The sequence below is a fragment of the Rhinatrema bivittatum genome, chromosome 2, assembly GCF_901001135.1.
Source record: "Rhinatrema bivittatum chromosome 2, aRhiBiv1.1, whole genome shotgun sequence".
NCBI lineage: Eukaryota > Metazoa > Chordata > Amphibia > Gymnophiona > Rhinatrematidae > Rhinatrema > Rhinatrema bivittatum.
Genome location: NC_042616.1, coordinates 193681332 through 194258047, shown reverse-complemented (window position 1 = coordinate 194258047; position 576716 = coordinate 193681332). Strand labels below are relative to the sequence as shown.

The 576716-nt window shown below is 43.4% G+C and overlaps 1 protein-coding gene across 1 annotated transcript; it reads left to right on the top strand.

Moving 5' to 3' along the window:
• The first annotated feature begins 180002 nt into the window (after positions 1-180002).
• On the top strand, positions 180003-496292 carry LOC115083247 (diacylglycerol kinase beta-like). The gene is made up of 5 exons (XM_029587056.1): positions 180003-180092; positions 233906-234101; positions 402108-402228; positions 406852-406912; positions 495647-496292. The coding sequence occupies exons 1-5, from the start codon at positions 180003-180005 to the stop codon at positions 495752-495754; spliced, it is 576 nt and encodes a 191-aa protein (XP_029442916.1). The 3' UTR covers positions 495755-496292.
• The last annotated feature ends 80424 nt before the right edge of the window (positions 496293-576716 follow it).

The window sequence follows — 576716 nt, the reverse complement described above, 5'->3', positions numbered from 1 at the left end:
ATTTAACTAAGTAAACTGGCTGTCTAAAATTGCCCTATCTAAGCATCTTAAAGTATGTGCATTGTTTCATAATACAGGCATTCTTAGCTGCATTTAGAGGAGGGATTCAATGGCGTGTATTTTGGGCAGGATCGGAAAATAATGTGCTTAGATTGTATTTTTAAATCTAAGCATTTTATTTTCCATTGGAATATTACCTCCACAAAAAGCAGGTTCAAAGTCTGTGAGTACTTTGTACCTGTGACATGTATTTTACTTTTAAAAATTAAGTACAAGGTCTGTGGGTACCCCTTTTGAACATCATACCATGATTTCTTGTTCTGGAGCATTCTTTTGTCTGGAAAAGGATTGCATTTTGTGCATTATCTATATATTTTTAAACTCTTTATTTATTAACAATTTCAAGGCATACATCAAGAAAAATAGACAAATACATTTCCCCGACAGCACAAGAAAAAATATGTTACCCACAGACAGAATACACATCATAAAAACCATACAAAAAAGGACAGCCGAAGTCACCCCACCGTACAGTTTAAGAGATCACTTAGGATAAAGGTGTATATGTTCATTCCTAAGATCAAAGCATAACAGTTCAATGTCTGCAATGTTTCTGACCTGTGCTCTCCAGTATGCAATGGTAGGACCGGTCTTCCAGAAAGTGGCTTCTGTGAATCTAGCAGCTACAAAGAGCTGTCCTACTAAATCCCTGTATTTACCTGGAATGAAACAGTCCAGCGACCAATAGCCCTAATTCAGGCGTTAAGTGGACAAGTACCCCTAAAATATGAGCAATTTCCTGAGCAACCTGTTTCCAGATGTTACAAATAATTGGGCAGAACCACCCCATATGAATAAAAGAATCCATCTGGTCACACCCCCTCCACAAAGTGCTCCAACACTCTGAAAACACTTGGAGTAAAAAACAGGGGTGCGATAAATTCTATTCAGCAGCTTTATCATCAGCTCATTCCACATAGCCCATATGGAAATGTGATGTGTGGATTTCTATATACACTTCCAGGCCCTCTGATCAAGCATCAAATGTAAGTCAGAGTTCCACACATTGACCAAAGAATGTGGTGTTTCCGTCCCATGTATACTAAGAAGAATTCCCAAGTATAGGAGAGAGATACCCTCCCTGCCAGCATTAGGATCACTCATAAAGGACTCTAACCTATTCAAAGAATGTAACGCCTTGGTTAAATCAGATTTTTTCCCCAATACCTCTTATAGCTGAAGGTAAGAAGCGTGTGAGTAGGGAGGGAGATCATAGTCATCACAGAGATCTATAAGTGAGGAACCACTCTTCATCCCATAATTAAGCTATATAGATAAGACCATTGTCTCGCCAATCCTTAAAGATAAGAGAAAACATGTAAGCCAACAGAGTTGGATCCCAAGAACTTAAGCACCGGATGCCAGACTTGGAGAGTGTGAGCAGGCATGGGACTCTTCCTACAAATCTTTCTGCTATGGGATTCACACAGTAAAAAGGGCAAAATCCCTAAATTAAGTGCTTCAGCCTGAAGCTTCTCCCTCTGAATTCAAGACTCCTCCCCAACCCCTGATCAAGCTTTCATAAAAAGTCTGGATGCCAAATAGTATATCTGGAAGTTAGGTAATGCCATACCACCCTGCTCCTTGGGCATCCTTTGGCCTCTCAGTCCTATCCTGGCCTGTTTACCATGCCAGATAAATTTCGAGATACATTTATTCAGGTCGATAAAAACAATTCCAGGTATCGAGCAGGAAACATGCTGAGATAAATACAGAAGTTTAGGAAGCAAGATCATTTTAAAAAGGTCTATTCTGCCCATCCAAGAGATGGTCAGATGCTCCCAACTCTGCAATGTTTCCTTAATTTGGGTTATTAAGGGGGCATAGTTCTTTGCACAGAGATCTTTAAAAGCCCTGGGAACAAAATGTTCAACCACTCTAAAACCCCAGAGGGATTCTGGGACCACCACCTTCAAGCCCAACAGAAACCGTTTGGACTTATTGAAATTGAGTTTGTAGCCCGCCAAGGAGCCATACTTCGATAAGAGATCCAACAGGAAGGGGCCAGAAGTTTTCGGGGATGTCAGATAAATCAATACATCATCTGCGTAAAGATAAAGTTTATCAGCCTTACCCCCAACCTAAACCCTGAAATAGGAGGGTGCTGTCTGATGGCAGTAGCCAGAGGCTCTATAGCTAAGTCAAAGAGCAGGGGAGAAAATCAGTCAAGTTTAGATTTGTATCCACCTGATTAGCCTACTGTGAAGTAATTTCTTCTGAGGATGCTTGTTGAGGCAAATAATACATTTTTTATATGGCTGGCATAGCTTTCTCTGGATATTTTAGAATATTTAAAAGGTAACTTTTGAATAAGTCGATTGCTGGTAACATTTTCGTTTGGGGAAAATTTAGTATTCTTAGATTTTCTGGAGAAATCCTTTGATATAGATATAAATACAAGATCAACTCTGCTTGTCCAGTTTGCATTCATCACGGAGACACTGTTTTGAGATCTTATTTCAGATTTCAAAAGTTTAATTTCTATGGTCATCCGATACAAATATTTCTGGATATTGCAAGAATTACACAGATAAGAAGAAAAAGGTTCATAGCAATGAGAGGGGAGGTAATTGCTGGAGGGGCAAAATTTATATTGCGTTTCCCTGCATCCTCTCCTGTTTATTATGGCTGGCAAAACTAATAAGTTTACCTCTAAAGAAGGCCTTAAAAGTTTCCCAGTGCAGGATCAGCATATAATCTCCCTCTGGATTGTGGGGATCAAATTCTGCTACCACCTCTTTAACTAAATCAGGGAAATGTTTATCCCCCAACAAGGAAGTGTTAATCCTCCAGGTGAAAAGCTTAGATTGAATAACTTCAAAAGTGAAACAAAGTTCCACTGGGGTATGATCGGAGTGAGTGCAGGACAGTATTTGACTACTATCTAGATGTGATAATATATTTGGGGTGCAGAGAAAAAAATCTTTCTACTATAGGAGCCATGCCTAGTAGAGTAAAATGTGAAGTTCTTGTCACTGGGATGAAAATGGTGCCAGGTGAAAAGTGGTAATAAGGTCCTGGAATCCCAAGTAGTTAGTGGGAATGTGAGATGTGGTCTGAGATGTCCTATCAATCAACGGATCAGGACTAAAATTCCAATCACCGCCTATACATAATTGGTCAAACCCAAATATTTCTATCTTATCTGTGAGATCATGAAAAAATTCTGATTGGTCAGGCACATATACATTAACCAGCATGAAAGAAAAAGAATGCAGTAAGCCATCAATCATAATAAATCTACCATCCTCATCTGCTAATGTGCGGTGGACAGTGAAAGGCAGTCCCTTGTGAAGAATTATACAGACCCCTCTACTTCTGGAGTTATATGAAGAGAGACCTATCCAGTCAACCCTGACCTACCCAGCCAACACTAAGCTTTTAATGCTCTTGATCAGTAAGATGGGTCTCTTGGAGCATCAGAATTTGAGCTTTATACCGATTAGCCAGGTTGAGAATACACTTCTGCTTTATAGGAGAGGATGCTAGAGATGTGAATCGTGTCCTCGATCATCTTAACGATCGATTTCGGCTGGGAGGGGGAGGGAATCGTATTGTCGCCGTTTGGGTGTTTAGAGTATCGTGAAAATTGTTAAAATCGTGAACCGGCACACTAAAACCCCCTAAAACCCACCCCCGACCCTTTAAATTAAATCCCCCACCCTCCCGAACCCCCCCCCCCAAATGCCTTAAATTACCTGAGGGTCCAGCGGCGGTCCATAGCTAAATCGGGGGAAGGGGGAGGGCAGGAAAACCGGCACACTAAAACCCCCTAAAACCCACCCCCGCCCCTTTAAATTAAATCCCCCCCCCCCCCGAACCCCCCCCCCCCAAATGCCTTAAATTACCTGGGGGTCCAGAGGCAGTCCGGAATGGCCTCCTGCAATTGAATCGTGTTGTCTTCAACCGGCGCCATTCTGCGCCGCCATTTTGCAAAATGGCGGCGCAAAATGGCGGCGGCCATAGACCAACACGATTCGACTGCAGGAGGTCGTTCCGGACCCCCGCTGGAATTTTAGCAAGTCTTGTGGGGGTCAGGAGGCCCCCCCAAGCTGGTCAAAAGTCCCTGGGCGTCCAGCGGTGGTCCGCGAGCGATCTCCTGCCGCAAATCGTTTTCCGTACGGAAAATGGCGCCGGCAGGAGATCGACTGCAGGAGGTCGTTCAGCCGGGGTCCGGAACCCCCGCTGAACGACCTCCTGCAGTCGATCTCCTGCCGGCGCCATTTTCCGTACGGAAACGATTCGCGGCAGGAAATCACTCCTGGACCCCCGCTGGACCCCCAGGGACTTTTGGCCAGCTTGGGGGGGCCTCCTGACCCCCACAAGACTTGCCAAAAGTCCAGCGGGGGTCCGGAACGACCTCCTGCAGTCGAATCGTGTTGGTCTATGGCCACCGCCATTTTGCGCCGCCATTTTGCAAAATGGGGGCGCAGAATGGCGCCGGCTGAAGACAACACGATTCAATTGCAGGAGACCGTTCTGGACCGCCGCTGGACCCCCAGGTAATTTAAGGCATTTGGGGGGGGGGGTTCGGGAGGGTGGGGGATTTAATTTAAAGGGTCAGGGGTGGGTTTTAGGGTGTTTTAGTGTGCCGCTTTTCCTGCCCTCCCCCTTCCCCTGATTTACGATTTTTTTGACGATAAATCGGGGGAATTGGTATTGTATCGTGGCCCTAACGATTTTTGACGATTTAAAATATATCGGACGATATTTTAAATCGTAAAACAACGATTCACATCCCTAGAGGATGCTCCTCCTAACATTTAGAGAGAGACAATGTATCATCATAATTCCAGACAATGGGCAATCATCTGGAGGAGAATTTGATTCTGTGGATGCTGCACCTGAACATAAAGACCAGGATACTACAAGCTAGCCTGATAGGGTAACCTGAGCAATCCCAACAATAAGAAAGAATGATGGAAATGAGATAGTCCAGCTGTTGACAACCTCATCTCCTGCATTTGGATAATAAATAGGGTTGTATGCCTTGTAATTACCCCCCCCCCCCCATTGAGGTATCCACAACCAAACAACAATCAGCACCCACCCACAAGCCTGTACACCATCAGAATAGTTGACAAGCCCAACCCCTATCCCCCCACAAAACCAACCACAAAAACCACCCTGCACTAACCCTATAGTCCTAATCCCTGACACTGAACCCAAGGCCCTACCCAGAACAACCCTCAAATCCCCAAGAATAAACTGTATGGCCTCTCAGTGGTAAGAAAATCGAGACCAAGAAGACAATCCACTCACCTTTTCAACTTCCACTGCCCTAAAACAACCCCCACCCTTAAGACTCAACCCACAAATTCCCGTAGAAGCAATAATTGGAAAATATACAAGCATCCAAACCATTGCTGAGCCACCCAGCCAAACATGGAAATATACCTGGGCTATGTCACTAGCAAAGACCCTGATAGCATTTAACACCCCCCCCCCCCCATTTAGTGACAAATAAAAATCAATATATTAGAAACAGAGCAAACAGGAAACCAGTCAGCAAGTACCAATACAGAGGCAAGGAGGCAATACCACCATCTTACAAGGAAAGGTCCCCTGCTATAGATTAAAGCCAGTGCAGAAAACATCACACATTGCAGGGACTGCGCCATGATCAAAAAGTCCCAAATACAGGCAAAAATCAAAAAGAGGCCTGAGCAGGCTTTGAAAGATCCAACCAGGATCCATTGCATTAATCGGCAATCAGTATTTAGGGCAAAAATAATCCACCATCGTCAGCAGCATAAGCAGGCCCCTCCGTATAAACAAGCCCTGAGGCACCCCTGCTGACCTGACCGAGGCTCCATTCATAACACAGAAACTTTCCCAGGATAAGGAGATACAAAATATAGCAAAGAAACAAATAAAAGAAAAAACCTAATGTCCCAGGGTGACTCAGCAACTGAGGAATAGGAAAAAAGGGTCCATTATCAGGTTGATCTCCGTGGTGGGAAAAAACAGTATCCAGAGAAAGAGAAAACACTTTTCTAAACAACCCTTTGGGTGTGCACTGCATGAGTGGCAAAGCATTCACAGGCCCCCTTTTATCACACCATCGAGCCTGAGCACTCGACCTTCTGAATCCAGTTCTCTGCTGCATCAACCGTATCCAGGTTGACTGGTCGGCGGTTCCTGATGACCTGGAGGTGAGCAGGGTACATCATGGTGTACTTGTAGTTCACCACGAACTGAGAGTGAGACTGATGCCATTTTGAGAGTTCTTTTATAAAACTAGGTAAACTAGACAGGTAAAAGTGTTGGGGTTTTAATGGAGACAAGGAAGTCATAAAAGGATTATCAGGAACAACTATAAAATTGATGAGAAGACCCCCTGATGCAGAATATGCTCAAAACATGGCCATGTCGGGGTGATGTACAGATCGTGACATAAAGCTAAGTACTGTGTATTGTTTAACTCCTGGATTGGGATAAAGAATTGTTTATGAGAACCTCCTTACCCAGTTGGACCCCATTGGATTTAATATGACTTTTTAAAGAAAACGGTTCAAAAAAAGAAAAAAATATTTGACTCCGAGTGAGCACTATAGTTAAATTAAAATAAAGTTGGACCAAAGGTCTATGCAGCTTGTTAGGACTGACAAGTTGCGGTCATAAAGGTCCTACAAATCACCTGTCAGATAATTTAGAAAGATATTACTGAGGGCTTTTTTTGATTTATATAGTATTTACTTGTCCTCAGAATTTCGAGGTATTTTGGGCTAGTTGTTTGTACTTGTAGTTCAAACATTGCAGGTGCTTTTTAACCTCGCCAAAAACCTGCATTCATCACTGCAATTCTGCAGAGAAGTCCTGAAAGATCATTATGCACAATTTTTTAAATGTAATGTCCCGAAGTTCTCTGGCCACATTCATAATTATCTTCTTGTCACAGAAATTAAGTAATTTGATGATGACCACCCAAGGCCAGCCTCCCACTGCTGGCCTGGTGCCAGAGTCTGATGTGCACGGTCAATTTTAAAGTGAGGCCGCTTACCTTCTAGCTTGAGAACTCGGGGGAGCCACATTTCAAAGAACCCCACTGCGTTGCTGCCCTCCGCCTTTTCAGGGACTCCGAGCACTCGGATATTGCACCCACATGAGTGATTTTCGAGATTGTCGATCTTTTCCAAAACAGAGGTATAGTGACGCTCTAGCCAGTCTATTTTGGCGCTTGCCATGGTATGTGACATTTCGAGGTCCATCATTTTCCTGTCCTGATCATTGAATTTAGTGGCGTTGTCTTGTACCACTTTCAGTAGTTGGGCCATTTTGTCCACCACTATGGCGAGGTGGTCATCTAACTTAGTGGAGATCTTTTCAGCAAATTCTTCCATCCATGCATGGATAGAGGCCGCCTCGTTGCTTACCTCAGATAGTAGGCCCACCATTTTTTCTTGGAGGCAAAAATCTCTGGCCTGTTCTGGCCTGACAGCTACGGGCTTCTTTGTTGATTTTTTGACCACTACAGCCCGATCTGCCCACAGCAATGGCAAGGATCATTTGCTAGCATCTTTACTCAATGACATTTCCAAAAATAAAGCTTTCTGCATAGCAGGATGGAAATAGAAAAGATAAATGTGATAGGAGCTCTGTTAGGTTGCTGTCTCCCCTCCTATGGCATAACCAGAAGTCCATTAACTATAATTTTGAAGAATTTAACATAAGAACATAAGATATTCCTTTCTGGTTCAAACCAAGGGTCCATCAAGCCCAGCATCCTGTTTCCAACAGTGGCCAATCCAAGTCACAAGTACCTGGCAAGTACCCAAACATTAAATAGATCCCAAGCTACTATTCCTTATTGATTAATAACAGTTTATGGATTTTTCCTCTAGGATCTTATCCAAACCTTTTTTAATGGCAGTTACACTAACTACTATAACACATCCTCGGGCATTGAATTCCAGAGATGAACTATGCGGTGAATGAAAAATAATTTTCTTCAATTTGTTTTAAATGAGCTACTTGCTAACTTCATGGTGTACCCCATAGTCCTTCTATTATCTGAGAGAGTAAATAACTGATTTACATTAACCAGTTCAAGTCCTTTCATGATTTTGTAGACCTCTATCATATCCCCTCTCAATCATCTCTTCTCCAAACTCAACAGCCCTAACCTCTTTAGCCTTTCCTCATAGGGGAGCCATTCAATGCCCCTTATCATTTTGGTTGCTCTTCTCTGCATTTTCTCCAGTGCAACTATAACTTTTTTGAGATATGGCAACCATAATTGCACATATTATTCAAGGTGTGGTCTCAGCATGGAGCAATACAGAGGCATTATGACATCCACCGGTTTAGTTGCAATTCCCTTCCTAATAATTCCTAACATTCTGTTTGCTTTTCTGACTACCAAAGCACACTGAGCAAACATTTTTAATGTATTATCCACTATGACTCCTAGATCTCTCTCCTGGGTGGTAACTCCTAAGGTAGAACCTAATATTTGTAACTACAGTAAGGGTTATTTTTCCCTATATGCATCACCTTGCACTTGTCCACATTAAATTTCATCTTCCATTTGGATGCCCAATCTTCCAGTCTCACAAGTTTATCCAGCAATTTATCACAAACTGCTTTAGATTTAACTACTCTGTATAAATATCTCTAGCATACCTCTTCTTGGGTATAAATATTTAGATCCTTAAGTCTCATATTTAGATCCTTAAGCCTCATATTTTTGTATAGACCCTACAACATTTTTGCAGACATTTTCTGATCTGCTTCTATACTTTTTGAATAATTTTGGCAGTATGGACTTCAGCTATGGCCACAGTATTCTTGATGAGATCTTAACAGTTACATGTACATAAGCAAATTAGGCATAATAACCTTTTTTTCTATTGGGATGTGCATTTGGTTTGTTACTTTACCGGCATACATTTTTTATCATGTAAAATAATATCCTTACCCTTCCCCCTTCCCCCTCCCCCTTTCACCTTTTTCCCTCTTCCTATTTCTTTTCCCAGTCTCCTGTTCTTATCTTGTATTTATCTTAGATTATTTGTATTTATACTCCAGTTCTTCCTAATATCTATTATTTAGTATATGTAGCTTCTGTACATAATGTATATAAGTTCGCAAATTCCCTCCTGTTCTTCCTAACTCCGTTTAGTTTGTATAAGTAGTTTTTCCTCTCCCCAGTTTTAAACGAGTTCCATAATAAAGCTCCTATGCTGCAGTTTTATTCTCTGGAAACCGATGTGATGTTTCTAACGAAAGTCAGTATACAAAAATGTTAAATAAATAAATTAAATATTTAGATGAATAAAATTGATTTTATGCACATATGTGAATAAGTGTTTGTAAAAACATGAAGGAAAACAATATTGAAAAGCAAAACAGAAAGACAATCAAGAAAAACTTTTTTTTACCATTACCCTCTTTATGCCTCTCTCTATGTTTTTTTCTTTTCTTTATGCAATTTCAAATTATATACATCAAGAAAACTTTGAAAAAAAAATCACAAGCTGATACCAAAGAAAAAAACATAGGCAATAAAAATAACAAGGAAAATATAGATTTCAGCTGAAGATAAAGTCCATAATAGTGGGTAATCCAAGATCTCAATCTTAAAGTAACAAGAGAAGTTAACATATATCCAAAGCAAGAAACATGTGAAGGAGTCAGTTGGACCATTAGATGACCGAGGGGTTAAAGGGGCTCTTAGGGAATTTAAGGCCATTGCAGAAAGACTTTGCTTCCATGTTTACTAATGAGGATGTTGGGGAGATACCAGTTCCAGAGATGGTTTTCAAGGGTAATGAGTCAGATGAACTGAACCAAATCACTGTGATCCTGGAAGATGTAGTAGGCCAGATTGACAAACTAAAGAGTAGAAAATCACCTGGACCAGATGGTTGCATCCTATGGTACTGAAGGAACTAAAAAATGAAATTTCTGATCTATTAGTTAAAATTTGTAACCAATCGTTAAAATCATCCATTGTACCTGAAGACTAGAGGGTAGCTCACTGGTCTATAGTTTCCCAGATTGCCCCTCTGGGGCAATCTGGGAAACTATAGACCAGTGAGCCCGACTTCAGTGCCAGGAAAAATAGTGGAAACTATTATTAAGATCAAAATTGTAGAGTATATAGAAAGACATGGTTTAATGGAACCCAGTCAACATGGATTTACCCAAGGGAAGTCTTGCCTAACAAATCTGCTATAGTTTTTTGAAGGGATTAATAAACATTTGGATAAAGGTGAACCGGTAGATGTAGTGTATTTGGATTTTCAGAAGGCGTTTGACAAAGTCCCTCATGAAAAGCTTCAAAGAAAACTAAAAAGTCATGGGATAGGAGGCAATGTCCTTTTGTGGATTACAAAATGGTTAAAAGACAGGAAACAGAGGGTATGATAAAATGGTTAATGTTCTCAGTGGATAAGGGTAAACAGTGGAGTGCCTCAGAGATCTGTACTTGAACCAGTGCTTTTCAATATATATATATATAAATGATCTGGAGAGGAATCCAATGAGTGAGACTATCAAATTTGCGATTGATACAAAATTATTCAGAGTAGCTAAATCACAAGCATATTGTGCTACATTACAGGAGGACCTTGCAAGACTAGAAGATTGGGCATCCAAATGGCAGATGAAATTTAATATGGACAAGTGCAAGGTGTTGCATATAGGGAAAAATAACCCTTTCTGTAGTTACACGATGTTAGGTTCCATATTAGGAAAAAGATCTAGGCATCATAGTGGATAATACTTTGAAATTGTCGGCTCAGTGTGCTGCAGCAGTCAAAAAAGCACAGAATGTTAGGAATTATTAGGAAGGGAATGGTTAATAAAACAGAAAATATCATTATGCCTCTGTATTGTTCCATGGTGAGACCGCACCTTGAATACTGTGTATAATTCTGGTTGCCGCATCTCAAAAAAGATATAGTTGCGATGGAAAAGGTACAGAGAAGGGCAACCAAAATGATAAAGGGGATGGAACAGCTCCCCTATGAGGAAACGCTGAAGAGGTTAGGGCTGTTCAGCTTGGAAAAGAGACGGCTGAGGGGGGATATGAAAGAGGTCTTTAAGATCATGAGAGGTCTTGAATGAGTAGATGTGAATCAGTTATTTACACTTTCAGATAATAGAAGGACTAGGGGGCATTCCATGAAGTTAACAAGTAGCACATTTAAGACTAATTGGAGAAGGCTGAATAGCAAAAGATTTAAGAACAATGTTATACGGCAAGGGTCAAGAAAAATTCAGCATGTGTGATAACATATTCCAAATATCATGCCAGAAAGCATTAGTAAACAGGAGATATGACAATGCAGCCTTAAGAGCTCTGCAGGAACAACAAGGGTGAAAAGCAGATAATCCTATTTTGTGCATAGTCCAAAGACTCCAAGTAGAAAAATGAGCCAAGAAAAACAAATATTGAGTGAGGTGAGAAGAGAAACTCATAATGATTTATCCCATTAGAACATCCAAGGTAAATAATCAGGTATCGACAGCTCATGTGTCCAAATTTGTTCTAGGCCAATGCAATGTTTAAAAATAGATTCTTGAAGTGCTTATAGATATGCGAAGTATTATGAATCTGGGAAGACAGAGAACAAAGCAAAGTATCCACTTGTGGTAGTTAGGATGTTAAATTGAAATCTAAGCAGGGAGTCCAAAAGCAAGATACCAAATGAGCCCAACTAAAAAACTGAGAGGAGGGGAGTGGAAAACTGCCCTGATAACTGTTATCCCATCTCCCTCCTCCCTTTTGCTTCCAAATTTCTTGAACATGCTGTCACCATCTTTTGACCTATCAACTGCTTTTGACACTGTTGTTATCATCTTAGCTCTATCATCACACTTTTAGTATGTCCTTTGGTGGATTCTCCTTTACTGCCAAGCTGCTATCAATTGGTGTGCTTCAGGGCTCTCTCCTGGGCCTGCTTCTCTTCTGTCTCTAAACTAATCATCTTAGTGTGCTGATCTCTTCCCATGGATTTAAATAGTATCTTTATGCTGATAGCTCCCAGATCTATCCTTCTACACCAGAAATGTCAACAGGAATCCAATCCCAAATCTCAGCCTGCATGATTAACATTGCTACCTGGATGTCCCACTGCCACCTTAAGTTCAATATGGACAAGACAGAACTCCTTATCTTTTTCTCCAAACCCACTTCCCCTCTACCCACTTTCTCCATTTCTTCAGATAATACTTAGGGATGTGCAGAGGGACGCCATACGTTGCATTCGGGATTCATATTCGTCGGAGGGCAGATACGTTGCATTTGGCAAGGGGGGCCCCCGATATGTTCATGTGTTAATTCTTATTTGTTTCCCAGCTAAAATTGAATTAACTACAACCCCCCACCTTCCTGCCCCCCCCCCCAAGACTTACCAAAACTCCCTGGTGGTCCAGCGGGGGGGTCCGGGAGCCATCTCCTGCACTCTCGCCCTCGGCTGCTGGCATTCAAAATGGCGCTGATAGCCTTTGACCTTACTATGTCACAGGGGCTACCGGTGCCATTGGTCGGCCCCCTGTCACATGGTAGGAGCAATGGATAGCCGTGCCGGCCATGGAACTTCTAAAATGGATGGCCAGCGCCGGTCATCCATTGCTCCTACCATGTGACAGAGGACCAACCAATGGCACCGGTAGCCTCTGTGACATAGTAAGGTCAAAGGCTATCGGCGCCACTTTGAATGCCGGCAGCCGAGGGCGTGAGTGCAGGAGATGGCTCCTGGACCCCCCGCTGGACCACCAGGGAGTTTTGGTAAGTCTTGGGGTGGTCAGGAGGGTGGGGGGTTTGTTTAAATTTGCTCCTTTAGCCGGCCAAATAATTTGGTGAAGATTTGTTGTATTTGTGGGGAATCGCGATACGTTTCACTTCCCCACGAATACAATGAATATGGCCCTATACGTTGCGGATTACCAATATGTAGGAAACAAATGCACACCCCTAATAATACTATCAACCTTCCACTTCCCTCAGACTGAAACCTCGGGGTTTTCTTTGACTTGCATCTCCTTCGCTACACATATCCTAAACACTACTAAAAGGTATTGTTTCTTTCCCTATATCTACAAAGACCATAGCCTTTTCAGTAGTATTACATGTTATGGAAAGGGAGAGGAAAGGCAGTGCCATATAGATGACTTAAATAACTGACACAAAACTTGGTGTAAAGAAGATGATTTAAGATATAAAGAGGGCTGGGGACATTTAAGAAATAGTAAAAGTCTATATGGTAAAGATGGCTTACATCATTATGTGGCAGGAAAATAGACTCTACATGCGAAATTAAGATCATATAATGATAGATATTTAAACTAGAAGATGGGGATGGCAGAGGTGAATTGAATAGGGATGTCACCCCCTCCCCCCATTAAGCACATATAGACAGAAGAGAAAATAACATGAAAAACCATTGAGTTGAAGATGTAATAGGGTCAAGAAAGGAGACAAAAAGACATTTTAAAAAAACATACAAAAAAGTACCTGCATCCCCTGTGTCTATGAGAGTTATTTGGTAGCATGGAAGAGAGAGGGCTTTGATGGACTTGTGTCACTCTCATGCCAGTGTGCCAGGGTAGGGAGATTGTCCTTATTTTAGGGGGATTTGTTGAAACTCAGATTTTGCAGCTGGACCCTAGAGGTGGAAGGAAAATAGCATTGTGCTGCTGAAGAAAGGTGCTGGCAGCCGAGGGTGTATTACTCTCTCCTTTGGTTTTGCAAAGAGAGAGAGTGTCCTCTGAGTGCCCTGAGGAGGATGGTTCACTGCCTCCCTGTAGAAAGTGAGACAGTGTCATGGGAAGGCTGCAGGATGGTGAGGTGACTTCCATGACCCCTGCTCATTTCTCTCTTCCAGTGATGGGGAGGCTCTGTTGCTGCCCCTGCTTTCAGTTACGGCGGCAGCATGGAACTACTGTGGAAGAGTGCACGGGAGATGAGGGAGGCATCCAAGGGCCTTGTTGTGGTGCTGCAGTGAGGTTGTGAGTGTATCTGGTGGCTTTAGAGAAGCCCCAGCATTAAATGGATGTGCAACCCATGTCTGAAAGTGACATCATAGGGACATCAATTCTGGGTATCAATACTGTTACAAGAGAACAAACCATTACAATAAAATGAATACAAATAAAATGTAAGTGGGGAAAGCATCTCAAAAGGGATCGGGGGCTTTAAATAAACCTTCACCACTGAGAAAATTGAAAGGGAAGGACAAAATTAGCATCCCCAATATAGCTAGATTTTTAGGACAAAATAAAGAATAGACTACCCCTATTAAATCCATGGCACTTCTAAAATGCCCAAATAATGTTCTCTGTTATCCAGAAGCCTTTATGAAGAATATTTTATTTTTAAAAACTCTATTCCAGAAAAAAAAAATTAGTCCAGTCCAGGTTTTCCTCACCAGTACAGCATGGCTCAATCTGTTTTCAAAGCCGTTGCTAAGGAGATCTAGCCTGCCTCATAGCAGAGAGATGGCAAACAACAGAGTGATTGACCCATTGAAGGACACTAGGAGAAGTGATTCAACTAGGAACCTTGAGGATTTCAAAATGATTTGTGAATTTAGGACATTAAAATTAAGGACATTTCAAAATTTAGGACATTAACATTATTTAAAAATTGTTCTCACCTGTAGCAGGGGGTTGTCTTCTTTGGCAATGGTTTATTTAGGGAAAACTCAGAAACATGTTTTGCATTAAGTTTGATGTGACATCATCCGAGCATGGATACAGTAGCAATTAACAGATGTTACAGTTTAGATTCTTAGCAGAGTGATGCTGGAAGTTGCCAAGGGCAGACATACAGAGCTGATAACTCAGTGACAGAGAGAGCTTAGTGTACAATTAAAGTAACAGACATTGAGTGAACAGTTGGGAATAAATTTGTACAAGTGTGTTATGAGTGCATGAGGTTTTTAAAGTAGAAAATTCTTCACATTGATGAAAGAGGAAAGGATCAGAAAAGTTAAAATTATGAGCTATCAACATTGAGGTGTGGTTTTTATCTTTCAGCTTTTGTAGATTCAGTTAAGAATGACTGGAAAGAGAATTTAAAAACAAAAGGGACTGTTAAATGCTAAATTAACTTCACTTGCAAACATTGAATTATAAATTGTACTAACCCTTTAGTAATTTCATTTAAAGGTGAGGCCAAGTGAAAAAAAAAGTAATCCTCAATCATATAGGGAAATAGTCTAGATATTCTCAGAGATTATTTTTCTGATAGCGAAGCTACATAATCATTATGAGTCAGATTGCTGTGAAGGAATTGTTGGAATATAAGGTCCAAGAAGAGTCTGCCAAACCCAGCCAGCAGCCAAAGTGTGTCAGGTGGTCTGCCTGTAATTGGCTGTAATTGACTCTGAGCAAATGCAAATGAGTGACTAAATTACTAGGCATCAGAGCTAAGTGTTCCTTCAGTTTTCTAAAATAGGGGCTAATAATTATGGGGTAGATTTTAAAAGAAGCATGCGGGCATACATGTGCACGAGCTACGCAGCGCGCACACATGGATTCCCGATTTTATAACATGCGTGCGCAGGTGAACGCATGTTATAAAATCGGGGGGTGGGCGTGCACAAGGAGGTGCACAATTCTGCACCTGCATGTGCCGACGCCTGCAGCCTTCTCCCGTTCTGTTCCCCCTACTCTATCCTTCCCACCCCTTCCCCTAACCTTCCCCCTGTGCTGGAGGCCTCTGGCCCCGCCCCACCCCACCCCACCCTGCCCCTGCCCCTGGACCACCCCTTTTTTGAAGCCCTGGGACTTAGATGCATCCCAGGGCTTTATGAGCGTCGCCGGGCCTTTATAAAATAGGCCCGGCACGCATAACCACCTCTACGCTCGTAAATCCTTGAAAATCTGGCCCAATCTGTTTATTTGATATTGGCTAGTGAACAGTTCATTTAGCTGATGAGACACACAATAGGGAAAACTATAGATTAATGGAAGATATTCAGGGAAAAAGTAGTTTTTCTCCTCTAAAGAGTAGCATTGTAGGTTCTAAGATGGCTGACTAAAGAAGGAAGGAATGAAATTGAAAAGACCATACACTAAAACAACAAAGGAGAAGAAACAGGAAACAAAACAATGAGACCTCACACTCAAGCAGATGTACCCTAGTGACAAACATACTGAGGTCCATATACAGATACAGTTTGACTAGCAAAGTTACAGGGTCATTTATCAAAATGTGTTATAGTGTGGCAGGAATGCAAATATTTTTAATTGATTCAAAAGGGTGAGCTTGGGGAGGGGTTTGGACTGGATCAATGAAAATGAGGGGCATTATCACAGCGTAAAGCACACTATCACAAGCTTTTAACTCAAGAAATGACTACACCTTTTTTCCTGGCATCAAGCTGTGCAATATGCCCAAAACGGAATTTGTGATAACGCAAATTCCATTTTGGAAATTTTTGAGAGGGAGAGAGGTTAGAAGAATGGAGAGAGATAGAGAGACTCTAGGGTGGCACACATATTAGTCAACTATTTATACCACTATAGGAGTGCCAGCTAGTAACTCAGGTGAGGTTTTGGGGGTGGTCTAGGGTTTGGGGGCCAGTTTTACATGAACAATGAGACATACGAACAGCACAGTACACATCAGTGAAGATTTGACATGATTTGGAGTGAGGAAAGTCACAAGATGAAATTTCTACAATGTTCTCTTGACCTAGCTTGATAGACTCTCTACCAGGGTAGTATCAAGCTAGGGTGAGAGAAAATTGTAGAATTCTCATCTTTGTGTGATTTTCCTCACTCCAAATCTCATCAAATCTTCACTAATGTGTACTGTGCTGTTCGTACATTTCACTGTGCATGTAAAACTGGCCCTAAAACCCTAGACCACTCTGAACCTCAGCTTGAATTACTAGCTGGCCCTCTAATAGTGGTACAAATAATTAACTAGTATGAAAGCCTTATAACAAATCTCTCTCTCTCTCTTTCCTACTAACTGAGGAGGTATATTCAATAGTGAAACTGCACTATTGAATATAGTTGTCTATCTTAAAGTTAGCCATCTAACTTTAGGACAGCTCTTTGGCCTGATCAGACTTACAGGATCATTTATCAATCTGTGATGTGGTCTTATCACGTGCATTAAGGTTTATCACAGGCGATAACACCCTATCGCACATGACAAGTACCACCTCGCAGCAGTAATATTTAAATTTGGGAAAGGGGAGGGTTTTGGGCGGAATAAAAACATTTTCATTCTGGTACCAGTGCGGGCAATAATGTTTTACATATTATCACCAGCAGTAGCACCAGAATTAACACCACCTTTTACATTGGTGGTAAGGGGTGATACAGTGTAACGTGGCAGCAACTGCAGCGGGCAAAAACACAAGAGAAACACAGGGAAACACAAAAAGAGAATTGACGGCCTGTAATACAAGAAGTTTCATACTAATTCATAGTAGAATCCTGCACAAAAGCTGAAACCCTTGTAAAAGATGAGAGATACCTAAAGGATCAAAATCTTTTAAGAAACATTGTTAGCTTAATATCTTTAACAATTTTTCTGGAGACAAAATATAAAATACTTATCAGATAAAATCAAACCTTTGGGTCAAAAAACCAATTCTAAAAACAATGGGATTTTTGTTAGTTTAATTACTAACAATGTTTAATATGTTTGTTTTAAACAATATTTACTTGTTAGCAAATCTGTTGTTAATAGTGAAATTGAAAGCTATGAATGTAATAAAATAAATACGTTTTCATACCATCTGATTTCTTTATTTTATCCCTGTTTTCCCTCCCTATGTCCAAGAGATTAGACTGAGTAGACTGGGTACTCTAAACCATTGGCTGCATTCAGCCTGTGGAGGAGTTTATTTTAATTATGCAGTGGCTGCATGGTGAAGAGGCCCTTGAACCTGCCCTGATGAATGACAGCACTGTGAGGGAGGCAGGTGCTGCCAGCAAGAGTAGAGACCCTCCCTGATAAATGACACTGATGGTTTGGGGGGCTAGATCCTGCCTGTGGGAGAAGAGGTGCCTGGACTCCCCCAATGATTGACACCATTGGTAGGGAGGTCAGACCCCATCAATGGAAGAAGATAACCTGGTACCTATTCCAATGAACAGTGATGCTAGTGGGGAGGCCAAGCCCTACCAGTGGGACAAGAAAGCTCTGGGACCTTGCCCACTGAATAATGCCACTGGCAGGGAGGCTAGGCAGTGAGCGAGTAAGTGAATGAGTGTGAAGAGGGAATGAGAGAGGAGAGAGAGTGAGGTGAAAGGAGAGTGGGGTGAGTGAAGGAAGGGGGTAATAGAAAAGAGAAAGTGGAGAGAAGGAAATGGAGTAGGAGGAGAGATGAGTGGGATGAGTGAGGGGAGGGAGTAGGATGAAAGGCAGGGTACTAGGTTGAGAAGAGAGTGGGTAGGGAAGGAGAAGAGAGAGAATTAGAAGGGAGGTGGTAAGGACAGAGGACAATGGGTGAATGAAGGGAGGAGTTAAATTGGGATGGAAAGAAAGGGGTGGAATGGGAAGAAGTAGGTTGAGAGGAGAAGGGTGCATGAGGAGGGGAAAGAAGTAGGATGAGAGGGAGGGGGTAGAATCAGAAGAGAGTGAGATGATGGGAGGAGGTGAGTGGTTTAGGGTGATAGGAGAGTGGGATGAGAAGGGGATCGATGAAAGAGAGAGTGGAGGAAAATAGGATGGAAGGGAAGGGAGGAAAGAGCTGAGTTTGTAAGTGAAGGAAGCGGGGTGCACCACCCACTAGAGATGTGAATCGGAACCGGAATCGGTTCCGATTCCGGTTCCGATTCACATGTGGGTTTTTTTGCATCGGGCCCGATCGTGATTTTGTTTATCGGCTGCACCCGAGCCGATAAACAAAAAACCCACCCGACCCTTTAAAACTAACCCCTTAGCTTCCCCCACCTTCCCGACCCCCCAAAAAAACTTTTTACAGGTACCTGGTGGTCCAGTGGGGGTCCCGGAAGCAATCTCCCGCTCCGGGCCGTCCTCCCGCTCCCGGGCCGTCGGCTGCCACTAATCAAAATGGCGCCGATGGCCCTTTGCCCTTACCATGTGACAGGGTATCCGTGCCATTGGCCGGACTCTGTCACATGGTAGGAGCACTGGATGGCCGGCACCATCTTGTGCTCCTACCATGTGACAGGGGCTGACCAATGGCACCGGTAGCCCCTTTGACATAGTAAGGGCAAAGGCTATTGGCACCGTTTTGAATACTGGCAGCCGACGGTCCGAGTGCAGGAGGGAAAACAGAGCAAGCCAAACTGCTATAGATAGATACCCACTTAAAAATTATTATAAAACTATACTAATAAATGAACAGAATAACATCCAACAATTAAAAACTCATAAAAATTATTAAAAATTGTCTAAATATCAATAAAATATTTCAAAACAGCAGACACATCACATAATACCCAATAATTAAAATGGCAGTCAATCAAGAAAAATAAACTTAAAAAGCCACCTTTACTTACCCTCTTCAGCAACTCTTCTACTCCTTTCCCTTGCAGGCCAATAGCACTCACCAGAAGCAGCAGTGGCTGCTGAAGCTGTCCTCCCAGTCCTCTTCCTTAGGGCCCACAACCAGTCACAATCAGTCTCTGTCTCACACAGACCAGTAACTTTCCTAACTAGTATCTCTTCCTCACATACACACACACCAGTCACCTCCATGACCAGTCTCTCTCTATCAAACACATGCTGTCACTTACATACAAGCTCATACATACTCTGTCACTTACAACCACACACACTGCCACTCATGAACCCATTGTACCACGCACACACAAGCTCTCACTCATGCACCCAGGCACCCATTATACTACACACACACACACACACAGCCACTCATGCACCCATTGTATCACACACACAAGCTCTCACTCATGCACCCAGACACCCATTCTACCACACACACACAAAGCTGCCACTCACCACCCAGGCACCCATTCTACCGCAGGCACACAAGCTCTCACTCATGCACCCAAGCACACATTCTAGCACACAGACACACACACAAAGCTGCCACTCACGCACCCAGGCACCTATTCTACCACACACACACACACACACACAAAGCTGCTACTCATGCACCCAGGCACCCATTCTACCACACACACACACACACACACATACAAAGCTGCCACTCATGCACCCAGGCACCCATTCTCCCACACACACACACACACACACACACGCACAAAGCTGCCACTCACTCACCCATTTTACCACACACACACAAAGCTGCCACTCACGCACCCCGCACCCATTCTACCGCAGGCACACAAGCTCTCACTCATGCACCCAGGCAAGCATTCTAACACACAGACACACACACAAAGCTGCCACTCACGTACCCAGGCACCCATTCTACCACACACACACACACACACACAAAGCTGCTACTCATGCACCCAGGCACCCATTCTACCACACACACACACACACACACACACATACAAAGCTGCCACTCACGCACCCAGGCACCCATTCTCCCACACACACACACACACACACACACACACACGCACAAAGCTGCCACTCACGCACCCAGGCACCCATTTTACCACACACACACAAAGCTGCCACTCACGCACCCAGGCACCCATTCTACCATACACACACAAAGCTGCCACTCATGCTCCCAGGCACCCATTCTACCACAATCACACACACAAAGCTGCCATTCATGCACCCATGCACCCATTCTACCACACACACACACACACACACACACACACAAGCTCTCACTCATGCACCAAGGCACCCATTCTACCACACACACACACACACAAACACACACAAGCTCTCATTCATGCACCCAGGCACCCATGCTACAACATACACACACACACACAAGCTCTCAGTCATGCACCCAGGCACCCATTCTACCACACACACACAAAAGAGCTCTCAGTCATGCACCCAGGCACCCATTCTACCACACACACACACACACACACAAGCTCTCATTCATGCACCCAGGCAACCATTCTACCACACACACACACATACACACAAGCTCTCACTCATGCACCCAGGTACCCATTCTACCACACACACACACACACAAGCTCTCACTCATGCACCCAGGCACCCATTCTACCACACACACACACAAGCTCTCACTCATGCACCCAGGCACCCATTCTACAACATACACACACACACACACACACACACACACACAAGCTCTCAGTCATGCAGCAATCCAAATCCGTCTACCAGCAATCCACTCTCCAACTCACCTTCCCACTTGAATTACATACTTCCGCAAGACCGATCAGAACTGCCTACAAAGGTTCGCTCAAGGCCACCCCCAACAAATCATCGGTCCACAACACTATTCACAAGCGAGCTCTTTCAACAGCAGGTCCACTACATTGGAATTCACTTCCACAAGACTTACGCCAAGAACAATGCCATTCAACTTTCAGAAAGAAATTGAAAACCTGGCTGTTCGCAGAAGCCTACCGCTGAAGGATCTCCTCAACCATCACTGACTCTCACTCCCCCACCCCTCCCCAATCCCTACCCCCCCCCTCTTTTCCCTCTCCCGTTCCCCCCCACCCAACCTCACCCTTTCCTTCTCCCTCTGGACATACCATGCTAATAACTGCCTAGGATAAACCTATGTTTTTGTATCTTACAGTTTTTGTTGATTTATATATTTATCTCTCTCTAATTGTTTCTTAGTTTAAACTCTGTACTGTCTTCCATTGCCCAGGTTTTATGCTCCCTGTTTAATGTAACTTTACTTTCTACCTTGATGTTAATTGGTTTCCCCTCAGTTACATTGTAAACCGGTACGATAAGACCTAGTCTTGAGCATCGGTATAGTAAAAGAAATTAAATAAATAAATAAAATAAATGCACCCAGGCACCCATTCTACCACACACACAGAAAAGAGCTCTCATTCATGCACCCAGGCACCCATTCTACCACACACACACAGACACACACACACACAAGCTCTCATTCATGCACCCAGGCAACCATTCTACCACACACACACACATACACACAAGCTCTCACTCATGCACCCAGGTACCCATTCTACCACACACACACACAAGCTCTCACTCATGCACCCAGGCACCCATTCTACCACACACACACACAAGCTCTCACTCATGCACCCAGGCACCCATTCTACCACACACACACACAAGCTCTCACTCATGCACCCAGGCACCCATTCTACCACACACACACACAAGCTCTCACTCATGCACCCAGGCACCCATTCTACCACAGGCACACAAGCTCACATGGAGCCTCTTCTCATTGTTTGGCCCAATAAACCTGGCTTCCGCTTCTCAGCCACCTCTAGCCTGACCTCCGGCGGCGTGCAACATCTCTCCAGCCACCTTCCGCAGTGTGCAACGTCTCTCCAGCTGTCTCCTGCGGTACGCAGGATCTCTCCACTCTTCAGCCGCCAGCAGCGGCGTGCAAGTCTTTCCACTCTTCAGCCGCCGGCAGCAGCACGCAGCGTCTCTTCGTTCTTCAGCCACCGGCAGTGGTGCGCGTCTCTTCGTTCTTCGGCCCCGCCAGCAATGGTGCGCAGGTCTCTCTGCTCTTCAGCCGCCGGCAGCGGCGCGCAGGTCTCTCCGCTCTTCAGCCACCGGCAGCGGTGCGCAAGTCTCTCCGCTCTTCAGCCGCTGGCAGTGGCGCGCAGGTCTCTCCACTCTTCAGCCCCGCCCCTAGGGAGAAGGGAAGCACAAGCGGGGCAGTGGAACACCGGGAGCCGCGACACACCTGCCGGTGCTTGGTGACATACTGGTGTGTTGCGACACACCGGTTGAGAACCATTGTGTTAGAGTACATGAAGAGAGTTTGTCTTTAGTGGTTTCATTATTTTACACAAATTAATGTCCATACATTTATCAACATTAATTTATGTGCCTTACTGTAAATCGCTGTGATGGTACTTAACTTAACGATGGTATCAAATATTTTAAATAATTAAATAAGCTATAAAGAGGGCAGTTTTGAAAACTAATAGGCAGAGTTTCCTTTGAAATTTTGGGTGGCTTGAACAACATAGGTACTTCTGTATCCACATGCATTGCACCTATCTTGGAGCAAGTATTAAAAAGGCGAAAATTTTCAAAGGTCCACGCAGGGCGTCCATGTGCACACGCTACTGGGTGCGCGCCCATGGATGCCCGATTTTATAACATGCGCGTGCATGTGCGCTTATGTTATAAAATCGGGAGTTGGCGCGCACAAGGGGGTACACACTAGTGCATCTTGTACGCACCAATGCCCTCGGCCTTCCCCTGTTCCCTTCCCCCTAATCTAATCTACCCCTTCCCCTAACCCTTCCGCCCCCTAGCCCTATCCTAACCCCCCCCCCCCCAATTCCTTTAACTTACCTTTTGCGCCTGCTCTGGGCAGGCGCAAGTTTCACGCGCTGGCAGCCTGCCGGCATGCGATCCTCTGATACAGCAGCAAATGGCCGCTGTGCCGGAGGCCTCTGGCCCCACCCTACACTGCTTCTGCATATGGACCTCCTCATTTTAGGTACCCAAATTTAGTTGAATATTCTTTCAAAAATGTAGCCTCCTATGTTTGATCAAAAATCAGTCCCTAACTTAGGAGTCTAAAATTAGTCACTCAGTTTTTGAATATCAGCCTCTAAGTGTTTATTTTTCACAAAATTATGTTAATAAACTCATTTTAAAAATAGAAATAATTATCAAAAGCCAGAGAAGGTCTGGCCCATATGCAACTCATTTACTGAATTATAGCCATTAGGTAAAATGAATGCAAATTCCTATTAAATTTTACACACCATATCTATTTCTCAACCTCTAAGAGAATAAGTATTTGAATATTGTGAAAGTGATGTGAAAACTTGAATTATTCCTATGTTTAGTTGAAGTTTAAATTTAATTCAGAGTGTATATTGTTGTTTTAGGATTTTAGAAAAGTAATTATGAGAGTTTTCAAAAATCACTTCCTTACTCTGAGGATGTGAGAACTAGTTACTGGACTAGTAATCATTGGTATCTGATTCCCACCTACCACATTTCTTAATAGGTTGTTACTCTTTTAGGAAATAGATTTTCCAAATAAATGTAAGGCCCTGATTCATCAAGGCATTTTCCCATAGACACAGAATGGGAAAAAAGCCTTAATGAGCCTGGCCCTAAATTAGGAATTTTCAACAACATGCAATTAACCTGATTTTAGTAGTTGACTAATTTGTGTGTTATTGCAGATTTTTGACGAACTAACATAAAACGCAACTAATAAATTTAAGGATTTATAAATTTAGGGATACTGTCAACTCCCTAATAGAATTAGACAGAAGGTACTATTAGTGTGGGGAGGAGACAGAACAATAATGTGGGTGTTTAGTTTCTCCTTGTGGAAGAAAGTTACTGGAAGATTCCCCTGGTATATAAAGCCAGATTCCTTAGCTACTTTTGCAGAGGCTGTTCTCTAATTTTAGCAATCTGTTCTGGGTTAAACTGCGGAGTTAGCATTCTGCTCTGGATTTGCTAGGTAGTTAGCAATCTGTTGGAAATCTGATGCTTGATGGGAGGAGCAGTCAGATAGGAGGAGCAATCTGTAGAGAATGCTCTGTATAGCGGGCTCCTGGAGAGGGAGGGGTCAGCAATCTTGTAGTGTCTCAGATATCATCTTGCCAAGGAGTAGCAATCTGTAATGAATCTGATATAGTTGTGGGTGGATCCCTGGGCCAATGGCAGATGACTACGCCCTCGGAAGGATACCCCGAGAGGGACCACTGGCTAGGCTAGAGTATGGAGACAGACACACATTAGTTCTTTTATTAAACAGGTTATTAGAAACCACCAGAGGTGGCAGTAGTGAGCTGATATGCCGGGCAGGTCTGTAGTCCGTCAGGTACTGGAACAACGATCCCAGGATGGCTGAGCTGTTCAGAAACTGTAGAAAGTGAGTAGGCAGAGTAGGCAGAGTTCATGAACAGAACTAGATGACAAAACTCACGAAAAGTCTCAAGTAAGCTCAGGAGATGGAAAGGATTAGGCCCTCGAGGAGCGAGTACCTAGTTCCAGGGAAAGCTCTGAGAGAGCGATGGTAACTCACAATTGTTTGTAGCGGCGATAGCTTCCAGGCAGTAGAGAATCTTCAGAGTGTCGAGGAACATGGGCCCTCGAGGAGCGAGTACCGGTTCCTATCTGTAATCTGAAAATAAAGAAAAGAGTGAGGCCCCCGAGGAGCGGGTACCTCTGGTAAGTCCGAGGAGCCAGAATAGCTTGGAACGAATCCCTTCCGTATCCTTGCTAACTATGGGGGTCATTTACCAGACGGATCGCACACGATACCAAGATGGGGGCGGAGTTGGCTCCAGAAGAGGAGGAGTCGGGGCGTTACCTGGGCTGACTCCGCGAAGACGCAGCGGACGACAAAAAGGTAAGGGCATTTTTGCGTCCTATTTCGCGCCCAATAGCTACACCTTCTATGGTGGCGCTATTGGGTGCGAAACCGGCAGCGATCGCACCGCGGCCGTGCGATCGCTGCCAGCTAGCGCAGGACCGCCCCCCGTTTCGGCCCCCTGAACCTCATTACCTAAAATATCACAGGCCTGAAGATGTGTGTTGTTTAGTACCTGAAAAACTGCCAGTGCTCAATAAAAAACATTTCCTTTAAATGATTGTAAAGTCTATTGAAGTCCACATAGCCAATCAGCTCTTTCTTTACCCACATACTGTAAATGTGATACACACTCATGGAAATCTGCATTTGTAGGTCTTTGAATATAATGCAACCTCTGGTGAGTTGTTTATAATTGAACTAATACTTCAAAATTCTGTTATGTAGCACTTTACTGATGATATATTTAACTACTTATTCTACATGTGCCTCTGCTGCTTATGCTTAGTATTATCCCTTCTCTGTGCTTTTGAAAAATTTTAGCTTCAATTATGTTTGAATATCATGCATAATTTAGAGTCTATTGCAAAATGCCAAATTCTGAACATATTAGTGAGAATAGGTCAAAATTCATCAACCCGCTTAGATCAAGCTAACTAATTAAGAAGTCTTTGATCACATATGCTGAATGATACTAGTTTTAATCTGTAACTTGGAAGGGACATTATTTCAGTCACATGCAAAGCCAGAATGACATTGCTTATCACTAATTATTAGGGATGTGCTTTTATTTCATGTTGCTTTGAAAATGAAACAAAAGAAAAAATGTAATTTGGTTTCATTCTGGAAAAATATCTTCTCCCAGCATGTCTACTGTTGCCCCCATACCTCCAGAGCAGCCAGCCCTATCCTCCTACCTTCCCCCAGCCACTTATGTTGTCTGCGAGTTCAAGGGCCTGGAGAGATCCCCAGTTCTTCCTGCTTCACCAGGTTTCTGTTTCAAAATGGTGCTAGCTGGCCTTGAAGCTGCTGCAATTTTGTTGTATAGCCACATAATAAAATAGCACTGGCCTCAGATCCAGCAGTCACCATTGTGAAATAGAGACAATGTGGAGCAGTAGCAACTGGGAGGTTTTTTAATCCTTGGATCCTTGAACAGTTTAAAAGATTTGGAGGATTCATGGCTGTAATTTGAGGGTCAGCAAACCAGAGGTGCATATTTTATGGTGGCAGAGATAATGGGCCTGAGCCACCACTACAAATTGTAGCACTAGTCTTAAAATAAATGTCAAAATATATAGAGCCAGATTTTATAACATACATGCGGGCATAGGTGGGCTCCACCTTAACCAGGGTGGAACCAGACTGCTGGTGCTAACCTTTAAAAAAGGAAATAGAACAGCTTTTAAACTAGAACAAAGGGGAAAGCCAACAGTCGCTCAGCAGCGCATGGTTCGGAGAGAGGTATCTTTAAAGGATACTAATGATGCAATAGAATTAGGGCATCCCGACAGTGAGGTTCCAATAATTAGAAAAGTAGTCCAAGTGCCGGTAACTAAAAACTCACCTGAGCTAAAAAAATTCTAACTTATCCCTATCAATTAAAAAGCAGAATGAAAATACAAACAAACACAAATTTTGAAATGTTTGTATGCTAATGCCAGAAGTCTAAGAAGTAAGATGGGAGAATTAGAATGTATAGCAGTGAATGATGACATAGACTTAATTGGCATCTCAGAGACATGGTGGAAAGAGGATAACCAATGGGACAGTGCTATACCGGGGTACAAATTATATCGCAATGACAGAGAGGAGCACTCGGGAGGAGGTGTGGCGCTTTATGTCCGGGATGGCATAGAGTCCAACAGGATAAACATCCTGAATGAGACTAAATACAAAATTGAATCTCTATGGGTAGAAATCCCTTGTGTGTCGGGGAAGACTATAGTAATAGGGGTATTCTACCATCCACCTGGTCAAGATGGTGAGACGGACAGTGAAATGCTAAGATAAATTAGGGAAGCTAACCAAATTGGTTGTGCAGTAATAATGGGAGACTTCAATTACCTCACAAAATAAACGTCGCATAGATTATAATTTTTTAGATTTTTTTATGTGCATAGAATTTATCTGGAACAGTGGACCATCATAACACCCTTGGTTTTTTAGGCAGTAAGCCACACTTTCAACCTTACAGGGTCATGTTTAATCATCGGTCCATTAAATGTCTTTTGTCTTCTTTATTCAAATGTTCTCTTTCTCCTTCTTTTTTATCTTTTTTATAATTAGTAAAATCCTTTGTAATAAATTCAAAGACAGAATTGCCTTACTTGTGCGGAGCGCCGCTGCGCTTCCGACCTTTATCTCCTGTGCCGCCGCGCTATTATCTCCAGCGCTGTCGTGCTTTACTTTGCAATAAATTTAAGACGGAATTGCCTTACTTGTGCAATAAATTTAAGACGGAATTGCCTTACTTGCGCTCCGCACAAGTAAGGCAATTCCGTCTTAAATTTATTGCAAAGTAAAGCACGACAGCGCTGGAGATAATAGTGCGGCGGTACAGGAGATAAAGGTCGGAAGCGCAGCGGCGCTCCGCACAAGTAAGGCAATTCTGTCTTTGAATTTATTACAAAGGATTTTACTAATTATAAAAAAGATAAAAAAGAAGGAGAAAGAGAACATTTGAATAAAGAAGACAAAAGACATTTAATGGACCGATGATTAAACATGACCCTGTAAGGTTGAAAGTGTGGCTTACTGCCTAAAAAACCAAGGGTGTTATGATGGTCCACTGTTCCAGATAAATTCTATGCACATAAAAAAATCTAAAAAATTATAATCTATGCGACGTTTATTTTGTGAGACAAGTGTAGTTCGTTGCACTTAATAATTAACTGTTCTTATATAGTGGTAGACTTCAATTACCCCAATATTGACTGGGTAAATGTATCATCGGGTCACGCTAGAGAGATAACGTTCCTGGATGGAATAAATGATAGCTTTATGGAGCAATTAGTTCAGGAACCGACGAGAGAGGGAGCAATTTTAGATCTAATTCTCAGTGGAGCACAGGACTTGGTGAGAGAGGTAACGGTGGTGGGGCCGCTTGGCAATAGTGATCATAATATGATCAAATTTGATTTAATGACTGGAAGAGGAACAGTGTGCAAATCCAAGGTTCTCGTGCTAAACTTTCAAAAGGGAAACTTTGATAAAATGAGAAAAATTGTTAGAAAAAAACTGAAAGGAGCAGCTACAAAAGTAAAAAATGTCCAAGAGGTGTGGTCATTGTTAAAAAATACCATTCTAGAAGCACAGTCCAGATGTATTCCACACATTAAGAAAGGTGGAAAGAAGGCAAAACAATTACCGGCATGGTTAAAAGGGAAGGTGAAAGAAGCTATTTTAGCCAAAAGATCTTCATTCAAAAATTGGAAGAAGGATCCAACAGAAGAAAATAGGATAAAGCATAAACATTGGCAAGTTAAATGTAAGACATTGATAAGACAGGCTAAGAGAGAATTTGAAAAGAAGTTGGCTGTAGAGGCAAAAACTCACAGTAAAAACTTTTTAAAATATATCCGAAGCAGAAATCCTGTGAGGGAGTCAGTTGGACCGTTAGATGATCGAGGGGGTTAAAGGAGCACTTAGAGAAGATAAGGCCATCGCGGAAAGATTAAATGATTTCTTTGCTTCGGTGTTTACTGAAGAGGATGTTGGGGAGGTACCCGTAATGGAGAAGGTTTTCATGGGTAATGATTCAGATGGACTGAATCAAATCACGGTGAACCTAGAAGATGTGGTAGGCCTGATTGACAAACTGAAGAGTAGTAAATCACTGGACCGGATGGTATACACCCCAGAGTTCTGAAGGAACTAAAAAATTAAATTTCAGACCTATTAGTAAAAATTTGTAACATCATTAAAATCATCCATTGTACCTGAAGACTGGAGGATAGCAAATGTAACCCCAATATTTAAAAAGGGCTCCAAGGGCAATCCAGGAAACTACAGACCAGTTAGCCTGACTTCAGTGCCATGAAAAATAGTGGAAAGTGTTCTAAACATCAAAATCACAGAACATATAGAAAGACATGGTTTAATGGAACAAAGTCAGCATGGCTTTACCCAGGGCAAGTCTTGCCTCACAAATCTGCTTCACTTTTTTGAAGGAGTTAATAAACATGTGGATAAAGGTGAACCGGTAGATATAGTGTACTTGGATTTTCAGAAGGTGTTTGACAAAGTTCCTCATGAGAGGCTTCTAGGAAAAGTAAAAAGTCATGGGATAGGTGGCGATGTCCTTTCGTGGATTGCAAACTGGCTAAAAGACAGGAAACAGAGACTAGGATTAAATGGGCAATTTTCTCAGTGGAAGGGAGTAGACAGTGGAGTGCCTCAGGGATCTGTATTGGGACCCTTACTTTTCAATATATTTATAAATGATCTGGAAAGAAATACGACGAGTGAGATAATCAAATTTGCAGATGACACAAAATTGTTCAGAGTAGTTAAATCACAAGCAGATTGTGATAAATTGCAGGAAGACCTTGTGAGACTGGAAAATTGGGCATCCAAATGGCAGATGAAATTTAATGTGGATAATTGCAAGCAGGCGTAACTTGCACAACAAAGGTAGGGGGGGGATTTAGGTAGAGCTGGGGGGTGGGGTAGATAGGGGAAGGTGGAGGGACGCGGAAGGAACGTTCCCTCTGAGGCCGTTCCGATTTTGGAGCGGCCTCGGAGGGAACCGAGGCAGGCTGCGCGGCTCGGCACACACAGGCTGCCTATTTTGCGCAGCCTTGCGCGCGCCAACCCTGTATTTTATAAGCGTAGCTACGCGCGTTTCTTATAAAATCTGGCAATGGACGTGCTCCTACCATGTGACAGGGGCCGACTAATGGCACCAGTAGCCCCTGTGACATAGTAAGGGCAAAGGGCCATCAGCGCCATTTTGATTGCTGGCAGCCGACCGCCCAAGTGCAGGAAATTGCTCCTAGACCCCCGCTGGACCACCAGGGACTTTTGGCAGGTCTTGGGGGGGGGGGGGGGGTCAGGAGGGTGGGGGGTTGTAGTTAATTAAATCTAAAGTGTTGGGATGGGGTTTTTTGGGGGGGTTTTCCCACAGAAAGAGAACGATAAAAGTTTTCTGATCTGGGGAGTGGACCGAAATGGCCCTCCCGAGACCCGAAAACGAAATGGGGACAAAAAAAAATTGTATGCACTCCCCTAATTTGCTGCATAAGACTCACAGATGCCCAGGAACAGAGCCGGTTTAGCACACCATTTTTTTTTTTAATTTTCCCCCTCTGAATCCTAGGTGCGTCTTGTGGTCAGGTGCGTCTTATGGAACGAAAAATATGGTAGTTGCATTGGAGAAAGTGCAGAAAAGGGTGACCAATATGATAAGGAGCATGGAACGGCTCCCCTTTGAGGAAAGGCTAAAGAAGTTAGGATTGTTAGTTTGGAGAAGAGTGACTGAGGGGGATATAATAGAGGTCTAAAAATCATGAAAGGACTTGAAAAGGTTAATGTAAATCAGTTATTTATTTTCTCAAATAATAGAAGGACTAGAAGGCATGCCATAAAATGAGCAAGTAGCTTATTTAAAGCAAATCAAATAAGATTCTTTTTCACTCAGCCCATATTTAAGCTCTGAATTCATTGCCAGAGGATGGGGTTAGGGCATTTGGAATAGTAGCTTGAGATCTATTAAATGTTTGGGTACTTGCCAGGTACTTGTGACTTGAATTGTCCACTGTTGGAAACAGGATGCTGGGCTTGATGGATCCTTGGTCTGACCCAATATGATATATCTTATGCTCTTATATTAGTGACAGCTTGGCCACCCATCACTAATAAAACTGTCATTTTTTAGGTAATTTTCGAAGCTATTAATGTGCATAAAGCACGGTTTTATATTTATAAATGGCAATTCTAGAATATGCCAGGGCTCCGTGAGCATCAAAGTATATGCATAAATCAGTAACTGAGGTATCCAGGAACAGACTGCCCCACACTTCCTTGTACAGTCACCTTTGCTATAGGATAACACCAGATGCTGACAGTTTCACTTTGGATAACTGGTCACAGTTTGTTAGGATGAATAACAAGAAATGTAATTCAGGAGGTTTGCACTTGTCGTCAAGCCTCTGTCCCTAGCTTCCATCCAAGGCTATTGATAACATTATGGTCAGACCATATATTTCAGGTATTTCTGAAATATAAAAAAGTTATTATTTAACTATAATTTCTTGCATGAGCTAATATAAATTAAAATTACATGCAATGTATGTCTCCAGCTACCAGATGGCAGTAGGTTAAAAAAGATTTCAAGGAACAGGTTTATTTATTTTAAATTAAGGTTTTATTTATAGAACGCTATAGGTTAAATGTTCTGTTAGCAGTTTCCTGTAACAATCACTTTGACAATTTTAATTATCACAATTTTTATAAGAGGAACAGTTTTACTGCTTATTCTAAATACCTCCAACTTTGTTTTCTGAATCTTTTAGGGAAAATATGCTAATGAGAAAAATATTTTCTTTTTATAATAAATTGATTTTGATTGTAAACTTACTAATATCAGAAATTCTTCTGTGTTGTGAGGTCTCTACTCCTTTATGATCTGTGGTTCCTCTCTGCTGCTCTTACTTTCTGTCTGTGTGCATCTACAGGCCTCAGGTTTCTGTCTGCACTGGTCTCTGGATCTTGCTGGTTGGTTCTTCTCTCTGGGTCTTTATGTGAAGTTTAATCAATCTGCATCGTCTCTTCTCTGCATACCATTGTCTCTGCATCAACTGATCTCTGTGTTTTTGTGGGTGTGAATCTTCTGCACATCTCTGACTTCATTCTGTTCTTAATGTATTCTTCAAGGACTGCAGGAATGCAGTTCATAGACTATGTAGTGGCCTAATCACATAGCAGGGAGAGATAAGACCAGCTTTCTCTGGTTTTTGAAATGGATGAGAGGGTGGAAAACTAGAACTAGTCTGCCCTGGCTCATGTTGGTCATTAGTTTCTTTTCAGGTGAGCGGTCACCATTGTGTCATGTCCAGAAACCTCTTAATGATTACATGAAAGGTTATCAGTACTTGATCCTTAGTTGAAGGCTACTGTCAGGAAATATGCATAGCACAGCAGGGAAACTGGTCTATCCTGATGAATGCACAGGCTTTTTTTTTTGTTTGGTGATCTTTTGTCTTGCTTGGATCTTCCATTGATGATTCTTTTTCCAGATACTAATTTTTCAGTATTCAGTTCTCCTTATATCAATATAATTAATACTTCAACACAAAATACATCACTCATCTTACTCCAGCCACTCAAGTGGCACCTTACCAGGTCCCATCTCTACTGCTGGGGCCTGCTTTTGCCTGAAGACTGCATCTCCAAGGTCTGCCATGTATCACAAGGTCTTATCTGTAAGATACCTGAGCCAGAGGCCATCCTTGTTTGTAACCTTGGGCCACCTCCCAAACTGCAGCTCACCATATGTTGATCTATCAGACTCTTCCCATCTAGTTCAGAGACTTGAATACCCTCTGCAACAGCATATCAATTATAAATTGTCCCTATCTATGCATTCTGGATTTTCAAATGCATCCTAACACTAGACAATTACATAGCTATGCTAAATTAACAGGCTAAAACAGAGGAAGCAGCGAGTCAAATTAGGAGAGAAATGGACTCCCCTCCTCTTTATTCCTCTGCAAGTGACCTCCCCTTTTTGGCATCTGGTCAAACACCTTGCTCAGAGGCTACAGCCCCAGAATGCTATCCCTGGGGGCCGCACGACATGCCAGAATAAATCTGGAAGTCCCGCTGCACATCCGTGCGGCTCACCTCATCATGCAGCCTGGGAGAAGAGGGATCTGCTACTTTTTATCCATGTGGCTTGTTCCAGGACCAGTCACACATTTCACTACCTTCCCCTACTCCGCCTGACCATCAGAGCCCTCTGGAGTGAGGACCTCCCCACCCAGAGCAGTATGCAATGTGCCTCCTCAACATGAAAAGGGGAGAGTTTGGGGGTCATGCCAGCTGGCAGGATCCGTGTGTAGGGGAAAGGTAACCCCAAGCACCATATTACTGGTTGCAATCTACACAATTTAGGGAGTGGGGATACAGATAAATTGTCCGCTTATTAAACTAGTAAATATTGACTTTATATTGGTTTTAATTACAACTTTCCCAGTTTTATCCTAACCTTCTTTTGCATGGAGTTTCATTAGTTACCTCAATGCATCTTCACTTGGAGTTTCATTAGAAAGTCCATAAAGTTATAATTCATATGCTCCAGTTGTAAGAGAAAGAGTCATGCATCCTTTTCCAATTATTTTGTCTAGTTAAAAAAACATAACGCGTGCCTTTGTGCTGTATTGTTTACTCATTATTACCTGGCTGACTGGGATCCACTGCCTATTTCTTTTGAGAAAAACCTTATCTGAACATTGAACTATTCTGTAAACATTTTCCTGGTAGCTATCTTTCATCCTCCTGCAACTGGGTCCTAGTGTGTGGATTCAAGTCCCATCACTGACTATAGATTCTTAAATAGTATCTGGACCTCCCAAGGTGGAAAGAGCTGACTATTTAAATAAATAAATAAATAAATAAATAAGTGTATCACCAATTCCTGAAATCTTCTTTGTATAGTTTCACAAAATGTAGCTTTTAGTACAGTCCATATAAAACTGTGGGCACATGTATGCCTGTAGAACCCATATGTTATAAAATGGCCACGTTTCTGGACGCAAGCCATCATACACACGTACATGTATGCCTGTGTGGGTGTTTTGAAAGTTACTGTAAGCTTTTGGGGTAGGTACTTATTGTACCCAAATATTAAAAATGCTATAAACTACCTTGAGCATCATTTTGAAAGGGAGGCTAAAAATAAAATAAAAAAAAAAAGATTATTATAGCAGAGATGGGTTTATTTAATACAAGGAACATTTTTACACTCAATTGAAAGGAATTCTGTTTATCTCCAATTCGCGTTTATCATGTAGTAGGATATATTTATTCTTAGGTCTAAAGAATATTTTGAATAAATTTACCAAGATTGGGATACTGACAACTACTATTTCTGATCATGCTTTGCCTGAGTTGGATTTGATATTGGAAACAATAGTAGGAGTGAAAAGCTGGAGGCTTAATTGTTCTATTCTTAACAGTGAATGTTTTAAAGAGTAGGTATACTAAGATAAGGAGGAGTACTTACTGTATAATTGTACACCTTGACATTATAAGAACAGTTGTAAAGCTGTGATTAAAGGTAGAATTGTAACCTCCACATCATATGGAAAGAAGCAATATAATGAGAAAGTCAAGTGCGTGTTGGAAGACATAAGGTAATTAGATATTGCATAAATGAACAAGTAGTAAGAGGAATTACTGGGATAGACAAAGCTGAATTTAACCCTGCAGGAGAAAATAGAAATCTGAAATATCTGAAGCAAAAGCTTTATGAATATGATAATCGGACACGTAAACTACTTGTATTCCAGTTTAAGAGGCAAAAGGTAAAATAGTGCTACACCAAGTGCATGGGTGCTACATGCAACTGGACACCCATGCTGTGCTGGCCTGACCTGCACCTCGTCTGGGGTGCAGGTTGGGGTAAACACCAGCATCATGCCCTGAGTCTTGTGATGCATGTGCAGGCAATTAGTGGCTGTGTCTGTGCCATGTTAACATATCCTCCCCATGGATGTTATTGGCGCGAAGGAGTCACATAGTGTCAGCGTCATCAGGCTGCATAGCCCACATGGGCAGGCTCGACCAATCATGGCCACTGTTCCTGGCACACATCATGCCAGCCAATGGCCCAGGCAGAGGGCAGTCCCTGTTCTACCAACCCTCTCTGTTGGCGGTCACAGTCCCATTGGTTTGGTAGCCTGGAGGACGAGGGTAAAAGCAGGGGGTCAGTTCTACCCCCAGCCTCTTCTCCTGCCTCCCACCACCAGGACCAGCTGTACTGAGCACTTTTAAAATATGTAAACCCTTAGCAAGCTAAGCTGGCCACCAAAAAATAAATAAAATAAGTGTCTTTGATGCTCCAGCTTCCCTAGGATCTTCATCTCCCTGATCCTTTGCTGCAGCTGTTCTACCGATGAGTCCTTTAACTTCTGGGGTGAATTCAAATTAGAAGTCCAGGGATCATGGGGCACTATACCTGCAGATGTCCATCGCTCTAGAATGGAAGTTCCAGCCCACCCAGTGTCGAATTGTACACCTAGGGAGTTACGGAGCTCACTGCTGAGGCAACTCACACAACAGCTGGCAAGATGGGCACTCAGGGCAGGCCAAGGGACCATCGATGAGGAGGTAGGGCAGGACCCAGAGTTCCTAGGTTCACTAGTGTTAGGTGCAGGACTTAAGTCAAGGAAAATATGGAGGATGGGGTCAAGGATGTATGGATACAAGGCTCCTGGCAAGGTAGGCTGGATCAGAACACTATAAGCTCATCTTGAAACAGGCCAGGAGAAGGGGTAGGTCTGATGGTCGGGGCAACAGTTCTCCCCCTTACACAAATGGGTTCTGAGTATCCTTGACTTCCAAAGAGGCAGAGCAATTAGTAATGATTATTTCAGGGCATGTGGAGGTACTTTTCTGATTTTGCCATGGCTAGAATACCCATGCCAGTGCAGACAGTCATATCCCTCATGATGGTGTGACCATGGCTTTTGGGTATGGGACAGCAGCCAATCCTGTGATGACTCTGCTCCAAGTCATGACAACAAATTCAAAGATTCCATGCCAGGCTGTTCCAGCAACTCCCAAGTCCTTGTCCTTCCACTGGTGAAGTCAGCATGAGCTGTCTCTTCAGTTCCAGTTCCTGCCTTTGCACCTGTGAACTCTGTGTCAGCTATCTCTTCAGTTCCTGTCTGTGCACCAGTGAAGGTTGTGTCAGCTACCCCTTTAGCTCCAGTTCCTGTCCTCCAGCAATATCCACAGCCCCAGTGCCTGCTTTTGCACTGGCTGCATCTTTAACTCCAGTTCCTGTCCTTGTCCTGGTGAAGTCAATGCCAGCCTTCTTTACAGCCCCAGTGCCTGCTTTTGCACTGGTTATCTGTACGTCAGCTGCATCTATAACTCCAGTTCCTGTCCTTCCATCAGTGAAGTCAGTGCTAGCTGTCTCTACAGCTCCAGTGCCTGCTTTTGCCCTGGTGAATCCAGCACCATCTATCGGTACAGTTCCTGTGCCTGCTTTTGCACCAGTGTGCTCTATTTCACCTGCATCTGTAACTCCATTTCTTGTCCTTGCACTGGTAATGTCTTGCTCTATGTGCCTGCTTTTGAATCGATAAAGTCTGCGTCAACTGGTTGCTCAATTCCAGTTCCCCTTTCTTGCACCAGTGAAGATTGCACCAGCTGTCTTTATAACTCCAGTGCCTGTCACTGCATCAGCAAAATCGGCACTGCTGTCTGTCCAGCTTCAGCTCCATTTCCTGCATCAATTAATTCAGTTTGTTGTTTCCAGCTTCATCTCCAGTTCCTGTGTCCATGAGTCCTGCTCCAGTTACTGCATCCAAGAGTCTAGAGCAAGTTGTTTATAGGACTCTAGCTCCAGTTCTTGTCCTGGTAAATCCAGTGCCAGCTGTTAATACAGCTCCAGTGCCTGCATCTGCACCAGTGAATCTAGTGCCACTAAAGTTGACCCAGAGACTGCAATGGATTGTGGCCATGTTCTTGGTCCCTCAAAGACAGCAACTGCTTCTGGACCCAATCCAGCTAGAGATCACAGACCAGGCTTTGATCCCAGTCTGGCAAGATCTGGATCCATGTCTCTTCAGGTCTGTACTTCCTCGGGTTGGGTCTGGGATTGTGGACATCTTTGGGGGTTGTCCAGAGCCACCCATCAGAGGGGGAGGGGGGCATTCTGTTAGGACTGACAGGTTTTGAACCTATGGCCCTCGGACTTACAGGCCATGAATTTGCCATGGGCTGCAGAGGCTGCTGCTTTCCTGGGAGTCCTAGCATTTTTGACTTGCATTTTAACATGGTTCTGTACCATTCTGACTGGACCAGAACTGGGTATGCCCCAAACTGACATCATCATATAAGGCATACCCAGAAGGCACATAGTTTCTGCTCTTCTAACAGATTTCTTGGCATCCACCCCACAGAAGCTGTATTCATCCGGCCTATGTGCCTGACCTTGTAACTTTGTTCCAGCATTCCTGCCCAGTAAACTTGTTCCAGTACTCCTGCCTTGTAATTGTTCTCCTGTCTTATAAACTTATTCCTGCCTCTTCATCCAGTTCCAGTGTCCTGCTTTGTATCAAGTTCCTGTGCTCCAGGCTCCTTATCAAACCCTGGACTCCATACCATGCCCCAGCCTTGCCTTTCAAGGTATGTACTTTCCCTTCAGGGTGATCCCGCTTGCTGAGTCCTGCTATTACTCAGAGTGCCACATGATATCTCAAATAGGAATACTGGCACTTGTGTGTAGGTTCATCCAGATGGGGCGACCATTCTTGGGCAGGTTGACATTAGCATTAGTCAGAGTGAAACAGAGCCACTACAGGATCCATGTTTCCACACACATACAGCAGAACTTGGCCATTTGGGAAAATGTTCTCTTGCCCTAGCTTGATGGACTCTATAACAGGGTACCATCAAGCTAGGGTGAGATAACATAGTAGAAATCTCATCCTTGTGAGACTTTCCTCATTCCAAATGACATCAAATTTTCACCTCAGTGTACTGTGCTGTTCATACATCTCATTTTGCATCTAAAATTGGCCCCTAAACCTCCACCAACACCTCACCTCGAGCAATTAGCTGGCCCTCCTCTAGAGATATAAATAGTTGAATCTTGTGAAGGCCTCCCCAGAGGCGCTTTCTCTCTCTCTCTCTACTTCATGTCTCTCCTGTCCATGCTACTCTACTCCCCTCCCCAAGCCCAGAAAAGGCCAAAGTATTGCAAATTGCATTACTGCCATTTCAGGCATATTGCACAGCATAACACCAGGAAAAGGTGTAGTTATTTCCAGTATTAAAACCGTGCAATAGCTTGCATTAGCTATCGCACGGCGCAATATTGCCCCTCATTTTAATTAATCATGCCCAAACCCCTCCCCAATCTCACCTCTATGAAAATTTTGCATTCGCGCCATGCGGTAACACAATTATCACATTTATTATGGCTTTAACGCATGTGTTAACGCCTTATTGCATGCATTAATGCAGTAGCACATTTTGATGAATGACCCTGTTTGTTTCCCTACCCTAACTCCATCTCCATACCCAGCTACTTTTAGGTACCCTAAATTTAGGTACCTAAAGAAACTAGGAGCCTAAATTTAGCACCCAGCCCTAGTAAATTTTCAAAAGGACTAATTTAGGATCCTAACTCCAAAAGTTATTATCCTAATCTCTTTGAAAATTGGCCCCTGGTCTTTACTGCATATTCTCACTATAGTTACAATCATGTGATGTTTGTCTGTTTGTGAACTTTGAGTCCACTAAAAGCCTAACCTCTAAATACAACCTCAGCCAGAGTGGTCAGAAATAATTCCTTTACAAGGTCTTCCTGATAGAGATGGCCCTACATGTTTGGTTGCCCTACTTGAGCAACAGAAGTGTGATATTTCAGTATGACAATAAAGTAGACATGATCAACCAACAATCAGCCACATGTCAACTTGTAATTGAGCTCCTGACAGAGTTTGTTTTGATATATCTGTTGGTGCAGTCGGACACTGCTGGCGAGGTAGTGGACCCTTGGGCCGGCCTACCTAGGGTGACAGGGTAAGCTGGGAGGCGGAGACACAGGCAGGAGGTGTTCACCCGGGAACCAGGAACCCCCCGGGAGGAGCCCATAGGGCCCTGGGACCTCAGGACTTGGAGTAAAGTCAGAGAGTCCAGAGGCGGAGATAGGCTTAGGCCGGGACCAGAGCAAACAGGAAGGATAGGAAGTCCAAGGTACCCGGGAAGCAGGGGACCGGCTGTACAGGCCCGAGGGCCGGCTGAAGACAGGGCAGCGGGCAGCAGCGGAGTCTGTAGCAAACCAGAGGCTGAAGCAGGCTGTAGGCTGAAGCGGAGTATGTAGCAACCCGGAGGCTGAAGCAGGCTGTAGGCTGAAGCGGAAGCAGGCCGGGGTCAGAGGCTGGCTGCAGGCTGAAGCAGAGTCAGAAGCAAACCGGAGTCAGAGGCAGGCAGCAGGCTGAAGCGGAGTCAGAAGCAAACCGGAGTCAGAGGCAGGCAGCAGGCTGAAGCGGAGTCAGAAGCAAACCGGGGTCAGAAGCAGGAAACGCAATGAGAGAGAGTTTGAGCACCGGTTATATCGGGGCTTGGGCATGACGTCAGCAGCACGGGTGGGGCCAGGCTTCCGGGAGTTGAGCGCTCAAGACGGGCGTCCTCGCTCGCGCGCGAGACGGACGACAAGCAGGCACGTAATGGCGGCCGCCACGTGGAGTGAGAGAAGCCCCCGGGGTCCAGAGCGGGCGGAATGCGGTGATTCCTGAAGCGGAGGTAGGCAGGGTTGAGCCCTAAGCAGAGGGAAGCGGTAGAGACCGCAACATCTGTGACTCAGTTTCACTGATATATGCAAAATATATCCCAGGCCTGCAAGATGAGATTATTGACTTTCTCTCGTAAGTGGTCCCTATTCAGAAAGTTGGTGGCTGGCGAGATGCCATATGATAAATATATAGACATAGTCAGAACTAGTCTACATCAATTGAGGAATCCACAGAACTCCTTTCTTGTTTTGCTAGATTTTTCTGGGAGTGAAATTCAAAGCTCTGTAAGCAAGTAGACAGCTGGGGATGAACATTCACTTTGAACTTGGTTAGGCCCTTGCAGGATATTAACTTCATGCTATAGGCTATGGACCCATGTCTGTATTGTTTGAATAGCATTATTAAGTCCTTCAAAGCATCAGGCATCCCAGCCTAATCTCTGCTTTTGGACTGGTACAAGGTGTCAGAGTATGTCTGGTTGCTAGAAAATGGTACATTAGGAAGAGACATATCTGAAGAGGCTGGATGGCCAGATGTAATTTCCTTTCTCAGTTACCTGTAAACCGACATGATGTGTTTTACGAATGCCGGTATATAAAAGCTATAAATAAATAAATAACTAAATAAAATGAAAGTAGATCTATAGCCAATAAAACCAGGTCATATTTCAGAGGCATCTTGGCATTCAGTTGTAACATTGAAGCAGCCTTAGTATCAGGAACTTAGGAGAGAAGCATGGAGTAGGATTACTAGAGTAGGAGTGCAGGCATGGATGCAGAGCAGGACAACAGAGCTGAATGCAGAGCAGGGACAATGGAAAAGACTGCAGAACTGAATGTAATGCAGGAACAAGACCATATGAGCAGAGGTTTCAGAGAATGTATCCTGGGAGTTTACTGTATCAGCAAAGGTGTGCCTCTGCTGTTCTCCTTATATACTGTTACCAATCAAGTCATGCCCTATGCCTAATCAATGGGACCTTCTGTAGGCAAGTCTAACCTCTTGGCAGCTAGGTGGTAATTATCTTCTGACCTATCCCTGCCTCTTTATCTCCCATAAGTCCTCTGCTGCTTCCTGGCCTCTGCCCTCTAGGATTGCTGGACCAAGCCATGTTGACCTTGATATTAAAACATTATGAGGCACGAGTTGCAACTCCACATCAACTCAACCCTCTGGAACCCTACTTCTCAGTCCACATGAAAGTAGGCATGTAACCCAGTTTTGCATGTATTTTTATGGGCACTGAGCCAGGGTCAATTTTAGAACAGCCATTTACATGCATAAAACTAGATTTACAAATATCTTTGAAAATTATTACAAAATGATAAAACCATTAATTTAAATGCATTAATTAAAAAAATATAGACCAGCAGTAATAAAGCCTCAGTTATTCTATAAAAGCTCTATCAAATAACCCCATTTTATTGATGCACTGAAATGATGCTAATTTTTGTACCAGTCTAGCTTACAAACAGATAACTTTCCATAGCCCTGATATCAAGCTGGTACATGTCCCCTTACATGTTTCCCTATCTCACAGAAGATAAATATAGGGCCTGCGGTCTCACTTCATTTGCACAATGCAATGATCTAGATGTAATATAATAATGCAGTCAAATCATAATGTAAAATGGGACTTATCCATGAAGTTCCATAAAGGCTATACTTACAATTTTAAATTGAATTAAATAAGCCAACAGTAACTGATGTAAAGCTTTCACAATGGTAGTAAATCTCTCTCCATTTTCTGCCTGTAACTAGCTGAGAGGCCATATTCTGAATAATTTAATTTTTTTTGTAGGCTCCTAATTGGTAATATCATATATAGCATATTACAATAAACAGTCTCGATCTGATAGATCAAAGGCATGCAAAACAACTTTAAAATTATTCTTTTTCTGAAAATGTGGCACATAAAATAAAGCTTTGTACAGTAAATGCTTTGAGATCTTATCAATCTGCGTATCCATTGTGAGTATGTAGTTTAAATGAATCCAAAACTAGTAACTTAACTCTTCAAAGGGATAGAAACATTTTAAAATAATATCCCAGAGTCAATTTCCTGCCTACATATCCTGCTAACACTGATTGATTCTGACTTATTTGGATCAACATTTAAATTATTAGTTAACATCTATCTCTCAATTGCTTGTAAGCAATTATTTAATCTATTTCCCAATAATTTGTTCTACCTGAAGGTAAAGTTGTAAGCTGTATGTGACATGCAACTAAATAATATGACACAACAAATTAGGAAATAAGTTTCCTTAATGGGTCTGTTAAGAAGCCAGTATTTAGTAAGCCAACAAGCGGATGAGTTATCCAGCTAAAGTTAGACAGACAGATTGTCATGGATATTCAACTGGATAAACATCCTGCTCAATCTTTAGCTGGATAACTTTAACCTAACTGGCTATGTTTGAATTTAGCCAATAAGATTAAAAGTTATCCAGTTGAATGTGGCAGAGGTTCAAAAAAAAAGATATAAATCCCGCATGGGCCTGTGACCTGATTCCCTGACCCCCAGCTGAAATGTTCAAACTGCCCTCCCTGTCCAAGCCCCCCAAACCATGTCAATTGAAATTAAAAAAATAAAAGTAAGCGTAGTCAGCACTGGCCTCCTCCCCTCCCCCCCCCCCCACGCCTTCCTGGGAATGCAGTACCCCTCCCTCCCTTCTATCCTTACCCCAAACCTAACTCTCCCACTCACAGGATACCTTAGTAAAGGCCAGTCTGGCTCTGGGATCGCAGTATGCAAGTACCTTACAGCTTCCAACGTAGCTGGGAAGGCAAAGATGAAAGCTTTCACGTCCAACATTTTTATTTATTTTATTTATTTAGATTTTTTATATACCGGCATTCGAGACAGCAGTCACATCGTGCTGGTTCACATAAAACAGGGGTGCAAAGTAAACATAACAATAACAATGGTGCTGAAAAGGCAGTTACATATAACAAGGTGATAAGAACTTGGCTTAGAGGAAGAGAAAGGACAGGTTATTAATTTACACAAGTAAACGATAGGAGATAAGGTCGACCATAGTGTAGATGGAGATTAGGGGTGGCTTGGAAGTATTAGATCAATTGACGTCTGGGAAGGCATTGTTCTCTGAGCAACGTTGGAAGCTATGGGGATCTTGCTACTAAAATACTGTGATCCCAGAATCTGATCAACCTTTGGAAAGGTTCCACGGGTGGGAGGATTAGGGGTGGGGAGGGATGGGGAAAGAAGTAGAGGTAGGAGTACTGGATTTTACATTCTGCATAATTGGGCAAGGGGAGAGAGGAAGGCCAGTATTGGTTGGGCATACTTTTGTTTTTAAATTTCAGTTGGAGTGGTTTAGAGAGTCTGAGGCAGGCAGAGCTGCATACTGTGAATATTTCAACTGGAGATCAGGAAATTGGACCACAGGTCTGCATGGGACATATTTTTTAAACCTCTGCCACTTTCCCGGCTCTATTATTTTACATAGAGCCAGTTAAAATGAAAGTCCTCCAGGCATAGGCAGCCTTCAAGTCAGGGCTAAGGTTATCCCCGCTAACTTAACCAGATTGTACTGAAAATCAGCCAAGTTACCTGGATAACTTAGGACATCCCCCAGAATGCCTCTTTTTATCTGGCTAGATTTGGACAGGTAATGATTTATCCAGCTAGAAGTTCATATTCAGACACAGTCCAAATAGCGAGATTAGCCGGATAAACTTATCCGGCTAACTTTGCAGGCATCTTCAATAGTGCAGCCTCCTCTATTAAATATAGCTGGCTTGCTTAAAGTCAGCTAACTTTAGGACAGCTCCTTGGCCCAACTGGGCTTAGCTGGCAAACTCATCCTGCTATCTCTGAATGGAGTTAGCCAGTTAACTTAGCCGATTAACTCAACTCCTCCCAGTTATGCCCCGGGAATGCCCCTAACTTATCTGGCTAAATTCCAGCCTCCTAACTTATTAGCCAGCTAGAATTTAGCCAGATATGTGCCCAACTAGCCAGCTAAAGTCTGAGGTAGTCAGCTAAATGCTTTTGAATATTCAAACAGTCCCCATTTAGCCAGATAATTTGTGAGTTATCCAGCTTAATGGTTTGGAAAATTGATCTCCAAGAGGGTAAATTTATGACAGCCCACAAAAATTTTTAATTTACGAGCTGTTATAGACATAAGTTACACCAATTTTCAAAGTGGACCTTCACATGTAAGTTCACTTAGAAAGTTTATCCCATGAAAACTATTTGCACAAAGTTATAACTGTTATTTTTGGGGGACATTCTTCGGGAAAATTTATGTGCATACTTTTCAAAATCAAAAAGTATGCACATAAATGCAAACCTTGGCCATCCTACAACCCTTGAAATGCCTCTTGCTGTTGCTCTCAAAATTATGTAGTATCACTGAGAGACACCTTAGTTTTATAAATTTTTGCCCGTTCAGCACTGGGAATAAATACAGCCTGGTAGCCACATGAGCTTTACAGTGTTGGAAGACCCTTTTTTGCTGAAAAATATGCTTTCTGTAGGCAAATGTATATCTACTTGTTTTTTTAGGATTAAAAAGTGAGTAACTATGGTTTGAATATTATGTTGCAAATATCTCACAAAATTATTTTGTACTGGGTGGTAAGCAGATTTATTATTTATAAAATTTATATACTGCATACTCAGTAAAAACAATAAAAGTAGAAATACAGCTCTCATAGGATCATTCATTAAAATGCATTATGGCGTTAAAGCCATAACACATGCATTAACGCCACAATGCATGTGATAGTAATGGTATCGCATTGTTCTAATTCAAATTTTTTATAGGGGCGGGATTGGGGAGGTGTTTGGGCAGGATTAATGAAAATGAAGGGCATTTTTCCATTGTGCGATAGTATACGGGATGCTATTGCATGCTTTTAGCGCTGGAAATAACTACATCTTTTTTTCCTGGCATTAACCTGTGCAAAATACCCGAAATGGCAGTAGCAAAATTTGCGATAAAGATTGCAAATTGCATTTCAGGCATTTTTGAGCTTATGGAGAGGGGAGAGGGAAAGGAGAGGTGGAGTGGAGTAGAGAGAGAGAGTCTGAGGAGGCCTTCACAGTATTCAACTATTTATATCACTATAGGAGGGCCAGCTAAAAACTCGAGAGAACATTGTAGAAATCTCATCTTTGTGAGACTTTCCGCACTCCAAATAATGTCAAATCTTCACTGAGGTGCACTGTGCTGTTTGTACATCTCACTCTGCATGTAAAACTGGCCCCCAAACCCTAAACAATAACTAAAACCTCACCTCAATTTTATAGCTGGCCCTCCTATAGTAATATAAATAGTTGAATACTATGAAGGCTTTATAAAGAGGTTCTCTCTTTCTCTCTCTCTCTCTCAGCAAATATTACGGGGTGCAAAAACATTAACCTGCCCTATGTGGAGCGGTAATACAACAATGATCATAAACACACTCCTTTTTCTTATTGCAGGCATTATCCATGCAGAATTATAGCATTTTGATGAATCTAGGAGTCAGACCCCAATCATTTTAATACACAAGACCCACCTAGCTACCCAGGGAGCCCAATCAGGCCATTCTACAAAACCTCTACAGGGAAACAAATGGGCTTTAACCAGCTTCTGAAACTAGTTAAAAATACCTTGCAGCAAAAGGGTTAATATTGTCATTGTTATTTCAAAAGATGACACTATGAAGGTTTATTAAGCTAGTAAAGGTTCTGGTAAGTAACAGGGTGTAGGAGGTTTTTGTACAAGATAGCTTAAAACAATTTTACGTGCAATGATGATGATCATTTAATAATATGACAAACTGTACTACTGCTAGGATACATTAATTTGCTTCTAAAGCTGTTCCATGTACTTTATAAGAAGGTGATAATTAGGTTTGCAGATTAGAATATAATCAGACCACTTGTGTGGATGCTTGTTAAAATATACTTTCCTCTTCATGTAAGCCTCAAAATAATTAAAATAAGTAGCAAAAACTTAGCTTTTTCTGCAGTTTTTAATTGAAAGCTAATAATGCACTGAGATCATTCGAATATAATGCAACCCATTAATAGGTTAAAGTTTAAAAATGAATTAGGAGCATAATTATCAGATGAATTTAAGCATTTTCACTAGATATAGCTAGAACAGTTATAAAACAGCACTCATTCATATCCTGATTTAATTTTATCTATTGTCATAACTGATTATTTCTTTTAATCTTTTATAGGTCATATATCGATATCTTGTGTATGTTACTTAATACTCTGGGATTGCAGATGCTGTGAATTTCAAATTTAATATTAAATAAATGATAGGCTTGATTCACATAAATTCAGGTGCTTGAATAATTTCTAGAAGAAACATATTTGCTGCCTTAAGCAAAATAAATAAATAAATAAATAAATAAAATCACATTTTACTTTCAAAAACACTAGTACCTAGGAGAATTGCATCCTTTCTACATGTATACCATTTCTTCAGGGTTTTGGAAAACACACATAACGCCTTAATCAATGAGAATTCTTTTCCATAGGCACAGAATATATTTTTCTTTTCACTGTCTTTCCCCTCCTTTATCCCTTTTCAGATATGTGCCCCACCTGGATAACATCAAATACATCTGGAGAATAATGATGAAATAAACATAATGGGAATGTTCAAACCATGGGTTTAGTCTGGAGAAAAAGCATGAAGCCAAAATCAGACACCCACACTTAATTCAAAAACACTCCCTATTCATTTTTTTTTTCTAAAAACATGTTTAGTCATATAATGCAAAAAAAAAAAAAAAAAATCAATAAGGGTGGGGAGGGGGAGTTATCTTGTAAAACACAATGAAATACCAGAATTTTCAAGAGCTAAATATGTTCTCAGACTAATTTTGGTAAAATGTATTTTAAAAACTGCAGTTGAAGACAAAAATTGACAGTACAAATAGTTATATCCTATGATAGAAAATATGATTGCAAAGAAAATGAGATATATTATTGGCAAATTAACTCATTTAGGGGCCTATTCAGGAAGCTGCATTAAAGTCAGGGTCAAAGGTTCAATGTGCACAAATTTTGCCATACCAAATCACAAGCATTATGTTAGGTACCATGCAATGCATATTAGAACATATATGTGCAACTTTAAAGTAATCATTTAAATAAATTAAGGGTGCCTTTGTGCTGGAAGTTTAAAGGCCTCATCTGACAGTTTGGCTAAATGCTCTATTTTCCAATATCGATAGAATCTTTAGTAGCAGGCATTATTGAATAAATTCCCTTACCATATTGCAAGATATTCATGCAATCAGTTGAAGACAGCTGTCACCTCTTTGCCCTTGCCTGTGAATGTTCTTGTTATCTTTAAGTACACTATTGAGTAAATTTTCAAGCATATGTGTAGTAAATGAGCATATTATCCACATGTAAGTAGCTTGTATTTGTGCACATGCTATTTTATGAATATTGAAGTTTGCATATATTTTCTGTTTCATGCACAAATTTACCTGTACAAAATAGGCGTGGTCTAGGGATACATGCATAAGTTGCTATTTTATAACAGATTTATGTGAATACATTAGGCAACTTATTCATGTAATTTTACACCTGCTAATTAACTAATGCAATTGATATCAGACTCATCTTGTCTGCTATTTTTGGGTGGGAAATCTGGGGGGATGAACTGGGGGGATTTCAGGGTAAAGTACTAGGAGGGTCCTGGTGAACTGGACTGAGTGAACTAGTGGAGGTTAGGGATGTGAATCGTTTTCCATATCGTCTTAACGATAGAAATCGTGTGGCAGGGCAAGAAAATCGTCTTAGGCACGATTTTTTAGTTAAAAAATCGTTAAAAATCGTTTTTTCCGATTAGTGCGCACTAACTGGGAGTTAGTGCGCACTAACTGAAAATGATACAATTTGACACTTTTCAGGTCAGTTAAGGTCAGTTTAGGAATGAATATGTATTCCTATTGGCTGCCCTCTTATTTATTCATGTTACCAAGTTTCCTACTGACAGTATATGGGGGATGGGAAATGGAAACAGTTGGTAGCTTGACAAAACAAGTAATGTGATCAGTCAATGTGACTAGAACTTGTGCCCTAACCCTGATACCAGGGGTATTGTGATCTTCCTGCACACAGTGCCCTATCCCTATTAATACTAGGAGTGTTGTGATCTTCCTGCACACAGTGCCCTATCCCTAATACCAGGGGTGTTGTGATCTTCCTGCACACAGTGCCCTATTCCTGATACTGGGGGTGTTGTGATCTTCCTGCACACAGTGCCCTATTCCTGATACCGGGGGTGTTGTGATCTTCTTGCACACATCCCGATATCAGGGATAGGGCACTGCATGCAGGAAGATCACAACACTCCTGGTATTAATAGGGATAGGGCACTGCATGCAGGAAGATCACAACACTCCTGGTATTAATAGGGATAGGGCACTGCATGCAGGAAGATCACAACACCCCTGGTATCAGGGATAGGGCACTGTGTGCAGGAAGATCACAATACCCCGGAGGAGTGAGGGTCAGGCAGCTCCCCCCTGTCTGTGAAGCCAGCCTCTCACTAGTAATGCAGGGAGGGAGCTGTCTCAGACTTCACCATCCTCCCCCCCCCCCCTCACCCACACACCATTCACTAGCTGGGACATGGGGGAAGTCAGGAGTGAGGGTCAGGCAGCTCCCCCCTGTCTGTGAAGCCAGCCTCTCACTAGTAATGCAGGGAGGGAGCTGTCTCAGACTTCACCATCCACCCCCCCCCCCCCCTCACCCACACACCATTCACTAGCTGGGACATGGGGGAAGTCAGGAGTGAGGGACAGGCAGCTCCCCCCTGTCTGTGAAGCCAGCCTCTCACTAGTAATGCAGGGAGGGAGCTGTCTCAGACTTCACCATCCTCCCCCCCCCCCCTCACCCACACACCATTCACTAGCTGGGACATGGGGGAAGTCAGGAGTGAGGGTCAGGCAGCTCCCCCCTGTCTGCGAAGCCAGCCTCTCACTAGTAATGCAGGGAGGGAGCTGTCTCAGACTTCACCATCCACCCCCCCCCCCCTCACCCACACACCATTCACTAGCTGGGACATGGGGGAAGTCAGGAGTGAGGGTCAGGCAGCTCCCCCCTGTCTGTGAAGCCAGCCTCTCACTAGTAATGCAGGGAGGGAGCTTGTCTCAGACTTCACCATCCTCCCCCCCCCCCCTCACCCACACACCATTCACTAGCTGGGACATGGGGGAAGTCAGGAGTGAGGGTCAGGCAGCTCCCCCCTGTCTGTGAAGCCAGCCTCTCACTAGTAATGCAGGGAGGGAGCTGTCTCAGACTGGTATCAGGGTTAGGGCACTGTGTGCAGGAAGATCACAACACTCCTGGTATTAATAGGGATAGGGCACTGTAAGAGATGACTGTAGTAGATTGAATAAAGATCTGATGTTCTGCTCTCCTCACACCAAACAAAAACAACACACAAGCAGAGAAGCCCTTCTTACAAAGCTGAGCTAGTGAGTTAAGTAGGAGGAAAAGTAAACATACTGGTGCCAGTGTGGCTACTTAAAAAATACACTTACCAACAATCAATTACATATATTTGAACTGTGTACAGTTCCAGCCAGGACCACCTTTCTAAAATGCACAGTGATTGGCAAATTCAACATGCACTAGCATTTCAGGTGCCTGCTAACAAAAATAATAAACAAACAAGTTCTAGTCACGTGAGTGCTGATCATTACATTACTTTTTTTGTCAAGCTTCCAACTGTTTCCATTTCACATCCCCCCAACCATATTGGTAACATCAATAGATAAGAGCACAGCCAGCCAATAGGAATACATACATACATATTCATTCCTAAGTGACCTTTACTGACCTGGGAAGTGTGAACACTTTGTTTCATTTTCTGTTGGTGTTCGTTAGTTTCCAGTTCCATTTCCCATCCCCCAACCATCACCTCAGTGGTAACCTTGGTAATATCAATAGATAAGAGGGCAGCCAGCCAATAGGAACACATATTCATTCCTAACTGACCTTCAGTGACCTGGAAAGTGTTTATTTGTATCATTTTCAGTTAGTGCGCACTAAATCGAGTTAGTGCGCACTAACGGGGAGTTAGTGCGCACTAACTCGATTTAACGATTTTTAACGATAAATCGTTAGAATTTCTATTGTATCGTGTTCTATAACGATTTAAGACGATATAAACATTATCGGACGATAATTTTAATCGTTGAAAAACGATTCACATCCCTAGTGGAGGTATCAGCAAACTGGTGATTTCAAGTATGCATGCATATTTTAAAATATACCTGCCTCCATTTATTTATTTGATTTTATTCCACCTTTCAGATATAAATCAGAATTGTACGCCTACATGTTATATTTTTTGCATGTAAAATATACATGTATATGTTTATAAAATTCATAGAGAAGTATGTGCTTTTCTCACATTGCAAATCTTTACACGTAATAAGGCATACACATGTACATTCAAAGCAAAACTACACATTATTTTATAAAACTGTGCACTGGTGTTGCACAGTTTATAAAACACTAGGGTAAATCTCTGCATGTCCACTTTTGCGTATTAATGCACTACTGCATATAGGTTTGAAAGTTATCCTCCCTATGTATGTGTATACTATATGTCACTGTAAAGTATTTTAGGCTATATTTGCATGAATAGTGCTACATAAAATAAAATCATATATTTCATGAAGAAGAATTTTCTATGGAGAAATGGAGAAGGTGTGAAAGTAGCCCACTGAAAAGCATTATAGGATAGGTACTGTTTACTTAGTTTTTTGTTTTTTTTTTCTGATAATTGACATCCCCTGTGACAGATAGTTGACAACTATATATTGCAGAGGGTTTTTTTTAAAAACGTATTGTTTATTAGCATTTAACTGTTGTCTATGCATACAAAGCATAACATACAGATGTTTACAATAAACTCCAAACTCTCTTGAGCCAATGAATCAAAATAACCACCACAAACACATCCCCAACCATCCCATTCCCAAATACCCAAATCAGACATTTATTTCTTTATATTCTACTTTCCAGGCACTTTCAAAGCAGATTACATTCAGGTGTTTCCCTATCCCCAGATGGCTCACAATCTTAAGTTTTTAGCTGAGGCAATGGCTGGTAAAATGACTTGCCCAGGGACCAGCAGGCCACTCCACTACTGCCTAAGCAGCTTCACCAGAAATAGCACATATCCAACACCAACAGTTATGAATTATTCAGGAATTTTTTCATAGGATCTCATAGAGTCAAAACTTGCCCTGGCTTCCCCCAAGCTTTAGCCGTAAGTATCTCCATTTCCATTATCCATCCCAAACGTTTCAAGCACTCTGGAAGTGTTGGGGGATCTTTGGATTTCCACTTCCCCAGAAACACTCTTCTACCCACCAACAGCAATTTTTTTAACAAGGTCTCTAGCAGACAAGGGCTGAATATCTTCTGGCAGGTACATAAAAATATACACATTCAGGTCCAGCATGGCAATTTCTTATGTTCTTATGTTCTTATGTCCTCTGGTAGGGCAATATTCATTACCTTCTCCACAAGCTCCTTCACTGCCTTCCGCTGAGAGATAATCACAAGACAAAAGAATACAATCTGAGAAATTTTTCCAAGCTGCCTACCCTCTCACCTATGACACTCAGAATAAGAAACACAAGTTGCAAAAATTGCACTGGGGTAAGATAAGCCCAAAGAAGAAGACAGTACTGCTGCACAATATTTCCCAAAATTATGCTCTTCCATACTTCTAATATCACCTGATCCCAAACCTCCTCATTGCAGGATTTTCCCAGCTCTCTTTCCTACTTAGCATTGCCAGGAAGGCCCTTACTACCCCCATCCCAACTAAGGACCTAATTTTCTAAAGTATCGCAGGCCTGCGATACTTTAGGGAATGAGGGGCGGGAGGCCGAAACGGGGGGCGGGCCTGCGCTAGCCGGCAGCGATCGCACCATCACGGTGCGATCGCTGCCGGTTTCACACCCAATAGCGCCACCATAGGAGGTGTAGCTATTGGGAGCGAAATAGGACTTGAAAAGGGCCTCACCTTTTCGCTGTCCGCGGCATCGGCACAGAGTCGGCCCCGGTGACGCCCCGACTCCTCCTCTTCCGGGGCCGACTCCGCCCCCATCCTGGTATTGCATGCGAGCCGCTTAGAAAATGAGGCCCTAAGAGACCTATTGATGCAACTTACCCTTCCCGTCATTGCTCCTTCACCAAAAATCACTTTCTTCAACATGGAGAGTGATTACAATAACAAACTTTTAGGACCTTTGAAAAGGAAAAAAACCTCTTAATTGCAAATAACCAAAGAAGGGAAAGTGTATCAAACCAAATTTTTCTTTAAACCCTTCCCATGAATAAAACTGACCTTCAGTGAATAATTGAGGAAAAAATCCCTGGGCCAGTAACTTTTAAACTAGCACACGGGTACACAAGCTTTTAAAATTTACCTTTAAGTGAACAGTGGTAAAGCATCTTCAATATCTTAGGATGCCATAATTCTCTTATTTTATCACAGGCTAAAATAGTCATATTGCCAGTCAGTCTATCCCTCCCCTTACACCGTCAGAGGAGCCACCATTTCTTAATTAATTAATTTATTTAAAATATATTAATTTAAAAGGACTTATTGCCTGCATCCTTAAACATTCGGGGGGGGGGGGGGGGGTTACACTAAAACAATCATAATAAAATGAACATAAAAATAAAGATGTGAATAATACAAATTAACAGTGCAAAGCCTGGACATTAAAGCCTGAATAAAGATAAGGTTAGAGAAGGCATGTACTGGGTAGCAATGCAAAAGTTTGGAAGGTTATTTAAGATTCTTAGAAACATAGAAATGATGGCAGAAAAGGACCAAATTGTCCATCCAGTCTGCCACTACGTACGTAACCGCGAAAACCCGCTCCTGCGCACACAGAGTCTATTTTGCATAGGCCCGGCGATGCTCGCAAGCCCCGGGACACACGTATGTCCCGGGGCTTGAAAAAAGGGAAATGGGCGGGGTGGGGTGGGGTGGTCTAGGAGTGGGGCAGGGGTGAGGCCGGAGCCTCCAGGCACAGCGGCGATTGGCCGGCGCACGTAACCTACACCTGCCCGGAGGTAGGCGCAACGTATAAGAAAAAGGTAAGGGGGGTTTAGGTAGGGCTGGGGGGCGGGTTAGGTAGGGGAAGGGAGGGGAAGGTGGGGGGGGCAGAAGAAAAGTTCCCTCTGAGGCCGCTTCGATTTCGGAGTGGCCTCAGAGGGAATGGAGGAAGGCTGTGTGGCTCAGCACGCCCAAGTTGCAAAATTGTGCAACCCCTTGCCTGCGCCGACCCTAGATTTTATAACATGCGCGTGGCTGCGCGCACATGTTATAAAATCGGGTGTACATTTGCGCGCACCGGGTTGCACGCACAAATGTACGCCCGCGCATACCTCTTAAAATCCGGACAATAATGAACAGAACCGGTCACAACACTGAAACCTGTGGCACTCCAATTAGCACGGTTTTCTCTTCAGAGTATGTTCCATTTACCATTATACTCTGATTCCTTTCAGTCAAACAGGTTGTAATTCATGCCACCTTCTTGGCACTCACTCCCAAGTTTCTCATTTTATTCACAAGCCTCCTATGTGGGACAATATCAAAAGCTTTGCTGAAATCCAGGTAGATCACATCGAGCACTCTCTTTTTTGATCCAATTCTCAAGGCACCCAATCAAAAAAATCAATTAGATTTGTCTGACAGGACCTTCCCATGGTGATTCTATGCTTCCTCAGGTTCAGCAACCCTCCAGATTGTAGATAGTTAAGAACATAAGAACACAAGAAATTGCCATATTGGGTTAGACCAAGGGTCCATCAAGCCCAACATCCTGTTTCCAATAGTAGCCAAACCAGGCTACAAGAACCTGGCAAGTACCCAAACACTAAGAAGAGCCCATGCTACTGATGCCACTAGTGGCAGAGACCATTCCCTTAGTCAACTTGATTAATAGCAGTTAATGGAATTCTCCTCCTAGAACCTTTTTTAAATCCAGCTACACTAACATATATAGAAACATTGAAACATAGAAATGACGGCAGAAGAAAACCAAAAGGCCCATCCAGTCTGCCCAGCAAGCTTTTGCACTTTTTTTTCTCTCACATACTTATCTGTTTCTCTTGGCTCTTAGTAACCTTTTTTACTCTATTTCCCTTCCACCCCCGCCATTAATGTAGAGAGCAGTACAGCAACTGCATCTAAGTGAAATAGCTTAATTAGTTAGAGGTATTAACCACCGCAATAAGCAAGCTACACCCATGCTTATCTTTTTATCCAGACTATGTAATTCAGTCCTTGTTGGTTGTTGCCTGAATATAGATCCACCTTTCTTCATTTCCCCCCTGCCGTTGAAGCAGAGAGCCATGCTGGCTATGCATTGAAAGTGAAGTATCAGTCTTGCTCCCCTGCCGTTGAAGCAGAGAGCTATGCTGGATATGCGTGAAGTGTCAAAATTTCTCCCCTGCCTTTGAAGCAGAGAGCTATGCTGGCTTTGCATTGAAAGTGAATTATCAGTCTTGCTCCCCTGCCATTGAAGCAGAGGACTATGCTGGATATGTGTGAAGTGTCAAACTTTCTCCCCTGCTGTTGAAGAAGAGAGCTATGCTGGATATTAGGGATGTGAATCGTTTTAGGACGATTAAAATTATCGTCCGATAATTTTAATATCGTCTTAAACCGTTATGGAACACAATACAATAGAGATTCTAACGATTTATCGTTATAAATCGTTAGAATCGTGAGCCGGCACACTAAAACCCCCTAAAACCCACCCCCGACCCTTTAAATTAAATCCCCCACCCTCCCGAACCCCCCCCAAATGACTTAAATAACCTGCGGGTCCAGCGGCGGTCCGGAACGGCAGCGGTCCGGAACGGGCTCCTGCTCCTGAATCTTGTTGTCTTCAGCCGGCGCCATTTTCCAAAATGGCGCCGAAAAATGGCGGCGGCCATAGACGAACACGATTGGACGGCAGGAGGTCCTTCCGGTCCCCCGCTGGACTTTTGGCAAGTCTCGTGGGGGTCAGGAGGCCCCCCACAAGCTGGCCAAAAGTTCCTGGAGGTCCAGCGGGGGTCAGGGAGCGATTTCCCGCCGCGAATCGTTTTCGTACAGAAAATGGCGCCGGCCATACGCGTATGGCCGGCGCCATTTTCCCTCGCTGAACCCTCGCTGAACGACCTCCTGCAGTCGATCTCCTGCCGGCGCCATTTTCCGTACGAAAACGATTCGCGGCGGGAAATCGCTCCCTGACCCCCGCTGGACCTCCAGGAACTTTTGGCCAGCTTGTGGGGGGCCTCCTGACCCCCACGAGACTTGCCAAAAGTCCAGCGGGGGTCCGGAAGGACCTCCTGCCGTCCAATCATGTTCGTCTATGGCCGCCGCCATTTTTCGGCGCCATTTTGGAAAATGGCGCCGGCTGAAGACAACAAGATTCAGGAGCAGGAGCCCGTTCCGGACCGCTGCCGTTCCGGACCGCCGCTGGACCCGCAGGTTATTTAAGTCATTTGGGGGAGGGTGGGGGATTTAATTTCAAGGGTCGGGGGTGGGTTTTAGGGGGTTTTAATGTGCCGGTTTTGCGATTTTTCGATTTTTCACGATTTTTCACGATTTTTCACGATATTTACCCCCCCAAACGGCAACAATACGATTCCCTCCCCCTCCCAGCCGAAATCGATCGTTAAGACGATCGAGGACACGATTCACATCCCTACTGGATAATAGTGAAGTGTCAGACTTTCTCCCCTGCCTTTGAAGCAGAGAGCTATGCTGGATATGCATTGAAAGTGAAGTATCAAGCTTATTTGGTTTGGGGTAGTAATCACCGTAACAAGCAAGCTACCCCCGCTTTTTTGTGAATGCAAATCCTTTTTTCCACATTTCCTCATTGCCGCTGAAGCTTAGAGCAATGTTGGAGTTGCATTAACCGTGTGTATGTTTATTGAATAAGGGTATTATCACCAGGTAGTAGCTGTCGTTCCCGTGAGCCACCCACTCATCATTCACATCCTCTAGACTTTATGGATCCACAGTGTTTATCCCATGCCCCTTTGAAGTTCTTTACAGTTTTGGTCTTCACCACTTCCTCCGGAATGACCTTCCGGAGGAAGTGGTCTTCACCACTTCCTCTGGAATGACCTTCCGGAGGAAGTGGTCTTCACCACTTCCTCCAGAAGGTCATTCCAGGCATCAACCACCCTCTCCGTGAAGAAATGCTTCCTGACATTGGTTCTGAGTCTTCCTCCCTGGAGTTTTAAACTGTGACCCCTGGTTCTGCTGATTTTTTTCCAACGGAAAAGGCTTGTCGTTATCTTTGGATCATTAAAACCTTTCAAGTATCTGAAAGTCTGTATCCTATCACCTCTGCTCCTTCTTTCCTCCAGGGTGTACATATTTAGATTCTTCAATCTCTCTTCATAAGTCATTCGATGAAGACCATCCACCTTTTTGGTGGCCCTTCTCTGGACCGCCTCCATCCTGTCTCTATCTCTTTGGACATACGGTTTCCAGAACTGAGCGCAGTACTCCAGGTGAGGCCTCACCAAGGACCTGTACAAGGGGATCATCACTTCCCTTTTCTTACTCAATATTCCTCTCTATGCAGCCCAGCATTCTTCTGGCTTTAGCTATCACCTTGTCACTTAACCACATCCTCTGGCAACAAATTCCAGAGCTTAATTGTGCATTGAGTGAAAAAGTATTTTCTCCGATTAGTTTTAAATGTGCTACTTGCTAACTTCATGGAGTGCGTCCTAGTCCTTTTATTATCCAAAAGTGTAAATAACCGATTTACATCTACCCATTCTAGCCCTCTCATGATTTTAATAACCTTTATCATATCCCCCCCTCAGCCATCTCTTCTCCAAGCTGAACATCCCTAACCTCTACACCGTTTCCTCATAGGGGAGCTGTTCCATCCCCTTTATCATTTTGGTCGCCCTTCTCTGTACCTTCTCCAGTGAAACTATATCTTTTTTGAGATGCAGTGACCAGAACTATACACAATACTCAAGGTCTGGTCTCACCATGGAGCGATACAGAGGTATTATGACATTTTACGTTTTATTCACCATTCCCTTTCTAATAATTTCTAACATTCTGTTTGCTTTTTTGACTGCTGCAGCATACTGAGCTGACAATTTCAATGTATTCTCCACTATGATGCCTAGATCTTTTTTCTAGATGGTAGCTCCTAATATGGAACCTAACATCATGTATCTACAGCATGGATTATTTTTCCCTATATGCATCACCTTGCACTTGTCCACATTAAATTTCATCTGCCTTTGGATACCCAATCTTCCAGTCTTCCTAGGTCCTCCTGCAATTTATCACAATTAGCTTGTGATTTAACTACTCTGAATAATTTTGTATCATCTGCAAATTTGATAACCTCTCTCCTTGTATTCCTTTCCAGATCATTTATAAATATATTGAAAAGCACCAGTCCAAGTACAGATCCCTGAGGCACTCCACTGTTTACTCTTTTCCACTGAGAAAATTGACCATTTAATCCTACTCTCTATTTCCTGTCTTTTAACCAGTTTGTAATCCTCAAAAGGACATCACCTCCTATCCCATGACATTTTAGTTTCCTTAGAAGCCTCTCATGAGGAACTTTGTCAAACACTTTCTGAAAATCCAAGTACACTACATCTACCAATTCACCTTTATCCACATGTTTATTATCTCCTTCAAAAAAATGAAGCAAATTTGTAAAGCAAGACTTCCCATGGGTAAATCCATGTTGACTGTGTTCTATTAAACCATGTCTTTCTATATGCTCTATGATTTTGATCTTTAGAATAGTTTCCACTATTTTTCCCGATACTGAAGTCAGGCTCACTGGTCTATAGTTTCCCAGATCACCCCTAGAGCCCTTTTTAAATATTGGGGTTTCATTGGCCACCCTCCAGTCTTCAGGTACAATGGATGATTTTAATGATAGGTTACAAATTTTAACTAATAGATCTGAAATTTCATGTTTGAGTTCCTTTAGAACCCTGGGATGTGTACCATGCAGTCCAGGCGATTTGCTACTCTTTAGTTTGTCAATCTGGCCTATTACATCTTCCAGGTTCACAGTGATTTGGTACAGTTCATCTGACTCATCACCCTTGAAAGCCATCTCCGGAACTGGTATCTCCCCAACATTCTCATTAGTAAACACAGAAGCAAAGAATTAATTTAGCCTTTCTGCAATGGCCTTATCTTTCCTAAAAGCCCCTTTAACCCCTTGGTAATCTAACAGTCCATCTGACCCCTCACAGGCTTCTTGCTTCTGATATATTTAAAAAGGTTTTTATTATGAGTTTTTTGCCTCTACAGCCTTTTCAAATTCTCTCTTTGCCTGTCTTATCAATGTTTTATACTTAACTTGACAATGCTTATGTTTTTCACTATTTTCACAATTTTTTCCTTAAGCAGAGTCTCCATTAATTTTCAAGCACCAAAGAGAGGCTAACCGGCCTGTAGTTTCCGGTCTCCTTTCTGCTACCATTCTTGTAAAGCAGGACCACCACTGCTCTTCTCCAATCCCGCAGCACCACTCCTGTTTCCAGAGATCCATTGAACAGGTCCTTCAGCTGACCCGCCAGAACATCTCTGAGCTCTCTCAGTATCCTGGGGAGTATCTCATCAGGCCCATGGCTTTGTCCATTTTTAGTTTGCCTAGCTCATCCCATATATTCTCTTCTATAAATGGAGTTTCGTCTACTCCATCCCCATCTATAGTCTTGTTAATCAACAACAATCTTTTTCTAGTGTCTTCTTTAGTGAATACCAAACTGAAATATTTGTTTAAATATTTCTTCCATTTCTTTGTTACTCTTTACAAATTGCTCCTTCTCACCTTTTAATTTCACTATAGCACTTCTGACCTATCTTCTTTTACTGATATATCTGAAAAATGTTTTGTCTCCTCACTTTACCTCTTTGGACAGCCTTTCTTCAGCCTGACCTTCTGCTTTACTTATTTCTTTCTTCATCTCCCTCAGTTTTAACAAATGTTCTTCCCTGTGTTCCCTTTTTATGATCCTTTATACTTCTTGAATGCTATTCTTTTTGCCTTTATTTTTTCACCCACCTCCTTAGAGAACCAGATAGGATTATTTTTCTTCTTACTCTAGTTTACTTTTCTAACATATAGATTTGTTGCCTTTGTAATAGATACTTTTGACTTGGCCCACAGTTGTTCCACTTCACCCATGTTCTCCTAGTCTTCCAGATCTTCCTCCAGGTACATCCCCCATTTCCACAAAGTCCGTATTTTTTAAATTCATAATTTGGGTCTTCGTGTGTCTTCTCTGTAGCCTATTCGCAAAATTGAACCACACCATATGACGATGACTGGTGCTTTTGTGAGCCCCTACCCAAACATTAGATACATTATCACCATTAGATCTTAGAACCCACAAGAGAGGGTGTGATACTTGCTCTGATCACCATTAGATCTTAGAACCCACAAGGGAGAGTGTGATACTTGCTCCTATCACCATTAGATCTTAGAACCACAAGGGAGGGTGTGATACTTGCTCTGATCACCATTAGATCTTAGAACCACAAGGGAGGGTGTGATACTTGCTCTGATCACCATTAGATCTTAGAACCACAAGGGAGGGTGTGATACTTGCTCTGATCACCATTAGATCTTAGAACCACAAGGCAGGGTGTGATACTTGATCCAGTGCTCATTCATGGTGATAATGCCTCTAATGTTTTAGTAGGGGTTAACATGAGCACCAGTGATCTTCATATAGTGTGGTTCAATTTTGCGAACACTATACAGAGAAGTCGCATGAAGACCTGGGCTATGAATTTCAAAAATACGGTCCTTGTCAAAATGGAGACATGCCTGGAAGAAGGCTTGACTGAATAGATGATGTTTTAGGCCTTATCTAAACTCTTTTGAATTGGTAAGGGATCTCAAATGAAGTGGGATAGAATTCCATATTATTGGAACAGCGATAGAAAATGCACATTCACAAATTACTGCAAGCCTAGTGATTCTAGGAGAGGGTACTTCAAGAAGGAATTAATTTTTTAACCTTAAGCAATGTGAGAGAACATAGAAATGCAAAGTGGCAAGTAGCCATGGATTTTTGACATTATATATCAAGCTATGTATTGTGGATAATTTTTTGTATAATATTCTCCATTGGACTGGTTGCCTTTGGACCATATGGCTTATTTTTTTCCATCAGAGCTCCAAGGATACTAAGTCCGATTAAATCGTATCTCCATGCATTCAAAGTCTAGCGAATATTAAATTGGCAAAGGCATATAAAGCTGAACCAATAAATTAAATAAAGATTCCCATTAATGCAGCTTAAAATCTGGCAGACCTGCACTACCTTCCCATCTACATTGTTGCAAAATCTGTAAACTAATTCTAGCCTTCATATGCAGCCAAATAAAACAAACCACCATACATTCAGCACATGAAAAAAAGGGCCCGGAATGGCTGTTGGTGGCATCATAAAAATCTATAAAACAGTGGATTCCAGTTCATATGTATTGCATTTATCCTACCCAGCCAACTAATACAGAAGCCGCCCCACCTGCAGGCCTCATGTGTTTCATAGGTTTTTAATTCAATGCAGAAGTTATACTTTGGAGATTTGTTTTAACGGCACTGCATATGACTAGTTTAAAAGCAGGTGTTAAAACTATCTTGTGCAAGGATTAAAAAAGGACATACGTTTTAAAAATACTGTTTTTCTTAAATGAAGAAAATGTACATTTGCAAATATAAAGGAAGTACAAATCATAGAGAAGGTTTTTGTAATAAAATTTCTAGCTTTTGAAAGTAATTGCACTGCTGTAAAATAGAGAGTTATATGACCTATAGTATGCTATGCTGAGTCTTCATATTGCTATCATGATAGGTATAACCTTTTCCAATTATCTAGAAAATGGTTTAAAAAAATTAAAATTTCAGGTTAGTAAGATTATAGTTTGCCTCTAAATGTTAAATATAGCTTACCAAATGCTAAAGGTTATAGAGCTTTAGTAAAGCATCCATTTTTATCCTTATTACTTAGGTTTTAAAACATGCAAGTGTTAACCTTTCCAAAAGCTATAGCAAAGCAAGGAGATTAAGATATTCTTAATTATCTGTGTCTTCAAAGAAATGATTGTCAGGCCCAACATCATTCAGCTACTTGCACATCCATGGTGTTGTAGATTATTCTACTATCTACTCAGCTTCTTATCTCTAATTTAAGATAAAGCATCTAAGAATGCTATCATCTATAATGTATAGCCCTTTAAGAGTATAATTCATTAAAATCTCACCTTTGGTCCAATCTGCCATTCTAGAAACCTGAATTCATAGCATTTTTCTTTCTAGTTTGTATACAAATCATTGCTCTAACAGGGAGTATTGACAATAAATCATACACAACAAACACAACACTAGCATGATGATGCACTCGCAGTACTATTAGCTAAGGTTCATGTTTATTCTTCATTTCTGTTTTTAGAATTGGGAAAATAAAAAATTCAAAGTCTGTTTGGTCATTTGGATTAAACCTTTCTTTATATGTCAGAGTGGTTCTGTGTGTGGGTGTGTATGTGTGTTTAAGAGTATGTGGTTAGCTAACTCATAGGTAAATGAATAGAAGTTTTAATAAGAAAACCCTCTTAAGAGGATAAAATATAAAAATATATAAGAAAGAGGGACAAAATACAATACAAGTTTTTATTAGTGTTATATACTATTTTAACAAGATATAATAAATGTATAGGGCCAATACACTTAAGGCCCGATTTTAAAATTTTGGGTTTATGCATGTGGCCAGGCCTTGTGTGCACTGGGCACATTTTACAAAGGGCCCAGCCATATGCATAACCCCTGTTACCCGCTGAAGTGCAGTCCTGCTGAAAGGGGAAGTCCGGGAGGGGCGTGTTCTGGGCAGGGAGGGGCAGGCAGGGGGCAGGCTAGGACAGTGCCATTAGTCATTGTCCCAGGGAAGCGCATACTAGCAGCTGGCCAGCACATGGAAGATACTTCTGCTCCGGAGGAGCAGTAAGTATTAAAATAAAAAATTAGGGGCTAGGTAGGGTTAGGTTAGGTATAGGGGAGGAGAGGAGAGGGGAAAAAGTAGGAAGGGTAATGTTAGGGAAGTTCCCTCCCAGTCCGCTTTTTAATTGGAGCACGCACGGATGTTAAAATCCAGTGCTCACGTCCATGCGGATATTCTATTTTATTTCTTTTGCCTGTTGATGCACGCATGTTCTAAAATTGCCATGTCCATGTGCACAGGTTTGGAACCTTGCGCACATGGATGTGTGCACATGACTTTGAAAATCTACCTTTGCACAAAATAATCAATAATTCCTCTTTTTAACAATAAAACCACAAATAATAATTACAAGACTATCACTCACATATCACTCATAACTCACACCTACAACATATAGAAACACCAGAACCCCGACACAGGCCCCCGTTTCACTATTAACTAACTTCCTCAGGGGGATATTTTAAATAACTATAAAGATATTATTTGAAGTTATATTATATGAACCTAAATTTTTACAGCAATTTCTGCAAACAAATGTTTAAAAAGTCATATTAGATACAATTAATGAGTTCTTCACATAAAGTATTGTCATTCTTTCAAGGAGTTTACAAGGCATTTTATGAACTTATTGCTTAGATCAAATGATCTGGTTGTATCCAATAGGATCTGGCAGTGCCGCTTTCAATCTGATTCCAGCTCTCAATGAAGGTGTTATAGTATGTAAATTTCAGATGTTAAAGCATTTGAAAGCTAGCCCATTGAGATTGTGTTAGAAGTGTCAGATCCATGTGATTCCTTTAACCTGATAGTATTCTGGAATCTTCTTTAAATGAAAGAACTGGCAGCTCATGCATTTGACTAATGAGGAAGACACCTTTAGTGTTTCCTTAGAATTTATTTAAGGAAAAATACTTCAGTGAAGAACTCATTAATTGTGTCTAATATGACTTTATAAAAATGTGTTTGCAGAAATCGCTATAAAAATGTAGGTTCATATAACATATCTTCAAATATTTTATTGTAATTTAAAATAAACCCCCTGAGGAAGCTAGTTAATTGTGAAATGGGGGTCCTCTGTCAGGGTTCTGGTGTTTCTATATGTTGTAGGTGTGAGTTATGAGTGATGTGTGAGTGATAGTTATTAGGGATGTGAATCGTTTTAGGACGATTAAAATTATCGTCCGATAATTTTAATATCGTCTTAAACCGTTATGGAACACAATACAATACAGATTCTAACGATTTATCGTTATAAATCGTTAGAATCGTGAGCCGGCACACTAAAACCCCCTAAAACCCACCCCCGACTCTTTAAATTAAATCCCCCCCCCTCCCGAACCCCCCCCCCCAATAACTTAAATAACCTGCGGGTCCAGCGGCGGTCCGGAACGGCAGCGGTCCGGAACGGGCTCCTGCTCCTGAATCTTGTCGTCTTCAGCCGGCGCCATTTTCCAAAATGGCGCCGAAAAATGGTGGCGGCCATAGACGAAAAAGATTGGACGGCAGGAGGTCCTTCCGGACCCCCGCTGGACTTTTGGCAAGTCTCGTGGGGGTCAGGAGGCCCCCCACAAGCTGGCCAAAAGTTCCTGGAGGTCCAGCGGGGGTCAGGGAGCGATTTCCCGCCGCGAATCGTTTTCGTACGGAAAATGGCGCCGGCAGGAGATCGACTGCAGGAGGTCGTTCAGCGAGGGTTCCGGCGCCTCGCTGAACGACCTCCTGCAGTCGATCTCCTGCCGGCGCCATTTTCCGTACGAAAACGATTCGCGGCGGGAAATCGCTCCCTGACCCCCGCTGGACCTCCAGGAACTTTTGGCCAGCTTGTGGGGGGCCTCCTGACCCCCACGAGACTTGCCAAAAGTCCAGCGGGGGTCCGGAAGGACCTCCTGCCGTCCAATCTTTTTCGTCTATGGCCGCCGCCATTTTTCGGCGCCATTTTGGAAAATGGCGCCGGCTGAAGACGACAAGATTCAGGAGCAGGAGCCCGTTCCGGACCGCTGCCGTTCCGGACCGCCGCTGGACCCGCAGGTTATTTAAGTTATTGGGGGGGGGGGGTTCGGGAGGGTGGGGGATTTAATTTAAAGGGTCGGGGGTGGGTTTTAGGGGGTTTTAATGTGCCGGTTTTTCGATTTTTCGATTTTTCGATTTTAACGATTTTTAACGATTTTTCACGATATTTTACCCCCCCAAACGGCAACAATACGATTCCCTCCCCCTCCCAGCCGAAATCGATCGTTAAGACGATCGAGGACACGATTCACATCCCTAATAGTTATTATTTGTGGTTTCATTGTTAAAAAGAGGAATTATTGATTATTTACCTAAATGTATTGAACCAATACATTTATTATATATTCTTAAAATAGTATGTAACACTAATAAAAAACTTGTATTTTGTCCCTCTTTCTTATATATTTTTACAAGTTAACTAACATGCCATTCTGACTTAGAGAATTAATAAAGATAAGTATCAGTTCATTGAGATATATATATATTGGGGTAGATCTTTAAAAAATATGCGATCGCGTACTTTTGTTCGCGCACCAGGCGCGAACAAAAGTACACTGGATTTTATAAGATACGCGCGTAGCCGCGCATATCTTATAAAATCCGGGGTCGGCGCGCAAGAGGGTGCACATTTGTGCAACCTGCGTGCGCCGAGCCCAGCACGCGCTGCCTGTTCCCTCCCCCTCCCCCCACCTTCCCCTCCATTCCCCTACCTAACCCACCCCCCCGGCCCTATCTAAACCCCCCCCTACCTTTGTCGGCAAATTTACGCCTGCTTTCAGCAGGCGTAACTTTGCGCGCGCCAGCCAGCAGCCCCGCTCCGTCCTCCGGTCCTGGGGGCTGGTCCGGAGGCCTCGACCACGTCCCCGGGCCGGCGCCACACCCCCGGGCCCGCCCCCGAAACGCCACGGTACGCCCCCGAAACGCCGCGTCATTTCGGGAATGTCCCCGGACACGCCCCCTCCCGCCCCTTTTCGAAAGCCCCGGGACTTACGCACGTCCCGGGGCTTTAAGCGCGCCGGCGGCCTATGCAAAATAGGCGTGCCAACGCGCGAGGGCCCTGCGCGTGTAAATCCGGAAGGATTTACGCGTGCAGGCCTTTAAAAATCCGCCCCATACTGTACACTGATAACATTTTTTATCTATATTCTTAATCTTAGCTGTAATATCTGCGCTTTGAAATCTGCTGACCCAAAATAGGTACACATTTGAAAGACTACGGGTGTCTTTATAAGTTTTCATATGCATCAGCAAATGGTTATAGTGTGAGATTTGAAATTATATAGATACCTTCTGCAGATAGGTATACAATTGGAGTACAATAGTATCACCTGTTTAAAAAAACATATCTACATATTGTGCTCCTTTCCTTAGTAGAGATTGCAATTGGCATTTTTTTTTCCTGCTGTATGTTTATTTGTTGTTAAGTTGCTTTGAATCTAAGCCTTTGGATCACCAAACTTGCACCTAACTTACCTCCTCTGTGTCAGTGCCAGGATGTTTCCAAAATACAGCTCTCTTAGTATGTTCAATGTTGTTACCTCTGCATTTTACAGCAGAAAGCATTGCCAGTGTTAGCAATTGTGTACAAGCAAGTCTGCTTCTTATCATGGCATTTCACAGTGAGTTTGGCAGAAGTGATTATGTGTAGGAACAATGGGCCTTATTTGAATATGCAGCTTCTCCTACAGGAAAATTGGTAGATGATTAGCAGCACTGAGATAGCCAGTGCAATAATAGCACATCATGAAATAATCCAACAAGACCTGCACACATTTAGTCAAAATAATTCATGTGGCTTACACTAACAAAATATATAATGGTCACTCTCAAATCACCATAGCAGCCAGAGTAATACTAATGGCATAGAAAACACTGTCCTATCGACGTTTCATTTTAACTAAGCTTTCTCCAGGGCTTAGTGCTTAAAGATATAACAAATGCCTATATATTAAGGGCTGGATTTTCAAAGCTCTATGCACATAAATTGGGTTACACATGCCGGGCCTATTTTATAAAGGCCCGGTGATGCGCGTAAACCCCCGAGACGTGTCTAAGTCCTGGGGCTTCGAAAAAGGGGTGGAGCGGGGCGGGTCAGAGGCTCCCGGCACAGCGGCCATTTGCCGCTGTGCCGGGGGATTCCATGCTGGCAGGCTGCCAGCAGACGCAGAAGGTAAAATAAAAGTTGGGGGGGGGGGGTTAGGATAGGGCTGGGGGGATAGGTTAGGGGAAGGGGTGGGAAGGTTAGATTAGGGGGAAAGGAATGGATGAAGTCCACGGGCGTCAGCACGCGCAGTGTGCACAATTGTGCACCCCCTTGCGCGCACCAACCCCCGATTTTATAACATACACGCAACGGCGCGCACATGTTATAAAATCATGAGTCCTTGTGTGTCAACCGGGGTAGCGCTCGCACATGTATGCCCGCGAGCTTCTTTGAAAATCTATCCCAAAGTAATCAACAATTAAAACTTAGTTAGGTCAAGAAATAAATCTTGTTAAATACAGATGCCAAAAAATGCAATGGATGTAATAAATGATTGCTTCATGGAGCAATTGGTTCAGGAACCAAAAGAGCAGGAGCTATTTTAGTTGTAATTCTTAGTGGAACGCAGGATTTGGTGAGAGAGGTAACGGCGGTGGGGCCACTTGGCAACAGTGATCATAACATGATCAAATTTAAGCTAATAACTGGAAGGGGGACAATAAGTAAATCTGCACCTCTAACACTAAACTTTCAAAAGGGAAACTTTGATAAAATGAGGAAAATAGTTAGAAAAAAACTGAAAGGTGCAGCTGCAAAAGTTAAAAGTGTTCAACAGGCTTGGACATTGTTTAAAAATAAAATCTTAGAGGTGCAGTCGATATGTATTCAACGCATTAAGAAAGGTGGAAGGAAGGCAAAATGATTACCGTCATGGTTAAGAGGTGAGGTGAAAGAGGCTATTTTAGCCAAAAAAAAAAATCCTTCAAAAATTGGAAGAAGGATCCATCTGAAGAAAATAAGATAAAACATAAGCATTTTCAAGTTAAGTGTAAAACATTGATAAGACAGGCGAAGAGAGAATTTGAAATGAATTTGGCCATAGAGGCAAAAACTCATAATAAAAACGTTTTTAAATATATCCAAAGCAAGAAATCTGTGAGGGAGTTGGTTGGACCATTAGATGACCAAGGGGTTAAAGGGGCTCTTAGGGAAGATAAGGTCATTGCAGAAAGACTAAATTAATTCTCTGCTTCCGTGTTTACTAATGAGGATGTTGGGGAGATACCAGTTCTGGAGATGGTTTTCAGCGGTGATGAGTCAGATGAACTGAACAAAATCACTGTAAACCTGGAAGATGTAGTAGGCCATATTGACAAAGTAAAGAGTAGCAAATCACCTGGACCAGATGGTATGCATCCTAGGGTACTGAAGGAACTCAAAAATGAACTTTCTGATCTATTAGTTAAAATTTGTAACCTATCATTAAAATCATCCATTGTACCTGAAGACTGGAGGGTGGCCAATGTAACCCCAATATTTAAAAAAGGCTCCAAAGGTGATCCGGGTAACTATAGACCAGTGAGCCTGACTTCAGTGCCGGGAAAAATAGTGGAAACTATTCTGAAGATCAAAATCGTAGAGCAGATAAAAAGACATGATTTAATGGAACACAGTCAACATGGATTTACCCAAGGGAAGTCTTGCCTAACAAATCTGCTTCATTTTTTTGAAGGAGTTAATAAACATGTGGATAAAGGTGAACTGGTAGATGTAGTGTATTTGGATTTTCAGAAGGCGTTTGACAAAGTCCCTCATGAGAGGCTTCTACGAAAACCAAAAAGTCATGGGATAGGAGGTGATGTCCTTTCGTGGATTACAAACTGGTTAAAAGACAGGAAATAGAGAGTAGGATTCAATGGTCAATTTTCTCAGTGGAAAAGGGTAAACAGTGGAGTGCCTCAGGGATCTGTACTTGGACCGGTGCTTTTCAATATATATATCAATGATCTGGAAAGGAATACGACGAGTGAGGTTATCAAATTTGCGGATGATACAAAATTATTCAGAGTAGTTAAATCACAAGCAGACTGTGATACCTCACAGGAGGACCTTGCAAGACTGGAAGACTGGGCATCCAAATGGCAGATGAAATTTAATGTGGACAAGTGCAAGGTGTTGCATATAGGGAAAATAACCCTTGCTGTAGTTACATGATGTTAGGTTCCATATTGGGAACTACCACCCAGGAAAAAGATCTAGACATCATAGTGGATAATACTTTAAAATCGTCAGCTCAGTGTGCTGCAGCAGTCAAAAAACCAAACAGAATGTTAGGAATTATTAGGAAGGGAATGGTTAATAAAATGGAAAATGTCATAATGCTTCTATATCGCTCCATGGTGAGACCTCACCTTGAATACTGTGTAAAATTCTGGTCGCCGCATCTCAAAAAAGATATAGTTGCAATGGAGAATGTACAGAGAAGGGCAACCAAAATGATAAAGGGGATAGAACAACTCCCCTATGAGGAAAGGCTGAAGAGGTTAGGGCTGTTCAGCTTGGAGAAGAGACGGCTGAGTGGGGGGGGGATATGATAGAGCTCTTTAAGATCATGAGAGGTCTTGAATGAGTAGATGTGAATCGGTTATTTACACTTTCGAATAATAGAAGGACTAGGGGGCATTCCATGAAGTTAGCAAGTAGCACATTTAAGACTAATCGGAGAAAATTCTTTTTCACTCAACGCATAATAAAGCTCTGGAATTTGTTGTCAGAGGATGTGTTTAGTGCAGTTAGTGTAGCTGGGTTCAAAAAAGGTTTGGATAAGTTCTTGGAGGAGAAGTCCATTAACGGCTATTAATCAAGTTTACTTAGGGAATATCAACTGCTTTTAATTGCATCAGTAGCATGGGATCTTCGAGATCCAGATAGACAATTAGGCAACCATGTTTTAAGTAAACAAGCAAAGAGGAACTGACTTGTATGGTCTTTGTGAAGAGAACCTCTAAGTCTGGTCCTTTCCAGGCTTCCTAGTTACCGGGAGTCCAGCATGTCTTAGTAGACCATCTCAGCAGAGTTCTGCAAACTGCATAAGTAGTCCTTGGAATAAGAGGTTGAAAATAATTTGTTTAGTAATTGAGGAACACCAGTGATTAACCTGTTTGCCTCCTAGGTCAACAGGAAGGTAGAGAATTTATGTTCAATACATCAGAACGATTACAGATTAGTTCCAAATGCCTTTTTATTTAAGAATTTTATAACCCACCTATCTACCATTTTAGGTGGGTAACAAATAAAAAAATTCATAAAACATTTGACAAAAATAAACTCAATAACATAAAATTCTGCTCTTCTAATTACATTAAGTTGAACAGAAACAGAAGAGGATGTTGGTCTATTCTATATACTCAACATTCCTTCTCATTGCCAGAACTGTCCAAAAGATCCTTCTGTACAGGGTGAGGGTGAGCCTTATAGCAATGGCTTGGCCTTGGCAAGTGTGGTATCCACATCTCATCTGTCTGTCCAGTCAGTCTCCAATTTGTTTGGGGATGACTTAGACTCTCATCACATGGGAAGGTAACAAGCTTTGCTATCCAAACTTTCTATCACTGTCTCTCACAGCATGGATGTTGAGCATGCAATAGTCTCCTCTTTACCCTATCCTAAAGAGGAGGAGGATGTGCTTAGCTCAGCCAGAAATCCTTCAACCAGAAAATCCTATAATTCAAAATGTGAAAAGTCCTTGGTGTGGTGTGGATTCAACCATCTCAATCCCTTTTTCCAAAGAACTTGCTCTAATAACTGTTCTTCCTCTCATCTTCAAGCCTCAGCACTTCTTCAGACATGGTCCATCTCAGCACCATTGCTGAATATCTCTTTCCATCCTTTATTATCTAAGTTTATGAAATGTCTGTGGCATTCTATGCCTCTGATCAGTAAATCTCTGGTGCATTAAGACTTCAATTTCATCCTAGCAACTCATGAAACCTCCTTTCAAACCCCTCAAGCCAATTGATTTGAACTTTCTCACCTGGAAGATGATGTTTCTTGTTGCCATCACTTTATCACAAAGAGTAAGCAAATAACAGGCTCTGGATTCTTATCCTCCATACCTGCAGTTTTTTCATATCAGAGTTTTCTATGAACTTGCCCCAAGTTCCTTCCAAAAGTGGTATCTTAATTCCACATTAACGAAACTATTGTGATGCCTACATTCTTTCAATACTTAATGCACAGAAAGGAGAACAGACTCTTCATTCCTTGGACTGCAGAAGAGTTCTTGCTAAAGAGTACTCAACCTCACTATCAGGCTTTTCAGCTGTCTATGTTTAATCCCAATCATTTTGGAAGAGTAGTTGCCAAACAAACTCTGTCTAATTGGCACAGACTGTCTACAATGCTGGCTGGCTTATGGATTACATCGAGTGAGAGCCATGGCAACTTCAGTGGCTCTTCTCAAGGCCAATTATATTAAAGACACATGCAAAGATGCTACCTGGTCATGTATCACCACCTTTTCATCCCATTACTGTCTAAATAACATGGCACAAACTTTAGACAAGCAGTTCTGTGCGGTCTATACAGTAATCCATTCTCCACTGGTGGGGTCAAAGTTGTCTATTTAATAGTTGCTCTCCTTTGCAACTCTCAGCTTGGGACTCCCAATCCATTATGGCTGATTCATGCTTACTTGTCAATGGAGAAAGCAGTTTGATAATTTGTAACAGGGTTTTCTGTAGACTTCTTGGTCCAGATATGAGCAGAGGAATTATTAATATTTTCTCCTGATGCAGGTCTTGTTGAGACTGACGTCTGGATGTATGTTTATGAGCAGGACAGTTTATTTTGCCAGAGTGGCTGACACATTATTTGATTTTATTTGCATAGAAAGTTTCAAACAAAAAGTTTCCGGTTACTATTTTGGGTAAATGCTGGACACTGAAATATGCTTTTTGGATGAATGATTGAGTAGCCTGAGTTGTCCAACTAAGACTGATTCAGACCCTTTATTAGATCTTAAAAGTTCCTGGCTTGCTGACATCTCTTTTATGATCTCTAGAAAACTGATGCCATTGCCTATAAGTTATTTGTTTAACAAGCTCTATTTTTTTATTGTTGCCTTCGCTTACTCAGATAGCAGATTCACTCTTTTTAGATTTTGATGAACATTGTACTGACATGTTTTAAACATTATAATGAGCATGCCTCTTATGCAATAACAGGCGAATTTGCAAATTGTTAAATGTGTAAAGTATAGCAAATATCTGCATAAGTAGCCTATACTTGCATATTCTGTATTTTATAAAAGTAAAAAATACATGTGTATGTTCACTTTAGTGAGCACATATACTCATTAACATAGGGACCCGAGACCATCGTTCCGGCAGTCGCTTCCTCCTCCCTTTGTAAATAATACACATGACAACTATATGGTATAACAAAAAGGCCGCAGTTTATTGAACATAACCCGAGCCAACATCATAACATCACAACAAATAACGTCCCTTTCTCCACCTCCTCCGCCGCCTCCCACTCTTCGCTTACACCGCGGCCCGGTGATAAGCAGGCATTTGACCCCCCTTTTTCCCCTACTCACCCCGCCGCGTCACAGCGAGGGTAAGCTTGCGGCCTGAGCATCGGCCCCCCCCTTGCTCTTCAGGCCTTCCCATGCAGCAGCTCCAAGCTGCACGGGCATTCCTCCCCCCCCTCTGAACATTCTATTACAATATAAGAATACAATCCACATATGGCTCGGGTTTTCCGCCAGCACTGCGACATGAACACAGGAGCACCATCAAGAAACCTCAAAACAAAGGGAGGGAGGGCGGGCAGAAAATGCTCTGCTTGCTACGCTGCCTGGATCGCAACTGACCACCTCCCTGCTCTTTCCCCTTACTATCTCGCCTTACCACCAATGGGAGCGCAGCATTCAAAAGATGCTGCCTCCCATTGGTGCCCCGCCAGCTCAATCCTTCCCCCCTTCCCCCCCCCCCTCCCCCAGCTCCCCCCTGCGCTTCCGTCCCTCGCTCGTGCCCATGTTATGGGCGGCGATTCCGGACGGGCCCGGATCGCCTCCTCTAACATAGGGACCCGAGACCATCGTTCCGGCAGTCGCTTCCTCCTCCCTTTGTAAATAATACACATGACAACTATATGGTATAACAAAAAGGCCGCAGTTTATTGAACATAACCCGAGCCAACATCATAACATCACAACAAATAACGTCCCTTTCTCCACCTCCTCCGCCGCCTCCCACTCTTCGCTTACACCGCGGCCCGGTGATAAGCAGGCATTTGACCCCCCTTTTTCCCCTACTCACCCCGCCGCGTCACAGCGAGGGTAAGCTTGCGGCCTGAGCATCGGCCCCCCCCCTTGCTCTTCAGGCCTTCCCATGCAGCAGCTCCAAGCTGCACGGGCATTCCTCCCCCCCCCCTCTGAACATTCTATTACAATATAAGAATACAATCCACATATGGCTCGGGTTTTCCGCCACAAACAAAGATCTGACTACAGTCTTTGTACCCCCACTGCGGCCCTAGAAGCCAGCTGCCGACGCAGTCCATCTTCCAAGGCATTATTGAACAGGTCAATACCAACGTCAGAAAGATGGACCCCGTCACCCAGGAAATAACCCCCTAAAAGGTCCCAAGACCACTGATGCCGAATCCAAAAACCACCCTCGCGAACCAACCATTTACCAACTTGACGGTTTAACTTTTTGACGCCATGGCGCCACAAAGGCTCCCCTTGGTGGCGTAGGCGAATAATCATATCGGACCAACCCAAGTGAGTGTGGGGCAATCGATTAAGAAGAGAGGCCAAATCCTTGCGCATAAGTTGGAGCAATGCCCTACAGGTCATACGACCGATATCATTGCCACCCAAATGAATGATGACCCATCGAGGGACACCCCAGCGATCAATATTGCCTTGTAAAACGTCACAGAGCTCCCCCCATCTCATCCCTCCTTTTCCGATCCAACGCACGGTGACGTGTCGGCGATCAAGGTTCAAGTTCTCGCCATTCGGCCGCTTCTTAGCTCGGCGATAGGCACGATGAATAAAGGAATGGCCCACAATCCAAGCACATTCCCCGCTGTATGCTCCCCTGACCCGATCTGCAAGACAAAAAGTCTGGTTACTAAGTAGCGATGGGGAGGAACCACCCGCTACCGCCGCACATACGCTCGAAACGCTGCCGACTTCCACCTCCCCAACGCCTGTATCCCCGCAGCTGACCAGCCCAGTTCCGCCGCTGTGGTAGCTGCACCGATGCGAAAGGAATGGGACGTATACCGGCTAACCTCCCACCCAAGGCTGCCCACCACGGTACGCAAGACAGCGATGAACTGATACCGGGTGAGGGGGGAGCCGTCCGCATGCACGAAAAAATGACCCCCAACCTCCGGCCGCAGCGCTACATACGCTCGCGCCAACCGCACCGGACACACCACCCCGCACGCCGCTGGGAGTAAAGATATCACGGCGCCCTTGCCCATTTGGTCAGTTTTGGACCGCCGAATGCGAAGCGTGACGCGTTCCCCATAAACGGATACGTCCCCAATCAGGAATCCAGCCTGATCGCCGGCCGTCTTGGACCGTGCAACCAATTCCCCAATGCGAAGAGCACCAAAAAAGGCCCACGAAAAAGCCAATCGAAACAACAACAGCTCGTAAGGGGAGCCACAAATCGCCTGCAGACCGGAGGCAATGGCGACCAAATCCCCATACCGAATAGGCCGCCGTCCATCCACCCGTACTCCCGACCCCCTACCCCAACCGGCTAACAGCTTCGTAACAAGGAAACTGCGCAAAGGAGGGACGTGACCCTCCAACTTGCGAAAAAACGCAAAACCCGCTAATTGACCCCGAACGGCCGCCAGGGAGAAACCCGCGTTCTTAGCCCACAAGATGAACTGGACCATCGCCGCATCGGGCACCCGGCCTCCAGACCAGCCCTGTGATAAGAGAAAGCGATGGACGGCAGCGTTCCCCGCCACATAGGATCTCCACGTCGTCGGAGCCACGGAACACCGGATCAAGTCCCGGATGTCGTCAGGCCAAGGGTCCACAAGTGTGCCGGGACCGGCTGTCCCAGCCGTTCCGCCTGAGGCGCCGCAGCCCGGAAGGAGTCCCACTTAAAACGAGAGAGAGCATCAGCTATGCGGTTCAAGGACCCTGGTACATGATGCGCTCGCAAATGAACATTCAACTGTAAGCATAATAATACCATAACTCGTAAAAGAGCAGACACCTTAGGGCACTTAGCCGACTGCTTGTTTACCACCTGGACGACTGCACAATTGTCGCACCACCAGACAAGTTGCCGATTTGCCAGGTGCTGCCCCCATATAGCCAAGGCCACCACAATCGGGAAAAGTTCGAGGAAGGTAATGTTCCTCACGATACCCTCGGCAAACCAAGAAGCAGGCCAGGGCTCAGCACACCACCGACCGCCAAAGTAGAGGCCCAAACCGGACGCCCCCGCGGCATCAGAATACAACTCGAGCTCGTCCGTGGATACTTCCGGCGCCCTGATCAGGCAAACACCATTGAACGAGTGCAAAAATTCCTCCCAGATCGCCAATTCGTCCTTTACCGGCTTGGACACGCGAATGAAGTGATGACCCATCCGAACCCCGACCGTGCGGGAGGACAATCGACGAATGAATGCCCGCCCCATGGGGATGACACGACACGCAAAATTCAAGGAGCCAATCAACGATTGTAACTGACGCAAGGTGACCTTGACCGCCCCTTTCACCATGTGGACCAAGGTCCGCAGCTGATGTACTTTATCTAACGGTAAACGACAAACCATGGCCACGGTATCCAGCTCGATACCCAGGAACGTGAGGCGGGTGACAGGACCCTCCGTCTTGTCCTGCGCTATCGGGACGCCAAAACGTGCAGCCGTGTGGAGAAAACCACGTAACTGCTGCAGACATGCATCCGAATCGCCAGGACCAACAAAGAAAAAGTCATCGAGGTAATGCAGCGAGTCAGCGCACCCATTATGCCGGATCGTAGCCCAGTGAATGAACGTGCTGAACGCCTCAAAAAAAGCACACGACACCGCGCAGCCCATTGGCAAACAACGATCAATGAAGTACCCACCCTCAAAGGAGAAGCCCAACAACGGGAAACAAGACGGGTGAATGGGCAGCAACCGAAATGCCGATTCAATGTCGGCCTTCGCCATCAAGGCTCCCGGCCCAGCTTTACGCACCAACCCCACCGCGTCGTCAAAGGATGCGTACTTCACCGCGCACGCCTCCTTCGGAATAAAATCATTAACTGACCCCCCTGCCGGATGGGATAAATTCAGAATCAGACGAAATTTACCAGGTACTTTTTTAGGAATGACAGCCAATGGGGATAAGTGCATCCGCTCGTATGGGCGAGCCGCAAAAGGGCCGATCATACGCCCCAGATCAAGTTCCTCCTGCAATTTGGCCTTGGCCACCGGGGCCAGGGTAAGGACTGACTTAGAATTTCTCATCCTGCCCCCATGCCCCGGACCCGTATATGGGATACGAAAACCGTCCCTAAACCCATCCCGCAAGAGAGCGGCAGCTACGCTATCCGGATATGCACGCAAACCCGCGATCAACTCGGGAACGAAAATAGGGGAGGCCGCCTTGTTAAGTAAAAGGGACCTATTTGGGTCCCTTGGGGACCCCGATTCCCGCCCCTTGCGAACACTTGAGGGCAGAGTGCGCGCCGCCGCAGGTTGCGCAAGCATGTCGGAACTTACACTGAGGAAACAGGCACATGAGTTTGTTGTAGCGCCAACAAACGTCCGCTGCCCCCCCCGTACCCTTGGAGCCAGCCCCGCCTGGTCGCGGCCCCCCAGCACGAAAGGAATACCCACCAGCCCCGGGGGCCGGCACCGCACCAACCGGGACGGAAGCTCCGGTACCCAGTTGACTGGTGCGCACAGACCCTGCGCTCTTATTAGTCATCTGTGTTAGCCACAGATGAATATCCTGGGAGCCCCAGGACGTATACGTGTTCCCTGCCATCTTGTCCCGGAATTTCTCGTCGTAGTTGAGCCAGGCCCAACCATCATAGTCCCGGAATGCGCCCAAGATGCTGTCCGCGTAGGACAGCAAAGCACCATACTGAGAGGGCTCAAAGTGACTAACTACACTGGCTAACCGTAAAAAACCCCGCATCCAATTGACGATGTTTTTAGCAATGCGCGGGGCCGAACCAGATTTCCTGAGACGCTTTTTGGCTTTCTTAGATAACTTCTTCCCACCCCGTCTGCCTTCTAGGAGCTTGAAAATGTTAACGAACTTGCGCTTACGAATACGCTTAACCAACCGAGTCGGGACCTCCTCCCATAATTCAGATAAGGGCGCCACGGCCGGATGACCCGCCTCACATTTAGGACCATCCCCCAGCAAAACCTGCCGGCTGTGTGGAGCCGTGCTAATACTCGAAGCCGAGGAGGAAGAGCTAACACTGGACTCGGCCCGAGAACGCCGCCTCTTCCCTTTAATGCGACCCCCCCGGCGCAACGACCCATCCTTACCCACATCCTCGTGATCACGGAGAGCGCCCTCCGTCTGCTGTTCCGTGGCCTCAGTCCGCTGCTCGCCTGCACCATCAGCCAGAGTCGTGGCACCTTGGGCCTCCCAGTTCCTCCATGCTTCCCGGCTGGACGGGCCAGGGAGATCATCGTCGGCAGCATCTGGGAAAAAACTCCTCCCGCCATGTTCCCTCGGGACCCCCGCGCGCCGCGCTGCGCTCGCGGGCAAAGGCTGCTCCAAGTGCCGCGGCACTCCCGAAGAGTCAGCAGCGGGGCCAGTGGCAGCAGGGAAAATCGGGGCGCCCATCGGGACCCCTGACAGGGGCGGCCACCCACCAACGCCCGCGCCTCCGCCCATGCTAACATCACCTGGGCCGTAAACAAAGTGGTACCCGGACCTAGCCAAGTGATTCAAAACTTCGGCTATAAGCTCCGCCGTAACAGCCGGAGCGGGCGTGCCGGGGGGGCAAGGCAGCGGAGGAACAGGGGCAGGGGGGGTAGGGCAAACAAAAGGGGTGCGGCGCCTACCCCGAGGAGAGGACACGGGGGGTTGGCCCGGGAAAGGCCGCCGAGGTGCGCTGCGATGGCGAACTGCATGTTCCGCTCGTGCGGGGGACCGGCCTACTCGGGACCGGCCTGAGCGTGTGCGTGCCCTGGCAAGGACGGGACCTGGCGTAACGGGAGGAGCTACCGCCCGGCCAGAGGGTGGCCGCTCTGCCGGGGAAGATGAAACAGGCAAAGGCCCCGGAGCCAAGGAGGGAAGCAGTGGCGCTGGGAGGGCCGGGGGGGCGGCAGCAGCTGAAGGGGGGGGGCCAGCCGGCCACGCGGGCAAGGCAGGCAAGACCTGAGCCCCACAAACAGCAGAAAGCAGCGCCGGAGGAGCGGGGGGGGCCGAGAAAAGGCCGAAATGAGAGCCCGGGCTGACCGCAGGGGGGGGGGTGTCCGGCTCCGGTCCGCTCTCTCCAGAGTCCGCAGCAACGAAGGCGGAAGGGGGGGGGGGGGCAGGCGGGGGCAGGAGTAGGAACGAGCGAGGAAGGAGGGGGGTAAGGAGCAGGGGGGGCTGCGGGACTCACCGCCAGATGCAGGTCCGGAGCCGGCGAAGGGCAAGTTGGAGCTGTGGAGGAACGCCGCCGCGAAACTGCCGCCGAAGAAGACGCGCGGGAGGACCGGGCCCGCGATTTAGGCGCCGCCTGCGCTCGGGAACGCCTCATCGTGAAGGTGGGGGGCGCCGAAAGTCGCTGGTAGCAAGCGCACAAGTCAGCCGGGACCCAGACACGCAGCAAACAGAAAATGCTCTGCTTGCTACGCTGCCTGGATCGCAACTGACCACCTCCCTGCTCTTTCCCCTTACTATCTCGCCTTACCACCAATGGGAGCGCAGCATTCAAAAGATGCTGCCTCCCATTGGTGCCCCGCCAGCTCAATCCTTCCCCCCTTCCCCCCCCCCTCCCCCAGCTCCCCCCTGCGCTTCCGTCCCTCGCTCGTGCCCATGTTATGGGCGGCGATTCCGGACGGGCCCGGATCGCCTCCTCATAAAAAGGGGACAGTGTAAGGGCATTCCAGGGCAGGGCAATTACGCATGTAAGCTGCTAATTTAAAAGACATTTACACATATACATTTTCCAAATTACTCACATATTTTTACGCCTGCTAATTATCTGGTTTAAGTGATATTAAAATAAAAAAAGACTGACTCAGAAGTATACCAACAACACACTGTTACAAAATCAAATACTTCCCCCACTTGTCTATGCAAAAAACATTTTTTGAGATTTTAATTTTTATCTTCAAATATTACAAATAAACATAACAGAAATCAACTACCAAGCCCTGTTTTTTAAGCAATGGTAAAAAAAAAAAGGGGGGAAAACCTCAGTCAGCGTACCCATTGAATGTCAAAATGAAAATTGTTAATGGTGCATTTAGCCACTTAGAGCTGCCATCACCAGGAAAACAAAAACCCTTATATACTTGTCCACTTCAATGTAACCATTGCTTTGTCCAAGCTCAGCAACTCCTGTATCTGCTTGTATTAACTTTTAAATTAAAAAAAAAAGGCTTCCTCTTCTTTTAGTTGCAATGCAGACTCTCTATATCAGAGCTTTCCAAACTTTTCATGTTGGTGACACACTTTTTAGACAAACATAATTTCACGACACGGTAATTCAGTCTACTAGTAAACCAGAGGTTAAAGGTTAAACGAACGAAACATATTTCGACAATTTATGTATGTTTCCTTAAATATATACATTAATAAAATGTTTCACGACACAACCTATCTCATGAAAACCTTAAATTTATATTAAAAATATATATTCCAAGATTCATGTTATTGTTATAATTTATGAGAAACAATAATAAAACAAATTGTCTGTCCCCCACACACTCATCTCTCCTCCCCCCAGCACATGTCTGGCCCCCACACACTCATATCTCTCCCTCTCAAGCACATGTCTGTCCCCCCAGCACGTTTGCCCCCCACTCACTCATCTCTCTCCCCCCAGCACATGTCTGGCCCCCACACTCATGTACCTCATCTTTTTGATTGTTGCCAGTTAAGTGCTTCACTCCCTTCCATGATCACCAGACACTGCTGCTTGCAGTCAGTACTCCTCATGGCCAGGCCTCATCGGCAGCAGCAGCCAATGCAAGGATGGCTGGGCTCGTTCCACCCACCAAGCCCCCCCAAAAAACGCGATTGACAGCAAAAATCACCCAATAATAAGCAACCCATAAACTGAAAAAAAAAATGAATCTCTAGAAAAAAAAAAGCCCAAACTCGCATCAGAGTTGACCGGGCTTGCGTGACACACCTGCACACTGCAGGCGACACACTAACGTGTCCCGACACACAGTTTGGAAAGCTCTGCTCTATATAATATAGTTCTTTTAAACACAGTATGGTTCAGTCTTGTATAACCAACATCATTTAAACACCAGTACTTATCCAGGCTTATATAGACTTCCAAAGAACAAACAATGCCAACATGGCCATGTTTTGCAACTTAAACTGTGCCTCAGGGCATTCTGTTCGCTTACTTCCTTTCCAGCCACTCAAAAGAATCTGAAAAAGAGACTTCACAAGCTGATCTTTTAGCCAATCGGGAATCCCCAGAGGCAATTAAAACTTTTGCTGATGTTTAAAGCCCACTCAAATGTACTGCCCATTTATTTACTTCATATGAACAGTTATTTAATGTAATCTTATTTAATACACAATATAAAAAATGATAAAAGCTTCAGAAGCACCGCTAAACTCAGTCTTTATTTAAAATGATGCCACTCAATAGATGCGTTTAACCCAGAGGGGGTTACTGAACCTAACTGGAAAATCCAATATTGCTCTTGATGTAAGAGCCCAAGAATCCAATCCCCTTCCAGTGGATGAATTGTAGCAATTTCTAGTACACAAACTTTTTTTTTTAATTTTATTTTTATCATTTTGAACTTTACAGCAAGTCACAAACTTACAGAAAATGAAAATGCAGTGGGGTAGATTTTTTTAAAAAGCGCGATCGCGTACTTTTGTTTATGCAGCAGGCGCAAACAAAAGTACGCTGGATTTTATAAGATACGCGCATAGCTGCGCGTATCCTCTAAAATCCTGGATCGGCGCGCGCAAGGCTGCCGATTTTGGGCAGCCTGCGTGCACCGAGCCGCTCAGCCTGCCTCCGTTCCCTCCCCTCACCTTCCCCTCCCTTCCCATACCTAACCCACCCCCCCCCCGGCCCTATCTAAACCCCCCCCTTACCTTTGTCCATAGATTTACGCCTGCGAGAAGCAGACATAAATCTACGCGCGCCGTCTTCCGACCTGGGGGCTGGTCTGGAGGCCTGGACCATGCCCCCAGGCCGGCGCCACGCCCCCGGTCCCACCCCCGAAATGCCGCGTCATCCGGTCCCGCCCCCGACACGCCCCCTTCGAAAAACCCTGGGACCTACGCGCGTCCCGGGGCTCTGCGCGCGCCGGCAGCCTATGCAAAATAGGCGCTCCGGCGCGCAAGGCCCTGCTCGCGTAAATCCGGGCGGATTTACGCGAGCAGGGCTTTTAAAATCTGCCCGAGTATGTATACATTAATTAAAGAACATTTAACACACTTTATATTTGACTCAACTCAAACATATTGCATTCCCCTTTAAAGAAACTTGTACAAAGGGGGCAGAAAAAGGAAGAGTTAAAAAATGAAACAGAAATGCAAGTATCTGGCTTAGTGTAGGATAAAGACGTTCATTTATAATATGATCCTATCTCTAAGGCTTTGCACTGGAGGTAACAATTACCCTCCTAGCATTTAGGAAAGATTTTAACTGCTCGGGATAGTAAAAAATAAAGCATTCCTTTGGAGATTTTACGACACATTTGCAGGGATATTTTAACACATATGAAAACCCTAATGCAAGCACTTGTGATCTCATTGCAAGAAATTCACGTCTCCTGTCTTGAGTGACAGGAGCGAAATCTGGAAATGCACGTATCTGCGATCCCCGAAATTGGAGATCTATATTTCTAAAATATCTTTTCATAATTTCAGTTAGGTCTCTTTCAGTTATAAAGGAAACAATTAGTGTGGCACATTCGTAATATTCACTTAGCAGAGTCCTCCAAAAACTTGGTCAAGTTCCCTTTATTCATGTTGGTTTGTAGCATTTATTCCTTGTAGACACAGGCAAACTCAATTAAGCTGTTATATTGTATCATGTCATTATAAGGCTCTCCTTAGACATCTTGTTATATGTAAACCGATGTGATATGTCAAATCGAATGTCGGTATAGAAAAATAAATAAATATATAATTTATTCACTGAAGGAATTTCAGAACTTCAATAAAGTACTTCTTAAGGGTAATATAAGGAAGTTCACCAATGATTTTGGGGAAATTTAAAAATCTCAAATTTAGATGTTGTGAGTGATTCTCTAAATGCTCCAACCTTCTTGATACCACATTTATGTCTTTTATAATTTTAACATTGCATTCTCGGGATTTCATCATATCAGCCTCCACTGTTTCCAGTCTTGGCTTAATTTCTTGTAACTGAGTATCAAAAACTTCCAGCTTAAGTTTCACACCTTCCAAATTATCCTGAAACTCCCCGATCGATTTCACTAATGCTGCCATTATGTCCCAAATAGCTTCCAAAGTTATTCTTTCTGGCTTACAAGGCATCTGAAAATGGGGTTTAGAAAATGACTCACCTGCTTTCACCACCGGAGATATTCCAGCCAGTGAGACTTCCCCTCCTGGAGTAGTCGTCGCTCCTTTGAACTCCTCAGTTTCCCGCTCCCAGGTCGGAGTAGATGCGGGAGGTGCAGGATTCAGAAATTCAACTCCTGAAATTTTCAGGCATTCTGAGGGTTGCAGCGGAGTTTCGGCGTCCTCCGCCCTCTGACCTCCTCCTGCTGGTGTCGCACTTACCGCGTCATGGGTCTGCGACCCAGCTGCCTGAGGACACTCGGGAAGTGGAACAATTTCAGGCTTGCGAGGATCCAGAGGAGTTAGTGTGACTTCTCCTGGTGAGGCCAGCGCTTCCTCAATGGTTCCCACAACGGAGCTCTCTCCTCCTGTCTCGACAGTCTTTCCAAGTACATATGATGTTATCAATCGCTGGGTGGCCATAACCTCCGAATCCAAAGGAAAGACTCAGAGTTTGCCTTTCTTTTTTGTGGGCATTTCTCCAAAAAAATTTTGCAAGTATCAGAGCTCAGCTCATTCGTGCCTGGCTATGCCGCCATCTTGCCCCTGTGATTACAATCTCCTAGTACACAAACTTTAATCTCTTCAAAGGTGTGACTTTTTTTCTGCAATGCTGGACCAATGGGACTTCTTTCCTTTGGTTTGTCAAACCACTTTTATGTTCTGCCACTTTGTTTTATAGTGAAATCCCTATAAAAGTGCCTCTTCCGTTAAAGATTTAATCTGCCATTGTACCTCTACAGTTGGATTTTGTAATGGTGGAAGATAGCATGCTCTATCACTAAGCTGTCCACAGCATTCTTGTTGGTGATTCTCTCATGTCTGAATTATAATCCTGCCCCCTTTGTCAGTTGGTTTAAAGATGAGGGAAGTGTCCATTTGAAAAGATATCAAAGTTGCACGTTGACTTTTAGTTAAATTAACATAAAAATGTCAAATGTTCAATTCAAACGCTGATACATCTCTTAATACTAACTCTTTAAAGGTGGATAAAATGGAGTCAGTTGGTCCAGGAGGAACCCACAAAAAATGATTAGCAACTCTTGGTGTATACTGTTGTTCATAAGGATGCAATAAAAATAGCGTCTTCATTGTAAATTCCAAAAAAAACCTTTCAAAATCAACCTGAAACTATTGCTGGCACATGCAACATACTTCAACTTGGGGCTTGAAGTAAGTTAAAACAATCAAAAAAGAGATAGCTACGATAGATTTAGGGTTCAGGGTTGGAGGGGAAGAGGTAGGAAGGGTAGGATTAGGGATAGGAAAGCTCCCTCCCAGTCCGTTCCTTAATTGGAGTGGACTGGGAGGGAACTGGGAAGAAGTCCTATTGCATCACTGCACGTAATTGAAAAAATCCCCTCCTGCATGTAGAGGAGGCGATCCTCCCGTAAATGCATGCACAGACATTAAAATCTGTGCACATGTACACACAGGAAACATATTTTATAACATGCTTGCGCCAATGCGCGTATATTATAAAATCGGCACGTCCATATACTCGTGCCGGGAAACGTGCGCACAACACATGGATGCACACGCACAGATCTTAAAATTGACCATTTAGTATACTGTTTTACCTGCAGAAGTCACTTTGAAAATTGCCCTTTTCTCTCTTGGTCATGCTAATTTCATGTATAACAGAAGATTATCTACAAACTAGTGAAAGAACCTGACAGATATCACAGGCAAAAAAGGAAGATCCTCATACATTCACTGCTCTAAAATTCCTTCCCATCTACAAGAATCCACCGTGGTTTATTTTAATAGACGCATACCTTTCACAATGGGTAAAAGTTGATGCATGGTTACACAGAGTGTGTACTTTTAATTACAGGGAGGCTTTATTACATTCTGAAGTGAGAGGTGTATGTGTGTACTGATTTTCACTCCCATATAAAAGCCCAAACTCACTGGGCCGGATTTTCAAAACATTTCGCACATAAATGGACGTACACGTCCCAGGGCTTCCAAAAAGGAGCGGGGAGGGGGCGGGGCGGGGTCAGAGGCTCCCAGCACTGCATCCATTTGCTGCTGTGCTGGGGGATCGCGAGTCGGCAGTTGGCCGGCATGCACAACAGGGTAGGACACATTTTTTTGGGGGGGTTTAGCTTAGGGCTGGGGGGTGGAGGAGTTAGGGGAAGGGAAGGGAAGGGAAGGTGGGGTGGGGGGGGGCAGGGAATGGGGGAAGGCAGCACGGCTCAGTGCGGACTCGGCACACGCAAGGTGCACAATTGTGCACCCCCTTGCACGCGCCAACCCCCTATTTTCTAACATGCATGCGCCTGTGCGCTTCTTATAAAATCACGTGTTCATGTGTGTACGCCGGGTAGCATGTGCACATGGACATGCGCATGCAGGTCTTAAAATCTACCCCACTATATTTATATTTATCCTCTACATACTACTTTGTAACCATGGCAATAACAAAGCAAAACTACACACATAATTTTGCTTTGAGTATTGGTACAAATCCTGTGGGTGAAGAGTAGAGATGTGAATCGGAACATTCACATGCGGTTTTGTTTATCGGCTGCGCCCGAGCCGATAAACAAAAAACCCACCCCGACCCTTTAAAACTAATACCTTACCTTCCCCCACCCTCCTGACCCCCCAAAAAACTTTTTACAGGTACCTGGTGGTCCAATGGGGGTCCCTGGAGTGATCTCCCGCTCCCGGGCCATCGGCTGCCACTAATCAAAATGGCGTCGATGGCCCTTTGCCCTTACCATGTTACAGGGTATCCGTGCCATTGGCTGGACCCTGTCACATGGTAGGAGCACTGGATGGCCCACGCCATCTTCTGCTCCTACCATGTGACAGGGGCTGACCAATGGCACCAGTAGCCCCTGTGACATAGTAAGGGCAAAGGCTATCGGTGCCATTTTGATTACTGGCAGCCGATGGCCCGAGTGCAGGAGATCGCTCCCGAACCACCGCTGGACCACCAGGGGCTTTTGGCAAGTCTTGGGGGACCCTCCTGACCCCCACAAGACTTGCCAAAAGTCCAGCGGGGGTCCGGGAGGGACCTCCTGCACTCGGACCGTCGGCTGCCAGTATTCAAAATGGCGCCGATAGCCTTTGCCCTTACTATGTCACAGGGGCTACCAGTGCCATTGGTCAGCCCCTGTCACATGGTAGGAGCACAAGATGGCGCCAGTCATCCAGTGCTCCTACCATGTGACAGGGTCCGGCCAATGGTACAGATACCCTGTCACATGGTAAGGGCAAAGGGCCATCGGCACCATTTTTATTAGTGGCAGCCGACGGCCCGGGAGCGGGAGATCACTCCAGGGACCCCCAATGGACCACCAGGTACCTGTAAAAGGTTTTTTGGGGGGTTGGGAGGGTGGGGGAAGCTAAGGTATTAGTTTTAAAGGGTGGGGGTGGGTTTAGGGGTTATTTTTGTGTGCCCGTTTTTCCCGCCCTCCCCCAAAACGATAAGAGAACCTCCACGATCAATATCGTGGGGTTTTCCTATCGTTTTGGGGAGCCCCCAATTTCTGACGATTTTGAAAATATCGTCCGATATTTTCAATCGTCGTTAGCCCGATTCACATCCCTAGTGAAGAGTACCCACTGTATTTGTACCAGTGCAGGCAGTTTCATTATTGGCACAAGCATAGCAGTGGACTTTATTCTACAATTGTTTTTTGGAGTACTAAAAAACCTTCTTTACCATTTTAGAAGCTGATGGGCCCTAAGGAGAAGGAGATCTAGCCTTCCCATATTAAAAATGATATAATATGGAATGTCTTATTAGACATTTCAGAGATTTGCTATTAGATAAATAATCTTATACTGCTTTAAATACTGAAAAATATCTAGCATATCCATTAAGTTTTAAGTTTATTTTACGTGCTCACTGTGAAAACTTACCAATTCAGATAAACGACTAGCTTGGAAAAGGTTGAAATCTATTATGCCAGTTTCTTTTACTATATCCACTTACTTTTAGGTGGGAATCCACATTTTGTTCTTGTGTGCTTGTAGCCAGTGTACAATTGCTTGGATGATACAAGGTGCAAGGTGTTGCATATAGGGAAAAATAATCTTTGCAGTAGTTACACGATGTTAGGTTCCATATTAGGAGCTACCACCCAGGAAAAAGATCTAGGCATCATAGTGGATAATACTTTAAAATCGTCAGCTCAGTGTGCTGCAGCAGTCAAAAAAGCAAACAGAATGTTGGGAATTATTAGGAAGGGAATGGTTAATAAAACGGAAAATGTCATAATGCCTCTATATCGCTCCATGGTGAGACCGCACCTTGAATACTGTGTACAATTCTGGTTGCCGCATCTCAAAAAAGATGTAGTTGCAATGGAGAAGGTACAGAGAAGGGCAGCCAAAATAATAAAGGGGATGGAACATCTCCCCTTTGAGGAAAGGCTGAAGAGGTTAGGGCTGTTCAGCTTGGAGAAGAGATGGCTGAGGGGGGATATGATAGAGGTCTTTAAGATCATGAGAGGTCTTGAACGAGTAGATGTGAATTGGTTATTTACACTTTCAGATAATAGAAGGACTGGGGGCATTCCATGAAGTTAGCAAGTAGCACATTTAAGACTAATCAGAGAAAATTATTTTTCACTCAATGCACAATAAAGCTCTGGAATTTGTTGCCAGAGGATGTGGTTAGTGCAGTTAGTATAGCTGCTTTCAAAAAAGGTTTGGATAAGTTCTTGGAGGAGAAGTCCATTAATGGCTATTAATCAAGTTTGCTTAGGGAATAGCCACTGCTATTAATTGCATCAGTAGCATGGGATCTTCTTAGTGTTTGGGTAATTGCCAGGGTTTTGTGGCCTGGTTTGGCCTCTGTTGGAAACAGAATGTTGGGCTTGATGGACCCTTGGTCTGACCCAGCATGGTAATTTCTTATGTTCTTATATTCTTATGCATGTAATGTTAGAACACTTGAGAGCAGATTTTAAATGCCCTGCGTGCGTAAATCCCAGTCTTTACGTACGTGGCCGGGCCTTACATGCGCCAGGCAAATCTTCCAAGAGGCCCGGCCATGCGTGAAAAGGCTGGGACATGCTCGTGCTGGGCCTCTTGGAAGGTTCCAGAGCATCACTCACCGGCAGGCTGCTAGCGCATGCAAGTTACTTCAGGTCAGGCCCTGAAGTAATTTGCAAAAAAAAAAAAAAGGTACAAAAATTTTAAATAGCTTTTTAGAGGGTAGGGAGGAGAGGGGAAGGGAGATTAGGGTATGGGGTAGGAAAGTTACCTCCCACTCAACACCTAAATTGGAGCAGACTGGGAGAGAACTGGGGAAGACCCCGATGTGTCGCCGCTCAAATGTGTACAAAAACGACCCGCCCCCTTGCATGCGCTGCTGCCAGTTTTATAACATGTGCTACCCAGCATGCACATTGATGCCCGCGTATAGTTTTTAAAAATCTACGACTTGGGCTATTGTTGGGGGGTAATTTTGTAACAGCCCACATGAGAAAGTCAGCTTGCAAAAGTTGTACCAGTTTTCAAAGCAAACTTATATGCATATTTTGATTTGAAAATCACCCCTGTAAAACTACCTGCTTACAATTACACCTGTTAATTTACACTATGAAATTTTTCTGGAAAATGTGTGCACATACTTTTGAAATTTGCATAATTCCAAACTTTTCCACAACTCTACCCCAGGAATGCCTCACTCAGTCTAGGTCGACTTACGCTCATACAAGAAATGCATAAATATGTTTACCAACATACCAGGTGGACAATTTTATATTAAGACTTTGCCCTGAGTAAATTCCTACCTGTGGAAATGGCTTTGAAAATTACCCTCTTAGTATGCAAAGTTTCAGCTTCCTTACTGATTTAGAAGTTGGTTTGAATGTAGAGATATACATATAATACTAAAAAGCCTACGTGCATGCTTTGTCGTTTGTACCTAAAATACAATATAATCCCATTAGTACTGTTCTATCTAATATGTATAAGAAGCAGCTATTTATATTAGACATAAAGTCATGCCATTAGTACTGTTCTATTTTAGCAGGTACAAATGACAAAACATGCATGCAAGCTTTCTGGTTAGTCATTTATAATTAAGAAACCTTTGCATGAAAATGTCTACTAAGATCTGTTAGAGGAAACACAAATTACTTGGAAACAGTCCTTAATGGTTCAAGTGTCCTCATAGTATTTCAATGTATATTTTTCTGATGGATGTTGCAGAGGTGAATTATCATGCATATCACTCTTAGCTTCTTATGAGATTTCTGAAATGCCCAGTAAGTTGAAAAAAGGAAGTTTTTGCAATATTTATTGTGACAACTTTACCTGATGTGAGATGATGAATAATGCAATATTAAGTAGGTTCTAACAAAAGCAAAAAGAAAGCAATCAAGGCCTTTCATTAATTGATTATAGAGACAATGTTCTCAAAAAACTTGTTTATCAATTATACTTGTTAGGGCCAACTTTTTCATGGCTAAACAAGGACACTACATGTATATATGATACAGAAGAGAACAGTCAAATCCAGTTCTTGTATCTATCTAAAATAAACTTTAAATGGATAACTTGGTGGTGGGGTGTGTGTGTGTGTGTGTGTGTGGGGGGGGTGATATTGGATAGATTTGCATTTTTCAAATTCTTGTGCAAGTAGCATAAACATGGTTCTAAGAGTAAAATTAGATTTCAGCTGACAATAGCACCTTATCACCATTCCAAATTCATAGCCAAGTACTACTGAGAAGAAGCTCGCAGTAACAAAACAGCACGACTGCTACCTGCTGTGGTCACACATCCAGCTGCAATACTGGATAAGGGAGGAAGAGTAAATGAGAGAAGAAAATTAGTTACGTTAAAAACAATCAGCAAATTGTGTCTGCAAAACTTCTATGAATATAATAGATATGTTCTGTACCTGTTTGGGATCTATTACAATACATGAGACTGTTAAAGTATTTTACAACACACATTTTTTGACAATATTTTGATGAGAAGTAGCGAGATTATTGTTACACTTTGTCCTGATTGGAGAGATTAGGTTAGTAGCTTTGTATAATTTGCACTAGGTGTACATTTGATTGGAATCCTCGTTAGCCCCTATTCAGTCTCCTAATATATCTCTGCTGAAACTTCCCATCCCATTTTGTTTTATTTGCCCTGCCTTCTCAAATACTAGTAACTAACTATGGCCTCCTTTGCATTCTCAAACTGGGTGAATCAACCACTGTTAACAGTTGAGTCAGGTAGGCTAAAGTGCACCTTTTTCAGTAATAAATACATTTCTCGGATTTTCTGTTAAGTAATAGCAGCTTATTTTGTACTTGATTACTCAGAATAGAATAAGAACTCCTATACGTGATTTTCACAGTGGGATTAAACTGCTCTTTCTTAATTTCTTTTGTGCTATATGTTTCTGTTCTGCGGAATATAACAAACTCTCCCACACTGGCTTTCTTTCTGACTCTGCCTGTCTTTTAGGAAGAGAGAGTAGACTGGTTAACTGCAGCACTGGCTTAGCAATATTATATCAATTATGGGAAAATGTTTAAAATGTAGCCTAATGCAGAACATTAAATTTAGAGTTAATGAAACAATGATTCCTGTAATATAGCTGAGTGAAGGTAAGGCAGATCCTATGACAATAAAAATCTCATCAGGTGATGGCCTTGACAGAGCATCCCAGTGTTCCTGTCACCCAGAGCTGTCATAAACAAACCACTGATGAGACAATGACAATAATTAACGCAGCATTGATGGGACAGAGAGGCTCACAGTTATTTTTCAGCTACAGTGAACTGAATGAATGCCAAGTGGTGCACATGGCATACACAGAACCATCGCTTGCTTCTGTATCTCTTCCTGCAGTTACTGTTGGCTATATTAGTTTCATGACTGATATAGTAGTACCTTCTCTTGCATTCCATATGCCTGAAAAATACCTCAAGTAATTAGGCATAAAATAACAATGCTTGCAATCATGCTTCAGAGAAAATGACAGATTTCAAATGCAGGGGCTGAACTGAAAACTGCCTATCTGAGTGGAATAATTTGCCTTTTACTTTCTGGACTCTGATTAGAATTATGAGAAATTATTTAAAATAGCAGTAAGCATGGCTAGATGAGGAATTTAACTCTATCATGGCCTGTTAGAAATTTGGAGAAGGAAAACTGTGCACCTTTCTCTACTTTGAAAAACAGAACATTCTTCAAACAAAATACTTCTACTGTAAATTTAAGTATGCATACATGCCAGCAGAAAATACATGTCTTTAAGACCCTCCAAAAATTTCAGAACTTTACTGAGATTAAAATGAACTGCAGTGTAATATTTGTTAATTTCAGATGCATTGGTCTAGAGCAAGGCCAAGAGGTGTCTGAATGCTGTTCCTGTTTTAAACATTGGCTGTGGAGTGAAAGGACTTGGTAGGTGGGTAAGGAATGAACAGGGAAGAAGGGATGAGTTATTGGAACTGAAAAGAGCATGGAGGAAAGCAGGATAGAAAGGTTGACATGAACTAAGAGGGAAGGGGATGAATGTGTCTCGTCTATCTGTCTTGACCAGGATATAAGCTGAAAGAAGCAGCAAGAGATAGATTTTAAAAGCATTGCTCGCGCAAAAACAGCCACATATGTGCAACACAAATTTTAAGAAGCTGGGAAGGATGCATGTTCGTGCAAGTGTATGTGCATTCAGAATAAGGAGGCGGGAAAGGGGCAGGGCCAAGACTAACAAACATAACCACAAATTTTGCAAAGGCAATGGGGTGATGTAATAAGGTGCGCTGAAAGTGCCGCGGGTTTGTGTGCGCATGTACGTGGGTTTTCCAGCGCAGAGCCCTATACGGGGATGTAATAAGGGTTTTGTGCATGGGAAAATAGCTTGTATAGACACACTTACAGACCTGTGGTTTTTCCTGCACAAATGCATGCTAACAGCATAAAAAGGAGTTGATTAGCTAATCATAGGCAATGCAGGGAGCCACGCTAATGCTAGTGTGGGATTTTTAATGTGGGTTTTTTACTGCCATGGTCAGGGCACAAGTTAAGTGTCAGCTCCAGCTGGGAGGGCATATGTCGGCATCTGAGCGTCCTGAACACCACCTAGCTGAGCGCCTATCTTGGCGTCCGAGTGGCCAGCTTAGCTAGGCACCTTTCTGGGTGCCTGATGCCATACATTCGCCACTAAGTAAAGTGCCTAGCTACTATTGCTGCTCGGGAGCTGAGCTAGGTAATTACTTGGTTGCAAATGTATGCCGTCGGGCGCCCAGAAAGGCTCCTAGCTACCATTGCTGCTCAGGCGATGAGCTAGGCGCTTTACTTGGTCACGAATGTATGGCATCGGGCGCCAAGAAAGACTCCTAGCTACTATTGCCACTCAGGCTTTGAGATGGGCACTTTGGTCATGCCCGAATGGCAGTAGTAGCTAGGCACCTTTCTGGGCACCCGATGGCATACATTCGTGAACAAGTAAGCGCCTAGCTCAGCGCCCAAATGGGAAGGTAAGCTAGGCGCTGAGGTAAGCGCTTCCCTGAGCGGACAGACACACGACCAGAAGAGCAGCAAGATTGTTCTGAATTATCACCCATGAAAATATTTGCCCTGTTTTCTGCAGTACAGTTAATTGTATTATTAGAAATACTTTCCAGGGTCATACTTTCACTTAATAGGGAGATCCATTCGCTCACTCACTGGCTTTTATGCACGGATTATTGGCACGGGTTTTGAACGTGAATGCGGCTGCTTATTACATAGGCCATGTACCACGCTTAGGTACGCGCATTTTTCTGTACATGTGTGGATTTGTGCGTGCAAATCATTTGCATAATTATTTTTTTTTACATCCCATGGAAATGGCAGCTTCAGCCGCTTGCATTAATCAAAACCCATGCACATAACGAGCGCCTGTTTTGCCGCAGGTCTTATTACATCATCCCCAATGTGCTTTTGTTGCCTGTGTAACTTTGCTATTGCTCCTCATGAGGCACAAGAGCCTGGGGAGAGAGAGAGTCAAAGAGTCTGACTCTGTATAGGGTTAGACATACTCTAGGCGATGAAAAGAAGTAGATTTGTACAATGCAGTTAGCATTTTAGACTGTTAGATGTTTTATCACATATAAAGACTATAATTCTTTACTGAAATCAATTTTACAATGAATACCTCTGACTATGTCTGTAACAACACCCCTCTAACCCCAATGCACCTTCTGAAAATCCACCCCGATTCAAAGTGTCCCTCTAGAGCAGCGATTCTCAACCGGTGTGTTGTGACACACCAGTGTGGGCAGGGAGGTAACTGGGGTGTGTGAGAGACACAGAGACTGGTTAGGGAGGTGACTGGAGTGTGTGTGAGAGACAGAGACTGGTCATAGGATTTAATTGGTGTGTGTGTGTGTATGTGTTTGTGAGTGACTTGTGGGCCCTAAAGAAGAGGACTGTAAGGACAGAGCTTCAGCAGCCACTGCTGTTCCTGGTATGTGCTTTCAAGGGAAAGGAGTAGGAGAGTTGCTGGAGAGGATAAGTAAAGGTGGCATTTTAATTATTGAGTATTATGTGATATGTCTGCTGCTTTGAAATATTTTATTGATATTTGGACAATTTTTAAAATTTTTTATGAGTTTTAATTGTTTGATGTTATTCTGTTCATCAGCTGTTTTGAAACATTTATTAATATATGTTTACAGTTATTTCTGTGTGGGGATCTATAGCAGCTTGGCTTGTTCTGTTTTCCTAATAGGAGGTGAATTACTGTTCAGGACCTGATTTAATATTTGTAGTGTTGCCTTTTTATAGATAGGGTTGTTATATGTTCCATAATGCAAGTGTAACTTTGTGCAGATTAGTTTCTGTGCATTATTGCATATCCTGGGACTGTGTTAGGTGCTATATTTCTCTTTCCATTTCTCCAGGTTTACACTGCATGCAGAGTGGCTTTTTTTTTGTTTTCCATTCCAGTTTGTCTCAATATTTATAATGTGTGGTCTTTCTGTACTTGGTGAAGGTCAGTTCTGGGTGTGAGACCAAGGTGAGGTATTTTACTAGCATGTAGGCATTTGTATCAATCTTATTTGTTGTGTTTTCTCAATAGGATATGCATTAGTGGTAAATTATTGCCTTTTCATAAGGAGGGCTATTGTGCCTGGTAGTAAAGGGAGTTTGTTTTGCTTTTACTGAGATGTCATCAGAACCAGAATATCTTTTTTTTTGCATGGTGAGTTCTATGGGTAGTGCCCTAGTTCTGCTCTGCATCCATTGTTAGGGGTCAAGGGGGTTCCCGTGGATGCAGAGTGCATGTTTACATATAGCCCCGTGACGGTCACATGTTCAGTGTGTCACGCATGAGAGAACAATCTGTCAGGTGTGTCCTGGCTGAAAAAAGGTTGAGAACCACTGCTCTAGAGTGGTACCTATATAGAGAGAATCAGACTGACCTTATACAGAGTCTCTCCCTCTCTCTCCACATGAAAAGGCTGTAGAAGTATGTGTGGCACAGTATTTTAAATGCTATGCTTGTACTTTATAAAATGAGGTCTATTTTTGCTCGTGTGTTTATGGGTTCATGCGTGTTCCTTTTAAAATGTACCAGTAACTGTTTCCTATATATCTCTGTACTGCACTGCATAAACCTAGTAGCACTATAGAAATAAAAATAATTTGAAAGGAAAGTGAAGGAGATGAAATAGAGAGAATAGAGAGGAGTTGGGAGGGATGAAGGAAGGTTAGAATTCAAGGAAAAAGAATAAGAAATAGAGGGTGAATGGGGATAAGTGAAGGAAAGAACGAGGATTCTCTATAAGGCAAAATAAACAAATTGATCAGAGAAGAGGGGAGAGGCAGAACTGTGGCACTAACTATGCTGGGGAAAGCTAAGGAGAGAGAAGAACATCAGAATAGGTGAAAAGATGAGTGCATGTATTTTTATGTAATTCTATTTATTAGTTTTCAAAGAATATTAATAATCAAATTACTGTTTTTGAGCACAATCCCAAATATAAGCAGTATGTGATTAAAAATAAATTAAATGTTAGTAATTTAAATCCATTAAAATAGGGAAATCAAAATAACACACTATTTATTAGCCCAAATAATGTTAGTGCAGAGTGAACAACAATGAGATTTTGTTTAGGAAAAAACATCTCAATACTTATTTTTCCAGCGTATTAATTTGGTCAGGGTTGTCTGGATGTTTGTTTTATTATACTGTACTTCAGCAAACTTCCTGAAGAATAGGGAGGCAGTACATAAATTAATGAAATGAAATTGCTTTCTGTTAAAACAAAAATCAAATCAAATTCAGACCATGAAACAAAAAATATGTATATGTCATCAATGCATCAATCAAAATATGATGGTTATTTATGCATCCACATGCTGAATAAACTATCCAATTGCTAAAGACCTGTTTCTAAGACTATGTAACCATATTTAGTTGTTCTAAATCTGGTTTGGAAGAAAATGGCACCCTTTTCAAGAAAAGACTATAATGATGTGTTTCCTAAAATTCAGTCAATTAATCCAGATAAAAATAAACATAATAGGGATGATTTTAAAACCCCTGAGCGCATAAATCCCGGGGTTTATGCACGTGGCCAGGCCTTAGGTGCACCGGGCAAATTTTCAAACAGGCCTGGCCATCACATAAACCCTGGTGTGCAAATAAGTGCCAAGTTCTGAGAAGGGGGAGGGGTGGGATACAGCAGGACGGAGGCTGATTGGGACAGTGGCCATTAGCTGCTTTCCCAACGTGCACATGTTATAAAATCGGCACGTCCATTAAAATCTACACCATTGCTTCCTCGACGGTCATATTTCACATTTAGAGAGATAAAAGGACAAAATACACTTCTAAGATGCAAAAACTCCTATTTCAGTAATTCACAATGGAGAGAGAGAGAGAGAGAGAGAGAGAGAGAGAGAGAGAGAGAGAGAGAGAGAGAGAGAGAGAGAGAGAGAGAGAGAGAGAGAGAGAGAGAGAGAGAGAGCTCCTTGCTATAGTGTCTCCTCCCTAGACAGGTATTTATATCCCTATGAGAGGCCCACCTAGTAACTCGAGGTGGGGATTAGGTATTAGTGTAGGGGGTTGGGGGCCACTTTCACATTCAACATGAGACGTACGAACAGAACAGTGGTCTCTTGTGAAGATTTGATGGCCTTCGGAGAGAGGCCATCAAATGTTCTCTCCACCTAGCTTGAGGTGGAGAGAACATTGCCCATATCTCATCTTGGAGTGGGTTTCCTCACTCCGAAGGCCATCAAATCTTCACAAGAGACCACTGTTCTGTTCGTACGACTCATGTTGAATGTGAAAGTGGCCCCCAACCCCCTACACTAATACCTAATCCCCACCTCGAGTTACTAGGTGGGCCTCTCATAGGGATACAAATACCTGTCTAGGGAGGAGACACTATAGCAAGGAGCGCTCTCTCTCTCTCTCTCTCTCTCTCTCTCTCTCTCTCTCTCTCTCTCTCTCTCTCTCTCTCTCTCTCTCTCTCTCTCTCTCTCTCTCTCTCTCTCTCTCTCTCAACATTGGGAACTGTGATATATGCTTCCAAATTGGATAAATAGCTGTTATCACAATTTGTGATACAAATGCTTATTAGCATAAGGTAACACCCCTTTTTGGTATTGCATGCGATACCGTGCGAAAATGAGGCCCAAAGTCTCTTTGATAATTCTTTTTTATTCTCCTTATCCTAAAGCCTTTCCAGTCTTATTAATTTATTTTTCATTTTGTTAAAGCTATGGTTCTTTCTTATTTACTAGGAAAAGTGAAAGCTTTTGCAATTGGAGGACAAGTTAACGGCTCTATTACACGTCCCATGTTAAAATAATTACTATAAACAAGCTCTTTTAAGTTGACTATGACATCTGGAGCCTTTGGAAAGTACAAAAACCATAATATTTATTGTTATTTTCTAGATTCTAAATTTGACTAGAGATTTACTAAGAATGTGTGCAGAAAAAAAATTCTGATTCAGTTTTTGTCATGTGCTTTGTATGCTCCAACATTCATTTCAAATGAAAAAAAAAATTTTGTTTCATTTGTTCATTTGTTTCTCATTAAAGTCAATGTGGGAAGCAAAGCATCATATTTGGGCTCCGGAATTGGAGTTTTCTAATTAATTCTAATGAAACTTGTGGTTAGACATCATAAAAAAGGAAAGGAGCACTCCAAGACACCAAGACTGTAGCAAAATGGCTCCAAACGTGGACTGAATACAACATGGCATCATGGTAGGTCAAATTAGACCAAAGAGAAGAAGCCATATCCCAAGGCAATGTGAAAGAAGTAAAGCAGTAGCAAGAGTGGAGAGAACACCCCTAACACTCCAAAATATGGGCAAAAGGCACCAACAACAGTGGAATGAAGACCACATTGCACTAAAAAGTTGAAAAACAGAACCAAGAGTGGCATAAACAGCCCAAGGCATCATGAAGGGGGAACAAAGCACCCAAATGCACTGCTGGAGGGTCAAACAGTGTCATGAAGACCACAAAGCCACGAGAGGATAAAGCAACCAAACCCACAATGGCATGAACACCAAAAAACAGCACCTACAGAGAGGAACAAAGTTCACTGAAAATGGTGGCACCGACAATGGTGGCATGAACACTATAAGGCACCTGAAGAGGAGCACAGGATGCTAACAGTAGTAGCAAGTACACCACAAGGCAGCTAAAGAGCAACATAAGGCACTAACAGTCATGGCAACTGCACCAGAAGGCACCTAAATAGGAATAAAGACACCAACAATAGTGGCATGAGCACTGCAAGACACAGTGAGAAGGCCAAACAGCAGCAACAGTGCAATTGTATGTCAAGGCTCAGTGAAAGCATTGAAGAACATAAGAACATAAGAAATTGCCATGCTAGGTCAGACCAAGGGTCCATCAAGCCCAGCATCCTGTTTCAAACAGAGGCCAAAAACCAGGCCACAAGAACCTGGTAATTACCCAAACACTAAGAAGATCCCATGCTACTGATGCACTTAATAGCAGTGACTATTCCCTAAGTCAACTTGATTAATAGCAGTTAATGGACTTCTCCTCCAAGAACTTATCCAAACCTTTTTTGAAACCAGCTACACTAACTGCACTAACCACATCCTCTGGCAACAAATTCCAGAGCTTTATTGTGCGTTGAGTGAAAATAATTGTCTCCGATTAGTCTTAAATGTGCTACTTGCTAACTTCATGGAATGCCCCCTTGTCCTTCTATTATTTGAAAGTGTAAATAACCGAGTCACATCTACTCATTCAAGACCTCTCATGATCTTAAAGACCTCTATCATATCCCCCCTCAGCCATCTCTTCTCCAAGCTGAACAGCCCTAATCTCTTCAGCCTTTCCTCATAGGGAGCTGTTCCATCCCCTTTATCATTTTGGTTGCCCATCTCTGTACCTTCTCCATCGCAACTATATCTTTTTTGAGATGCAGCGACCAGAATTGTACATAGTATCCAAGGTGCAGTCTCACCATGGAGCGATATTAGGGGTGTGCATTCGGATTGACCGCATTAGTAAAACGCAACTCATATTTTTTTTTTACTTAAAAAATTGATTCGACATAAACGATCGGATTTCCCACATATCGAACATAGATATGTTCGATATGTGGGAAATCGCGATTGTTGAGCCAAAATAAAAATATAAACCCCCTCACCCTCCTTAATCCCCCCCCCCCCCCGACTTACCACAACTCCCTGGTGATGGAGCGAGGAGTGAGGACGCCATTTCTGCAATCCTTGGCGAGAAGCATGTGACGTCGGCGGCACGTCGAGTGACGCCGGCGTCACGTGATTCCCGGCTCGTTCGCGCCGGACGGCTCGTTCGGCCCAAAAAGAACTTTTGGCCAGCTTGGGGGGGCCTCCTGACACCCTCAAGCTGGCCAAAAGTTCTTTTTGGGCCGAACGAGCCGTCCGGCGCGAACGAGCCGGGAATCACGTGGCGCCGCGTCACTCAGACGCGACGTCACGTGATTCCCGGCAAGTTCGCGCCGGACGGCTCGTTCAGCGCGAACAAGCCGGGAATCACGTGACGCCGACGTCACGTGATTCCCGGCAAGTTCGCGCCGGACGGCTCGTTCGGCCCAAAAAGAACTTTTGGCCAGCTTGAGGGGGTCAGGAGGCACCCCCAAGCTGGCCAAAAGTTCTTTTTGGGCCGAACGAGCCGTCAGGCGCGAACGAGCCGGGAATCACGTGACGCCGCGTCACTCGACGTGCCACCGACGTCACATGCTTCTCGCCAAGGATTGCAGAAATGACGTCCTCACTCCTCGCTCGATCACCAGGGAGTTGTGGTAAGTCTGGGGGGGGGGGATTAAGGAGGGTGAGGGGGTTTAATTTTTTTTTTTGCACATATGTACATATACCCAACTCATTGGATTTTTTTTATGTCCATATTGGCCGCAAGTGGGACCCCCTTTCGGACATAAAAAATATGAACATAAAATTTTGCTCTGCACATCCCTAAGCGATATAGAGGTATTATGACATTTTATTTTTTATTAACCATTCCCTTCCTAATAATTCCTAACATTCTGTTTGCTTTTTTTGACTGCTGCAGCACACTGAGCCGACGATTTTAAGGTATTATCCACTATGATGCCTAGATCTTTTTCCTGGCTGGTAGCTCCTAATTTGGAACCTAACATCGTGTAGCTACAGCATGGGTTATTTTTAGAGATGTGAATTGTGTGATCAATCGTCTTAACGATCGATTTCGGCTGGGAGGGGGAGGGAATCGGATCGTCGCAGTTTGGGTTTTTTAAATATCGTGTAAATCGTGTAAATCGAAAACCGGCACACTAAAACATCCCTAAAACCCACCCCGACCCTTTCAAATAAATCCCCCACCCTCCCGAACCCCCCCAAAATGCCTTAAATTACCTGGGGTCCAGTGGGGGGGGGGAGGGGAAGGGGAAGGGGAAGGGGAAGGGGAAGGGCGGGAAAACCGGCACACTAAAACAACCCTAAAACCCACCCCGACCCTTTAAAATAAATCCCCCACCCTCCCGAACCCCTCCAAAATGCCTTAAATTACCTGGGGTCCAGAGGAAGGGTCCCGGTGTGATCTTTTACTCTCGGACCTCCGTGCGTTGTAGAAATGGCGCCGGCGCTACCTTTGACCTGTCATATGACAGGTCAAAGGTAGCGCCGGCGCCATTTTGTTTTTTTGTCCCCCGACGTCAGGAGCGTAGGAGATCGCTCCCGGACCCCCGCTGGACCCCCAGGGACTTTTGGCCAGCTTGGGGGGGCCTCCTGACCCCCACAAGACTTGCCAAAAGTCCAGCGGGGGTCCGGGAGTGATCTCCTACCGCGAATCGTTTTTCCGTACGGAAAATGGCGCCGGCCATACGCTGTATGGCCGGCGCCATTTTCCATACGGAAAAACGATTCGACTGCAGGAGGTCGTTCTGGACCCCTGCTTCACCCCCAGGGACTTTTGGCCAGCTTGGGGGGGCCTCCTGACCCCCACAAGACTTGCCAAAAGTCCAGCGGGGGTCCGGCAGCATATTTAAAACAAATTGGAGAAAATTACTTGTTTCTCAATGCACACAAAAGCTCTGGAATTCATTGCTAGAGGATGCGTTTAAGGCAGTTAGCATAGCTGGGTTTAAAAAAGTTTTGGATAAGTTCCTGGAGGAGAAGTACATAAACTGCTATTTAAAAAAAATGACTAAGAGAATAGCCACTGCTTATTCCTGGCATTAGTAGCATGGGATTTTTTTTTACTGTTTGAGTATTTGCCAGATACTTGTATCCTGGATTCAGCATTGTTGGAAACAGGATGCTGGGCTTGATAGACCTTTGGTTTGACCCAGTATGGCAACTTCTTATGTTCTTATGTTCTTCATAATTGTGCTTCTTAATATCCTGTTTTATTTTGATCATGCAGAAGGGGTTTGTTCCTCTTGGCTGAGTGGACCTTTCACTTTGGGCCAATTAGCTTGGGTGGATAAATATATTTAAGTACAGAAAAATTCAGCTAATTGATTTGAATCAAAATAAATATATTGCTTCCCTCATGTACATATTCACCTATTTTAACTGACCCAAAGTGAAATGGCCAGTTAACCTGTGGTACTGGTAATGACCCATAGTAAATTTACCACAAGTATTTAAATATCATTGTAATGAGCAATGATGTCCTGTTATAGATGTGACACATCCAAGGCTCTTTTTCAAAAGTGATGTTTTCCTATAATAGCAGCCAAGACTCCCCAACCCACCTCCATATTCCCTCTTGGGCCCATCAAGACAAACCAAGCCACTAATGGGATAGTGAAGCTTGCAGCTTTATGGATAAAATAATATACATCTCTATTCCCAAGCCAGTACTAGAATGTTTCATCTATCCTCTAAAACCTCATTTAGCCAGTCATGGAATTCCATTTTTATCTTGTCCACTGTATTTTCAGCTTGTCAAGATCATTGCCACTATTGTATTTGCAAAGTATGTCAAGTCAAAAAAGGGTAGGAATCAACTGCCCTCATATCATGCTATACTTGCCCATTCATCAGATGTGTGTGCCTCATGCTCCTAGATCTAGATGACTCTGATAAACCTTAAAACCACATGCCTACCTGCCCAAAGAAAGGAGTGCCTGAAGATCCAGATTGTCTTTAGCCATTTGGGCAAGTTCCATCAGTGTCAATGGTAGCACTGATCAAATTAGTTCCCATGAAAATGTGGTCTAAATTTATGCAGCTCTTCCAGTACCTCTTCTCCCAGGTTATCTGCTTTCTGAGCCAACTCCATGAAAAGAGGTCACTTGGAATAGGTTAGAGAGTTTGTCATATCATTCTGAACCCCTGGGATATGTTTTACCCATACTATAATGTTAAATTGCAGAAATAACAAGACAAATTTCTTTAACAGTTCTATTACTGTACATGTGCATGCTTGGCTAATTACTCCTAACAATGAAGTAAAAACTTTAGGAATTAATTTGCACTCACATTTGACATTTCAAACTTAAATAGAGAATGCTATGAAGGCCTGGTTTTTTTTTTTTTTTTGTTTTGTTTTTTCATTTATAGCACTTATCCATATGGATGACATGATTAGCCTATACCTTGATTTTAACAAGACTGAGCTTTTGTAATTCCTTATGCAGTACATACAGGCTTACCTATTATTCAACTCTTTCATTTTCAGTTAGTTTGAAATACAACAGCTCGTCTGCTTCTGGATGTTAAGAGCTACACTCATATAACTTCTGCATTGAAGTCTTTACATTGCCTGCCTGTTATATTTTGAATTAGTCCAGAGAAGGGTGACCAGAATGGTGTGGGTTCTATACTGGAAGACCTGGTGTGACTGAAGCATCTAAATATGCATGCCCTGGAGGAGTGGGGGTATTGGAAGTTATGATACAGACCTACCGATACCTGAAAGGTGTTAATGATGCACGAACATCAAACCTTTTCCATTAGAAAGCAAACAGTAGAACTAGGGGTCATGAAATGAAACTCCAGGGGGAACGACTCAGAACCAACATCGGGAAATATTTCTTCACAGAGAGGGTAGTGGATGCCTGGAATGCCCTCCTGGAAGAGGTGCTGAGGACAGAAACAGTAAACAAATTCAAAAAGGCAAGGGATAAACACTGTGGATCCCTAAAGGCTAGTGCATGGAAATGAAGAAAAGAGTGCATGGGGGTAACCTGCATGGAGCGGCAGTTACTATCCTTAACCAATTAGTTTTCATGATTTTGATGCAATTGCAACATTGCTTTCTGCTTCAACAGTAGGGGTGAAAAAATAATTGGATTCAGGCATTCAGCACTGGGCCTTAACTTTTACGGTCTGGAGTATTGATACCCAGACATTAGGGAAAAAGCGCAAGACTGCTTCTATGTCCAAGTCCAAAAACTAAGCACGTTCAAGTAGCATTTCTGAATTATCAAGGCTTATCACCCTGTAAAAATGTTGCTAGTAGTATTACAACCCTTAACAGAAGCATGGGGTAACCTGCATGGAGTGTTTAGTTACTACCATAAGAAACTTGCTGAGCAGACTGTGTGAAGCATTTGGTCTTTTTCCGCCATCATCACAGGGACGGTAACTTTCAAAGCAGCGCAAGGGCGCACATGTGTTTGTTGGCCCGCACCCAGGGATGCAGCCTTTTATAACATACGTGCATATATGCATATATGCACGTATGTTATAAAAGGCTGATCATAAATTGGAGTGGCCTGGGAGGGAAGGGGGGAAGACTGCGGGTGTCAGCTTGCTCAAGTTGCACTAATGTGCACCCCCTTGTGTGCGCTGAACTCCCATTTTATAACATGCGTGCACCTGCATGCGCATCTTATAAAATCGGGCATCCATGTGTGCGCGTCAGGTAGCGTGCGCACATGGATGCTCGTGCACAGCCTTTTAAAATCTACCCCAATGGGGTACATTTTAAAAAACAGCGCGTGCGCGTACTTTTGTTCGCTCAACCGGCGCGAACAAAAGTACGCTGGATTTTAAAAGATATGCGTGAATCTTTTAAAATCCGGGGTCGGCGCTCGGAAGGCTGTGCAAAATTGGCAGCCTGCGCACGCCGAGCTGCACAGCCTGCCTCCGTTCCCTCCCACCTTTCCCTCCCTTCCCCTATCTAACCCACCCCCCTCCCCCAGCCCTACCTGAATCCCCCCTACCTTGTTCGATGGAGTTCCGCCTGCCTCTCGCAGGCGTAACTTATGCGTGCCATCTGGCTAGGTCCCAACACAGACCGCTGTGTCAGGGCACTCGGCCATGCCCCCAGACCGCCCCGGACCGCAGACACGCCCCCCGGACTGCCCATTTTAGCAAGCCCTGGGACATGTGTGCCACCGAGCCTATGCAAAATAGGCTCGGCGTGCGCAGGGGCAGATTTCCTCAGGTTACTTGCGTATGTTACGCACGTAGCCTTTGAAAATTTGCCCCATATTGTCCAGCAAGACTACTTTGTTCCTCTGATAAATTGCTATTAGATGTTTCTTCTAAAATTAGTTGATACAGCTAAGAAATATTTTTCTTGTAGTGCTCCAGTGCTTTGTAACTTGTTATCTCTAAAATTTAGAGAAATTGACACAATTGAGGAAGCGCTGCAAGGCATGGTTGTTTAACCAGGAATTTGATACTAATTTTTAGGCTCTATGAGATTGGTAGCCTATTCTATTTGTTTATTTGATTACTATTTTTTATTGTTTATTTTATTTTGCATAAACTCCTTCTAAATAAATCAAGACATTTGTTTAAGCAGGCTTTCAATGTGATCTAGTTGGTAAGTCTTCTGGTAAGCCAATTTTAAGGTTAAGTTAATAATTTCCCCACAGCATTTTACTTTTATTTTTATTTCTCTTTATTTTTATTGCTCTTTTAATCTTTATTTTATTGTATTGCTATATTATTTTATTTAATTTTTTGTGATTTAGTATGTGCAGTTTTTTGGACTTAATGATTTTTTTATTTTTGGTAAAAATGTTATTTATATTGGTATGTTAAGTCAGAATTGTCTATATTATGATTAGTATGTAATTTAATGCTATCATTTTTATGACTATTTATATACACCATCTAGGCATGGCTGATAGACAATTTATACATTTCTGAAATAAATGAATAATTTAGATTTGTTTTGTTTTAAATGATATGCTGTTTGCTCTGTTTTACAATGTTAAATGTATTTGAAATTGTACATTGCCTGGGATAGGGTTATTCATAGTGGGGTAGATTTACAAACACGGCACATTCGTGTACTTTTGTTGGCGCTCCAGGCGCAAACAAAAGTACGCGGGATATTAGAGGATACGCGCGTAGCCGCGTGTATCCACTAAAATCCGGGATCGGCGCGCGCAAGGCTATCGATTCCGTATAGCCGGCGCGCGCCAAGCCGTGCAGCCTACCTCCGTTCCCTCCGAGGCCGCTCCAAAATCGAAGCGGCCTCGGAGGGAACTTTCTTTTACCCTCCCCTCACTTTCCCCTCCCTTCCCCTACCTATCCCACCCGCCCGGCCCTGTCTAAACCCCCCCTTACCTTTGTCGGGGAATTTACGCCTCCCGGAGGGAGACGTAAATCCCCGTGCACCAGCGGGCCGCTAGCGCGCCGGGACGCGACCTGGGGGCGGGTCTGGAGGGCGCGGCCACGCCCCCGGGCCTGCCCCCGAAACGCTCCTGACATGCCCCGAAAACGCCGCGCGGATCGGGCCCGCCCCCGACATGCCCCCCTCTGAAAACCCCGGGACTTACGCGAGTCCCGAGGCTCTGCGCGCGCCGGTAGGCCTATGTAAAATAGGTGCACCGGCGCGCAGGGCCCTGCTCGCCTAAATCCGCCCGGATTTAGGCGAGCAAGGCTCTTAAAATCCGCCCCAAATGTAAGAAATAGGAGAGGAGTACAATCAAGGTCAAGCACTTTTTCAACCTGTCCATTCCAGTTGGAAGCTGCATTGATTGACAATGGTTTCCTCATTTGTTAAACCTGAAACTGAAAGCATCTTTGAGCACATCTTTGCCTAACACAATCCAAAGAGGTGTAGTTAAATTTGGCATTATGGCTGTGCAATAGCTCTTCACAAACAGGCTAACCCAGCCCACTCTCCACCCCTAACTCCTCCTATTTTCTGAATTTGCATCGCACCATTCAATATGGTGCGATCGAATGCGTTAAAGGCCTTTCGCATGCGAAAACGCCTTATCACATTTTGATAAATGACCCCCTTAGTTACTTGCATGACTAGCTTAAAATATCTACCCCATTATTTCTAAGTAATAACCAGTCAACATCATTAAAAGCAAGGTATAAAATAATGTTTCTTCACTTGTGTTCAACAATTCAATGGTCAGAAAGGGTCCTCACAGAATCATGGAGGGAGTTCCATAAGGGGAATCTAACAACAGAGAACATATGTGTTCTAGATTCTTGCACATAGATAGTTTTAGCAGTAAGAATGGACAACCAGTGACTACCTTGGGATCCCAGAGGACAAGAAGCATTGTCTTATAAAACTTTAAAGGCCAGAATGAGGATTTTAAAATCTGAACCATTAGAAATCCACTCTACACTGGATGGATCAAACTGCACTTCTGGAGAAAAGGCATCAAACCATATGTTATGCACTGACAATCTTCACATATTCTCACATTATGAACTGGCAAACTTCTCATGTTAAAGTTAAATTTAACACTCGTGGCAACGACGTCAAATAAGAGAATGGATCTCAGCTGGCAAAGTATCAACAAAAGGGTTCCAGACATTTCTGAAGGTCTTTAAGAAGGATTATGATTTTAGCTGAATCAATGGTGATTCCAAACACAATAATTCCACCAGTTTTTTATGAGAGATTTCCTCAGTAGGTGAGCCAGAATCCAGCCATTTCAATAAAATGCACTGCTTCCCAGCAAGACAACATTTATATAGAAACTCCTTCCCACTTTTCCACATATCCAAATTATTTCCTTGTATGTCCAGCAAACATATCTCTGCTGAACATTGAAGAGTAGTCTTGGAAAGGGAGGGAGTTTTGTAAAAAAAACAATCACTGTCATATTTGCAATATTTGGCCTGTGTTGGAAGATGGATATGTTTAATGTATATGTTCTATGGCCATCGATTGTGTGTTAAACATTAATAAAGAATTTATGAAAAATAAATCTGAACAGTAAGGAACAGGGAAGCTCTTTTAACTTTGGTGATATATGGTCTTTAACATGACAAGATGATAACATGATAAGAACATAAAAAACAAAAGAAAATGCCATACTGGGTCAGACCAAGGGTCCATCAAGCCCAGCATCCTGTTTCCAACAGTGGCCAATCCAGGCCATAAGATCCTGGCAAGTACCCAAAAACTAAGTCTATTCCAGGTTACCATTGCTAATGGCAGTGGCTATTCTCTAAGTGAACTTAATAGCAGGTAATGGACTTCTCCTCCAAGAACTTATCCAATCCTTTTTTAAACACCGCTATACTAACTGCACTAACCACATCCTCTGGCAACAAATTCCAGAGTTTAATTGTGCGTTGAGTTAAAAAGAACTTTCTCCGATTAGTTTTAAATGTGTCCCATGCTAACTTCATGGAGTGCCCCCTAGTCTTTCTACTATCCGAAAGAGTAAATAACCAATTCACATCTACCCGTTCTAGACCTCTCATAATTTTAAACTTCTCTATCATATCCCCCCTCAGCTGTCTCTTCTCCAAGCTGAAAAGTCCTAACCTCTTTAGTCTTTCCTCATAGGGGAGCTGTTCTATTCCCCTTATCATTTTTGTAGCCCTTCTCTGTACCTTCTCCGTCGCAATTATATCTTTTTTGAGATGGGGCGACCAGAATTGTACACAGTATTCAAGGTGCGGTCTCACCATGGAGCGATACAGAGGCATTATGACATTTTCCGTTTTATTCACCATTCCCTTTCTAATAATTCCCAACATTCTGTTTGCTTTTTTGACTGCCGCAGCACACTGAACCGACGATTTCAATGTGTTATCCACTATGATGCCTAGATCTCTTTCTTGGGTTGTAGCACCTAATATGGAACCCAACATTGTGTAATTATAGCATGGGTTATTTTTCCCTATATGCATCACCTTGCACTTATCCACATTAAATTTCATCTGCCATTTGGATGCCCAATTTTCCAGACTCACAAGGTCTTCCTGCAATTTATCACAATCTGCTTGTGATTTAACTACTCTGAACAATTTTGTGTCATCTGCAAATTTGATTATCTCACTCGTCGTATTTCTTTCCAGATCATTTATAAATATGTTGAAAAGTAAGGGTCCCAATACAGATCCCTGAGGCACTCCACTGTCCACTCTCTTCCACTGAGAAAATTGTCCATTTAATCCTACTCTCTGTTTCCTGTCTTTTAGCCAGTTTGCAATCCACAAAAGGACATTGCCACCTATCCCATGACTTTTTACTTTTCCTAGAAGCCTCTCATGAGGAACTTTGTCAAACGCCTTCTGAAACTCCAAGTATACTACGTCTACCAGTTCACCTTTATCCACGTGTTTATAAACTCCTTCAAAAAAGTGAAGCAGATTTGTGAGGCAAGACTTGCCCTGGGTAAAGCCATGCTGACTTTGTTCCATTAAACCATGTCTTTCTATATGTTCTGTGATTTTTATGTTTAGAACACTTTCCACTATTTTTCCTGGCACTGAAGTCAGGCTAACCGTTCTGTAGTTTCCTGGATCGCCCCTGGAGCCCTTTTTAAATATTGGGGTTACATTTGCTATCCTCCAGTCTTCAGGTACAATGGATGATTTTAATGACAGGTTACAAATTTTTACTAATAGGTCTGAAATTTCATTTTTTAGTTCCTTCAGAACTCTGGGGTGTATACCATCTGGTCCAGGTGATTTACTACTCTTCAGTTTGTCAATCAGGCCTACCACATCTTCAAGGTTCACCGTGATTTGATTCAGTCCATCTGAATCATTACCCATGAAAACCTTCTCCATTACGGGTACCTCCCCAACATCCTCTTCAGTAATCAAACACGTGGCAGAATTCTGAAGAATCTGAAGGCAAGGTGTTTGATTCTTAGGGAGAGCAACATAGTGGGGCGGATTTTAAATGTCCTTCGCGCGTAAATCCAGCCGGATTTACACGCGCAGGGCCCTCGCATGCCGGCGCGCCTATTTTGCATAGGCCGCCGGTGCACGCAGAGCCCCGGGATGCGCGTAAGTCCCGGGGCTTTCTAAAAGGGGCGTGTCGGGGGTGCATCTAAAATGACGCAGCGTTTCGGGGGCGTGATGCGGCGTTGCGGGGGCGGGGCCGGGGGTGTGGCGCCGGCCCCGGGGCATGGTCGAGGCCTCCAGACCAGCCCCCAGGTCGGGTAATGGCGCGCCAGCAGCCCGCTGGCACGCGCAGATTTACATCTGCTTTTAGCAGGCGTAAATCATGGAACAAAGGTAAGGGGGGGGGTTAGATAGGGCCGGGGGGTGGGTTAGGTAGGGGAAGGGAGGGGAGGGGAAGGTGGGGGGAGGGCGAAGGAAAGTTCCCTCCGAGGCTGCTCCGAAATCGGAGCGTCCTCGGAGGGAACAGGCAGCGCGCGTTAGGCTCGGCTCGCGCAGGTTGCACAAATGTGCACCCCCTTGCGCACACCGACCCCGGATTTTATAAGATACTCTTATAAAATCCAGCGCGAACAAAAGTAAGCGATCACGCAAATTTAGAAAATCTACCCCAGTGAGCATTATAATCGTCAATTCTTTCTAATACCTGAGATTGCACAATAGTTCTAAAATCATTTTTTTTTCAACCAGGTCTCTGATTCACCAAATTAGTATCAATTTATAAAAGGAGAGATTTAACACTGTGCTAATTTGATTCTACTTCTCCCATTGACTTCAATAGAAAGTGAATGACCGAATGAAATGAATAAAATTTGGCCCTGAACCAAATGAAATGAATCACTGAGCCAAGTGAACCAATTTAAAAATATTTTTTATGCACATCCCTACTGGAAAGGGTAGCAGATGATGAATAAAAGTATTTTAGAATATACAGGACAAATAATTATGTTTGTTTTTTCATTTCATTGGATTTATTTTTTGTGGGGTTTAGGTTGTTTAACATTTATTTCTGTTTGGTGTATTCCCTGAAAGGAAATAATTTAAATAAAACCTCCCTAACACACAAAAAATAAAACATAATAGGCCTCCCTGAGGCCATATAAATCCCCTTCCCACCTCCCCAAGAAAGCCGCAGCACTTGGACCAAGCCCAACCAGGGCATGCCTGACAAATGTATAGTTGTACAGCATAATAGTACTGGCTGCACCTGAGATATGCACTGAAGTGACATTACTTCTGCGCCAACCACAGGGTGTCTAGTGCCATTTTTAAAAGGAATTGATCAAGACTGGAGCAAATAGCTATCACTCCTGCCCCTTTCTTCACCATTCATCCCCACAGAAAGGGTAAGGGGAAACCGTGGAGGTCCATGTACCTGGCAAGCTTTAAGAGGGGGAAGTCATAGGGGCTTAGGAAGACTTATCTAGGATTGGTCCAGGTGCCAACATTTATTTTGTGAGCAAGAGAGGTTTTGAGGGGCCCAGTAAAGTCTTTTTTTAACAAAATGAAAATACTTGAAAACTTTTGGATATTTTCATGCAAGGCCATTTTAAATTCTGATATGCCATTCATTTAAAACAAATGTATATCCCTAATATATCATTTATGTGTTATACGATAAATCCCCAAGTGCTAACTTTAAGCTTTCCTTCTGTAAGGGTGTTGAGCCGGAGGTGGACCCTTGGGCCGAGGTGGGGTTGATGCTACCCGTAGGAGGGATCCTATGGGTCCCCACCATCGGCAGGTAGAGTGGGCTGACAGATGGTACCGGCTGGCGCTTCACCAATACCAGCCCTCGTTCCCCGCAGATTGAACCTTTGGGTACTGAGGCCGGCTGGGCTTAGGTGGGCCTCCGTATGTCGTCTTCGGTGGAAAGGTAGAGAGGTCAGCCCAGAAGCAGCAACAGGAACATGGAGAAGTCTGTACTGAACGAGGCGGAGACCCGGAGAACCGGGCACCAATAGAACCAAAGTCAGACAGGGAGCAGCCGAGCAATAACAGGCCAAAACCTGAATAGGCCAAGTCCAGGACATAGAGTGAAGAGGCATCACAGAGCAAACTGAAGTCAGGGCCGGTGGCAAGGCAAGGCTGAGGTCTGGGTGAGAAGAAGATCAATAACGTGGTCAGGCGATGCAAAGGTCTGGGCTTGGAGAGAGTCAATAGCATAGTCAGGCAATGCAGAGGTCTGGGCTTGGAGAGAGTCAATGGCGTAGTCAGGCAATGCAGAGGTCTGGGCTTGGAGAGAGTCAATGGTGTAGTCAGGCAATGCAGAGGTCTGGGCTTGGATATCAGGAATGCAGGAACGAAGGAGAACTGGAACTGAAACTAGCAGGGACCAGGAACCAGGAACACAGGGGAATCACCAGGAGGCAATGAGTACATGACCAGCATGGAGACCTGTTGCAAAGGCGATCACTGGAAGCCGAGCCCGGCTTTAAATACCGGAGCTTCGGTGACATCATCATCTGGGGCCGCGGCCAAGTTCCCACCACAGGCCCTTCTTAAGTGACACTGAAACATGCACACACGCCTAGGGAGGGGTGCAGCACTGGGCGGCAGCGTCTCTCCACAGGCCATGCGGAAAGGCCCGACATGGACCACGGAGGTCTGTAGCTGAAGTTGAGGCAACGGGGGTGGCCCGAGGACAGAGACGGCAGCCCACTGCCACCAGAGACGAGGAACTAGGCCCTGGAATCACCAGAGAGAGGTGAGGGGGCCGAGCCGTGAGGCTGCTGCGGAGGGCACACACCACAAAGGGTTTCTATGGTTTGACCTTGCAACCCTTGGATCCTGAGCATAGGGATCAATCCGTTCAGCTATAAACTTCCACTAATGCCAGCAAAACACAAAATAGTTCTGACTATTAACATCCCCGCCAAGATTCCTTTGGTAGACTCTTTCTGGAGCTTTTCCCAACAAGACACAAATTACTGCAAGTCCAAGGGGGATGAATGCTGTGAATACAAAGAATTGGGTTGAGGCACTGGCAGCACCTGCACCATGTTAAGCTGCAGCTCCCAGTCACTCTGTTCAGGGTCCTCCTCCTCTTTTCCTGATGGAAAAGGTATTTATTGAAGAAAGGTCCTAGACTAATTTTTCTGAATTCATAGTTTGGTATTTGCCCAGTCAAACCAGTTTCCAGTTATCTTGTTGTTATATGTGGCATGGAGATTATTTAAGATCTGTCATGTATAACACATCATTTTTAACTTTTATAATCTTTATTTACCGGTAATTAATTTAAAGTGCTTATAATAAAACCCATCAGGAAATGATAGCAGGCAGCTCAGTTTCACAGTTTTTTTTAGAGAGAGAGAGAAGGGTTTTACATTTTAAGATTACTAAAAGTACCATCTATGCTTTAAAACAGGGGTCGGGAACCTTTTCGGCTGAGAGAGCCATGAACGCCACATATTTTAAAATGTAATTCCGTGAGAGCCATACTAACTACAACCCCCACCCTCCTGACTCCTCCAAGACCTACCAAATTAATTTACTGCAACCCCCTACTCTCCTGACATCCCCAAGACCTGCCAAATTAATTTACTACAACCCCCCATCCTCCTAACCCCCCCCCCCATGACCTGCCAAAAGTCCCTGGTGATCCAGTGGGGGTCCAGGGCTCGCAGACAAATCTTTAATAAAAAAGTAAAAATCTAACAAAACCCCCCACCCTCCTGACGCCCCCCCAAGACCTCCAAAATTAATTTATTACAACCCCCCACCCTCCTGACACCCCCCAAGACCTCCAAAATTAATTTACTACAACCCCCACTCTCCTGACCCCCCCCCAAGACCTGCCAAAAGTCCCTGGTGGTCCAGCGGGGGTCCAGGAGCGATCTCCTGGACTTGGGCTGTCGGCTGCCAGTAGTCAAAATGGCGCCGACGGCCCTTTGCCCTCACTATGTCACTGGGGTCGACCAATGGCGGCGGTAGCCCCTGTGACATAGTAAAGGCAAAGGGCCGTTGACGCCATTTTGATTACTGACAGCCGACGGCCCTTTGCCCTTACTATGTCACAGGGGCTACTGTCGCCATTGGTCGACCCCAGTGACATAGTGAGGGCAAAAGGCCGTCGGCGCCATTTTGACTACTGGCAGCCGACAGCCCAAGTCCAGGAGATCGCTCCCGGACCGCTCCTGGACCCCCGCTGGACCACCAGGGACTTTTGGCAGGTCTTGGGGGGGGTCAAGAGGGTGGGGGTTGTAGTAAATTAATTTTGGAGGTCTTGGGGGGCGTCAGGAGGGTGGGGGATTTTGTTAGATTTTTACTTTTTTATTAAAGATTTGTCTGCGAGCCAGATGCAGCCATCAAAAGAGCCATATCTGGCTCTCGAGCCATAGGTTCCTGACCCCTGCTTTAAAATCTAATAACAAAAGCTTAACACCTAAATAATGATTCATGAATTTCAATTTAATGTTATATTTGGTTAGAAGCCAAAAACAGTCTCTATATATGTCAAAACTTTCATATTCAATTATTTAGATAAATAATATAAAATCATTATTTCATTGTAGGCTGCATGTGTATGTCATAAAATAATACCTTTCAAACATGTCCTGTGGCCTTCTGAATCTATTAGTGCTCTGCTTTATATGCATTGCATTTGGTTTTCTTTTTATTTAAAAATAAGCAAGTCCAAGTGCTTCCTATAATATAAAAATGAGTGCTTTAAAAAAAGCTCACTTTCTATGAAGAAAACCAATATTTTGTTTAACTAAAATAATATATTTACTCAGTGCTGCATACAGTTTATTTGTCATTTACTGACTCTGAAGTATTTCTTTTGGCTACATTTTCTTTTATTTGGATGATATGCCCACAAGTAAATTAAATACATATTTCTCATTCTGTTTGATTAGGCATTGTTGAATTTGATTTGTTCAATTGAATAACAGTCATCTGTTCATTAGAATCCCTTTCCTATGTCAGTATTTGTTTGTAGTGGATCCAAATTATGTCTCAGACCTGTAATGCAACCTTGGGAGTCTGAAAATTGCCCCCAAAATGTTCACTTATTTACCTTAAACCTATATCCATACTCACAACTTGTGATGTGTCTATAATGAATTTCTCCCATTTTTCCCTCTGTGGAAATGCCTTGAGTTTTCTTTACATTGAGGGAATAATTTTCAAAGTTATATGGGTACTTGCAAGATCCACAGATACTGACTGTACTTTTACCTTTGCACAAGTTCTCAAAAGCAAAGTATGCATTTACTTCCCTTTGAAAATTGCTTTGGGAAACAGTACCCATAGAGATTCACACCTGCTTTTCTGTGATACTTTTAGCGCGAGCAATACTTTTAAAATCTGGCCCTAAGAAGGTAACTTTCAGACAAGCACATGCATGCCCGTATGCACACACATGTGGGCAGGAGCGCACATAGGCTTGAATTTTGTATTATCCATGAAAGTGCGTGCACATTTTAGGAAATGCACCCCAGCGCACACTTGTGTACCTCATTTTAAGCACTTGCACGAGCATTAGGTAATTGTGCATTTACAAATTAGTCCACTAGTTTGCCCGGTTAATCTTTAAGTCATCAAATCCCCCCCCCCCCCCCCCCCCCCCCGGTTATTCAGCCTGTATCCCCCATTTAGCCAGACTCTTCACCCAGTCTGTAATGCCTATAAAGAGTTTTATTGTGACTTACACCTGATAAATATCAGAAGTAAATGGGCATAGGTAACAGCCTTATGTGTGCCTCTTGCGTGCTCGTAACTGCTGTCCCTGCCCAACCCCATCCCACCTCTTTTTTTTTAAGCACGTTAATTTGTTTGTGCACTGGTATTTGAGCTCATATGCATGAGGTTTATAAAAGAAGATGAACATGTGCATGTGCTAGAGGTGCGTGGCTTTGCGCTTTTTGGCACACACATCTTTTTTAAAATTAACCCTTAACTGCAGGTTCATCATAAGGACATAAGAAAATGCCATACTGGGTCAGACCAAGGGTCCATCAAGCCCAGCATCCTGTTTCCAACAGAGGCCAAAACCAGGCCATAAGAACCTGGCAAGTACCCAACAACTATCTATGTCCATAGTACCCAACAATTTCCAACTATTTGTAGATTAATAAAAACAACTTCTACTTGCCTCTTCTGGACGATTAGATAACAGTGATATACTTGGGTCTCACTATCTGTCTCTGAGGCAGGCCTCTGGCATTCAGTAGGGGTGTGCATTCGTTTTGAACGCATATGTAAAACGCAACGTAATTTTTTTTTTAACTTAAAAAAGTGATGAGGCGAAAACGATCGGATTTCCAACTTATTCAACATAGCTATGTTGAATACGTTGGAAATCGCGATTGTTGATCCTAAATAAAAATTTAAACCCCTCACCCTCCTTAATCCCCCCCCAAGACTTACCAAAACTCCCTGGTGGTCGAGCGGGGAGTCAGGACACCATTTCTGTATTCCTTTGCGAGGAGCACGTGATGTCGGCGTCACGTCGGAGTGACGCGGACGTCACGTGATTCCCCGCGCGTTCACTCCGGGACCCTCGTTGGACACAACCGGAACTTTTGGCCAGCTTGGGGGGGTCAGGATGCCCCCCCAAGCTGGCCAAAAGTTCGGTGCACGTACGGACATAGACTCAACTTATGGAATTCTCCATATGTCCATATTGACCGAAATTGACCCCCCCTTTCGACTTATGGACTTATGAACATAAACCTTTTGTCTGCACATCCCTAGCATTCAGTGTTCACTTAGTATGTCATTTTCAATCAAAACAGAGTTTGTGGGTTTTTTACACTTGCAGTGAATCACTGTGCAAATTATTAATCATTTATTTTATCTGTTATCTTTCTTTAGAATTTGGCTTTTCCACCTTTTTGGAAGATTCTGGACTAATCAGTTTTTTTTTACTCTTAGGCTCTTGATCTAGAAAGTTTAGCTGACTATCAGAAAACTAACTGTACTTTCTTGAAGATATTTACATGGTTCAAGAAAGGCTAGGTAAAAGATTGAGAAAAATGAGTGGGATGTAGGTGATAACTGCACATTATTAGAAAGGGTAAGGCATCTGTGATCAAATGTGAGGTCTTAAAGTTTTGTTTCTTTTTCTCTCAAGCTTTTCTCTTCAGTATATTCAATAATGTGTTTCATTTGTTTCGGCAGTACACGTGTCTCATGAATGGTTACTTTGCACACAAAGGGTAGATTTTAAAAGGAGCAAGCGAGCAAACATGGGCGCACTGATTTTATAACATGTGGCACACGCAGGGGGGTGAATTTTAGTAAATTATGTGCAGTGACGCAATCAGGCCTTTCCCGGTTCCCTACCTCCCTGCCTAACCTTCCTTTCCTTCCCCCTCTCCACCATGACCCCTAACCCCTCTCAACTACCTAAAAATATTTTATTTTGCGACTTACTCCTCCTCCCGAGCAGAAATAGTTTGTGCGTGCTTCCCAGGGACAGCAGCTAATGGCTACTGTCATGGCAGGCCTCTGCCCTTCCCCGCCCCTTCCTGTCCGGACTATGCCCCCGTCCCACCCCTTTTTCAGGGTCTGGCACTTGTGCATCTATCGGGACTTACACTCGTGGCTGGCCCTTTTGAAAATGCGCGTGGCACGCACAGGGTCCAGCCACGCATGTAAGTCCTGATTTTTACATGCGTGGCCTTTTGAAAATTCGGCCTTAAATGGGTAGAGTGTGCATACATCTATTGCTGATTTACATACATGTACACATCTGTTTTGCACGCATACTATCCATTTGTGAGATACATGCATACTGCCAAAACAAATGAAACAAATCAACCAATTAATGCACATCTCTAGTATTCAACTTACTTTTTAGTCTCCTGCAATGGCACATTTGAAAGTTTGTTGCTTTTTAAAGATGTGGCACAATTAACATATTTGTTCAAATATCATAATGTTGTAATTACACCTCCATTCATTAAAATCTATCTACTGCATAATAGAATTAGATGTGTTATACTTTTAACAAGCTGTATCACAAATAGTAGTGTATATGACAATTGTGCCCTACATATTCATCTCTTAGCAGTTTGTCTTCTGTATGCTTTAACTCTCTGTCTTATCTCTCATGTTAACAGCTCAGGTTCTAACACAAGTATAAGCAACTGTTCAAGTTAATATACACTATTTATTACATTATCATTGCTATGCCTTATCAAATACATCTCATGCTGTCATTAAAAGATACATAATATTGGTATTTAAGAATGAATATATTTCATAAAACAATTACTGACTTTTTGTCATCTTTTCTAAATTCTAAAGTGATTGGCCATCACTATTTAGAAAACATTTAATTTGATACTAACATGCTTTAAATCTTTGTTTTAAGGCGATTCTTCTCAATCCAGTTTTGAATTTAGAAAAGATGACAAAAAAGCAATAGATTGCTTTATGAAATATATTTATTCTTAAATACCAATATTATGTATCTTTTAATGACAGTATGAGATGTATCTGATAAGACATAGCAATGATAATGTAATAAAATAGTGTATATTAACTTGAACAGTTGCTTATACTTGTGCTAGAACCTGAGCTGTTAACATGATGTCACTCTTATATGTAGGTTGTGGGTTTAAACAGACTATTTAATGGCAGGTATTTTTTTTATGTGCTAATGCTCTCTGTAACTCTGAAGAGAGTTCTGCTAGGGAGCAAAACATTGGTGGACATGTAATTAGAAAAGCTTCACCACTTTAAAATAATTCATTGGCTTGCCAGTTTTTTTTTTCTTACTACCACTATTCAATAGAGATGTGAATCGTGTGCCCAATTGTCTTAATGATCGGGTTCGGCTGGAGGGAGAAAAAAATCTGATCGCTGGAGATGTGAATTGGAATCGGTTCCGATTCATATCGTTAATCTTTAAAGATGGCACCAGCCAGCCAGTGCTCCTACCATGTGACAGGGGCCGGCCAATGGCACGGATACCCTGTCACATGGTAAGGGCAAAGGGCCATCGATGCCATCTTTATGATTGGCAGCCGACGGCCCGAGAACGGGAGATCGCTCCCGGGACCACCACTAGAGCACCAGGTAATTTAAAAATGTTTTGGGGGGATCGGGAGGGTGGGAGAAGCTAAGGGGTCATCTTTAAAGGGTCGGGTGGGTTTTTTTTAATCGGGCCATCGGTGCCATTTTTGAGTGGCAGCCAAAATGGCGCCGATGGCCCGAGAGCGGGAGATCGGTCCCCGCGCTCCCACTGGACCACCGGGTACTCGTAAAAAGTTTTTGGGGGGTGAGGGGAGGTGAGGGAAGGTAAGGGATTAGTTTTATAGGGTCAGGGTGGGTTTAGGGGTTGTTTTGGTGTGCCGGTTTTCCCGCCCTCCCCCCAAATAATAATAATCATGAAAATTTCTATTGTATCACGCACTGAACCGATTTTTGACGATTTAAAAAATATCGGACGATTTTTTTAAATCATCAAAAAACGATTCACATCCCAACTATTCAATAAGTCTGATGGAATCTAGGACTTGAGACTGAACATCCAAGGCTCTTATAAGTTAAGTACTTGTCTTTAACAAGATTGTGATTTATTTTACATTGACTATACTATTATTATTCTAAAATGATAGGAAATGGAATAGAAGATGGAATTTTGCAGTAACTGATAACTGGGCTTTGGAATATAATTTTTTTAATTTCAGAGTCTCCATATGTTAAATTTGAATATCATCCAGTGTTTTTGAAAATCACAAATATTCATAGCAAATCACTGAGGTTTTCTAGATGTGACATTATATTAACACCCAGAAACTTCAAAACATTGTCATCAACACTGTGGCTGGGCTGCGTGCATGCCACAGGTGTTTTTAAAGCACCTTGGCAATGCGTGTATCTTCTGGTATGCGCAGAAGAGGAGGCAAAATAAAAAGGGGCATGCTCTACCTAGCTGCTATCAAGCTAGGTCAAGAGTACAATGTACTAGAGATGTGAATCAGAACCGGAATCGGTTCGGTTCTGGTTCCGATTCAAATCTTATAATTTTTATCGTCGGGCCCGATTGGTTTTTTGTTTATCGGCTGCGCCCGATCCAATAAACAAAACACCCACCCTGACCCTTTAAAACTGACCCCTTAGCCTCCCCCACCCTCCCGACCCCCCCCCAAAAAATGTTTTAAAATTACCTGGTGGTCCAGTGGGGGCGCGGTGAGCGATCTCCCGCTCTCAGGCCGTCGGCTGCGCTAATAAAAATGGCGCCGATGGCCCTTTGCCCTTACCATGTGACAGGGTATCCGTGCCATTGGCCGGCCCCTGTCACATGGTAGGAGCACTGGATGGCCGGAGCCATCTTTAAAAATGTTTTAAAGGGTTTTAAAGTTTTAAAGCTTCAGTTTTAAAGGGTCGGGGTGGGTTTTTTTTTTATCGGGCCATCGGCGCCATTTTTATTAGTGGCAGCCGACGGCCCGAGAGCGGGCGATCAGTCCCGGGGCTTCCACTGGACCACCAGGTGATTTTAAAACGTTTTGGGGGGGTTTGGGAGGGTGGGGGAAGGTAAGGGATTAGTTTTAAAGGGTCGGGGTGGGTTTAGGGTTTGTTTTGGTGTGCCAATAAAATATTTCAAAACAGCACATATATCAAATAACACCCAATAATTAAAACTAATAACGATTTTAAAAAGCCCCTGCTGTCCATACATGGGAGCTCTTGATTTCCAGTCACCCTGATATTGTCCAGGATTAGGAGGTTATCCTCTCTCTCTCACACATACTCACATGTCCATTCTCTCTCACACATACACTGTCACATACATACACATTCATGCTCTTATTCCCACCATAACCTCTCGCTCTCACAGACACTGACACACTCTCAAGCTCTAAGATACTCTCTCTCCCTCAACACACCCCCCCCCCCCACACAAACTCTTACTCCCCTGGATTTTCTCATACACACTCTCTCTGGCTTCCTCACATACACACAAACACACACACCCAGGCAAGTTCCCAAACATTCTCAAACACACACACCCAGGCAAGCTCCCAGTCATTCTCACACACTGAAACTGACCCCCAGGCAGGCTTCCATTCATTTTCACACCACTCCCTCACCATCCCCCAGGCATGCACACATTCATTCTCACACACACAGACCCCAGGCAGGCACCAATTCATTCTCACACACACATACACCACACACAGTCCGGCACCTATTCTCACACATACAAACCCCAGGAAGACACCCATACATTCTCATACACAGACACACCCTCAGGCAGGCACACACTAAAGGCAAACACCCTCTCTTTCTTTTGCCAGCAACCTCGGAGCCTCTCTCATTCCTCTGCTGCCACTGTCACTGATGCCGCATGGCTATTGGGGAGGCGCTGATTGCGCTATTGGCACTGAAGCACATTCTGCTGCTTCCTCTGTGCAGGCCCCGTGGGTTTCCACTTCCTCCATGTTGATCTCGTACATTGTGAAATCAGTATAGAGAAAGTGCTACTCTTGCACATTACCAAAGATTACATGTGCCAATCAGTAAAAAGTAATGTATTTCTTTTTTTTTACCTTTGCTGTCTGATCTTAGTTTTCTAATCGGTTGGTCACAGGCTTTTTTGTTCCACCTCCCCTTTCTTATTTTTTTGCCAATTCCTTTCATATTGTCTTTTTTTCTATTTCTTTTCTCTCCATCTATCTTCTTCCCTCAAACATTCAGTCAGGTTCTCATTCTCACATGCTTTCTCTCTCTCACACACACACAGGCTCTCACTATCACAGGCTCTCTCTCTCATACAGTCATTCATACAGTCTCTCTCTTGCACATGCTGTCTGACTCTCACACACCCAGGCTCTCTCTCTCACACCCACATGCTGTCTTGCTCAAGCACAGGTTCTCACTGTCACATGCTCTCTCTCATACAATCATTCATACACAGTCTCTCTCTTGCACATGCTGTCTGACTCTCACACAACCAGGCTCTCTCTCACTCCCACAATAGTAATAAATAACAAAATAGGACCAAATTCACCAGGTATACAATCTTCTGCTTAAGAAAATCTATTATCATTAGAAATTTATAAATGCTAATATGAAAAGAAAGAATAATAAACTACCCCCCCCCCAACCCTGAAAATAAGTCAGTCATTAATTCATTATACCATCTCAGGTTCTATACAAAAATAAGGTAATAACAAAAATATTAGGGGTGTGCATTCATTTTTGCCGTATTGGCGATCCGCAACGTATGTTGCACTATTCGTTGTATTTGTGGGGAAAGCGAAACGTATAGCGATTCCCCACGAATACAACGAATTTTCACTGAATTGCTCGGATGCCAATTTAAACACCCCCCCCACCCTCCTGACCCCCCCCCCCAAGACTTACCAAAACTCCCTGGTGGTCCAGCGGGGGTCCGGGAACCATACCCTGCACTCACATACCCTCGGTACCAGTATCAAAATGGCACCGATAGCCTTTGACCTACTATGTCACAGGGGCTACCAGTGACATTGGTCAGCCCCTGTCACATGGCCATCGGCGCCATCTTGTGCTCCTACCATGTGACAGGGGCTGACCAATGGCACCGGTAGCCCCTGTGACATAGTAAGGGCAAGGCTATCGGCACCATTTTGAATCCTGGCATCCGACATCACGAGTGCAGGAAATCGCTCCCAGACCCCCGCTGGACCCCCAGGGACTTTTGGCCAGCTTGGGGGGGCCTCATGACCCCCACAAGACTTGCCAAAAGTCCAGCGGGGGTCCGGGAGCGACCTCCTGCACTTGGGCCGTCTTGCCAGTATTCAAAATGGCATCTGCGCTACCTTTGCCCTCACTATGTCACAGGGGTCGACCATCAATTTAATGGCACCGACAGCCCTGTGACATAGTAAGGGCAAAGGTAGCGCTGGCACCATTTTGAATACTGGCAATATGGCCCGAGTGCAGGAGGTTGCTCCCGGACCCCCGCTGGACTTTTGGCAAGACTTGTGGGGGTCATGAGGCCCCCCAAGCTGGCCAAAAGTCCCTGGGGGTCCAGCGGGGGTCCGGGAGCGATTTCCTGCACTCGTGACGTCAGATGCCAGGAATCAAAATGGCGCCGATAGCCTTGCCCTTACTATGTCACAGGGGCTACCGGTGCCACTGGTCAGCTCCTGTCACATGGTAGGAGCACAAGATGGCGCCGATGGCCATGTGACAGGGGCTGACCAATGGCACCAGTAGCCCCTGTGACATAGTAGGGCAAAGGCTATCGGCGCCATTTTGATACTGGTACCGAGGGTGTGTGAGTGCAAGGTATGGTTCCCGGACCCCCCGCTGGACCACCAGGGAGTTTTGGTACGTCTTGGGGGGGGGGGTCGGGGGGGGTTGGAGTAAATTTAATTTTAGCCGGGTAACGAATAGATTAATACATATAACCGCGTCGGGGCACCATATGGACGTATGCAACGTATCTGCCCCATGACGAATATGTATCCCGAATGCAACGTATGGCGTCCCTCTGCACATCCCTAAGAAATATAAAGATTAACCATATGCATCTGTCACATTTTCAACTTGCCAAAGAATTTCAGAAAGGGTTTGACTGATAGGTTTGCCAGTTTAAAAATCAGACCAGATCAGTCGACATAATTAAAGAAAGTGGCCTAACTATTCCAATAATTATCCAGTTGTCCCCTCAGATCCCAAGTCAGCTACTCCATAGCAACTGTATCCCATAGTTTGTATTGTGGGTCATATTTTATATGAAATTGAATAACTTATTTTCACCTTTAGTCTGGCTAAAACAGAAAACATTTAGGGCTGAATTTTCAAAAATATTTATGTGCTTAAAATCCAATTTAATGCACATAAATCAGCTTTTGAAAACTGTCTCAGAGTTTGTGACCATAAAAATACACAAAGAAGGGATGCCATATATATTTTATGCACAAAGACATTCTGGCTTTGTGCATAAAATATATATGATTTTTGAAATTATGCATGAAAATGTACACATACACATTGAAATCTTCTCCCAGAGATTGACATTTAAGGTGATATCATAAGAGGGTGAGAACTACAGTATCAAGAAAGACGAGGGTTTAATTTGAAACATTAGGAACAAAATGTAACAAGAGAGCGAGGGAATTTCAATATTAAGAATGATGAAAGCTCTTTGAACTGCTGCTGATGTTATATTATTTTCTTGTATCATCTGTGGTTTTTAGTAAGCAGATTAATTTGTATTGGAATATTTCACTCTATTTGTTCTAAAATTATGAATGTAAATGTTGTATACCATTGTCATCTTGATATGGAACAATGGGATTTAAAACATTTAAATAAATAAAAAGTTTTTAAACTATTGAGAGATGAAAGTCCTCTAAATTTGTTGAATGTGTTACACAGCTATTGTCCTGACCAAACGATAACAGAGAAGCATGTATTCAAGAAATGTGCACCATGCATTCTCTATAAGTGGTTTAACGAGCTCTCTAGCAGATCATGAAATATTCCGTAAACAATTTAATCCTGTCTGTGGCTTTCGAACGGTCAAGGACTTGGATACAGCCAGAGGAATCACAGTCATACTCAGCTGTAACTTCAGTGCATTTATTTACAGTACCACAGTTAAGAGTCAAGATTGTCAAAAACAGTTGGAAGCACAAAGACTACTCTCCAGTCTCAGTTTAACTAGGCACTTCCCAGAAGTCTGCCCACCTTCACAGTATCTCTTAAGCACTTCCCAGAAGTCTGCCTACCCTCTCCCAGAGAGAGGTCTGGAGTTTCTGATCCCAGACCCATGGGCCTCATCCTCTCCCCTCTGGCTCAGGAACTTATCCTCTACTGTACTGGGCACACTCTTCAAGCACCTCCCGCCCAGCAGGGTCCTGCCCAATGCCCATATCCATTCTCCCTCTAGGGGATTTAAAGGGGACTAGGCTCTCAGCCTGGTCCTGCACGTGCTCACAAGGGGACAATAGTAGTGCTGCCTCACACTATCTTTTTTGGTATGCATTCGAAACTGTTGAATTTTATGTTAATATTCAGAGTTTTGCTGTAATTATTTAAACAATATGTTGTATGTGAATGAAAATGCTTATGTTAAATTGTAATCTGCTTAGAACAACAATGATTGAGAAAGGCATAACATAAGAAATAGCAAATAAATAAATAAATAAATAAATAAATAAATGTGGGCACCTGTGGATACCCACTAATTTTTTAAAGTCAATTTACGAGTCTAAGTCCACTTTGATAATTCAGGCTAATGTCAGTATGAACTTTCAACACACAGACTTTGCTTTAAAAATCTGGTCTAAGATAAGTCATCATAAACAGCGTCAGCTGGACTCTGATTTGTTTTTTTTTAATTTCTGCTGTCCTTCTTTTTCAATATCTGTTTCTCTCCCCATGTTGTTTGTGTCTGGTTTGTGTTATTTATGTCTTCCTATGTCTCTATTTGTATTCTCCTTTGCCTTCACTTTTTCCTTTGGTTTCTCAGTTTATTTTCTTCATTTCATTACTGAAATATTTTGCACTATATATATATATAGTGCAAAATATTCAGTAAGCCAGTGAGCAGACAGGTTTTCCGACTACAATTAGCTAGATAACTTGTTCTGGATATTCAGTGGAATAAAAATCCCACTGAATGTCCCCAATTAAAGTTATCCAGCTAACTGTAGCTGGATAAGTTTAAACTTAATCAATCAACAGAAGCTAAATATCCTCACCTACCAATTCACTCAATACAAAAAAGGAGGATGTATTATATTCTTTTTTATAATTTTTAAAGTGCTAAATAGGTATTCGTTCCTATGTAATTAGTTTATAAGGATAATCTATTTAGCACTTTAAAAATTATAAAAAAGAATATAATACATCCTCCTTTTTTGTATTGAGTGAATAAGTTTAAACTTAACCAGCAATTTTTTGAATATCGCCGGTTATAAAGTTATTCGGCTATAGTTTGCTGGATAACTTTACTCTTAACTAGCTATGTACAACATAATATAGCTTGTTAACTGGCACAGTGAGGCTTTGAAAAAAACAGATTGCAGGCCTGCTGGTCCTAACAACCGCTCCTTTTCCTTTCCACCCGAGGTCCAAATGCTTGGATCTACCCCCAAACCACCTCCTTCTAATATGTTGAAAAATATAAGTGCTGGGGCCAGTCCCATTCTCTCCACCTTCCCCTCAACTCACAGGTCCCATTGACATTTAAAAAAAATTGTAAGCTCCAGGGTACCCCAACTTCATCCCCACCCTAACCCTTCCACCCTCCCAAAACCTGAATTTCCTTTAATTCTCACTCTGGATCACAGTAACAGCCTACAGCCTGGGCCTGGAGCTTCTCCCGTATTAGGCAGCTATGCTGGAAGCCAGATAAGAAAGGGGAATATTCCACACTAGCCATTGAGACAGATTATTGTTAATTATCCATCTAAATAGCTCTGAATATTGACCTCATAAAGCTTAAGAATTGAAGATTTGTTACTTCTGCACATATAGCTTTTTTGCTTATATACTTGAAGCCCTATCTCACACTGGTGATAAAGTGGACATGCCATAGCCAAATACTGTGATAGGTGGGCTTACTCTACTTTTCTAGTCAACAGCATTCTAGAGGATCCCTTTATCTCAAAACTAGTTTCTTGGAATGTCTAATGCTGTTAATTGAAATTAATGCATTCTCTGCCAATTATGGGACAGGAGCAGCTACAGACTTCCACAATATATTCAATTGTCAACTGACATATGGTTGTTCATATACGCAGGTTCAAGAACCTTTGTATAAAGGTTAAATTCTTCTAAAGGGACATCAATATATCAAGGAATTATATCAGAATTGTCATTGGTGTGACAAAAAAAAAAGAGCTATACGAGGGATCAAATATTGGCTGTATGCTGTGTCCTTACTTACCAACTTCATCCCCCCTACCCATTCAGGAGAGGAGAGGAGTGGAAGAGGAAGCAATAGAAAGGAGGAAAATGGATAATGGAGCAGAGTGATTTGGCTCTTGTCTGCTCCAGCCTCAGACTCACCCCATCCATCCATCCTGTTCCCTAAGCAGCCTGGGAAAGGAGGGGCTGCAGCATGAAGGAGAGATATTTGTTGTAGAATCAGTCCTTCCATCAGAAAACTAAATTTACTTCGGGGAACTTCTGATTTGTTGATTGTGCAGAGCTCATAAATTATGCAACAGCAGGCTAATTATGTGGTTTCTTCTGTGGCTGCAGAATCACCAGAGCCTGGTGACACTGACTATACCAATTTGAATGTTTTTTTGGCTATTTTGGAATGCACTAAAATGTCCAGTATGGGGTAGGGATGTGAATCGTTTTAGGACGATTAAAATTATCGTCCGATAATTTTAATATCGTCTTAAACCGTTATGGAACACAATACAATAGAGATTCTAACGATTTATCGTTATAAATCGTTAGAATCGTGAGCCGGCACACTAAAACCCCCTAAAACCCACCCCCAACCCTTTAAATTAAATCCCCCACCCTCCCGAACCCCCCCCCAAATGACTTAAATAACCTGCGGGTCCAGCGGCGGTCCGGAACGGCAGCGGTCTGGAACGGGCTCCTGCTACTGAATCTTGTTGTCTTCGGCCGGCGCCATTTTCCAAAATGGCGCTGAAAAATGGCGGCGGCCATAGACGAACACGATTGGACGGCAGGAGGTCCTTCCGGACCCCCGCTGGACTTTTGGCAAGTCTTGTGGGGGTCAGGAGGCCCCCCACAAGCTGGCCAAAAGTTCCTGGAGGTCCAGCGGGGGTCAGGGAGCGATTTCCCGCAGCGAATCGTTTTCGTACGGAAAATGGCGCCGGCAGGAGATCGACTGCAGGAGGTCGTTCAGCGAGGCGCCGGAACCCTCGCTGAACGACCTCCTGCAGTCGATCTCCTGCCGGCGCCATTTTCCGTACGAAAACGATTCGCGGCGGGAAATCGCTCCCTGACCCCCGCTGGACCTCCAGGAACTTTTGGCCAGCTTGGGGGGGGCCTCCTGACCCCCACAAGACTTGCCAAAAGTCCAGCGGGGGTCCGGAAGGACCTCCTGCTGTCCAATCGTGTTCGTCTATGGCCGCCGCCATTTTTCGGCGCCATTTTGGAAAATGGCGCCGGCCGAAGACAACAAGATTCAGTAGCAGGAGCCCGTTCCGGACCGCTGCCGTTCCAGACCGCCGCTGGACCCGCAGGTTATTTAAGTCATTTGGGGGGGGGGTTCGGGAGGGTGGGGGATTTAATTTAAAGGGTCGGGGGTGGGTTTTAGGGGGTTTTAATGTGCCGGTTTTGCGATTTTACGTTTTTTCGATTTTTTACGATTTTTCACGATTTTTCACGATATTTTACCCCACCAAACGGCAACAATACGATTCCCTCCCCCTCCCAGCCGAAATCGATCGTTAAGACGATCGAGGACACGATTCACATCTCTAGTATGGGGTTGATTAATCTTTGCTGGCAATTCCTTTGCTCGTGATCATGATTAATGATAACCATAGTCAAACGAGAACAATCTACTATATATTCATGACAAAACCGTGTGGCCCAGTTTTTAAATTCTTGCATACCCTATACTAAGAATAAGTAAGATAAATGTACTTCTGAATATCAGTAGGATAAGGAGTTCATTATTAACTATGATTTTCTAATACTTTTTCCCCTTGATGATGTTACCATTTAAAGATCTCTAAAAAAAAAAATATTTTAGAAATAATAATCAAATGGATCAGGTAGATCAAAACAGCAAAAGTAAGCAGCTCTACTGTTTGAAACTATTAAAAAAAAAAAAAAAAAAAAGTATTGTTCAGTGAGCAGACTCTAATATCATCCAGACTTAAAAGTAAGATGCTAATGGGACAATATTTTCAGTATTCAAACAAAACCTGCAGATATTTGTTTCGGGGGTTGAGGGGGCAAAGAGCAGTAGCAGTCATAGGGAAAGAGATTCTGAAAGCCACACAAATGCAAAGGACCATCAGTGCTTTTATGGGATAATTTTCTTATTTTTAAGATCAACATTTTTAAAGTTATTTCAATTTCAGTATTTTCAGTAATGCAGCAAAAACACATATCATAAAAACAAGATTTATGGGGCAATTTTCACCTCCTAATGCAGCTTATGCCCTAATGCCTGATCTTGGTTAAGATCGGACAGTTTTCTAATCTTCCTTTTACCTGTCTGAATCAGTATTTTTCTAGGTAAACTGGTTTTGAAAATTCTCTTTTCCATCAATTTGTCTTTACATCTGTCATGTGTACAAATAAACAGCTGCTCAAAGTATTGCTTTTTCACAAGGTTTTGTTTCTCTTTGTAATTTAAGGGTTTTTTTTTTTTCAAGTGGTTTGATTTGTTTTATGTCTATATCTTTGTCAGGACTAGAGTTTTACTATTCCCAGGGCTTAGAGAGAAACAGGAAGTTCCTCCTGGAAAGATAAAGTTAAAAAATATTAAACGGCTAATTCATGAGCTTTCCTTCTTTTCTGCACTTTGCCTGTCACAGTCATTGGATAAGAAAGTGTTTAACAAATTGTAGCACTTCTCATTTTAGTCTCTGCTTTCTGCTTTAAGCACCAAAAATTGGGAACATAAGAAGTTTCATGCTGGGTGAGACCAGAGGTCCATCCAGCCCAGCATCTTGTATCTGACAGTGGTCAATCCCTCAGAAGATAAGTGCCGAGAGAAAAGTAGGGAATCAAAACTTAAATAAAGAGAGAGCATGTGCAAAACCACATAAACTAGGTGCACATGGATGAACAGAGACAGTGTGTGCAGCCCTATAGTCAAAGCTGTGGGTGCAGCACAGCCGTGGCATGAGCTTCAGAAGACAGTATCAATGCCTTTATGGCATAAGGAAAATTCTGGGGTAGTGGTGCTGGGCAGTGAGCAGCCAAGGCTATAGCTTTTAGCATTAAAGCGTCATTTCCTGTGACCAGCTGAGCTGGGGGTGGGGGTGGGGTAGAGGAAAGCTAACAGCATAAATAGATGTCAGAAAGGAAGTGAAGAGCCACTGTTAGGATGGGTCAAGGGTTAGCAGGCATGTATTTATTTTATTTATTTAAAAATCTTTTGTATATCAGCTATACAAAAATTTTGGGAGATCTAAGCGGAAAGAAACATATCATTGTGAATGTTGCTGAACATGCATCATTCAGCTAAACATTTTATTCAAACTTCTATTCTGTAAAGATTGAAAACCACACAAACAGGCCGATACAGTACAGTGCGCTCCGACGGAGCGCACTGTACTGTATCGGCCGACGGAGCGCACTGTATCGGCCGACGGAGCGCACTGTTAGCTGGCTTTTGGACGCGCTATTACCCCTTATTCAGTAAGGAGTAATAGCGCGTCCAAAATGTGCGTCCAACCACCCCGAACCTAATAGCGCCCACAACATGCAAATATATGTTGATGGCCCTATTAGATATTCCCACGAGATTCAGAAAGCAAAATGTGCAGCCAAGCCGCACATTTTGCTTTCAGAAATTAGCGCCTATCCAAAGGTAGGCGCTAATTTCTCCAGGCTATCGTAAGCAAGTAAAAACTGCTTTTCTGTGCACCCTCCGACTTAATATCATGCGATATTAAGTTGGAGGTCCTGAAAGTTTAAAAAAGTAAAAAATAAAAAAATAATAAAAATGTAAAATGGGCCCGCAGCTGGTGGGTCGAAAACTGAATGCTCAATTTTGCCGGCGTCCGGTTTCCGAACCCATGGCTGTGAACGGGATCGAGAACCGATGCCGGCAAAATTGAGCATCGGCTGTCAAACCCGCTGACAGCCGTCGCTTCCATCAAAAAAGAGGCGCTAGGGACAAGCTAGTGTCCCTAGCGCCTCTTTTTACCGCCGGGCCTAATTTTAATAAATTAAAATACTGCATCACGCGCACAGGAGAGCGGGCACTCGCCCGCTCTCCCGCGTTTTTACTGTATTGACCCGAAAGAAAGCCTGAAAGCTAAGCTACCTGGAAGGGACATGGCTGGAGCAGCTATATGCCAGGCAGAAACAGGCTGGAGATAAGTTCACATAATGCCCGTCTGGGAGGTGTCAACATAGTATTTCAATTTGCAGCTTCCATTATATACTCCATGACTGCCCTGCCAGCCAACTGTCACAGCCAGCAGCATGAAGTATTCCTCCCATTCATAAACTGCTGTCCATCTAGAGCCCATAGGGGTCTGTCCAGAAGAACTGTGGTGAAATCACAACTCCAGCGTCATGACTTGCAATGTCATGTGGCAGTACTCTTAACAGGAGTCACAGGTCATCTATATCTATATCTATATCTATATATATATATATATATATATATATATATATATGTAACCTGACCACCCTGTCGGTTACCATTAAGCCCTGGGAGATACTAGAATAGGTAGTGAATGGGGGAGGATCTATTCAAATTCCAATCCCTCTCTTTCAGGGGCCTGGGAATGGCCGTCTCCCTAGGAGGCTTTATAACAGCTCTCTCCTGAGAGTTTGGAGACAATCTTGTATAATTTTTGGAGACATAGGAGGTGGTAGGCACTTACCTTTGTTGTATTTTCAGGCCCAATCAGAGGGTACAGATTAACCCAGCCCGGGATTCCTGAGCAGAGTCAGGAGGGTGTTCCTGCCAGTCTACTCCCTAGCTGGTCCTGATACCTCTCCGAGTTATTTTTGGGATTTTGACCTTTTTGTAGTAGGAACCTTGCTGGACCCTTGGGCCTTTCCTGGATTCAGGGAATGGAGAACCCTGTGTTTAGGACACCTAGAGATAGGGAAGACCTGCCCATCCGAGATGATGATCCACTATAAGGGATAACTCCGGTTATATCTTCAGTTAAGGAAAAAACTATTAAGTTAGACATCCAGGAGGAAGATTGTTTGACTGCCTCTTCCTGCCTGTAGAGGAGCAGGGTAAGAAAACCTGCATCTGGGGATCCCCCGCCCCCCCCCCCCCTCCTCCCCATTGGGCTGAAGGGAGTTTGATACTAAAATAAACCTTAATAAGTGCAAGACCCTGCTAACTGTGAGTAACAGAACTGTAAAGATTCTAGAGGATGCCCATCAGGAGTCTTCAGCCCCTAGAGAGAGGGAAAGGTTTACTCTCTGTGCGAAGACAGGATTTTTGGCCATCCACGGAAGGGATTTTCCTAACCAGCTGAAAGGTTACCCTGCCCATCGGGACCTCCATCTCACCTAATCCAGAAGGGTTGTAGGATCCCTTGCCCACTGAAAGATTCCTGCACAGATAGAGGTGAATACTGTAATCAAGAAAAGAGAGACTGTGGTGCTGGAAGCATATTTATTGTGCCACCTACAATTATTTTATTCAGTAAACTTACATTTGGACACTAATCCAGTGGGTCTAGTGCATTCATTTAGCACACAGCACACAAGAAGAGAAGTGACCCCCCTCTCCCAGGAAATACCAAAAGTATGTCAGCAACTCCTGCACGGAGACCCAAAAGGAATCCTTTCCCCCATAGCCAAAGGATCCACACCCTGGGAAAAGGGGCACAGAAAAGAGATAGTCAGGGTTCCTTCCCCCAAGAGCTTACAAATACTTTTATGGCCCCCCCAGTGCACCCTGGGGTTACCTGTATTTGGATGTTAATGAGAACTATCCAGACCTAAACTAGGGAACATCAATGCCTCCCTTCCTTCAAGATTCTTTTGACTGCATCATGACTGCAGTGCTGTTAGAATTCAAGGCAGGTAACAGAAAAACCAGGCTTGCCACAGGGCCTACCACTGGGCTGCTATCGCTAACTAATCACCATGCTGTTCAGTACACACCTCTTGAGAAACCTCTGTTTCTGTTAGAACCCACATATGGCCTTACAACCACAGACAGCGCATGGGGATCCCATAACTAGAACCACTTTGCATTGCCTCCACCCCTCCTATAATTGGAATGTACTTTAATAGTTGCTATGGTGCTCCACATCACTCCCCTGGGCACACCAGCTGACAGCTTGCCACACAATTTTTTTCTTTCTTCCTCTGACAACACCAGCAGTTCCTCAGACAAGAAGGAAGATGAGGAGATGGTCCAGGCCCCCCGCCCCATCAATGCAGCTTGAGAGCCAGCTGCATTTGACCATCCACCACTACTACCACCAGCATGTGCAGTGGCAAATCAGCCCAACCCCCCCAACATATATGAAAGCCCTGGTCCTCCTGTTAATCTGCCACCCCTGCATGCTCTCCTTGGATCTGCCCCTGACTACTAGCCCTCCCTTCCTGTCTCCCCTCAAGAACTTCAGGAGGCAGGTTTTTAGGGTGCCCTGCTATTGCTGGGGGAGGGAGGTGAGCATGTTAGTGGACAGCGTCCCCTTGAATCAGGCAGAACCCCATGGCTTCAGAGGCTGGCTCTGCAGCAAGAGCACCTGCTCTTAGCCCAGAGGCCCAATCTCTTGTGGCTACGGGTGCCACTGTTCAGAAGATGGGGGAAGCGGTCAATGACATGAGAGCTGACCTCTGGAGACTGGTGGCAGAGTTGGCACACCTTTTTCATGCTCAGTAGTACCTCACAGCTGCTTTTGTGCTTGATGGCATTCACCAAACAATTTTGACACCAGCCCTCTAAGCCTATCAAGAACTATCCTCCTGGGGTTCCTGGGGTCTTTTTTGTTATATAACTAGTCATGTCTGTGGGCTTTCCCTTCCCTTCTCTTTGGAATATTTTATATAAATATTGTTTTAAAGAGTTGATACAATGCAACCTTTCATGAGTGGCTTCTTCTTTTTCATCCTAGGTGCCAATTCACCCCAGTGGCAAGTCACTTTTAGAAGAGTCTACACTCTCACACCCACATACTGCCCTGCATGTAGCTATGCATCTAGCTCATTCCAATATCCTCTCTCTGTCCTCCACCCTCCTATGCTATCAGCTGCCTCAGCTCAGCTCCTCAATATAAGGGTGTCAGGTCTAGGTAAAGCTCCCCTGAGTATCCTTGCTATAATGGCCACAACCCTACAAAGCTACATGTTACTACTAAGGTCTTACCTCTTCTGAGTGCCAGAAATGTGTGTGAAGCTAATTCATGAACATAAGGATAGCCTTTAGAGGGTTACTTCTTGGCTGCAGCATCACAATTGCCATCACACAGTGGAGAGACAAGGTGCTGAACAATAGTGGCCTTTTTTCCAACAGGAAACCTTCCAGTGGAGAAGAGGCATTATATAGATGTGCAGCTATGAGCTCTTTTCAACAGAAGCTGCCTGCATCAAGTTGTAATCATCAACCTCTATCTCTCAAATGCTAATAATATAAAGGAAATTAATAGGGCCCAAATCAAGTCTTGCCCCCTGGTGGCTATAGCTAACCAGGAGTTAAACAGATGGTTCAAATAAGTAGAGGCCCAAACCTAACCTTTTGTCTGCTTACACTGGCTCCCCACTCAGGTTGGGATCAGCTTTCTACTGCAAGGGTCTCAGCCTATAGCTACAACTCCCTTTATCACCTTTCTAATGTAAACCTCATAGGAAACTTCATATACCAATGGAAGTCCGTAAATCCTTACAACATTTCCTGCAGAGCCCCTGTCTTCTACCTATTATGTAGGCAAAAGCAGTATTTGAAGGGATTGTCCAAAAAGCACACAACTATGAGCTATCAGGGACTTCTAGATGTAATCATTATCTCATCACTTCATCCAACTGCCCTCCTATAGCAGAGAAGGCTCACACAAACTCTTTAGAGTCTGAGTAAAATCACCTGAAGTAAGGTCAGAAGTGGTAGTACCTATAACTGTTTATATATATATATATATATATATATATATATATATATATATATATATATATATATATATATATATATATATATATATTAATGACGATGGTAAATATTGGCTAACATTTAGCAAAGGGAACCCTCTGGACAAAAATACCCTGAAGTTTCTAATTCATAGAGGCCATAAGAGTACACAGATGAGTCTATTAAGGTGAATGATGGGCCTCACCATCTCCACTGAAATACCAGCTATAGAGATGAAGAACTATGGCCAATGTCATATTAGGAAAGCCTTCAGATAATGATGTTATCATCTACACATGCCTAGGATTCCTAACACCAAATATTTAGCATATTGGCCAACTCTATACTCATGTAAAAGAAAGTATTATGCATATATGTCACCCTGTGCAATATTTTAAGTATGTTATACAGATGTAGGGATTTTAGTTTATTATTATTTTTTATTTTGAATGCCCCAGGCAATATTTTGTAGGTAGCGGTATATAAGACTTTTAAATAAAAAAATAATAAAGTGTAACCTAAGAAAGGGAATCTATTCATACATATATCTGATAAAAGTATGCATATACCTAGCCCATGCTAATTATTACTTTCTATTTTATTTATTTATTTATTTATTTATTTCGGATTTTTATATACCGACATTCTCAATACAAGTATCGAATCAGGTCGGTTTACATATAACAAAACTTTCGCACAAAAGGCGTTACATGGAACAGCGTTTCTAAACATATAACGTATAACATATTGCATTTAGCATATAACCTATAACATATGGATATTAATAATAGATTAAATTAAATATTACATAGATAATAATAATAATAATAATAGTAACTCGTCAACAGGACGTAGGTGAATGCTCGGCATGATTATAGCGAGAATAAATATCTAGAAAAAAAATTAAAGGGTAGACTAAAAGTATATATATATATATAAAAGTATTCACGTAAATTTTATGTGTGTAAAGCAGCCCCATATACGTATAACTATGTTCCCATTAGACTTGTGTGAGGGTATTTAAATTCAGGACTGGTTGCCTATCTTCTAAGCAGCACCATGCCTAGAGGCAAAAAACCCTTGCTTAGGAGCCTAATTTTCAGCCATGGGAGGTGTACATTCTTGACAGCGAGGTGATAAAAGTTCAGAACATTCTGTATGGGAAAGAGGCAAGGAATGTAGATTTTATAGAAAGAGGTAGACATGGAAGAAAATCTGCCAATTTGAGAATGCCTGATAGCAAAAGCCTGTTGTGACAGATGAGGAGATACACCATGACGCAGATGGGCCTAGCCCCAGTGGTCTTGGAAGACCTAGGCATTATCCTAGAGTACTAGATGAAAGTCCAGAGATAGAGAACAAGTCAGAAGAGGAGAGGTCCCAGGATTCTGTAGATGCTAGACGTGAGCAGGAAATGGACAAGGAAAAAGATGAGGGGCAGAACAAGGCATTGTTGGAGGATGAGCCTTCGCCACCCATAGTGAGCCACAGTCTCCTGATCTCTTCAGACATGAAGGCAAAGAGGGAATATGTAGTGGAAGAGAAGAGCCAAGCTATTTGCCAAGAGCAGATGAGTAGTTGCTTCAACAAAATGGTAGACTAGCAGACCTTGCTGGCTTATGTTGACATATAGGGTATAAGGAAAGCACTGAAAGAATAGCTGTAGAGAATTAAACAAGTGCTGTGGGAGGAAATGAATGCATGTGTTCAGTTTTGAGGGAGATGTTTCAGCTCAAGCCTCCATGCCAGCCGCCTCCAGCATGAACTGTACTCTGGCACAGGGCCCTCAGATGCTGTGCTGCCTCCCCCTGCACTTACGCTACCACCATGGTTTCATCTTCTACCACCTGCTGTTCCTCCAGTTGGAAACTACCCTTGCATGTCCAACACAACCACCTACAGTACCACCACCACCACCACCACAGAGGATGCCGCCTCCACCTATGAATCCATCACATCACAGGATACCTTTGTGTTCATCTCTGGACGTACAGGTTTTGCTACCTGACTTTGATGCTAAGGAAATGTCCTCATCCTTCACACCTTCTGATAAGGTGCACAATACCAGAGCTACCAGTCCCCTTCCTCTGGCCCCCCAAATTTCAGATCTCAGAAGCCTCTGTAGCTCCTACTGCAGTTCTCATCCCTTGTTACTGACTTCTGTGTCCATGGTCTCTACGGACACCCTCAGTATAAATCAGATGCCCCTGTGCAAAAGCTTCACACTAGGTTTGTCCAAACCACATGAGGCCCCCTCTTCCCCCAAGAGGAGAGGATGTCCCAGGAAAAGTAGCATCTCCTATGGACATTTATCAGCTTTCACCTATTAATAAATGCACAAAAATGTCTTTGTACCAGAGTATTCCTCTCATATACAACCTGCCAGTGAGTCTGCTGTTGTATCGCCTGCCATTCCTCCTCTCTTATATCATTTACCTCCTCCTCATCTTCATCACTGAACATTGCAAGATGAGCATTGTACTCTACTGCAGGAGGTAGGCCTCACATTTGGGCCTGGTTATGGAGTATTCCAAAGGCTAAAATGATGTCACCGATCTTCCTTGGGTTGTAGAGAAGACATTCCTCTGATCTGTTCAAGCATCAGAAATGTGTTTTGAGTAGTCAAACGTTCTCTCAGTCACAGCCCTAGTCTAGGCGTTCACCTGCTGCAGTCTGTGGATGTGCCAGGGGAATCATGAGCCAGGTTTTGAGTGGATAACCTCTGTCATTGTTGGGGTGAAGCCAAAGAAGAAGAGAGTGAGATATTCTAAGCAGGTTTGCTGTGAGGCTAGTCCATGGTAGAGGCTGGAGTGGCCTTCTAATGCAAAGTATTAAGACCAGCTAGAGACAGAGTGAGAGGAAAGGGCAGAGGTTATTTGCAGAGTTGTAGTGAGAGCAGCATATATAACTAGAAGCTAACTCCCAGTGATTTGACCATCCCAGAAGAGTTCATATATTCCTGATTGTGAGCGGATGTAAGTATCCTGACAGGTCCCTGAAAACCTGGGCACTGTGACTATGATGACATCCTTGGTATTGCAGACTACCTGCATGTTGAGGGAGTGGAAGTTATTGTGGTTATGAAAGGTGGCCTTGTTGCTTGTAGGTAGCCTTATATAGCATGTGTGTGCAAATCAATAGCCCTCCTCTCCCCGAAAAAAAAAGAAACATGCAATTTGGTAGAAATCAGTTATAATTTGATGGTGTTGCTGTCTGCTACATGGGAAAAGTTATATACTGATGTGTTTTCCTGAGAAATGCAGCCAGAAACTGATCAATACATAGGGAGGTGGCTAAAAGGCTTATTCCAGCTGTGACTCCTAAAAATGTCTTGAAAGTGCCTGTGGGCAAAAAGGCCAGGGCTGTAGTGGCCTTGAGGTGTATTGGCAAGACATGGCTTCTCTAAGTGGAAGGACACAGGTCCTGTTCTAACTGCTGGAATAGATATAGTATGGTTTCCTTGTTGAACTTGAACCTGTGCAAGACATGCTTCTCAGAGAGAGGATACTTCCTCCTCCTCCTCCTCCGCTGTTCTTTCTATCTCCTCAAATGTTGCTTCCTGAGTATCCACTAGTTTATACTATTCATTTTGTCTGTCACTTCACCATCACTCAGCTACGCCCCAGTCAGCCCCAGTTACATATAGACATACACCCACAGTGACATCCCCCTCCATTATTCCCCAGTCACCAGGCAGACACACTCAGATATTTTGTGGCATCCACTGAAAGCCCCACCCACGGCAAAAAAAAAAAAAAAAATGGAAGCAAATTTGGATTAGGCATAAGAACAGACCTAAAAAATCATAAACATAATATGCAAAACAAACTTATGGGTAAGAACAAGGATTTCCATTGAGCACACCAGATACTCTCCTTCTCCTAGTAAGCTGCTCTTTCAACTTACCATGAGAAATCAGCAGAGCAAACACCATATCCAAAAAGACGATAAAAGTTTGAATTTGGCATGTTAAGTAGCAGGTGTAAAATCTTTCATGCATTCTTGAAGATGTACAGATGTATGTTCAGTATCAACTAGCAAAGTATGTGCAAACATTCAAACCATTCCCTAACACATCCCAAAACACACCCATGCCCACTTCATATGCGCTTACTTTCCTATGCGATTACTTGAGATTGCATCTTCTGTTTTTAAAATTGCTTTTTCGCATGTACGTACGTACAAGGTATTAAAAATGTACTGCTTTGATTTTAACGTGCAACATAAGCTCCCCTTGGTGTTTTATTAGATTTGCTGGTTGTATGTGTGTCATGGGATGGGGTGAGGAGCAGTCTGAGGAAGAGCTCATTTATTGTTGTATATTTTCTATTGTTCTAATCATGATTCTTGTAATCATCATCATAAATCAAATACACCACAAGATTTACCTTTTTGTTTGGAATAATCAGGTTTTATTTTATTGACTGTCTTCCATAATTAATAGCATTTTACTGAATACATCAAATTTGGTTAGTTTTCTATTATAAAGCTTAGTGTAAGGTCATTTTTTAAAAGACAAAATGACCTTGATTAAAGAGAAATATCGATAATGTGATGATTAGCTGACTGTTTATTGTAATGTGGATGTTTTTCCTTGTCAAGGGGTTTTCTCTTGCAGTATTAGTAAAAGCTGATGATCACTTTTATCTTCTGGTAATACTGTTTTGTATAAACATATACGTTTGATCCTATGTATTACAGTACTGATGGATTTTCTTATTTTTATGAATTTCCAAGTATTTGTATAACTCTATTCCTTGTTTGGAATTCACGACTATCAGGTAGAGATATATATAACTTCACTATTAATATAAAGTAATATTCATAATTTCTTAGCATTGCTAATATGTTATGAACACTGATATATATCACTTTCATATAAATAAAATTATACATCTAATAAAGCATGCAAAAATGGAATATTGACTAATATGCTAACATAGGCCTGGATTTTCCATTCTCGCAGAGAATGGTGAATCCAGCGGAAACGGTGGGGGGGGGGGGGGCCTGCGAAAGCTGGCAGTGATCGCACCTCCGCGGTATTATCACTGCCAGCTTTCGCACCCAATAGCACCATCGTAAAAGGTGGCGCTATTGGGCGTGCTACTGGTGACGATAACATAACTTACCTTATTGCCGCCAGCGAAGATACCGCCGCGTCTGCCTCCTCGCTGCCCCGATTCCTCTCCTCCCTGCCCCGACTCTGCCCTGACTCCAGCCCGGAAAGCTATCGCATGCAAAAAGGGACATTTCATGTGTGAAAAGTCCCTTTTCACGTGCGATAGGCTTAGAAAATGACCCCCATAGTTTTATCTCCATTTGGCATATCTTAAGAAAGGAAATGTACAAAGAAATAAAAATATGAATGTCCTTAGAGGCCTAAGTAATAAAGTTTAACAGTGCATATTTAGGGTTTTATCTGCATGCTAAAAATAGTGTGCTTTGGTGAAAGATGCTGATATTCAAAAGATCTAGGTGCCTAACTTAAGCCACAGTTCTTAAATTGTTGTTATCTGGATCTGTACAACCCTGGCCTTTGAAGTTTCTTCAGAGAAGGAGATAACACGTGAGGACTTTCTACCTTCTCGGGCCTGAACACCCACGGCTAAACTGTGCTGTACTCTGTTCCAGGTTGCCTGATGCCTTAATAGTGATTACCATCTCTTCAACAGTAGTGGCCATTTCTACAGCTTTGGCATACAAAAGGCCTCCTCTATGCTCTGTGCAGAATATACTAATAAGCACAGAAGAGGGGACAGGCTTGGAAAGGCTGAGTTACACCTCCTTGTTGGAGCCAAAAAAGGGGTCTTTGTGCACTTCACAATCCACTCAAGGGCTACTCTGAGCGTTCTCTGCCAGAAACCTGAACCACAACAAATTTGTCCATGGAACCTGTAGCTAGTAACCCAGATGCTGAAGACTAAGTTCTGAACAAGCCTTTTCAGTTGCCCATAGCAAACATGTCCATGCACAGACAGAATAAAGAAAAGCGATGGCTGTCTAGCTGTCCACCATCTTTGGACCCTGACAACCTGAAGGGAACTTTTCAGAACGATTAACCCGAGTAAATAGATATTTACCCAGGTAGATTTCCCTTTTTGAAAATGTGTCCACCTCAACGCAGCTGAAAATACAATGTGCATACTTTCAAATGTATGTGCGCTATTTTACCCCCAATCATCCACCCACAGAAACAGTAGGTGCAAATGTAGATGTACATTTTCTATGCATGTATCTCATATGCAGTTTTTCAAATTGAAACTGCCCTGCAGCACTACAGACTTTTCAGATTTTCCACTTTTCTGTATGTAGGAAAAATGGTTAATACATAGGGCCCCTTAATATTTGTTTTGTTTTTCTTGACACTTAGGAATTCCGGGTTCCTCTGGAATTGTCTGTAGTGGGTTTACATCACCTTCAGTTACAGCTATTTAGGGAATTTCTCTGATATTAATCTTTACCCTTCTTCTAAGCTTGCAGCAACAGATTTTGACTCTTTCTGGAATCCATCACATGTGCACTCTGAGCCTGGCCAGTAGGGGCTTCCGTTTTACAATATCCGGTACTCTCTCCATCATAGAAGCTGTGAAGGCTGTACCCAAGCATCTACAACACCTGCTGGCCTAAGGAGCAAGATTCAGTCTCAGGAATCAAACCCATGTACACAGTGACCCCGATATTCAAAATGGCATTTAGCCAGCTAAGTGGCACTGCTGCATATCTGGCTATAGTTAGCGGGCTCCACTTAGCCAGATAAGTAGTTTAGCCAACTAAGGCCTAGATTTTCTAAGACACCGCGGCGTCATGAATCACGCAGTACAGGGGGGCGGAGGGCGAAGCGGGGGCCGGCTTTCACACCCAATAGCACAATCATAAAAGGTGGTGCTGTTGGGCGCGAAATGGGCAGCAAAAAGGGTTCTTACCTTTTTGCTGTCCGCGATGTCCTTGCGGCGTCTGCCCAAATGCCGCCCCGACTCCTCCCGTTCCAGTCTTGAAGCCGCCCCTTTTTAGGGACGCTTTGGTGCAATCGCTTTGAAAAATGATCCCCTAAGTTTTAGTCAGCTAAGACGGACAGAAATGGGCAGATCGGGGAGGAGTCAAGTTGCCTGCTTAATATTAACCGGTTAACTCGATATTCTGAGTTAGCTGGCTGATTTATCCGGCCAGCCCTTTGGTTTGGCCAAAGGGCTGCCCTAAAGTTAGCCAGTTATTCATATCCAGCTAACTTTAAGATAACTGGGTATATTCAGAAGTGCGGCTGCATCACTTCATTTGCACCATTAATTAGCCAGTTAAGTATAACTAGCTAACTAGCAGAGCCAAGCAGTGGCTGAATATGAGCCTCAATGTATTTTTAGTCACTTCATTTTTTTTATTAATTGCACTTTTCATATTGAGTTACTACTATAATGTGCTGTAACTTACAAAAGGATCTCACTTCTTTTGATCGTATTGTAAAATGATCTCTGAAATGAACTCTTACTGATTACTATTTGAATGAAGGTTTCAGTCAGTTTTTCACTGGGGGTTTTCAAAGATTCCATGAGGTAGATTTTAAAAGCTTGGTGTGTGTCCATTGAATTTTAAAGCCACCCAGATGTACACGGATATCCCACTGCATGCATATCTTAAAAGTTTTCAAAAAGGGGTGGGGGGTATCCTGGGTGGGACATGGGGTTTTTTTGGGACATGGTCAAGAGCTGTGCATGTAAATACTTACATGCCTGGGTGCACAGTGCATGTCCAGATCCCCTGCCATGTAAGTTTACTTCTGCTAGGGATGAGGTGTAGTTAAAAAAAAAAAATAGTCATACCTGAGGGGTTTTAAGGGACTGGAGTATCTGGGGAGAATGTAAGCTTTTGAACCAGTGGAGTTTGGAGGACCTACCTGTTAACTGATGGAATTGGTGGCTGAATTGGTGAAACTGGCAATGGCATGGACTCACACCCCTTATAAAATTCCTCGATTTACGTGGTAGAAGCGGGATTTGCATACCTAGACGCACATCTATTTAAAATTAGGTGCACATGTGCATGCATCTAGGCTACTTTATAACATATGTGTACAAGTTATAAAATGTTCGTGTCCCTGGGTGTGCCTGTGCGCCAGTATGAAAAATTACCATCCCTGTGTCCAATCTCTGAAGTTTAATTACGATTATATTCTTTTTATTAAGGACTTTAGTTTTAATTTTATTAGAATCATTCTCTGTCTTTGAAATTGATTTAATTTACTTGTTCTTCATTTTGGTCTTCAGTGGCTCTTGTAGATTGGAGAAATAAAACACATCCAAAATCAGGTTTACTAATGCCTTAATTATATTTGGTTATTACTACTATTTGAAATAGAATAACATCAAACCTACAATTTCAGATTTGTTAAAAATTAAAAAATGTAGGCATTTTAGTTTGAGTCTCTGCATAAGGGGGAGCTAGCTGGCATATATTTTTCTTTGTTAAAAAGGTATAGGTGATGACTGGTTTTGATCATAATAACTCATCCTGCCCTTTATTTCTCTTCCCATTTTTTTCATTGTTATTTCCAATGATTTCATTGATGAAAATATTACTCAAGTTTTATTTTTAATCATTTAATTCAGCAGGAAACTTCAAAGAACTAGAACATGCATCTATCAAAGGACTAGAACATGCATATTTTCTATAAGCCAAAAAAAATATATCTATATAAAAATATATTCCAGAAGCAGTAGAATAGGCTATAATTTAATATTATTTACTTTCTCCAAGTTTTCTTTCTATTTAGATTATCTCTATATTCTAATTTTAACAATCTGCCACAGAAGGCATTTCTTAACAATACTATTGGCAATTTTTATGAAGAGAAGAAAGGTGTGGCATAAAAATAATTTAAATAGCAGAGTAATTCTTTAACTATTGGTACAGCTATTTAGCGGTCACTTTTGAAAACTATGCATTTTGATGCAAGGTCCGCTGTAGTTTACCTGTGGGCTTGGCACCAGTTTTCAAAGTATTACATACTTTCCCTTTGAAAACTGCCAAAGGAAAATGTATCCACAGAGATGGCCAGCTCCTTATTCTGCTGGTACTCTATTCTGGCCCAAACTGTGTAATATGTAAATACAAAATTATGTGCATTGTTGCCTCACCTGACCCAATTCTACGCTTGAGAAACTTCCAGGAATATGCGAGGAACAACATGAATACTTTTACCCATATTTAAGCTGGTCAACTTTCAGACTGCCCCATGATAAAGGCTTCTAAAAATTGTTTTTCCTATACAACATTCAAATTTACAGATCTCAGCTTTTTATTTTTTTCTTGAGGTGTTATATTGCTCTAGACCTTTTGAGTTGGCTGAGGAAGGTGAAGTCCATTTAACTTCAAGTAGTCTTGTTTCCAGAAAGAGCCCTTGCAGCTTTCATAAACACACGTTTGAAATTAGATGTGAGTTTTAGGTTAGACTGGAGGAACAGGTACTGATTGTTGTTGACTGTTGACAGTTTCACAACTAGGGATGTGAATCATTTTTGAACGATTAAAATTATCGTCAGATAATTTTAAAATCATCCAAAATCGTTAGAGTGCACGATACAATACAAATGCCCACGATTTATCGTCAGGGGCATTTGTATTGTATCGCTAAATAGGGGGTGGGAAAACCGGCACACCAAAAAAACCCTAACACCCACCCCGAACCTTTAAAACAAACCCCCACCCTCCCGAACCCCCCCAAAATGTTTTAAATGACCTGGGGACCCGGCGCGATGATCCCAGCGCGATGTCCCGCTCTCTGCCCACGGCTGCTGTGAAGAGAAATGGCGCCAGTGGCCCTTTGCCCTTATCATGTGACAGGGCAAAGGTAGCGCCGGCGCCATTTTGAACGACCTCCTAAACTCGAATCGTTTTGCCGTACAGCAAAATGGCACCGACCGTACGGCATGGTCGGCGCCATTTTGCTGTACGGCAAAACGATTCAAGTTTAGGAGGTTGTTCCCGGAACCCCGCTGGACTTTTGGCAAGTCTTGTGGGGGTCAGGAGGCCCCCCCAAGCTGGCCAAAAGTCCCTGGGGGTCCAGCGGGGGTCCGGGTGCGATCTCCTACGCTCCTGACGTCGGGGGACAAAAAAACAAAATGGCACCGGCGCTACCTTTGCCCTGCTGTCATATGACAGGGCATAGGTAGCGCCGGCGCCATTTCTACAATGCACCGGTGGTCCGAGAGTAAAAGATCACACCGGGACCCTCCCTCTGGACCCCAGGTAATTTAAGGCATTTTGGGGGGGTTTGGGAGGGTGGGGGATTTATTTTAAAGGGTCGGGGTGGGTTTTAGGGATGTTTTAGTGTGCTGGTTTTCCCGCCCTCCCCCGATTTACGATTTACATGATATTTTAAAAAACAAAACCGCAACGATAAGATTCCCTCCCCCCCCAGCCGAAATCGATCGTTAAGACGATCGATCACACGATTCACATCTCTATTCACAACAGTGTTAAACAGGAAATAAGTTGAAACAGATTGATATGAATAATGAAAGGCTATGCTATGTATATGTGCAAAATAACCCCTTCCATATTTAAATTCATAGTTCAGTCAAAGGGGACTAGCTTTTGCAAATCAGAAATCAAGGTTTGAGGAACAGTTAATATATTTGTACCTCCTTAGGTACTTTAAAATAATTTCAAACCTGAAATATCTATAAACATCTGTAAATATTATAGAGCAACTGTTTTATAGTAAAATAAGTTGAATTGAAGATCAGCTTCCTTTAACATTAACATGGATATGGTTCATTTAAATGTGCTACAGAGAGCTGAAGTAAATAACAAACTTATCATTACTCCCTGAGGATTATAGTTTCATCCCAAAGGAGAGCAGTAAACCAGAAAAAAATCCATAATCTACTGCCTAAACAATAGCCAGAAGGCTGACTGAAGATATTGATTTGCTTTCTAGGCCATTTAGGCCTTAATGGTGGAGAAAAGCTGAAGTGCTGTATACTTTTCTGCCAGAATCGACCAAACAACCAGTCTGTTTTTTACAGGTTTTTGATTGATTTTGCTTAGAGGAATTAGAGGTGATTTATTTTTAAGTTGAAAGCAACTCATAAATATCTTCAACAGCACAAGTTCAGCTCAGAGCAAATGCTAACTGAAAATTCTTATTGAGAAAATGCTTTGTTGGAAATCAATGCAAGCGGGTAACGCACAACACAAGGAACAGTCAAGATCCAGACACCTTTTCATAGACTGGATTGTAGGAAGTATCTATTTCATTGTGGAGCAATGCATTTCATAGGTCTCTGATTTTACAAATTATAAACCTTACCATCTTTTAGCCAGCTAACCAATTGCACCCTCCTGACTTAGTTGTATCCAGTACTTTAGTTTTAAGAATAAGTATGTACAAAATTACAAATATCTTAGTCAGAGGTACTATGCATGTTTCCCAAAGACACAAAATAAGAAAAATTGTTTACTACATCTGACATAATTTATAATGCTTTTTAGATTTCTCTTATCCCTGTCAGAGTGGTTAACACCTACTTATTCAGCTCAAGGTGTATGTTGTTCCTTAAAGGCTAAAACGGGGCAAATCAAAACAATATGAACATATTGAACTTATTTAAAAAAGAGATATGATGAAGAAGGGTAGAAAGGAAGAGGATACACTTGTACTGAGGCCCAAGTTCTGAAAGTCAAAAAACTACAAGAATATGATTGGAAAAATAAAAGATAAATGGTAAAATAATAGCTAACAATGCTTGTTCAAAGAAAATTAGTCAGGCTACCTTCAGAAATTGATTTCAAAATGATATAAACTCAATAATTGAAACCCCTGGGCTGGTATGCCCTCTCAGAACCCTAAATGCCAACTTCAAACGCAGTTTTAACTGTTACTGTCCTCTCCTGATGTTACTCCCTTTTGAGTATCCAAAATTCCCCTGACTTGGGGCGGCGTGGAGATTACTTTTCTAGGCTCTGTGAATTATGTAAGTTTTTAGTGAAACATTATAGACAATGGTAAACAGGACTAATGATTACACTGCAAGCTTTAGTGGTTTCCAATTTAAGCTTCTACTGATTAAGGATGGAATGGTTGACAGACAGGTTTCTTACAGCTCTTGATATTTACATCCTTCTTACAACTTCAGATCTTCAATAAATTTGTAACATTATGCTTCCTGTAAGGTTATTCAGGGTTTTAAATCCAATTTCATTTAATAATTTAGTTCTCTCTCTATGCCAATCATTGTGGTAGGGTGGGTTTTTTTTTTTTTTTGTTATTATATTTATTGGAGTTTTTGTGAAATATGCATAACAATACAAGTTCAAATGTTTGTACAGTACTTCATGACCCATGTCAAAACAGTGAAATTAACAACTAATCGTTGAATCTGCAACCATAGTCTTCAGTATACAACAAAGTCGCAAAATAATACAAAACCCTTAATATTAATCTTCCGGCATGGTTGTAATTCCGCTGCACACTGCCGCCATTAACCCAGGTGAGGTAGTTGTGAAGCTTGAAGCTGTACATTGAATAAAGCTGGTGTTCCCTATCAAACCCTCCCTCCCTCCCTCCATCTCCCCTCCCCCCTCCCGCTGAGTGTGTGCATGGTTATCTGTCATTCAAAAAGCGCATTTGGTGATAATAGGCATCACTCTGTATCCATAAGCAGGTGTGTGTGGTCAAGGATAGAGACTAGCCCCAGGGGTAACCCCTCCAATCTTGTGGGCAAGTGGGCTAGTATGAGAGAATCTGGGAAGAAGAAATCCTCACCCACCTTCACTTGGCTTGTGTAGAAGGGCGCAAGTAGGATAGAAAAGGGCTAAAACTTTGTCCTCTGCTGCCGGTAACAGTTCTTGTTGATGTTTCAAGATATAAAGCTCGGGTGTACAAAGCCTTAACATCTGTTTAAACCACTGGTCTGTATCCGGAGCCTCCCTGTCTAGCCATTTGGTTAATATAGCTTTTTTTTTCCCAATTACTGCTGCCTTAGCAAGGAACTGTGATAGGTTAGCGGTTCTGGGCTATGTCAGCGAAAGAGTGGACCCAAGCAACCACAGTTGTGGGTCTAAGGGAATTGCACATTGCCAAAGAGATGTGCAGAATCGCTGCACCCCCTGCCAGAACCTTTGAATATGAGGACATTCCCAAAATACAGGGCAATAAGAGCCCATTTGCCCACATATCCTACAGTTAGGGGATTCACCAAGGCCAAACTGAAAGGCTTGCTCAGGTACATAAGAATTTAAACTGGGTTTCCCATAGGTCCTCGTTAGCTGTAATCTTTTGAATCTGGGAAAAAAACACATATGAAGTCCTGGTATGACAGGGTAAATGCCGGCCACAGACTCCATTTTGCAAATAGTGACCACAGGCTACTGTTGTCAGAGCATTTGGTCTTCAGCCCAACATAATATGTAGAGATAGTTGGGAGTTTAGTAGTTGTATCGGAAAAAAATTCTTTGAATGTGCTAATTCTCTGCATATCCTGCCAATGTGTGGGGTGCTTTTGCATAAAGTGTCAATTTGCAAAAAAGTGTAAAATTCCTCGCTCAGGATAGATTATTGAAGCTGGAGGTTCGAAAATGTGTATAGCACCCCAGTTAATGGATGGATTAATTGGTGAAGATATCTAAGACCTTTCTTTTGCCACCGTGACAAAGGGGACATGCCCTTGCCCGGGAGAAAAAACGGATTGTTGACTATGTGGGACAAAGGGGTTATTCCCTGTGACTGCTGAAGCATTCGGCATAGGTAGGTCCACATATCTCTGCATGTCTTAACCAGGAGGTGGCTCTTTAAATAGGGTGGAAACTGCTTTGACGACATATGGAGGAGGCTATTCAAAGAGGAAACCCGATACTATGCAGTGAAGAGTTGAGTGGGTAAAAAATCAGAGGTATTAAAAATCCAGTCACATATGATCTGTAAAGTGCATGCTATGTTGTAATGAACTAAATTAGGGCATCGTAAAGGGATTCAGGCTTTGCGCCACCCACCCACCCCCCAATAAAAAGTGTTGGAGGGACTTATGGAGAATATTGACATCTTGGGTAGATAATCGGATGGGCAACATTTGCAAGATATATAACCATTTAGGTAAAATTACCATTTGGTAAAGGTGAATCCATCCTTTCAGTGATAAAGGCAGATTATGCCAACGTTCAATGTGTCCTGGGTATATTGAAGTTTAGTTGATATATTTAGTCAGTAGATAGCATCTAAAGAAGCTGGGATTCAGACCCCCAGATATTTAAGTTCTTTAGGAGCCCATCGCAATGGGAAGCCCCCTCCCAGTTCTGTTGGACATTATTCATGACATCTAGGGCTTCAGATTTATTCCTATTAATTTTTAGTCCCACAAAGATTCCTGCAGGGACAGTAATGGGGTCAGGGAGGTGCAAGGGCGAGTTACAAACATTAGGACATCATCAGCAAATGCCGCCACTTTAAACGAGTGCCCTGCTCTCTCGAACCCCTGAATCTCCTCATTAGCCTGAATTTTCTGAATTAGTGGATCAATCGTGAGTATATATAGAAGTGGAGACACAGGGCAATCCTGGTGCACCCCCCATTGGATAAAGACCTTTTCCGAACATGTACCATTAGCAATGATTTGTGAAATAGGCGTATCATATAACAGTTGAATATAGTGCAAATAATCACCACCAAATCCATATCTGTTCAGTACTGAAAACATATATGACTATGATACCCTGTCAAAAGCCTTTTCAGAATGGAAGCCTATGGCCACTGCCGGTGTGTCCTATTGTTGGCAAAATCGCATGGCAGTGAGCAGTTTCAGAATATGGCTGGTGGCTTTACGACCCTTGACAAATTGGGGGAGAACCAGATTTACCCTTTCCGCCATTACCCTGGCTAGAATTTTTAGATCACTATTCAAAAGGGATATGGGTCTTTAAGATTCCGGTTTTTCCATGTCCTTCCCTGCTTTAGGGAGGACTATAATATGAGCACTGTTAAATTAGTTTGTAAAAGATTTTGTGGCCAGACCCATGGTGTAAAAATCTGTCAAGGCAGCGGCTACATGAACTCTCAACATCTTATAGAAATCATAAGAGAATCCATCGGGCCCCCGGGATTTGCCAGAGGGCATGGAGTTTATGATTTGGGCTACCTCATATGATTGAACAGGGCGGTTTAAAAAATCCCGTTGAGACGAGGTAAGGCGAGGTAGAGAAATATCAGAGAAGAACTCTTGCTCACTACCCAAAGGGGGATCCGAATCAGCTTTATATAAGGTATCATAAAAGACACAAAACACCTCACAAATGTCAGAAACATTGGACACAAGTTGTCCCTGTCTGGTACGCATTTGAGAAACCACCATCTGGGGTTTTTGCGCCTGGATAAGATTAGCCAAGTTTCTTCCCACTTTATTACCAAATTTAAAATAATTTTGTTGAGCCACTTGTAATGCTTTACTCGCCCTTATATGAAGGACAGTATTCAGTTGGTTAAGGGCACTAAAGTAGGCTTTTTTGATATCCTCTGATGGGGTTTGGAGCAACTTGCGCCTGGTCTGTTTATACCTTTCCCCCGTATAACTTATGATCTCCCCCCTTAGAACCGCCTTGCCGGCCTTCCAGTACAAAAGGGGGTTCCCCACATGTTGTGCATTGTTAGCTTTGTAATCCAACTATTGGTCCCATAAGAAGTTTTGAAAATCTTTATCCCCTTTAAGGTCCTGGGGGAACTGCCAGAGGGCTGTACCATGTCATCTAAGTCCCAAAGTGAGAGAGAGAGAAATAGGCGAATGATCTGAAATCACCTGCATTTCTATATCTGCCTTGATAACCCTAGGAAAGCCTTCCTCTGCGAGGAGGCTGTAGTCTATCCTAGAAAAGGAATCATGTGGGTGAGAGTAAAAGGTGTAGTCCCTCTCTATTGGGTGAAGAGTCCTCCACACATCTAAGAGCCTTAATGACATAGTGAGAGAGTCTACTCCTTTCTCCTGCGTCCCTCCGCGAACTCCCCTTGTAACAGATCTGTCTAATGTGTTATCAACCACATAGTTTAGGTCCCCTGCTACAAGAAGCAGGCCTGTTCGGTGAGTTAGCACCACATTCTGGAACTGAGTAAGATATTGTTGTGTGCTTGTGGTGGGAGTATAAACATTGCACATAGTAACTTGTGTTCCCTGCCACTTTCCTATCGCTAATGCGTACCTACCATCCTGGTCTTTCACGGATCTCTCCAGGACAAAGTCAGCGGTTTTACTAATGAGGATCGCTACCCCCGCTTTCCGGTTATGGGCCTCTGCAAATATATATTCCCCCACCCAATCTCGCTTTAGCTTGAGGTTTTCTTTCTCATTTAAGTGGGTTTCTTGCAGGCACACTATGGCACTTTTTAACCTCTTTAAGTGAGTTAAGATCTTTTTTCATTTGATAGGCGAACCTAGCCCATGGACATTCCATGACACTAGCTTAGACATTAAGGGGCGGATTTTAAAAGGGTTACACACACCAAGCCTATTTTGCATAGGCTCGGTGACGCACGCAACCCCAGGATGCGCGTATGTCCCCGGGCTCGAAAAAAGAGGCGGGGCTTGGGCGGTCCGGGATGGGGCAGGGGCGTGGCCAGAGGCCTCTGAAGGCCCGCTAGGCCAGGGGATCATGTGCTGGCATTTGGCTGGCGCACACAACCTATGCCTGCCTGAGGCAGGCACAACTGAAATAATAAAGGTGGGGGGGGATTTAGGTAGGGCTGGGGTGTGTTAGATAGAGGAAGGGAGGGGAAGGTGGGGGGGCGAAAGGAAAGTTCCCTCCAAGGCCGCTCCGATTTCGGAGCGGCCTCGGAGGGAACGGGGAAAGCCATCGGGGCTCCCCTAAGGCTCGGTGTGCGCAAGGTGCACAAGTGTGCACCCCCTTGTGCGCGCCGACCCCGGATTTTATAACATGCTCACGGCTGCGCGCATATGTTATTAAATCCCGCGCACAATTCTTAAAATCCGGCGCTAAGAGAATGAATAAAGGCATGCCTGCCAGATATTAAACTGAGATATCCCAGAGGGGGGAGGTCCCAGCTGCCCCCCCCCCCCCCTTCAGCTGCCTGTGCAATTCCATCACCAGAAAAAAACAGAAGCTCAAACATCCAGCCTTCACTCTTCCCCTTACACTCAGTACCCCATGCACCCACACACACCAGAACACACTCATCATCCTTAGCCCAGAGCCATATACACACCCATCAAAGTCATACCCGTACCCCCTCGCCCCCGCCCCCCCCCCACCACACACACAACTCAGAGATGCATATTAAGAATTACAACTCCTCGATAGAAGAAGTAAAGTTACACTTCAGTGGACCTGGGTGTGTGCCTAGGCGCATATGTACTTATGCGAACATCTCTTGTCCCTGCTCTGAAACACCCATGCCCTTCCCACACCATGCCCACATTCTGCCTCTTTTTTATCTGAAGTGAGGTATTTAAGCATCGGGACTTGTGTGCACATGTGGGTGGCTTTTAAAATTGAGTGGATATGCGCATATATCTCCTAATTTTGGCATGCACCCGACTTTTAAAATTCACCTTGGTTTGTTTTATCATGGTCAGCAATGCATGCGCATTACTGCAGCTAGAAATACATTCTGTGTTACCTGCTATTGCAAACACCAGTGAGGGTTCTATTTCTTTCCACCCAAGTCTGCTTCTAAAGGGCCCCCATTACCCACTGCCCCCCCCCCCTTTCTGGAGGCTACAATTAAAGTAATCTCAGTGAAATGTCATTTATCTCAGTGGCACAATGCTCCATCTTCCATCCAGGAGCTGCTGAATGGGCTTCCTTTTGTCAGGGTATGTCTTGCTAAATGTGAATGGAACCTTAGGAAAAGGCATAACTGAAGAGGTTAGATGGCTGGATGAAGGTTGTGGAACAAGCTGGGAATTGCGAAGGTAAGAAAAGGGTCCAATGGCAACTCCAGCAAAGCAGATAGTAAAAACTACAAAACACACCAAGTAACCTCAATGAACTTGCCCCTCCTCAAATAGATATTACAATATGCACAATGGGCTAGATTGCCTGACCGGCAGTCTTTGGTATCATATAATGTGGTTTTTGCCACCAAAATGGCCATGACCATCCAGATATAATCATATATCAGAGTGATAGTGCTATCTTATATTTCAGCACTTTTTCAGCACCTTTTGGGGGGATTTTTGTTATTGCATATAAAATTGTGTAAAACATTTTTCTTTTCCTATTCAAAATAACAGCAGTGATTGATTGCATAAATTTACCTTAAACTTTTTGATAGTTGAGCATATCCTCATTTCATTTTAATTTTTCCATAATCTGCCCTTGCTGCATATATCTCCCAGCACTATCAGTGTTTTCATGTATATTTGTCTGCTCCACAAAATGGAGTCTATTTCTAAATGAGATATACACTGAGATTGACTCTCCGTAATCCCTGAAGCAGTCATATATATATGTTGAAACGCTGGAAGTTTTGGGTGCATTATGCAGCAAGGGCAGATTATGGCAAAATTAAAACAATAAAAGGATTTACACTGATATAGCAAAACCAGGCCTGGCTTGAAAGGTATGTAGGCAAGCAACCATAGCACTGGAGTTGGCTCAGGATTAGGAAGCCAGGAGACAGATATAGAACTTGAACAATGGAGCAGGACTGCATGGCAAGAAGTGGAGTTGAAACACTAGAGCAGGACTTTAGGGCTGAATATAGTACAGAAGAAGACCAGATGAACAAAGGTTCCACGGGACAAGACCCAGAAGTCTGTTTACCAGCAAAGGTGTGTCTCTGTTGCTACAGTGGTTGCCAGCATAAGACATTAATCTACCACAGCAGAAGAGACCCCAGCACAAATTTCAGTCATACACTATCTCACAGAGCTCATCGATTACATGGTATCAGATGCATTGGCATATTGGGCACACAATTTTGCAATCTGTTTAGACCTTGCCTAGATAGCTCAGCATTTCCTCCACTGCACACTAACCAGTAGGGATATACAGGGATAAAAAATGTTTTTGTTTTTCAATTTGATTTCAAGAGGGTTTTTCCTCCATGAATTTAAGTTCATGAAATGCTTAATTCATTTCGTTGGTGTAAAAAAACAAAAATCAAACATTAAAAAACAACAACAACAAGCAACAAAAAAAAGAAAATGGGGCCTCCCAAGGCCTCCTGTCCCATCCCCAATACCCATTACTCCCACCTGGAAAAATACAGGGGGCCAGGATCCCCCCAGCCCCCACTTACCTGGTCTGATAGGGATCTGCCAGTGATGCCTAGGCCTTGGCCAAAGCCTCGGCATCACGTAGGCTGAGGCTATAGTATGTTTCCATAATCTTGGCCTACTCAAGGCTTATGTCTCGGCCTTGGCCAAAAAATGCTGATGCCATGGCCTGGCCTGGAGGTTGGGTCCTAATGTCGGGGCCCAGCCCAGAGGCCAGATCCCAATGCCTGATCTTGCCTAGGCCAAAGCCTGGGCCCAGGTCCGATGCTGCAGTCCGACCCTACATCCAGCACCCAATGCTGGTGCCTCAGCCTGGTCCCTGACCCAATACTGGGGCCCAGCCAGAGGCTGAAGCCTGGGGTCCAGGCATAATGCCATGACCTGGCAAGGTGACTGAGTCCAGACACTAGGGCCTTGTCCTGGATGCAAGCCCAATGCCGACACCTAGCACAGAGGCTGGATATCGACACCTGGACCTTGGTATAGGCTGGAGCCAAGGTCTCAGCCTGATGCAGATGTCTTGGCCTGGACCCAGGCCTGAAGCCAGGACCAGATCTGGAGGCTGGGTCTCAATTTCTGGGCCTTGGCCTAGGCCAGAGCATGGACCCAGGCCCGCACACCAGGTCCCAACACCAGGGCATCAGCCCAGACCCTGGAGGCCTGGTCCTGATGCCTGGACCTCAGCCTAGGGTCAGGCCCAGGGATGGATCCCAGGCCTTACAGCTCCATTGATTCCATCCTCTTCTTTAAACTGACAGTGTGTGCTGGGGTCGTGCCAGAGTTAATTAACTCCATCACATTCACCCCAGTGGACAGTGCTATTTCGATGTATGGCAATTCCATACAATGTTGTATATCAAAATGCTGCAGTCTGCTGGGGTGAATAAGTCGGAGTTAACTTCAGCATGACCCCAGCGCATGGCATCAGTCTAAAGAAGAAAGAAGAGGATGGCATCAATGGAACTGTGAGACCTGTGCTCTGAGCCTGAGCCTGACCCTAGGCTAAGGCCCAGGCATCAGGCCTGGGTGCAGGCCGAGGCTCCAGTGTCGGGATCCAGTCTTGGGGCAGGCTGCAGCATTGTGCCTGGGCCCAGTCTCTGAACTGGGCCACAGTGTGAAGAAGCCCGAGCTCAGGCCCTGGCTTAGGCTGAAGTTACAATGTCAGGCCTTGGTCTGCTTTCCATATTAGGCCAAGGCCCTGGCATCAGGACCTGGTCTCTGGTCTAGGTCTCATTATCAGGCCTGGGCCTAGGATGAGGCCCAAGCGTTTTGATCCAGCCTGGCCCTCGGATATAGAATGGATTACGTAAGTGACTGATTGGGGAGCTTGAGTCTCGGCTGAGGTCCTGGTATTAACCCGGGCCTAGCCCAAGATCCTGGGATCATACTCATGCTTAGGCCATGGCCCCTGCTTTGAGCTTCAGCCTATGCCCTAGGTGAGATCCCATCTTTGGGCTTAGGCCTAGGCCCAATGTATTAATTTTAAACAAATGCAACGAATAAGGTTCATTTCATTTGGGGGCCCTCAGTTTGTTTCAGGGTCCCCTGAATGAAACAAATTGCCCTATTTTGTCATGTTTTTGAAATTCATTTAAAACGAATGCACATCCCTACTAACCAGCATACCTAGTGAACTGGTATTCTCAATGGCAGGAGACAGTGTGAATCTACATCATTCATAGCTTGTGCTTGAGTTGGTGGAAAATTTAGTCTTCTTTAAAGTAAACCTTCCTCTGTTGGGTTTCTCAGATTTTCCTTGTGAGTGGAATAATTAATGAGTGCACAGCTGCAGTGATACAATGCCCACAATACTGACCCTTAGAACCTTGCTATGTTGGTGCCAATTGCCACTCCTGTCACTGCTTCCCAGCCTGTTCCTTGTGCCCTGCTTCTCTCCTTGTTCAGCTCCTTAATGTGTTGATCTGCCACTTTTACTGTTCAGCCTGCTCCTTCCCCTCTCATGGCCTCTTTCACAACTTCTGGCATTACCGGTATCGCTTTGTACCTCTCATGGTGCCCTGGGGTATTTATACTCCTTTACTCATTGCTTTATGCATCATTAGAACATAAGAACATAAGAAATTGCCATGCTGGGTCAGACCAAGGGTCCATCTAGCCCAGCATCCTGTTTCCAACAGAGGCCAAACCAGGCCACAAGAACCTGGCCCTATGGACCATCATGTTACAAGACTGATGGGAACGCCGAATGAGGACTCTGTGGAAGCTGTATCTTTGGCTTCCTTAAGTTCTGGCGAAGGACCGACATCTCCACCTCAGCCAAACAGAGAACTGGTAGGAGCTGTTCATGGGGATTTGAGCTTGGGGACACAAGCAATAACCCCACGAACTGATATTATTGATAATATTAATTATGTTCAAATGAAAGGTTTGATTGAAGTTAAGCTCCCAGTTGAATTAGAGAGTAATATTAGTCCAGTTGTAATACCTGACAATGTTACTCTGTTAGATCTAGGGCGAATGATAGCTAGATTGGATAGTAATATAATGATGATGAATAAATCTTTGTCGACTGTAATTAATAGTAATACTGTATCAATTGAGGATCAAGGAAAGAGAATATCTAACTGTGAGAAGGAAGTAGATACTTTAACTACAAAATTGCAGTTAATACAAAATTCAGAAAATGATTTTATTAGATAGTCTAGTAATGCATAAAGAGATCAAATATATTGAAAATTTATATAGATTGAAAAATCTTAGGATTTTAAACTTTCCTCAAACGCGTTTACTATCACCTCTAGAGATGTTCAAAAAATTTTTGAAAGAAGTTTTTTTATATGGGGAAAAGGAAATACCTAGTGTGTCAAATATATTATTTTCCTAGGAAAGTTGTAAAAAATATGGAAGAACAGAGAAATGCTGAAGCTACTAGCCACAGTATAGGTATCTCAACTTTCTTAGAAGAATCAGTTGATGTGATTAATAATAGGGCAATCCTTTTTGTATCATTTATGGCTGAACAGGACAAAGATATATTATTTTTAAAAATCTTTAGAAATAAGGATGCTTTATTTTGTGGTCATAAAGTCCAAATATTCCCGGATGTGGCACGTGCCACTCAAGCAAGGAGGAAGTTTTTCTTATCTTTAAAAAGTTGAGTGTTAGCACTCGGGGCAACATTCTTCTTAAAGTTTCCATGTTCTTGTTATGTGACCTACCAAGGGAAAAAATGTGGATTTACTGACCCTACTCATTTGGAAACATTTTTGATTGATAAAAATCCAGTCCAGATATCAGAGAGCGACGTTATTTCATTAAAAATGAAATAACTTCCTCTCTCTGATATTAAATTTTGTTTCCCAGTATTGCCCATAAGTTTATAATAGGGCATTACATGGGGAAAGTATATATGTATGGAGGATAATCCATATAGGGGTAGATTTTCAAAGGGTTACCTGTGTAACTCCAAAAACCTGCCCCTGCATGCGCCATGCCTATTTTGCACAGGCTCGCTGGCGCACTCAAGCCCCGGGACGCGCGTATGTCCCAGGGCTTTGAAAAAGGAGCGGGAAGGGGGCGGGGTCATGGGCATGGCGCCGATCTGGGGGCGGTCCCGAGTCCTCCGGCACAGTGGCCGTGCCAGAGGTTCATGCGCCAGCAGCTGGCTGGTGCGCGCAAGATACACTTGCAAAAGGCAGGCTTAAAAAATAAAATAAGGTAAGGGGGAGATTTAGGTTGGGCTGGGGGGTGGGTTAGATAGGGGAAGGGAGGGGAAGGTGGGGGGGAGCGAAAGAAAAGTTCCCTCCAAGGCTGCATGTTAGGCGCATGTTATAAAATCAGGTGTACATTTGTGCGCGCCAGGTAGCGCGCACAAATGTACCCCGCACGCGTAGGATTACAAATCTGCCCCATATTGTATTTCTTTTTTTCCCCCACTTTATGGGATATGTGCTACAAATAAATGTGATTGCTATTTTTGATTGGTATTTGTAAAAATTTAATTTGATTTGTATCAAATCTTTTCTTATATTTTCATAATGTTAACTACTGAAGAAAATAATAAAGTTTAAATTTAAAAAAAAAAGAACCTGGCAAGTACCCAAACACCAAGAAGATCCCATGCTACTGATACAATGAATAGCCGTTGATATTCCCTAAGTCAACTTGATAAACAGCAGTTAATGGACTTCTCCTCCAAAAACTTAACCAAACCTTTTTTGAACCAAGCTACACTAACTGTACTAACCACATCATCTGGCAACAAATTCCAGAGCTTAATTGTGAATTGAGTAAAAAATAATTTTCTCCGATAAGTCTTCAATGTATTACTTGCTTACTTCATGGAATGCCCCCTAGCCCTTCTATTATCTGAAAGTGTAAATAACCGATTCACATCTACTCATTCAAGACCTCTCATGATCTTAAAGACCTCTATCATATCACCCCTCAGCCTTCTCTTCTCCAAGTTGAACAGCCCTAACCTCTTCAGCCTTTCCTCATAGGGGAGTTGTTCCATCCCCTTTATAATTTTGGTTGCCCTTCTCTGTATCTTCTCCATCGCAACTATATCTTTTTTGAGAAGCAGTGACCAGAATTGTACACAGAATTCAAGGTGCGGTCTAACCATGGAGCGATATAGAAGCATTATGACATTTCCCATTTTATTAACCATTCCCTTCCTAATAATTCCTAACATTCTGTTTGCTTTTTTGACTGCTGAAGCACCCTGAGCCAAAGATTTCAAAGTATTATCCACTAGGAATGTGCATTCTTTTGCAATGAAATAGGAAATAGAGATGATATTTCCTATTTCGTCACGTTTCGGGGGACCGACGAAATGATAAGAAAACCCACAAAATTATGTGTGGTTTTCTTATCGTTTTTTGGGGGGAAGAAAAGGCACATTAAAAAAAAATGCAAACCCACCCCAACCCTTCAAATTTAATTAATTACAACCCCCCCCTCCCGACACCCCCCCCAAAAAAAAAAACTTGCCGAAAGTCTCTGGTGGTCTAGTGGGGTCCTGGGAGCAATCGCCCCCTCTCGGGCCATCGGCTGCCACTAATCAAAATGGCACCAATGGCACTTTGCCCTTTCCATGTGACAGGGGCTATCGCTGCCATTGGTTGGCCCCTGTCACAAAGTAGGAGCAATGAATGGCCCACACTATTTTTGAAGATGGTGCCAGCTATCCATTGCTCCTACCATGTGACAGAGTCTGGCCAATGGCAGCGATAGCCCCTGTCACATGGTAAGCGCAAAGGGCCATCGGTGCCATTTTGATTACTGGTAGCCGACGGCCTGAGAGCGGGAGATCACTCCTGGGACCCCCGCTGGACCACCAGGGACTTTCGACAAGTTTTTTTGGGGGGGGGGGTCGGGAGAGTGGGGGTTATAATTAATTAAATTTGTAGGGTTGGGGCGGGTTTAAGTTTTCGTTTCTGGGGCAGCCATAATAAAATTGGCCCAAACCGCAGGAAAATAAAATTTTCCTAGGCGGGCCGATAACAAAGGCTGAACCAAAAGGCTCGGCCTAATCACATCTCTATTATCCACTGTGATGCCTAGATCTTTCTCCTGGGTGGTAGCTCCTAATATGGAACCTAAGATTGTGTAACTACAGCAAGGATTATTTTTTCCTATATGAAACATCTTACACTTATCCACATTAAATTTCATCTGCTATTTGGATGCCCAGTCTTCCAGTCTTGCAAGGTCCTCCTGTAATGTATCCCAATCCGCTTGTGATTTAACTACTCTGACTAATTTTGTATCATCCGCAAATTTGATAACCTCACTCATCGTATTCCTTTCCAGATAATTTATAAATATATTGAAAAGCACCGGTCCAAGTACAGATCCCTGAGGCACTCCACTGTTTACACTTTTCCACTGAGAAAATTGACCATTTAATCCTACTCTCTGTTTTCTGTCTTTTAACCAGTTTGTAAACCACGAAAGGACATCTCCTCATATCCAATGACTTTTTAGTTTTCTTAGAAGCCTCTCATGAGGGACTTTGTCAAATGCCTTCTGAAAATCCAAATACACTACATCTATTGCTTCACCTTTATCCACATGTTTATTAACCTCTTCAAAAAAATGAAGCAGATTTGTTAGGCAAAACTTCCCTTCAGTAATTCCATGTTGACTGTATTCCATTAAACCATGTCTTTCTATATGCGCTAGGATTTTGATCTTTAGAATAGTTTCCACTATTTTTCCAGGCACAAGTCAGGCTCACTGGTCTATAGTTTCCCGGATCACCCCTGGAGCCTTTTTTAAATATTGGGGTTACATTGGCCACCTTCCAGTCTTCAGGTACAATGGATGATTTTAATGATAGTTTACAAATTTTAACTAATAGATCAGAAATTTCATTTTTTAGTTTATTTATTTATTTATTTGCAGTTTTATATACCGACATTTGTTTAGTAACTTCACATTGGTTTACAATCAACAGAAACATTGCAGCCGTGGATGCATACCATCCAGTCCAGGTGGTTTGCTACTCTTTAGTTTGTCAATCTGGCCTACTACATCTTCCATGTTCACAGTGATTTCGTTCAGTTCATCTGACTCATCACCCCTGAAAACTAGCTTCGGAACTGGTATCTCCCCAACTTCCTCATTAGTAAACAAGGAAGCAAATAATTCATTTAGTCTTTCTGCAATGGCCTTATCTTCCCTAAGAATACCTTTAACCTCTTGGTCATCTAACAGTCCAACCAACTCCCTCACAGGTTTCTTGCTTCGGATATATTTAAAAAAGTTTTTATTAGGAGTTTTTGCCTCTATGGCCAACTTCATTTCAAATTCTTTCTTTGCCTGTCTTATCAATGTTTTACACTTAACTTGAAAATGCTTATGCTTTATCCTATTTTCTTCAGATGGATCCTTCTTCCAATTTTTGAAGGATTTTTTTTTACTAAAATAGCCTCTTTTACCTCACCTTTTAACCATGCTGGTAATTAGGGATGTGAATCGTTTTCCATATCGTCTTAACGATAGAAATCGTGTGGCAGGGCAAGAAAATCGTCTTAGGCACGATTTTTTAGTTAAAAAATCGTTAAAAATCGTTTTTTCCGATTAGTGCGCACTAACTCGAGTTAGTGCGCACTAACGGGAGTTAGTGCGCACTAACTGGGAGTTAGTGCGCACTAACTGAAAATGATACAATTTGACACTTTTCAGGTCAGTTAAGGTCAGTTTAGGAATGAATATGTATTCCTATTGGCTGCCCTCTTATTTATTCATGTTACCAAGTTTCCTACTGACAGTATATGGGGGATGGGAAATGGAAACAGTTGGTAGCTTGACAAAACAAGTAATGTGATCAGTCAATGTGACTAGAACTTGTGCCCTAACCCTGATACCAGGGGTATTGTGATCTTCCTGCACACAGTGCCCTATCCCTATTAATACCAGGAGTGTTGTGATCTTCCTGCACACAGTGCCCTATCCCTAATACCAGGGGTGTTGTGATCTTCCTGCACACAGTGCCCTATTCCTGATACTGGGGGTGTTGTGATCTTCCTGCACACAGTGCCCTATTCCTGATACCGGGGGTGTTGTGATCTTCTTGCACACATCCCGGTATCAGGGATAGGGCACTGCATGCAGGAAGATCACAACACTCCTGGTATTAATAGGGATAGGGCACTGCATGCAGGAAGATCACAACACCCCTGGTATCAGGGATAGGGCACTGTGTGCAGGAAGATCACAATACCCCGGAGGAGTGAGGGTCAGGCAGCTCCCCCCTGTCTGTGAAGCCAGCCTCTCACTAGTAATGCAGGGAGGGAGCTGTCTCAGACTTCACCATCCTCCCCCCCCCCTCACCCACACACCATTCACTAGCTGGGACATGGGGGAAGTCAGGAGTGAGGGTCAGGCAGCTCCCCCCTGTCTGCGAAGCCAGCCTCTCACTAGTAATGCAGGGAGGGAGCTGTCTCAGACTTCACCATCCTCCCCCCCCCCCCCCTCACCCACACACCATTCACTAGCTGGGACATGGGGGAAGTCAGGAGTGAGGGTCAGGCAGCTCCCCTCTGTCTGTGAAGCCAGCCTCTCACTAGTAATGCAGGGAGGGCGCTGTCTCAGACTTCACCATCCTCCCCCCCCCCCCCCTCACCCACACACCATTCACTAGCTGGGACATGGGGGAAGTCAGGAGTGAGGGTCAGGCAGCTCCCCCCTGTCTGTGAAGCCAGCCTCTCACTAGTAATGCAGGGAGGGAGCTGTCTCAGACTTCACCATCCTCCCCCCCCCCCTCACCCACACACCATTCACCAGCTGGGACATGGGGGAAGTCAGGAGTGAGGGTCAGGCAGCTCCCCCCCTGTCTGTGAAGCCAGCCTCTCACTAGTAATGCAGGGAGGGAGCTGTCTCAGACTTCACCATCCTCGCCCCCCCCCTCACCCACACACCATTCACTAGCTGGGACATGGGGGAAGTCAGGAGTGAGGGTCAGGCAGCTCCCCCCATGTCTGTGAAGCCAGCCTCTCACTAGTAATGCAGGGAGGGAGCTGTCTCAGACTTCACCATCCTCCCCCCCCCCTCACCCACACACCATTCACTAGCTGGGACATGGGGGAAGTCAGGAGTGAGGGTCAGGCAGCTCCCCCCCTGTCTGTGAAGCCAGCCTCTCACTAGTAATGCAGGGAGGGAGCTGTCTCAGACTTCACCATCCTCCCCCCCCCCTCACCCACACACCATTCACTAGCTGGGACATGGGGGAAGTCAGGAGTGAGGGTCAGGCAGCTCCCCCCCTGTCTGTGAAGCCAGCCTCTCACTAGTAATGCAGGGAGGGAGCTGTCTCAGACTTCACCATCCTCCCCCCCCCCCTCACCCACACACCATTCACTAGCTGGGACATGGGGGAAGTCAGGAGTGAGGGTCAGGCAGCTCCCCCCCTGTCTGTGAAGCCAGCCTCTCACTAGTAATGCAGGGAGGGAGCTGTCTCAGACTTCACCATCCTCCCCCCCCCCTCACCCACACACCATTCACTAGCTGGGACATGGGGGAAGTCAGGAGTGAGGGTCAGGCAGCTCCCCCCCTGTCTGTGAAGCCAGCCTCTCACTAGTAATGCAGGGAGGGAGCTGTCTCAGACTTCACCATCCTCCCCCCCCCCCCTCACCCACACACCATTCACTAGCTGGGACATGGGGGAAGTCAGGAGTGAGGGTCAGGCAGCTCCCCCCTGTCTGTGAAGCCAGCCTCTCACTAGTAATGCAGGGAGGGAGCTGTCTCAGACTTCACCATCCTCCCCCCCACCTCACCCACACACCATTCACTAGCTGGGACATGGGGGAAGTCAGGAGTGAGGGTCAGGTAGCTCCCCCCCTGTCTGTGAAGCCAGCCTCTCACTAGTAATGCAGGGAGGGAGCTGTCTCAGACTTCACCATCCTCCCCCCCCCCCCCTCACCCACGCACCATTCACTAGCTGGGACATGGGGGAAGTCAGGAGTGAGGGTCAGGCAGCTCCCCCCTGTCTGTGAAGCCAGCCTCTCACTAGTAATGCAGGGAGGGAGCTGTCTCAGACTGGTATCAGGGTTAGGGCACTGTGTGCAGGAAGATCACAACACTCCTGGTATTAATAGGGATAGGGCACTGTAAGAGATGACTGTAGTAGATTGAATAAAGATCTGATGTTTCTGCTCTCCTCACACCAAACAAAAACAACACACAAGCAGAGAAGCCCTTCTTACAAAGCTGAGCTAGTGAGTTAAGTAGGAGGAAAAGTAAACATACTGGTGCCAGTGTGGCTACTTAAAAAATACACTTACCAACAATCAATTACATATATTTGAACTGTGTACAGTTCCAGCCAGGACCACCTTTCTAAAATGCACAGTGATTGGCAAATTCAACATGCACTAGCATTTCAGGTGCCTGCTAACAAAAATAATAAACAAACAAGTTCTAGTCAGGTGAGTGCTGATCATTACATTACTTTTTTTGTCAAGCTTCCAACTATTTCCATTTCACATCCCCCCAACCATATTGGTAACATCAATAGATAAGAGCACAGCCAGCCAATAGGAATACATACATACATATTCATTCCTAAGTGACCTTTACTGACCTGGGAAGTGTGAACACTTTGTTTCATTTTCTGTTGGTGTTCGTTAGTTTCCAGTTCCATTTCCCATCCCCCCAACCATCACCTCAGTGGTAACCTTGGTAACATCAATAGATAAGAGGGCAGCCAGCCAATAGGAACACATATTCATTCCTAACTGACCTTCAGTGACCTGGAAAGTGTTTATTTGTATCATTTTCAGTTAGTGCGCACTAAATCGAGTTAGTGCGCACTAACGGGGAGTTAGTGCGCACTAACTCGAGTTAGTGCGCACTAACACGATTTAACGATTTTTAACGATAAATCGTTAGAATTTCTATTGTATCGTGTTCTATAACGATTTAAGACGATATAAACATTATCGGACGATAATTTTAATCGTTGAAAAACGATTCACATCCCTACTGGTAATCATTTTGCCTTCCTTCCACGTTTCTTAATGTGTGGAATACATCTGGACTGCGCGTCTAGGATTGTATTTTTAAACTGCCCATGCCTGTTGAATACTTTTAACCTTTGCAGCTGCACCTTTCAGTTTTTTTCTAATTATTTTCCTCATTTTATCAAAGTTTCCCTTTTGAAAATTTAGTGTTAGAGCTATAGATTTACTTATGGTCCTCCTTCCAGTTATTAGTTTAAATTTGATCGTGTTATGATCACTATTGCCAAGCAGCCCCACCACCCTTTACTTCTCTCACCAAATCCTGTGTTCCACTAAGAATTAAATCTAAAATAGCTTCCTCTCTTATTGGTTCCTGAACCAATTGCTGCATGAAGCAGTCATTTATTACATCCATTAACTTTATGTCTCTAACAAGACCTGATGTTACATTTACCCAGTCAATATTGGGGTAATTGAAATCTCACATTATTATTGCACTGCCAAATTTGTTAGCTTCCCTGATTTCTCTTAGCATTTCATCATCTGTCTGACCATTTTGTCCAGGTGGACGACAGTATACTCCTATCACTATACTCTTACCCAACACACATGGGATTTCTACCTATATAGATCTACTGATCATTTAGTCTCTTGATGATCTTTATCCTGTTGGACTCTGTACCCTCACGGACATAAAGTGCCACACCCCCACCAAGTTGATCCTCCCTATCATTGCGATATAATTTGTACCCTGATACAGCACAATCCCATTGGTTATCCTCCTTCCACCAAGTTTCTGTGATGCCAATTATGTCAATCTCATCATTTGCTGCTATACACTCTAACTCTCCCATCTTACTTCTTAGACTTCTGGCATTGGCATACAGACATTTCAAAGTGTGTTTTTTGTTTGTATTAACAACCTGCTTTTCAGTACTTAGGGATAATTTGGAAATCTTTGGCTCAGGTGATTTTTTACGTATAGGCACATGGACTACATTTGTTTTTATTGGAACCTCTCTGTTGGGATGCCCTAACTCTCCTGTTTCATTAGTATCCTTCAAGGATACATTTCTCCGAACCATGTACTGCTGAGTGTCTGTCGGCTTTCCCCCTTGTTCTAGTTTAAAAGCTGCTCTATATCCTTTTTGAAAGTTAGTGCCAGCAGCTTGGTTCCACTCTGGTTAAGGTGGAGCCCATCCTTTCGGAAAAGTCTCCCCCTTCCCCAAAAGTATCCCCAGTTCCTTACAAAATTCTATGCCTTGGAGTTTCTTATGCCACTATGATTACTACTTTAACCCTTACCTTATTCCTGAGTTTTTTTTGCCACTCTATTATTTGCCTTACTTACTCCTCACTTTGAGCCTTGGTGTATTTTTGCCACTGTTAATGCTGATTTGCCCCCTCACATGCTTTGGGGTAGTCATGACTCTTTTGCCTACTTTACCTCCCTTTACTGTCTTGGCATTCCTTGGAAAGTTCATGTACTGTTGGTAGCATATTGCCCCTCTTATGATGTTTTAAGGTATATATGCCACTAGATAGAGCTTTTTGACCCCTCTTCAGGTGCCACTATTTACTGTTTCTGCTGCTTTGCTCCTCTCTCACAGAGCCTTGGGGTGTTGATACTATCTTGCTCTGCATTTGTGATTTGAAGTTTTTGACTCTGGTGCTCCTGCTGCTGTAAGCCTCTTTTAGTGGTACAATAAATGCACTTTATTTGGGTGTTTTTGCTTCTGATCCTGCTGTCTCCAGACTTCATTTCAAATTCTCTTATAGTACATTCTGATTATTGATCTTCTCATCCAATGCTTTGTACACTTGCTGCAGCTTTCATGGTCCCTTGGGGTATTTATGCCACTGTTAGTTCTGCTTTGCCTCTTTTGATGCCTTGAGATTTGATGCCACTGTTCTTCTTGCCTTACCCCTCTTTTAATATCACCATGTTCTTGTTTTTTTCTATCAAAACTGACTGCTATGGATATGTGTATGTGCCCACTCTAAGTGCATTTATTGTACCACTAAAAATCCCTAGTTTGCTACTTTCTCCTCACAGTAAGCCTTGGGGAGTTAACGTCACTTTTCTTGCAACCTTACTCTGCACCTATGGTTTAAGATTGTAACACCAGTATGCCTTATGGTTTGCCCTCTTCTCGTACCTTGCAATATGTTTATCTCCACTTCTACTGCTTGGCCTTTTACTCAATGCAGAATTGGTTGTACATGGCATGGGCTTTGGTGATGCGCCATCCGGATCCAACCAATCGTACCTTTGTTTTGACTCCTTCAGGCATACTTCAAGGTCCTTACCCAGTTATCTTTAATGGCTTCATGCCCTCTTGGATTCTTTATTCAATCTTCTTTTCAGGTTCCCATATGGTTCTTACTAATTATTGGTGTCATCCAGTGTTCAGCCTTTGATTGATTGTATCACCCATTTTTAGCTGTATTTCCAAGCAAACCCACTATGAGAAGCCTGAATCCTGTAAACTGTGGGCGACTACCAGGCAAACACCCTCCAAGGTCTGAAGGACTTGGACACCCGCATGGCATTCAGGAGGCAGTCTTCTGTATGCTACATTTCCTCCACCTAACCTATGGGAGGGAATCTGGTGCTGGGCTGCCTTATTTATTTATTTATTTATTTATTTATTTATTTGTTCATTTATTTAAACAATTTAATAACCACTTAGATTGAGTTTAAAGAGGTATACAACAATGCAGCCATAAAATCATATTACAAACTAAATAATCTCATTAAAAACTTTACAACTGACTGACATGTATAACTTTCAAAAGCCTAAGACATCAGTAAATGTTAATTGAAATAAGTAGGTTTTCAGTAATTTCTTAATGCTCGCAGTATAGAAAGTTAGCCTCAAAAGCTCAGGTAGACTATTCCAATATGCTGGCCCTGCTAACGAAAGCACTCTCTCATGGGTTTCATTCAGTGGTGTAGCCAGAATTGATTTTTTGGGTGGGTACACGGTTAATATGTGTGAGCTGTAGACATGCAGGTCTGAGACCTACTACTTGTATTCTTATTGATAAATAAAGCCATATTCTGCACCCTACAATGTTTTTCTAAATAGTTTGGAACAGCCATTATGCATCATGCATGAAACTTTAAACCATTTTACCTCAATTATTTCAAGCACTTATCAGCATTAAAAATTCCTTATTAGTCTGTATTAATTTATTTTGTATTTATTTCAGATTATAAGTGCACAAGTATATCATGTAAAAAACAAAGAAAACAAACAATCAGATCCAATCAATCATGTAATAAAACAAAAATTAATATATTCTTTCATGAATCCTCTTTGCAGAAAGCCAGAAATCTTTATAACTACAATAAAATATCATTAATCATCAGAACAGGTGCAGAGTAGAGCTAGGACAATTCACATTACATCTAACATGAAAAAAATATTCAAGTTCTGGTGTCACCTCAGCAAAAAATATCCCTCCAGTGCTATTTTGTGAAGTGACACAAACTCCTGCAAACAAAGAGACATTTATAACTTTGCAATACCATGCAATCACAGCACTGACTCTCAGGATTCAAGTAACAGCAACCTTCTGAAAAAGCAGCAATGCAAATACTAGACCAGGCCCTAGAACATTAATACATTACTTACTGGAATAACAAAACAAGATAGACTACTACAGAGATACTATGTGCGAGCAGAATTCAGTCACACTCACACAGACAAAACAGAGACTGACCTTTCCCTAATAAAGAAATTTAAGACTACAAATTAAAACAGAAACATGTAGACAAAACCAAAATAGAAAGCCTGAGAAACTAGACTCTGAACAGTGGAATACTACTGTAAAATACAAAATTATAAGAAATGCACATTCCCAAACATGGCATTTTCAAATTGCTAAAATCTCAATATATATATATATATTTTTTTTTTTTTACCTCTGTTGTCTGATTTTGTATTTTTCTAATCATTTGGTCCTGGTCTCTTTTTCCCAATGTTCCCTTGTTGCTCATTTCCTAATTCATTTTCATTGTCTCTCTTCTCCTACTGTCTTCTTCCCTTCCTCCCTCACACACACAGACACACACACATGCACACACACTTTCTCTCACAGACTCCCTCACACACATAGCTCTAACCCCTTCCCACCCGACTCTCATTCTTATGCATACACAGACCCCACAACCAGGCTCCCATTGTTATACACACAGATGCACACCCAGGCTCCCATTCTCACCCACATACACACATTCAAGCTCACATTCTCACCCACATATAGACGTGTCCAAGCTCCATTCTCACCCATATACACACATTCAAGTTCCCATTCTCTCCCACATACACACATTCAAGCTACCATTCTCACCCATATACTCACATTCAAGCTGCCATTCTTACCCACATATACACACATTCAAGCTCCAATTCTAACCCATGTACACACATTCAAGCTTCCATTCTCACTCACACATACACACATTCAAGCTCCCATTCTCACCCACACATACACACATTCAAGTTCCTATTCTAACCCACATACACACATTCAAACTTCCATTCTCACCCACAAAAACACATTCAAGCTTCCATTCTCACTCACACATACACATTTTAAAGCTCCCATTCTCACCCACACATACACACATTCATGCTCCTATTCTAACCCACATACACACATTCAAGCTTTCATTCTCATCCACATACACACATTCAATTTTCCATTTTCACCCTCAAGCACTCAGGGCATTTTCATTAGGCACAAGACACACAACCAAAGTCCTACTTCTGCCACCACAAGGATGGGGTCCCGCATCACCCTTGCAGCTCTTCCTTCTTCTTCACCATTGTAGGGATGGGATCCCATGGCAGCCTTGCAGCTTCGGCTCTCCTCTTTCCCGCCGTGGTCATGGGATCCCATTGTGGCATTACAGCTCCGGCCCTCATCTTCACCACCACTGGATGGGATCTCACACTGACCTTGCAGCTCTGGCCTTCTTATTCGCCACCGCGGGGATGGGATCTCGCGATGGCCTTGCAGCTCCGGCCTTCCTCTTCGCTGTTGTGGGGATGGGATCCCATGACAGCATCGCCCCAACATGCCTCTTCCAGTTGGATGGGCCATGGTCCAAATTGGATGGACCCCTGCCCACCCAGGCCCACCCGTGGCTATGCCACTGATTTCATCAAGATGTGCAGTTTAATAAAGGGAACCACCAATAACTTGGCCTGGGATGACCATAAAGAATGTGGAGGGTTATAAATCTTGCACAAAGGTACTGATCCATCATGAATCAGCACTATCCTAAAACTTGTGAATTAGTGCAGCTGTTTTATACTTAATTCTAGCTACAATTGAGAACCAATCTAATTTGCTCAGAACTGGAGTATTGTGGTTATATATTGCTTAAATGGAGTACAACTGAGAGTGACAAATCCATCTCACATAACCATCCAAGACAATTGCTGTAGAGATAGTATCCAAACAAAATTAAAAAGCATGTAAACATTCAATGAACAATTAGATAAAGGAATGTCAGCAAGCTGAGAACTTTTAAGTCCTACTCCATAGCCAAGCATGGTCTGAAGTGAACAACCAAGACTACTCAATCTTCATCCCATTGGACTCCAATGTCTGCTAGCTCACACTTTTTTTATACTGATTTTTCTTTTGCAAATAAACGGACTTATCAATCAGTAGTCATTAAAGAGTCAGGGATGTAATTATATCACTGCATAAAGAAAGCTCTGTCCCATGTTTTCAAAGAAATAGAAACAGCCTGACATCAGCTGATTTTTTGGTGAATTCCTGCATCAGGAGGCAATATAAAAAAGGCACATCTGAAAAACATGCTTCTGTCCAGACTCAAACATCTCATCCATTAATTGAATGGAGTCCACTTCCCAAGATTTAAAGGATGACAACCCTAGGACTTCTGTGATAAGCACTTCTAACTAATGAAAAAAGCATTTAAAATCACCTTTATTTTCGAAAATGTTATAAGAGCGCAGATAAATCTTGCTCCTTTTTCAATCCTTTCAGAATCACAGTATGTAGATAATGAATCCAGCATTATTCTTTCTGCAATAATAATTTAGAAATGTTACCAACCAATAACCAAAAGCATTATTAAAAATATGTTGGTATTCATATGGCCCTAGCATGCTTAATTCGGCTTCTGTGTTCTTTCTTCCTAGTCCATATAATTTTGGAAGTCTTCCCTATATAAAATATGTCACAAGGACACATGTGATGTAGATCACATGGAAAGTTTGGCAGGTAGAAAAATACTGCAGTCTGATTTTAAACTGAGATGAAGGGACAAACACTGAGTATGTGTGCATGGATATGTCAAATATGGAACAATTCCCACATGGTTGATGACCCTATGTGTCTATTGTGGGTAAAAGGCCTTGCTTAACAAAATCTGCTCGTGGTCAAGGTCCAGTCCAAAGTCAAAGCCAAAAGCAGTCTGAGAAACGAAGGAAGACGAGGAATATGGAAGGCAGGAAGGAACTCAGGAACAGACAATCCATGTCTCAGAAGAGAGAAGACCTATTGTCAAGGCAAAGGCTGGAGACAGGATCCAACCGTAAGTAGTCCTGGGTTGATGATGTCATTGGCAAGGGCTGTGGAGATTTTCTCGCCACAGGCCCTTTAAATCCTGCAGAAAGGCGTGCGCATATGCCTAAACAGTCGGGTATAGGGGCAGGATGAGGGCAGCATTCCTCAGTCATGAAGAAAGGCAGCGGCAGTGGGGACAACATCCAGAGACATGTGGGAGTTTAAATATCAGAGTTGAGTGACATCATCTGATGGGGGATGCCCCCGAGGTTCCCACCATGATGTGGTTAAAGCAGGTCAGGGAGCGCACGTGCACGCCTAGGGAACCCCAAGGTTAAGATGGTGGTCAGCAGCGTCCACGCTGCTCAGGTAGGCCCGGGAATGGAGGCTGGAAGGCCGGTGGCAGTTGGCAGAGGCCGTGAGTTTGCCGAATGGAGCCAAAGTAGTAAGAAGAGAGGTGAGCAGCAGCGGTGGCAGCCATCTGCAGCCACAGAACATAACAACTATATGTCAATTATATTACTGTAATTATGAATATATTCCTGTAAACTGCTAATAAATTCTGATTTGCAATATATAAATGTTGTTGAAATAAATATGTTGACATTCTCTGCTCAGTGAGTGACTGAAGCCAAGAAAGCAAATAGAATGTTAAGAATTATTAGGAAGGGAATGGAAATAAAACAGAGAATATCATACTGTTTCTCTATCGTTCCACATGGCAACCACATCTGAAATATTGTGTACAATTCTGGTCACCATACCTTAAAAAAGATATAGCACAATTAGAAAAGGTACAGGCAAGGGTGAATGAAATGATAAAAGGGATGGAGCATGTCTCCTATAAGGAAAGGCTAAAGAGGTTAGGGTTCTTTAGCTTGGAGAAGAGACTGCTGAGAGGAGATATGATAGAGGTCTATAGAATAATGTGCAGAATGGTATGGGTAAATGTAAATTGGTTGTTACTCTTTCAAAAAATACAAACACTAGGGGATATGCAATGAAGTTACTAAGTAGTACATTTAAAACAAATAGGAGAAAATATTTTTTTCCTCAATGCACAATTAAGCTCCAGAATTCAGAGATTGTGGTGAAAGCTGTTAGTGTAGCTGGGTTATAAAAAGGTCTGGAACACTTCTGGGAGGAAATGTCCTTTCATGATTATTAATGTGGACTTGGGAAAATCTGCTGCGTATCTCTGGAATAAGCAGTATGGAATCTGTTTACCTTTTGGTATCTTGCCAGGTACTTGTGACCTGGATTAACCACTGTTGGAAACAGGATACTGGGCTTGATAGACTTTTAGTCTGACCCAGTATGACAAATCTTATATTCTTATGTTCTAATATCTTTTGAATCAGGTAATCCAATAAAAGATTGTTCTTCAGAATCAGTTCATGCAAATGCTGCCTTCACTGCCTCAGCAATAATAACTAAAGAAGAACAAGCTGCTGGTTTGGGGTAGTCTACTTCTGCTACACATGCTGCCCTGCTTCAGTGTGCCCTTGATGGGTGTCTCCTCTTTTTCCCTTTGCTTCAAAACAAAGAGAGAGGAAAATGTGGTGATGGCACATCCTCTCCAAATTTCAATATCTTCTGGCTGGGGCGGTCTTCCTCTCCTGCTATTCTGGACTTGAAAAAGTCCCTTTTCATTTTAGGTACGGGACTGTCTTTGTATTGCTGCCCCTGACAACCTGCCAGCATTCCCTCTTCTGTCTTTCTATGACATGATGGAATTTGTTCAGGTGAGATTAGTGCACTGCCTACTGGAGGGTTGGATATTACAAAGAATGTATTATTTATTAGTACTGTATCTATATCCCTACTCACAGTACCACTCAACTTTATGTGTGGAGAACTGTCTGTCATACAGACACACATAAGCAGATAGTGCGGTACCATGCAGTGCACTATAGTGTGTATGTGAAAGACTCTACACAAAAGAAACTAGAAGCATGATTATAGACTCTTTGCTTCAGTCTCTCTGCATTCATCTTACTGGTTCTCAGACAAGCAGAGAAAAAAAATCACTCGTACTTCTGCAGTTCTCTACACTGTCTCCCACCCACACCAAACCATCCCCTAGGAAGAGAAAAATCAGAAGCAAGTGCTATATTGCCTATCTTTCTTGGGTGACTGGCACAATGAGCAAGACAAGTACAGCACAGAGTAAATTAAAAGCAGCCAAAACATTTTTTTTTTACTCTGAGGGAGTTGAAGCAGCTAGCCCCTCTCTGACCAAAGCTTGAAAGGAAATATGGTGTTTCTCATACATGCTCATATTTTCTGTTGGGAGTGGATCAGCATCACTTGATCCAGATAGCAGCAATAGGTAAGATTAGAAAAATGCATCAGTTTGATTTGTTGTGTGTGTGGCTTCCTTAGGAACATGCCCTGGCTCAGCTCTGATAAGGCAGTGACGTCACATAGAGAAGGGTTGTTTCCTATATAATTATTTGTACCAGTTGCAGAGCCATAGATTAAAATGGGCCATAAAAATGATTGGGAAACATAAACAAATGTCACAAATGATATTCATTTCATTCATGGGACCTCTCCATTCATTTTGAGGGAGCTGAAAATGAAACAAATAGGATCCCATTCATTATGTTTTACCCATTTGTTTCAAATGAATGCACATCCCCAATGGTTATGAATCCTCTCTCAATTCTGTGGAATCTGAGACTTCTTAATATATTTTTCCCAGTTCCACTGATTTCCAGGATAATCCAAAAACTAAGAAAAGGAGGAAAAATGATTTTGCTATCCCCTTTCTCACCTTATCAATATTCAAATCTGATTTCCCTGGTGTCAATGCTTAGATCTTTAACAACCTATAAGATTGAGGATATTTATATCTCTAATTACATAGAGCAATGGGAATCTCCTGTTGTAAGTCAACTAGTATCATCTCTTTAATTGCAATATTTACAGAGGTGATTAGAGTTTTAGCTTCAAGGAAGTACTCAAACATTGTACAGTTTTAAAATGGAAAAGATTTACATCCTGGTGCTCATGTTTTAATTGGGATTCTTTTCATTGCCCTATCTCTTTTTTTACTTCAATATCTACTAACTCTTTCTAACTCAGGTCTGAAAACTAACTCTGTCAGAGTTTACCTCAGTGCTATACCAGTATATCACAATGCCAGTATGGTGTACCTATTTCTCATCAATCTAAGGTGGCCAGATTCATGAAAGACCTTACACTTCAGAAACCTCTAGTAAAGGACCCTGTGTTCCTTGAGATCTAAATGTAGTTCTTGTTCAGAACATGAAACTTCCATTTGAATCACTGGCAACTACTGATCTAAGATTTATTTCTTGGAAAATGTTCTTTTGATAGTTATTTTTGCTTGAAAAGTAAATGAAATGCAAGCCCTAGTATCTTACTCATGGTGAGGCAGATATTCAGACTTATCCGGGTATGTAAGTTAGCTGAATAAGATTTATCAAGCTAACTTACATGGGATATTCAGAAGCATGCTATTGTCTACGCTGCTAAATATCCATGAACACAACATTATGTAGCTGGATAAGTCTTACCTAACTAAGTTAGACCTTCTGTATGGCAGGTCTAACTTACCCGGTTAACTTGTCTTAACCAGATAAGTCAGAATATATCAGCTCTTATCCAGTTAAGTAGCACAGCCCCAATATTCCCATTGCCCGACCCTTATTAACTGACTATCTGTTTAACCAGATAAGTGGCTTATCTGGCTAAGTGGTGACAGATAAGCATAGCCAGATATTCAGCAGCTGTCACTTAGCCAGATATGTCACTATTTATCTGGCTAAGTAGCTTTGAATATCCTGCTCTTTATAGTTAAGTTTTTCACAATAGTGTAGTTTTCAAAACTCATCCAAAATTTCTTCCAAAAGTACTCTCTCAATTTCATTTAAATCAGTCTATTATATTACAAATATATTTTCCAAGACTCTATGCCCATAAAGGCAAGTAGGCTTGCCACACATTGGACTGTAAAATAGCTTTATCATACTATTTATTAAGAACAAAATCCTACAAAAAATCCTCACATTTTATTTTTTTCAACCCAGTAAAACAAGGTTCAGTTACAAAGAGGATTCTTTCTTCTTGGATAGCTGATTGCATCACTTATTTCTACAATCAGAACTACATCTTCAAGACAAAGTAACGGCCTATCAGTTTATGATTAAGGCAGCTTTCTTGGCACATTTTAAATCTGATCTATTCCTTAGCACATCTACCATCTCTTTCCATAGACAATATCTGCAAAGCTGCTACTTGGTCTTCCAGTCATACTTTTACTGCCCATTATTACCTAGAAAATGCTTTGTGAAAGATGCCAAGAAAGCAGCTTTAGTCAAGCAGTTTGTGAAAGGTTTTAAACTAATTACTTTAACTCTACCCTCCATCCTCATGCAAAAAATATGGATTGCAATCATATACTAAAACTCTCAAGTTATTAAATAATCATATGCATCCCTCAGCTTCGGTGACCCCACTTGTTTGTCCATGTAAAAAGCTGAGATTCTTTTCTGTACCAGGTGTTCTCCATAGACAGAAGGATAAATCAGCCACACAGTCTTTCCCATTTCCTTTTGAGAGTTGAAACTTCGATGCTCATTCACTAAACTGTGTTAGGTCGTTTACCACACAGTAAATATTATTAACTGTGTGGTAAAGGGCCTAACGCAGGAATAACGTGAGTTATTTCAAATATCTCACATTATTCTGACACTGTCACCATGCATATTTAAATGAGCTGATTATTATTCAAATGTATGCTAATCACTTCATAAATACCTTAAATGATGTAAATCAAATAATGTAACTTGTCAGAAAAATTGCAAGCCATGTTATGTGATGTGAAGTTACCTACTAAAAATCCTTATGGTAGATCCAAGGATTGGATCCTCCTTGAAGCACTTTGGGGGATGAATACAAGGTAGCATTCAAAGGACGGAAAAAGTGATTCAAGCATCTAGGGTATCCCTAAAACAGGCATACTAAAGGGTGGGTGAAGGGGGAGGTCCGCCCTGGGTGGCAACAGGAGGAGGGGTGCCATTGCCGCCGGCAGGAAGGTCCTGCAGTGGTGCGGAACAGAGAGAGACTGGCATATCTGGTGGGGTTGCGTCGGAAGCAGGGAGAAGCCTGCGAGGCCACCTGTGGACTTATCTCATCAGCGGCCTGGGAGAGGAATCGGCCCATGAGGCTGCCAGTGGACCCCATCACACCCACAGCCCAGAAGAGGAAGAGGCCTGTGAGGCCGCTGGTGGACTCCATCTCACCAGCAGCTGGGAAGAGGAATCGGTCCGTGAGGTCACCAGTGGACCCCATCTCACTGGTGGCAGGAGAAAAAAGAAGGAGCCCGTTTCCTACTCCTCGGTGCCAGGGTTAACTTTCCAAAACACATGCAGCTAGCACATTTTATATGCTAATCTTGAGATGCACGAGATCAGCATAGAGAAATTGCTAGACTCAGATGGTTTGATTAGCACATGGGCTGGCACACGAAGAGGAGCAGCAGTATGGCTCCCAGTGGTATGTGTGTGTGTGTGTGTGTGTGTGTGTGAATGAATGAATGAATGAGAGTCTTATTGAGGTATGGGGATGTGGTGTGTGTGAATGAGAGCCTGACCTGGGGGTGTAGTATGTATGAATGGGAACCTGACTGGGGTGAATCAGAGCTTGACTGGAGGAGGGGGGGTATGTGAATGGGAGCCTGACTGGAGGGGGAGGGGGGTATGTGAATGGGAGCCTGACTGGAGGGGGATATGTAAATGGGAGCCTGACTGGAGGGTTGTGTGTATGCGACCAGGAACCTTTCTGGTGTGTGTTTGTGTGTGTGTGTGTGTGTGTATGTTTCCTTTTGTGTGAGAACCTGACTGGGATGTGTGTGTGTGTGTGGGGGGGGGGGTAGGAATCTGTCTGGTGTGTGTGGGTGTGTGTGTGAATGGGAACCTGTCTGGTGTGTGTGTGTGTGTGTGTGAGTGTGTGAATGGGAACCCGTCTGGTGTGTGTGTATGTGTGTGAGTATGTGTGTATGGGAACCTGTCTGGGATGTGTATGTATGGGAACCTGTCTGGTGTGTATGTGTGTGTGTGTATAGGAACCTTTCTGGAAGGTGTGTGTAATGTAGGTGTGTGTATGGGAGCCTGCCTGGGTGGGTATATGTGTGTGAGTAGAAAATTTATGCTGTCTCACTAATCCATGCCTTATTCAGGATGACTGGAAATAAAATGTTTTAGATATAGAGAGCGGTGAATTTTCCATCTTTATTAGTTTAAATTATTGGATGTCTGTGTCTGCCATTTTGAAATAATTTATTGTTGTTTGGGAAATTTTTTAAATTTTATATGAGCTCTTATTGGATATTATTCTATTCCTTAGATCAGTGGTTCTCAATCTTTTTTCCATCGTGACACACCTGACAGACCACGCTCACATGTATGACACACTGCTCATTACAATTCATGGCGGAAATAAAAACTAAAGGTCCAGTATTTTATTATTAAGAATGACACAAGGAAAAGATACGTATTCTGTCTGAACAGAAATTGCATAAATAGTAAACATCCCACACCAAAACAGCACCAATTTCCAGCACTTAAAAAACCTAAACCTATTTCGAAAATGGACCAAGTCAGGCTGCTATAGAGCCCTACACAGAAACTACTTGCCAGCAAAAAACCTCACCTGAATCATATGTGTTGACCCTCACCTAACAAAGAATAAAGAGACCAAAACGCATAACTAGAAGCATGCAGACAAAAACTGAATTGGAAACCGCAACAAGCCAGAGTCTCTGTATATAGTGTAACAAAGGAAAAAAAGAAACATCACCCATCCTTATAAAACAAATCAAGAAATATAAAATCAGTAGCAGTAAAACCATACTAACAAAAAAACAGATTATTTCAAAACAGCTGATGAATGGAATATCCAATAATTAAAAACTCATATAAAAAAATTTCTAGATACCAATAAAATATTTAAAAATAGCAGTCAAAAAGACCCAGTAATGAAAAATAAGGATACAAGCAATTTTGTGCTCTGCATACCTGGGAACATTTGATATCCAGTTGCCCTGAGATTGTTTTGAATTAGCAGGAGAAGGGATGCTTTGCTTGCAACTTTCTCCTCTCTCTCTCTCTCTCTCTCTCTCTCTCTCTCTCACACACACTGGCTCTCAGTCGCTCACATATACACATGCTTTTTCTCTTTCACTTATATAGGCTCTTAATTACACATGTTGTCTATCTTTTCATGCTTACACACACAGGCTTTCAATCACACCCATACATGCTGACTTTTTCTCTCACACACAGACTCTCAGTTTTTGGGTACTTGCCAGGTTCTTATGGCCTGGATTGACCACTGTTGGAAACAGGATGCTGGGCTTGATGGACCCTTGGTCTGACGCAGTATGGCATTTTCTTATGTTCTTTCTTACAATCATGCTCTCTCTTTTTCTCTCATTTACACACAGGTTCTCAATCACATACTCACTCTTCCATCTAGCCAACACAGGAACTCTGTATTCAGGATGGGCCCAGCAGGCATCTTCCATCTAGCCGGCAATACAACTCTGTACAGAGGAGCAGTCTGGCTTGTTTGGGCAAGTCATCTTTGAGTGAATTTATTTGCCGTTTACAACTTGGGTTTCATGGGCCTTTTCCTCGACTGGGCTTTTGGCTGGTTGGGGATGGCATGTCTTTGACCAGCCTCCCTCCTCCTCTTCTCCCTCCTGCCTTGCTCCTCCTCCTTCCTCCTCCTCTCCTCACGCCTCTCCTCTCTCGCCATGCCTTCCAAACTCTATCCTCTCCACCACTCTGCACTCCTCCTCACTCCGCACTCCTCCACCACCACCAAAGACAAACGGGCAAGCTTGACAAACACACAGAAACTTCCACATACACATAAAGACTAGAGACAAAGGTAAAAGTAAACAGATGAGAATACAAAACAGGACAACTTACACAGAAATCACTATGAACCTCCATTAAACTCCAACCAAGAACTCACCTCCTTTCCTCTCTCTCCTATGACTGACAAAGATACAGCTGCAGGAAGTTGATATATATAAACAAAGAAAATAATGTACCAGATGTAAAATGACACGTGGCACGCTAACACATTACACAACGCGATACTGTATAACATGACATACTAAATTATGACGAGTTGTGAAACTTTCTTATGTGATACGGTATATCAAACATTTCCCTCACCACATCCATTTTTTTTTTATCGTGGATGCTAACGCGCCATATTTTTGCTTTATTTATAGTATTTCGATGAGTCTAGGCCTTAGATTTTGAGCTCTCTGGAGACAGGGAAATACCCATAGTACCTGAATGTAATCCACTTTGAAGTGCCTGAAAAGCAGAATATAAATCAAAAATAAATATTATTGATTTTTTACTAATTCTCTTTGCGTCTATTTATGGTGTTTGTAACTATCTATGCCTATTTAATATTATTTATGATTGCTACCTGCTTAAATGGCTAGTTACTGTAATAGGCGGGGCTACAAGGCTTTCTAAATAAATAAATACTTCCTTAATTTAGAATACAACAGCTTGAATGACAGACATATAGACTATAGACAGCTAAATATTTCCAGTAGACAAAGGGATAGCGTCAATGAATAGTTGGGAGATGTTTCCATCATAAGACATCCATCCACCAAATATTGCACTAATGGGTATCTGTGTTGACTGCCTCATCACCAAAGAAGATAATTAAATTAGTAGGCGAGCACAGTTGGCCTTTTGTACCCTGTGGTAGATTATTATGTAAAAAATTCCAAAGTTAGTTTAAATCCTACCTGTCCAATAGACAATTTTCTGTCAAAATAGGCAATGCTGAATACTCATTTCCCCCTCGCCCAAGTTCCACAAGGTTCCTCCCTCTCCTCTACCCTATTCAATATATACCTCACCCCCCTCTGCCAGCTCCTATCTGACCTTGGCCTCAAATTCTACCTATATGCTGATGATGTCCAAATCATCATACCAATTCATGACTCTATCGCTGAATCTCTAAAATTCTGGGATCAATGTCTCGCTTCTATTAACACCCTACTCACTAATCTCCACCTCACCCTAAACACCACAAAAACCGAACTACTCTTCATATCCCAACACCAAATCCCCAAACCCACCCTTACAAGCGACCCGGCATATAGTTCCATCTCCTCCCTGCCCTTTGTACGAGATTTTGGTGTCCTGATTGACCAGCAACTGAACATGAAAAAATATATCAACACTATCCTCAAGGAAGGCTTCTATAAGCTTAATGTTCTAAAAAAACTAAAACCTTTACTTCATACCCATGATTTATGTACCATCGTTCAGGCCACCCTCCCATCCAAAATGGACTACTGTAACTCCCTACTCCTAGGCTTCCCCCACTCTACCATAAAACCGCTTCAAATGCTCCAGAATGCTGCCGCGAGAACTATCACAAATGCTCGTAAATCTGACCATATTACCCCTATCCCGAAAGACCTTCATTGGCTCCCGATCCCCTCACGTATCCTCTATAAAATCCTTACTATCATTCACAAATCCATCTACAGACACAACTCCAACTGGCTTGATGAGCCATTCCATCCCACACCCTCTAACCGCCCTACCAGAGCAACCAATAAAGGAACCCTCCACATCCCTTCCCTCAAGAAGGCACACCTCACTTCCACGAGGAACAGAACCATCTCCATTGCTGGTCCAACCCGCTGGAATTCACTACCCACAGACCTCCGACTTGAGCCTTGTACCATCAAATTAAAAAAAAAAATTAAAGACCTGGCTTTTCAAACAGGCTTATCCGGATTAGATCCCCTACGTCTTAACCCCCATTGCTGCTTCAATATGTTGCTTAGATATTAGCCTGTTGAGTTACACAGTCTGAATTCTTGTTTGCCAGTTTCCTCCCTTTTTCCTCCCCTGTTCTCTTTAGCCCCTCCCCCGCCCCTGTTCAATGTATTTTCCTCCTTTCAGTTTGATGTAAACTGGTATGATGTTTCCACGAATACCGGTTTAAAAAAAGCCTTAAATAAATAAATACCACACATTTCAAAGCATCACAGGAACAAGTTAATTTTATATTTATTTATTTATTTATTATTTTTATATACCGATGTTCCTGTATATGAAAGGTATATGTTTTGGGGTGAATTTTTATAGCGTTGCTCACATTAAAAGGCCTGTATACATGAGTATATGGGCAGCGCATACTCGAGTAACCACATAAAATTAGAAGCACACATATGCATGTTAGGCATATTTTAAATCATATGCAGGCAACTGCGTGCATGATTTAACATTCCAGCGTATGAGTGCTCGAATGCCCACATGCCTGTGTATGGGTGCCCATGCGCTCATTTAAAAGTTACCATCCCTGTGTTGTTTACTGCTGTCACCAGGGCTATGAAAAACTTGTTATGAAAAATTCTTACAGCGTTAATTCTGTCCCCTATTTACTACTTTGACGTGACTGCTGTTTTTATTCTCAATCCCACATGGAAGTATTGAAAGAGGAATAAATCATAGCAAAAAAAGGGGATATTTTTGCATTCTCTTGGTTGATGTTATACCGAATTGATTGCACCATATAGTTTCAGGTAGGCAGCCCAGCTAGCAGCATAGCATGCTTGGAAAGTATCTCTCTGCTGTTGGGTTTTTTTTCAAAGTAAAACAGAAACTTTCTAAGCATTTACAGATATTGCACAAGCACTTTTCTTATGTAGCCAATTAGTTAATATCTTGTCACCATTTTATTTTCTGTTGACTTTAGAGAATTCTGGATAGGTATTTTTCTTATTTCAAATAACAGTACTACTTGTGTAATAAACTTTCATAACCCCCTCCCTGCATGTGATGTGCTAAAGAGTCTATGAAATAATGCAGTTAAAATAAGTGTGCCAAATCTGAAGAACTCTAGTTGTAACACATATTTAGAGCATCTCCAAAAGATTTGCCAAAATTATACTGGCACACTTGAAACACTGGTTGACACCTGTACGGGATGTTATGCAACTTGATAACAATATTAAAGTCCTTGAAATTATGAGGTCATACGTTTGATATCTGATGTTATATCTTCCTTAATACTTTTCATAATTTGTTCTTGAAGACAGGAATAACACGTTTTAAATATACCTATTGACCTTTGCTTTCAGCTTTTTATTTTATTTTCCCCAAAAATTTATCAGTGTTTATTATAACCAATAAAAACAAGAGAATATCAATGTGGAAAATGAGGGGGTTTTTTCCCTCTGATTTTCTGTCTTTTGGTTGATTATAAAAAACAGTGTTAAATTCCCAGAGAAAATAAAAAATAAACTGAAAATGAAGGACTCTAAATATACTATTCATGAGGCTAGAAATTTATACAGCTGTCTGAGCACAGCCTATCTTTCTCAGTTTTTAAGATGGCCATAAACTACTACAGGAGGCTCTCTCCTGGCTGATCCTGCCTTCTATGATTTTATTTCCCTTCTTTTAAGGAGAGAGACTAGGGGTGAGTTTGTGGTGCTTCCCTACTACCCTATCCCTCACCTATCCACCCCGTTCTCTGGTTTTCTTATGTAGATTGACTGGTTTGTGGCCCAATAACATTTCTGGCAGTTTTGCCCAATTAAATTAAATGGTCCCTGCACTCAATTAAACCTGACCTATTAATTCTCATTTGAGACCTCACACTTTAACCTTTGTTCTCTTGTCTCTATTAGATTGTTCAGAATTGCAAAGAATTGTATTAAACTAACTTTAAATGTTAATCAATCTAGGTGTCAGTTTGGGGTCTCTGAACATAGCATTAACTTGACTAGTCTGTAAGCTGTAAGGAGCACAGTTCATCTCTTACATGTCTCTGTAAAATGCTGTGTTTGCCTGTTAATGCTATACAAAATAAATAATAATATTAATTAGGATGTTAATGTTACTAAAATCTGTTTCTTTCCTGTTTCAGGATGAAGAACAAATTTTGGTATTTTGAGTTTGGCACTTCTGAGACTTTCTCAGCCACATGCAAGAAACTGCATGAATCAGTAGAATTAGAGGTAAGAATATATTGCATTTCATTACCTTCACTTTTGTAATTCTGTTTCAGTTCGTGTGGATACTGCATATTACATTAAACTAACATGCAACACAGTAATTCTCTTATGGCCTGAAATATAAGCTTTTCACATGGGATTCAAAAATATTGGTAATGTGGTTTTTCTGACTTCTAGTACTAGTGAATTATAGCTAGCTATTAGGATTTCCTGAATGCTGTAGTAAAGGTCACTGTATTTGGTCAATAGTTGTTGAATTTAGAATACGCCAAAATGTATTCGGAGTGAGGAGGAGGAGGCAGATCCAGCCTATAATTTCCATTTTCAGATTTCTCTCTGCCTCTGATCCCATCCATAAAAGGGTTATTCACCCACCTTGATATATGTCTTTTATTCAGCAGCCAGAGATGCTATTTTGAAAACATTTACTCCTGCACCAAACAAAGGATAATCCAGCCAGCCTCCCTTTTGCTCACCTAGCTCTCATTGCTTCCTATGGGAGATAAAATTAATTTTTTGTTTTCTTTTTGTCCCATGGAAAATCATGGGATTTGCCCAATGCCACCTGATTTCCTTTTACTCTTTCCAGTTCCAATATAATCAGAAACAAGTAGGGAAAGCAAAAGCATGACTTTCGGAATGCTTTCCCACATAGCATTTCAGAAGGACATCCTTGCATTTAGTGCTCTTGGAATGTTGGTGAACATTTTATTTCAGAACAACCCCTCCCTGCCTCACATTTCACAGCCAACTTTTCCCACAACAGGACATAGGGACTAGGGCAGTGGGAAATGTAAAATTCCATCCAAGTTCCCTAATCCCATCTTGAATATGGGAAAGGATTCTCCTGGCCCCCCACTTACCCGGTTTGGTGGGAATCCACTGGCAAGGTCTAGGCTGAAGCCTCGGACTTGTGTAGGTTGAGGCCTTGGCCTACTCAAGGCCTTGGCTTTGGCCTAGGTCGGAGCCTCGGCCCAGGCCTGATGCTGTGACCCAACTTGGAAGCCAGGTCCCAGCACCTGGGCCTAGGCTGGAGCCTGTGCCCAGGCCCAATACTATTACCCGACCCAGAGGGCAGGTCCCGATGCCAGGGCCTAGGCCTGGAGACCAGATCCCGATGCCAGGGCCTAGGCCTGGAGACCATGTCCTTTTGCCTGGGCTTTGGCCCAGGCCTGGAAGCTCCTCTTCTGTCATCTTGAAATACATCAAAATGGTGAATGCGCTGGAGTTAGTTAACTCTGGCACGACCCCAGTGGATGAGATCGTTTGGCATTGTAGAGTCAAAGAGGACAGAGGAGGAGCTCCCAGGCCTGGGTCTGACCCTGGGTCAAGGCCCAGACATCGGGACCCAGCCTCCTGGCTGAGGCCTTGACGTCGGGACCCGGCCTCCTGGCTAAGGCCCCGGCGTCAGCTGGGTCCAGGCCTAGGCCCCGGTGTTGGGACCCAGCCTCCAGGATGGGTTGTGCTGTCAGAATGGGTCTGTACCTAGGCCCCAGCGCTGGGTCCCAGCCTTCAACGGATATCCGACGGATAAAGTAAGATTTGATTTTTTCTGTTAAATTTTCAGGGGTATCAGCCAAGGCACCAACATTGGCTTGTGCCTCCTCTGAGACCCCGATATCACGCTTGGGCCTAGGCCATGGTCCCTGCCTTGGGTCTTGTCCTAGGCCTAGGGTATGTGTGTGTTTAGCAGTATGGAGTAGGGATGGTTGGGGGTTTGTATGTGGGGATATTGTATGCAGTGTTGCGCTTGGAGGTGGAGCCTTGTCCTGAAGCAGTGTCTGAAGGTTCACTGGTCAGACCCAGGAAGCTCCTGCCACCAGGAGATGGAGCACAGGAGGAGACAGAGGCTAGCTGGAGCTTCACAACTGGAAGCCCGCAGTCCCCCCGGGTGGAGCCCTTGGGGACCCAGGCCGCTTGGACTTGGGTGGGCCTCGCGGGGTCTCCCTGAAAGGAAGTTCAACATTGTGTCCACCAGGATCAAGGGTGCACGGTCGATGTCAGAGGTGGAGGTCTGTGGAATCAGAGAAGTCCAGAGTAGAGTCTGAGATGACAAGGCTAGGAGCAAGGCCAGAATCAAGGAAGCAAGGTCAGTAGTAGCAGAGGGCAAGTTCCAAAGGTCAGTCCGAGGGTAATCAGCCAAAGCAGAGGTCAAGTTCCAAAGGTCAGTCCGAGAGTAGTCAGCCAAAGCAGAGGTCAGGTTCCAGAGGTCAGACGTGGTCGGGTAGACAGGCAGGGTCAGTATCTGGACAGCGATCAAACCTAGTCAAGAGCATGCAGAGGTCAGTACCAGAGAGTCAGTCCAAGAGGTACTACCTGAGGGAACATAGAACCAGACGAACACTGGAACAGAAGGACACCAGAACAGGACTGGAACAAGGCTGGAACAATGATGAGACACGGAGGCAAATTAGAACACTCACAGTGTCGACCTGATTGCCAAGGCAAGGATGTGTAGGCAGGCACTTCCTTATGTACTGCATTCAATCAGGGCACGCCGCAGAGCTAGGACCTGCCCCTGGCCCTATAAGGGGCCAGGTAGTCCGCGCGCGCATGCCTAGGGGCGGGGCTGATGCCACGGAGGACGCCGAGCTCCACCATGAGGCCTAGTGCGCAGAGGAAGGCCTGGCAACCACCGCCATGGGACTCCAAGGCCTTGAGGAGCTTGCGCTGCTGCTGGGGAGGCCAACCCAGGATCTGCAGTAGAGTTGGAGAGGTGAGGAGGCCCGAGAGCCAGTTTCCCACGGTGAGGTGGACGGATGCTGTTCGATGGATGATGAGTCCTGGGAGATGTTCCCATTGGATGGACACGATGCTGGGAGACTGGGAGTAGAAGTTGGGGGCCGGTGACAGTAGCGCCCAAGCCTGGGACCCCCGCCGGGTTCAGGCATTGCAGTTTCCTGGTCGAACCAGGCAGGACTGCCGAAGTTGTCCGGAGGCACCACAGTAAAGGCAGAGACCTTCCTTTCTCCGCTGAAGGCGTGCGGTCAGAGATAGTCACCCACGGTTGACCTGCATAGGTTCTTCAGCAGGAGGTGGTGGTGCCGGTGAAGCCTTAGAGGGCTTTCAGCACGTGCAGGGCGTGGAGTAGGAGATTGAGAAGCCTTTACTTCTAGGCGCCGTTGCCGGAATCGGTGATCGATCTTCCCGGTCAGGGAGATCAGGTCCTCTAGAGACGTGGGAGTCTCACAGACTGCGAGTTCATCTTTGAGAGCTCTGGAGGGACCATCTAGGAAGATGGCTTGCAGACAATCTTCTTGCCACCTGAGCTCAGTAGCCAGGTTCCTGAATACTACTGCGTTCTCGGAGAGGGTTTTCGACCCTTGACGGAGGTGAAGGAGGTTATGGCTGGTTATTGCTTGACGTTCCGGGTCTCCACTTGAATACAGTGATGAACTATGACAGCTGGGAGAGCATGGGGTCAGAGCATTCCCATAATGGAGAGGCCCTTGCTAAAGCCTTTCCCTCAAGGCAAGAAAGGATGAAAGTCACTTTCGTGGCCACCTTCAGGAATAAGGAGGGTTGCAGTGCAAATTGCATGAAGCACTGATTGAGGAAGCCTCGACAGAGGCGTTGATCCCCATTGAAGTGAGGAGGTGCTGGGAGAGCCAATGATTTTCTGGGTAGCAGGTTAGCTGATAGGCCCACTGGGTTGGCCAGTGCTGTGCCTCATAGCTGAGAACGTAGTTCTTCAACTGAAGAAGCCAGTGATTCCAAGGCTCGTCGATGCTCTTGGACAGTTGCGGCTAGACCTGGTAGGGCCCGGGAGGCGGGAGACTCCGCCATGTCTATGGCCTTAGCAACCTGTTGTGCTTGGAGGTGGACCCTTGTCCTCAAGCAGTGTCTGAAGGCTCCCTGGTCGGACCCAGGAAGCTTCTGCCACCAGGAGGTGGAGTACAGGAGGAGACAGAGGCTAGCTGGAGCTTCAACACTGGAAGACCGCAGTCCTCCTGGGTGGAGCCCTTGGGGTCCCGAGCCACTTGGACTTAGGTGGGCCTCACAGGGTCTCCCTGAAAGGAAGTTCAACATTGTGCCCACACGGATCAAGGGTGTGCGGTCGACGTCAGAGGTGGAGGTCTGTGGAATCAGAGAAGGCCAGAACAGAGTCTGAGATGACAAGGCTAGGAGCAAGGCCAGAATCAAGAAAGCAAGGTCAGTAGTAGCAGAGGTCAAATTCCAAAGGTCAGTCCAAGAGTAGTCAGCCAAAGCAGAGGTCAGGTTCCAGAGGTCAGATGTGGTTGAGTAGACAGGCAGGGTCAGTGTCTGGGCAGTGATCAAACGTAGTCAAGAGCAGGCAGAGGTCAGTACCAGAGAGTCAGTCCAAGAGGTACTTCCTGGGGTAATGTAGAACAGATGGACACTGGAACAGAGGGATGCTGGAACAGAAGGCCGCTGGAACAGAAGGACACTGAAACAGAACTGGAACAAGACTGGAACAAAGCTGGAACAATGATGAGATGAGGAGGCAAACTAGAATACTCACGGTGTCGACTTGATTGCCAAGGCAAGGAAGTGCAGGCAGGCACTTCCTTATGTATTGCGTTCAATCAGGGTGTGCCGCGGAGCTAGGATCCATTCCTGGCCCTATAAGGGAGCGGGCAGTCTGCACATGTGTGCCTAGGGGCGGGGCCGACACCACGGAGGATGCCAAGCCCCGCCGTGAGGCCTGGCACAGAGGAAGGCCCGGCGACCGCCGCCACAGGACGCCGAGGCCTTGAGGAGCTTGCGGCTGCTGCTGGGGAGGCCAACCCGGGACCTGCAGAGAAGTTGGAGAGGTGACCAGGCCCAAGTGCGGCCTGAGCGTGGGCGGGGCGTGCAACATGCAGAGTGTGTATGGACATAGTTATGTCTGTGGAAGAGTATATAGGAAGGGTGTTGGGGTAGATATGAGTATGATATGGGGTGTAGATGCATGTGTGCATTTGTGTGTGAATATTTGGAGGTATAGTAGTAAGGGTGTGGGGGACTTTATACATGAGGCAGAAAATGGTTTTGAAAGTATTTTTCGGTGCCATCCTTCACCAGTTGCTTCATTTATTTTTCCCTATCTCTGTCTGTCTATGTTGCTCTGGTTCAAATGCTGCAGGGTGAGAGGAACTTTTGAAATGGAGCACTCATCCACATTTTACAACCAGTATCTGTTTCCCATAGAATGCAATGGGGATATTTCTCTGAAAATACTAATGTGACAGGATGAACAAATTCTGCCCCTGTCTACAAATTGTTATTTCAAGGAATTTTAGGTGGGGGAGATTCGAGGTGTCCTGGATGTTGAGTTTGGAAAAAATAAGTTTTAGCATGGGGCCTGCAGTATCACTGAGCTGCCACAGGATGGCATCAAGTACAGTGGTGGACCTAGCTTTCTTGTGCTTTAATGGAATTATTCAGTGACAGTTGCAGTTCTTTTAAGGATTGTAGTGTGGGTTCCTCCTTAAGAGAACTGAAAGATAATCCTTTCTAGACGTGGCCTATAGGAGGGCAAATTTTGTCTGGCGTATTCTGAGGGAGTCTTTAGAACTGAGAGGATCCTCCAGGTTGTAAGAGGATTGAGGGCGACCTCCATGTTGAAGGGGCCTTGCAGGGTCTCTTCCTCTCTAAGAGAGAGGCCTGAGGCTTGAAGTGGATGGTGTTTCCTCCCCCAAATGAAATGGGTGGAGAAGAAAAAGATTTTCAAGAAGAGGAATGCTCCCAAGGCATATTGGAGTATGAAGGATGCCGCAGAAGTTCTTCACACTGGTGGAGAAAAGTGCCCAGGACCGGGATGGTGATGGTGCCTGGGGGCCTATTGTGTGAGTGCCTCGGTCAGAAGTACTCTGAAGAATGTGTGAGTAGAAGGGGATGAAATGTACCACTGAGGGGATGAGTTAGAAGACCCAAGGGTGGTAAAATAATTTGGGGATGTGTGAGCTACATGTGTTTCTGAAAAGGTGCCTGAAGAAGCTGATGTGAAGGAATTTTGGGATGTGCACCCCCCATTCCTGCTGGGAGTAGTTAAAAGAGTAGATGATGAGTAATATAAAAATCTAAGAAGTGTTGGGATTGCTACTTTAAAATGGTAGCGGTTTTTAACTGAGTTTGTTAACCACCATATCTTCGCTGAGAATTCTGTTGAATTCTGGGTTATTTGGTAATCTTGTTATGCCTTCAGCATTATTGTATGTAACCCCCTTTCTGGTTTAGGGGCCAGGAAGGCAGAGGCACACGAGGGTCCCGGGGCCAATCCTTCACCTTTCTCCTGCTCCGACATAGTCGAAGGGCCTGGGACAGGGTTCTTTTTCCAACTGGGGGAAGGACTAAATCCTCCAGGGCCCAAGATGGCTGGGGGGACTCCCAAGTTGTTGCTCATGGTGGAGTATCAGGTCTCTATTTACATTAAGGTAAATGCGAGTGCCACAAAAGATTCTGGAGGCTCAGATTGAGTATCCAAAATTAAATGTTTATTGTCAGAGTTCTTCCTCCTTGGAACTTAGAAAACATCTTCACACAAAAGCAGAAAAATCTGGACTCTTCCTGCAGCAGGTCCCTATTGGGAATCTTCTCTACCTCCTGATGTAACCTAGCTGGCAGATACCTTGAATTCCTCCAGCCAGGGGTACCAAGCCTCTCACAAGAGAAAACCCCAAAAGTCAAAAACATCCAAAAATCTTAATCAAAAACAGAATCAGCACCAAGACAGGCATTGATCTCTTTCCACTAAGGTATTAGCCCAGGCTATGTAAGCCAGTACCCAAGCAGGAGTACAGCTCAAGGAAAACACTCCTACTCTCTCACTCTAACTCATAAACAAAATGCTACACCTAGAACTGCTGCAGCCTTTAATCTAGCCATTCCAGCAATCTCAGTGGAGAAGCTGCTCAGAAATGGAACACTCCTCTCTCCACTACCTTTCCTATCCTAGGTTACAGGGTTCAAGACTAGGGTCTTATCATAATGATCCCAAAGGGTCATCATATGTATATAGTTGCTGGTTAGTAACCCCAGAAAATAGAGTTCATGGTTTGCATTATACTTTGGTGTGGACTCGGGATTTTGTAACACACCTTGGGCTGCCAGCAATGAGGATCCAGAGACATATGGAGGGGCTACGGTTCACAATGGGGAGATCCAAGGAGAGGCCTCCCTGTCCAGCTCAAGAAGAGCCACCTACTCCATTGCCTCTAGCCCGGGTCCGTTTCATCATCTTTATGACCCAACGTGCTGAAACCTAAAAATCTGAGAGACTGACACATAGTGCTGAAACGGTGCTAGGTTCCTCACATTTGTTTGTGTTCATCATGGATTAAATTGACTTGATGTTTCTAGTTTTCATATTCATATCTGTGTGCCAAGTTTGTGAATTGTCATCCTTTTTGGAGAGTAATTCTGCTGATAGACAGACATTGATCCCTTTAACATCATTTTTTCTAACATTCTCTATATTGGAAACCGTTAAAAGTCTCAGGAAAGAGTTGAAAAACAATTATTTTGGAGCCACTTTAACCATTTTTTAAAGAGAAAGTTCCACAATGAGTGCAACACATTGTGGCATTTGTTTTTTGAAAATGTCCCACAATTCCATTTTTAAATGGTACAAATGAAGACTATTAATTTATGTTGCGTTTCTTTCAAAGACTTTTGAAAATTGCTACAATATATGCTACTGAATTGTCAATAGGTTTTACCCATGTTATATGCACTTAACATGGGTAACTGGACTTTTGAAAATTACTTCAATAATGTTATATTTACATTTTCCTTTGAAAATTAACCTGATAGTGATTTGTGAAATAGTGATTTGTAATGTGCCTATTTACTGCTAAACATTATCTATCTTTTACCTAAAGTATGCTAACCATCCAACCCAAAATACCTATTGTGCATCCTGCAACACAGTTTTGATGACAAAACAGATGACTCATCACTTCTAATTAGCAACAATCTTATCCTCAGAAAAGAGATAACTTGAGCATGCTAACAGCATGGACGACCACATGGCTTCGATATCGCTGTGAGATCAATATTCAGTGCCACTTAAATGGATATGTTTGGACTTCTCTATCTTAGTTGTACTGTATGAATATGTGGCCACATTCAGAAGTTTACACTTATCAAGATGAGGCCTCTAATCCAGCTAATTTAATGGGAGATTTACTAAACCATGGTAGTTTTTTGCAGGATGGGCCAGATATTACCAGGGAGGGACATCCCCACATTTTTCCCCTCCCAGACAAAACTATTGCAGCCTTCCCGCATGATGGTGGCCCACCTTGGCCGAGGCAACCATCACTTAAAGGGCTGATGCCTAAACATTCCCCATCCCAATTAGTAAAAAGCCACCCCGAGGGTCTTTGGTACCCTTTTCTGTCCCCCCCTGCCACCTTCCAAGATGGCCCCAGCCCCCAATTCCCCCAAAAATGGCCATGGTGGTCGGGGGGGGGGGGGAGGGGGAGCAGGCTCCTAGCCCATTGATACCACATGTGATGACATTATAGGGGCAAGGTCAGGTTAATGCCATTTTGAAAAACGGCAAAAAAATGCTCCAGCTCGCCACTGACTACCAATGACTTAATTTACAGGTAGGGTAGAGGTTTGAAAGAATTGGGGACTCTACCTGCCCCCTCCTCCCCAGACCACCAGGGTCATTTTTTTGGGTTGAAGGATGGGGATTAACCCTAGATCCCAGGGATATTAATTTATTTGGAGCAGGGTGCATAACATAGACCTTACCAACGCTGACACAGCGCTAATATCCTGGCATGATATTACCAACACTATCGCTAACATAACATGTCCTCTCCAATCTAGACTAATCGGTCCACAACACAATAAAAGAAAGAACCCATGGTATACACAAGAGCTAAAAAACTTAAAGCAACACCTTAGGAAAACCGAAAAGGTCTGGCGCAACGTCCCATCCTCTGTGCACCGGGCACAGTTTAAATCTTCCCTACACCACTACAGTGAAAAGCTAAATAAGACGAAGAGAGATTTCTACGCCTCCAAAATACACCAATTCCAATTCAACCCTAAAGCCTTATATGACTATGTGGCCACTCTCACTAAGTCAGCACCCCCCGACATTCCCGAAGAAGTAGCCAAAACTAAATGCGAAGAACTCGCTATATTCTTCCAAAACAAAATCAACAAGCTGCTGACTCACTTCACCACCCCCTTCTCCCCCTACTCCACCACTCCAAGAACTTAACCAAACCAGCTCTAACAACCGCCCAAAGGGTCTCTTTTCCCTAGACTGCACCTCAACCCTAGAAATAGAAACCTTTATCAAGAAAGCCAAACCTTCCTCCCACCCCACAGACACAATCCCTACTAAACACCTCCTATCCATCCCGACTCTTATCGCAAAACCCATAGCCAACATTATTAACTTGTCCATTAGCTCAGGACATGTACCTGTCCCCCTCAAGCAAGCAATTGTCAAACCAATCTTAAAGAAGCCAAAACTTGACCCCACCAATCTCTCTAATTACCGTCCCATTTCCAATCTTCCATTCATTGCCAAACTCCTTGAAAAAACTATGAACATGCAACTTACAGAATACCTTGAGGTTAATCAAATCCTTGCCCCCTCGCAGTATGGCTTCCAGAAATTCCATAGCACGGAGACTCTTATGCTCACCCTCTCCGACCAAATTATCAAAGGCTTTGATAAAGGGCAATCATATATCCTAGACTTCCTAGACATATCCTCAGCATTCGACACCATCAGCCATAGTATTTTCCTCCAACGTCTAGCCAAAATTGGCATAATCGATGTTGCCCTCAACTGGTTCAACTCCTACCTCAGTAATAGAAACTTCAGAATTAAAAAGGAAACCATGAGTCCAAAGACATTCCCCTTAATTAAGGAGTCCCACAAGGCTCCTCCCTTTCCTCTACCCTCTTCAATATTTACATCCTTCCCCTCTGTCATCTCCTTTCCAGTCTCAAGCTTCCTCATTAAGTCTATGCTGATGATGTACAGATCATCATTCCCATCACTGACTCACTCCCAAATGCAATGAACATCTGGAATGCAACTCTTCTATCAATCAACAAGCTCCTTTCCTCCATCCATCTTGCTTTGAACACTGCCAAGACCGAAATCATGCTTGTTATACCCCAAAATCACTCCAACCCCCTCCCTCTTCCTTATCCTCACACATCCCTCTCCCAACATGTTCGAGATGTAGGGGTCACCCTTGACAATCACTTCAACCTGAAGAAATTCATCAGCAACATCCTAAGAGATGGTTTCTTCAAATTACATACTCTCAAAAAATTGAAACCCTTACTCCACCCCCCTGATTTCCGTACAGTTCTACAAACAACAATTCTATCCATACTTGACTATTGTAACTCTCTCCTTCTAGGTTTACCTAAAAGCTCCATCCATCCTCTACAAATCCTGCAAAATACAACAGCCCGGATCCTTTCCAACACTCTCAGAAACGACCATACAACACCCGTTTTAAAGGACTTGCATTGGCTCCCAATTGCATCCCGCATTCAATACAAGACCCTCTCCCTCATACACAAGGCCCTGTACAACCCTGAAATGAACTAGTTTAACGATTCCATGCGCCTTCACCAATCTAATAAGCCTACCAGACACCAACATCTTGCTACCATGTTTACGCCATCTCCCAAACTCTCCAAACTGGCTTCCATCAGAGCACGTGCCTTCTCAGTAGCAGGCCCTGCCCTATGGAACACAATGCCAGTCGAGTTACGCCAGGAAGAATGTCAAAAAACTTTCAAACGGAAACTTAAGAGATGGCTTTTCACAAAAGCATACAACTAGGTCCTCGATCCCAATGCTCCAGCCCTATTCTTCCTAACTCAGTTCCCTCCCCTTCACCGTATCAACTTCCCCATCTGTAAGAACTTAACTGTTTATAACATTGCTTTGTATATAGTTCATAATGTATATAATTGATTATAATGCATAGATTTGTTCAAGTCTGCACTTCTTATCCCTCTATATACTCCCACCCCTCGCAGTACTTACCTCGTGTTTTTCCTTATTACTATACTCTCTTTAATGTAAAACGCTCTTCAAGCGTATGTTTTCTCGTTACACTGTAAACCGATGTGATGTCTTTGACGATTGGCGGTATATAAAAAACATAAATAAAATAATAAATAAGGGATGGATATATTGTGGGGGAGGGACTAAAGCCAAAGGGTGGCACTTTGTTTTAATAAGAGGGAGGGCTTGGGGAAGGGACTGGACTTTCGCCACATGATTTCATATATTTTTTCTTCTTTAAAGGACCAGGACCACCTTGGAAGGATGTGTGTGTGTGGGGGGGGGGGGGGGTGAGAAGGGGCTGGCAGGCGTCCCTCTGCACATCCCTGTTTACTAGGGATGTGCAGAGGGACGCCTTACATTGCATTCGGTATTCGTATTCGTCACATACCTTTTACCAAAGCAGGTAAAAGGTGTGTGGGAGGTGAGGGGAAGGAGAGGTTCTTCTCATCCGTAAGTCAAATATTTTCTTTTGCAATCCCCATGTACTTCACTCCCAACTCCAGGCAGACCCCTCCTTTTTTCTCCATTTTGCTATTTAGACTGGAAGTTGCTAGCCTCCTTGCATACATACATGAGACTATTACCAGCACAATCACAAATGCCCTGAACACTTGGAATGCAGCTTTATTAGAAATTAAAACAATTCTCACGGAAAATCAATTGGCTATCAACACCAATAAAACTGAGCTGATCATTATTTCACCTCCAAAAAATGCAACACTGAGCAACAATGGTCTTACACAAGACATCTCCACTATGACTCAGCAAGTAAGCAGCCTTGGCATCATCATTGACAGCAATCTCACGTTTAAAAAATTCATTGCTGAAACGGTTAAAAATGGATTATTTAAGTTCCACACACTAAAACAAATTAATCCTCTATTATACCAATTTGACTTCCGCACAGTCTTGCAAGCAACTATTTTTTCAAAGATTGATTACTGCAATGCACTGCTACTAGGTTTACCTAAAACTACAATTCAACCTTTGCAAATGTTACAAAATGCAGCTGCCCGCATCATCACAGACACAAGCCGCCATGAGCACATCACTCCAGCACTTCAGTCTTTGCACTGGCTACCCTTGGCTTCCAGGATAATATATAAATCCATGACGCTTATACATAAAGCCATTCACAACAGAGATATGCTCTGGTTCACCGATCATCTACAATCCGATCATCTACAATCCGCCCAACTAGATTCCAGCATTTAGCTAAACCGAAGATCCCCGCGCCTAATCTGACCAATCTTTCTTCTACGAAAGAACGTTCATTCATCAATTGCTGGATCCACAATATGGAACACCATGCCCTCCGAATTACGCCAAGAACTTTGCCACACAATATTTAAACAAAACTTAAAAACCCGGTTATTTAAAAAAGCCTACTATTAATGAACTGAGTCCTCTTCTATTCATCCTAGTTTATTTCCACAGACACTCATACATTGATTTTATTCTCTTAATACAAAGTTATACATGGTATTGTATTCTTTCAGTTATGATGTTATATTGTAAAGCGCTATGCTGATTTAATGTTTGAATGTAATCCGAGGTGATGTTACCTACGTGCCCCGGTATATAAAAATCTGTAAAATAAATAAAAAATAAATACAATAGGAGGAGGTCTCATGCTCTCACACTCTTTGCCCCTCATTTGGTTGCTGGGATGAAGGGAATCAAAATCACTAGCACCAATCACTAGCACCATCCTGATGATAACCAAAAAAAACAGAAGCCGTTGGCAGATCTCATCCTAACAGCGGCATAAAGAAAAAGAGAGACCCAGGGAGGGGGCTGTCGGCAGATCCCATCCTGCTGGCAACCAGAGAAACAGAGGCCTGTCTTGATTGAGAGTATATGTATGTGGGAGAGAGCATGTGTGTGTGTGTGTATGTGTGTGTGTGCATGTGAGAGCTTGGGTTTATACTCTATGATCATTTTATTCTGTATCGCTCCATGGTGAGACCGCACCTTGAATACTGTGTACAATTCTGGTCGCCACATCTCAAAAAAGATATAATTGCAATGGAGAAGGTACAGAGAAGGGCTACCAAAATGATAAGGGGAATGGAACAACTCCCCTATGAGGAAAGACTAAAGAGGTTAGGACTTTTCAGCTTGGAGAAGAGACGACTGAGGGGGGATATGATAGAGGTGTTTAAAATCATGAGAGGTCTAGAACGGGTAGATGTGAATTGGTTATTTACTCTTTCGGATAGTAGAAAGACTAGGGGGCACTCCATGAAGTTAGCATGGGGCACATTTAAAACTAATCGGAGAAAGTTCTTTTTTACTCAACGCACAATTAAACTCTGGAATTTGTTGCCAGAGGATGTGGTTAGTGCAGTTAGTATAGCTGTGTTTAAAAAAGGATTGGATAAGTTCTTGGAGGAAAAGTCCATTACCTGCTATTAAGTTCACCTAGAGAATAGCCACTGCCATTAGCAATGGTAACATGGAATAGACTTAGTTTTTGGGTACTTACCAGGTTCTTGTGGCCTGGATTGGCCACTGCTGGAAGCAGGATGCTGGGCTTGATGGACCATTGGTCTGACCCAGTATGGCATTTTCTTATGTTCTTATGTTCTTATTTGGTGAGGGTCTGCTGTCTTCTGCATGTTTGATTGAGGTGATGTAGTCTATTAGCATGTAGCTTCTATGTAGGATCATTAGCAGCCTAACTTGTTCTGTTTTCTAGATATTGGAAATATTGGAATATTGGTGTTTTGGGGCCTGTATAATATTTTCAGTGTTGTGCTTTTATAGATATGTTTGTTACTGTTTGACTGCTGACAATTAGTGGGAGGTTTACTATATGTTAATTGTATTTATTTATGGCTTTCTGAAGGCCAAGGCCAGGGCTAAGCCCCCACCCAACACACGTTATAATAGGCTTAATGCCATATGGATTCATATGTCCTTTTTGCTTTTTTGCAGGATTTTCTCATTGGCACCACAGGAGTGCATGTAAAGATAGTCTAAATATTATTGTAAGGTATATTTTTAACTCAGAAGATTGTACTTTGAATGCCTGTTTTCATGTAGACTCTGTTGTGAATACATAGTTTTTCATTGTTTGTAGAGAGAGCTAACGTGGGGGAGAGTGCCAGGCTGTAAAGTTTACCTAGGAAGTCCTATACAGTTCCACTAGCTCTAGTTGAGTCCCATTCACAAAAAGTGCACATTGAGAGAAAGTGGAGGCCATAGCTAAGACCGCAGTCACACAAACATAGAAAGAGGAAACTGAGACAGCAGGAGTCTGGTTGCTGGGAGGGAAATCCGTGATATGTTCCCTAAATTGCTGAGCATAGCAGAGCCCAACTGTTTACTGACAGGGAGAATGATATTTGCCTCCCAAAAGACAGGGCATAGCCCACAGATGGTTCAGTAGAGTCCAGATTTATATCCTATAACACCGCCTGAAAAATCTCACTCTTTGGCCTTCAGTCTCACTCAATGGGGTAGTAATTCTCACTTATTGTGCTGGACGACCCTTGATGTCTTTGATTTTCCCTTTCTGGCTGTATTATGCATTTGTTGATAGTAATTGAAAAATGAGAGCTAAGTCATGTATGTTTTCTGGACTTAAAGAGGTCCATATTCAGCCGCTATCCAAATGAACAAGTTAGCTGGATACACATATGTGAATTCCAGATAAAGACTGAAGGATCAGTATTGCTGTGGTCTCAGAAGATAAGACATTTAGCAGCCTGATTAGATTTCAGCTCCATTGGAAACTGATAATTTCAATCTGGGGGTACAGGCATCCATGTTACCTACATTAGACTATTGTAATGCTATTTATGTAGGGCTTCCAGCATCTTCATTGAAACCTCTACAACTAATTTTCAGTTCTACAGCTTGTTTGATTAGTGGCAAAAAACAAACTGACCACATTACACTGATCTTATTTCAATTTCAGTGGTTGTCTACTTATTTCCAAGTACAATTTAAAGTACTACTCATAAATCACAAACTCCTCAGTACTAGTTTCTTTTCATGGACAAACCTTTTGCTACAAATGTATCAGCCAACATGCAACCTTAGATCCCAGCAAAAAGAGACCCTTGAGATACTTTAAATGACTATCTATGACAAGAGACTGTGCCTTTTTCTGTGGCTGCACCTTCTATTTGAACATAATACCTGAAGCCTTAAGACTGATGGAATGTAGAAAAACTTTCAAATCACTCCTGAAATCTTTCTTGTTGGGACTAACCTTTGCTTGATCTGGCATGCTTAAAACATCTTTGAAAATGCAGCATATTTGATCATGATTTGGCGATAATCAACCTTGCTTCAAACTATAAATTGTCTTAGCTATGTAATCTTGTCTTAGCTATGTAATCTTAGCTGTGTTAGGTTCCATATTAGGAGTTATCACTCAGGAAAAAGATCTAGGTGTCATAGTGTATAAGTCATAAATATCGTCAGTTCAATGTGATACAACAGTCAAAAAAACCCAAACAATGTTAGGAATTATTAGGAAGGGAATGGTGAATAAAACAGATAATATCTTAATGCTTCTGTATCACTCCATGGTGAGACTGCATCTCGAATACTGTGTGCAATTCTGGTTACCGGATCTCAAAAAAGATATAGATGCCCTGGAGATGGTACAGAGAAGGGCGACCTAAATGATAAAGTTGATGGAATATATCTCCTATGAGGAAAAGCTAGGGCAATTAGGGCTGTTCAGTTTTTAGAAGAGATGGCTGAGAGCAGATATGATAGAAGTCTATAAAATCATGAAAGGTCTTTAATGGGTAAATGTGAATTGGTTAGTTATTCTTTCAGATAATACAAGACTAGGGGGCACTCCATGAAGTTAGCAAGTAGCACATTTAAAATAAATTGTAGAAAATTCTTTTTCACTCAATGCACATTTAGGCTCTGGAATTCCTTGCTAGAGGATGTGGTTAAGGAAGTTAGTGTAGCTGGGTTTAAAAAAGGTTTGGACAAGTTCCTGGAGGAGAAGTCCATAAACTGCTATTAGTCAAGTTGTCTTAGGGAATAGCTGCTGCTTATTACTGGCTTTAGTAGCATGGTATCTGTTTAATGTTTGGGTACTTGTCAGGTACTTGTAACCTAGATTGGCCACTATTGGAAACAGGATGCTGGGCTTGATGGACCTTCGGTCTGACCCAGTATGGCAACTTATTATGTTCTTATACCACTCAAAACAAGTTTCTGATAACACAAAATGAATCAGAATACTATAATTTGGTGTCAGAACTCACAAACCAAAAATATACCCGATATTCAACTGGCATCCAGTGAAGACTTTTGAATGCTAGAATAATGTGGACAGATTTAATAAGTCCAGTTAAAACACGAACTGAGGTATGCTGAACCAGTTGAAGAATTCTCAATAATGTCAGGTAAGCCTACATAAAGACTATTACAATAGTCCAACTTAGTTATTATAAGGGACTGAAGCACCATCCTAAACATATCTAAAGATAGTATAATATTTAAGGGCTTCAGTAATTTCAACATATAAAATGCAGTCTGGGCTGCATAACTTATGTGAGGACACATGGTTGATTGAGAGTCTAAAAGTACGCCCAGACTTCTAGCATCCAATACTAAAGGCAGCGACTACCCTTCCACAAATACAGAAAACATCATAGTTATCAGGAGGATTTCTTCCAACCCAATGCAGTCTGATTTTTCAGATATTTATTGCCAAGCCATTATTGGCAAGCCATACTTTGATTCTAGATAAGCATATCTGAAGGCATTTGACAGGAGAACCACCTATCTCGTATGGGATGAACATCTGCATGTCGTCCGTGTTCATAAAATATATTTAACCCAAGTTTTTTTTAACTCTATTTATGAAAAACTAACAGACATACAATATGTCTTGAAAAAGAAGAACAATCACATTTGTGGTATCAACTATGGTGCAAAATTGACAAATCATAATATCAAGGATAAAAACACAACCTTATAGTATCTGGAGGGTTCTGTTCAATAAACCTGCAGGGCTAACTGCAGGTTACCATACAGCAAGCCTGCCCACATAATGCTAATATTTACCCCAGATTATTAAGATCCTGCTTGTGGGATAGGCCCACAAGCAGTCCCTAACCTCTCCGCTGCTAACACTGATTTCTGGGCCTTCTCCTCATGGCCAGGAGGCCACCACCATTACCGCCAACATCGCGGTCCCCTCACTGCCATCAACCTGGTCTCCCGTGGCCCAGGGTTGTTGTCAGCACCATCCCTTCGCGGTCTGGGATGCCGCTGCTATCCTTCTTCGCAGCCTGGAGGCCTGAACCTGATGCTCTCTTGCAGCCTGGGTGCCACCTCCTTCATCTCCAGATGTCCAGACGTCTCCCTATCTTTAGATGTTCTGAAGTCCCCTTGTCTCCCAATGTCCAGATGTCTCCCTATCTCCGGATGTCCTGACGTCCCCTTGTCTTTGGATGTCCAGACGTCTCTGTCCTCTGATGTCTTCATCCGTCATGTTCCAGATGTCCTTGAGATCCTCCTCTCTAGAGGTCCCTGATGTCCAGATGCCATAGATGTCCAGACACCTAGATGTCCTGATGTCCCGAGATACCAATGTCCTTTCGTATCTGATGTCCTACATTCCAGCCTGATGTTCCGAGTCCTGATCCTGAAGTACCGTCAGTTCCTAGTTCCGGGTTCAGCTTCGCCTCGCCCTGGACCTCATCTCCAGCTGACCTTTCCTGGGAGTAAATCCTTATTGATTGGGTGCCCGTTTCTGGTGGCTGGAGTCCTCTTCCAGTTGGATCTGTCTTCGAGCACTGCCCAGATTCCTCCTTCGTCCTGAGTCTCAGTCCTGTGCTTGTTCCGTTCTCTGTGTGGTCTGCGACCAGCCTTGTCAGGTTGTGTAGGGCATGCAGTGGGACAGGGTGGTCTGCAACCAGCCAACGTCGGCTGTGTAGAGCGCCATGAGGGGCAGTGTCTATCTCAGTCTCTGAGTATCCTGAGTCCTTGTCCTCATCCCTTCCAAATTCCCAGTGTCTCGTCCAAGTTCCAAGAATCCTCGTCTCATCTCATCCGAGTTCCAAGTTCTTGTCTGAAGTCCTTCCAAGTTCTAAGTCCTCGTGTGAGCCTTTCCAAGTCCTTATCCAAGTCCTTGTCCAAGTCCTTCCAAGTCCCAAGAGTTCTTGTCTGAGTAACCGGAATCCTCTCCTCAGTCTACGTGTGATTTCCTGCCATGTCTGAGCATCTTGTGTCTGAATTCCAAGTTCCAAGTCCCAAGCGTCCTCGTCTCGTCTGAGTTCCAAGTATCCTCGTCTCATCCGAGTTCCAAGTCCCAAGCATCCTTGTCTCGTCTGAGTTCCAAGTTCCAAGTAACCTCGCCTTGTTCAAGTCTTCAAGCCTAGTCCAAGTTCAAGGCCCTGTCTTGTTCCTAGTTCCAGTACTATCGTCTGTCCTCGACCTCTGTCCTTCCTGCCGTATCTGCTGCTCCCTGGTGGCAGGTCTGAAAGGGCTATCGAGTGGCCAGAGGGCTACCCCAGAGACCAGAATTGCTTTGCTGGGTCTCTACCAGTGTGTGCAGGTTCGGCAGCGGTGGGGAGCCTGCTCCTCCCATGTTTGGACACATCTTGCCTGCCACGGCGCTTCCACGGAGCTCCTCTCTGCAGTCGCATTGTGGTCCAAGAGCACAATTTCCCTGGAATCGGGAGCACTCCCTAGTGCTCCCTCAACAGTTTGCGAAGGCCATGTGTCCGGTGAGCGTGTTCCAGTGTTGGACCCACGCTTTGTTCCAGAGTTCCTGATTCAAGTATTTTTTCTGAACTTTTCATGTCCTGAACTTTATGTATCCTTGTCCTGCTAGCGTGCCAGCTTTCTAGAAAAAAAATGTAACCAGTGGCAGGAGGCACTAGCATCTGTTTATCACCAGAAAATTTTCTCAAGAATTTTTTGGTTCCAATTTTTCAAAAAGAATTTTTGTGCTTTGGTTACCAGCATGTTTATTCCCAGTTTCCTGGAAATTTGATATCTTACTTCTAATCAAAATTTTTTCTCATTCCTCTGTTTGGTTTTTCCTCAGCTGTCTGGATTCTATGATCCGCAGGATGTGCCTGCATCCAGAACTTCTCCAAGTCCAGTCCATCCTGTATTCAGATCTTCAAGTCCAGTCCAGTCCTGGAACCTTTTTTGATATGCAGGAGGCATCTGCTACCATTCCAGGGACCATCTCCATTCTTCCCACTGTGATGTTGGTTCTACTCCTGGATTCCAAACGATCTGCAGGATGCGCCTGCGCCCAAGTTTCCACATCTAGTGCCACTTCCGACTTCATCATCAAGTATCTTCAAGCTTCTGGGAGTATATCATCAATCTGAGTGTACTCCACAGCAACTCCAGGTAGTTGGGTTCATACAACCTGCAGGAGGCACCTGCACCCTAGACCTGGCTCCATCTCGGCATTTCCAGCTTAATTCCTGCTTGCCTGTTCCGACTCCTGCCTGGGACCATCTTCAGCCAAGACCTTGTCGTTGCCTGTGCAAGCGGTGATTCCAGCCCTGGATTCCACTCCAGGCCTTCTGAGACGTCATCTAGCTGTCCTTCCTGTTCCGTGACTTTAACATGGCAAGTCATCTCAGGATAAAATTTGACCCTCTGGGCCATAATATCAGAAATTAAGAGCTCCACCTTATCCCAGAATGTTTTGACAAAAACACAGGACCACCATATATGAATGACAAACCCTCCTCACCACACCCCCTTCAACAGAGTTTAGAAGAGGAAAGTGCAAACCTAGCAAAGCAAAGAGTGTATCTGTATTAAGGATGTGAATCGTTTTTTGACGATTTAAAATATCGTCCGATATATTTTAAATCGTCAAAAAATCGTTAGGGCCACGATACAATACCAATTCCCCCGATTTATCGTTAAAAAATTGTAAATCGGGGGAAGGGGGAGGGCAGGAAAACTGGCACACTAAAACCCCCTAAAACCCACCCCCGACCCTTTAAATTAAACCCCCCACCCCCCCGAACCCCCCCCCCCCCAATGCTTTAAATTACCTGGGGATCCGGCGGTGGTCCAGAACGGCGGCGGTCCGGAACGGCCCCCTCAATAGAATCGTGTTGTCTTCAGCCGGCACCATTTTTCAAAATGGCCGCCGCAAAATGGCGGCGGCCATAGACAAAAACGATTCGACGGAGGAGGTCGTTCCGGACCCCCGCTGGACTTTTGGCAAGTCTTGTGGGGGTCAGGAGGCCCCCCCAAGCTGGCCAAAAGTTTCCTGGGAGTCCAGCGGGGTTCCGGGAGCGATTTCTTGCCGTGAATCGTTTTCGTACGGAAAATGGCGCCGGCAGGAGATCAAGTGCAGGAGGTCGTTGAGCGGCGGTCCGGAACCCCCGCTGAACGAACTCCTGCAGTCGATCTCCTGCCGGCGCCATTTTCCGTACGAAAACGATTCGCGGCAAGAAATCGCTCCCGGAACCCCGCTGGACTCCCAGGAAACTTTTGGCCAGCTTGGGGGGGCCTCGTGACCCCCACAAGACTTGCTAAAAGTCCAGCAGGGGTCCGGAACGACCTCCGTCGAATCGTTTTTGTCTATGGCCGCCGCCATTTTGCGGCGGCCATTTTGAAAAATGGCGCCGGCTGAAGACAACACGATTCTATTGAGGGGACCGTTCCGGACCGCCGCCGTTCTGGACCACCGCCGGATCCCCAGGTAATTTAAAGCATTTGGGGGGGGGGGGGGGTTCGGGGGGGGGGGGGATTTAATTTAAAGGGTCGGGGTGGGTTTTAGGGGGGTTTAGTGTGCCGGCTCACGATTTTAACGATTTTTCACGATAGTTTACACACCCAAACGGCAACAATACGATTCCCTCCCCCTCCCAGCCAAAATCGATCATTAAGACGATCGAGGACACGATTCACATCTCTAATCTGTATGTCCTGTTTACAAGTTTGTATATTAGATCCTCTCGTCTACTATATATTGAGATCTTATGTGTGGCTTTCCAATTTCGCCTCCAGTCCTCATCATCAAGGTTTAATTGGAGATCTGCATTCCATTGTGTCATAAGAGGTGTCAGAGGCTGTCTCTACTAATGCATCACAATAATAGCCCTATAGAAAGCAGAAATAATTTTAGAGCTCTCTTCAGCCAACAACATCACTTGTTCCATCAGTAGAACTTTCTTCTAATCGTAAACACTCCCTCCTTTCTAAACAATCTGTCAATCTTATTATAAACCTCCCTAGACTCCTGTCACAGGCCAAATTCACTCTTCAATGAGGCAAAAGAAGGCCAACCCTCATCTTCCCATAGCTGTCCCAGAAATGGCAGACCCGCATCCCACCAGTCTTTGGATTCAGAATGAAAGGTAGTGATGGGCAGATCCAGGTTATCCTTTAACAGAGCTAATGATGACAAATATCCCATTGGAATATTGAAATGCTTAGTAAGCACTTTCCATGTCTTTATTGTGTGGCAATATTGGGAAAAGCACATAGAACCCTTCTCACTTGCAGCGAAGTGGATGGGAAAAAAAGAATTAGAGGCAAATCAACCTCCTGTACTGCCCTAACTTCCAAAAGCCAGGGCTGTCCATAATCCCTATATAGCCAAGCCCTGAGACAAATTAATTTAGAAGCTCAAGAATATCCCAAAAAATTAGGTAAAGCCATGTCTCCCCTCACCTTAGTCCGTCACAGTATGCCCAGCTTTATTATTGGGGTCCGTTTATGCCAAATGGATCGTGAAATTGCTCTGTTGAGGTTAGCAAAAAAATTTCTAGGGGAGTGTAACTGGAAGATGCTGAAACAAATAAATTAATCTGGGTAAAATGTTCATTTTCAAGACTACTATTCTTCCCACCAAGGAGAGTAATAAGTCTTCCCATTTCTGCATTTCCCCCAATATATCATGGAACATTTGGATATAATTTGTTTTATGTAAATTAGCCCAATTTTTTGATAGGGTAATCCCTAAATATCTAAATCTGTCAAGTGCTACTTTAAAATGAGGCAGGCAATCAGGGATACCATCAGATTGAACACCCCCTCAGTATAGAGTAACTCAGATTTTTAGTAAATAACCTTATACCCAGACTTTCTTCCATATTTCTCCAATACTTGCAAGAGTATAGGTATTGATTTCCTAGGATTAGTAATAGAAATGCTAGGTGAAAGAAGCTATTTTAGCCAAAAGATCTTCATTCAAAAATTGGAAGAAAGATCCAACAGAAGAAAATAGGATAATGCATAAGCATTGGCAAGTTAAAAGCAATACATTCATAAGACAGGCTAAGAGAGAGTTTGAAAAGAAGTTGGCCGTAGAGTCAAAAACTCACAGTAAAACCCTTTTAAAATATATCTGAAGCAGAAAGCCTGTGAGGGAGTCAGTTGGACCGTTAGATGATTGAGGGGTTAAAGGGGCACTTAGAGAAGATAAGGCCATCACGGAAAGATTAAATGATTTCTTTGCTTCGGTGTTTACTGACGAGGATGTTGGGGAGGTACCCATACTGGAGAAGGTTTTCATGGGTAATGATTCAGATGAACTGAACCAAATCACAGAGAACCTAGAAGATGTGGTAGGCCTTATTGCCAAACTGAAGAGTAGTAAATCACCTGGGCCAGATGGTATACACCTCAGAGTTCTGAAGGAACTAAAAAATGAAATTTCAGACCTATTAGTAAAAATTTTTAACCCATCATTGAAATCATCCATTGTACCTGAAGACTGGAGGATAGCTAATGTAATCCCAATATTTAAAAAGGGCTCCAGGGGCGATCCAAGAAACTACAGACCGGTTAGCCTGACTTCAGTTCCAGGAAACATAGTGGAAAGTGTTCTAAACATCAAAATCACAGAACATATAGAAAGACATGGTTTAATGGAACAAAGTCAGCATGGCTTTACCCAAGGCAAGTCTTGCCTCACAAATCTGCTTCACTTTTTTGAAGGAGTTAATAAATATGTGGATAAAGTTGAACCGGAAGATGTAGTGTACTTGGATTTTCAGAACGCGTTTCACAAAGTTCCTCATGAGAGGCTTCTAGGAAAAGTAAAAAGTCATGGGATAGGTGGCGATGTCCTTTCGTGGATTACAAACTGGCTAAAAGACAGGAAACAGAGGGTAGGATTAAATGGACAATGTTCTCAGTGGAAGGGAGTGGGCAGTGGCGTGCCTCAGGGATCTGTATTGGGACCCTTACTTTTCAATATATTTATAAATGATCTGGAAAGAAATACGACGAGTGAGGTAATCAAATTTGCAGATGATACAAAATTGTTCAGAGTAGTTAAATCACAAGCAGATTGTGATAAATTGCAGGAAGACCTCGTGATACTGGAAAATTGGGCATCGAAATGGCAGATGAAATTTAATGTGGATGTATATAGGGAATATACATAAAGGTATGTATAAAGGTGATGTATATAGGGAAAAATAACCCATGCTATAGTTACACAATGTTAAGTTCCTCCTTCGCCCTTCCAGCTGTAATTATGTAATTATGTTTCATCTTTCATGACCACGAGCAATGTTTGTAAATATGTTTTGTTTCTGTTTTTATCTCCCTTTCCCCCCCTCCCCCTCGCTTTACCTCTCAGGCTCCCCCTAGAGCCTATACTCTCTCACTCATAATCTCCTGGTTCTTCCCTTCCCCTGTTCTATGTAATTTCATCCTTTCGTTGCAATGTAAACCGATATGATGTGTATTTTAATGTCGGTATAATAAGATGTTAAATAAATAAAATAAATATTAGGTACTACCACCCAAGAAAGAGATCTAGGCATCATAGTGGATAACACATTGAAATCGTCGGCTCAGTGTGCTGCGGCAGTCAAAAAAGCAAACAGAATGTTGGGTATTATTAGAAAGGGAATGGTGAATAAAACGGAAAATGTCATAATGCCTCTGTATTGCTCCATGGTGAGACCGCACCTTGCATATTGTGTACAATTCTGGTCACCGCATCTCAAAAAGATATAATTGCAATGGAGAAGGAACAGAGAAGGGTGACCAAAATGATAAGGAGAATGGAACAGCTCCCCTATGAGGAAAGACTAAAGAGGTTAGGATGTTGCAGCTTGGAGAATAGATGGCTGAGGGGGGTTATGATAGAGGTGTTTAAAATCATGAGAGGTCTAGAACGGGTAGATGTGAATCAGTTATTTACTCTTTCAGATAATAGAAAGACTAGGGGTTACTCCATGAAGTTAGCATGTGGCACATTTAAAACTAATCAGAGAAAGTTCTTTTTCACTCAATGCACAATTAAACTCTGGAATATGTTGCCAGAGGATGTGGTTAGTGCAGTTAGTATAGCTGTGTTTAAAAAAGGATTGGATAAGTTCTTGGAGAAGTCTATTACCTGCTATTAATTAAGTAGACTTAGAAAATAGCCACTGCTCTTACTAGCAACTGTAACATGGAATAGACTTAGTTTTTGGGTACTTGCCAGGTTCTTATATCCTGGATTGGCCACTGTTGGAAACAGAATGCTGGACTTGATGGACCCTTGGTCTGACCCAGCATGGCATGTTCTTATGGTTGTGTAAAATATGATGTAGTGTTGCTATTCAATACAGAGGGAACATCATAAATTATCGCTGTTAATTGGATCGTGATACCTCATAGTAGGTAAGGCCTCTCGATTTTTTCAGAGAGCGCTCTTAAAGAAACATGTCACATTTCAAGCGTTCACCACCAATTGGTTTTACGCTAAAAGAGACTTGTTATTATCATTGTAATCATAGGTATCATCAATCGGAAAACTTAAGAATTTTTTTTACAAAAAGATTTTTGTTAAACTTTTTAAGTAAACTTTTTTTAGTGAGGTTAGATGCGAACAGATTACTTATCATTGTATGCTTGGCGTGCTGTGATGACCGCTTTTCTGAAACACCGGTGAGAACCCTGATTGACTCAAATTCCTCACTCAACTAGATCCTTACATCCTAGGCACCATGTGGGACCAATAGGTCAAAGGAAGTATCGCCATGCTATCTGGCATGCTGGTGCATCGTAAGGACAAGCTTCTGTCTAATGTTAAATGATGGGATCACCAGAGACAGAGAGGTAGTTGGAATTTAGTAGAGGAAAGAGTCTGCTCCCCATTCAGCACTGTCACCATCAGTAGCACTCTAAAAGATACCACTTTTTCTTCCATCTTTATTCACCACTCTCCCCATTCCCCATGGCCACAACATAACAGGCTGTCTTGCTACAGCCTATAGCTTAAGTGATTGGCAACAGAAACCAGTTGCCCCCCCCCCCCCCCCCCCCCCCCCACCAGCAAAGGAGACCCCTGTACAAATTGCAGTTGGGTGAAACCTTGAAGAAACAATTAAGATCATGGACACAGACATGTTGGCAAAACAGGCACACCAGGTCAATGTCTGGTCAGATCTTGTCAAAATCAGCCAGCTATTCCTTTCCTGCCCACCAACCAGTGAGCCCAGTGAATGGGTGTTTTCAATGGCAGGGGATCTTGTGATTCAACATCATTCACGACTGATGCCAGAATTGGGGGAAAATTGAAAATTGATAAGCCTCTCTTTATTGGGTTTCCCTGAATTTTCCTGTGAGTGGTAGAAAGACTGCATTTATAGCTTCATCAAACTTTATATCTTCAGCAACTTGATGTGGTGTTGCCATTTGCCTTTCTTGATGCCGCTGCCTGGACTGGTCATGCCTTGCCTTTCTTCAGATTCAGTGCCTTACAGTTGCTTTACTAAATAAACAACTTCCATCTATGTAATCCAGTGGATTAATACTGCATACACTTGTATTTTCAATTCAACACTTTCCTTTGATTCTTTACATTATCTTAGTTGCTAGTAATTAGGGATGTGAATCGTGTCCTCGATCGTCTTAACGATCGATTTCGGCTGGGAGGGGGAGGGAATTGTATTGTTGCCGTTTGGGGGGGTAAAATATCGTGAAAAATCGTGAAAAATCGTTAAAAAATCGAAAAATCGAAAAATCGAAAAACCGGAACATTAAAACCCCCTAAAACCCACCCCCGACCCTTTAAATTAAATCCCCCACCCCCAAATAACTTAAATAACCTGCGGGTCCAGCGGCGGTCCGGAACGGCAGCGGTCCGGAACGGGCTCCTGCTCCTGCATCTTGTCGTCTTCGGCCGGCGCCATTTTCCAAAATGGCACCGAAAAATGGCGGCGGCCATAGACGAAAAAGATTGGACGGCAGGAGGTCCTTCCGGACCCCCGCTGGACTTTTGGCAAGTCTCGTGGGGGTCAGGAGGCCCCCCACAAGCTGGCCAAAAGTTCCTGGAGGTCCAGCGGAGGTCAGGGAGCGATTTCCCGCTGCGAATCGTTTTCGTACGGAAAATGGCGCCGGCCATACGCGTATGGCCGGCGCCATTTTCCGTACGGAAAATGGCGCCGGCAGGAGATCGACTGCAGGAGGTCGTTCAGCGAGGCGCCGGAACCCTCGCTGAACGACCTCCTGCAGTCGATCTCCTGCCGGCGCCATTTTCCGTACGAAAACGATTCGCGGCGGGAAATCGCTCCCTGACCCCCGCTGGACCTCCAGGAACTTTTGGCCAGCTTGTGGGGGGCCTCCTGACCCCCACGAGACTTGCCAAAAGTCCAGCGGGGGTCCGGAAGGACCTCCTGCCGTCCAATCTTTTTCGTCTATGGCCGCCGCCATTTTTCGGCGCCATTTTGGAAAATGGCGCCGGCCGAAGACGACAAGATGCAGGAGCAGGAGCCCGTTCCGGACCGCTGCCGTTCCGGACCGCCGCTGGACCCGCAGGTTATTTAAGTTATTTGGGGGGGGTTCGGGAGGGTGGGGGATTTAATTTAAAGGGTCGGGGGTGGGTTTTAGGGGGTTTTAGTGTGCCGGCTCACGATTCTAACGATTTATAACGATAAATCGTTAGAATCTGTATTGTATTGTGTTCCATAACGGTTTAAGACGATATTAAAATTATCAGACGATAATTTTAATCGTCCTAAAACGATTCACATCCCTACTAGTAATACACAGGTCTTTAACAGAAACTGTTCTCTGATCAGTGATGTGGAATTGCTCACATTTTCAAATTTGTGGGCAAAGACGTCTAATATCATATTCAACAAATATACTACACAGGGCATGTGAATGACATCATGGAACATAACAAACACATATTCAAATACTTTCTTTAATAGATAAGACATTATCTGACAACACTGCCAGCATGCATTCAAAATCTATACTTTTCTCAAGCAATAAGATTGCTACAGCGTCCAGAGCTAATTATATTCTGATCAGTTTGCTACATATAAAAGCAAGAATGGAAAAATATTTTGAAAACTTGGGTATCAGTGAAAACTTTTAGAAGCCAGTGAAGTTTTCTTTTTGCTTATAATTTATTTATTTTTATTTGTGTATTGCTTTGTTTGGTTTTCTTTTGTTTTTTATAGGGTTTTTTTGGTCAGTTTTGAGAGAGGCTGCTTTTTAGGGGGGGATTTAATTTTTTGCTCTTTTTCCTTTTCTTTTTTTCTCTCCCCCTCCCCCTAGTCTTTTTCTCATACTTCATCTCCCTTCAGGTTTTTATTTTTAATTGTTTAATTTGACAGGCAATACAACTTATAATTTTACTTTTCCTGTCTGTATGTGATATTAGGAAATGATACACATACTAGTACATTAAGTTTCTAATAAGACATACAAGTTTCAGTTCTATTAAAATAAGACAAATATTTACACTGGATCTTAGTGTAGATAATGATATCAAGTTTACCATTAAGGGTGAAAATTAATTTCTTAATTAATGCAATTTTGAACACCTGTTTTCTCCAACATAAAATATTGGGAGTTTCTTTCCTTATTATAAGTTTTATAAATAAATAAAATAGCAATGGTGAATCTAGTTTCATGGCTTAAATGATAAGCTTTTGTCCCTCTTACAGTCTTTCCTCCTGCCTGCATTCTCCCCACCCCCAATGTCTCTTTCCTAGATTCTCAAATATGGCCTGTCATGCTGTCTGTGGAGGACTGGCACAGGAGATGCTTCAGGCCATAGAGACCTCACATTTTATGCAGGCCAGTGGTAAAAGCAAGAGTCAGCAATTAAAATTTGGGCATGCAGATCCCTGGGACTTTTATATTCAAGCGTAAAAGAAAATATAGGATAATGGTTGGGAGAAAATATCATCTACTCAAGTTCTTTATATAGTTTAGCATGTGGTTTATTTTATTAAATGTGTTTATTTATACTATAGCTAACAGTGAATTAAATGTTACTTAGTTGATTGACAATGTCTTAAAACTATGTGTAAATGCTGCAAAATTTATAGTTTAATTTTCCTTCTGAGTATGTTGGTGCAATGAATATATTTTTTCTGTGTACTCTTAAAATGAGGCCCCTATACTAATTCTGAAAGTAACAAGTCACAGTGGGGTTCTGAGGCCTAGTCAAATAATTGCCTTATTGTACTACCTGCTGTGTTCAATATTGAGTGAAAATGGAAGCCAAGCCTCACACCATCTTACTCCACAATTCTTCTCTTATTTAAATAATTCCAGTTGGTCTAGGGGACTCCAGGCCTTTATAAATTAACAGCAGGGAAATACCAAAGGTGTCAGATTGCATATTTATCATCTTTTTTGTGTAATACTTAAATATGTATTAAGAAGTGACTGACATAAATTAGGCAGATTTCAGAAGCCACAGGCCGTGGCTTGTAGAGGACCCCCCTCTGTTTGACATTTCATCCTTGTCAAAGATCAAATTATTTTAATTTGGGCTGTAAATTATAAGGAATGAAGATTTCTTTGTGGGAATTCCCTGTGGTAATCTGACTTTTGTTGTTACTGCTGCTTGTCAGTGTGCAAAAGATATAATATGCATGCAAATAAGGTTAAAAAATGTGTACTATCTAATTATCCAGCCAGTACATTCCACTTGAAGACAGTGGGAGGCCTGACACACAGTATGTGTTTGATTCATTGAGGCCTGCAGGGTATTTACACAAGATTACTTTTAATTATGAAATTAATATCTTTTTATCTGGAATGTATAGCAGTAAGTGCGCACATACATGAGTAGAATATTTAAGCAAAATAAATCATCTTGATTTTAATAACATAAAAGAAAATTCAGCTTTACCAATAAAATGATTGTTTCTTTTTTTAAATAAACATAATGAAAGTCATGTGCTACCTGAGTTATTTTTAGCAGCAATTTCAGTATCTAAAAATATCAAGCTATAATATATCAAATCTTTTAATTTTCAATTTAGCTTTGAGTAATAGTTATTTTCTTTTAACATAGACCCAGTTTAAGAATACATAACTAATTTACTAATAAAATAACACTATTGATTCAGTATGTTCCTTAAATCTGTAACACACTTCATTCTAAAACAGACAAAGTTATGAGAAGAAATGCAACTGAAATATGTTGTGATATTTATTTCTTTAGCATTCCTGTTCACTTTGTGCTCTGTTTACTAAGAATTCAGTCTAGGAAAAAATTCTGGGGCTTTATAGTCAGAGTGAAAAAGTAAATAATTATAATTGATTTAGCTCTCCTGAATATTGATAGTAGACTGTCCAAATAAGATGGCCAGTTATGAATATTTGTAATAGAATCACATCCCTCATATCAGAAGACAGGAAAAAAAAACAGGGGTTAGTCCTAACAACATTGCATTGATTGTAGTATTCTAGCCCTAGTGAGGAGAAAAGCACATAAAGGCAACATGTTGTTTGAATCCAGATTCTAAAAGTAAAAAGGGTTCCTGGGGTGAAATTCTAGGAGAAGCACAGATCAGAACTACTCATACATTTTTACAGGTATGCCAGAATGGAAGGGCCTGAAGATGACTTGGAAAGGCCCAGAAGGCAGAGAGAGAGAAAAGAAGTCGACAGCTAGAGACGGAGAGTAGTAGAATGAGTACACCATTCGTCAAACTAATTGACAAGTAAAATAAAGATGATGTCTTCCAATCAACATTCATTTCTGGTCTAGGTCATACTGATGCCCTGCCTTTAACTCCATCCATACCCTGTACACTCCTATAGAAGTTATTGCACAGAACCCCACCCATTCCCCCACACCCCAACCCACACCCCTGCCTACCCCAATCCATGACCTCTATGATTTCATTAGAAATGGTCCTGATTGCTTTTTGATGAAATCAACAAAAGTTCAACCGAACTATGCCCCCAACCTGCCCCCAAATATGACCCCTAAAATGTCTGCAGAAATGGTTGTGTTGCTTTTGATGACAACTGAATTAATGGATCCTGACCATTTTTTTATGACATCACCAAAAATCCAAATAGCCGCTACCAGAATGATGTCACAGCCAGAAACAGGAGTTCCTGACCCCAGAATTCCTAGTTACTGCTACAAGATGACTTGTGACATAACAGGAAGTAGGGATATGCATTTGTTTTCAACAAATGTGCAATCTGCAATGCGTAAGTCCCTGTTCTTTTGATTCGTGGGTTCAGAAAATACATGGCAATCCCCCACAAATAAAACATATCATATTAGTTTCAGTCTTTTGGTTCGCAGTGATTTCTTAGCAGCCATTTGAAATAGGAGAAGGCCATGTGGGAGTATCCATAAGAAAAACCAGCCCTATCCTTTGAGTCATAAGTGACCTCACAGCCCTGTCATAGAGTGGGTCAGACAAGTTGGCAAGGAGACGAGAATACAACCTGTCAGAGCTAAGCATTTTTCTAATGCAGCCAATCGCCGCTCTCACTCAATGCTCTGTGACGCTGTTCCTGATGACTCTGTACTATTTATACCTTAAGCACGAGGCATGCCAAGCTCTATCTTTGCGGGGGTTGTCCGAGGACGTGGCTTTACTCAGAGCTAGTCTGAGTTAGAGGTGAGCTTCGTTTTTTTCTACAGGGTCATTTTTTGAGTTGGACGCTTCGGGGTAAAGTTCGTTTCTCCCCGGTTAGTTTTTTGGAAAAACTAAACAGGGAAAAACAAAACTGGCCCAAAAAACGACGTGGGAAAATGAAGCTAAAAAAACACCACCCCAAGCATTAAAATTCACTTTAATACATTAAATACACCCCCCCCCCCACCATCCCGATCCCTCCCCAAAACTTACTAACATTCCTGGTGGTCCAGCGGGGTCTCATGAGGGATTTCTCCCTCCATGCTATCCTGCTGTCTGGCCTGCCTCGATCAAAATGGCGCCGATAGCCTTTGGCCTACTATGTCACAGGGGCTACCGGTGCCATTGGTCAGCCCCTGTCACATGGCCATCAGCACCATCTTATGCTCCTACCATGTGACAGGGACTGACCAATGGCACCGGTAGTCCCTGTAACATAGTATGGGCAAAGGCTATCGGCGCCATTTTGATTACTGGCAGCCAACAGTCTGAGTGCAGGAGGTCACTCCCGAACCCCCGTTGGACCACCAGGGACTTTTGGCAATTCTTGGGGGACCCTCCTGACCCCCACAAGACTTGCCAAAAGTCCAACGGGGGTCCGGGAGAGACCTCCTGCACTCGGGCCGTCGGTTGCTAGTATTCAAGATGGCGCCGATCACCTTTGCCCTCACTATGTCACAGGGCCGACCAGGGATGTTAATAAGTCTTGGGAAGGGATCGGGATGGTGGTGGGGGGTTGTATTACAGTGAATTTTAATGCTTGGGGTGGTTTTTTATTTAAAAAAATAAAATGTGCCCCTCTCCCTGTACAAACCCAAAAAACTAATTTTCCTCGTAGTTCGGGGCCCCCGACCCACGATGAATTAGGCAATTTCATTGAAATTGCCTAATTCGTGATAAACAAATGCACATCTCTAGTCTGAGTGTCTCAAATCTGTCTCAAATCTGTATTCAATTGCTAGCTACTTTGATAGAATTTTCCATTTAAAAAGATATTTGTTTGTTTTGCTGCTGTGCCTGCTGTGCCAGCCAGGATTTTTTTGACTGCACATTTTTTTTATTGAACTCAGACTGTCTCTTTATCTCTCCCACTGAGACAAGCTGCCAGCAGTGGCATTTTGCTGCTGATCTTACCCCCCTGGGATAGGTTGGTGCAGGCACAGGCAGGGTTTGGGTGGTGTGGGTGGGAGATAGTGTGAGTTGGTATTTTCAAACAAGAAGAAGCATCACTAGGAATTGTGCTTGCTCAGGCTTCCAGTCAAGTCTTTTCTCTGCTGTTTCATTTTTTTGTGCACACAGAGCAGTCTAAGTTGTAGTGTACATCAAAGCACTGCACAGCATCTGTGGGCAGTTTTGCAGACTCACATATATTAGGACAGCAGTGCTCTTTTAAGCCAAATCCCCAGTAGGCCTCTTTTGTAGTTACAAGTTTGGTGTGTGCAGATACAGTGGGCTCAGTTATAGTGTACATCAAGGCACTGCATCGTGCATCTGTGGGCAGTTTTTCAGACTCACATATATTGGGACAGCAATGCTCTTTTAAGCCAAATCCCCAGTAGGCCTCTTTTGTAGTTACAAGTTTGGTGAGTGCAGTTACAGCGGTCTCAGTTGTAGTGTACATCAAGGCACTGCATCGTGTATCTGTGGGCAGTTTTACAGACTCACATATATTGGGACAGTAGTGCTCTTTTAAGCCAAATCCCCAGTAGGCCTCTTTTGTAGTTACAAGTTTGGTGCGTGCACATACAGCAGTCTCAGTTGCAGTGTACATCAAGGCACTGCACTGCATCTGTGGGATGTTTTGCAGACTCACATATATTGGAACAGAGGTGTTCATTCACCAATAAAAAAAAATAATTATTTTAATTGAAATCCCTAGTAGGCAGTGGCATTAAATCTATGATGTCAGGGAAAGATAGACGTGGTCGAGTGATTGCGACTAGCAAAGGAGGCACTTCAAAAGGCAGTGCCAATCCCCCATTAAAGTTAAAAAGGGAACTGTTCTAATCTAAAATCTCTGAAGGGGCAGGCAGTTCCATCTGGAAAAAAACTGAAATTTAAAGATGATGCACCGCCACCACCTGTTTCTGACCCTGTAGTTTTGGAGATGAGGGAAGGGGAGGCTGAGTCATGCAAGACAAAAGGGCAAGACCCAAAAGCAGCAGTGCGACAGCAGACTCGACTTAGCATTGAAAATGTAGTGCAGGAACTGTTTGCTTCTGATTCCGATGAAGAACCATCTTGTGTGGGATTCTCATCATCAGATATGGAAGAAGTAATAGCTGAAGAAGGTTTAGGAGGATTAGTTAGTTCTGTCTTAGCCTCCACTTCAGTGCTGCAGTGGAGAGATGAAACTGATGATGATGAAAAAGAAGAACAGTCAGCGCAGGCACAGAGGGTGACTGATGCCCCTGGCATTGCTTCTCAGAGTGCACCCACTACTTCAACTCCAGTGCCAGCATCCACTCCCAAGGCTATAGAGAAGGGATCACGAAATAAATATGTGATCTTGAGCCACTTTAAAGTGACGGAGGACCCGCGTTTTGCTCAGTGTAATTACTGTGCCAGGGCTATTAGCAGAGGCAAGCAAATGGGACATATAAATAATTTTGGCATGATGCATCATATGCAGAAGCAACACCCAACAGTACTGCCATCCAGGGAATGTGGTAGTACCAGTCAGGGGACCCCTTTTTCCAGGCAATATAAAGAATCACCCCATGCCCTCAGCCCCTTCTAGCAGTCAGTTAGCAGGCCAACAGCCCCCTGCCAATTGTCAGAAGCGACAACCCACCATGGAGGAAATGGGGTGGTGTTCGGTAATGCTATCCTGGGGAAAGAGGCAGGCAGCCTCAAAACTTGAAACCAGGAGCATCAGGGAAATGATTGCCCTTGATGACCAGCCCTTGCAGGTAGTGGAGAATGTGGGTTTCAAGCATTTGCTAAGGTGTTAGTTCCAAATTACAAAGTCCCCTCCAGAACCACATTTAGCAGAAAGGTCATCCCCAGCCTGTACAACCAGTGTTGAAGTCACATCCAAGCACTGCTAGCTAAGGCAGAGGGGAGTGTGCATTTCACCTACGATATCTGGATCACCATGAATGCTGCACATTCTTACCTCTCCCTGACAGCACACTGGTAGGACTTGGCTGCGGCAGGGGCAGGCAGCAGCTCTATTAGTGAACAAGTATCAGGGTGGAGGTGGGCTTTACTGCACACCCACCTGACACATGACGCCCATACTTCAGCCAATATTCTAGCATGCATCAGACAGATGCTGGAGGGCTGGCAGCTACACCAGTGAGACAGGAATCTTCAGGCAGGGTTCTTTGTCTCAGACAATGGTGCAACCATGTTAAAGGCAATATCTGATAGGGGCTTTCAGAAAATCCTATGTTTTCACACACTCTGCACCTGGTAGTGAAGTCAGCTCTGGGGTTGGAGTCCAATTACCAAGAGAATGAATATCTGCATACGTTAATACACAAGTGCAGCAATATAGCGGTGCACTTCCACAGAAGTGTGAAGGCGGGGCAGCTTCTCTGTAAAAAGCAGACTGATTTGAGGATGCCTCACAAGCGTCTCATTCAAGACAATGTCACCCGGTAGAATTCCATCTATATGATGCTGCAGAGGTTAGTGGAGCAACAGACACCCCTTCATGAACTTTCTGCAGAAATGGAGATAGGTGTGCAGAGTCCCCTAAAGTATCATGATTGGTTAGTCATGAGTCAGCTGGTAAAATTCCTGCAGCCCAGCAAGGATGCCATGGAGGAGCTGAGTTCCAGAAGTGCTACCTTGGCTGACATCATGCCTATAGTTAATTTTCTGGAGGAAAATTTGGAGGGCTTAAAACAGGAAGAGGGAATGACAGCAGAGATGTTGCATTGTCTGGACTTGTTGCAGAATCAGAGAGATTATGACCTTTCACAAAAGACCACAGATCCCTGTGTGAAAGGAAAACTCGCCCTACAGTCTGATTGTCTCACATTTGTGAAGGACCTGCTGTTAGGAAACGTCCGTGAACAGGAGCGCCATAGGCAGAGACAGATTAGGCATGAAGCAGAAGAGGAAACAGCGGGCACTTCAGAGAGTAGTGAAAGCCCAAACAGGAGCAGCACTCTGTCAGCGACAGCTAGTACTTCCTCCTCCACTTCAGTAGTCCAAAGCCATGTTGGCCCTAAAAAAAGCATCATTTCTGAAACGGGCTAGAGCAAAAGCAGCTGGCAAGAAGGAATCTCAGCCCACCCAAGGAAAGGAGACACCAGTACAAATGTCAGTAACACGGTATCTCCAAGAGCCCATAGAGGACATGCAGACAGATCCTTTGGCCTATTGGGCACACAAGTCCACTGTCTGGCCACACCTAGCCAAAGTGGCTCAGCGATATCTGTCATGTCTACCAACCAGTGTGCCCAGTAAAAGTGTATTTTCAATGCCAGGGGATATCATGAGCCCTCATCGCTCAAGGCTGGCACCAGAGTTGATGGAAATGCTATGGTTTTTGAAAATAAACATGCCTTTGCTTGGATTTCCAGATTTTCCCTGTGAATGGCAAGATGAAAAAAAGCAATTGAAAGCCTTCCAGCAGCTCCAACTGCCTCCTATGCTCCAGATAATAACAGCACATGTACCTGACCTCAAAAGCTGTGACAGTCTATCCACTGTCCAGGCCGTACGTCCCTACAAAGACCTGTCCTCAAACACTGTGCCTGTCCATCCAGGCCGTACATCCCTACAAGGGCCTGACCTGAAACGCTGTGCCAGTCTGTCCACTGTCCAGGCCTTACATCCCTACAAGGGCCTGACCTCAAACGCTGTGCCTGTCCATCCAGGCGTTACATCCCTAAGAGGGGTTGACCTCAAACGCTGTGCCTGTCCATCCAGGCGTTACATCCCTAAGAGGGGTTGACCTCAAATGCTGTGCCTGTCCGTCCAGGCCTTACATCCCAACAAGGGCCTGATCTGAAACGCTGTGCCAGTCTGTCCACTGTCGAGGTCTTACGTCCCTACAAGGGCTTGACCTCAATTGCTGTGCCTGTCCGTCCAAGACTTATATCCCTACAAGGGTCTGACCTGAAATGCTGTGCCAGTCTGTCCACTGTACAGGCCATACATCCCTACCAGAGCTTGACATCAAACGCTGTGCCTATATGTCCAGGCCTTTCGTCCCTACAAGGGCCTCACCTGAAATGCTGTGCCAGTCTGTCCACTGTCCAGGCCTTACGTCCCTACAAGGCCTGACCTGAAATGCTGTGCCAGTCTGTCCACTGTCCAGGCCTTATGTCCCTACAAGAGCTTGACTTCAAACCCTTTGCCTGTCCGTCCAGGCCTTATATCCCTACAAGGGTCTGACCTGAAATGCTGTGCCAGTCTGTCCACTGTACAGGCCATACATCCCTACCAGAGCTTGACATCAAACGCTGTGCCTGTATGTCCAGGCCTTTCGTCCCTACAAGGGCCTCACCTGAAATGCTGTGCCAGTCTGTCCACTGTCCAGGCCTTATGTCCCTACAAGGGCTTGATGTCAAACGCTGTGCCTGTCCATCCAGGCCTTACGTCCCTAAAAGGGCCTGACCTGAAATGCTGTGCCAGTTTACCCACTGTCCAGGCCTTATGTCCCTACAAGGGCTTGACCTCAAATGCTGTGCGTGTATGTCGAGGCCTTACATGCCTACAAGGACCTGACCTGAAATGCTGTGCCATTCTGTGCACTGTCCAGGCCTTACATCCCTACAAGGCTTGACTTCACATGCTGTGCCTGTCTGTCCAGGCCTCACGTCCCTAAAAGGACCTGACCTCAAATGCTGTGCCTGTCCGTCCAAGCCTTACGTCCCTACAAGGGCCTGACCTCAAACACTGTGCCTGTCCATCCAGGCCTTAGTCCCTACAAGGCCTTACCTGAAATGCTGTGCCAGTCTGTCCACTGTCCAGGCCTTACGTCCCTACAAGGGCTTGACCTCAAAAGTTGTGCCTGTCCATCCAGGCCTTACGTCCCTACAAGGCCTGACCTGAAATGCTGTGCCAGTCTGTCCACTGTCCAGGTCTTATGTCCCTACAAGAGCTTGACTTCAAATGTTTTGCCTGTCCGTCCAGACCTTATATCCCTACAAGGGTCTGACCCGAAATGCTGTGCCAGTCTGTCCACTGTACAGGCCATATATCCCTACCAGAGCTTGACATCAAACTCTGTGCCTGTATGTCCTGGCCTTATGTCCCTACAAGGGCTTGACTTCAAACACTGTGCCTGACTGTCCAGGCCTTATGTCCCTACAAGGGCTTGACCTCAAACGCTGTGCCTGTCCATCCAGGCCTTACATCCCTACCAGGGCCTGATCTGAAATGCTGTGACTGTCTGTCCACTGTCCAGGCTTTACATCCCTACAAGGGCCTGACCTGAAATGCTGTGGCAGTCTGTCCACTGTCCAGGCCTTATGTCTCTACAAGGACCTGACCTCAAACACTGTGCCTGTCCATCCAGGCCTTACATCCCTACAAGGGCCTGATCTGAAACACTGGGACTGTCTGTCCAGCTTGGAGCTTGGATATTTCATATGCTCAATAGTTTTCATGACCTTCATAATATGGGCCATTTTCCCTAAATCTTTCTTAGGTGCCAACATTGATGTTTCTAGTAGTATAGAAAACTGGTGGTAGTTGTACTGTAGTTCATCCTCTGTGTTCCCATAGTTTACAGAGGCACTGTAGGTTGCAAAATCAACATAGGTTGATATTGTAGATTTGGACCTGAGTAGCAGTTTCTGAGAGTCCTTTCAAGTTCCTTTGTCATCAGCTGAAGTGCATAAGTACAGTTAATAGTTTCTGGGTATTAACTAGATGGGAACAGAACCACTACATCTTCGGGGCCAACCTTTTCCAGGGAGCCCTTTCCTGCACGAAGCCAGCATATCTCTTAACGCCCGCCGACCCATGTTGAACTGCTGTTCACATGGAAACCTCCTCCACGTCGACTCATCATGCTTTGAAGGCTCGTACTCCACTCTAGGTGTGAACCCATTCTAGGGAGCCCTTTCCTGCACAAAGGAAAGGGAACTTTCCCTGGGGCCAGCCTGTCTTGCCCCTATCAAAACCACAGGGACCAGACTGCCTCCGCTCTGCCAGCGTGTCTTGCCCCTATCAACTTTCTGCCACTCTGCCTTGCTGCCATACACCAGATGACTCACTCTACTCCTTGTGGTGTTCTTGCCACTATCATGGTTCCTCAGTGTGTTGGTGCTAGTCTTTCTGCTGCTTTGTCCCTTTATCGGTGCCTTGTGGTTTTTTCTGACACTCTTTCTGCTTGCTATGTTCCCCCTTCATTGTGTTGTAGGATGTTGATGCCACTTGTCTTGCCATTCTGCATGTCAGGCTGCCTTTGAGAGTTCATGTACTGTTATTGGTGCTCTCTTTTGAAGCTGTGGTGTGTTTTTGACACTCTCGCTGCTGCTTTGCACCTCTATTAAAGCACTCTTGCCACTCCTAGTACGCCTTTGCCCCTTTACTGTGCCTTAGGCTATTCATATCACTTTGGTGCCACTTTGCCACAGTCTAAGTTCCTTGGAGCTCTTTTCTCATTCTGATGATTGCTCCCCAGAAGTTTCATCAGAATTGATAAGAAAACCCCAATTCTGCATCCAAAAATAGGCTGCAAATACTTCCCCCATTGACTTTAATGGGAAAATGAAAAACAAATGAAACTAATAAATGAATTGTTTTTTTCCCCCTATGAAACTAATGAAAAGAATTTTGGTTCTGGTGAAACGAAAAACGAAACGAAACAAATGTTTTCCTTCTGCACAGCCCTAATAGGAAGCTCTATCATTCTGTACACAGTGACAAGGGAAATTCCCCTTTCTTTCCTCACCTCTCGCTCTGATCAGAAGGTTTCAGTGAAAAATGTGCATTCCTGTTGGACATTCAGAGTGAAGTTTGAGCAGCTCCATTGTAGTTCACAAAAAGAATGATTAATAGCAGGTTGGGGACTAGAAATTCACACAAGTGAATAAAATAAGCCTTGAGTTTTAAAATACAAATCACTGTGTTTACAGTTGCACAAAAACACGCTTGAGTAGCTGTTAAAGAAAATTTATTATGACTCGGGTGCAATGTAAATTTTGGTGAGATAAATCCTCTTTTTCAGGTTGCTAAAAAATGTAATGAAAGAGTGACCAAAAAAACAAGTAACTTGAATGGCTTACAGACCAAGATGATTATTCCTTACACAGAGCTGCTAGGATATGTTTTAAAAGAAACAAAACAATTGTATAATGTGTGCATGCACAATGGCAGGCTGATTTAGTTGACATATATATCTTGTCCAATTATAACAGTGGCTATAAATACATCTTGACAATGATAGATATGTTGTGAAAATATGCATGAGTTGTGAGCGTAAAAATAAGTACAGGCCATGAAGTGACCAGGGCATTTGAAAATATATTAAACAGCAGCCATATTCCCAATAAAATACAAACCAATAAGGGTAAAGTTTTTAAATTTCTCTGAAGAATTTGATAAAACACAGAAATGTTCAGCATTTTTTGACCAATAATGATAATAAAGCAGCACTGGTGGAGAGTTTTAAGAGGACCATAAAATCCAAAATGTGCTGATACTTTACATTGCACAAGATTTTTCAGTATCAAGATGAGTTGCAAGCTTTTGTACATTGCTTTAATCATAGCTTTCATAGAACAATACAGACTAGACCCATCAGTGTAACATACTCAAACTTCCTGTGTATCTGGAGAGCAGTCTGCATGTATAATAACAACCGTGAATCTGTTAAGCACTTTCTAAAAAAGAGGATCTTGTTAGATTGTCAAAAATTAAAGAGAAATTTGAAAAAGGTTACAAACAAATATGGACTGATGAGAAATTTATAATAATAGATAGAGATGTGAATCGGAACCGGTATCGGTTCGGATTCTGGTTCTGATTCACATCGTGAAATTTTTATCTTGCAGTCCGATCGGGTTTTTTTTATTGGCTGCGCCCGAGCTGATAACCAAAAAATACAGCCGACTCTTTAAAATTAGTTTGTTAGTATCCCCCACCCTCCGGACCCCCCAAAACATTTTTAAATACCTGGTGGTCCAGCGGGGTCCCGGGAGCATTCTCCCGTGCTCGGGCCATCGGCTGCCAGTAAACAAAATGGCGCCGATGGCCCTTTGCCCTTAGCATGTGACAGGGGCTATCAGTGCCATTGGCCGGTCCCTGTCACATGGTAGGAGCAATGGACGGCCAGTACCATCTTTAAAAATGGCGCGGGCCATCCAGTGCACCTACCATGTGACAGGGGCCGACCAATGGCACTGATAGCCCCTGTCACATGGTAAGAGCAAAGGGCCATTGGTGCCATTTTGATTAGTGGCAGCCGACATCCCGAGCAAGGGAGAATGCTCCTGGGACCCCTGCTGGACTACCAGGTATTTAAACATTTTTTGGGGGGTCTGGAGGGTGGGGGGATACTAACAAACTCATTTTAAAGGGTCAGGTTGTGTTTTTAGGTTGTGTTCTTTCTTCCCGCCCCCCCCCCCCCCATACCAATTAATTAATTGTAGGGTTTCCTATCACTATCGGGGACCCCCCCCCCCCCCCCCCCCCCCCCCCCCGGATATCTGACGATATTGAAAATATCGGACAATATTTTCAATCATCAAATAAACAATTCACATCCCTAATAATAGATGTTTTAAACAGAGGGCAGAAACAATATACAAGACACAAGATTATGGTGAGGAAGCTTTTCAAGGTTCTTTTTATTCTGAAGAATAACTAAACGTCAGCCCTCAACAAGATAGAATATACCCATTGATAAAGTTCAAAAGATAAAAGGAAGAGGTAGGAACAAGCAGTGATTCCTGAAATAGAGGGGATGGCCTGAAAAATGTAAGACCTGGTTAAAGGCATCAGAGATTCAAGACATTTTATTTGAAAAAGTCCTTTTATCATAAAAAATAAAAAATAAATGAAGATGTGGTAGCTTGAGTGGTAGGCAGCTTGATAACAGCCAGAGGACACAGGAGACAGATTCTGGCTGTTCCTTAAGTGCACTTAATTTACAGTGAAACAAAGATGAAACTAATGTGGCAGCACACTTTTGTGATCACGGGGTATGGTCGCTTGCTCGAGAGAGATTGAGCTTCTGGTTCATGGAACAACTTTAGAGCAAGACTCCACAGTAGGCACCATAGAAGGCGAGTGTATCCAGGCAAGGGCAGGGCTTGGAACTTAGCTCACTCAGACCTCCACTGAACCTGTACACACCGAGTGAGACCCAACAATGCAAGGCTGGTCTCAGGGGTAGCCCTCTGGCCACTTGATAGCCCTTTCAGACCTGCTTCTTGTAACAGCAAGTGCGTCAAGACAGACAAAGGCTGAGGACAGGCAGGACGTGGCATGACAAGGAACTTGGATGAAGACTTGGAACTTGGAAGAAGGCTCTGGGGACAAGGAACAAGGGCAAAGATTCTGGAGAAGAGGACCATGGATGAAGGCTCTAGTTCAGGCTAGAGTTCATCTTACATGGACACTGGACTGCAGTGTGCCCTACACAGTCTGTCATGGGCTGGTAACGAACCACGCTGTACCACCCTACACAACCTGCCACAGGTTGGTTGCGGATGAAGCCAGGAGCAAGACAGGCTCTGGACTAAGGCTCAGATGAGGACAGGAACTAAGACATCCCTTGGTACGAGGAACATGGCTTGGAATGAAGAACATGGAGATTGGCTTGGCTGGACAAGCTCCACGAGCCCTGGAACTAGGAACATGACTAGGAATTCAAAACTTGACTTGGAACTTAACTTGGAACTCTAAAAGCAAGGATGAACTCTAAAGACTTGATTCATTAAAGATGGACTTAGAGACAGGCCTTATGCTAGGAAGAAGCTTACTCAGCCCCCATGGGCTGGTCGCAAACCATGACACTGGCATGCCTGGAGGAGGGATGAGAGAGGATCTAGAAGGCAGACCTTGGAATGAAGACATGGACATCAGGAACTTGATTGAAGACTTGGACGAGGCAAAGATTCAGAAGACTTGGATGAGGCACCAACAAAAGACCAGGAACATGAAACGTAGAACATGGAGTAGTTCCCACAAAGAACAAGGTGACCAGGAACATCCAACGAGGTACATGAAGAACATCAAGGCACAAGCATGACAATGGAAGACCTTTCAGGACAAAGACACCATGAATGACCATGAGGATTCATTGTGAAGGAGGAACTAGCAGAGAGCTCTTTTATGGGACTGCTGGACTGACGAGGCAGAGATATCATCAAAGAAGGCCACAGGGTTTTTCCTGCCACAGTCCCTTTAAATTGAATGCAGAGGTATACATGCCTAGAAGACACTGGCAGAAGATGAATTGGCAGTAGCAATCCAGGTCATAAAGATGAGAAGTGGCAGCGGCAGCTCCCAGCTGCAAAGGAAGACAGTGGCAGTGATGGCTCCCAGCCATGAAGATGACAAGGGTGACAGCAGGCATTGGCAGCCCCATTGGGCTGCCAGTCAATGTTGGTGCCGCTCCTTGCTGCTTAGAGTGGAAGACATGCAGCAAAAGAGGCCCCAGGTGGTAGTATTGCTGGTACTTGGGCCACAGCTTCAATGGTGGCATTGAGAATGGTGGCTCCCAGCCACAGGGAGAGCACAGGACTGGCATCAGCCGGCAGAATGGTGAGAGGCTGCTCGTGGGCTTGTCCTCAAGCCTCCTTTCTTCAGCTTTAGAAGAGATGAAGGTATATCTCTTATACCATCAGGGGGGAAATGAAGGTTCATAGATAGGAGCTGGTAATTCCTAGATTCGGGACCTAAACAAAGAAGTATTCAAAGCTGGAGACAGAAACATATACAGAAACATAACCAAGTGCTTGGACAAAACATGAATAAAACTTTAATCAAAATTAGGACTGGAGGCACGGATTTCTTATCATCCAGGAGGACTAGTCCAAGTCTTTAGGCTCTCACTTGATTGGATGTGGATCACATTAGAGTTATTGTCCTCCTGCTATTCTAGCAAAGGTGGTGGTTAGTTAACTGGAACATCCTTGTTTGATCTTTTGTAGCTGGAAGTGTTGTACCAGGATGAATAAGTAAACTATACTGCAAGATTACATACAGGTTGGCTCTAGAGTAGCAGATGGTATTGGAAAGAGAGACTGATCTGAAGAACTTCGGTGAGCAATTGTAGATCTGGACCTCTCCTTTAAAGCAGGAATACTCCCAAGGACCCCAGAGGTCTTAGCTGTGGTGGTCTGTATTCATTGATACATCTATCATGAGCAGAAGGTACGAGATCCAGTAGCTCAGGCTTGTGGTAAAACAGATGGTATTGCAGGTTTTCCACTGAAAAGAGATAAGGGCAGCCACAGGACAGGAAACAGGATTAGTTGACTATAGCTCAAAAAGAATTTAATCTGTAATTCACAGCCTGAAGATGACTTATAACTGTAGTGAGTTCAGTTCTTGTAGTTGAAACTTTAGAAAAAGTTGAAGTTGGTTTTGCCTCGCTTTTATTGCACATATTAGAATTTACCGGAACAGAGCTAGTTATTCTCAGGTTGCTGCAGCATAGAATCACAACCAGCAATGGACTTATCTTAAAGTCTCTTTAACAGTTCCAGCTGCCACTTGATGGAATTGAACAGAACTTACAAGGATAGAGTTCCCCAAGAAATATGGAATTGGGACACTAGAAATCAGTCATAGTCTTGTGTTCTAATAGTGGCTTGCTGTCTTGCAATGCAATCTTGAAGCAAAGAGTTCAAAGTCAGTAGTTGCTCTTATGATGTTTACTGGCAAAACTGGGATCCAAATATTTATTTAGATAGCATGACTTCATGATTGGTGGTAAAGACCATCTAACAGAAATAACAATCATGATAAAATGTAGGATCTCAGCAGACAGTTGAATACAATGCCGAAGACAGTCATGCAGTAAGATGCTCATCTTCAAAGTAATCAAGAGGCACAAGAAGGAGAAAAAGACATCCTTTGATTGAACCCGTAGATAGGACTGGCAATGGATAGCAATGGATGGCCCGCACCATTTTTTAAGATGGCACCGGCCATCCATTGCTCCTGACAGGGGCTGGCCAATGGCACCAATAGCCCCTGTCAGATGGTAAGGGCAAAGGGCCACCGGCGCCATTTTGTTTACTGGCAGTCGACAGCCCGAGAGTGGGAAATCACTCCTGGGACCCCCACTGGACCATCAGGTACTTTAGGAAAGTTTGGGGGAGGGGGTCAGGAGGGGAGGATTCTAAATAATTAGTTTTAAAGGGTCGGGGTGGGGGGGGGGGGGTTTCAGCTCAGGACAGCTGAAAACAAAAACCGTCCGGACCCGCAGGAAACGGAATTTCCCACGGGTCCACAATCCTGAAACCAGAACCAATTCTGTCACCCGATTCACATCTCTAATAGAAGTTGAAAACCTTGGTGCAGGTGTCTCCTTCAGGTCATAAGAAACCCAGGAACAAACGCAGGTGCTTCCTGCATTTCATTAAAAAAAAAATTCAGAAGCAAACATGGCTCGGGTGGAATTCTTGGCTTGGAACAAGATGCAAAAAGTCTAGAAAACATGAGCTCATAGCAGGCACATGCTCACTGAGCTCATGGCTTTCACAAACTGTTGCGAGCATGAGGTGTGGTTGCTTGCTTGAGAGAGAGTGAGCCCCTGTTTCATGGCACCACTTCAGGACACGGTTCCAAGGTAGGCACCATGGGAGGCAAGCGTATCCAGACAAGGACTGGGCTTGGAATGTAGACTGGACTTGGAACATAGCTCGGACATGGAACTTGGGTCACTCAGACCTCTGCTGAACCTGTATGTACTGAGTGAGACCCAACAATGCAATGTTGGTCTCAGGGGGTAGCCCTCCGGTCACTCAATAGTTCTTTTGGACCTGCTGCTTGGAACGGTGAGTACGTCAGGACAGATGAAGGCTGAGGACAGGACATGGCATGACGAGGAACTTGGACGAAGACTCTGAAGGCTTGGAACTTGGATGAAGACTTGGAACAAAGATGAAGACTCTGGGGACGAGGAACAAGGACGAAGACTCTGGAGATGAGGAACAAGAATGAAGGCTCTAGTTCAGGCTAGAGTTCAGCTTCCAAGGGCACTGCACCACAGCATGCCCTACACAGCCAACAGTAGGATGGTCATGGACCACGTTGTCCTACTGCGTGCCCTACACAACCTGTTACAGGTTAGTCATGGACCACGTCGGGAGCGAAACAGACTCTGAACTGAGATTCGGACAAGGACAAGAGTCAAGACATCCCTTGGAAAGCGGAACATGGTTTGGAATGTGGAACATGGATCTCTGCTGGCTGGACAAGCTCCACGAGCCCTAGAATTAGGAGCATGACTAGGAACTTGAAACTTGACTTGGAACTTGGAACTCTAAAAACAAGGATGGACTCCGAGAACTTGGTCCAGCGAAGATGGACTTGGAGACAGGCCTTGTGCCATGAAACACCCTACTCAGCCCCCCATGGGCTAGTTGTGGATCATGTAACTGGCACACCTGGAGGAAGGATGAGAGAGGATCTAGAAGGCAGACTTTGGAATTAAGACATGGGCATCAGGAACTTGATTGAAGACTTGGACGAGGCACTGACAAAAGACCAGGAACATGGAACATGGAAATGGAAGAGCTTCCACAAAGAACAAGGAGACCAGAAACGTCCAATGAGGAATGTGAAGACCATCAAGAGAGAAGCATGACCATGGAAGACTTGCAGGCTGAGGACACCATGGACGACCATGAGGATCCATTGTGAAGGCCCCAAGGAACTGGCAGAGAGGCCTTTTATAGGGCTGCTGGACTGTTGAGGCAGTTACATCATCAAAGAGGACTTCAGGCTTTTCCCGCTGCAGAGGCTTGCACGTGTACTTAGAGGATGCCAGTAGAAGATGAACTGGCAGTAGCAATCCAGGCTATGATGATGAGAAGTGGCGGTGGCGGATCCTGGCCGCAAAGGAAGACAGTGGCGGCAGTGGCTCCCAGCCACAAAGATGGCAGGGGCGACACCAGGCATCGGTGGCCCCACTGGGCTGCAAGAACAACATCAGCAGTGCTCCTGGCCACTTAGAGTGGTAGCATTGGCCAAGGCCCTGCCACAAAGGAGGACCCAGGTAGCGGCATCGGCAGCACTCGGGCCACAAAAAGGCAGTCGATGGAAGCACTTGGGCTGCAGCTTCAATGGTGGCATTAGGAATGGCAGCTTCCAGCTGTAGCGAAAGCATAGGACCTGCATCAGATGGCAGAAAGATGGGTTTGTCCCGCGGCGGCATCGCAACACACACCTTCACTTCAGGAGCCAGAAAAATGATACGGTTCACCTTACTTCGTGTTTTGAATTGTCCTTTTAAACTTAGGAGGACCTTTCATGCAGTATCTCTCTTTCTGCTTCCTGGGACCCCTGATTCCTCTCAACCCTGCCAACTTAATCTAGGCTAGAGGGAACTCCCCTAGACAAGTATCCATTGTGGGTTGGTCCTTAAGGAGGATCGAGCCAGATACCCGTGACGATTCTTTAAGGTGGTCTGAAGGAGTTTATTATAGATTCCCTCACATAACTACCTTGTCAGGTTGAGCATCCAGCTGTCTCTGGGCTAAATCCTGGCTCCTCCTCAAGGACATCCCCCCTCTGAGCAGACTGCCCCGGTTATCTATGAGCTGGCCCTACAGGGTTGAAAACTGGGCAGAATCATGTCCCAGAATTATTGAATACAGGAGTTCGGGAAAGACTTCTGCTTCCATTAAGGCTTGCCCTGCTAGGATTATTAAGAGGACCTGATTAGTTGGCCATCTCTGTTTATCCCTGTGTATACAGGCAAGTGTCTCTTTCCTCTTATGGTTAAAAATGTGTTCTTCCTGAAGCAAGTGCTCATGAACTAGAGTCTTGCCACACTCTCAAACCAGCAATGCTTGGGTGGGAACTCCATCTAATTTGACCTTGGTTACAAAGTTCTTGAGTTCTGACTGAATAATGTCCACAGAGTTGCAGTTTTGGAGTTTTAATAAAGTATGGTCCCATTCACCCTCCCAATCATCCTTCTGGGGCTCTATCCCCACCTCTGGTTCCCTTTTGGATTGTTCTGCCAATTTGCGTTACCAATCCAGATCTTTATGCAAGAGACATTTTTCCTCCATATGTTCTTCCAACATACAGAAAGAGCGGGTCAGTGGGACAGGTCACCTTTTTGTATTGCCCATTTCTTCTAAGGGCTCTTCATTTTCTCTCTTTTGATACGGACAGTGCTCTTCATCATGACCGTTTCCTGCACAAAAGGAACAGGTATTCACACCAACATTCCTGAGTTGTTCCAGCCTCTCCAAGGTTCCTTTTTTTATTCAACTTGAGGGTTGCCCCAGTTTTGGAGATTTGCTTTTCTCCATGTGTATTTTACTTCACTTCCTTCATATCGGCAGCTCCTTGCCAAATGACCTCTCTGACCACAGTTAAAGCATGTAGAAAAGCCTGTGGCCTAGGTTCTGGGAACAGAAGAAGAGCTAACCGTCTCTGAGGGATGCTGCTGGGGACTTCTATTCTCTGCAATTCACCAGGGGGGTTGTGTGGGCTGATTTTCTAGCCTTTTACGCCATCAGGCATTAATTGCATTTGGTGGAAGGCTTCTGCCACTTCTAGGGCTCTTTCCAATGCGAGGCCTGTGTGTTGGCAGACTTAATTCCATATGGGTCAGTCAAGCCCTTCTAGGAATTGTTCTAGCAGCACTTGGGCTACTTCAAGTCCAGTTTTTGCCTCTGGCTTCAACTACTTCCAGGCAGCATCCTTCAGGTGATGAAACAGTTTTCGGGGACTCTCCCCAGGCTGCAAGGAACCCCACAGGAACTGGGGTACCCAGCTGTCTCCAGGATAGCGGCCTTGACTTCTGCATAAGTAGCTCTGCCTTCCAGGTTGGCTGTTGTAAAGCTGCTTGAATTCTGCCAGTGAGCAGGTTAGCCAAGTAGGTCATGCAGCTGGCTTTGGGCCAAGCTGACAGGCAGGCAGTCCTTTTAACGTTTTTCAGGAAGACCTCCAAATCCTTGCCAGCCTTAATTTTAAATAGGATGTGAGGGAATGAAAAAACCTGCCAGTATCCTGGTCAGAGCAGTCTGCACAGCCTCTGCTAGCTGACAGCACTGTACTTTGCTTCATTAACTTTTCTTGCAAAGCTGCTGCCTATCAATTTGCGATTGCATAGTGTTCTGTAATTGCTGCTGCCCTATAGACAGGATCTGGATAATTTGCTCCATCTTCTTTGTTCCCTGCGTCACTCCAGATTGTGTTCCTCTATAGAGGAGAGAGAAAAAAAAATGATGCTGGCCTGTCCGGAGTTAGCCACTTAACCTATGCTGCTAACTCTGCTCGGGCTGTAGGGCTGTCCTAACGTTAGCCAGTTAGACATAATAGGCTAACTTTAAGAAAGCTGAATATATTCAGCGGTGCAACCATGCAGATATGTTTATCTGACTAACTAGCTGAGCCGTACAGCGGCTGAAAATGGACTCCATTTGACTCCATTATATTCCTGTGAACAACAGCACCTCAACACCATCACATTTGAAATAAAGACAGATCAGAACCAACATCTCATTTAGTATTGGGAACATGATCCTTAAGCTTCATCTGCAAACCCGGAAGGCTTTTTTAAAAAAATGGTAGTGGTTAAAGACTATGGTGACCCCATTGTATACAGAAATTATTATGCCGCGCAGGTCGGGCATGGGATTTCTGGGTATTATGGAGCTTTAGTCATGTGTGGTGCAAGGATAGGTGGTGTGTTTCATAGTCTCTTTATTAAAGCAATACCACTTTTGAGAAGGAGTTTTGAGATTGTTAATCAACACATGAAAATTGCAACAAGAAACTTCGCCAAAGATGTTATGGGCCATGTCTCTACAGTCAATCTGAATAAAATGAATGACAATACAGAGCAGACAGGGTTAGGACTAATGCTTAGAAGAACTGTTAAAATAAAGAGAGCAGGGGCCTCCTGAACCTTTTAAAGGAAAGAAGCATAGATATGGCAAGTCTCAGATGCCTAACCATAAGAATAAGAAGTAAAACCTCTCCACCAGGAAGCAAGATAGATTCTAAAGTACCATGGTGTTTGTACACCATGGGTCTGAATAATGCATGAAATTGGAACTGGATATGTTTCATCTAGCCCCCATCCAAAACAGAATCAAAACAAGTATTTATGTGGAAATTCCATCATTATCTACTTTGTCAGAAACAGTCCCTTTAGAGTTTTATATAGGAGGACATGGTGAGGATTGCCTCGAGTTAAACATGCTGCTGTACCTGACCTGTAAAATTGTGAAAGAAGATAGGTCAGACCTTGACGTGGGAGCCAAATTAGCACTCATGAACTATCTTTGTGGCTTCTGTTTTTAGCCAGCTGGTTGCACTCTAGGAGATCGACTCAGTCAGAGCAACAACTGCTATCCAACGTAGCCCTAATACAGTTCCTTCTTAGTTTACAAGCAGCTTGTTTTATAAAGACACAGCTGAAAACCATGAAGTGAGAGAGGCATGACTCCGCAATGTCAGTATTGCCCCAGGAGTGTATTTGGGGCATACAGAAGCACTACTGAAAGCTAATGCCAAGCATGTGGGTGGATCGCATGGGGCAAAATGTCTTTAGCATACCTGCTGGAATCTGTGTGACTAATCATGAAGTTTGCAAGTAGCTCATTTAAAACAAATCAAAGAAAATTGTTTTTCACTCAGTGCATAAATAAGCTCTGGAATTAATTGCCAGAGGATGTGGTTACAGCAGTTAGTGAAACTGGGTTTAAATAAGGTTTGGATAAGTTCCTAGAGGAAAAATCTATAAACTGCTATTAATTAATAAGCAATAGTAGCTTGAGATTTATTTAATGTTTGGGTACTTGCCAGGTACTTGTGACTTGAATTGGCTATGGCTGGAAACAGGATATTGGGCTTGGTGGACCCCTGGTCTGACCCAGTATGGCAATTCTTATGTTCTTATGTTCTTATATCCCCCCTCAGCCATTTTCTCTCCAAGCTGAAGACTCCTAACATCTTTAGCCTTTCTCCATAGGGGAATTGTTTCATCCCTTTTATAATTTTGGTCACCCTTCTCTGTACCTTTTCTAATTCTGCTATGGTGACCATAACTACACACAATAGTCAAGATGAGATCACGGAGCGATTTAGAGGCATTATGATATTCTCTGTTTTATTCTACATTCCTTTCCTAATAATCCTTAGCATTATATTTGCTTTCTTGGCTGCTGCTGCACACTGAGCAGAACATTTCAGTGTATTTTCAATGATGACACCTAGATGCTTTTTGTTGCATGTGCCGGCCACAGCAGGCCCGCAGCCAGGTCCTCTTACCCCCGTTTGCCTGCTCTAGCGCCTGGTTCTGCATCTCTTGTGGCTGTGGGCTGCCACCTCCGAGTCCAGGCCGCTCCCCATGCTCCCAGCTCTACAGCAGATGTCTCAGCTCCGCGGCAGGCCTCCCCACGTGGTCTGCGGGGAGACGCCACCGTCTTGCGCCACATCCCTCCCTAGGCGAGCACGCATCGGCTTTACCTTTAAAGGGGCCTGTCGTCACTGGGTCCCGGTACTTAAGGCTGGGTCCAGCCAGTGCTTCCTTGCCTTGGCAACAGGTCTCCATGCTAGTCGTGTGCTTAGTTGCTTGTTCCTGCGTTTCCTCCGTGTTCCTGGTTCCTGATTCGTCTGTGTTCCTGTTCCTGATCCTGGTATCCGTTCCTGCTCCTGTGTTCCATGTCTACCCTGTTTGTCGCTACTGATTGACTCCTGGCTTTGACCCCTGCTTTGTCTGACCACGCTACTGATTGACTCCTGGCTTTGAATTCTGCTCCATCTGACTACATTCCTGCCCATCTCCTGGTTTGACCTTTGCCTTGCCTGACCATTCTCCAGCTGACTTCCGGTTTTGACCCTTGCTTGTCTTGCCACTCTTCCTTGCCTGCCACCTGCCCTGACTTCAGCCTGTTCTACGATGCTCTGCTTGAACTCACTCTGGACTTGGCCTCCTGCCTCCTGTTCTCATTGGCACCCAGGTCTCCGGGTCTCTGCCTCATCCAGATCAGACAACCTACTCCTACTACCGCTGCTGGCCCCTGGGTGACCTTCTCGCTATCCCTGAGAAGACCTCGGATGGAGGCCCACCTAAGTCCAGCCGGCCCCGGTACCCAAGGGCTCAACCTGCAGGGAACGAGGGCTGGTATCGGTGAAGCTCCAGCCAGTCTCCATCAGTTAGCCAGCTCCGCCTGCCGATGGTGGGGACCCGTAGGGTTTGCTTTGCGGGTAGCATGAACCCCACCTCGGCCGAAGGGTTCACCTCCTGCGCAACACTTTTCCTGAGTGGTGACTCCTAATGTAGAACCTTGCATTATTTGGGCTACTCTTCCTAAGTTCATCACTTTACATTTGTCCACATTCAATTTAATTTGCCATTTGTATGCCCAGTCTCCCAGTTTTGCAATGTCTTCTTGTAATTTCTCACAATCTTCTTCTGATTTAACAACTTTGAATAATTTTGTGATTCTTCTCTGAAGTTCCTTTGTCATATATTTTCAGTAGCATATCTCTAACAGTCATGGTTGATGTCATCCCTGTCAATCCTAGGTCATATTGCAATATACACTCTGGACAAAGTCACTGTAACTTTCCATCTAGGATGTGTTTTAGCTTCATGAAACATAGTAACATTGTAATGATGGCAATAAAGGTCCAAATGGTCCGTCCAGTCTGCCCAGCAAGCTTCTTATGGTAGTATCTGCCACACCATGCAGATTACCCCCATGTTTCTCTTAAGGGTAGTAACTGTGTTTCATGAAGTTATCCTCAAGCCTTATGATAATCCATAAAAAAAAATCTCTACCAACATTTTTATTGGGTGATGAACTTTCTTGAAAATTCAGACAGTGCTGCTTGACATGCTTTGTTTATGGGCTTGGTCATAGAAGCAGTCCTGTGCTTTTTACCTTATGTCAGTGTATCAGGGCCCATGTTAGCTATTGACTGAATCCAATTCCTCTTCCCCCCCCCCCGTGAAAATGGAGAGTTATGTTGCAGTTGCGTGTAAAGCATCATGGTTAAGGATAGTAATCCCATGCCTTCCGTTAAGGGTAGTAACTGCTGCTCCATGCAGGTTACCCTGGTGCTTCTCAGTTGCCCAGACTGTAAAGGTTAGGCCCTTGTTGGTTGTTATCTAAATCATTTCCCCTTTTCTATCCCATTGTTTTCAGAAAACAGCAGTGTGGCCATAGGAACTATATAGGTAGAGATGTGCTTCAGACTTAAATTTTGCATCTGGCTTCGTTTCAGGGCCCCCTCCCCCCCATGGGAATTTTGTTTTTCTCGTGGTTTGGGGTTTTTTTTGGGGGGGGGGCTGATTTTCGGGTTAGTGTGCGCTAACTCCCATTAGCGCGCACTAACCCAAAAATACATTTTTTACAACATTTCGGAAAAAATTAAATTGTTTTTCGGTTCTCCCAAACCATTCCAAATTAGGCAATTTTGTTGAAATTTTGTTGAATTTGTTGAAATTGCCTAATTCGGGAAAAACGATTGCACATCCCTAATAGACAGTTATCAGCAGTCTCAGCAAATATGTGAATCTTAAGCTTTTTTTTATTAGCATCACATTTTGCGGTATTCCATCTTGGTTTACAGCAATTAGCATGAGTTGTCACAGAAGTTAGCATCTTCAGCCTGTAGAACTGAACCTGGAACCTTATCCCTTGTATTACATGCAAATCACAGTTGTCACAGAACTAAGCTAACCACTGCTTTCCCCATGCAGCTTTCAAACTGAGGAGCCATCCCACAAACTCTGTCTCTGAAGCTGGCTGTGGCTGTCAAATCCTCTCTTCAGAGAACTACTAGTACTCATGTCTACATCCGCTTGCCAAACCCCGGGACAGAAACCTTATTTACACTTCTCCCCTGCATAGGCTGTGCAGGCCCTGGCTATCAGAATACAAGAGGGCTAGTGGCATATTGGAGCTTTATCAAAATTTCTTCTAGAGGTTTTCTTCCATTATTTCTTGACTCTTAATGATAACAGCAATAATATCATAACTTATGCTTACTATCAAGATAATTAAGATAATTAAAACAAGTGGAAGCTGGACATTTTCTATGGGTATCAATATACTTTTCTTCTGTGGTTCTTACCTCTTTGGTTCCCATGTCTCAGTCTCCCCCGTTGCTTCTCAGTTATTTTCCTACTGGTTTCTATTCTCTCTCTCTCCTCCTGCTCTCTAAACTCAACAACATAAATTAAACACTCATAAGTTATGCCCTGCATAGAGCAAGTGTAACTGTATTTTTTCAGTTTTTGCATACTGTATAATGTTCAAATTGAACTTATACATATGTCTGTTTTTAAAACTGATGTAAGTTCCTAGTGTTTTTTCTGACTTCTTTATGTGGGCTGTTTGATAATTATCCTCTTTAAATTTAAAAATTGTGTGCATAACTGAATACATTGCAGAAAACCCTACCCCAGGAATGCCTCCACAAATTCCAGGAAAATGTATATGTGAACATGACCTGTGTGTAAGTTTACCCACACATCAGTAGGTCATTTTATAAATTCACATTTCTGTGCATAAAATAGTATTTTACATGTAGACCTGCATTTTAAAAATGACCCCCCCCCCCTCCCCCTTAATGCCTATTTGAGGTTGAATCTGATTATCTGTCATCAGTGTTCGGTCTTCAATTAAGATATTACTGAAAAAGGTCTAAAGCTTAATTGCTGTAGTTAAAACAAGATTTTGCATAGAAAGGGCTATGCCAAGATATCTTTTTTTTTTCAAAGTGAATGCATTTCAGTTTTCAGAACTGCCACAGTTGCTGCTGGTTCTTAAGTAAAATGATATTGAAGCTGTCTGAAATCATAATCCCTTTCCCATTCTTCCTTGTTTCTTCTTTTCATTAAGTGTGATGGAATTCAGCTGGACTTAAACAATATTTCTTTGGAAGGGATTGCCATTTTGAACATCCCAAGCATGCATGGTGGATCAAATCTTTGGGGAGAGACCAAGAAAAGACGTAGCCACCGTCGAACTGAGAAGAAAAACTCAAACAAAAAAATCACTGTTACAGATGCCAAGGAGTTGACATTCGCAGCTCAAGGTAAATCTTCAAAATACATTGAGTTGCTAGTTGAAAGAATTTCATTTGATCGTAGATCCATAATCACAGTGGCAGTGTTTTTCATTTTTTTTTAGGAATCAAATAATATGTGTAGAAATAGTAAATGCTATTAACATTTTCAAGACATTTCACACATTTTCCTTCTCCTCAAGGACACTATTTAACATATCTTTTTTGCACATTGATTTTCGCCAGCTCCTATCTCCATTAATTTTGGTCTGATCTATCCATTCATATTAGTTTGAGATCTTATATCAAAAAGAGTATTCATGCCAATATTTAGAGAACTTTCAGCTTTATAAGCACCTATTACATTCCTGGGGTTTTAAAATACACAGAATCTTTTGGTTAGATCAGGAGCAAAGCTTAAAGTTTTTAATGATCAAAGTACATGTCCTCCTCAGACCACCGTTCTGACTTCTTACATATTGTGTGCTTTGGTCATATTTTTCGTAAGAACAGGTCTTTTCTGTTATTGCTTAAACATATTACAGTTGCCTAAAATAAAATAAATGTATGTATTTGTGGTTTTGAAGTGAAGGCCAAGTGTAATAAATGTTCAGATTGAATACTGAAATCATTTCTTCTATGATAAGTACAAAGCTAAATACACAGCAACACATTAAATATATATGTATTTAGAATGAGTAATTGTAATTTATTTTGGATCATAATATTTCAAATGCACTGCACTCCATATTAACCTGTTAGCTAACAGAAGGGACTAAGGTTATTAAAATCTTTTAATTATAGTTTGTGATTGATAATAACGAAACCCATATGTATAAATAAGCAGTAACATTAAGGGCTGATTCAGCCAGATATTTTTGCATAGACAGAGAATGGGAGAAAAGTCTGAGCAAATAAAGTCCTAATTAGAGTAGTTATGCAGTGTATTTGGACCCTATGTTCAAAAGCTTTTTTCAAAAGTTGTACTTCTAACACAACTCTTAACAAGTTGGGAGAAGTACACATTGCCTGTGTGGCACAAATTAAGCACATTTCAGTTAACACTAGATACACAAATTCTGCTTTTAAGTGTTCTGCAGTTCCTCCACTGCCACTGAAGTTTAGCCTCCTGTTCAGGCTGTTAGGTAGTGAGAAGAGCCTCTCCATCTCCAGCATGTCCAAGCAAATTGAAGAGAGTTGCTCTCCTGCACCAAACTGCCTACCCTCTTGCCCCACGGTTTGCATACCACACCAACTCCAGCTGGGAGCTCCTGTCTCAGAACCCCATTGTGCATCTTCCCCACCCCCTTCTCTCCCCTCCCTATTCTGCCACTGCCTCTGCTCAGCAAATCTCCGCTGGGGGGAAGGTGAGAGAAACAAGCACAGGGTGACGAGAGAGGCACTGGGGAAAGCGGGATCTTGGTCCCCTTTAGCAGGTATGTCCCCCATTCTCAGCCTAGTTATCAGTGACCACACGGACAGCCTCCCAGCTCTTCTTTAGCAGTAAGTAGCATTGAACCCCAGTGCCTGTATTTCACTGTCCATGCCTGATACATGGATACAGACAGATGGACAGACATGATGAACACTATAGTTGTATATCCTTCATTCTGAGGCACCTATTAATTAAAGGATATATGATATCTAGCAGATAAAACAATCTGAAACATAGCTGTCTGAAAAGCAAAATATGTAAAACATTTTTTTAAAAAAGCAACATCTTATAAATTAACATCCTTTTAATGGTTAAGCTGAATCTTGTTTATAGGTGGCATGCAATTAAAATACGAAAGGGATTATTTAAAAGAAAATAACATCCTGCAAGCAATCCTGTTTTTTAATTTAATTTTGGCAGAGTGTCAAGGAACTTTGAATGCAAAGCTGTGAAATCAAGAAACTCATGTCGATTTCTCTATACTCTGTTTAATATGTGACCCTGACTAAGAATCCCAGAACCTATCTGTGCTATAACTTAAGTCACAGATACTAAGCCACATTATTTTTCCCAGAGAAGAAAATACTGTAAGGTTTACCAAGTACTGCAGCTTAGTAAATACCATAGATATTTCAAATATCGCACATTATCGCTGCTTAGGGTCATTTATTTCATGGTCAATGCCTAACACAACTTTGAAAATAGACCCCTTAGAATATTGGTCCTTATGGGGTTAAAGCTTGCAACCTCTATCACAAACTTTTTTGAGTATCTTAACTTTAAAATTATAGAGTTCCTTTGTTGAAATGCTTGGTCATTTGGTTTTTGACTCAGAATTTTTAAAGACTATTTGCCCTTTTTATATTATATCTCTGGATTCACGAGTCAAGGCCAACTTGGTAACTGTATCTCATCAGCATCAGAAAAAGATCTAATTCTCTTGGAATATAAATGTCTCTTGTCCATCTTTGTCATTTACAGTTTTCGAATGTCAACTTGCACCTTATAGTCCAGTAAATATTATTGAGGTTCATGAAATGGCTGAGAGCCTCCACTATAGCTGCTTCCACTAGTTGGAAAAGTATTGCAAAGACCAATCAACTCACAAATATATGTGTGGGGCAATTATGAAACTGTCCTAATTGCTTCAAAGTGTATGGGTACATTATATTTGCCGACCGCATTGAATTTCAAAGGGAAAGCATGCAAGTAGTTTTCTACTGAAACTTGTTATGAGTACAAATTACCCACTAACCTTTTCTCCTGCATTTTGTTCATGTAGATTTTTTTTTTTAATCTTGCCCAATGCCTCCCCTAAATGCACACATACTTTTATCCATATGGAGGAAGGGCAATTTTCAGACAATTAATTTATGTGGGTAAATTGCCATGGCTTTGAAACTGGTCCTCCCTGTGTACCTGAAAGTTATACTGAGAGTGATCCAGTATGGGTATTTTTTTTCTTTTAGAAATCATTAGGTTCTTGTTAAATCTGAGTATACAGCTCCAGAAGAGAGACAACTACAAGTTACTCAGTGCGCCATCTAGCATATAAGCCAATACCAAAGTTCAAGGAGGAGATAAATATGCACATATAAATAAAACAATGAAAAACTCCTCTCTAATATATATATAGAACATTGTTGCAAACAAAAAAATAAATATTAAATCAATTTATAAATGTTGATGAACCTTCAGACATGCTGTAGGTAATAATACACCTTTAGATTGCCAATCTCATCTTTTGCTTATGCTCCAATCTAATCATTGGTTCCATGTTTTTAAAACCTTAAAAACATCAGTGTTTTCTTTCTTGTTGGACATAAAATATGAATTTACCTCAAATATCCACAACAAATATATTTTAAAGTCTGCTTTCACAAGCATCCACGGCAAAAATATTTTTAAGTCATCTTTCACAAAATTTATCTTAAAAATGGATATAGATTCCTTCTTGAAAATTGATTCCCCATTCCCCTTACACCAGTGAAACAGATGGTACCAGTTTACCCACAATAAGGTTATCTCATTCCTGTCTAACTGATTATTTTTTATTTATGAAGAGCTATTCACATTTTGTGTGCTTCAGGAAGGAAAAGACAGCAAAGTAGTCAGTCAGTATATCATGCAGTATAGATACATATATACCAATGATATAGGCAGTGTGAGCCTGGAGTGTCTCCAATGAGACCATCACAATTATACAAGACAACTTTTCCTTTATTTCTCTGAACTGGTATGGTTGAAGAAGAAAGTGTTGGTACCAGATTGTTAGCAAGTACTTATAACAGCAATACTGGCTATTGGCAAAATGAGAACTGGAAGTAGTAAATAGAAAAATAAAACATATGGGAAATTATATGACTCAGATGACCAAAAGTACATTTTAAAAAGAGAAAAATCCAAGTTCTTAGTAATTGTGAAATCTGGAGCCTTTGCACCTGACTTTTCCTTGTGGATTAATGGAAATGCTCTTCTATTAAAGACAGACGTCAGGAATTTGGGTATACATTTGCAGGCTGACCTCTTTCTGTTTGCATACTGCCAGGGACTCTAGCAGTGCGTCCTATCACCTGTAGCTAGCTAAAAAAAATGAAGTCCTGTTTTTGTAGTAGGGATCTGGCTACATTAATATACACCAGGGGTAGTATCCAAAAAATGTTTGTTTTGTTTAATCATTGTTTCAGGAGTTGTGGTTGTTCAGATCCTCCACTGGATTGTTTTGGGTTTTTTTGTTTTATTTAAAAAAAAAAAAAAAATAGAACCCGTTTATTAAAATATTGAGCCCCCTCCAACCAGCTGACCTTCCTCAGCCACCCTAGCCCAACCACCCAATCCCCCTACCCCCCAGGAGTTACCAAAATTGCAACTGTGGTCTAGCAGGGGCCCAGGAGTGACTTCCCACTCCTGGGCCCAGCAGCTGCAATTGTTCAAAGTGGCACCAGACGCCTTTTGCCCCTATCTTGTAGCACTCCATATTTTCTTTCAGGAACCTATCCCTAGACCCCCAATAGCTGTTAGACTATCCTTCCTTTAGCAGCCCATTCCATATATCCACCACCCTTTCAGTTGCCATAGTTACATAATCCATAGTAGATGGAAGCAGAAAAGGACCTTCCTGTCCCTTCAGTCTAGCCAGGTTTACTGTTACCACTGCTCTGTGTGACGGGGCTATGCCAGTCACTGAATTTAGCACTATGTGATTTTTGCTATCTAGGGGAAGTAGGAGGGGTTTTGATATTTTTTATTCCTCCCATTGTCTTAACCCCACCTTTATTTGGGGGTAGGCTTTTTGGGGTATAAAGACCTATGGAGCATGCCCAGTGCTTCAGTGGCTTGGAGAGTGGAAAGGAGATGGAAGAAGAGGGAGGAGCTGAAACTGTCCCTGGGTTTCAGTAGAGAGTGAATTGGAGAGCTGGAGATTGCAAAAGGAACTCACCGAAGGCAATTCAAGCATTTGGCAAGGAGGTTTTGAAGAAGAGAAGTTTTGAGAAGACTTTTCTTGGATTTTTATTGGCCAGTGCCTGAGGGAAGCACATACCCCTGGTCTTTAACAGATGGGGTAAAGAGAAGGATGTAGCCTTTTGAACCAATAACTCATGAGACTTGTATTTTTGAGTTTGGATTACAGTTGAAGAGTTTGACGTTTTTGAAACCCAGTTTGGTATTTTTACTGGGGATACTTTTTTTTCCAGCCCAGTTCATGCCAGAACTAGAACTATTTATTTATTTAAAGTTTTTATATACTGCATTATGGGCAGGATCTGGCCATCAAGGCAGTTTACAATAAAACATACATAGTTAAAACAATACTATTCATTCATACTATACCCTAGTTATCCCACTGTCACTGGTGAGGATATTTTCAGTCAGGATGAAGGTACAAGGGCAGGAAGGGAAATGAACAGAAGCAGGATGGACAGAGAAACAATTTGTTTTTTTATTGATCATTGGATATTGTTAATTCTTATATTTATCATCTTGACCTGGATCCTTTCCTTTAAGTTACAGTAAAGACCATATTTTCTTTGATCACCAACAGCAGACTCCAGTGCTTGTTTCTTTGAGTGAACCCCAGAGTGAACTTACTAGGGTATGGATGGCCCCTTTTGTGACTCCTGGCTTCTTCCTGTGGTGTTAATTTTTGCTTCCCTGTTCTTATTTTTTCACTATCTGGCACCTCCTGGAAATGTATGATCTAGAGTGTGAAGTGGCCATGGAGATTGTGGTCAGCAGTGCCAGGGGCCCAGAAGAGAAATCTTCCTCCCTGTCCGGATCTGAACTCAGACCCGTATCACCCCTAGTTGAGGATAAAACAACGGAATGGGGGCCTGGCTACATAAGGATATCTCAGAACTGCCTGCCAGTGTGAACACCTGCCAGATAGGTCCTTATCCCAGACTGCCTTTTTATTTACCTTCTGGGTACTCTACCATGTTCAGAAAAAGAACATCCAAATTGCCCACTCGGTTGCCACCAATGCCCATCCTTCCCATGCCTACACAGTGTAGCTTCTGCATCTACTTCCCTGAAGGCTCTTACCTCATGTAGTTAAAGACTCTCCAGAGGGCTGTCCAGGCTCTGAACATCCATCTCTGGTTCCTTCTGACACTACGGATGACCAGGGGGTGAGGTCGGTGCACATCCTCATCATGAAGCTTGGCTTCTTGGCTCACAGAGCCCTATTGCCAATGTCAGCACACTTCTGAAAGCAGAAATGCTACACTTTGAAAGTACATGCATAATTTTTCCTCACATAAAAATTATGGGCCCAATTTTAAAAAGGCCTGGCGACGCGCATAAAGCCCCGGGACGCATGTAAGTCCCGGGGCTTGCAAAGGGGCGGGGCCATATGCCCCAGGGCTGAAGTAAGTGTTGCAGTAAAAAAAAAGAAATCATCACAGGCAGGGGGGAAAGGGCGGGGGAAGTAGGGAAGTTCCCTCCGAGGGAATGGGGGAAGGCAGCACAGCTCGGAGCGGGCTCGGCACATGCAAGGTGCACAATTGTGCACCCCCTTGCACAACCCTGGATTTTATAACATGCGCGCGCCTGTGTAAGTCATGCGCGCTCCTTTTAAAATCTACCCCACTGTGGGGCAGATTTTCAAAGGGTTACGCATGTAACCCCCGAATGGCTGCCCCAAGCTGCCCCTGCGCGCGCTGAGCCTATCTTGCATAGGCTCGGGGGCGCGCGCAAGCCCCAGGATGCGCATATGTCCTGGGGCTTTCCAAAACAGGTGGTCTGGGGACATGGCCGGGGGCATGGCAGCGGGCCAGGGGCAGTCCGGGGGCGTGGTCGAGTGCTCCGGCACGCCGGCAGCCGGTCGGCACGCACAAGTTATGCCTTCCTTGGGCAGGCGTAACTTTTGGAGCAAAGGTAGGGGGGGATTTAGTTAGGGATGGGGGTGGGTGGGCAGGAAAAAAGTTCCCTCCAAGGCTGCTCCGATTTTGGAGCAGCCTTGGAGGGAATGGGAAATGACATCGGGGCTCCCCTCAGGCTCGGCGCGCGCAAGGTGCACATGTGTGGACCCCCTTGCGCGCGCCGAGCCCGGATTTTATAATATGCTTGCGGCAGCACGCGCATGTTATAAAACATGGCATTGATTTGTTTGCGACGGTTTGCGCGAACAAATCTACGCCAGTGCGTATCTTTTAAGATCTGGCACTGTGTGTTCTTTTGAACATACACATTTTAAATTTGGGAGCGGAAATGTGCGTATTTTATAAAATGTGTGACTGGTGCCAGATATAATTTTATAAAATATATAATATAACTTTATGTGCACTCGTTTATGCACACTACTGAAAAAATCCCCTCCCTATATAAAATAAGAAGCACAACCCATCCCTTTTATCTCCTTTCAGTTTGTCCTTCCTTCTGCAGTCCATCTCATAAATACTCTGGCGGATTTTCCCTGCTCCCAGACCAGTGTACTGGACCCTCTCAACTTCTGTGGTCCCATTTGCCTTTGGTCAATTGCCCTAGGAGAGCAGGGCGTTGATGGAGCCCCAGCCTCTCTCCCTCTCTTCACTAAAAGACTTTACCCCAAGGGCCCTTCTGAATTCCTCATTCTCATCTGTTTTCTGTCCTCTCCCAGACTTTTCCATGGGAGCTGCTCTCTGCTGCTTCTTATGGCTGTATCCGCTTGGCCCTTTATCATTCTTCCATGGTGGTTCTCTGTGTGAGGTGTTAGCTACTTTAAAAAAAAAAAAAAACCAAGGATAAAAAGAAGGAAGTCTGGGAAACTTACACCTTAAAAAACACTTGCCAGCCTAATAAATCTAACCTTGCTAAACAAGTGTTCTTTTGTTAAAAATGTCCTTTAATTATGATAGTTCTTTAAACATTGAAATGGTATACAAGACAAGAGATCTACATTGTCTGCAAAAATACATAGGATCCTTCCTAGACCATATACATCACCTTAAGACCACTTTATGACTGCAGTCATATTTCAAGTGCACAAAATAATTTCTATTCTTTTTGAATCTGCCCCGTAGAAAGGAATGCAGCTATTAGAGAGGAATTAGATGATAGTGATGAATGTGAATAACAAATTTGCCCACTTATCATGATTAGACTATAGTTTTGCCTAATTATCCCTGCCTTTCAGCCTATTCTTTTCTGAATACTTCTGATCCTTTTCCAAAGCAAGTGAAAGAAGTTATCTGCTTCTAATCAAAGAGATTAACTAAAAATAGTTATATTTCAAAGCTATATCTTATTGTTGTAATAATTAAAGTTGACAAAATTGCATAAAGACAACCCTACTCTGTCACATAAGAGTCTATGTAGAGTTATTTGCCTACTGATCATTTGGCACATCTAACTAGGCTCTGTGTAACATACACAGTTTTTGATGGAAATGGACAGTCCTGCAATTTTCTATCCATTATCACCAATTTTATTAGACCTCTTTATAGGCTATATTGTGTAATTTAGAAGAGACTGTTCTAAATTGGCTAAATATATCCAGAGTTTATTTTAGTATTATAGATGATGTTGCTGCTGTTGAGATTCTGGCAAGCACACACATTTCCAAATGACTAAATTCAGTCATTAAAAGAATTAAATGAAGGCTGAGAAAAAGAATTGCATACTGCTATCAGTTGATATAAAAATTATGAAAAAAAGATTATTCAGATAGGGATGTTTAAAGTTCAAAGGCAAGTGATGTGCATGGATTCTTTTGCCAAATCAGGTTTATGAGTTCAACATGGGGTGACCACCACATTAGTTTACTCAGTCCAGTAAAGACAGGTCATCAACAAGTATAATGTATATCACTTCTACTCTCTTCCCTAATATAAACCGCTGATGAATTCAGAATGTTGTATAATAGAAGAAGAATACATATATAAAAATATACAAATATAAATATGTAAAAACAGAACTAGCTTTGGTGGGGCCCAAAGTTAACCTGGGGGGCACTAAGCACACAGGTCTGAGCATGGGTGGGTACTAGAAATGCAGGTAATTATATCCATATTGATAAATAATGCCTTAAGTGTTTACTCTAATACTGGCGCGCAGGTGCACATGTGCGCACATTTGCCGGCTCATGTCAGAGACAAGTCCATTTTATAATTTTACGCACGTATATGGGCGTATGTTATAAAATAGCCTGGATGTGCATACATGTGTGCTCAATTTTAAATGTTGAGCTGCTAACGCGAAAGTGGGGGAATGTTATAAAGGGCTCGCTTTGCCCAGAGAAGGGATAGGACTTCCCAACTCCTACTAGTTAAATAGCTTCCCTTCTCTCCTTTTAGCACTGACCTTGAAAACCCTGTAGATCTGTTTATTATTTTTTAGTTCTATGACTTACATGCCATCCATAGCAGTAGTAAAGTTACATGGTGGGGGATCCCTGCACGCACCTTTGAGCAAATTATTTATGTGTATATCTCTTGGACTTCCCTCATCATGCCCAGACCCTGCCCATGCCCATGCCCACCCCAATTTTCACTTGTGCATACAGCAGGGGATATGCACATTCTAAACCGATATGATATGATTGGTATCATGAATGTCGGTATAAAAAAAAGCCCTAAATAAATAAATTCATGGCGGGCTTATAAAATCTGCTTGGCATGCGCTAGCCCAACTTGTGCATGTATCTCCCAGTTTTGGCATGCCCAGGGCTTTTACAATTCACTTTTTAGAGTGCACCTGACAACAGATTCCTAACTAGTCTGCAACTGCTGTCATCCATCTTTGGCAACATTTTAAATATTTCAGACTCAGTGACTTCAATCATGCATATAAGATTTGGTGTGTTAGCAGTTAACACGCCTTTTTGGTTGATTTTCAAAGGCTTGCATGTGCCAAAGCTGGGAGATACGTGTGTGACTCGGACCTGCACGTGCTGCGTGGATTTTAAAAGGCCCGTGGCCATGCACGTATCTCCCGGTACGCTCATAAAACGTTTTCTGAAAAAGGGGTGGGCGTGGGCATGGTCTGGGCGGGGTGTGGGTGAGACACAGGCAGGCCGGGCCTTCACCAAGAAGTCAGCGCAAAAGTAGTTATGCGTAGAAGTGCGCGCCGGGGTCCCCCTATGGCGTAACTTTACTTCTGCTATGGACGGTATGTAAGTCGTGTAACAAAAAAATGAAGCTAGTCAGCAGGGTTTTAAGGCTCAGGACTATAACAGGGTAAAAGGGAGGCAAGTTAGCTAAGGGCTTTAGGAAGTCTTCTTCTTTACTGGGATAAAGGACTATTGTGTCGCCGAGTGTACCTACTAAAATTCCCCCCACTTAATCAATCAAGACAGCATTTGCATGTACATGCACGTGTCAATATAAAATGCATGCATATATGCGTGGATAGCCAGTTTTATAACAAGCACGCATATACACGCGCATGTTATAAAATCGGCGCATCCATGTGCGTATGCCGGCAAACAGGCGCACAAGTGTGCACGTGCATGGCTCTTAAATTTGTACTTCTTTGTGAATAGGAGCTATAGTATTTGCAGTGAATTATGAATTTTTGTGATCTTAGGCGTACACAACACATGAGCACACAACTCTTGAACACGGTGGAAAAAAGTTTGTCCAGACATGGAAGATGTTCCTGGATACCTTGTCATCTTGACTTCGGAGTGACATCTTGAACTCACTATGCTTGTGATTGGTGGACTGTTTTGAAGGGCTAGGGCAGGAATGGGCTGAATGTGTGTGTGTGTGTGGGGGGGGGATCTTCAGGGGAACAGGAAGAATGTTGTATTAGAATACGTTTGGGATGGACTGGTACTAAATGTACTAATACTGATCTTGTTTTGAGAATTTATGCATATGAGAATAACAGTAAAAAGATTGTTCCATAAAACTCTTGAAAGGGGCTCAGCATTAGACTGAGAACCACTGCTCTAGAACCTAATAAGCCTTCCTATTGGAAAACAGAACAAACTAGGCTGCTAGAGATCTCTTCAGAGAAACTACACGTTAGAAGACTAACTCATCCATCACCTATGCAAAACACAGATAGATCACACCAGATACAGAATAAGCGACAACAAATTAGAACTATGCAGACAAAAGCTGAATTGTAAATCCCAAAGTGTCAGACTCTGCCTGAAGTGCAACACTATTGAAATAGGTGCAGAAATGCATTTCCTCCTGTACTGTGCAAAATTCAAAATATAGCAGAGGTTCCTATTTCACAAAACTGATGGGGAATGAGCAACACTCATAAAAGAATGAGTAGGCAAAACTCCTAGGAGAACATAAAAGTCAGTTTGCAACAAGAATATACATACAAGGGTTGGGGGGGCATATTCTTTATTGATTACAGGGTTCTGGAGGCAGAGACGGATTTAGGATTGTGGCACCCCCTATAGGCACTGTTGGTGCTGTCACCCCCCCCCCCCCCTCCATCCTCTTCCAGGTTGAACAACAAGAAGCAGAAGACCTAAGGCACAGCCCCTTAGTTTCCTGTGGCAGCTCAAGGGCAGATCCTATGGCATAAATTTAAAAAATTCTGAAGCAAACTGGAAAATATTTCCACCTTTTATATTACATTATAAAAATAAAGTAGTTTAACACTATAACTATTATTATACTTTATTTTATTTTTATTGTGTGAAGAAACCTGATCTCAAGCTTCAATACAGGGAGGAAACCTCATGGAAAGGGAAAGGAAGAGAGGAGATTAAGGAATGGGGGAGGAGAAAGGTGTGAGAAGGAAAGAGAACTAGGACTGAGGAAATGGGAGATCAGGAAGATTAGGAATCTTGGATGCAGACAAGGAGAGAGAGAGACAGAGAGAGAGAGAAAGAGAGGGAGATTCTTGACTTGTGGAGAGGAAGGAGGGATTAGGTAGAGTTGGGGAGTGGGTTCCATGATCTGGGGAGAAGGGAGGTTCTAGGATCTGGGAGTGAGAGAATCCAAGATCAAAGGAGGGAGGATTTGAATTGCAGTGTGTAGAGAGGGGAGGAGGGAGTTGTCCCTGCCATGCACTGGTCTTGCTCCTCCTTGCATCCCCTCTCTAACATCCTAACCAATATCACATACACATGCACACACACACACACAAACACACACACACTTGGCATCAATTCCTTCTCTCTCTCACACACACAAAATCACTGCCCCCTACCCATGGTCCCCAACAAGGCCTAGGATTCTATTCCCAGTACTTTCTAATCACCAAAAAATCAGGCGGCGTTCGTCCAATTCTGGATCTACGTGCCCTCAACAAGTACCTTCAATGAGAAAAGTTCAAGATGGTAACCTTGGGTTCCCTCCTTCCTCTTCTGCAAAGAGGAGACTGGCTCTGCTCTCTCGATCTCCAAGACACGTACACACACATTGCGATAACTCCATCTCATCGCAGGTTCCTGAGATTTCTGGTAGGCCCCAAGCACTATCAATACCGAGTGCTACCATTCGGCCTGACATCTGCACCACGGGTCTTCAAGTGCCTCATAGTAGTAGCAGCCTTCCTCAGGACTCAAGGTGTTCACGTCTTCCCCTATCTAGATGATTGGTTGATCAGGGCTCCCACTCAGCAAGCTGCTCTGTCGTCCCTACGTCTTACTTTACACATTCTGATTTCGCTAGGATTTCTCGTCAACTACACAAAATCCTGCTTAGTCCCATCTCAAACGTTATCATTCATAGGGGCAGACTTGGACACCTTGCAGGCAAAGGTACTTCTGCCTCGACAGTGAGCTCTCACTCTCATCTCTCTCGCACACCAGCTACAGTCTCAGCGCCGCACGACTGCACGCCACTTCCTCATCCTACTGGGACACATGGTGTCCTCAGTACAGGTTACCCCAATGGCCCACTCGGCCATGAGAGTCATACAGTGGACTCTAAGGTCACAATGGACTCAATCCATCCAACCTCTATTGACCACTGTCCACATCACTGACTCACTTCGTCAGTCTTTAGCCTGATTGAAAAATCAGATCAATCTCCACCGATGCTTCCAACCTCGGCTGGGGGGCCCATGTCGCTGATTTGCAGACACAAGGAACTTGGTCTCAAGAGGAAGCCAAACACCAAATCAATTTCCTAGAGCTGCGAGCAATCAGATATGCTCTCAGGGTGTTTCAGGATCACCTTTCCAATCAGGACATCCTGATTCAGAAGGACAACCAGGTGGCCATGTGGTACATTAACAAACAGGGAGGGACGGGCTCCTACCTACTGTGTCAGGAAGCTGCACAGATATGGGAGGAGGCCCTCTCCCACTTGATGTACCTCAGGGCCACCTACTTGCCAGAAGTGGACAATGTGTTGGCGGACAACCTAAGTCGTGCACCTATCCGCACGAGTGGTCCCTCAACCCCACAGTAGCGGACTCAATTTTCCAACGCTGGGGTTATCCTCGCATAGACCTCTTTACGTTACCTCACAACCACAAAGTAGAGAACTTTTGCTCTCTCACTCGCAGCCAACACTCTCAGCCAAGAGATGCATTCTCCCTCTCATGGGCAACCAGTCTCCTATGTGCATTCCCTCCACTTCCACTTCTTTCAAAGGCTCTCGTGAAGTTATGTCAGGACAAGGGATGCATGATCCTGATAGCACCTCACTGGCCTCGCCAAGTGTGGTTTCCAATACTTCAGAATCTCTCCATTCACAGGCACATTCCCTTGGGAAAGGACCCACTTCTGATGACTCAGAACAACGGGTGCCTACACCACCCCAATCTTCAAGCTTTGTCCCTGATGGCCTGGATGTTGAAAGGTTAATTCTTCAGCCACTTAACCTTTCGGAGCCAGTTTCCCGTGTCCTGATTGCTTCACGGAAGCCTTCCACGAGAATGTCTTACCTCTACAAATGGAACAGGTTTGAGTCATGGTGTTCTTCTCAATCCCTTTACCTGTTCCACCTCAAAGTTTCTAGACTATCTATGGCAATTGTCAGAGTCAGGTCTAAAAACTTCCTCCATTAGAATGCATGTCAGTGCAGTGGCCACCTTCCATAAAGTTATCGGGGACGTTCCTATTTCAGTACAACCTCTCGTGATACATTTTCTGAAAGGCTTGCTTCACCTCAAGCCTCCACTGCGTCCTCCGGCCCCTTCTTGGGACCTTAATCTGGTTTTGGGGAGGCTCATGAAACCACCATTCGAGCCTCTCCAATCCTGTGATCTTCGCTTTCTCATATGGAAAGTGATTTTTCTTTTGGCAATTATATCAACAAGCAGGCATTCCATTTCAAGACCATGTTAAAGCACACTCTGTGAGCGCCATGGCGACTTCAGTAGTACACCTATGCTCGGTGCCGCTTCCTGACATTTGCAGGGCTGCTACTTGGAGTTCTCTCCATACCTTTACAGCCCATTATAGCTTAGACAAGGCCGGAAGACAAGATTCCATCTTTGGCCAGTCTGTTTTGTGCAACCTTTTTACAACTTAATGTACCAACACCCTTCTGCCTGCCTGTTAGGGTTCAGGATGCCCTCTACCAAATTCCACCCCAGTCCTTGTGCCTATTGCACATCTTGGGTACATTTGGTGCATTTCTCGGACATCCTCAGCTCGATACTCACCCATATATGAGGACTAGGGATGTGAATCGTGTCCTCGATCGTCTTAACGATCGATTTCGGCTGGGAGGGGGAGGGAATCGTATTGTTGCCGTTTGGGGGGGTAAAATATCGTGAAAAATCGTGAAAAATCGTGAAAAATCTAAAAATCTAAAAATCGCAAAACCGGCACATTAAAACCCCCTAAAACCCACCCCCGACCCTTTAAATTAAATCCCCCACCCTCCCGAACCCCCCCCAAATGAGTTAAATAACCTGCGGGTCCAGCGGCGGTCCGGAACGGCAGCGGTCCGGAACGGGCTCCTGCTCCTGAATTTTGTTGTCTTCAGCCGGCGCCATTTTCCAAAATGGCGCCGAAAAATGGCGGCGGCCATAGACGAACACGATTGGACGGCAGGAGGTCCTTCCGGACCCCCGCTGGACTTTTGGCAAGTCTCGTGGGGGTCAGGAGGCCCCCCACAAGCTGGCCAAAAGTTCCTGGAGGTCCAGCGGGGGTCAGGGAGCGATTTCCCGCCGCGAATCGTTTTCGTACGGAAAATGGCGCCGGCAGGAGATCGACTGCAGGAGGTCGTTCAGCGAGGCGCCGGAACCCTCGCTGAACGACCTCCTGCAGTCGATCTCCTGCCGGCGCCATTTTCCGTACGAAAACGATTCGCGGCGGGAAATCGCTCCCTGACCCCCGCTGGACCTCCAGGAACTTTTGGCCAGCTTGTGGGGGGCCTCCTGACCCCCACGAGACTTGCCAAAAGTCCAGCGGGGGTCCGGAAGGACCTCCTGCCGTCCAATCGTGTTCGTCTATGGCCGCCGCTATTTTTCGGCGCCATTTTGGAAAATGGCGCCGGCTGAAGACAACAAGATTCAGGAGCAGGAGCCCGTTCCGGACCGCTGCCGTTCCGGACCGCCGCTGGACCCGCAGGTTATTTAACTCATTTGGGGGGGGTTCGGGAGGGTGGGGGATTTAATTTAAAGGGTCGGGGGTGGGTTTTAGGGGGTTTTAGTGTGCCGGCTCACGATTCTAACGATTTATAACGATAAATCGTTAGAATCTCTATTGTATTGTGTTCCATAACGGTTTAAGACGATATTAAAATTATCGGACGATAATTTTAATCGTCCTAAAACGATTCACATCCCTAATGAGGACTACCATCCTGCTTGTCCTGTGAGAAAGGAAATGTTGCTTACCTGTAACAGGTGTTCTCACAGGACAGCGGGATGTTAGTCCTCATGAAACCCACCCACCGCCCCACGGTGTTGGGTTCGTTATGTTTTCTTATTTTATTTTTCGGCCTTCCTGTATCTTTAAACAAAAATGAAGGGGGACCCCTGCTGGCTGCAGGTTTAGTGCCATGCTGGGCATGCCCAGTAGGTGCCAGTCAAAGTTCTAGAAACTTTGACTGGCACCTGTTACAGGTAAGCAACATTTGCTTTCTCATGGCTTTATAAGGGCCAAGCCCATGCCCATGGAACATAATAGTAGGTCTAAAAAGGGTTCCAAATGAAGAAAACAGGAAACAGCATAAGCACTAGCAAATTAGAAGCAAAGCATTGATAAGGAAGGCAAAAAGAGAATTTGAAAAAAAAAAAAGCTTGCCGTGAAAGCAAAAACTTATAATAAAAACTTTTTCAGGTACATCTGAAGTAGAAAGCCAGTGAGGGGGTCAGTTGGACCATTAGATAATCAAGGGGAAAATAAGGCACTTAGGGATGCAAAACCATAGCAGAGAAACTAAATTAATTCTTTGCTTCAGTTTTCATGAGTAAGATATGAGAGATATCCATTTCAGAAATGATATTCAAAGGTGAACTGAATCAAATCTCAATTGTACTTGGAGGATGTAATAGGGCTACTAAAGAGTATCAAATCACCCACACCAGATGATATATATTCTAGAGCAGTGGTTATCAACCTTTTTTCATCCGGGACACACCTGACAGATGGTTCTCACATGCATGACACACTAAACATGTGAACATAATGGGGCTAAATGTAAACATAAATTATACATCCTCAGGAACCCCCTTGACTCACAACAATGGGTGCAGAGCAGATCTAGGGCATTACCCATACAACTTACCATACAAAAAATATATTTTGGTTCTGATGATATCTCAGTAAAAGCAAACCAAACTCCCTTTACTGGCAGGCACAATACCCCTCCTTAGGAAAAGAGAGCAATTTACCACTAATGCTTATAAGGGACGTGTAGTGATCCCTTATAAGCGTCTCACCGATAAGGGACGCTTATAAAGGATCACTACACGTCCCCCCGAATAAAGTGGTACACAGATTAAACTTCAGAGAGCGGGCATTTTCAACAGCAGGTCCCTCCATCTGGAATGCCTTGCCCCCGGACCTCCGACAGGAAACCTGCCTTCTGACCTTTAAAAAGAAACTCAAGGCATGGTTGTTCAGTCGAGCCTTTCCGTGCGCCTAGACCAAATTTACATCACTGAACTTTATTGTACTGTTTCGTTACGCTTCACTTAATCAATCATCAAGTCACATAGATGTCATAATTTTCAGAAGTAACCTTAGAGATAGGCTATACTAGCTAGAGATGTGAATCGTGTCCTCGATCATCTTAACGATCGATTTCGGCTGGGAGGGGGAGGGAATCGTATTGTTGCCGTTTGGGGGGGTAAAATATCGTGAAAAATCGTGAAAAATCGTGAAAAATCGAAAAAACGTAAAATCGCAAAACCGGCACATTAAAACCCCCTAAAACCCACCCCCGACCCTTTAAATTAAATCCCCCACCCTCCCGAACCCCCCCCCCCCCAATGACTTAAATAACCTGCGGGTCCAGCGGCGGTCCGGAACGGCAGCGGTCCGGAACGGGCTCCTGCTACTGAATCTTGTTGTCTTCAGCCGGCGCCATTTTCCAAAATGGTGCCGAAAAATGGCGGCGGCCATAGACGAACACGATTGGACGGCAGGAGGTCCTTCCGGACCCCCGCTGGACTTTTGGCAAGTCTTGTGGGGGTCAGGAGGCCCCCCCCAAGCTGGCCAAAAGTTCCTGGAGGTCCAGCGGGGGTCAGGGAGCGATTTCCCGCAGCGAATCGTTTTCGTATGGAAAATGGCGCCGGCAGGAGATCGACTGCAGGAGGTCGTTCAGCGAGGGTTCCGGCGCCTCGCTGAACGACCTCCTGCAGTCGATCTCCTGCCGGCGCCATTTTCCGTACGAAAACGATTTGCGGCGGGAAATCGCTCCCTGACCCCCGCTGGACCTCCAGGAACTTTTGGCCAGCTTGGGGGGGGCCTCCTGACCCCCACAAGACTTGCCAAAAGTCCAGCGGGGGTCCGGAAGGACCTCCTGCCGTCCAATCGTGTTCGTCTATGGCCGCCGCCATTTTTCGGCGCCATTTTGGAAAATGGCGCCGGCTGAAGACAACAAGATTCAGTAGCAGGAGCCCGTTCCGGACCGCTGCCGTTCCGGACCACCGCTGGACCCGCAGGTTATTTAAGTAATTTGGTGGGGGGGGGTTCGGGAGGGTGGGGGATTTAATTTAAAGGGTCGGGGGTGGGTTTTAGGGGGTTTTAGTGTGCCGGCTCACGATTCTAACGATTTATAACGATAAATCGTTAGAATCTCTATTGTATTGTGTTCCAAAACGGTTTAAGACGATATTAAAATTATCGGACGATAATTTTAATCATCCTAAAACGATTCACATCCCTAATACTAGCCACCCTCACTCTCTGTATATAATATCCTATTTGTTTGTATAATATTGTTTCTCCCCAGTTGCTCACCCTTGTTTCAATGTAACTTTTGACTCTGCCAATATCTGTCTCATATTAATATGTTTATTGGCTATGTTATTGTTAAAACTTTGTTCGATGTAAACCGAGTTGATATGATCTGTATCAAGAAACTCGGTATAGAAGAGCCTTAAATAATTAAATAAATAAAATAAATAATGCATGTCCTATTGAGAAAACACAACAAATAAGATTGATACAAATGCCTACATGCTAGTAAAATACCTCACCTTGGTCACACACACAGAACCGACCTTCACCAAGTACAGAAAGACCACAAATTATAAATATTGAGACAAAATGGAATGGAAAACCAAAAAAGCCACTCTGCATGCAGTGCAAATCTGGAGAAATGGAAAGAGAAATATAGCACCTAACATAGTCCCAGGATCTGCAATAATGCATACAAACTAATCCGCACAGTTACACCTGTATTATGGAACACAATCAAACAGTAACAATCCTATCTATGAAAAGGCAACACTATAAATATTTAACTAGGCCCTAAACACTAATACACCTCCTATTAGGAAAACAGAGTAAGCCAAGCTGCTATAGATTCCCACACAGAAATAATTGTAAAACTATACTAATAAATGTTACAAAACAGCTGATAAACAGAATAACATCCAACAATTAAAAACTTATAACAATTATTAAAAATTGTCCAAATATCAATAAAATATTTCAAAACAGCAGATATATCACCTAATACCCAAAAATTAAAATGGCAGTCAATCAAGAAAAATAAACTTAAAAAGCCACCTTTACTTACCCTCTCTAGCAACTCTTGTACTCCTTTTACTTGCAGGCAAATAGCACTCACCAGAAGCAGTAGTGGCTCTGAAGCTCTGTCCACACAGTCCTCTTCCTTAGGGCCCACAACCAGTCACTCACACACAGTCTCTGTCTCACACAGACCGTAACCTCCATAACTAGTCTCTCTTTCTCACACACATACCAGGCACCTCCCTAACCTGTCTCTCTTCCTCACATAAACAGACCAATCACCTCACTAACCAGTCTGTCTCTCACACACACACCAGTCACTTCCCTGACCAGTCTCTGTCTCTCACACATAACCAGTAATCTCCCTGACCATTCTTTCTTTCTCACATACACACACCAGTCACCTTATTGACCAGTCTGTCTCTCACACACAGACACCAGTAACCTCCTTGTCCAGAGTCTGTCTCTCTCACACACACACCAGTCACCTCCCTGACCAGTCTCTGTCTCTCACACATACCCATCACCTCCCTGACCAGTCTCTGTCTCTCTCACACACACACACACACACACACCAGTCACACCCCTAACCATCCTTTCTTCCTCAGACACAGACCAGTCATCTCGCTGACCAGTCTGTCTCTCTCACACAGACACCAGTCTTCTCCTTGACCAGTCTGTCTCTCGCACATACACACCTTCCTGACTATTCTCTATCTCTCTCATACACACACACCAGTCACCTCCCTAACCAGCCTCTCTTCCTCACACACATACCAGTCACCTCCCTGACCACTCTGTCTCTGTCTCTCTCTCTCACACACACACACACATACACACACACACACACACACACACCTTCCTGACCAGTCTCTATCTCTCTCTCACACACACACTCACCAGTCATCTTCCTGACCAGTCTCTCTTTCTCTATCTCTCACAGAAACACATCACCTCCCTGAGCAGTCTCTCTTTCTCTCTCACAAAAACACATCACCTTCGACCAGTCTCTCTCTCAATCACATACATGCTCTCTTACTTACATACAAGCTCTCAATCACACACAAATGCTCTTGCTCCCATTCTACCACGCACACACAGAGCTGCCACTCATGCACCCAGGTACTCATTCTAGCACACACACAAGTTCACACTCATGCACCCATTCCACCACACACACAAGCTCTCACTTACGCACCAAGGCACCCATTCTACCATACACACACACACACAAAAAGCTGCCACTCACACACCCAGGCATCCATTCTACCACACATACACAAAGCTGCTACTCATGCACCCAGGCACCCAGTCTACTACACGCACACAAAGCTGCCAGTCACATACCCAGGAACCCATTCTACCACACAAACACAAAGCTGCCACTCTCACACATGCACAAGCTGCCACTCAGATACACACACAAGCAAGTTTTCTTTTTCATGTGGAGCCTCTTCTCATTGTTTGGCCCAATAAGCCTGGCCTCCACTGGCAGTACACAGCGTCTCTGCTCGTCAGCCCCCACCGGCCTGGCCTCCGGCGGCAGCATCTCTCCACTCTTCAGCCACCACTGCCCTGGACTCTTGTGGCAGCAAGCAGCATCTCACCATTCATCAGCTGCTGCTGGCCTGACCTCTGGCAGCGGCACTGCACTACCAACTGCATCGGCCCACTGGGGGATGATCGATCCCCTGATAAGCCAATCCACCCCTGGGGAGAAGGGAAGCACAAATGAGGTAATAGGACATCTGGAACCATGACACACCTGCCGATGCTTGGCGACACCCTGGTGTGTCACAACACACAGGTTGAGCATCGCTGTCCTAGAATGCTAAAAGAACTGAAAAATAAAATTGCAGACATGAAATTAGTAATTTGAAAACTATCATTAAAATAATCTATGATACCTGAAGACTGGAGGGTTGCAAATGTAATACCAATTTTTAAAAAGGGATCCAGGGGTGATCCAGGAACTGACAAACCAGTGAGTCTGACATCTGTGCTAGGTAAACTAGTAGAAACTATCATAAAGAACAAAATTGAACATATGGATAGGCATAATTTAATGGGACAAAGTCAATATGGATATAGCAGAGGGAAGTCTTGCCTCACCAATCTGCTACAATTTTTTAAGGGTGGAAATGAACATGTAAATAAAGGAGAACCATTTGAATTTCCTGAAAGCATTTGCAAAGTACCTCATGAGAGACTTCTTAGGACATTAAAAAGTCATGGAATAGGGGACAGTGTCTTATTGTGGATTGAGAACTGGCTAAAAAATAAAAAACTGAGAATAGAGCTAAACGGTAAATTTTCCCAGTGGAGAAAGGTAAATAGTGGAGTACCTCAGGGTTCATTTCTGGGACCACTGCTTTTTAATATAGTTATAAATGACCTGGCAATGGGAACAACAAGTTAGGTGATCAAATTTGCCAATGACACCAAATTATTCAAAGCTGTTAAATTACATGAGAATTGTGAGAAATTGCAAGAAGACATTACAAAACTGGGAGACTGGGCATGCAAATGAAATTTAATGTGGACAAGTGATGCACTTAGGGAAGAGTAACCCAAATTATAGCTATACAAGGCAAGGTTCCACATTAGTAATCACAATTAAGGAAAAGGATCTAGGCATCATAATTGATAATGCATGGAAACCTTCTGAGTAGTGTGCAGCAGCAACCAAGAAAGCATATAGAATTCTAGCAATTATTAGGAAAGGAATAGAGAATAAAGCAGAGAATATCATAATGCCTCTATCGCTCCATGGTGTGACCTCATCCTGTGTATTGTGTACAATTCTGATCACCACATCTCAAAAAAGATATAGTAGAATTAAAAGAGGTACAGAAAAAGGCATCCAAAATAATAAAGAGGATGGAACGAGTCCCCTACGAGGAAAGGCTAAAGATGTTAGGACTCTTCAGCTTGGAAAAGAGATGGCTGATGGGAGATTTAGAGGTCTATAAAATAATGAGTGGGTGGAACAAGTAAAAGTTAATCAGTTATTTACTCTTTCAAAAAATATAAAGGCTAGGGGACACACAATGAAGTTACTAGGTGATACACTTAAAACTAATAAGAGAAAATATTTTTTTACTCAATGCATAATTAAACCCTGGATTTCATTGCCAGGGAATGTAGTGAAATCTGTTAGTGTAGCTACATTTATAAAAGGTTTGGATAAGTTCCTAGAGAAAAGACTATAGTTGCAGAAATCCACTTCTTATTCCAGGGATAAGCAGCACGGTATCTATCTACCCCTTGGGATTCTGCCAGGTACTTGTGACCTGGATTGGCCACTGTTGGAAACAAAATACTAGGCTTGTTTGACCATTGGTCTGAGCCAGTCTGCCAAGTCTTATGTGCATATGTTGCTTTCTTGCAGGGTTTTCTGGCGGCATCACAGCAGTGCCTGCAAGGGAGGAGGAATAGCCTAGTGGTTAGAGCAGTGGGCTATGAACCAGGAGACCAGGGTTTGAGTCCTGCTGTTCCTCCTTGTGACCTTGTGCAAGTCACTTTACCCTTCATTGCCTCAGGTACAAAACTTAGGGCCTCATTTTCTAAAATATTGCAGGCCTGCGATAAGGGGGTGGTCCTGCGCTAGTGATTCGGCAGGCGCAGGCCGAATCACTAACGCTATCTGAATGTCTCAACATATTCAGATAGGGCCTCAGATTTTATCAGATACGTGCGGCTACCCCCCTACCTTTTTTTTTCCTTTTAATCCAAAACTTACTTCAGCCCTGGGGCTGAAGTAACTTACGCGCAGCGGCCAACTGCCGGCGCGCGATCCCTGGCACAGCAGCAAATGGACACTGAGCCGGGAGCTTCTGACCCCACCCCACACCCCAGACCACCCTGCCCCGCTCCTCCCCACCCCTTTTTGCAACACCCGGAACTTGCACGCGTCCCGGGACTTTATGCGCGTCGCTGGGCCTTTTGAAAATAGGCCCGGCGCACGTAACCTTTTGAAAATCTGGCCCATAAGTTTTTATTGTGTGTAGGCGGGGATGAGTGAGGTGGCATCAGAAGACTGGGGGAAGATGAGTGAGGTGCCTCCTGATGTTTTTCTTCTCTTCTACTCTGCCCTTCTCTGTTAAAAGAATGGTTCACAATTCTGGTCTGTTGTAATCCTCTCTAAAGAAAATTAAATGGTTTTTTTGGGGGAGGAATTTCTAAGTATTCATATTGTATCTTTTGTAACTTTTTGGGTTTGGAGTGTTGTTTTGGGGGGGTGCTAAATTACTGAGGGGAGTACTTACTAACCTCCCCTCTGTGCCAACATGTTTCAGTCTGGCCCTGCTGACAATCCACACATGAGGGCTCAACCCAAGGGGAAGGAGGCCAGTACAGGCAGATATATATATATATCATCAAAGAATAACAAGAAAAAATTCCCACGAAAGATCTCTAGAAATCAACTCATGCACTTCTTGCTGAAAAAGAGAAAAAGACATCAAAATCTGGCAAGTTTCAAATGTGCCTCAGATATTTTAATCACAGGTCAAAAGCCTCCAATGCCAATCTATATTTTATTTACTGTAAAAATATTTTTATAAATTGTAATTTTTTGATATTTGTAAAAATAGTCAAAAAGACTTATCTCATGATATATTCATGAATTCAAAAATAATTCTATTTTTTAATTCATGAATATTATTTTTATCGGCTTAACCACCACACCGCCGATGACCAGCATTTTGCATTACCTGAAATTAATATAATGTAGGCAGATTAATTAACGTAATTCAGAAAGTTCATTTTTTCGGAGCCACTTGCTCTTTCAATCAGAGTGAGTGGCTCCAAAAAAAGAACTGTGCTGAATTATGTTAATGATGTAGTTATTTCCAATGTCTTCCTCTGTTAAAAAAAAAAAAGAAATCCATTAGCTCTAGAAACTAAACAGTAAGTGTTTATGTTTGTATATTACCTAGAATTTCTTGTGCTGAAGGCTGTAATTACTATCTGTATCCCTTGCTTTCTTTGGCAAAATATGAGATGCCAGTAGGAAGTCAAGCTTGGGTCTGCCCTAATTGTCTATTGGACTGGTTACATTAAATAGTTTTTTTTTTTACCCAGATACTAACATTAATCTGATGAAAAATATCAGTAAGGTGTCTAAGATGGAATGCTTAGCTCCTGAACCTGTCTTTTTCTTTTATATTTCTTTCCTCCTTTTTCCTCATGAGTACAGAGAGGAAAGACCATGAACCTTCTCTCAAGAGTCCACTTTTCTGTCTCAACATATTCAGATAGACAAATTTATGACCCAAGATATTCTGAAATGTACTTTTGAAGGACCTCCTGCTGAAGTGCCTTTGGAGTGCCTGCTCAACTTGCGTCTGATGTTACCCTAAGCCCCTAAGCTAGAGAGGCACCACCTGCATATGGGGGATCAAGGAGGCCACTGCACCAGAAATGTTGCTAGTGATAGGATTAATGCAGGTGCCAAAAGGCTCTGTGGGGGTTGAAACTGCACTGGAAGGGGGTCTCTCTCCCTTCACTCCATGTTATCCTGGAGCCAACCACAGCACGAGCTTCAGCTCTGTGAGGGAATGTGAAGATTGCCAGTGGGCTATTTATTTTTTTTTTATTTCTACAATGTGTATTCTGCTCATCCACCAATCTCAGCAGATTACAGTCAACATACACAGTAAAGCATAACAACACCTTAAGCAGCACAAAACAAAAACATGCCAACACAATTAAAACACAACATTGCTATACATCTCTTGTGAAGACAAACCAAAAAACATAGCTTAACAAGATCAAGCAATATTCAATCTGGGAAGGCTAGAGAAAAGAGATATATCTTTAAATTCTTCATAAACCGAGAAAGATAACTCTCTGCTCTAATAGCTGCCGGAAGGCTGTTCCAGAGAGTAGGTCTTGCAATACAAAAGATCAGCTTGTGAGAGACTGCTGATTGGGCAAGGGAGAGATATGGAATCTCAACTAAATGCTGTGATGAGGAGCGGAGGCAGCAGGTGGGGTGGTGTCTGCTTATAGAAGACACAATGGCTGGAGGGGCCAGCCATTGGAGAGCTTTAAACATCAAAAGGAGGATTTTAAACTTCACCCGCCAGGCTATCAGACACCAGTGAAGGCTAGCTAGAATTGGACAAATATGGTCATGCATTCTGGTACCAGAAATGAGACATGCTGCAGAATTCTGTATAAGTTGGAGTACACATAATTAGATATCAGGGAACCCCAAGAATAGAACATTGCAGAAGTCCAGTGAAGAAAGAAAAACTGATTGAGTTACAGTACAAAAATATGAATGACATAAGGAGGGCTGTAGAGAACGCAGTAGCTGCAGCTTGTAGTAAGATGTCTAAGGAATCAGTATAGGATTGCATGGAAAGAGAGGAGTCTATTAATATCCCCAGGTCACAAGCCTTTGATAGAATAGGTATAACATGCCAATCCAACAGAATCTCTACAGGGCCATTAACCATTTCAGTCCTGGATAAAAAGACTATTTCAGTTTTTATTTTATTCAGGGCAAGCATGTTACAGGACAGCTATTCCTTAATCCTAAATAAGCAGGTCACTAATTTCTCTAATGCAGATTCCAATGTGGGGGAACCCGGAAAAAAGAACTGGATGTCATCTGTGATACAACGAGACATCCAAACAGGAAAGAACAGAGCATAAAGGGGCCGGATAGATATTGAACAAGGAAGGAGATAGTGTGGAGCTTTGTGGGATGCCTGTAGCTAAAGGGTATAAGGCAGAAAAAACATTACCAAACATGACCCTAAAGGATCGATCTGAGAGGAAAGAGGAAAACCAACACAGAACAGTAGAAGAATTACCTACCCCAGTCGCTCACGTAAACTCTTATGGTTGAATATGTTAAAAGCTGATGACAGGTGTAACAAGACCAAGCAATATTTAAACTCCACATCGGATCCCAGATGAATGCTATCAAAGGTTATAAGCAGCAATGATTCTGTGCTATGAAGAGCCTGGAACCCAAATTGGACCTCATCTAGAAACTTGCTGTCCTCTAGCTATTCTTATAGCTGACCTAAGACAATTTTCTCAATGACCTTAGTTAAGAGTGATAAGGTAGAAATAGGGTAATAGTTTAGCAAATCTGGAGTCTAGATTAGCTTTTTTAAGTAGAGGATATACTGCACCCATTTTCAGTGGAGCTGGCAGTTAGCCTTCACTAAGGGAGGCATTGACAAACTTAGGCCTGGATTTTCTAAGGTCACAGACCTTAGAAAATCCGGCGGTAACGGGGGGCAGGAGGATGAAGCGGGCCTGCGAAAGCTGGCAGCCATCGCAGTACTGTGGTGCGCTGGCTGCTGGCTTTCGAACCAAATAACTACACCATAAATGGTGTAGTTTATTCGGCACGAAACTGGCAGCGATAAGGGTCCTTACCTTTTGCCGCCAGCGATGTCTCTGCAGAGTCGGCCCCGGTGCCGCCCCGACTCCTCCTCTTCCATGGCCAACTCCACCCCGAATCTTCCCCCGTTTAGTGATCGCGAGCGAAAAGGAACTTTTCACATGTGATCGCTTTTGAAAATGACCCCCTTAGTATCAAAAGGACCAATGTCTGCACATTTAACCATCATTAATGCTGAAGAACAAGAATTAGAAACACAGAAATTATCTATTTATTTATTTTAAATTATTTATATACCTTCTAACAATAAAATATTGATCAAAATGGTGTACAATGTTCATAAGCAAACAAAAATGAAAAATATAGAAAAAATACAATCTTGAATTATAATAAAGATTAAAAGTTATAAAACAAAATTTTAAAATAACTAACTTTAAACTTTACAAATGAGATAAAAAAGATCAGTTCCACAAGACTTTGGAGTACAAACTGAAAAATGATGGCTGTGTTAAGGTTACAATAGATCTGTATCTGGGATGGCAAATGCTTTTGAGAAAAGATAGGTGTTTAATGATTTTTTTAATATAAATTCTAAAGGAGCAACAGCAGGAGTCAAACACTGGTCTGTAGTCCACTGCTCTAACCACTAGGCTATTTCTTTTGGGTTTGAAATGTGATGAAGTGGTGTAGGTAATGAGTTCCATATTTGTGGGCCAGCTACTGAGAATGCTCTGTTTCTTGTAATATTTAAACGTGCTAGGCATTCTGATGGAATATCTAATAGATTTTTGTTCAGAGACCTTAAATGTCTGGTTGGTTTGTAAATTCGAAGAATAGTGCAAAGCCAGATTGAGGATGGATTATGTAATAGTGAATGTACAATGGTCAGGATTTTACACTGTATTCGAAATTTGATAGGCAGCCAATGTAAAGTGTATAATGTGGGAGAAATGTGGTTTTTGACAGGTGAGCCAGTTAGGATACGGACAGCTGAGTTTTGTGTTAGTTGTAACAGCTTGATTGCCAAGTTCGGTAGTCCCAAGTAAAGGCCATTACAGTAGCCAAGTCCTGAAAAAATTAAAGAGTGAAGGACAGAGCAGAAATCCCGATAGAATAGAAGTGGACGTAGGCATTTTAAGAGATATAATTTGTAAAAAGAATTTCTAACTGTTAAAGAAATGTGCTGAGACAATAACAAGTTGGAGTTTAATAAAACTCCTAAATTACAGGCTTTTGTAAGGATCGGTATAGAAATACCATTTAATATTAGATGTGAGGGGGTACCATTAGACGGGTCAGTAATTGAGCTGAGGAATAGAATTTCCGTTTTTTTGGGATTTAATTTTAAGCGGCTATGAGATAGCCACTTGTCTATAATATTTATGTATAAGGCTACAGTGGATAAAGTTTCTGACCAAGAGTTTTTATAAGGAACGAAAAATTATATAGCGTCATAAACCGATCTTTCAACTTGCTCAGAATAGAGACTACTTCACTACGTGTGAGACGGTGAATGCTTGCCAAACATGAGAGACAGGGTATGGAGGGAAAGAGATACTAGCCAAACCTGGCAAAAGAGACTTGACTGCAGAGGATGTCTTTTTCAAGATAGAAGATGCAAAGGAGTCGCACAAGCCCTTTGAGGCCATTAAAGGATTATTAGCTGAAGTCACTATCAAAGCATGAACTATCCTAAACAGCTCTCGAGGGAAAGAAGCTGCTGAAGCAATCAGGTTAGAGAACCACAAACATTTGGTTTGATCAATAGACTCTGTAGTTTTTTAGCTTAGACTGATAGCTAGCAAAATTATCCTCAGATTTGTTCCTGTGCCACCAGCATTCAGCAGCTTGAAGACCATGCTTTAAAGTCCTGAGTACCAAAGAATACCAAGGAGTAGATTTCTGGCACCTCACAAGGAATGGCTTTACTGGGCCAAGAGAGTCCAGGGAAGAATGCAGAACCCTCTGCTAGCACTCCACCAAACCATTAGCATCATGCATTGAAACCTTGGCCAAAACAAGAAGCCACATAGAGCATAACTGGTCAGCCTCCTGAGGATTGTACAGGGAGGAGAACAGCTTTATGAAAGGAAAGTTTGGGTTGCCATTCAAGCAGTCAATTAGACAGTGATCCAACCAAGGTACTTCAATGCATGAGAGAGGACATGAATTTACAGAAAGTCAATTACTATGAATAAAAACTAGGTCCAGACTATGCCCTTTCATGTGTGGGGTGAGTGAATGAGCTGGGACCACCCGAGAGACTGCATCACACATAGAAACTCTCTACAAATAGCAGAAAGTGAAGCATCAACCTGTAGATTAAAATTCCTGAGGATAATAGGATCAACTTTAGATAGCAAGAGGCTGTCCACAAAAACAGATAGATGCAAAGACATACATCCAGGAGGGGCATAAACTAAACATAGGCCCCATTCCAGCGAGAATACTAAGGAGAAAAGTTCTAATGGGACAGAATCCTCCGTCTGTACCATGATCAACCACTGGGAAGATCTGGCAACCACAAGCAGCCTCCTCCCAGATTTTTTCCTCTAGGTTTGGAGAAGACAACATAGTCCACAATGCAAAGTTTGTTTAACAGAACAGTGTCACTTGGTAACAGCCATGATTCAGTAATGCATATCACATCAGGAGCTTTATTATTCAGAAGGTCAGTGAGTACTGGTATCTTTTTCCAAATAGCCTGCAACACTAGTAACAGAGAGATATGGCCTGGACAGGAATTAGAGTTATGAAAAAAGTGGGATACATGGGATCTCAGGCTTGTTGTGGGCAATAGACCCTCTATGACAGACAGGTCAAATATGTCCTAGCTGGCCATATTTACCTTGTTTGATGACAAGAATAATTCCTTCTGAGAAGGCAGCCAACCCACCCATCCCACAGAAATAGAAATCACTTTTAACTTGGCAACAAGGCCCAAGACTGGCTCCCAGAAAAAAAGAAGCACCAAAAATAAAAACCCACAATAGGCAGCTGCACTAGCAAAAACTCATAACCATGAGAAAACACTCCAAGACCAAATTTGGATCTGGTTCAAACCTTCACCCAAAATGCACCCAAAGCGTGTATGAAGGAGTGCACAAAGGAGCATGCTCCTTAGTCACGCTCCTTTGTCCATGCGACTGAGGCGACTCCAGCGTCACAGTGGGTTTCATAAACGGCACCACGTGATGTTACTCAAGGGATGGGACTATCACCAGCAACTAGCAGAAACAGTAGGGGGAAGCAGGAAACCTGAGAAAATATAAAACAGTAAGTCCAGCAGCTTGACAAATGAGAACTCAATCGCAGCTAAGCAGCAATAACAGCTAACAAATGCTTAAGAGCAAGCAACAAAGCAAATGAACACCCTGGGATCCTGAGGTTAGCTTGCAGCTGATTAGCGAGTGAAAATGCATGCTGGTAAGGTTGGCTGTCATCACACTGGACTCTATATGGGCTGCTCTGACCATGCTTGAAAGATCCTTATTTAATCTTTCACAAGAAGTTGTCTCTTCTACAAATTTTTGATAGCCATAAACTGCTGACCCGTCACATGAAGATGCTATCTGCAGTGGAGAGCAAGGTAGAATTTATGCAACTAGTTAATCTCTTTTTACTACAAGATAAGTAATTAACACACTGAAAGCCTGAGGCTTGAAAAGCAGGCCAGAGAACTGAATCTAAGACTCTTATACTTCCTATATTCTCCTGTGATTTCAGCAAGAGATATGTTTGAGAAATATCTGGTAGAGGTTCCAGACCTTGCTCCAGAGGCATCCCCCTCCCCAAAGTGAATACCATCTATTACCTTTCCTTTGGGAAGAAAAAAATCAAGAATGGAGTTAACAATGAGTGTGGTATCCCCCAGCTATCAATTGATAGCATGGCTCTTATTGGTTTTCTTGAAAGATCTACCAGTGAGGAGGTAAAACCTACAATAAGTGACTTTGGTATTTTACCAAGATAAGTCCCTCATTTTGTGGTTATATTCTCACCATCAGCAAAAGATTTTTCTTGTTCAAAGATAAGCATTTTCCCTGATGTTTCTAGAAATATTCAAGATTGTCATAGGAAATATATTGCTTTATGTCTTAGATTGAGCTTCTTTGTATGTCAGATGTTATTAAGATATCATGTAAATGTTTAATAAGATATCAAAACAGTAGATAGATATTATTTAATACTGATAATTTCAGATTTATTGAATCTAGGAGGCCTTCAAGGAGACACAGCAGGGGGGAATATGTGTGATGTATGTATTCTGGAAGATTGATGTGGGATGTCTGAGTACGCTGGGCTTTTAGGTTTGCCCTATATTAGATTTTTTTTGTTTCTTGATAAATGCTCCTGATTTTCTTCTTGGATCTCCCTAAGCATTGAGGGAGGGTTAATATAGAGAGGCGCTACAGTTTATTAGAATACAGTTGTGTTGTATTGGTTTTTCTTGTATTAGTTTTATGAACTGATTGTTCAACTCTAATATGAAAATAAAATTCAGCAAATTCTTTTGTCTTTTCAGTTTTTAAGTTAAAAATGAAATGGTCTCTTTTTTTGAGATAGCACATTGGTGCACCAGAATCATCTAATTTCCTTGACTCCTCTGTTTCTGAATTTCAGAAAGATGCATTATCTTTGTTAACATTACTCTTTCTTCAGAATGCTTTCAGAAAAGTCAGCAGCCAATACTAAACTATAGCAGGTGTTTCCCTTCTTGGGGAAAATGAATACCATGCTTATTGTGAACACTGTAATTAAGCTTCCTTTGTAAGTCAAGGGATCATTCTGTTATTCCAAAAATTGCAAGCAAACAAAAAAATCTAAGGCAACTTTTAAAAGGATGAATTGAATTGGAATTCAAATTGGAACATTCTATGTTAACCCTTTCATTTTATTAAGTAATTGATAAATGAGACTTAATCAGTGTAGTATTTTATCTATGAACTTGGGGCAGTAAAATTATTAAGTACTAACTTTTAGCCTTAAATTCTCACTTAAAGGACTACTTTCCACCTTTGAGCAAAAGTGTAAAGTCTGTGGGTACTTTTTTAGCCACAAACTTTATGTCAGTTTTAATGAGTCAGAAAATGCACATGCACAAACCTGCACCTTCTATTTCTGTGGGTGTTTTTTTCCAGCAAAACTATACGTGTACATGTATGCATTTACTTGTGCTCATATATGCAGGAAGGATACCTATCATTAGGGATGTGAATCATTTTTGAACGATTAAAATTATCGTCAGATAATTTTAAAATCGTCCTAAATCGTTAGAGTGCACGATACAATACAAATGCCCCCGATTTAGCGTCAGGGGCATTTGTATTGTATCGTTAAATAGGGCACGGGAATTATTTGGGGGAGGGCGGAAAAACCGGCACACCAAAACAACCCCTAAACCCACTCCGACCCTTTAAAACCAATTGCTTACCCTCCCCCACCCTCCCGAACCCCCCCAAAATGTTAAATTACCTGGTGGTGGTCCAGTGGGGGGGGGGGGGTGTCCCGGCACGATCTCCCGCTCTCGGGCCATCGGCACCATTTTGACTGCCACTAATTAAAATGGCGCCGATGGCCCGATAAAAAAAAAACCCACCCGACCCTTTAAATTGACCCTCCTTAGCCTCCCCCACCCTCCCGACCCTTTTTTTTTTAGGGAGGCCCACGCCGCTAAAAACAAAAAAACCCACTCGACCCTTTAAATCGACCCCACCCTCCTGACCCCCCCCAAAACCTTTTAAAATTTACCTGGTGGTCCAGGGGGGCCTCGGGGAGAGATCCAGGGGGGCCTTGGGGAGAGGAGGGATCCAGGGGGGCCTCGGGGAGAGATTTCCCATTCCCAGGCATCACCTGTTCTAAAAAAAAATGGCGCCGATGCCCCTTTGCCCTTACCATGTGACAGGTATCCGTGCCATTGGCCGGCCCCTGTCACATGGTAGGAGCACTGGATGGCCGGCGCCATCTTTACTCTTCAGCCCCTATTATAGAGTATAGTATAATAGGGGCTAATGAGTAAAGATGGTCGGCGCCATCTTTAAAGATGGCGCCGACCATCCAGTGCTATCTTTCTAACTTCAACATGTCTGGAGGAAGGGAAAAACCCTGTTTTGCATGTTTAGCCATGGGAGGTGGATCTTGTCAATTATGTCATGAAGGTCCCAAACTTCTCATATGAGAAGGCGTCCAGCAAGATGGAATCCTACACCTGGGGAGAAAATACACTATAGACTGAATGCTTTCTTCCACAATAACAGAACTGTACAAGACCTCAGTCACAGGTGGCGAGACCTTAGATGCAAGATAAAAGTCCAAAACTCTGAGAGGGGCTGCAGTTATGAGCAACCTAGCTGTTAGTCATTTTGTTTAAAAAAAAAACCATGCATAAGAGTAGCCTTGATATCCAAAGGAGTGCTAGACCAGACATTTATGGAGTAGATGGCGGCCATAGAGTGTGGCTCATTTAGCTTAGAAACATAGAAACAAGTTAGTTTCCTAAACAGTATTAAAATACCCCATTTTCTACTTGCATTCATAATTTTTTGCAACTTCAGAAAAGGAAAATAATCCACTAAGATTATAGCACAAGCAAAGGTTTCTTTAAAAAAAAAAAAAAAAAAAGCCAATATGAGAATTCTACTCAGTGGTACAATATTTAAGAATCAGCAAAGCGTCACAGAGCTTTTTGAAAAGGTTTTGGCTTGCACATTTATTTTTGTGGAATTTGTTCCCATTTTCGAAGTTGCTGGAAATTAAATCCTTGGCCAAAGATTGCATTGTTGCCCTATTTTTGATCGAAACTCTTTTCCTACAGCTGAAATTTAAAGATCATAACCTTCATTGCAATCCCCTATTCTTGTGCATGCTGTTATCACCAGAATGACAACAGAGGTGGTTCATGCACTTACCTAAAAATAGCATCACCTCTTAACATCTTATGCTCCTCACTGAATTTGTTTTGGCATTCAGAGACACTAATGCACTTGCAGAGAGACAAAACAGTCAAATCGCAGTAGATGCAATAAAGACTCTGACATTGGTTAGAGTCAATCTTTTTGACAACTGCTATGAAGACTATGAACAAAGACTGAACAGCAGCTGGAAACTGACATCGTCTTAAAGAAATCTGAAATAAGGTTAATGAAAATATGACTTTAAATTACATATACTCGGTCTGTTTTTTGGAAATATGAAACATTAGTTAGGGGTTTTTTTTTGTCAGAAACACAGAGACATAAGAAATGATAGCAGAAAAGACATAGGAAGTGATGGCAGATAAGGACTGTAAGGTCCATCTATGCCCATTCCTAATATATGTAATGCAACACTGTAGAGCCGTGGCTGCACTCAGGCTTTACCCTCATATTCTCAAATCTAGAGATCCTCTGTGCTTATCCCATGTTTTCCTAAATTCAATTCAATTGTAACCTCAACCCAGTGTGCAGGTCCAGCACAGGCGGGGACATAAAATTATTTTTAGACTCTTCAGGGCAGGGACCCTGATAGCTTTTCTTCTTCCCTAAAGTCCCAGTGTGTAGGTTTTTTCCAACTGGGGGCAGAAAGGGGTCCTCTAAGGTGCCGGTGCGGGGTGACTGACTTTCTGCCTTAAATTCCCTGGGTGAGGTGACGTTTTACACTCTGTTTGCTGTCTTCCAAAATAAGATGCAGGGACCACTGGACCGGTGTGCAAAATAATAATTTTACTGAAGACAATGGTGACTTGATGGCACAATAAATATGAATGTCCAGCACCACAGTTTGCTCTGTTTCTCTCTCTTTAATTGCAATTCTGTGTCCTCTGTCCGTGCAGGAATCTTTTATCAGGGTCGGAAATCCAGCCACTCTCCTGGCTTAGGCTGAGCAGTGGTCCTCTTTGGTTAGGGCCCCTTTAGTGGATAGGAGACTCTTCCTAGAATGCCAAAATCTATCTCAGCACAGAGAGTGAATTTCTTACATTCCCCTGGGGTTGTGAAGACTCCGATTGGGTGTCCTACAATTACAATTCTCACAGTTAGATGTCCTTGATCTCGATGGGGATCCCTGATGGAAAGAATCCCTGTAAGAAACTGCAGGTCTCACAGTTCCACTGATGGAAAGAAAGAAGGGTAGAAAAAGCCCTTCCTCCCAGGTCTTTGAAATTCATTTTTATTTCTGCTCCCAAAAGCAAATAACTCCAGAAATACCTTGCAATAAGTCACCACCACTCTAGGGGCAGGTTTTCCCTGTGTCCTGGAAAGGCCTAGGTACTCAGCAAGCTCTCCTACCAAGCGAAATGTAAAAAAAAAAAATCCAAATTAATGCCTGAGCAGCCACTCTGCACCTCAGCTGGAAAGAACAGCAGTGGAGTCCTGGAGGATCTTGGATGGCTTCCAAGGCTCCAGATAGGCCCAACATATAAATCCGGTAAATCTCCTTCCTCTCAAACTTCCAACTAAGACTGCCCCCAGAACCCTTTGCCGAGCTCTGCTATAAAACCTCCTGCAGGGGATATCCATTACTAGGGATGTGAATCGTTTTTTGACGATTTAAAATATCGTCCGATATATTTTAAATCATCAAAAATCGTTAGGGCCACGATACAATACCAATTCCCCCGATTTATCATCAAAAAATCGTAAATCGGGGGAAGGGGGAGGGCAGGAAAACCAGCACACTAAAACCCCCTAAAACCCACCCCCGACCCTTTAAATTAAATCCCCCACCCTCCCGAACCCCCCCCCAAATGCCTTAAATTACCTTGGGATCCAGCGGCGGTCCATAGCTAAATCGGGGGAAGGGGGAGGGCAGGAAAACCGGCACACTAAATCCCCCTAAAACCCACCCCCGACCCATTAAATGAAATCGGGGGAAGGGGGAGGGCAGGAAAACCGGCACACTAAATCCCCCTAAAACCCACCCCCGACCCTTTAAATTAAATCCCCCCAAATGCCTTAAAGTACCCTGGGGTCCAGCGGCGGTCCGAAACGGGCTCCTGCTGTTGAAGCGTGTTGTCTTCAGCCGGCGCCATTTTGCAAAATGGCTGCCGCAAAATGGCGGCGGCCATAGACCAACACGATTCGACTGCAGGAGGTCGCTTCCGGACCCCTGCTGGACTTTTGGCAAGTCTTGTGGGGGTCAGGAGGCCCCCCAAAGCTGGCCAAAAGTCTCTGGGGGTCCAGCGGGCATCCGGGAGCGATCTCCTGCCGCGAATCGTTTTCCGTACGGATAATGGCGCCGGCCATACGCGTATGGCCGGCGCCATTTTCCGTACGGAAAATGGCGCTGGCAGGAGATCGACTGCAGGAGGTCGTTCAGCGGAGGTCCGGAACCCTCGCTGAACGACCTCCTGCAGTCGATCTCCTGCCGGCGCCATTTTCCGTACGGAAAATGGCGCCGGCCATACGCGTATGACCGGCACCATTATCCGTACGGAAAACGATTCGCGGCAGGAGATCGCTCCCGGACGCCCGCTGGACCCCCAGAGACTTTGGCCAGCTTGGGGGGGCCTCCTGACCCCCACAAGACTTGCCAAAAGTCCAGCGGGGGTCCGGAAGCGACCTCCTGCGGTCGAATCGTGTTGGTCTATGGCCGCCGCCATTTTGCGGCGGCCATTTTGCAAAATGGCGCCGGCTGAAGACAACACGCTTCAACAGCAGGAGCCCGTTTCGGACCGCCGCTGGACCCCAGGGTACTTTAAAGCATTTGGGGGGGGTTCGGGAGGGGGGGATTTAATTTAAAGGGTCGGGGGTGGGTTTTAGGGGGATTTAGTGTGCCGGTTTTCCTGCCCTCCCCCTTCCCCCGATTTAGCTATGGACCGCCGCTGGATCCCAGGGTAATTTAAGGCATTTGGGGGTGGGGGATTTAATTTAAAGGGTCGGGGGTGGGTTTTAGGGGGTTTTAGTGTGCCGGTTCACGATTTTAACGATTTTCACGATATTCTAAACACCCAAACGGCAACGATACGATTCCCTCCCCCTCCCAGCCGAAATCGATCGTTAAGACGATCGAGGACACGATTCACATCTCTATCCATTACAGCACCTGCAATGGGATGGGCTGCCAATGAATGGTTTCCCCCCCTAATTATCTCTCTAACTGCACTAACACATATACTCCTAAGGCTTACTGATAACTCAGAAAGGTGCCTGGGTTACACTGTGCAAGAAAATTTGCCACAGGGAGGGTAATTAAAAAGCATTTCCTCAGATAAAGCAGTGCTTTCCTGACAGAAATGTTCTCTTATAAAATTGCCTACCCTAATCTGCAGGTAAAAGAGGATGCATAAGACCTGGGTCCCAACACTTTTACCCACATTCAGGAGAGGCATTACAAGGGGGCAGGGTCTGCTTGGAGTTCTCATTTGCATGCATACTTTTTGATTGTAAATTTTCATGACAAAACTTCCAGCACTAAACAGCAGGTATAATTGTGTGTGGATAACTTGGCTGTGGTAATTTTAAAATCAAACTCATGAGCATAAATTTGCTATGAAAATAGATATAACCTATCTTTGAAATGTATGTGGACTGTTACAAACTTACCCCCATAGTATATCAATGAATGCTTACAAAAATAAATAAATGTCTGTTCTAAAATAAATCAGGACTAGTCTGTACACATGAAAGTATCCGCTTTATCTTTTATGCACACTGGGGAGATACGTTCTGGGGGGTGGAGTCGGATCATGCAAACATTTTTATTTTAAAATGTATGCTTGTAACTTATCCCACACAAGTCATGCCCTCGATACAGCAAAAATAATTTTTTGTATGTGAGTTTGTGCACATACCATGGCCTTTACTTGGAAATATTCTTAGAAAATGTATGCAACATATGTTTGCTTTCAAAATGTACAACTCTGAATGTAAAAGTTTCGGACAGATTTTACCTCTCCCTGCACAGTAATAAATTACCCTCTTATTTATTAAGAAGACACTTTTCCAGTAGCTTGCATGAGTGCAAAATCTGCAGGTACTTTGAACCTGAGAATCTTGTAGTTAATTTTCAAAGCTAGCTAGGGATTTGTGTGCTGTGCAAGCCTGCATGCACTTTTAGCCTAGTGGAAGAGTACAATTTTCAACAAAGCCAATGTACCTTTGTAACTGACTGAAAATTGTCCTATTTGTGTGAAATCTAAAGGAATTTATTTTTACTTTTGAAAAGTCAATATAAAAAAGTAGGTGCATGCTGCCAACATTTTTTTTTTTGTTTTGGGAGGGAGGTGTTTGTTTTATGTTATTTTGTTTTAGCAAAGCACTAAAATGTTTTATAGCGCATTAAAACCAATTTAGTGCTCATTAAAATCATTTAACATGCACTGAATGGATTTTATGTTCACTAATTTGATTTAGTGCATGTTTACTTTTGCTAAACAAAATGAAACAAATCACAGTGCATCACTAAAAAAAAAAAAAAAAAAAAAAGCTAGATTATTAACAAATAGCAGTAAATTGTATAGACCACTAAGGAAAATCAGCATCAAAGCATTTAAGCCTGTTTCTTTATTAAAAATTATAAAGCAATATTGCAAACATTGTAGATGGCAGGCATCTGTGACATTTAGCAGTTTTGTATTTGTTAGTTTTGTGCTCCAGAAATGCCCTGCTGAGTCCGATCTTCCATTAGGGTACAGCCTCCCTCCTCCCCCCCCTACAGTGGGTTGATGCAAACACAGATCCAGAGAGCCATTAGCAAAAGAAGCATGTGTCTTACCTACAAGCCAATCATCACCGTAGAGGCCGTCTTCAAAGAGGTCCAATTGCCTAAATATAAAGGAATCATGTGCAGATTCTAGGTACCTGGCCATAGTGTTGAGGATGCACAATCGTGCGTCACAGACCACTTGCATGTTGATGGAGTAGAAGAGCTTTCTGTTGCGGTAGACCTCTTCCCTGTTATGGCTATGATGGCTAAGTGAGTGCAGTCGATAGCTACCACAACATTTGGAAAATGTGCAATAGCATAAAAGGTTCTCTTGATATCCATCAAGTGTTGCCTGTCCTGAGGGAGTACTGTGTAGTGATCAAGGCAGTCAGATACAGCTGCTATGACCTGGCCTAGACAGCGGGAAAAAGTGCTTTGAGACATCCCCCCAACTATCCCTACTGTTGTTTGAAAAGAGCCAGATGCCAGGGTGAGCCGATGTATAGCGTGAGACCGTTCCATGAGCGGATCCAGATCCCCTCTGATTTCATCATATAATTGCATTAAAGCCCAAGAGGTGAGCAATACCTGCTTACCACATATTCTTCTGGCATGCCCAGCAAAGAGATTTGTGGAGGGAAGATCCCTGTATGTCCTGTACTGTGGCCGCCTGTGTGGCAAACGCTGTCGTGGGCCCCAATGCTCTCCCTGCGAGGCCAGTGGCTCATGCTTGGATGCTGGGACTTCCCAAGGAGGGGCTGGATAATATTCCCTTTCTTGTCCTGGTTGTTGTTGTTGGTCTTCTTCTTCTTCCTCTTCTTGTTGTTGTCTGTGGCGATCCCCCTCAAGCATCCAGTATCCCCTCACAAATACACTTGCCTCAAACATAATGGTTGCAGGAAGGCAGGCCAGGTAAGAACAGCTGCTTTTATTGGCCCAGGAGGTGTGTTTTCAATAAGGCTCAAAATTATCACACGCGGTAATAGCTGTGAGTCGCAGTATAGCGAACGCGCGATAAAAACTTTTTTCCCCTATACTGTCCAAAAAAATAGGTGTAATTACTTCTGATGGTAATCCCTGCGATACTATGCATTAATTGGATGCGGGAAGCGGTAGAAGACCCACTTTTGTATTTACTCCTCCCACTCTCCTCTCACTTGCATACTCAAGTGTATATTTGCAAACGCAATTGCATTGCGGTATTTACCACATACATTAGAGCTTTATCAGGTGCGTTAGGCCGTTTTCGCGCCCGTTAGGGCCCTATCGCGAAATGATAAATGACCTGGTTAGTTAGTAGTTGTGTATCTGACTTCTTTTATAGATTCTTCATGACTTACCATTTCTTCATCAATTTGGTTGTAAACTAGAGCTGACCTACATTTTCTCTCTTAAGTGTCTTATTTTCTGGTCCATGAAATCCCCAGTTCGAGAACCTTGTGCAGGTTCTGTATGAATGGCTAATGATTTCTGCAGGAGGGTCGACCTTGAGACATCTCTTTTTACTGCCTGCTGGGACCTGTGCATTACTTAGTTACTGTCTATATTGTTGGCCCCCCAGTCTGAGTGCTACGGGGTACTTGCATATTGACTATTAGCATCTGGTCTTGCTGATGTTTTGACTGTTAACATCAGATTGCCAATTCTATTTGATGGGCTTGGTCTCCTGTCATTTTATCTGGGAGCTGCCAGGTGCCTCTCAGTATTTCTTGGAGAAATGGGGACAGCACACCAAAGCTATTTAAGGGGATCACATCTGCTTCTGTACACTTGACACAGTACACAGTTCAAAGACATGCTGTCCTAATTTCTTACAGTTAACAGCAGTCTCTTAATATAAGGATCAGGAAGAGTCTGATGCTTTCTTTTTCATTTTGTCTGTCTAACATACAGTAGATAGACACTTTTTGTGACTGTAAGAATACATTTAATCTTTTATTTATATTGTAGGAATACAAAATCTCAGTTACAACTGATTAGTACCAGTGTTACAGTGATAGTACCAGCACAATTTTACAACCAAAACTAATGCTGCTAGTAAAGCAAATAGCAATGTCTATAAGAAGTTGCAAATTGTGACCTAATAAAGCATATCATAATGGTGCACCTTTCTTTTAATATTTAAATGAAGATACTCTAAGCAGGGAGGCTGAATAAGTAGATTTACAAAAAGAACTATTCCAGTCTAGCATTCTTTGAGCTTCAGTTTTATTGCTGTTGAAAGGCAGGGGAAATTTGATTACAAAGGTGTAAAAAATGTCTTCCATTTTGAGAAAAGAATGCCAATTTATTTCTGTGGTTATAGATTAAGCAGAGTTGCTTACCTGTAACAGGTATTCTCCGAGTACAGCAGGATGTTATTCCTTACAAATAGGTGACATCATCAGATGGAGCCCCAATGTGGAAAACTTATGTCAACATTTCTAGAACTTTGACTAGGCACACTGAGCTTGCCGAGCATGCCCTATACCTTGCATCTTCACAGGCTCTCTCTTCACTCTCTTCTTTTCCCTGGAGCTGTAAGCCTCATGGTCTGATTGTGCTAACTTTGGCTTTTTTGGCCTAATGTAAAACTTTTTTTTCATTGTGGTTTTTCAAGGTTTTCGGTATTGTTCCATTGCCGGGTCACTGTCAGTGCCTACCCATAGTATCACAGGGTTTTCAGTGTTTCTGGTAAGGTTTCTTTCACAGTCCATTCCCTCCATGCCAAGGGTGCCCTAGTGCCCACTGGCCATCGATAACCACCACCTTCATTTTGTGTCTGCGGCCCCTTTTTTCTTTCATTCCGTCATGGCCACGTCCAGTTTTCAGCTTTACCCCCCTCACAAGATATGCGTCATCTGATTATGGGCATCGCATAACATCTGGGGTTCTCGCTTGTGTGCCCAAAAGATCCCTAAGGAATGTCGCCTTTGACTTGACAAGATGGATCAACTCTTCGGGTCAAGGAAGTCTGAGCCATTGGCACCGATGGACCATGGAGCTACACTGATTGGCACCACACTATCAACATCGGCGGGACCTTCGGTTCTGTCGGTGCAGATGACAGATAGGGGTATTGGAGATCGACTGTTGTTGATCTTCAGGCTTAGGATGCTCAGTTCATCATCTTCAGACTCGGCACCAGGGAAAGACTGGGCCGAGCATTGAGAGAAGCCTAAGAAGCATTGGCACTGCTCCCCGTTGATGCACAATGCCGGGTAGAGATGTGTATCATACCAATTTCATTTTCGTAGACCCGCGGGAAATTTCGTTTCCCACGGTTCTGATCGTTTTTTTTTTCGGCTGTCCTGATCCAAAAAAAAACCCAACCACCCCGATCCTTCAGATTTAATTATTTACAATCCCCCACCCTCATGACCCCCCAAAAACTTGCCTAAAGTCCCTGGTGGTCCAGCAGGGGTCCCAGGAGCGATCTCCCGCTCTCGGACTGTCGGCTGCCAGTAAACAAAATGGCTCCGTGGCCCTTTGCCCTTCCCATTTGACAGGGCTATCGGTGCCATTGCCCAGCCCCTGTCACATGGTGGGAGCAATGGATGGCAGGCACCATCTTAAAAAATGGTGTGGGCCATCCATTGCTCCTACTATGTGACAGAGCCCCTGTCACATGGTAAGGGCAAAGGGCCATCGGTGCCATTTTGATTAGTGGCAGCCGACGGCCCGAGAGGGGGACATCACTCCCGGGAACCCTGCTGGACCATCAGGGACTTTAGGCAAGTTTTGGGGGGTCGGGAGGGTGGGGATTGTAAATAATTAGATCTGAAGGGTTGGGGTGGGTTTGGGGTTTTTTTCTGTGTACCCTTTCTCCCCCCCCCTCCAAAACGATAAGAAAACCATATGAAATTTTGTGTGTTTTCCTATCATTTCAGGCCCCCCCGAAATGTGACTAAATAGGAAATATTGTCTATATTTCCTATTTCATTTAAAACAAATGCACATCCCTAATGCCAGGCGTGGGGGTGCAGCAGCTTTTGCCATAATGCCCCCAGAAGCAACCCCACAGAGAGGAGGGCCTGTCCTCTGTCGATTCCAGGGGTCTGTGACGGTCTCCACCAGTCCTGGTGCCAGTCGCCGATCTACCTTGAAGATCTGGCCACCTCTCCTTCCTCCCAGTCAGTATTGACATTGTCCAGATGGACAATCAAGTTGCAATGTGCTACATCAACAAGCAGAGAGGTGCGGGTTCATGTCTCCTGTGCCAAGTCCAGCTGTGGGTCTGGGCTGTGAGATGGTTCCCGGGGCCACATACCTGGCAAGTGTAGTGACTGCCCTTGTGACAGACTGAGCCAATCCTTGGAACCCCTACAAGTGGTCCCTGAACCGGGGGGTAGTGAATAAGATTTTCCATCACTGGAGTACACTAGTGGTGGATCTGTTTGCATCCCCTCAGATAGGAATGTCCAATTCTTCTTTTCCAGAAAGAGGTCATGTGGCAGACTAGCCTCTATTGCCTTTGCCCTAGATTAAGGCACAGGATTGCTGTACACATTAGAGATGTGAATCGTGTGATCGATCGTCTTAACAATCGATTTCGGCTGGGGGGGGAGGGAATCTTATCGTCGCGGTTTTGTTTTTTAAAATATCGTGTAAATCGTAAATCGGGGGAGGGCGGGAAAACCGGCACACTAAAACATCCCTAAAACCCACCCGACCCTTTAAAATAAATCCCCCACCCTCCCCCACCCTCCCGAACCCCCCCCCCCAAAATGCCTTAAATTACCTGGGGTCCAGAGGGAGGGTCCCAGTGTGATCTTTTACTCTCGGACCTCCGGTGCGTTGTAGAAATGGTGCCGGCACTACCTTTGCCCTGTCATATGACAGCAGGGCAAAGGTAGCGCCGGCGCCATTTTTTTTTTTTGTCCCCCGACGTCAGGAGCATAGGAGATCGCTCCCGGACCCCCGCTGGACCCCCAGGGACTTTTGGCCAGCGTGGGGGGGCCTCCTGACCCCCACAAGACTTGCCAAAAGTCCAGCGGGGGTCCAGGAAAGACCTCCTAAACTCGAATCGTTTTGCCGTACAGCAAAATGGCGCCGACCATGCCGTACGGTCGATGCCATTTTGCTGTACGGCAAAACGATTCGAGTTTAGGAGGTCGTTCCCGGACCCCCGCTGGACTTTTGGCAAGTCTTGTGGGGGTCAGGAGGCCCCCCCAAGCTGGCCAAAAGTCCCTGGGGGTCCAGCGGGGGTCCGGGAGCGATCTCCTGGACGCGTGACGTCGGGAGCTAGGAATCAAAATGGCGCCGGCGCTACTTTTGCCCTGTCACATGATAAGGGCAAAGGGCCACCGGCGCCATTTCTCTTCACAGCAGCCGTGGGCAGAGAGCGGGACATCGCGTCAGGATCATCGCGCCGGGACCCCAGGTCATTTAAAACATTTTGGGGGGGTTCGGGAGGGTGGGGGTTTGTTTTAAAGGTTCGGGGTGGGTGTTAGGGTTTTTTTGGTGTGTCGGTTTTCCCACCCCCTATTTAACGATACAATACAAATGCCCCTGACGATAAATCGTGGGCATTTGTATTGTATCGTGCACTCTAACGATTTTGGACGATTTTAAAATTATCTGACGATAATTTTAATCGTTCAAAAACGATTCACATCCCTAGTACACATATCCTCCAATTCAACTAGTTGTGAAAACTCTGTTGAAGCTCAAAGAAGACAGGGAAACCTTGATACTCATAGCCCACTTTTGGCTGAGTCAGATCTGGTTCCCTCTCCTTCAGAAGATGTCCATCAGGGAACTGATCAGACTGGGGACTTCCCCAGATCTCATCATTCTAGATCAGAACAGGTTGTGCCATAGATGTTAAGAGGTTGACTTATAACCCCTTGAGTTATCTGATTATGATGTTTTGAGGTGTTTTTAACTTCAAGAAAGGATTCCACTAGAATATCCTATGGATTTAAGTGGCGGTTTGCCATCTGGTGTGAGCAAAAAACCCTTGATCCTTTCTCCTGCTCCACACTAAAACTGCTTGATTATCTTCTACATTTATATGAATCTGGTATCAAGATCAACTCCTGAAAATTTCATCTTAGTGCAACTGGTGTTTATCATCACCATGTAAGAAGTAAATCCATCTCTGTGCAGTCTTTAATTGCCCAGGTTATGCAGGACCTGCTTCATTTGAAGCCTCCCACTATGTCTTCAGATCTCAATATGCTTCTGTCAGAGTTCATGAAAGCTCTCTATGAGCTTCTGAATGCCTGTGACCTGAAATACCCGACCTAGAATGTCATGTTTTTTGTGATAGTCACTTCAGTGCACAGAGTTGGTATGCTCCAGATGCTAGTAACATCCATCTTATACAAGATGTCATCATAATAGGGGTGGTCTTATGCACCTATCCTCAGTTTCTGCCTAAAGTGATGTTGGAATTCCATCTTACCAAGTCAATTGTTCTTCCAGCATTTTTTTCCCAGACTACACGTCCACCAATGTGAACAAGCATTGCACAATTTGGACTGCAAAAGAGCCTTAGCCTTCTAATTGGAGTGGACTGCAGCCCACAGAGATTGCACACAACTTTTCTTTTGATACAAACAGACTGGGGATCGCCGTTGCCAAACAAACTTAAGCATCAACTTTCTAGTTGTATTTATACCAAAAAACTTGAAGCATCTTTAGTGCAACACTGGCAGTAATATAACCATAAGGTTAACAATGAAAGTTTTTTGTTATCCAGCAGGTTATTCTCATCAGAGGAGGTAACATCTCCCTCCAATTAGAACGCAGAGAACAACGCTACATTTTTCAATGTGATATGATTTACCCTAAGGGCCTGAACAAGGCAATGGAATAGGATGCTTTCTATTAGCTACATTCTGTTTAAGTGGCTCTCTGTTTGATTTATGTTAAATGCCAATAAAGTTTCTGTTGTTGATTTAGCAGTTTAAACCGAGCTTCTGGCCACTGGGACGGATGTATTTCTTTCATAACATGCGGAGATTAACTGCACTGTCTATTGAAAGGTATAACATTTATTTCTTTCAGGGCTATGCAGCATATAAGTTTGTTTAAACATGAGATATTAAAGTTAGGTCATAATGATTTATTGTTTATATAATATATGATATGTTTTCTCATTAGAGGCAATGTTAGAGGCGTTTTAAGGATTAAGATGACTGCATTAAGTATACTTAATATGCTTCAAGAGGAATTATAATGAAAACAAGTTACCACCCTTTTGAGCTTTCTAAACTAAAGGTTTGGTTAAATGATACCATTCAGATGTTTAGATTTGATACAACTGTAGTAAGGTTTTAATTCATAGCTTTTCATATTTATTTACAGCATGACAATGTGTTTGTGATTTCTTGCAAATAGAAATAATGAATTAGCAATGACAGAAGAAAGATCTACTTAAGCATCAGATGATAAAGCAATGACAGAGGAGAGGTCTACTTAACCATCAGTGGTCAAGCACTCACTGTGACATCCTCTTCCTTAGAAATTAAGTCCCTGATGAAGCTGAAAATCAGGTGAAACAAAGATCTTTGTTAGGTCTGAAATGAAGGAACTGAAATCAAGTGGGTATAACTTTGGCAACTGAAATTAAGAGGTTGAAACTTATGTGAGCATAATTGTATGGATTTTTGTCACTCACAATCATTGCTTAAGCATCTTTCCATACAGTATATGTAGTAGGGATGTGAATTGGGCTTCAGACGATTGAAAATATCGTCGATATTTTCAAAATCGTCAGAAATCGGGGGCTCCCCCGAAACGATAGGAAAACCCCATGATATTGATTGTGGAGGTTCTCTTATCGTTTTGGGGGAGGGCGGGAAAAACGGCACACAAAAATAACCCCTAAACCCACCCCGACCCTTTAAAACTAATCCCTTTGCTTCCCCCACCCTCCCGACCCCCCCAAAAAAACATTTTACAGGTACCTGGTGGTCCAGTGGGGGTCCCGGGAGTGATCTCCCGCTCTCGGGCCGTCGGCTGCCACTAGTCAAAATGGCGCCGATGGCCTTTGCCCTTACCATGTGACAGGGTATCTGTGCCATTGGCTGGCCCCTGTCACATGGAGGGAGCACTGGATGGCTGGCGCCATCTTTAAAAATTTTATAAAACATTTTATAGGTACCTGGACCACCAGGTACCTATAAAATGTTTTGGGGGGGTCAGGAGGGTGGGGGAAGAAAGGGATTAGTTTTAAAGGGTCGGGGTGGGTTTTTTGTTTATCGGCTCGGGCGCAGCCTATAAACTTCTCTGTATCTTTTTCAAAAGTGTTTTCTGTACTTAGCAGTGGTTTTAATTTGTATCAAGTGGTAAAAAGTTGCTGATTTTGTTGGTTCTTTAGATCAGGTTTAGTTGGCACATTCAGCACTTTCTACATGTATGTACTTGACACTACGGCTGCTTACTCAGCAGATTTTACAAATAAGCAATTCATGTGTGTGGGTATGTGTGTGTGGGTATGTGTGTGTTGAGCTCAAGGGTATGAACAAACACAATCAATTGATTGGTCATCAATTGTGACTATTAGTAACAATATGCTACCTGAGTGGTAACTTTTTGTATAAAAAAATAATTTTTGATAAATTAAAATGTTTATATAAAGATTTATGGTAGTTCTCATTGTTACACTTTTTGTGCTTCTTGACAGCTGCTGCTGCTGTTTGTTTCCCCCTTTTTTTTTCATTAAGGGCAGGCTGTAGCTAGGAATTCTCCACCTGCGAGAACCATCATTCTGCTTGTCCTAAGAGCAACAGAGTTGCTTACTTGTAACAGGTGTTCTCACAGGACAAGCAGGATGGTAGTCCTCACATATGGGTGACATCACAGAATGGAGTCCAATCACGGAACATTTTTGTCAAAGTTTCTAGAACTTTAACTGGCCCCTACTGGGCATGCCCAGCATGGCACTAACCCTGCAGCCAGCAGGGGTCCCCCTTCAGTCTTCTTTTTTCCGCGCAGCAGTAGCCACGCGGTTAAGGAGCTCTGCAAGTATTCCTGACAGGAATTTTCCTCATTGAATTATTAAAAGTTAAATTGCCCTACAGGGGTCCCTCCATTAACTTTTTCAGTCCGCGGTACTCCGGTAAGTTTTTACCCGATTTCCATCGATTACCGTTGAGTTTGGCCCTCGCGGCCTACTGGCCATCGACCGTACTGTGGCTCAATTTTTTTCTATGGCCATGGCATCGGGGTTCCGTTGGTGCCCGGACAGTTTTCGTACCATGTCCATTACAGACCCTCATAAAGTCTGTGTAATGTGTCTTGGACGAGAGCACAATGTCTTGACCTGCACCAAATGTGCCCTAATGACACCAAAAGGTCGCAAGGCCAGAATGGAGAAGATGGGACTTCTCTTCCGTGCTCAAACCCCGATTCCGTCCATTGCATCGACGTCATCTGAACCGGCACCGTCAACGTCATTCCAGCATCGACCACCGATCGGTGACTGTCCGGCATCGACAACTTCTCGGCCTTCGACACCCTCTTCTCCCCCTCAGGACCGAGGGGATCATAAAAAGAAACCGCCACCAGCATCGAAAGTCTCGGACCATTGAGGGAGCAAAACCATCGACCTCGCCATTGTCTGAGCCGCCGTCGAAGAAACCCCATCCAGAAAAGGCACCGACCTTTTTGGCGACTGAGTCACCAAGGCACTCATCGCCTGACAGGGCATCGGGAGCCGCGACTCCGCCCTTATCGGTGGTCCCTCAGGCTATGCCTCTGCCTCCTTCTTCTGTTCTGGAGCCGGGGCTGCTTGCTCCTTGAGAAGAACTGGACTGAATGGTTCAGAAGGCCATCGACAAGGCAATGTACCGACTCCATGTTCCCCTGGTACCGACATCGGTACCGATAGTGGAACTGGCTACTGACCCGATTCCAGCAGCCTTGGCACTGCTACTATCGAGAATGGAAGCGCTTATAGCCGCTTTTCCACCGATGGACCCCAGGTCACCGATGGCTCTGGTGCCTTCCCCGCTTACTTTATCATCGGGAGGAGAAACACCATTCCGCATTCCTCCATCAGGAGTTCTGCCTCAGCCATCGAGATCGGTGCTGATACCTCCATCGGCGCCATCGAGTCATCTACTGATGCCCTCGATGCCTGCGCCAGGGCCTTTATTGCTTTCATCGGTGCCTCCGGTTATTCCTTTGATGCCTTCAGAGTCTGGACCGGGACCTTCAGCTATCCAACTCCCCCATGCCTCTCCAGTTCCTAGAGGGACAGGGGCTGACCCTTATGATAACTGGACTGATGATTCCTCACCAGACACCGATGACTTGCCATCACCTCCTTCACCCACTGAGAGTAGGAAGCATTCTCCTCCAGAGGACCTTTCTTTCATAAATTTTGTGAAGGAAATGTCTGAATTGGTCCCCTTCCAATTATTAATGGAATAGGATGACAGACATCAAATGATAGAGTTGCTTCAATTCTTGGATGTACCCAAGGAAATCACCTCCATCCCTATCCACCAAGTTCTTCTAGATCTCCTCAAGAAGAACTGGGAACATCCTGGCTCCATTGCACGAGTCCACAGGAAAACTGACTCTACCTATTTGGTGCAGTCAGCTCTAGGCTTTCAAAATACTCAGTTGGATCACCAATCTGTGGCGGTTGAATCTGCGCAAAAGAGAGCAAAAAGGTTGAAACCTCACACTTCCTTTCCCCCTGGCAAGGAACAGAAGTTTTTAGATTCCATTGGTCACCGAGTCTTTCAAGGATCAATGTTGATCCTCCGAATTTCCACTTACCAACTCTATATGACCCAATATAACAGGTTCATTTTTAAGAAGATGCAGGAGTTGACAACCTCCATGTCTCAGTCACTTCCAGAACAACTCCACACCCTAATTAATAAGGGTTTGGAGGCAGGAAAACATGAGATCAGATCATGTTATAACATCTTCGACACTGCAACCAGAGTATCTGCAGCAGCTATTTCAGCGAGACGATGGGCTAGGCTCAAGTCTTCAGACCTTCGACTGGAAGTCCAAGATAGGTTGTCTGACCTTCCCTGTAAAGGAGACAATCTCTTTGGCGAGCAGATTCAAAAGACAGTGGCTGAATTAAAGGACCATCATGAGACTCTCAAACAGCTCACTCTGATACCTTCGGATTATCCTTCCAAACAGCCCTTCTGGAAGGACTCTTAAAAAGTCTTTCTACAGACCAAATAAGTCCTACCCGCCAGCAGCCAGATGTCGTTCTGCGAGACCATTCCTCAAAACACGGTTTCGTCACACCCGAAAACAAAAGCCACAGACAGCCCCCCAGCCGGGCCCTGCTTCTGGCTTTTGACTCTCGCGTAGAGAGCAGCAGCCAGATTCCATTACCACACCATATCAGTGGGAGGATGGTTATGCCATTTCAACAACATATGGCAATCAATCACCTCGGACCACTGGGTCCTAGCAATAATTGCTCAGGGCTATCATGTCAATTTTCTCTCCATCCCACCAGATTCCCCGCCTCTAATGGCGTGGAAAACATCTGACCATTCATTGCTCCTGGAGCAGGAAGTCTCCCTCCTACGCCAATCCAGAGCAATAGAACCAGTACCATTCCCTCAGCAAGGTCTCGGGTTCTATTCCCGGTACTTTCTAATACCCAAACGATCGGGAGGCATTCGTCCAATTCTGGATCTATGAGCCCTCAACAAGTACCTCCAGAGAGAAAAGTTCAAGATGGTAACCTTGAGCTCGCTTCTTCCTCTTCTACAAAGAGGAGACTAGCTCTGCTCTATCGACCTCCAGGACGCATACACTCATATTGCGATAACTCCATCTCATCGCAAATACCTGAGGTTTCTCGTAGGGCCCAAGCACTATCAGTATCGCGTGCTTCCATTCGGCCTAGCGTCTGCACCATGAGTCTTTACAAAATGCCTCGTCATGGTTGCCGCCTTCCTCAGGACTCAAGGTGTTCACGTCTACCCTTATCTGGACGATTGGTTAATCAGGGCTCTGACTCAGCAAACCACTTTGTCATCCCTGCATCTCACTTTAACCACTCTAATTTCACTCGGTTTTCTAGTCAGCTACGACAAATCCTGTTTAGTCCCATCTCAAACCTTATCGTTCATTGGGGCAGACTTGAACATCTTACAAGCAAAGGCTTTCCTGCCTCGACAACGAGCCCTCACTCTCGTGTCTCTGGTGCATCAGCTGCAGTCTCAACGCTCGACGACTGCTCATCATTTTCTCATCTTCCTAGGACACATGGCGTCCTCAGTTCAGGTCACCCCAATGGCTCGCCTGGCCATGAGAGTCATGCAGTGGACCCTAAGGTTGCAATGGACTCAATCCCTTCAGCCCCTGTCAACCATTGTCCACGTCACCGACTCACTCCGTCTCTCACCTGGTGGATGAATCAAATCAATCTTCTACAGGGCTCGCCATTTCAGGCGCCAAACCTTCACATAACTCTAACCACCGATGCTTCCAACTTCGGGTGGAGAGCCCATGTGGCCGATCTCCAGACACAAGGTTATTGGTCTCCAGAGGAAGCCAAACACCAGATAAATTTCCTGGAACTACAAGTAATTCGATACGCTCTCAGAGTATTTCAGGATCGTCTGTCCAATCAAGTCATTCTGATCCAGACGGACAACCAGGTGTCCATGTGGTACATCAACAAACAGGGAGACACAGGATCCTACCTTCTGTGTCAGGAAGCTGCACAGATTTGGGTGGAGGCCCTTTTCCACTCGATGTACCTCAGGGCCACCTATTTACCGGGAGTGGACAATGTGTTGGCAGACAAGTTGAGTCGCACCTTCCAACACCACGAGTGGTCTCTAAACCCCTCAATAGCGAACTCCATCTTTCAAAAATGGGGTTATGCTCAAATAGACCTCTTTGCGTCACCCCAGAATCGCAAAGTAGGCAATTTCTGCTCTCTCACTTGCAGCCAACATTATCCACCGAGAGACGCGTTCTCCCTCTCATGGGTAACCGGTCTCCTATATGCATTCCCTCCACTTCCACTTCTCTCGAAGACTCTTGTGAAGTTACGTCAGGACAAGGGAACCATGATCCTAATAGCACCCCACTGGCCCCGCCAGATGTGGTTTCCAATACTTCAGGATCTCTCCATTCACAGGCACATTCCCCTGGGAACAGACCCGCTTCTAATCACTGAAAACAACCGGTGCCTCTGCCACCCCAATCTACAAGTCCTGTCCCTGATGGCATGGATGTTGAAAGGTTAATCTTTCAGCCGCTTAACCTTTCTGATCCAGTCTCCCGTGTCTTGATTGCTTCACGGAAGCCTTCCACGAGAAAATCGTATTCTTACAAATGGAACAAGTTTTTAAGTCATGGTGCTCTTCTCAGGCCCTTGATCCCTTTACCTGTCCAGCCCACTATTGCCTAGACAAAGCCGGAAGACAAGATTCCATCTTCAGCCAGTCTGTCTTGCATAACTTATTTACGACGTGACGTACCAACACCCTTCCACCTGCCCGGTGGGGTTCAGGATACCTTCCCCCAAATTCTACCCCAATTGTTGTGCCCGTTGCATGTCTTGGGTACATTTGGTGCATGTCTGGACATCCTCAGCTTGGTACTCACCCATATGTGAGGACTACCATCCTGCTTGTCCTGTGAGAAAGCAAATGTTGCTTACCTGTAACAGGTGTTCTCACAGGACAGCAGGATGTTAGTCCACACGAGGGGGGACGGAGAGAGTCAGGGGAAGGGGGCACTGTGATGTTTATAATCCTTGCAGGTGGGTTGGAGGGAAGGAAGGAGGGGGAACAGACTATTTGATTTTATAAAATGTCGGGAGGAGTTCCCTGTACAATTTAAAAGGTTATGAGGGGTGAGAAGAGCATGGCCTGACAGGGCTTTTATAAGATATTTTGGGGGGGAGGGAGGGGATTGGCCTGCTCGCCCATTTATTTGTTTTTTATTCTTTAATGACAGCACCACTTAGCTGGATATCTTTTAAAAATATCCCCTGAAACTTCCCTTTTAATCTGCTAAATTATAGCCAGATAACTACTTATATGACTATAATTTAGCTTAATAAGTGGCTGAATATGCAACTATTGCCATTTCGATGGATGACTTGTGAGTTATCCATCTGAATGGCTTTTGAATATCTACCTCTTTATTTATGTCTTTCCATGACTGAAATGAAATGAAGGTCAACAAATGATGTTTCACTGGGCTAGCAATACATTTCTGTCTAACTTTTCAGAGCTTGATGTTACCCAGGTTGAGAGTTCATCAAGCTAGGTTGAGAGAACATTGAACAAATCTCATCTTTGATGACCTCACTCTGAAGGTCATCAAATTTTTACAAGAGTGTATTGTTCTGTTCGTATGTCTCACTCAGCATGTCTAAGTGGCCCCTAACCCCAACACCACTAAACCTCACCTTGAGTTACTAGGTAGGCCTCCTGTAGAGGTATAAATACCTAACTACTAGAAGGGCCTTATAGCTAGTCTCTGTCTGTCTGTCTGTCTCTCTCTCTCTCTCCTTAGCGCCATTAAAATTGTGTGATATGGCTTTACAAACTGCGAAGCCAGCTCACTTTGACAGACATCCCGCCCCTACTCCTCCCCCTTTTCCAAATTAGCATCACACCATGCATTGTGGTGCTTTGCGCATGTGTTAAGGTGTTTTTCGCATGCAAAAACGCCTTAACGTGTGCGAAAAGGCCATAAAGCGAATTGGAAAATAACCCCCTTAGCCAGTCAGAACTTATTCAGCTAAGTTACTATGTATATGCAGCAACACGGCTGTGCCACTGAATATGTGCGTATAACGGAGCATTTAGTCATATAATTCTAACCAGCTAAGTTTAGACTTGCTCTATGGCATGCCTGGTTTAGCCGTACAACTTATGCGGCTAAAACTACTTAGCTGCATAAGTCCCACTTATCCAGTTAAATAGTGCTGAACATGCTTTGAATATTGGGCCCTACATGTCTAACTAGAATAGCACAGAAACTGCATCATGTTATGCTAAAAATAGGGAAGTAAGAATTACTAAAAGCTCAAAGTACTGAGCTCTCTTTAGAAATGAAATACAAACCAAATGAAACAGGAGCATGCTAATTACTGCATATGTTCTTGCTGCCTAATTAATCATAGAAATAATATCTGTATTTGTTACTGGGCTGTTCAGGTGTGTTAGGCTTGACCTGCTTAGATTTCTTTATAGTCACAGTTGAGCAAATGTCATGAACCTGTGGGGTGAATACTTCACTATTTCACTACTTCACTGGAGAAGATTTGACTAGAACTGTCTGTAAATGTTGCAGCTCCTTTGTTTCAGACATAGAAATTTACTTTAAGGGACATCAGTATACCCTCTTCACTGAGGGATCAACTCAAAGATAATTAATTCGGGCTGACATCAGAGGCAGTGGATTCTAAAAAGTGTCCAATTTATTTGCTGGAGTAAAAATATTTACATTGTCCACATCACCGGGTATATTACAGTGAAGTTAGTGCAAACCTTGTACTGGAAAAGAACTGCAGGAAAAATGTCTTCCAAAAATATGTCTCCAAAGGAGAACAGCAAACTGATTAAAAAAAAACAAACCACACTCACAACAAAGTTAGAGGAAATCACAGCTGGTTGGATTGAAATGCCTTTCCTAATTTATGAAAAGTATTTAACTTTTTTCCTATGGTCCTCCCAATCAAATCGTATCAATTTGTGTAGCAGTTCTGAACTTAGTCCTTCATGTATGATGTCTGCTGAACCTCCCTGAAGCGAGTGGTTTCTTAGAAAGCAGTCTGCCTCATTCTCCTGGAGCATTGTAGCTGGTACTGTCCATGCTGAACACAGGCGCTCAGCATAACAGGTGCATACTCTTCCACTCCCTCCTACAAAGTATGCCCAGTAACAATGTTTTACCATCTCTGGAGATCTTACGACCTATTCACAATCAGGGGTCTCACAAGATGACTGGCAAGGGCTTAAGATAAAAGTATGTGGCTCCTATGCCACAAGAGTGTATGGAAGTTAACAGTGCTAACAGGTTTTATGATGAGATTGAGGTTTTCCCCTTATGAGAACCCTCAATGGTCTCAAACAGTGTGTAACATCTGCTGGACATGCTCAGGATGTTGAAAGGGAAAGATGTTATCCTGGAGCCAGTGTAGGACTATTCCAGAGCTCTGAGTCATCTGTGTGCCAGAAGGTATTATTTGCCTTTCTTGACAGACAAGAGGGTACATCCAGTAGAATCTCTGTCATTGAGCAGAAGTGCTAAAAACCCTGAATCGATTGAATCTGGGGCTGCTTCAGATTGCAAGGGAAAGAGACAAGTTGGAGTTGTGATCCTCTCTGTAGGCAAAGTGGACCCTTGGGCTGAGGGGGAGTTGGTGCCACCTGCAGGAAGGAGCCCCACAGGTCCCCACTGTCAGCAGGCGGAGCTGGCTGAGGCAAAGGCCCAACTGGAGCTTCGCCAATACCAGCCCATGTTCCCCTTAGGTTGAGCCCAAGGGTGTCGGGGCTGGCTAGTATTAGGTGCAGGCCTCTGTGATGAGTGGAAGCAAAGATACAATTATAGGCTAGATCAAGAGAAGACACCGAGCAGGCAGATATCAGGTCAGGCTGGGAACTGAAGGTATGAGCAGTGAGCAAACAGCGTACCGAGGCAAGGAGAGATACTCAGGGACAGGATCCAGATAGAGGTCCATGGCAGGCATAGAGAGGCAGAGTCATGTCCCAGGCAGTGTTCAATGGCAGGCAGAAATCCTCAGAGTAGTGCAGCATCAGGTCCAGAGCCAGGGGCCAAACCAAGAATCCAGCAGGAGATTGAGGACCACAAGAAGACACAAATGGAGACAAGGAGGGACCAGAGAAGAAGACTGACCACAAGGAAGATGACGACCACACTGACCAACGAGGAGAACAGGAGCACTGGGACTGGAACTTTGGAACAAGCTGTGGCAACTAGCTTTACCCAGAAGGTAGTTGATCTATTGTCCAGGCACTGAAGCATTGTAAGCATTGTCTGCAGTAGCCTTTTATAGCCCGGAGTGGATGACATAATCAGAAGACACCGCTCCCGGGTTCCCGCCATTGGCCCTTTAAAAGGTGGAGGAACAGGCACGTGAGCACCTAGGGAGGGCCCTGAGAGATAGCAGCATTGGAGCAGAGAGAACATGGCAGCCAGTCAAGCTGAGCCAGGAGAAAGCCATACAGATGCTCATCGCGGGAGAGGATGCAGGCAAGCAGAACACGGCAGATTGCCGCAGGTTGTCTCAGGGGTCTTCCCCAGCGTCGGGATCCCAGGTGAGAGCGGTGGTCTGCATCCCTGTCACTAGGGCCGCCAAACCTAACACTACACAAGGATTACAGAAAGGGAGTAGCAGGAGTGCAGCTGGGATTTTCCTCTAAAAACCCCCAGAGGCCTGAGGAGAAGAAGCAGAGAATGGCAATAATGCCTGGAAGTTTAAAAACTAAAATTTGTGTGTAACTGGGGCAAGAACTTATCTGAACCAGGAATCCAAACTGTACCAGAGGGAACTTGTTTTTGGGCTCGGAGGATCCTGATGCTGCACCAGAAGGATTTTTCCTTGAGCTAAACAGGACATTCTTGTGAGTGATTATTTTGCTAACTGATGAAATTAAAGAGAGGACCAGACTAGGTTGTGCAAAAGATTGAGGAAAGAGAAGAAACTCTATATCCAGAGACCCTGTGTTGCTGTTAAGAAGGAACTGTTATTTTAGAAAAGGAACTGTAAGGAGAAAAGTTAAAGATTTTCTGGAACTGTAATTTTGCTTAATTCCTGCATCTACCTGAACTGTCATTATGTTTCATTCAGAAGATTCCTCAGTAAACTATTTATTTTTTGAAGCACAGCTAAAGACTGGAGAGTAGTTTGTATGTGTGGAGTGTTCTCAGCCTGGGACTGGCCCTGCAGGTTAACCTGCCCCCAGCTTGTGGCCCTTGGAGACTTAATTCCGCACCACGGGATATTAACCCCAGTGCTCCCTGAGGCTGGGAAGGTGACCCCAGGTATACAGAGGGTTACAAGTAGGAACCCTAAAACACTTTAGAGCACCCAGCAATGCTGCAACAAGGTTATTCATGCTTGCTCATATGCTTTATTGAAACATAGAAACATAGAAATGACAGAAGAAAAGGACCAAATGATCCATCCAGTCTGCCCAGCAAGTTTAAGGTAGTATCTGCCATGCTGTGCAGGTTACCCCCATGCTTATTTGCTTCCACACTATAAAACCCATGCCCTCATTGGTTGTTGTGTGAATCCAATTCCCTGTTCCCCCCTGCAATTGTGGGGTTCAGTTCCAGAGCAGTACAGTGCAGACAAGAGCCCCAACATCAGAGGGCGATAGCAAGATTTCACAAGGGAAGGATGGGTTTTAGATAGGGTTTTATGCTTTACTACCCTAGGATTGCCAAGTCTGTTCAGTTTTCAAACAGAATTACTTTTATTTGCCCTAACAATTACTGTTCAGAGAAAGCATATTGAAAACTAAAGATGTGTTCCCCTGCTGACAGTACCAGTCAATGGGCTAGTGGCCATTGTCTTCTGAGATTTTGCAGAGTGTACAGCCTGAACTGAAAAAAATCATTTCTTGCTGTGCAGTAACTGAGGGCAAAAACAAAATGTTTGTAATATGAAAATTGTGTATATGAATCATGAAAATCATAGAGTGAAACCCTAAGCATCTCATTTTATCACAGTGATCAAGTTGTTTTGTTTTTTTCTCCAATTCTATTTTTGTCTGCCTGAATTGGGAAGGAAGATGTTTCTGCCACCCCCCCCCCCTTCCTTCCCCAGAGCTGAAAGTTTGAAAAACTGATTTCCAGCAATTCCCCCCCTGGGAACACATGATATGGCCAGGTTGAAGTTATGGAATAGCCTTGGACCTCAGGTACTCTGGAGAAGAGGATACTCCAGCCACATTGAGACAATTATCATTCCACCCCATGGAGGGTAGGAGAGTCTCAAGATGCTACACTGAGGGACACCTCCACCAAGCTAGAAGGATTCTTAATCTGCACTCTTAGACAACAGTAAAAACTAGATGTATCTGGACATTCTATTATTTATGCATCTTAATTATTTTGCAACGAATCACAGTAAACTTTTATTTGAACCCCCATCCAGTAAGTCCAGCTTGGTCTGTCAGTGTACCTGCCCCGAAGAACCATAATAACACACATGGAAGGGATTCTATCCTTCCCATCAAGAGACAAGAACCCATAGCCCAGTGATACTGAGAGAGCTCAGAGATGTGCTGGCGGGTCCTGTTCAATAGATCCCTAGATCTATTGAACAGGCGGGACCTGTTCAATAGATCCCTAGAAATGGGAGTGGTGCCGACTGATTGGAGAAGAGCAGTGGTGGTCCCGCATCACAAGAGTGGGAACAGAGAAGAGGTTGGTAACTACAGACCGGTTAGCCTCACTTCGGTGGTGGGAAAAGTAATGGAGTCACAGTTGAAAGAGAGAATAGTGAACTATCTACAGTCGGGAGAATTGCTGGACCAGAGGCAGCATGGATTCACCAGGGGAAGATCCTGTCAGACAAATCTGATTGACTTTTTTGACTGGGTAACCTAGGAATTGGATCAAGGAAGGGCACTCGATGTCATCTACTTGGATTTCAGAAAAGCTTTTGATACGGCCCCGCACAGGAGACTGGTGAATAAAATGAGAAGCTTAGGAGTGAGTGTCGAGGTGGTGGCCTGGATTGCAAACTGGTTGAAGGACAGAAAACAATGTGTGTTGGTAAATGGAATTCTCTCTGAAGAGAGAGCGGTGTTAAGCGGGGTACCGCAAGGATCGGTATTGGGACCAGTCCTGTTCAATATCTTTGTGAGCAACATTGCGGATGGGATAGAAGGTAAGGTTTGTCTTTTTGTGGACAACACTAAGATCTGCAACAGAGTGGACACGCCGGAAGGAGTGGAGAGAATGAGACGGGATTTAAAGAAGCTGGAAGAGTGGTCGAAGATATGGCAGTTGAGATTCAATGCCAAGAAGTGCAGAGTCATGCATATGGGGAGTGGAAATCCGAATGAACTGTATTCGATGGGGGGAGAAAGGCTGATGTGCATGGAGCAGGAGAGAGACCTTGGGGTGATAATGTCTAACGATCTGAAGTCGGCAAAACAATGTGACAAGGCGATAGCTAAAGCCAGAAGAATGCTGGGCTGCATAGAAAGAGGAATATCGAGTAGGAAAAGGTAAGTGATTATCCCCTTGTACAGGTGCTTGGTGAGGCCTCACCTGGAGTACTGTGTTCAGTTCTGGAGACCGTATCTCCGAAAAGACAGAGACAAGATGGAGGCGGTCCAGAGAAGGGTGACCAAAAAGGTAGAAGGTCTTCATCGAATGACTTATGAGGAGAGATTGAAGATTCTAAATATGTACACCCTGGAGGAAAGGAGGAGCAGAGGTGATATGATACAGACTTTCAGATACTTGAAAGGTTTTAATGATCCAAAGACAACGACAAACCTTTTCCGTCGGAAAAAAATCAGCAGAACCAGGGGTCACGATTTGAAGCTCCAGGGAGGAAGATTCAGAACCAATGTCAGGAAGTATTTCTTCACAGAGAGGGTGGTGGATGCTTGGAATGCCCTTCCAGAGGAAGTGGTGAAGACCAGAAGTGTGAAGGACTTCAAAGGGGTGTGGGATAAACACTGTGGATCCATAAAGTCTAGAGGACGTGAATGAATGTGGAAAAAAGGATTTGCATTCACAAAAAAGCAGGGAGTAGCTTGCTTGTTACGGCGGTTACTACCCCAAACCAAATAAGCCTGATACTTCACTTTCAATGCATATCCAGCATAGCTCTCTGCTTCAACGGCAAGGGAGAAAGACTGATACTTCACACACATCCAGCATAACTCTCTGTTTCAACGGTAGGGGAGAAAAACTGATACTTTACGCATATCCAGCATAGCTCTCTGCGTTAACGGCAGGGGAGAAAGTCTGATACTTTACGCATATCCAGCATAGCTCTCTGCTTCAACGGCAGGGGGAATGAAGAAAAGAGGATCTAGATACATACAACAACCAAAAAGAACTGAATTACATAGTCTGGGAAAACAATTAAGCATGGGTAGCTTGCTTATTGCGGCGGTTACTACACCTAACTAATTAAGCTAAATATTTCACATAGATGCAGTTCCAACACTGCTCTCTGCATTAATGGAGGGGGTGGAAGGGATATAGAAACAAAAGGTTACTAAGAGCCAAGAATAACAGAAGTATGATAAAAAGAAATGTGCAAAGCTTGCTGGGCAGACTGGATGGGCCGTTTGGTCTTCTTCTGCCGTCATTTCTATGTTTCTATTAGAGATGTGAATCGGAACCGGAATCAGTTCGGATTCCGGTTCCGATTCACATGTGGGGGTTTTTCAATATCGTGGGGTTTTCCTATCGTTTTGGGGGAGCCCCCGATTTCTGACTATTTTGAAAATATCGACAATATTTTCAATCGTCCGAAGCCCGATTCACATCCCTAGTTTCTATGTTTCTATGTTTCTATGAAACAAGGACTAGTGACTTTGACATTAAGACTCTGCCTTGCTTTTTTTTATAGCCCTGCAAGCATTCAGTCCATAGACTAAATTGGGGTTACCTGAATGTGTCTTGCAATTTTTATTTTTTTTTAATGAAACGAGTCATGTCATTGTCTGCCGTGGATCCTCTTCTAGCTGCAAAGCAGAGCTTTGCTGTTTCAAGACATGTACCCGATGTTAGTCAATTTTGGCTTGGTGCTAAAATATACATTTCACAACCTATATAATTCTAAAAATACCGCTAGTGATTTGAAGTAACTCTGTTGTTTTCCTCCTCCTCCTCTGTGAAAATCCATTACAGCAGATATAATAGTAGAACTACCTAGCTTGGGCAGTGTTATAACATGCAATAGAATCAAGTATTCCTGCTTAAAATTTTAGTAACTGATTAATACTATTCCATAACTGAGAATGATTTGTTCATATCCTCCTTATCTCACAAAGCTCAGAATTTAATATTTAATCTAGATGGTCAATTAATCCTTGCAGCGTTATTTATAGTTCAGCAGTCAAACCAGTCCTTACTTTAATCTCTCTGATGTTTCAACAGTTACTTAAAAAAAAAAATGAAACAGTTTCTAAATCAGAGGAGAGGTTTCTCACATAAAGCAGCACTATAGAGAAGTAGATGACTGACTCACTCTTTCCATGCTGGGTCCCTTAGTATTTTGACCTGCTGAGGTCTCAAGCTTTCAGAACATGAGTCTGCATTCTGACAGGATTATATAGAAAATCAGGTGTTAGACCAAGGTTAGAGTAGTGAGAGAACCAAAGACTAGCCACTGATACAACATTTCCTTTAGAAAGGTTTCGGAGAACTCACAAAAGGCAACAGCAGTCAAATCTGGAGTAATTACTTTTTTCTAACACACTTATCAGTGTGCCGTCTGAAAACCTTTTCACTATGTAAACCTTTAGGTCTGTCTCATGTAGATACATAGCTAAGAAGTTCTTTCTCATATGTCAATATTGATATTCAGGTGACTGTTTCCCTGCCAGAGATGCCAAATAAAATTGCTCATCTACCAGCTGTTCTCAATAATATTTCATGCATCATTTCACAGCATGCAAGATGATGCAATCAAGGTAAAGTATATTTAGTTAAATCCAGATAATTTCAGCATATTTCCTTGAAAATGATGACTTGTTAGCTAATTGTCTAACAATCAGGAATCTAAACAGTAGAATGTGCATAGTTTTTACTGAATTGGTAGACTTTTTATTCCTAATTGTGTCTCATATTACATGTACCTGAAAAATAAATACCCTCTACTCAGCTGTGGTTGCAGTAAGGAACATTTGAAGTCTGAATTCTAATCCTCAGTCAATGCTGCTTGTGTGAACGTTTAACAAAATAATGCATAGACTGAGCTTAACTTTCAAACTTATTTATGTGGATTTGCATGAATAAGCAGATACATGGAGATTTTGCCTAATATTTTATAAAATGTGCATTTGTCCAGTCTGTAACCTCATCCAGCCCTTCAACATTGAATGCAACCTTTTTGCAGATGACATCCAAATCTAAACAAAATTAGATCCAGCCCAAACTTCTTCAGATTCTAATTTCAACTAATGTCTAACAGCAATAGCACAAAGGCTCAGTAACCACCTACTTAAACTTAAGTCCCACTAAATCTGAACTCCTCTGGCTAAACAAACAAAACCACCCCTTATAATTACTGCTCTTCCTCTTAGAAACTCCCTCAAAAACCCAAAATCCCAGTATGAAGCCTAGGGTTTCACTTTGACCACATCCCTGCCATGGAATCTTATATGTCAAAGTGTTGAGAACTTCTCTCATATGCCTGTGCCAAATTTGGCAACTGTATAACTTCTTCGAGAAAGAAAACCATGCAAAGATTATGCAAGCATTGATCACCAATCATGTCGACTTCTGCAAATCCCTCATCACTGGCCATTCACAGCACAACCTCAACTGCCTCCACAAAGCACATCATCCAGAAGTGTGTTCAGAACCAAAGCAACAGACTATAGAAGGCCAATCCTGAAGAAGCTGCACTCTCTTCCAGTTTGAATGCAGCCTAGTCAATAAATGTGTAAAACTAGCCCCTGAATGTCTCTCCCAGAATATATCCTCCTACTTGCCCACAAAGAAACTTTAATCTTCCCTAAAAGGCCTCCTTGCTTCCCCTCCTTTGGCAACTGCTAAACTTACTTATACAAGACTTCGGGCATTCAGCTGCCATGCCCTGAGATCATGGAACAAACTGCCACCACCACATCACCATGAAACAGGCTACCTTAATTTTGGAAAAAAAAGTCAAGGCATGGCTATTAACCCAGGCCATTACAGAACCCACTTAACAGAGGCTTCCTCATTGCATCCTATCATAGAAACATAGAAACATAGAAATGATGGCAGAAGAAGACCAAACGGCCCATCCAGTCTGCCCAGCAAGCTTCACACTTTTTTTTTCTCATACTTATCTGTTACTCTTGGCTCTTAGTAAACTTTTGGTTCTATTTCCCTTCCACCCCCACCATTAATATAGAGAGCAGTGTTGGAACTGCATCTAAGTTAGCTTAATTAGTAAGGGGTAGTAATTAGTAAGGGGTAGTAACCGCCGCAATAAGCAAGCTACACCCATACTTATTTGTTTACCCAGACAATGTAATTCAGTCCTTGTTGGTTGTTGTCTGTATATAGATCCACTTTTCTTCATTCCCCCTGCTGTTGAAGCAGAGAGTTATGCTGGATATGCATTGAAAGTGAAGTATCAGACTTTCTCCCCTGCTGTTGAAGCAGAGAGCTATGCTGGATATGCGTGAAGTATCAGTCTTTCTCCCCTGCCATTGAAGCAGAGAGCTATGCTGTTGAAAGTGAAGTATCAGGTTTATTTGGTTTGGGGTAGTCACCACCGTAACAAGCAAGCTACTCCCTGCTTTTTTGTGAATGCAAATCCTTTTTTCCACATTTCCTCTTGCCGTTGAAGCTTAGAGCAATGTTGGAGTCGCATTAACCCTGTGTATGTTTATTGAATAAGGGTATTATCTCCAGGCAGTAGCTGTCATTCCCACGAGCCACCCACTCTTCATTCACGTCCTCTAGATTTTATGGATCCACAGTGTTTATCCCATGCCCCTTTGAAGTCCTTCACAGTTCTGGTCTTCACCACTTCCTCCAGAAGGGCATTCCAGGCATCTACTACCCTCTCCATGAAGAAATACTTCCTGACATTGGTTCTGAGTCTTCTTCCCTGGAGCTTCAAATCGTGACCCCTGGTTCTGCTGATTTTTTTCCGATGGAAAAGGTTTGTCTTTGATCATTAAAACCTTTCAAGTATCTGAAAGTCTGTATCATATCACCTCTACTCCTCCTTTCCTCCAAGGTGTACATATTTAGATTCTTCAATCTCTCCTCATAAGTTATTCGATGAAGACCATCCACCTTTCTGGTCGCCCTTCTCTGGACTGCCTCCATCTTGTTTCTGTCTCTTTGGAGATACGGTCTCCCAGAAATGAACACAGTACTTTAGGTGAGGCCACACCAAGGACCTGTGCAAGGGGATAATTACTTCCCTTTTCTTACTCGATATTCCTCTCTCTATGCAGCCCAGTATTCTTCTGGCTTTAGCTATCGCTTTCTCACATTGTTTCGCCGACATCAGATCATTAGACACTATCACCCCAAGGTCTCTCTCCTGCTCTGTGAATATCAGCCTCCCCCCCCCCCCCCCCATCGAATACAGTTCATTCGGATTTCCACTCCCCATATGCATGCATCTGCACTTCTTGGCATTGAATCTCAGCTGCCATATCTTTGACCATTCTTCCAGCTTCCTTAAATCCTGTCTAATTCTCTATACTCCTTCCGGTGTGTCCACTCTGTTGCAGATCTTAGTGTCGTCCACAAAAAGACAAATCTTACCTTCTATCCTGTCCGCAATGTCGCTCACAAAGATATTGAACAGGACCAGTCCCAACACCAATCCTTGCGGTACACTGCTTAAAACTGCTCTCTCTTCAGAGAGAGTTCCATTTATCATCACACATTGTCTTCTGTCCATCAACCATTTTGCAATCCAGGCCACCACATCGGCACTCATTCCTAAGCTTCTCATTTTATTCACCAGTCTCCTGTGCGGGACTGTATCAAAAGCTTTGCTAAAGGATAAGTTACATTTATAGAATGAGTCCTAGACTCAAAACTGCTATAGAATTGACCTGGACATGATAGTGTTCACACTCATTTAACAACTAACATTGATTAAAAACTATGTTACCGAACCTTATGGCACCTGTGTAAACTGATTTTAATAACATTACTTTTTGTGCCTTACTGTAAACCGTTGTGACGGTACCCACCTTAACGACGGTATAGAAAAAGATTTAAATAAAATAAATACATAAATACATCCAAGTAAATGACATTGAGTGTTCTTCCTTGATCCAATTCCTTGGTTACCCAGTCAAAAAAGTCAATCAGATTTGTCTGACAGGATCTTCCCCTGGTGAATCCATGCTGTCTCTGGTCCAGCAATTCTCCCAACTGTAGATATTTCACTATTCTGTCTTTCAACAGTGATTCCATTACTTTTCCCACCACCGAAGTGAGGCTAACTGGTCCGTAGTTACCAGCCTCTTCTCTGTTCCCACTCTTGTGAAGCGGGACCAACCCCGCTCTTCTCCAATCACTCAGTACCACTCCCGTTTCTAGGGATCTATTGAACAGGTCACACAGCGGACCCGCCAGCACATCTCTGAGCTCCCTCAGTATCCTGGGATGAACCTCATCAGGCCCCATGGCTTTGTCCACTTTCAGTTTCTTCAGCTCTTCCCATACATTTTCTACTGTAAATGGAGTTACATCTACTCCACTCCCCTCCAGTTTCTTGTTAACTAGCGACGGTCCTTCTCCAAGGTCCTCTTTAGTGAACACAGACCTGAAGTATTCATTTAATATTTCTGCCATTTCTTCGTGTCTCTCCACACATTGATCATTTCCACCTTTCAATTTCACTATACCACTTTGAACTTTTCTCTTTTCACTGATGTATCTGAAAAATGTTTTGTCACCTCTCTTTATCTCCTTGGCAATCCTCTCTTCCGCTTGACTTTTTGCTGTTTTGATTAATTTCTTCATCTCCCTCAGTTGTACCAGATATTCCTCTTTGTGCTCCTCCCTTTGGGATCTTTTATATTTCTTGAACGCTGTTCTTTTAGCCTTTATTTTGTCAGCCACCTCCTTAGAGAACCAGATAGGTTTCATTTTTCTTTTGCTTTTCTTTACTTTTCTAACAAATAGATTAGTTGCCTTGGTAATTGCTCCTTTTAGATTGGTCCACTGTTGATCCACATCTCTCTCATTCTCCCAGCCTTTTAGTTCTTCCTCCAGGTACTTCCCCATTTCATCAAAGTCCGTGTTTTTGAACTGCAAAACTTGGGTCTTTGTGCTTCTTTTCCATATCCTTTTTGTGATATTAAACCATACCGTTTGATGATCACTGGTGCTGAGGTGGGCGTCCACCTGGATATCAGAGACATTATCTTCATTAGTGAGCACTAAGTCGAGTATAGCTCCTTCTCTCGTGGGTTCCATTACCATTTGTTTGAACAAAGCTACTTGCAGGGCATCCACTATTTCTCTACTATTATTAGATTCTGCAGATGGGATTCTCCAGTCTACATCTGGCATATTAAAGTCTCCAATGATCACCACTTCTCCCTTCTTTCCTATCTTTTGGATGTCTTCAACCATATCTCTGTCCAGCTCTTCCTTTTGGTTTGGAGGCCTGTAAACCACTCCAATATAAATGGATGCCCCATCATCTTTTTTTAGGTTGGCCTATAGTGCTTCTTCATTGCCCCATCTTCCTTGCAGCTCAGATGCTTGGATATTGTTTCTGACATAAAGAGCTTCACCTCCCCCTTTCCTATCCACCCTGTTCTTCCTTAACAAGTTATAGCCTAGAATCATAAGATTCTGTGAACCATGTCTCTGTGATAGCAACAACATCCAAGTCTGCCTCCACCATTAGGGCTTGCAGATCTGGGATTTTATTGCCCAAACTATGAGCATTTGTGGTCATAGCTTTCCAGCTTTTCTCGTTAAGGTTACTGCTTTTCCTGGACTCTTTTTGAGACTTTAGTTGAGTTTTGTTATTCACTTCACTCTTTCCCTTTGCAGTTGTGCCACTGATGACAGAGTCATCCATCACAATGTGCTTTTTCCTTTGTTTACTGATCTGGAATTTCTGTATGCATTGGGTTTCTTCTCTTTTTTCAGGTAACACTTCAATCTTTTTCTCAAGAACTTCTTCAGTGTTTAATATAGAGAAGGCTTTTTGTACTTGTTGCACTTGATACAGTGTGTGTCTCTGCATCATAGGTCTAATTCTACCAGAGCCCACTGTAATCCTAGTTTTTATTAAGTTCCTTAATGCCCTGTGTGAGTGGGGGGATATACTTGTGGGCTGCCCAGCTGTCAAGCATGGGTGTCTGTGGGTCACATGTCTTATCCTACCTGAGCCCACTGTATCTCTCTTTTTTCTTGACTCCTGGTTTTTCTGTGGTAATGGGGAATTAATTCCTGAGTAATGTAACGTGGGTGAAATTCTCTTTATTGAAGCTAATTCAGCTTTAACTTCAGCCAGCTCCTTTTTCAAGGAAGAGAGTTCTGCACAATGGGGCAAGCTCTAAGTTTCCAGATGCTTTCCCTCAGAATAAAGGCTCCACAATAGTTACATTGAATAGTCCTCATTTTGGTAAATTATTTGATTGTTAACACCTAAGGAAATACCAATTTACTAATTTCTCTTGCTGCCCATTTGAAGTTAGGCAGACTACATTAGAAAAACAAACCTAGGGGTGGGTGGGCAGATCATTGATATCAAGTATCAATGATCTACCCTACTTCTTATAGAAATACTTTATTTATTTTTATTTATTTATTAAGGCTTTTATATACCGACTTTCTTGATACAAATCAAATCAATTCGGTTTACAATGAACTAAGCAGAATATACAATTAACCAATCAACAAGAGATACGGAGCATACAGTTACATTATAACAAGGAAGCCTTAACTTGGAGTAGGAAAATAAAGAAGGGGTGAACGGAGCAATAAATATATAAATAAAATTAAATAAAATAGAATAAATACTATATACAGAAGAGGGGGCAAGGGGCCAACCTCTCTTTAATGGATATTATGCATGAAAAATTTGGAGAGTTTTGTTTACAGAGATGTGTGGTGTACAATTCTAGATCAGGCAATGGAGTTTGTAGTGGGGAAGGCTTGGCTGAACAGCCATGTCTTTAGTTTCTTTTTAAAAGTTGTTAGACAAGTCTCCAGTCTGAGGTCCGGAGGCATGGCGTTCCACATGGAAGGGCCTGCGGTAGAAAAAGACCGGTCTCTGAGGTTTGCGTGGTGCACTAATTTGATTGTAGGAACGTGTAAAGATCCCTTGTAAGCGTCCCTTAAAGGCCTGGCTGTCGAGTGCAGTCTGAGAGGATGAGACAGGTCAAGCGGGGTTTGATGGTGGATATTTTTATGAATGATTGTGAGAGATTTATGGAGGATCCGGAAATTTACTGGGAGCCAGTGGAGATCTTTTAGAATAGGAGAAATATGCTCTCTCCGATTGGTATTTGTCAAAATCCTTGCCGCTGCATTTTGTAGCAGCTGGAGCGGTTAATGGTAGAGGCTGGAAGACCATGCAGAATGGAGTTACAATAGTCGATCTTGGAGAACAGAATGGCTTGGAGGACGGATCTGAAATCGTAGTGGAATAGGAGCGGTTGAGTTTTTTGAGTACTTGTAACTTGTAAAAGCACTCCTTAGTAGTGTGTTTTATAAAATGCTTTAGGTTCAGGTGACTGTCGATTAAGACTCCAAGATCTCTGGCGTGTGATATATGTGGAATATTTTGTGATTGGAGAAGTATGGGACTACCTTCTGGAGTAATTAGCAAGAGTTCGGTTTTAGAAGTGTTGAGCACAAGGTTGAGGCTGGATAAGTAGTGGTTTATAGTTTGTAGATGAGAGTTCCATAACCTGAGTGTTGAGTCCAATGATTTGGATATAGGGATTAAAATTTGAAGGTCATCTGCGTAAATATAAAATTTGAGTTTGAGGTTTGAAAGTAGGTGGCAGAGGGGGAGAATGTAGATATTAAACAGGGTGGGTGATAGGGAGGAGCCCTGGGGGACGCCAAAAGGAGCATTAGTATGAGGTGATTCCATGTTTTTAATTTTACCTTATAGCCTCTATTACTGAGGAAAGATTCGAACCATCTGAGGGCTGAACCTGTAATTCCTATGTCTGAGAGTCGGTTTAGGAGGATGTTGTGATTTACCGTATCAAAAGCCGCAGAGATGTCGAGGAGAGCTAAGAGAAATGACTGTCCTTTATCAAAACCAATATATAGTTGATCCAGGAGGGAGGTGAGGAGGGTTTCCGTATTGTGTTCTTTTCGGAAACCATATTGTGACGTGTGAAGTATATTGTGGTCTTCTAGGTAATTTGAAAGTTGCTTATTTACAATTTTCTCCATGATCTTAGATACAAATGGGAGATTTGATATGGGACGGTAATTGTTGAGGTCTTCCGGGTCCAGGTTGGATTTTTTGAGTATGGGTTTGAGCGTGGCCAATTTGAGCGCGTCCGGGAATGTTCCTTGTGTAAGGGAACAATTGATGATATCAGCTAGATATTTGGATATGTATTCTGGAATGAGAATCAGTAACTTGGAGGGTATTTGGTCCAGCGGGTGGGTCAAAGGTTTCATTCTTTTTATCAGCGATTCTACCTCTAAAGTGTGGGTCGAATCAAAGGAGTCCAATCTTATGTCTAAGTTTGGTAGGAGAACTGTGTCCGGAAGAGTAGGATTTGTGTTGACAGGTAATCTAGCCAGGGTATTGGTGATTTTATTTTGAAAGAATAAGGCCAGGTCATTGGCCTTTGATTGAGCTGTATCATCAGGGATATTAGGAAGAGCCGTTTTGGTAAGTTCCGAAACATAGGAGAAGAGGGCCCTCGCATCATATAGCATATCGTGGATGCGGTGAGCATAGAAATCTCTTTTTGTTCTTTATCCTTCTTTATCCTTCTTCTACTCATGTCGGCATTGTTTTCTCTTCACTCTTTCTCTTCCACTCTGCTGTCCGTCTATCATACATGTCTGGCCACAAACCTAACCATCTCAAATACTCTGCTTCTTTCCCCCTTTGTACTCTGCCTTACAATTATTAGTTCTGTGATTGTAAAATAAGATCCAATTATAATTGTGATTAACTTTATTTGTCATCCACCTTGGAACCATTTGATAAAAACCTGGAATATCAAATGTCTATAAATAAATAAAGGAGTGTTCTCTATATCCTTCATTGTATTCTAGACATTGCTGATGTGCAAAAAGGGATAAGAGGGCTCATGTATATTGTAATGATGGTGATAATATATTGAACATTGGAGAGTGGGCCTAGCCTAGAAAATCACATGTAGGGGATGTATTTGGCTTCTTGGAGATGGGGGGTAAACATTACAACCTTTCCCAAACATAGGGTACAAATCTTTTTATTCATCTAATGTGAATAATATTTGTTTGAAATCTTTCGAATCACAAATGAGGGTGAATCAAAGCGCAAGCCCAATATAAGCAAAATTAAAGCCACATTCTTATAAATTATGTTTTTATTAAATGATTATAATTTCACTAATGGCATAAAAATGAATACAGTACTTGAACATCTCTAATAAAATGGATTGTGTGTGTGTTAATAATATTCCATAATGTAATGTGAACAAAAATTTTCCTCAATTAACACCATAACTTTAATATGCTTTTCAAGGAATTTTCCTGTCAAAGGTCATAGTTAAAATAGTGATTCCATACTGTATAAATCAAATCAAGATACTGTACTAAAATCAGTAGGTCTATGTATTTAAATCCTTATTATGTTATTGTTGTAATTTGTTGTGAAATTGAATGTCAATCTGAAATTTAATGACACTGACACAATGCAAAACAACAACAACAACTATGCACTCTAAAAACATTCCTGTGCAATTTAGGAAGATCTCTCTTGTTTACTGTAATAAAATTTTATAGCTATATAGAGAAGCCAAATTAGCTACAGGAAGCTTAACATTAATACATATCTATTTAAGTATGCAAGAAAGAATATTTTCCGGGAGTGGGAAAAACAGAATTAGACATACATACATAATCCATTTCTTCCATCCAGTAATATATTTTCAGGCCATTATCTCCCTGATTTGGTTGTAAGTGGTGATTGTTCATGTTTTGATAAAGCCCAGGTCAGACTTCTGCTTCTTCAGCTAGGTATTCTTATAAAGGGAAACAGAATTGTGTTGTAGAAAATTTGTGGGCTGCATTGAAAATCTTTACAGTTGCGTGTGTGTGTGTGGGGGGGGGGGGGGGGGGGAGGAGTCTGTTGAGAGAAGGGTTTGTTACTTCGGAAAATAAAACACTACCAATCTGATAGTATTAGCCATGCTAGTACCACACACAAACACACACACACACAATATAATACTCTTGGTGTTGTCTGTTGAAAACTGGTGAGGTGCAAATTCACATGTTAGCATGCATGTGCTCTCCACAAGCCACTAATAACCAGAAAGAGCATGTTTTTATAAAGTAAAAAACTCCAGGTCCAGCCTGCAGAGTCTCATTCATGGATAGTCTCCCTGGACTACCTGTAGACTGGCAAATGGGAGGGTGCATATGCGTACCCCACCAGCACTGACCACTATCTTAAAAAAGTAGACAGTCTGGGTCCTAGCCCTCCCCCTTCCCAAACTCACCAGCTTTCTTCATCGAAAGCTACCCAACCTCCAGGAACCCATGGTCCTTTCCCCACGGTGGGCTTTACTAAGCCATGGTTTGGCACAGCTTCATGGGAAAGAAGATATCCCCAGCACTTCTGTTCCTCCTTCTGCTTTCCAAAATGGCCATCAGTAAACCTGAGGGCTGGTTTCATAATATTATATGACAGAATCTGCTATGTAACATCATGCTGCTAGCCCTAGATTCACCAGCAGCCATTTTGCAAAGCTGGAGCCCTGGAACAACAGCAACAGGGAATGACTCGCCCCCAGAAGCTGTGCCAAGTATGATTTTGTAAAACCTGTGGTGGGAATGCTAAGTGTGATGGTCTCATAGTGGAGAGGGTGTTGACAAGTGAGCTGGTGTCCAGCTGGGAAGAAGGTGATGCTGAGTGTTCTAGGATCAAGCTGAGGAGGGCGGACCAAGTGTGGTTGGGATAAGCTGGGGAAGGGAAGTCCAGTGTGCTGAGGTCTGGCTGAGCAGGTAAGAAGGATTACTGACAATGGGCAAGGGACCAGGATATACTTGGTGTTGCGTTTACGGGCCGCGGTAGGCCCTCAGCTGGCTCCACTCACTCCTGACGCCTGGGTCTCGGACCTGGCCCTTTCTCCTTAGCAGTGATAGGCAGTCGCCTACACGCTCGCGCTCCTGCCACACTCCCAGGCTCCTCTGGCAGCTCCGTGGACTCCTCCGGTCACAGTCGGGTCTCCCTATGTGCATCGAGGGGAGACGCCGCCATCTCCTAGTTCCAGCCTGTCTGCCTTAGGCGCGCACGCACGTGCGTACCTTCGCTGACTTTAAAGGGGCCGTGGCGGGAAACCGTACCTATTGGATGGATTCCTTGGCTTTGATCCTTGCTTGTACCTGACTACTCTCTGGACAGATTCCTTGGCTTTGACCCAGCTTGAACCTGACCTTGTCTTCAGCCGCCTGCCCTGACTTCAGCTTGAACCTGACCTTGTCTTCAGCCACCTGCCCTGACTTTGGCTTGAACATGACCTCATCTTCAGCTGCCTGCCCTGACTCCAGCTTGAACCTGATCTCATCTCTAGCTGATTGTATTAGGACTTGGCCTTCTTTTAGGCACCTGCCTACTCACAAGCCCGAATTCACTTTGGGGTAGATTTTCAGACGAGCGCGAACAGCCTACTTTTGTTTGCGCTCCAGGCGCAAACAAAAGTACGCTGGATTTTAGTAGATACGCGCGTAGTCGCGCGTATCTACTAAAATCCTGGATCGGCGCGCGCAAGGCTATCGATTTTGTATAGCCTGCGCGCGCCGAGCCGCGCTGCCTCCCCCCGTTCCCTCCAAGGCCGCTCCGAAATCGGAGCGGCCTTGGAGGGAACTTTCCTTTGCCCTCCCCTCACCTTCCCCTCCCTTCCCCTACCTAACCCACCCGCCCGGCCCTGTCTACACCCCCCCCTTACCTTTGTTGGGGGATTTACGCCTCCCGGAGGGAGACGTAAATCCCCGCGCGCCAGCGGGCCTGCTGCGCGCCGGGCCGCGACCTGGGGGCGGGTACGGAGGGCGCGGCCACGCCCCCGGGCCGTAGCCACGCCCCGTACCCCCCCCCAAAACGCTGCCGACACGCCCCCGGAACGCCGCGACGACCGGGCCCGCCCCCGACACGCCCCCCTCCGAGAACCCCGGGACTTACGCGAGTCCCGGGGCTCTGCGCGCGCCGGGAGGCCTATGTAAAATAGGCTTCCCGGCGCGCAGGGCCCTGCTCGCCTAAATCCGCCCGGTTTTGGGCGGATTTAGGCGAGCAGGGCTCTGAAAATCTACCCCTTTGTTCCTAATAGCTTGCCTGCTTCTGTCTGTCTGGGCTTCTGGAACCTGGCCTTGTCTTCGACTTTGCTCCTTCAGACCCTGCATCTCCACTGCTTCCTGGCACCCTGCTTTAGACCCTGTCTCTGGGATCAACCACACGGGGGCCCACCTTAGATCAGCCAGCCCCAGTACCCAAGAGCTCAACCTGCAGGGAACTAGGGCTGGTATGGGTGAATCTCCAGTTGGCCTCCCATTTGGCCCCACCTCCCGATGGTGGGGACCCATGAGGGTTTCCCCACGGGTAGTGCCGACACCACCTTGGGCCAAGGGTCCACCTCCGCAACAGATTGCCCAGGCCATGGACCCAGTGGAGCCCTCCGCTCTCCAGGCCATCCCAGGCTTGGCCTTTAAGATCCAGGAGCAGCAGCGGTTCTTGGAGCCATTGGCTACCTCCATCGAATGCCTCAACACCTGTCTGGACTCTCATTCTGGTTCTGCGGCTTCCTTGACTGCACCACTCAGTTCTCAGGCATCGGCTACTTCGGCTAGAGCTCTGCTTGCCCTGCCTGCTCCACCCCATTTCAGTGGGGACCTGAAGCTCTGCAGAGGCTTCACCAACCAATGCTACATGCAGTTTGCTCTGCAACCCACCATCTTCCAGGACGACCTCACGAACGTGACCTTCATCCTGTCATGCCTAGAGCGCAAGGCTTTAGCATGGGCTTCTCCCTTATGGGAGTGTGCAGACTCTCTTCTCCAGGAATTATCACACTTTGTGACTACCTTTCATCGGAGCTTTGATGATCCAGGGAGGCAGGCTAAGGCTAGTTTGTTGCAATTTCTTTATTAATATGTTTTATAAGCATATACAGCAGATATATCCAACAAAATGTTTGTACAACAAATTAACTAAGAAAATTACATATCAATATGTTCGTTCTTTTAAAATGGGTACATCACAAAATATGAATATAACCTGTACCAAGACTTGGAAACTAGCTTAAACGAAAAACAGTATTGTTGCTATCAACCATTAGAAATACATAAAGAAAGAATCCAAGATGGAGAAGAGAGAAGAAGAAATCAAATAGACATAAGAAGAAATAGATAGGTGAGCTTTCGAATCCTTAGGTACCTCAAGGGCGATATTCGATGAAAGAACTTGTAAATAGTTTAGGGAGTATGGCAATCTAAGGGTTTCCACATCAAATCCCATTTAGCCAATCGTTTATATTTTATTGCAATAGCTCTCTCATATTTGCTATATAAACAAACAGTATTCCACCATCAGTGTTCGGAGAGTCTGTCACTGTGTTTCCAGTTAGAGGTAATATTATGTAGTGCAATGCTGATAAAGAAATCTAATAATCTCCTATGAGGGAGCGGGAGAGTAATATCAGGATGGGTACTCCTTAAAATAATCACCCCATAAGATAAGATAATTTGAGTGTTTAGTATCAATGTGATTTTGGCCCATATCTGTTTCCAGAACTCTTGAATTATAGGGCAGAAAAATAATAGGTGATCTAATGTGGCTTTTTGAGCTAGACAGGACCAGTATGCGTGTGAGGATATTAGATTTGCTCTATGAAGTTTCCATGGTGTCCAGAGTGCTCTGTGAAGAATAAATAAGGATGTCTGTGTTATGCTTGTAGATAATGATGTTCGGGTTATGGACTGCCACACTCTTGACCATAAGTCCTTAGGGTGATATTGAGTTCAGATGACCATATACTCTTTAAAGGAGAGGTACGTGAGGAGAACCTAAATGCTTTAATAATTTTATATAATCTAGAAGCCATGTGACCTAGTAAGCCAAATTCCTCAAATATCGAAAGAAGGCTAAGGCTAGTTTGAATCTTCTGCATCTGCGGCAAGGTCAATGAATATACTATAGAATTCTGGACCCTCGCAATGGAGTTGGGCTGGCAGGAGGATTGCCTCCGAGCCATTTACTTTAATGGCCTGTCACCCCAACTGAAGGATGAGTTTGCAGCCCGTGAACTAGCCTCTTCTCTCGAGGATCTCATCAGCCTTGCGGGTTGCATAGACCATCGCCTCCAGGAGCACCACTGGGAAGCTTGGGTACCCTGGTGCCCTGCTGCAGAACATTCTCGCTCTCCACCTGTGGTGAGCACCACAACCAGCAGAGCCTTGCTGCCTGCTAAGCTCGAGGAACCCATGCAGCTGGGGCATGGATGCCTCACCCCCAAGGAGTGCCTTAGGCAGAGGCATTTGGGTCTGTGCTTGTACTGGGTTTTGGGGAGCCTGAACCAGGACGAATTAGGCAATTTCATTGAAATTGCCAAATTCATCCTGAACGAATGCACATCCCTATGGGCAACTCTCCCAAATTGAGGAATTTATTCTCACTTGGTGTTATGGTTAAGCGGTGTTTGGGTGGATCCTTGGGTACTGTGGCAGATGACCATGCCCACGGGAAGGAGGAAGTGCTAGTGGTTGCCGCTAGGGAGGCCGACCTGGGACCTGCCGAGGAACCATGAAGGTGAGCAGGCCCATGCGCAGGATGGGCGCGGACGGGGCCCATAACAGTACCCCCCTCTTCTATGCCTCCCCCTATGCATCCGTGGCTTGTCAGGATGAGCCCTATGAAAGGCTTTCAGGAGCTCCTTATCAAGGATATTATGGGAAGGTTCCCATGAATTCTCCTTGGCCCCATAACTCTCCTAGGCTAAGAGATATTCCCATTTTCCTCGACGTCACCGAACGTCAAGGACCTCTCTTACCTGGAGGGAAGAATTAGGTTTAGCAGAGACCCGTGGAGGAGAGGGAACTCTGTGTGAGGGCCAGGAGAGGACCAACGGTTTCAACAAGGACACGTGTTATGGATGCCCATGGCACGGGGTAGCTGGAGTTGGTATGATACCGCTCCCACTCTTCGGATTACAGGAACTGGTCCTATGTACTTCAGAGCCAAGCGATGAGAGGGAAGTCTCAGTCGTTTGTGTCGAGCTCTTAGCCACACCTTTTGACCAGGATGGAAGAGTGGAGCAGGACATCTATGGATATCAGAGTCACGCTTGGAGCATTCAGTGCTTGAGAAAGATGCTCTTTTACTCGCTTCCATACCTGACGAATGGTGTGAGCCATGGATTGTGCCGCTCTAGACGGAACTGTCAAGGGAACAGGAAGAGGCAGGAGGGGCTGCCCTCTGAATACCACAGAAAATGGGGAAACATCGGTGGCTGCAGCATCATGCGTATTGTGCGACAGCTCAGCCCAAGGAAGAAGATAAGATCAATTATCTTGCTGATCATTTACATAGGAACAGAGGAACATCTTCAGGGTCTGATTGGTCCTTTCAGCTTGGCCATTGACCTGTGGATAATAGGCCAATGTGTAGCTCAAGGAGATGTTGAACTTCTTACATAGAGAACGCCAATACTTGGCAGCAAACTGTGGTCCCCGATCGGAGATGATCTCCTTGGGAAGTCCATGAAGGCAAAAGATGTTTTTCAAGAACAGATTTCCTAGATCCGGGGCTGAAGGGAGTCCCAGCAGAGGAATAAAATGATCCATCTTTGAAAAACGGTCGATGATGACCCAAATCACCGTGTTGTTCTGGGAAGGAGGCAGGTCCGTAATAAAGTCCGTCGAGATGCTCGACCATGATTCGGTAGGCGCCGAGAGTAGTTGCAGTAAGCCCCAGGGCTTTACAGTAGGTGGCTTCTGCTGGGCACAGATGGGACACGAGTCCACATAGTTTCAGGATTCTTGCACCATATTGGGCCACCAATAGTGTCTTCGCAACATCTCTAAAGTTCTAGCACAGACCGGATGGCCTGCCAACTTGGAGTCATGAGCTCATTTCAGAATTTGTTCACATAATCTCTTAGCAACAACAGTTTTTCCAGTAGGAACTGTAGTGGTCACAGCAAGGGAAATACAGGCAGGATCAATAATGAAGCTAGGAACTTCAGGGACATCTTCAGGTTCAAATGATCGGGATAGCGCATCAGCACAAAGGTTCTTGGAACCAGGACGGAAACAAAACGTGAAGTTGAATCGTTCGAAGAAGAGTGCCCATCGGGCTTGATGAGGGTTCATGAGTTGAGCCTCTTTCAGATGCTCAAGATTCTTATGGTCAGTGAAGATGGTAAACTTGTGCTGCACCCCTTCCAACCAGGGGCGCCACTCTTGGAGTGCCAATTTGACTGTGAGAAGTTCATGGTCACCAACGGTGTAATGCTGTTCCGTGGGGGAAAACTTGTGTGAATAGATAGAGCAGGGAATCAGTTTGCCCTTGGGGGAAAACTAGCTCAAGATGGCTCCAGTGTGATTGCTGAGGCATCAACCTCCACAGCGAAGGGACGTAGGGGGTCCGGGTGCTGCAAACAAGGGCTGGAGCAAAATGCTTCCTTGATAGTCTGGAAGGCGGCAAGTGCTTTGGGTGTCCACACCCTGGTGTTGGCCCTTTCCTAGTCATAGCACAAGATGGTGCCAGCCGTCCATTGCTCCTACCATGTGACAGGGGCCGACCAATGGCACCGGTAGCCCCTGTGACATAGTAAGGTCAAAGGCTATCTGCGCCATTTTGAATACCAGCTGCCGACAGAGTGAGTGCAGTAGATGGCTCCTGGATCCCCGCTGGACCACCAGGGAGTTTCAGCAAGTCTTGGGGGGTCAGGAGGGTGGGGGGTTGTAGTTAATTAAATTTTAGATGGGAAACGAATAAGAATGGACGCATGAACGGATCGGGGCCCCCCCTTGCTGAACGTAACGTATCTGCCCCCCATGAATATGAATACAGAATGTAACATATGCAGTCCCTCTGCACATCCCTAGCGGAGACTGACCTCCAATGGCTGGAGAGGGATGTTCAAGAGCTTGATGATATCGTCCATAATGAAGCTGCCACTGGCTCCAGTGTCAACAAGAGTGGTGGTAGCGAAGGTGTGGGCCTTGATGCCCAGGTAGCAAGGAAGAAAAAGTTGAGGGCCTGTAACAGTTGCGCCCAAGCTCAGGACCCCTGCCAGGCTCAGGCGTTGCACTTTCCCTGTCAAATCGGGCAGGACTGCAGACGATGTCCAGAAGTGCCACAGTAAAGGCAAAGACCCTCCTTCTGCTGATGTAGCTGTTCGGTCAGAGACAAGCGCCCACCTAGGAATTGGATCAAGGAAGGGCACTCGATGTCATCTACTTGGATTTCAGAAAAGCTTTTGATACGGCCCCGCACAGGAGACTGGTGAATAAAATGAGAAGCTTAGGAGTGAGTGTCGAGGTGGTGGCCTGGATTGCAAACTGGTTGAAGGACAGAAAACAATGTGTGTTGGTAAATGGAATTCTCTCTGAAGAGAGAGTGGTGTTAAGCGGGGTACCGCAAGGATCGGTAACAAGTGATTTTACTCAACTTTTTTACCGCATCGGGTCATTTTTAATCAATGGTCCAAAATATCCACACGTAATATAGAAACATTTTGACATGATCATGTTTCACTGCCTGTTTCATCAGGAATACCTCTGGTATGACTAATTCTATTTGGGGATTTTTTCTTCTTTAAAGATCGTGCCTAGAGCCGTGATCGAGTGTTAGGACGGCCATGGGAGGGATTATCTGTAAAGAAGAAAAAAATCCCCAAATGGAATTAGTCATACCAGAGGTGTTCCTGATGAAACGGGCAGCGAAACATGAACATGTCAAAATGTTTCTATATTACGTGTGGATATTTTGGACCGGCAGGGTGTTATGAAGTCCTTTAAATAAGGAAAAAGAAAATGAAAAATGTAAAATTGTAAATACTCACACAATAATTTTTGGGGGCAAACCATAAATGAGTTGTATTTAGATTAAAGTTTATTAATCAATGTTTTGTTTGAAAAAATATTGGACTCGTTGATTATCAAGAGGAGCGCAATTTTCTGGTTCTATCTGTAACATATGTATTCATTCCTCCTATAGCATTAGTCTATGTAATCTGTTGTGTTGCACCATACAGAACAGGTCTATCTGTAAAAGCTGGAAAAGCATGTAAAAAATAAAAAGTGATGATGTGGCCAGGGGAAGTCTACTGGCCAAGCACATAAACCATTTTTAATGCTTTAGCTGCATAAACCTGTGGCAGTGCGGCTGGGGAGGGGAGTGGGAGAGAGAATCTCAATAAATATCTACAGATTTTGACACTCTGCTTTCGGGGCAGGGGAGGGGAAGGAGCTCTGCTGAGCATCAAGATATGTATTCATGTCACTATTATGTTCCCAGTGAATGTTAGCTACAACTTATGAGGAGTAGTTAACTTTTAATCAAATGGCCCTGCTTACGAATTTTGAGATGAGCCACAGTGTTAGATTTGCATCAGTTTTACTAGTAATGAGCTGATTTGCATGCATTTGCATGAAGATCCACTTACTTTATTGTATGCATTGTACAAGTTACTTTTTAGATGGTGGATAATATGTAGTACTTGAAATAACCAGTTAAGGTATTTATCATGGGGTATATACTGCTTACCATGCGGTAAAGCCCTAAGATAGCTTAATTGACCTCTTAAGACAATAGCTCCATTCTGGCTTTTTTAACAAATTTAGATGCAGTAGAATCAAAACAACCAGAAGTTGCTTTAATATTATGAATACATTTTTCCATAGATGCTACTAAGATACAAATTGCAAACTTCATGAAGGTATTGAAAAAACATATGTAATATAACTTCACTATTACCTTTCTCCTGAGTGGGAGGGACAATGGTTGATAATTATTCCCCTACCCCTTGGAGAAGGTGAGGGGTCAGGGATAGGAAAATGAATAGGGTTCTGTTGTGTTATTTTATTATGTGGAGGGATCTTCATTTTTGGTTTTATTTTTCCCAGGAATATATCAGGGTTATTTATTTATTTATTCAAAGGCTTATATTCTGCTCCTTCCACTTCACAGAGTGTTCAATGCAGATTACAGCAATACCAAATTAATACAGCGTATCACATATGTAACATCTCCAAATTATACAAAAATAAAAACGTGGCCACCACTCAAATGCTTCCCTGAACAATACTGACTTCAATGCTTCCTGAAGTCCTTTATATAGGTTTGGGATCTAAGTTAATCGGGAAGAGAATTCTTCATCACACTTATAACATATGAGCAAGCCCTGGCTTTGGGTCTTTGTAGATGATAATCATTATTTTCTGGTACCTTCAACAATGTTTTATTAGCTGATCATAAATTATGGCCAGGTCTGTATCATTCCAGCTTCTTTTGTAAAAAGCACATCTCATCTGAGGTCTAAAGCTTATGAGCTATAGTGATAATGTTAAATTTGATTCTTGACCTTGCCAGCAGCAAATGCAGTTCTCTTAGGGGTAGATTTTTTAAAAAAGCGCGTTCGCGTACTTTTGTTTGCGCAGCAGGCGCAAACAAAAGTACACTGGATTTTATAAGATACGCGCGTAGCCGCGCGTATCTTCTAAAATCCTGGATCGGCGTGCGCAAGGCTGCCGATTTTGGGCAGCCGGCGCATGCCGAGCCACGCAGCCTGTCTCCGTTCCCTCCGAGGCCGCTCCGAAATCGAAGCGACCTCGGAGGGAACTTTCTTTCGCCCTCCCCTCACCTTCCCCTCGCTTCCCCTACCTAACCCACCCCACCGGCCCTATCTAAACCCCCCCCCCCTTACTTTATCCACGGATTTACGCATCCCGGAGGGAGATGTAAATCCACGCACGCCAGCGGGCTGCTGGCGCGCCGAGACCCGACCCGGGGGCGGTTCCGGAGGGCGTGGCCACGCCCCCGGAACGCCCCGAGCCGGCGCCATGCCCCCGGTCCCGCCCCCGATATACCTCGCCCCACCCCCAAAACGCCACGTCGATCGGCCCCGCCCCCGACACACACCCTTCCAAAAACCCCGAGACCTACGCGCGTCCCGGGGTTCTGCGCGCGCCGGCGGCCTATGGAAAATAGGCGCGCCAGCGCGCAAGGCCCTGCTCGCATAAATCCGGGCGGATTTACGCGAGCAGGGCTTTTAAAATCTGCCCCTTAATGTGAGTTGAATAGGATCACTCTGGCGTAATCCAATAAGGATAAGTGCAGCAGCATGTTGGATCAACTTCAGTACATGCAACAATATTTTAGGTTATGACAAGAACAAAAACAGTAGAAAATCTATGGAAAAAAAATGACTAATTTTTCTGAGTAAAGATCACAGTTTATTTTGGTAGATAGAAACCAGGACAGTAACATAATATTAACAGATTATCCCACCTACCCACTCAGCAGTATCACCCTCTCTTCCCCCATCCCCTGTCTAGCATGTCCTCTTTCTCCATGCACCTCCCCACCAAGTACTTTTATTGAACTTGAATTACATAATGGAGCAGATTTTTAATGTTACGCGCGCTAGGTACATTTGTGTGCGCTACCTGGAGCGCACAAATGTACACCTGATTTTATAACATGCGAGCGCTACCACGCGCATGGTATAAAATCCGGTGTCGGCGCGCGCAAGGGGTGCACACTTGTGCATCTTGCACACGCCGAGCCCTAGGGGAGCCTCAATGGCTTTCCCCATTCCCTCCAAGTCCGCTCCAAAATCGGAGTGTCCTTGGAGGGAACTTTTTTTCGCCTCCCCCCACCTTTCCCTCCCTTCCCCTATCTAACCCACCCCCCAGCCCTAACTAAATCCCCCTCCCTACCTTTTTTTCAGGAGTTACACCTGCCCGAGGCATGCGTAACTTGCATGCACCGGCTGAGGCCGCTGTGCTGGAGCACTCGGGACCGCCCCGGACCACCGCCACGCGCACAGGGGTAGGTTTCCGGGGGTTACGCGCAAATCTTGTGCGTGTATCCCTTTGAAAATCTACCCCAATGCATTTTGGGCCAAACTGGTGGGAGTCCTTGAAATACTGCATCTGTTGCTCTTGCACTGCTCTTTAATCAGTCTAAAATTAGGGTGAAAAATGGTTGAAACAGATTGTCATCTTTGAAAAATGAAAGGCCCTAATTATATGATGCTGTTAATTTTTCCTGTGATTTGTATTTTATTTATTATTGTGAACTACTCTGGGTCCTTAGGAAGGCGAGTGGTATATACATGTAAAACTGAATTGAATTGATAAGGGGGTAAAACCCAACTGAATCTAGACAATCGAATGGTAAAAATATTTGGCAAAATGTTAACATTTTAAATCATCCAATTAACTATCATGATATAATGAATAAGACCTGGATAGCCCCTTTACAATATTCTTGGCTAAAATTTTGGACAGTGCTTATTGCTCCAAAAGATAATCTTGCTTGGCACACTAACCGCCACTTTACATTAGAATTAGGCCATCCCGACAATGAGGTTCCAATAATTAGAAAAATAGTCCAAATGCCTGTAACTAAAAACTCACCTGAGCTAAAAAATTCTAACTTATCCCTATCAATTAAAAAGCAGAATGAAAATACAAACAAAAAATAAACTTTGAAATGTTTGTATGCTAATGCCAGAAGTCTAAGAAGTAAGATGGGAGAATTAGAATGTATAGCAGTGAATGATGACATAGACTTAATTGGCATCTCAGAGACATGGTGGAAAGAGGATAACCAATGGGACAGTGCTATACCGGGATACAAATTATATCACAATGACAGAGAGGAGCACCCGGGAGGAGGTGTGGTGCTTTATGTCCGGGATAGCATAGAGTCCAACAGGATAAACATCCTGCATGAGACTAAATACAAAATTGAATCTTTATGGGTAGAAATCCCTTGTGTGTCAGGGAAGACTATAGTGATAGGGGTATACTACCGTCCACCTGGTCAAGATGGTGAGACGGACAGTGAAATGCTAAGAGAAATTAGGGAAGCTAACCAAATTGGTAGTGCAGTAATAATGGGAGACTTCAATTACCCCAATATTGACTGAGTAAATGTATCATTGGGACACGCTAGAGAGATAACGTTACTGGATGGAATAAATGATAGCTTTATGGAGCAATTGGTTCAAGAACCAACGAGAGAGGGAGCAAATTTAGATCTAATTCTCAGTGGAGCCCAGGACTTGGTGAGAGAGGTAACGATGGTGGGGCCGCTTGGCAATAGTGATCATAATATGATCAAATTTGATTTAATGACTGGAAGAGGAACAGTGTCCAAATCCAAGGATCTCGTGCTAAACTTTCAAAAGGGAAACTTTGAAAAATTAGAAAAATTGTTAGGAAAAAACTGAAAGGAGCAGCTACAAAAGTAAAAAATGTCCAAGAGGCGTGGTCATTGTTAAAAAATACCATTCTAGAAGCACAGTCTAGATGTATTCCGCACATTAAGAAAGGTGGAAAGAAGGCAAAACGATTACTGGCATGGTTAAAAGGGGAGGTGTAAGAAGCTATTTTAGCCAAAAGATCTTCATTCAAAAATTGGAAGAAGGATCCAAAAGAAGAAAATAGGATAAAGCATAAACGTTGGCAAGTTAAATGTAAGACATTGATAAGACAGGCTAAGAGAGAATTTGAAAAGAAGTTGGCGGTAGAGGCAAAAACTCACAGTAAAACTTTTAAAAATATATCCGAAGCAGAAAGCCTGTGAGGGAGTCAGTTGGGCCATAAGATGATCAAGGGGTTAAAGGGGCACTTAGAGAAGATAAGGCCATCGCAGAAAGATTAAATAATTTCTTTGCTTCGGTGTTTAGTGAAGAGGATGTTGGGGAGGTACCCATAATGGAGAAGGTTTTCATGGGTAATGATTCAGATGGACTGAATCAAATCACGGTGAACCTAGAAGATGTGGTAGGCCTGATTGACAAACTGAAGAGTAATAAATCACCTGGACCGGATGATATACACCCCAGAGTTCTGAAGGAACTAAAAAATGAAATTTCAGACCTATTAGTAAAAATGTGTAACTTATCATTAAAATCATCCATTGTACCTGAAGACTGGAGGATAGCAAATGTAACCCCAATATTTAAAAAGGGCTCCAGGGGCGATCCGGGAAACTACAGACCGGTTAGCCTGACTTCAGTGCCAGGAAAAATAGTGGAAAGTGTTCTAAACATCAAAATCACAGAGCATATAGAAAGACATGGTTTAATGGAACAAAGTCAGCATGGCTTTACCCAGGGCAAGTCCTGACTCACAAATCTGCTTCACTTTTTTGAAGGAGTTAATAAACATGTGGATAAAGGTGAACTGGTAGATGTAGTATACTTGGATTTTCAGAAGGCGTTTGACAAAGTTCCTCATGAGAGGCTTCTAGGAAAAGTAAAAAGTCATGGGATAGGTGGCGATGTTCTTTTGTGGATTGCAAACTGGCTAAAAGACAGGAAACAGAGAGTAGGATTAAATGCACAATTTTCTCAGTGGAAGGGAGTGGACAGAGGAGTGCCTCAGGGATCTGTATTGGGACCCTTACTTTTCAATATATTTATAAATGATCTGGAAAGAAATACAACGAGTGAGATAATCAAATTTGCAGATTACACAAAATTGTTCAGAGTAGTTAAATCACAAGCAGATTGTGATAAATTGCAAGAAGACCTTGTGAGACTGGAAAATTGGGCATCCAAATGGCAGATGAAATTTAATGTGGATAAGTGCAAGGTGATGCATATAGGGAAAATAACTATAATTGTGCTATAATTATAACTATAACTATAATTGTGCTATAATTACACAATGTTGGGTTCCATATTAGGTGCTACAAACCAAGAAAGATATCTAGGCGTCATAGTGGATAACACATTGAAATCGTCGGTTCAGTGTGCTGCAGCAGTCAAAAAAGCAAACAGAATGTTGGGAATTATCAGAAAGGGAATGGTGAATAAAACGGAAAATGTCATAATGCCTCTGTATCGCTCCATGGTGAGACCGCACCTTGAATAATGTGTACAATTCTGGTCACCGCATCTCAAAAAAGATATAATTGCGATGGAGAAGGTACAGAGAAGGGCTACCAAAATGATAAGGGGAATGGAACAGCTCCCCTATGAGGAAAGACTAAAGAGGTAAGGACTTTTCAGCTTGGAGAAGAGATGGCTGAGGGGGGATATGATAGAGATGTTTCAAATTTTGAGAGGTCTAGAATGGGTAGATGTGAATTGGTTATTTACTCTTTCGGATAGTAGAAAGACTAGGGGGCACTCCATGAAGTTAGCATTGGGCACATTTAAAACTGATCAGAGAAAGTTCTTTTTTACTCAATGCACAATTAAACTCTGGAATTTGTTGCCAGAGGATGTGGTTAGTGCAGTTAGTATAGCGGTGTTTAAAAAAGGATTGGATACGTTCTTGGAGGAGAAGTCCATTACCTGCTATTAAGTTCACTTAGAGAATAGCCACTGCCATTAGCAATGGTAACATGGAATAGACTTAGTTTTTGGGTACTTGCCAGGTTCTTATGGCCTGGATTGGCCACTGTTGGAAACAGGATGCTGTGCTTGATGGACCCTTGGTCTGACCCAGTATGGCATTTTCTTATGTTCTTATGTTCTTAAAAGGACCAAATGGACCATCCAGCCTGCCCAGCAAGCTTAAGGTCGCATCAGCTGTACCATACAGGTCTCTCCTATAATGGTAGCATCAGGGGGTGGCATCTGCTATGACATACAATTTACCCCGATAGTTTCCCCAGCCATTAAAGTCAGGGTCCTTATTGGTTATCATCTGAGTCCAATTCCCCATTATCTCTTATTTCTTGCCATTGAACCAGAGAGCAATGTTGGAGTTACATCACAAGTTTAATGCTTATTGGTTAAGGGTAGTAACAGTCGCATCAGCAAGTTACCCCCATGCTTATTTGTTTTCCCAGACCATAAAACTCAATGTCCTTATTGGTTGCTGTCCGAAACGAATTCCCCTTTTCCTCTTTTCCCCTTGTTATTAAAGCAGAGAGCAATGATGGAGTTGCATCAACAGTATGAAAGCTTATTGGTTAAGGATAGTAACCGCCACATCAGCAAGTTACCCCATGCTCTCTTTTCCTCATTTCCATCCTCTAGCCTTTAGGATATAGTATACAGATTTTTAGAAATCATCTGCTTCAGTGATAAAATTTACCAATTATTATTGATGCTGATGTGCCTCCTGTGCATTGATAACTTGAAGCTATTCAAATGTTTCTATTATATCTCCCCTATCCTATCTTTTCTCTAGGGTACTATGGATATACATATTTAGATCTTTAAATCTGTTCCCATATGCTTTATAACTAAGACCACTGAACATTTTAGTAGCCATGCTGTGGACTGACTCCATCTAATTTTTAATCTATTTGAAGTTGTGGTCTCCAGATTTGTACACAATATCCCAAATGATATTTCACCAAGGACTTAAAGAGGGGCAATATCACCTCCCTTTTCCTACTGACCATTAATCTACCTATGCATTCAAGCATCATTCTAGATTTACCATTGCCTTATTCACCTGTTTGTCCATCTTCAGATCATCAGATACAATCACCCCCAGATCCAATTTTTGTTTCGTGCATAGAAGAATTTCACGCCTGTATTATACTGCTGCCTTGAGTTTTTGCATCCCAAATGCATGACTCTGCATGTTTTAGCATTAAATCTTATTGCCAGACTCTAGACCATTCCTCAGTCTTTGCTAAAGCCTTCCTCATGCCTTCCATACCTTCATGGGTGTGTAGCCTGTTTCAGATTTTGGTATCATCCACAAAAAGACAAACTGACTGAATAGTATTCAAATGGTATTGTCTGTTTCTTAATCTGTTGTAATCTGCCTTTAGGTCATTCTTGGTAAAAAGCAGAATAACAAGTGTCCATAAATAAATAAGCCTATCATGATAGTCCTTCCACAATATCACTTAGGAAAATGTTGAAAAGAAACATATCAAGGACTGATCCCTGCAGTGCACCACTGGTAACGTCCTTCTCCTTGGACTTAACTCTATTTACCACTATCCTTTGTCACCTCCCATTCAACCAGTTTTTAACCCATTCCATCACTTTAAATCCCATATCAAGGGTGTTCAGTTTATTTATGTTACCTATGCAGAACCATGTCAAAGGCCTACCTGAAATCTATGTACACTACTTCTAGTGCTCTCTATTGATCCAATTCTCTAGTCACCCAGTCATAAAGTTAATAAAATTCATCTGATTAGACTTACCTCTGGTGAAACCATTCTGCCTCATATCTTGTAATTCATTGGATTCCAGAAATTACGCCATTCTTTCTTTTAGCAGTGATTCTATTACTTTGCTCACCACAGAGGTCAGACTAACCACCCTGTAATTCCTTGCCTCCTATTTACTTCTACTTTTATGAAAAGGAACTACTTCTGCCTGTCTCCAGTCCTCCAGATTTATTCCTGACTCTAAAGAAGCATTGAAAATGGATTGCCAGAACTTCTCAAAGTTCCATTAATACCCTTGTACATATCCCATCTGGCCCCATTACTTTATCTACTTTTAGTTTAGCTAGCTCTACATGAACATAGTCTTCTGAAAATTGTTTGATGTTTACCTCATTTCCAATCATGTGTGTGTCCATTTTCTGTGGTCTTACTCCTGGCCTATTCTTAGTGAGCACAGAACAGAAATATTGGTTAAGCATTCTGCTTTTTCCTCGTTAGCCTCTACATATTCCTCCCCCTTCACCTCTTGAGTCTCACAATGCCAGTTCTGCACTTCCTCCTATTATTAACATATCCACAAAAAAAGTCTTGTTCCTCCATTTTACCGAGTTAGCTACTTTTTCTTCCATTTGCATTTTCATTCCCTTGACTATATTCCCAGCTTCTCTTAGCTTGTCTAGATGCTGTTACCTATCTTCCTGTTTCTCACTCTCTTTTAGTTTATGAACCTTCCTCACATTTTCAGCTATTTCTTCAAAAAATCATAGTGGTCTTTTTATCCTCTTAACTTTATTTGCCTTCCTAATAAAAAGTTTAATTGCCATTATAATATCTCCTTTTTGTTTTGCTTGCTGCTCTTCTGCTTCCCCTAGATTTTCATTTCCAGCTAGAAACTCCATGAGGTACTCCCCAATTTTAACAAAATTAGTTTTCTTGAAGGCTGAAACCCTGGCCTTTAACACTGAATCACACCATTCAATGATCACCAGATCCCAGATGATTACCACAATGACATCAGAAAGTGAAACACTATCTTCATTGGTAAGTGCTAAATCCAGTATCACCCCCTTCCTGTGTGTGTTCCATTACTAGTTGATGGAATTGTTCCCCCTGCAAAGAATCTAGGATCTATCTTATTCTAGATGATTCTGCAGCTGAGATGTCCTAATCAGCATCTGGCAAATTGAAATCATCTAACACCTCCCTTTTCATAACAATTTTATGAATATCATCCTGTAGGATTGATGAGCAAATCCTCACATGCTGGAGCAGGAACCACACTAACTCCAGTCATTCTTCATGCAACTTAAACTTTATTATCACATTCAAACACAGACATCAGTATAGTGCCTACCTCCTTAGCAGTGTAGTTTAAAATAACTTCTTCCAGAGAAGGTCAAGAGTTCCTATTTTAGGAGAAACAGGGCCTCCTGATCCCAACTGGGCTCATAAAGTTGTCCTTCCTCAGCAGGGTCCCACCCACAGAACTCGCTTTCCCAGTAGGATTTAAGGTTGACCAGGCTAGATGCCTGGTTTAGCACAGGTTAAGGAGGGGAAGTATGGCCACTCCTTCACATACCCACCCCCCTCAGCTTGGACCTGTTATTCTGAGCATTTTTGCTCCCCCTGGATCCTTTCCAGGGAAGTACCTCAAATCCCCACTCCCCTTCATCTGACCTTCCACCAGCTAGGCTTGGGGTTGGGGTTCTAGGTTCACACTCACCCCCACTCATTAGGGTTACCCCAGATAGCATTATCACTACCACTCACTGCAGCCCTTGCCCAGTATGCACCCCCAATCTATTAAATGAGCCCGATATGGTTCTGGGTTCCATTCCCTCCCCAGCTAGACTCCCTGGACTCCATATGGGTGTTCTCGGAGAGGCCCCCTCAGTAGTGCCTCTCACTGGCTCTTCTGCAGTGCCACCTTCTGGCTATACTGCAGTATCACTTACTGACTCCTCGGCAGCATTTTCCTTTGGCCCTTCTGCGGTACCTCTGTCTAGCCAGTCCCTTGCAGGCTTCTCTGACATGCCTCTCTCTGGCTCCTGCATGCTGCCTTCCATAGGCCAATTGGTGCTGTATCCCACAGGACATTCTGTACTGCCCCTTCCTGGGTATTCTGTGTTGCTTCTTCCAGGCAAGGCTATTAAGTTCCACCATGAGTTTCCTGGTATCTCAGATTCAGTCACTGCTGGATCAGTCCTCTGGCATTCCTCCTGCTCAGTTTCATTTTTCACTGCAAGCTCTTGCCACTCAGGGTCTTTTTTGGCTTCAGCCCAGTTGCTGCTTTTACCTTCCTCTGCAACCTTGTCTCTCTGTAGGGCTATGTGCCAGTCATGTGATTCAAATGACTTCTGTGCTTCCTCAGCTTCCAGGAGCCCAGAGCCTTTACCTGGCTTCACTTCTGGCAGGCTGGCAGTTTGTTCATTAACATAGTGTTCTCTCTGGTGAGTTGCCTTAGTTCATTCTCCATTTGGATCATCTCTGTTGCAATCTCGTGTATTTCATCCATCAGCTGTAGCCATTTAGTTTTCTGTGCAGCCTGGACTTCGTGGAGTGGGTTCTCTGGTTCCACATTTTCTGGATCCAGTTCTCACTTTACTTTCTGCAGGTAGGGATTTAGGAGCATTGCTTTTGCTTTCCAATCCTTTCAAGCATGTGCTGAAGCAGCCTGGTCTTTCAAGACACTTTCTTGCAGCTGCCTCAGCCCCTCCAGGAGGCTCTGAATCAATCCTTGCATAAATCTTTCAGTCATGCTACCACTCAGCTGAATTATTGTGCTTAATGCAGAGCCACAGCTTGCTGCTAGAAGCCACACTCCAGGAACACACACACACACACACACACACATACACACACTGGCAACTGCACTCTCTGTAGGGACCATGCTTCTACACAGTTTCTCTCTGCTCTTTTTTTTTTTTTTTAGAAAAGGTTTTTAAAAAAGAATACAAATCCTTCTTTTCCAGCTACCTATTTAATTAATTCCTTGACTCAAGTGAGTGGAACTTATCCCCTTACTCACTACAAACCTAAACCTGTTTTCCCCAATAAGCCCCAAAGATCACACTCTATTAAAGGGAATTTTTTTTTTTGGTTGCCCATGTAGACCCTTGGACCGAGACGGAATTAGTGTAACCTGCAAGGAGGAGCCCTACAGGTCCCTATTATCGGCTGGTGGAGCTAATGGAAGCAGAGACCCAACCTGAACTTCACCAGTATCAACCCACATTCCCCTTAGGTTGAGCCCTTGGGTGCCAGGGCCAGCTGTACATAGACATGGGCCTCTGCAGAGATGAAGATTAGATGAGCAGGTGAAGTTGCAGGGCAGGATCTAGCACATATGGGATACAAGTGGAGTCGGAGTCCAGGCCGTGGTCAGAGTCAGGCGGACGTCAATCAGAGTTGGTATCCAGGCAGTGCTCTGTGGCAGGTGGAAGACAAACAGAGTTGGTGTCCATGGAATGGTCAGTGGCAGGCAGAAGGCAACCAGCGTCAGTGTCCAAGCAGAAGTCAATGCCAGAAGTCCATCCAAGGGAGATGAGGAACAAGGAAGAGAATGGAAGGCGAGGAACCACATAGCTGGAGCGAGGACATGAAGGATAGACAAGAAGGGAGGCTGAACACGAAGACAGGAATTCAAAGCACAGACCAGAATGCCAACAGGGAACCAAGAACAAAATTCAGAACTCAGAAATGGGAACCAGGATCAGAGCATAAGTAACCTAACCCAGGAATGCTGGAAAACAGGGATGCAAGAACGTAGGAATGCTGAGGCAATGCATATTTCATAGAAGTCGATCTAATGCCAAGGCGTTTGTGGAGAGCTGGGAAGCAACTTTTCTACAGAGCAGGACATGCCTGTGGACCACTGAGCGTAACCTTTTCCTGTGCTGTTCTTTGAACCAGAGTGCTTCAAGCCCTCAGTTTTCTGTACCTCTAGCAACACTTTTCTTCTGTCCCAAACCTACCTCCTTGCGTAGAGAAAAATCCTCGAAATGACAGTATATATAGGATAGCTGAGCAAATCTTCACAGGCTAGAACAGGAACCACGCTGACTCCAGCCTTTCTTCATGCAACTTAAACTTTATTATCACATTCAAACACAAACATCAGTAGACTGCCTACCTTCTTAGCAGTATACTTTATAATATCTTCTTCCAAAGAGGTTCAGGAGCTCCTAATCCTGGAGACAAGGGGCCTCCTGATCCCATATTAGTTATCCTGCTGCAGCAGGGTCATAAGAACATAAGAAAATGCCATACTGGGTCAGACCAAGGGTCCATCAAGCCCAGCATCCTGCTTCCAGCAGTGGCCAATCCAGGCCACAAGAACCTGGTAAGTACCCAAAAACTAAGTCTATTCCATGTAACCATTGCTAATGGCAGTGGCTATTCTCTAAGTGAACTTAATAGCAGGTAATGGACTTCTCCTCCAAGAACTTATCCAATCCTTTTTTAAACACAGCTATACTAACTGCACTAACCACATCCTCTGGCAACAACTTCCAGAGTTTAATTGTGCATTGAGTAAAAAAGAACTTTCTCCGATTAGTTTTAAATGTGCCCCATGCTAACTTCATGGAGTGCCCCCTAGTCTTTCTACTATCCGAAAGAGTAAATAACTGATTCACATCTACCCGTTCTAGACCTCTCATGATTTTAAACACCTCTATCATATCCCCCCTCAGTCGTCTCTTCTCCAAGCTGAAAAGTCCTAACCTCTTTAGTCTTTCCTCATAGGGGAGTTGTTCCATTCCCCTTATCATTTTGGTAGCCCTTCTCTGTACCTTCTCTATCGCAATTATATCTTTTTTTAGATGTGGCGAACAGAATTGTACACAGTATTCAAGGTGCAGTCTCACCATGGAGCGATACAGAGGCATTATGACATTTTCCGTTTTATTCACCATTCCCTTTCTAATAATTCCCAACATTCTGTTTGCTTTTTTGACTGCCGCAGCACACTGTACCGACGATTTCAATGTGTTATCCACTATGACACCTAGATCTTAGTCATGGTTTTCCATGTATTATGTACTGAGGGGACAGCTTTTTTTGAGATGATGTTTTACAGCTCTCCTACTACTCTTCTTAGGACTTGTTGTACCTGTAGAAATACATGAAAAAAGAGAACTACCAAAGCCCCTACCTTTTCCTCAGCTGACCGACAAGTATATTCAGCTGGTTTTCTCTTTGTGAAATCTAGGACCTCCATGCTCTAATGTTCCTGTGTGTTGCCCTGTTTGCTTGCTGATGTGTATATATAAAGTATGGAGTGATGTAATTTATCCTTGAAGACTGACTGTAAAAAGTGTTTTTGGTATTTGGGGAGCTGTATATAAAGAATTATTTTGCCTTTGGTCCAAAAAATTCTAACCAACTGAAATGCATTTCCTGGAGGATCTAATATAATATTACTAATTAAAGTTCCCCTAAACTTTACTTAAGCATTCTGTTTTCACAAATGACTAACAATTGATTTAAATGACTTATTTATGTTTCTATGCCAACCAGTTCCATGGACATTTCTATAAGAACACTTGTAATTCCAATGATGAATTCAGACCAGCAGGGGGCACAGTGTTCAGCAAATGAATCCATCGTTGTTCAGCTTGAAGTAATCTCAAATTAAGGTTACCACCTCACCATTTGGGGACTAGTTGTTCCAATAGACAAAACCTCAACTTATCAAAAGTATGTTGTAAAGCCATGCAGTGTGCTGCTAGAGGTGCTGTCATACGCTGATTCGTTATGTTAGACCGATTCATTTGCTGTGCAACCTGCTAGTCTGAATTCATCATTGGAATTACAAGTGTTCTTATAGAAATGTCCACGATGTATGTACTAGCAATATATCGGCCTGAATTTGATTGGTTTGAATTCATGGTTGTACCATTCAATCTGGTAAAAGAAAATTTTTTTTATTAAAAAAAAAAAAACACCCACGAATGACGTCATCACGTCTGTGACATTTTTGACGGCATCTCCAGCTGATTTCCATCTGGCATTTCAGCGGTGTTTTCAGCTGCTATTTAAATCCCCTTTTGTTTGGAAGCCTCTGTTCCTGCAAGAAAAGCATAGAGACACTGGTCCTGCGACACTGACGGTATTATCAGCCTCACAGCTAAGTACAATTTGTTGTTTAACTTGTTTTGTAAATTGCACCTGAGATATTGGTACATTTATATTTCTTGCAGTGCTGACAAGCCAATGCTATTTGGAACTGTCTAAAGTGTTTACTGATGTGCTGTCAAGACGGAAACTACCTGGAACTGTTTAAAGCAGTTGTTTGATTATACCCACTAGGGCCCCTGAAGAAGCATTAATATATGCGAAACTCCGGCCGTTGTCGGGCTTACTGGGCTTACTATGAGTATATTATGTGTTTAATGCAATAAGAACATGACATCAGTATTATCAGCAAGCTTAAATCATTTTCTGTAAACGTTGTACTGACTTCGCCACACATGGTCGAGAAGACCGGAAGCCCTTGTTGAACACGCGGGACTTCGCCTGGCTTGCTGATGCGGTTGTAACTGGCATAAAAATTATAAAATTTCAAAAAAAATCTAAAAAACCCCGGGAACTATATTTTGTGTATGGACGAACAAGAGTGGTAATACTCCCTGTTATTGCTTTTTGGAGCTCACGTTTTCCTTTTTGGTGAGTTTGCACCAAACAATATAATTTACCAGACAGTGATATGGCCTTAAACCAGTGGTAATGGTAAAGTGAAATGCAGCCTACAATGTAGAAGCATGATGTATTTTACTTGTGAAAAAGTCACTATAGTTATGTTATACAAGGAACTTGACTACTGGAGGTTATTCAACAAGATTTCACGATGTTTATAAAACTTCTTTTAAAACCTTGAACATCTATTTATAATGATTGTTAAATGTGCCAGATTCAACAACTAGAAGAAAGGAATCATATTCAAAATGAGATTTCTGTAATATTTTGCCCTTGGCAAAATATATTAAATGAAGACATGGAAGCAGCTGTTTGCAAAAAATAAAATAAAGTTGCAAATATGCCAACATTGTCTTTGCGCCTTATTTTCTTATGATGAATGAGCTTATTAAAACTGATGACGTTCTCAGCCAGCTTTGGATATTATGATTCTTGTAATTCAAGTCTTGCTTTGGTGGGTAGATCACATGAGGTCAGCAAGATTATATTTAATTTCCCTGCTAGAAGACATTTTCCAATATTCCTAGTGCAATTCCACAATCTATCGAAACCTTTCAAGTTATATGAAACCTCTTCTCATAAGATTTTAGATCTTTTTTAGGGATTTGGATATACACTACAGCAGTGAACTAGTCAGCATGGCAAGACCTCAGCATTAAAACAATAATTACTTCATCTTCTGAATTAATTCAGCACATGCTGTAAAGGACAGTGGCAAGCCTTGCCAGAGATGTACAGCAACAACTTAGCCTTTGTCCTTCAGTGTTGTTAGCCTCCTGCTTCACTTCCTGCAAATTGAGGAAATAATCAATAATGCCAGCTGCAGCTGCTTCTGTCATTTTGGCTACAAGCCAATCAGTTTCAGTTGGGGTCAAAAAGAAATCTACAGAAAAGAGAGCCCTGCAGTCACAGGAGTTAGGGTAACATAGAGCCATCTAAAACAAAAGACTCACTGTGTACATGAATACAAATTTTTGCCCCTCCCACCCATATAAACCAAGTTTGCTTCCATTCTACTGAAGTATTTTTTTATTTATTAAACTGGTGCTAGAAGGCTTAGTTCTGGTATGATCAGAAATATTAAAATTTATGACCATCTTTTTGTTATTTACTGATAAGGATTGTAATGTTAAAATTCTGCTCTGGACCATCTTCTGACTTTTAAGTGCAAATCTCAGTTGCAGAGATAAGAAGCCAGGACAAAATAAGCATTTTCCCAAACCCATTCCTGTCTCTCGATCTCCAGTTCTCTAGCGGCCTCATTCCTAGGATTGCTTCTTGGCTCCAGATTTGCAGGACAGGCGGATCTGGTCCTGGTTTTATGCCATTGCTTGCCGAGAGGTGTAGTTCTGATTTCCCCTTTTGCAGTCCCCTAAAAAACTGCAAGACTATGTTACATGCATGCAGTGGAGTAAAACTAGAATCAGATCTGCCTGCCGTGAAAATCTGATGCCAGCTGACAACCCTACTCACTCTTAACATCCTGCAGATCTACTCCAAAACTGCTATTCCTGTGAATAGGTTTGACCCATGCCATGAATAGTTTGTTAGCTGCTCCCTCCTTCCCCATCCATATGCCAGCATTCTGCATTCAAGCATCATAAAAATGATGTGATGCTGGGGAATGATGCGACTTGGAAGAAAAGAGCACCTGAGGCTTTACTGTAAAATTGACAGTTTTGTCTGTATTTGGACAAATTCCAAGGGTACTTTTTAACTCACAAACTTTGCAGCAATTTTCTAAGCAAAAGAATTCAGAACCTGTACTTTTACTTTGAAACCTGTGGCAGTTACAAAGTACCAACATACGACTTTCGTGGAAAATAATGCACATAGATGTGAAAATGCAATGCATGTGTTGCGCGTCCCGGCCGCATTGGCACCGCGGCCGGGTCTGCTCACCTCGTGCTTCCTTCCACCAGCTCCGGGCACCCCTCCCTTGCTGCCGCAGCCAGTTCACAGCATCCTCGGACTCTCCGCTCATCATCCTCCTCGCAGGCCTCACAGCGGAGCTCCCATCAGGGCTCCGTGTCCTCAGCGTCCTTGGCCATGCCCCAAGGTGCGCGCGCAGCCGACGTGCAGCCCTTTAAAGGGCCAAAGGCAGGAAAACCCGTGGGGGCGCCTCCTGATAACGTCACGTAGACTTACTATTTAAGGTAAGGCCCTGTCCCCAGGACCTCGCCATGGCAATCGGGTCAACACCGTTGGTGTGCTAGTTTGCTTCTGTGTTCCAAGTGTTCTCTTGTTCCAGTGTCTCCATGTTCATGTGTCTTCCATTCCCCGTGGCGCCGTGTGTTCCTGTATCCTTCCAGGTAGTTCCTCTCCGGACTGACCTTTGGTACTGACCTCTGCCTGCCTGACCATTCTCTTGCCTGCCTCCTGGAACTGACCACTGCCTGCCTAACCATTCTCTTGCCCGCCACCTGAAACCGACCCTTGCTTGCCTTGACTACGCCCGGACTGATTCTGGTATTGACCCCTTCTTTGGCTGACCTCTCCTGGACTGATATTCTGGCTCTGACCCTTGCGCTTCACTCGGACACTCTCTTCTGGCCTACTGTGACCATTAGACCAACCTGCAGGGAAACCAACCGCAGCTTCCACTTGGCTAGATCCACAGGTGCTGCCTGTCTCGCCCGGAGAACCTTCCTAAACTGTTGCCTCCCTGAGGTCTTTGGAGCTTCCAGTTTGGGTCTAGCCCATCCACCTAGCATCAGTCATGCACCCTTGCTCGTGGTGGGCACAGCCCTCTGCTACCTCTCTGGGAGACCACCAGAGGCCCATCTAAGTCCAGGTGGTCCGGGTACCCAAAGGCTCAACCTGCAGAAACCCTGGACTCTTATTGGTGAAGCTCCAGCTAGCCCCTGTCTCCTTGTGTGCTCTGCCTCCTGGTGGCAGGCACTCTCTGGGTCTGACCAGAAACTTTGGATACTAAGTGACGTCTAGGTAAACTGCATCACCTGGAAGGGATATGGTCCTGAGGAAAATTTCTGGGTATCAGCAGCCAACATCCAAGCCACTCTCCTAACCAATAGGTTTCACCAGCTCTTTTCCCATAAATCCAAACCTAGGGGCCTTGAGAGGGGATTAAGGGGGAATACTTTAATGCCCCTCATCTCTGGACCAAGGCACCTCTGGCAACATTTATTTATTTAAAATGATTTATATACCATTTAGCAATAAAATATTGAACAAAACGGTTTACATTGTGTAAAAACAAAAACAAATAAAACAAGAGTTGGGAAAAAATTACATCCATAAATTTATATAAATAAGAGACAAACATTATAAAATAATAATAATACTAATTAAAATCAAAGTAAAGGAAGGAAACAAATGAGATAGAATAAAAATAGCATAGTGGTAATAACTGTGAATGATGTAGTTAACTGAGGTTTGTGTCGGAAATGGCAAATTATTTTGATAAAGGTATGTTTTTGGTGATTTCTTGAATTCTTTGGGGTTAGAGATTTGATGAAAAGGAGTAGGTAAAGAGTTCCATAATAATTGACCTGCTTCTAAGAAAGTTCTTTTCCTGGTGATATTTAGGCAAGCTAGACGTATTGATGGAATTTCTAGTCAATGTTTGTTCCGTAATCTTAAATGTCTGGATGGTTTGTGGATCCAGAGAATGGAACAGAGCCAAATCGAGGATGGGTTATGTAATAGAGAAAACACATTGGACAATATTTTATAGAGGATTATGAATTTGATGGGTAACCAGTGTAAAGAACATAGAGTTGGGGGTGATATGATTTTTGATAGGTGAACCTAGTAAGATACGGGCAGCAGAATTTTGTATAATCTATAAAGGTCAGATCGCAGAATCAGGAAGTCCCAAGTAAAGCTCATTACAATAGTCCAATCCAGAGAAGATTAGAGATTAGAGGACAGAGCAGAAGTCACGAAAGAATAGAAGCGGGCGAGGGCATTTTAAAAGATGCAATTTAAAGAAAGAATCTTTAACTGTTAAAGACATGTGTTGTGATGGAGATAAATCTGAGTTTAGTAAGACTCCTAGATTTCGGGCTTTTATGACAATTGGTATGGCAGCGCCATTTAAGAAAAGGTGTGTAGGAGGACCATTTGAAGGGTTGACAATCGAACTTAGAAATAGAACTTCAGTTTTATTGGTGTTTAATTTTAGATGGCTGTGAGATAACCACCTGTCAATTGTATTTATATATAGAACTACTGTAGAAAGAGTTTCAGACCAAGAAGATTTGTAAGGTTCAAAAAACTGTATATCATCAGCATACACTTTAAATTGGACATTCAGAGCAGAAAGTATGTGATACACTGAATTAAGTAAATATTGAAAAGGATTGGAGAAAATGAGGATCCTTGAAGGACACCAGAGTGGGCTGTGTAAGGAGCAGAGGAATGTGGACCAATGTTGACATGATAAGTACGGATAGATAAATAGCATTTAAACCATTCAAGTACAGTTACATTTATTCCTATGGAGTGAAGGCTGGATAAGAGAATTTGGTGATCTAAGGAGTCAAAAGCAGCCGAGATATCTAAGAAAACCAGTATGAAGTCTGTGTTTGAATCAAAACCACATAGCTAAGTGTCAAAACAAGATAGAAGTAGTGTCTCAGTTGAATGTCCTTTTCAAAAGCCATGTTGACGGGTGTAAAGTGTAATGTTCTGAGAGAAATTCATTTAGCTGATGTACAACAATAGATTCATTGAGTTTGGCTAGAGAGGTGATGGAAGCTATTGGCCGAAGATTACTGAAGACCATAACGTTTTGAGGCTGTAGGTCTGATGGAGCAAGGAGGACCAGAACAACATAGGCGATGACAAGGCAAGGGACAGAGCCAGAATCAGGGATGTGGTCAAGGACAGCCGAGGTCAGAATCCGAGGATCAGTCCGAGGAGAAGTCAACGAGCAGAGGTCAGGTTCCTGAGGTCAGATGAGGTCACAAAGCAGGCAGAGGTTAGGATCCAGGTAGCAGGCAGAATGGTCAAGGAACATGCTGAGGTCAGTACCAGAGAGACAGTCTGAGAGTACTACCTGGGGAAATGAGACAGACAGACACTGGAACAGAAGAGCGCTGGGACAAGACTGGAACAGTCAGATGCTGGAACGAGGCTGGAATAGTAGGACACTGGAACAAGGCTGGAACAAGGCTGGAACAAAGCTGGAACAAGACTGTGAGCATGGAGGCAAACTAACACAGTGTCGACCCGATTGCCAAGGCGAGGAAGTACAGGCAGGAACTTCCTTATATTGGGCAATCAATCAGGATGCGCCGCGGAGCTAGGACCCGCCCCTGGCCCTACAACAGACTGAGCGGAGCACACGTATAGGTGTGGCCAAAGCCACTGGAGACGCTGAACGCTGGCGTGAGGCCTAGTGTGCAGTGAAAGGCCCGGCGACCACCCATCACGAGACACCGAGGCCTGGAGGAGCTCACAGCTGCTGCAGAGGAGCCAACGAGGTGAGCAGGCCTGTGCGTGGGGCATGTAACAGTTACCCCCCCCCCCCCCCCAGGCCTCCTCTACGCAGTCTGGGCTTATCAGGATAAGTCCTATGGAAGGTTCTGAAGAGGTCTTTATCGAGAATGTTATGGGAGGGTTCCCGTGAGTTCTCCTCGGCCCCATAACCCTCCCAGGCTAAGAGGTATTTCTCATCTACCCTGATGCCAATGGACATCGAGGGCCTCTCTTACCTGGAGAGATGAGTCTGATTGAGTAGAGATCTGCGGGGGTGAAGGGTCTGTCTGAGAGGACCAGGAGAGGACCAAAGGCTTTAACAGCTAGACATGGAATGTGTTGTGTATACCCATGGCACGAGGTAGCTGAAGCTGATAAGACACTGCTCCCACTCTTCGAAGCACTGGAAACGGGCCTATGTACTTGGGATTCAGGCGATGAGAAGGAAGTTTCAACACTATGTAGCGGGTCCTTAGCCAACCCTTCTGACCAGGGCGGAAGAGTGGAACGGGACGTCTATGGGCATCAGAGGTACGCTTGGAACGTTCAGCGGCCTGGGTAAGGTGCTCTTTGACTTGATTCCACACCTGATGAATGGTATGAGCCATGGATTGCGCAGCTGGAGAAGGAACAGTCAGCAGAATTGGAAGTGGCAGCCGAGGTTGTCATCCGAATACCATGGAAAACGGAGATGCATCGGTGGCAGCAGAGAGGTGGGTATTGTGCGACAGCTCAGCCCAGGGCAGTAGATCAGACCAGTTGTCCTGCTGATCATTCACGTCGGAATGGAGGAATGTTTTTAAGGTTCAGTTGGTCCTTTCAGCTTGACCATTGGCCTATGGGTGATAGGCCGATTTGAAATTCAAGGCAATGTTTTGTTTGTATGTATGTATGTATGTATGTATGTATGTATTTATTTATTTATTTATTTATTTATTTATTTGCTTGCTTGCTTGCTTGCTTGCTTGCTTGCTTAACATTTTTCTATACCGAACTTCATGACAAGCTTCATATCAGGCCGGTTTACATCAAACTTAGGGATTAACTGAACATTACCATATAACAGGAAGGTCGAAGCGCAGTTACAAATAACAGGGAGAATGAACTTGGGGGCTAGAGTAGCCAGGAAATAAAAGGACAGAAAAAACTGGAGAATGAGAACGTATGAATATACAGTGGCTGATGTTAAAAATTTTAAATGTTAAAAATTTTACATAGGGAGTGCCAGTATCTGGCGGCAAACTGTGGTCCTCGGTCGGATATAATCTCCTTTGGGAGTCCATGGAGCTGGAAAATATGTTTCAGAAACAACTTAGCTAATTCTGTGGCTGATGGGAGGCCCGGCAAGGGAATGAAGTGACCCATTTTTGGAAAATGGTCGATGATGACCCAGATTACGGTATTGTTCTGAGATGGAGGCAGATCAGTGATAAAGTCCGTTGAGATGCTGGACCATGGCTCGGTAGGTGTGGAAGTGGTTGGAGTGGGCCCCAAGGCCGTCCAGTAGGTGGTTTCTGTTGGGCGCAGATGGGACATGAATCTACATAGTTACGAGAGTCTTGCCCCATGTTGGGCCACCAGTAGTATTGTCGCAACATTTCTAGGGTCCTGGCACGACTCGGGTGTCCTGCCAACTTGGAATCATGAGCCCATTTCAGAACTTGTTCACGTAATCTATGTGGAATGATGGTTTTCCCAGCTGGGTCTGTAGTAGTCATGGCAAGGGAATTGCAGGCAGGGTCTATGATGTAACTGAGGACGTCAGGGGCATCCTCAGGTTCAAAGGATCTGGAGAGTGCGTCAGCATAGAGGTTCTTGGAAGCTGGGCGGTAACGGAGAACGAAGTTAAACCAAAGAAGAGCGCCCATAGGGCTTGTGGAGAATTCAGTTGTGCTTCTTTAAGGTGCTCAAGATTCTTATGGTCAGTGAAAATGGTAAACTTGTGTTGCGCCCCTTCAACCGGGGCCACCACTCTTGGAGTGCCAACTTGACAGCAAGAATTTCTTGGTCACCAACGATGTAGCACTGCTCTGTAGGAGAGAACTTGTGTGAGTAGAAAGAACAAGATATTAATTTACCCTTGGAAGAATACTGGCTTAAGATGGCTCCTGCTCCAATTTCAGAGGCGTCGACTTCGACGACGAATGGACATCTTGGGTGTGGATGCTGAAGACAAGGACCGGAACAGAAAGCTTCTTTGAGTGTGTGAAAGGCGGCTTCTGCTTTGGGAGTCCACACATGAGTGTTAGCCCCTTTCTTGGTCATGGCGGTGAGTGGAGCGGCTAGGGTAGAATAATTGGCAATGAAGCTCCAGTAATAATTAGTAAAGCCAAGGAAACATTGTAAGGCACATAGGCCTACTGGATGGGGCCAGTCTCAGATCCCCTGGACTTTATCTGGGTCCATGGAGAAACCTCAATTCTATATATGGTGTACCCTACGAAGGGTAAGCAATTTTGTTCAAAGAGGCACTTCTCTAACTTGGCATAAAGATGGTTTTCTCTTAAACATTGGAGGTAAATCCGAACATGATCTCGATGGGATTCCATGTCTTTGGAAAATATCAGGATGTTGTCAAGATATACGACTATGAAGGAGTATAAGAAGTCTCAGAGTATTTCGTTCATAAGGCGTTGAAAGATTGCTGGGGCATTGCATAACCCAAAGGGCATCACAGTGTATTCATAGTAACCATACCTCGTGTTGAATGCGATTTTCAAGATATCTTCAGGTTGGATATGTACCAAATTGTACGCACCCTTCAGATCCAACTTGGTGAAGATCCATGCCCCTTGAAGGCGGTCAAACAGCTCACTGATAAGGGGCAGTGGGTATCGGTCTTTATGGGTTATGGCATTGAGCCCTCTGTAGTCAATACACGGGCGTAAACTGCCATCCTTTTTCTTGACGAAGAAAAAGCCTGCTCCCATAGGAGAGAAGATAAGGCCATCGTGGAAAGATTAAATGATTTCTTTGCTTCGGTGTTTACTAAAGAGTATGTTGGAGAGATACCCATTCCGGAGAAGGTTTTCAGATGGAATGATTCAGATGGACTGAACCAAATCACGGTGAACCTAGAAGATGTGGTAGGCCTGATAGATAAACTGAAGAGTAGTAAATCACCTGGACTGGATGGTATACACCCCAGGGTTCTAAAGGAACTCAAAAATGAAATTTCAGACCTATTAGTAAAAATTTGTAACCTTTCATTAAAATCATCCATTCTACCTGAAGACTGGAAGATAGCTAATGTAACCCCAATATTTAAAAAGGGCTCCAGGGGCAATCCAGGAAACTACGGACCACTTAGCCTGACTTCAGTGCCAGGAAAAATAAAGGAAAGTGTTCTAAGAATCAAAATTACAGAACATATAGAAAGGCATGGTTTAATGGAAGAAAGTCAGTATGGCTTTACCCAAGGCAAGTCTTGCCTCACAAATCTGCTTCACTTTTTTGAAGGAGTTAATAAACATGTGGATAAAGGTGAACCGGTAGATGTAGTGTATTTGGATTTTCAGAAGGCATTTGATAAAGTTCCTCATGAGAGGCTTCTAGGAAAAGTAAAAAGTCATGGTATAGGTGGCGATGTCCTTTCATGGACTACAAACTGGCTAAAAGACAGGAAACAGAGAGTAGGATTAAATGGACAATTTTCTCAGTGGAAGGGAGTGGGCAGTGGAGTGCCTCAGGGATATGTATTGGGACTCTTACTTTTCAATATATTTATAAATGATCTGGCAAGAAATACAACGAGTGAGGTAATCAAATTTTCAGATGGTACATAATTGTTCAGAGTAGTTAAATCACAAGCATATTGTGATAAATTGAAGGAAGACCGCGTGAGACTGGAAAATTGGGCATCAAAATGGCAGGTGAAATTTAAAGTGGATAATTGCAAGGTGATGCATATCGGGAAAAATAACCCATGCTATAATTACACAATGTTGTGTTCCATATTAGGTGCTACCACCCAAGAAAGAGATCTAGGCGTCATAGTGGATAACACATTGAAATTGTCGATTCAGTGTGCTGCGGCAGTCAAAAAAGCAAACAGAATGTTGGGAATTATTAGCAAGGGAATGGTGAATAAAACGGAAAATGTCATAATGCCTCTGTATCACTCCATGGTGAGACCGCACCTTGAATGCTGTGTACAATTCTGGTTGCTGCATCTCAAAAAAGATATAGTTGCGATGGAGAAGGTACAGAGAAGGGCGACCAAAATGATAAGGGGAATGGAACAGCTCCCCTATCAGGAAAGACTAAAGAGGTTAGGACTTTTCAGCTTGGAGAAGAGATGGCTGAGGGGGGATATGATAGAGGTGTTTAAAATCATGAGAGGTCTAGAACGGGTAGATGTGAATCAGTTATTTAGTCTTTCAGGTAATAGAAAGACTAGGGGGCACTCCATGAAGTTAGCATGTGGCACATTTAAAACTAATCAGAGAAAGTTTTTCTTCACTCAACGCACAATTAAACTCTGGAATTTGTTGCCAGAGGATGTGGTTAGTTCAGTTAGTATAGCTTTGTTTAAAAAAGGATTGGATAGGTTTTTGGAGGAGTAGTCCATTACCTGCTATTAATTAAGTTGACTTAGAAAATAGCCACTGCTATTACTAGCAACGGTAACATGAAATAGACTTAGTTTTTGGGTACTTGCTAGGTTCTTATGGCCTGGATTGGCCACTGTTGGAAACAGGAAGCTGGGCTTGATGGACCTTTGGTCTGACCCAGTGTGGCATGTTCTTATGTTCTTATGTAGATGGATGAATGAACCCCTTTTCTAGGTTATTTTTGATATATTCAGACATGGTTAGGATTTCTGGGTGAGACAGTGGATAAATTCTGCCCTTGGGAGGCGTATTGCCCGGCAGAAGTTCTATGAGGCAATTGAACTTGTGTAACGGATGCAAGGTATCCGCCTTCTGCTTCGAGAAGACGTCTTTGAAGTCAACATACTGAGTAGGCAGATAGAGTGGTAGACTTCAGGACAGAGATTACTGGACATATTTGACGTAGACATGTCTGCTGGCATTTAGATCCCCACTGCACCAATTGTAGGGAATGCCAGTCGAACTGGGGTTTGTGGGCCTGGAGCCAGGGCAGCCCCAGCATAACTGGATGTGTAGAATATTTCAACACATAGAAGGACATCTCCTCCTCGTGGAGAGTGCCCATGGTAAGATGGTCAGCCACTGTTTGATTGGTGATGTCCTGGAAGATCATCCCCTTGAATGGAGGCGATGCGGAGACTCACATCTAATGGCTGAAGAAGAATGTTCAGAAGCTTGACAGTGTCATCCATGATGAAGCTGCCACTTGCTCCTGTATCGACAAGAGCAGTAGTGTCAAAGGAGTGGGCTTTGATGCCCAGAGAGATGGGAAGCAGGAATTGGGGGCCGTTGACAGTAGCGCCTAAGCTCGGGACCCTTGCCAGGCTCAGGCATTTCAGTTTTCTGGATGAGCTGGACAAGACTGCCGAAGATGTCCAGAAGTGCCACAGCAAAGGCATTGACCCTCCTTCCTCCGACGGAGATGTTCGGTCGGAGACAGTCGCCCAGGGTTCACCTCCATGGGTTCCACCATTGATGAGGGCATTGGTGCTGGAGACTTGACTGGAGCGTTCTGAACATGTGTGGGACACGGTATGGGAGAGGGGGAAGCCTTTACTTATAGGTGCCTTTGACAGAGACGATGGTCGATCTTCCCAGTGAGGGAAATCAAGTCTTCTAGAGACGTGGGAGTCTCATGGATGGACAGTTCATCTTTGAGAGCACTGGAGAGTCCATCTAGGAAGATGGCTTGCAGACAATCTTCTTGCCACCCTGAACTCCACTGTATACTCAGAGGGTCCGTGACCCTTATCGGAGCTGAAATAGATTATGGCTTGCTACTGCTTGGCGGGCTGTATCTCCAAAGGTCTCCTTGAAGAGAGCAATAAACTCGGATAACTTGGAAACAGGATAGAGAATGTTCCCATGAGGGAGAGGCCCATGCAAAAGCCTTCCCTTCCAGGAGGGAAAGGATAAAGGTCACTTTAGGGGTTTCCTTCAGGAACAAGGAGAGTGAAGCACTGATTGAGGAAGCCACGACAGGAGCGGTGGTCCCCATTATATCGAGGAGATGCAGGGAGTGCCAATGATGCTTTGGGAAGCATAGAGGCTGATAGGCCCACGGGATTGGCCAGAGCTGTATCTTGCAGCTGGGAAGAAAGCTCTTCCACCGAAGAGGCCAGCGATTCCAAAGCTTGGTGATGTTCTTTGACTGTGGCGGCCAAACCTGGTAGGGCCCTAGAGGCGGGAGACTCCGCCGAGTCCATGACCTTGGCAACCTGTTGCGCACGGGGGTGGACCCTTGTCCTGGAGCAGTGGAGAACTGCTCCCTGGGAGGGACCAGGAAGCACCTACCCCCAGGGGGCGGAGCACTGAAGGAGACAAAGGCTAGGATGAGCTTCACCACTGGAATCCCGCAGTCCCCCCGGGTGGAGCCCATAGGGACCCAGGCCACTTGGACTTAGGTGGTCCTCGCATGGTCTCCTGGAGAGGTAGTAGACAGGCGTGCCCTCGGACAACAAGGAGTGTGGTCGGTCTCGAGGCTGTAGGTCTGATGGAGCAAGGAGGACCAGAACAACATAGGCAATGACAAGGCAAGGGACAGAGCCAGACTCAGAAGGAGGACCAGAACAACATAGGCGATGATAAGGCAAGGGACAGAGCCAGACTCAGAGAAGTGGTCAAGGGCAGCTGAGGTCAGAATCCGAGGATCAATCCGAGGAGTAGTCAACGAGGCAGAGGTCAGGTTCCGGAGGTCAGATGAGGTCACAAGCAGGCAGAGGTCAGGATCCAGGCAGCAGGCAGAATGGTCGAGGAACAGGCTGAGGTCAGTACCAGAGAGACAGTCCGAGGGTACTACCTGGGGAAATGAGAGAGACGGACACTGGAACAGAAGGACACTGGGACAAGGCTGGAACAGTAGGATGCTGGACAAGGCTGGAACAATAGGATGCTGGAACAAGATTGGAATGAGACTGGAACAAGACTGGAACAAGACTGTGAATGCGGAGGCAAACTAACACACATACAGTGTCAACCCGATTGCCAAGGCGAGGAAGTACAGGCAGGAACTTCCTAATATTGGGCAATCAATCAGGATGCACCGCGGAGCTAGGACACGCCCCTGGCCCTACAAGAGACCGAGCAGAGCGCACGCGTGCCTAGGGGCGTGGCCAACGCCACTGAAGACACCAAATGCCAGCGTGAGGCCTGGTTCGCAGTGAAAGGCCCAGCGACCTAGCTTGATGGACTCTCTACCTGGGTAGCATCAAGCTAGGTTGAGAGAACATTGCACAAATCTCATCTTTGTGTGAGTTTCCTCATTCCAAAGGTCATCAAATCTTCACAAGAGAGCACTGTTCTGTTCGTATGTCTCACTTTGAATGTCAAAGTGGCCCCCCTAACCCTACACTAATACCTAAACCTCACCTCGAGTTACTAGGTGGGCCTCCCATAGAGATATAAATACCTATCTAATGTGGGGGTGTTATGGCCAGGTTCCCTCTCTCTCTCTCTCGCTCTCTCTCTCTCTCTCTCCCTCCGTGGCTGATAGTAAACATGGTCCCCCCCATGGGTTGTATGTAGGAAATACCACAATTCTGGCACTTATCTCAAAGTGCAAAAAAGTTATCACAATTTGCAGTAACTTAGCACTTCACATAGGTATTAGCACAACTTGTGATAAACTGCCTATTACCAAAAAACACACCCCTTTTTCTATCACATGCAATATTTAATGCATTTTGATAAATCCAAGCCTTAGTTTGCACTTGCAAAGTATGCTTGATGAAAAGACCCTTGTTAGGATCATCCATTGTAGTATTTCCAAAGAGTGCCTTCAAGCACCATGTGGAGACTAAAAATTGGCCTGGCCACAAATCAGCAAATATTGGGGAAAAAAAATTAAAAATATTTTTTCATTTTACATTGTACCATGGCATACATGATAGAACTGAACTTTCACTGTCTTTAATGTGGCAGACCTGTCAATAAATTCATCATAACTTAAATTTGCTTTGTATTGCTCAGTTGATAGGACTAATAGATCAGATAGCTGTTTTTGACCCATAGGAGTTCTAATGTAATTCTTCACAAGCTTTAACTTGCTTAAACTGCATTTGGAAGAAGCATGATATAAAGGAGCACAATGTCTTTTTTTATTTGTTTGAAGTGTGTCACATTCTAGCAAGACTCCAGATTTTCAGGACCAATATAACTACTCGAACTGTATTATAGGATGTGAAAAAGTTCAAAGTTGAAGTATGCTGCATCAAGAAAATATTTAGGAATTACTAACAGGAGATCAAATTGGGCAAGCTTTGCTATATTGGCTTTAAAAATAATTGCTGGAACTTAAATTTTTCCATCTCCGCTACTATTTCTATTGCAGCTCTCAAATATTTCACAGTCAGATCAGTAGCACTTTTTTTTTTTTTAGATCACTCATACTTATTGATGGTAGGGAAAGGACAAAATATTTGTCTCATTTGGCATCTTCCTTGGAGAATTTCTCAGAGTGGTTGTCTCCCTAACCTACCCATGCTGTGGTCCTATCGGTAAGGATCGAATATACTATTTATAGCCAGGATCTTGTAAAAGTTATTTCTCAAAGAACTGTTATCTCAAAGAACTATTTTGTGAACTTTGCTCACTTTTTTTCAGATGTCTTAAAGTGCACACGTTAAAAACCTAGCAATTAAACCAAAAAGTCAAATGTGTTGGGCAAGCTAGCCTGTAGCATTTTATTAAAGGTTAAGGTTCAATCACAATAATTAGATGAAAAAGAACAAGAGGAAAGACTGATAAATGATGCATGCCAAATTGGTTAAAAGACATACTGCCTAGGAAAGTACACTGAAGAATATAGGTAATTCGGATGCTCTAGAAGAAATAAATACATGCATGTCTTATGTCAGTGAAAAGACCTAATTACATTTATTTAAGACAAGCAACTTCATTGGATGTAACCTAAGTGGAAAGAAATAATGCAAAGAACTTACTGCTTTTACCAAATTTTCCTAGTAGGAACACAACATGGAAAATTAAATGTAAACTCTCTTACAGGAAAGCAACAACAAGCAAAGTTTTATTTCTGCATTCCATCAGTTTTCTGTATCTATTTTAATTTCTGAGTTTACATACCTAGATATAAAGGAAAGCTTTTTTGGCATACCCTATACTGTCTCACTTTCTCACTCACATGCACTCAGGTAATTTGAATTTAGTTGCTTGAGAGACAAAATAAACATGTACTTTTCATCCAGCTCAATCCAACTTGGCCTTAATCACTATCCACAGAATATGTCTTTGAAGATTGGATAGTTATGCAAATAAAAAGTATGCATGTACTTTATATCACCTCTAGTGAGGGTTAAAGTATACGTACTATCTGGATGATGCATCAAACTGCAGTAGTGCTGTAACGAGTGATACATTCGTGTAATATACACTATTGTGGCAATATCGTGCGACATTCACGATATTATGCATGGCCTCACCCAGTTTGCTTCCTCTTTTTCAATGACCTTTCCATGTGATTTGCATTCATGAATAATGCAAATGCATGTAAAAAGGTCATTAATAGGCAATTTGTTGCTAATATTTTATCGTGGCTGACCGAAAAAGTGTTCAGCTACAATAAAATACCTTTTGAAAAATTGATAAATGTGACACAGGAGTCCCAGGTGTTGCAATGCTGCCCGCAGCCATAGCTACGGGCAGTCTCTTACCTTCTCCCAGCCTGCCTGACTACTCTCTGTGGCCCGGTGGCCACCCACGTGGTCTCCCGTGGCCCGGAGGCCGCCCACACCGTCTCCATGCGGCAGCAGCCATCATTGTTTTGCCTTTGCAGCCGGAAGGCCGCCAACGCCGTCTGCCCCCTCCATGGGGCAAGGGCCTTCATCCTCAGTCCTTCCTGTGGCAGGGAAGCCACTCCTCAGCCTGCCTCTTTGCAGCAGGAAGCCGCCTCCCACATCGGGGCCTGTTCCTCGGCCCAGCTCTGCTTCTGTGTCTTCACGGCATGGAGGCCGCTGTCCAGGGTCCTGCTACTTCCTGCTTCCTCCTTAGGCATGGGGCCACACCTCTCTGCAGAATTGAATGGGCCAGTCCTCCTGGCCCCTCCTGATGATGTCATCGTGGGAAGTCCTCTTCAGCCCTATAAAAGGGCTCTGCTGTCAGTCCAGTTTTGCCTTTGCAAGGAGTCAGTCCTCCTTAGGACTCCTCGAACCTAGCTCCTCCTAGGCACTCTGTTCTCCATGGGATCCCTTGTCTTCGTCCTAGTCTCTCGTCTCATCCCATGTCTCCAAGTCCTGATGTCTCCAAGTCCTGATGTTCCAAGTCCTGATGTTCCAAGTCTCCGAGGCTTTGCTTGTTTTGTCCCTGTGTGGTCCTCGACCAGCCCGGCTGGGGTGTGTAGGGCACGCAGCGGTCTGAGTGGTCCGCGAACATCCCGGCTGGGGTGTGTAGGGCGCTTGGTGGGACAGTTCTATCCACCGTGGCTGAGGATTTTCCACTTCCTTCTTCAGACCATCATTGTGTTCCTGGTTCTGGATTTACCTCCTAGTGGCTCGTCCTCAGTCCAACTTCGAGTTGACCTTCTGATGCGTCTTCCACGCCGGGTCGAAAGTTTCGCCTTCCTTCAAATGACCTGTCAGGTGCATCGATCACGACGGGTTCCCGAGGCTCAGTCCAGGATGCTGCTGCTAGGAGTCGTGGCCGGTTACCTTCATCCATCTGTCCTGAAGTCCTTCATCTCTGGTTCCCAGATGTCTGTCTTCCTTTTCCTTCAGTACTTACCGCCATCTTGAACTCTAATGTATTTGAGTCGATGTCAGAGCTTGGTGTCTGCTTCGCCTCCAACGTGTTCCGCGATCTGCCTTGACTGGCTGTGTAGGGCGTGTGGCATGGCAGCACTCCTTCCGTATCCTTCTTCATCCTGAACCCCATCTGAATCATCGTTTAAGTCTTTGTTTGAATCTTCGTCTGAAACCACATCTGAGTCTTCGTCTGAGTCCACGTGTTCCGCCCTCAGCCTCTGTCTGTCCTGTCGCATCTGCCGTTCCCTGTGGCAGGTCCGAAAGGGCTGTAAAGTGGCCGGACGGCTACTCCAGAGACCAGCATTGCATTACTGGGTCTCTCTGATGCTTCAGGTTCGGCAGAGGCCAGGGCCACCCGTCTCCAGCCTGTCTGCCCGTGCTTGGCCACTCCTCACCTGCCTCGGCGCTTCCCGGAGCTCCTCTGCGGGTGCATCGTGGTCCAAGGGTACACTTCACCTCCCGGAAGTGGGATCACTCCCTAGCACTCCCTCAACAGGTTGCAAAGGCCTAGGATTCACCACTTCATCTCCCAGAAGTGGGATCACTCCCCAGCGCTCCCGCAACACCAGGACCCTAACATGAGTCCTGAGGATTCTGATTACATTTAAAGGGCTCAGAAACATAAAAAAAAGAAAACAAGTGCTGCAGCTGTAAGAAAAGGTTGAATGAGGGTCAGAGTTGACCCCCAGTTCAAGCCGAAGCCAACACTTGAGTCGGCCCCGACTCCTCAAAGTAACAAAAAGTTTAAAACACATGTGATGTCAGCCTCGACCCCTCTCCAAAGTTGATCATTAAAATCATTGGTGGTTCAGTATCCCCCTGCATGCCCCCTCCTCACCCCCAAAGGTGTGAAACACATCATTGGTAGTTCAAGACCTTTGCATCCCCCAAACCTTGAAGAAAACCTTACAGTTCCTTTTTGGGGCTGGGGCACTCCATAGCACTTGTCAATGCCATTTTTCAAAAAGGTACCGACCTGACCTTGCCTCTGTTATGTGAAAGAGGTAAGGTCCGGGGATCAGCCCTAGACCACGTGTATGCTCGTAAGTCTCTTTTAAAATAGCAACTTATGCATGCAGCTGTTGGCCCCACCCCAGAATGCCCCAGACTGTCCCTTTTCCACACGTATGTGTGAGAGTGAAATGTAAAAAATGCACATACTTTTGATCTTTATAAAATACCGATTACACAAGTATAGGCTACTTTCGTGCATATATGCTAATTTTTACATGCATACCCCTATGCCTTTGAAAAAAGTTTCCTCAATCACTCATATATTCACTACATAACATGTGAAAAACTTCACCATAATTAAGGCAAACTAGATTCACAAAAACACTGAATCTTACATCATATTTCCTGAAGTTCTTTACCCTTTCCTTATTTTTCACAGAGCAGTGATGAATATTCTTATTCAGACAACTGGAGACCACACAACTAGTTATATATCTTGCCTGGAGTTATCAAGGATCTCTTACCTCAGCTAAATGGTGACATGAAACATGAGAAATGAACACCTATATTGGGATGCAAATTGCATCATTTTCCTACAACTACATATTTCTAGAGTCTATTACTTGGACTTCCATTACTTTCACACTTTCTTTCAAATACTCAACTAATGTAATGATTCAGAACATAAAGTCCCCAGGATATTGCGCTGGGACAGAAGTGAGAATCTGTATCATGATGCAATTCAGGTTCAAAAGCATAAGTGGCAGAGATCCGGTTATATGATTATTCTCATCACTTGGTTTTGTTTGCCTTAACTGACCAGGCTGCTTCTCTACGTAAATACTGAGGGAAGTTGTGTTTTGCACTGCAGGTGTTACGCGCCCTGTCCGCGGTCACCCCGCCCGCGGGACCACTCACCTTCAGGGTCACCCAGCTGGTCCCGGTCCTGTCTCCCTCGCAGCCCTTGCAAGCCCGGCTAGGCCCCAGCGTCCTGCGGCGGCGGTCGCTGGGCCTTCGCTCGCACGCAAGGCCCCATGCCGGGTCTCGGCATCTCAACAGTTAGCCATGCCCCTACACGCACGTGGACCAGCCACCCTGATATGGCTTCGAGGGCGGGTCCTGCATTTATTCTGTGTAATTATCGTTTAAGAAGAGAAGCAGCACTCTGACCGCAGAAAGCCATTTTTCATTACAAGTGCACGCACAGTCCTCGAATGAAGGAGTATATTTACCCATGATATATCGAGTAAGTTCAATATGATCTGTATAAATGCCATTTTATAGATGTACTTCGCATCATTTTAAAGATTGTATGGTCTTCAACATCATTTCAGGTGTGTTATAACAGCCGAAACACTTAAGTATAATCCATGCTTAAGAGTGATTCCCTGAGGAAGATATCTAATTCGAAACATTGCAGTGTCGGGACTATGACACTTGCCGCATGAAGTTTCATATACAGCACCTGGTGTCATAACAGTGAGTTGTGATTGGTATAACATTGTACTTTGTTCCAGTATACCATCATTAACTCCCACAACAGTGGATTTAGACTAAACTATCAAGATAGCCAACAAAAAAGCAATTTTTGGCATCCTGTCTCTCTGGGGTTTCCGATGATTATACAAGCATTCTAACAACCACATCGTTGGAGTTAGAGATTGAAACAAGTAGCCAATCAGGCAACCCTTAGCCTAATTGAGGCACTTTTATGAGGTTTCCCCAGTTTGACCATATACAATCATTTTGTATTTGAGCTAAACTTTATTGTATATTATTGATATTTGAAGTGTTTAGCATTTACTGGACTTTTGTTTTGAGTATTTGCTTTTAGACTTGGCATTAGAAAAAGTCCTGTGCTTTTTCCTAATGTCTGTGAATCAATACCCCTGTCTGTAAAAATTGGGGCCCAGCATTGGAGATCATCTGAATCCAAATCCCCTTTTACCCTTTCCTCCAAGCCATGTCATCGAAGTGGAGAGCGATGTTGGAGTTGCATCAAAAGAATCAAGGCTGTTAGGCTGATACGTTAAGGATGAAATCCACATGCCCTCTGGTAAGGGTAGTAACTGCCACTTCATGAAAGTTACTTCCATGCACCCTATTCTTCATTTCCAAACTCTAGCCTTTAGAGATTTGCAGTGTTTATCAGATGTCTTTTTGAATTTGTTAACTGTTTTCTCCTCACCACCTCTTCCTGAAGGTTATTCTAGGCATCCACCACCCTCTCTGTGAAGAAATATTTCCTGATGTTGGTTCTGAGTCATCCCCCTTGGAGTTTCATTTTATGACTTATAGTTCTACTATTTCCTTTTCAATGGAAAAGGTTTGAAGTCTGTGCATCATTAAAATCTTTCATGTAGCTGAAGGTCTGTATTATATCTCTATTGCACTTCCTCTTCCAAAGTATACATACACTATTTATATACTTCAGCCTCTATTCATAAATTTTCTAATACAGATCTCAAAGCATTTTGGTCACCCTTCTCATCTCTGTCCTGTCTGTATCCTTTTTTGTTACGGTCTCCAGACCTGAACACAGTACTTCAGGTGATGTCTCACCAAGGGCATTATCACCTTACTTACTGGTTATTCCTCTCTATTAAGCCCAGCATTCTTCTGGCTTTAACTATCGCCTTGACACATTGCTTCATTGCCTTCATGTCACCAGACACTGTTACCCCAAGGTCCCTCTCCCATTCCATGCACATTAATCTTTCATCCCCAATCACATACATCTCTTTTGGATTACCGTGCCCTAGATGCATGACTCTGCACATCTTGGCATTGAATTCCAGCTGCCAAATCTTCATCTACTGTTTGGGAGGGGGGGGGGCAGATTTTAACTGAAACCTAAGTGTGCAATCTAGACTGCTTTTCTGGGTCTGAGGAAAAAAGCAAACAAACCCTTTTTTCCCGTCGATAGCAGGGCTGAATTAGCCATGCTGTCATGGGATCTGTCAATCAGGCCCGGGAGGCGGAGCTTGTCAAAGCAGAGAACAGAGCTTTGCTCTCTGCGGCTGCGCGTGTGTTCCCGCGCAGGAAAGTAACGGAATCTCCTCAGTCTGTTTTTTCCGCGAGTGGGATCGCACGCGGAGCTGTTTTTCTCCTCAGTTTAAAACAGAAATAAAATGTCAAAACCGGGGTTCAAACCCTGTCTCTGTGAAAAAAGAATGTCGGTCACGGACGGACACGACCGATGTTATCAATGTCTTGGACCACGTCACCATACAGAGAATTGTGAGTTTTGCTCGAAAATGTCACCAAGAGCATTAAAACTCTCGGCTCCATCGAAAAGGAAACCTTTACCGTCTGCTCCTAAGTCCTCTACTCTAGAAGGTAAGAGGAAAGCAAAAAATCAAAGGCCAGTGGGTTCTCATAAATCCCCAGTGCCTATAGAGCTGCAACATACCTCATCGGAGGAGGAACCCTCGGCGCCGAAGACTTCTGCGCCTATGGTGCCGTCTGCGCAGACTAACATACCGGCGCCGAGGACGGAGTCTGCGCGCACACAGCTTCCGGCGCGCATGGCGCAGAAGAAACCACTGCGCGGAAAGGTTACGCGCACGGCGCCGGAGAAACCTGCACGTACAGCGCCGGAGAAACCTGCGCGTACGGCGCCGAATTACAAGCAACTTGTGCGCACGGCGCCGAACACCCATGTGCGCGCCGCATCAAAAATATATGCGCATAAACCTACAAATGCGCATAAATATACTTCCACGCACAGATATACAAGTGCGCATAAGTCGACTGTCGCGCATACTCGCATACCTCTACATCTGCGCGTAAGCATATATCCGCGCATAAATCTAACTCAGCACATAGTTTAAAATCTGCGCGTGAAAACCATGATTATTCAATCAGAAAATTAACAGCGAGCTTGAAGCGGAAACGATACCCTTCACACAGCTCTGCTCCAGACACTGAAACCACGAATACTGATACATCTTCTGATGACTATCACAAGTATTCAAGACACTCCCACCGTACTAAATTACCAAAGAGGAGTGCTACATGGGAGATAAGTCCTTCGACTTCTAAACCATCTCGTAAAACCACTACCTGCTCAAAAGAGAAATAGTACAAATATTTTCCTCTAACACCTCTTCAGATTCGGAAGATTTAAGGAATACTTCAGTCAATAGACGACAAAAGATAAGGAAGTTCCTACAACTTCACCTCAAACAAGTATCAAACAACAACAAGACAGTCGTATGGTAATGCCCTCTCATACACGACAAGCATTTTTTCAACTGTCTCAATCTTTAGCAGGGTTTTATGAGACGCTTCAATCATCATTCCAAATGACTAATATTGCTGATGACGATGCTACGAAACACAAAGCACAGTCTAATGAAGAGCAGTCTGCAGAACCGACATCTCCCATGTTAAACCAACTAGCCTCGCCAACTCATATCCATGAGACATCTTTAGATTCTCTTTCAATACAAACATCCCCATCATTATCAGTGGGATGTCTCTCAGATCTGCAGGACAACATACAGGAGCCATATTCCCCTCCTGAAGACCTAACATACCCAAAATTCCTAGAAAAAATGGGTACCATTCTACATCTAGAGGTCCAAAAAGAAACAGACCCTAGGGCAGAAAAACTCGATCTTCTAAAGATTTTTTATACTCAGGTGGAACCAACTTCTCTTCCACCACAAGATATCCTGCATTCAGTCTTACAAAATCCTGGAGGCCCCTTACACAATAGCAGCTGTTTCCAGGAAAACAGACATAAATTTCGTATGAAGAAAACGTCACTATACTCTCTACTACAACTGCCTCACGCATCGATTGTAGTAGAGTCGGCGATGTAAAGTTCAAGAAAACAAAGTTCCATACTACTTTCCCACTGGGGAAAGACAACAAATATTTAAACGAGTTTGACAGGAAAATTTACCATAACTCGATGTTAACTGCACGAATTATGCAACATCAGTTCTACATGGTGCAATACCTGTATGAATGCATGCAAGCTATGAAAGGTACTCATTCCTCAATGGCGGAACAGATACCTCAGTCTCTTCATGACATGGAGGAATGTTCTCGACACCTCTTGAGGTCAATCTACGAAGCACATGAAACATCATCCAGGGCATCTGCAACAGCCATTGCAGCCCGCAGACTAGCATGGTTATGTTCAAGTTTGATACGTGAAGACTTGCACGGGAAACTATCAAACCTCCCATGTATAGGAGATAACCTGTTCGGAGAGAAATTTCAGGACGCAGTAAATAAATTAAAAGATGAAGCTCTAGCAGTACAACCGCTAGCATCGAATCCTATTTACTCAACTACACGTCGGTAGGTGGGATCTACTCGTAGACAACCATATGCCAGAAGATCCTATAGATTTTATCAATCTTTTCGTACACAGTCATACCCTGCCTACCAGCGTCCTGCTCCACTAAACAATACTTCAAATCAAACAAGAGGTAAACCACGTAACCAGAGGCAGCAGGCACAACAGCCGACTACTGCAGCAAAAGCAACGTCATCTTTTTAGTTACTCAGCCACCACCACCACATCAAGCTCCTCCAGGCAGAATTTGTGCTTGCCTGAAAGCTTGGGAAAGAATAACATCGGATCAATGGGTTCTGGAGATAGTACGTCAAGGCTACCAACTCCAATTTGTAACAAAACCCATATTGCCTCATCTTTCTACACTCAAGATTTACAATTCCCATCCACAACTGGGGGAGAAAATTGCTTTACTTCGCAAACAACAAACAATTCAACAAATCCACCCACACTCCAATTTAGCAGCATTTTATTCCCCGTAATTCCTCATACCCAAGAAGTCGGGGGGCCTTCGACCCATACTAGACCTAAGGCAGTTGAACAAATTTCTCACCAAGGAGAAATTCAAAATGGTATCGTTGAAGTCAATTCTTCCTCTCATTCAGACCAACGATTGGATGTGCTCCATCGACCTGAAGGATGCTTACACACACATTCCAATCCATCCATCCTCGTGGCGTTACCTGTGCTTTCGCCACAGACATCAACACTACCAGTACAAAGTTCTTCCATTTGGGCTATCTACTGCACCCATGGTATTCACCAAATGCATGATAGTGGTGGTGGCTCTTCTCAGGAAACAAGGTATAACCATCTTTCCATATCTGGACGATTGGCTCATAATAACCTCCACTCCAAACGTCTTACGGGATCACCTCCATCGGGTGATACACTGTTTACAAGAACTAGGGTTAGTGATCAACTTTCAGAAATCACACCTACAACCAACTCAACAGTTGCAGTTCATAGGCGCATGCCTGGATACTACGTGCAACAGAGCATACCTTCCAGTCGACAGAATATCACATTTCCGTCAACTTCTACACACCTTGAAACATACTCAGAGGCCGTCAGCAAGACAAGTCTTGGTAATTCTGGGCCACATGGCAGCGGCGAACTTCACGGTTCCCAATACCAGGTTACACATGAGACGCCTACAGTGGGGTCTAAAGCGCCAATGGAAACAGCATTCACAACCATTGACACAGAGGGTATCGCTGACCGCAGAAATGAAAAAAGATACAGCATGGTGACTCCTAGATTCCACCCTGTCCAAAGGAGCGTTGTTCAGCCCCCCATCTCACAATGCAGTCCTAACCACAGATGCATCTCGCAAGGGATGGGGTGCTCACCTCGAGATTTACGAAACCCAAGGGTTATGGTCACCCTCAGAACAGAATCTACAAATAAATCTATTGGAACTGAGAGCGATTCACAATGCATTGCGAGTCTTCCAAGACCACCTGAAGGGACGCAGGGTCATGATCTACACAGACAACTAAGTAGCAATGTTTTACATCAACAAACAAGGAGGGTCCGGCTCATGGTCCCTCTGCAAGGAGACCCTGGCAATCTTCGAACATGCTCACAAGAATTGCATACATCTCCAAGCAACTTACCTACCGGGAGTTGCAAACACAAGAGCATACAGGCTAAGCCGCATCTTTCATCCCCACGAATGGACACTCAATACAGAAATAGTACAGGATATATTTCTGCAGTGGGGGACACCTTCCATAGATCTCTTTGCAACAGAGATCAATTCTAAAGTTCCCAAATTCTGCTCGATAAGACCAAACCAATTCAGGATCGCTCAAGATGCCTTCCTCGTTCCGTGGACGACAGGCCTTCTGTATGCCTTTCTTCCCATACCTCTCATAACAAGAACAATTCAGAAGTGTATAGTGGACAAAGCTCAACTGATACTCATAACCTCGGCCTGGCCGAGGCAGCCATGGTACAGTTTCCTGCTTCAACTATTTATTTTATTTATTTAGGGTTTTTATATACCGACATTCTCGATATACATATCAAATCAAGTCGGTTTCCATATAACAAAACTGTCGCCGGTAAGGCGTTACATTAAACAATAGACAAAGTATTGAACAGAGAACGTGCAGCGTAACATTAAACAAACAACAAATTATTGAACAAAAGAACGTAGGTCAATAAATATTAAATATTAAATATTAAACGTAAAAACGATATATAAAATAAAATAAAATAACTATGGGAAGAGCATGAGCTAGAAAGCTGATGCTTCAAGAGATGGTTTTTCATAGCATGTGGGTGGACTGTCCAGATAAGGTCCTGAAGGTCCTAAGGGTATAAAGTCGGTAGTGGACTTTATATTGTGCTATTTTGCTCTTTGACCTGTGTCGAATTGTTTCTGCGATTCCGAATAGGCTTGTCGGAAGAGCCACGTTTTGAGGTTTTTCTTGAAGGTGAGATGGCAGGTTTCAAGACGAAGATCTGGCGATAATGAGTTCCATAGGGAGGGCCCAGCAGTGGAGAGTGCTCGTTTTGCTAGCGAAGTTTTAATCGAGGGAGCATATAAAGAACCTTTATAATTATATCTGATAGGTCTTTTTGATGTGTGAAGGCGGAGTTGCGAGGTAAGATTTAGGTGAGCGCTTCCCATAATATCCTTGTGGATAATTGATAATGTCTTGAAGGTGATTCTAGCTTTTATGGGAAGCCAGTGGAAGTAGAGCAGAATTGGAGTGATGTGGGCTCTTTTGTTGGTGTTGGTGAGAAGCCTCGCTGCAGCATTTTGTACCATCTGTAAGGGTTTTATGGATGAAAACGGAAGACCTAGCAGAAGAGACTATCCATCCTAGCAGACTATCCATCCTAGCAGAAGAGACTATCCATCAAGGATCCAATTCTATTGTCGAATCGTCAAGATTCGACAATAGACTATCCATCCTAGCAGAAGAGACTATCCATCAAGGATCCAATTCTATTGTCGAATCGTCAAGATCTTCTCAACCAAGATCAAGGAACATTACTACACCCGCTACATTCATCTCTACACTTGACAGCTTGGAGATTGAAAGGCTCCTTCTAACAGAACAAGGAGTTTCCACTTCAACACAATTCATTTTGTTACAATCAAGGAAACTCTCAACCAGGAAAAATTATAGCTAATAATGGAAACGCTACTCTGCCTGGTGCACTTCCAAGGGTGTACCACCATTGGACTGTTTCCCGGAATTACTCATTGATTATCTTCATATACTATATGTCGCTGGTCTAGCAACATCATCCATCAGAGTTCACCTCAGCGCCATAGGCGCCTATCATAGACCAATCAATGACATTCCTATATCCAATCACCCATTACTGACTCGTTTCATAAAGGGTTTATCACACATTCGTCCTCCGGTATCCAAATCTCCAGTTCCATGGAACCTCAACAATGTTCTGGAACAGCTCATGCTTTCCCCATTTGAACCCATGGACTCAGCACACATGAAATACCTCACTTGGAAGGTGTTATTCCTGGTTGCAGTAACATCAGCACGACGAGTTAGTGAGTTACAAGCTTTGGTCCATTATCCTCCATACAAAAGGTAGTTCTACGACCTCACCCGTCCTTCCTACTGAAAATAGTTACCCCATTCCATCTCAATCAGGCAATGGAATTACCAATATTTTTCCCTAAACCTCATTCAAATGATAGGGAAAAACAACTGCACACACTAGATTGTAAAAGAGCTTTAACACACTACAAAGAAAGAACGAACTCGGACTCCCGTGTTTCTCAACTCTTTGTCTCCTTTGACCCAAAGGCACCTGGACTACCAGTGGCTAAACGCACCATCTCCAGTTGGATAACGCAGTGCATCAAATTCTGCTATGACAAACAGAATTTACATTTACAGTCTACTCCTAAAGCTCACCAAGTCAGAGCAGTAGCAACATCCTTAGCACACCTGAAGAATGTGCAACCCATAGACATTGCAAGGCAGCTACATGGTCATCACTGCATACCTTCACATCTCATTACTGCCTTGACCAACAAGCAACCACGGATGTGAAGATAGGGCAAGCAATACTGCAATCTCTATCCTCCTGTCCTCAGTGACTGCCACACTGTCAAAGATCACGTCCAACCATATATGTCACAAATGACATGATCGGGAGCTTTGGACTCCCATGACAGCATGGCTAATTCAGCCCTGCTATCGACGGGAAAAAGTAAGTTTGCTTACCGTAAACGATGTTTCCGTAGATAGCAGGATGAATTAGCCATGCTGACCCACCCTCCTCCCTGGCAGTCACCAAGTCTTCGACTACAATACAGCTTAATCACAGACTGAGGAGATTCCGTTACTTTCCTGCGCAGGAACACACGCGCAGCCGCAGAGAGCAAAGCTCTGTTCTCTGCTTTGACAAGCTCCGCCTCCCGGGCCTGATTGACAGATCCCATGACAGCATGGCTAATTCATCTTGCTATCTACAGAAACATCGTTTACGGTAAGCAAACTTGCTTTTTTCTAGCCACTGTTTGTACTGGGGATGGGGGTAACTGGATTTGCCTGGCCATAAGAATAGTGTGTTGAGAAGGAACAGAGTCTTCAGACTACAGGTATTCCTGGATTCACAAGGCCGCCAAATTTGCAAAGTGAACTTTTACTGTTTGTTATATATATTTGAGCCTAGTAACAGAAGTGTCTATAATTGCATAATTGTGTGCTTAGTTTTTAGGAGGGGGGAAGATTTTAACTGAAACATAAAAGTTTACAATCTAGACTGTTTTTCTGGGTCTGAGGAAAAAAAACTAAACCCTTTACTTCTAGCCACTGTTTAGTCTCTCCCTTTCTACCCCTTTACCCACCCACCCCTGAGTTTACTTTCTTATCTACTCTTCCCTGGATTTCTAGATAATTAGCTTCAATTACTTCATCTCCCATTACATAGTAGTTACTTACAGCTCAGATAACTGTAACTTAAACTGTCATACTACTTGTAAAAAATTGGTGTTCATATTCTACCTATTAATCCTTACTGGCTTTCACTAATACTTTTAGCTGTTATTTCAAATACCTATTAAAAATATTTGCTACAGCCTACATTTTACCTTACCTTATCTATATAATTTTAAGGAATAAGTGATAATTTAACAAAATGTCTTTCATTCAATGCAACTATTGTGATGCTTATTACTAAGGCCTATCATTTGGAGAATCAGAGGTTGTCCCTTTTGCCTTCAGCTGTCTGCAATTAAAATGGAGCTGATTCATCTAAGGGAGGAATTGTCCAGGTTTCAATTAACCTCCCCTTCCTTGAACCATTCAGTATCTCTTGCCCATCTCCAACAAAGATTACTATGTGAAAAATTCAGATCATATATTATCAGACATTTAAACTAAAGAATGGGGGTGGCAGGAGATGGCCAATGAAATTGAAATGTCACCCCCAAGTAATACAGACAGTGGGAGGAGAAAATAAAATCATTCAGCTCAAAAAAGCAGAAAAGGTGTCTAGGAAGTGCAACAAATCAAGAGAGAGAAATTGGAAAACTATGACTACAAATGCTCACAGTTTGGGCAATAAAATCCAGACCTGCAGGCCCTAATGGAAGAGATAGACTTGGACATTGTTGCTGTTTTGGAGACATGGTTTACGGATTCTCATGATTGGGATATGGCCATACCGGCCCTTAACTTGTTAAGGAAGGACAGAGAGGTCAGAAAAGGGGGAGGAGTAGCTCTTTATGTCAAAAACAATATCCAGGCAACCGAATTGCAAGGAATATGGGGTAGAGAAAAAACAATATAGGCCATCCTAAAAAAGATGATGGTGCATCCATTCTTACTGGAGTGGTTTACAGGCCTCCAACTCAAACAGAAGAACTAGACAGAGATCTGGTTGAAGACATCAAAAAGGTAGGAAAGAAGGGAGAAGTGTTTATTGTTGGAGATTTTAATCTGCTTGATGTAGACTGGAGAATCCCTTCTGTGGAATCTACCAGAAGTAGAGAGATAGTGGATGCCCTGCAAGGGGCTCTGTTCAAACAAGGGAGGATGTGATACTAGACTTAGTGCTCACTAACAGGGATAATGTCTCTAATATGTGGATGAATGCCCACCTCAGCACCAGTGATCATCAAATGGTATGGTTTTATATCTCATATAGGATATGGAGAAGTCCCACGAAGGCCTGGACTTTGAATTTAAAAAATACGGACTTTGTCAAAATGGGGGCGTACGAAGAGGTAGAACTAGAAGACTGAGAGAAAATGAGAGAGATGGAACAACAGTGGGCCAAACTAAAAGAAGTAATTACAAAGACAACAAATCTATATATTAGAAAAGTAAACAAAAGCAAAAGAAATGAGAAACTGATCTGGTTCTCAAAGGAGGTGGCCTATAAAATAACATTGCTCTTTATCTAGAAACTCACAACTTTCAAGCTAATTAAGTAATACAGATGTGGGGAAGAGTATCTTCTAGATGAGAGAGTACTCTGAGAATATATTCTCCAAATTTTACATGATTACTGAAACTTTGTATGAAATCTGTTCTATAAACTAAAATTTGTTTTATTCAGTAAAATCATTTTTATGCCATTGCAGATATTTAAGTATGATACTTTAATGAAAGCCATAAACATTAAGAATTGTATTTTTCTGTGGCATGCAGTGCTCTCTATTTCCTTTATGATTTTGGTGACAAAAGTAATAATTTGTTGTGCTGTTTTATAAATAATTACTTTTGGCTTTGATTTCTAAGACTTTTAGCACCAGCAATATCATTCAACCTATCATATACCAGTTCCAAAGCCAGTTGTATCCTATAAGCACTATAATGGACAGTCTTATGCTTCAAATATAAGAGTTATTTTGATACAGGCAGATGCTAGCAGTCAAGATTATTCAAGCTGTACTTAAATTTCCTTTGCACCTGGCACTGGAGGTGTTGGCGATGCCAATTCTAACACAGATGTTCATGTGCCATTTTTATTTAATGTAGCATTTAGATTGCTGTTAAGCATTACCATACTACACATAAACGCTATAATCCAAAGTCCACCCATTTATTAGTGCACCTGCTCCTTCTATCAGTTCATGTATTTTATTACATTGCTAAGATTTAAAACATACAGTGTACATGGGTTTAGAAAACTTTGTAATTCTGTTAAAGGAGATTTGGACTAAAGGTATAAAAAAATAAAATAATATAGCATTATTGCAGCAGTTTGCCCAGATTACAGTTTATTTTTATAAATTCTTTATTCTATTTTGCATGTCATTGTTTCTGCAGTAGTAGTTTTACAAAATATGAGTGAGTGAAAGGTATCTAATTTTATGTATCAGAGCCTTGACCTTTTTTCAAAAAAGAATTGCTGGGCTATGGGATAACAGTATCATAGTTGGCAGGAGGATAAATACCCTTATAGTGAGTCTACAGGGGATGTTCATAGGACAGTAGTATAACTGATGGGGATACAATGCTATGTCCCTACAGTGAGTAATGAATTGTAGTAGATCTTTACAACATTAAGCTGACAATTACAAGAACAAGATGCATATTTTATAAATCTGAAGATTGATTGCCAGTGTTCCCAGTACTTACTATAGTATTCAGTGGCCTTCTAAGTAAAGAAATCCCATTATCCTAATTTTATCATCATGAGTACAAAATATGCTAGTAATGAATAGGCAGGCAATGTAGGGCAGTGGTTAGAAAACAGCATTTTGAAATCTGGTCAGCCAAGATCAGACTTTAACACTTGATTTGCAACCTTGAGTAAGTCACCTGATTTCCTTTTTTTCCCCCAACTTACATGTTTGACTGTTTGGGAAAAGTGTATTTCAGCCATATGTTTCATCTGAATTATTCATTTCATATAAACTGCAGTTAAGTTTTTAAAAAAACTCAAATGGAAAAATATAAACCATCATTTTTCATGGCACAAATTCAAGCCGGTGGTAACAATCCCAAAATTTTGTTTGGGATTGTTCAAAATTTAACTTCTTCTCACAATGTTCCTTTTTTCCTGGATTGGCTGCCCTGAGACTATCAAGAACAATGATTTTATGGAATTTGTATCTATCAAAACAGCAAAGGTTGCGGTTGCATTTGTTAATATGCCAAACTGGTTTGAACCACTTCCAGATAATCATGAGATTAGATAGTCCTCATTTAATGAAGTCTATGAGACAGATTTTGCAAAAATCATTTCGTCCATGTATGCTTCCTGCTGTCCTCTAAATTCATGCAGTGTTAACATTTTGAAGACCCTGAAAGACACTATTGTTTTGTTTTTAACATTCGGGCCGATACAGTAAAGTCCGCGGGAGAATGGGCTTTCGCCCGCTCTCCCGGCGTGCGCACAGGCCATTCTCCTGTGCATGTGATTCTCTATTCAAATGAGGCCCAGTGGTAAAAACAGGCAAAAGGAGGCGCTAGGGACAATAGCATGTCCCTAGCGCCCCCTTTTGGACCGGAGCAGCGGCTGTCAGTGGGTTTGACAGCTGACGCTCAATTTTGCAGGCTTCGGTTCTCGAGCCCGCTGACAGCCACGGGCTCGGAAACTGGACGCCGGCAAAATTGAGCGTCCGGTTTTCGACCCGACAGCCGCGGGCCGCTTCAATTTTTTTTTTTTTACTTTTGGAAACTTTCGGGACCTCCGACTTAATATCGCCATGATATTAAGTTGGAGGGTGCACAGAAAAGCAGGTGCACAGAAAAGCAGTTTTTACTGCTTTTCTGTGCACTTTCCCGGTGCCCGAAAGCTAATTTCTGAAAGCAAAATGTGCGGCTTGGCTGCACATTTTGTTTTCTGAATCGTTCGGGAATACCTAATAGGGCCATCAACATGCATTTGCATGTTGCGGGTGCTATTAAGTTCGGGGGACTGGATGTGCGTTTTCGGCCCCTTACTGAATAAGGGGTAATGCTAGCATGTCAAAAACGCGCGTCCAATGGCGGGTTAACAGTGCGCTTCGTCGGAGCGCACTGTACTGTATCGGCCCGATTGTTGGTTAACCTCTCTCTGAGGGATACATGCCAGACATACAACATTCCTTGAGGCCTTTACTGAAGAAGCCTAACTTAGATCCTGCTGAGTTAGCTAATTCCAGCCAATTTCAATCTTGTCCTTTGTGGCTAAGATCATCAAGTCTGTTGTGCTGAAACAGTTTGCAGAGTTTGTTGAGGAACATGAGATCCTCAACCAATTCCAATTTGGATTCAGGCACTCGTTGAGCACAGAGATCCTATTGCTTTCTCTCTTTGATTGAATAAGGAGAGGGCTGGAGGGCAGTACAGGATATGTTTTAATAATGCTGAACATCTCATCAGCCTTTGACATGATTGACCATAAAATCCTTTTATATCGACTGAGAGAAGTGGCTATTTCAGGCACAATTTTAAAATGGTTTCATTCGTATCTATGTGGCAGACAGCAACGAGCAAATATTGGCGAGGCCAACTCCGGTTCTCTATGTACACAGGAATATTGCAAGGCTCAGAGCTTTCTGCGCTACTATTTGGTATCTATTTAGCACCTATTTGCCAACTACTCATCATACTTTGTGAGACGTTTTGTCTGTATGTAGATAAGAACATAAGAAGAACATAAGAAAATGCCATACTGGGTCAGACCAAGGGTCCATCAAGCCCAGCATCCTGTTTCCAACAGTGGCCAATCCAGGCCATAAGAACCTGGCAAGTACCCAAACACTAAGTCTATCCCATGTTACCATTGCTAATGGCAGTGGCTATTCTCTAAGTGAACTTAATAGCAGGTACTGGACTTCTCCTCCAAGAACTTATCCAATCCTTTTTTAAACACAGCTATACTAACTGCACTAACCACATTCTCTGGCAACAAATTCCAGAGTTTAATTGTGCGTTGGGTAAAAAAGAACTTTCTCCGATTAGTTTTAAATGTGCCCCATGCTAACTTCATGGAGTGCCCCCTAGTCTTTTTACTATCCGAAAGAGTAAATAACCAATTCACATCTACCCGTTCTAGACCTCTCATGATTTTAAACACCTCTATCATATCCCCCCTCAGTCGTCTCTTCTCCAAGCTGAAAAGTCCTAACCTCTTTAGTCTTTCCTCATAGGGGAGCTGTTCCATTCCCCTTATCATTTTGGTAGCCCTTCTCTGTACCTTCTCCATCGCAATTATATCTTTTTTGAGATACGGTGACCAGAATTGTACACAGTATTCAAGGTGCGGTCTCACCATGGAGCGATACAGAGGCATTATGACATTTTCCGTTTTATTCACCATTCCTTTTCTAATAATTCCCAATGATATGAAATTTTACTTTCCCCTTTGCCGGCCATCCAGTGCTCCTACCATGTGACAGGGGCTGGCCAATGGCACAGATACGCTGTCACATGGTAAGGGCAAAGGGCCATCGGCGCCATTTTTATTAGTGGCAGCTGACAGCCCGAGAGCCGGCGATCGGTCCCGGAGCTTCCACTGGACCACCAGGTGATTTTAAAATGTTTTTGGGGGGTTGGGGGGGGGGGGGGAAGGTAAGGGATTAGTTTTAAAGGGTTGGGGTGGGTTTAGGGGTTGTTTTGGTGTGCCAGTTCCCCCCCCCCCCCAATAACTCCCGTTAGTGGACACAAACCCGATTAACGATTTTTCATGATAAATCGAGGAAATTTCTATTGTATCGCACTCTTTAACGATTTTTGACGATTTAAAAAAATATCGGACGATATTTTAAATCGTCAAAAAACGATTCACATCCCTACAACTTATAGGGTCAATTTTAGGAGTGCGCGTGTGCACATGGATGCACCAATTTCATAACATGCACGCATGCGCATGTGCGAGCGGCCTGTGACTCAAGCATGTGGGGGGGGGGAATTTTACAAAGCAACACGCAGCAACACAATTGGGCCTCCCCCAGTTCCCTCCCAGTCTGCTCTAATTAAGAAGCGGACTAGGAGGAAACTTTCCTACACCTAACTCTATCCTTCCTCCCTCTTCCCCTCTCCTCCCCATCCCACCCCCTAAATCTACCCTAACTATCCCTAATTTTTTTATTTTAATACTTACTGCTCCTCTGGAGCAGAAATAATCTGTGTCACCGGCCAGGACAGAGGCTAATGGCACTGTCCCAGCCTGCCCGCCACTCTCCGCCCAGACCATGCCCCCCGGGCTGTCCCTTTTCCCTCCGCCGGCACTTCTGTGCATACTGGGGTTTATACGCATGGCCAGGACCATTGTAAAATGCGAACAGCATGCGCAAGGCTCGGCCACTTGCGTGAACTCTGAAATTTATGCACAGAGCCCTTTTGAAATCCAGGCTTACATGCACAAGTTGCCATTTTTATACATGAAGCAAACTTTGCAAAATTTGATGCACTTTAGGATATTGGCCCCATAGTCTGGGTTATTAATCAGTACAGATCTTTGGGGTCAAATTACTCACTTTGAAACCAAAAAGATGACCTATTACTACTTATTGTGATACTGGTGGTCAATGTCTGCAGCAGTTATATGTAAGAGGCAGTCCCACCTCCATGTAGTTTGTAACCTAATTAATAATCACATGCTGTGACAACTAGCTATTCAAGATGTTCAGGCATATATAATAAATGGTATTCTATGTTTAAAAGATTCTTCCTTGGGAACCTGAATAGCAGCAGATAAGCTATTATTGAGCATACAAGACATGTTGGGCAGATCCAGTTCTAAAATGTGGAATGCATTATAGGTCTCATCAAAATATGCTTATGCCTCGTTATTCTGTTTTGGGCAAGCAAAATCACTGTAATAATGTCTTTCCCTTATAGAAAAGTGCAAGAAAGTGCAAGAAAATTCATGGAGCTTGCACCATGCTTGACATCCATGCAAATTAAGGGCAAGAAGCCAAAGACATTTGCACACACTTCAGTCACAAAATTGCTTCTTGTGTGTATTCTCAAACACACAGACAGTAACTTTCAAACTGACGTGCATGTGCACTTTTGAGTGCATACGTTTGTCTGCACCCAGCTACGTTGTCATAACATACGCACGCATATGCGTGCATGTTATAAAATAGCCTGGCTACATATACATGTGCACCAAATTTTAAGTGGTTTTGCACATGTGTGCATAAATCCCACATCTAAGGGGCGTGCACTGACTCCATTCCCAGTTTTACCAGTTCGTCCCCAATTTATCCAGTTAAGAGATAGGCTCTAACCTCCCCAGGTTGGATAGCCTTCGCTCCCTCCTATTAGCCCCGAACCTTAAAACCCCACAGATCTGCCTAGTTTTCTTTAAATTTTAACTTAAACGGCATCCATAGCAGAAGTAAAGTCATGCGGCACGCTGCCTCGGCGCGTACCAGGTCGCATCTGTATTTAAGCACACAACTTTGGTTCATACCCCGAAATGCCCATGCCCTGTCCTACCCAGACCATGCCCACGACCCTCCTCTTTTTTTTGAAAACTTTCAAGATATGTGTGCTGTGGGAGACTCGGGCATATCTCGGAGGCTTTTAAACTCTGCTTGGGTAATTGCCAGGTTCTGGTGGCCTGGTTTTGGCCTCTGTTGGAAACAGGATGCTGGCTTGATGGACCCTTGGTCTGACCCAGAATGGCAATTTCTTATGTTCTTATGCTTGGCATGCATGAGCCAATCTTCTAATAAACGCATGCATCGGGCTTTTAAATATTGAGTCCAGTTCCGTGGGAAATGATGAGGGAATAACAACATCAGATATGCTAGAAAAGCTTTTTACTGTCAAGAAAGTAGGCATTCCCTAGAAAATACAAAGTATGAACAAGGGCTGGCATGGAAAACTATTGGGGCGGATTTTCAGAGCCCTGCTCGCCTAAATCCGCCCAAAACCGGGCGGATTTAGGCGAGCAGGGCCCTGCGCGCCGGTAAGCCTATTTTACATAGGCCTACCGGCGCGCGCAGAGCCCCGGGACTCGCGTAAGTCTCGGGGTTCTCCGAGGGGGGCGTGTCGGGGGCGTGTCGGGGGCGGTCCCGGTCGTCGCGGCGTTTTCGGGGCGTGTCGGCAGCGTTTTGGGGGCGGGTACGGGGGCATGGCTACGGCCCGGGGCGGTCCGGGGGCATGGCCGCGCCCTCCGTACCCGCCCCCAGGTCGCGGCCCGGCGCGCAGGAGGCCCGCTGGCGCGCGGGGATTTACGCCTCCCTCCGGGAGACGTAATCCCCCAACAAAGGTAAGGGGGGGTATAGACAGGGCCGGGCGGGTGGGTTAGGTAGAGGAAGGGAGGGGAAGGTGAGGGGAGGGTGTTAGAGGATTCCCTCCGAGGCCGCTCCGATTTCGGAGCGGCCTCGGAGGGAACGGGGGTAGGCTGCGCGGCTCGGCGCGCGCCGGCTATACAAAATCGATAGCCTTGCGCACGCCGATCCAGGTTTTTTAGTAGATACGCGCGGCTCCGCGCGTATCTACTAAAATCCAGCGCACTTTTGTTTGCGCCTGGAGCGCAAACAAAAGTAGGCCTATTCGCACTCCTTTTAAAATCCGCCCCATTGTGAAGCACTTTTTCCCATTTCTGCAGTTATCCTTCCCAGAAAGGTACACCATTAGAAGTGCCCTCGCCAAGCAGGTCTTTCCCTTGCACAAAGCGTTCAGAGGTTATCACCTGAACCTTTGTTGCTTGAAATTAATTTGAAGCAAAAAAAAAAAAAAAGTAAGGCACACAGCAGTTTTACTTGTGCTACGACTGCATGTGCATATGAAATAAGAACATAAGCAATTGCCATGCTGGGTCAGACCAAGGGTCCATCAAGCCCAGCATCCTGTATCCAACAGAGGCCAAACCAGGCCACAAGAACCTGGCAATTATCCAAACACTAAGAAGATCCCATGCTACTGATGCAATTAATAGCAGTGGCTATTCCCTAAGTAAACTTGATTAATAGCCGTTAATGGACTTCTCCTCCAAGAACTTATCCAAACCTTTTTTGAACCCAGCTACACTAACTGCACTAACCACATCCTCTGGCAACAAATTTCAGAGCTTTATTGTGCGTTGAGTGAAAAAGAATTTTCTCCGATTAGTCTTAAATGTGCTACTTGCTAACTTCTATTATTCGAAAGTGTAAATAACCGAGTCACATCTACTCGTTCAAGACCTCTCATTATCTTAAAGACCTCTATCATATCCCCCCTCATCCATCTCTTATCCAAGCTGAACAGCCCTAATCTCTTCAGCCTTTCCTCATAGGGGAGCTGTTCCATCTGCTTTATCATTTTGGTTGCCCTTCTCTGTACCTTTTCCATCGCAACTATATCTTTTTTGAGATGCGGCGACCAGAATTGTACACAGTATTCAAGGTGTGGTCTCACCATGGAGCGATATAGAGGCATTATGACATTTTCCGTTTTATTAACCATTCCCTTCCTAATAATTCCTAACATTCTGTTTGCTTTTTTGACTGCTGCAGAACACTGAGCTGATGATTTTAAAGTATTATCCACTATGATGTCTAGATCCTTTTCCTGGGTGCTAGCTCCTAATATGGAACCTAACATCATGTAACTACAGCAAGGGTTATTTTTCCCTATATGCAACACCTTGCACTTGTCCACATTAAATTTCATCTGCCATTTGGATGCCCAATCTTCCAGTCTTGCAAGGTCCTCCTGTAATTTATCACAGTTTGCTTGTGATTTAACTACTCTGAATAATTTTGTGTCATCTGCAAATTTGATAACCTCACTCGTCGTATTCCTTTCCAGATCATTTATATATATATTGAAAAGCACCGGTCCAAGTACAGATCCCTGAGGCACTCCACTGTTTACCCTTTTCCACTGAGAAAATTGATCATTTAGTCCTACTCTCTGTTTCCTGTCTTTTAACCAGTTTGTAATCCACGAAAGGACGCCGCCTCCTATCCCATGACTTTTTAGTTTTCGTAGAAGCCTCTCATGAGGGACTTTGTCAAACGCCTTCTGAAAATCCAAATACACTACATCTACTGGTTCACCTTTATCCACATGTTTATTAACCCCTTCAAAAAAATGAAGCAGATTTGTTAGGCAAGACTTCCCTTGGGTAAATCCATGTTGACTGTGATCCATTAAATCATGTCTTTCTATATGCTCTACGATTTTGATCTTGAGTGACATAACTGTTAAGATAGTTTCTCCTTCAGCCAGAGAAAATATGAATCTAGGCTCGGAAAGTTTTGTCTCCCTTTCTCCTTTGTTGCTGGCCATTTCTCCAAGCATTACATTGTGCAACCTTCTGCTGGGACTCTCTGAAGACATGCTGCTTGAAGTAGGAGCTCAAGTGGCATGCAAATGTAGGCTTTTAAAGGCAGCATTATAAACTTTGCCCCTACTTTTCCAAAGAAGAAATGTACTCCAACATTATGCTATTTAAAGCTAGCAATGTTTGCTTTTACTATATCCCAATATGAATCTTTTATATGAACCCTACCTTCTTATTGTCCTATATCATTACATATTGGGCTCTCCTATATATTTATATAAAAGTCCAGATGCTGTGCAAGGGTGACCTATTTAGCTTCATTTATTATGACACAAATGCTAATAGCACAGTGTGATATACTGTAAAGGCATTTTACACTTGATGCTAAATATAGTTTCAGTACAAGTGCTTGATTCTGTTTAGAAAGGACAGATAGGTGAGGAAGATGAAACAATCAGTCGGTTAGAGAAAAAGGCTGCTGTATTCAGTTACAGTTAATTGCTTGTAAGAATTAGTATACAAAGAGAAATGTTAAGATGGCAAGGAGATCAGTCTAGAGCCCACCACAGGAAGTTAGACAGAGACCTTGTAAGGAGGCATTTCAACAGGACAAATCAAATGATCACTTGAAATTAAGACAGGGGGACCGGCAGAGGCAAATATCTCCTGAGGTCCCATGATTTTGGCAGAGGAGGTGGAGGATATACAAGAACTGTGGGCAATGGTCCTAAGATTTGGTAAACTTTATATGGCTTGGGACTGGTCTTTTTGGGCTCAGGCATTTCGAAGAAATACAGACTCTTATTTAATATAAAACAAAATCTATTTTTTTCCAGGGGCAAGGATTTGGCTTGTCTTCCACTTTGCATTTTCTCTTAGCTATAGGCCATCTTCTTCTTTTTACCAGCATGTTTCCAAGGAAGACGAAACACGTCCCATTTATCTTTTTTCCCAAATTAGGCTGGAATAGAAGCCACTCTCTATCTGTAAAATGAACCAAGTTTTAAAACCCTAGGGTCATAGAACAACCATTTTTTTATTATGAATTATAATAATGAATTATAATAATGTTATAAAATTATGTTATAAAATCCAGGGTCGACGCACACAGGGGGTTGCACAATTGTGCAACCTGTGTGCGCCGAGCCAAGCAGCCTGCCTCCGTTCTCTCCGAGGCCGCTCCGAAATCAGAGTGGCCTTGGAGGGAACTTTTTTCCAGCCCCCCCCCCCCACCTTCCCCTCCCTTCCCCTACCTAGCCCACCCCCCAGCCCTAACTAAATGCCCCCACCTTTGTGGGTGGGATTTAGTTAGGGCTGGTGGGCTGTCGGCACGCTATTTCCCAGCCCGGGGGAAATCATCATCTGATGAGTAAAGATGGCCGGCGCCATCTTTAAAGATGGCGCCAGCCATCCAGTGCTCCTACCATGTGACAGGGGCCGGCCAATGGCACGGATACCCTGTCACATGGTAAGGGCAAAGGGGCATCAGCGCCATTTTTTTTTTAGAACAACTGATGCCTGGGAACGGGAAATCTTTCCCCGAGGCCCCCCTGGATCTCTCCTCTCCCCGAGGCCCCCCTGGATCTCTCCCCGAGGCCTCCCGAGGCCCCCCTGGACCACCAGGTAATTTTAAAAGGTTTTGGGGGGTCGGGAGGGGGGGTCGATTTAAAGGGTCAGGTGGGTTGTTTTTTTTTAGCGGCGCGGGCCTCCCTAAAAAAAAAGGGTCGGGAGGGTGGGGGAGGCTAAGGGGGTTGATTTAAAAGGTCGGGTGTTTTTTTTTTTTTATCGGGCCATCGGCGCCATTGTAATTAGTGGCAGCCAAAATGGCGCCGATGGCCCGAGAGCGGGACCACCAGGTAACTTATCATTTTGGGGGGGTTCGGGAGGGTGGGAGACGGTAAGGAATTGGTTTTAAAGGGTTGGGATGGGTTTAGGGGTTGTTTTGGTGTGCCGGTTTTCCCGCTTTCCCCCAAATAATTCCCGTGCCCTATTTAACGATACAATACAAATGCCCCTGACGATAAATTGGGGGCATTTGTATTGTATCGTGCACTCTTAACGATTTAGAACGATTTTAAAATTATCTGACGATAACATTGACGATTTGTGTAATGTTCTTTCCACCTAGCTTGATGTTATCCAGGTAGAGTGTCCATCAAGCTAGGTTGAGAGAACATTGCCTAAATCTCATCTTGGAGTGAGTTTCCTCACTCCGTAGGTCATCAAATCTTCACAAGAGACCACTGTTCTGTTCTTACGTCTCACATTGAATGTCAAAGTGGCCCCTAACTCCCTACACCAATACCTAACCCTCACCTTAATTTACTAGGTCGACCTACTATAGGGATATAAATACCTATCTAGGGAGAGTACATTAGTACATTATGGCTAGCCTCTCTCCCTCTCTTCCTCTCTCTCTCTCATAGCACTTCACAGACTGGCAAGCCCACTCCTCCTCTTTTTCAAATCTGCCGTAGAGGGAGGCTGCCAGAGAAACCCAAGTGGAGAGAACCAGAATAAGTGGAGGATTTGTATACCAAAAGGAGATGTCCATGTAGGAAGACCGTGCAAGCTTACTGCTAGGGATTTAGTAGTTTAGAAGTTTGACAGTATATAAGTAGTGAAAGGTGTTTGGGTTGCTGCATGGATTTTATGCCAGATTCTTTAAATGTCTCCTGTACGTATCTGGAATACCATAGCATCTCAGAGAGTGGAATTGTTTTATCTGTGAAGTAACAGACCTGAGAAGGGAAAAAAGATACTGTTTCTGTGAGTTGCTTGGCCATGCTGCTGTTTGCAGATAATCTGACAGAAGTTCGGAGGCCACATAAAAGAGTCATAATGTCACTATCAAGGACTATGAGATATTCCAAGGCAAAGCTCAACAAAAGTTATGTGAAAAGAAGAACTGTATTTATAACCTCAAGCAAACTTGTTAACTTGTTTCCACAGGCATTTTAATTTGAATACAGTACCAATTCACTAAAGAAATACCAGATTTTAAGTTTTCTTGAAACTGATGAGAATAGTATGCAATGCAAGCGTGTTAAAATTCTTTTTTGTCACATAAGTGTTTGTTGCAGATGACCCCCACTGATCTTAAATACATTTTAGTATCTGTAACCAAACAGAGATTTTCTGTACAGCATGTTCTAATGGTGCACTGGCCTAAAGCCAGCAAGGCAGTGAATAAGGCTATTTGTAAAATACAGAAACTAGGAACAGCTGCAGCAATCAAATTTGATAAAAACAGAGAGGGACTTTGCTTTTTTTTCTTTAACAGTTTGTCCAAGTTTAGACTCTTTTCATAGGGCTGCTTTTGTTCTGCTGTATGAAGGGGGTACAAGGGCAATATAGTGCAACCAATTTAAATAAATATCTTTTAGAAGACTAAGTCTTTTAAAACGGCTGTTCTGTGTTCTGGTGTCCCCACATATGAAATGTATTAATAGTAAAGCTATGCAAAATGCATTTTGTGTTTTCACAAGCTGACTTGTCTGTAGTTTTCTATATTGTGGGATTGTCTTGAGAAGTGAGATGAGAAGGGCTTGTCCGGGCAGAAAACATGTACTTCCTAAAATTTGTGGTGAAAACCATTCCAGCCCTCTCTTATGTTTCTTTTCCTTCTATTTTTCTTCTTAATGACCAGACATTTCTCTGTTTTAAAAAAAAGCAGTCTTGAGTGTCAGCACACAGTGCTTTTCAAAATATATGATGACGTGCTTTTAACAGTTGGTAGAAATGTTTTCACAGGGACCACTTGTACACATTAAAACCCTTAACAAAAATAAACTCTCATAGCTTGTTCTGGGTTTTTGTTTTTGTTGTTTTTGGTTTTTTTTAAAGAAGCTTTTATGGGACTTGTCATTGTGTGATTAATGAGTCATGAGGTGGTTCTGAATAAAGCGTCGTGCATACATACAGTGCTCCGTTGTGTACTGTGTCTTCTGTGGGAGTTTTTAAACAGCATACTGAATCAGTAGCTGACGCAAGTCAAAGGACATTATCATGCTGAAAAGTATTAAGTTACCAATAATGTTTAAATTGGAGAAAAACTATTTGTCAATGGCATTTAAGTCTGGCAACATAAGCCATTGGCCTCATTTGGTTCTTTAGACGTACGGTCAGGAAGCAACTTGTTATGAAAATGGACTGGGCGCCTTTTCGAGTCAATTTCCAAACAAATTCCGCCTTTATAAACATTTCTGTGGCGTATGCACGCGCACAGATTTTCAAAACAGGTTGAGAATACACCTACTGCCACATTCATGTGCAAATGTATGTGTAACCCTTTGTCGGGGCTGTGCTGTTTTTGCATTACATGCACATTTTCCCTCGTGCATTATCATTGTGGATATCCTGAAAACCCGACTGGCTGGGGGGGGGGGGGTCCCCAGGACAGGGTTGAGAACCACTGCCCTAGGGCCATAAAAGTATTTATTAGTCCGGGCTGCTCTTGCCATCCTTCCCCTTCTTCCTGCACTTCCCAGGGAGTGAGCTCTTTCTGTGGGGAAAGAGGAAATCTTCTGTGGCCCAGGTAATGTAGTGTCCTTCCTGCTGTGTGTGTGTGTGTGTGTGTCTTTCTGTTAAGGTGTTTTCTTCAAGGACAGGCAGGCTGGGCTCAGACTGGATGTTCAAATCGTATTTACTGATTATTTCCAAAAGATCTATCTCTGTCCCACAAATATTCAACAAATGAAACTGTACAGTTGAACTATTTATACAATGTTTTTGCTGGGATGCTGGTGTACATCTCTTCGGCTCTTGGGAGGGATTTTTCCACCTCCTACTCATCTGTTGAACAGCCCAGTAGAGGGAGAATCTTAGTGGGGGGGGGGGGGGGGGAGTTCCATGCCATGAAAAGATCCTGCTTGAGTTCAAAATTCAGTCTGAAGCCCCAGCCTGTTTCCTGATCCCTTTGGAGTGTGGAGATCAGATGGGGAATCTCCCAAGGCTTGATGATACAACCTTGGTGGACTCTCTGGGAGAGAAGCCGGATGTTCCAGTTCAGCTCACAGCTCTCATGCTGGGTAATGCTGCACTGGTCTTGCTTCCTCCAGTGAGTAGAGGGGTTGCTCACAGGTCTCCAGCCCCTGCTCTCAGGACTGGAGGGGCTGCTCCTTTCCCAAGGCACAAGGTGTTCCCCAGAATAAGAAAACATTATCAAAAACCTGACCAAAATCTACAAAAACTTCACCCTCTACAAAAGGGAGACAGGCCCTCTCCGAAGGGGAGTGTACTGTGGAGGGATCTTCCTCTGAACACAAAAAACCACCAAGCTGGGTAAGTAGGCCCAGCTCAGGAGGAGAAAAGAAAAAGATCTCCTCACTTCTCAAATCCTAACTCAGAACTGAAACCCCACTCTCTACCTCTATCTCCGCCTTATGCCCCTTGGATATCCAATCACAGTCAACTCAGTGGAGAGCCTAAAAGAGAATGGACATCCCATGCTTTACTAGTCCAGATGGTAAGGGTCCTAGGGCCATCTAGTGAAGAACTGAAGGGTCGGCCACATATCCATGAACAAAATGGGTGTCTTTGGGGCTCACCAGGGAGAGGTTTGCAAGTTTGCGTGCACTTTGCTGTTGTATAAATAACATTTGTGCAAACATCATAAACAATGAGCAAACACATCTGCTATCTAAGGCAGCAATTTCAAACTTGCTGTGTCGTTTTGAGCCTAATGTTTTGCATGTTGGGTTCTCCTGGTGAGTGGAAGTAGCAGCTAGCTAGGAGAAGAGGAAGAAGGGGTGGGGGACTGGCTGGAAGTTGAAGTGTTTGCCTGTAAAGTTTTTTTGTCAAGTTTGTCCTGTTGTCATATACAAGGTTAGCTTTCTTTCTCTGTGGGAACACTTCAGTGAATGGTCCTGCATTTCTGAGAGAGTGTTTGTGTGTATGGTGACTGGGGCAGACTGGGGAGGTGATGATGTGTAACTGACCCAGTATGGCATTTTCTTATGTTCTTAGAGAGCTCTGGAGGCAAAAGATGCTCCTGAGAGCTGACTTTTGAGGGGCCTGAGGATGAAGGCCTGCCAGCATTGCTGTGTGTGTTCTCTTCAGAAGCTGCACATGATGATACTATTCCCATGTGAACAGAGGGGTATGTCTCCACCTATGCAACCATAGAGGGGGGAACCTTCCTCTGCTATGATGGAAGTGGTGTTAAAGAATGCATCCGTGTAAGTGGTGGAGCTGTAGGAGGATGAGACACACAGGGGGAACCTCCCACTAGGTAGGCAGAACTACAGCAGGAGGGTAGCGATGCAAATTCTGATGGAGGTAGTTTCTAGGTACTTGTGGCAAAGACCATTGCATGCAGGCTGCGGTTGGCATAGTAGCATCCGCTGCAGCATCTCTATCCAGATTACACTCATGGCCTATAATTTCTCCTGCAGTATCCAACCAAGACCCTGCAGCTCTTGTTTTGCACCCTGCAGCTCTTTCTGCACCACTTCTTTCAGGCTGTGGATGCCCTGCCTTAGGCCTGCAGTTGAATCTGCCACTCTATTTTGTTACAGCATGCAGCTCTCCACTGGAGTGCAAGGCTCCTCAGCCTCTTTTCTAGCAGAAAAGCTGCCCTCTTCCATATCTCTGGATGTTTAAAACAACAAAGTAAGACCGGAGCCTTGGAAAGAGAATTTATTCAATTGATCAGAACCAGCCCAACTCTGGCCGAGTTTCGCCTTTATGGCTGCATCAGGGGCTCTTGGGATTAGATAAAATATAGAGTATATGTCCGGGTACCATATATGATTACGGGACATATCCACTGGTTCAATCACTTTTGGTATGAACGTAGAAATGACTTTAAGATCATATCTTGGTGACTAGTCCTTCAGGTTTTGCTTAAAAGCCTGACAACGATATCCTCGTTTCTACGTTCATACCAAAAGTGATTGAACCAGTGGATATGTCCCATAATCATTTATGGTACCCGGACATATACTCTTTATTTTATCTAATCTCAAGAGCCCCTGATGCAGCCATAAAGGCGAAACTCAGCCAGAGTCGGGCTGGTTCTGATCAATTGAATAAATTATCTTTCCAAGGCTCCGGTCTTGCTTCGTTTTTTTCACATCCATGGCTACTCTAAACTGTTTACCATACTGCTTTGTGGGCTCTTCTATATCTTTGCCTTCCCCCTCATCAACAACTTCTCACAAGACTTTAGGAGTAGGTGGGTCCTGGGGCATGATTTTCATCCGTAGCCACATCCCTCTCAGGTTGCTGTGTGTCAGCAAGATACTCCACAAATCCTTCCTCTTCAACCTCACTTTCTTACTCTGGAGTTTCCTGCAGCACTTATGAATGCCACCAAGCCCTTCTAAGATCACCGGGTCCATGTTCACCTGAGTCATATTCCATCTGATCCCCTGCAAAAAGTTAAAATGCACAAATTGTCACTACTGACTCTTTCTATCTAGTCTTTTCTTTTCTGATCCAGTGAACCTTCCTTATAGGCATGGAGAACAGTTCAAGGGGCCCTACTCAATGTCCATCAGCTACTCAACAAACTTCCTGTCTAGCATTTCTTTGAGTGTCAAAGCTATTATTATGCATTTTTTTTATTACCTACAAGCATGGGCAGAAAAAGAACTGACAGCTAAAGTTAGCTCTTGACTGCAGTCACTATCTGTCTTTTGAACAATTGAATATCTCAGTATGTGTGTGTATGTAGAAATATGTATAGTTAGACAATGTATTATAGTTATGATATGTAAGAACCTTACATGTCTTTGTTAAAAACACTACTCACCTTCCTAGCCTTGAGAGTGTGAGGTATCTAGCTCTCTTAACCTCTCTTACTGTGCTTCTAAAATGGTGCTGAGAACCATCCATTCAGCTTGGGCAAAGATAATCATGCTGGCAGGCCCCCCAGGCGTCGTTCTGGCCTGTTTATCCTTTACCTTGTGCCTGAAGGCTTGGCAGTTGTGATTGAGATCTTGTGCAGTCCTGTTATTGTGAAAGGCAGCATTCATTGATAGCTGATCATCTTCCAGATTTGTTCTTTTTTATAGAATCCCATTTTCTTTGACTCCTTCCCATTCAAGATGTTCTGGGCCTTCATTACCTCCATGACAAAAAGATCTACCTCCCGTGGTAGAAGTTTGGTCATAAAGTCAGGCTGAGCTGGCCTTGGTTTTATCCTCATTGCATTCATTAGAAATGCCATGCTGGGTCAGACCAAAGTCTATCAAGCCCAGCAAACCTATCTTTGACAGTGGCCAATCCAGGTTGCAAGTACTTGGCAGATTTATAAAGTAGATCTTTTTCCTATTAGTCACTCACAGGGATAGCAATAGCTTTCCTTAGTCTATGTGCTAATAATGTGTTATGGACTTTTCCTCTAGGAACTTGTCCAAATCTCTTTGAAACTTGTCAAAACCTCCTCTTGATTATCTCTGTAATGTTATATCGCTCCACAAATGCAGCCTTTAGAACTAAAAACAGTGGGGTCAATATTCAGATGGTTTGTCTGGCTAAGTTTAGGACTTAGCCAGAAAATCAATGGGTTTTAAATTTCCTGCTGCTTTGAACACCTCTGATTTATCCAACTGTTTAGCCAGATATGTTAGAGGCATTCTGGGGACATTCCAAGGCAAAATCAAATTATTTATTTATTTATTGGTTTTTATATACTGGTGTTCAATATAGAATATCACATCTGTTTACATTGTAGCCGTGTTCAAGAAGTTGAGGTCTTCTTGTTGTACATTATAACTTCATCAAGTTCTTATTTAACATTGTGTTTGTAATTGCATTATAACTTCAGTAAAAATGTATTGAATATTGTAATTAACTCTTATTTCACATCGTAATTAGTTCTTATTTAGCATTGTTGTCAATTCTTATTTAGTATTGTAACTTTAAACTTACTTATTTCTTACAAAGGAGATTAGACTGTAACAGTAAACGACAGTATGTCCTACAAGAGTTTTGTTATTATGGCTCTGAAATTAAATTGTTACAAAGGAGATTAAATGAAAAACAGTCATGATATTACATCTTGTGGGGTGTCTTGTTGTACGGTAACATGAATGTTGAGTTGTAACTGTATGTCCGAAGGGGTATCCTATCGTATGATGTTCTCGGAAATGGGTATTAAACAGTTGTTGTAAAGGCTTTTTGGAAAAGCATGTTTTTAGTTTTGTTGTGAAGGTTTGCGTTGTTGTCTCCAGTCTTAGCTGTGTTGGTAAGTTATTCCAGAGGGTAAGTCCGGCTACAAATAGAGTGTGTTCTCTTACTGTGATCAGGTGGATAGCTTTTAGAGAGGGGATTGGGATGAGTCCGGTAGGGATGTGCAGAGCAAAATTTTATGTTCATATTTTTTATGTCCGAAAGGGGGTCCCACTTGCGGCCAATATGGACATAAAAAAAATCCAATGAGTTGGGTATATGTACATATGTGCAAAAAAAAAATTTAAACCCCCTCACCCTCCTTAATCCCCCCCCCAGACTTACCACAACTCCCTGGTGATCGAGCGAGGAGTGAGGACGTCATTTCTGCAATCCTTGGCGAGAAGCATGTGACGTCGGTGGCACGTCGAGTGACGCGGCGTCACGTGATTCCCGGCTCGTTCGCGCCGGACGGCTCGTTCGGCCCAAAAAGAACTTTTGGCCAGCTTGGGGGGGCCTCCTGACCCCCCCAAGCTGGCCAAAAGTTCTTTTTGGGCCGAACGAGCCGTCCGGCGCGAACGAGCCGGGAATCACGTGACGCCAGCGTCACTCGACGTGCCGCCGACGTCACATGCTTCTCGCCAGGATTGCAGAAATGGCGTCCTCACTCCTCGCTCCATCACCAGGGAGTTGTGGTAAGTCGGGGGGGGGGGGATTAAGGAGGGTGAGGGGGTTTATATTTTTATTTGGCTCAACAATCGCGATTTCCCACATATCGAACATATCTATGTTCGATATGTGGGAAATCCGATCGTTTATGTCGAATCAATTTTTTAAGTAAAAAAAAAATATGAGTTGCGTTTTACTAATGCGGTCAATCCGAATGCACACCCCTAGAGTCCGGTGTTGTTGGAGCAGAGGTTTCTTTGTGGGTCACGGAAGTAGAGGGATGTGTTCATCCAGTTGAAGTTGTCAGTGTAAAGAGCTTTGTGGATGAGGGAGAGGACTTTGTCTTGGATTCTGGATTGAATGGGCAACCAGTATAGGTTTTTAAGGATAGGTGAGATGTGGTCCGATCTTTTGCTGTTTGTGAGTAGTCTTGCTCCTCACAAGTTAGTTATATAACTTATCTGACTAAGGGGGTCATTTATCAAAATGCGCTAAGGCATTTTCGCATGTGTTAAGGGCTTATCGCATGCGAAAAGCCCCATTAACGCATGCGATAGGCCCTTACCGCATGCAAAAACTTCTTTAACGCATATCATATGGTGCGATGCAAATTTGGAAAAGAGGAGGAGTTAGGCATTTGACCCAGGGAGAGAGTCCATCAAGCTAGGTTGAGAGAACATTGCCTAAATCTCATCTTGAAGTGAGTTTCCTCTCTCTGTCGGTCCTCAGATCTTCACAAGAGACCACTTTTCTGTTCATAAGTCTCACATTGAATGTCAAAGTGGCCCCTAGCCCCCTACACCAATACTTAACCCTCATCTCGAGTTACTAGGTGGGCCTACCATAGGGATACAATTACCTATCTAGAGAGAGGACACCACGGCTAGGCTCTCTCTTTCTCTCTCTCTCTCTTTCTCTCTCTCTCAGTGGTTGAATGCAGAAAATACATCAGGTCTAGCACTTATCGCAAAGGTTATCGCAATGTGCACTAACTTAGCTCTTCACATAAATCATGCCCCTTTTACTGTCACAAGCGATACGTAGCACATTTTGATAAATCCAGGCCTAAGTTAGTTATATAACTTATCTGACTATTTATCCAGCTAATTTTAGCCAGATAAAATGACTGCAGTGCTCATCACACTGCTGGATATTGGCCTCAGTATTCTAGGTGAACTTACCATGATTTGTTCAGAGGTTTTGTCATCTGAGTTTTTCTTCTAGTTATATCTCTCCATATAATTTCACTGGTTCTGCTTCCGACTTCTCACACTTCTTAGCTATCTTAAGATCATCTAATCTAATCATCCCAATATTCCTCTTTTGTTTAGAAGTCTTCAGTAACTTGCAAAAATCATGTTCTGATCTCCTAAGTTTCTTTGCCCCAAATGTGAGACTACATCTGTATCAAGTGTAATACAATGACATAAACCAACTCATGATCTTCAGAAATGTATTGGTTATCATGTAGACCCATAGTTGTTCATTCATACTAAATGTTAGAACACAACATATAAAATGTAAAGATAGTGCAGAATAAGGTGTTTTGCAAAAATATGTGGAGTTTCCATTCCAAGTAAAATCTTTATAATAGTACACTGAAATTATCATGTGGACTCTTACCTTATTCTGCACTATCTTTACATTTTGGTGGTTCAACAAGTGCAGAACCTGTTCTCCATTCTTTATTTAGGAACATAACATATGCCATATTGGATCAGACAAAAGGACCATTAGAGCCAGTATCCTGTCTCCAACAGTGGTTAATCCAAGACACAAGTACCTGGCAAGTACACAAACATTAAATAGATCCCATGCTACTAATGCCGACAACAAGCACTGGGTATTCCCTATTGATTAATAGCAGAAACTTATCCAAACCTTTTTAAAGCCCAGCTACACTAGCTGCCTTAACCACATCTTCTGTCAACGAATTCCAGAGCTTAATTGTGCATTGAGTGAAAAAGAATTGTCTCTGATTTGTTTTAAATGTGCTACTTGCTAACTTCATGGAATGCCCTCTGGTCCTTGTATTATCTGAAAGAGTAAATTGCCATTTCAGGTTTACTCATTCAAGTCCTTTCATGATTTTGTAGACCTTTTATCATATTCCCCCTCAGCCGTTTCTTCTCCAAGCTGATCAGCCTCTTTAGCCTTTCCTCATAGGGGAGCCGTTTCATGCTCTTTATCATTTTCATCGCCCTTCTCTGTACTTTCTCCAGGGCAATTATATCTTTTTTGAGTTGCAGTGACCAAAATTGCACACAGTATGCAAGGTGTGGTCTCACAAAGGAGTGATACAGAGGCATTATGACATCCTTCATTTTATTTTCTACTCCTTTCGTAATAATTCCTAGGATTATGTTTGCTTTTTTGACAGACATAGCACACTGAGCTGACAATTTCAATATAATATCAACTTTGATGCCCAGATCTCTTTCCTGGGTGGTATGGAACCTCACATGGTGTAGCTACAGCATGGGTTATTTTCCCTATATGCATCCCCTTGCAATTGTCCACATTATATTTCATCTGCCATATAGATGTCCAATCTTCCAGTCCTCCTACAATTTACTACAATCTGCGTCTGATTTAACTACTCTGAATAATTTTGTCTCATCTGAAAATTTGATCACCTAACTCATCATACCTCTTTTCAGATAATTTATAAATATATTAAAAAGCACCAGTCCAAGTACAGATCCCTGTGGTACTCCACTGTTTACCTTTTTCCACTGTGAAAACAGACCATTTAATCCTACTCTCTGTTTTCTGTCTTTTAACCAGTTTGCAATCCACAAAAGGCATTCTCTTCCTATCTCATTGTCAAATGCCTTCTGAAAATCCAAATACAGCACATCAACAGTTCACCTTTATCCACATGCATATTCACCTTTCAAAAAATGTAGCAGATTTGTGAGGCAAGACTTCCTTGGGTAAATCCATGCTGGCTGTGACCCATTAAACCATGACTATCTATGTATTCTGTGATTTTATTCTTTATAATAGTTTCCATGATTTTCCTGGCACTGTAGTCAGGCTCACCAATATATAGATCAGGGCTTCCCAAATCTTTCCCGGGGACCCCACAGCCAGTTGGGTTTTCAGGATATCCACAATGAATATGCATGAGATAAATTATCATATCATGGAGACTCAGTATATGCAAATTTAGCACATGCATATTCATTGTGAATATCCTGAAAACCTGACTGGCTGTGGGGTCCCAGGACAGGTTTCTGAAGCTCTGCTGTAGATTCACGAATTACCTCTGCAGCCCTTTTTATATATCAGGGTTACATTGGGCACCTTCAAGTCTTCAGGTTCTAAAGATAACTTTAATGATAGGTTACAAATTACTTGTAATAGGTCTGAAATTTCATTTTTTAGTTCTTTTAGAACTCTGAGATGTATACCATCCAGTCCAGGTGATTTGATAGTCTTCAATTTGTCAATCTGGCCTACTACATCTTCCAGGCTCAATGTGATTTAGGTCATTTCATCTAAATTGTCACACTTGAATACCATCTCTGGAATGGTTATCTCCCCAAAATACTCCTCAGTAAACACCAAAGCAAAGAATTCATTTAGTTTTTCTGCGATGGCCTTAACTTCCCTAAGTGCCCCTTTAATCCCTCAATCATCTAATGGTCCAACCAACTCCCTCACAAGCTTCCTGCTTCAGATGTATTTAAAAATGTTTTCATTATGAGTTTTTGCCTCTACAGCCAACTTCTTTTCAAATTCTCTTTTAGCCTGTTTTATCAATGTTTTACATTTAACTTGCCAATGCTTATGCTTTTTTATAGCAGCAATGAAGACACATCAGGCAGGTTTCATGGCAGGCAGGGAAAAAGGAAAAGGATCGGGCACTCCCGTGGGTCCCCTATTTATTGTACATACATTCAAAAGCATACTATGTGTCATCACATCATTGGCTCCTCTCCACATAGCAACAGACGTATCACTACACTATTGGCTTGGCTCAGGGGGTGTATACGGATCATTTCATTGGCTGCTGAATTCTATACCTCCTGTCTTTGCCCTGCCCCTGACTAGGGACAACCAGCCCTTCTTTCAGGCAATCAGGGTTAATTATAAGCCAGAGAAATACATGACAGTCAGGTATCCTCTCCTAGGCAGAGAGGCTTAAGCACAAGTGATGCTTTATTCAGCGCATAGGCCAGGGAAAAGGGAAGTTAGTGTTAAACCCTGACATGCCTGCCGGCGAAGCTCATAATTCCCACATCTCACCCTTTCTGTTTTTATTTAGGCAGCTCAAATAAAGCTTTAGACCCTTACTGAAATCTGTTATGTCTTGGTATGGGCTGGAGATAGGGGAAGGGGGATATGGAGAGAAAAAGCTGAGTCGGCGTGGTGTGCCAGCCGCCGCAGAGCTCCTGAATCTCCACATCACCCAGAGCTGGTGCAGCGTGGTGTGCCAACCGCTGCAGGGCTCAGGATTCTCTATTAAGCAGCATACAAGACATCTTTGTATCTGGGCTGAGAGCAAGGTTTCAGTATGGATATGAGGTTGGGTATGCACTGAATACAGCAGCACAGGCAAATAATTAAGACAATTACATTAATTATAATAGAAATCACCCTTTTGAGACCAGAAATATCAGGGAGCCAGGACCATAGCCAATCCCATGGAGAAGTTGGTATTCTGCCTGAAAGTGGTGCATCAGCAACCATGGTTTCTATCTGCTCTATGGTATGTGTGAGGTTTGCTTTATAAACTGATATGTACACACAGCAATGAGATTCAATTAATGCACAAACACCACCCTTTGAAACTAAAATGGTGTCTAAGACATAGCGGTTCTGTAATGCTACTTCTCTAATCTGAGAGACTTCTGTTGTGAATAGTTTTAATGCATGGACTGTCTGATTAAATATGGCAGTCGTCCAGTTAGCTAGGATGTGTAAGTCTCTGTAATTCATAGCTGTCCCCATTGGGGGAAACAGGCTCCTAGCTATCTGAGTTTCTATATACTTTTCTATGGGATTCTTGATTGCCTCTCTTTTGTTACGGAGTCTTGCTTTGGGTAAATTGTTGACTGCATAGTATGAGGGGAGGATGTAGCCTAGAGTGCATCTGTCTGTCCAATTGGGGGGAATTCGCATATATGCTCTACGCCCACATAGCATCCAAATGTTCCCTAACAGATTAGTGGACATGTCATTGGTATTTTTAATTTGTGTTATCATTTGGGCTATATAACTACAAAGGGTAAATCCCTCGTCCCCTCTATACTCTCTGCACCTGCTTGGGTCTCCCACTGCACATCCTGTAATCTGCCAATTGCACATATATGTGGTATAATTATGTAAGTGTTCAGTGATTAATACAAAGGTTTGGTTACAATATGGATATTTCCCACCTGAATCCCCTTCCCATCCCCTGTATCATAGTCCCAACAAAGAGCGGCAGTCTCTTGAATACGGCTGCCGATGTGTAGTATGGTATTATTAACTGGAGAGTTAATGAAAACACCTCTCTGTAAAGGATAATTAGTCCATACTGTAAGGTTAAATGGTACAGCATGCATCAGTCGATTCAACAGGTGTGAAAAGTTCTGTGCATCGAGGATGTACATGTTGTCCTGCCAGAGTCCTTGTTCGGAAATCGCCATAGCAGGAGAAATAAGGCAAAGGAGGAGGGTGCAGAACACAATTGTTAATGAGTTGGCATTCAGGCAAGAAAAGGCGGCTAATAAGTTCTCTGGAGTTTTCTCAAGGCCTTGCTGTTCCAAGAGTTGTGCAGGTTGGTTGGATAGGGCCTTGATCTGTCCCCAGGTCATGTGGTGCTGCTTTTTGCGAGGAGTCCAGTCTCTGTCCTTCTGAGGGCTGTGGAGGCTCAGGGAGAAGTTGGGGATCAGGTCCTGTAGACCTGGACACCTTTCCATCTTTCCACGGCTTGTTATAATGGCTTAGAACCCAAAGTGGATCTGTGGGAGCAAGCAGAGAAGCATATCCTCGTTCCTATGTTAAGGGAACGGGACCGTACCAGACAGGGTTAAATATTCTATACAAAACTGATGGCTGTGGGTGACTAACCCTAGTCCCATAATGATTACCCATGGCTGTGGTCTTATTTGAATTTGATATGTTTAGATGATTTAATGTGAACAATACTTTGTTCAGCCAGTCCTTCTTAGTGGGAAATCCAGGGGCAATCCCTGCTTTTTATTTGTGTTTGTATCAAGAGCTGTCTTAAGGGTGTGGTTGGCTCTCTCCACAATGGCTTGCCCTGTGGTGTTGTAGGGGATGCCAAATACATATTTAATGTTCAATTATTGACAAAATTCATGCAAAGGAATGGCTGCAGTAAGTAGAGCCAGTTTTCAGAACAGAGGGTAATCCCATTATCAAGAAAGTTTTTATGCAGTGATCAATTTTCATTCAGTAAAATAGCATACATGTAAATTAATCATTTAAAGGAAAAGTAAATTGTAGTAGGCTGAATCACAAATGACAAGTATTTTAGACATTACATTAAACATATGTTACACAAGACTGACACATATTCATTCATCCTGCAAATATTCATTTACACAAAACTGATACATATTCATCCATCCTGCAAATGTTCATTCATAGTCTTCTTGACATCAAGACAGACAACAGATAACACATAATTTGAGATAAAAATCTTATCAAAAAGTTATCAAAAACAAAATTAGATCAAGGATCAAAAATCAAAAGTCAAAAGGTGTTAGAAAAATGTTTGAAAAATGTTAAAATAAGCTGCAAAGTGTTCATCTTCACATCTCCTCATGGCAGGAAGGCTGTCAATCTGGAAAATATTAAAAACTGGCACACAGCAAAAAATTTACTAAGGTAAGGATTAAAGTGAAATTCTTACTTTTTTAACCTTGGATAAATCAATTCTATTATTCAATTTAATAAAATCAATTTGGATTTGCAAGAAAAGGTTTGGGCGGGATTGCCTTAGTTGTAGCAACCTCTATCAATAAAATTTTTAAGGTTCAGAATTCTGTATAAAATTTGTGAAAAAGAAAATAAAACTGAAGTTTCCTTAAGACAGGAGGACTGTAGACCGTAAAAATAAAAACTAGTATACAACAGAATTATTAAAATAATAATATAATATAACTGGTAGAATAGCATAGTGCCTCCTAGTGGAGACACCATCATTACTTTATAGATTGCAACCTGGAACAATAAATTCAAGCAATAATACTCTGAGCTTAAATTCAATGTGGAATATCAGAATATAATTTCTTCATATAATTATTAAACACGCTGTTCGCTCAGCTCTGTCTGCTGCACGCTAAAGTGACTGTAACTACTATTAAATGTCCTTGTCAGTAACCTCAGTTCAGTATTAAAGAAGTTTGAAAGTATTAAAAAGATTAATTTTTCTTTTCAAAAGTTCTTCCTCCCCCCCCCCCCCCCCCCCCCCCCCCCCCCCCCCCCCCCCCGCATGAGTGGCTACCAAGAGTTAATAACAGAAAGACAGAGTAAGAGGGGGAGGAACAGTGTTTCTCAAAAGAAAATAAACAGAGGAGAGAACTTCATTCAATGAATTAATCCTTCAGTCAATAGGAACTGAAAGACATCATTGTTAACAATCTAGATAACATCAACCAGAGACAATAACTGGCAAGGACTTGCTGATCTCTTGCAAACAGATTCTATCTTTGTCCTATAGGGAAAATTACAATAAAAATACAAGTTCTGTGCGCTAGCAATGCAAGCAATTGTTATAAACTTAAATCTCAGAGAAATGGAGTCATTTTAAATGTGAGCCAAATTAACTTTGCAAAAGGGAAATTTTCACATAAAATTTACACAGTATATTGTTCAAGTTTCAGTACAGTTATAACATAAGGCTCCGCATACACTTTGTGGGGGAAATGCTCTCAAAGTATGCAGATTTTCTGTAACTGAATATCAAAGACCAAGAGAAACCACTCCTTAGTCTGCCCTGTCTGCTCAGTTACTCTGTTTAATCTGGTCTGCAATAGGTCATTGAAGTGTCTAATTAAATCATTTTTTTCATATTGATATTTTCTTTGTTTGTAACGCAGGAGTGCAGCTGCCTGGCCCAAGGTCTTATACACTGATTTCTTTGAAGACCTGGGGGATCTCTCTAGTAACCCTCGGGTGTAAGAGGAGTGGAATTCTGTCTCCTTGATACTTGTGCAGAGTTCTCTAAGAACACTATGGGGAAGGGCAGACCAGCTATATTCTGTCTCACCTAGTTCTTTGGTCCTTTCTGTAATGGGAGAGGCTTGAATCCCTTCCAATAATTCCTCCCTTATGAGATTTTCATTCACTTGCTCTAGGTGAAATCCCATGCTGACCGCGGCACATAAATTGTTACCGGGAGCAGCGGTTTGAGATGGTAATTTACCTGGACAAATTGGTGATGCAGAATCAATGACTGTCTCAAGCAATGGCAGCTGGGGGTACAGGGAGTTGGTGGTTGGTGGGGGAAGGGCCCGCGGGCAAAGTGAAGGGAGGCTAGCCTCTCTGATCTCAGTGTCTTTAGCCTCCTGGGGGTTTTTCTCTGAGGTGGATGCAGAAAAAGCCACAGGAGCCATGGTAGGGGACGGCGCCCTGTGAGTGTGTGTCCCCAGATGTTCTACCCCACATTCTGTCCCCCCTAGTTCATGGGCCCTCTCTGTGATGGGAAAGGCCCGAAGTCCCTCTAACAATTCTTTTCCTGTAAGGTTTTCTTTTTGCTGTTTCTGCTGAACTCCTATGTGAACCGCCCCTCCCAGGCCAGGTTGTGGCTTAATTGTGCTCAAGGGCTGCTTTTCTAAAGAAGGCGGGGAGGTGTGAATGGGCTGTGCCATGGGTGTGGGTATGGGGAGCTGCGGACACAAAGAACTTGCTGTCTCTGAGGGAGTCCGTGGATAAGGTGGGGGAAGGGCATGTTGATTGAGTGTACTGATGCTGTCTGCTTCTAAGGGCACATGAATTGGAAATGCTGCCTTGAGACTTTTTTTTCCTATGTGTTCTATGGCCTCTGTACATTTTTGCCATATTAATAATTGCTTTATGGGGGCCCTTGGGGGCCGTATGAAGACTGTTGCCTATTAAAATCCAGTCCTGGATATTCAGAGTTCCCGCCTCCGAATACCAGGGGCAGCGGCAAGCTATTTCACTTATCAATTCTTCTAAGTCTCTTATTCTGACTTGTGCTATTTTTTTTCTGGTGATGAAATAATGATTCTTGATTATTTTCTGCAGCTCTCTAGCATGAAGCCTTTGCTGTACAGTCAAATCACTTCCCATGCTCACGAATGTGGGGAACAAACTTGCTGACAAATACTTAAAAAATACTAAAAAGTACTTTAAAAATACTTACGATTGCGAAGGCAAGTCTGCTGTACGGTGCGCACCTAAGCTATGTCCAGCCAGGATGAGCAGGGAATTTATCACGTCGTGGGATCACCAGATATAGCAGCAATGAAGACACATCAGGCAGGTTTCATGGCAGGCAGGGAAAAAGGAAAAGGATCGGGCACTCCCGTGGGTCCCCTATTTATTGTACATACATTCAAAAGCATACTATGTGTCATCACATCATTGGCTCCTCTCCACATAGCAACAGACGTATCACTACACTATTGGCTTGGCTCAGGGGGTGTGTACGGATCATTTCATTGGCTGCTGAATTCTATACCTCCTGTCTTTGTCCTGCCCCTGACTAGGGACAACCAGCCCTTCTTTCAGGCAATCAGGGTTAATTATAAGCCAGAGAAATACATGACAGTCAGGTATCCTCTCCTAGGCAGAGAGGCTTAAGCACAAGTGATGCTTTATTCAGCGCATAGGCCAGGGAAAAGGGAAGTTAGTGTTAAACCCTGACATGCCTGCCGGCGAAGCTCATAATTCCCACACTTTTTCCTATTTTCTTCAGATGTATCCTTCTTCCAATTTTTGAAGGATGATCTTTTGGCTTAAATAGCCTCTGTCACCTAACTTTTTAACCATATCAGCAATCAATTGGCCTTCTTCCACCTTTCTTAGTGCATGAAATACATCAGGACTACACTGCTAAGGTGGTATTCTTTAAGAATGTTCACGCCTGTTGTACACTCTTAAGGCCAGATTTTAAAACCCCTGCACGCGTAAATCCATTTGCCGCTGTGCCGGGGGAGCACAAGTCGGCAGTCGGATGGTATGCGCAAGTTGCTTCTGCTCTGGAGGACCAAAAACAAAAAAAAAAACCCACCTGAAAGTAGGAAACATTTAGAGGCTGGGGAGGAGAGGGGAAGGGGAAAGGAGGTTAGAGTAGTTGGTAGGGAACTGGGGAAAGCCGACGATGTGTCGCCGTGTGAATTTAGCTAAACTGTGCCCTCCCCCCCTTGTGCATGCCGCCCCTGATTTTATAACATGTGCGCACCGGTACGCGCATGTTATAAAATTGTGCATCCATGTGCGCATGCCTGGTAGCGCGCGCACGTATTTTTTAAAAATCTATCCCTTAGTCTTTATAGCTGCACCTTTCTTTTTTTTTTTCTAGCTATTTTACTCATTTGTCATTTTATCAAAGTTTCCCTTTTGAAAGTTTAGTGGTAGAGCTGTGGAATGGCTTATTGTCCACCTTCCAGTCATTAATTAAAATTTGATGTATTTATTTATTTGTTTTTATATACCGACATTCGATTGAGATATCACATCAGTTTACAGTAAACTGTTAGGTCAAATAAGACATAGGTTTCTTATTTCTTACAAAATAACTTAAGAACTTTCTTATAAAAACTTAAAAACAGTGATAACACGATGGTGTAACTATACATTGACAGCGTAACTGAGAAATTACATAATAACTTATAGATTTACATAATAAATTAGTTACTGTATTTATGAAATAGGGTGGTTGTACACAAGGAAATAACTTAGAAACTTAGAAATTTGCTGCTATCGGCAAATATTAAGGTAGCGCATTCTTGGCGATTCTGGGAGTGGTATGATATGGCAGAGGATGGGTAGGGGTTAGGTCTCTGGAGGAAAGGCTTTTTTAAAAAGCCATGTTTTCAGATGTTTTTTTTAATATTTGGATTGAGGGTTTGGTTCTGAGTTGTAATGGAAGGTTGTTCCAGAGAGATGGTCCTGCCACTGATAGGGTGCATCCCCGAACTGTGGATAGGTGTACCGTTTTAGGGGAGTGGATTGGGAGGAGCCCGGAGTTGGTGGTATGAAGTTTCTTTTGGGGGATGTAAAAGTGAAGGGATGTATTTAGCCAGTCCATTTTGTCGTTGTTCAGTTTTTTGTGGATGAGTATTAGGGTTTTATATTGAATTCTGAAGGTGATGGGTAGCCAGTGTAGGTCCTTGAGGATGGACGTGATGTGGTCAGATCTTTTGCTGTTTACAAGTGACCTTGTGGCTGCGTTTTGAAGTAGCTGCATTGGTCTGAGGATGGAGGCAGGAAGGCCGAGGTGGAGAGAGTTGCAGTAGTTGAGCTTTGAGAAGAGTAATGTTTGGAGGATGGTTCGATATTCCTGGGAGTAGAGAAGTGGTTTGAGTCGTTTTAGGATCTGGAGTTTGAAGAATCCATCTTATCATAGTGTTAATGTGTTTTTTGAGGCTGAATTTGGTGTCCAAGGTGTTTTACTGTGGAGTTTATCTGTTTCTCCATGTGGGTTCCTGTACAATCGAGGGTGAGGGGTGTGGTGGAACTGCTTGTTATATATAGTATTTCAGTCTTGTTGTGGTTGAGAGAGAGGGAGAGTTGTGAAAGTAGCTGTGTTATTTTAGCTAGATAGTTATCCCAGATTTTTAGTGTGTTCTCAAGGGGTTTTTTTAGGGGGAGAAGGATTTGTACGTCATCTGCATAGACATGATAGGAAAGGCTTGACTCGGACAGGAATTTACATAGGGGGAGTAGGTATCTGTTGAAGAGGGTGGATGAAAAGGATGAGCCTTGTGGGATGGCGTGTGGGAGGGGTATTTGGGATGATTCTGTTGTATTTATTCTTACTGTGTAGGCTCTGCCTGTAAGGTATGAGTTGAACCATTTGATTGTGGTGTCATATAGTCCAATTTCTTCCAGTCTGTTTAACAATGTTTTGTGGTTGATGGTATCAAATGCAGCAGAGATGTCTAGGATTATCAGCAGGTAGGATTGACCACTGTCGAGTCCTCGTAGGATTGTGTCAGTGAGGGTGAGTAAAAGTGTTTCTGTGCTGAAGAATTTTCTGAAGCTGTGTTGGGCTGGGAGTAGGATGTTTTGGTTTTCTAGATGTTCAGAGAGTTGGTTGTTGACAATTTTTTTCTAGAATCTTGGCTATGAAAGGGATATTGGAGATGGGTCTGAAGTTTGCTGGATCAGATTTGTCGAGATGGGGTTTTTTCTGAATTGGCTTGATGACTGCACATTTAAGTTTGTCTGGGAAGATACCATGTTCAAGAGATAGGTTGATGATGTCCACAGTGGTTCTGGCAATAATGTTGGGGACTAGTTTAAGGAGTTTGATAGGGATGGGGTCGAGGGGATGGGTGGCAGGGATTGTTTTATGGATGATAGTTTCAACCTCAGGGGATGCAATGGGTTCAAAATGAGACCATGTGGCATTAGGTATGACTGGTGATTTTGGGGATTCCGTATTGACAAAAGGGATCTTTGCAATTAATTTGGAAATTTTGGAATTGAAAAATTGTGCTAGTTCTTCGCAGGCATTGGTTGGGTTGTCGTTTGTGGTTGAGTTATGATTTGGGTTGGTTAGGTCTGTGACATAAGTGAATAGGGTTCTGGGGTTAAACTGATAGTCATGGATTTTCTTTGCGTAAAATTCACGCTTGGCTTTGTCAATGACAGTTTTGTATATGTACAGTAATGTTCTGTATTTGTCTTTTAGGTCAGGTGTTTTGCATTTTTCTCCATTTTTTCTCAGCTTGTCTTAGTAGGCGTTTTATGTTTTTTAATTCAGAGGTGTACCAGGGGGCTTTGAATTTGGTGGATGTTTTAATTTCTTTTCTTATGGTTAGGCATTTGATCTTGGCTACTTCCGAGTTGATGGAGATCCATGAGTTTGTTGCAGAGTTGGCGTCATTCTTTTCTAGGGATTTTAATGTGTCATGGAGTATTTCAGTGAGGTCGTCACTGGTGCATGGCTTGATGAACTCAATGTATTTGTTGGTGGTGTTTGTCTCCGTATGAGGATAATTCAGTTGAAGTTTGGTTTGAATGAGTTTGTGATTGGACCAGGGAATGGAGGTTGCTGTGGGTGGGTTGTTTGAGATTTTTTCACTGATAAATATTAGGTCTAGGGTGTGACCAGACTTCTGGGTAGGGGTGTTGATTATTTGCTTAAAGCCAATCACCGACATGGTGTTAATGAGGAGTTCGTAGGTTGGAGAGGGTGGAATTTTGACAATGTGGAGATTGAAATCACCCAAGATGATTGCAGGGATGTCCATGTTAATGCTGGTTGATATGGCTTCAATTAGTGGAGAAAGGTTGCGTTAGAGTAGTCCTGGGGGGGTGTAGAGCAGGAGAATTTGAAGGTTTTTGGATTTGAATAGGCTTATTTTGAGGGGGGGGGGAGGTCTAGCAGGTGCATTGTAAATTTGAATTTTTTTAGTGCTAGGAAGAACAGACTGCCGCCTTTTCTTTTCAGCCTGGGTATGGAATAGATGTTGTAGATTGATTTGGGTAGTTGGTTAAGGAGGACTGCATCATTGCTTTTGAGCCAAGATTCAGTGATACAGAAAACATCTGGACAGATGTCTAATAACAGGACATAGAGAATAGGGATTTCTTTTGTGATGGACTGGGCGTTGATTAAGAACAGGGTGAAGACCGTGAGAGCAGTCCAGTGAGCATTGGGGGTGAAGGGGATATAGAAAAGGGTTCATGGGTGAGTTGTGTGATTGATCACTATTGCCAAGTGGTCCCACCACCCCATACCTCTATCACCAAATCCTATGCTCTACTAAGAGTTATATATAAAATAGCTCCCTCTCTCATAAAGCTGTTATTTATTCCATCCAGGAACTTTATCTCTCAGGAATGTCCTGATGTTACATTTACCCAGTCAATATTGGGGTAATTGAAATCTATTATTACTGTACTACGAATTTGGTTAGCTTCCCTAATTTCTCTTAGCATTTCATCGTCTGATTCAACATTTTGGCCAGGTATACGATAGAATATTCCTCTTGCTATACTCTTCCACGACACACATGGGATTTCTACCCATAAAGATTCTTTAGCACATTTAGGGGGTTATTTTCTAAGGATATCGCACGCGAAAAGGGACTTTTTGCACGCGAAAAGTCCCTTTTCAAGTGCGATAGCTTGCCGGGGATGGAGTCAGGAGGAATCGGGGAGGTGAGGAGGTGGACGTGGCATTATCTTCGCTGGTGGCGATAAGGTAAGACACGTTATCGCCGCCAGTAGTGCGCCCAATAGCACCATCTTTCACGGTGGTGCTATTGGGTGCGAAAGCCAGCAGCGATAACACCGCGGTGATGCGATCGCTACCGGCTTTCGCAGAACCACCCCCCCCCCCCCCGCCCCCCATTACCATCAGAATTCACCATTCTCTGCGAAAATGGAAAATCCCGGCCTTAGTCTCTTGCAGTATTCTTATTCTGTAGGACTCTATGCCATCCCGGACATAAAGCACTATCCACCCACCAAATTGCTTCTCCCTATCATTGCAATATAATTTTTCCCTGGTATGGCACTATCCCATTGGTTATCCACCTTTCACCAGGTCTCTGAGATGCCAATTAAGTCTATCTCATCATTCGCTGCTATGTACTCTGTCTCCCATCTTTTTTCTTAGACTTCTGGCATTGGCCTACAGACATTTCAAAGTATGTTTTTTGTTTTTATTAATAGTCTGCTTTTCAGTTGACAGATATATTTTGGAATCTTTTAGCTCAGTTGATTCTTTAGACACATGGACTACTTTAGCTTCTATTGGACTCTCTCTGTTAGGATGCTTTATCTCTCCTGCTTCATTAATATCCTTCGAAGATACCTCCTTCTGAACCATATGCTGCTGAGCGACTGTTGGCTATCCCCTTTGTTTTAGTTTAAAAGCTGCTTTATCTCCTTTTTAAAGGTTAGCGCCAGCAGCTTGTTTCAAAATATTAATAATAAATACATGTATTATTTATGAGAGCAGCTGCAAGTATGACCCCCCCAAACAAATACCAAGGGCCCTCATCAAAGGTGCTGTAGTGTTGTGTTGTGTTATAATCCAGAGATGGCAGTGCAGGGACCTACATAAATCTCTGGCTCAAAAACTGTGCAATGCAACACTCAAGCTGCAATGCCACTAACCCAAACTTTATTCTTCCATTGATGTGTTCCAAAAGGATGGAACACTTCATTGGGGGAGTTTATAGAAACAACCTTACCACCACAGTGCTAGAATCTAACATTTGAGAGAGCCATACATAGAAACTGCTGTGCCATTTATTTGAATTACAAGTTACTTAAATAAAATCAGGCATTAATGGACCAGTATTATCCCTAATACATATCCTTTAGTTTTAGTGGGTTGACATGTCTTTGAAGTGCTTTTGGGACCCCACTGTGAGGCTCTCATACTTACACATTTGCATTGATTAATTATCATTTTACATTTATATCATGAATAACAGACTGCAGGTTCATAGTTATTTAATAAATGTTTGAGTCTTGTCAGATGCTTTATTATTTTGTCCTGCCTCTGATACTTTTCTGCTATCTCTCTCACTAGTGTATTTCATATTTTTGCTGTTATTGCTGAGTTTATTGATTTAGTCTAATAACCACAATCATGTTTTCAGGATTTAAGATTTTTTAATACAGTGTCAATGGCACACAAAGGTTCAGCTGTATGTGTAATACTAATAACTCAAAAAGTTGGTGATGTACTATTGTGCATATTATTTGTGAAATACCATGAACAGTTTTTCTACTGGAATTGTTATTCAAAATTAGCCTGATAAAAAAAACTGCAAAATTTTGCAAAAAAATAAGCCACCTTGTTGAGGTGGTGTTTTGTCTTGCAAAAGCATAGCCCACAAAGCTAATTTTGCACTTGTGTTTTTATGCAGTAATCATTAATGAGTTGCTTTGCATGATTTTTCATCACAGCAGCTCATTAACTATTAATTTGAATAACATTTTGCACACAGAAAACCACTTGCAAAATTGTATTCTTTGTAAAGCAGAAAACTTTGCAAGCATTGCTTTGCATACTAAATCTGAAAATAGTATGAGCTATGGTAAATAATGCACACTATTTTCCATGTTTACATGCAAATCTGTGTTTGTGAAGTTTTTCTCCCTAATCTAGTAAGACCTTTCAAGAAAAGACCATAAATTAATATTTATAGGATAAGCAAAAGAGTGCTATTATCAACTGTACTCTTTATTAGAGCCATATGTATGTCTGGCCAAGTGCAGTAACCACAGATATAATAGATTCGTTCAACCTTTATCTAGGAATGTGATATTTACATATCAGAAAGATAAACTGGATATCAAAAACAGTTCTATTATGGAATTCAAATTCATGATGGAAATAATTATTTCAAATCACTTTGCCTTTTCTCTTTCATGTAGTATTTTTTCATTGCATTCATAGACAAATTCTAGTTCTTTTAAAGTTCATATATATTTAAATATTTTACTGTGTACCACAAAATAAAATGCTTATCAAGGTTAAAACATGAATCACTGTGCGCAGTACAGTATACCTTTAAGTAAGGAAGCAACTGAGTAAGCCCTGCATTAATTGCTGGAGCTTATGACCTGTCATCCTGAATGTCATCCTTTCATTCTGTCAGCCTTCCATCAGGAATGAGCACAAGTGGTCAGATGCTCCTCTGCACGCCATACGCAATCCACTGGAGTCAGCATTCATTCATGAAGCTAGTAGTTATGTTTACTCTTGGCATTAATATGAGGAGACATGTGACGTAGCTTGGTTTATAAGAGAGGGCAGGAGAGTCGGGTGCTATGAAAACATTCCCAAACTTTCTTACAGAGCTTGCAGTCATTCTGCAAAGCTTTTTGTACAATGCACTGACTCAGCTACCAAAAGAAAGTAGCTAACACACTTATCTCTCAGTGTTACTGAGGAACTGCCAATCTTCTAGATTTGCAATTAATATGTTGTAAAAGATGCAGAGTGTATTTACAGGAAAAAAGCTGGTCTAATCTATATGTCATTTTAGCTTAATATTCAAGCTGCCGTTTTGTTGAATTATTAGTACTGAAATTGACCCTGTTAAGTTGAAAAATAGCAAATGAAGTTATAGTATTCACTCTTTCACACTAATTTTATAGCAGTTCAAGTTCAATAAAATCAACACAAACTGCACACAAATAATATACCCAGGTCTGTTTATGTTGCCTTGGTTTTTAGTAGTAAATTCTAGAATGAAATTTGCTAAACTTAATAAGCCTTACTTTCAAACTTATGCATTGAAGTGGATATACCGAGATTAAGAGGATAACTTTAAAAAAACTCCACGTACCTACATATACACACATATAGGGCCGTGTGAAGATCTACGATAGTATTTTACAATCCGCAAGTATCAGATATGTGTCTAAAATACCTGTATGTCTACCTATGCACAAATACATGGCATACATGGAAAGTGAGGTTTTCAATATATTGAATGCACATACTTTTCCTACCATTTAAAAAAAATATACACGCATATATTTTACGTGCAAAAACAAAAGGTAGGACTTGCTCACTTAAAATAAAAACGCACATGAAAGTCAGTATATTTTAAAACATGCATGTGTAATTTAAATTATCTGTTCTTTGATTCTTCGACTAGTTTGCCTAGTCCTTCTGCAGGTCTTCAGCTTGAACTTCCCTCAGTACACCCATACAGCTAATTGTTGCACTGGAGGTGGACCCTTGGCCTGGTGTAGGATTGGTATGGCCCCCCTCTGAGGGTTCCAGAGGGCACCTGCCACCAGGAGGCAGAGTACACGAGGACACAGAGGCTAGCTAGAGCTTCACCAATAATAGTCCGGGGGCTCCGTGGTTTGAGCCCTTGGATTCCAAGACTGTCTTGGCTTAGATGGGCCTATGAGGGTCTCCCGGAGAGGTAGTGGAGAGTTGTGTCCACCAAGAGCAAAGGTGCGCAGCCAGTGGAGAACAGATAAGCTAGACCGGAACAGAGAGTACCGGAGACCACTGGAATGGAACAGGAACTGAAGGTCCTCCAGTCAGGATAGGCAGCGCCTAGTGGTCACAGGAGAAGCGAGGAGAGTGTCCGTATGGCGCGCAAGGGTCAAAGCCAAGGTATCCGTCTGAGGGTAGTCAGCCAAAGCAAGGGTCAGTTCCAGGTATCAGTCCGAATGTGGTCAGTGGCAAGCAGAGGTCAGTTCCAGGTATCAGTCCGAGCTTGTTCAGTAGCAAGCAGAGGTCAGTTTGAGACAGCAGTCCAAACATGGTCAGAGGCAAGCCGAGGTCAGTACCATGTATCAGTCCGAGAAGGTACAACCTGGGTAGCGGAACAGGAAACAGGAAAAGACGCTGGAACACAGGGAGGACCACGGGAACACAGGAATGCAGGAGCACTGGAAGACACAGGAACGCAGGAACACTGGAACAATCACTGGAACAAGGAATGCAGGAACACTGGAACAAGCACAGGAACAAGGAACATAGGAACACAGGACAGCAACTAGCTTTACACAAGTGTGACGACCCATTTGCCAAGACGAGAAACTGAGGGAAGGCCCTCGCCTTATATAGGAAGCTTACGTGACGTCATCAGGAGGTGTCTGGACCGAGGTTCCCACCATGGGCCCTTCAAATGAGGGAGCGCCGGCCGCGTGCATGCCTAGGGGTGGGTCCGAGGACTCAGAGCCCCTGTGGGAGCTCCGCTGAGAGGCCTGCGACGACGGAGACATTCAGAGTAGGCGCTGGGGACGCTGAGAGCTGGCTGCTGCTGCTGGGGAGGACGGAACGGAGCCCGTGGAGGGGAGCCCGAGGTGAGCAGGCCCAGTCACAGCACCAGCACGGCCGGGACACGCAACCTTAATAGTACACTTTAAACAAGTTCGAGATCAATTACGCAAGATAATTAACAGGTGTAAAATTACTTGAGTAAGTTGCCAAATGTATGTGCACAAGTGTCTTATAAAATAGCAACATAATGTGCATATCTGTTGGCCCTGCCCCGGAATACCCCTAGACTGACCCTTATTTTCATGCATGTATGTGCGAACAAAACATAAAGGGCCAGATTTTTAAACCTATGCCCAATTTTATAACATGCGTGCATAGCCATGTGCATGTTATAAAATCCGGGGTTGGCGAGCACAAGGGGGTGCACACTTTCTAAACCCCCCTGACCTTTGTTGATGAAGTTGCGCCTGCCTCTGGGCAGGCTTAGGTTGCGCGCGCCGGCACAACCGCTGTGCCGGAGGCCTCGGTCCCTCCCCCACCCCCAGCCCGCCCACTCCCCACCCATTTTTTCAAGCTCTGAGACATATGCACGTCCCAGCGCTTGCGCGCATCGCCGGGCCTATGCAAAATAGGCTTGGCGTGCGCAGGAGCGGGTTTTCGGGGTTAAGCACATAATATATGTGCGTAACCCTTTGAAAATCCTCCCCAAAGTACTTTTGAGGTTTATAAAATTGCAATTACCATAGTATAAGCTACTTATGTGCATATATGCTAATTTTTGCATGCATAAATCTTTGAAAATTTACCCCAATGCTAGTGTTTTATAAATTGTGCAGTGAGAGCTGCATAGTTTATAAAATTCTATAGGCCCAATATTCAAAGATATCTGGTTATCTAAATTATCTGGATATTAATTATCTGGTTAACTTAGAATAGATATTCAGCAGCATGGTATTTTTTAACAATGTCCATGCCTCTTGCACACTTTTTACCTTTCTAGCTACTCTTTTCAGTTTTTTCTAACTATTTTTCTCATTGTATCAAAGTTTCCCTTTTGAAAGTTTAGCACTAGAGCCATGGATTTGCTTATTGTCCCCCTTCCAGTCATTAATGCAAATGTGATCCTATTATGATTATTATTACCAAGCGGCCCCACCACCGTTACCTCTCTCATCAAATCCTGTGCTCTACTGAGAATTAGATCTAAAATTGCTCCCTCTCTCATAGGTTCCTGAACCAATTGCTCCATAAGACTGTCATTTATTCCATCCAGGACTTAATCTCTCTTGCATATCCCAATGATACATTTACTCAGTCAATACCAGGGTAATTGAAATCTCCCATTTTTACTGCACTAACAATTTGGTTAGCTTCCCTAATTTCTCTTAGCATTTCACTGTCGTCTCACCATCTTGACCAGGTGGACGGTAGTATATTCCTATCACTATGCTCTTCCTCAACACACAAGGGATTTCTACCCATAAAGATTCAATTGTGCATTTAGTCTCATGCAGGATGTTTATCCTGTTGGATTCTATGCCATCCTGGACATAAAGCACCACACTGCCTCCCAGATGCTTCTCTCTGTCATTGCGATATAATTTGTAGAGATGTGAATCGTGTGATCGATCGTCTTAACGATCAATTTCAGCTGGGGGGGGGGGGGAGGGAATCGGATCGTCGCGGTTTTGAGTTTTAAAATATCGTGTAAATCGTAAATCGGGGGAGGGCGGGAAAACCGGCACACTAAAACATCCCTAAAACCCACCCCGACCCTTTAAAATAAATCCCCCACCCTCCCGAAACCCCCAAAATGTCTTAAATTACCTGGGGTCCAGTGGGGGGGTCCCGTTGTGATCTTCCACTCTCGGGCCATGGGTGCGTTGATAGAAATGGCGCCGGCGCTACCTTTGCCCTGTCATATGACAGGGCAAAGGTAGAGCCGGCGCCATTTTGGTTCCTGTCCCCCGACGTCACGAGCATAGGAGATCACTCCCGGACCCCCGCTGGACCCCCAGGGACTTTTGGCCAGCTTGGGGGGGCCTCCTGACCCCCACAAGACTTGCCAAAAGTCCGGCGGGGGTCCAGGAACGACCTCCTGCACTCGAATCATGTTGCCGTACGGCCGGCGCCATTTTGCAATATGGCCGGCGCCATTTTGCAAAATTTGGGGACAGGAACCAAAATGGTGCCGGCGCTACCTTTGCCCTGTGACAGGGCAAAGGTAGCGCCGGCGCCATTTCTATCAACGCACCCGTGGCCCGAGAGTGGAAGATCACAACGGGACCCCCCCACTGGACCCCAGGTAATTTAAGACATTTTGGGGGGGTTCGGGAGGGTGGGAGATTTATTTTAAAGGGTTAGGGGGGGGTTTTAGGGATGTTTTAGTGTGCCGGTTTTCCAGCCCTCCCCCTTCCCCTCCCCCTTCCCCTGATTTACGATTTTTAACGATAAATCGGGGGAATTCCTATTAAATATCGCCTCTAACGATTTTTGACGATTTAAAATATATCGGACGATATTTTAAATCGTCAAAAAACGATTCACATCCCTAATAATTTGTACACCATATAGCACTAATTGTCCTCCTTCCACCATGTCTCTGAGATGCCAATTAAGTCTATGTCATCATTCACTGCTATACATTCTAATTCTCCCATCTTACTTCTTAGATTCTGACATTAGTATACAAATATTTCAAAGTTTGTTTTTTGTTGGTATTTTCATTCTGATTTTAATTGATAGGGATACATTAGAATTTTTTAGCTCAGATGAGTTTTTAGTTACAGGCACTTGGACTACTGTTGGGATGCCCTAATTCTAATGCATCATTAGTATCCTTTGAAGATACCTCCCTCTGAACCATGTGCTGCTGAGTGACTGTCGGCTTTCCCCTTTGTTCCAGTATAAAAGCTGCTGTATCTCCTTTTTAAAGGTTAGTGCCAGCAGTCTGGTTCCACTCTGGTTAAGGTAGAGCCCATCCTTTCAGAAAAGTCTCCCCATTCCCCCAAAAGGTTCCCCAGTTCCTAACAAAACTGAATCCCTCTTCCTTGCACCATTGTCTCATCCACACATTGAGTCTCTGGAGCTCTGCCTGCCTCTGGGGACCTGCATGTGGAACAGCGAGCATTTCAGAGAATGCTACCCTGGAGGTTCTGGATTTAAGCTTTCTACCTAAGAGCCTACATTTGGCTTCCAGAACCTCCCTCTCACATTTTCCTATGTTGTTGGTGCCCACATGTACCATGACAGCTGGCTCCTCCCCAGCACTGTCTAAAATCCTATCTAGGTGATGCTTGAGGTCTGCCACTTTCGCACCAGGTAGGCATGTTACCAGGTGTTCCTCATGCCCACCAGCCACCCAGCTGTCTACATTCCTAATAATCGAATCACAAAATATGACGGCCAACCTAACCCTTCCCTCCCGGGCAGTAGCCCTTGGAGACACATCCTCGGTGTGAAAGGACAATGCACCACCTGGAGGTCCTTGCTACAGGATCCTTTCCTGCTGCACCAGGTTGATGCTTTCCGATCATGCAACCTTCTTCCTCCAAGGCAGCACCAGGGCTGCCAGTCTGAAGTTGGGGCATGGCTACTATGTCCCTGAAGGTCTCATCTATATACCTCTTTTTGTGCCTCAGCTCCTCCAGGTCTGCCACTCTAACCTCCAGAGATCGGACTCGTTCTCTGAGAGACAGGAGCTCTTTGCATCGGATGCACATGTACAACTTCTCACCAGTGGGTAAAAAATCAAAAGTGACACTCAATGCAAAAGACTGGGAGGTCCCCCTCTTGCTGCTGGACTGCTTCCTTCATCTCAAATTTGTTCAGTTCCTAGTTAAGTTTTAGGTTGCTATGGGAGTAGGAATGCATCTAATTAGCGTCCTTTAAATGTATTAATGAATTCACTATGTCTGGTAGTGGCCTACAGGGGAATGATGAAACTCACAATAAGGTGTGGGGAATTTGTGAAGTGAAGTTAAAAGGCTGATTTTTTTTTTTTTTTAGTGTGAATGTGGTACTTGCCTATAAATTAAAGGTTGAGCTAGGGGTGGGTGGGTGAAGGGTGGGAGGGTTGGGAAATATAAACATACTAACTTCTGTTTATTAGCTGCCTTACTGACTATTAAAAGCACAAAGACACAAGCACACTAAATAATATACACGAATAGTTTACTTCTCCCCAATTAAATAAAAAAAAATTTTTTTTCAAAGTAAAACTTACTGATTCCTTTCAGCCACCAGCAAGGTGATCCTCTCCTCTCAGTCCTCCCATGCATGTTGCAGGGTGCATTTACTAGAGATGTGCATCATTTTTTAAAATCGTTTCAGGCTTTGTTTTCAGGGCCTCCGTGGGAAATTGTGTTTTTCCCATGGTTTGGGGTTTGTTTGTTTTTTGGGGGCCCCTGATTTTCAGATTAGTGCACACTATCGGGAGCTAGCGTGCAGTAACTCCCGTTAGTGCATGCTAACCCAAAAAACACATTTTTCCAAAATTTCAGAAAAATTCCATTCATTTTTTGTTCCCCCAAACATGCCGAATTAGACAATTTCATTGAAATTGCCTAATTCGGGAAAAACAAATGCACATCTCTAGCATTTACATGCATTTTATAACCTGTGTATAGCATATATGCACAAGTTCTAAAATACTAGAGTAGATTTTCACGCATTCATATTCACTCATGTGTAGGCACATGCACTCATGTTTCAAACTTATCCTTCCTGATTATAAGCTGTTTGAGATAAGGTCTTATTGTACCTGAAAAAAGGCTGTAAACCCCATGAAACTAAAATTGGAAAGGCAATCTAGAAATACAACATTATTGTTATTACACTAAAATAGAAATTCAGACTGCATCCATATAATCTTGATTGGTATGGATCCAAACCAGAAACGATATGCAGACAAAAAGGTCATTCAAACCATTTCTGACTTTTCCACAAGTTTAACAATAAAAGGGCGATTGGAAACTGACCTACAGTTGCAACTAGAAGCAGGTCTAAAGCTGGCGTTTTCAAAATAGGTCATATTATTGAGTCCTTCCAACTTTAGAGTACACTGCCTTCTCTCAGAAAAGCATTAGCTATATGTATTTATTTATTTATTTATTTATTTATTTATTTATTTATTTATTTTATTTAACGGTTTTTGTATACCGACATTCGTTAATAACATCACATCGGTTTCCATGGAACAAAAATGCAGCATAAAGTCTTTACAATAAAAACAGAATAAAGGCTTTACAATAATACAGATTTAAAACTGGGGGGAGATAAAATGTAAACAAAACTAGGGAGGGGGGAGGGGAAGGGGGAAGAATGGGAGCTAAGAACAGAGGGAAAAGGGGGAAGAGAAGGAGGGGTTTAAATGACTATGCTGAACATACATGGGGGGAGGCAAGGGCTATATACAGTGATTGTAATAAGGATACATACGAATAATAGAAGTATGGTACTAATATACCATGGGATATAAATAATTCTGGTAAGAGGCAGTATAAGTGTTCTAGAAAACATAATAATGAATTAACAAGTGAGAGAGTTTACGATTTGCAAATAGTTCAGCAATGTTCGGAGCTTTGCATGGAACAGTGGGGGAATGTATGCGAACGATGTGGGGATTAAAAGGGGGGAAGGGGTTGTTCAAGAGAAAGGGGAGAGAAGCAGAGGAATCTGTGGTCTGATGGGAGTGGGAAGTGGGAATATAAGGGTTTCAAGGGTAGGCTTGCTTAAACAGCCAAGTTTTAAGTTTTTGTTTACATTCTTTTGGTCAAAGTTCTTGGGGTAAATTGGTGGGCATGGAGTTTCATAGTGCCGGACCTGCTATGGATAGTGTGCGATCCTTAGTGGAAGTGAGCTGAGTGAGTTTAGGATGGTGTGTGTAGTGTTGCTAGATACTGTGTTCTGGTGGATTTAGTGGAGGAGCGAAACTGTTAAGATCGGGTAGGAGCACTGGATGGCCCACGCCATTTTAAAGATGGCGCCGGCCATCCAGTGCTCCTTCCATGTGACAGGGGCCAGCCAATGGCACGCATACCCTGTTACATGGTAAGGGCAAAGGCCATCAGCGCCATTTTGATTAGTGGCAGCCGACGGCCCGAGTGCGGGAGATCGCTCCCAGGACCCCCACTGGACCACCAGGAACCTGTAAAAAGTTTTTGGGGGGGGTCGGGAGGGTGGGGGAAGCTAAGGATTAGTTTTAAAGGGTCAAAGTGGGTTTAGGGGTTATTTTTGTGTGCCGTTTTTCCCGCCCTCCCCAAAACGATAAGAGAACCCCCACAAACAATTTCGTGGGGTTTTCCTATTGGTTTCGGGGAGCCCCCAATTTCTGACGATTTTGGGTTGTGGATAGCTTTGTGTATGAAAGAGAGTGTGTTGAAGTGGATCCTGGTGGAGATTGGAAGCCAGTGGAGTTATTTAAGAATGGGTGTTATATTACAGAACCAAATAAGAACATTATCCGAAAAGTGTTGTATTAACTTTGGGTGGTGGGGGTCCAAACTAATCAAAGTCACCTGACTTTGGTCAGAAGGCTTTTCAACTCTACAAGAGAGAAAAACTGGAAAGTATTCAGCATCTGAAATGTCATGCTGGAGTGGTTTTGACAAACACACTATCAATATATTTTACTTCCAAATCTGACTGGATATTGTCAAGAAAGGCAGTACAATTTTCACAATCTGTCATAAGAGAGGAATCTTCGGGATCAGTTTTAAGACCTGCATGTTCGTCCATGTGTGTGCGGTTCCCGGCGTGCGCACATGGATGCACTGATTTAATAATAGGTGCGTGTTGACTTGTGTGCCCAGGCGGGAATTATATAACCTACGCGTTGCGATGTGATCTGCCTGTCCCCATTTCCCTCTCAGTCTGCTCCAATTAAGGAGCAGACTGGGAGGGAACTTCCCTAACCCTAACCCTACCTTTTCTACCTTTTCCCTCTTCTCCTTGACCCCTAACCTAACCTTATCCTAGCCCCTAATTTTTTATTTTAATACTTACTGCTCCTCCGGAGCAGAAGCATCTTCTGTGTGCTGGCCAGCTGCCGGCGCGTGCTTCCCCGGGACAGAGGGATGGATAAGATGGAAAATCAAATGTAAATAAATATCTGCACTTCTGATTTGTATTTAAACTGAATGGAAATATAGGTCAACAAACCTTTTTATTGGACAGACATAATACTTTTCTTGACTATTTATCCGGGGGTTAACATTCCCTTCAGAGCAGGTCAGAGCAAAAGATAACATTTGCCATAATTTGCAAGTGATTCCTAGATTATATTAAAATAGTTCATATATTACATTACAGTAGCAGTGTGAAGGGAAAGGAAAAAAAGGGGGATGATGTGTTAGAGCAGGAATGGAGAAGTCCAGTCCTCGAGGGCCGCAAACAGGCCAGGTATTCAGGGATATCCATCCACAATGAGCACGCATGAGATAAAATTTTCATACAATGGAGGCAGTACATGCAGATCTTTCTCATGCACATTCATTGCGGATATCCTGAAATCCTGGCCTGTTTGCGACCCTCGAGGACTGGAGTTCGCCATCCCTGTGTTAGAGTGATAGAAAAGTGACAGAGAGGCAGTAGAAATTATTTCTGGTAACAGGTTAAAAAAAAACAAAAAACCCAAAGCCTCTATTAGGATTTGTATTTTTTTAACTTACTACTAGAAAGAATTCCACTGCCTCGCTGTCTCCTTTTCATCACTCTAACACAGGGGTGGGCAGTTCCGGTCCTCGAGGGCCACAAACCAGTCTGGTTTTCAGGATATCCCTAATGAATATGCATGAGAGAGATTTGCATTCACTCTGCCTCAGTTGTATGCAAATCTATGTCATGCATATTCATTAGGGATATCCTAAAACCTCGACAGGTTTGTGGCCCTCGAGGACTGGAATTACCCACCCCTGCTCTAACATATCAATTCGAAACCCCCCCCCACACACACACACACACACTCACTGCCCCTTCCTCCTTTCCCTTCACACAATTGTGATATATAATCTATGATTCACTTGTACTTTCTGGCAACGTCATCCTTTCCTCTCACTTGTTCATTCTGATTGGACCTGACATGAGGGAGTGTTAACGCCTAAAGGTTAATCAAGAAATGTATTAAATTGCTCCAAAATAAGATATTACCTTAGACATTTTTGTTTGCTGACCTTTATTTCCATGCATCCAAGTGGATTAACACAGCTACCACACTACTTTCAATAAACTGCAAAAATCTTACTGACATGTAAAACAATAGGGGCCAGGTTTAAGAGTCAGAAAAATTAAAGGCCTAGAACAGCATTACAGTGCAAAGAGCAGAGGCAAAAACAGTAAAAGAACTTAAGAATGGATGGAATAAACACAAAATATTCCTCAATCCAAAGAAGCAAAGGAAAGCCTGAGATGACCTTGAGCAGCAGGAGTGATTTGAGCAGATTAGCGTGGCCCTACAGTCCTTCTTTGGCACCATATTTTGTTTTTATATAAAAGTTCAAAAAGCCTTCAAGTCCTTTTGCTTGCAAACATTTTCAAAGGGACATTTCTTAGGTTCTGCAGAGAAACATGTGTAACCAAATACTTATGCACCACTTCTATGGGACTTTTGCCTCCAGTTTAAGGATCAGGCAAAAGTCCTGCAGTAAATTTTGCAGCCAGAACATGCTTGCAAAAAGAATTTTTATGTGGAATTTTACCCGTCCATAAATTTCAGGAACTTAAAGTTCCATTATTTCAGAGCTGTACAAGCACACTGATTTGTTAACTCTTTGTATAATTTTGTCCCTAATTTTGCTTTATACTTAAATCTGTCTGTAAGTGCTTTGTTTCAGCTACTTTATTCTAACCGGTGATTCAAAGGAAGAAATGTAACATTAACCTATTAATTGTTTCAGATCTGAGTGATCAGCTGGTAGAAGTGGTCGGCTTAGAAGGTGCCATGGAGATGGGACAGATATATACAGGACTTAAAAGTGCTGGAAAGAGACTTGCACAGTGCGCATCTGTTGTCATTAGGTATGGTGTTTAATTCATGTTGGCTAATTTCTAACAACATGTTTACATTTGTATGACACTACTCCATTTCTTAATGAAATATCTCCTTCCAGCAGTTATATGGCCTGCTGGTGAACACATTTGGACATTTGTAAGCATTAGAGAGTCATATACTTAGGGGCAGATTTTAAAACATACGTGTGGGTGTACAGTTGTGCGCACGACCCGGCGCACACAAATGTGCGACCCTTTTTATAACATGCGCGCGCAGCCACACAACCTTCCTCCGTTCCCTCCCAGGCCTCTCTGAAATCGGAGTGGCCTGGAAGGGAACTTCCCTACCCCCCACCCCACCTTCCCTTCCCTTCCCCTAACTCTCCCGTCCTCCAGCCTTAAGCTAAAGCCCCCTAAAAAAGTTATCTTACCTAGTTACGCCTGCCTTGGTCAGGCACAAGTTGTGCGCGCCGGCCTATGGCCGGCCCGCGATCCCAGGCATAGCAGCAAATGGTCACTGAGCCTGGAGGCCCTGCCCTTACCCCACACCCGCTCCGCCCACTCCCCGCCCCTTTTTCAGGCCCTGGGACTTACACGTGTCCCAGGGCTTTACATGCGCCGCCGGGCCTTTTGAAAACAGGCCCGGCGCACGTAACCCCCCTACGCACGTAAATCCGCCTGGATTTACGTGCGTAGGGCTTTGAAAATCTGCCCTTTAGTAGATTTTCAATAAGAGCTATTTCTCTTTTATATTTATGTGATAATATTAACTTAAATTTATATTCAAGTGAAGAGCAAAATGTAAGCTGTGTGGCCTTGTGATTCTTCTCCTTTATTCAGCCAAATATTTTTTTCACAATAATAATGTTCACTATTGATCACAGTGAGTTATAAAGAAGGAAAAACAGATAAAACCAAAAAATGAAAGAACCTTAGAATACACCAATGCCATTTCAACTGCCTATAATCTGACAGAGACTAGCAAACGTTGAAAACTTTAACCTTAATGTATGTTTCATATCTTATTTACCTTTTAATTATTTACAGGTAATTCAAGTAGAGGATCCAGCTAAAACTAAATGAAATCAAGAGTCTTTTTTCACAACACATGCAATGTAAATTTATGCAAAATTGAAAACCTTTGTGGTTTTAGTTTACTGAAACCTGAATCAGGTTGGTAAAATAGGAATTTAGAAGTTTCTGAATCTAGTAACCTTGGTATTAATGTTAGCACTTACAACATTATATCTGAAATTTTATGAACATTTTGACTGATAAAAATTTTTTTATGAAAATATGAAACTTCAGCTTGCGCAGTGATCCATGCCACAGTGGTTGACTTGTTTAGAGTGGCAGTATATTGACTATATATTGAATGCAGTTTATTTTGTTAGATATATGTATAATACGTTTATATATTTGCCTTTAAGCCACTTTGTGCTGATTTTGGTAAAGCAGAATATCAAGTCTAAATAAATAAACAGCAGCTCAGCAGGAGCCAGCTCAGCAGGGAAGGACAGTCTAATTGCTTCACTGTATATACCATAAGCAAAAAGATATTCTTTCCCATTTCCCACCATGCTTTTTTGGGGGGGAGGTTGAACAAATTAATAATTTTTGTTGAACTAGTTAAGGACATTGTGAGCTAAGTGACTTGCTCACTCTCATTCACTGACTCAGACCAAGCAGGCAAAAAGAAGAGACGTTTCAAAGCGATCTACACAGACAAACACATGTTTACCTGTATAGATTGTCCTGTTTGAAATCTGCTCTCAGCGTAACAGCTAAAATATACCTACTTTATTTCAAACTGCAGCTGTACTGAGCCACATTTTGGGGTTGATGTAATAAGGTGCGCAGAAGCTGCTGTGGGTTTGTGCATGCCTGTATGCACGTTTTCCTGCACAAAGCCCTATACAGGGATGCAATAAAGGTTTTGTGCGCGGGAAAAAAGTGTGTGTGAACACGATTACAGACCTGCTGTTTTTCCTGCACAAATGCATGCTAACGGCATGCAAAGGAGGCGATTAGCTAATCCTAGTCAATGCAGGGAGCCGTGCTAGTGTGGATTTTTAATGTGGGTTTTTTACCACCACGGTCAGGGCTCAAGTTAAGTGTCAGCGCCAACTCGGGGGGCCTATGTTGGCGTCCGAGTGTCCTGAAAACCACCTAGCTGAGCACCTATCTCGGCGTCCGAGTGGCCAGCTTAGCCAGGCGCTTTTCTGGGCGACTGAGTGGCAGCATTGCTAGGTGCTTTTCTCGGCGTCAGAGTGGCCAGCTTAGGTCGATGCTTCCCTAGCCACTTTTCTCAACGTCCAAACGGCCAGATTTGCAACCAGCTGAGTGCCTAGCTCAGTGCCTGAGAGGCAAGATTAGCTAGGTGCCTTTCTGTGTGCCCGATCACATAGATTCGCAACCAACTAAGCACCTAGCTCTGCGCCTGAGTGGCAACATTTGCTAGGCACCTTTCTGGGCCCCCAGAGCGTCCATATTCGCTCCTGGCTGAGCGCATATGTCAACACCTGAGAATCCAGATTGGTGTCCAACTGAGCACCTATCTCGTTGCTATGCCAGTGTGAATTAGCATTCATGAAAATATTTGCCATGTTTTCTGCAGCACAGTTATTTGAAATATTAAAAATACTTTCCAGGGTCAGTCTTTCACTTAAAAGGGAGACCTGCTAGCTCACTTTTATGCGTGGATTATCGGCTCGGGTTTTGAGCGCAGATGCGGCTGCTTATTACATAGGCCCTTACCGCGCTTAGGTACACGTATTTCTCCGTGTGTGCGCGGATATCTGCGCGCAAATCACTTGCATAATTTATGTTTTTTACATCCTGCGGAAGTAGCATCTTCAGCCATGCGCAGTGATAAACACCCATGCTTATATGTTTTGCTGCGGTCTTATTACATCGGCCCCTTTAAAAGTAGGCATTTTACAGTCAGGGATAGGTCAGAATACAGGTGGTGCAAATCTTTGGACAGCTTTTTTGGTGCCCCTCCTAAGCTCCCTCCTCCCACTGATTGCCACAAAGAGATGGTCTCTAGTCCCCCAACAGGCCAACTCCCAGAGCCCCCACCCCAGTCAGCGATGAATTTAAGACTTGTATTCTGCGTTTTGCCATTCAAAGTAGATCAGAATAATAGTAAAAAAAAAAAAACCCCTCCAACATCCTTATCACATCCCACTTGAACATTCAATGAGGAATCCAAGATCCCCCATTGGATACCCAAAGTGACTGTACTCTTCCCCACCCCTGTACCTTCTCTCACATCAGTGCTTACAATTCCAGAGGATTTTCCTGTTCACAATCAAGAAAGAAGCAAGAGCCTGCCTGACAACTTGGCTGCTGACTTCTGAATGGCATTGCCTACTAGCTCTTCAACACTACACACAGTCAGACAGCGAGCTGGCAGGAGGCTCTCATATTCCTCTTGATGGTAAAAAGGGAAACCCTCTGGAATTGTATTGATTCTGTAGAGATGGGGGTTGGGTGGTGGGGGGGGGGGGGGCCATGGGCATTGTGTAGTCAATTTGGGGATTCAGTGGTGGCTCAGAAGAGTGGGAGGGAGAAAATATCTTGGATTCCATCATGGATCGGGTGAAGGCTTTGCGGAATGGTAAATATCAGGGAATCTTTATGTTAGGTACAGGAATCTGGGTGACTGGAATTTTTGCAAAGAAAATGTGTCCGCAATGGTTTATGACAGTACATGGGTACATTTTTATCACACAAATTCCAGTTATGCTGGATTTTCAAGGAAAAATTACCTGGATACATTTTTTCTATGAAAATCTGTCATTGGTTATGGAGTCAAAACTACCTTTGTAGTTGGCCCACACAACAGATATCTGAAAATTCTTCCTTAAAGTGCACTTACACACGAAAAACCTATCGTCAATTCAATGACATATATCATAGCAATTTTCAAAAACTCACTTGCATGCGTAAAGTGGATTTATAATGATAATCCCAGTTTTAAGCATGTAAATCCTTTTCAAAATGACCCCCACTGTATACAATTTTTGTGCTGAAATCAGCTTGCTTTTAAGTTATTTTATTTACATGGTAATCATAACACATAATGACATTCCATTTTTTTAATCAACATGCAAAATATATATATGTAAACCGCCCAGCTCCATTTGAAAACAAAACATTATTCAGTTGCCAATATGGGCTAATATAAAAAGCAATAATATTGTATTTGTTATGACAAAAGTCATTAAATATGTTGGACTAATTTAACACATTTGTGCCTAACTTTGAAGAATTTAACTTCTTCATTCAGTTTGATGTGCTGGCCCGATAGAAACAATATAAATATAGAAAAAATGTCATAATTGTATTTACGTATTTGAATAGAAAGGTATCAGTTGCAGTCTGTTTACTGAATTTTGCTTCTGTTTACTTCTGTGGAGTGAAATATCTGTAGTGATTGTGAATTATATATCCCTTGCCTCTAAAATATGCCTGAAATTTCTATACCAACCTGTGGGAAAACAACATTTTCAGTGAAGCTGACTAGATTTTCATGAAAATACCAGTGATTATCTGACAGTAGCTTAGAGTACAAAAAAAAGTACTATATTATTTTAGACATTTTTTTCATCACTTTTTCGCTCATTATTAAATATTTTATTCCAGGACCAGCAAGTCCTTGCCGATGCAGATTGATGGGGAACCATGGATGCAGACCCCCTGTACAGTAAGTATGGGTTCAGCAAGAAATATAACAACTTTGATTCCAATAACAGATAACATACTCCAGATAGAATTTACTGCAGTTTCAATTATCCCCAGAGAGTGAAGTACCAATATGTATTTGAGATCCAGGCTTGTGCATAAATTTGGTGTCATGCTCTCCAATCTACAACTTGTGCTTAGGATAACACTACTAGCAATCTTTTTTTCTCAAAATTAAAAGGTCAATTTTAAAAGCCCGGCATGCACCAAAACCGGGAGATACATGCACAGGTCGGGCTGGCACGTGCCGCATAGATTTTAAAAGGCGCCCACGTATGTGCGTATTTTTTGTTATGCGCACCAAAATAAAATGTCTTTAAAAAATGGATGGGGTTCAGCACGGTCTGGGCGGGGCATGGCCGTTCCTGAATATCTCAATGAAACCAGCATGTAAATACTTACGCGCACAAGTGTGTGCTGGGGTCCCCTGCCGCATAACTTTACTTCTGTTATGGATGGCGTGTAAGTCAGAGAACAAAAAACGGTAGAGCGGGGTTTTAAATGTCAGAGTTAACAGGAGAAAAGGGAAACTATTTAACTAGGGGGGGTTAAGAAATCCTATCCCTTACTTGGGCAAACTGGGAAGACTGGAAATTGCATCGGCACGTGGATTTGCTAAAATCTGCCCACTTACATGGTAGAAGCAGCATTTGTGTGCATAGGTGAATGCCTACTTAAAATTGCATGCACATGTGTGCACTTTCAGTCTATTTTATACCATGCGGGTATATATGCACTTATGTTATAAAATGGCTATGCCCCTTGGTGCCTGCTACCGTTTCATAGTCTTATTTTTTCACTTGCTATTCTAATGTATCAATAGGCTGAAATGTAAATATTGTGCTGTTCAATTTCTCCCCTTCCATCCCAAGTAATCTTTGTAACTTTCCCTCTCCCTTTTTCTGATTCACTGTATTTAAAGTTCAAGGTTCTTATTGAAAATATTGTTTTTTACGTTACGTTATGCTTTACACTCCTTGTTATTTGTAAACCGGGTTGATGTGATGCCTATCATGAAACTCGGTATAACAAAAACAATAAATAAATAAATAAAATAAATAAATGTGCGTACATGTGCGCCCATGCACCTATTTCAGAGTTATCATCTAAGAATGCCACAATTATGGCAGTTGAAAACTGGGGGAAATGGAAGGACGGCAGTTGGAATAGTGGGAGGGAGATTAGTCTCAGGATAATGTATAAGTGTAGTAATATACTTCAAGAGACATATACAATTTTTGAAAGCAGTTTGCTCTTGCACCTCAAAGTGCACCCAATGTATATATCAACATTATATCTAATCAAAGTGTCTGAATTATCATTAATGGAGTATAACTCTGCAAACATGAAAGCAATGTTGTAAGATTCTTTCCTTTTAATTAAATGACAATTTGGTTTATAAAACTCCTTTTTTCAAAAAGGATATCAACAAGCTTTACCTTTTTAGACTTTTGAGGCAGACATACAGCAGTTCCCAAAAAGGGGAAGGGAAAAAAAAACAATCTTACTTTTGTTGAATTATAGTTTTTATATAGATGATCCTTCTGTGAACAAATTCAAATCAAGTTCACATAATTCAATATATGCTTCAAATGTACTCTCTGTATCTGAATTTACTCAGATTGGTTTACTTTTATCTGATTATTAGCAAAACTGAAGTATTGAAAAAGAACGCAGATGTTTCAAGTTTAAGCATATGTTTTAGTTCCCATTTCCAAGCAAGGTTAAAAACTATTGAACTAGGAAAATGTAAGGTTTTGTGCCTTCATTGATTCAAATTTATGTGAGTTGAGCTGTGAGTAGCTTAGGTTAATTTTAAATCATTACAGCCTGTCCCATTTTGACTCTTGCTTATTCAAACCCCCCAGTTCAAATGAGGACTAAATGTAGTTCATGATATTTCATTCATGCCTAGCTTACAGGTTTTTGAATGACAAATGTAATTTTCCCTAATCTTCTGTGGAAATTAATGGTAAACGGGGATTGAACTTGTATCCCAGTCCACTTGACTCATAGTTCAGTGCTATAACTGTAAAGAAGATATCCCACCTATTATGACGATATAGCCTATTGTTATAACAAGTGAGATCTTCTTTTCAGTTATATATATTTTCTCACTATTGTGGTTCACTTCTCAAGTAACCCTACCTATCACACCACCTCCATTTATACCAAATAGAATATTGGTTTACATTTGGCAAATAACATCCATGATCTCCAAGTAAATTAATGACTGTTTTTCTACCCTAATCACCATTGGTTTCTTTTTATTATGCTGAGAAAGTGACATGCCAGGATGTGCAAAAAGTCAAATGTTTCCGTTTTAAATAGATTTTTTAAAAATAAAAATAAATTCATTGACACCAGAAATTTGAATTGGATAAGCATAAAGAATTCTTATGTGCAAAAAAAAAAAAAAAAGAAAAGATAGCAGAAGCATTAGCAGCTGGGTCTGTTAGCAGGCTATACTTTATTCCCCTTCTTCCACTGCTGGCATTTAAATGCCTATGACAGCCTTTATCATAGCAGGCCCAGCTACATTCCCTGTCTAGTCACAAAAGCAAGGAGACTACTCACAGACAAGTGACTAGCCAGTGGTCCCCAAGTCCTTCCTCTCCTGCTTCCCCCCCCCCCCCCCTCTAAATACACTAAGAAAATGTCCACAGGGCACCAACAGAACATGAGCACATGGAGAATATGACAGAGAGAGAGAGGTGACAGAGGAGACACACATGAGCACTTCCCCAAAGATCCACCTTTCTTTACTCAAGGCAAATGTATTTCCAACAGTCAGTTCACAGAGAGCAAAGCTCTTTGCTGTCAATGATATTTTCAGAGTAGCCACAGATCACTGTACACATTCAGAGTCTTAAAGCTGAAGAACAATCTGAGTCTGAAGTGTTATTCTGAGCTGACCATTTGTTTTGGTTTGAGTGCAGAACTCATGCCTGTGAGCTTTGAGGCACTAACTGTCTGTGTGGTGCATCCATTGTGATGCATATACTAAAGGGAGGTCATGAGGGTGTGGGAAATGGTCAGACACCACTGTCCTGAGTCATCGTAGTTGGATTCTCCTTGGGTCTTCCCTTTGCATGCTCCCTTCCGTCCCCAACCATGTCCTCTCACACCACTCTTTTAAGATTCATACTGACACATAAGAAATAAACATGTAGTCATATTAGTTTTCTGCTGGCCTAGAACTTTTCATTTTCCTTTCACCTTCTCATCTGGACTCATAACAATGCTACTTTTTCCTCTGTACTAACAAGCAACCCTATTGTACCAGGCTTAATTTATACCCCTTGGAAACCAGCAGGGGGAACCAAAAAGAAAATAGAATTGAGCATGCCTAACTTAGCTCAGTCATGCTATTTAGCCTCCCCTTGGTAAAAAAAAAAAAAAAAAAAAACCCCACAAAAAAAACAGGTTCACATTAACACCAGGTTCTAGTAGGTATTATATAGCATCCATTTATCAAGTTCATGTTATATAGCACACCGCAATATTTTAACAAGTGCTTAGTAACGTCTTATTTGCATATGCTTTTCCTTCATTTGCATATACTCATTATTATTTTTTTTTTATTTATTTGAAAAAATTTATTAATCGCTTAACCCAAATGGCCTAAGCGATATACAAAATTACATACATAATATTAAAATAATAAAAACACAAAGTTTCACAGAAACTAATAACAAACAAACATTATAAATGAATAAATCACATTAATAATAATACAAATGAAAAATATCACTGTCACATCTAAGTATGAAGTCAGATGGCATTCACTTCATTGCATTACTCTTCAACACAGAGGCAAATAACATTCAGTTCATCGCGTTACAACTTAAACGCACGGGCAAGGAGAAATTCTTTATAAGAAGTTTTAAATTTCTTAACATCATCCATAGATCTTAGATCTATAGGGATCAAATTCCATTGGGAGGGTGCCACAATTGAAAAAGAGGTCTCTCTAGTACTGAACAAACGAGCTTGACGAATAGAAGGGACTTCAAGATTGTTTAACTGCGAAGATCTCAAGCATCTAACTGGTTTATAAATTCTCAATAAAGCATTAAACCAATATAACGAATTGGACATGCGAAGTTTGAAAACAGTTAACCCTATTTTAAAGGAGATCCGTTCACAAACAGGTAACCAGTTAAGACTACAAAGCACTGGTGATATCCTGTCAGAACGTTTTAGATTAGAAACCAACCTGGCAGCAGAATTCAATAAAAGCTGAATAGGCTGAATTTGACATTTTGGTAACCCAATGTAAAGTCCATTGCAGTAATCATTGTCTTTTTGGGCCCTTAACATTCATACTAAGGCCTTTTTGCAAAGCTCACTATTTTTAGTGTGCACATGAGGACCTTAGCGTTCACACTGAAGTTCATTTCACAGGCCCCTATATGTTTCTCTTCTTTTTTTTATCAAATATATACTGGAATAGACGGAGGTCAATATTCAGTAAGCCAGCAAGTGGAGAAGTTATCTGGATAAAGTTACCCAGATATCTTTAGCCAAATATTCAGTAGCACCTTTCTAGGCAAAAGCACCACTGAATATACTCAGCTAAAGTTACCTGAAGTTGTTCAGGCATCTTTGCCACTCACTGGGCATTTGGATATTGGAAATAAAAATAGTAGGCCAGTGTCACCTGATTTCCTTCCCTCTCTTCCACACACAAGATTAAAAAAAACAAAACAGGGGCCCAGTGATGCTCTATTCCCCCTCCCTCCTGCCTTCCAGAATAAAAAAAATGTGGTGTGAGTTGAGCACACCCCTCATCCACCAATCAAGATATATTTTTGTATGTAATGAAAACCAAGCTGTCACAATTCCCACCCCATCTACTGTAAAAAAAAAAAAGGTTTTGTCACAAATTCCCTCCCCCCAAGCCCCCAAGCTCCCAAGCTCCTAAATCCCTAAAAGCCCCCCAGAATCCCAGTAGGAAGAGGAGAGTTTTTTTGCCTCCTCTCACTGGACTGGTAAAGCTGACAAGTAGGAAGAGGAGAGTTTTTTTGCCTCCTCTCACTGCTGGTAAAGCTGACAAGTACTGGCACCTAGTATTCATTTATTAATTTAATTAAAGGTAAATAGACCAATCCCTTTTCAGAACACAGTACTATTTATTATTTATTTATTTATTTATTTATGTATTCATATATTTATTTATTTATTTATTTATTTATTTTACATTTCTTATTTTCTGCATATATTCAACAATATTGTCCAAAGCAGAGTATAATGATTACATTCATAAATACATACACAAAACACATTGCACGTGTATTAAATAAACATGTAAAATAAAATAATACCTCAAACAAGAAGTGGCTGAAGAGCATTCCACAATATAGGTGCAACTAAAGAAAAAGCCCACAGTCCGGTTTGTTGTAATTTTATAATTACGAGCAGCAGGAATATACATTTTTGTTTGGGAAGACCTCAGCAATCATAGTTACATAATAATGACAGCAGAAAAAGACCAAATGGTCCAACCAGTCTGCCCAACAAGTTTCATATGGCAATAACTGCCGCTCCATGCAGGTTACCCCTGTCTCTCTGTTAAGGGCAGTAACTGACACTCTGTGCTGGTTACCCCCAAGCCTTATGTTAAGGGTAGTAATATTTACAATCAGAGAATGCAGCTTCAATGTGCTTTGCTTTTGGTTTTGGCCGTAGAAGCAGCCCTGTCCTTTTTTCCACAATGTCTGCGTATCAGTATCCCAGACCATAAAAGTCATCGTCCAGCATTGGCTGTCATCTGAATCCAATTCCCCTTTTCCTCCCCGCTGTTGAAGCAGAGGGCAATGTTACAGTCCCATCAAAAGTATCAAGGCTAATCATTTAATGTTAGTAATCCCCATGTCTTCTGATTAAGGGTAGAAACTGCCATTCTATGCAGATTTACCCTATGCACTCATTTCTTCATTTGCAACCACTAATCCCTAGGGATCCACAGTTTTTATCCCATATCCTCTTGAATTTGTTTACTGTTTTCATCCTCACCACCTCCTCTGAAAGGGCATTCGCCACCCTCTCCATGAAGAAATGTTTTCTGACATTGGATCTGAGTCTTCTCCCCTGGTATTTCATTTCATGCCTCCTAGTTCTACTATTTCCTTTCCAATGGAAAGGTTTGAAGTTCATGTATCATTAAACCATTCAGGTATCTGAAGGTCTGCATCATATCTCCCCTGCACCTCCTGTCTTCCAGGGTATACATATTCAGATCCTTCAGCCTCTCCTCATAAGTCTTCCAGTACAGACCCCACACCATTTTGGTCACCCTTCTGTGGACCACCTCCATCCTATCTCTATCCTTTTTGAAATACAGGCTCCATAACTGAACACAGTACTCCAGGTGAGGCCTCACCAATGACTTGTACAAAGGCATTATCACCTCCTTTTTCGTACGGGTTATTCCTCTCTGTAGTAGGGACATGCACCTTAATTCAGGCTTTCAAAAAGCAAGATTCATCTGAGTTTAGCAGTTTTGTGTATTAACCTTAAATTTGGTTCGCCAATTTCATTGTAACCAATGCAATTCACTTAATACAGATGAAATCTGATCATAAAATTTCTTGCCTATTATAACTCTTGCAGCTATAGATATACAAAAACCACACTAATATTTCTTAATAAATACACCATGTGTCATAAAATCAATAATTTTTAATTTTTATGCATAAATAATTTGTATAATTTTTTTATTATGTATTGTTTAGGAGGAAAAGACTTCAGATGCCAAGATGGCTAACCAAATAGTCTTCTTGGTGATATTTAATCATTAGTCTAAAAACCCTCCTTTTTCTTTTTACATTTTTTTATAAGCCCTATTACATATTGAGTAATAACTCTTGCAGCCACATGTAATAGTAATTGCAGTATGAGATATTTCTGATCCAAACCTTCTGTGAAGGTCTGGGGGCCTCACAAGTGGGTTTCTTCTTATCAGAACACAGTTTGCACTGATACACTTCAGTATTCTGGTTCCCAAGTCCTGCAAAACTCTGAGAGTAATGCTCTGGGATGATGCTCACAGCGTTCCCACCCACAGCAACCCTTCTTATTATTTGGCAGCTCTCTCTCTCTCCTCCTTTCTCTTTATTAATACTCTTAGTTTAAAACCTCATGAGGAACAGAGGGCAACTTATCACTGGCTACTCATACTTTCCTAACATTCGATGCAGTCTGTGTACAGCAACATTCAACTGTGAAGATTTGTTCCACAGCAAACAAACCAAAAGGAACAACAACAAAAACAAAAACCCAAGCCCAAAGCCCTTGCAAAGCTTCAGTCCCTATATAGGCTGTGCTTCCCACCTCCCATGTCACAGCTTTACAAAGTCTCAGTCTCAGTCACAGAATTTGCTTAAAATCCTGGAGATCTCTCTCTCTTCTAGTCTAGCAAGTCTGCAGTGTCCCATCTCTACACTGCAGAAAGAAAGCTAGATAACTCTGGTTAATTAGGTGTTAGCTTCTCTTCTCACACCACTTCCCCGTGGCCTTCCTCCTTGCAGTTCTGCCTGGGCAGAACTCTCTGCCTTTCCTTGCTTCTGGGCTTCTTTCCTTGGTGATTGCTCTATTTATCTCTTAGGATCCTTTTTCCCCGCAACAGACAGATGTAAGCCATCTTTGACAAAGAGCTTTTTACTGTTCCATACACTGCTCCAGCCCCCAATATATCCAGACCTTTGTTCCTTACACCAGGATTTGAGCCATACATTGAAGGTATCAATATGGCTTGGCCTCTCCTTCCCCTTTCCATGAACAGGTAACACTTCTGAAAAGGCAATGGTTGTCGCCATGTGACTAATCTGCTTCGCTAAAGACTGGAAATCTCGCTGTACCACTTGGATGCTGTTTCTAGCAAGGTTGTTGGTTTCCAAATGGATGATAATATCAACTTTAGAGTTTTGCCAATTGTCCCTCATTACATTTTTTTAAATATCTTGGGGGGGGGGGGCACAGGAAGGAGGGAGGATTAGGAACTTTCTTGATTATCTGAATAACTTTAGAACAGATATTTGGGCAACTTAAATTAGCCAGATAATTTTATCTGACCTGTGCTGAATATCATTGCTAACTGGATAAACTTTAGTCATGACCCTCAAATGCCTCCAGCACCACCTCTTTATATCCAGCTAAATTTTGTGTGAGTAATGAGTTTCCCCCAACCACATGTATCTGAGATGCTGGTGAATTATTCAAATCTCCTGTTTTCTACAGTTATCCCCAAAAGTTAGCCAAACAAACACTTTAAATATTAACCTCGCTATTACTTGATAACCAAATGCTTATGCCTTTAGTAATTATGGCAGAAATCTATAGAATTCAAGGGGGTAATGTTACCATATGGATTAATGTTCTGCATATATGACAAGAATGTGTTGCGTCAGAGGGGGATCCTTGGGCCGAGGTGGGGTTGAAGCAACCCATAGGTAGGGACCTATGGGTCCCCACCATCGGCAGGTGGAGTGGGCTGAACATAGAGGCCGCCGGCAGGACTTAAGTGGGCCTCGAGGTTGGTTTTTGAAGTAAGGCAGTTCAACCCATAGACAGCAGTCAATAGGTGGCGTAGTCCTACCCTGGACTGGGTTCGGTACAGGAACTCAGGCACCATTGGAACAGGAGGTAAATGGAGGCACCTGAGCAAAGAAAGACCAAAGCCTTGTAAGTCCATGTCCAGGAAATAGGCTGGAGGAGGCGTCACTGAGAGGCTGGAATCAGGGCTGGTGGCAAGTGAGGATCATGGCAAGTAATGTAAAACTCTGGACATGGAGTAATCTGTAGCGTAGTCGATCAAGGCAATGGTCAGGGCACGGAGAAGGCAGGCATAGTCAATCAAGGCAATGGTCAAGGCACGAAGAAGGCAGGCGTAGTCAATCAAGGCAATGGTCAGGGCATGGAGAAGGTATGCATAGTCAATCAAAGCAATGGTCAGGGCATGGAGAAGGCAGGTGTGGTCAAACATAGCGGAGATAGGCTGAAGAGTAGTCAAACAAAGGCAAGTCGAAATCCAGAAAGTCAGTCCAACACATAGACAGGGCAGGAACGAGGAAGACAGGAACCAGGAACCACAGGAAACAGGAACACAACGTAGAGATGATTCTCTATCAGCAATGAGTACGAGGAGTACGAGGAAACCTATTGCAAAGGCAACGCTATGGAGCGAGGCCTGAGCTTATATACTCTGAAGAGTCTGACATCAGCATCTGGGGCTGCGGCCAGGTCCCTGCCGCGGGCCCTTTAAAAAAACCAGCGATGCGCGCGCGCCTAGGGAGGGGCACAACACTGATGGCGGCGTCTCTCCGTGGGCCATGCAGAGAGGCCCAATGAGCAGGGACATCTTGGCTGGCAACACTGGGGAATATGGCAGAGCCGGAGGCACCAGAGGTGACCCGAGGTCGGAGTTGGTGGCCCACCGCCGCCAGTGAAGAGGAACCAGGAGCTGGAGTCCATACAAGAAGGTAAGAGGGCCGCAGGTCTGCTGTGGGTGGCATGCGTAATAGAATGAACCTCACTTGTGAGCCAGGGTATGTTAAGCATGATCTCAATCTCTCAGATTTACTGCTAATGCCCTTTTAATACTTGTATTGTACCAAAGAGAACTCCCTTGTGAATTCATAAGGCAACATGTCTAGATGATCCTGGAAGCTCTTTTTAATCAGGCCATTGGTACCCACTACCCAATACAATTGGGACTATTTCTGTACCTTTCCGCCCCATTTTCTTGGGCTCTTATTGCATCATTTGTTGCTTGTACATGTTTTCTCTCTCACTGCGTACAACAGAATAGACACATGACATTGATGTTTCTGTTAGCCATGCTGTTCTTGTGCATTTCTCCTTTACCACAGTATCTAGTTTTCTTGCATTGCACTTTTTATCCATCAGAATGGGAATGTCCCAGGTGATTACAACATTCTCTGCAGTTCTCTCAGGACTATGATCCCAGTGCTTTTCTGGTACACTGATGTGTTAATGCTTACACAATCTCCAGTGGATGAGCCGTGCCATTTTATTATGCCTTTCTGTATACAGGCCTTCTTACATCTTCTCTTGACATTCAGCAATCAAGCATGTAACAGTTTCTATTTCCGTTTTGCAGAATCAGCATTTATCAGTTTTTACCATTTTTTCTATACTAGCTGTGAACCATCTTGTGCATAATCTACTATCCTGTGCTGTAATTAACAATCTCTATTCTTCATGTCTAAGCTTTCCTCTCTTTAACCATTCCTAAGTCAAATGTTTGATCCACATGGGGTTACTGAACCAACTCTCTGTATTGCCCACTAAATTTATGCATTTACACATTCATTTTGTCTATTGTTCAAATTCTTTAAAGAGTTTTTTCTCTTGTTTTGCACATTCCGTTACCTCTTTCAAAGCATGTGCTGGTAAATTCTCACTCATTCCTTTCACTTGCTAAAACGATCACCGAGCTTAAGGATGGAGGCTGATTTTGGCCATTTACTTTCGTGTTTCAGTACTTTTAGAGTTTTAGGAACCATTGATGCTATGAGGTATGCTTGCCTTTAATAGCAGTTCTAAATGTATAATCTATTTCTATAAAGTCAATACTTCCTTCAGCTCTTGGAATACACTGTCTTGACATGCATTGATTCTTATAAATTACTCAATGTGCCTAAAGAAGCTTTTTTTTGTTTTTCCATCCCACTGTTTAAAACTTTTATTGGGCCGGTCTTCTATTTATTTAGTAATTTGTTTATTTATGAATTAAAACATTTACAGGCCACATTATCTTCAATTCTAAGTTACTTCCCAAAAAAAACCATCAATAAATGCAAATAAAACAAATATGTTCATAAGACAAACCAGTGTAATTCTTAAAAGGTGAGAACAGCACATCTCCATACCTATTCAAAAAGAAACAGAACATTTTCCCTACGTTACCAAAAAGCTTGGCAATGGAGGTGGGTTTTCAGTTTCTTTTTAAATAGATCTCGGGGAGGATACTCCATAACATAGGGCCAGTGATAGCAAATAGTGAATCTCTGGATTCAGTCCATTGAACTGCCCGGACCAAAGGAGCATTGCAAACTTCTCGCCAGTCTGTAAATCTTTAAAAGAGCTAATGCATGAAGGGGGAGAGTACAGAAATTGCAAGTTGCATTAATAGCTTGTATCTTATTTTATTAAAGCACTTTTAAAAATCTGTTTCAATTCCCTATAGTATTCCTTACTTGTCTTTTCTCTCAGTAACTTGTGTTGAATTTGTGCACCTTCATTCACTTATAGATATGTATATATGCTTTCCTGCTCAAGTTCTTTTATGCTACAGTCCTCAGTCAGAAAGATGTTTTCAGTTTTGATCAATTTACCTTTATAGAAAGTCACCTTAACACATTTATTGAGACCAAATGTCATCCTCATGTCATCTGAGAAACTTTTCATTATTCTGAGCTGTTCCATTAAATGACTATCATGGAAGCTATAAAGCTTCAAATCATCTACAAATAGTAGATGTGATGTCTTAAGGCCATTAGTATCTGCAGAATTCAGGCAAAATCCATAGATCAAACAGTTAAAAGAGTACTCAGAAGATTCAGTGCCAGGAAACACAAGGGTGGTGACAAGGAAGCTCTTTGAAATATTTCTTTCTGGAACTTAATGTTAGGAATAATATATTGTCCATCTTCATAATTCAGGTGGACTGTAGTCATAACACAGGAAGAGTGTAGTCAGATATCCTGTGTGGAGTCTCTGGTTTCTCCTCTGCTCTCCTGGCTCTGGATTTCAGTTAACATGCAGTCCTTCTCTTCCAAAATTCTCTGAGATGGCAAAGGGATCTCTCTGTCAGATGGATACAAAAAAACTGCAAACAGGTGAAATACTTATTCTGTCTCAGGCAAGAAAGGTAGACAAAAAACTTCCTCTTAACAAAAATCACATACGCTCAAAACACACAAAAATTGCTGAGAACCCTTTCACTAGCCACAGGGAAATTGATTTATTTCCTTTCTAAATACTCAGCAAAGGTGTTGAGCCAATACAAAAAAAGATTAGGGGAACCACAAAAAAACCTACTTCTCCAGTTTCCAATCCAAAATCAGCACTGAAATTAGGGGGTCGTCTACTAATATACAGTCAGGAATCAATCATTACAGCTGACTCCAGTGGGGATGCTGTGGCAAGGTGGTGCTTAATCCTAATCACTATGCCAAATTCTCTTATAGACATCCTAATGAGACTTTACAGAAAATTTCAGGAAGTCTGGAAACTATAGATACGTGGGCATTCCAGGTGTAATAATGGCAACAATTTTTGTTGTATCATTTGCTAAAATATGTTGTACCTTATGGTGGTATTATCCTCCCAGACAAGTAAATGTATGCTTAGTAAATGAAAATTGTGTAAAAAAATTCTTATGACTTAAATAAAAACAAATGAACATAAAACAGGCTTTGGCAGAGCCTGAGAGGGATGAGAGAGACAGTGGAGGGCTTCAGGTCACCCTAGCAACCATACTACCACAAATACCAGGCTTACTTGGAGGTGGTGAGGAGAGTGAGGGGTGCTGCCAAGCCAGAGGCACTCTTTTAGAAGTTTATTTACAAGAGGTTTTAACCCAGTCCTACTTAAGGCAGAATGACCTACCATAAAAACCCTAGCATAGAAAGCTTGTGGAGGCTCCAGGAAGCTGGTAGGACCACCTGGTATATTTGTATGAAGTATCTTTACCTGGCAATTGTACCTGATGCAAGGTGAGTCATTATTTTGTTTCTGTAAGTGTGAAGCATTCTAAATAAATACTTGCAGCAGAACTGGACTAGTCAAGTCTTGTTGTGTTCCTGGACTATTCCAGAGGCCACAGCAGGCCCAAATTTACTACACGTGGTATCATTTCAGGAATTATTTTTTTTTTGGCTTAAGTGGGAAGCACTAGTAAAAAAAAAAAACCCACAGACTCCCAGAAGGAAAAAAAAAACCTCTTTGCAGAGTTTTCTATCCTGGGGCCCTTAAAGTTCAAATTCTACTACAGCAGGCCAAGAGGGCAATCCCAGCTTGGACACTCAGAGATCAAATAGTAAGTTAGGGCTGGACAGGCCAGCAGGTATTTTTATTTTCTCCTCCTCGTGTGAGTTATCCATTTGGAAGCTGGCCCCAAAGGGCGATAAAATGGAGTACGTAATCCAGGTCCTGGCCACAGTCAGCAGCAGTTGCAGAATGCTCTACAAATACAAATAGATAAACAGTAGCGGCTGCAAGGCCAATTAGCCCCTCAAAGCATAGTCTTAACTCAGCTAGTTGAGGCCCTGCAATCAGCTTGGTCCAGAATATCTCAGGCACCCTCACCTTCATATATCATGTTTAAGATGAAGGCAGGAGATGACCCGGAAGTCTTTCTAAAAACTTTGAAAGGACCGCCCGCCTGTCAGTCTAGCCAGTGAATAGCTGGACAACTTACTTGTCAAATTTTCTCACCAACAAAAGTCAAGTGGCTTTCCAGTGGCTTTCCAGATCATCAATCCAGATGAAGAACTCACTATGTGTTACGATCTCACCCAGTCAGCCCTGGGAAGGGCATAGAGGCACATTCACTTGCTCCTGAGAGAGAGTGAGCCCTTGGGCCTGAGGTGACTCGGGGAGGAGCCCCAAGACACACCCCGAGGGAGGTGAGCAAGTACAGGCATGGGCGGAGCAAGAACACAGAAGAAGGACAAAGTGGGTCAACGCTCTGTTGAACCAACACATACTAGAGAGGACTGAGGGCAAGAAACTCTGAGGTAAGGTACCGGAGTAGGAGATTCTGGACCCTTGAGAGTCAAAGAGTCAGAGTACATAGGGGAACAAAGATTCCTCGAACTTGGACGAGAAGAGGACTCCTGGACTATTCGAGACAAGACTCTCGAAGACGTGGAGACTTGGACAAGCTGAACTCTTGGAGACTTGGACAAGATGATACACTTGGAGACTTGGATGAGATGAAACACTCAGAGACTTGGGAGAGTGCTGTCCCTCAGGGTGCCCTACACAGCCTGGCGTGAACTGGTCATGGACCACCCTATCCTGCTGCGCTCCATACACAACCCGGAAGGCTGGTCACAGACCACGCGGAGTGCGCGACGTGCAAAGGACGGAGAAGAAAGTCCGGGCAGCACTTGAGAGAAGTTCAACCAGAGATGATTCCGGTCACCTGATGACTGACATCGGGGTCGCCGGCGCCATTTTTAAAGATGGCGCCGGCCATCCAGTGCTCCTACCATGTGACAGGGGCCGGCCAATGGCACGGATACCCTGTCACATGGCAAGGGCAAAGGGCCATCGGTGCCATTTTTATTAGCGCAGCTGACGGCCCGAGAGTGGGAGATTGCTCCCCGCGCCCCAACTGGACCACCAGGTAATTTTAAAATGTTTTTTGGGGGGTCGGGAGGGTGGGGGAGGCTAAGGGGTCAGTTTTAAAGGGTCAGGGTGGTTTTTTTTGTTTATCGGATCGGGTGCAGCTGATAAACAAAAAAGCAATCGGGCCAGACAATAAAAATTATAAGATTTGAATCGGAACCGGAACCGAACCGATTCCGGTTCCAATTCACATCTCTAATGAGGATGTCAAGACTGCTATACTAAAGAGAGCTCAGTAGTCCTCAGAACATTTCTGGCAGAAATTCCGGTGGGCAGCCCTACAGCACATTGAGAGCCCTAGAAACCTCTTTCACCAATTGAAAGATGCTAGTTGGAAGTGGCTCCAGCCAGAGGCAAGGTCAGAACTGGACATAGCCGATCAGATACTTCTGGAGCAGTTTCTAGATGGTCTAGATTGGCCCATGAGGAATTGGATCTGTCGGCACACCAGACTCACCTTGGAGAGAACCCTGGAAGTGACAGAATCCTTCCGCCAGGCACAAGGGGCTTACAGACACAACCTCTAACCATTCCCTGGTGTGGGACAGAGGATAGAGGACCTCAGCATTGAACCTCTGAGGAAGGCGGCATGGCCTCCTTACCCACCTTTCAGATGCCAATCTCTTCCAACTGTTTTATCTGTGGACAGAAAGGACTGTCAGTATAGCTGAAGCGTGTCTATGGATGTTAGTTTGGTGACCCAGCCAATGTCCAAAGAAGAAATACACATACTAAAATACAATGCTCTGAAGCAGTGATGACTCTTAACCCGAAAAAAAAAAGGGAAATCTGGAGAGACAGGAACAACCCTAAAATGGGGCCTTGCAGACCCTCTTTTTTTTGTGCCCTTTATATGGAGAATGGGCATGAAAAAGACCGCTGTCCATATAGGTAGCTGGTAACCAAAATGTATTTAAGTGAACCTGGTAGAGCAGAAACTCAACCGGCCCCACAGGAGTATTCTTTCTGTAAAACAGAAGGTCATACAAAGGAAAAATGTCCTTGGCATGATGATCTGGAGTGCAAGTACAAGTTAACGGAACAAAAGGAGAAGGAGCAAAGAATGGGGACACAGCCCCAGGATGTTAATGAAATGTAGGAACATGCTTGGGATAACAAGTTGTCAAAATGCCAAAGCTAAAATTGTGTGGGTGTTCTGCAGCACAGATTAAAGGACTTTATAATCCAGGTGGAACTGGAAGGAGCCTCTACCCAGGCCTTGGTAGATTCTAGCTGTAGGAAAATGCTCATTTGCCAGGACTTACTATGTCAAGGACATATTAACTATAAGAAAATGGAGATATTGACCTGAATACATGAGGATGAACAGAAGTGTTCAGCTTCCCACATCATCTTGACAACTGATGCAGGGCAAGCCGTGTTAGAAGCGGCTGTCCTCCCCGAGCTTCCGAACCCAGTAGTCCTGAGTCAAGATTTGCAACCTTATGGAAACAGCTCATGACTGTTGGGGACAATACAGATGGAGGAGGGAGCTACTTGAGACAGAGCCAGGGTGAGCCCTGGACATGTCTGGATGCTTCACCTGTCAAGGCCAAGCTGAGTGGGAGGGTATGTGACAGAGTTTACCGACAAATTCCTCATTCTACCATACAGGTTTCTAACTGAGTCCTCCTTAAGGCATAATACTGCAAGGGATTCTGGGTGAAGAGAAGTTCCCTTCATCCTACCATAAGAACCCTAGCCTCGAAAGCTTCAGGAGACCCTAGGGAAGTGGTAGAACCTTCTGATATATTCGTACAGAGTATTTTTATCTGACAATTGTACCCAACGCAACATGAGCCATTATTTTGTTTCTGCCCCTCCTGCCCTCTCTGTCTATCTCTAGCCTGCCATCCTCTTCCCACCACACTCAACTACCTATCCCTTTCCAGCTCCTCCTATCCATTCCTTCTTTTCTATCTCTACTCCTGTCCCTGTCCCCTAATCCTCCTCCTCCTACCATTCCTGCCCCTCATCCTTTCCTTTCTCCTCCCCTCCTCTCCTCGTGACTCTCCTCTCCTCTCTCCCCATGCCTCTCACACTTCATCCTCTCCAACTCACCTACAGTACTCCTCACCACACCATCACTCCTCACCACCACCACCACCACTCCTCCACCATCAAGACAGATAGACAAACTTACAAAAATGTTCACACACAAATAAAGACAAGAGACAAAGGAAAAGGTAAACAGAAGATAAGACAACACAGATATCGCTATAGCCCTCCTCTAAACTCCTACCAAAAACTCACCTTCTCTTCTCTCTGCTCTCTCCCATGCCTGACACATCCTCAAAGAGGCAGCTGCAGGAAGCGGGTATATATATAAACCAAAAATGTAATGTGCGATGTGTAAAATGACACGTGACACGTAAAATGATGTGCGACGCGATAATTTATCAGGCGTTGCGATAACAGATTGCACGTTGCGCAACTTACCTATACGATGCGGTATCTCTGAAATTTTCTTAATCTTGCCCCTTTTTTTAACACAGGCACTAATGAGCCATATTTCTGCTTTATTTATAGTGATTTGATGAATCTAGTCCTTAAGTTGGCTAAAAAGGGAATATTCCAAACTATTAATTTAGACAGAGAACTCAAAGGCATTAACTTTTACTCTTTGCAAGAACACCAATCAGATAAAGGATAATGACAAAAGCAAAGATTACCTTTAGGTTTTAGTAATGGGAAAACAGTAACAGTCTACCACAATTGGCCCACTGAACAAAGGTTACATTGGAAGCATGTCATCTTGTCCATAAACACAGAGGTGAACAAAAAGAACAAAGCATAATAAGTGGTAAGAGAGAGAGAGAGAGAAAGAGAGAGAGAGAGCACATAGCCATAATGCCCTCATACTAGGTAGGTATTTATACCTCTACTAGCCGTGCCCGGCCACGCGTTGCAGTGGCAGAGTCAGGTTCCCCCCCTCCCCCTTCCCCTTGCTCATATACCTCAGTCACACATTGTCTTCCTCCTTGGTCACTCACCCCCCCTTTCCTCCCCTGTCCCTACTCCAGCTCTCTCCCCTCACACTCACCCCTCCCCCTTCGGTCACTAATCCCCCCTTCACTCCCCTGTCCCCACTCCAACTCTCACCCCTCACACTCACCTCTCCCCTCTGTGTCTCTCCACTGACACTCACTGCCCCCTTCATTCAACCTCCCCTCACTGTCACCTCTTCCCGCCTACTCCCTACCCTTTTGTCAGTGACACCGCACCCTCTTTCAATCTCCTTCCCTGATTCTGATCCCCTCCGGCTCGCAATGCCCTCCCAGCTGCCCTCCCCCCCCCCCCCCCGTCCCTCTCCCTCTTGTACGGTTCTGCGTGGCCCGCTCCCGAAGGCGCGAGGTCAGCGAGGATCCCTCCCTGTCGTGCACGTGAGCCGTACCAGATCGCCGCCACAGCTCCTCCCAGGTGTCGAATTTCGGCCGGCCGACACCACCACGCCCGATATTGCCGCCGGTCCGCCGCTGCTGCTCCTCCCAGCGCCATGTTGGTCCCGCTGTGAGCGACGTGCATCGCTGCTGCCCCTCCCAGCACCATGTTGGTCCCGCTGTGCCTGACGTGCGCTCCCGCCCGTGCATGCGCAGTACAGCAGCTTCATTTCCCAAGGTAGATAGTGTGTGTTGCATGTCTGTCCAACAGATGTCACTGTTTTCCCCACACACATGTAAAAACATGTTTTTTTCTGTAACTGTGTGACATCTATGTAATCTAGATAGAGAATAACCTTGCCAAAAGTGAAAGCAAGGATGTGTCCAAATTTGAAAGCAATTGGTGCAATAGCTGAGCCTGGTTAAGTTGAAAAAACAGAACAAAGCAGTAAAGGTTACAGTTTGTGTTTTTATGGGTTTTTTTTACCCCCAAATGAACAGCACCAGCAAAGAATAGTTTAAATATGCAAGTACACTTTCCTGGGCCCCCCCCCCCCCCCAACCTGGCGAAATAGAGCAACCCACGCTACAGCCTCCCTCTCGGGAGATGTGGAGAATCAGTGCTCCCCCCCCCCCCCCCCCCGTGAAAAATGCGCGGCGGAAAATAAGAACGGACCCCAACCGTGCTCCTCCCCGGCTACATGTGTAAACTGCCAGCCGGTGGCGAGGGTGTGTGCTAGGGTTTGTTCCGCTGGCTGCCATGTCGCAAAACATCACCGGTGAAAGTGGTGTGTCATGATTCCTGACCTAGTAAGGGCAAATGTCCGCTGAGGATATGGCGCCGATGGGCTGTTGCCCTTACTATGTCACATGGTGTAGCGATGTCATTGTTGTCTCCATATAGCATAGTAAGGGCAAGGTCCGCCGGCTCCATTTTTGTTGCTGGCATCCGATGGCCCTAATGAATGTGATGTGTCCCGGACCATTCCTGTGGTGCCGGCGGAGAAGCACGGACTTGTTTCAGGTGTAGTGTGTGATCGGAGTGCAGTGCGTGGGTGGGTGGAAGAGGATACTTTAATTTAAATTCAGAGGGTGTGTGAAATGCGTGGCTTCCCAATGTAGCAGCCAGGAATTTGTGTTTTGATGTGTTTTGGGAGGGTGGGTGAAGTAAGTGACATTGGCAGGTGTGTGGGTGGAGGTGTGTGGTGTGATGAGTGTGGATTTCTGTGTGTTATGAGGGAGTGTGAATGGAAGACAATAGCCCTGTGTGGGGGTGGGGGGTGGAGTGTGAGTGTGTGTGAAAGGTGTAAGAGGTTGCGCTTGCGGCCACCAGATGTCGCTGTTTTTTGTAAGCAATTTTTAAACTTGTATTACCTGTCACAGGTGTGACCTATATGTAATGTAAGTGTATACGATCCTTCCCATATGGGAAGTGAATATTGTGTGCAAATTTGAACGCATTCGGTTAAGCGGTTGGCGAGATTAGGAACGACGTAGAAACTATTTAACATTTTTATTTATATAGATCTGAGGCCTACCTAGTCACTCGAGTTGAGGTTTAGGTATTAGTGTAGGGGGTTAGGGGCCACTTTGACATTCAAAGTGAGATGTATGAACAGAACAGTGCTCTCTTGTGAAGATTTGATGACCTTTGGAGTGAGGAAACTCACACAAAGATGAGATTTGTGCAATGCTCTCTCAACCTAGCTTGATGTTACCCAGGTAGAAAGTCCATCAAGCTAGGTTGAGAGAACACTGCACATACAGATAAATGGATAGAATGTATCCATTTATCTGTATAGAAAAGCACTATGAAATCCTGCTATAGTAGTGCATAGGCAGGCAACCAAGAGTAAAATACCCCAATACAGTTCTGAAGTGTGGGGCAGGCAACCAAGAGTAAAATACCCCAATAGAGTTCTGAAGTTCAGGGTTACTAGCCTACTAACATTGAATATTTAGGAAAATCTCTACTACTAGTTAGTTGGATAACTTGGAACTTGTCCGGATAAGTGCCAATAATTAGCCAGATAAGTTGGAACAAGTCCAGATAAATGACACTTTGAAGACTTATTCAGCTAAGTAGCAACACAGCCATTACTTAGCCAGATACATCAATATTCATCTGGATAAATGGCAGCTATATCAATATTCATCTGGATAAATGGCACACAACTGCACTCAACTGCTGTCAGAGGCACTTAGAGAAGTTAAGGCCATCATGGAAAGATTAAATGATTTATTTTCTTCGGTGTTTACTGAAGAGGTTGTTGGGGAGGTACCCGTACTGGAGAAGGTTTTCATGGGTAATGATTCAGATGGACTGAACCAAATCACGGTGAATTAGAAGATGTGGTAGACCTGATTGACAAACTGAAGAGTAGTAAATCACCTGGACTGGATGCTATACACCCCAGAGTTCTGAAGGAACTAAAAAATGAAATTTCAGACCTATTAGTAAAAATTTGTAACCTGTCATTAAAATCATCCATTGTACCTGAAGACTGGAGGATATCTAATGTAACCCCCATATTTAAAAAGGGCTCCAGGGGCGATCTGGGAAACTACAGACCAGTTAGCCTGACTTCAGTGCCAGGAAAAATAGTGGAAAGTATTCTAAACATAAAATCACAGAACATATAGAAAGACATGGTTTAATAGAACAAAGTAAGCATGGCTTTACCCAAGGCAAGTCTTGCCTCACAAATCTGCTTCACTTTTTTGAAGAAGTTAATAAACATGTGGATAAAGGTGAACCTGTAGATGTAGTGTACTTGGATTTTCAAAAGGCATTTGACAAAGTTCCTCATGAGAGGCTTCTAGGAAAAATAAAAATTCATGGGATAGTTGGCGATGTCCTTTCGTGGATTACAAACTGGATAAAAGACAAGAAACAGAGAGTAGGATTAAATGGACAATTTTCTCAGTGGAAGGGTATGGGCAGTGGAGTGCCTCAGGGATCTGTATTGGGACCCTTACTTTTCAATATATTTATAAATGATCTGGAAAGAAATACAACAAGTGAGGTAATCAAATTTGCAGATGATACAAAATTGTTCAGAGTAGTTAAATCACAAGCAGATTGTGATAAATTGCAGGAAGACCTTGTGAGACTGGAAAATTGGGCATCAAAATGGCAGATGAAATTTAATGTGGACAAGTGCAAGGTGATGCATATAGGGAAAAATAACCCATGCTATAGTTATACAATGTTAGGTTCCATATTAGCTGCTACTACCCAAGAAAGAGATCTAGGCGTCATAGTGGATAACATATTGAAATCATCGGTTCAGTGTGCTGCGGCAGTCAAAAAAGCAAACAGAATGTTGGGAATTATTAGAAAGGGAATGGTGAATAAAACGGATAATGTCATAATGCCTCTGTATCGCTCCATGGTGAGACCACACCTTGAATACTGTGTACAATTCTGGTCGCTGCATCTCAAAAAAGATATAATTGCGATGGAGAAGGTACAGGGAAGGGCAACCAAAATGATGAAGGGAATGGAACAGCTCCCCTATGAGGAAAGACTAAAGAAGTTAAGACTTTTCAGCTTGGAGAAGAGAAGGCCGAGGGGGGATATGATAGAGGTGTTTGAAATCATGAGAGATCTAGAACGGGTAGATGTGAATTGGTTTTTTACTCTTTCGGATAATAGAAAGACTAGGGGGCACTCCATGAAGTTACCATGGGGCACATTTAAAACTAATCGGAGAAAGTTCTTTTTCACTCAACGCACAATTAAACTCTGGAATTTGTTGCCAGAAGATGTGGTTAGTGCAGTTAGTATAGCTGTGTTTAAAAAAGGATTGGATAAGTTTTTGGAGGAGAATCCATTACCTGCTATTAATTAAGTTGACTTAGATAATAACCACTGCTATTACTAGCAACAGTAACATGGAATAGACTTAGTTTTTGGGTACTTGCCAGGTTCTTATGGCCTGGATTGGCCACTGTTGGAAACAGGATGCTGGGCTTGATGGACCCTTGGTCTGACCCAGTATGGCATGTTCTTATGTTCTTATACCCACATATTTTTACATCTAACATTAAAAATATATGTGTGGAGATTTTACCTGCAAAATATATGCTCATTTACCTTCCGTAAGTCGGGTTTTACACATGTAATTCAAGAGATTTTCTAACATGCATGCAACAATAAAATTACCAATTTTCTCAATTATCTACCAGTTTGGCCAGTTAATCAGCAGGTCATCGAGATCCTGCTCTTCAGCCTGAACGTCCCCCATTTTTTAGACCCCATCCAGTCAGCATTTCATTTTTAAGAGGTTAGCTGTGACTTACTCCAGATATAGAGCAGGTGTATATATATATATATATATATATATATATACACACACACCCAAGTAAGTTGCCAGATCTACATGCATAAATTGCTTATAAAATAACAACTTATATGCATAAATGTTGGCCCCAGCCCCTGGCCTGTCCCTTGTTTACATGTGAAAATGTACTTGTAAGCCCTTACATATGTATATAATTTTGTAGTTTATAATATAGCATATATTCGAGTATATGCTATTTACACACACATATCCAGATTTTTACCTGAGCATCATTTAAAAATTCACCTAAAAGATGGTATTGACTATACTTTCAAATTTTCCTCTGCTACTAGTTCTTCAGTAGCTTGTGATTCAGTAATTCTCAGATAAGATTCTTCCTCATAATCATTTTTTGAAAATATTGCTTTCATTACTTCGGAAGTAATAATCATTGTGGAGTGTGCTGCTGGCTTTGAGTATTGCACTTCTGCTGCACCTGTCCTTGCCTTGTCCTGCTAACAGCAACCTCTGATGGCTCTCCTGCTTTTGGACCCTGCTTCAAAACAATAGGGAGAGCAGCAGATGATGCCGGTGGCACAATTTCAGTTTCATGTTCTTCTGGCTACCTTTTTTCTTGTTGCTACTACTAGTACTCTTTGTACGTCTCACACGTTGGGCTAGCTCAACAGCAAATCCTCTGTCTCTGTCATTCCCTCCTTGACCTTTCCTTGCTGTGGCATGATGGCATTTGAAGTGCCTTCAGGAGGTTCTGATATCGCAATAGAATTTTTTGATACTCTAGCAGTATTCACAGTACAACTCTAGTATTGAATGAGTGTGTCTGTTACACACATGCAGTCTAGTTTTCAGACTGAGTTGGCATGAATGCTTAGCAAGCACAGCGCCAACTCGCCAAACAGAGTTAGCAGCAGCAGCTTGCTAGTAATGGCACAAACTCAAGTCTGTCTTTCTAGGACTATCTCTTACAGTTTATGCAAAAATGTCATTTTGCAAACACACATACACACACACACACAAACTGTTAGAAGCAGAACCAAGAAGGCTAGCAAGGCTATGCTTCTCTTCATGTCAATCTATCTGCAACTAAATGGAATTCAGTCTTTACTGTCACTGGCACTACTTCAATCTCCATTCCACATCTACCCTGCCACCAGTGAATACAGAAATCAATGCTACTACCCCTAACTTTCTGTCATAGTGAGAGAGAGACTACTGACTATAGCAGAGAAGATCGGAAAAAGCCCTTTGCTAATGTCAATGCCTTCTTTTTGAAAAGTTTTCTTCCAGTTTAAGGAGTTAATTTTAAAAGGAGTTACATGTGTAAATGTAACATAACTATCATAGCAATTAAAAAAACAATTTTATGTGAAAAGTGCATTTGTACATGAATATCCTATGGACAATTCAATAGCATATATTGTAGCAATTTTCAAAAGTCCACGTACATATGTTAAATCCAGTTTTAAGTGTGTAAATGCTTTTTAAATTCAGGCCCTAAGAGAACTTCTGAATGCCCAAGTTGTCTGCAAAATGCAAGAGGGTAAATGGAATTTCTTTGCACATGCTCAGGCCTTTCATTGAGAAGACATCAGCATCATTTGATCCAGATGGCAGCTATAGGCTAGCTAAAAAGAGTTCATCCATGATTTGTCCTCCATCTGGTCTCTTTGCCAACTTATCCTGCCTCAGCTCCCAGGAGGCTGCTAAATCACACAGGCGAGTGTTGGTTGCCATAGTTACCATTTAATCCCTGCCTGTACCTGATCTTTGCTTAGATATGGGGTGGATTTTAAAAGGGTTACGCGTGTAATATACGCGCGTAACCCTTTTAAAAGCCTCCTGCACGCGCCGAGCCTATTTTGCATTGGCTCGGCGATGCACGCAAGCCCTGGGACGCGCGTATGTCCCGGGGCTTGAAAAAATGGGTTGGGAGTGGGCGGGCCGGGGGCGAGGCCGGAGCCTCCAGGCACAGTAGCCATTTTCTGCTGTGCCCGGGATCGCAGGCCGGCCGGCGCCGGCGCGCACAACCTACACCTGCCCTTAGGCAGGCGCAACTTAAAAATTAAAGGTGGGGGGGTTTAGGTAGGGCTGGGGGGCGGTTGGGTAGGGGAAGAGAGGGGAAGGTGAGGGGGCGGAAGGAAAGTTCTCTCCGAGGCCTCTCCGATTTTGGAGTGGCCCTGGAGGGAACGGAGGAAGGCTGTGCGGCTTCGCGCGTGCAAGTTGCACAATTGTGCACCCTCTTACGTGCGCCGACCCTGGATTTTATAACATGCGGGTGGCCGCGCGTGCATGTTATAAAATCGGGCGTAGATTTGTGCGCGCCGGGTTGCGTGCACAAATCTACGCCCGTGCCTAGTTTTTAAAATCTGGCCCATAGATTTCAATGGGAAACATAAACAAATGAGAAAAAAAAATGTGTTTACATTTGTGGGCACCCTCCATTCATTTTGGAGGTCCACAAATAAAACAAAAATTCACTCATTTATTGCATTTTACCCATTTGTTTCAAGTGAAGGCACATTCCTATTAAAAATTTCAACAGAAAAATAGAACGTTTTACAAAGGAGATGAAATACTGGAGGTAGGTATGATGATGAAACTAGACTATATGGAAAAGTATGAACCTAGGGATTAATAATAATTTCCATATTTTGTGTACTGCAGAACTGAGTGCAGATACACAGTAGTATTGTTTTTTCTCTGTATTACCACATAGAGATAACTGTTCATGTGAAAAGGGTTAAACTTGGTGGATTCCTGGTTGTCTTTGAACATATGTAGCCTTGTAACTATGAATATGACAGAAAGATGGACTGTGACAATATGCTGTACAAACCCTACCCCCATCACTTTGCAAATACCAATACAAATTAATTCAAACTGGAATGGGATTATAAAAATGAATATGGGGCTATTAGTAGCCTCTTTTAATCTCTATGCATATAGAAATCAGACAATTAATTAGTAATAGTGATTCATGAAGAAAACAGAAACATGTTATTGTTCAAAGACATTACTTTGGATTTTTTTTTTTCAGGGCCTAGAGTTTAGGAATGTAAAGTGTTATGGTTGCTTATTTCATCTTTCATTAAAAATCCCTCTATTCTGAGGATGGTAAGACCATCATTTGAATGGTATTAACCATCGTGTCTAATTAGCTGTAGAGGGAATTCCATTGCCGCTCATTCAGACAAGTGTAATGACATGAAAAATATTTATGGTCTCACCTGATCTCAGAACAGGTCATTAATAGTAATGAATCTTCAAAGACTCTCAAGTTAATTTGATAAACTTCTGACTTCAGGCATTGCAGTATGCTAGAAAATAATCTTTTTAAAATTAGGAATGCAAGTTGCTAGCAATTTTCTTTCTAATTGCAAATTGTAATAATATGTTTTGATCTGTTGCTGATATAGTAGACATGTTCGAGTCAATTCAATCAGATTCAGAACTTGGAATATTTTCCAGCAGAAAGTTATCCATTAACATTGGGGAATAAAAATAATATTTTAAGTTAAGTATGTATGTATTTATCTGTTTCAAAATATTTATAAACCATTTTCCAAGTAACTATTTGCTCACAGCAGTGAACAAGATAACATAGAGGCAACAATAATATACAGTAAAGAAGAACAGAAATATGCATTACAATTTCAAAATTAACAATAAAAGTAAGCAAATAAAATTTGAATTTGAAAATGAAAGTCAAACAAATCAAATATACAAATTTAAGAAAAATCTAATGGAAAAACAAAATGGAAAAAGTGCTAGCACATGTAATACCAAAATTGGGCCACTGTGGTCATAAGAACATAAGAAGTTGTCATATTGGGTCAGACCAAAGGTCCATTGAGCCTAGGATCCAGTGACCAATTCAGGTTACAAGTAACTGGCAAGTACCCAAAACATTAAATAGATCCCATGCTTCTAATGCCAGTAATAGCAGTGGCTATTCCTGAATGAACTTGATAAATAGCAGTTAATGGACTTCTCCAAGAACTTTTCCAAAACTTTTTTAAACTAGACTATACTAACTGCCCTAACCACATCCTTTGTCATCAAATTCCAGAGTTTAATTGTGCATTGAGTGAAAAAGAATTTTCTCCGATTAGTTTTAAATGTAGTACTTGCTAACTTCATGGAGTAGTCTATAGTCCTTCTATTACACTGGGCAACAAATTTTCACAAAAGTCATATTACGGAAATGAAATTAGTCAATTCTTATACATTTCCATGTGCTAAACATGAATGTGACTGTGAAAACGCAAAATTGGCTCTAGTTTTTTTGTAATATGCAATAATATAATTACATCTTGAATTGTATGCCAATAGTAGGAGACCTACGCTTAATACCATTTGAAAAATGAAGTCATAGACTATGTCTTAGATTTCTTTGCTTGTCTCTTGTACACTTGTTCGGGAGCATCTCTGCGGAGTGTCCAGCAGTAGTCAGCCAGCATGAATATTTCAAATGCTCACCCTTTCTGACTGGGCTTCATATAGTACACTGCTGACGTCAGCTTACTCAGCAGCAGCATGGCAGTAGAACTGCATTGCATCAGAAAATGATGTAATAAACTCTGGATGATGTGTGCATGATGGTATTATGCAATATGATGCAATATTACATCATTCTAGGCTTATTTACAGTCCTACTGGATAAATTTACATGACTAAACATAGAAAGTGAACTATATTAAATATCTTCAAAACGAGAGCCAATAAAAACTTTTCATGGTCATATTCGTGTTCAGCACATCAAGATACTACAGAGTAGGACCTTTTTAGGTCAGTAACACTTTCATTGTTGCCCAGTGTTATCCAAAAGATTAAATAACCAATTCACATTTATCCATTCTAGACCTCTCATGATTTTATAGACCTCTATCATATCCCCCCCTCAGCCATCTCTTCACTAAGCTGAATAGCCCTAACCTCCTAGTTTGGAAAAGAAAATACAAACTCATTTAATACAGATAAAGGTCTGGTATAACAGCCATGATTTGACCTGTTTTCTATAGTGTTAATAATTAGGTTCCAAATGTAATAGTGGTGAGTTCCAAAAAGTTGGAGCCATTCTGAGATTCACTAAGGGGTTGATTTTAATAATAGTGCGCACGCGTCCATATGTGCGTGGTTCTCTGCGCATGCACATAGATGGGCCGATTTTATAACTTCCCTACACCCCTACCTGGCCTTCCTACCTTTTCTCCTCTCCTCCCTGACTCCTCTCCTCCTCTCCTCCTCTCCTCCTGACCCCTAAACCCTCCCTTTTTATACATTTTTTTATCTTTTTACTTACATGCACTAATGAGCAGATGTAAGTTCTGCGCACTGGCCACCTCCCGAAGCGCACTTCCCCAGAACAAGGTCTAATGGCCGCTGTCCCAGCCTGCCCCCATCCCGTCCCACCCGTCCCCACCCAGACCATGCCCCCTGGCCCACCCCCTTTCCCTTGGCTGGCACTTCTACCCATACCAGGGTTTACTTGCATGGCTGGGCCCATTGTAAATGTGCACGTGCAAGGTTTGACCATGTGCGTAAACCCCAAAATTTACGCGCATAACCTTTTATAATCCAGGCTTTAGTTTCAGTTTCTTCGAAGAATGGTCACATAAATATGATGCAAAGTTCTGGAAGATGAGTGTAATAACAAACTAGCAAAGTAGCCTGGAATTTTACCATTTATTGCTTTAAAAGCAAGCACAAGTACCTTAAATTTTACTCTCCAGGTTATTGGGATCCATTGCAGCTTCTCTAAAATTGGTGTGATTCTCTCCCTATGGCCACATCCTGAGATCAAGTGGACTGCCAATTCTTGATTTGATGGAGGGTTGCCAATATAATGCCAATTTTAAAAAAGGGATCAGAGGGTGATCCAGGAAACTACAGATCAGTGAGTCTAACATCTGTGTCAGGCAATGGTAGAAACTATCATATAGAACAAAATTACTGAACATATAGATAAACATAGTTAAATAGGACAAAACCAACATGGATTTATCCAAGGAAAGTCTTTTCTCACAAATTTGCTACATTTTTTTGAGGGCATAAATAAACATGTAGATAAAGATGAGTCAGACTTAATTCAGTGTATCTGGATTTCCAGAAAGCATTTGACAAAGTCCCTCATGAAAGACTTCTTAGGAAATTATTGTGACTTGCCAACTAATTAAAAACAGAAAAGAGAGAGTATGGCTAAATGGTATGTTCCCAATGGAAAAGGTGGAGTGCCCCAGGGATCTTTTCTAGGACCACTGCTTTTTAATATATTTATAAATGAACTGGAAATGTGAACAACAGTGAGGTGATCAGATTTACCAATGACAAAATTATTCAAAGTTGTTAAATCGCAAAAGGATTGTGAGAAATTGCAAGAGGACATTGCAAAACTGGGAGACTGGTTCTGCAAATGGCATATAAAATTTAATGTGGATACATGCAAAGAGAAGAGTAACGCAAATTATAGCTTAATAATGCAAGATTCCACATTAGGAGTCACCGCTCAGTAAAAGGTTCTAGGTGTCATCATTGAAAATAATTTGAAATGTTCTGCTCAGTGTGCTGCAGCAGCCAAGAAAGCAAACAGAATGTTGGGAATTATTAGAAAAGGAATGGTGAATAAAACAGAAAATGTCATAATGCCTCTGTATCGCTCCTTGGTGAGACCGCACCTTGAATACTGTGTACAATTCTGGTCGCTGCATCTCAAAAAAGATATTGTTGCGATGGAGAAGGTACAGAGAAGGGCAACCAAAATGATAAAAGGAATGGAACAGTTCCCCTATGAGGAAAGACTAAAGAGGTTAGGACTTTTCAGCTTGGAGAAGAGACAGCTGAGGGGGGATATGATAGAGGTGTTTAAAATCATGAGAGGTCTAGAATGGGTTAATGTGAATCAGTTATTTACTCCTTCAGGTAATAGAAAGACTAGGGGGCACTCCTTGAAGTTAGCATGTGGCATATTTAAAACTAATCGGAGAAAGTTCTTTTTCACTCAACACACAATTAAACTCTGGAATTTGTTGCCAGAGGATGTGGTTAGTGCAGTTAGTGTAGCTGTGTTTAAAAAAGGATTGGAAAAGTTCTTGGAGGAGAAGTCCATTACCTCCTAAGTTGACTTAGAGAATAGCTCCTACTATTATTAGCAACAGTAGCATGGAATAGACTTAGTTTTTGGGTACTTGCCAGGTTCTTATGACTTGGATTGGCCACTGTTGGACACAGGATGCTGGGCTTGATGGACCCTTGGTCTGACCCAGTATGGCATGTTCTTATGTTCTTAACGCAGGAACACTGGAACAAGCACAGGAACAAGGACGGCAACTAGCTTCACTCAAGTTGATAACCCGTTTGTCAAGGCGAGGTTCTGGGGAAAGGACCTCGCCTTAAGTACTGTGCTCAGGTGACGTCATCGGGAGGCGCCCGGGCTGAAGTTCCCACCCTGGGCCCTTTAAGAGACAGAGTGTCGGCCTTGTGTGTGCCTAGGGGCGGAGCTGAGGACACCAAGGACATGGAGCCCCTGTGGGAGCTCCGCTAAGAGGCCTGAGTAACAGAGGATGCCTGAGGCGCCCGCGGTAAGCGTCGGGGATGCCGGTGACTGGCAGCCGCAGCAAGAGAGGATGGTCCGGGATCTGCGGATAGGAGCCTGAGGTGAGCAGGTCGTGGCACCAGCATGGCTGGGACGTGCAACACTTGCTGCCATCCATGCCTCTAATTCTATACCTTGGGTCTCTTGCTGCCACACTTCCATGCTATTATACCTTTTATGCTGCACCTTGGGTATCTTGCTTCAACTCTGCCCTGCTGCTATACCCTTTATGGTATGCATTAGAGGGTCTTTCTGACAATCAGCCTTGCTGTCTTACCACAGTCTTTATATTGTGGGGGCTACTGCTTTACACCTCTCATGGTGCTTTGAGGGTCTTCATGCTATTCTATGTGCTGATTTGTCCCTTTTATGCACCTTTGCTGCTTTATTCCCCCTTCTTGGTGCCTTAGGATGTTCATGCCACTATTGGTGCCACTTTGCCCCTTTCATTCTGCCTTTGTGGTTTTTTTTGCCACTGAGATAGTTGCTCTCTTTTGAAACCATGGTGCGTTCTCGCCACTCTTGCTGCTGCTCTGCTACTCTGATGGTTCCTTGCAGAACTCCTTCCCATATTAGTACTCTTTTATACCTTTACAGTGCTATTTATGCCACTTTTGAAGCCACTTTACCACAGTCATAGTGCCTTGGCATTCTCTTGTGATGGAAGCCATGAGGAAGGGAGTGATACTCGTACTCGATCTAGTGCTCACAAATGGGGATAAAGTCTCTAATATCCGATTAGGTGCTCACTTGAGCACCAGTGATCATCAGACAGTGTGATTTGATATCATAACCAGGATAGAGAGAAGTCATACGAAAATCCAAACTTTGAATTTCAAAAATGCATATTTTGGTAAAATGGGGAAGAATCTTGAGGAGGAAATGGAAATTTGCGAGATGATGGGTGAAGTGGAACAACATTGGGCCATATTAAAGGGCACTATTATAAAAGTAACAATTCTCTATGAAAGAAAAGTAAACAAGAATAAGAGGAAAAAGAAACCAAACTAGTTTTCAAAGGAGTTGGCTAAAAAACAGCATTCAAGAAGTACAAAGTTTCCCAGACGAGGAGCACAGTGAAGAATAACTGGTGAAGTAGAAGGAAATCAGGAAGGTGAAAGGTCAAGTGAAAGAAAGGATTGCCAAAACGAGGTGAAAAAACATTTTTCAGATATATTAATGATAGGAAGAAGATCCAAGGTGGTCTAGAAAAATTCAAAGGAGACAATGTGTGGAGAAAGATGAAGAAATAGCAGAAATATTAAATAAATACTTCAGTTTGGTGTTCACGAAAGAAGACCCTGGAGAAGGATCATTGCTGATTAAGAAGAGCATGGATGGGAGTGGGGGAGACGCATTCCCATTTACAAAACAGAGTGTATGGGGATTGCTGGGAAAACTGAGAGTGGACAAGGCCATGGGGCCAGATGGCATACCTTCCAGGATACTAAGGGAGCTCAGAGAGGTGCTGGCGGGTTCACTGAAAGATCTGTTCAATATTAGGGATGTGAATCGTGTCCTCGATCGTCTTAACGATCGATTTCGGCTGGGAGGGGGAGGGAATTGTATTGTTGCCGTTTGGGGGGGTAAAATATCGTGAAAAATCGTGAAAAATCTAAAAATCTAAAAATCGCAAAACCGGCACATTAAAACCCCCTAAAACCCACCCCCGACCCTTTAAATTAAATCCCCCACCCTCCCGAACCCCCCCCCAAATGAGTTAAATAACCTGCGGGTCCAGCGGCGGTCCGGAACGGCAGTGGTCCGGAACGGGCTCCTGCTCCTGAATCTTGTTGTCTTCAGCCGGCGCCATTTTCCAAAATGGCGCCGAAAAATGGCGGCGGCCATAGACGAACACGATTGGACGGCAGGAGGTCCTTCCGGACCCCCCGCTGGACTTTTGGCAAGTCTCGTGGGGGTCAGGAGGCCCCCCACAAGCTGGCCAAAAGTTCCTGAAGGTCCAGCGGGGGTCAGGGAGCAATTTCCCGCCGCGAATTGTTTTCGTACGGAAAATGGCGCCGGCAGGAGATCGACTGCAGGAGGTCGTTCAGCGAGGGTTCCGGCGCCTCGCTGAACAACCTCCTGCAGTCAATCTCCTGCCGGCGCCATTTTCCGTACGAAAACGATTCGCGGCGGGAAATCGCTCCCTGACCCCCGCTGGACCTCCAGGAACTTTTGGCCAGCTTGTGGGGGGCCTCCTGACCCCCACGAGACTTGCCAAAAGTCCAGCGGGGGCCCGGAAGGACCTCCTGCCGTCCAATCGTGTTCGTCTATGGCCGCCGCCATTTTTCGGCGCCATTTTGGAAAATGGCGCCAGCTGAAGACAACAAGATTCAGGAGCAGGAGCCCGTTCCGGACCGCTGCCGTTCCGGACCGCCGCTGGACCCGCAGGTTATTTAACTCATTTGGGGGGGGGGGTTCGGGAGGGTGGGGGATTTAATTTAAAGGTCGGGGGTGGGTTTTAGGGGGTTTTAGTGTGCCGGCTCACGATTCTAACGATTTATAACGATAAATCGTTAGCATCTCTATTGTATTGTGTTCCATAACGGTTTAAGACGATATTAAAATTATCGGACGATAATTTTAATCGTCCTAAAACGATTCACATCCCTATTCAATATATCCCTGGCATGGGGAGTGGTGCCACATAATTGGAGAAGAGCAGTTCTAGTCCTGTTTCACAAGGGCAGAAGCAGAGGAAGATTAATTTGAATTCAGTGACAACCAACAAAAGCCATGACTTTTTTACGGTCTGGAGTACTGATGCGCAGACATTAAGGAAAAAACTCAGGACTAATTTGATGGCCAAGTCTATAAGCAAAGCACGTCAAGCAGCACTGACTGATTCATGGGGGTAACCTGCATGGGGCAGCAAATACTACTGTGGGAAGCTTCCTGGGCAGACTGGATGGACTGTTGGTGCTTTTCTGCTATGATTTATATGTTATGTTTCTATGACTTGACAGGCAACTCATCTATACTCTTACCTACCCATACAACACAGAGACACGAGATACCCGCATGGTATTCACTGCCTGACCAGCTTTCACATCACACATGCCATGTGCCACATAGTAGCAGACGTACCTGATTGGTACTCTCTGAACAACCTTAAATTTGCACTTACCATGCACCCTTAGGTCATGGTCAACCCCACTATCCCCATGCTGTGACTGTTTGGCACCCTGCCACACTGCATTGAGATCACAAATTCTGGCACAAGGTGGGTGGGCTGAGTGTGAAAAACTGCTGAAAGAAGAGGCTGGGGGGAGGACTGTTCCTGGCTTAAATTGAGCTCACTGGCCCTCCCACCAGCCTCTGAGCCCCTCCCTGGAGGCAGAGCACCTCCACTGTTCTGGGCTTCCCCCCTAACCTGGGATGGAGGTCAGTTCTTTGTGGTGGGTTTAGAAGGAAAAGTTTGTATTTTGCAGTTGTTACTAAGATCTGCAACACAGTACACAAGCCTGAAGGAGTAGAGAGAATGGAAACCAATTTAAGAAAACTTTGAATGGCCAAAGATTTGGCAGATGAGATTCAATGCTAAGAAGTGCAGTCATGCACCTGGGGTACAGTAATCTAAAAGAGCTTCATGTGTTGGGGAACAAAAGCACATTTTATGTATTTATTTAAAATTATTTATTGCCTAACTGATAAACATATTTCTAGACGATGTACAGCGTATTGTAAAACAATATCTTAGCATTTTCCAAAATACAAAATCACATTACTTTATAATAAAATTCCAGCTCAAACAGACATGTTTCCCATAAGCCATGTTTTTAACATTTTACAAAATATCAAAAGCTCTCTTTCTTCACTTAAGTTTGATGGGAGATCATTCCATAACTTTGGAACTGATAAATGAAAAGATCTAGTCCATAGTTGGACATGTCATAAGATCTTATCTGCCAGAATTATTTGATGAATGGAGATTTCTACCTGATTCATGCCACTGCAAATAGTTTTCCAACTGTTTTGCTCCAATGCCTCATATACTCTTAAAGGCCATCATTAAGATTTAACTTTACAAATGTGCATGGACAAGGAGAGGGATCTTGGGATGTGTCTTGGGATGATTGTGTCTGACAATCTAAAGACAACAAAGCAATGAGACAAAGCTGTAGCTAAAGCCAGAAGAATGCTGGACTGCATCGAGAGAGGAATAAGTAGCAGAGAAAAGAGAAGATAGTGCCCTGTATAGGTCCATAGTGAGGCTTCACCTGGAGTACTGTGTTCAGTTCTGGAGACCATATCCCAAAAAAGGATAGAGCCAGGATGGAAATGGTCCAGAGGAAGGTGACCAAAATGGTGTAGGTTCTGTTTTGGAAGATCTGTGAGGAGAGGCTAAAGGATCTAAATATGTATACCCTGGAGGAAAGGAGATGCAGGGGACATATGATGCAGACCTTCAGATACCTGAAAGATATTAATGATGAACAAGCATCAAACCTTTTCTGTTGGAAAGGAAACTGTACAAATAGGGTCACAATATGAAACTTCAGGGGGGATGACTCAGAACCAACTTCAGGAAATATTTCTTCATGGAGTGGTGGATGCCTGTAATACCCTCCCAAAAGAGATGGTAAGGATAAGAACAGTAAATTAATTAAAAAGGGCATGGGATAAACATTGCAGATCCCTAAAGGCTTTAAGTTGGTAATGAAGAAAACGGGAAACCTATGTTAACTTTAGGTGTAACATTTCTGCATGGGAGGAACATACACAGAGTGGCAGTTACTACCCTTAGCAGAACACATGGGGTAACCTGCACAATGTGGCAGTTACTACCATGGGTCATTTGCTGGGCAGATTGGATGGACCATTTGGTCTTTTTCTGCCATCATAACTTCTGTAAGTTAATATATTTGTATTTGTTGCTTGTATCATTCTGTTGTTTTTGGTAGTGTTCCACTTTTCGATCCAACTGTATTCTGTGGCCACTGGCCTCTATTTCTTTGTTCTTTTCTCATTCTGACAGTTTCACCAGTTATTTTGGGGAGTCTTGGTGTACTAAAAACAACTGAAAGAGGAGGTGCAGGGACTGCAAATAACTACTAGAAAAGATGGTAACAAAAGTAATAGTTCATTCTAAAGAGCAGAATAGGGAGGCCATCATGGTCCATCCAGATCTGTGCCATGAAGATCTGGATGGACCATGAAATGTGCCTTAGGACCTGAACAGGTCAAAGGTGAAGTACAGTGGTCCAGGGCCTAGAAAACCGGTCTCTGTACTACTATCTCTGTAGCTGCCTCTGCAATGGTGAGGGGTTTTTTTTCTACTCTCCTTTCTTGTTTATGGTTTCTTTTCTCCCTTTCTTCCTCTTTCTTTCCTCTCTTTATTCTCACTCCCTTTTCTCCTTTTCATTCATGTCTTCTTCCCTTTTTATTTATTTATTTGTTTGTTTATTTATTTATTTATTAAGAGCTTTTATATACCGATATTAGTAGGTACATCATATCGGTTTACATCAAATGATAGATTGAGAGTACAATGAACAGGGAGAGGGGAAGAAGGGACAACAAAACTAACAAGGTGCAAACACAGTGCTGCAGATGGAGGAGGCTCTATTATTGAGCCAGAAGGAAGATCTGAAAAAGGTAACATAATTAACATAACAGAATTAACATATTTAACATAATAACATAATTGGCATAATTATCGTGAATAGCTGGAACGGCATGGGGTTTACTGTGGGAGGGAAGAAGAGGCGAGGAAGGGTGTCTGGAATTGGTCTTTTGGGAGGGAGAAGGAGGCGTAATGGAGAGTTCTAGATCTAGTCTGGATATGCCTGGTGGAAGAGCCAGGTCTTTAGCATTTTCTTGAATTTATAGGGGCAGGGCTGAAGGGGGAGGTTTATGGGTAGAGCATTCCAGCGAGTGGGGCCGGCAATTGATAGGGCGTGGTCCCTTGTTGAGGTGAAATGAGCAAGCCTTTAAGGTTTGCTCTGATTGGGCGGGAGGAGTGTGTGAGAAGGAAGGGTTTGCTGAGCCAGGAGGAGTTGCTTTTGTAGATGGATTTGTGCATGATGGTAAGGGTCTTAAATAGGATGATTTGCGTGCATTCATGATAGTTCTAGCAGTGCCGTTCTGTAGCATTTGTAGGGGTTTGATCGTGGAGTGGGGCAGGCCAAGATATAACGAATTGCAGTAGTCCAGTTTGGATGAAAGGGTTGCTTGGATGACTGTTCTGAGATCATGGGTGTGGAGTAGGGGTTTGAGTTTTTTTTATGACGTTGAGCTTATAGAAGCCTTCTTTTAAGACAGAGTTGATGTGTTTTTTTAGGTTAAGATGAGGATCAATAAGAACATCCAGGTTTTGTACTGGGGCTGTGAGGAGAAAGTGCTGGATGCTGGGTCATTGTCTAGGGGGAGCTTGAAAGTTTGGTAGTTGTGGATGAGGAGGAGTTCCGTTTTTGAGGAGTTGAGGGCAAGGTGTAGGTTGGTGAGTAGTGAATTGATGGATGTGAGGCATTTCTTCCAGAATTTTAGTGCTATGGATACTGATTCTTGTATGGGTATGATGATTTGTACATCATCAGTGTAGATATAGAATTTGAGGCCGAGGTCAGATAGAAGCTGGCAGAGGGGTAGGAGGTAGATGTTAAATAGGGTGGAGGATAGGGAGGATCCTTGGGGGACACATTGGGAGAGAGAGAAATGAGTGGATTCTGAATTGCCTAGTTTAACAGAGAATTGTCAGTTAGCCAGGTAAGAGTTGAACCAGAGGAGGGCTACGCCAGATATGCCAATTCAGTTAGACGGGAGATGAGAAGGTTGTGGCAATGATGAAGGCAATGATGAAGGTATGGCCTCGGTCTAGGCCAGTAAGGAGGGTATCAGTGACGGAAAGTAGTAGTGTTTCGGTGCTCAGGTTTTTACAAAAGCCAAATTGCGAGGGGTGAAGGATGCTGTTTTCTTCAAGGTAGTCCATAGGTTTTTCTCTCAGTCCTTGCTTTTCTCTCATATTCTCCCCTCTCTTTTTCTCATCCCTCCCTTTTTCTCATTCTCTCTTCCATTTGCTTATCTGTACTGTAGTCAAGGCACCCACGGGAGTAACAAATTAGTGAAAGATGTTTTTCTTGTCAGGCAATGCCTTTTTACCCATTCTACAATTTGCCCTTAATGCCAACCTGGTTTCTCTGGTTTAGATTTCCCAAGCTAAATAGTGAATCACTTATCACACTTTAGCACATGAGGGAATAGCTAAACAACTCATTCCTCTTCATTAGCTTGCTCATTACCATATTGCATAGGCGACTGTGATTACACTTACCTTGGTCATGAAAATACCATTTACCATGCTTTAACTGGAATGGTAAATGGTTAGTACATAGCATGAGATATTTATCATGCAGTGAAAGCATTAAGCATGCTACAAATACTTTATCATTTTTTCAGTGCATCATCTCCTTACTGAATTGGAGGGCCCTCTACCACATATTGCTTATTTTTTAATCAAAAGGACAAAAAAGTTTGTGCCAGAAAAATACACTATTAGTAAACCCACAGGCTTATTATTATTGTGTAGCAGGCACTACGGTTATGCTACCAGTAAGTCCTGGATCCTCAGGTGTCAGCTAGTTTAGTGCAGGGTGGCTGTTGGGGGAGGTTTCCATTCAAATTAAGTCCCTCCCTTTGAGGGGTCTGGAATGGCCATCCCCTTGGTGAGGATATATAGCAGTGCTCTGGCTAGAGCTTGAGAGGCAGTCCCTTGTAGTTAGCACAAGTTTAGGAGGTAGTTAGGAGCTTAGCTTTTGTTGTTTTTCCAGGCCCACTCAGAGGAGCCAGGCAAACCCTTCTTGGTGGTCCTGACCAGGGTCAGGACGAGTTCCTTTCCAGTCTACTTACTGGCTGGCTTGGCTTTTCTCTCTGGGTACATTTTTATTGGAATTACTATTTTAAATGGTAGGAGGCCTTGCAAGAGTCTGTATACCACCTGGGTCCAGGGAACGGAGAACCCTGTGTCTGGGGCTGCGCACGTTAGGGAAGACCTTCCTCTATTGTGTTGGTGACCTGCAGCAAGAATACACTCCAGTGTTATTCTCAGTTTTTGGAAAGATCTGGTTTCAAAATCCAGGAGGAAGTTCTGGCTGCCCTTCCTTCCTGAGTGAAGCACAGAGACTCCTGCTTCAGGGACTCCTACCCTCAGGGATCAAAACAGAAGATAAAATAACTGTATCAGGAACAAAGAAGTTCAAGAAATCAACTAACTGTGAGTAAAGGCAAAGCCTGACATCCTTGAAAACACCCATCTGGTGCTTTCAAACCCCTGGAGAGAGAGAGAAACTTTATCTCTCTGTGCAGAGACAGCCTGCTGAAAAAGGTATTCTGCCCATCCAATGGACAACCTGTCCACCTGAGAACTCTATTTTTCCAAGCCCTGGAGTGTAAAAGGCCCCCTGGCTCTGATGCTAGACATTCATGCACAAATTGAGGAGGAGAGTGTAAAAGAGCATATATAGTGGTGCTATAGATTAACTTGTGTGCCATATTCATATGGTTTCTACAGTAAAGACTTTAATTTAGACACAAACACAGGGCCTCCAGTTATTTTATTGGGAACATCCAGCACACACTAGGACATACAAGTGCCCCTCTCCCATGGGGCAGGAACAAGGACACGGAGGAGCACCCTTAGCACTCGGGGCCTTGGGAGTAATTCCCCCACCCTACCCTCAATTGACAAAGAATCCAGGCCCCTGGAAGTAAGAGACTGTGTTCAAGCTAGCCTGGTAAGGTTCCAACCCCGAAGAGTAAAACAAATGTTTTTATGGCCCCATCAGATAGCAATCCAAAACCAGGAAGCAATCCAAAACCAGGTTACAATTGTTTTTATCATGAAGTTATGCTAATAAAAGTATAGGCCTACCACTTTAAACTTTGCAAAAACTATGACAAAGTTTTTTTTTTCCCAACTGTTAATTTAAATCAGAGGGGAACGATGCTCACCAGTAATTGAATAGTTAACATTAAACACATGCCAACATTTTTCTTTTACCAGTTTTTAACGAGAAAGTTTGTTTGTAATTGCACATTGTATAAATTAGTGTTTCTGAAACATGATTTCATATGCACTGATGCCTAGCTGTTCAATTGTGCATTAGTTTTTAAATTCATTGTTTACATTATGCATTAATTATTTGTGTTTACCTATGCATAATTTCTCATAATTTCACAACTGTTGGTATTTTTGTAATTGACAGTACAATTTACTGCATGTGTGCATCTTGCACCTCAGACGAGGCTGCTAACATGTAATGCACCATTCTTTCAGTTTCTGATTGGTAAGAAAAAATTAGTTGTGACTAATTTCCAATTAATTTGCAGCAGTTAAAAGAGAAAAAAACAATTGCACCTTCTAATTAAATTTAAAATATTCAAACGTGTCATCCTTAGGTGTCTACGGAATATATAATTTTCATTTTGGTTCATTGCTAGATCTGTAACAACCCTGAATTTGACAGCTCTATTAATTTAAAGGCTCAGTGATACCTATTAGTACGAAACATGAAAAAAATACCATTAATCATTTATTTTAATTTTGCAGCTCTGTCATTTTCTCAGTATGTTTAAAAATTATGATGACACCATAATGTTCTCCAATCTACCTGGGTGAAGGGGAAATGGATCACACTACTTAGGAAGATATGAGAGTTCATTATTAGAGCTTAATTAATGCCAAACTGATTGGATTTGATTGCATTTTGCACAATAATATTTTAAAGACATTATTGAAAAGAAATGTCACATAACAGTCATCCTTAAAAACCATTATGTTTATAATTATTCCTCATTTTGAATTCTTCTCCATTTTAGCCTTTGCTTTATTAGTATTCAGCTAAATATGTTTCATAATCTCTAGGACTTTTTTCCATTTTTATTTAGTTGTATTATTATAATTTAAGTGTTAGATTTTCAGCTGGACTGAGAGCACCTAACATCACTAGCTAAAAGTTGCCTAGTGATCTTAAGTACATTTTCAACTGCAGCAGTTTGCGGCTGAGAATTCTCCTAAATATACCTGGTCAAAGTAATTTGGTGAGTTAGGTTTAGGCCTGCTATTGGCATGACTGGTATAGGCTGCATAAACTTAGTCATCTGGTACCCTGTTTCCCCGAAAATAAGACCTCCCCCGAAAGTAAGACCTAGCAAAGTTTTTATTTGAGAGCATGCCCGTCGCACAGAACACCAGAGCATGCAGCTGTGATTTTTTTACCCTGCAGGATTCACAGTTAGTTGTCATCACAAACCAGCATAATCAGACAACTATTCAGAATATAATAAATGTTCATTTTTTTGTTGAACAATATATGTGAATTCTTCTTCATGGAAAAATAAGACATCCCCTGAAAATAAGGCCTAGTGCATCTTTGGTAGCAAAAATTAATTAATATAAGACACTGTCTTATTTTCGGGGAAACACGGTACAAAAAAGGAACTCTAGAGCTGGCTAAGTATAAGCCCACCCCAGTAACAAACAGCTCTGAAGCCCTGCATTTTTTTGACCATTTAAATTTAGATGCCTTGTAAATTTCGGCTGCTAAATTTTATCACTCAGTGGAGTAGAAGGAGAGAAGTTTAAAAGCAATTTCTGAAGTCAGCTGGTTAAACCCATAATGGCTTCATGACGTGATAGAAAACATAACATTGTTTTAGCTGAATATAGCACTTTGTCAAAAACATAACAAAAGTAAAATGATGATTTCATGTAGCTCAAGTGGTCAAATTTTTCATTAACAAAAAAACATTCTAATAATGTAGCCTTTTAACCATGTTTAAAGAAGGTGTTCCTGGGGATCTGTTTTAGGAAGGATTATAAAATAACATGAATAGGTTGGGATTGCTGGATCTAAGTTAAAATAGCTTACCAGAGGGTGATCCTGTAAGACAAACCTGATTGACTTCTTTAATTGATTGATCAGAGAATTATATCTTGGACTTAACACTTGATATTGTGTATTTGGATTTCAGCAAAACCTTTTATACTGTCCCATAGAAGAGGTTCCTAAATATATTAAGCAGTCTAGGCAAGAGACCTAAGGTCATAGACTGAGTTAGAAACTGGTTGAAGGACAAATGGCCAGGCATTGTGATAAATGGAGTTTATTTTGAAGAAGAGACTCAAGGACTGATTCTCAGAATAGTTCTGTTCAATATCATTGTTAGTGTAACCTCTGGGCTGAGATCCTCTATGAAAATTCCAAAAGCACTCCTCAATTTTAAAGGCTTAAGAAATCCTCTGAACCCCCTCCCCCCCACCACCACCACCAGCTTAACACCCTCACCAACCCTCCCAACCCCTCAGAATTCAAAAGTAATGCCCTGGTAGTCTAGCAGGGGACCCAGGAGTGTTCTCCCTCTCCCAGGCCGGCAGCTACCCTCAATCAAAATGGTGCAGTCCGCCCTTTGCCCTCATCTTGTGACAGGGCAACCCTTGTCACATGATAAGGACAAAGGACAGCTGGCACCATTTTGATTGAGGGTAGCTGCCAACCCAGGAATGGGAGAATGCTCCTGGGCCCCCTGCTAGACTACCAGCGCATTACTGGTGAGGTTTGGAGGGGTCGGGAGGGTGGGCCAGAGTGTTAAGCTAGTGAGGGGGTTCAGAATTTTACTAAAAGGGACGGGCTGGGCTGAGTTTAGGGATTTTTTTTTTAAACAAAAAATTACTCACCCCCGAAATGACACTAAACCTGGCACAAAATTATTTGAAGCTACCACCCCTACTAAGTAGTGCTTTTTATTCATTTTTTTATTTATACGTCTTTCTTGCTCAACTGAATAAGTCTTAAACAGCACTGCTTATCAAACTAAGGCCTGGATTTATCAAAATGCACATATGATAGGAAAAGGGGTTTGTTTTTCTGATTTGCATTGCACCATGCTGTTGAGATCATGGATCCTTTCTTCGTGACATTATGAAGTTTGTCTCAAAGGTGGAGCCCTGAGAATTTGTCAGCAGAAGGCGGTGCAAGCGAAGAAAACCCAACAAATATTAGCTCCTACCAGTCCACGTTCCTCTGGAGTTCAGTCTTTTGAAGTTGGGAACGTCAGTGAAAGGTAATTGAATCGTGGAAAATACTGGATCTGGAACAGGCTGGATTAGGATCTGACTGTAGCTGAAACAAGCTGAAGCTGGATCTGGACGAAGCTGGAACAAGCTGGATCAGGACGAAGCTGGAACAAGCTGAAGCTGGATCAGGACGAAGCTGGAACAAGCTGAAGCTGAATAAGAATGAAGCTGGAGCAGACTTGTGGACCTCATTCACCCACGCCTGTTGCCAGGACAAAGGAACAGCTGATGGTTGCTCTTTAAATAAGCTCCAAAGCAAGTTCTAAGCCTCGACCCTAAATCTTCAGCGTGCCACCCCTTTAAGATGTCCGATGACATCACTGACCCATGCGTGCACGTCCTCAAGGGGGCGTGAACCAACGCTCCCAAAACTATAATTCAAGCCATGCGATCGGCCTGTCCTCAATGAGCAATGCGATGGATTCCTGAGGCCAAAAATAGATCCTGCAGACCCGCCGGAGCAGGTAGGAAGGCCTGGCCGTGGCGAATCACAGACGGGTTTTCTAACAGTCCTCTTACACCCCCTCAAAAAAGGCTTAGGCTTGTGTGAATGTTCTTGATGGAATTGCTGAAGAAGGGATTTATCCAGAATGTGAGAAGCTGGTTCACAAGTATTTTCTTCTGCTCCATAGCCTTTTCAAGCTATAAGATACTCCCAGCGTCGGAGACACTGGTGCACGTTTAGAATTTCTTTGAATTGATAGATTTGATCTTCTTCGGATACCACTTTGAGAGTTTCTGGCATCTTACGATGCAGCCAGGAAAATATTAGTGGTTTTAGTAAGGATACATGAAATGAATTTTGTATACGAAGTGTAGAAGGTAATTGTAAACGATAAGTTACTGGACCTAAACAATCAGTAATTTTGAAAGGTCCAATGTACTTAGGTGCCAACCGCATTGAAGATACTCTAAGGCAAATATGGCATGTACTTAACCATACTTTGTCTCCAGTGCAGAAATGAGGAGCTGGACATCGATGTTTGTCAGTGGTTTTTTTAGCAGCGTCGGTAGCCTTTGCAATATTTGCTTGAATGTCCTTCCATAACACATGGAGTTGCTGAGTTGTTATCTGGGCAGCTGGAGAAGAGACAATGAGTTGCTTTGGCAGCGGTGGAACAGGTTGTTGACCAAAGACTACTTGAAAAGGAGATTTTTTAGTAGCTGAATTGGCATGCATATTATGAGAGAATTCCACCCATGGTAATAATGACGCCCAGTTGTCTTGCTTAGGGTTGACGAAAGAGTGAAAGAATGTCTTTAGAGTTCGATTAACTCACTCAGTTTGTCCATTACCTTGAGGATGATACGTCGTGGTAAAATCTAAATGTACTCCAAATTTTTTTCAAAGAGCTTGCCAGTATTTGCTTGTGAATTGGGATCCTCGATCGGAAGTAATATGTTGAGGCAATCCATGTAATCAAAATATGTGTTGTGTGAATAATTGTGCAAGTTCTGGAGCTGTGGGTAACTTAGGAAGAGGAACAAAATGAGCCAACTTTGTCTTCCCTACTGGCACAGTTTGTGTTGCTGTAAGGATTATTTATGCTGGATCCACAATATATTGTAGAGAAGTCGGAGTATCATCTGTTTCATAAACTCATGATAGTGTATCAACCCTGATGTTTTTTGTAGATGGTCGATATTTTAAAGTGAAATTGAAATGAATAAAAAATAATGCCCACCGAGCTTCACGAGGATTCAAACGTTGGGCCTTACTGAGATATTCTAGATTTTTATGGTCTGTGAAGATGGTTATTGGATGTAATGACCCCTCAAGCCATTGTCACCATTCTTCCAGTGCCATTTTAACTGCCAACAATTCTTTATCTCCAATACCATAATTTTTTTCAGCCGGTAAAAATTATCTAGAAAAATAGGAGCAAGGTAAAAGCATTCCAGTAACAGAATGATGGCTGTTAACTGCTCCTACAGTGACATCTGAAGCATCTACCTCAACCACAAAGGGTCATGTTGGATCTGGATGTCTAAGACAAGGTCTTTGAAGAAATGCTTGATTTAAATCTTTAAAGGCTTCCTTTGCATCAGAAGACCAGTCCCATGCATCAGCTCCCTACTTGGCTAAAGCTGTGAGTGGAGCCACGTGATGAGAGTAATTAGGGATAAAGCTTATGGAAAAATTGGAAAACACAAGAAACCGTTGAAGAGCTCGAAGTCCCTGTGGTTGGGGCCAGTCTCGGATACAAGCTACTTTGTCTGGATACATATGGAAACCTTCAGTAGAAACCAGAAATCCCAAAAACGGAAGTAAGGTTCCCTCAAAGAAGCACTTTTCAAATTTCACATAGAGATGATGCTTCCACAGACATTGTAGAACTTGAGTCCTTAGATCCTTGGAATAGATAAGTACTTCTTCTAGGTACATAATCACACTAGAATTAAGGAGATCTCGAAATATTTTATTCATTAAGGGGCAGATTTTCAAAGGGGTACACACGTAAGATATGCACGTAACCCCCGAAAACCTGCCCCAAGCTGACCCTGCGCATGCCGAGCCTATCATGCATAGGCTCGGCGGCGCGCACAAGCCCCGGGACACGCGTAAGTCCCGGGGCTTGCAAAAGGGGGCATTCTGGGGGTGGGGCCGAGGGTGGGGCGCCAGCTCGGGGGTGTGCCAGGGGCAGGACAGAGGCCTCCGGCACAGCCGCCGTGCTGGGGGATGGAGAGTTGGCACGTGCAAGTTACGCCTGCCCTGAGGCAGGCGTAACTTCTTCAATAAAGGTTAGAAGGGGGATTTAGGTAGGGCTGGGGGTGGGTTAGATAGGGGAAGGGAGGGGAAGGTGGGGGGAGGCGGAAGGAAAGTTCTTTCCAAGGCCGCTCCGATTTCAGAGCGGCCTCGGAGGGAATGGAGACAGGCTGCTCCGCTCGGCACGCGCAGGTTGCACAATTGTGCAACCTGCGCGCTGACCCTGTATTTTATAAATGTGCGTGGCAGCGCACGCATGTTATAAAATCAGGCGTAGATTTGTTCGTGCCAGGTTGCGTGAACAAATCTGCGCCCGCACATACCTTTATAGATTTGCCCCTTTGTTTTGAAAGACTGCTGGAGCATTACACAGTCCAAAAGTCATCACCAGGTAGTCATAATGTCCGCCTCGTGTGTTAAATGCAGTCTTCCACTCATCTCCAGATTTAATTCGTACTAAATTGTATGCTCCTCTGAGATCAAGTTTAGTAAAGATTTTAGCTCCTTGGAGATGATCCAATAACTCTGGAATGAGAGGAAGTGGATATCTATCTTTCTTTGTAATGACATTAAGACCTCTGTAATCTATAAAAGGTCTTAATGTCCCATCTTTTTTGCCACAAAGAAAAATCCAGCGCGCGCCAGTAGGGATGTGAATCGTTTTAGGACGATTAAAATTATCGTCCGATAATTTTAATATCGTCTTAAACCGTTATGGAACACAATACAATAGAGATTCTAACGATTTATCGTTATAAATCGTTAGAATCGTGAGCCGGCACACTAAAACCCCCTAAAACCCACCCCCGACCCTTTAAATTAAATCCCCCACCCTCCCGAACCCCCCCCCAAATGAGTTAAATAACCTGCGGATCCAGCGGCGGTCCGGAACGGCAGCGGTCCAGAACGGGCTCCTGCTCCTGAATCTTGTTGTCTTCAGCCGGCGCCATTTTCCAAAATGGCGCCGAAAAATGGCGGCGGCCATAGACGAACACGATTGGACGGCAGGAGGTCCTTCCGGACCCCCGCTGGACTTTTGGCAAGTCTCGTGGGAATCAGGAGGCCCCCCACAAGCTGGCCAAAAGTTCCAGGAGGTCCAGCGGGGGTCAGGGAGCGATTTCCCGCCGCGAATCGTTTTCGTACGGAAAATGGCGCCGGCAGGAGATCGACTGCAGGAGGTTGTTCAGCGAGGCGCCGGAACCCTCGCTGAACGACCTCCTGCAGTCGATCTCCTGCCGGCGCCATTTTCCGTACGAAAACGATTCGCGGCGGGAAATCGCTCCCTGACCCCCGCTGGACCTCCAGGAACTTTTGGCCAGCTTGTGGGGGGCCTCCTGACCCCCACGAGACTTGCCAAAAGTCCAGCGGGGGTCCGGAAGGACCTCCTGCCGTCCAATCGTGTTCGTCTATGGCCGCCGCCATTTTTCGGCGCCATTTTGGAAAATGGCGCCGGCTGAAGACAACAAGATTCAGGAGCAGGAGCCCGTTCCGGACCGCTGCAGTTCCGGACCGCCGCTGGACCCGCAGGTTATTTAACTCATTTGGGGGGGGTTCGGGAGGGTGGGGGATTTAATTTAAAGGGTCGGGGGTGGGTTTTAGGGGGTTTTAATGTGCCGGTTTTGCGATTTTTAGATTTTTAGATTTTTCACGATTTTTCACGATTTTTCACGATATTTTACCCCCCCAAACGGCAACAATACGATTCCCTCCCCCTCCCAGCCGAAATCGATCGTTAAGACGATCGAGGACACGATTCACATCCCTACGCGCCAGTGAGTTGGAGGGAAGAATGAAGACACAAAGATTTTCTTGGATATAGAGTGACATAGCTTGAGTTTCAGGTAAAGATAATGGGTATACTCATCCTCTAAGTGGAATGCTACATGGAAGAAGATTAATAGCACAGTCAAACGGTCAGTGCTCGAGAAGAGTCTCCGCCTTTTCCTTTGAGAAAACATCTAAGAAATCTTCATATTGAGAAGGTAGACCAGTAAAAGTTGTAGCAATTATGAACAATGGTTGAGGTACATTATGAAGGCAAGATGTATGACAGGCTGGACCCCAGGCAGCTAATTGTAAAGTCTCCCAGTCAATATGTGGTGAATGTTTTTGAAGCCATGGCAGACCCAGGACAATTGGATGTATTGCCTTTTCTAATAGAAAGAAATTTCTTCTTCATGTAAAATCCCAGTACGAAACCTCACGGGGTTGGTAACATGAGTCACTTGACCTGGTAACGATTCTCCTCAGATGGAGGAAATAAGGAGCGGAGGTGTCTTGGGAATGACTGAAAGTCCTAATTGTTTAACAAGGCTTCCAAGATGAAATTTCCACAAGCCCCAGAGTCTATAAAGGCTTGTGTAGTAAACAAATCTTTCTTATGAAAAAAAGTAACTGGAACCGTGCACTGGGGAGCAGGATTAGGACAGCCTGGGTCATCTCCCCAGTGAGTCATAGGCTCGAGAGTTTTCTGGCCTCTCGGGACAATGGACCAAAATATGACCTTTACCTCTGCAGTAAAGGCAAAAACCTTGGGAACGACGACGTTGTCTCTCCTCTGATGTAAGGCGACTATGTCCCAGCTGCCTAGATTCTTCAGAATGGTTAGAGCCTAATTCAGTGCAAGAAGGCGTGACTAAAGGTCGAGAGAAAGATGGTGCTAGAAGAACTGATTTGCGAATTGGTTTAACCTCCCGGAGGCATTGCTGGATACGATGATCAGTTCATCCCGCCAAATCAATAAGAGATTCAAGTTCTGAAGGCAGCTCTCTAGCAGCAAGTTCATCTTTTATTCTTAATGATAGCCCCTCCAAGAAAATGCTGCGTAAACTGTCATCGCGCCAGCCAAGTTCAGAAGCCAAAGTACGAAATTCCACCGCATAATCCATTAAAGGTCGGGAACCCTGTTGAAGGTGCAAAAGATCTGAAGACACTGCAGACTGTTGACCTGGCTCATCAAAAACTTGCCTGAAATTCTGTATGAAGGAAGCCAAATCCATAAGGAGAGAATCTCCACGTTCCCACAAAGGAAAGGCCCACGCAAGAGCCTTCCCATCTAACAAGGACAAGATGAAGGTGATCCTATCCTGATCCATGGGAAATTGAGCAGACTGTAATGAAAAGTGCATAAAGCAGTGGTTTAAAAACCCTCAACACTGCTTAAAATCTCCAGAGTACCTTGGAGGAGTTAGCAGATGAAATGGAGCAACTTGAGAAACTGAAGCCACTGGAGAGGTTGTTGGAGCTGTTGGCATGGGAGTGAAGTCTAATCAGTTAGCCAAGCGTTCTACGGTTGCAACAAAGACATACAGACATATTTGTTGCTACTGCTGAAGGCATTGGGCCAAATCAGGAATGGCCTGGAGACCACTCAAATCCACCGAGTCCATGGTCCTGGCAAACTGTTGAGATCGTGAAACCTTTCTCTGTGTCATTATGAATTTTGTCTCAAAGGTGGAGCCCCTGAGAATTTGTTAGCAGAAGGCGGTGCAAGCGAAGAAAACCCAACAAATATTAGTAGCTGCCAGTCCACGTTTCTCTGGAGCTCAGTCTTTGTAAGTTGAAACGTCAGTGAAAGGTAGTTGAATCGTGGAAAATACTGGATCTGGAACAGGCTGGATTAGAATCTGACTGTAACTGAAACAAGCTGAAGCTGGATCAGGACGAAGCTGGAACAAGCTGAAGCTGAAGAAGAATGAAGCTGGAGCAGACTGGCAGACCTCACTAACCGACGACTGTTGCCAGGACAAAGGAACAGCTGATGGTTGCTCTTTAAATAAGCTCCAAAGCAATTTCTAAGCCTCGAGCCTAAATCTTCAATGCACTGCCCCTTTAAGACGTCCGATGATGTCACTGACCCCCGTGCGCATGTCCCGAAGGGGGGCATGCACCAACGCTCCCAAAACAACGATTCAAGCCATGTGATTGGCCTGCCCTCAGCGAGCAGCGCGATCGATTCCTGAGATCAAAAATAGATCCTGCAGACCCGCCGGAGCAGATAGGAAGGCCCGGCCAAGGCAAATCACAGCCGGGTTTTCTAACAAATGCGTTATTGTGCTTTCACATGTGTTAAAGGCGTTTTTGCATGTATAGTAAAAATTTGTAACCTATCATTAAAATCATCCATTGTACCTGAAGACTGGAGGATAGCAAATGTAACCCCAATATTTAAAAAGGGCTCCAAGGGCAATCCGGGAAACTACAGACCGGTTTGCCTGACTTCAGTGCCAGGAAAAATAGTGGAAAGTGTTCTAAACATCAAAATCACAGAACATATAGAAAGACATGGTTTAATGGAACAAAGTCAGCATGGCTTTACCCAGGGCAAGTCTTGCCTCACAAATCTGCTTCACTTTTTTGAAGGAGTTAATAAACATGTTGATAAAGGTGAACCGGTAGATGTAGTATACTTGGATTTTCAGAAGGCGTTTGACAAAGTTCCTCATGAGAGGCTTCTAGGAAAAGTAAAAAGTCATGGGATAGGTGGTGATGTCCTTTCATGGATTGCAAACTGGCTAAAAGACAGGAAACAGAGAGTAGGATTAAATGGACAATTTTCTCAGTGGACAGTGGAGTGCCTCAGGGATCTGTATTGGGACCCTTACTTTTCAATATATTTATAAATGATCTGGAAAGAAATACGACGAGTGAGATAATCAAATTTGCAGATGACACAAAATTGTTCAGAGTAGTTAAATCACAAGCAGATTGTGATAAATTGCAGGAAGATCTTGTGAGACTGGAAAATTGGGCATCCAAATGGCAGATGAAATTTAATGTGGATAAGTGCAAGGTGATGCATATAGGGGAAAATAACCCATGCTATAATTACACAATGTTGGGTTCCATATTAGGTGCTACAACCCAAGAAAGAGATCTAGGTGTCATAGTGGATAACACATTGAAATCGTCAGTTCAGTGTGCTGCGGCAGTCAAAAAAGCAAACAGAATGTTGGGAATTATTAGAAAGGGAATGGTGAATAAAACAGAAAATGTCATAATGCCTCTGTATCGCTCCATGTTGAGACCGCACCTTGAATACTGTGTACAATTCTGGTCGCCGCATCTCAAAAAAAGATATAATTGCGATGGAGAAGGTACAGGGAAGGGTTACCAAAATGATAAGGGGAATGGAACAGCTCCCCTATGAGGAAAGACTAAAGAGGTTAGGACTTTTCAGCTTGGAGAAGAGATGGCTGAGGGGGGATATGATAGAGATGTTTAAAATCATGAGAGGTCTAGAACGGGTAGATGTGAATCGGTTATTTACTCTTTCGGATAGTAGAAAGACTAGGGGGCACTCCATGAAGTTAGCATGGGGCACATTTAAAACTAATCGGAGAAAGTTCTTTTTTACTCAATGCGCAATTAAACTCTGGAATTTGTTGCCAGAGGATGTGGTTAGTGCAGTTAGTATAGCTGTGTTTAAAAAAGGATTGGATAAGTTCTTGGAGGAGAAGTCCATTACCTGCTATTAAGTTCACTTAGAGAATAGCCACTGCCATTAGCAATGGTAACATGGAATAGACTTAGTTTTGGGTACTTGCCAGGTTCTTATGGCCTGGATTGGCCACTGTTGGAAACAGGATGCTGGGCTTGATGGACCCTTGGTCTGACCCAGTATGGCATTTTCTTATGTTCTTATGTTCTTATTAAAGGTGCTTAACGCATGCGAAAACACCATATAGCACTTTTATAAATGACCCCCTAATTAAGATAGCCAGATAAGTCTTCAGATCCTACTTATTTGGCTGTCTTACTTATCTTGTGTTATGGGTTCAGACCGTGCACACTGGTATCCTGCCCAGGGGCTCTGACCTGGGGGGCTAATCTCATATAAACACATATTGGGGTGGATTTTAAAAGGGTTACTCGCGTAACCCTTTTAAAAGCCTCTTGCGTGCACCAAGCCTATTTTGCATAGGCTCGGCAACACGCGCAAGCCCCGGGACGCATGTATGTCCCAGTGCTTGAAAAAGGTGGCAGGAAGTGGGTGGGGCAGTCTGGGGGCAGGGCGAGGCCGGAGCCTCCAGGCACAGCGGCCATTTGCCGCTGTGCCCGGAATAGCAGGCCAGCCGGTGCCGACGTGCACAAAGGCAGGCGCAACTTAAAAATTAAAGGTAAGGGGGTTTTAGGTAGGGCTGGGGGGCGGGTTAGGTAGGAGAAGGGAGGTGAAGGGAGGGGAAGGTGGGGGGTGGAGGGAACGGAGGGCCAGTGTGACCCTTTAAGAAGCATCCTAGAAGCATCGGGATCCATGTTAGCGTCACAAAACCTCCAGGAAAAGTAGGCTATAATTCCTGAATTGCAGCTAATTTATCAAGAAATAATACTGCTTGTGGTTTCTGAGGGAAACCATATTATTTTATTTACATAAAATTAGTTAATAAAGGGTTTCTTTGCATACATTTGCAAAGCATATGCATGCAAAACAGTTCATTTAAATATTTGCATTATTTTAGAAAAAACATCACAATGCTAAGCTTTGTTCAATGATAAACACTTGCCATGGCATAGTAAATATGCTCCTAACTTTATACATGTGGCATTTGAGAGTGACCTGACATGGTTAAAATCACAAGGTGCAGCAGTGGGATTTGAACCCTGGCTTTTTTGGTTTATAGATCAGTGCTCTAACCATTAGGTTACTCCTCCAATTGAAAAAAAAAAAAAAGAATAACTCTGTACATCTCATTTGAAGTACTGTGTCCAGTTCTGGAGGTTGCGTCTCTAAAAAGATATAGAGAGGCATGCCAGAATTGAGCTACAAAAATGGTACGCTTAAGTTTCTGCACATAAGACCATTAAGCTGAGATTTAGAAATCTAAACATTCATTTCCTAGGGATAAAGTGGAAGGTGGGGAGGGATGGGGTATGATAGAGAAAGTAAAACACCTGCATAATGTATAATCAACCAGACCACATTGCGTCTGTTCCATCTTCCTCATACTGAGGAACCATATGTTGTTATCCTCTCTCCTCGTTCACACCGAGGAACCATGTTAATGTTAATGTTACTGTTATTTCTCGTCTATCCTATTTAATTATTTACCCTCCTCCCAGTTTCTAATTCCCTGTTAAAATGTAACTTCCATACTTTACTAGTTTTGATGTAAACCGGCATGATGTCCACAACTAATGCCGGTATATAAAAATGTTTAAATAAATAAATAAATAAATATTAGAAGGAACATTCTAAAATAGCTCGTTTGAAAGTACTTCTGGAGGTCTTGAGAGACCCCCACCCACCCTTTGTCACCTTTAGAGGTGGCCCACAAGTAAAAATAGTAGACAAAGAATTTAAATTTGCATAGTGATGTCTTACTACTACTCAAACCCCTCCACCCTTTCAACAAAAGGACACATCCAGTAGAAGTCAGCCACTCTTCCAAACACCTGAGCCACACTAGGCCTGCCCCCCCCCCAGGATGGCCATCTGGCACTATATTGGATTCAGCAACTGACCAAATTGGGTCTTAGGGGGTGCTCTGAGCCACACCTGACCACCAGGTATGCCCTGGAGGGGATGGGCCAGAATGGGTTCGGTGTTTGGGGGATGTAGCTGGCTTCTTCTGGGATGGAGGGCTTTCATTGAAAAGGAGGGAGGTTTGGCTAAAGAGCTGGTCACTGCTGCATGACCTTAACTTTATTTTTTTGGGACTACTATTTTGACTTGTGGGCCACCTCTAGAGGCAGTGGGGGTAGATGGAAGTCTCTCAGGATTCCCCTGGTGTTTTCAAATGGTAGAGGGCCAGTTTGGCCCTTTAAAATGATGGTGGACCTGGGCAAAGGAGGCTGCCACCATGTGACTTTCCATATTTTACCACAGTATTTTTTCCTGCAGAATCTTTCCCCATGGTATTTTCCCTCAGCCCACAGTATTTTTCTCCTCCATGGAAAAATACCATGGGTAGTAAATGATCCCCTTAGATAGTGAGCCCTCTGGGGATAGGGAAATACCATCAGCACCTCAATGTAATCTGCTTTGAAGTGCCTGAAAGGCAAATAAATAAAAACTACTTAGAGCTCTGGCATTCCTCTGGTTCTGGTCATTGCCTTGTTATACTGTTTGGATATAATCACTCCGAGATCAATCTCCTTTTTAGTGCACATCAGTACGTATTATATACTACACTTTTGAGTTTCTGTACCCCAATTACTTGGCTCTATACTTTTATTCTTGCAAAACACCCAACCACTTCTCAAGCTTTCTTAGATCACACCTAATTTTTTGCTCTCCATCTGGAATCTTCAATCTGTTGTAGATCATCATATCATCTACAAAAAAAATGCTTTTCCTATTAGCACCTCTCCAGGATCACTTATAAAAACACTGAATAGAGCTAGACATAAGACTGATCTCTGTGGTATGTTAAAAATAATGGTTCTTTACTGGACATTATCTTTTATTCCTCTCCCCTCTTCTGTGGCTCATTTCAATGGGCCAGTGGGCAAAATTGGCCAGTCAGAAGGCAGGATTCTCTTCTCTTCGTTCAGTTTGACATCTTTTAAATTTACAATATTTATCAATGTCACTTTGTTGCATTTTTTTGCCTATATTTTGAACAGCCTGAAGGAGTGAAGTATGTCTGAAACATTAATGAAAAACTTCAACATACTGACATTTTTCTGCAAGCTTCTGCCAGAAATACATTCGCTGTACAAATTGTTCTGAACTTAATATACTTATTCATGTCATTCAGATTTTATGCAGATCCTTAGTTTTAAAAACTGTGTATGCATAACTAGCCACTAACATTTTGTAACATTCTTAAATCATCTAGAGGTATACATAAAGAGTTGCCAACTTTTCATATATGTTTCTCTTCTCATTAAAATGTGTTTAGGAAAAACAGTTTTTTGCAAGTAATAAAATGTATGAATCAGATCAGTGATTTAGAATTTTCTGCTGCCCCTTGGTCACTGTTAGTGCTGTCTGTCACTGAATCCCCCACCCCCTTATAATCTCCATAATGTCAGACAACAGGTAGTAAAAGGTCTAAGGCACAGCCCTATAATTTCTTAAGGAAGTTCAGGGGTTGATTATTTGGCAAAATGTAGAAAATTCTGAGGCATTTTGTCAAATATTTTTATCTTTTATTTTATATTATAAAAATATAAGGTCAGATTTTCAAAGGGTTACGCGTGTATATTACGCACGTAACCACGAAAACCCTCTCCTGCGCGCGCCGAGCCTATTTTGCATAGGCACCTGTGTATGTCCTGGGGCTAGAAAAAATGGGCGGGGAGGGGCGGGGGCAGGACCGAGGCCTCTGGCACAGCGGTCATGCCAGAGGCTCACATGCCGGCACTCGGCCAGCACGCGCAATCTATGCCTGCCCAGAGGCAGGCGCAACTTCGCCAACAAAGGTCAAGGGGGGGTTAGATAGAGCTGGGGGGCGGGTTAGGTATGGGAAGGGAGGGGAAGGTGGGGGGCGGAAGGAAAGTTCCCTCTGAGGCCGCTCGAGTGGTCTTGGAGGGAACAGGGAAAGCCATCGGGACTCCCCTAAGGCTCGGCGCGTGAAAGGTGCACAAGTTTGCACCCCCATGCGCGCGCCGACCCCGGATTTTATAACATGCGCACGGCTACGTGTGCATGTTATAAAATTGGGCGTAGATTTGTGCACGCCGGGTTGCGCACACAAATCTATGCCCACGCATAGGTTTAAAAATCTGGCCCACACTGTTTTTAGAACCTTGCTTATGTCTGCATACTTTACTTTTTGTTTATTGAGATCTCAAATATCAATGCAGGGAGAAGATCTCAGGGACGGGAAGGAGAGGGTAATAAATAGTAGTATTAGTGGTAGGTGAGAGGACCAGGGATTGGGAGAGAAGAAAGTGAGAATAATAGAGATTGGTACAGGAATGTGAGAAGGAAAGAGAACTGAGAATGAGGGAGAAAGAAAAGATCACGGTTGAGGAGCATAGGAGATGAGGAGGAACAAGGAAACAGATCAGGAATCTAGGATAGAAAAAGAGGAGAAAGAAAGTGAGAGGGAAAGAGGTTTTGAGTTTGAGGCAAGAGAGGAGGGAGTAAGAGGGATTGGTTACAGGATCTGGGGAGAAGGGAGAGATAGAAAAGACGGGACATTCCAGGATTTGGGGGATAGATTCAGAGATCAAGAGAAAGAGGATCTGGGATGTGAATTGTTACAGTCAGAGGAGGAGACAGGTGTCCTTATTGTACTCTGATCCTGTTCCCTCTTGTTTCCTCTCTCAAACCTCGCACCCAATCTAGTATATATACATACATATAAATACATATATATATGTGTGTGTGTGTGTGTGTGTGTGTGTATACACACACACATACACACACAGAAACAGATATGCATCCAACATCAATTCCTTTTCTCATATACACACAAACACTGCTCCAACCCCTCACTCTCTTCTCTCTATCTCACACAACCAGACACATATCCCGCCATATGATCTCCCCAACCTCTCGCCTCACTCAATCCCTTCTATCCTCCCCAAATCATCCATCTTTGCTCTGTTCCAGATGCCTGCTATCCCCTTCTGTCCATGAATCACAGGAGGGGAAGGGCTGGATTAAGGAACACGGTAGCTCATCTTTGCTCTGCTGTTTCTGCTCCAGGCTCACCTTGTCCCCTTCTGTTCCCTGCATGCTACCTGGGAGGGGAGGGCTGGATCAGGAAGCAGAGAGCTGTACTCTGCTAAGTGAAATTAAGCACAGCTAGAAGGGAGAAAGCCTATAATCAGCCTGCTGCCCCCAGGTTTTTGCACACTTGGTACAAGCCTAGTTTACCTATTGACAACATAAGAACATGCCATACTGGGTCAGACCAAGGGTCCATCAAGCCCAGCATCCTGTTTCCAACAGTGGCCAATCCAGGCCATAAGAACTTGGCAAGTACCCAAAAACTAAGACTATTCCATGTTACCATTGCTAGTAATAGCAGTGGCTGTCAACTTAATTAATAGCAGAATATGTAATTCTCCTCCAAGAACTTATCCAATCCTTTTTTAAACTCAACTATACTAACTGCACTAACCACATCCTCTGGCAACAAATTCTAGAGTTTAATTGTGCGTTGAGTGAAAAAGAACTTTCTCAAATTAGTTTTAAATGTGCCACATGCTAACTTCATGGAGTGCCCCCTACTCTTTCTATTATCTGAAAGAGTAAATAACCGATTCACATCTACCCGTTCTAGACCTCTCATGATTTTAAACACTTCTATCATATCCCCCCCTCAGCCGTCTCTTCTCCAAGCTGAAAAGTCCTAACCTCTTTAGTCTTTCCTCATAGGGGAGATGTTCCATTCCCCTTATCATTTTGGTCGCCCTTCTCTGTACCTTCTCCATGGCAATTATATCTTTTTTGAGATGCGGCGACCAGAATTGTACACAGTATTCAAGGTGCGGACTCACCATGGAGTGATAGAGGCATTATGACATTTTCTGTTTTATTCACCATTCCCTTTCTAATAATTCCCAACATTCTGTTTGCTTTTTTGACTGACGCAGCACACTGAACCGACGATTTCAATGTGTTAACCACTATGACACCTAGATATCTTTCTTGGGTGGTAGCACCTAATATGGAACCTAACATTATATAACTATAGCATGGGTTATTTTTTTCTATATGCATCACCTTGCACTTATCCACATTAAATTTCATCTGCCATTTGGATGCCCAATTTTCCAGTCTCACAATGTCTTCCTGCAATTTATCACAATCTGCTTGTGATTTAACTACTCTGAAAAATTTTGTATCATCTGCAAATTTGATTACCCCACTCGTCATATTTCTTTCCAGATCATTTATAAATATATATTTATATTTATAAATATATTGAAAAGTAAGGATCCCAATACAGATCCCTGAGGCACTCCACTGCCCACTCCCTTCCACTGAGAAAATTGTCCATTTAATCCTACTCTCTGTTTCCTGTCTTTTAGCCAGTTTGTAATCCATGAAAGGACTTCACCACCTATCCTGTGACTTTTTACTTTTCCTAGAAGCCTCTCATGAGGAACTTTGTCAAACGCCTTCAGAAAATCCCAGTACACTACATCTACCGGTTCACCTTTATCCACATGTTTATTAACTCCTTCAAAACAGTGAAGCAGATTTGTGAGGCAAGACTTGCCTTGGGTAAAGCCATGCTTTGTTCCATTAAACCATGTCTTTCTATATGTTCTGTGATTTTGATGTTTAGAACATTTTCCACTATTTTTCCTGGCACTCAAGTCAGGCTAACCGGTCTATAGTTTCCCAGATTGCCCCGGCGCCCTTTTTAAATATGGGGGTTGCATTAGCTATCCTCCAGTCTTCAGGTACAATGGATGATTTTAATGATAGGTTACACATTTTTACTAATAGGTCTGAAATGTCATTTTTTAGTTCCTTCAGAACTCTGGGGTGTATACCATCTGGTCCAGGTGATTTACTATTCTTAAGTTTGTCAATCAGGCCTACCATATCTTCTAGGTTCTCCATGATTTGGTTCAGTCCATCTGAATCATTACCCATGAAAACCTTCTCCAGTACGGGTGTCTCCCCAACATCCTCTTCAGTAAACACTGAAGCAAAGAAATCATTTAATCTTTCCGCGATGGCCTTATCTTCTCTAATTGTCCCTTTAACCCCTCGATCATCTAATGGTCCAACTGACTCCCTCAGAGGCTTTCTGCTTCGGATATATTTAAAAAGGTTTTTACTGTGAGTTGTTGCCTCTACAGCCAATTTCTTTTCAAATTCTTTCTTTGGCTGTCTTTTTTTTTTTTTTTGTCAGAATAATTTTTATTGGCAGAAACACAACCAACCAGCCAAGGAAAAACATAACTTGATAAAAATCAATCCCGCACAATGGGGGAACTACAACAATATGGCATACGATATTCCCAGATAACAGTAGCCGCCTAGGCCAGTAGATGCTCTTACATTTAACTTGAAATCACTAGTAACTGTGTGAAGTATGATGTAATATTACTATTCAATACAAAAAGAACATCATATATTATCGCTGTTTTTTTAGATCGTGATACCTCATAGCAAGTAAGGCCTCTTGATTTTTTCAGAGAGTGCTCTTAAAGAAACATGTCACATTTCAAGCGTTTCCCATTAAATGGTTTTACGCTAAAGAGACTTGTTTTTATCGTTGTAATCACAGGTATCAACAATCAGAAACCTTAAGAATATTTTTTCTAAAACTTTTTTTTACTTTTTTAGTAGAATTAGATGCGAACAAATTACTTATCATTATACGCTTGGCTTGCTGTGATGACTGCTTTTCTGAAACATGCTTATGCATTATCCTATTTTCTTCTGTTGGGTCCTTCTTCCAATTTTTGAATGAAGATCTTTTGGCTAAAATAGCTTCTTTCACCTCCCCTTTTAACCATGCCGGTAATCATTTTGCCTTCTTTCCACCTTTCTTAATGTGTGGAATACATCTGGACTGTGCTTCTAGGATGGTATTTTTTAACAATGACCATGCCTCTTGTACAGCTTTTACCTTTGTAGCTGTTCCTTTCAGTTTTTTCCTAACAATTTATCTCCTAGGTCCAATTCCATTGAAGGTCATTTTGCACTCTGAAGACCAAATAGCAGGAAATATCGAGGTTTTTCAAAATACCATTTCTCATAATAGGAGATATTTATGTTGAGGCCAATATTAAAAAAAAAATCAGAAAATGAATAACCTATCCAGTTAAGCAGCTAAGTTATCAGGAATATAAAAAAGTATTCACTTTAGATCAGCACTACTTACCCAGGCTTCTCCTTTGAACATAGCTTGTTAAGGTAAAGTTATCCAGGAACACATTTCTGAATAACTTTAACCCTGCTCTGAGGCACATCTAGCTTAGCCAAATAACTAATTTGGCTAATTCTAAATATCAGTTAGCTGGATAAGTTATTTGGTTAAGTGAACTCTGCCCAGGAATAGCTCTGAAACACCTCCCAGATAATGACTTAGCAAGATACAATTTATCCAGATAAGAGGTCTAGATATTCAAACCTTGATGTTTAACTGGATAACTTGAAAGTTATTCAGATAAAATCCTTTGAATATTGACCCTGAAATGTTTGAGACAAGAAAACCAAATTCATCATGGTCTTAAAAATGATAGTCAAGAGTGTGACGGAGGAATTGCCACCATATAGCCTACATTGAAGCCTCTAATTTCACCCACAGACCTATCCAGAAACACTTATTAACACAAATGCATATATATCTTTTAATCACCTCAATGTAGTTATAAATCTGGGCCTGAACACTGATGCAGGTATGCAACTCCCAATCATTTATTTGGAAGGGATTTTTTAAATTTGTACTTTCAGAGGGCAAATTTCAAAGTCAATTTAACACATTGAACTGTGTTTTATTTACAGAAATGGGAATCTTTAAAGACTGCTTACCCTATAAGCATGTAAAAATATGCGCAGAGAGCCAGTGCACATGTATTTTTACGGGTGGAGTTTGGGCGAAGCTAGCACTTACAAGTATATGCATTTAATTTTGTTGGAAAAAGAATCCGCACAAATTGCAGGTGCAGGTCTGTTTGCATATTTTTCGACTCATTTGTCATAAGAAACTATTTTTCTTTGAATATTGATATAAAGCTTGCAGGTAAAAAATATCCATAGACTTTACAGTTCTGCACAGTTTGCAAGCTCCCTTCCAAAAGTGCTTTACGATAAAAATTGAATTTTAGAAAATTGCTTACCCTATATGCTGGTAAAAATATGTACATAGGACCTCTATGTGTGTACTTGTTATGGTTCTGCCTGTTGTGTTCCTTCCCCTCCACCAAGGGTCCTCACTAAACCCTGCTCCCAGCTGTGCAAGTTACCTCCTCACTGATCTCCTGATGCCTCAGCCCCATCATTACTGAACCTAGCCTGTCCATTCCCTAAGTGCCACTTCATGGCATCACCTCAGTTGCTTGATCTGGCCAGCTTTGACTTGCTTTACTTTGTTTTGTGGCGTACTCAAGCTTCCTGCCTTGCTCTATGGCCTATTTTGGCCTTCTGCCTTGCTCTGTAGCTTCCTTTGGCTTTTTGCCGTGCTCTGGAGCCTTCTAGGTTCTCCTGCATTACTCAGTGGCCTTCTGGGCCTGTCTATTCTGCCTTGTGGCCTTCGGGCCTGTTAGGATTACCTTGTCCTATCTTGTGCCTTGTTGGGCTTTCCTGTTTACTGTTGCATGTTCATTCTAGTCCTTGTCTAGTCCAGTCCCTGTCCAGTACTTTCCTTATCTTGTCCTGCCCAGTCTAGTTCAGTCCCTTGTTTGTTTCCCAGGCCTTGCCTTTATCCTTGGTTCAAGCCCTGCTTGTATCCAACTCCTGCCAGTCCTCAGAACAAGTTTTCCATTCAACGCTGCCTGTTATCCATCCCTGCCTGACCTCGGGTACCAGCCATGCATTTAGCCTTGCCTGTATTCCATCCCTGCCTGTCCTCAGTACCAACCTTATCATCAGTGCCTGGATCCAGCTCCTAATCAGTACCTGGCTCCTGCTTCCAGCCTGTGCCTGAATCCAGCTCCCAGCCTGTACACAGTTCCCAGTCTGTGACTGCTTCAGCCATGATGTTCTACAGAAGGCAAGTCTTACCAGCCCTATAACCTAAGTGCTCAAACTGTGGGTGAGGGGGTTGATTAGGCAGAAGATCTCCATTCCTGCCCTGCAGCTTTGTGCTGCTTGTGCAGGGGTGCTCCTTAATTACAGCCTGCCAGACCATGACAGTACTTTTTCCTGCAGTGTAAAGGGGTGTTCTTGTGGGCGGGATTTGGAATTATGCACATACTTTTGAATTTTCAAAAGTATGGACCTAATTTTAAAAAATATTTCCATGGTTAAAATTGAATTTTCTACATGAAAATGTAACTTACCCATGTAAGTGAGCTTATAGAAAATTGCTACAATATATGCCATTGAATTGCCTATGGGTTATACATATATAAGTGCATTTTCTGTGTGTAGATGGCTTTTGAAAATTGTTATGATAGTATGCTACATTTATGCATGTAACTCCTTTTAAAATTACCTCCATAGTGCATCATTTTTCTTGAAAAGCTACCTGCAGACATTAGCAGGTATAAATGTGTGGGCAGTAGAAGAGAACCAGAAGGCTCATCTGCATACTGCTCCTAGCATTCCCCAAGAGAGGACTCTAGAGGTCACAGCAAGTAATCCAGGGATTGAACTCCACAGCCCCAGCTTCCAGAGGCCCCGCACCCTTTGCAGTAGAAGAGGACCGGAAGGCTCATCTGCATAATGCTCCCAGCATCCCCCGGGAGAGGAGACAGAGGTCACAACAAGAGATCCAGGGATTGAACTCCACAGCCCCAGCTTCCAGAGGCCCCACATCCTTTTCAGTAGAAGAGGACCAGAAGGCTCATCTGCATACTGCTCCCAGTTTCCCCTGGGAGAGGACTCCAGAGGTCACAGCAAGCGATCCAGGGACTGAACACCACAGGCCCAGCTTCCAGAGGCCCTGCACCCTTTGCAATAGAAGATGACCAGAAGTGCATGCCTAACGGCACGTGAATCTAAAACCAATTCATTGAGTGAAGATCAATTTAATGGTGGTTAAAGAGGATTGGTAAGTATATCTTTGGGAAATCTTTGGACTTAGAGCGATTGGAGAAAGATGAAATAGTGGGATTTATTCTTTAGAGTTTGTGTGTGTTTGAGATAATAAGCAAGCCAGAGGTAGTTAATTCTAGTGTCTGTCTTTCACACCCACTCAACCCTTGGGGCGGATTTTAAGAGCCCTGCTCGCGTAAATCCGCCCGAATTTACGCGAGCAGGGCCTTGCGCGCCGGTGTGCCTATTTTACATAGGCCTGCCGGCGCGCGCAGAGCCCCAGGACTCGCGTAAGTCCTGGGGTTTTCGAGGGGGGCGTGTCGGGGCGGGGCCGATCGGCGCGGCATTTTCGGGGCGGGACGCGGCATTTCGGGGGGGGGCCCGGGGGCGTGGTTTCAGCCTGGGGCGGTCCGGGGCATGGCCGCGCCCTCCGGAACCGCCCCTGGGTCGCATCTCGGCGCGGTAGCGGCCTGCTGGCGCGCGGGTATTTACTTCTCCCTCCGGGAGGCGTAAATCCCCCGACAAAGGTAGGGGGGGTTTAGACAGGGCGGGGGGGGGGGGGGTGGGTTAGGTAGAGGAAGGGAGGGGAAGGTGAGGGGAGGGCGAAAGCGAATTCCCTCCGAGGCCGCTCTGATTTCGGAGCGGCCTCGGAGGGAACGGAGGTAGGCTGCGCGGCTCGGCGCTCACCGGCTACATGAAATCGGCAGCCTTGCGCGCGCCGATCCAGGATTTTAGCAAATATGCGCTGCTACGCGCGTATCTACTAAAATCCAGCGTACTTTTGTTTGCGCCTGATGCGCCTACAAAAGTACGCGAAGGCGCGCTGTTTTAAAATCTACCCCTTGATTTTTAGGCAGGAGACACTTTCTCATTAAAAATCAATCAGGCTCTTATCTAAATTATAGTATTGTACCAGCCCTAATTGAAAGCTTAATTATCCCCTTGTAGGACACTAGCTAGTAGTAGTTAGTAAGTTCACCTGTAAATTTAAAGTACTCTGATTCCAACTCCCTTAGTATCCTAAACTTAAGTAGCAGTTTAATTAGTAAATTAATTAGTAAATACACCTGTAAATTTAAAGTACTCTAATTCCAACTCCCTTAGTATCCTAAACTTAACTAGGAACTCAACAAAATTAAGATGAAGGCAGCAGTCCAGCAGCAACAGGGGGGGGGGGGCTTTCCAGTCTTTTGCATTGAGTGTCACATGTATGATTTTTTTACCCGCCGTTGAGAGATTGTATGTGTGCACTCGGTGCAAAGAGCTTCTGGCTCTCAGGGAATGAGTACAATCTCTGGAGGCTAGAGTGGCAGACTTGGAGGAGCTGAAGCAGACAGAGAGGTATGTTGATGAGACCTTCAGGGACATAGTAGCCAAGTCTCAAATCCAGTCTGGCAGCCCCAGTGCTGTCTTGGATCAGAAAGGTCTCCCAGTTGGAGAACATCACCCTGATGTTGCAGGAAGTGATCCTGTAGTAAGGACCTGCTCTCCAGGTAATGTATTGTCCTCTCACACTGAGGACAAGTCTCCCAGGGCTACTGCCCAGGAGGGAAGGGTTAGGCAGGCCATCATAGTTGGTGCTTCAATTATTAGAAATTAAGATAGCAGGGTGGCTGGTGTACATGAGGACCGCCTAGTAACTTGCTTGCCTGGTGTGAAGGTGGGAGACCTCACGTGTTACATAGATAGGATAATAGACAGTGCTGGGGAGGAGCCAGTGTCTTGGTACATGTGGGCACCGACCTAGGAAAATGTGGAAGAGAGGTTCTGGAGGCCAAATTTAGGATTTTAGGTAGAAAGCTGATATCTAAAACCTCTAAGGAGGCATTATCTGAAATTCTTCCTGTTCCATATGCAGGTCCCAGAGGCAGGCAGAGCTCCAGAGTTTCAATGCGTGGATGGTGCAGGGCCATCCATTGGTCCTACCATGTGATGGGCTGGCCAATGGCACAGATAGCCCCTGTCACATGGTAAGGGCAAAGGGCCATCGGTGCCATTTTGATTAGTGGCAGCTGATGGTCCGAGAGCGGGAGATCACTCCCGGGACCCCCGCTGGGCAACCAGGTACCTTAAAAACTTTGGGGGGTCAGGAGGGTGGGGGATTCAAACTAATTGTTTTAAGGGTCAGGGTGGGTTTGGGGGTTGTTTTTGTGTGCCCTTTCTTCCCGCCCCCCCCCCCGAAAATGATAAGAGAACCCCACGAAAAATGTTGTGGGGTTTTCCTATCGGGTTTGGGGGCCCCCCGAATTCTGACGAGTTTGAAAATATTGTCCGATATTTTCAATCATCAGAAAAATGATTCACATCCCTAGTAAAGAGTACTTATCTCACTACCAAAAGCTACATCTCAAAATGGACTCAGCGTCTCAATTGTCTCTTCACAGGAACATAGGAAGCTAAGCCGACGCTCACATCTCATTAAATATCCAAATCTCATATGATGTAGGGAAAGATGAGTTTAGAGAGGGCTTTTCATAGTTTTTAACTAAAAATCTGGGATATAGCACTGGTAAAGGGCTGCTTCTGAACTTCTCTGTGCTGTAATGGTCTTACTCACTGTACCAGAAGGATAGAGGCAGTGACATTGTTGCTTCTTTTGATTTTTCACTTCACTCAGGGAGGGTCAGGGTAGGAGACAATGTGGAGATTGAAGCAGTGCTAGTGACATTTTTGTCTCTCTCTGGATAGCAGTGAGGCAAGAGCATACTGATAGACTGAAGAGAAAAGTCTTGCCAGGTTGCCAGTCTTTTTAGTTCAGTTAGTGTTTATCATTTTTTTTGTGAGTGGATTGGGAAAAGAATAAGTCCTCTGGATCTAAGATCTCTTGAAGATGTCAAGAAATTTAAAACATCTTTTAAAGAATTTTTGCTTGCCCGTGCATTTAATGTTTAAAATCGCGGAGAGAAGTTCTTGATATATGACATCTGATGTTTCAGCAATTTGGTTTTATTTATGTTGGGGTTTTTTTAATTTTTGTTTTTAATTTTTATTATGACATGAATTATTATCGTTATGATTTATGATATTTGGTTTCTGTGAAACCATGTGTTTGTAATGATTGATTTTATGTATGTAATTATGTTCATCACCTAGGCCTTTGTTGTGTTAGGCGTTTAATAATTTTTTTTTAAATGAAAAAAATGAAAATGAAATAAGTCAGCCTAAATGTCTCTGGTGTGTGAATGACACAGCTTTCCATACTGTGAGTGTTGGTACAGTTACAGTATCAATAAATACATTCATTTGTAATATACAAATCCCCATTAGGCAGTACACTTCAACAAATTCCGTAATGTCAGGAATAGGGAGAAGAGGGAATAGTAGCCTAGGCAGGGGAAGAGGAATTAGCAGAGAGCAAGTCCTGCCTAGTAGCAGAAATAAAAAAAGGCAGTCCTGCTCTTAAATTTAAGACAGACTTTGTAGGTAAGGAAATGAAGGCATTCAAGGCAGATGCAATTGAAATTTGGAAAGCATGTGCCATTGCTGCCTGTTCTTCTCCCTTTTTTAGGGGGACGGGGTAAAAAGTGGAAGAGTAACCCAGGGCAGAGGAATGGATAGTTACAGCAAAAATGCATCAGCCAATACCAGCAGCATGTTCCTCCACATTGGTTACTGCTTCTGAGGCAATGGAGGCAGTATTTTCAACAAACTGATTCTGAGTAACAATCTTGTCTTGAATACCCTGAATCAGAAATTGAAGAGCTAGTGGCTGAAGAAAGTTTGTCAGGATTAGTCATTAGCATCTTAGCCTCCAGTGGGGTGATGGAGATAGATGATGATACTGATGGTGATAAGAGCAACCCCCAGGAAGAGCTGCTAGTACAGGTATAGACTGTGAGTGATGCCCCTGGCATTTTTCCTCAGGGGTCCATCTACTTCATCATCTCCAGTGCCAGCATCAGCTCCCAGGGATGTAAAAAAGAGATTGAAGAAGACAACCCTGATCTTGAGGTACTTTAAAGTGAAAGAGGACCCATGTTTTTCCCAGCATATTCACTACAGTAAGGATAGCAGTAGAGAGAAGCAAGTTGAGAGTGTGACAAATGCTGGTGTACAGCATCACCTGCAGAAGCAGCACCTTCTAGCATTAGTACCAGAGGAGGGTGGTAGTACTAGCCTGAGAACCCCTTCCTCCAGTCAAAGTAAAATCCAGAAGAAAGGATTTGAAAAAGGAAAGATGTTTCCACAAGCTGATCCCATGCCCCCTTCCAGCAGACAGGTGGCAGCATATCAACCTTTTCCAAGTGTCTCAGCGGCAATCTACCACAGATGAAAATGGTTGGTTTCCCATAGCACTATCCTGTGGCAAGAAGCAGGCAGCATCCAAAGTAGTAATGAGGAGTATTGGAGAATCAAGTACCCTGGATGACCAACCCCTGCATGTAGTGGAAAATATGAGCTTCATTTGTCTGCTCCATGTGTTAACCCCCTATTATTACAAAATCTCTATCAGGACAACATTTAGTAGACTGGTTATCCCCACAGGGGTAGATTTTAAAAAAATGCGCGTTCGCATACTTTTGTTGGCGCACCAGGCGCCAACAAAAGTATGCTGGATTTTATAAGATACGCGCGTATCTTATAAAATCCTGGATCGGCGCGCGCAAGGCTGCCGATTTTGGGCAGCCGGCATGCGCCGAGCCGCGCAGCCTGCCTCCGTTCCCTCTGAGGCTGCTCCGAAATCGGAGCGGCCTCGGAGGGAACTCTCTTTCGCCCTCCCCTCACCTTCCCCTCCCTTCCTCTACCTAACCTACCCACCCGGCCCTATCTAAACCCCTCCCCCACCTTTGTCCACGGATTTACGCCTCCCGGAGGGAGATGTAAATCCACGCGCGCCAGCGGCCCGCTGGCGCGCCGTGACATGACCCGGGGGCGGTTCTGGAGGGCGCAGCCACGCCCCCAGACTGCCCCGGGCCGAAACCACGCCCCCGAAACGCCCCCGAAACGCCGCGTCCCGCCCCCAAAATGCCGCGTCAATCAGCCCCACCCCCGACACGCCCCCGACAAAAAACCCCGGGACTTACGCAAGTCCCGGGGCTCTGCGCGCACCGGCAGGCCTATGGAAAATAGGCGCGCCGGCGCGCAAGGCCCTGCTCGCGTAAATCCGGGCGGATTTACACGAGCAGGGCTTTTAAAATCCGCCCCACTGTGTACAACCAGTGCCATAGTTGCATCCAGGAGCAGCTGGCTAAGGCAGAGGGGGGTAGAGGCATTTCAACCGTGCACCAGAGGCCTTCTCAACAGCCCTTAAGTAAGACAAGCCCACTTGGCTGAAGCCAGAGAGTCTGCTTTCTCAGTGGCAGCCACTAATTTCAGGAACTTGCTTCCAGAGGTATTATGCTTGATTGACTCAAAGGCTTTCAAATCAACGTTAAAAACTCATTTATTCAATCAAGACTTTGAATAAATACTTCAGCAGGAATGCACAACAAGACTTATCTGTTTAAGACCATGGATTGGATTTCTATTATGTAATTAGAAATTGTTTTCTTAATTATATAAGTTATTTGTAAATCACTTAGGTATTAGTAAGCAACAAACAAATAAATAAATAAATGTCTGGCCCTATGAGAATGTTACACATGCTTACCTCTCCCTGATGGCACAGTGGTGGGACCTGACTAAGGGAGGGATAAGCAGAGTGCAGGTGGACTGTATACATGTTAAGGTTAAGCGGTGTTTGGGTGGATCCTTGGGTACTGCGGCAGATGACCATGCCCACGGGGAGGAGCCCCGTGAGGAGCCACAGTACTAGGCTAGACTCAGAATGCACAAACACAGTTAGATATTTATTATACAGCTTGAGGAGTACCACCAGAGATGGCAGTAGTGAGGCAGTCTGGTAGTAGCAGTCTCAGGGACCTCGGCAGAGGTCCCTGAGACTGCTACTCTGCCGAGGGCTACCTCGGCAGAGGTAGCCCTTCTCACTCCGTTGATATAGGAAGGTTCCGAAGCAGGTTTCCCAGCAAGGAAGTACTGTGGATGAGATAGACTGAGAGTTAGAGTACTCACTAGGTGTTTGCTGTAGGTATGCAATTCCACCAGGTTGAAGAAGATAGTGTAGGCACCGAGCAGGAAGAGCAGGCCCTTGAGGAGCGAGTACCTGTTCCCTATAAGGCACCTGAAATAAAGCAGTGGGCCCCTGAGGAGAGGCTACCCAGGTTAGCAGTAACACCGAAGGGCAGAGAGAGAGCTTCCAGTGGCATTTGGTTTTACACAAATTATTACATCTTCTACTCATATGGCCAACCATATCTTAGATCTATTGTTTTATAGACTTGGATATGATCCCTTGTGCTGTGGCATGGTTGATGCAGCCTAATAGGTGAACCTACTAGGACCTCACTGACAGCTGATGGACATGCCTTTACTGGGACTGGAGCTGGGTCTTCACATAAACCAGCCCCATCCACTGCAGGTTGAGCCCTTGAGTTCCAGGGGCTGGCAGGGCTTAGTTGAATATTCCATAAGGAGTGGTCAGATAGTCAAGATACATGCAGAGGTTCAGGGCCCGCTTTGAGTAGGCAGGATCTGGGTCCAGGCCAAGGTTGGGGCAGGCAGCGAGAATCAGTATCCGGTTCCAGGCCAAGGACAGGGCAGGCAGAAATCCAAAGAAGAAGTCAATGTCTGTAGCAGAGGTCAGTATTAGGCAGCAGGAAAGAGAGTAGTCAGGTTTGAAGCAAGGGTCAAAGCCAGGGGTCAGGCAAGGACAAGCAGACAAGGCATGATAAGGTACTGGGATAGGACACAAGCTGGATAATCAAGCTGGGCAAGGCAAGGTTATTTTTCGCATTGCAAGATGCATATGCAAATTTTCAAAATTTAGTCAAAGGGGATGAGTTTATGAAAATGAGGGGTGTTTAACATTGCGTGTGATAGCATAACACACACTTTAATGCCGGAAATAACTACACCTTTTTTCCTGGTGTTATGGCATCCCATTATGGGCAGGAGAGGGAGAGGGAGTGAAGTGGAGTGGAGAGACAGAGAGAGAGAAAGAGAACATTAGGGGTGGCACACGTATAAGTCAGCTATTTATACCACTGTAGGAGGGTCAATTAGTAACTCGAGGTGAGGTTTTGCTGGTGGTCTAGGGTTTGGGGGCAGTTTTATATGCACAGTCAGAGATACAAACAGCAAAGTACATATCAGTGATGCTTTCATGTGATTTGGAGTGAGGAAAGGGACAAAAAGATGAGATTTGTACAATGTACTCTCACCCTAGCTTGATAGCAACTCCTTCTCTTTCTCTCTCCCTCTCCCCTCTCCCTCCCTTTTTTTATCGTGGGCGCTATTCATTTGAAATTTATAGCAAAATGATGAATCGAGGCCTTAGCCAGATAGTAGGACCCCTCCCCAAATGCCCCCAAATTGCCCCTTTCCTATCTGGCTAAATTATAGCCGGATACTAACATTAGAGATGTGTGTTGTTTAAGGTTTTCAGGTCAGGCTGCGGTTCGGGCGCCTTGTGGAAAATGTCATTTTCCTGCAGCTTGTTTTTTTTTTTTTTCTGTGATTTTAAATGAATATCTGATTATGGTGACCAAAAATCAGATATTATAAGGGCAAATAGGGAGAGGAATAAGAACATAAGATATGCCATACTGGGTCAGACCAAGGGTCCAGCAAGCCCAGTATCATGTTTCCAACAGTGGCCAATCCAAGTCACAAATACCTAGCAAGTACCAAACAGATAAATCACAAGCTACTTTTGCTTATTAATTAACGTAATAGCAGTTTATGGATTTTTCCACTAGGAACTTATCCAAACCTTTTTAAAACCCATTTATGCTAACTTCTGTAACCAAATCCTCTGGCAATGAATTCCAGAATTTAACTATGCACTGAGTGAAAAAGAATTTTCTTCAATTTGTTTTAAATGTGTTACTTGCTAACTTCATGGAGTGCCCTCTGGTCCTTCTATTATCCGAGAGAGTAAATAACTGATTTACATTAACTTGTTCAAGACCTTTCATGGTTTTGTAGAATTCTATCATATCCCCACTCAGTCATTTCTTCTCCAAACAGAACAGCCCTAAATTCTTTAGCCTTTCCTCATAGGGCAGCCATTCCATGTCCCTTATCATTCTGATCGCCTTTCTCTGCACTTTTTCCAGTGCAGCTATATCTATATCCTGTTGGAGAAGTGGTGACCAGAATTGCACATAGTATTCAAAGTGTGGTCTCACCATGGAGCGATACAGAGGCATTATGACATCCTCCATTTTATTTGCCATTCCCTTCCTAATAATTCCTAACATTGGGGTAGATTTTCAAAGGGTTATGTGTAATATACGCGCGTAACCCCTGAAAACCTATTCCTGCGTGCGCTGAGCCTATTTTGCATAGGCTCGGCGGCGTGCACAAGCCCCAGGACGCGCCTATGTGCCGGGGCTTTGAAAAAAAGGGCGGTTTGGGGGCAGGGCCGGAGGCAGGACAGCGGTCTGGGGGCGGTCCTTGAGTGGTTCCGAGTCCTCCGGCACAGCGGCCATGCCGGAGGTTCGCACGCCGGCAGCCGGCCAGCGCGCGCAAGATACACCTTCAAGAGGCAGGCGTAAAAAATAAAATATGGTTGGGGGGGGGGATTTAGGTAGGGCTGGGGGGTGGGTTAGATAGGGGAAAGGAGGGGAAGGTGGGGGGGACCGAAAGAAAAGTTCCTTCCAAGGCCGCTCTGATTTCGGAGCGGCCTTGGAGGGAACGGGGAAAGCCATCGGGGCTCCCCTCAGGCTCGGTGCACGCATGGTGCACAAGTGGCTGACAAGTTCAATGTATTATCCACTATGATGCCTAGATCTCTTTGCTGGGTGGTAACTCCTAAAATAGAACCTAACATTGTGTAACTATAGCAAAGTTTATTTTTCCCTATATGCATCACTTGCACTTGTCCATGTTAAATTTCATCTGCCATTTGGAAGCAGAAAAACTTGGAAGCAGAAAAGCTTAACTGATATTTCCCCTTATAAGTCCCTGGTGTGAGACCTCATTTGGTATACCAGTTGGAGTTAGTCCAGAGGGTGCCTGTTAAAGTAGTCAGTGGGCTTTGCTTTAAAGCATATGGGGACAGTCTTAAAGCTTAAAAGGTGAATATGAAAAGCCCAGCCTGTCGACAATATTTTAAAAAGTGCCATATGTGCATGTAAATAATGTGGCACATCTAAAAAATTTCCAAAAAGAGGCAGGGCATAGGTTTGGTCTGAGCAGGGGCATGGGCATTTCAGGGCCTGGCCTAGAGATGCGTGTAAATACTTACATGCCTCAGCTCCTATCAAAGTCCCCTGCTGCATAACTTTACTTCTGCTATGGATGACATGTAAGTCATAAAATAAAAGCATCGAGCCATTTCTTAGGGGTTTAAAGGGTCTAGGTAACTGGCGGGAGTATAGTTTATCCAACCAGGGGGGATTGGAGGAATGAGCTGTTAACTGCGCGAACTGGTAATGTGTGAGCATGTGCCCCTTTTAAAATCCTGCAACTTACGCAGTAGAAGCGGGATTTACACACTCATGCACATGCCCACTTAAAATTTGGCACATATGTGTATGTGGCCAGCCTATTTTATAACATGCATGCATATATGCGCACATGATATATAATAGCTGCATTGCTGACCACAGGATGACACATGCACGCAAATGTGCACCTGCGCATTGGTTTGAAAGTTACCATCTAAATGTATATGCTAGATGAAAGGCAAGATAAGAATGACATAATAGAGATATTTAAATACCTCCAAGGTTTCTATACAAAGGAGACTCTAGATTGAGGGTGTTACGAGCGCGGCCTCCGGCAGCTGTTAAGAACCGAGGGTTTGGAGGCCTTTGGCTACTGTTTCGAGCGTGGAGGCGTGGTCATTTCTAAAGCAGGTGATGTGAGCCCTTGGGCCACGGCATGACTCAGGGAGGAGACCCAAGACACACCGCAGGAGGTGAGCTGGTACGAGCATGGGTAATGAGGAGCAGAATAAGACTAAAGCGAAGACAAGGTCTGACCCTCTACCTGACCTGCATGCCCCAGGATAACCAACAACGTAATGTTGATCAATGAACAGTTCTCCGACCGTTCCAAGCCCTTTTGGACCTGCCGCTGGGTATGGCAACAGGCAGCAGGTCGGACAGAGGATGAGGGCAGACGGAGTCCTTAGAACACAGAAGACTTTGGATGAAGACTCAGGCGAGGACACTGTAGATGAAGACTCAGGCGAGGACACTGTAGACGAAGGCAAGGATCAAGGCACTGTAGATGAAGGCAAGGATCAAAGTACTGGGTCGAGACTGCGACGCAGCGCGCCCTACACAGTCCACCCACGGGACTGGTCGCAGACCACCTGGGCTCGAAGCAGACTCTAGGAGAGACAGTGGAAGCTGATACCGGAACATGACAAAGATACTGAAGACGCCTGCACCGGTGCATGCCCTACACAGTCCACCCATAGGACTGGTCACAGACCATGCTGGTACGGAGCAGGTTCGAACAGAGTTTTGACATGGATGGATGTGAATTGCAATAGGCTCCAAAGACCAGGACAAGACTCAAGCACAGGATTCACGATTCTCAAGGATAAAAACTTAGGACTGAAGCAGAAATCTTCCGGAGGGTTGCACTGCAGAGAAGAGGATGGCCTTTGTACCGTGAGGCACCCTACACAGCCCACCCATGGGACTGGTCGTGGACCACGACAATGGCAAACCAGGAAAGTGGACATCAAGGGACCAAGGCATGGAGGTAGAGGCGAAGACAAAGGCATCAGGAAGGACATCGGACATCAGGAGGTACAAGCGAAGGACAACAGGAACAGGAAGACGTCTGAAGACACGGACGAAAAACATCAGGAACCTGAAGACATCTGGAGGCACAGACGAAGGATATCCGGAACATGAAAACAACTGAAGACCTGGATGAAGGACATCAGGAACATGAAGACGAAGCTGTCAAAGCAGGAGAAGATCACTGAGGACCTGGACTGGAGAGAAGACACAGACGAATGTGGAACCCGATCCGATGGCCAGAAGTGACTGAAGAGGAACCCTTATATATATAGCTGAAGTAGGAAGCTGTCATCAGGTGGAGTCCAGGGCATATCTGGCCGCGGGCTCTTTAAATGAAGTGAAAAGGCGTGCGCTGGCACCTAAGAGGAAGCAGGAAGAGGAACCAGCACCAGGGACAGCGGTGTCCCCCTGCTCGCTGACACAGATGCAGAGAAAGGCAGGCTGGCTGCAGGCACCGACAGGGTCAGCCTCCCTGCTGGTCGAAGACCCCGGCAGTGGTGAGGACATCTCCCTGCCGTCTGAGGACCCCAGGAGGAGCGTCGGGGAACCGGACCGGCATCGGCCGTGTGGGAAGGCTCCCAGCTGTTCAGCCCTGCCGAGCAGGGCCGAGGACGTCTGCAGAGGATCCCGGAGGGAGCGGCAGGCTTGCCACGAAGGAAAGGCATCAGCGGCCCGACTGGCCGCAGGAGGTAGGGGATCTGTTCATGCTCCTCATGGGCAGGTTCACAACGGAGGGTCATGTGATGAGGTTGAAAGGGATAGACTTAGGAGTCCTCTAAAGAGATATTATTTTACAGAGATGGTAGTGGATGCATGGAGCAGGCTCCCTGTGGAGATGGTGGAGGGAAGGAGTATCTGGATTCAAAAAGTATGGGATAAATAAACACAGGGGATCTCTGAAGAAAAGGAAGGGATTGTAAAACTGAATAGTTGGTGTTGATGGGCAGATTAGGTAGGTCTTGCCTTTTTGTACCATCATATTTCTATGTTTCAAAAAAATGTATTTGACAGGCCCTCAACCAGGGTCTGCCTGGTCAATAGGTGGTACCCTGCTGAGGCACCCTCAGACTAGTGTTAGCCTAAGACATAGCCTCACCACTGAAGATCTGGATTGGTCCACAGGGATGTTTAAAAGGGGTTACTGGGAAAGGCCCAGTGTTTAGGCAACATGATATCTGAAGGTTGTACAGTAATATTGGGAGGTGAGTCTGTATATTCCATTGCTTTAGACGAACCTAATCCATGAGCCGGCATATGCTGATTGCTCCTCCCTGCTTTTTCTCAATAGATACCAAATCTGTAGGTGGGTACTGGGGCTCCTGGGTCAGTCGGAAAGGGGGGGGGGGGGGTGCGGATGATTCTGTTGGTGGGTGAGGATGCGTGGTTGGGGGGAATGAGTAGGGTGTGTCTGGTATGATTGTAGCGATTGTGTGTACTGAAGTTTGGGGTGTTTCATTTGCTTACAAGGGGGGAACTTACTGTTTAAATGAGGATTTGCATGACCACTGTCTGGAATGTTTAACTGCTGGTCACATCTCTGTACCTTTTATGTGCTTTTGGAATTGCAAGTCTTCACAATAAAAATAATTTTGCAAAAAATCTGAATTTGGAATACCAGCAAAGTAACTTGGAATGACCAGACCTGGACAAAACACTCATCATGAGTAATGGACTGCTGAACTGTGTTTGTAAATAAAACCCTTGCATTTGAATATGAAAGAGAACCACGTATTATGTCTGAAAGGGGCCCTAACATGGCAAATATTTAGAAAGCAGTGATCCAAAAGTTGATAAAATAATGTAAAAGATTCCAACAAGGTATTAAAAAAAGGACTTACTTAACCTTTTAGGTATTTTAAATATTTATTTTGCTGGCAGTGAAATATTTACCAGCAAAAAATTAAAAATGAACTGCTTGGTATATCAGTGGTCTCTTGCACATGGCAAACTATTTTTTTTTGTTTCATTGCTCTTAATGAATGACAAGTGAAAGATATTAATTTCAACTTGAAAATGTCAGGTGTGCACTTTAACAGATATATTTTTTACAGTTTTAATGAGGTAGTGTTTCTTTTTGAAAAAAATACCCATTTCTGATGCGGGTACTGTGGCGGTGACAACTGATATTTAATAATTGATGGATTTTGTATTAGTTGTCGTTCACTAAAGAAAATGTCCCCAACTGCTTTTGAAAAACTCGTAGCATCACTAGCCCAAAGGCAAGCTGTGACCTTTTTATTATATAATGAGAATCATTTATTATTTCACAATGTATCTTAAAGTCACGGACAAAATGCCACTTTGATAATTGCTCTCAATTAGCTTTGAAAGTAACATGCATTCATAAAATGTCTTCTCTAATATAGATTTGAATTAGTAAGAATTGCAGACATAATCTTCTTTAAGGGTGTAAATTTAGGATGAATTGTGGTTTCATGGCAAAGTAATCAAAATGGAAAGCTTTAAATCTTTCTTTCAAAGTGCTTTAAACATAAGTTTCAATATTTGATTCTATTGCCAATTCATTAACAATTAGTATGCTAGTTCATTATTTTTGGCCTTTTCTATGCATTAACCTTTGCATTTACTATTCATCATCAAATTAAACATTGAATGTCATGCTAAAGAGAGTAACAATCTAAACAGAAATACTGTGAAGAAATATTGTTCAGTAATTCATATTTTAATTACTTGACTCACATCTAAAATGTAGTAGAATTTTCACATCACCATGTTTTATTTCTTTGGGTTACCTATCTTTAATCACAGAAAATGTATGTGGTTCAGAATACATGAAAGTGCATTATGGTAGAGTTTTGAAGACGTATTCATTCTGTGCTGCTGATATTATAAGAACATATTGTGGATTTACTTTGAAATTGAATGGAAACAATATTATCGTATCAAGTCATTGGATTATTTTGTTTCAGATTTTGGGGTTTTTTTTATATTCGTTGCAGTTTATATAATATAGAAGAAAAAGATCTTGTAGAACGCAAAGAACACATTGCAGAAACACCACATATAATCAATAAATTAATAAATCATATATAAATGTATTCTTTTATAAGTCCCTTAGTTGGAGATCCAACAATGAAATAACTCAAGCAGAAAAATGTAAGGGAAAAAAAAAAGAAATGAAAAGCTAAAAACAGAGAGGAGAACATCTTAATGAAACAAGAACAAACAAACCCTCTGGTCTTGCTGATGACCAGATTGCTACCAAAAGCTAACTCCAGTATATCTAACCTTTCAGAATCTAGAAAGGAGTTGAGACTGTACAAAAAAAGTAACATTACCACCCAGGAAAAAGATCTAGGCATCATAGTGGATAATAGGGATGTGAATCGGGCTTCGGACGATTGAAAATATCAGACGATATTTTCAAAATCGTCAGAAATCGGGGGCTCCCCCAAAACGATAGAAAAACCCCACGATATTGATTGTGGGGGTTCTCTTATCGTTTTGGGGGAGGGTGGGAAAAACGGCACACAAAAATAACCCCTAAACCCACCCGACCCTTTAAAACTAATCCCTTAGCTTCCCCCACCCTCCCGACCCCCCAAAAAAACATTTTACAGGTATCTGGTGGCCCAGTGGGGGTCCCTGGAGCGATCTCCTGCTCCCGGGCCGTCAGCTGCCACTAATCAAAATGGCGCCGATGGCCCTTTGCCCTTACCATGTGACAGGGTATCCGTGCCATTGGCCAGACCCTGTCACATGGTAGGAGCACTGGATGGCCAGCCATCTTGTGCTCCTACCATGTGACAGGGGCTGACCAATGGCACCGGTAGCCCCTGTGACATAGTAAGGGCAAAGGCTATCAGCGCCATTTTGAATACTGGCAGCTGATGGTCCGAGTGCAGGAGGTCGCTCCTGGACCCCCGCTGGACGTTTGGCAAGTCTTGTGGGGGTCAGGAGGGTCCCCCAAGACTTGCCAAAAGCCCCTGGTGGTCCAGCGTGGGTCCAGGAGTGATCTCCTGCACTTGGGCCATCGGCTGCCAGTAATCAAAATGGCGCCGATAGCCTTTGCCCTTACTATGTCACAGGGGCTACCAGTGCCATTGGTCCAGCCCCTGTCACATGGTAGGAGCACAAGATGGCGCCGGCCATCCAGTGCTCTTACCATCTCAAAAAAGATATAGTTGCTATGGAGAAGATACAGAAAAGGGCAACCAAAATGATGAAGGGATAGAACAACTCCCCTATGAGGAAAGGCTGAAGAAGTTAGAGCTGTTCAGCTTGGAGAAGAGACAGCTGAGGGGGGATATGATAGTGGTCTGTAAAATTATGAGAGGTCTTGAATGAGTAGATGTGAGTTGGTTATTTACAGTTTCGTATAATAGAAGGACTAGGGACATTCCACGAAGTTAGCAAATAGCACATTTAAGACTAATCGGAGAAAATTATTTTTCACTCAATACCCAATTAAGCTCTGGAATTTTTTGGTAGAGGATGTGGTTAGTGCAGTTAGTGTAGCTGGGTTTAAAAATGTTTTGGATAAGTTCTTGGAGGAGAAGTCCATTAACTGCTCTTAATCAAATTGACTTAGGGAATGGCCTTTGCTGTTACTGGCATCAGCAGCATGGGATCTTCTTGGTGTTAGGGTACTTGCCAGGTTCTTGTGGCCTGGCTTGGCCTCTGTTAGAAACAGGATGCTGGCCTTGATTGACCCGTGGTCTGACCCAGCATGGCAATTTTTTTATGTTCTCTTAAGTTAAGCAAATGTTTACAGAGAAATCGTAAAACAAATTATTTGCCTAATGTGAGTGATTCCTGGCATATTCACAAGAAATTTCTTCCTGTGCGGTTTCATAACACTTAAAAACATAAAATGTTGCTATATTAGGTCAGTCCGAGGGTCCATCAAGTAGGGATGTGCAGAGGGACGCCATACGTCACATTCGGATTCATATTCGTCGGGGGGGGGGCAGATACATTGCATTCGGCAAGGGGACCCCCCTGATACGTTTATCCGTTAATTCCTATTCATTTCCCCCCTAAAATTAAATTAACAACAACCCCCCCCACCTTCCTGACCCCCCCCCCCCCCCCAAGGCTTACCAAAACTCCCTGGTGGTCTAGCGGGGGGTCCAGGAGCCAACCCCTGCACTCACACTCTCGGCTGCCGGTTTCAAAATTGCACTGATAGCCTTTGACCTACTATGTCACAGGGGCTACTGGTGCCATTGTCATCCCCTGTCACATGCTAGGAGCACAAGATGGTGCCAATGGCCATGTGACAGGGGCTGACCAATGGCACCAGTAGCCATTTTGAAACCGGTAGCTGAGGGTGTGAGTGCAGGAGATGGCTCCCGGACCCCCACTGGACCACCAGGGAGTTTTGGTAAGTCTTGGGGGGGTCAGGAGAGTGGGGGGTTTGTTTAAATTGGCTCATTTAGGTGGCCAAATAGTTCAGTGAAGATTCATTGTATTTGTGGGGAATCGCGATACGTTTCACTTCCCCACGAATACAATGAATAGGGCCCTATACATTGCGGATTCCCGATTCGTAGGGAACGAATGCACACCCCTACCATCAAGCCCAAAATTGTGTTTCCAACAGTGGTCAATCCGTGTTACAAGTACTTTGTAAGCACCCAAACATTAAATAGATTCCATGCGATGACTAAAGCCAGTGGCTATTCCCTTAGAGTTAGACTTTAAAAGCATTGCTTGTGCAAAAATGTCCAATTATGTTGTGAACACGGGGCTAGTGGACCCTTGGGCCAGCCTGCAGGAGACTAGGAAAGGATTACTCTGGTCTCGACTGAACGGGCCAGGAGGCAGAACTCAGGCAGGTATAGGCGGTTTCACCCTGGAAGCTGGTCCTCCCCCGGGAGGGGCCCTTGGGAGTCCAGCAACTGGGACTTAGGAGATTCACCCTGGAAGTCGGAGCCCCTCCAGGAGGAGCCCGTAGGGGCCCGACCGCTGGGACTTAGGTGAGGCGGTTGATGGAGAGGAAGCAGGCGAGTATCTGGTTTGACTGAGACAGGCTGGAACCCGGCTTGGGCTATGGACAGGCTGGAACCCGGCTTGGGCTATGGACAGGCTGGAACCCGGCTTGGGCTATGGACAGGCTGGAACCCGGCTTGGGCTATGGGCAGGCTGGAACCCGGATTGGGCTATAGGCAGGCTGGCACCCGGCTTGGGCTGTAGACAGGCTGGAACCCAGCTTGGGCTGTGGACAGGCTGGAACCCGGCTTGGGCTGTAGGCAGGCTGGAACCCTACTTGGGCTGTAGGCAAGCTGGCACCCAGCTTGGGCTGTAGGCAGGTTGGAACCCGGCTTGGGCTGTAGGCAGGCTGGAACCCGGCTTGGGCTGTAGGCAGGCAGGCAAGCAGGAACCGGCAGGCAGGAAGGAACGGAGTAGTCAAGATGGTGGCTGACTCCAGGGCTTGAGGCAACGGGGGATCGAAGGAACCCTGTTGCAAGGCACTCCTTGGGTGTTCGCCATGTTCCTAAGTAGGCCGCAGTGTCTGACGTCAGACTCAGGGCGGAGCCACCCTCCGGCGGGAAACTGTTCAGAAAAGTGCGAAAGACTTGTGCGCACGCGCCTGGGGCAGGCCCGTAATGGTGTCTCCCCCGCGAGGATGCCCAGATCTGCTTCGTTCCCAACCGGCAGGAACCCTTGAGGTAAGGACCGGGACGTGAACTTCACGGACCGGACTGCAACAGTACCCCCCGCTTCATGCCCCCTCCAAACAGGTCCGGGTCCACCCGACTGGTTCTGATGACAGAGGCCCACGGACCTTTCCTCGGGGGTCAGTGCGGAGGAGGCAAGGCATATCTTCTGTGGGTCCAGGATGTACTGGGGGGTCTCGGCAATTTCTTCGACCTCGGCGGCTCGAGACAACGCATCCGCCCGGACATTTTTGGAACCTGGGTGATATTGCAGCGTGAAATTGAATTGGTCAAAAAACAAGAACCAGCGGGCCTGGCTGGGATTTAGGTGTTGAGCCTGACTAAGGTAGGCAAGGTTCTTATGGTCGGTATAGATGGTGATGGGGTGGTTGGCTGCCTCCAACCACTGTCTCCATTCCTCTAGAGATAGTTTTACCACCAGCAGCTCATTATCACTTATGCTGTAGTTGTACTCTGCTGGAGTGAACTTCCGAGAGAAATACGAACAGGGAAGAATTTGTCCCGAATCTGTATGTTGGCTCAGGACAGCACCGGCAGTGGAGTTGGAGGCATCCACTTCCACAATAAATGGTCAAGTCGGGTCGGGTTGGCGGAGGCAGGCATCAAGAAGGAATGCCTGTTTGAGCTCCTTGAAGGCTTGGCAGGCAGCAGCTGACCAGTCTTTCGCATTGGCCCCTTTACGGGTGAGGGTCTTTAGTGGGGCCACGAGGCGTGAATAGTTGGGGATGAAGTGCCGGTAGAAGTTTGCGAATCCTAAAAAGCACTGTAATGCCTTCAGGCCCTTCGGGCGTGGCCAATTTAGGATTGCTGAGACCTTATCAGGATCCATTTGAAATCCATCGGCCGACACAATATACCTCAAAAAGGGCAGAGACGACTGCTCAAAGGAGCACTTCTCCAACTTTGCGTAAAGGTGATGCTGCCACAGAATCTGTAGGACTTGGCGAACATGTAACCAGTGTGAAGGCAGGTCTCGTGAAAAGATTAAGACATCATCGAGGTAAACTACAACGCAACTGTGCAGTAGATCACGCAACACATCATTCATTAAATTCTGGAAGATCGCCGGGGCATTACAAAGACCAAAGGGCATCACGAGATACTCGTAATGCCCGTCCCTGGTGTTGAATGCGGTCTTCCATTCATCGCAGGGGCAAATTCGTGCCAGATTATAGGCCCCACGTAAGTCCAGCTTGGTAAATACTTTCGCTCCTTGGAGCTGATCGAGTAATTCAGGAATCAGTGGGAGCGGGTAGCGATCGTTGAGCCCGCGATAATCAATACACGACCTCAAGGTTTTTCCAACAAAGAAGAACCCAGCTCCGGTGGAGGACTTCGACGGCCGGATGAAGCCTTTAGTGAGGTTCTCTGCTATGTATTCTGACATAGCCTTCGTTTCTGGCAAGGATAAGGGGTATACATGCTCTCACGGGGGCGTCATACCTGGCAAGAGATCTATGGCGCAATCGTAGGGGTGGTGCTGAGGCATAATCTCCACCTTGGAGAAGACATCAACAAATTCTTCATACTGCAGCGGGAGGTCAAAGGCGGAATGGAGAAGCGAGCAGACGGGGGCTTTAGGCACCTTCATACAGTGAGAAATGCAAAAAGGGCTCCATTTAGTAATCTGCATGGTGTCCCATTGGATCACCGGCTAGTGTTTTCTGAGCCATGGTAATCCAAGTACCACGGGATGGACGGCCTTATCCAAAATCAGGAAAACTATCTCTACCGTATGGAATGCCCCGGTGTGGACAGTAACAGGGATCGTGGACGTCATGATACGCCCAGGTAGCAATGTACCCTGGATCGTCGTGATCCGCAGCGGTACTCCTTGGTTCTGAGTCGGGATGCCTAGTCGGGTAACCAGTTGTTGCTGAATAAAATTACCCTCCGCCCCCGAGTCCAGGAAGGCGAGGGTTTCAAAATTCCCTCCTGGGTATTCCAACGTGATAGGTAGGGTGCAGTGAGAAGTGGAGGTACCGCCCAGAAGAAGTTTCTCCCGGTACCTCAAATCTTGGGAGTTCTCCTCCCACTCCCGGCAGTGCACTAGAAAATGACCTCTCTGCCCACGGTACAGACACAGGCCCAACACCATTCGGCGTTGTCTCTCTTTGGCAGAGAGAGAGGTATGGCCCAATTGCATGGGTTCTGGCAGGGGAACGTCTTGGCGGAAGCCCTTCAAGGGGAACTGTGACCGTGGCGGGCCGGGTGCAGAGCTAGCTCTCCTGCCTCGTGATTCACGCGCCCTCTGCTGTAGGCGGTGATCAATCCAGGCTGTCAATTCCATCATGGCATTAAGGTCTTCTGGGAGTTCTCGGGCCGCAATCTCGTCCTTGATGTGAGCAGAGAGTCCCTCTAAAAAGATGGCCCAGACCATACCGTCCTGCCACCCTACCTCTTGGGCGAGGGTGCTTAATTCCATGGCATATTCGGCCAGGGGACGAGTCCCCTGACGTAGTTGCAACAGGTCCGAGGTAGCTGTAGCTCAGTGAGTAGGTTCATCGAAAGCCTGCTTGAATATCAGCAGAAACTGCTGCAAATCATTCATTAAGGTGTTATTGTTCTCCCAGAGGGGGGAAGCCCACATAAGAGCTCTTCCGTCAAGCAAGGACAGAATATAGGCAACTTTAACTGAGTCTGTGGGAAATTGCTGGGGCAGGAAGGCAAACCTGCTGAGACACTGGTTAAGGAACCCGCGACAGGTCCTGGAATCTCTGGCATAGCGCGAGGGTGCGGGGAAATGCGTCGCGGACATGCCCGATACTTGAGGTAGGGGGGCATCCGCAGGCAAGGATTGGGTAATCATGGCCTCCAATCTGGCAGTAAGCTGCTCAACGGAACCAGCAAGGGTATCCAGGTGTTGCTGTTGCAATAGCAGTTGTTGGGAGACCCATCCATCGGGTACTAGATCCGTAGAGGCCGGGGACTGCTCAGCTCCACTATTAAGGCGGCCCGCTAGCTGTCCTATTGAGTCTGTCAGGAGGTCGATATCATGATGTTGCTCATACATCTGATGATGCATCTGTTGGGCCAGTCCTGAAAGATTCCGGGCCCCTAGGGATTCTGCCGAGTCCATGGCCTTGCAATCTGTTGTGAACACGGGGCTAGTGGACCCTTGGGCCAGCCTGCAGGAGACGGGCCAGGAGACGGGCCAGGAGGCAGAACTCAGGCAGGTATAGGCGGTTTCACCCTGGAAGCTGGTCCTCCCCCGGGAGGGGCCCTTGGGAGTCCAGCCGCTGGGACTTAGGAGATTCACCCTGGAAGTCGGAGCCCCCCCGGGAGGAGCCCATAGGGGCCCGATCGCTGGGACTTAGGCGAGGCGGTCGATGGAGAGGAAGCAGGCGAGTATCTGGTTTGGCTGAGACAGGCTGGAACCCGGCTTGGGCTATGGACAGGCTGGAACCCAGCGTGGGCTATGGACAGGCTGGAACCCGGCGTGGGCTGTAGACAGGCTGGAAAGCGGCGTGGACTGTAGACAGGCTGGAACTCGGCGTGGGTTGTAGACAGGCTGGAACTCGGCGTGGGTTGTAGACAGGCTGGAACCTGGCACGGGCTGTAGGCAGGCTGGAACCCGGCTTGGGCTGTAGGCAGGTTGGAACCCGGCTTGGGCTGTAGGCAGGCTGGAACCCGGCTTGGGCTGTAGCCAGGCTGGCAAGCAGGAACCGGCAGGCAGGCAGGAACGGAGTAGCCAAGACGGTGGCTGACTCCGAGGCTCGAGGCAATGGGGGATCGAAGGAACCCTGTTGCAAGGCACTCCTCGGGTGTCCGCGGTGGCCCTAAGTAGGCCGCAGTGTCTGACATCAGACTCAGGGCGGAGCCACCCTCCGGCGGGAAACTGTCCAGAAAAGTGCGAGAGACTTGCGCGCGCGCGCCTAGGAGCAGGCCCGTAATGGCGTCTCCCCCGCGGGAACACCCAGATCTTGATTCTGCTTCATTCCCAGCCGGCAGGAACCCTTGAGGTAAGGGCCGGGACGTGAACTTCACAGACCGGACCGCAACAAATTATGCATGTATAATGGGCAATGCGTGAGCAACGCAGATTTCAAAAAGCATGAAATCCATTCATGTATACCAGTGTGCATGTCAAAAATAAGAGTGCAGAAAAGGTGGGGCATGGGCATTCCTGGGCAGGGTCAACATTTGCACGCATAACACTATTTTTAAAACCAGAGACTGCGGCACACCATCTTCTTATCTTCATAACTTTACAGCTGCTCCAGATGAGGAGCAAGTCTGTAGATCTCCAGTTTTAGGGCTTATAGCACAAGGTGAGAGATCTAGGTCAACTGAGTAATGTGCAGGATGAAGAACCAGAGGGGTCTGGAAGACCTTGATATTAACTGGGTAAACTGGTGGTCTAATTGGAAAAACTAGGTTGTCCCTCGCACGAGAATGTTTTAAAATCTGCCTACATATGCACATAAATGCTGTCAAACTCCTAGGGAAGACACATGCACTCGCTTGAGCAACCTCATAAAATTAGGAGCATACTTACATGCAGTTGGTATATTTTAAAAGATACGTGCACAAGTGTGTGCATGATTTAAAACTGCAGCCTATATTTTCTCATGTTCCGATATACAGGTATATGGGCGCACACACGTTCATTTTAAAATTAGCCTGTACATCAACTTGATTAATAGTTTATTCACCAGGAACTTATCCAAACCTTTTTGAAATCCAACAACATTAAATTCTTTAACCATATCCTCTGGAAATGATTTCCAGAGCTTAATTGTTTGTTAAGTGAAAAATAATTTTCTCTGATTTGTTTTAAATGTGCTACTTGATAACTTCATAGTGTGCTCCCTAGTCCTTGTATTATCTGAAAGAGTAAACAGCCTTCTCACAGGGCAAGCAGGATGGTAGTCCTCACATATGGGTGACATCATCAGGATGGAGCCCAATCACGGAAAACTTCTGTCAAAGTTTCCAAAACTTTGACTGGCCCCTACTGGGCATGCCCAGCATGGCACCAACCCTGCAGCCAGCAGGGGTCCCCCTTCAGTCTTCTTTTTTCCGTGCAGCATTAGTCTCGTGGTAAAGGAGCTCTGAAGAGATTCCTGACAGGAATTTTCCTCACGGAATTCTTTAAAGTTAAATTTCCCCACAGGGGTCCCTCCTCTGACTTTTCTCTGACCGCGGTACTCCGATAAGTTTTTACCCGTTTTCCGTCAATTACCATTGAGTTTGGCCCTTGCGACCTACTGGCTGTCGACTGTACCGTGGTTAGATTTTGTTCAATGGCCATGGCGTCGGGGTTCTGTCAGTGCCCGGACTGTACTCGCACCATGTCTATCACAGACCCCCATGGAGTCTGTGTAATGTGTTTAGGCCATGAGCACGATGTACCAGCACCCTTCCGCCTCCCCGGTGGGGCTTAGGATGCCCTCTACCAAATTCTACCCCAGTTGTTGTGCCTCTGGCATGCCGTTAGGTTCATTTGGTGCATGTTTGGACATCTTCAGCTCAGTACTCACCCATATGTGAGGACTACCATCCTGCTTGTCCTATGAGAAAGCAAATGTTGCTTACCTGTAACAGGTGTTCTCACAGGACAGCAGGATGTTAGTCCTCATGAAACCCATCCGCCGCCCCGCAGTGTTGGGTTCGTAACATTTTGTTATTTTATTTTTCGGCACTGCCTGAAGCTTTCAAATAAGACTGAAGGCAGACCCCTGCTGGCTGCAGGGTTGGTGCCATGCTGGGCATGCCCAGTAGGGGCCAGTCAAAGTTCTGGAAACTTTGACAGAAGTTTTCTGTGATTGGGCTCCATCCTGATGATGACACCCATATGTGAGGACTAACATCCTGCTGTCCTGTGAGAACACCTGTTACAGGTAAGCAACATTTGCTGATTCACATAAACCATTCAAGTCCTTTCATATTTTTATAGACCTCTAACATATCCACCCTCAGCCATATTTTCTCTAAGCTGAACAGCCCTCAACTCTTTAGGCTTTCCTCATAGGGGAGCCATTCCATTCCCTTTATCATTTTGGTCAGTCTTCTCTGCACCTTCTCTAGTGCAAGTATATCTTTTCTGAGATGCGGTGACCAGAATTGCACATAGTATTCAAGGTACAGTCTCACCATGGAGTGATACAGAGACATTATGACATTTGCTGTTTATTTACCATTCCTTTCCTAATAATTCCTAACATTCTGTTTGATTTTTTGACTGTCGCAGCAAACTGAGCAAACAATTTTAATGTATTATCCATTATAACACCTAGATCTTTTACCTGGGTGGTAATATCTAATATGGAAGCTAACATCATATAACTATAGCATGGTTATTTTTCCCAATATACAATTACATTTACAATTATTAAAATTTATTAATCACTTAGCACTAAAAAGACCTAAATGATGTACAATAAAACATAAACATACATAATAAAATTTGCCAAGACAATTAAAAAAAAATATAAAAAAAACCTTAAAACTGCACTACAAGTTTCACAAAAGTCTATCATATATAAAATAAAATAAAACTTTTCCGGATGTATGACAAAAGAAAGTAAATCAGTTCTGGATATGGACATGGCAACTTCAGGAGAATTTCAGAGTGCCACATATCAAGGATGTCTATCTGGAGGACATGCAGTTAAATATATGCCAACTTATGTTGGCATATGTTTTCAAATTTTCACACAATTGCATATCTAAAGGAAATTGGTTCCAAAGAACAGGAGTTGCAAGCTCACAAGTTATATGAAGATATGTTATTTTTAAAGAAGAGATGGCTAGAAGTCCACACTGTGAGCATCTCAAGTGTCTTGAGGGTTGATACATTTTTAAGAGAGCATTCAGCCATGGGCAAACAGTATTATTGACCAGTTTGAAGGTCACCATGTCTATTTTATATTTAATATGCTCGTGAATGGAAAGCCATTGAAGTTCAATCAAGACTTCATAATCTTGTGAATGCAATATGTCTATTGAACCTCCAACTCAGACATCGCATTGGTCATGCACTGTGGCTCCAAAAGCTTCCGTTTCACATTCAGATGCTCGTCTCCACTCCGACTAGCGGTCACTGGAGGTTCAATAGACGATTTGCATTCACAAGATTATGAATCGCAGATAAAATAATAAGAATCAATGTTACAGCAGATTGTACCTGAAAAACAAGTGTGTCATTCAAGATTACAGTTGTTTAACCTGAGTCCAAATATACCTGAGCCCCTGAGGCAGCTGTTTTGTCAACGGCGAAACTCGGCCAGAGTCGGGCTATAAGAATATATACGTCTCCACTTCAATAAAGTTTTGAAAAAGACCGTGGCATCTAATCCTAGTAATATGATTGTCACATTTGATACCTGCAATGAGCTGAGCTGCTGAATTTATTAACATCTGTAATGGATGTAAGGCAGTGCTAGAAAGGCAGAAATAATGGCTGTTATAATAGTCAATAGGGGTGTGCATTTGGTCCCTACGTATTGGCAAACCGCAACGGATGTTGCCATATTCGTTGTATTCGTGAGGAAGCGAAACGTATTGCAATTCCCCACGAATACACGAATCTTCGCCGAATTATTCGGCCGGCTAAATAAATCAATTTAAACAGACCCCCCCAAGACTTACCAAAACTCCCTGGTGTTCCAGCGGGGGGTCCGGGAGCCATCCCCTGCACTCTCACACCCTAGGTGCCGGTTTCATCATGGTGCCGATAGCCTTTGACCTACTATGTCACAGGGGCTACCGGTGCCATTGGTCAGCCCCTGTCACATGGCCATCAGCGCCATCTTGTGCTCCTACCATGTGACAGGGGCTGACCAATGGCACCGGTAGCCCCTGTGACATAGTATGGGCAAAGGCTATCGGCGCCATTTTGATTACTGGCAGCCGATGGCCCGAGGGCAGGAGATCGCTCTGGGAGCACCGTTGGACTTTTGGCAAGTCTTGTGGGGGTCAGGAGGCCCCCCCAAGCTGGCCAAAAGTCCCTGGGGGTCCAACGGGGGTCCCGGAGCGATCTCTTGCCCTCGGGCCATCGGCTGCCAGTAATCAAAATGGCGCCAATAGCCTTTGCCCATACTATGTCACAGGGGCTACCGGTGCCATTGGTCAGCCCCTGTCACATGGTAGGAGCACAAGATGGCACCGATGGCCATGTGCTAGGGGCTGACCAATGGCACCGGTAGCCCCTGTGACAAAGTAGGTCAAAGGCTATCAGCGCCATAATGAAACAGGCACCGAGGATGTGAGAGTGCAGGGGATGGTTCCCAGACCCCCCGCTGGACCACCAGGAAGTTTTGGTATGTCCTGGGGGGGTCAGGAGAGTGGGGGGTTGTAGTTAATTTTAATTTTAGCTGGGACACGAATAGAAATCGCCATATTAACGCATCGGGGCGCCATACGGCCGAATGCAACGTATCTGCTCCCCAACGAATCCGAATCCCGAATGCAACATATGGCGTCCCTCTGCACATCCCTAATAGTCAACAATATGGAAAATGGAAGCTTGTATTATAGTGCGAAAATCTGATGGATGAAGACATTTTTTCAGTCCAGGCACAAAATGCAATTTTAAAAAGCCCTGCCTAACTACCATTATCTTGCACTTGTCCATATTAAATTTCATTAGCTATTTAGATGCCCAATCTTCTAGTCTATATAATCAGAACAAAGAAGGAGAGGGAAAATAAATCTCCCAATCAATTTACTCAATTATAAGGAACGTTTTCACACTAAGCAGAGATGGTATCATAGAATAGAAGTGCTTCCAATTTAATCCACTGTCTCTCGCCCACAATGATTACAATTTGTAGTGCCATAAAGACTGATACTGCCTGGGGCCCATTGCGGGTGAGAGACAGTGGATTAAATTGGAGGCACTTCTATTCTATGATACCGTCTCTGCTTACTGTGAAAACTTTCTTATAATTGAGTAAATTGATTGGGAGATTTATTTTCCCTCTCCTTGTTATATTATACTATACTCTATAATAGGGGCTGATGAGTAGGCCATCCAGTGCTCCTACCATGTGACAGGGGCCGGCCAATGGCACGGATACCCTGTCACATGGTAAGGGCAAAGGGGCATCGGCGCCATTTTTTTTTAGCGCAGCTGATGCCTGGGAACGGGAAATCGTCCCCCAAGGCCCCCCTGGACTACCAGGTAATGTTAAAAGGTTTTGGGGGGATCGGGAGGGTGGGGGAGGCTAAGGGGGGTCAATTTAAACGGTCGGGTGGGGTTTTTTTTTTATTGGGCCATCGGCGCCATTTTAATTAGTGGCAGCCAAAATGGCACCAATGGCCTGAGAGCGGGGGGCATTGGACCACCAGGTAATTTAACATTTTAACATTTTGGGGGGGTTCGGGAGGGTGGGGGAGGGTAAGGAATTGGTTTTAAAGGGTCGGGGTAGGTTTAGGGGTTGTTTTGGTGTGCCGGTTTTCCCGCCCTCCCCCAAATAATTCCCGTGTCCTATTTAATGATTTAGGACGATTTATGACGATAAATCGGGGGCATTTGTATTAAATCGTGCACTCTGACGATTTAGGACGATTTTAATATTATCTGACGATAATTTTAATCGTTCAAAAACGATTCACATCCCTAGTGATCATAAGATATGCCACTGTCAATCAATTGCAGCAGGAACATGGACCATTGCAGGATTTTCTCTTCTTCAATCATTTGATTCCTTGGCAGGCAATTTTCGAGGGTGTTTTATGTTTAAAATGGTGTTTTACCCCCAGAAATGGCCTTTTACAAAATTGCCCACCCAATTTGCAGATAAACTTACATATCTATATCCTGTTTGCACATACTTTTATCCAGGTTCAGTGGAGGTATTCCCAGGAGCATAGTTAGGGAAGGGTTTGCACTTCTGTATATATTTTTGGATTTTGAAAAGTATGCATGTGAATTTTCTCAGTAAATTTGTGCAGATATTTTAGCATATGTAACTATCTGCAGGTAGATTTGGTGGGATAATTTTCAAAGTGGACTTATGTGCGAGTCTGCTTTGCAAATTGATGTAACATATACATATAATTGTGAGCTAACTTATATACCTCTGCTTCCTACCCTACCCTTTTCTCAAATTCTATTCAAATAAGTACTGTGCAAGGATTCTGTTGTCATTGTAGTAGGATTCATAAGTCCAAATAAAGATTTGCATTTAATATGTCTCAAAAAGTGACAACTGAAATATTCATGTGCAACTTTTAGAATTTCAAAATGGCATGTGTATTTTAATTCATATTTGAAACAGCTAAGATGAGCCTTGCGATACAGTTTTTGGCAACTCAATATGCCAATTTTGTTTTTCAGATAAAAATTACTCACAAGAATCAAGCTCCAATGCTCATGGGACCGCCTCCAAAAAGTGGTCTGTTGTGTTCTATCATCAAAAGAACGAGGCACCATAGCAGAGAGTGAATGCGAGTATAATGGTGCTTGGGAGAAACAATGGCACAATCGGCTTTGGAATATTTAGTGCTGAAAATGCGAGAGTTTTTGTGTTACTGTTCTTGCACAATCATGGAATTGGTTTTACAGTTTCTGTGATTAAAGTCTGAGATAAAATCATGCTGCTAGGATGTTTACTGTAAAAGTTTTCTAGACATAGTGCATGACAAAAGCCAGTGTTCACAATCAAGACTTCATAGTTTTCTTGCATGTATTTTATCATATTTTAACCGGTTCATGTACAAGTATGTAACTAAATTGTCTTGTGAAACAAGGGGAAAGGATTTTGTTATATTTTTCTGATCAGTTTCCACTTTAATCTATATCATTGTAATGATCAAAATCTCTGGATGTTGCAGATGGTTTTGAACATCATCAGCACTGATTAATTTGAAACGTGACCTGTAAGGGTTTGGAAGGTCAGAGGTTTCATTAATTTGTCTTCTTTGACCATATATATTTGTCCTTAATTATTCATATGTTTAACAATATAACATAAATAGAACTGGTGTAGTGCTAGATATATATGGATCCTTGTGATGAGTTGATCAAAGAAGTGAAGACTTAAAGCAAGCGTTTTCAACTTTTATTCAGGAATCCTTAGAGCGAGGTTTCGGTCCCCCAACACAGACTGTATTTCACCACATGGGCTGCCTTCTCTTCCCTTCCCCTCTCCTCCCCATCCTCTCCCTTTCTCTCTCCCCTACCCACTCCCTTCACCCCCTCTCTCACCTTCTATTGTCCCCTTTCATTCCTGTGTTTTTTTCTTCCTGCCCTCCCTCTCCCCCCCCCTTTTTGATACACACAATTATCATTTTTACATGTTTTATTTATGTTATATCAGTTTCACATATCTATGTTTTACAGATGCTACTGCTATTTTCTGTTGTTTTTTTAAGTTGAATTTTAAGTTGTTATTGGTTTGTTATGTACAATTTCCTTTGCATCTGTTAGCAGCAGTTCCTGCAATATGGTGTCTTGTTCCATTTTGTACTGTGGATCTTTGGTTATATACTTCCTTGTTCATTTGTTTATTTATTTCTTTTGGGTTTTGCTGACAGTTTTTCTGGGCCTCTGCCCTCCTAACGCAGCCCATGTGGCAAAATACGGTCTGTGTTGGGGGACCGAAACCTTGCTCTAAGGATTCCTGAATAAAAGTTGGAAACGCTTGCTTTAAGTCTTCACTTCTTTGATCAACTCACCACAAGAATCCGTAAATATCTAGCGCTATACCAGTTCTATTTATGGTTATTCACTAGCGTATAACGCTCCTCATTTCACCTGCTATTGGCTGTAACAATATAACATTACGAAATATCAGGGTAATATTTAATTATTAAATGAAAGTTAAAACTTTACCTATCACTCTCACCTATATCAAACCTACTCACAAATAGACTGTTTGGTCCATATTCTGTAAGCCAGTGAGTGGACAAGTTATCCAGCTAAAGTTAGATGAATAACTTCTTCTGCTGAATATAATCACCTAAAGTTTTCTGGGTAACTTTAGCCAGCTACCTTTTAATCTAACTGGATATATTCAGAATATAGCCAGGCACATAAAAAATAAATAAAATCTCCTGGATCTTTATGCGTGATCCCACATCCCCCATCTTCCAAAATACTTACAGATAATATGGGATAGCACACAATTTACCTTCCAGCATTCCTAACCACCAACCTTTTATTTTAAAGATGTGAATCATAAATTTGTCCCCCTTCCTCCACAATATTATCTGGAAATTGACTGTTGCCTTTGCCCCACCTTCCTCACCTAATTGCAACCTCAACTCCATCCTTCTTAGCCTGCCAGTTTCCCCAAATCCCAGTCAAGAGTGTGGGGATGTGTGACATGGAAGTGCTGAAGTAAAGTTTTATCTAGAATATTGGATGATGGTTCCCATGAATTTTCTTCAGAACCATAGCCCTCCCAGGCGATTAAGTACTCCGATCATCTGTGATTACGACAGACATCAAGAACATCTCGAACTTGATAGATAGGGTCATCGTCAGACTCCACATCAGGAGGTTTAGGCGGAGCCACATGGAAAGGAGAGGGTATTAATGGCTTCAATAGTGATACATGAAAGGAGTTATGTATCCAAAGGCTTGCGAGAAGCCATAAGCAGTAGATTACCGGTCCCAGGCGATCACTGATAGAAAAAGGCCCAATGTACCTGGGAGTGAGTCTCATGGAAGGAGCCCTCAGACGTATGTGGTGGGTACTGAGCCAAACTCGATCTCCCTTGTTGAACAGTGGTGCCAGTCAACAGTGTTTGTCCGCCATCCGTTTGGCAGAGTTGGCAGCCTGTAGTAAATTAGAGTCGGTAGACTCCCATAAGTCATGTAGTTGTTCGGCCGAAAGCTGAGCCGCCGGGGAGGCTACAGAAAGCAGCAATTGAAGTGGGGGTCTTGGAAGCTTGCCATATACAATCTGGAAAGGAGAATTCCTGATAGCAGAGTGCACGGGGGAATTGTGTGAGAACTCTACCCATGGCAAAAGCGTGACCCAGTCATCTTGACAGTCGTTCACAAACAAGTGAAGGAACATCTTCAAGCCCCTGTTCACACATTATGCTTGTCCATTCCCTTGGGGGTGGAAAGCTGTGGTAAAATCCAACCACACTCTGAATTTTTTGCACAGTGCACACCAATATTCCTTCATAGTAATCCTTTAAATAATATGAAGATAATGAGCAGTGGTTGTTATATTGATGGGGCATTCAGTGAAAGTTTGGCTGTAGCTGGTAGAATTAAAAGTTCTGAATTTTCTGAGTGAGCACTTTTTATTTTAAAGGGCACAACAATTGATAACCTTCGTATTGTTGTTGAACTGTTAAGCGTATGATATCCGATCTCAGCCCCTAATGAAGCATGCGAAATGCATCAAGCTGGACTATTTTTTGAAATGATATGCCAGACTCTCAAAGAACTTACAGAAAGATAAGTATCTCTGTGCTTATTAGTTAAGCCTACTATGTGTGCCCATTTTTATGTGCAATAAAAATTTAACTTCAAAAAAAGCACTTTTGAAGACCAATGAATAAATACACCAGACCGATCTTGTTACGTACTAAGTTATACAGGTACATGTACCCAGATAACTTTAGGGCTGCTCTGAATATTGGCTAAGTTAGGGCTGGATTTCTATCTTCACATGCCTTCCTGAATCACACAGTAATGGGGGGTGGGGGGCGAAGCGGTGGGGTGGGCCTGCGAAAGCCAGCAGCGATCGCACCACCACGGTGTTATCGCTGCCGGCTTTCGCACCCAATAGTGCCATCATGAAAGGTGGTGCTATTGGGCGCACTACTGGCAGCGATAAGGGGTCTTACCTTATCGCTGCCAGCAAAGTTTCCGCAGCGTCTGCCCCAACGCCACCCCGACTCCTCCTCTTCCAGTGCCAACGCCGCCCTTCTGCCACGATCTAGCTGTCACACGCGGAAAGTCCCTTTTCGCGTGCGATAGGGTTAGAAAATAACCCCCTTAGCTGGATAATATTGCTTCCACCCAAGAGCATGCTAGCACATAATTACAAAGTATATGGGTATTTTTGTACCCATGGACCTTGTAGCTAGTTTTCAAAAGGGAAATTACCCAGACTCTTTGACAGGTGGAATTTAATATCAGTAATACTGCCATTCAGACCACTCTATACACTGGGTTTTCACCAGATGTACATCAAGAAGTATTTTTAGAATGGAGAGATCAGGGAGTAAAATACATTCTGCACTTATTTAAAAATTGCGAACAGTCAAGACTTCCAGACTCTCCAAACTGTTTATGAGCATAATAAAGATATTACATGGAAATTTAAAATTTTTTTAACAAGTCAGGATAAAATCACTTTATTTGAAAGCATATTGCATCATAAGAAAATTAAAAATGTATTAATCTCAACAATCTATCAAATGCTTCCTAACAGGAAAGTAAGTACAGTATACCCAGATTTCTTACTTCCTGTGAAAATAATTTGCAGGTAAAAATTACCATACAACACATGATGGACATAAAACAAATAACAATGAAAATATCCATTTGTACTACAATGTCAGAGACTCAAGAGTAAACTGATCAGTAGTTTTTAACACCATTAGTTGTTTTTTTTAATATATTCCCAGGGACATCTTCAAAATTTTGGAGAGGGAAGGCAGTGTTTCTCAAATCTGGTGGTTTGGTCCAATAATTCAAGTTCTGGGGGAAAAAAAGTACCATTAAATAATGCTAATTCATTGCTATATCCCTTCATTCTTCTTATAGGACTACTAGTTGGAAAATAACTTCTTAAAAGCAAGATCATTGTACACCTTCTGGTGACAATGTGGCATGTTGTAGCTGGCACTCAGAAAACATAGCTCATGTCAAGTATAAACAACTGATTTGTGATGATACATGAAGTTCCAGTAGAAGATAAGTTGATAATATGTCAAAGAAAAGTAAAAGTGTCCCAAAATTTGGTTCCTTTTCTTAAATTATATATAAATAAAAGACAATGCATTTGATAAAGTGATGACATAAAAAATTGTCCATAATAGAATTTGAAGGGAGATTATAACTCATAAATTGGTCTGGGTGAAGCAGGAGTGGAGCAAAAACACGTGTAACATAATCTGTCCTCATCTGGCAAATAAGAAAATGTATTCTATTCACACATCCTTGTTGAAAAGCTAAACTTGAAATACACAGAACACACCTTTCTTTTTTGAGATTTTACTGTATTTTTTCATGACTCAGTTCTTAATATTGTTTATTTTTCCCTTGAAATAGGGTTTAAGTATTGTTATGATTAACATTAATGTGTCAGTTTTCAAAAAGTTTAACTGGGTAGGGAATTAGCTGATTAAATCTCAGTTCTTAGACATTTTCCATTTCCCAGTTGCTAAATTGACTCCCTAAATTGACAAGTGGGAAAATTTAGCTAAGAAAAATAGGGCCAGCTCCAGGGCATTCCCAGAGTAGGCGTAAGTTGGCACCCCTAGTCAAGAAAGCTGTCCTATATCTACCCAAGCAAATTTTACTGGCTAGATTAATTGGCCTAAAAATACCCAGTTAAAATTAGCCAGCTATCTTAACCACCCAGCAGGTCTTTAAAAGTTGACTCCTAAATGAATAGGGTTTCAGATGTCTGAAACTTAACACCTAATGGCTCCCTGTACCAGTGGGGTCTATGTTATTGCAACCATTGCATAAAATAATAACATGAAAGTTACAAAAAGAGAAGTTTAAACTTTTACAAAAGAAGAAATTAAAATTGTTTTATCCCCATGAAAATGAAAAAAAAAAAAGATAGAGCAGGTAGCAGAGAAATTCTTCTTCCTGTCACTGCAAAGTAGAATTCTTCAATCTCCATTCCAACTGGCTTATACAGGTAGACAGATAGACAGATTTTGAAACCTCATGCATAATCAACTGGTTGTCCCATCAAAGATTTATGGAGTGAAGCTTCTGAGCAATAGGATTAATGCACAATTAATCAAGTACATTATATTAAATGCACTACCAAAATTATATAATTATTTTGATTAGCTTGGCAATACAAAGTAAAATGCTGGTTTAGGGTATTAATCCTTTAATTAAAATAAAAACACTTACCTTGTTTAACAGATTCCACACACACTGTGGACACACGCTGCTATGTAATTACCATTGCTTCTCACCTTTAAGCTATTTGAATATTTAGAATGCACATGATTCTCACTGGATTGCAAACCCTTTGGTTAATGTTACTTGCTTTCTTTTTGAAGGTTACTAACTGGAAGAAGACTCATCCCCGCTGTAATCTTTATTTTGGCGAGCCATCTATATTGCCTGTTCTTCTTAACATTTTTCTATCATTTACAAGATTTCTTTTTAACAGATGACTATGTAAGAATTACACGTTGTCTTTAGTTTGCATGGTACTGCCTGATTATATAACAATTAAGAAAAGTCCATGAATAAAATCATGTTCAGTGCTGTAAATATACTTTCAATACACAACTGCAATACGATACATATTTGTGCAGTATGATAATGTTCTTTGTTCTGAATGGCCTGCATGTCATCATTGCATGTTTTATGTTCATACATTCCATATAAAACAATGATTGAAATGCAAGATTTATATATTTTTTTCCATCTCTCCTGACATTAGTGCCATTACCATATCAGTGTTATTTTTTTTTTCTATTGATTGATTCATTTTAAGTCACAGCTAACATTTTTAGTCTGGTGCATGACAGCAAATTTGCTACACTGAAATCTCTTACATAAATATCGATAATGTATCTCATTTCCAATAAGGTCGCTTTGTTATTCGTCTTCATATTGAGCAAGAATTTTTGCTAGAGGCACATCCATTCATCAAGAAATTGAGTCATAAATTTTTTGTGTGTAGTTGTACATGATCAAGATTGCCAAGCAGCATACTAACTATAGAAAGGAACACCACAGTCTGTTATGAATAAGGGTATGTAAGGTTTTTTAATGTTATATGGTGGTCTTTCTTCCCCATCTTTTTAAGGATTGGATTAGTTAATCAAGAAGGAAAGGTCAGGCCATATCAACATTTGTTTCAGCCCTTTTTAACTGATAGGAAATTGTTCATATTTTCAATACATATTTTCAGCGAAAGGAGTTATCAGGACCAATTCAGAGCATATTTCCTCCTTTAGGGCTCTGAAGGCGCTCTTTTCTTCCTCTGACCACTGAATCTTCTCTGGTGCTTTCTTTACCAACAGCCTTGTGAGAGGCTCTGCCTTCTCTGAATGGTTGAAAATACACTTTCTGTAGTATCCCGTAAGGCCTAGGAATGTTCTCACTTTTGCTTTTGTTTGCAAGACTGGCACCCTAGTGATCACCTCAGTCTTTCTAGTCTGTGGATGGATCTTGCTCTTCTCCAGAGTGTAGCCAAGATACTGGACCTCTTGCCCTCCCAGCAAACACTTCTTAGGGTTAGCTGTTAGCCCTGCTTTCTTCAGACTGGTTAGCGCAGCCTGGAGTTGGCTAAGATGTGTCTTCCAATCAGGGCTGTAGATCATGATGTCAACCAAGTAGGCGATTGCGTACCCTTGATGTGGGCAGAGCAGGCGGTCGACCAGTCATTGAAAGTTGCAGAGGCACCATGAAGTATGGTGAAGTATAAAGTATGGTGAACTGGAAAAGCCCACCAGGTGTCGAGAACAAAGTCTTCTCTTTCACTGAGGGTGTAAGAGGCATCTGCCAAAATCTTTTGGTATGATTGAGAGTAGAGATGAACTGGTCCAGTCCCAGATGCTCAATCAGTTCATCCATTCATGGCATCAGATAGGTGTTGAATTTTCAGACCTCTTTTACCTTTTTAAGGTTGATACATAACCTTATGCTCCCATCTGGCATCAGCACCAATACTTAGGGTGAGGACCAGGTGAGTACAACCAGCAGGTTCGAGAATAATCTCTTTGTTTTTTTCTATCAGCTGCTTTAAGTTAACTCTGTGTAAAGGTGAGCAGTTCTCCAAAGGGAACTTGTGCTTTGTCTACTTCAGGCCCAACCTCTGGGCCAAACTCTCCTTCCTATACCATGCCACACTCTTATGCCATCCATTTTTTCAGGAGGTGTATGTGGTAGATTTGAGTTTTCCTTCGTTTAACTGGCTGAGTTATTTTGTAATCCATGGCCCCTGATTTCTCCAAAACCTCATAGGGTCCTTGCCAAAGGGCTAACAGCTTACTTTCTGATGATGAAAGGAGGATAAGGACATGGTCCCCCAGCTGGAATATTTACTTGATTGAGGGACGATTAAAAGCTCGAGCTTGACAACTCCAGACATAGGTGGGTTGCCTACCATCCTTTTTTATGTGATCATTCACTTGGAAGACAGTCAATGAAGTTCTGCCCAGGGTTTGCTTTGTCTTCTCAGGTTTCATGAGCTATGTCCAAGATTCCTCTCTGTCTCCTCCCATATAGCAGCTCAAATGGGGAAAACCCATTGAGTTCTGTGGTGCTTTGTGGATTACGATCAGCATATATGGTAGTAATGTGTCCCAGTTTTTTCCATCTTTATCCACAAATTTCCTCAATATTTGTTTGAGCGTCTGACTGAAGTGCTCAACCAGGCCATTGGTTTCTGGGTGATACACCAAGATCTGCAGAGTTTTTACCTTGAGCAAGGCGCAGAGTTGTTTCATGACCTTGGAGATGAAAGGAGTACTCTGATCCTTCAGGATCTCCTTGGGCAGCTCAAGTCACAACAAAAACCTTCCATTAGGCCAGTCACCACTATCAGGGTCTTCATGTTCCATAGTGGCACTGCCTCCAGATATCTTGTGGTGTAATCTAGTATGTCGATAATGTACTTATTTCCTAGAGGCAGTATCTGTAGTGGCCCTACAAGATCCATGCCCACTCTTTGAAAAGGGGTCTCTATTTTAGGCATTGGTATGAGAGGTGCCACCCAAACTCCGACAGACTTTGTGAGCTGGCAGATAGGGCAGGACTGGCAATACAACTGGACCTGTTTATGAAGGCCTGGTGAAAAGAATTGTGCCAGAGAGAGAAAGAGAGAGAGAGAGAGAGAGTCTTTATAAAGCTCTCATAAGAGAGAAACTCATTATATAGAAACATAGAAATGATGGCAGAAGAAGACAAAACGGCCCATCCAGTCTGCCCAGCAAGCTTTCACACTTTTTTTTTTTGTCATACTTATCTGTTACTCTTGGCCCCCATCAGCAAACCCCTGGTTCCAGTTTCCCTCCACCCCTGCCATTGATGTAGAGAGCAGCGCTGGAGCTGCATCGAAGCGAAGCATCCAGCTCAATTGGTCAGGGGTAGCAACTGCTGCAATAAGCAAGTTACTCCCTTGCTTATTTGTTTACCCAGCCTGTGCCATTCAGTCCTTGTTAGTTGTTGACTGAATATAATTCCTCTTTTCTTTATTCCCCCTGCTGTTGAAGCAGTGTGTTGCACTGGATATGTATTCCCAGTGAAGTATCAGGCTTAATTGATTCAGGTTAGTAACCACCGTAACAAGCAAGCTACTCCCATAATTATTTGTTTGCCCAGACTATGTAATTCATTCCTTGTTGGTTGTTGCCTGAATATAAATCCTCTTTTCCTCTTTCTCCCCTGCCGTTGAAGCAAAGAGCTATGCTGGATATGCACTGAAAGTGAAGTATCAGTCTTTCCCCCCTGCCGTTGAAGCAGAGAGCTATGCTGGATATGCATTGAAATGAAGTATCAGACTTATTTGATTTGGGGTAGTATCTGCCACAAAAGCAAGCTACTCCCTGATTTTTTTGTCAATGCAAAGCCTTTTTTTCCATATTTCCTCTTGCCATTGAAGCATAGAGCAATGCTGAAGTTGCATTGATAGTGAGTATGTTTATTGAATAAGGGTATTAATCTCCAGGTAGTAGCCATAATTCCCACAAACTACCCCCATGCCTCTTCTCTTTATAAGATTTTGGTAGTATCCTAGGTTTTGGAAGGCAGTTTTAAAGGCACAGTCAGTTACGAACAGCACAGCAAACATCAGTGAATATTTTATGTGATTTAGAGTGATGAAAGGTACACAAAGATGAGATTTGTACATTGTATTCTCGACCTAGCTTGATAGCAGCTAGGCATAGAGTGCATCAAGCTAGATTGAGAGTACATTGTACAAACAGAGTGAGCCCTGTTCTCCCTAGAATTACCACCTTGATTTCCTGGTAGGTGGCCCTACCTTCCTGATTTCCTGTTTGGTAGTATCTTGACTAGTCTCAGTGAGTAGATTCCCCAGATAGGTAGTCCAACTGTCCTTTGGCCAACCTGCCAGTTGTGATGTGCACTCAGAGTTTTTCAAGACGTCATCGGGATCTTCTCCAGGATTCATCTTAAGGAGTGTCGGTGACACTGAAGGTGCACAGCTTGGGCTATCTGCATGAGAACTATATGCTGCTGTGTCATCTGCTCCCACAATGCCTGCTGCTAATTAATTTGCATTTGCAGGGCATTTTGTAATTGCTGCTGGCCAGTAGTAAGGAGCTGGATCATCTGCTCCATCTTCCTTGCTTATTGTGCTACTTATTGTGTGTTTCTTTTTTACTTACCTATCCTCTCTGGGGATAGGAGAGTAAAAAAGAAACAAAAACAATTTGCTGGCCTATCCAGCCCTTACTCACTATTTGACATCTGACTATACAGGCAGGGATAGTCCCCTTGGCCTGTTGTGTAAAGCTGGGGGAATAGAACTGGGAGGCCCCAGGAAAAGACACATCTTTGCAGGATTTATTTTTTTGCTGTGGTTGTAGGCTCTTGTCTATGCTTCCCGCTTAGACAAGAAATCCCACTGGTATCACCACATGTGGTAGCTCAAATGGTAGGTGCCTAGATAAGAAAACAAGAGGCAGATTCTGGATGTTCCTTCAGTGCACTATATTTATAGTGTAAACAAACTCAAAACAAATGTGGCAGCACACCTTCACTTCAGGAGACAAAAGAAATAATACAGCTCACCTTACTTCAAGTATTGCACAGTTCTTTAAACATAGCAGGTCCTTGCATATGGTAGCTCTCTTTCTGTTCCCTGGGTCCCATCTAACCCTTCTAGGCCCTGAGGTCTTATACTCTGGTAAAGGGCTCCTCCTTTCACCCATGATTCCCTGCAGGTCTCAATCTTAAGTGGACTGGGCGAGACAGCTGTGCTCAGTATTTTAAGTTAGTCTGAGGGAGTTTTCTGTACACTCCTTCATACTCTAGTATCGACTGAGTAAATGTCAAGACATGCTAGATAAGTAAAGTTTCTAGATGAAATAAATCACTACTTCATGGAGCAGCTGGTCAGAGAGCCAATGAGAAGGGGAGCTATTTTAGACCTAATTTTTAGTAGAACACATGATTTGGTGTCAGAGGTAACCGTAGTGGGCAGTTCGGCAAGAGTGATCATAATACAATCATATTTGAGTTAATTGACTGGAAAGAGAAAATTAAGTACATCAACTGCTCTAGCATTTAACTTTCAAGAGAGAGACTTTGATAAAATGAGGAAAATAGTTATAAAAAACTAAAGGTGCAATTACAAACGTAAAGAGTTAACATAAGATGAGGACATTATTTAAATATACCATTTTGGAAGCCCAGACCAGATGTATTCCATGTATTAGAAAAGGCAGAAGGAAGACCAAACGACTTCCAGCACAGTGAAAAGGTGAGATGAAAGAGGCTGCTTCAGCAAAAAGAACATTTCAAAAATTGGATAAAGAATCCAACTGAAGAAAATAGGAAAAAGCATAAGCATTAGGGATGTGCATTTGTGTAAAACAAAATAGACAATGTCAATGACATTGTCTATTTCTTTTCATTTCATTCGAACCACGAAATGAAAGAAAAGATGCTGAACTTTCTGGGTTTTAGTTTAGTGTTAGTGCATACTAACTGGACTTAGTGCATACTAACTTGGATTTAGTGCACACTAACTTGGATTTAATACGCACTATCCCCTAGATTCATCATTCTGCAATATTTATTTATGTATATTTATAGCAGAATGATGAGGCACGAAAAAAAAGGGGCGGGGCGGGGCGATGGGCAGCCGGGAGCATCAAGGCAATGTGGTTTTGCCTGCCGGGGAGCAGCCACGCCGCACACTATTGCCCCCATAGTACCATGGGAAAAGGAGTAGTTATTTCCCACAGTTTTGCCAGTGATAATGTGAAAAACATTCCTTCCCTTCCCCTAATTAGAATACGATACCGGCACATTGCAGAATAAAGAATGACCCTGCAAGATGGTACATTTGAAACAGCCATGCAGGCGCACAGCTACACATGTTTTCTGGTTCATGTCCAGAGATGAGTCCATTTTATAACATACACATGTATATGCTAGGGATGTGAATCGTTTTAGGACGATTAAAATTATCGTCCGATAATTTTAATATCGTCTTAAACCGTTATGGAACACAATACAATACAGATTCTAACGATTTATCGTTATAAATCGTTAGAATCGTGAGCCGGCACACTAAAACCCCCTAAAACCCACCCCCGACCCTTTAAATTAAATCCCCCACCCTCCCGAACCCCCCCCCAAATAACTTAAATAACCTGCGGGTCCAGCGGCGGTCCGGAACGGCAGCGGTCCGGAACGGGCTCCTGCTCCTGAATCTTGTCGTCTTCAGCCGGCGCCATTTTCCAAAATGGCGCCGAAAAATGGCGGCGGCCATAGACGAAAAAGATTGGACGGCAGGAGGTCCTTCCGGACCCCCGCTGGACTTTTGGCAAGTCTCGTGGGGGTCAGGAGGCCCCCCACAAGCTGGCCAAAAGTTCCTGGAGGTCCAGCGGGGGTCAGGGAGCGATTTCCCGCCGCAAATCGTTTTCGTACGGAAAATGGCGCCGGCAGGAAGTCGTTCAGCGAGGGTTCCGGCGCCTCGCTGAACGACCTCCTGCAGTCGATCTCCTGCCGGCGCCATTTTCCGTACGGAAAATGACGCCGGCCATACGCGTATGGCCGGCGCCATTTTCCGTACGAAAACGATTCGCGGCGGGAAATCGCTCCCTGACCCCCGCTGGACCTCCAGGAACTTTTGGCCAGCTTGTGGGGGGCCTCCTGACCCCCACGAGACTTGCCAAAAGTCCAGCGGGGGTCCGGAAGGACCTCCTGCCGTCCAATCTTTTTCGTCTATGGCCGCCGCCATTTTTCGGCGCCATTTTGGAAAATGGCGCCGGCTGAAGACGACAAGATTCAGGAGCAGGAGCCCGTTCCGGACCGCTGCCGTTCCGGACCGCCGCTGGACCCGCAGGTTATTTAAGTTATTTGGTGGGGGATTTAATTTAAAGGGTCGGGGGTGGGTTTTAGGGGGTTTTAATGTGCCGGTTTTTCGATTTTTCGATTTTTTGATTTTTAACGATTTTTAACGATTTTTCACGATATTTTACCCCCCCAAACGGCAACAATATGATTCCCTCCCCCTCCCAGCCGAAATCGATCGTTAAGACGATCGAGGACACGATTCACATCCCTAGTATATGCCTGCATGGTATAAAATAGGCTGAATATGCACACATGCATGCACAATTTTAAGTGGGTGCACACAAATCCCACTTCTACAACATAAGTGGGGAAATTTTAGTAGACATGCACCAATGCAATTACTAGTTTTCCCAGTTGGTTTACACTGCAGAATTCTTAAATAACTCAGAAATGAAATTGCAAACCTATTATTAGTAATTTGTAAGCCATCATTAAAATCTTTTATTGTACCTGAAGATTGGAGGGTGGTCAATGTGATGCCAATCTTTAAAAAGGCTCCAGGGGTGATCCAGGAAACCAGAGATTATTGAACCAGACTTCAGTGCTGGGAAAAAGTTTAGCAACTTTCTAAAGAATAAAATAATAGAATATAAAGAAAGACATTATTTTATAGGACACAGCCAGCGTAGATTTACACAATGGAAGTCTTGCCTAACCAATCTACTACATTTTTTGAAGGAGTTAATGACCATTTGGATAATGGTGATCCCATGAATATAATGTATTTGGATTTTCAGAAGGTGTTTGCCAAAATCCCAAATGAAAAACTCCTGAGAAAAATAAAAAAATCATGGGATAGGCTGAAATGTCCTATTGTAGATTGCAAACTACTTAAAAGATAGGAAGCAGAGAGTAAGACTAAATGGTAAATGGAGAAAGGTAAACAGTGGAGTACTTTAGGGATCTGTACTGGGCTGGCACCTTTTTAATATATTTATAAATGATCTGGAAAAGACAACAAGTGAGGTGATCAGATCTGCAGATGAAACAAATTTGTTCTGAGTAGTAAAATAACAAGAGGATTGTGAGAAATTGCAGGAAGATCTTATAAGACTGGGAGATCATGCATCCAAATAGAAAATAAAATTTAATATGACAAGTGCAAAGTGATGCACGTAGAGAAAATTAACCCATACTATAGTTACACAATGTTAGACTCCATATTAGGAATTTCCATCCACTAATAGGATCTGGGTATAATCATGGACACTACTTTGAAATCCTCAGTTCAGTGTGCAGTAGTGGTCAAAAAAGCAATCAGTATGTTAGAAATTATTAAGAAAGGAATAGAGAATAAAATGGAGAATGTCATAATCTCTCTGTATTGCTCTGTGGTGAGGCTGTACCTGGAAAACTGTGAGCAGTTCTGGTTGCCACATCTAAAAAAAGATATAGTTGCATTGGAAAAGGTTCAGAGAAGGGTGACTAAAATGATAAAGGTGATGGAATAGCACTCCTATGAGGAAAGATTAAAGAGGACAGGGCTATTTAGCTTGGAGAAGAGATGGCTGAGAGAGGGATATGATAGAGATCTATACAATTATAAATGGAATAGAATGGGTAAATGTGAATTGGTTATTTACTCTTTCAAATAATACACAAACTAGGGGACACTACATGAAGTTAGTAAGTAGCACATTTAAAACAAATTGGAGAAAATTCTTTTTTACTCAATATACAATTAAGATCTGGAATTCATTACTTGAGGATGTGATAAATGTAGCTAGTGTAGCTGAATTTATAAAAGGTTTGGATAAGTTCTTGGAGGAAAGCCACTAGTTATCCCTGGGTGTTATCAGCATGGTATCTATCTACTGTTTGGGATCCTGCCAAGATCTTATGACCTGGATTGTACACTGTTGAAAACAGAATACTGGACTTGATTGATCCTCTGTATGACCTAGTATGGCATTCTTATGTTCTTGTGTTTTTAATTACAGATTCTTTGATTATTGAAAGCTAAAGTCTTCATTGTACACAATATTAATCAACCTCCCTTTCAGTTTAATGACAAATACAACATGTAATAATGCAAATTCTGGTTTTGTTTCAAAATAAATTAAATTCCTTCATTCAGTTCTGCAAGAGACAATTCTGTTTACCAGAGTATAATGTTCTAGAATGTGCAGAGTGAAAAATTATTTTCGGTTCATTCATTTGTTTCATAGGTCACAGTCATTCATTACATTTGCTTCAAACAACAAAAAAAAATTCATTTGTTTACTTTGTTCATTCCTTGACCATTATAGTCAATGGGGAAATTAAAGCAGGCTATTTTGGACTTCCAAATTGGAATTTTCTAATCGTCTGTAATGAAACAGGTGGGTAGACATCTTCAGAAGGGTGAAGGCATGCCAAAACATCAAGACTATGTCAACGTAGCACCAAAAGTGGCATGAAAAGCCCAAGAACCCACAATGGGGTAAAAGGATACCAGCAGTGGCAGTTTTTCAACAGACTCAAAACAGCATCAAGAATGGCCAGATCACTCCAAAGCTGCATTGGCATGTAAACCAAGTGAGCCATGGGCTATGGCCCATCCAATTATGGACGGGGTATGGTTAGATTTTGGGGGCATAATAGCCTCCTCCTGCCCCCAAAATCTGTCCAAAAGAGGACAGATCTACTTGCTGATCCTCTGCTCTCCCTTCAACCTGGGGCATCTATCCATTCGATCTACTGCTCCTCCTGCCCAGCACTGGTGCCTTTAACCAAACAAATGCAGCTTCTGCAACTGGCATTGGTGTATCTTCTATCCTTTCTGTGGCTGCATGATTCATATCATCAGCTGTTTAAACCATGGGGTGCTTCATAGATACAGAGTGTCATGTGGATGAAAGAGCTGACGTATGAAACTCATGCTGCAGGATGAACAGAAAATGCTAGCGATGGGTGAAGGAGTAAAATTCATAGGGTTAAAGGCACCAGTGCTGGACAGGACCAACAGCCTGGACAGATAGCGACACCAGATCAAAGGAGGAGAAGATATTAGAAGAAGTAAGCAGGTATGGAGCTCCTTGGAAAGGAAGAGGTGGGGAAGGAGAGAGAAGCCTCAAGAACTGGGAAAGGGGACTTGATTGGTGTGGGAAAGGAGGACAACAGAGGAAAAATGGGACTGGGATATTGGGTGGATCAGCAGGGGAAGAATGAGACTCGAGGACTGAGGGGACAGCAGAAATATGGTAATTTGAGGGGAAGAGCAGAGAAATAACAGGGGTATGGGGATTTCAAGGGTAGGACAGAGAAAGAATGGGAACTCTGGGATTGGGGGGGGGGGGGGAGAGCAGGGACTCAATAGTAGGGGTGGATGGAGGCAGAACAGATATTTGTAGATTGACCAGATTGACAATGGGAACTTGGCAATTAGGTGAATAAGAATTGGAGTATAAAATAGGCTGGGGGATATGAGTGAGAGTGTGAGAGAGAGAAGTCAGACAAGGGGGCTGAAGGTTGGAAAAGAGCTGAGCATTGGTATAAGTGATCTGGAGGACTGAGGAGAGGGTGACAGTGGAAAGGATGGCAGTGCTATGAAAGGGCTAGAGAGATCAAAGGGCTGGGTTTGTAAAAGAGGTGAAGAGGTGATGAAAGACGGGTAATAGGCTAGGAAAGGGGTAAAAGTCAGAAGAAATGGCCTGGAGACAGGAAAGAGCATGAACAGCGAGGGAGGAACTAGGGCCAGAGGTGCATATCAACTCCCTCCTTCAGTGCCCCTGCTAGACACTTCCTTCTGGAGCCTCACTAGCTCTACCAAAATATTTTTCTCATGGGGCCCTAACTGGATCCCATCTGACCACCAATGTAAGTAAAAACAATATTTTTATTATTCATAGGTGGCTGAAGTCATTTGTGCATTATAGAGGGGGAGAAGATTGAGTGTGTAATAATGTATGGTAGCATTGTGTGTGTGAGAGAGCATGTGGATGAGCACAATAGAATCTATAAGCATATGTGTGGGAGACCATGTGCATGTATGTGAAAGTCATGTGTATGGGAGAGCATATGTGTGAGTGAGCATGTGAGTCAGTAAGAAAGTATGTAAGTGAGTCAGTGAGTATTTGTATCAGTGAGTATCTGTTGGAGTGATCCTGTGAGAGAACATGCAAAGATGAACATGTGTGTGTATATGAGAGAGAGAGAGGAGAATGTTTGTGTGTTTCCCCCACTCCCAACCCCATACACAATCTCAAATTGACTAAAAATCAAAAGATCCCAGGTCTGGAGAGCAGGGGTTTTTAAATCCTTATCAGTTTTAATTATTGTGTGTTATTTGATGTGTCTGCTGTTTAGAAATATTTTATTGGTAATAGTAACTTTAAAAACATTGTTATTAGTTTTTAATTATTGGATGTTCTAATCATCAACTATTTTTTAAATATTTTTTATTAGTAAGGGTTTATTATTATGATTTATATTTCTTTATTTTATTGTTTTATGTTTTATGAGAAATGGAGATGTTTCTGTGTCTCCATTGTTGCACTGCATAAGAGTCGGCTTGTGAATTCTAGTTCAGATATTGTCTGCACTTTTCTATTTATACTTATAATCTCTTTATTCAGAATTTGTGGTTTACTTTCAGCAATTTGCAGGTAAAACCCGTGAACTGCTGCCATTACCTCCAATCCTGGGCCGGCCAACACCAAAAAATGTCACTGAACCACCATGCGGCAGGACACTGAGGAGGCAAGATGTCGATGGCCTGCCATGCAGCAGGACACCACCGATCCCAAAGCACCATACCTCTCCTCTGTTCTTAAAGGGATCGCAATGGGAAAGACCCTGTGGCCCCTAAGATGACATCATGAATGCTACCCTATAAAAGGGAAGCTCCCAAGAAGCAACTCATCTCAGCACCAGTTCCAGCTACTCTCAATAGTGTGCATTGCTTCTCTATGTGATTCCAACCTTGATCCTGCAGTGTTCTTGCCTTCATCTCAGCTTGTTCCTCCCTTCATCCCAGATTGTTCCAGTCTTTCTCTTTGCCTGTCCCAGCCCTATACATCCCTCCTCTTCTTCCTTGATGTACACCATGCTTGACCCTTGCCTGGACCATGGATACACCTGTTTGCCACATGCCCTTAACCTTTGCCTGGACTCTAGATATGTTTGCCTGGACTCCAGATATGCTTAACCGCTGTCTGCCGATGACACCTCACCTTAGACACCTCTTCAGCCATCAGCAGAGACCCATGCCAAAGTCCTGCCAGCCCCAGTATTCAAAGGCACAACCTGAGAGGAAATTGGGCTCCTGACCGATCTCTGCTGAGCCTGTATCTGCCTGCTGATGGTGAAAACCTGCAGGGCTCCTCCCTGCAGGTAGAGCCAATTTTACCTCAGCCCAAGGGCTCACAAACCCCATGGATTTAGTGGATTTGACTTCCATCCAAGCCATCTCTGATATATCCCACAGGCTGTAAGAGTAGCATGGTGCCTTGGAGCTCCTCACCACTGTGAGGGACCATCTCTTCACTCATTTGGATATCTTGACCATTCCTACTGCACCATCTCCACCCATACTGGTGCCAGCTCTGCCTCTAGCACCCAGTCAACCAGTTCCCCAGCTGCAAGCTCCACCTGGTATGCTGGGGATCTCAAGCGGTATTGGGGCTTTCTTAATAAGTACCAAATGCATTTTGAGCTACAGGCTCCATTATTCCCTGTCGACCAAGCCAAGTCAACATATATTCTGTCATTACTGGTCAGAACAACACTGGCTTGGGTCCCCCCGGGGAATGAGGAGATCCTCTCCTATTAAATCTCCAGAAATTCATGGAACAATTCCATTCTGTCTTTGAGGAGCCAGGCCATGGCCTCAGATGTATTTCATCTTCAACAGGGTTCCCAAACGCTGAGCATGTACACCATAGAATTTAGGACCCTGGCCTCTGAACTAAACTGGCAGGAGGACAGCTTGATTGCCATCTTTTTGGAAGGTATCTCCAGGAAAATTAAAGATGAGCTTGCCACCTGGGAACTTCCCACCTTGCTGGAGGCCCTTATTGCCCTAACTGGTAAAATAGATTGGTGCTTACAGCAGAGAATCTGAGAGACCCATCCTGCTTAGTTGACAGTCAGATTTTGTCACCAGGTAGAAATACAGGCACTTTAAAATGATGAGCATCGTATGATTTCTTTGCTCATTCACTCGCTTTAGTTAGCATGTCTTTAGTCTGAATCCATAATTGATGGATATCATTAGCAGTGGATTGAGCTGCTGGGGATGACACTGAGAGAGTCAGTGGAAGTGGTGGTGAAGGTAGTCATCCATAAGCCACTTTGAATGGTGTTGATCCAGTGGATGACGCTGGATGTGAGTTAATGGCGAATTCTGCCCATGGCAACAGTTCGGCCCAGTTATTCTGACGGCAACTCACATAGGCACGCATGAACTGTTTTAGGGTCCTATTCATCCTCTCAGTTTGGCCATTTGATTGGGGATGATAGGCAGATGTATAATCCAGAGAGATGTCAAATAGCTTGCACAAAGCCTTCCAGAATTGTGCCATGAATTGTGATCCTCTATCCAAGACGATGTGCTTCAGTAGGCCATGAGGGCGAAAGATGTGGACTATGAAGAGCTTAGCAAGCTCCAAGGCTGAGGGTAAGCCAGGCAGCGCCACGAAATGGGCCATCTTACTGAAACGGTCAACCATCACCCAGATAGTATTCATTCTTCCAGAAGGTGGCAGATCAACTAGAAAGTCTGTAGCGATGAGAGTCCATGGCTCCTCCAGAACTGGCAGCGGTTGCAGCAATCCCCAAGGCTGACAAGAAGTAGGCTTATGTTTGGCACAGTTGGAGCATGACGCTACATAGGAGTATGTGTCCTCCTTGATAGTGGGCCGCCAATAATACTTCTGTAATTTCAGCAGGGTACGGCATTGACCAGGATGGCCAGCCATTTTGGAATCATGAGCCCAGTGTAATAACTTCCTTCTGAGGTTCTTCGGTACAATAGTTTTACCGGCAGGCACACCGCCAAAATGACTTTCTTCGGGTCGATGATATGCTGTGGTTCTTCAGGAACATCCTCAGAGAGGAAAGAGTGAGACAGGGCATCTGTTCTGGTATTCTTGTCTCCGGGACGGTATTTGAGCACAAAGTCAAAGTGATTAAAAAACAAGGACCTTCTGGCTTGTCTGTGGTTAAGACATTGCACATGATGGAGATACTCTAGATTCTTATGGTCCGAGAATATGGTAATTTGATTTTGGGCGCCTTCAAGCCAAGGCTGCCATTCCTCAAATGCCATCTTAATATCCAGGAGCTCATTATCTCCAATTCCATAGTTCTTCTCTGCAGGAGAAAAGCGCCGCGAGAAAAAGGAGCAGGGATGTAAGGCTTTAGAATCTCCAGTTTGGCTCAACATGGCCCCTACTCCAACATCTGAAGCGTCAGCCTCCACGATGAAGGGTCTGTTGAGGTCTGGGTGACGCAGACATGGCTCAGTGGAAAAGGCAGTCTTTAATTTCTCGAACGCGGAAATGGCCTCCGCAGACCACTTTGAAGCGTTGGCCCCTTTCCGTGTCATCGCAGTTAAAGGCACTGTTAAAGAAGAGTAGTTCTTGATAAGCTTCTATAGTAATTTGTGAACCCCAAAAATCATCTCAGGGCCTTCAGACTGGTAGGATGAGACCAATTCTTGATACTCTCTAATTTTTGGGGATCCATCTGGAAGCCTTGTTTCAATACGATGTAGCCAAGAAAAGGCACAGATTCCTTGTGAAACTCACATTTCGACAATTTGGCATAGAGACGGTGTTCTCGAAGTCTCAGTAATACTTGTTTGACATCTGCTAGATGAGTAGGCATATCTTGTGAAAAGATCAAGATGTCATCTAAGTAGACATCGACACATTTGTACAGAAGGTCCCGCAAGATGTCGTTCATCATGTTCTGAAACATGGTGGGGGCGTTGCACAGGCTGAAAGGCATCACCAAATATTCGAAATGGCCGTCTCGAGTATTGAAAGCTGTTTTCCACTCATCACCATCGCGAATGCGAACCAAGTTATAGACTCCCTTCAGGTCAGGTTTTGAGAATATCTTGGCCCCTTGCAGTCAATCAAACAGCTCCGAGATCAAAGGTAAGGGGTATCGGTCTTTAATCGTGATCTTGTTCAGACCTCTATAATCGATACAAGGACGCAGTGTACCATCCTTCTTCCCCACGAAGAAGAAGCCTGCACCCGCAGGAGACTTAGATGGTCTAATAAACCCCTTTTGCAAATTCTCCTCAATATACTCTGACATGGCTTTATTCTCCACCACCAACAGGGGGTAGACACGTCCTTTAGGAGGTTCAGCATTATTTTCAGTCTTATGGCGCAGTCATAAGGTTTATGTGGTGGAAGGATGTCAGCAGCTTCTTTGGAGAACACATCACGAAATGTTGCATACTGAGGCGGCAGCCTGGCATCACTGGGGTAGTAGGCATACAGAAAATAGGAGTAACCTCCTTTAGGCATTTGCCATGACATTTGTCGAGCCAGCTGGAGTTGTGTAGGTCTTTAAGGATGGGTTATGTGGTCGGATTTGCAGGCATTCATGATGGTTCTAGCAACAGCATTCTGCAACATTTGAAGCAGTTTGATGGTGGGGTAGGGGAGGCCTAGATATAGGGAATTGCAATAGTCCAGTTTAGAAGAGAGGGTCGCATGTATGACTGTACGGAGATCATGGCTTTGAAGTAAAGGTTTGAGTTTTTTCATAACATTGAGCTTATAGAAACCTTCCTTTAGGACAGAGTTGATGTGTTTTTTTAAGTATAAGTGCTGATCAATTAGACACCAAGATCACGTACGAAAGGCTGTGAGGCGATAGAGCTGAAAGCTGGGTCGCTAAAGAGGGAGGGCTTGAGAATATGGTGGTTGGAAATAAAGAGCAGTTCTGTCATAGTGGAGTTGAGGGCAAGGTGGAGATTAGTGAGTAGGGAGTTAATGGAAGCGAGGCATTTCTCCCAGAATTTTAGTGTTTGGAGATAGATTCTTGTATTGGTATGATGATTTGAACATCATCCGCGTAGATGTAGAATTTGAGGCCGAGGTCAGATAGTAGCTGGCAGAGAGACAGGAGATATATTGAAAAGGGTGGATGAAAGGGAGGAGCCTTGAGGAACTCCTTGGGTGAGGCAGAAATGTGTAGTTTCTGAGTTGCCTAATTTTACAGAGAATTGTCTGTTGGCCAGGTAGGATTTGTACCAAAGGAGGGCTGCACCTGAGATGCCAATGTCAGATAGGCAGGAGAGGAGGAGGTTGTGGCTTATCATGTCAAACGCTGAGGATATGTCAAGGAGGGAAAGGATGTAACAATGACATTGATATAGGCCAATGAGTAAGGCGTCAGTGAGGAAGAGTAAGAGTGTTTCCGTGCTCAAGTTTTATGAAAACCAAATTGAGAGGGATAAAGGATATTGTTGCTTTCAGGGTAGTCCATAACCTGGGAATTGACCACCTTTTCCATGATTTTAGCGATGAAAGGAAGGTTTGAAATGGGTCGATAGTTAGCTGGGTCCGTGGGGTCCAGAGAGAGTTTTTTGAGAAGGGGTTTGACAACTGCATGCTTTAAGGTGTCACGGACTGAGCCGATGGAGAGGGAGCAATTGACGATGTCCGCCAGGGGTTTGGCAATAATATTAGGAATGGTTAGGAGTGCTTTGGTGGGGATGGTGTCAGATAGGGATGTGAATCGGGCTTCAGACAATTGAAAATATCGTCGATATTTTCAAAATCGTCAGAAATCAGGGGCTCCCCCAAAATGATAGGAAAACCCCATGATATTGTTCATGGGGGTTCTCTTATCATTTTGGGGGAGGGCGGGAAAAACAGCACACAAAAATAACCCCTCAACCCTCCCAACCCCCCAAAAAACGTTTTACAGGTATCTGGTGGTCCAATGGGGGTCCCGGGAACGATCTCCCGCTCCCGGGCCATCAGCTGCCACTAATCAAAATGGCGCCAATGGCCCTTTGCCCTTACTATGTGACAGGGTATCCGTGCCATTGGCCGGCTCCTGTCACATGGTAGGAGCACTGGATGGCCTGCGCCATTTTTAAAGATGGCACCGGCCATCCAGTGCTCCCTCCATGTGACAGGGGCCGGCCAATGGCACGGATACCCTGTTACATGGTAAGGGCAAAGGCCATCGGTGCCATTTTTATTAGTGGCAGCCGACGGCCCAAGAGCGGGAGATCGCTCCCGGGACCCCCACTGGACCACCAGGTACCTGTAAAATGTTTTTTGGGGGGTCAGGAGGGTGAGGAAAGCTAAGGGACATAGTTTGTTTGCTATATTGTGGGTGAGGTTATTCCATGAGATAAGTGCGGCTTCTGGAGTGGAGCAGTCAAGTTTGGTCAGGGATTCAGAGAGTGCAGAGGTTAGATCCTCGGTGGAACAGGGTTTTCTGAAGATGGAGTGCAATTGAGTGATACATTTTAGTGCAATTGACTCAATTCTTTGGCATTATCTACTGGTTTCCCAGTACTGTAGAATAAGTTTTAATCTACGCACTCATGAAAAAGCTCCAATTAATATTTTGGAGATGCATCACTTTTTATTGGCTTGCTCTTGTCCAACAACTATAACAGCAACTTGTGATCTGTTTGGATCTTGACTTCACAACCATTTCTTGACTCCTGATATTATTACTAGTAATACCTCTACCACTCAACTTTTCTATAGTTCTATTACAAACATGCAGTATGCTACAGGTACACAAAACTGACAACTCCTGCTCCTCAGACCTTACCATCTAGTTCAGACACAGAAACAAGACAAATAAATGTCTAGTAATAACTATTTCAGTAAAATGATTGATATGATATGAGTGTTATGATGGCTTCATGATTAGTATGCGCTTATTTTTTTCAGTAGATGTCCATGTCCTTGAGTAGCAGGTTACTGGTAATTTGGGTCCATCTGTTATCTTATTACTCAATATTGCATTCACATTGAGGGTGATAAGAATCTGCTATTTGTGCAAGCTATAGTGGTTAGGTATTTAATCGCTAAGGTATACCATGCAACTAGGAATTTTTTTTCCCTTTCTATTAAGATACAATTTGTTGTGTCATACTATATGGGAAAATATTGTTTAATCATGAATTGTTTGAAAACATACTTCTATATAATTGTTTTGGTAATTTACTTAAAATTTGAATAAAAAGAATGTGAAGTATCAAATGCAAGAATAAGCAATTTCTTCTCTTCCTAGTTAGCTTTTGCTTAACTGTGCAGAAGGCATCTTTGTGACAGTTCATCCATTTCCATATTACTCCTTTGCCTAGAAGGTGGTAAAGAGACTCATCAATAGTGCTTTTCAAGAATTTGTAGTAGAAGTAGGAGTCCAAGAAAAACTGAGAACTCCTGCTTAAAAAGAGGCAAAGGACATTTGCAGATGGCTTGAGCCTTCTTAATTGCAAGCAACACTTTTGGAACCTGAGGAAGGAAGTGCCAGTTCCTGAAAGTTACTCCAAAAAATATTGTTTGTCCAATAAAAAGATTTCACTTTATTTTTTTTTTGTTAACCTTTATTTCCATGCATTCAAGATAATGTATGGCAACCATACTATTTTATCCATGCAACTGTGAATGTTAGGTCAGTCTTGGCTAGGAGGCAACATTGCAGACCTTCATGAACTCTCAAGACTAGACAATGTCACAGCTTAACATTTAAATGGTCACCAGTGAATTTCAGCAATGGAAACTTTTACATTTTCATGAGGGTGATGGTCTCTTTTGTTGATTTGAAGTCTCTGGATGGTTTCAGATGAATTGAGTTAGAGATGCGTTTTTAGCAAAATCACAATCTCATCATAAGTTTTATCAGTTTGTGATGCTGGAGACATTACTGGAAACGTGATTGCATACTGTACACATATACATCAGTAAGCTCCTCTAAATAGCAGGTGTACTTGTCTGTGTATAGTTTAAAGAGGATAGTTTTCAAAGTGGTTTTACGCGCATATATCCGCTTTGAAAATAAATGTAACTTATATGCATATCTGCTGGCTAATATATGCTCAATATGTTACTGTTTTGTCTCCACCCCAACCCACTGGAGGGATGTTCCATAAGATCTCTGGAGTCCCATTCAGCTCAATTTAAACTGAACTTAGTTGGTAACTAATGGAGAAACCTACATGTCTTAGAGCGGCAGTCTTCTCGCTTTACCCGCAATTACCTACAGGCTGCCAACCAAGGTGGTATGCAAGAACCTAGGATCAGGTGAGGAGGTGAACTGATGAATTAACCAGGGTCTCAGTATTGCAAACAGCCCATTTGCATAGCTGATTTAAGGGAGAGGGGTTGAAATAACATTCAGCCCCCTTCTCATCTTTCTTCTGTTCAACAATAACTATTTAATGTTTGGGTACTTGCCAGGTACTTGTGACTTGGATTGGCCACTGTTGGAGGTAGGATTCTGGACTTGGTGGACCCTTGGTCTGAACCAGTATGGCACGTTCTTATGTTGTTATGCATCCCTTCCTCCCTTTCACACCTAGCGTTCATCTCCTTCTTCACTCCTCCCCTTCTTGCTTTCCTCCTGGCATTTACCGCTTTCCTATTTTAGCCCCCACCCGGATCCCCTTTCCTAGCCTTTTCCAGTCGTTTTCCCTTCTTTCCCTTCTTAGTAGTGTTAATGCCACCCTCATTAAGGACTCCGCATGCATCGAGTCCAAGATAAAATAAGCCTCGTGCCCCAAACCTCCCCCTCACGTCTTTTGCACCCCTAGTTAAAAAATAAGGGTCTCTGTCAGGCCTGATATACCCCTCCCACTGCCCAACACGCTGACTGAAGGAAGAATGGCTCTGCCAGGCAGAAGGTACCCCCGCCACTAACCATCCCTTTCACCAAATCAAAATCACTGGCCACCATGTTACATTGCTGTGGTCCAATTACTCTCTCCAGCTGCCATCTTACCGCTGGCAGGCGATGCAACCAGGTTATCTGAAGGACTCCAAAGGAAGGTGAGAGCAGGGATTAACGGGACCATGGTGGGCCCTTCATTGTTAATCAGAGGGCTGTGGAGGGCAGCAGGGTCCTTCTTTCTTGAATGGATGGTGGGTGATACATTGGACTTGAGCCTTCTTTCTGTAACTGTGAGATGGGGTAAGAACTGAAACACAAGATCCCTTCTTCTTGGGCTCAGGTGGGGGGTGGCTGGCCACTTCAGCAGGCATGTTATTTTTGGAGTTAACGTTGGCAGGTTAAGTGCATCTCAAGTAGTATAGTTAATGTAAACATAAATAGCATTACTTAACATGATTTGTGCTAACTCATTTTCATATTAATGATCTACTTTGTATGTACTTGCATGCAACATAGCTCATTTTATTTATTTTTTTTACATTAGATGGCATTAAGTCCATGCTCATGTTAACATGGACTAATGCACTAAAGTGTGTTAAATAGCGCAAGAGTTAAATATGTGTTTACTGCACATTGATGCTTGTATTTTGATTTATGTACCTAAAAATTATTTAATTTAAAACAGCATTTATAACCCGCCTTTTTAGTGATTGCTGATAAAAGTGACAAACCACAAATAAATATGTGTACTAAAATTGTCGGGAACATCAACTCCTAAAAGTGTAAAAGGGAGGGAAGGTCCTTATGTATGTTTTTGTGTATTGAATTAATGCACAGTTATGTTGAAATGTTTTACCTGTTTCTCTATTTAGCACTTACTGCTTGTGATTGGACATGGGGGCTGAGCTGATGTGATAAGACACACCTTGTTTCTCTCTCTCTCCCTATTTGCTGCTTCAGTTTCAACTTCTGATCTGCCCAGCATCTGTGCTGCAGCTTCTAAGAATACTAAGCTTTCTTGTTTCTCAAATAAATGCTAAACTGTTTTATTGGAACTGTGCATTCTTTCTGCTGGACTATTTATTTTTATCACAAAGGTTGAGTCATACATGCACAGCCAAATACAACTCATACATAGTCAAATCAAACACGTATACTTCATGACAATATAAAACCTCTCCAAATTCTATCCCATCTCCAGCTTGTAGAACAATAAACTATATATCAGTATAATTTAAAAAGTTTTTAATGTGGTGAGAAAAGAGGTAAATCTGGGAGGTGAAGTGGCTGTTATCTGGACTTTAATAACACTTTTGACACTGTTCTGCATAGAAGACTGGTAAGCAAATCTGAGCAGGTCAGGATGGAAAAAAGAAAATGTAACTTACTGCATAAAGGGTATGGATGCACCTCTGATAAACATTATTTTTAATTATTTTATTTGCTAAAGTTGGTGAACACCTTCTGGCTGTAATTTTTTCTAAGTCCTGAATCAGGATGAATGAAGCTTATTGCTGGGATCTTATTATTGCATTCAGTGATTTGATTCCATAAATCCCATTTTGGGGTGAATACCTAAATTATGTGCAGAGTATGTGATTATAATCACAAATCAAAAACTTTCAGTCAATCTCTATGTAGCCCCAATCAGAGGTGTATTCTGTGTAATGATGGATTCCTTCTTGGTTAAAGGATTTCTAAGGGGAACTGTCCTTAAAATGACAATCTACCCACCCTTTCTTTCTGTATGAGCCAAGGCTGCAGTAAAAAAAAACATGAAAAGGATTAATCATAGGCAGATACAAATATAGACAGTTTTCAGCAATATTCTGCCTTAGGGCAATAAACTATAAACTTAGATCTACTGGAACTAAGGTCCTGTATACCTTTATATTATTAGTGACTTCACTATAAATATTGAAGGTATATATTTATTATTTACACTAATAACTGACCCAGTTATTAGTGCATGCATAAACATATACAATTTTCCCCAGACTCTCAGAAGGCAATTGTTGTGCTACATTATGAAAGGGGTGTCAAATTCTGCCCCTTACTGGCCTGTTGCCCCTTAAAAAGATGGCAGCAGTAACCTTACCTGGCCTAAGTGCCCTCAGAGTGTGTCAGGGATCTCAACTAGACCCTTCCCATTTGTGAAGTCAGAGTAGCTAGGAGGGTTTAGGGAGGAAGAGTGACGCTCCTCATTGGGAGGGATCATTTGAGTTAATAAAACTACTGCACCCATGTGATACAGGGGAGTAGGAGAAAGGATTCCAGGAGTTGTAGTTATCTGGGGTGTCTATCACCTCATGGAATGGTGCCACTGGGGTTTATCCCTCCACAGGGAAGGAGCCAGGAGAAGAGAAGTCTCGAGGAGGTTCAAAGCTAGTACTGCTGAGAGTAAAGGAGGGCTCTTAGAAGAGAAAATACTGAGGATTAGGTATTGAGGTGTTTTCGCCAGACAGAAGAAGAAACTGTTCAACTGAGGATTGGTCCTGGCGTTATACCTGATGAAAAAGAGTTCAAAAAGGTGCTTGCTGTGCTGATGATTGGGAAGGGAGGGAACAGAGAAAAAGAAGATAGCCTGCCCTAGCCACAAAGCACTGGGAGGACGCAGGGAGGAAGGGTACCTGCCTCTGAGGCTTGACGATTTTTGTGGATTCTTGTGAAGTGTTATGGAAAGAGAATGAGTTTATTTTTATTTTTTTTTTATCTATTGATGTTGGAATTACTTTTTATTACCTGCTCACCACCTTCAGTAAAACCTTTATTTTTGAGCAACAACTTGAGCATCAGATCTGGTGGTTTTATAAGAGTTTGGAAGGAGAACAGAAGAACCCCACTGTGAAGAAAAACCCGAAGGGCATTGAAAGACTGCTTCTTCCTCCCGCTGTATGGGAACCTGGTACCATGCCTGGTCAGTGAACCATTCCATGTGCCCCCTTAGCCAAGAGCTCACCAGGAGAGGGGATATCTATCTATCTATCTATCTATTTATTTACCTATCTATATCTATATTTAGGGGTAGATTTTCAAAACTTACGTGCGCGCGCCCATGTGCACGCGCTACCTGGCGTGCACACATGGATGCGTGATTTTATAACAGGCTCGTGCTGGTGCACATGTTATAAAATATCAGGTCAGAATGAGCAAGGGGGGGGGTCAACTTTAGCAAATACGCGTGGCGGCGCATCGGGGCCTTCTCCAGTTCCCAACCCCCTAGCCTAACCTCCCTTCCCCGTCCCCTATCCTGCCCTCTCCCTCTCCCTATCCTAACTACCCCAAATTTTCTTATTTTACCTTTTGCTCCTGCCTTGCAGCAGAAGCAAGTTGCGCATGCTGGCACGCAATCCCCCGGCACAGCGGCAAATGGCCGCTGTGCCGGCCACCTCTGGCCCTGCCCTGCCCCACCCCCAACCACCCTGCCCTGTCCCCGGACCACCCCTTTTTCAAGCCCCGGGACTTACACATGTGGTCGGGCCGTTTGAAAATTGACCCAGCACGCGTAAGGCCCGGGCTTTTACGTGCGCTGGGGTTTGAAAATCTACCCCATATTGTCCCTTAACCATGAGGTCAGCAGAAACTTAGGGTGCCTTCAGTCCCTCCAAGATTAACAGGCAATAATGAATAATGAGGCATGCAAAGAGTTTAGTTGGGATGAGCAAATGGATGCTCTTTCCCAGGATATGGTAGTGGCACCAAGGATTCAAGGGTTTAAATTAGAAATAATAAAGAATTTAGATTGAACTGTAATCCACAGGCTTACTTCTGGATGAATAACTTTGCTTGTAATGTGGATAGATATCACTGGAGTCCAGTCTGATGGCTCACTGATTTATGCAAGTGCTAGGTACAGACCTCTTCCCCTGCAGGTACATGAGAATGGTTACTCATGCTCCCCAAATGACTCCTCTGAGTAGTACTCCTCCCTCTAGTCTGAGTGAACTTTATCCCCTGGATCTATGCTATCCCAGTCACAGATCATAGGGGCTTGGCAGCATCTCTCATTTACAACAGCAGAGAACTGACAGTGTAATTTAATTTAATTTAAACTATTTATAGTCCACCAATCAAAAACACTTGTTCTCAGAGGATTAAGCAAAAAAAAAGGTAAAAAAATCAATAAAAAGAACATCAAAACACATTAACATAAAAACATATAAGCATAACACAATAACATTATAACTTCTAGTGAGTTACAGCTTGTCTCTTCCTAAGTCTTCACTAATCTCTTGCTGCCCAGTCTAACTGGGATACTCAGTGTGTAAATTCTCGAAGTGGACAGCAGGCCTAACAGCCACAGTCACAAGCAGCACATCTGCTATCCTAATATATCTCTCTCCCCAACTGCACTCCCAAAACTCCAGGCAGATTTGGAATATTTGTCCTCTCAGCTTTCTCATTGGTCAAATCCTGCCCTGCGCTCCATTGGCTCTTAGTATCATGTCTACAGAGGTACAGCACAATCCTATGAGGAAATGACAGGCTGAGGGGGCCGGGCCATGTTGAGAAAGGACTACAGCAGGGCCCAGTGCAAGAGTATTTGGCACCCTAGGCAAAATTTTAGTCATGCACTCCTATCCCAAATAACCTACTAGCAATAACTCCAGTACAGAACATCCTTCTACTGGCAACAGTGGCTCCAGCATACTCCCTTCTTTGTCAGTATTGGCTCTGGCCTAGCATCTTTCTAGGCATGTATGTCTCTGATGAGATTTTCCAGCTCCTTAAATTTTGGTGCTCCAGTTTTCCTAATAGAGCACCAGTCCTGGACTGGAGAAGTCACAGAAGCAGCAAATCAGCAATGTCCCATGTGTACTTTTGTGACAAACATGAAGGTATGGTGTTGTGACTACGCAAAGAGCAAAGTAAGAGGGTGCTACATGCATGAATGGTATGTTTTTCTTCATGAGAGCTGAAGACACACATGAGTTGTGCAAGGGTGTACCTAACGAAAATAAAGACCATGTTCTGTTCCCATCTGACTTCACATTCTGCTTATGCCACCTTCATTTAAAAAATTAGAAGTAAAGTTTTATTTTCAGCAATTCTGTTCTTTACTAATAACCGAATCACATTTTCAATTTTGTCTTTAGCAATTAGAATGATAAGCTTTAGTGAAGCAGAGTAGTAACTATTAATTTAGTAATAATGCTTTGAAATATGTGCTGTGGTATGACAAATTATGTGAGAAATAATAGCGAGGGTGTATGTCTGTTCCTTTAATGTAATTGCACATTCTTTGTTAGGAACTACTAAATTTCTCCAGGATCTGGACATTGATAGCCATGGCTGCAAAGAATGTTTCCCTTCAGCTCTTGCTAGTGGTTGAAAGGTTAAGGATATTCTGCTGGCAATAGGCAAAATACATTTCAGCAAAGACTCCAGTGTGAGATTTGCATTGCCAATTAAACTCTGATGTTGCCACCAGTATAGCAGCCTTCGACCGAAGCATCAGATTATTTTTCCTGTGTATACTTGCTCATTTACTGCCATGTGGATAATGCATTGGATTTCACAGCACAGCAAGTTTAATCAAGACATGTCATCATTAATTTGTACTGATATATACTGATGGATAGGACTTTCCAGAAGCATGACTAGCTGTTTATCAAACTATCATCAATTGTAAGTGAAGCCTGGTCCCAACCCCCTATTGTTTTTACAGCATCTGCTTTACTGTAGACTTACAAAGCCATTGGGTTGTTTTTTTTTTTTCCTTTGCTGTGGATTTTCTTCCTGTCACTAGCAGACATCTTCATCTATTTCCCTCATTTCTGACTCCTTCAAGTGAGGAATCCAAATGATGGCACGCTGGTCCTTCTTTTCACATCTTATGAATGCAAAATGGTTAAAAATGAATGGCAACACAAGATCAAACACTGCAGTCTGCATTTGATTTATGATTGTTTTCTGCTATTTACAATGCTTCTTTCTGGAGGTCTCAAATGATTGACAATTCTAAGTGTTGGAAAATCAAACATCAATCATTGATAATGTAGCCATGACACTGTATGAAGGAAACCTTATGTACCACTTATATTTCTTTATCAAAAGAGAGGACAGGATTAGAACTTAGAAGAACATATAGTTGTCAATACTAAGCAAAGCCCCTGGTCTTCCATAGCAGCTCACTGGTAAATTGAAACAAGGGCTAGAAAATTCTCCATCACAGTTGTAAAATTTCATGGCGATTAAGAACATAAGAACATACAATACTGGGTCAGACCAAGGGTCCATCAAGCCCAGCATCCTATTTCCAACAGTGGCCAATCCAGGCCATAAGAACCTGGCAAGTACCCAAAAACTAAGTCTATTCCATGTTACTGTTGCTAGTAATAGCAGTGGCTGATTTCTAAGAAACTTAATTAATAGCAGGTAATGGACTTCTCCTCCAAGAATTTATCCAATTCTTTTTAAGCCCAGCTATACTAACTGCACTAACCACATCCTCCAGCAACAAATTCCAGAGTTTAATTGTGTGTTGAGTGAAAAAGAACTTTCTCCGATTAGTTTTATATGTGCCTCATGCTAAGTTCATGGAGTGCCCCCTAGTCTTTCTATTATCTGAAAGTGTAAATAACCGATTCACATCTACCCGTTCTAGACCTCTCATGATTTTAAACACCTCTATCATATCCTCCCCTCAGCCGTCTCTTCTCCAAACTGAAAAGTCCTAACCTCTTTAGTCTTTCCTCATAGGGGAGCTATTCCATTCCCCTTATCATTTTGGTAGCCCTTCTCTGTAGCAGATGTACATAAATTTTCATAGAGATTACATTGCTTATTCAGAAAGGCAGTTTTTATTGTAAAATTCTCAATTGTTTTCATTTTTAAAATGAAGGGGGTCAATCCATCCATTGTGAGACAAGAAAAGAGAGTGAGGTTAATAAGTATTCACCAGCTTATTGAAATAAAAATAGCTATTCAAAACTGGACAGAGGCTGTGCAGGAGGCCAAGTAAGGGTTAATATAGGGAAAATCTTATGTAATGAAGTATTTCAGCTCACTGACCTATGAACTATGGAATGCATTGGCTGCCTCACTATTTCACTATGTATGAACTCAATTATTCCTTTTTAGATATGTAAGGTTGATCTGGCCATGACAGTCCCATATAGAAAAAGATAGGTAATACATACTAAGCATTACTGAGCCATAGTATTAGAAAAGTCTAAGGATAAGACATCAACAATGTCTGTCCACATTTCTAGCTCTGTACCGTATTTGCTTTTCTCTGAAACACATATCCTATCCAGCTCCATAGGAATCAATAGGGAAAATCACAGCTCTATATTCCCAAAAAAACCCTTTGTAATACTTTCAAAAATCAAACTAACAAAGTTTTCTTGCAAGCTGAAGTGCATGAATAACTGTTGGCTTGCAATGCCAGCATATTTGCAACTGTTTAGTACAATGCACTAGCTCACAGTCTGTATTCTGCACTCTTTACATAAAAGCAAGAAATGCCATGCTAAGTCAGACCAAGGTCCATCAAACCCAACATCCTGTCTCCAAAAGTGTCTAGTCTGGGTTGTAAATACCTGGCAGATCGTATAAAGTAGATCTAGTTCCTGCTACTCTCAGGGGTAGCAATAGCTTTCTTTAGTCTCCTTGCCTATAATGTTTTATTGACTTTTCAGCCAGGAACTTGTCCAAACGTCTTTAAAACCTTGCTATGAAACTTGCCTTGACCATATCCTTCTAGCAACAGATTCCACAGCTTAACTGTGTGCTGAGTGAAAAAAATTACTTTCTATGATTTGTGTTAAATCTGCTGTTAGTTTTATGGGGTGACCCCTTGTTTTAGTATTATTTGAAAGGGCAAATGATTATCCTTTATTTACCCTACTCCCACTCATGATTGTGTAAAAGTCTATCATGTCCCTTCTTAAATGTCTCTTTTTTAAGCTGAAGAGCCCTAACATGTATAGCGTCTCATATTTAAGCTATAATGAGACTGCATTCACAAGATACTAACCACACACTTTCCTTTACACATACCATGTAATCTTCAAGGCCTGAAATGCTGTTATAGCCTTACAATTTCACAGCCCCTCTATCAAGGCTAGTTTTAGTAGGTGCTATGTCACATACAAGTACTCCATCATTTATATCATGTACCCAGAATCGCCAGTAGTCATGTCATAAGAAGGGGCTTTCCCTTATTACAATTGTTCCTGAAGCACTGTGCTGCCAATCTACAACACAGTCATCATATACAGTAGGGATGTGCAGAGCAAAATTTTATGTTCATATTTTTTATGTCCGAAAGGGGGTCCCACTTGCGGCCAATATGGACATAAAAAAAATCCAATGAGTTGGGTATATGTACATATATGCAAAAAAAAAATTTAAACCCCCTCACCCTCCTTAATCCCCCCCCCAGACTTACCACAACTCCCTGGTGATCGAGCGAGGAGTGAGGACGTCATTTCTGCAATCCTTGGCGAGAAGCATGTGACGTCGGTGGCACGTCGAGTGACGCGGCGTCACGTGATTCCCGGCGAGTTCGCGCCGGACGGCTCGTTCGGCCCAAAAAGAACTTTTGGCCAGCTTGGGGGGGCCTCCTGACCCCCTCAAGCTGGCCAAAAGTTCTTTTTGGGCCGAACGAGCCGTCCGGCGCGAACTTGCCGGGAATCACGTGGCGCCGCGTCACTCAGACGCGGCGTCACGTGATTCCCGGCAAGTTCGCGCCGGACGGCTCGTTCGGCCCAAAAAGAACTTTTGGCCAGCTTGGGGGGGCCTCCTGACCCCCCCAAGCTGGCCAAAAGTTCTTTTTGGGCCGAACGAGCCGTCCGGCGCGAACGAGCCAGGAATCACGTGACGCCGACGTCACGTGATTCCCGGCAAGTTCGCGCCGGACAGCTCGTTCGGCCCAAAAGAACTTTTGGCCAGCTTGGGGGGGCCTCCTGACCCCCTCAAGCTGGCCAAAAGTTCTTTTTGGGCCGAACGAGCCGTCCGGCGCGAACTTGCCGGGAATCACGTGACGTCGCGTCTGAGTGACGCGGCGCCACGTGATTCCCGGCTCGTTTGCGCCGGACGGCTCGTTCGGCCCAAAAAGAACTTTTGGCCAGCTTGGGGGGGCCTCCTGACCCCCCCAAGCTGGCCAAAAGTTCTTTTTGGGCCGAACGAGCCATCCGGCGCGAACGAGCCGGGAATCACGTGACGCCGGCGTCACTCGACGTGCCGCCAACGTCACATGCTTCTCGCCAAGGATTGCAGAAATGGCGTCCTCACTCCTCGCTCGATCACCAGGGAGTTGTGGTAAGTCTGGGGGGGGGATTAAGGAGGGTGAGGGGGTTTAAATTTTTATTTTGGCTCAACAATCGCGATTTCCCACATATCGAACATATCTATGTTCGATATGTGGGAAATCCGATCGTTTATGTCGAATCAATTTTTTAAGTAAAAAAAAAATATGAGTTGCGTTTTACTAATGCGGTCAATCCGAATGCACACCCCTAATATACAGTATACTGGCTACTACAGCACCTTCTAGGCTAGGAAGCCTTGCACACCTCCTGCTATAATGTGGTTCAGTAGGATGCATATCCAAACTGATGGAGGTAACCATACCATGTATAAAAAGATTGACAAATCTGAAGGCCAGTAGTGACTGTTGCCACTTATTCTTGCTCCGTCTATAGACTCTACTGCTTAGCATCATCAGACTGCTCAAGATGCCTTTAAGCTGGGTCTAACTACCATGAAATGATGTGGTCCCTTTAAATAGACAGCTAGATCTGATTTCTGGAACTCGTCTCCAGTTGGAGTATGATTTGTTTGTAAACATTTAGTCTGTTCTTATTGACTTCCAGGAGTCTCTTGTTTTAAAAACATTTTGTTTGTCCTTAAAGATTTTACAGCTTTAGGTTGCTCAGGATTTATGTATTAAAATTTTCAAGACAAATTTTAAAAGCCCTGTGCATGACAGAACTGGGAGATACGTGCACAAGTTGGGCAGTGTGGACCAAGCGGATTTTAGAAGTCACTCCTGGACGCGCATATCTCCTGCTGCACCCACAAGTCAAAAGTTTTGATAAAGGGGTGGAGCATGGGCATGTCGGGGGAAGGCCAAGAGATGTGCACGTAAGTACTAATGCGCACAGGCAGGGTCCCCTGCTGCATAATTTTATTACTGCTACGGATGTCATGGAAGTAATGAAATAAAAAAATCTAGGCTAGTCAGCGGGGTTTTAAGGTTTGGTGCTAACCGTGGGAAAGGGAGAATATTAAACTAGGGGATTTGGAAAGTCCTATCCCTTAACTGGGCGAACTGGGAAAACTACCTATGGCGTCAGCACACATACTTTGTAAAATTCCCCCATTTACGCGGTAGAAGCGGCATTTGCGTGCACATGCACGTGTCCCTTTATAAGTGTGCGCACGTATGCACACCCAGACTATTTTATAACGTGCATATATACACGTGTATGTTATAAAATGGACGCATCTGGGTGCGTGCCAACAAATGTGCGTCCACATGCCTGTTTAAAAGTTACCGTCCCTATACATATGACCTAAATTTATATTTTTTTTCTTATTCATCTTTTAATTTTAGGATACATGGAATGTTTGAGTATTTGTTTACTCTGCAGTTACTTGTTGTTATAGCTTCTTTTAAGGATTAACATTCACCTCTGGGAGTTAGACTTTATTGTTATAATTTTCAGTTAGACTGTTTTTTGTGGGACTGTCCTTAGGATGGGCTCAGTTATGTGATGGCCCTCCCAATAGGAGCCTTGAGTCACTGAGGAGTTCATCAGAAAGGATTCTGGTTGGGGGAGTCTAGTTAACCTCTACCTGGGGTTTTATAATGTTTTCACTTGCTGGCAGATTTTAAAAGCCCCTCATGTACCAAAGCAGGGAGATACGCGTTTGACTCGGCCCGGCGTGTGCCACGTGGATTTTAAAAACCGTGCGAGTTCGCTTATATCTCTTGGGACACGCACAAATCATAAAGTTGAAAAAAGGGTGGGAGCGGGGTCTGAGCAGGTCATGTGCAGGCCGAGTCTGTAACATGAAGTCTGCGCTTAAGTATTTATGTGCACAAGCCCGCACCAGGGTTCCCTACTGTGTAACTTTATTTCTGAATGGATGGCATGTAAATAATAAAATAAGAAATATTGACCAGTCAGTGGGGTTTTAAAGGTCGGAGCTAAAATGGCAAAATGGAAGCAAGTTAGCTAGGGAGCTTAGGAAGTCCTCTCCTTTACTGGAGTGAAGTGGAATGAATTGGGGAAACAAGTAATTGCGTTGGCGTACATATCTAATAAAATCCTCTCCACTTACGCGATCGAGGCGGCATTTGTGTGCAAAGTGCATGTCAATATAAAGTCGTGTGCACATGTACACGCATATAGCCATTTTTATAACAGGTGCATGTATATGCACATATACAGGCATATGTTATAAAATCGCCATATCCATATGCTTGAGCCGGCAAATGTGCGCACATGTGCACAAGTTCACAAATCTTAAAATTCATTTCAAAAGTTTGAATTTTGTGATTAGAAATCGCCTGATGGGACAATTCCATAGAACAGCCACTAGATGGCATCATATATGGTAAAATTACACTATGCATGAGCAATTAATGATCTATGGGAAAAGGGTTAGCTGAACCCTAAATTGTGTGTCTCCTTTAATAGGTTTTAAAAGCGAGATTCTCTAGGGAGAATGGTATTGGGACTATATAATCCTGAGTTTGAGGTTTGGCAGGATGAGTTGGAGAGTTTGCAGATTAAGGGGTGCCAAAAGTGACTCTCTCCAAAGAGAGGGTTCTGTAGAGGCTTTCTTCCTCAAGGGGAAAGGCTCAAGGCTGATAGTGTTTCTTACCACTGTGGAAACAAATTAGGGTTCCATCCTGAGTTCCTAAAGGAGTAAGAGGACCTCAAAAAGATTGTGTGGTGAGAGAGGTCTCACAGTGTGAAAGATCTGGGAGTGTGTTGTCCAGAGCAGCTTCAGTTGGGGAATCCGGGGAGTGCCTGCCAAGGCCTCAAGGAGTGCTCTTGTGGTGACCTAGATGATAACTGTGATGCACACTAGTGGTAAGAATAATTCTTGATCATGTATTGGATTTGAACTCTGGCACTTAGCTGAAGCAAATGTGAATGTGATACCTTGTGAAGGAATTTCATGAAGAAACGAGGGGAGAAGTGATTGGGGAAAAGGTATTCTGTACAATTTTGACTAAAATACTGGGTCATTCATCAAAATGTGTTAGGGCCTGAACGCATGTTAAACAGCTCAAACACATGCAATAAATAGCACGACGCACCTTAGAATGTAAATTTTACATTTAGTATGCAAGTGGGAGGACTTAATGGAAATGAGGGTCTGCTAGTGCAGAATATGGATTTAACGTTAGAAATAACTACACCTTTTTTCTTTTCTTTACATTGTCCTTACATTTCTATTGTGAAAATGTTTTTATCGCACAACTGCTATCGCAGCAGGGGAAAGAGAGACAGCACTTTAATAAGTTGAGTAGGACTTTCTATATAAGTAGCACTGTATATGGGCACATTCAACTCAGTGTAGGTTTGGGTGTGTTACATACACAGAGGAAGTAACTGCAAATTTGATATCACTGAAGAATTTCTATCATTTGAACCGATGAAAAGTACAACAAGAGTCTCTACAAATCAACTCCTCTTGTTGTACTTTTCATCGGTTCAAATGATAGAAATTCTTCAGTGATATCAGATTTCCAGTTAAGTCATCTGACTGTATATGTAACACTCCCTCAAACTCACCCCGAGTTGAATGTGCCCATCTACAGTGCTACTTATATACAGAGTCCTATTCATCCTAATAAAGCGCACTCTCTCTCTCTCTCTCCAATAGCAGCTACAGAATATGCAATAATGTACCTTGTGTTGTGATATTTGTCAATACAGTAAGTCTATGATTTGCCTAACTACACCCATTTTTTTTTTTATCACAGGCACTGTTTCTGCTATATTTATAGCATTTTGATGAATCTAGGGAATAGTTTGTAGAGATGTGAATCGTGTCCTCGATCGTCTTAACGATCGATTTCGGCTGGGAGGGGGAGGGAATCGTATTGTTACCGTTTGGGTGTGTAAACTATCGTGAAAATCGTTAAAATCGTGAGCCGGCACACTAAAACCCCCTAAAACCCACCCCCGACCCTTTAAATGAAATCCCTCCCCTCCCAAACCCCCCCCCAAATGCTTTAAATTACCTGGGGATCCAGCGGTGGTCCAGAACGGCGGCGGTCCGGAACGGCCCCCTCAATCGAATCCTGTTGTCTTCAGCCGGCGCCATTTTGCAAAATGGCCACCGCAAAATGGCGGCGGCCATAGACCAAAACGATTCGACGCAGGAGGTCGTTCCGGACCCCCGCTGGACTTTTGTCAAGTCTTGTGGGGGTCAGGAGGCCCCCCCAAGCTGGCCAAAAGTTCCTGGGAGTCCAGCGGGGTTCCGGGAGCGATTTCTTGCCGCAAATCGTTTTCCGTACGGAAAATGGCTCCGGCAGGAGATCGACTGCAGGAGGTCGTTCAGCGGGGGTTCCGGACCGCCGCTGAATGACCTCCTGCAGTCGATCTCCTGCCGGCGCCATTTTCCGTACGGAAAATGATTCGCGGCAAGAAATCGCTCCCGGAACCCCGCTGGACTCCCAGGAACTTTTGGCCAGCTTGGGGGGGCCTCCTGACCCCCACAAGACTTGCCAAAAGTCCAGCGGGGGTCCGGAACGACCTCCTGCGTCGAATTGTTTTGGTCTATGGCCGCCACCATTTTGCGGCGGCCATTTTGCAAAATGGCGCCGGCTGAAGACAACAGGATTCAATTGAGGGGGCCGTTCCGGACCGCCGCCGTTCTGGACCATCGCTGGATCCCCAGGTAATTTAAAGCATTTGGGGGGGTTCGGGAGGGTGGGGGATTTAATTTAAAGGGTCAGGGTGGGTTTTAGGGGGTTTTAGTGTGCCAGTTTTCCTGCCCTCCCCCTTCCCCCGATTTACGATTTTTTAACGATAAATCGGGGGAATTGGTATTGTATCGTGGCCCTAACGATTTTTGACGATTTAAAATATATCGGACGATATTTTAAATTGTCAAAAAACGATTCACATCCCTAATAGTTTATAATCCTAATGTTAGGCAGTAAGTTGTTTCTGGATGTTAATGCTGCTGCAGCCTGGCTGTGAGAGTCTGTGAACCCCTGATTTAATCAGTTCTTTAAAAAAAATGTGTAATCTCTGACTGCTGCAATCCAAAAAAATAAAAGTTTGGTTGTTCAAATATATCTTTTGAATGAGTCCCTAATTTATCTATAAGTTTGAATTTCTTGAGACAATATTGGGATAGCAGTCAGATGAGTTCATAGTGAGCTCCCTGTTTAGCTCAGAAGGTGGTGATTCAGAGGAACTGAAACAAATCTCAGTGAACCTGGAAGATATACTCAGGAAAATTGACAGGCGAAAGAGTAGCAAATTACCTGGACAAGATGGTATATATCCCAGAGTGCTGAAAGAACTGAGAAATGAAATTGTGGACTTGCTATTGTAAATTATCAGCAACATCATCTATGGTACCTGAAGACTGGAGGGTTACCAAAGTAATGTGAATTTTTAAAAAAGGGATCAAGGGGTGATCCAGGAAATTACAGACCAGTGAGTCTGAGATCTGTGCCAGGAAAAATGGTAGAAACTATCTTAAAAAACATAATTGCTAAACATATAGATAAGCATAGTTTAATGGGACAAAGTCAATATGGATTTAGCCAGGGGAAGTCTTGCCTCACAAATGTCCTTCATTTTTTTGAGGGCATAAATAAATATGTGGATAAAGGTGAGCCAGTTGATTTAGTGTAACTGGATTTCCAGAAAGCATTTGACACAAGTCTCTCATGAGAGACTTCTTAGGAAATTAGAAAGTCATGGGAGAGGTGGCAGTGACCTATTGTGTATTGCCAACTGGTTAAAAGATAGAAAATAGAGAGTAGGGCTAAATGGTCAATTTTCCCAATGGAAAAAGGTGAATAGTGAAGTAGTGCCCTGGGATCTATTTTGGGACTGATGCTTTTTAATACATTTATAAATGACTTCGAAATGAGAACAACAAGTGAGCTGATTAAATTTGCCAATGACACAAAAGTATTCAAAGTTGTCAAATCACAAGAGGATTGTGAGAAATTGCAAGAGAACATTGCAAAACTGGGAGACTCGGCATGCAAATGGTAAATGAAATTTAATATAGACAACTGCAAAGTGAGGAACTTAGGGAAGAGTAACAGGTTCCACATTAGGAGTCACCACTCAGAAAATAGATCTGGGTGTCATCTTTGAAAATACATTGAAATCTTCTGCTCAATGAGTATAAGCAGCCAAGAAAGCTAGGGATTATTAGGAAAGGAATGAAGAATAAAACAGAGAATATCATAATGCCTCTGTATCGCTCCATGGTGCAACCTCGAGTATTGTGTTCAGTTCTGGTCACTACATCTCAAGAAATATATAGCAGAATTAGAAAAGATATAGTGAAGGGCAACTAATATGATAAAAGGGATGGAACAATTCCCTTATGAAGAGGTTAGGACTCTTCAGCTTGGAGAAGAGACAGCTGAGGGGAGATATGTTAGAGGCCTATTAACTAATGAATGGAATGGAACGAGTAAACATTAATCAGTTGATTACTCTTGAAGTTACATTGAAGTTACTGGGTAATACATTTAAACTAATAAGAGAAAATATTTTTTTATCCAATACATAATTAAGCTCTGGAATTCATTGCCAGAGGATGTTGTAAAAGCTATTAGTTTAGCTGCATTTGAAAAAGGTTTGGACAAGTTCCTGGAGGAAAAGTCCATTATCAATTATTAAGGTAGAGTTGTGGAAATCCATTGCTTATCTTGGGATAAGCAGCTTGGAATCTAGCTATCCCTTGGGATCTTGCCAGGTACTTGTGACCTGGCTTGGCCACCGTTGAATACAGGATACTGAGCTTGATGGACCCTTGGTCTGACCCAGTATGGCAAGCCTTATGTTCTTATGTTTTATCCTTGTCTCTAGGTCTGGGTCCACTATGCCATGTGCTTGACCCAATTTTCATTGAACCCTACCAAGAGGCTGGCACTGTGCTTCCAACAGGCCCCAGATCCTCTCACATTTAATTTGTCCTTCCGGGAATGGTTACATTTATTTATTTGTAATTTCTCTGCTGGTGTTCATTGGGTCCATGCCTACAGAATGTGTTATAGTAATTTTTTATTTACTGATATTAACATTACTAATATAGAAGTTACTGAAGAGCAGGATAAAAAGCAAAAATCCTTACAGTAAGAAGTATGTTCCCATTGGCAGAAGTACTCACTCTGTGAAGATCCCACATAATACAGATTGTGGTTTCTTTCATCTAGCAAAAGTCTTCTCCAAAATATTGAACTTAACTTGATCTCTGAAGGGGAAGATGCACATTACTCAAGATCTAATCAGTGAAGAAGACTCTAATATCCTCTTTGTGCCCACAACTTGGATCTAGAAAGGAGAATTTCTTTGCGCTCACATTTTGCCTGCCAGAGGTTCTGCATGCTCAGCAACCTAGAGTAGGCAAATAAGGTGGGTGGAGGAGGAGGAAGTTATATGTTTCCCCAAGTCACTGGAGTACTATGTAGTTTTCCAGTTCATGAGGTCATTAGTTACGAATGTTTGTATGTTTTTTTTCTAAATCCTTAAAACTGGGTTTCCTGCTGCTATACCAAGCTACCTCAGGAAAAGCTATCTTACTCTCAGATTTAAGTAACATTATTTCTGATGTAGTTTTACAGTCCTCTAGATTCCTTATTTTGGGCAACTTTAACAAACATGCAGAGGCCATAGGCCGCAGAGTTTCTAGTGACAATGGAAACAGTAGATTTTGAGCACATAGTGAAAGATCCAGCTCATTCAATAGGCCGCCTGCTGGGCCTGATTTTCACTGGCTCAAAAAGAGTACGGAAGTAAAATCCGAAGAAACTGACATACATCCACCCTCCTCTTGTGAACACTTTCAGATCAAATTCCAACTTTCTGGGTGTGGTTAGTACAGGAAAGTCTTCCCTGATCATTTGAGGAATCCAATGAGTTTTATGAGGTATTAGATGATTTTACTATGGCATCCGGCATTAAAGTGCATACTGCACAGTATCATTGCACAATGGAACTTAAAATTACATGAAACTATTGGTTAGTTCGGTTGTCCTTCTAAGAACATATAAACTGAAGGGAGAAAAAAGTCCATTCTTTGTTCTCTAAAGAGCTACGGAATTTAAAGCAATTCAGCCACAGGCTGGAACTGTGGGAGCGTAAATCATGTGTGGATTTGAATACAGCTTGCATGTAAGGCATGTTATCATACTTTTAAAGGATACTTTTAAAAGTTGCTTCTGTGCGTAAAGTGGTGTTTTACCCATGGAAATGAGCCTGTTACAAAATTGCCTGCCTGCTATATGGGTAAAAGAGCAGGCATAAGCCTTGTATGCACATACTTTTATCTCTATTTTAGATGTGGGCTGTTATCAAAATTACCTACCTATACCCTGCCTCCAGGGCAATTTTCAAAAGCCACTTATCCAGGTAAATAAGCTGCCTGAAAAATGGCATCTGAAAATGCCCCACCCTCTGTATGGGAATTAGTCCATGCGTTATTCACAATGTGTATTCTTTTACACACATGCTCCTGGATACATTGCCACAGTGGGATTAGGTTGGAAATGTAACAATGCACGGAGTTTTGAATTTTCCCAAACTACATGCATGGTTTTGGCCAGAAAAAGTACTGAAAGGTAAAGGAGATGCAGATGAAACATGCTCATACTTTTCCTTCGAAACCTGGTGCAATGCCCGTGGGTAAAAGACTGACTTAGCATCAACATCTTTTGAAATTTGTCCCATATTATAACTATAGTTATATCCAAGAAGCTGTATTTTTCTCTTCCACTATTGCAGCTGCCAAAAATTCCATCAAAGAAAATTCTTTTATTAAGGCTCACATATTAATCGTGTCTCTAGATTATTCACACTATAATGATTTTGCTCATCTTTTTATTTTAAAAAATTGTGGATTTACAGAAAACTTTCTTTTCCTTCTTCTAAAAATACTGGAGGATAATCATCCACCTGTCCTGTTAAATGGTTTTACTCCAAGTGATGCTGACAGGCTTAAGGAAATATTGTTTCAATTGAAGTCTACTATTTGTAGTTTGGATCCCTGCCCTTCTTGCCTTATTAGAGAATGAGTTTAGCCAAATATCTGGTCATACTCATTAACCAGATTTTATCTGAAGGATGTTTCCTCTCAGTTTTAAAGCAAGCAATTGTTCAGCCATTTTTTTTAAATACCTCATTAAATCCAAAAGAGTTTAATAACAATCAACCTGTATCTAATATATGCTTTCAGGCCAAAGTTATTGAAAAAGCTGTGACTATCCAAACAATTTTTGGTGATGAATTGCTGTCTAGACTCTTGTTAGTTGTGGTTTAGACCAGGTTTCTCCACTGAAACAGCTTTGAAGGCACTGACTGATGATTTTTTTTTCATGACTTTTGTTGGAGGAACATTTATCTGATAAATGTCCGGAACCCCCGCTGAACGACCTCCTGCAGTCGATCTCCTGCCGGCACCATTTTCCGTACGGAAAACGATTCGCGGCAGGAGATCATTTTCCGGACCCCCACTGGACCCCCAGGGACTTTTGGCCAGCTTGGGGGGGCCTCCTGACCCCCACAAGACTTGCCAAAAGTCCAGCGGGGGTCCAGAACGACCTCCTGCAGTCGAATCGTGTAGGTCTATGGTCGCCGCCATTTTGCGCCGCCATTTTGAAAAATGGCGCCGGCTGAAGACAACACAATTCAATTGCAGGAGGCCGTTCCGGACCGCTGCCGTTCCGGACCGCCGCTGGACCCCCAGGTAATTTAAGGCATTTGGGGGGGGGTTCGGGAGGTTGGGGGATTTAATTTAAAGGGTCGGGGGTGGGTTTTAGGGGGTTTTAGTGTGCCGGCTCACGATTTTCACGATTTTCACGATACTTCAAACACCCAAACGGCAACAATACGATTCCCTCCCCCTCCCAGCCGAAATCGATCGTTAAGATGATCGAGGACACGATTCACATCTCTACTACTGAGCCACATACGTCCCACTTATTAAACTAAATAATGCTGAATGCAGTTTGAATATCTACCCCACTGAAATTAGTGCTGAAATTATAAATCTTATGCCCTTTTCACTGAGGAAGTCTTGATAAAAGAAAGCAAGTTGCCTTTGAGCTCTCTTAGGAGAGTATGCCTGTAGAAACAGGGCTGGTTTGAAACCCCTGGCTGTTTTATGTTTAAAGGATTAGCCAGTGAGAGGAACGGACATAGACCTAGTTTAAAGCCCTGTGAAGTCAACTAGTTTAAAAATTAACTGGAGTTATAAAACTCAAACAATCTTTGCAAAGATTGGATTAAAGAATCTTAGAAGACTTTTCAGAATTTCACAGAGAAAATTAAAAAGGAGTGAGATAAGAGAGTTATAAATAGAGCAGTAATCTGTCATTGTTTATTTAACAGCAGTATCACATTGCAGTTATAAATTCAGCTGTCCTCTAAAGCTAAAATGTATTGAAAGGTGAAAGAATTAAACCAATTAAAGGTTTGGAAATATAATTGGATGAATGATTGATAGCATGGAAGGACAGAGCTCATCTCACTATAGTCTCATTACCGAGTATCCCTTCAAATCACTTCAACTTGTTTCATTTGGTATTTTCATTCTCATATCTTCTCTTAATCTTGTCTCATCCCATTTTCATTCAAAATAGGGCAATTTAAATTATCCTTTTGTTTATCTAACTAGTAATAACAGTTCAATAAAATATTGTGGACTTTACACTGAGGACCTGATTTTAAAAAGCATTTACTCGAGTAAGTGGGCTTTTGAAAATTGCTACAATATATGCCATTGAATTATCCATAGGATTTACTTGCAAAAGTGCACTTTATTTGAGTAAATAGCTTTTGGAAATTGCTACAAGAGTATTGTACATTTATGTGCATAATTATTTTTAAAATTACCCCTTGAGTGTACACAGTAGGGTGAGGAAGGCTGATGATATAAGGAAAGCAGTCTCTTTTATTGATTTCTAAAGAATTAGGTAGTAGGTTCTTCAAGATTGCACAATGGCCGTCAAATCAAGAATGCAAGCTTCGATACATGAGCCACAGATACAAGCCACCAAACCTTCTCATCTCATGGAGGGTCTAGTCCATGCCCATTAACAGCCCTTAAGTATAGAAGACTGAGCAAATTATACACTCACACTTGTAGTTTTAAGAGATACATATAAGTAAAACAAACATATGGGCCGATTCAGTAAAGTCCATGGGAGAGCGGGCGAATGCCTGCTCTCCTGGCCCGCGCACAGGCCACTCGCCTGTGCACGCGATTCAGTATTTAAATTAGGTCCGGCGGTAGAAATGGGCAAAAGGAGGCACTAGGGACACTAGCGCGTCCCTAGCATCTCCTTTTGGCCCGGAGCGGCGGCTGTCAGCGGGTTTGACAGCCAACGCTCAATTTTGCCGGCGTTGGTTCTCGAGCCCGCTCACAGCCACGGGCTCGGAAACCAGACGCCGGCAAAATTGAACATCCGGTTTTCAACCCGACAACCGCCAGCCAACTTCAAAATTTTTTTTTACTTTTTTTAACCCTTCAGGACCTCCGACCTTATCACCATCATATTAAGTCAGAGGGTGCACAGAAAAGCAGTTTTTACTGCTTTTCTGTGCACTTTCTCGGTGCCCAAAGAAATTTGCGCCTACCTTTGGATAGGCGCTAATTTCTGAAAGTAAAATGTGTGGCTTGGCTGCACATTTTACTTACTGAATCGCACGCGAATACCTAATAGGGCCATCAACAATGCAGTTGCATGTTGAGAACGCTATTAGGTTTGGCGGGTTGGACGCGCATTTTCCGCCCCTTACTGAATAAGGGGTAAGGGAAAACGTGCGACCAATGGCAGGTTAACAGTGCGCTCCGTCAGAACGAACTGTACTGTATCGGCCTGATAGATAGTGAGGAAAGAAGGACAGAGAAGACAGAAAGAGATAGAAAATAGAGATAGAATAGTATAAAAAGAGATTGAGACAAATTTGTTTTACTTACCTTTGATAGGGATTCTTTCATTTCTCAGAGGTTTTAAAGTTTCTGAAAGACAAGAAAAATAAATCACAAAGCATCAGTTGTTATGTTTAAGTCTAACATCAGAAAAGAATAGATAAAAAGTAAAGAAAATGTAAGAGGTCTACTTCTCTGATAAAAGTATGCAATTTTGCAAAGAAGATTTCATACTTGTAGAAACTAGAACACAAAAGAAAATTGATTTAGAATGAAATTTACAAGTGTCTCATTTTAAAATTGCCATATAAAACTTGTGAGGATTCTATGTTTATGGTACTGTACTTCAAGTTAAATTTGATGAGGTCATTGGGATGATAACTTTAAAAGAGCCTTGTGGGTGCACATATATATGTGTAAACTGGCTTGCCCCAAAGAATGCGGCATATATGCACATATATGCATGTATATTATAAAATAGGCTGTGTGCATACCTGGGTGCACAATTTTATATGGACACATGTGCAAATGTCACCTCTACCATGTATGTGGGGAGATTTTAGTAGACACATGCGATGACACAATTACCAGTTTCCTCACTTTGTTCCCTGTTCGTCCAGGTAAGGGATATGACTTCCTACCCCCCCCCCCCCCCCCCTAGTTAAATATCCTCCCTTATACCCTGAAGCACCAACCCTTAAAATCCTGCTGATTAGCCTAGAATTTTTTATTTTATTATTTACTCGTCATCTATAGCAATGGTAAAGTTGCATGGCAGGGGATCGCGGAGCACACTTGTGCGCGTAAATAATTATGGGGCAGATTTTAAAAGGGTTACGCGCATGCTAAACCTATTTTGTGTAGGCCCAGCGAACCGTGCAAAGCCCCGGGAAACACGTATGTCCTGGTGTTTTGTAAAAAGGACGGGGACGGGGTGTGGACAGGGAGCTGGTCCTGGGGCGGGGTGGGGGCAGGGCGGGTGTGGGACCGAGACCTCTGGCACAGCAGCCATTTGCTGCTGTGCCGGGGGATCGCGCGCCGGCAGCCAGCTGCCGAAGCACACAAGTTACGCCTGCCAAAGGCAGGCATAACTTACAAAATAAAGGTATGGGGGGATTTAGGTAGGGCTGGGGGGCAGGTTAGATAGGGGAAGGGAGGGGAAAGTGGGAGAGGCCGAAGGAAAGTTCCCTCCGAGGCCGCTCTGATTTCAGAGCGGCCTCGGAAGGAACAGGGAAAGCCATCGGGGCTCCCCTAGAGCTCGGCGCACACAAGGTGCACTAGTTTGTCCCCCCTTGCGCGTGCTGACCCCAGATTTTATAACATGCGCGTGGCTGCACGTGCATGTTATAAAATCGGGTGTACATTTGTGCGCGCTGGGTAGCAGTACAAATGTAGGCCACGTGCATAGGTTTTAAAATCTGCACATTTCATGTTAAAGTCCCGGAATGCCCATGTGCCACCTATGCCCTGTCCAGACCACAACCATTCACTGCCCCTTTCTTGCAACTTCTTATTTGTGCATGTACCAAGAGATATACGTGTACTCAGGCACCTTTTAAAATCCATGCAGTATGCACCAGCTGGACATACTCATCTCTGAGTTTTGGCATATGCTGGGCTTTTAAAATCCGGCCCTAAAGGTAGTACAGTGTAAAAAAAATTAATTAAAAGTAACTTATTGAAAATAATTCTTGAGAGTATTTTATATTTTCCTACAAGCTGACTTTTTCAGAATTAAATTTGCATAAGACCAATTGAAGTCTTCCTTATTACTGTATAAATTTGCAATAGCTTTATCATCTACTGAACTTCTTTCTACTTTATTAGAAACTCCAAAGCCTTAATCCTCAACCATCATCATGACAGCTGAGAAAGAAGTTCACAACTGAGGTGGTTTAAACTTGTTGTAAAAGTTTTTTCTTAACCCCTTAGAAAGTTCAGCTACCAGCAGCCTCAGTGCTGCAGTATAGTGCTGCAGTATATGCATGTAATGTCAGAGAGAACAATAACAGGTTATCATAAGCATTGAAGAACCTGAAAACCTCCTCTGCATTTGAGCTATGGAATACACGTTTAATACAGGGCAAGGATTAATCAAGAGTTGTGGGTTAGACAGGATATATACTTTAATTGTTATTTTATTTTCTTCTAGCTAGTTTCACCATTTTATTAAGGTATTCAGAGATCCAGGGAACACAATTGACACAAAGTACTATAGAAGTATATTGTGTTAGAATTGATGGGCTTTTTTATACTGAGTTTTTTCAGTTAGTGTAGTAGGTTCCAGATGATAGTAGATATTGAAGAAATTGCAGGTGGAGGACTCCAGGAAGTGAAATCCTGAAGACTTTTGCACCCCATGCTCTCAAGCATCAAGAAATTATGAGTTACAAATTACATTAAACTCAATACTGGTCAGCAGTATTTATAACCTTAAACAGATTTGCTACGTTCGTCGGTTCATGGGCTAATCCTGTGAACCACCATTCTCGCCTCTCAGTCTGGGCCCTGGAAAGATGCACCCATGACAGAATGCTGCCCTCTGCTGCTCCATCTCCTCTTCATGGTGAAACACTGCCAGCTTCCTTTGTGGCTGGATGCTTACCTTCAGCCTGCCAACTCACTGCCCTTAGGTGTGTGTGCAGCCGATACATACATTTAAAAGAGCCCGTGGCAGGAAAAGCCCTGCAGCATAGACCAATGACATCATCAGGCTAAGGCCTTTAAAAAGCCTCCAGATCCTGACTTCCTCACCTCAGCAATAGGTCTCATTATAGCCTGGTAGTGTGAATTGCCTCAGCATTCCTGGTCTTCTACATGTTTTCAATTCCTGATCTCCGTGCCTTCTGTTCCTGGTATTTTATGTGACTTCAGTTCCTGGTCTTCTGGCTTTGGTTTTCATTTGGTCTTCGTTTCTTCCTCTTGTCTTGTGGTCTTTGTCTTGTCAGCATTCTGGTCAGTCTTCAGTTCTTCAGTGTGCTTTGCACCCTGTGTTTTCCCTTGTCTTTCTGCCCTGCTCATCCATCCCACTTTTCCTTGGAATGATCTTCAGCTTTGACCTTGGCTTGCTTCCTGGACTTCTCTTGATTACCACCTGCCACTGACCACTGCCTGACCACCAGACTTCCTTGATCACTACTTGCCCTGACCATGGTCTGTCTTCAACTTGTAAAATCTATACCAAAGAACAGGGGAAAATAAAATCACATCAATTACATTACATTATCATTAGTATCAAAAATATTTTATTATTACATCACAATTTGTTTCCACATAAATATATTTCTAAGATGTGCAATACCCACTGTTACTTATTCATTTATTACATCACAATTCTTTTCCACATAAATATATTTCTAAGGTGTACAATACAAGATGTTGATAATTCATTTATTACATCAGAACATTTTTCCACATAAATATATTTCTAAGATGCATAATACCAGCAATTACTTATTCCAGGTACCTCTAAAATAATCACACATCATTTCACACAGCACTCATACCCATTTACTCACATACATCATAAAATGTTCACATTAAAATCCCACTCAATGATATACCCCCAAGCTTTTTCAAAAACATACAATGTTTTTTTTCTAAATCATAGAACCTCCTCCACTCAACATTATACCCCCAAGTTTTTTCAAGAACACATAATGTATTTTTCTAAAACAAAGAACCTCATCAAACATTTCTACAAAATAAATCCAAACTTTTCTACAATGTAATTCCAACAAGGTCCCTTGTTTCACCTACTTGGACTTCTTCAGAGGATGTTATTCTAGAATTCATAAATTCCAATACACTCTAACTCTCATGTTTTCATGATGACGTAATCACTCATCTACTGTATGACAGATGTCCTCAGCAGTTTCCATCAGACAATTGCTTGTTATTTCAAAAATCATTCCATTTGACACAAACAAGTCGACTTTCCCAAAACCTATAAATACCAAAAAAAACTCCATAATTATTGCTTTACTAACCCTCAACCAATGCTAACAAGACAATATTTAACAAAACTTACCGCTACCACTCAATGCCTTTCGAATCACTAGCCCAACGCGCAATCCTCAGTATATTGTTATAACCAACGACTCCCACATCCAAATGAAGTCAATTAACAATAAACACGTGGAACGGTTTTAAAGCACACAACATTTCCTGCATAGCCAGCTCCCAACAATCATTTGTTATGCACCTACAAATCATGTACAAAAACCTGTTATATCAAACGTCCTCATACCCGTGAAAGAACTACTACATAAATCTTTAAACATCACAAAGTAAATACCTCATTCTTCAGTGTGGTCTCTTAGACAACAATTCTTCAGCATACAGGCTCGATCCTTAACAGACCCAGACACTGCCATCCATACTTGCTAATACTGCCGCCCTCTTTAAATAGTCAAATGTCACCAATCCAATCTCACTATCCCACCCATTAACATCTAAAACACCAATCAAATCTTCTTTTTACTATACCCTCTATAGTACCCATGACAAGGACTTATACACCCTCTAACCATCTCCTTTAATAAAAAGCTTCCTACTCTATCTCTCTGTTTAATCTGAAAGGCTCAGAGGTATTCCACGTGTAAAAAACATTTTGTTATGTCTGTCCCAATACCCGAGTTAAATCCCCACAATAATTGTTCTGAATCTGTAGAATCACAAAAAACCTAACTTCATCTCTATGATGTACACAAGATCTCCACTGATCCAACCAGGGGAGCCCCCTCCTTCCCTGTTCTTAAACTGCTCTTATGTTCAATAATTCTTTGCCACACTTCTCGTTTAGTATGCCCAATATAAATTAAGTTACATGGACATACTATTGCATGGACAAGCCCCGCCAATCAGCAAGTATATCGACCTTTGATGGTAAATGGATATTTCAATTGTAAATGTTCAAATATACGTATGGTCAGCACATTATCACACATTGAGCACCCAGAACATTTAAATTGCTCAATATCATGATCCACACTACCTCCAAAATCCCCTCGAGATAATAAACTTCTCAAATATTTTTCCTTTTTCTATGGCAAATATGGGATTTTCACCAAATCTTGGCAGTGAACTTAAAACTGGCCAATGTTTCAAAACAATCCTTTTAATTTGAGAAGACCTAGATGAATAAGGAATACAGCATATTACTCTACTGATCCAAGAATGCTCAACAGCCAATAGCAAATTGTCTCTATTGGGATATAATCCCCTCTTATGTGTCCATTTGACACATTGCCTCAGATATCCTCAAGAGATAAACTTTTGCATAAGATATTGAGCTTTAATTTTATATTCCTCAGAAGACGAACACATTCTATGGTATCTCAAAAATTGCCCAATCAGAATACTTTCAATTTTTGGGGATGAAAGCTTTCAAAATGTAATACAGAATTTCTGTCAGTAGGCTTAGTGTATACAGAGGTGAGTATATTTACTCCCCACCCTGTACACCATCATGTCCAAAAATGCTAACCGACTCTCATGACTTACTTCTGAAAATTGTATGGATTCCGAAAGGGTAGAGTCTGCTTTATTCGATGATTGAATTCTCCCCTCATACTTCTGCCATGATTCAACTTGGCCTTCTTATCCTTGCCTTACCTATGGATCTCCCAGTCTTCAGCAGAGGTCCCCACCTAATACCTGCTGGCCCCGGCAGCCGAGAGCTCAACCTAAGGGGAATGTGGGCTGGTATAGGCGAAGATCCAGCCGGGCCTTTGCCTCACCCAATTCTGCCAGCTGATGGTGGGGACCTGCATGGCCAGCTCCACCTCAGTCTAAGGGTCCTCGCCTTCAACAAGAATAATGCAAAGAACCTAAAAGAGTAAAATATACACATTTTTTTAAAAGTTATACTTAAGTAAACTTTGGGACTCTTGATTCTTCATTGAGTAATGGACCTGTAAAAGAACACAGTGAAGTAAAATTTAAGGAAAGAATCACATTCTGATGAATAGATTAAAAAAGAAAAACAATTTGTAGAATAACAAAGTGAGGAGGAGTGAGGTAGTTGTGTAGGTTAGAGGACCCTTACATCCCAAGAGCAGACAGCTAGAAGGCCTCCAGATGTTTGGGACCATGCAGCCCTCCACAGATTGTCTGTCTCCCCCCCGCCGTACTGACCTGGAATATGGATCTGTATAATACTTGTTCACAAAGGATGAATGTTAATGAACAGGTAATATACAAATCCCCATGCCAGGCCAGTACAGAGGGAGGCGGTGGCAGCCAGTCTGTGGAGGTTTGCCTGATCCCAAACAACAGCAGGACTCCTAGCTGTCTGCTCTTGGGTTCTGGGGATTCAAGGGGTCAGCCTAAGGGCCAAAGCAGCAGAACTCAACAAGAAGGCAGCAGGACCAGGACCAAAGAGTGCAGCATGGAGGCTGCGAACCAGGAGAACTGAGTACAGCATGGAGGCCGAGGACCAGGAGAAGATACTGCAGCATTGAGGTAGGAGCCCCAGGAGAAGACAGCAGCATGGAGGCAGGAGCCCAAGGAGAAGACAGCTGCATGGAGGCAGGAGCCCCAGGAGAAGACAGCAGCATGGAGGCAGGAGCCATGGGAGAAGGCATGAAGGCCCCAGCAAGTTGAGCTGAGATGAGATTAAACACCAGCAAGGAGGCAGCAGCAGGATAACCTGAGATGAGATGAGACAGAGACCAGCATCAGGAGCAAGATGAGACATGACAAGAAGAGCCAGCAGCTGGACCATGACTGGAGACTGTATCAAGGAGTCTGGGCAGAGCATCGAGGAGGGCTTTAGAACTAGACACAAGACAACAGTGGCAGACAATAGACCATCCCCTTCAGCAAGCTGGCACAGGAACTCTGTAGTGAGGATGAGCCCAGCAGTCTTCTTCCATCTAGCCAGCACAGGAATTCTCTACAGAGGCCCAGCTAGGCTTATTTGGTCAAGTCTTTTTAGTTTGCATTGAATGTCTGCAGGTCTGCTCCTTCATGGCCCTTTGCCATGGCGTGGCTTGACACTTGGAGTCAGCATGTCTTTGGGGGGGCTACCGCTGGGTCATCTCTTGGGCTGGGGATTGCTGTGGGGCCTGGAGTCCTCAGATGTTGCGGAAGACACAGGCGGAGGCTCAGGCATATATTGTAATATCTGAGTTAACATTTTATTTATTTATTTATTTAGGATTTTTATATACCGGCAATCATGAAGACATATCTTGCTGGTTTACATAGAACAGGAGTGCATTATATACAAAAACTAGAACTGTGGTGACGGAAGGTACAGTTACATTTAACAAGGGAAGCCGAACTTGGAGAAGGAAGAGAAAGGAGAGAAGAGAAATAGTTAAACAATATACAAATTAAATATAGTGTACAAACTAATATACAAAATAGATGTTAAATACAAGAGAATGGTGTTTTTGGAGTCATTGGATTGTGTCATTGGGTTGTGTCCGGAAAAGCTTGCTTGAATAACCAAGTCTTGAGTTTTTTCCTAAAAGTTAGGAGGCAGGGCTCCTGTCTGAGGTCTGTGGGAATGGAATTCCACAGAAGAGGGCCAGCTGTGGAGGTGGCGCGATCTCTTGTGGTAATGTGTCTGGTCGTTTTCGCTGGGGGAACTTGGAGGGAGCCTCTATAAGCATCTCTAGTAGGTCTAGTAGAATTATGTACTAGGAGGGGGAATTGAAGATCGAGAGTGGTGAGTTGATGTATAGTTTTGTAGGTCGTAGTTATGGCTTTATACATGATGCGGAAGTATACGGGTAACCAGTGAAGCTCTTTCAGGTCGGGGGATATGTGGTCTCTTTTCCTTGCGCCTGACAAAATTCGGGCTGCAGAATTTTGAACCATCTGTAGGGGTTTGGAGTATGATGAAGGTAGACCTAGCAATAGGGAATTGCAGTAGTCCAGTTTCGAAAAGATAACTGCTTGGATGATCGTTCTGAAGTCTTGAGCGTGGAACAGAGGTCTTATCCTTTTCAAAACCTGGAGTTTAAAGAAGCAGTCTTTGGTTGCTTTGTTAATGTGTGCCTTGAAGTTAAGCCGGTTGTCAATTATTACTCCTAGGTCTCTAGCTTGAGTGGTAGGCAGATTTGTGGGAAGAGTACTGTTGGAGGTGTTCTCCGGAGAGATGAGTAGGATTTCAGTCTTAGAGGAGTTTAAGATGAGATGTAGACTGTTGAGTAGTTGTTTGATTTTTTTGTGGCATGATTCCCAGTAGTCAAGAGTGTTAGAGTATGTGTCTTTGATAGGGATGATGATTTGAATGTCATCTGCGTATAGGAAAAACTTTAGATTGAGGTCGGTGAGAAGTTGGCAGAGAGGAAGTAGGTAAATATTGAAAAGAGTCGGAGATAAAGACGAACCTTGTGGGACTCCTAAGGTAGAGTTAAATCTAGAGGATTCCTTATTTTGGAGTTTAACTTTGTAACCTCTATTGTTGAGAAAGGTTTTAAACCAGGAAAGGACGGTGCCGCTGATTCCTATGGATGACAACTGGTTTAGGAGGATGGCGTGGTTGACCGTGTCGAACGCTGCGGAAAGGTCTAGCAAGATCAACAGGTATGAATTTCCTTTGTCAAGGCCCAGTAAGATATGGTCTGTCAAAGAGATAAGGAGGGATTCTGTGCCTCGATTTTTTCGGAATCCGTGTTGTGGGGCGAAGAGGAGATTGTTGTCTTCGATGTAGTTTGAGAGTTGAGTGTTGACTAGTTTTTCCATGATCTTGGCGATGAATGGAAGGTTAGCTATGGGGCGGAAATTGTTGGGGTCTTTCGGATCAAGGTTAGGCTTCTTTAGGAGGGGTGAGATTGAAGCCATTTTGAGATCATCTGGGAAGGATCCTTGGGCTAGAGAGCAGTTGATGATGTTAGTCAATGATGTGGTTATTGTGTCTGGAATAGATAGAAGAAGTTTGGTAGGGATGTGGTCTGCAGGATGAGACGAAGGTTTCATTCTTCTCAAGATGGATTGTATCTCGGTGGAAGAGACGGGTTCAAAAGTGTTTAGGCTGGAGTTTTTGAAGGTCGAATGTTGACATGTTGGAAGGGCCTCAGCAGTATTGGAAGGCAGTTGAGTTAAAAGATTGTTGATTTTATCTTGGAAAAACTGAGCGAGTTCATCAGCTTTAGACTGTGCCATGTCGCCGGGGATTTCTCGCGGTATGGTTTGAGTGAGGCTGGAGACATAAGCGAAAAGAGCTTTTGCATCAAAGACCAGGTTGTGAATCTTAGATGCAAAATATTCTTTTTTTGATTTTGAGGTGAGGGCTTTGTACTGATATAGAGTGGATTTGTATGAAGAAATGGTAATGTCACAAGGGGTTTTACGCCAAGTCACTTCTTTCTTTCTTAAGCTTTGTTTTAGTTTTCTAAGTTCTTTGGTGAACCATGGTTGTCTGTTGGAGGCATTGGTGTGAGCTTTTTTTGTAGTTGAAGGGCAGAGCTTGTTAGCTATATTTTCTGTTATGTTGTTCCATGAACGAATGGCAGTGTTCGGGTCGGTGAGATCTAATAGAGGGAGCTGTGAATCCAACTGGTTGTTAAGGTCTTCTGGGGAGCATCGCCTCCTGTATTGAAATGAGGGTGAGGGGATATTAGCAGTATTGGTTTCTTTCAGAGCGAAAGAGGTGGAGATGAGAGTGTGGTCCGACCATGGAACCTTTTTATTATTCAAATTGGATGTATTCGTAATGCCTTTGTTGATGAAAATCAAGTCCAGGGTGTGACCCGCTTTGTGTGTGGGTTCATTGACTAATTGTTGGAAACCCATTGCTGACAGGGCTGTGAGGAGGGATACGCAACTGTTAGATGGTGAAGGATTGTCTATGTGCAGATTGAAATCTCCTAAGATGATTGCTGGGGAATCCAGGTTGATGAGAGTGGTGGTGATTTCAAGGATGGGGGAGACATTGGATTCTAGGAGCCCTGGGGGGGCGTAGACAAGAAGGATTTGAAGATGTTGTGATGTGAAGAAACCAAATTCCAATTTTGAGTTAGAACTGAATGGGTGTTGGGTAAAGTTAAGGCTTTTTTTGGTAGCCAAAAGGATTCCACCTCCTCTTTTTTTTTTCAGTCTTGGGAGTGAAAAGAAGTCATAGGTCTGCGTAGGGAGTTGATTTATTAGAGCTGTGTCTGAGGGCTTGAGCCATGTTTCAGTTACTGCGCAAATATCTGGATTGGCGTCGGTGAGGTAATCATTGAAAATTAAGGTTTTTTTTGTTAGGGATTGTGCATTGAAAAGTGAGAGTGAAAAGAGGGTGAGGCCTAAAAGCTGGGTGGTAGGTGCAGTCAGAATAGGGGTGAGTGCCTTTAAGTTGTAGTGAAGGGCTTGTCTTGCAGATGGTCTTTTAGGTAGGAGGTGGTGTTGCAAAATTGGGATTGGAAGAGCTGGAGACATTTTGGAAGGTTAACTGGTTGGAAGGTTGTCGGAGGAACGCTGGATGGTTGCTTGCAGGATGATGGTTGTTGCAGGATGATTGTTGCAGGATGTTGCAGGATGGTTGTTGCAGGATGGTTGTTGCAGGATGATGGTTGTTGCAGGTTAAGCGCTGGGTGGTTGTTGCAGGATGAGCGCTGGGTGGTTGTTGCAGGATGAGCGCTGGGTGGTTGTTGCAGGATGTTGCAGGATGGTTGTTGCAGGATGGTTGTTGCAGGATGATGGTTGTTGCAGGTTAAGCGCTGGTCATGATGATGGTTGTTGCAGGTTAAGCGCTGGTCATGATGTTAAATGATGTCGCCACCATTGTCAGAGCTTGTGTGTGTGCTGCCATCTGAACACACAGGGCCTGGGTTTGTCTGTTGACAGTCCTACTCAGGCACACTAGCTCTACCCGTACGTGATGGAGTCATACTCCATGCCTCCTGTTGTGGTCATGGGCCCTTAGGCTGAGGGGAAGTTGAAGCTACTGCAGAGAGGAACTCTGCAGGTCCTCCACCATCGGCAGGTGGATCTAGCAGGAGCAGAGACCCAACTGGAGCTTTACCAATACCAGCCCACTTTCCCCTTAGGTTGAGTTTTTGCGTACCAGTGCCAGCAGGTCTTAGGTATGGGCCTCTATGAGGAAGAGGAAGATCCTTCGGGATGAAGCCATGGCTGGCCAGCATGGAGGAAGAAGCGAAGTCAGGACAAGCAGCAGTCTGAGCAGGTAGCAGTCGGACAAGTTCAAGTTCAGGCTGTGGTCAGGGCAGGCTGAGTGCAGAGAGTGGCAAGGTCCAGGCAGTGGTCAAGGCAGGTGGATTACAATCAAAACAGTGAAAAGGCAGTGGTTAGTGGCAGGTAGAGGTCAGGCAGCATCAGGGTCTAGTCTGAGGGTCAAGCCAGAAATCCAATCCAAGACAGAGTCAGAACCTGTCCAAGGTCAAGGCAAGGAGTCCAATCTAAGGAATGGAGGACAAAGAGGAGGACAAGGGGCTACAGAAGCAGGAGAGATGCTGAAGACAGATGAGGGATGACTGACCACAAGGACAAGTACTCAAGATGAACTGGACTGCCAAGAGGCACAGGAACAAGACACGGTAACTCAGGAGATGCACAGCAGGACCAGAAGCCAGGAACAGGAATGTGTTGGCAAGCACTTCTCTAGTGAGAAGTGCTAGAGGCATATCCATGGGAAGCCTTAATTAGTCCCTGTCCAGTGATGTCATTATCAGGCACCTTTGGGCTTTTCCCATCATGGGCCCTGTAAGGGGGCTCAGTCAGGCATGCATGTGCCTGTGGGAGGCCTGGGGAGTAGCACTGGAGGAAGGCTGCATGTAAGGCCCACTATATGCATCCTCTAGGGCTGTCGGAGTCAGAAGGGATGGTTGCGAAGCTGGCAGCACCCAGCGAACTGGAGTGCCCTGGAAATGAGGCCTCCCCTGACATTGAGAAGCATCACATCGGGCCCGGAGCAGTCAGTGCCTCCGCTGCGGGCAGCAGCATGCAGAGAGCTGCCCCCCCCCCCCCCCCCCATGCTGCAATGTGATGCACCTGCATGGGCCAGCCAGGAGGAAAGAGCGGCAGTCTGTGGAAATAGCCCTTGGACCGCCGAGCCTAACATCTCCTTTCAGCTGCTCATGAATTAAGTTGATTGTTGGTGCTGCTTCTGTTGGGGTGCTGGTGCTACTATGTTTGGCAGTACTCTGCTGGTCATGCACAAGCTGATGTTTTGGCCTCCAAAACTGGCATGAGGGGGCTGGTGGGCTGCTTCTGCTGAATGCCAGCTACCTCATATTAGTGACATGGTGTGCTGGACAGAGGTTGCATTGGCTCAACTGGCTCCCACTGCAGGCTGGGTTCCTCCATGAAAGCTGATAAATGTAGGCTCACATTGAATGGGCTTGCTGAGCTGAGGGGTTCCTGTATCTGGCTGTGCTTAGGAGACTGGTGCTGCTGCTCCTCCTCCTTCTCGCTGACCTGTGTCTGTGCATCCATCAATAAGGAGACATGGAAGATTGCTGCTGCGCTGCTGGTCTCTGGGGCTTGATTGCTGGACCCTGGGGCTTGATGGCTGGGACCAGCAAACTCCTGGGTGAGAGCTGTGGAAACAAAGAAGAATACATAAGTACCACAGCCAAGAAGTACACATGCATCATTTGCACAAGATGTACACTTTGCATCTCAGTCAATGTGAGCATCTTATGCCGAATGATGTGGACAACTGAAGCAGCCTTGCAATTTACAGGTGAGGTGAACTTACCAGCTATGGCTTGCATAGTGTCCAAACTCTCAAAAATTCCCTTAAACACATCCAGTCCCAGCCATTGGACAAGGTGCTCCTCCATTGGTGTCAGCATTATTGCACAAGGGGCTCCTCCTCCGGTCTGCTGCATATATGTGTTCCTGTTGGACACCTTGGTTTTCAATTGGGCCTTTATGTCACGATATCTGAGGTCCAACTGCTTCCCACTCTGCTTCATGCTGCTGTGCCTGGAAATCGCCTGGGTAATGGTACGTCAGATCTGGCCCTTGGATTCCTTCATGGTCACATGGTTCCTGAAGAGCATAGTGCAATGTTTGAGGACCCCTGAGATGATCATTTCTTTGTCCTCTATGCAATATTTCAAAACCCTCAGATGAGCGTGCCCTGCTGCCTGACTGCCAGAATGGGGTGCCACTTCCGCTTCTGGAGAGGTGTCCTCTTTTTCCTCACTCTTGCTCCCACTCCTCTCTCCTATTCTCCTCCCTTACTCCCCTTCTCCTGCTCCTACCTTACAAACTCCCTTCCCCTCTGCCCTCTTTGTCTATCCCTAGCTGCCGTCATCCTCTTCCCCCTCCTACCTCCTCCTCCTGTCCCTTTCCTCCTACCTATCTCTACGCTGTCCCTGTCCCTACTACTATTCCTACTCCTACCCTTGTCCTCCCTCACCCTCTCCTCCCTCCTCCCTCCTTCTCCTCTTGTCCTGACACCTGTGCTCTTCTCAATCCCCATGCCTCTCACTCTCCATCCTTTCCAATCCTCAATACTACCATGCCTCACCATTTCTCCTCTGCCTCACCACACACCTCACCCAAACACAAAGACAGATAGACAAACAGGACAAACTACAAAAACCTTCACACACACACACACACACATATCTACACAATAGACAAAGGAAAAAGGAAATAGATGAGAAACAAGCCACAGGACAATTCACTTAGAACTCAATAAATACCTCCACCAACTACCAACTACCACCAGTTCACCTACTTTCCTCTCCTTTCTCCAAATGCCTGACACACCCTCAAATAGGCAGCTGAAGGAAGCTGGTATATATAAACCAGAAAAATAAAATGCCATGTATAAATCAAAGCGTGCTGTTTAAAATGATGTGCAACGCGATAACGCTACATGCAATGTGCTGACCCAATGCACTTTGCAAAAATTACCTATGCGATGCGATATACAGGATATTAGCTTAACCATGCTCATTTCTTTAGTGCGAGCACTATTTCTACTATATTTATAGCATATCTAGGTCTTAGTGAGCTAAGTTATCTGGCTAATTCTGAATATCAGAGTTATCTGGTTAACTCAGCTGACTAACTCAATTCTAATTTACAGGCTGATGCAATATCATGCACTCAGGCTAGCGCATTCATTAACCCATGCTTGGATGCGCGTTTTGGATGTGCAAAATGAGTGACCTATGCGATAGCGGTGTTAGTACGTCCATATCGCACGTGCAAACCAGCACATCCCAAATAGTGTTGATCGTATTTAAATTCCATTTAAATGACTCCATTAACTATTTCCTCCCAATGCAGTGGGCATATATCCAAAACTTGTGCATAAACTTGTCCATAATGAATTTTTCAAGTTTGAAATTTTGTGCCAGCCCTGTCCTTGGCATTATTATATTAGCGCTAGCGATAGATGATTGATTGTGAAGGCTTCCCTGCCATTTAAACCATGGAATCCCTACACTTCTTTGTACTGCTGACTTTTCTCTTGCATGCACAAGCCAGATTAAGAACTGCTAGATAATGGGAGTCAATTGATCATGCAAACAATAACGATCAAAGACAAGAGGGCCAAGTCGACCATGCACCTACACAGACACAGGTTAGGAAAACAAATTGGAGAATTTTTTTTTTTTTACTCAATGCATAATTAAGCTCCTGAATTCATTCCCAGAGGATGTGTTTAGTGTTATAGGGTTTCCCTAAGGTTTGGATAAGTTCCTAGAGGAGAAGTCCATAAACTTCTCTTAATCAATATGGAATAGTAACTTGGGATCTATTTAATGTTTGTGTACTTGCCAGGTACTTATGATTTAGATTGACTACTGTTGGACACAGGATGGTGGGCGTGATAGACCCTTGATCTGACCCAGTGTGCCATGTCTTATGTTCTTATTTTCCTAGATACAGCCCAGAGCCATCTATAGTCCCTGCAAGTAGCATATTTTTCGGCCACTGATAACCCTCCTTGCATTGTCTGAGGCAAAAGTGGTGCAAAGATACCGTCTCAGCTCTCAGGCAATTTTCACCCTTTATGAGGACCTGTGAAATGACATTGACCTCCTTGCCTCTCGCAACCATGTTGGTGAAACTTCTGTGTGCTTTACTTTTTTCATAGCGGGAAGTTTCCAGAATATGGCTGGACTCATTGGCGAGATGGATCAGTCCTCATTCTCACAACACTTGGGACAAGTCTTGAGAGCAATGATGAAGCACATGAGACAGTATATCTACCATCCATAGGATCCTGCACAAATCCAAGAGATCTGGTGTGGGTTCTACGAAATAGCAGGGATGCCCAATGTGTTAGGCACAATAGACTGCATCTATATAGCTTTGACCCCAAAGTCAGAATAGGAGAGTGCATTCCGCAACCGCAAGAACTTCCATTCCATGAATGTGCAGGTTGCGTGTGATGCACAACTTCAAATCCTGAATGTGGTGTCAAGATTTCCTGGAAGCTGCCATGATTCTTTCATCTTTGCCCATTCGGACCTTGAAACTGATTTCCCTGAGGAGAAATACAGTGATGGCTGGCTTCTCGGTTAGAAACAGTTTCTATAGGCCATTAATGTGGATATAGACAGCCAGGTGGGATGGAGGGATGTGGACCCAGTACAAAATCATTGCCTCATCTAAAAAATGATGTATGCATTGCCTACTGATTATTTATGAAAGTATTTTGGTAGTACTGTATTGGTATGGGGGTGGTGTTGTGCCATTGTTTTTAATGCAATAATGGTTACCCCTTTTCTAGGTCATGGAGGCTATGACTGTAAGCCATGGTTGCTTACTTCACTCCTGGCCCCATGCACTGTGGCCGAAAGACGGTACAACAAGGCACATACCGGCACGAGATCTGTCATTGAGCAAACATTCAGCATGCCGAATAGCTGATTCAGATGCTTTGACCAGTCTGGTGGAGCCCTGCAGTACAGTGCCGGATAGGTTGCATGCATTGTTATTGCGTGCTGCATGCTACATAACATTGCATCACACTTCGGGCTTGAAGAGGAGGTTGCCAATGACCTGGATGGACCTGGCACCCCAAATTTAGTTGTTTTGTTTCATTGCACTTTTTTTTTTTTTATTAATAAATTACTTTTATTTCTTTAATGGAGTCTGTGCTGTGGATTAATGTACTGAACATCCTCGCAGATGTGTGCACCCCTTGTACAAGCTCCCATCAACTCCCATTGCTGGTGTGCATCCCATCGCCTTCTCGCCAAGTCCCATCACTGGCGTGCACCCCCTCGCCCTCTTACCAACTCCCATTATTGGTGTGCATTGGTTGGGATGCAGAGAAAGCCACAAGAGAGCACCACAAATGCACATAACAGATGCCCAAGTTCTGCGCCTTTCACAAAAACCCAGACTTGTGCGTCCATTAAGGTCCCTTGTGATGCACCAAATGGATGCGCAGGTCCAGCACTTTTCAAAGACCTCCAAGACAGAATACCCAGGCCCTGCATCCAGTCAAGGACCTTGTGAAGGACGCACAAATTTTGGGCATCTATTTAGTCCCAAAATGCACATCATATGGACATCCAAGTAGCCGAGAGTTGGGTGTTCCTTTGTGCACATGATCTTGCATGCCCATCCTGTGTGGCCGTGCCCAGACCTCCATTTTGTATGGGGCCTTTTGCTGATGAGAAAATGCCAAGAGGGTACCTGTCTAATTTTTTAGACAGCAATGTCCATCTGCTGGCCACTCTAATTGTCAAGGATGATATATATCTTTTTTTTTGCCCTGGGCACTGGCGAAACCAAGAACAGGCAGATGCTGCTTGGCTGGCACTCAGAGCAACCTTCAATGCCCAGGTCTCCTTTCCGTGGGAGGCAAGTTGGGGGGGAATCATTAAAATAGGGTATAAAAGCAAGATTGTTTGCATTACAATTTTAAGTGCCTTTGTACAATTCTTTTCACTGCAGATACAAACTGCTAATAATATGCAAATGTCTCTGGATTTGAAAATGGGCAGGGACTATTCAATTTCTATGGGCAGGGTGGTGGCAGCTGTAAGCCAAACATCATTAGTTTGCTTAGTAATGATTTTTTTTTTTTTTTTTTTTAAATTGCACCCATCGGGTGGAGGCATTGAAGAAGAGGGCCCGGAAGCTGAGGAAAAGGAATGGGTTCCATGCTCGGTGTGGGCAGCTGGACGGTGAGTAGATCTGTGGTCAAAAAAACCTGATCGTGGCTGGAATGCAGGAAATGGCCAGACTGTTTATCGCTGATTTCTGATTAAAATTCGGACTCTGTGGGTGGGTGAGGATGGGATCATCACAGTGCAGCAATTATCGGTTTTCTACAAATTCAGTTTGTGTCTATTTGTTGTGTACAATTGCTAAATCTTGAAAACTCCCTCCAGCCCTCACTCCGCCTCCCTACCCTCCATCCTAACCCCTCCTTTTATGTTGGTTTATTTATTATTTATGTTTTCCTTCTGCATGGAAAAAAGATCAGATATTATTTTATAGTGTAATTTATGTAATTCCACTACTATTGTTATAATGTGAACCGGCATGATGTACCTCTACAAATACCGGTACAAAAAAAGATTATAAATAAATAAATAAATAAATATTTGTATTTATACAACAATTCCAACTATTTTTATTTTGTTTGTAATAAATATTTTTATTTTTGTTTAAAAAGTTGCTGTTTGTCGTGTTGAATCCTCAACTCTGATGGCCAGCACCACTCTTCTTTGCCATCCCATTGTGGGAGCAATAATATGAGGGAGAGGGAAAAGATAATGGGAGAGGGAGGATAATGATGCCAGGGGCAGGGGGGGGATAGGGAAGAAGATAATGATAACAGGGGAGAAGCATGATTTTGATGCTAAGTGAAGAAGGAAGAGAAAAGGTAATGATGCCAAGGAAGGACAAAGCAACAGGCCACATGGAAATAATGAACCCATAGGAAAACAAGCAGTTAATGGAAGGACAGAGGAACAGGCCACAAGGATAGCATGCCCAGATAGGAGAACATGCATTTAATGGAAAGCCAAAGGAACAGGCCACATGGATAGCATGAACAGACAGGAAAACAAGCAGTTAATGTAAGGAAAAAAGAACAGGCCACATGGATAGCATGAAGAGATTGGAAAGCCAACATTTAATGGAAGGAAGTCCATAATTCGTGCATCCATTTACAGGCCCCGGGCGACACACATAGTGGACGCCCAAGACTGGCTCCTTTCATCAGCATCCAGGATTTGGGCATCCGAGGAAAAGGCCCATAATGGATGCCCAAGTTCGGCTCTTTTCATCAGTGTCCAGTAGTTGGGCATCCATTTAACCACGGCCATCATTCCATATTGTGGAAGAAAAAACCAATTGAAAGTAGTGGAATCTGAACAATTTATAAATGGAAGAACCACAGGGAATCTAAAATAAACACAATGAACAAGTTGTGCATATATAGGAAAAACAATAAAGGACAAACAAATACATCTTACCTGTTGAAAATGAAGCAATGTTGATCTTCCTGCATTGTTGAATAATCCAAATGCCAGGCACTAGTCCACACCAGTCTATATAGAGCACAGATCTAATTTGAACTGAACACAAAAAGACAATTGGACTCCCAGAAGCAATTTATATACCCTGTTGGCAGGATTATGACCTCACATCATGACATCACTTCACGTCACACACAATTTGATTACAAAATACTCATTTTCTAATAAACATTCCACATATTCCTTTTGACAGAATGTATGCCCATCCCACATGGTTCATGTGTGATGCAATATGGACGTCTGATGCAATAAAATGGGTAGCTCTACAGACACTCTTTTTAGAACACTGCACACTTTTTTGGTGCCCTTTTCATTTCTGTTTCATTTGAATACTGTGTCGAACGCCCAGGAAAGGTGGACGTGTGCGTGCTGAAAAACCACGTGCCCAGTTTGGATGCACGTTTTTTCCGCACACGATATTGCATTGGCCCATTATAGAGCTAAATTCTAGCCCCCTAACTTATTAGCCAGCTAGAATTTAGCCAGAAATGTTCCCAATTATTCATTTGAGTTAGCCGGCTAAATGCTTTTGAAAATGGACCTCTAGGAGTCCACTTCCACTACTCCTTATGATTTCAAATTCTTGGGTCAATTGACGCCACTGAACATTGGATCTGGTCCAAGAAATCCTTTTCTGCAAATCCAATTGGTAGGAAAGATTATATATGTCAAAATGTCCTTTGCTTTTTGGGGGGGGACCAGATTCAGTGGAGATATTAGCAGATTATCAATGGAAGAAAACCCAAAGAGCTGTTGTACTACCTAATACTAATGCTTTAGCCAATTTCCACTGACCCTTGTTCTCTCGTTTCTATGGCTTATTTTGAATTACAAACTTTAAAACTATTTAAGGGTCCCTCTAAAGTGATTCTGAAACAAAAATTAAACCCTTTTTGTAAAATCCTAGTCTCATCTAATCTTGGATACTTCCAGAGTAATTTACTCATAATTTGGACTAATGCTGATAATGCCAGTTTGTTAAAACATATGCATATTTCAAACTGACACTGAGCTGCAGGGTGTCCACTCCTGCAGTTGGCAAATTTATTCTGAAATCTACAAACTTGCTGCTGCTAGATGCATTTCCCATAGTCGATCTGGAAATTTGAAAGGACAAAGGATGCAGTGGAATCATGTCATTAAATCAATATCCTTAAATTTCCAATGTGTGAACCATTCATGTGCGAGCTTCTTCCTAAACTTACTTTGTAATTTAGCCAAACCAAGCCCATTCACCATAAGTCTTATGCACACAGATCATGTCTGAGTATTTTTGCATGCCTGCATATGTCTGTCTTTTTTTTTCTTGATAATCCTTGTCAATACATGAAAACCTAAAATCAAGTTATGAATTTATTTTGCTATGTTTATTTGTTGTGTCATTGCCTTTTTCTTGTCCTCCCTCTTCTCACCTGTGTTGCCGAAATCCCTCAGCATATTTTCCTTTTCAAATCCTCCTTTTTATCTTACCTGGTTATGACGAAGTGAGTACCTCAATCCTAAAATGGGGAGAACATAGCTATCCAGAGACACAGAGGTTACTATAAAGAAAACTCCAGAAATGAAAGCAAAGCAGAGAAAAGAATTAATTCTGCTTTAAGAAAGAGAATAGGAGATGCTGGGAATTGTAGTTATAAGGAGATTTAATTTAAAGCTAGTCATGAATAAACAAATTGGCAGAGGAAAATGACATTAATTGGGAAAGCCAGATGAGGCTAATTAAGGAATTCACTTATTTATTTATTAAAATATTTATATGCATCATTATCCATTAGTCTAAGGGGCTCAAAAGAAACATTTATAAAAAAAAATCAGTTAGACAAACTACTTAGAGACAGTAGAGTGCCTCTAGGAAAGGAGACTGCAGAGGAAGCAGAGAATGGCCAGAGAAGCAAGGGCCAGTTGGAGTGGTGATATCCCCCACTCCTGGTGAGCATATCCTTGACAGATCCTAGGGAACCTACAGCTTGGGGCTAGTAGCATGCGAGGAGAGAAGGGGTTTTGGTTTCTGCATAAAGTTTATATACCAGTCTGTATTTAAATGCCTGCTGTACAAGTCTGGAATGACCCTGGTACCTCAAGGGCATGGAATTGTGACGTTATCTGTGAAGAAACAGAGTCTGGAGAAAAAAAAAAAAAGATACAGTTTGTTGAAGTGCTTGACCAGGCTATTGTTTTCAGGGTAAAAGTGGTGCCTTGTAACACTGATACATGCAAACCAAGTGAGAAAATTGCACATTTCCCTGTCATATTGATAGCTTGATCAGGCACTAAGAGATCTTGCTAATCTCTGCCCACTACTTCTTTCCTTTGACTTTGCACTCATATTCGCTGTCAGAGAAAGACTGTCTTGATTTGATGAGCTATCAGACTTACTACACGCAAATTCCCATGCCTCAAAAGGATTAGCCCTCTTTTTCTTGCCTTTGTTCCTGTCCATTTAATACTTACCAATTTATTTTTTTTATTTTATTTATGTTTACCTTAGCACTCCCCCTTCACCTGTCTCCACCTATTTGTCTGATCCCATATTGCCCCCATTATTATTGTTATCAAACCAGGAGTACTCATTGTCTGACTTGGGTTCTGTCCATTCTTTGGATTGCCTTTCCTTTATCACTGTAGGCTGTCGGGCAGATTTTACATGCCCTGCCCGAGTAAATCCGGCCGGATTTACGCAAGCAGGGCCATCGCGCGCCGGCGTGCCTATTTTGCATAGGCCGCTGGTGCACGCAGAGCCCCGGGACGTGTGTAAGTCCCGGGGCTTTTTAAAAGGGGCGTGTCGGGGGCAACGCAGATTTTAAAAAGCCGCAAAATACACGTGTATTTACCCCTCTGTGCGTGAGGAAAAAGGGGACCGAAAAGGGGTGGGGAATGGGCATTTTGGGGCAGGGCCAAGACTTATGTGCATAACTCCGAATTCTAAAAACAGAACCTTCAGCGTGTATATGTAAATATCCACATAACTTTACTGCTGCTCCTGTAGATCTCAAGTTTTAGGGTTTATAGGACAGGGAGAGGGGTCCCGGTCAACGTCAGCATGCAGGATGAAGAACTAGAAGGGTCTGAAAGACCTCGCAATTAACTGGACAAACTGATGGACTAATTGGGAAAACTGGAAATGTGCCCTGCGCAAGCATGTTTTAACATTCACTGAAATACACGGGTATATGCCGACATGTGCTTGAGTAACCTCTTAAAATAAGGAGCATACTTGTGCGCAGTTGGTGCACTTTAAAATGTACATGTAAGTGCAAGCACGATTAAAATGTCTAGCGTATTCTTGCTCACATGCTGATAAGCATGTTTTGGGCACACATGCACTCTTTTTAAAATTGACCTGTGTGTGTGCTGTATGTGCCAAAGAAATACACTAGAGCCAGTGTCCAAAAATAACATCTTTACTGATGGGTAATCAGGAGAAATATGGCACAAAAACTCGAAGGGAGGGGCTGCCTATGAATGCTGCCTCCCCCTAACCAACAACTCTTTCTACACTAGGTGACACAAGGAGCTACCACCAGAGCTTAATGGCTAATGTGCTCGGGGAAGCTATTACACTCTTAATGGCAGTGGTGACCAGAGCTCTCTGGATTGCTGTTGTAGAAGATGCTTTCTCCGGGGAACGTCAGTCTTTCTTTACTGCTGGTCTCCTGCTCCTTGCTCCACTTGTTTGCCCTGCAGCAATGCCTGCCATTTTGCCTTTGCTCTGCCATGTGCCATATCAAGCCCATTGAACAACTCATCAGATCCTCAGATCACGTTGCTCAGGCCATAACTGCTGCAGGCACTCCCAGTCCGATGTGCTCTGTTATTCTATAATATTGCATTGATGTATAGTTGTAAGAAATGTGATTTATCAAGACAAATTAACTAACTAACTAACCCGGGGATAGCTGTTTGTTAGGGCAGATGTCAGTGGTTACTGTCTGTTGCATAGAGCTTGTGCAATCCCATAATCTGTCATGCTGCCTGAGCTGTCTGGTTGCTCTGCTGGGTTGACAGCTCAGTTGCTGCAGGTGGGATTTATTTTTCTTCAGTAGTGCGGCTCTTATATGCCCTGTGTAGCTGCTTCCTGGATTGCTGAAACTCTCTTCTGACCTCCTGCTTCTTGGGCTGACTAGCCAAACGCTGAATAGCTTAGTGGTCACTCTGTAAAGGACTGTGGTGCCACAGATGTGATCCACTGCTGCCCAGAAAGGTAAAGCTGCTGATGGTGATTTTCTCCAAACGTTTGCTACTTTTTGTTGTGATAGGGGAGGAAAGCCACGGCACATATGTCCAGTTGGCCTCAAATGCAAAAGAAATGGCAGAAGGCAGAACATCCACAATTTTAATTCCCTTAGCTAAACCCCACCACCCTTTTAGCTGCTGACAAGTCCCCTTCTGACTCTGCCCTCCTCCGGCCTGTTTCAAGAAGCCCTGCTCGGGCTTCCTTCTTCTCTCAGTTCGGCTGGGGCTTGCCACGTGGATGCATTGCAGCCTCCTTTCTTATCATCCAAAGGCTGCAAGTTGACTACAAATTGGAAATAAATGCTTAAGGGTGATTTGGGTTGAAAATCTTTTGTGTTACTTTGTACAATTAAAGAGTGCCTGCTGCATCTTAAACCCACAACCTTAGAGATAAAACCTTCCATTTTGTAGTCCTTGGCTGCAGAGCATGTATTGGACACATGCAACCCCAGCTTACAGCACATAGAATATCATCTGCATACAGAATCCCTGTGCATAAAGTACAGCTAAAAATTTAAATATTTAAGAGGACTAATTACATACCATGCAGCCATATCAAAATATAATCTCCAACCATTAGAAAGAATACTTTATGAGGAGCTCTGTGTATTTCATATAAGTACAGAGCCATTTGCTATACAGTTTCCCCTGCCTGCATTCTGGAATTAAGTTTTTCACAGCTGCTCCAATTATAATAAAGAAGAAACTACCAACATCATCGAAATCTAGAGCGGCTGTTTTAAGCACTGTAGGGTTCACATCAATAACATTCTAAAGGGGAAAAGCAGTGAAAGTACATAAGGAATATAGCTTTGCATTTGTTTAGGTAAAATTACTGTATAGTGGATAAAACTTTGTGTCATTGAAAATGGATAGTCTGCAAAATGATAAAGTCTCCAAATATTTAGCAAGAATGTTTCCCAAAATAGATAGAATCAGAACAATGCTGATTCAAGAAAAAAAAAATAGTGGCAACTGGGTGGCTTTATAAGTAGCAGATGTACAGTCTCTCATATGATATCACCAACACCACAAAGCTAAATCACTTTCCCCTCAGAAAAAAACACACTACCACAAATTTAAAAAATATATTACAAATAACAACCAGTATACATTTCTTAAGATTTTTGAAAATTCCTAAATCAAATGGCCAGATAAAAGTTCAGGATCAAGGGTGATTTAAGTGGATGAGTCCCTATCCCCATGAGCTGAAAGATTTGGTTCCCATCACTAAGATATTTCAACACATCTTGCACTTCTAGCATGATTAGGATACTCCAACAAAGGGGGTCCCTCACATTCTCAGTCCCAAAATGTAAAATATACTACTCATATTCTCTTGCAGCCGCATCTACTGCATTAACCTCCAACAAACAGAGAACAAGCCCAGCCAAGGAGTGGGCTGAGTAGCTGGATTTCTCCATGCTGACTTAGGAGCTGTAGTGAGATGTTCACTTTCAGCTTCCTTATGCAGAATACCCCACTGCAGATTCTGGAACTGAAACCTCTAGAGGTCTCTAACACATAAACAAGGGTCTTTTAGCCTAGTTTACAGGGGCATTTATACTCTAAACAGTGTCCTCCAGAACACCATGGAGCTCCTGGTCGAATTGCATAGGAACTACGTAGGGATTAACAATATTTAATACAAATCCCTTAGGTGTCGATTTATCCCCATTCCAGACTTTAAAAATTTCCAGCAAAATACAAATGGTAATATCCTTAGTTCAGAAAGAGTTGGCGAGAGAGACCAAAATCCTTCAGGATTTCAAGTCCCTTCTGTAGCTGATTTTCTAGACAAATAACCAGTATATGTGAAATGGCTAAGAGAGAAGACAGAGGGTTATTCTACTGATGTCAGCCACATCTAAAACTGGGTGAAGAAAGAATATGTTGTGCCGGAGGACCCTTGGGCCGAGGTGGGGTTGACGCAACCCAAAAGTAGGGACCTACAGGTCCCACCATCGGCAGGTGGAGTGGGCTGATGAACAGAGGCCAGCTGGAGCTTCACCAATACCAGCCATCGTTCTCTGCGGGTTGAGCCTTTGGGTGCCAGGGCTGGCTGGACTTAGGTGGGCATCTGTATGAAGTTGATGTAGAGATTGGTTCAGCCCAGAGACAGCAGGTGAGAGATGGTACAGTCTCACACTGGACGACGTAGTGCCCTGGAGCTCAGGCGCCAAAGGAACGGAGGTAGACAGGGGGTGCCCGAGCAAGAGCAGGCCGAAGCCTGAATAGACCAAGTCCAGGAGGTAGGCTTGAGAAGCGTCGAGGAACAGGCTTGAGTCAGGGCCAGCAGCAATCCAGAGGCAGTGGCAAGCAAGGCTGAGGTCTGAACACAGAGATAGTCAAACATAGTCATACAATACGGAGGTCTGGGTCTGGAGATAGGCAGTAGCGTACTTAGGCGAAGCAGAGGTCTGGGTCTGGAGACAGGCAATAGCGTAGGCAGGAGAAGCAGAGGTCTGGAGATAGGCAATAGCATGGTCAGGCGAAGCAGAGGTCTGGGTCTGGAGATAGGCAATAATGTAGTCAGGTGAAACAGAGTTCTGGGTCTGGAGATAGGCAATGGCGTGGTCAGGCGAAGCGAAGGTCCGGGCTTGGAGAGAGTCAATAGCGTGGTCAGGCGAAGTGAGGGTCCGGGCTTGGAGAAAGTCAGAGGCATGGTCAGGCGAAGCAAAGTCAAAGTACGTGTAGGCAATCCAAGAGATGGAGCAGGACAGGAACAAGGAGACAGGAACCAGGAACAACGAGGAGCAGGAAATGTAGAAGTGAGACAAATCTCTAGGAGGCAACGAGTACTCGACCAGCAAGGAGACCTTTTGCAAAGGCAAAGCTAGGGAGCGGAGCCTGCGCTTAAATACTAAGGCTCCGCTGAAATCATCATCCGGGGCTGCGGCTAGCTTCCCGCCGCGATCCCTACTTAAACATCAGTGATGCGCACGTGCGCGCCTAGGGAAAGGCGCAGCGCCGAGAAGGAGCATCTCTCTGCGGGCCACTCGGAGAGGCCCAAAGAGAAGCAATGGACGTGGTGGCTAGGCCTGGAACGCCGGGGACTGCAGCGGGGCCAGAGGCACCGGGGGAGGCACAAGTCAGAGCTGACAGCCCACCACCACCAACGAGGAGGAACCAGGAGCTGGAGTCACTGTAGAAAGGTGAGGGGGCCATGCTGCAGGTCTGCCGCGGACGGCATGCATAACAGAACATGGACTATGCTATAGGTATAGTGCTAGAGTGATTGTTAGGATGTACCCTGCTCTAGCCATAGTCTCCATGGGCTAATGACTAAGCAGGGCTTGGCCTATTTAGCCCTGCTTCTTGCAATACCTGATGTCTTGTCATCAAGTCTACTCAGCTCCCTTCTTAGCCCTGTTCTACCTTGTATTGCTCTGTGTGCTCCGAGCCTTCCAATTCTGTCTTGCCTAGCCATGTGGCCTCTGGGCCTTCTAGCTCTGACTTGTCTATTCCTGTGGCCTCTGGGCCTTCTAGCTCTGCCTTGCCTAGCCTGAAGCCTCCAGCCTCCTAGAATCTCACTGTCAAGCCTACAGGCCTTCCGAACTGCTGCTATTGGGCCTCTGTGTTCCTTTTTCTGTTCTATCTTGTCTCTATCCTGTCCTTGTCTATCTTGTCTAGGCAAGTCATATCCCTGGTATCCATTCCCTGTATTATCAGTGCCTTGCTTGTCCCAGTCTGCCCAGCCTAGTTCCACATGTGCCCAACCCTTATCTCCAGTTCTGCCTTGCCTCAGTGTCTAGTCCTTGTCTCCAGCCTGTATCTCCAAGTTCCAGCCTGCATCTTGATTCAAGCCTCAGCCTAAGTCATGAGGGCTGCCAGAACCCAAGGGCTCAACCTGTGGGGGAGGCAGCTGGTTCAGGAGGAAGATCTGCTCTGCCTTGCCTTGAAGTCCTGAGCTGCCCCTGTGGGTGTTCCCCAGCCCTAGCCAAACCCTCAGTTATGACTATGATCTAAGGGCAAAAAGCCAAATGATTTGCCCACACATCACTCACAATGTAACTTTATACATATTCTCTGCAACACTTATACAGACTACTTTTATAGGAAGCAACAGAGAAAAAAAACAGCAAACATATACAGAAAATCTTTGAACAAATATGTGCTTTTCTATGAATGTTTGCAGTTTTTTCTCCATTGTTTCCTATGAAATGCAAACATATATACAAACCCCCCTCCCCTAAAAAAAATGTTTTTCATATAAACACTCTACCTTCCACCATCTTGAATTAGATGCATCCATTTGTAGCTGCCTTCTCTCATTTTTTCAGCAATTCAGACTGCACCCAGCCTTGCAAATTTGGCTGCAGTATAAAGGTCATCTCCCAGAGGTACACACAAACTCCTGACCCTAATAGAGGGAGCAGTTGGGAGATAGCTATCCCTTTAATCTTCAATATGGCCTGGATATCACATCTCTCCCATATCACTAACCCAGTTCAACTCTCCTGGAGAGACAACAGACTCCCCACTTTAGTCATAATTGACTCTGAATCCTTAGTTTTTTTTTCAGCAACATCAGGTCCCCATATGTCAGAAGAGATCAAGAGTCCTCATAGAGACTATCAAGGGGTCCCCATTGTCTTCATGGCCAGTGACCACTGAAACTTAATTTCTTCTGTTGACCACAATATATAACCACCAGAAGGTATTTCAGTTCAATCTCATTTGTGCACCACACTTCCCAGTTATCCTGGTGTGGCTGGTGTGACATGAATTGCATATAGGTTGAAAGACCAAGAAAGTGATATTTCAATCAACATACTGCCAGCAGAATTGCATGCCTAACAAAGAGGCACAAGAAGCATGTTCCGAAAATAGGAACCTAGGCAATCAGTGTTCTCTGACACTTGAGGATGGAACCAGATAGCTGCCAGAAAAATATGCAGCAAACCAAGATGTATTTGATTAAAGGAAAGCTAACACCCTTCCCCCACATAGGCCATATGAGTTGCCAATAGATTTACAGTCAGGACAGAAATTCATTTTTTTAGGATCTATTCTTTATCAGAGCCTGAAATGAAGGGTCTTTGTGCATACCTGAAAAAAACCTACAAGAAAGATTGATTCAATCATCAGTTTCACCAACAGGGATTCCAATTTTCTTCATGCTGAAGAAGTTCGTCTCTTTATAGCGTTGCATTGACAACCTGGCTCTTAACACCATAACCATTACCCCTTATGCCTCATCAATGAGCTTTTAGAATACTTGCAGGTGACCCAAATCTGGCAGTAAACTCGATTTCTTGTACCAGAGAAAAGGATTAGCGGTAGATGGCCATTCAAACTTGGTATGCCCACTTTGAGTATTTGGTGATGCTGTTTGGATTAAAAAATGTTCCTGCTACCAAATTCTGGTGAACAAAATATTTTGTGGCCTGCTGGATCAAAGTGTAGTGGTATACCTGCATGATATCCTGACATTTTTAAAAGATTCGGTGGAATATGATTATCTAGTCTGCCAGATCTCGGACCGCCTCTGGAACTATCAACTATATGCTGTTCAAGAAATGTGAATTTGACAAATGGTCAGTAAAATACCTGGGATACAAAATATCTCCTGAAGATAAATGTATGGACTCCAGTAAAGTTGATATGGTTGCCAAATGACCTGTCCCAAAAAATGTTAGGGAAATATAAATGCTTCCTGTGATTCACAAATTTATATTGGCACTTCATCTCTGGTTTCTCTACCTTGAGACAGAGATCTTCAAGAAGGGAGTCCCATTTAGTTGGGCCCCTGAACAGCAATTAGCTTTTGATCATTTGAATAAGGCCTTCATGATGGAACTGGTCCTGGTACACCCAGGAGCACAGCAGTCATTCATTGTGGAGCCTGATACATCCAGAATAGCCATCATGGCCATATTATGTCAAAAGAAGAGGGCATAAAAATCTGCTCTATCCATTTGCGTTCTACTCACTTAAGATTACCATTGTAGAAAAGAACTACCATATCTACAAAAAAGAACTTCTGACCATAAAGACATTCTTTGTGGAATGGCACCACCTTTTGGAAGGGGTGCACCATCAAGTCCAGGTTTTCATGGATCACAAAAATGTATTATTTCTCAAAACTACATGCAACATGAATTTGAGGCAAGACTAGTGCTCCCTTTTCTATTCCTGGTTTGACTTTCTATTTACATATAGACCAGCCTCAATGACTGTGGCAGATGCCCTCTTCCAAAGAGAGAGAGAGAGAAGGCATCCCATAACCAGAAGCCCATACCATGATTCTCCATCTAGAGAATTTTGTCTTAGGAACCAGGAATTAGGAACCTTATGGAATTAATATGAACCAACCTGCCCTAGGACGAATTCATAAAGGCCCAGTTACAAGAATTGGTAACAGGGGAAAGAGACACATAATAGAGCCAGCAGGACATTTTCCTTTACAGAAAGGGTCAAATTTATGTGCCAAATGATCCTCCAAAACTGCCATGATTCCCCATTGGTAGGTCATCCTGGTAGCCATAAGACCAAGAAGCTAATTGTGAGTTCTGGTAGCCAGGATGGAGACAAGATACAATGAAATATGCCACGTCCTGGGAAGAATGTGCATGTAATAATATACCACATCACCACTCCTAAGGGTTACTGTTGCCATCCATGGGAATAGAGTTTGATGGACTTTATCACTGATTTACAGCTATTGCAAGGGAAGACCATGATTTTGGTGGTAGTGGAGTCATTCACTAAAATAGCTTGTTTCATAGTCACTTCTGGTCTTTCCCTCTTCAAGAGAAACAATAGATCTACTGGTAAAAGAAGTTGTATGGGTGCATGGGCTACTGTCTCTGACCAGGGCTCCCAATTCATTGCATGTTTTTGGTGGGATGCAACCAAACTCTTAGATGTACAACTCCATCTGTCTTCACTGTACCACCCACAGTCTGATGGGCAAACAGAAATCATTAAATAAGACTCTAGAACAGCACCTTCATTGCTTCTGTAATTACCATCAGACTAATTGGGAACAGTTTCTCCCTATGGTGGAGTTTGCATTCAACAATTTTGAGCATTTATCTACCAAGACCTCCTCATTCATTGCAAGTCATAGCTTCCATTCTTGGTTTCATTTGGGAGTACATTCTTGGTTTCATTGGGAATGCAGCTGAATATAAGGAACCTTAGGTTAACCTATGTTTGCTGATACAATAATCTTCATGGAGTTCGCTCTGGGAAAATCTTTGTCCTGACATGGTGTCTAGGTCCCCTGTCCCTCTAAAAATCAGAAGTATGAAAGACAATAACCTCTGAATCCCAACATGACTTGTGCCGCCTTTACTATTTTTATTTTTTTCTTTCCTTTATCTCTTCCACGGACCATGTGCAGCTGTTATACTGAGAAGATAGCCAATGCTTTGTTATGATATAAAGCAGATAATGACCTTCAGTGTTGGTGTATTCTAATGGCAAAGCTCCCAGAATTTGGGTCTAAATTGGCACTAGACTTCAGATAAAAAAATGTGTTTTTAACTTTTAAGATCTGTTATAAATATATGCCTGCTGCAAGCAGTATTTACATATCTAGTCATTAGGAGTTTAAATGCTAAATGCTTATGAAATTATAACATTTCTTTGCTTATGCATCAAAGCTAGAAATATGTAATCAGGTGCTCTTCTGCTAATAAAATAGATGAATGCTTCTAATTCTAATTATATATTTAATAGTTGAATAATGGTAAAAGCAAAACAAAGCACTCAGTTAGCTTGATTAAGCATATATGATGCAAAGTATTATATCTGAGGTCAATGAATTATTATAGCTAAATTCTCCTGGCCATGAAACATGACTTATATACACTGAAAAGTATAAATTATGTGATTGTTAGTAATTAAAATACATGAGCCCATGTGTCTCTGAGATAATGTGACTTGACCTATATTGAAATAAAATCAGTACTTAAATTTGTGGACCATGAGTCCATGAATTGTAAACAAGAAAAAGAAAATATATACAGTGAAGTGTAAGAGCTCAAGGCTGCTATACTATCCAAAGTATGGTATGCCCGAGATCCTGACAAGTCTACAATAAGAAACAATCTTTTATTTTTTAATTATTTCTGTCTCTATGACATGACTTGATCAATTAGATACTTTCCTCATGTAAAATAAAAATAATATTCTCTTTTAAGAATATATCTCTGAATGAGTTATTTAGAGGCTCTGATCTCATAAATAATTAACTGAGCTCAATATAATGCATCAACTCTGAGGAACGCTGATGTGTTAAATTTAAGTGACATGGAAGTTCTACAATAAAGCGAATAATCTTTAAGGAATCTCATTAACGTTTCCTTATTTAGAACTACCTATCAGAGCAGAACTGAGATAGTCCTGCCTGATTCCTTTTCTGTGTTTGATTCCTGATTCCTGCCTGATAAGCCTTGCCAGGTTCCTGTACTAAAGAAGTCATCCTATCAGGAACAGTGACTGCTACAGGCCAAAGATCACATGCTCCTGCTTCAGTAACATCCAGCTTCTCCAAGACATATTTCTTGTCCAGGTGTTATATCTCCTCACGGCTTCACCAGAGCAATTCCATGATACCATACAGCCCATCCAGTCTACCTCTTCTGCACAGCTTTATAGTACCTTCCTTTCCCTCACATATCTTCTATGCTTGTCCTAAGATCTTCTGAATTCTGATACTGTTCTCATCTCTATACCTCCACAAGGAGACAAATCAATGTTTCTACCACTGTTTCTATAAAGATATATTTCTATTATATTCCTGATAACCCTTCCACAATATCACTTATGAAAATGTTAAACAAAACTGGACCAAATCGAGATCCCTGCAGCATGCCACTGGTAAACTCCATTTTCTTGACGTGAACCCTATTTACTACTACCTTTTGTTATCTTCCACTCAACCAGTTGCTAACCCAGCCAGTCACTTTAGGCCCTATAGCTGGTGCACTCAAGGCCTCATTTACTAAGCAATTTTCCCATAGACACAGAATAGGAGAAAAGTCTTAGTAAACCAGGCCCTTAGTTTGTCTATAAGTTGCCTATTCAGAACCATATCAAAGGCCTTGCTGAAATCCAAGTATACTACATAATGGGTGTTCCCTTTATCTAACTCTCTAGTCACCAAATCAAAGAAATTGATTAGATTTGTCTGACAAGACCTACCTCTTGTAAAACCACACTACCTCAGATCCAGTAATCTATTGGATTTCAGAAACTGCACTATCCTCTGTTTTAGCAGCAATTCCATCAGTTTATTCACCATTAAGGTCAGATCAACCTGCCTGTAATTTTCAGACAGCTCCTTACTTCCACTTTTGTGAATCAGAACTACTGCTGCCTGCCTCCAGTCCTTTGGAACCACTCCTGACTCTAAGGAAGAGTTGACAAGATCAAACAGCAGAATTTTCTTAATACGTTCTGATGTATTCCATCCAGCCAATTGCTTTATATATATTTAGTTTTGTTAGCTCCTCAAGGACACAAACTTCTGAAAATTGTTTGAAATCTCTATAACTTCCATAGCTATTTAAGGTAGTTTACTGTGGTCGTTTCCCAAGCACTTCCTCAGTAAATACTGAGCAGAAATATTTGTAAAACAATATTTACAAGGGGGGGAATATGTCAGACTCTACATATTCCCCCCCTTCACCTTTCAATCCCATTTTTGTACTTCCTCCTGTCACCAATATATTTAAAAAGAAAGTCTTATCCCCCTGTTCTTCTCTATTTTCTCTGTTCTGTCTCCACAGTATATTCATATGTTTTTTATTACACTCCCACCATGTGTCATCATGTGACATTGCTTAGTGTCATGCGGTCCCCAGGAAGAATCCAATGTGATGAACACAGCTGCTCTTCTGAAGCTTATTCTTCTCTGTAGGTTGCAACACTCTTACCAGTGGAGAATGGGATGCCCAGAGAGTAGATTAGATTGTACCACTTCAAATTGGGACATCCAATGGTAGCTCTCTCTCTCTATCTATCTATCTGCAACTGTCAAACTCTCCAATAATGATCCAAAAGATACAGGAAATCAAGATTCACAAGTATACAGACTGGGCAACTCTCATGATAGCTACCACAGCAGAACATTTAGGTAGCAATTCAAAAGCAAAGTTCTTGCTGTAACTACTGTAATGCTTAGGTATCAATTTAAAAAAGTAGAGTTACAATTCCCTATAGTGGGACAGTTTTAGCTGTAACTGCCAAAACAAATGCTCAGATAGTGGTTCCAAAAAAGCACAAAAAAACATGGTACTGGCCTTAATCAGTATCCATATCTTTCAAGCATGGTTCCACAGGCCAGTCTACTTCCATCTCGACCCATGGTTGCAGCTCTATTTCTTCAGTGAGGGGAACAACTGCTACCCCTTCCTCCATATTCATTGAGATAATGTCCTCACTTGTATCCCCTGTGAGGTCAGAATTTCCACCCACCCTTCTGTCAGAGACTCCACCCTCTAAGCTCCATAATTCCATGGAATGTTAGTCCTTCTAGGAAATAATGTTTCTCTATGCTCTCTCGCTGCTCTTGGATTTTTCCTCATAGACTGTCTGTATCCCTCTTTTCTGGAACCACCTGGATCCCTTGCCCTCAGCCCCAAGTCACTATCAGTTACATGCCATCTCTCTCTCTCTCTCTCTCTCTCTCTCTCTCTCTCTCTCTCTCTCTCTCTATCCCACTCTGACGTACATGAGGGATCAACTTTAGGTCTTGCATATATCTGAGTCTTAGTGCAATTGTGGTCTGTTCCTCCAGGAGATTTTCAATTCTCCTGTGGGGAGGTGCACAATTCACCACACTCAGCATAGATTTTCTGCAGAGAATAAGTCCTTTGCCCTGACTGGTTATTGATAGTTGTTATTAAATGTTTTAAACTTCCTAATTGGATCTGTTCTTTTTCTTTCTGTGTTATTTTCCTTTATCTATTGGTCCCTTGACCCTAAGCAAACTGGACCAGTTTATTGTCTGGAGGGATTTTTACAGTTACCGAAAAGGCTTTTGCATGCTAACAAGCTGATGAGAAAGCATAATTTTTCACCATTCATTCATCCATAGCTTCTAGCACAGCTGCAGTTTGCCTCTCTCATTCTAACTAGGCTTCCAAAGAAACTTATGTATCAGGTTCTACAATCTGTGCAGCTACTCTTGGTATCTTCTCATTCACAGTGAGTGCTAAATTGTTCATCTTCTAATAAATGTTTTGGTAAACAAGAACTGAGTTTATCTGGTACCTGAAGCAGGGCAAAGGTTAATTAGTTGTCTAGGAATACAAATTAGAGATCATGATCTGAGGACTGCACATATTCTGATAGATTTTTTTAAAATACACGCGCGCCTCCATGTGCGCTGGCTACCCAGCGTGTGCACATGGATGCACGATTTTATAACATGCACGTGCCGGCGCACGCATGTTATAAAATCCAGACCGACATGCGGGGGGGGGGGGGGGCGATTTGTCCAGTTTATACGCGACGACGAGATCAGGCCTTCCCAGTTCCCTCCCAATCCACTCCAATTAAGGAGTGGCCTGGGAGGGAACTTTCCTACCCCCCTACCTACCCTCCCTCCCTCTTCCCCTCTCTTATCCAACCCCTTTGAAGGACCTACCTTT

Bases quoted from the DNA above. Each gene is read 5' to 3' on its own strand.
- LOC115083247 (XM_029587056.1), top strand. From the start codon at position 180,003: ATGAAGAACAAATTTTGGTATTTTGAGTTTGGCACTTCTGAGACTTTC. The intron at 180,093-233,905 runs GTAAGAATATAT...CTTTTCATTAAG, and splicing joins ATGAATCAGTAGAATTAGAG to TGTGATGGAATTCAGCTGGA. The intron at 406,913-495,646 runs GTAAGTATGGGT...TTTGTTTTTCAG, and splicing joins GGATGCAGACCCCCTGTACA to ATAAAAATTACTCACAAGAA.